At 44.9% G+C, this 563,690-nt stretch overlaps 2 protein-coding genes across 3 annotated transcripts; both read left to right on the top strand.

Moving 5' to 3' along the window:
- The first annotated feature begins 34,828 nt into the window (after window positions 1-34,828).
- Window positions 34,829-102,658, top strand: LOC149865102 (sodium channel protein type 5 subunit alpha-like). 2 transcript variants are annotated; one of them, XM_090049945.1, is made up of 27 exons: window positions 34,829-35,080; window positions 36,685-36,803; window positions 38,921-39,037; window positions 40,747-40,875; window positions 44,272-44,363; window positions 44,938-45,159; window positions 52,158-52,221; window positions 58,304-58,445; window positions 58,989-59,186; window positions 60,433-60,615; window positions 61,200-61,601; window positions 66,640-66,766; window positions 70,350-70,588; window positions 70,900-71,091; window positions 74,633-74,986; window positions 78,019-78,465; window positions 79,183-79,326; window positions 79,591-79,711; window positions 86,875-87,029; window positions 88,830-89,003; window positions 89,532-89,654; window positions 91,667-91,945; window positions 92,975-93,028; window positions 96,572-96,713; window positions 99,295-99,395; window positions 99,867-100,137; window positions 101,351-102,658. In XM_090049945.1, the coding sequence occupies exons 1-27, from the start codon at window positions 34,841-34,843 to the stop codon at window positions 102,580-102,582; spliced, it is 6,063 nt and encodes a 2,020-aa protein (XP_089906071.1). In that variant the 5' UTR covers window positions 34,829-34,840; the 3' UTR covers window positions 102,583-102,658. The 2 variants fall into 2 exon arrangements, with proteins under 2 accessions (XP_089906071.1, XP_089906070.1); XM_090049944.1 differs by lacking the exon at window positions 61,200-61,601 and having other exon boundaries at window positions 34,841-35,080; window positions 36,685-36,799; window positions 38,917-39,037.
- A 52,109-nt stretch (window positions 102,659-154,767) lies between these two features.
- On the top strand, window positions 154,768-472,146 carry SCN5A (sodium voltage-gated channel alpha subunit 5). The gene is made up of 28 exons (XM_090047773.1): window positions 154,768-155,019; window positions 210,015-210,333; window positions 212,677-212,795; window positions 231,701-231,790; window positions 235,260-235,388; window positions 243,489-243,580; window positions 253,106-253,336; window positions 277,169-277,232; window positions 292,675-292,816; window positions 294,425-294,622; window positions 302,033-302,215; window positions 305,312-305,713; window positions 318,547-318,679; window positions 330,068-330,306; window positions 336,134-336,307; window positions 337,675-338,031; window positions 374,775-375,248; window positions 398,422-398,565; window positions 406,033-406,153; window positions 417,512-417,666; window positions 420,976-421,149; window positions 445,687-445,809; window positions 454,395-454,676; window positions 461,359-461,412; window positions 463,322-463,459; window positions 465,436-465,540; window positions 466,011-466,281; window positions 467,361-472,146. Exons 2-28 carry the CDS (start codon window positions 210,067-210,069, stop codon window positions 468,593-468,595), a joined length of 6,096 nt encoding a protein of 2,031 aa, XP_089903899.1. The 5' UTR covers window positions 154,768-155,019; window positions 210,015-210,066; the 3' UTR covers window positions 468,596-472,146.
- The last annotated feature ends 91,544 nt before the right edge of the window (window positions 472,147-563,690 follow it).

Below are 563,690 nucleotides of genomic sequence, written 5' to 3'. Positions count from 1 at the left end.
AAATGCTTATGCAAGATATTGTATATATATTAGGGCTGTGCAAAACAGCAGTGTTCTGCTTCAACATCCATTTGGCTAAAACAGTGTTTCATTTTGAGTTTTGTCTCATTTAAAAAACCTGTTCTGTTCCATTTTGTCAAAATAGTTTCATTGTTTCAATGCTGTTTCAATATTTTGATCAGGCTATGGAAGGGAATTCAGCCTGGCTGAGTTCCCCTCCCCAGCACTATGATCAGGCTTCAAGCAGCTAGGAACTTGAAGCAATCGGGCTTCAAGCAGCTGCACTGGGCTTCAAGTGGCTGGGAATCCAGCCCAGTGCAGGCAGGCGCAGCTCCATCCACCCACATCAGGCTTCAAGCAGCTGTGAACCCAGCCTGGTGCAGGCAGGCATGGCACAGCCCCTGGCCTGCACCCTGCCTGCCTCCACTGGGCTTCGAGCGGCGAGGAACCCCAAGTAGCTTGAAGCCTGGTGAGCACAGGTGGGGCGCCCGCCTCCACCGGGCTAGGTTCCCAGTGGCTTGCAGCCCCATGGAAATCAGTCCGGTGGCAGGAGGCACAGTGCAGCCCCGGCTCTGCTTGCCTCCCGCCACCGGGTTGAGCTCCATAGGGCTGGTGGAGCCAACCTGAGCACAGCCTGACATCAGGAGGCAGGCAGAGCCAGCACTGCACTCCAATTGGCTTTGCCAGCCCCAGGGAGCACAGCCTGGTGGCGGGAGGCAGGGAGAGCCACAGCTGCTCTCCCCACCAGGCTGAGCCACATGGGGCTGCGCAGAGCCACTGGGACTGCAGCCCTGGCTCTCCCCTGCCTCCCACAACCTGGCTGGGCTGCTGCTTGGAAACTTGAAACATTTCGGAACTTTCAAAACATTTTGACTGTCCTTGTTTCATTTTGAGGCTGTTTCAAAGCCCTCTGTTTCATTTTGGTTTCACTGTTTCAAGCTCAAAACAAGTCAAAACAGAGTCAAAATGAAACAGCCAGTGAAATTTCGCACAGCCCTAATATATAACTGTAACTGTAACTATATTTATCTATTAAAAAAATGCTTAACCATGCCATATCAGCCAAACAAGGCCAAATTGTCTGATCAGACTATGGACCAGTACAGTTATTAATTAGAGATTAGGAGAATATACCCAAAAGGAAAACTTGGTGACTGAATATCCCATTTTTATGTGACCTGGCAAGAGTCCAAACTATTAGAGAAAAAAATCAAGCTGTTTCACTACGAAAAATACTAATCAAATTCAAAAGCATTTTATGGGTTGCTTTCAAGGCAGTCATCAGAGGCAGCCTAATAAGTAAAGAGCCTCACCTTAAAAAGACTAGAAGAGAGGAAATGCAAAATCTGACTAGTGAGGTAAAAAGACTTGAAAACTTACACCAGATTATTAAATCACAGAAAGTACATAAAAATTAATGAAAAAAAATATTGTTACTGAAAAAAGCAGAGCCCCTTCTCCCCCCCTCCCCCATCCCCCAAATACACAAAACGGGAATATTATGAAAAGAGAAACAAAAGTAACAAGCTATTAGCAAATAAATAAAACAAAATGACAAAATTATGCCATCTGTATGGTAAGCTCAATATGACCTAGCAATTGGCTCAAAAACTGTATGTTAAACATTTACACTTTATTATAAGAATATTTATTCTTTAGATCCAGCAAATATTAAACAAATTAAAGGAACGAAAACAAACACTCAAGTAATCCAATTAAAGCAAATTTACCTACATCAGAACCTGAAGATCAAAGGGTTTTAGAAGAGGACATTAAGATACTCTTAATTGAGCCGGTAAGGAGCCGCGCTCCTGAGCCGAACAAACGAATGCGCAAACAGGTGCTCTGTAAGAGTGTGCTGGCATTTGCGTCCGTGTTCGCGCCGGCAGGCTAGCAGGAAGGGCCAGGAGGGAGACTCCTGCTAGGGAAGGTCAAAGGCATTGCACTAAGCCAGAAACAAGCAGCAACTCCTACGATGGTGTCGACACGGGGTGCTGCCAGGGCCCCTGCCTAGGGGGCACAGCCTTCCCGGGGCTTGTCTGAGGCCTCCACCCAGACAGAGCCCATGGGGGGGCTGGCGTCCCTCCACCCCCTGTCCTGAGGGAGTTGCCCAGAAAGGCCTGGGGGGGCAGGGATTGGGGACCCCCACACCTGTCCTGCAGGCACCCCCCCTTAGGGCTCTGGAGGTGCAGGGGAGGGAGCTCCAAGAGGAGGTTAGCAGGCTAAGGGGAATCAGGGAGGCAGAGGAAGAAATTGACAGCTATTTCCTTTCTCTGCAGGGTCACGCACCCAAGGAAGAAGCACCCCGGGAGGTGCCCTCCATTGCAGAGTGGCAGACGATCACCTCCAGAACCAGGGCTGCTCATAACACAGCAGCACCAGCTCCTCCAGCCCGGCTGGAGAACAGGTATGAGGCCCTGGCAACTCTGGAGGAGAAGGAAGGAGAGGAGGCAAGCGGAGAGGAGGCAACTCCACACTCTCCACATTCCAAGCAGGCTGAAGGAGCTAAGCAGGCCAGGAGGAAAAAGCGTCAAGTGATTGTCATAGTGACTCCATCCTGAGAGGTACAGAGGGCCCCATCTGTCGCCAGGACCGCCCCCCCCCCGATACGTGAGGTCTACTGCCTACCTGGAGCAAAGATTCAGGACATGAAGGGGATGATCCAAGCCGTGATCCAGCCCACCGATTATTACCCCATGGTCCTAATCCATGTGGGTACTAATGATGCGGCCAGGAGAAGCCCTGATAGCCTGATGGCAGACTACTACGCTCTGGGGTGCGTGCTAAAGGAGATAGGCGCACAGGTGGTTTTCTCTTCTATCCTACCAGTGAGCAGACGTGGAAGACGGCATGCAACGTGCATCGCGGAGACACAACTGGAGGCTTCTGAATGGTGTCTCGAGGAGGGCTTTGGCTTCCTCGACAAAGACTGGCACATCACAATGAGACATGCTCGGATGGGATGGGCTCCACCTTTCTCCTAAAGGTAAGCTTGTGTTTTCTTCTAGGTTGGCGGATCTCCTCCAGTGGGCTTTAAACTAGGCTCGTTGGGAGAAGGGGAAGACGAGGGCAGAGGAAACATCAGACTGCCAGACCAAGCAACACCCACAAATACAGCCCAGCCTAGGCCGACGAGCGGAACATATACACAGGTAAGCAACAGGGGCCAGGGTAATGCTGAAAGTAGGGGGCCAGTGCACACATCCACAGGAGGCCTCAATTGCCTCTACACAAATGCTCGTAGTATGGGAAACAAGCAGGAAGTGCTTACCCTCCTGCTAGCTGACACCAACCCGGACATAGTGGGGATCACTGAAACATGGTGGGACCCAATGCATGACTGGACAGTGAATGTCAAGGGCTACAGGCTGTACAGGAGGGACAGGATAGGAAGGAAAGGTGGGAGCGTGGCACTCTACATTAAGGAGGAATACACATCCTCGTCAATTAGCAAAGAATCAGAGGAGGGGCACTCTGAAGTGCTTTGCGTTAGAATACAAGGCAGTCATGGGGAAAGAGACTTAACAGTGGGGTTCTACTACAGACTTCCCAACCAAGGGGAAGAGCTAGACCAGGAATTCTTAAGTCAGCTCATGGAAGTAGTTAGGTCAAAGGATGTGGTCATCATGGGGGACCTGAACTTTCCAGACATCTGCTGGGAAGAGCAGTCAGCCAGGTCTGACCGCTCACATAGGTTCCTAGCCCAAATGCAGGACCTCCATCTAACCCAGGAGGTGCATAGCCCCACCAGGGGAGACACCTTGTTGGACCTGGTGCTGGCCATGGGTGACGACCTGGTGAGGGGGCTGAAGGTGCTCGACCACCTGGGTGACAGTGATCATCACCTGCTGGAATTCACCATCCAGCGCAAGGTGGCAAAGGCCTACAGCAAGGCAGCAGCCCTAGATTTCAGGAGGGAAGACTTCAATGAGCTAAAGAGAATAGTCGGGGAAGCACTGAGGTCCCAGAGGGGAGGGGAGCCAGGTGTCCAAGAAGAGTGGTTGCTCCTTAAGGAGATGATCCTCCAAACCCAAAGGGAGGTAATCCCAACACGGATCAAAGGGAGCAGGAGTGCACACAAGCCCCCATGGCTCACCAAATGCATCTGGGAATGTTTCCTAGCTAAAAGGGAGGTGTACACCCAATGGAAAGGAGGGGACATCACCAGGGATGACTATACTGCAGTTGCTCGGGGATGTAGGAGGGGCAGTAAGGAAGGCCAAGGCAGAGATGGAACTGGGACTAGCTTTCCGGATCAAGGACAACAAGAAGTCCTTTTTTAAATACATAGGGAGAAAAAAGAAGGTTCCAGGTAATGTGGGGCTCCTGCAGGACACACTAGGCCAAACATATTTAAAGATTTCTTTGCCTCCATTTTTCTGAGCAGGGGCCAGAACAGTCACCCTCCCTCTGGGCCCCCCTTAGATCCCAGTGGAGGCGCACCTGGGCCAAGGGTTAGTGACAAAATAGTTAGGGAACTTCTGGAGGGACTGGATGTATTCAAATCAGCTGGTTCGGATGATCTCCACCCTAGAGTACTGAGGGAATTGGCTGAGATCATTGCGGGACCCCTGGCATGGCTTTACGAGCACTCATGGTGCTCTGGTGTGGTGCCAGAGGACTGGAAGAGGGCCAATGTGGTTCCCATTTTCAAAAAGGGGAGGAAGGAGGACCTGGGAAACTATAGGCCAGTTAGTCTTACCTCGATCCTGGGCAAGCTTTTTGAGAAAATTATTCTGGCACATATCCACGAGGGGCCAGCAGGGGAGGTTATGCTTAGGGGCAATCAACATGGGTTCATTAGCGGCACATCCTGTCAGACCAACCTGGTGGCCTTCTATGACCAGATCACCAAATCCTTAGATGCAGGGGTAGCAGTGGACATAGTCTTCCTGGACTTTCGGAAGGCCTTCGACACTGTCACCATTCTCATTAAGAAACTAGAGGACTGTGTTGTTGACACCCACACAGTCAAATGGGTTGCCAACTGGCTGGAGGGCGCACCCAGAGAGTGGTGGTGGATGGGTCATTTTCGACCTGGAGGGATATGTGCAGTGGGGTCCCCCAGGGCTCAGTCCTCGGGTCCGCACTGTTGAACATCTTCATCAGTGACTTGGATGAGGGGGTAAGTAGCACCCTGTTCAAATTTGCTGATGACACTAAGATGTGGAGGGATGTGGGTACGCTAGAAGGGAGGACTAGGCTGCAATTGGACCTAGACAGGTTACGGGGGTGGGCGGATGAGAATAGGATGGGATTCAACACCGTCAAGTGCAAAATGATACACCTGGGGAGGAAGAACCGGCACCATACCTACAGACTGGGGAACTCCCTTCTCGTCAGTGCAGAGGCATAAAAAGATCTTGGAGTCATCATTGATTCCAAGATGAACACGGGCCGGCAGTGTGGACATGCAGTCAGGAAGGCGAACCATACCTTGTCACACATCCACAGATGCATCTCGAGCAGGTCCAAGGAGATGATTCTCCCCCTCTATGCGGTACTGGTCCGACTGCATTTGGAGTACTGCGTCCAGTTCTGGGCGCCGCACTTCAGGAGGGATGTGGCCAACATGGAGAGGGTCCAGAGGAGGCCACTCGCATGATCAGGGGCAGCAGGGCAGACCCTATGAGGAGAGACGATGGGACCTGAACCTGTTCAGCCTTCAGAAGAGAAGGCTGAGGGGGGATCTAGTTGCCTGTTACAAACCAGTCAGAGGGGACCAGCAGGCACTGGGGAAGTCCCTGTTCTCCTGTGCACTACCAGGAGTGACCAAGAATAATGGTCACAAGCTGGCAGAGGATAGATTCAGGCTAGATATCAGGAGGTGCTACTTCACGGTCAGGGCGGCTAGGATCTGGAACCAACTTCCAAGAGAATTGGTGCAGGCTCCTACCCTGGGGGTCTTTAAGAAGAGGCTAGATGTACACCTTGCTGGGGTTGTTTGACCCCAGTACTCTTTCCTGTCATGGCAGGGGGTCGGACTTGATGATCTGCTCAGGTCCCTTCCGACCCTAGAAACTATGAAACTATTAAACTAGAAGGGATACTAGACATAATTAAAATCTCTTCAAAATGGTAAATCTCTGATGGGTTCCCACTTCTTAATATTTTTCTGTAAACGTTTACAATTTTTTTAGAGCAGAGTTAGTGTACCCATTATCAGAAGCTTTTAATAAGATACTCAAAAGAGAAAAAGACCTCTGATACCTAGTGAGGCACATATTGTAGTAATACAAATACCAAACAATGATCTTGCTACTTGTTTCTCATACAGACCTATAACTTTATTAAATCAGGATCTAAATGTTTTCATCAGTTTTAACAAATAGATTAAAAATATTCTTTAAGTATGTTAGTGTAGATCAGTGGTGGTCAATCTTTTGGCATTATAGACCAAATAAGTGGCACAGGGCCAGTCTGCAGGCTGGATCAGGCCCTGTCTCTCAGGATCAGGCCATGTGCCACCTCTGTCTGGCCTCATTTGGCCCCATGTTGCACTGTACCACCCTGTGCCTGGCTTAGCCCTGCCCTGATTGACCCTGATCAGCCCTGTGTACCCCCCCTGATTGCCCCCCGCCCCACTTCATGTTTAATCTGTCATTCAGGGCCATGTTGTCTGACCTGCAGGGTGCCCCCAAGTTTGTTAGTTTAACAGCAGTACAGTGGCAATTAGCTGCTACTACTTTCCTGCCACCAAGTTTTTGGATGTGTGGGAAGCCCTCTGGGCCCAATAATATGGCTCCACAGATTAGAACTAGCCCACAGGTCAGAGGTTGAGCACCCCAATACAGAGAAAACAAGATTAATAATGAATCGGTAGTTGACTGACAATATCCACAGAATATTAAATCTGATTTTTCATGCAGGATAAACTAATGAACCGCACCTATTTCTATCATTGGATGCTGAAAAACTTTTTGATCAAGTCAGTCCACAGGCAACTGGTAGGGGAGACACAGGGGGACATGTGCCCCCCCTGAGATTGGCCCCCAACTGAGCACCGTTCAGGACAGTGCAGTATTTTGCTGCATGGGCCAGCAGCGTGTTGGGGGCAGGGCACTAAGTCACAGCACAGAGGTATAGGAGAGGTATGTGGCTTTTGGCCCACTCCCAGGCCCACCAACAAATTAGGCCCCCCCAGACTCAGTAGGTACCAGTCACCCCTGAGTCAGTCAGTTTAAGAAAAAAACTTAGATGCTTTTGGACTAAGACCAAAATATCAAAGATGGATATTAGTTTTATCATCCATAAGCAGCTGTAAGTGTAAATGGATGCTTGTCAGGAAAAAAAAAAAACTTTTAAGAGGTACATATCAAGGATGCCCATTAGCACCCCTCCTTTTAGCTATGGTAATGGAACTATTTGCCCAATCAGTCAGAAATAATCCAAATACACAGGGAATAAACATAGGATAAGGGGAATTTAAATATTACGTGCAATATTCTGTTGTTCATTATAAAATAAAAATCCTGTCTGAACTACAAAAGGAAATACAATATGGCAAAGTTTCAGAATTTAAAATTAACTACAAAAAGTCAGACCTCCTAGATATCAGCGTAGGACCAGATACGCAAAAAAAAATATAACAAATAGCTGTAAATATAAATGGATAATTTCTTCATTAAAATGCTTATGGATATATATTACTAAAATTTAGGCCTGTGTGAAGCAGCTTTTCAATTCAGATTTGGATTTGGCCGATTTGGGGGACAGTGATTCGATTTGGTGATTCAAATCACTGTCCTGAATCGATTCGGCCAAATCTGATTTAAAGATTCATCTGGAGCCGAATCTTCGACTCACATAGGCCCTATCCCCTGCCCACTGTCAATGGCTGTCCTGCCCGGCCCAGCTCCTGGCTCTCTGGAAAAAAAAGACCTGCACTCATGGCTCCTGCCTGGTGGGGGCCAATCTCCGTTGTCCTCCACTACGCCATGACACATGGGGGGCTCTGCCACAAGCCCCTCAAGCCCACGTCACCCATGGCTGCCCTGCCTACCCCAGCTCCTGGCCTTTTAAAAAAACAAAACAAAAAGCCCCCTGGACTCACCAGATGTTGCCCAGTATGGGGAGAGAGTGTGTTTCTGCACTTCCCCCCACTGCCATGTGCTGTGTGGCAGGACTCTTCCACAAGTCCCTGAAGCCCCGAGACCACTGCAGCAGTGGGTGAGCCTGGGGTTTTGTGGGGTTTTTTTTTAAAGGGCCGGGAGCTGGGGTGGTGAGGCAGCCATGGGGGGGAGGGGGCTCATGGGAGAGCTCCCTATACAGCATGGGGCAGTGTGGGGGCAGTGGGGATTGCCTCTCCTGCCTGGCAGCACCCAGTGAATAGGGGCTTTTTTTAAACAACTGGGAGCTGGGGCTGGGTGGGGCAGCCATTGCGGGGCTGGGAGAGCAGGCGGGGCTTGGGGGCACTTGGGGGAGGATGGGGTCTGGCAGGGGTCCCCCTACGGTCCCCTTCCCCTTTCTACAGCCCCCACTCCCCTGCCCCCTACTTACCAGCATGGAGTCTAGGTCCAGCTCCCTGCTGTGGCCAGTGGGGACTGCTCAAATTGCTGAAGCTCTCCTAATGTTTTCCAGATTGATTCAGAGAGCTTTGAATTGATTTGGACCTCTTAACTGCTCCCCTGATTTGATTTGGATTTGGAGGTTCAGCCACTGAATCGGGCCAAATCTCCTCCGAATCAAATCAGCACCTGAAGCTTTGTACAGCCCTACTAAAAATGGCAGGACATGTACAGTTCTATTTACATCCTTTGATTAAAAGTTTCAAAATAGACTTAGGAAATTGGCCAAATCTTAAATTTCATGGTTGGGTGGAATTGCAGCAGTTCCACACCCTACTATAGTGCCAATAAATCTGTAAGATGAGTGGCAGAATCTGATAAATATTTTTATTTTGAGAAATAAGAAACCTAGTTTAAAAAATTCTATCCTGCAAAGGCCTCAGAAAAAGGGGGACCAGTGCTTCCAAACATTAAATATTACTACCAAGCTAGGAAAATTAGAAATTTGGTGGATTGGATATGTAGTGGATATGTCTCAGACCTAAACTGTTTTGGAAGAAGGTTGGAGACATGGTGAGAACATAATAGAATAGCAACTATCAAATAACCACTTAGTGTCTCTACGGAACCTTTCTAGGAACTCTGCAACATACAAGTGATCAGGATTGATCGCTTATCTTCTAGTAGCTGAAAGAATTACAGTTGCACACCTAAAATCACCAACTGGTTTTAAAAAGTATAGAAAGTTTTAGTAATGGAAAAGTTGTCTTATTAAGTCAGTGTTCTACCAGGGAGAAGGCAAAAAGATGCTTACTTGGAAATCTGGTGGAAATTTTTGGAATTTGCCAGGCATGCAGGGATGAAATCAGGAAGGCCAAAGCACAATAGGAGTTGCAGCTAGCAAGAGATGTGAAGGGTAACAATAATGGTTTCTATGTGTGTGTCAATAGCAAGAGGAGGATCAGGAAATATGTGGGTCCCTTACTGAATGAGGTAGGCAACCTAGTGATAGAGGATGCACAAAAGGCTGAATTTCTCAGTGCCTTTTTCACTTCAGTCTTCACAGTCAAGGTCAGCTCCCATATTACTGCACCTGGCAGCACAGTCTGGGGGAAAGTAAAGCAGCCCACAGTGGTGAAACTACAGGTTAGAAAATATTTAGAAAAGCTGGATATGTACAAGTCCATGGGGCCAGATGGGAGGAACATGAGCATGCTGAGGACTTGGCCAATGTGATTGCGAGCAGCTGGCCATCATCTTTGAAAACTCATGGCAATCAGAATGCCCCACCCCCCTTCCAACTCCCTTGTAGAGTTTGCTCCAGGTGCCAGCTCTGCTTGTTATGCCACTGAGATCAGCTTCTATGACCTTAAAGAAGATACCTGGAGAGAGGACCAGACATCCAGTCATGCGGGATTATCATCCTATGTAAGAGGATGGCTACGTACAGCAAAGGTAGCATCCATGTGGAAGGGAGGGGAGAGGGCAGACATTAGATGTAATATTTTAAGTGTACTAAACTGGAAAAATTAATCTCCAGAAAGGCATCAGAACTTATATAATGGACTTACAGATATGGCTGTGAAGGAGAGGAACACACCTTACAGACAGTAAATTCCAGAATAAAAAAGGAGTTCATCAAGGACAGTTTCCTACAACTTGCCAACAAAAAATTCTGCAGTAGACCTAGATGAAAGACAGAAGGTAAAGTCAAACTCTCTATTTTTGTCTCTTCCCATTCTTTTGCTCTTTTCCTTTTTAACTGTTTTCTTTAATATTTTATATGTGTTACAAAAATCTGTTTATTAGGAATACTGTGCTTTAAGTACAGGAATCTACTAACTGTGTGGATAGGTTGGTGTTTTGTATTTGTTTCATGTGTTGACACCTATAATTTATTTAGTTTGTTTGGGAAAAAATATTCATGAAGGCATAAATAAAAACATATAGTCCGGTTACTAAACTCTTTAACTATATAATAAAGCAAAGGGGTGCATGTGTGTGTGTACATTGAATAGCTATGAACACATGCATTATTTTTCTGACTATTTCAGTTAGTCTAATAAAAGATACTGGATTTACCCAAAGAACCCTGTCTACCTATGTCCTTAGACCAGCACGACTACAACAAATACCCTTAAGTATACCCATCTGCACATAAATATATATAGAAATATGTTATGTGGACATAAATAATAGGGCTGTGCAAAGCTTCGGTCACCGATTCAATTTGGCTGAGATTTGGCCTGATTTGGTGGCTAAATCTCCACATCTGAATCAAATCAGAGAACCCTTTAATCTCTCTGAATTAAATCAGCACCCTCTGAATCATTTCAGAGAGATTCAGAAAGATTCGATGATTCAGACATAAATACAGCTTTAAATGTTTTTTCTACATACCTCAAGGAACCAGATGGCTCATCAATACTGCAGTGCTGGGGTGGATGGAGTGTCCCATAGGTGTGCAGGAAGCTCCTCAGCGTGCTTGGCAGCAGGCCTGGAAGTGGACCAGAAGCACTTCCAATCCACTTCCAGGTCTGCTGGGGAGCACATGGGGGGTCACCCCCATCTCCCCCCAGCTTGGCAACTGGTGCCTCCTGGGCCTGGGCTGGGGGCACCTGAGGTCCCCCCATGGCCGATCACTGAGCCGGGGGAGGAGGAGGCACTGAAGGGCCCACAGCACACTCCCCGGTGAACTCAGAAGTGGGACTAGAAGTACTTTGAATCCACTTCAGGGTTTGTCACTGAGCACATGGTGGGCCTCCCCCCACACTCCTGTGGGACGCTCTATCCACCCCAGCATTGCAGTGTTCACAAGCCATGCCTGGTACCTCGAGGCATGTAGAAAAAACATTTAAAGCTGTGTCTATGGCTGAATTGCTGATTCTCCGAATCAGCATTGAATCTTCAGATTTAGTTTTGACCTAATCGAATTGGGGACAGTGATCTGACTCAACTAATTGAATCACTGTCCCCAGTTCGGGCCTAATCCGAATTGAATAGGGCCCGTTTCACACACCCTTAATACATATATGTGCGTGTGTGTGTGTATATATGTGTTTGTGTGTATGTGTGCATAGATGGGCATAATTTGTGTTAACAATGTGTGTGTGCACAGTTATTTACTATACTGCAGATTCAAACTTTAGCAGACAGATTCCTTAAGAGATCTCTGAAATGAAGAAGCAGTAGAACTATCACGTCACCAACAATTCAAATTGACTCGAGATTCAATGTAATTAAGGAAATGTTAGTGTAAAATACTACTAGCTTAGGATTTCACAAACTTTATTTAAAAAATATGGCTGATTAAGAAACAGATGTTTGTATGGTTAAGTACATAACAAATTTCACAAGCAATAAATGACCTTTTTACCCATCTTCTGTTTCCACAGGGTAAAGTTCCTGGATATCATCAAAGAAGAGAGTAAGGGGAATGATAAGAGAATCCTAGATATTTTATATTTTGTTTCTTGTCTTTGATAGAATTTTAGGAATGTATTCCAAGAGGCAATTTGAGGCATTTCTTTTAGCAGAGTCCAATTATGCATTGGCTTCAGCCTAACCATATCTATCAAAGTGTCACAGATGCTTTCATGTATGCAATATATTGCTTTGTCAGACCCCAGAGAGGGGAAGGCTCAGGCACCCTAGAGTCTTCTGCTTAAGTAGGTGTTGAGCAAATTGCCCCATTACAGTTCAGTATGCATTAGTCCATTAAAGAGATGAAGATTCCTTTGTGTAAATGTGCAAATGGCTTCAGTGTGTACTCATACTAGTCATTTCCTGTTATTCCATACAGAGAATTCCTGTTACCCCTTATTCAAAAGGCCTGAATTTTTACAGGAGTGTAACTTCAAAAAAAATCATTTGATAAAAGGAAACATTCTCTTGTATTTGGCACAATAATCAAATGATTCTTCAATTAAAACAGTAAGTCCAGGTACTTAGGGCCTTGAAGGACACATCTTTTCTCTTAATGTATTCAATTTTTGTATAGCTTTTTTACAATGTTCTTGTGACCAAAAATAGTAATTAATAACTACTTTCTGCTACCAAACATTTCTTGATTTCAGTGTTAGAATAATCCCATACTAAGAATGCAAAGGATAGGAAGACTAAGTGTAACCTACCAGGTCTTTGCTACCTCTTTCATCTCTGATTTTATCCTTTAGTAGAAAATTCTTTTCTTTTTAATTATCATTTGTGCCTAGTGCATTTCATTCCGGGAGTTTAAATAGGACTGTCTACATCTAATCAATCAGTCATCCTTACAGACTCGGTTGAAACTTGCTGTCATTCTCTAACTACATTTAACAAATTGAATGGGTGTGGCCGTAATGTCATTATTTTAATTGGTTATATATTTAGCTTTAACATTGCTTAAGTGGTGCAAAGGTGATTTGTTGAAAGGAAAGATTTTGCTACCAGTAAAATGTCTGTGACATGATCAGAGCTCATTCTGAGTAAAATAGAAAACAAAGGATATGTAGAGGCATTACATTTACCTGTACAGATATGCAGGGGACTTAAATTGTCCAAACAAATGGTGTGCCCTATCTAAGTCAGTAGGTGCACTAACTTGGATCAAGATTGGGTAAACCTAATCTCTGGAATGCCTCTGTGTGTTCACAGTGTTATCCTGGGGCTGGTAAAGCCTAGCCACTCACCCTAGCCCTGGAACTGTACTATTCTACCACCCACCTCCCCAAGCCTCAATTGGCTTTTTTAGCCCCCTCAACCTCCTGCATCTGAGCAGTCCCACCCTGCAGACTCCTCGCCCTGCTGGCATCCCCAACCCCCTAAGTTATTTACATGGGTTCCTTGTGCAGCTCCCAGGAGCAGAGAATGGCTACTAGGGCTGTGCGAAACAACACCATTCCGTTTTGCCTTGGGTTTCAACAGTTTGAGGCAACAGTGTTCCATTTCCAATTTCATTTCAAGTTGAAATAATTGTTTTTTTCCATTCCGTTGAAACAGAAAGGCTATTTTGACACTGTTTCAACATTTTGTGGAGGTTGGGAAGTCAGCCCAGCTGGGCTGCTTTTCCATTTCCCCCATGCTAGATTGCACCAGGGGATGGGAAAGCAGCCTAGCTGGGCTGCCTTGCTTCCCCCCGGCGCAATCTAGCACCTGGGATGGGAAAGCACCCCCGCTGGGCTGCCACCACCCCGGCACAATCTAGCACCAAGTATGAGAAAGCAGCCTAGCTGGGCTGCCTCACTGCCCCCAGTGGGATCTAGCGTGGGGGGGGATGGGAAATCAACCCAGCTGGGATGACTTCCCATCCCCAGCCTATGGTTGAAATGTTTTGACTTTCAAAACGTTTCAGTTAGCCTTGTTTTGTTTTGAGGCTATTTTGACAGGCTTAGTTTTGTTCCAGTTTTGCTGTTTCTACCTCGAAATTGGTTGAAACAATGTCAAAACAAAATGTCCAGCAAAATTTCACACAGCCCTAATGGCTACATATGTTGCTCCCAGCAGTGGTGAATTCCTGCACATGCCCACTCCTAGTGTAGATGTTGGCAGCTACACCTTGACTGGGTGTGCAAACACTTGTTCACACCCAAAATGCTTACAGTTATGACTTGAGGCCCAGAAACACAAGAGGATGTAGGCATCTAAAATGGACCTACAGTTTTACCTTAAAATTCCTCAGGAGTCCAGTATTACCAAAAACTGCTGCAGTCATGGCACAGTTGAGTAACTCAGTCCTTATAGCAAAGCCCAGTCAAGATCCTCAAACTAAGCATTCCTTTTCCAACTCATTCCTGTAAGGGGCTGAGTCTGGTAGACTGAATTCTTCAGAACACAGAAGCCATGGCCATCTTCACTCAAAATTAAAAGCAGTAGCAATAGCATGCACAGTGTGTTGTCTGTGGATTCAGCCGGGCAACCATAGTCAACTTCCAGGAACAGACTAGACTTTATTATAGGAGAGGTCTATAATTGATAGACAACTCTATGGTACAACTGCTTTGGAGCCCTGGCTTCTAATCAACTGTTCACAGCCAGTTCTGTACACCCAACATTAGTACAAGCCTCTGAAAGGACTATCATCCTTGCACATGGCTTTAATCCTGCCTCACCTTAATTACAACAGCTCAGTAGTTAAGAGCACTTGCCAAGTTTGCAGGAGACCTGTATTATAAACCTACCTAAATGGGAGAGGATTCAATCCCACATTTCCCAAACCTGCATCTCTGCTAACCACCTGCCTATAGGTTTGCCTGGGGAAAAGCACTTACCACCCTTCCTCTTGAAGATATCATACTTTGCAAGAAAGGATTATAGACGTATTGGACCAGAAAAAAAGGAGGTATCACTCTGTTCTTAAGCAGTTATTCCTATTTCTGTTAAGAAATATTATGGAGGCATTGATTTCCTAGTCTTAAGTCTTCTTTCATTTCCCGAAATTCCCTCCTATTTCTTCTCACCTGAGTATAAAGAATTTAAAAGAAATGTTAAATTAGTAATTGGCCTTTATTCATCTTTCACTTATACCAGTGTGAATCAAGATAATAACTCTATTTAAATGAATAGAGTTCAACAGTGGAACTGAGTTGTTATTCAGTAAATTTCAGTAAATGAAGCACCTTTATCCTCACAAATGTAGTACTGACGAAATTAATAATATGTCAAATATATAGAGCTTGAGTCATCACTCAGGTTTATGCTGATTTGAATTAAAGTCTGTTGATGGAAACTGTAGTAACACAGCAGCAAATCAGTTTCACTGGCTGCAAAGTTCAAATAGTGTTTCTTTTTGCCACCCTCTCCTGTCCCACAGCCTACAGAGATATAGAATAGCTTGACTTAATTAAGCTCCATCTGAGCTTCTACAGTCATGTGAGAGAGGAATCAGGTTTACTGTCTTGCTTTTTCATAAGTACAGTAGCCTTTGCAGTTATACCATTTTCCTGAGGATGCTATTAAATGACTTCTTGGTATATTCAGTGATCTTGAATGATAAGGTCAGCCAAAAATATCTCCAAGACTAAATATCCAGGAGTTGGTATTGTCAGGGCAACCCCCTAGATTCACTATTTCCCCTGGTTGATATAAATAGCATTAATAATGTTCACTTTTTCTAATTATTTTAATAAAGCAAAATAAAGCAATGCAGGGTCCTCTGCTTAAGTAGGTGATAAGCAAATTTTCCCTGTATTGGAACTGTGCATTAGACCATTTAGAAAGCTGAAGATTACTGTATGTAACAAAATGATTTCAGTATGTACTTACAATGGAAGTCATTTCCTGTCATTCTGTAATACCAATTATCCATTTAAGAGTTTGGATTTTACATCAGCGTGATTCATTCTCTGATAAAAGGAAATGGGAATCCTTTATGCTGGGTCTTTATTTTGACAAAGATGCCAATTAACTACTTCATACAATTAGACTCCACTATTCTGTGGACTAGAAAATGGCTTTTGTTTTCCTTTTAAAAAAACCAACAGCATAAATTATTATAAAAGCTATTCAAATCTCCATGCAATTACAAAGCTCCATAAATCACTAACTGCTCTCTGCAGCATCATTTTTTAGCTGTCAAAATGGGTCAGGAATCCTATGTTAAACTAATGCTCACCCCAGCATCAGCAATTCATGAAGGTTTCCCTACTGTACAGCAGTCTCCTGTCCTCATGGGCTGAGATCATCAGCAAAGGCCACTGTGGAGTCTGGACGAGTCTTTGTGTAGATGTACCTGCTTTCTGCCGTCTCAGAAAATTATGTATTTTGGAGCCAGTTCTCTTGCCAGTACTATGGAGGAAGGGGCAAAACTATAACCACATTCAACAGAACACTCAGGTGGAAATTAAGTCATACCAAACTTTTGTTTTTCCTGCAAACAAATAACTTACATGGAAAGAGTTTAATGATTCTTCTGATTAAGGATTATACACTCTTACACTGAAAAATTGAAATCTGTTGGATTATTGTAAATAGAAATGTTGCTATCAGCAATGGAAGGGAAAGAACATATATTTGAAAATATTCCCTTCCCATATGAGAAATTCAGCCCTGGTTCACATTTTAGTTGCTTAAACTTTCCATATATATCTTTTCTGTCAAAATCTACAACCTTTCCTCCCAAGCAGTTTTAAGTTGCAATAGTTATGACTGTTGTACCTTTGTAAGACAAAAAGCCATGACAAAATAAAAGGTGGTCATTTTTGCATGTTCACATCTTTATACATATGGCTCATGTTAGAAACTACACCCAGTATCCTTAAAAGGAGATTATCTTGACAAAAAAACAAAATTTACTATGACATTTCTAGCTAACCTCTAGTCATTGGGAAGGACTAGAAACTTATCTTGATAATACCAGAGATTCAGAACCATAGGCAAAAATTTTCAGCTATGTGCATGTCTAATATGCTCTCACAGGCTAAGTACAGATAGTCAAAAAGCCTAAAGCTGAATTGCAGGTTAGTCTAAACTGGAGAAATTAAACTGAAAAGCAAGTGAACAGACATTCACTTTTAATTCAAGAAATACAGCCATATGCCTGCAGTGGCTCAGACCAGAAGCTGGGGGGTGCTAGAGCATGCCTTCCAGCCTGCCAGCCACTGTCAAAGGGAAGGGACTGAAGCTCTAAGGCTCCCACCTCCCTCCCCCACTCATCTGGAGCAGAGGGAGCATGGCCAAGGGGAGGGTGGCCTCAAACCCTCCACCATGGCCCACATGAGACCCCAGCCTGGGTCTACCGGGGGGGGAACTAGTAGGCTTCTGTCCCCCAACCCCTGCTCAAGTGGGAGAGGAGGGCAGCCCCTGCCAGGCTATTCCCCATTCACTGCTTGGGCAGAAGGAGCAGAGGAATGGGGCAGGGCACGGAGAGGGGGGAAGCCTGGGAGAGACTTCCCTCCACCCCAGGCAAACCCTGGCTGAGGTCTGGTCCTAGGGATGGGGTTTTAAACCTCCTTCCCCAGCTCAGTGTGCTGGCCCCAGGCTGGAGTGTGGCCACATCCCCTGCTCTCCATTCTAGCAGGAAGCGGGGCCCAGGGAGGACAACAGCCTGAGAAGAACTGCCTCCCTCCCCCACCCAGGCAAACCTTGGCTAGAGTCTTGGTCCAGGGAGTGGGGTTTAAATCCCCTTCCCCAGCTCTGTGCTGGCCACAGGCTGGAGTGTGGCCATATCCCCTGTTTTCTGCTCAAGTGGGGAGAGCGGTGCAGAGCAGGCAACAGCTTGAAAGGGACTGAAACCCCAGGCAAACCCTGACTGCGGTCTGCAGCAAGGGACAGCCTGGCCCCATATCTCATCTGGGGTTTGCCTGGGGGAACAGTCTCTCCCAGGCTTTCCCCCCCCCACACTCTATGCTCTAACCTATGCCCCTGCCCCCTCTGCTTCAGTTATGAGTGGGGAATAGCCTGGCAGGGGCTGTTGCATTCTTGTCAAACAGACCCTGGTGGGGATCTCATGCTGCTGGAACAGGAGGTTTAAAACCCCTTCCCTTCCCTCTGCCAGAGCCTGCCAGTCAATGCCCCTACCCCCACCCTTTTCACTCCAGCGCAGAAAAGTCTAGTAGGGGCTGCCCCCCACCCCCTCTTGTCAGCCAGCCCTCTCTGCTCTGGCTAGGGAGTAGAGGGATGGGGCCAACCCTGCTCTCTGGAGCAGACAGTGAAGCCCAGCTCAGGGCTGCAAAGCATCCTGGGATGCTGGGGGACTGTGATTTAACTTGATCCTGGAAGGAATCTGGGACAGAAGTTTTATAAACTGGTTTGACCTAAATTAGTTAAATGTGATAGTACGTTCAACCAGGTTTATCTTAAACCAGCTTCAGCCATTTTCGTTTGGTTTATGCACACTGAACTTCTGTTCTGTTACAAGCTGAAGCCAGTCTGTGATCACCTAAATGCATTTATGTGTAACTTCTGTCCCGAGCCCACTGTTGTATTTGTAACTGTGCCATGGCTACTATACCAATGTTGTGTGCTGTTGATGCAAATGTGTATATATATATAACTCAATCTTATCTTAATTCTACCCTTTATTATTCTAAAAGTTAGATTATTAATTCTGCATAGCAGTGATCGTGGCTTTCTGTCTGTACCATAGTACTGTAAATTAATACATATGTTAACTTCAGCCCCACTTCCCCTGTACCTCCTGCCACTCCAGTTCCAGGCCTACTTCCCCTGCCACTCCAGATCCAGCCCAGCTCCCCCTACTGCTCTGGGTCCATCCCCGATCCCCGCACCATGCCAGGCCTGGGCCTGCTGCCCCCACTATGCCAGGCCCACTGCTCCCGCCATGCCAGGTCTACACCTGCTGCCCCCACTGTGCCAAGTCTGCTCCCCCACCACACTAGACCTGGGCCCACTGCCACAGTGCCAGACCCACGCCCACTGCCCCCACCGCTCTGGGCCTTGGCCTGGGCCTACTGTATCTGCCATGCTGGGCCCGGGCCTACTCGCCCCTGCTTCCTCCACTCCCCCCGCCTCTGCTGCTCCAGGCTCATCCCCACTCCCCCCGGCCCCCCTTCTGCTCTGGGTCCACTCCACCCCCCTCTAACTGCCTGGGTTTGGGGGGGCAGATTGATACCCCCACAGTGCAGGAGGAAGTAGGACAGGGGCAAATTATTCACTCCTGCCCCACTCCCTCCTGTGCTATGGGGATTGCCACGTTACCTGGCTGGGCTGGGGCCCCATTCATGGTGACTGGGGCCCATCCAGGCCTGGTCATGGGGCAATCAGAGCCTGGCGGCTCCTCCAGGGGCATGGACATCTGGCTCCCACCACTGCACACAATGTGGGGGAGGAGGGGCACATTTGCCCCCCTTTTGGTTCCCTAGTGCCATGCCCCTGGATGACCCACTGGGTTCTGATTGCCTCATGACCTGGACCAGCCCAGCTAGGGCCCCATTCATGGTGAATGAGGCCTCAGCTGGGCTGGGCCAGGTCCTGGGACAATCAGAGTCCGGTGGCTCTTCCAGAGGTGCAGTATTGGGAAGCAAAGAGAGGGGGAAGGTGGCCTCCTGGTCTGTGCATGGGGCAAGAGCAGTTGTGGCATGGCGCCATGTGCCTCACCTCCTACCAGCAGGACTCACATGGTGCCACACCGCACTGCTGTCAAAGCAATGGCAGCGAGACAGGGACCAGAGGCTGTAGCCCACCCTTGCCCCATGCACAGACTGGGAGCCACATGGCCCTGCCTTGGCTCCTTGGCACTGCACCTCTAGAGGAGCCACTGGGCTCTGATTGTCCCATGACCCAGCCTGGCTGGGTTCCCATTCATGGTGTATGGGACCCCAGCTGGCCCAGGCCAGGGTGTGGGGAAATCACAGCTCAGCTGGTCATCCAGGGGCGTGACACAGGGGAGACAAGCAGAGCGAACATGCCTCCTTCCCCCAGCTCCTTCATGGTGCATGCAGCGGGGGGAGCCACCTGCCCTCACCCCTGGAGGAGCCACCAGGCTCCAATTGCCCCACTACCCCCCCATCCACAACCCTTCCCCCGGCAGCAGAGGTGGCAGGGCAGTGGGTCTCTGTGATCCCCACTCCCCTCCCCTCCCCACTCCCCTTCCTGCTGACTGTTGTCATAGTGGGGCACAGCATGATGGGTCCCTCATCCCCAGCTGCCTCCGTTTCCTCCCCTGAGCCCTGGCACAAAGTTGTGCCCACTGCCACTCAAGCCAGCCAATCTTTGCCTCTTGACAGCGCATGCGCAGTTGGCCCAGACAGACAGGCAGAGAGACAGACTAAGGCTTTTATCATATTAGAATAATTATGCTACTTTACATTTAATGAGTGCTGTTATTTTCAGATATCCAACATGTATAACACTGAAATGTTTCTCCCATCTTCAAGTATTAAAGATCTTAGGGTCAAATATCCATTAACATTCATCAGGTATTTGTCCACTTTGATTAAGTAATTTTTAATGTTATAGCCATTCTCAAGTGTACAACTTAGCCCTTTGTCATCTCTGTGCTTTGACTTTCTGTATATTCCTTGGTTTTGCATCCTTCTTTTTGGCTCCTTTGATTCAACAGCACTGAAACTTCCTTGTTGTCCAGTTTCTTTTGACTCCAACATACATGGCATGTGATTTTTCTGAAGGCTGGAACAGCAGTTAGCTCAGCTGTCTATAGGGGGGGTGCTCAACCTCCAACCTATGGGCCAGAATCTGGCCTCTGGGGCTTCCCATAAGTTGGGAAATTTGGCTGCCAGTTCCATCAGCCAGATCCATTCTGTTCTGGCCTGCCGGACAAAAAGGTTGAACACCACTGGTCTATAGCATCCATAAATTACAGCACCCCATACAGTAGCTTAAAACATTGACTTGTGAGCAAGGTGTATGGAGACAAAGCCACAATTCTTCCATCAGTCCTCACCCATCGTCTTGGGTGAGGAGTAACTGGGCAGTCAGGGTTCATTTTTTTTAAAGCATTTAGGTGTCCAAAGATGTAGGTAGTGCCTCATGGAATTTTTAGATATATTTTATCCCCCAAGTTTCACTGATGTCTATGAGCAGTAGTTCCTTTTGAAAATCCCATGGGAAGATTACTTGTATCTTTAGGGGCCTAAACAATTAAATACCCAGCCAGTGGTATCTGTCTATTCCTGTGTGCTGAAGGTCCAGGTAGGTAGTGTAGATTCCCTGCAGGGGAATCAGGTCCAAGTTCCAAACTAATCCTACAAGATCACAAGTCAGCAAATGAATATGATGATGGTAAGAGTTATATAAGTACCAAGGTAAATAGATAGCATAAGACATTGATAAAGAAGAAAAGATAATGCACATTGAGTTTATGTCATGAAGTCTGAGATTTGTTTGATTCATCTGTGCCTACCGCTCTTTCTGTCTGCTGTTAATTTAAACTATTATAATACTGAAGTACATGAAGCCTGATGAATTAAATCTTGCCTGTTTCAGTATGCATGCAGCTGTTTGTGTGGGTACTTCAGTCACATCTTGAAACATAGACACTTGGCAGATGTTCAGTTGAAGGTGTGATGGGATCTAATCCATGATCCCAATAATCTTGCCCCCTGCCAGTCCACACATGCATTGCAGGATGTGCGATTTTGGGATGAGGGATTAAATTCCCAACTGTGCCTAATTTCCCAGTATAGGGGCAGTCCCAGATCATGATCTTTGGCTTCCCCTGAAGCAGCAAGTTGAAGCACTGGTACCCACAATCAGCTGATAGTCATTTTGGGCTGGGGATCAAAGTGGGATTTGGAACCAGCCCCATTTCCATCCATGGCCCAGCTGGTTGTCAAAACTCCAGCTGTGGGGCACACAGGGTTTTTACAGGTCCCACTGCATGGAGATCCAAGGATTGGGCTACCACAGCCTGATCCCAGGGTCCCCTTGCCCTGGGACCTGTAAAAGTGCCTTGCAGCTGGACAGCACACTGGGTTTTTACTCATTCCCCAGGCATGAGCAGCTCAATCCTGGGGTCCCTGTGTGCTGGGACCTGTAAAAAGCCCATGTGTTGCCCAGCTGGGCAGCGCGTGGGGTTTGAACAGTTCCTGGGTTCTAGGAACTGATTCTGCCCCAAGCCGACTGGGGAGAGGACGACTGTCCCTCAGACCCTGATCCACGCTGGATCCTGTCATTCAGCTGAGTGTCAGGATCTGTCATGGGTCAGTCCCAGCTGGCCTCAGATTCAATTTAAGGTGTGATACAAAGTAGTAGTAAGTAGCTAACTCCCTTACTAAAGAGTGAGGTCATCCACAGGAAGTGGTCGGTTGATTATTTTTGGGTCAGAGGTTAGCTGTTAGAATAAAGACTGAATGAGAACAAGGAGTCTTCCTGCTTCTTTCTAAGATCGAGAATAACACCTGGTGTTAGAAATGGCGAATCCTGCCACCAAAAGGAAATCGAACAGGTAATTCCCAACTGATGGATCCAACTCTAGCAGCAGCTGAATCCAGAGCAGAGCAGTCGGGTGCCTCTACCTGCAGCAGAGTCCAGTATAGTGCTGAGGCTGGCTACAGAGACCATGCAGGCACTCAGAGTTGCACCACCAGAACAGTTTGATTTCCAGTCCCCTGGAATGTGGCCTCAACGGATCAGGCATTTTAATCACTTCAGGGAAGAGTCAGGCCTGGACAAACAGTCAGAAGCTTACCAAGTGAGGACTCTTATCTACTGTATGGGAGGTCAGATGGATGAAATTCTGCAGTCACTTGCCTCTCACAGATGCAGAGAAAAAGTATTTTCCTGCAGTGATAAAAGCATTAACTGATCATTTTCTGGGCAAAAGAAATGTGATTTATGAACAAGCTAGATTAATTCTCCATAAACAGGAGCCTTTAGAACCTGTGGACAGGTTCATCACATCTTTGCATACAATGGCCAAATCCTGCCAATATGGGGAGCTTAAGGAGGAGCTAATTAGGGACCACATAGTTGTGGGGCTTCGTGATACAGATGCATAAAGATTACAGTTGGACCCAGATTTAACACTCCAGAAGTCTATCACACAGGCTCGCCAACAGATTTAGTTAAACAGCTACAAAGAGAAATCAAGAGTGATTCTCAGTCCTGTCAGGCATTAGTTAATATGGATGCAATGCACACTGTAAAGAAACTACAGACACATACAAATAGAATGGACGGGCACAATGAATACAGGGAGTGATCTCACGAATGCCCACAGCAGCAGACAAATGGGAAAGGAAGCCAGTGCCACAGGTGTGGATAAACTCCAAGACATAGTTGTGCTCAGTGTCCTGCTATGGAAGAGATATGTCATGATGTAAAAAGAAAGGTCACTATGCTTCAGTTTGTCACTCCACCACTGGAGTCTGTGAAGTCACAGAACAGGATGCAGAGGATACTTTTAGATGAAGTTACAGAGTCTTCATCAGATCCAGGAGTCTAGATAACAGAAATTAAGCTGAATGGACAGCCAATGTCATTTAAAATGGATACAAGAACATCAGTCTCTGCTATTCCTGATTCTTACTACAGCTCACATAGAGATGGGATTCTCCTTACCCCTACTAAACAACTGGGAGGACCAGCTCAGAGTACGGGAATTTTTTAATGCAAAGATGACACTGAAGGAGAGCTGTGTAGACTAAGAAGTCTATGCAATTGGTAATCTTGCTGTGTCTTTACTTGGCTTACTGCCTGTGCACTGCAGCTTGTGCATTGACTAGATGAAACAGTGGACCAGAAATCCTTGGAGCAGTATGACAGAACCAAATACCCATTGGCCTTTTCTGGTCTAGGAAAAATGTCATCTGAATATTAGATATGCCTAAAAACTGATGCCATTCCATGTGCATTCACTACTCCAAGTTGGGTACCGTCACTAACACGCGAGGAGGAAATGGGAGTAATGACAAAGACTGAAGAACCTACTCCTTGGTGTTCTGGGATGGTGGTTGTGCCAACACCCTATGGTAAGGTTAGGATATGTGTTGGCCTAGCACAGCTGAAAAAGTGCATGTGTAGAGAAGGACACATTCTTCCTTCCATTAAACACACCTCAGCTCAACTTACAGGAACCAAAGTTTTCACAAAATTGGATGTATGGCAGTGCACCTTTGGTGTTTGCCGCTTTAAGGACTGAAGCAGGCAGCCGACAGGTGCCTGATGAGGGCGGCCATTTTCAAACACCGGGCAGTTAGGCAGAGACAGCAGTTAGCTGCTTCCAGCCAAGGGAGCAGCACCATCCAGCTCTCTTGTGGCGTGGAACGTCCTGGAGGTAAAGGCAGAAGCTAGGGGGATGGCTTGGAGGCTCCTGATCCTGGGCATGACCAAAAACTGCACCCTACAGGGGAAGGAAGGCCTAGTGGGACTGCCGGTGGCATGGCAGCTCCACTCAAATAGCAGGGCTGCTCACCTCCCTGCTGAAAGGTGGGTCAGGGATCCTTAATATCCCCAGCCCCCACAGCACTGTGGTTAAGGGGGCCAGGCACAGCTATGGCCACCTGAGTCCAGTGTTACCTGTCAGCTCCATGTTTTTGGGGAACCCTGACACAGGACACAGACTGTCTGACTCACAAAGAATCGCCCCCCCGCAACCAGAAGCTGATTAAGATGCAGTGCGAGACACACCTAAAACCCTCCAGGTAAGGGTGACAAAAGTGGAACAACAGCCCTAAGTCGCAGTTGCATCCGAGATGGGAACAGATGACCGTTCATTTACATGAGAGATGGAGAACAGAAAACCTGAAGCAGAGACTGCAGTGAATTCTGGGATCAGCAAAGCAGGGGAGCAGTGCATGATGGGGAAGCTGTGCTCCAAATGCTAATCAGCCCCCACACCCAGCTCAGCATTTATCAGACCAGTTCTAATCTGGATTTACAAAGGACTTTTCCTTCCTCCCCCCCCCACACACACACCTCTACGCAAAAGTAAGCTTATTGGGCATCTCGGGCCGTGCATTCCCCGGTCCCACTATGGGAGGCCTATGTAAACTTAATTGGCTACAACTCGGTTGCCGGGTTAGGGAATGCTGAGGCAGTAGACCGAGTCAGAGGGGGTATGGGCAACATTTGAACAATGGTACAGGGTTCATCACAGCGTCCAGCCCGTTGGAGCCCTGTCCACAAGTGTTGTCATGCTTTTCCTGAGACGACTGGTGGAAGTCCTCTCCACAACAGGTTATGAACACTCCAATAATTGCCTTAAGTCTGTTAAAAGACTATAGTAAGATCTGGAAAAGTCATGCTAAACTGAGGCTTGTTCACAGCAAGTAAAAATCCAAAAACCCTGATGCTGCAATCTATTGTTTCTGAAGACACCAGGAGATATCCCATCAAGTATATCTGCTATCCATAGGAATGTCAAGCTGGCTCCAAGTAGGTGTTTCCTGAGTATCAGTCAAGTTCCTGAGATGTTCCACCCAGATAACCCCTTGTCAATAGAAAAGACAATTTGATTTACACTATTGAGAATGCTTGAAAGAAGCTGAACTGGGGGTATAAAAATCTGTAAAAGAAGCAGCAGTGTGTGTGCTGACACCACTCGCTTTCTTCTGGAGAGGCTGCAGGAGGAAGATCATCTCCCTTCAAGGATCGTGCTGAGAACTTTGACCTGTTAGCTTTGCAACCCGAGTGCCTTGGACTGGTGAGATCCCAGGTCTCTCTCTCTTTTCTCTTCTCTCTGTCTAAGCATAGATTTCTGAACTTGAACTGTATTAGTTAAGCTTGAGCTAAGTTTCCCCAAATACTTAGTGAAACCAGGGTATACTGTGACTGTTTGTGTGTTTTTCCTTTGCATGTCTATCACTGGGAGCATAGTGACATACTGGATGCTATCTGTGAGGCATGGGCCATGGTGTAAGGATGGTACGGATCTGTGGACAGCACCCCTGGCATTGGGGCATGTGATGGGCTGCCTTCCGCATTTACCACCAGTTCATTTTTACAGCAACGTTGTGGCAGGCAAGACTGGGCGGACTGTCCCATAGATAGGCAGGTAGTACTTCTGGTGCACTTCTGGGTTTGCCACCAAGCACATGGAGGGCCCCCCCGCACTCTTGTGTGACACTCCATGCACCCCAGCATCGCAGCGTTCATAAGCCATGCTGGTACCTTAACATATGTAGAAAAAACTTTTAAAGCTGTGTCTATGTCCAAATTGCTGATTCTTTGAATCGGCATCAAATCTTCAGATTCAGATTCAGCCAAATCAAATCACGGACAGTGATCCGAATCAGCTAATCAAATCGCTGTTCCTGATTTGGGCCGAATCTGAATTGAATAGGGCCTGCTTTGCACACCCCTAATAAAGAACCATCAGAGATGGAACTATGACACCAGGCATACTTCAAAACATGTACCTGCTCTTTCCCCCCAGCAGGAAGTTTGGATTCCAGATCCAGGGGTCCAAGCCACCATCTAGGCTAAGGCATCTAGATATCCCTTGCCTATAGTGGGCGGAGACAACTAGCGGGCTTTTCCTTAGGAATCAAGAACATCTCCACCAAATTCCACCGGTTTACCACACTACGTCTGCATGTGCCTCAGTTCCACTGAAGAGATTAGACCTGTGAATTAGTCTGGTCTAAATGGATAGGCTTGCCAATGTTTCTGTTTCGTTTAGGTTCCTTTTGTAATTAAGTGTGTATCAGGTTTTCCCTTGAGAAAGGGGGATGTAGTAGTAAAGGTTAACTCCCTTACTAAAGAGTGGTGTCATCCACAAGAAGTGGTCGGTCAACCGTTTTCGGGTCAGGGGTTAGTTGTTAGAATAAAGGCTTAATGAGAGCAAGGAGTCTTCCTGCTTCTTTCAGGATAGCACACAAAGGAACCACAAAGTTGTTACACGTTACATGTGGAATAACGTTGCTACTAGTTTACTGTATTATCATGCCTTAAGTTGACTTGAACAAGTGGCCAGGCTACCATTTAAAGCGTGATTATATTGTTAATCGCATCTTAAATGTAATGTGTCAGGGGCCTTACTTAAAGTATTTCTGAATATTGACATTGACCTATTATGGCAGTATGTCTTGCCCATGAAATTAAATGGTTACTATAGTGAATGTTATTTGACTTCTCACTGACTCAAATCAGCTTGAATCATTTTTGTAAAACTACTATGCTCAAATTTTTTAAAAAGATTTAAAAAAAACCCCCTTACTAGTGGGCAGGAGGATATCACCATTATTTTAGCATCCTGGATCTGATGGGAATTAGGATTCATTTGGCTTAGCTGGGCCCCACATGGGCTATTTATTCTCACTTCCCACAGAGATCTCAGTGGTATTCTGACAGAATAGACCAGATTAAGACTGAAAACTAGAACATTAATGGCAGAAAAAATAAGTTTTAAATAGAAAATAAAAACTGATTTCTTAAGTTCTTTTGCAAAACTATTATGGAAGGCCCTGAGAGCTCTCTTCTCCACCTCCACACAAGCTGCCAAAATACACCCTTAAGAACGATTAAAGGTAGCAAATTGTCATTACCTTGGCTGCATATAGTCCAGAACAGAATCTACCACCAAGCCTTTTAAAAAGCTATCATCTCCCTTGTTAATAATATTGCTTGTACTCAAAAAGGCCTCTTGAGACATACAGATACGATTCCTTATATCATCCAGTGGCCAGTTGCTTTTATTCCTGGTGTTCAGTCCATTCTAACTAGAGCAAATACTAGATGTGCTAAAGAGGAACCATCCCAAGCTGTGGATCGACCTTTGGCCTATTTATTTTGGAATGAGATAGTCATGAGCAATGGTATCTTCTGACACAGCCATTGCTTCATTTGAAAAAGGCATCTCCTTTCTCTCCTAAAACATGCAGTAATCAGACCAAAGCTGACATTGAACCTTCCATTCCTGAGCAAACACCAAAAGGAACTAACCAACAATGGCTGCAAATATATGTAGGTAAAGCCTTGATCCTGCAAAACGCTGGTTCAGGTTAGTACCCCTACAGCAGAATCGACAGCAGCCGTGCTTATGGATGGTCTCTTGCTGATAACAGGAGAACAGTGTCCCACCAGACAGACAAGGTCAGGCTCAAGGGAATGTGCATTTGCTTGAATTGTTCTGGGAATGATTTTTCAAAGGATGGTAATTGGAAATTATGCCGCCCCGTAAGGACTTTCACTTTTAGATCTCTGCAAGGAACATCTCCATCTCCATCTCCAACTCCATCTCCAACTCCAGTTTCATGCAATATGCATCTACCTTCATCCACTGGAAAACTGATAAAACTTCAGGAGCAACAGAAATCCCCAGCCACTGCCATACCACTCTTGTGTAATTCCCCAAGCTTGCCGTATCTGATTTAATATGACCTTTTTAAACATTTAGTCTGAATTCACCACACTGCTTCTTCCTTAAAATAAGACTTTTTTTCTGTGATTTTTGGAACAGTAATTAAGCATGTAAAGTTTATAAATTGGCTGCAGTCCTTCAGTACTAGAAAAGCTCTGTGTGTGTGTGTAAAATTAACATTTGATCTTTTTCCTATCTTGTCTTATTTTCTCAGTCAAGTTTTCTGACTCAGTGCTGTAAATGGTTCAAAAGTAGGAGTATATACTATCAAATATTTAAATAATATGGTTATATTTATGACAATATTCTATACCAAACAGATGGAGAGGGCCCACCACATATGAGAAAGAGGTTATATGGCAATTTTGCCTTTCTATTTCCTATTCACTTTGTTCATATCCAGTGCAATCAATCTGGTCTCCTATCAAAAACATTCTTTCAGTCTTCAAGGATAGAATAATATTTTAAAGGAATACATAGCTAAGAGCTTCCCTAACTGTTACTCAGATTACAGCTTTTCCCAAGGGATCTTATAAAATCACATTAGTTTCTTTCACATCTAAACAAACACACCCTCATCCTTCACTCCATCCTCTCCTCCTATAAACACACCCCACATACAAATAACGCCCTTTCTGGAGTAAGAACCTAGCCGGAATGGAGAGGAATTGCTTCCAGGGGTAGCCGGGATCCATTATGATAAGGAGCTATTGCTAACCCTTGGAAAATAACTGGATTGAGACTTGTTTCTCTGAACATAATGAAATGAATCCTGGAACCTTCATTTGGAAAGGGTTGAGAAGCATGTAAGTCTGATACGGTTAATCCACTGGGTTTCTTCTTGAGAATGGGCAGATTCAAGTTGGGTACTTTTATCCGTGTTGGGGTCCTACATCTACTTAAGAAGCACTCAGGGAGCTAAGGAAATGCATGGTTAGTTCAGGCAATGAAAAGGGGGCAAGAGCTAAATAAATGTGACTATTTATTTCTCCCCCAAAAAGTGATATGAAGTATCTGCCACTCCTACTTGGAAGTAGGCTATTCCCACATTTTTAGAGAGTAGGGGTAAATAAGGGGCAAGAATAACATGTACAAGAAAGAGTTGATGAGTCAACAATTCCTTTTCTGTGCTTTTCTGTTGAAGTGTAAATATCTGCATGTGTTACAAAATAGTCATTCTTTATTTTTTACATCAGTGTTAATGTGTGCCCTATAGAAGCATTTCAGTTGATTAAAATTTGTTGCTTCATTATCTTAAAATGGATAGGTTAATTTTATTTGAGAACCTCAGGTGCTGACTGTGACTAGCATTATATGTTATGAGTGGGGGAACAGAAGAGATCTTGTTTTAAAATGAGCACTATTTAAAAAGTAAAAACACTGGCAGTAATGTTTCTTGTTTCGTTTGTGAAAAGTAACCAGTTCATTAGGAGACTTGGTGCCTGAGGTTTGGTTGTGATGGGTAGATCACTGGGGGCAGTGACTCCCAGGTGAGAACTTCGAAGGGGAAGTAAGTTAAAGAAGGATGAAACTAAGAGAACAGTGTCTGGAAATGAATGGGATGTTTGATAGGGATTTGACTGAGTGATACTAAATTCAGATGCTAAAGATATAGGACTTTTTTTTTGTTTTTGCTTTGAACCATGGGAGGATCTCAGAGTTTGAATTCTGGTTGCCCAAAGAGCAGTTATCCATCTAGAAGAGGCTTATATAGGCATTCAGCTCAACTCAAGGCTATCAGTGGGTTAATTTCAGGGAGAAAGGTATGAAGTGGATAAAACCTGAATCTGGCATGAGATTTTGTCCATCCTAAAGAAGTATGCCTGTAGGTGTACTGAACTTAAAAGCTGCTTATTTTGGGAGCTCCCTTCTCACCATTTATACTCATTTCAGATGCATGTTTTATAAGCTAAAGATTTTTGCACTGCAGAATCTTGGATGGTTTTTTAAAGTATGTAATTTGATCTAAGACTTGCTGAAGTGAGGAAGATAAATTACTTATTTTTAACATTGTTTCTTTGCTCAGCATTAGCAGGACAGGTGAATATGCAAATCCTGAGAAGCTATGAATTTTCATTGTCTGAATAGTCCTATTAGCTGACAACTTTAATGTAAAATGGGACTTCCAGAGCTGAGTTCTGTGTGTCTGTACATTTCAGCTTCTTTAGAAAAAGGAAGAAGTGGGATAGCCACAGAACCAAATAATTTGAAAACCAAATTTGATATAGTTTTTGATCTTTTTTAGATATTTAGTTAAAACTTTTCAGCTTTTAGGTGATTTTCTGTAATCCTTGTATTAGTCATTGATAACACTTAATGTGGAAATATATTTAAGTTAATCAAACCCTTATTTTCTTAAAGTTTCTTCATTGTGTTTTACTGACAGATTTATTTTCCAGGCCTATTTATAAAAACATATGGAACAGTTTTAGAACTTATTACCATATTTTGTGAATCCTCCAAAACCTTGTACCTTGTATTCTGGAGGTTAAAATACTTTTCACGTGGGAAAGTAACTTCTGAAAGCAATTTTCAGAACTGCAAAAGCAAGTGATTCATGATATTTAAAACTCCAGTCTCAAATTTTTTTTTTTCCATGTTTTCTTAGGTTTCAGCAGTTTTAACCAAAACTCCTAAATATAAGCTGAAAATGGTAGGAATATAGCAAGCTTCTAATTAAAGGGGCTCATTTTAGACCAGCCCAAATCTTTGCTTATTCTAATATTATAAAAGCCTAAGTCTGTCTGTCTGTAATGTTTTATTCACACTCTGATTGGCTGATGGAAACAGCCAATCAGAGTGCTCCAAGCGTGGGGGGAGCACCACCGCTATTCTGAAGCCGCGCCAAGGACCGGACGGAGGGTGGGGGAGCCGAAGCCAGTGCCGCCGGCCTTGGCTCCCCCCAACCCCGCTCCCTGCAAGAGGAAGAACAGCAGCAGCATGGGGCGTTAGGTGGCAGTACTCCATTCCGGCCCCCTCTCCCCCCATCATTTTGTGCTAGCTCTTAAATGCATAACTTTTTGAATGAGAAGTCTGCTACGTTCCTCTCTCTTTTAAACTTATGTTCAGGAGTTTGGGTTGAAGCTGATGAAACCAAATGGTAGTTGAATTTTCAAAAAACCTTGAAGGGTGTATTATTGACCTGATGCAGGATCAAATTGCTGCTGGGCAATGGTGTGAAGATGAAGTTGTTGCCAGATAACCAGCTGTTGTCGCCTTCTCCTGTGCTGTGCAGCGTGCCTCAGAAACCGCAGCTTCTAAACTGCATACTTGGGTTTCATTTATACTAAATCACTCCGTAAATTGTCACTTTTTCTTTCTTCTTTTCTTTCTTTCTTTTGAAACGAAAGTGTTTTCTTTTGCCTTCTTCATATCCATGTTTGTCTCAGATTACAATACCAATAAGTCCAATTCTACATGTCTTTTTATTTTTAATTGGTATAATCCTGAGGTAAGAAGGCACAGCTCCTGTGGAGGTCAATAGAAACTAGGCTCACTTATGTCAGGCTTGAATTTAGCTCCTAATCCAAGCCTGGATATTTCAGTTCCTGTGTAATCCTTTGGTTTCCTAGTTTTTGCTCTTCACTGATTTCACCAGGGACTAGCAACTCTGCTTGCTTAAAATCCCATTTCCCATCTCTCTAATAAATAATATTCCACTTGCCCCCAAAAAGCTGACCATCATTTTGAGATACAACATTCAGAGTCTAATTCTCAACCTCTGACTTCCATATCAGATGATCCTAACATTACTTTTAAAAGGGCACATCAAGTAAAATAAAACAATATAAAACAAAAACAACCTAGGTGCCTTAGCAGCATTTCTGGAAGGAAAATGGGATAGGCAAGGGGTGAAGGGGATGGGTATTTTAAACTTTGGTGACTTTGGAAACTGTACAGCTTCTCATAGGAGAGGGGGGTGAAACTTCTACCCGTTCTGATGTATTTGAGTCCAAAATCACCCAAAGTAACAGTTGCTTTGTTGTTCAAGGCAATTCAGATGTTGTGGTATCAATTATGAGAGTTGTGAATGATGCATGAAATGACACCATTTCTGTGCAGGGCCCAGAGGGAATACAATAATTGTTCTTTTGTGATACTTGCCAAATTGTTACACAGGCAATCATCAGCATAAATGCTTCCATAAGAGTCTATCAGCCTCAAAGACTCAGGATGAAAGAAAGAAACAAAGACTTTCCATCCACCTCACAGCTCAAGTCGTTGCTTTTTTAAAGACTTTGTTACAGCTTTTTCTCCACGCCTCTATCAAAATGCAAAAATTATTTCATTAAGTCTATTATGTTGCTCTCCCCTGAAGACTGGTAGCAGTCAGTGAAACAACAACTTTAATATAAGGTAGAAGCTGGAGCCTGGATACGCCGCAGTTGTGGGAGGTGGAGGTCCAAAAGGCGTCCATCTTCCTGAGTTGCCACAAAGTGTTCCTTGACCACAACTGGGAATTGAGACCAGAGAACACTTTCTGGTGCAGATGTCTGTGCCAACTCCTCAGCTTGGGACCAATGGTCTCATTAAGGAAATAAAGGCTTCCTGCTGTCAGCACGAGTATCAGGATCAAAATTACCACTGACTTCAGTGGGAGCCAGGGATTGGAAGAAAATCTAAAAGATGTATTTAATTCCTGGAGTGGGTTGAGGCACCTAATGTTTTGCTAAGTAAAAGCCAGTAAACATTTAACATATAGTATGCAAGGTCTTTAAAAAAAAATCCCTGAAATGATTTGTGTTGCACAAAGACACATTCCTGCGTTTGTATGTGATTGAGGCTAGATCCAGCAACAATTCAGCGACTTCACTGTCAGTGAAATAAGATGTTGGTCCAAAGCCATGGAGTGCTTTTCTTCTTGTTGTTATAGAAACAACAACAGCACAAAAGAAAATATTGTTGGTCTTTAAACAAGATGTGAAATATATTCAGTGTTTTTTAAACTTTTATACCACATTAAAGTGAAGTATTTTCTTGAGTTAAGACCGTTTAAAATTCTGAACTTACAAGCAGAGACCAGACTGGATTCAAAATATAGCTGAAGACAGGAGTGATAACATGAGGTTTTAGCTTTTTAATATATATTTCTGTAAATTACTTATCAGAGAAATACCCATATGTGCCTTTGAACTTTTAAAGTAACAGTATTTTCCTCCAACTTTATATTCTTTTATTTATTTTTAAGAATTATTACTTCTCAAGGAATAAGAAAGGAAGTTATTGTAGAAAAGGGTTTCTTTTCTTTTTCCCCCCCCTGCAGTGACTGACAGTGGGCTGAATTCTGTCCTCAGTTAATCACTGGAAATTACATCCAATTAACAGAGGCCTAAACTGTGATTCATGAGCTATCTTGGACTGATTAGGATGGATGACAGAGTGGATAAGTAGTGTTAATAATCAACAAGAATAGTTTTGTCCTTTGTAAATTATGTTTCTTAATTTAAGGGTAATTTTATCCAGTCTCTTTTAAACTTTTCCTTCATTAAGGTTTGAGTGCATGAGTTACAATGAAAGTAACTAGAATATAATAGCTTTATAATAGTCAATTAGAGTTTTGTCATTGACTTCAAAGGGGTTGGGACTTCACCCCTGTTTCTTATGCAAATGGATCTTAGCGTATGAAATATCTCTCCTATGTGGAGTTGCTCTTAGTTCTGCCAGTTGCTTTTAGGCCTAAAAGGATCTTTCTAGCAACCAGGACTAACAGAAATATAAGACTACTGTAGCCATGTCCTCTGTATTGCCATAGTAATGCACATGGTAACTATAGGGGATCTTTTAGGACCTCTGTAAAGAAGGATTATGACTGACTGAGCAGTTCAAAGCTACTGCATTGAATATTTCTTGGCCATGTAGTGTTCAGCAGGGAAGAGGAGGGGTGCTCACAGCCCTGTGTACCCCATTGCCTGACGGTTAGGATAGGTACTGGAAAAGCAGGAGATGTACGTACAGACCCCCTTTGGCTAAATGGGGCTAGAACCTGAATAGATTGTCTTCCTTGGATTGAGCTGGATCCTGATATGAAGTAGGTAGACACGAGTTTACCACTGAAGGTATAAGAGAGAGCCCAGGTACTTTAGGATTGGTGAAGGCTACTCGTCCTAAGAATAGGAAAGTTACATGTCTTCACAAGGTGGTTTAGTATTGGCCCCTGAAAGTGCAGTAGGCTGCTCTGGGAGAGAGAGAACTAACATTTTTGAGGCAAGATACTTACTTTTGGGGCTGATTGGAGGAAAGACTTAGAGGCTGTTTAGGATCTGGCTCTAAAGCTATAGAATCTGCCTATCAGTTACATATAATCTAAAATTAATACCTTCCAGATCCTCATTTACAACAACATAGTGCAAGTTGTTTTTAATATTTCCCTAAGAGGTTGGCAGTTACAAAATCAGAAGTAATTATTAGAAATGGCAAATCCATGGGGGTCCATTCATAGCATCTGAGATAGTAGGCCGTTGCCTCTTAGCCCATGCTTCTGAACCAGGTAGTCACCAAGGTGCCGCCTTGCCTTGCCTTCTTCCTGCATAGTCAAATGCAACTGTTTGTCTTTTGTGTAGCCACTTCTTACTTCTTTTTCGACAGTTTCCACAACTTGGGATAAAATCTACTACAGGAGGAAAAGGATGAAAAGATGGCCAATTTGCTACCAAGTTCTGGCACTTTCCGGAAATTCACTTGTGAATCCTTGGCTGCTATTGAGAAGCGAATCACTGCCCAGAAGGCATGCCATGACCAGCAACCAGAAGAGAAACCTCGGCCCCAGCTTGATCTGCAGGCTTTTCAAACACTGCCTGCTCTTTATGGGAATCCTCCTCCAGAGCTCATTGGGGAACCACTGGAGGATCTTGATCCTTACTACAGTGATCACAAGGTCAGAGCTACCCAAAATGCCTGTTGTTATTTTTCTTTGCTTTATAAGTTGTTTATGCTGAAGACTTTGATTTTCATTCCTCTTAAACCATGTACCCATCTTTTTATTTGCTTGAAGGTTTGCAGAATTAAAATGAAGAGTGCTCCCTTTGAAGGATTGTATTAGGACAGTAGGCAGAGAAGATTGTATGTGATACCTTTTATTAGACTAACTAAATACTGTAGTTGGAAACATTGTTCTTTACAAGCTTTTGGTCATGAACACCCTTCTTCAGGCATAGGGAGAGTCTGCTGGTGTTTGTATACTCTTCTGGGTGGAAAAGGAGCTTAAGCCAGCGTGCAAAATGCAGGTCTGTGAAAATGCAAATGTGTGGAGGGAAGATCGGGGGGATGTGAGTTAACTATATTAGGACAATTGTATTTAAGTAAATTATAATAAAAAAGCACATAGCACAATAAGTGATATCATAATGAAAAGATTAACTTTCACCACCAGTAATTAAACAGAAGGAAATTCATCAGTATGAAACACTTGGATTCTGCTTTAGTTCTCTCAAGTGAGGCCAAAGGGGAACTTGACGATTTATGTTAATCTTCTAGACCAGTGAACTTCTCCCACTCTGTATATAACTTGGGAAAGGACAGAATATGAGAATATGTTACTACATGCTATTTTTTTATTGGTTTATATAAAGGGTTTTTCAGTATATTAGATCCATGTGAAGCGTACACCAAAGCCACTACATTACATGCAGCTTTTCTTTGAGGGATGCTAATAGGTGTAGCACTGTCACTTGCATTGAAAGGCCTCTGGGAATGCAAAATAATAGAATTTTAGGCCCCTAAATTGTTTTGTGAATCCCACCCTAAGGTATTAGAAGCTGTTTAAAAATATTCACAACTGGAGGATATTTGTAATTAAGGTAATTAACTTTGTAATCTTTTATAGCAGTGAGGTCCAACATTTTAGGCAGGTATGCCACAAATCGTTCTGCACCATCTTATCCCAGTTCCTGGCCTTATTGGCTGTTCTACTTTCTGCTCCCTGCCCCATCTGCCACTGTGCTGTCTGTCCCCTCCCCTGTCTGCCGCATGCCACACACAGAACCTGCTCATGCCATTTGTGGCACACATTCCACAAGTTGGCCACTGCTGCCGTATAGAGTCAATATCAGCCTTAGCGAACACTGAGAAAGGCCTTGATCTGGAACCTGTTTACACATGGAGGCAACTTTATTCACATAAGGAGTCCAATTTGTTTAATGGGAATAGGGCCATAAGTAAAATTACCCATGTGCACAACTTTTTTTAGGATGAGACTTCAAGAAAGTATAACACTTATAATTTCCAATTTCATAATGACCTTAATTTACATGGGAAAAAACAGTGGCTTTTAATGATTTTTAAAGTTATATGTAACAAAAGAAATAGCCAAAATTATAAAGAAACCTTTCAATTTGAACATACAAACAAACAAGTCAGTGATCAAACTCCTATCCATAATTATTTAAAACACTGGCCATGAATATCAATACTTCTTTTCAGTTAATAATAACTGAGAAGTTTTAGTTTTTCAGTATCAACTCTTTTTTTTTTCCTTTAAAGACATTTATGGTATTGAACAAGAAGAAAACAATCTTCCGATTTAGCGCTACACATGCCTTGTGGATTCTTAGTCCCTTCCATCCAATCCGAAGAGCAGTGATTAAAATCTTGGTACATTCATATCCTTTAAACTGGCTTTACTAACACTTTATGATAAATATGGGAGTCATGGTGTGCTCATATTTTAGAACATGAAATAGGTAGAGCCTTTTCCTGAAAGCGGGAATATAGTTGCTACAAATGACTACATAGATCATTCTGAGTCATTTTAGAAATGGTGATTATTTTGTCTCCCTTATGATGCTGACTAAAAAGACTGTCTTCAGTACATGAAGGAAGAAATGTGCATGGATAGTTCTACAAGGAGCTGGTCTTGGAAGACTGTGACAGGCTGCTTAGCATGCCAATCACTTCCAAAGGAAAGAAGCCAAGTGAGAAGCAGCCTACAGGTGTGGCAGGGGCCAGTTAGAGAGTTACCTGACAAGAAGGGGCCTGGGCCGGAAGCATATAATCCCTGAGCTGGTCAGGACTCTAACCCTGAGAGCCATGGAGAGAGGAGCTCCTGGGTAGCATGGCTGCAGCAGGAATCCTGGTTAACATCTGAGCTTGGGTAAGCCACTCTGGAGGTTTGAGGAAGGGGCTAGGGGTAGCAGTGGGTCCCAATAGGCCTGGGAGCAGGGCAAAGGAAGGACAGAGAGGCCTGAGTGATAGGATTAGAGGGTCTGTAGCCTGGAGAAGGGCAGGAGAGAGCAGAGAACTGAAGAGCTGGGAAATAAGGAGGGCCATGGTTCTCCTGGCTTCAGCTGGCCTAGAAGCAGGGCCAGGGTCTAGGGAGACTGAAGGCCAAGGGCCACTGCCAGAGGCCAAGGGAGCCAGAGGACCTGTAGCTCAAGAAAGGGTATTGACAAAGCAAGGGAGCCCAGGGATTGAGGCCAGGGCCCTGGAGCCCAGAAGGCGTAGAGGTAAGAGCTTGAAGGGGCAGGACATGGTGCTCAGAAGTGGCCCGCAAAGGCAAAGCGCAGATTGAGATGCTGCACTTGGGGGTAGCCTGCAAAGGCAAAGTGCCTGGGTGGAGAAGGAAAGCCTGGAAGCTATCCCTGGGAGTAGCTGAGCTAGATGAAGTGCCCAGGCAGAGAGACCCAGTCACAAGGACTGAGGCCATGCCCCAAGGGGGCTGGTGATAGACACTGATTTATAACATCTGTGAGTCATGGGTATGGTGTAAGGGGCAGTCGGAGCCATGTCATAAGCACCTAAGGCAAAGTAGAGACACTAGAATACCAACTAGTAACTATGAAACATGAGATCAGGGATCCCTGGGACAGCCTCCATTTCTAAAGATCTAAGAACAACAAGGCATGGCAGCCAAGGTAAAGAGGGCAAGCCTAAGCAGTGAACAGCCACCCTTGGGATGAGCACCTGTTACACAGACAAGTAATGCAAGGCCTGATACTGAACTCATTTTTACTTGTAAGAATCAAAATCAGCCCCATTAAACTCAATTCTAGGCTTAATTCACTGCTTGTTTTGCCTGGGATCACCTCAACGACCTGTGAGGTGTGGACACCATGGATTGGTTAGCCTTTAGACACTGCTTTTCTCCATCAGGGTCATTGTGCTTGTGGTCCAGCTGTTGGGTCTGTGTAAGCTCCTATTTGTTCCAGGGCATAGTAGAGCATCTGCCGCATGCAGAACTGCCTCATAAATTGGTTGTCCACAAAGGAGCATAATATATTATAAATGGGAAGATGAGGGACAGGAGAAGGCTAGTGTTGAGCATGGAACTCTTTTCCCCACATCTTTACCCCAAGTCTTGTATGAGGAAGGAACATCCTTTGGCAAAGGTACTGAACTAAGACACGTGAAATCTGGATTCAGTTCCTATTGCTGTCAAAGCTTTCCTGTGTGAGTATGTTCATGTTACTTAGACTCTGTGCATCTCTCTTCCCCATCTCTAAGTGAAGATAAAAAATTCATCCTACATCAAATACATCTTACATTTGGACTGTGAGCTCTTGGGGGTCTGATGCATCTTGATTGCATAACTGTGCCGGTAACATAAATAACATAAATAGTGCCCTATTGCATGATACAATTCAAACTTGGTAAATACCTATAAATGAAAGCATTCAGTGTGCTACAGGATTCAAAATCAAACAAATTCAGGCGGATGGAACAAATTGGTGAAGCTGCTGATTACCCTGTAGTTTTCCTTGCCTTAACTCTCGTTACTCACATTATTCACTTTGTTTATTATGTGTACTATTATAACCAATTGTGTGTTCATGGTGGTTATGCCTGATAAGACATCTTCATCTTCATCTTCATCTCCCACCTGGAACAAGTATGTTGAGTAAGTATTTTTGTGTGTGTTTGTATATACATATATATAGACATATATATATATATTAGTTCCCTTGTTAATTAGTGCATGGGCCACATTTATAGCCCTTGTGCAGCATAATCTCATATTGAATTTGGGAGGAATTTTACTTCTGTTGAAACTTAAACAATATGGGCTGGGGGTGTAGAATCATCTTCTGCTTTGTTTTGCTGCGGTTTAAATCCAAAGTAACTCACTGGAGTCCCAATGGGCATGTGCATTAATGCACTTTTCCTCATGCACATTAAATTTAGTACCTCCAGGCATTTCTAAACATGCTGTGTGTGTGGCAGGGGGGCACTTGAATTAGACTGGCTTTAGCTAAAGCACCCCCACCACCATTTTGAAGTGCTGGTACATGAGGATGCAGAGGCTGGCTGGAGCGTGGTAATTACCAGACTCCAGCAGACTCAATTAATCGAGTTTGCTCTGACGTGCTGTAATTACAGCATGCCAGAGCAGCCTCCTGGCTAATGTACAGGCTCCCTAGCACATATTAGACGGCCCTAATTCTCTGTAGTGCAAACGCATACTTTTTAGGTGACGCTCACTGCACAGCAGCCTATTTTACTCTGTGCTATAAATTTCTATGAGACTTTTAAAATAGGATACTGCACATTAAAGCACACATGTAGATGTGCCCACTGTAGATTTTCATTGGGTAAGTGAAGGTAGAATCTGGTTATCTTAACTCTACAAAAATACTAAGATATTTTGCTATTTATCTTACCTATACCTATCTTTATTCTAAGTTCTGAAGTCCTTCCACAGCTGTTACTCATTCTTACCCAGGAAAATCTATGAATCAACATTGAGCAAGGATATCAAGATCAATGTTTTATGTTCATTTGAACAATGTTGATGTGTGCATTCTTTACTCATAGAAAAAGTTCCACAGATGTTTTTTGCCTGCGTGACTCTATTAGTAAGGCTCTCATTTTCAGCATTACCAATTCTTATACTTTTATCACTAAAATTACAGTAATCGGCATTTTTCTTAAAGCCTGGCTCTTGGAATCCTGAGAGAACCTGAGAATTCAGACAATATTTTCAGAATCTGGGGGGTTTTTTCCTAAATAAAAAAGGCTACAGATTTTCTGAGTACCAAATAAATGCATTTAGAATTCTCTGAGGGGATTTCTGTCTTGCTGAAATAAGTGCACTCAGTAAAACCCACAAAGCTTTTACTGACAGTAAAAAATTACTACCTTAAAATGAAAAGCCCGTAAAGCTTTTTAAACATTCTGGACAGAAGTTGAAACCAGAGGCGCAAAGTAAACAATACTCAGTGCATTGAACGAGCATTTTGGGGTGTTGAACCAGTGGAAGATATGGAATATGGCTGAATTTATTTACAAGGAGCTATTGATAATGGATGCCTCACATTTTGGGTGTCTAACATGCAACACCTTAAGATTTTAGCCAGGAAAACTGTCAATCCAGACAAGTATGCTCCAGATTCTGATAATGATAGCCATGTCAACAAATATTTCAAATTGCCTATTAGTTAGCCAGTTCCCAATTAAATCAATCGGAGTCTTTCCATTACCTCGCTGAGGGTATTGGTTCAGGTCCTTGGAGCTGTCAGAATCCAGAGAGAGAGTAGGCTTGAGTGCAACTTATATCCTCTTCCATTAACTGTGGGTGCTCTTGCTTTTCTTGGTTGCTCTGATCCCCAGGTACACTTTCACTGGCATTTACACTTTTGAATCATTGATAAAAATATTGGCAAGAGGATTCTGTCTGAATGAATTCACTTTTCTTCGAGATCCATGGAATTGGCTGGATTTCATTGTTATTGTTCTGGCGTAAGTAAGGCTTCATGTGTGTGCATTTCTTTAAGAGAGCTAAATTGTTCTTGCCTGTATTTATTTTCTCTAGAACCTTTTACCGAAGTGTTGTATTTTGCACTCAAATACAAAAAAAATGTAAGGAGTAAGTGTTAACTGCACCTGAAAAACTACCCATATTTCCCCCTTTATTTTATGGCTTCAAGCATAGCGACAGCGTATTTGTCTCACAAAAAGAGTGGGAGGCTCTATAGAGAAAGGCAGCTTATGTGCAGTAGTCCATCGCATGGGAACCGGCAACCATTTTATATGAAACTGGGTCTGACATGACAAAGATTGATGCAATGTATCCGTTTTGTCCAAAAGAGTGAACGAATGTGTGCGTGTGAATACAGAATGGCCACAAATATATGGACACTGTGTTCGTCAGTGGATCAAGTCTGGCATCAAATACATTTGAACTTGATCTAGCTGTAATTAGAAAATGCAGTGGCTACGAAATACAATCAAATCCATTAAGCTACAGCATTAAGACATACTCCAGTTCCATAAGCCTGTCAAGACTGTCTGTGAGCCACATTGTTCAACTTGCATGTGGGATGTCTTGTTTGCTATCTCTTTCCAGTTTAAAAGCATGGAGAGGTAAAATGTTTTAGTCCAGGTTTTGCTTGATTGTTCCAAACAGTCAAAGTGCTGCGTGGGATAAGATTTTTCAGCTCAGGCTTTTATTTTGCTTAACCCAACTAGCAAACACATGCATGGATCCTCAGCACAGCTCCAGGGCTGGGAGGGCCCAGGCAAATTCCACAGCTCCAGGGCTAAGCTGTTTTTAACCCTCCCTACTCCCCGCCAATCCAGACCAGGCTATTTGAGCATCCCCTCCCCTGAACAGCAAGTCCCTGAATTGGGCACCCCCATGAACCCACCAACCCCCCAGTCCCACCAGGCCCCTTCCAAGTGACCCCCTCGCCCTCCAGGTTTACTCACCTCTGGCTGTCTGCACAAACACATGCATGAATATAACTCAGGTTTAAGGGTCTCAAAGCCATGTAACCTGAGCTAGGTCTTTCGAATGCTTGTTTGCCCTCTCAATGTATTCTCAGGGAGAGCTCACTAAGAACTCAGCTCAGTCAGCAGAGAAATGAGGATCTAGCTACCAAGCCCAAATACAGCTACAAGGCTTAACCGTTTCTTAAATCCTGGTGATCTAAGGGCACTATTCATTACCATTCTAAAGAAAGGAGTAGCAAATTATAGCACTCCAGGTGAAAAGAAACCTAGATACACCTTGTGTGGGGACCAGATATGAGCAAACTGTGCCACTGATTCAGGTCAAGATCTGACACTAAAAGGCAAGACAATGGCTTGAGCCATCTGCACGAACCAGGATTTGGAAGGTCTGAAAGCTGTAACAAAGCAGTAAGTGAAGTGGTGGTGCCAGAAAGCAAAGTAAAAGCCTAGAGCAGGAGCCAGGGGTACAGCCAAATGTTGGGAGCAATGAAAACAGAGAAACCATAAAAGTATTAGGAGAAAAGATGGATTTGTGTGGACTGGCCTGACTCCCACTGCTAAGAGCTGAGGTGCTGGTTCTCCAAGACAACTTGTCCAGGCATAATTCAGTGGAAGCTAATTCAGCTATTGCCTACCTAGCCCCAGGTGGGGTAGGTCCAGCCAGCTGTCAGCCACTTGGAGACCCTCACATGTATGTGTGTGTGTGTGTGAGTGTAGAATAAAGCTTGGTTGCTGGGGGGGGAGGGGTTCCTGTATTCATTTTAAACAGAAGTTTTTGTCTATGCAAAAAGTGGAATTCTGGTGACATCAAATTCTACTTCCTGCTGTGCATAAAACTGGTGTGAGTTTGTACACAGAGAAAGGATTGAACAGTAGTAGTATCAGCAAGAAGAGGAACAAAGACAGTATTTCAGACATACTTAGGAAGTATCGAGTTGAGTGCCCCGTCCCTTGATTGTTCCCGGTGGTAGTCCTGGGGCCAGTTTTGTTCAATATCTTCAGGTGAGATGGAGTGCATCCTCAGCAAGTCTGCAGATGACACCAAACTAGAGGGAGTAGTAGGTATGCTGGAGGGTAGGGCTAGGATTCAGAGTGACCTAGACAAATTGGAGGATTGGACCAAAAGAAATCACATGAGGTTCAGCAAGGGCAAGTGCAAAGTCCTGCACTTAGGGTAGAACAATCCCTGCACCAGTACAGTCTGGGGACCGACTGGCTCTGCAGAAAAGGATTTAGGGTTACAGTGGACAATAAGCTGAATATGAGCCAACAGTGTGCCCTTATTGCCAAAAAGGGAACAGCATACTGGGCTGCATTAGTAGAAGCATTGCCAGCAGGTTGAGGGAAGTGATTATTCTCCTATGTTTGGCACTGGTGAGGCCACATCTGCTCAGTTTTGAGCCCCCACTACAGAAGGATGTGGAGAAATTGGAGAGAGTCCAGCAGAAGGCAACAAAAATGGTGAGGGGGCTGCAGGACATGACTGATGAGGAGAGGCTGAGGGAACTGGGCTTATTTAATCTGGAGAAGAGAAGACTGAGGGGGGATTCAACAGCAGCCTTCAACTACCTGAAGCGGGATTTGAAAGAGGACGGAGCTGAACTGTGCTTAGTGGTGGCAGATGACAGAACAAGGAGCAATGGGTTCAAGTTGTAGCAACAGAAGTTTAGGTTGGATATTAGGAAAAACTTTCTCACGAGGAGGGCAGTAAAGCACTGGAACAGGCTTTCCAGAAAGGTGATGGACTCTCCATCCTTGGAGGTTTTTAAGACCTAGCTGGACAAAGCCTTGGCTGGGATAATGTAGTTGAGGCTGGTCCTGCTTTGAGCACGGGCTTGGACTAGACCTGACCTCCTGAGCTCCCTTCCAGCCCTCATTTTCTATGATTCTATCAGTAGTCAAGAAGTGCTAGATTGATTTTGGGTGTATGACAAGGAAGACCGCTTTTTGGGGGGACTAGGTTGCTTGTAGGCAATTTGATATACTTCCAGTGGGGGAACAAGAGAAACTGTTATATTGTATTGATTCATTTTAGTTTGGATTCATTTAGGAGGGGACTTGCAGTGCAGGGAGAATATGTAGTTTTATGAGGGGCCTGGGGAGAAAGTGCGCTGTGAAATTTTTACTGGGGATTCAGTCAAAAATATGTATGCTCTCCTTCTCTCAATCTAGATTGTTCTGAAAAATTTCAGTGTTATCTTTATTTGAACATATATAATGTTCAAAGATGTTGTCAGCATACATAACCAAGCACTAACCAAAAAATAAATCCCCAATTTGTCATGGCTAGGATAAGCCTTTGATGATAATTTATTAGTCCTCAAAATCATGTATGCTTCTGAACTATTGAATAGTTGAACTATTCATGTTGATAGATGGTTGTGTCACATCCTTATTTTACAGATATGCTGGAGAGTTTAAAGACTTAGGCAGTGTTTCAGTCCTTCGCACATTCAGGGTACTGAGAGCTTTAAAAACCATTTCAATAGTGCCAGGTAAGAAGCCTGATCTTGGAATACAGCTACAAGTGAGTCCATCCTCCAACCTCGTCGCTCTTTTTTCAGATCTTTTGTTTTTATCTTTCACTTGTTTATATACCGTGTATTTGTAGGCCTGGTTTAATGTCTCAGCCTTGTTGGCCTACTCAGGATAATTAAGCCAATAGAAACAATTTGCTGTCTCTCTTTGTTTATGTCTAACAATTTTAAAAAATCGTTATAGTATCTGCTATGCAGAATTCTCTTCTGTTTGCTCATATTTTTCATAATATTTTGACTGTGCAATGTCTCCAGTATCTTAACAGACTTCTGCATTATCATTAATGTTTATTGTGATAAGATCAAATCTCATTTGGTTTTTCGTTTATTCTTTAAGCAGACACTCAGTGGAAGAGTTGTCTGTTTAAGGCTATATAAAAATGAAGTACAGGCCATTGATTTGGTGCATTGTCTCTTTCTGGGCACTGTATTGATGCACTAGTTATGAAACGCTGGCCACTAGACATTGTTTAAAAAGAACGATACTTGTGTGGTTCAGCTTCTCAGTCTATATACTGTTTTATCTCCTTAGGATTGAAGGTCATCGTAGGTGCACTTATTCAGTCTGTTAAGAAACTTGCTGATGTGATGATCCTGACTGTTTTCTGCTTGAGTGTCTTTGCCCTCATAGGGCTCCAGCTCTTTAAGGGTAATTTGAGAAATAAGTGTGTCAGGAACCACACTAAAATAAATAACTCAATATATGTGGACGATAAGACATGGGACTCCTATGATGCCTTCCTTAAGGAGTCAGGTAATTTTTTTCTTATTTCCTTTATGAAAATACGGGTAAGATTAACTGTTACTACAACTTAATGTAATTCAAAATGCCAGTGTAGTTGCAAGATCCAGGGGCAAGTTCCACACCTTCCTTCCTTCCTTCCCCTCCTGCCACGTTCCTGGACACAGTGTTCTTAAAATTTCCTCTAATATCCAACAGCATTGCCCAGTATGATATGATAACAACTGAAATACATATTATTACAGTCTCTGGTGTAATTTCTAAAAGTTCTATCTTTACTGTTTGATGAATAGGTATAAGCATCTATAGTTTTACATACTGTTAAGTAGCCTTTACTGTAGCGTGTTCTCTGTCAAGGAAAGGAAGAGCTCATGCAGAAGTTATATCTCACTATACACCAGGGAATCCACACAGGAAAAACATTTTAGTTACTGTGAAATGTGGGAGAAGCTTCAACCTTTAGGGAAATCTCAACACATACAAGAGATTTCAGAAGCAGGAAAAACAATTATAAACACGGCATATGGCATAAACTGTACTACTAAAGGAGAGATTAATGTAAACTATAGATGCCATGTAGAAGTGATGCCATTTGTACGCACTGGATGTGAAGGAAGCTTTATTCAGATGTGATCTTTCAAAACTTTTCAGAAAATTCTGGGCAGCACAGCAGGTATTTATATGTACCAAAATGTTGGAAAACCATTAGTGCTAAGAAAATTCTCAAAATGAACCAGAAAATCCCACACAGGATCCGAACAATTTCCATGTGCAGAATGGAAACAAAGCCATATTTGATTCTTTCTTATTTGGAAGGAAAATTTGAAAAATACCAGAGATTTTCTATGCAATAGTAAAAATTGGTGGAAATAAGAACCTCAAATGAGTCCAGAGAAATAAGTTGAAACAGAAACACTCTCCGTAGGGCTCATTTTCTCCTATCAGTTGTTGAATGCAAAACTGACCTGGGTCCAATATTAAGATGGATAAATGAAGGGTTCACAGGTCAGAAAATTCAAATGTTAAGATTCTTACATAAAGAGTAACTTGTCCATGCAGGTCATGTATATTTTTGGCAGGATATGCATTATGCCTCCTAGAGAAATATTGTTTTTGCCACCATGGGTACTGGTCTTTGGTACTGTTGTTTGCTTACCATATTTACTTGAATCCAAGGTAAGCTCCCCCTCCCCCCTAATATGGGGGATGAAAGCCCCATCTTGGATTTCAGTACTAGCCCATGGCAGCCAGGCAGCAGTTCAGTTAGAGCTGAGCCATTTCTTTTCCCAGGCCAGGAAGACTCATTTGGCAGGGGAGGGGGCTCACATCCAGGAGAGTTTGAGGGAGACCATGGGGTGGGGGGCATGTTGGAATAGGGGAGACCCACATATGTGGCTTGGGAAAGATGCAAAAAAGACTGCACAGCCTACTCCCCCACCACCACCCAGCTGCCCCTTGACCCCCCTTATTCTCTGTCTTGGCTCTGGTCCCTCCAGCCCTGACCCAGCCATTTCTCCCCAGCTGGGCTGGGCTGCGGCTGGGCTGGGTCCACTGTTGCTGCTGAACAGAACCACAGTAGGAAGTAAGCAATGAGCGTGGGAGGGAGGGAAGAGGGCAGGCACAGGGTGGCAGGCAGACTGAAGGAGGGAGCAGAGGGTGGGGGCAGGCAGGCAGGCAAAGGAGGGCCCTTGATCCTGCTGCTGCTTTCCGCACTGAAGCAATGGAGCGGATGAATTTAAAATGACCCCTCACTAGTTAGAACAATTATGACACATTTATAAGCATCCATGTATAGAATCTAATAATTGGGGGGGTTATCTTAAATTTGAAGCCATCTTGGATTCAGGTAAATGTGGTAATTTCTTAGTCTTAAAACTGTGTTAAGATCATATGGCTAAATGTTGGAATCAGGAATTCTTATCACTGTTACCTTTTTTCCCTTTCTTGCTGCTCTCTGAAAATCATTGTATCTTACCTTAAAAAAAAATTATATGCTTTGGGGGCAAGAGTACAAAAGTCTATTAGCGAATCTATCCCTAAGTGTACAATTGTCACGATGGTTTGGAAGGGCTTGAGAGAGGTGTGATTCGAAGGAAGGCCAGAGAAAGCACAGTTCTTGAGTCTTAAGGCATTTTACGTAAGGGTTTCCTCTACCCTTTTGCCTCATTTTTTAGGCGGTGCTATCTTGTTGTGCAATTAAGCTGAAGCAGCGCAGTGTCTTTCAATCACCATGCCCATGGTAGAAGCTAGAGATTGAATCTTTCAAGGCCAGGTGATGCATAGGATCATAGGACTGTAGGGCTGAAAGGGACCTCATGAGGTCATCTAGTCCAGTCCCTTCTTCAGGGAAGGATCATCTGAAGCCAGACCATCCTGACTAACGTCTGTATAACCTGCTCTGGTTATACAGGAATGGAAACTTCACAGCTTCTCTAGGTAGCCTATCCAACATTGAACCACTCTCATAGTCAGAAAGTTCTACTTAATCTCCAATCTAATTTTCTTCTGCTGCAATTTGTGGCCATTGCTTCTAGTCCTATCTCTTACAGCCATAGAGAAAATGTGTATCTCTGTCCTCTTTATAATTGCCCTTCAGGTATTTGAAGACTGTTTAGTCTCCTTGCATTGTAGTCATGTTTACAATGCAGATTACAGGGCATGTCTACATGAGATGCTTTACTCAAGATTAGAGCTAATGATTGCACAGTAGTCACATCTACATGAGACCCCCCACAGCATAGTTGTCCATTGCATAACCAAGTACTAAATAGCTGCACAGTAACCAGTGTTACTGTGCAGTAGCATCCCAGCATGGTTGCTTAGTGACACTTACTGTGCACAAGCTCATTACTATTGCACAGTAATAATGAGGTACTGCGCAGTAAGCATCTTGTGTAGACACAGCCAGTAAGCATCACCGTCTATACAGGCAAACGCTTACTGTGCAGTAGTTAGCTCTAACCCTATAAATACAAGTAACAAATTTATGCTCGATTACTTACTGCACAGTATGGCACAAGAAGATGGCTGACTGGGAGCTCCCATCCCTGGCCCCATGATTGCGGAGTGGGGCCGTTTGGAGCTCCTTGCTGCCAGTGCAGGGGAACATTGTCCCCACCTAGGCTCTGGTGACAGAGCCTGCCCCAGCAGCAGGCAGCTCCTGGAGGTAGGGACAAATGTCCTGGACCCTGCCAGGAGATAGCTGTCACTTGGTTCCATGCTCCCTACCAGCCCCTGGGCTAGCACCCAGTGGGAGACTAGAGCTCCTATAGCTGCTGCAAGGGCCTGGTGCAGGGCCTCAGGGAAAGGGAGCAGTCTGCTGCTAGGAGCAGCAAATCTGCTTCTGCACCCCTGCATGTGTAGAAGCATGCCCAGGACAGTTTACTCTAGAATAGTGTACTCTAGAGTAAACTGTTCCAGCATTATTTGCATGTATAGATGCACCCACAGGGTGTGTCTACACATCATTGTATGGCAACATTATTATGTTGCATGCTTTAGTACTTCCTTTTGGAAGTACTAAAACACGGTGCAGTAACCACCCATACTGCATAGTACAGGCGGTGTACACTTAAACTTCTCCATTAAGTCACCATAGTGGTGTACTATAAGCAGGGAGTGTGCTGCTATGGCGATGTAGCTAGTGATCACGTGTAGACCCGTGTGATAGCTATAGCGTTATAGTGCTTCATACAGCAATGTGTAGACATGCCCACAGAGTAGCATGGAAAGACTCAATCTAGCTTTAAATGACATAGCTCAGGAGTCAGAAGTTCTCTACCCATAGCAGCACAGAGCTTTGTGCAGGCTAATTTATCCTGCTTTAACGGTAATCACCCTGAGTCATTGCAATCAATAGAATCATTGCACATAAATTAACTGAAGAGAAATGGTGGTGTTTGGACTTGCTTCTGTTGTTATAGTGGGTCTGTTTAAGACCTACCAAGCATACGCTTGTGTGTAGTCTGCGTAATGATGACTGAGATTAATACAGTAACTGTTACGATGCAAGTATAACCCAGTTCTTTCAAATATAATCTTTTCACAAGATTTTATTTGGCTTTAACTATCTGTTGACCTTGCATATTTAAGTTTTCTTCAGGAAAAGGAAATACAATACAAATGCTAAATTTCTTAAACAACCAAAATTTTAAGTAATTTAACTTGTAAACGAATTATCAAATTTCCATGTACATTCTCAGACACAACATAAATGTTGTAAGTTTGGAGAAAACCTTTTATATTTTTTCATGCAAAAGTAAGAGGTTGAGTTCTTAGTTTTGGTGTTCAATGGCTTCACCCTGAAGTAAAGGATTATGACTGACATTTTCATAACCAGAGTAGTATCACACTATTAGTGTTCTGCAGTGCAAACCAAAGAGGATGGTGATGCCAATTCTGTGCTTATCTTCATGCAAACTGGGGGGGTACTTTGCCAAAAGTAAGTAACTGTAGATTACATCAGATCCAGTTGCCGTTAACCAGATAGGGTCAAATCCTCTTTCACATTTGTGCACCAAAGTGGTGGTTAAGTAGTTGCATAACTGCAAGTTTTGGCAGCTTTGCACAGTTTGGAGTCCATTTCCATCTATGGTAGAACAGAATCTTTCTCTGGGCATATCTACTGGATGAGAGAATGAAGCATAGAAGGATCCTCCAAACATTTAACTCAAGCTGTGTTGTAATGGCACTTGCCAAGGGAGCGGGAAATTCAGACTCTAGCCTGGGCTCCATCACCTCATCATCAGAGGGGCTCTGAGACAGCATCTTCTATTTCCCAGCACCATTCTCTAGGCACTAGATGGTGCGGTAGGTATTTTCCAGAGCGCTCTCTTGAAACTGGTTCATACGCCTAATAAATGTTCTGTTTGTGGATCCTTTTAGAAAATCATAGAATCGTAGAAATCATAGAAATGAAGGGCTGGAAGGGACCTCAAAAGATCATCAAGTCCAACCCCCTTGCTCTGGGCACGAATACTGCTGAGATTAAATGATCCTGGCAAGGTGTCTGTCCAGTCTCCACTTGACACAGCCCCTTGTTATGAATTTTACAGAAATCAAGGATCTCTTAAAGACCTGAACACAACAGGTTTTGAGGATAGTCATACACTCTTGTACCCTCATCTGTGTCCCCCGGTGTCCTTCTCCTGTAATGTACCAACATGGACATACTGGAACTCCCAAGATCCTTTTACTGCAAAGACCATAATTACCATGCAAATAACGCCAGATGATATTAAGCCAACAGAAGAGATTTCTGAGGAGCAGGAACATCCTCGGACTGAATATTTACAAATACATGTGGTTATTGCACCCTTATCTCCAAATGAGGTGTTGATCCCCTCTATACTATCTTGTCTGGATGGCTTCAATAGTTTCCAGTATCTGCTAGCCTGGAAAGCTACCTCACACCACACTGCATAGAGAAGATACAGAAGACTCCATATATGTGACTTGCTCCATGGCAGGATGGCAGGGTATGCACCACTCTCCATTAATGGGACTTTACTGAATCCTGCCAAAATATTTGGTAAATGCCTGTGATTGGCACCCCTACCTCAGGAAAGCTGACAAAAGATTTGAACTGTGGTCTGTTGAGTGCAGTATCTTCATACATGGCCAGTATTTAGTTCTTTAGTGTGTGTGGCAGCTAATATGAAAAACACAAGCCTCTAAGCAAAATGAAACCAAAATGGTTTGATTTGCTTAACTGTAAAATGTTACTATGCTGCAAGTTTGCCATTCAGATTTTCAAACTGTTAGGCTCTAGCATGTTTCCATTGATGTTGTTTATAAGCCATCATAAGACAATAAGGAGGATCTTATACCCTTAGTTTTGGAAAGACAGTGCATTGCTAAATCACCCTTATAGGGAGCTCAGGATGTTGCCAGCACCACTTCATGAGCTATGGCAGGATCGTCAGACTCACCTAGTACCCTGGGCCATATTTGGACCATGGGGTTCTTGCAGGCTGGATCTGGATGTGGCAGCAGCAACGGTTAATGCAACCATTGTGCTCTGTATGCCACTGACACATTTCTCAGCATGCCTCTGTACCCCAGATCTTGGCAGTGGGATCACTCTGTGTTACCCACCCTTAAATTCCCAGCCTCTAGGAAAACCATGGGCCAGACAACATGCACTTTTACACATGCTCCAACATGTCTGATTAGAACACATTAGAGCAGACTCTATTAATCAATCTCCAGTGTGCTGCAGCACCTCATGCATCCAGTGTCCTGCATTTCAAAACAACAGGGGGTACTTTAACTAAAGCTCATCTAATACCATGAGACACTGAGGGTCTCGTAAGTAGAGCAGCTCCCAAAAGCCATTCTAATTAAAATGGACTGCCCTCCCCCGAACACATGTATAGGCATCCCAGAGCTCTGCAAGGCTAGATCTAGCTCAAGGGCCGTACATTTGACACCCCTGATCTACAGCATCAGTAGTTATGAAGCAGGTGTCTTGGCTCCAGTATTATGGTGTTCCAAAGGAGGTTCAGTGAACTGTAGGTGGTCTATCCTGTGAGAGTTTAGACCTTTATAGTAATTGGAGTTTTTCAAGTTGCGTTGTCTTCATATATGTTCATTTACCTCCTTCCTGTTGCTATGAATATCTATCGATTCTGTGGCAACATAGGAACAGATTTGCTGTTGGGCCAGCACTGCCCTTTATGCCTTTGTTTTGGGACAGCCAGGGGTGAATGTGTGAACTCTAAAAATACTGCTGGGCAAAAGACTCCAGTTGTGAGTACCCAGGGCAGAGGGCTGTCTGGTGTCCCAAACTGGAATAACAGAAAGAGAGAGAGCGAGCATATCCAAATCATTTTGATTACTATATTGGTAGGCAACATTTCTTTCTTCTTATAGTGCCATTTTTATCTTTGGACATGCACACGCGCACACACATACACACACATCACTGCATTTTTACTACAATTTGTATTAATCTAGAAGATTAGATTAGAAAGCATTTTAAATGTACTGTGCTTTAATTTCTGTTACAGCTAATGTTGCCAAAAAGAATGGCACCTCAGATAACTTACTGTGTGGCAATGGCTCAGAAGCTGGGTAAGTTTTGGTTTTGAATTTTTCTTTCATTGCTTCTATATTTTTGGGCTTAGCTCGAGGCATGGGAACAGAAACAAGTTGACCATGGCATAAATTAGGATGTGAAATTACAGCATGTTAGCTAATCCGTAGTAATTGGCCATGAGCATACTCTTACCCTGGGGTCAATGAAAGCTGCTTCATGGCAGCTTACCCCTCAGGGGTACAGCCTCAGAATTTAAACTTCCTAGACCTTAAATGCTGGAGGCTGGAAGTGAGAGAGGGGCAGTGGGTAAAAAACCCTGGTCAGACCCAGTTCACTTTCCCTTTTAGCATCTGCTCTCTGCCACTGTCAGACGCAGGCCTATTTGATGTGCTGTAGGGTCATGGGCTCATCATGAAAAACTATACACCTCCCTTAATAAGGGAGGCCACTGAGGACACACCAAATGATTACTTGGGACAACAAAAAAGAAAACAGGAAGAGGAATGAGGTCTTAGGTTAATTACAAGGGATCTGGAAGAGGACACTAAGCAGAGCATACTGGCCAGTACTCACTGCCCCCTGAATGAGTTGAGGGAGCCTATGGACACTGACCAGTGAAACTCATCTCAGAGACATGGACAGTGGAGTGACAGGAAGACAGCCCCACAATCACCCAGGTTATCCCCAGCCAGAGCCTCCGTCCTGGTCTTATAGATGGCCAGCTTGGCCAGACCCAGTAGAAGGTCCTGAGGCTTGGTGGGCCCATGGATGGAGAGTGCATAACAAAAAAGATACAGGGAGAATTGCAGCTGGAACCTCATCAGGACGTTCTGGAGGAGGTGAAAGAAGGGTTGCAACCTGGTGTACTTGATGTAGGCCTGTATCTGTTGGCAACAGGGGCAGGTCTGTGGTGTCCATAAAGTGCACCAGATACATGCCTGTGGTTACAGGTCCATGGAGATGCCACCAGCTGAGGTCTCCAGTGGATACATGCCCATGGTGATGGCACCATGGAGATGCTACCAGCTGAAGTCCCCAGTGGCTTGTGGGATGAGGATTAAATACAGAGTTGTCCACTGGGGACTCTCACTCTGCTCTCATCTAAACTGTTCTGCCACTTGTTGTCAGGGTGGGATGAGGATGGAATAATGGGCTGTGCAGAGCATGAGCACGTAGAGCTAATGCAGATGGGCTGTTCAGATTTGTTCCAGCTTGATATCCCCCAGCCTGCTGAGATAGTGGTGTGGGAAGCACAGTGGAACCTGCTGAAGCAGTGGCCCCATAGCTCGCTTCAGAGGGCTGGGGGATACCAGGGTGCAGGGGCTGCCCTTGTGCAGGACCTTGTTGATATAGCCAAGGGCAGTGTGTGGTAAGATAGCCTTTACCTCCTGGAGTAAGCAGCAGGGAACATGCAGTGTGAGTAGCTCCATGTGCTGGGCCAGCACAGAAGGCTCTGCCCACCCCTGCCCAGCATAGTTCAGGAGGCCTCCGATATGAGTGATGTTGTCCAGAACCATCCTCCAGCACATCTGGGGACCTCTGTGACTAGCACCACCAGCTGGAAGTTTTTCAGGAGGGTCTTGGTGAGGAGGAACCCGGAGGTGGAGACCAGCCTCCAGGCCCTGAAGAGGTCCTGGTAGAAGTCTGGCAGCTCCTCCAGGTCCTGCTTGGAGATATCTCACAGGTAGAAGAGCTGGTGGTCATATCAGAAACCTCAGAAGCAGTAGAGGAAGGTGTGGCTAATCCAGTGACATACCAATGAGGGTGGGTGGAGGGGGCCATGGCCCCCGGGTGCTTGCCTGGGGGGGGTGCTGGCCAGAGAGGCCGGGGCACCTCCCACATTTTGTGTATGGCCCACCCACCCTCCCATCGGGTTCTGGTGTTCTTTGGCCATTCCAGCCAGAAATTCCAGCTAGCACCCCTCCCCTGTGGCCAGTGTGCTGTGATGCACTGGTAATTTGCCTGCAGATGTGCCACGGGGTGAGAGGTGGGGCCCCACACAAGCTGATTTGCCTTGCGCCCCGCACCATGCTCAGATTGTCCCGGGGAGAGGGGGGAGGTGCAAATGCAGGTGTTGGCCCCCCAGGCACCAGGGACCCTCAGTACACCACTGGGCTGATCAGGCACCATGTTGCCTGGCTACCAGCACTGTACAAAAGCCTCTATAGAGCATGAAGGAAGAAAGTATAAACCTGGCTGTGGAGGCAAACCAGGCTTTGCCCAATCTCCCACAAGAGGATGCTCAGGACATCTGGGGAGACCCAGTGCCATTCTAACCAGAAGAGCCCCAGCACCCATCCGTTGAGATTGGTCAGGCACTCCAGGGGCACCATCTGGGTGTTGAGAAAGTACCATAGCATGGACAGGACCAGCTGGTTGACAACCAGTGCTCTTACATGAAGGGAGAGACATTGCAGCAGGCCCACCCGTGCCTGCAACTTCTCAGACATCTTGATCTCTTGTGGGTGTCAGTTCTCCAGTGGGGAAAGGTGACTAGCGGACAAGTAGAGCCCCAGATAGAGCAGTGAGCCTGAAGTCCATTGGATGTTTTGGAGTGCAGGTGGGAGTGAATCCACCTGCCATCCATCACCCACTTTCAAGCCAGACTTCTTGACCCAGTTGACCCAGGCAGAGGAGGCCATTGGGTTAGATGGACTGGCAGACTTCCACCTCCACCAGGTTGCCTGGGTCCTGGATGGTGAGGAGCATGTCATTGGCATACACTGACAGAACCACTCACAGGGCTGGCTCCTCAAGCACCAACTCCACCACCCACTTGTGCAGGAGGCAGAGGAATGGCTCGAGAGCACTGGCATAGAGGGGTTGAACTCCAGGTGAGTATCCTCTGGACTCTCACAGGGCACTACAGGCCCCTGCTGAGGAGAAGGGTGCCACCATCACCAGCGGCCCAGCCCCCCCTGCACCGCAGTCACTGAAGTAGCCAGCAGAAAGTGGTGGCACCCCATGGTGGTCACAGGAGACTGGGCAAGATGGACTTGTGATCTGACCCAGTAAATGGTAACATTATGTACTTATGTTCTTGGAATGAGTTCAAAACAATCTGTGGGGCTGTGAAATAGGTGCTTCATTACCAGGAGCAGCTGATGGACCAGAATAAAGGGTAGCTTAACTGGTGAGAAATTAGGAATTTAGAAGGGATCAGGTAGATTATAATGAGACATTAAGTTAATTGACTCCCTCAGCTCTGCCTGACTAGAAATGCAGGCAGTTGGTTTTAAACTTCGGGTGGTCCAGAAATCAAAGCGCAGTAGGGGAAGTGGAGTGTAAGTGACCCCCCAGATCTCCCCTTCTAGATACTGCTACAAAAAACTCTGGATTGGTCAGCCTTTAGAGACAAGACTACCTCCTATCTACGATTATCACCTCTACTGCAACCTGAGACACAGAATTAAGTTATAGCTACACAATTCTCTTAATGATTACCTAATAAATGCAAAATTATGTCCAATTAATATTCCCTTACGTATCACCACCCAGTCAGAAAAGAGGCAAGAAGCAAATCTATAGTCTGGACTTTTACTGTCACACCACAAAAGCACAAGACCAAACACTTATTTTAATGTTTAACTAGTGACCCCCTTAACATAATACAGCATAATTCAGATTCTCACCAGCTGAGGAGACTCAGGAAATGGCACTAAAACTGGCAGCAGGGCTTCTTGAATTTGTGAAAGTCTCCTCTTTTCCCTGTAGCTTTTACCCTATATTCATAGAGGACTTGTTCTAATATTCTAACAAATTTTTCTGTGATTAGTTTTATTTAAATTTGTTTCAGTGAAACTTTTGAACTGGATTGAAGTAGTTCTCATATGGACTTGGAAGGTGTCAATTAGTCTGAGTTGATGTTCTTGTGAAGGTTACTTGTAGAAGGAAGAACTTCTTTTCTCCTTCCCTTCACTGTCATTGAATGTTATATGCCAGCACTCTGATTTCTTTCTGACCTTGGTTTATGAACTTCACTGAAAAGGTTGCTTTGTTTTTACAACTTACCCAAGAATCATAATTCAGATATCTATTATAAAACTGCATTCAATACTTCTGTTACATCAGTCACTACTGCTAACATGCTTATGTGAAAGCCATGATACAGTACGTTTGGATTATCTAATTTAAGGCTTCCTTTTATAATGTTTGATTTCAGGCCTTGTGCTGTTTCATCTGATGGTTCAGCTGGACACGTTAATTGCTTTCTTTGCTTTGCTGACAAGGCTAGGTATCATTTCCATAAAGTTCAATTCTGAGTTCATTCAAAGAAAAGCTTTTGTGGTCTCTTGTTTTAGGGCATGTCTACACACACACAGTTACTATACAGTAACCTAAAAATTACTGTGTGGTATGGGCAACATCTACATGTGTATGCCCATACTGCACAGTAACTATGGCCACGTATGCCAACTTGGGCGTAAATTTGATCTGCGTCAAGCTTGATGCAGGTATCAAATTTACATCCAGTTAGTTACTATGCAGTAACACTGGGCGTGTAGGGTGACATAATGTTGTATTAGTTGCCTTAACACTATGTGGGCTGAGCCGAGCCTGCGGGGTGGTGCATTGTCTCCAGGTGTCACAGCATATGCTGCTGCAAACTCTGGAGCCACAGTTCCAGAAACAGGGAAAGGCCCCCCTGTGACCCCCTACAGGGAAAGCGGGCAGCACAGAGTGGGTAGGGCTGGGGCTGTGTTGTCTGTCTGCAGCACCCGGTGCTGCTTTCCCTGCCCCATTGAGTGAGCCACCATGCTTGGCTTAGCCCAGGCAGGGTTGGGGCTGTGTCTGCTCCACCTCCCTTTGTCACAGGAATGTGCCAGGCTTCCCTGCCACCAGGACACTGCCAGTGAGAGAAGCTGGGAGCAGCATGAGCAGGGGCTGAACCACGTAGAGCCCCCAGCAGTGCATGCTGCTTCTCTCACAGGCAGTGTCCTGGCGGCAGGGAAGCCTGGCGTGTGCCTGGGGCAGAGGTAGGTGTTGCAGGGAACCTGGCACTGGGAACTGAGAACAGATGCAGCCCCAACCCTGCTGGGGTCACTCTGTGGGGCAGGGAAAGCAGTGCTGGGCTCTGCAGACAGACAATGCAGCCCCAGCCCTGCCTGTGCTGTGCTGCTCCGTTCCCCTACAGGGAGTTGCGGATGGGTTTTTTCCTGCTGCCAGACCTGTGTCTCCAGCATCTGCAGTAGCATGCACCACGGCACCCAGCAACAGCATGCTGCCCTGCGTGCTGGGCTCTGGCCTGCTTTCCTTGGACAGGAGGCAGGAACATGGAAAGGTGGTTACAGCAGGGGCTGGAACTGTCTAGGGTGCTGAGCAGGGCTGGCTGATGTAGTCATCCAGTGAACCACATTACAATGCCTTAAGACATTAATGACTTCACATGTAGACACCAGCCTAAAAACCTCTTACTATGTAGTAACTTACTGCACAGTAAGTTACTGTGCAGTCAATGCATGTGTAGACATGCCTTTTGTAGTTTAACATAAGCCACTTGGGAATGATCTGTTCTGGCAGCAAGTGATTATACATTTCCACCTTACCTTATCTAGTCAAGAGAAACACACTATCATTTAACAGAAATCTATCTGGCTGCACATAATCCAGTTTTTCTCATCAAAAGATAAAACATCAAGTTATTACAGTTGTTACATGTAACTACTATTAGAGTTTTCCAAAAAAGCAATTATTTGCACTTGGCCTAAGGTCAGTACTGATAACCTTGACCAACAAACTTTATTTTGCTTTCCCATGCTACTGCTTCTGGCTAAAATGCAAGTTTAAGAGCATCCTGTCATATTTTAGGCTTATGCTAGGTTCAGAGTCTGGTGTTACAGTCACTGAACACATCTAAGGCCTACAACACATAAAATGACAACTGTGTGTGTATACTTATACATGTGTGTGTGCATTTTACTATTCTATCTGGCCTTCTACTCTTTGTTGTTCCCCCCCCACTGCATGTCTCATGAAAGAATTGGGTCCCCATAGTCAGTCACCTGTAATATAGCTGGATATATAGTTGAGTGTAATATGAACTTTCACTGATCTGAAGCTATTTGACCTGAAATTCGCACACTTGAAGTTTTCAGCCCTTTTTATCATTCTCTGTAGTACCTGCCCAGAGATGTTCGTATGTCTGAAAGTTGGGAGAAACCCTGATTATGACTATACAAGCTTTGATACATTTGGCTGGGCCTTTCTTTCATTATTCCGCCTGATGACACAGGATTACTGGGAGCGTCTCTATCAGCAGGTATCAAATGTACTTATTTACCAGTAAGAAAAGAAACCAGTCAACCAGGTATATAAATGCCTGAAGTACTTAAAGAGCAGAAAAGTTTAAAAGGAAATGATGGTTGGATGTTATCTAAGTAACATACATCTGAAGGGTTACACAGCTACATGATTATAATGAGCTTCTACTTAATTCCCCACCCAAGGGAATGTGTGAGAAGGACTGAAATGGCACCATGCTCTGCTCTAGCAGCACAGCAGAGCCTTCTCCTTCAGCTATGTGGCTCCTTTTTACCTCAACTGAGCAATTCTGGTTATCACAAAACAAAGTTATTAGATTTTGGGAGAAAGTGGGAAAAGCAGCCCATGTAGGGCACCATTCTCATTAAGTTGCTTTAAAACATTTCACTCCGTAGTGTGGAAAAGTGACCAAGGTTTTTTAAAAACATACTCAAATAATGTTTTCTTATTTTTATATTCTGTCTTACATCCATTAAATGATCTCATTAAATTTGTATTGTCTCTCAGATTCCTTACTTCAGCATGTATTTTGTGCTTACAGACTCTCAGAGCTTCTGGGAGGATCTACATGCTCTTTTTTATGCTGGTCATCTTTCTGGGCTCATTTTATCTGGTCAACTTGATCCTGGCTGTAGTAACTATGGCATATGAAGATCAGAACAAAGCTACTATTGCTGAAACAGAGGCAAAGGAAAGGCAGTTTCGGGAAGCCATGGAACTATTAAAGAAAGAACAGGAGGTGAATATGTTATTGCCTTGCTAGTGTTGGACAGTCTCTATATACATCATATACAAGTGGAATTCATCAGTCTCATCTTTTGAGCATACATAAACAATGGCATGAATGACTGGTGCCTCCTGAGACTGGGGGACAGGCTGCAGTAACCTGCGGCAGTGTTGGTGGGGGTGGGTGGCAGGTGGCGAGTAGGGACTGGCCGCAGTTGCCAGCAGTGGTGTTGGCAGTGGGAGAGGAGGAGAGTAAGGAAAGGGGTGGTGAGCAGGGACTGATCACAGATGCCGGTGCCGGCAGCAAGGGGCAGGGGTGCCAAGTGGCGACCACCTGCAGGAGCCTCTGGCAGCTTCCGTGGTGGCCAATCTCAGGGGGGGCACATGCCCCCCCCATGCCCTCCCTATGCATCACCTATGAGTAATGACATGATGGTCACTGGGGAGGACAAGCTCTAGCTATTACCTTATTCAAAGTTATCATTGTTTCCTAAACCAAAAGAATAATTACTTGATCACCAATAAATGATAACTGTGAGTACTGAACTGCAGCTATGGGAGTTTCCTGCAGTTTATTAATAAATCCAGGGCACTGTAAACAAAGTGAGACTGGACAGGCCAGATAGTCTAAAATTCCATCAACTGTGAGTGCCCAAAAGGATACAAGAATCTGCACTTTTTGTTTGCTCCACTGTTGTGTTACACGGATGTAGAAATTTACAATAATTCTCTTCTTTGACAGCTGAGAGTTTGACATACAGCTCATTGAATGATTTACAAGACTCCTGTTAACTTCCATTTATCAACACATAAAAAGGACAGCTGATCGCTGAGTTGTTGCAGTCCTGAAGATACCCAAGCAGTTGCGATTTTAATGTCTTTAAGATGTTTTGGGAAATGGATAGCTCTGCGAACTCAATTAAAAATTGCGTATTTTAACTGGAAACAAATCAGTAATATAAATATAGGAAGATAGGAGATGAAGAATGAATATTTTGCTTCCAAGCAGGAACAGTATCTATAAGTACACAACCCTGCTGTAACTAATTGTTTAATGCTCTATATAAAGGGGGAAATCATTCCTAATCCTGCAATGACCAGCTTGGACCAGAAGCATGGAGTATTGGTATTTTAACCAAGTCTTTCCAACAATAATTTAAAACAAGAAATAATAATAGAGCACAGAAATCCCTTACTCTGACTGACATCTTAATTGTACAAGTACAATATCAGGTCTGTTTGTGTTTCTTTAATTTTAGGTATTAGCTGCTAGAGAAAATGATACTGCATCATTTAACTCCTTTGAAATGACCCCTTTGCCCTCCAAAGAAAGCAAAGACAGAAGGAATATGAGAAGGAAAAATAGGTCTCTTGGAATAGAAGATCATGAGGAAGATCAACATTTTCCCAAATCACAGTTCATTGACAATCGCCGAAAGTTGGTAATTCATTATCTAAATAGGAAATCCCTATGGATTTGTCAGTTTTAGTACTAAAACAAAATTGCTCAAAAGCAAACAAAATCCCTTTAAAGTTATATACTGTCTTCATCCCTTAAAGCTACCCCCTTTGGGCTAACAAAGAATGATAAAGTTTCAACTAAAATAGAAAACTTTCTCTTAAATCGTGTGTGAAGATACAAGGGTATAATAAAAGTGAGATTCAATCTTCACTGCAGAATTTATTATAAAAGAAACAATTTTACAAAAAAAAATATAAACGAAAATGCATATATTATTATACACAACATTGGTAAATGAAGGTGGACTAGAACCTAAATTTAAACAACAATCTATAAAGCCCTTTGCAAAAGGGGAAAATATTTTTTTTCTGAAATGTGGCTAGCAGGATTTTAATAACTGTCTTTTGAAATATAAATTAAGTCCTTTCTAAGTAACTTATATCAAGTGAGGCTTATGGACTTCCTGTGTTTGAAGGAGCAACTCAACATTTTTATTGCTCCCAAGAAATGTATTGTATGACATTATTCTCTTGTCCCCCTTTATTCTTTTTCTTGGACTTTTAGACTCTCCTTGGTGTTAATTATGACTCCAGTGTAAGCCAAATGAAGCGCAGGCCCAGCTATGGGAGTGTATTTAATTTCCAGATACCTGGAATAGATGTGGGCTCCAAAACTGATTTTGGTGAGGATGAGATCAGCAATGCTGGGGAAAATGAAATTCAGCGTGGGTCATTGCTGGTTGCACGGATGGGAAGACACCCAAGTGTGCAAAGTCAAGCGAGCCATTGTTCTCATCCCGCTACTCCAAACTACATACAGAATGACAAATGGAACAGCACAGACGATTGCAATGGTATGCCTTCACTGATGCGAGGAGGAAATGCCAGAGCTTACCATCTAGAACCGACTTCCCCTGAAGGGTCACTGCTCCCTCCTGTTATGGAAAACCCAAGAAAAGGTGATTTGGTAAGGAAACTGCTGTCTTTTAGAAACACATTTCATATTAAGTTTTCTTCCAGAAACTTAGGGTTTACTGGGTACATTTACATGCTCATTAATGTGCAGAAGTCAGTGTGCATTTACTTTAGTACTTGCTTAATGAAGTACTAAGTAAATGTACAGTAACTAATTCCATCTTTTTTATGCTACCATGCAGTAGCTGAATAAGCAAGGAAGTTCTGTTGTTGTGGGTGCATCTACATGAGCTGTTTACTGCAGAATTGACTAATTAGCTCTATGGTAAAACATTGCTCTCTACACATGTGGTGCTATTAGGACAGAGTAAACTAATTAACTTTTCAGTAAATAGTACTGCCAGACATAAGCACTATCTTAAGGTAGAGTTTATTTACTCTGCCACAGTGCATGTGTAGATGCTGATAGGGCTGGCTGGAGCAAAAGGGTGCTTCAGTGCAGGAGCTGCCTGCTGGCTAGCCCGTCCCTGAATCATCTTCATGCCCTAGCCAGCCCTTCCGCAGCACACTGAGCCAGGTTGGATCAGCACTGGGCTGGCAAGCTGACCTCTGGGGCCCCCTGCCAGCTAAGGCTGCTCTGACCCAGCTCAGCGTGCTGGAGTCCTGGGCATATGTGCAAATAAGGTGCCTGGGAGCAATAAACTCTGGTGCACACTGTGCCGAGTTTATTCAGTCACATTAATAGCCTATGTAGACACACCCCCTGAATTCAATTTAAATCTACTGGGTGCATCTACATGAGAAGTTTACTGCAGAACTGACTAATTAGTTCCACAGTAAATGTCTCTGCATCTACACATATGGCCCTATTAGGCTGCAGAAAATGAATAAGCTCTGCCATAGGATATAATAACTATTTCAGAGTTTTTTAGCATGTAGCAGTGCACATGTAGACATTGACCTAGCTGGTTTGGGCATGAGGGTACTTCAGTTTGGGGGCTGGCTTCTGGTTAGCCTCACCCTGCAGCACCCTTGTGCCCCAGCCAGCTCCTCCGCAGCATGTTGAGCCAGCGCGGAGCGGCCCTGGACTGGCAGGCTGCCCCCCTGGGTAACTTGGCAGCCTTGGCTCCTCTGACCTAGCTCAACGTGCTGCATTCCTGCATGCATATTCAAATGTGGCACCCGGGAGCAATAAACTCTGGTGTGATATGTGCCAGCATATATTACTGTGCATTAATTATATGTGTAAATGCTCCCACTTTGCTGCAATTTAAAGTCATTGCTTCACACCTTGCTTCTGCAGTAAGGAAGAACACTTGTTTTCTCTCTTCCTCTTCTGTTACCATCTCCCATTTTACTGGCTTTTCTGGAAGCTAAACATACCTAGTTCCTTCAACTTTCCCTCAGCTTGCCTTCCAGCACCTCTATCTTTTTTTTTTTTTGTCATTTATATGTGGACCCTTTCTAACTTCTCCACATCCTTCTTAAAAGGTAGAGGCCAGAACGGCGTGCAATACTCTAGCTAAGGCCTAACCAGCACTGATAAGATTGGCTTAACCCCTCCCATGCCTTGCAGCTAATGCTTCTGTTGATGTAGCCCAAGACTACATTTGCCTTCCTGGGTTTGCAGTCAGGCTCACTGGTGTATAATTCCCCAGATCATCATTTATGAGTTTTTTGAGGAAAGGCAAGATGTTTGCCCTTTTCTAGTCCTCTGGAAACTCACCGCTCTCCCACAACTTTGTAAGTATTACTGCCAAGGGCTCTCAGATCCCTTCTGCCAGTTCCTTTGGTACATTTCTTTTGTTATCAGGACCCTCATCTTTTCCTCTCTGTAATTTGGGGGCGTATTATTTTTTGTGAAGACTGAGACAAAGTAGCTCATCAGTTGCACTTTCTTTGTGTTACCTTCTAATAGCTCACACTGGCTACTTATTATACAAAAGAATTTCATGGATTTTTTGAGTCTTGTGACAGACAGACTGGGACTCTCTGCTACTTCAAAGGAGAAAGAGCTCAAGGAAGCAGGGACAATGAGTGCTTGCTGCAAAGCTGGTTGCTCTGCAGTAGCCCAATAGGATGATGCCTAGAAAGGCTATTGCAGTGCTAGTTGCTCCACAGCAGGACTTCAGGCTGGAGCCTTGCAGGGAAGACAAAGCACTGCTACAGGTAGGCTACCATGGAGACCAGGTAGTGAGCCAAAATAGAGGGCACCTGCAGCCAACCTTGCAGAGTCACCTGACCAGAAAGGGTCAGGGCCTGGGAGAAATATAAGCCAGGGCAGGCAGGCTGGCTCTGGAAGCTGCGGAGGAGATCCTTGCTGACAGCAGAGCTGCCTGGGGAACAGCTAGCAAGGTGCTGATGGTGTATAGGGGAATACAACCCAAAGTAGGAGGAAGTCTGGTTGTATAGCCTATGGGCTAGGGCTTAGTTTTGGACCCAGTTTGAAGTGAGTTTTTGCTAAAGCCAGGGGGGCTTGTTATTTGATTAGAGTTTATACTGGTGGTTTGTGGAAGGGACTGTAAGAGGAGGTTTAGAGGTCCCATTAATACCCTAGGGGCATGTGATCACCTTGAACCCTGCTGGGGGTGGGCTCAAGGCAAAGCAAGTGAATAGCAAGCACAGAGCCTGGCTGAGTATAGGACTGCAGAGCCCCTGAGCTAAGCTGACTGGCTAGGACATATGATGGATGTGCATTATGTAAGGATTTGTGGTTTCATTTATCCACCCCAGTTGAAACTGTTTGATATATAGGTGCACAATTTCTAAGTATGAGGGCTGGAGTGAAGAGAAGATAAGATTAATAGGATATTTTAGTAGAGACTACCTGTATGCACAGTTTATGGCCAACTAGTAATAATACCTGTGCAGGATCTGAGTGAGCGCCGAAGTCCAGACGGCCATGCTTTGCGACTTCCTCTTCACTTTCGACTGTGCGTTATGCGCAGGTTCACAGGCTGGCATGGACCTATTCTCATCAGCCTGCAACAACTTGGGACTCACTATCAGCACAAAGAAGACTGAAGTGATGTTTCAACCTGCGCCTGGCACTACAGCCCAGGAACCACACTTCTCAGTCAAAGGCTAACAACTGTCTACGCTCAACAAGTTTGCCTATCTAGGCAGCACACTCTCCAGTGCTGTCCATGTCGATGATGAAATCAATGCGAGGCTAGCAAAAGCTAGTGTGGCCTTTGACAGACTCTGTAAGTCAGTCTGGGACCACAGAGGTATTGGAATGACGACGAAACTGAAGGTTTACAAAGCCATCGCTCTCCCGACCCTCCTTCATGCCTGTGAAACCAGCTACCAGCGTCATGCCAAGAAACTAAACCACTTCCACCTGTGCTGCCTGCAAAAGACACTAAAGATCAGGTGGCAGGACAATATTCTGGACACTGAGGTGCTCAGCAGATCAGCTCTCCTCAGCATCCACACTTTACTGAAACTGGTGCAGCTAAGATGGGCCAGTCACCTCACGAATGCTTGACACTCACTTGCCGAAGAAAATCTTCTACGGAGAACTGTGTTTTGTGGCGCACCAAAGAAGCGGTACAAGGACACCCTACAGGTGTCCCTAAAGAGTTTCGGCATTGATCCGGAGTCCTGGGAGCAGATTGCTCGTGACCATCCATCCTGGAGGTCATCGGTCCACAGTGGAGCGCTGGTCTTCGAGCAGCGGGGCACGGCAGAGGCAGTGAGGAAGCGCGTGGCCAGAAAACAAGCACCTTTCGTGTCCAGTCCCCATTGCTGCAGCAGATTGTTCAGGGGTCAGAACAGGGTTACAAGTCTCCATGAGACTAGTCTCCACCCCCCTCCTCTCTCTTTCCTCTCTCTTCTTTCTCCTTTTTCCTTTCTGTCTCCCTCCCTTTTTCATTCCTGCTTCCTTTCTGTCCTCTTTCCGCCCCATGCTGGATGTGGTCATCTTTGCTTGCAAAGGATGAACTCAGTAATAATAATTGCAATTAATCAGTTTGCCATTAGAGTCTGTAAAAGCTGAATATTACAAGCTGACCCCTGTTGCCCCACTCCCTGTGGGTGGGATCAAGTTTTCTATATTATAGCACAATTTGCTCTAAAACTTGCAGTGACTGAGCGACTGTAAGGAGGAAGGATGCTTCTGTCTGTATGGCCTGCCTGCTCCAATAACAGGTTTACACCCCAGCTATCTCTTTGCCCTTTCGCACACTTTCCTTCCTAAGCACAGTTTGCAGACACTACAGTGCACAACAGATGTGGAAATGCAGAATACCTCAATCAAAAGAAGTTTAAATAAGCAGGACGCCACTGTGTCACCTTAGCCCCCTGACCCCTTGTCTGTGCCCCCCTGTTGCATCACCTGTACTCCCCTGCCCCACTGATGTGTTGTCTGTGCCGCCCCCCAACCTCCAACAGGTCACCTGTGCCCCTCCTCCCTGCCCCCATAAACTTACCTGGAGGGAGCTGTGGGAGCCGTTCTCCACTGCTGCCTGGCTTCCACATGTATGTGCATGCACACACGTGTGTGGCACCTCCTTCCCCCTGTGCCCTGCTCCTCCCACCCCCAAGCAGCCCTTTGCAGGCTGGAATTCTGCCAGCACAAGGGGAAACCCACCATTTCCTGTGTTTTTGTCTGTTAAAGGAGAACATATGCATTTTTCCACATTTTTCTACAGCAAATGGAAAACCCAGATCCCAGCTCATTAGATTTAATTTGGTCCAATCCTCCAATTTGTTGAAGTGTCTCTGAATCCTAACCCTACCCTCCAGCATATCTACTACTCCACCCAGTTTGGTGTCATCTGCAAACTTGCTAAGGGTGCAATCCATCTCATCTTCCAGGACGTTGATGAAAATATTAAACAAAACCGGTCCCAGAATCAACCCCTGGGGCACTCCACTTGATTCTGGCTGCCAGCTAGACATCGAGCCATCGATTGCTACCCTCTGAGCTGGACGATCCTGCCAGTTTTCTATCTACCTTACAGACTATTCAACCAATCCGGACTTCCTTAGCTTGCTTTGTGAGAATTTTGTGGGAGACCGTATCAAAAGCCTCTTACTTCTTTACTTCTGTAGTATGGTACTAACATGCTTACTTATTTAAGCAGACCCCTTTATATGATGAGACCAGCAAGATGCATTTACCCCGTCATTTATCAGTGGAGTACTTCAATGAGTCACTCCAGCGAGAAAGGGCAGCAAGTGCAGTCAGCATCATTACCAGTGCTCTGGAAGGTAAGTAATTTCTCATTATTTTTTAATTCAAACCTAAGCTGATGTTGGTGTGAAACAGGGGTGCCATAAATCTGACCCGCAGAGCCGTCTTATCCTGCCACAGTGCTGCTGGTGGTCATTGGACTGATGCTGCAGCTCCATGTGGTGTTTGCAGCCTGTCTGATTTGTGCTGCATGTGATGTGTGGGACTGGACACATACAGCATGCAGCACATAGGGCCAGTCTGGAGCACCTTCTGCACACAGGATGAGTCCAGGGCACATGCTGCAGATAGCATCTGCATTGGAGCAGCCCCGCATGGTGGATCTAGGGCTAGTCAAGTATGGGTGCCACATGCAGCATGTGTCCTAGACCCGCCCCATGCATCTCAGGTAGTACTCGCCCAGGACTGGCCCCACATGTCACATGCAGTGTGCCCCCCAAATCAGTGCTGCCAGATTGGCTCTGTGAGTTGGTCCCAGCATGCGGGGCAAGTCTGTGGGCATAATCTGGCCTGCAAACAGCCCCATGCCTCTCAATCAGAATGGAAGATTTTGATCACCCTTGTGTAGAAGATCACTCTTTTTATTTAAATGTTGTTAGAGCCACTGGAGGTGTTCTAGTTAGGAAACTGCACAATTAATATGCTTATACATCCTTAATTTGCCCCCTTATGAATATGCATTATAAAATGTTCTTTAGATGACCACATCCTTTCCTTTCTACAGGCCTCTTGCTTCCTACCGTGCAGAGAGGATGGGTGGTAAATGAAGTAGGGGTTCTAGAAAGAGAAAGCATGGTTCATTGTGTTTAGCTGTACACAACTGGGTCTTGGAAGAGCTGGGTTTTAATTCTGGCTCTTCTGTTGACTGGCACATATTTTATTGAGATTGTAGTGAGCATTACCAAAAGATAGAACGTGTCTGCCTGAGCAGTCACCTGATTATTCTTTATTACAGCCTCCCAAGTGGATCTCTGCCTCTGGCAGCAGGCAGGAGGTGGCACAGGGAGCCAAGTCCAGGAAAAGGTGCTGCTCCTGCTACTGGATCCTGCCAGTGCCCCAGGATTGGAGCCAGTTGGAGACTCTGGCGCAGTCCTGGCGCTGAGACCAAAAATCAGCTGATCATCAATCCCATTCCATACACCACGCTCTAGTCCCGAATGGGCACCAGTGCAGGGGCTGGGACCGACAGTCATCTGATTGTGGGTCCCAGCTCTGCATCGCCTGGAGTCTTGAACTGTCCAATCAGCTAATTTTCATTCTCAGCCCCAGGACCTACCTGAGCCAGTTGCATATTCCCATGCAGTCCTGGGACTGGGAGCCACAGTCCCAATTCTGTGACTGCAATTGATTGTATCATCTGCATGGAGCGGTAAGACGGTAGCTCAACATGTGTTACTGGATAGTATCTGGAGATGCTCCTTGCTGGAAGAGGCATAGCCTTGCTACAATGCAATACCATAAGAGCTCGCTTAGCATGTACTATCCTACTTGAACACTCAAATGATCGAATTTTAATTGAATTTAACAGATGCTAAAGATTTTGTGTGACCTGGTCCTCTGACTGTGTTTATTATGTATCTATATGGTGTCAGGAGATGCAAAATCAGAGCAAGTTTGGTCACATCACCTGCACACGTGGTAATGTCTCCTGCCCAGGATGAAGTTGATCACACCTTGTTCCCTTTTGCCTACAGGAATGTTCCAACCCTGGAAATACTCTGGTGAAGACATTTGAGTCCTTCAAAGGCTGCTCTTGAGCATGCTTGAGAGTTGCTGCTAGAGCTAGGGTGTGCAGGGCAGTGGGACATCTCAGTGCAGCACTACCTTGCTCTGTGTCCTAATTGTTTGTAGTGCCTTTTCTGGGATCCTGACTTGAAACTGTGAAGTCCAAGATCAAAATTCTGAGCACTCGCATTGGAAACTGAAGTCAAAGAGAGCGGTGGCAACAAGTCTGATGTTTTCCGCGTCAAATGTTTTTGACATATTTCCGTATAATAGCGCATCACATTATTGTGGTGATTAGATGTTCCTTTGTTACCTTTCATCCCGCCGATTTTTTGTCCAGCAAGTTAGTAGTATGGCTGGAAATCCCTTCTGTCTTTCTTCCCTTTTATATCCAACAACAGTTCATAGGAGTTGTCTTTACAAGTGCTCCGGGGTGGGTGGGTGGGGGGGGTTATTTTAATTAGAGGTGCTCCCAAGAGCCACCCTAATTAAAATGCCTGTAGTGTCTCATGTATTTAGCATCCTGCACGTCAAAATGGTGGCGGGGTGCTTTAACTAAAGCTCATTCAATGATCTTTAATAGAAGTGCCCCCACTGCCACTTTGAATTGCAGGGACGCTGATACACGTGACACCAAGGCTGCTAGAGCAGTCTCATTAGAACGGTGCAGTGGATTCAATGAAACAAGTCTGCTTGGTCTGCTCAATTGAGCAAACTCAATTAATCGAACCGGCCTGGCATGTTCCAGTTAGAACGCGTCAGAGCAGGTGTCGGGCACATGTATAGGTGCCCAAGCACACTTTTGTGCACCATATTTTACTTGTATATTTTTCTTCTCATTGTGTCCTGTCTTCAACTGTTTTTAAAAGCTGGTTTTCCTCTTATAATAGGGAAAATCTTTTAGATCTATATTTATTCATTTATTTTTTATGTTTCCAGCAAGGAGAAACACAGTAGAATACTTTAAAAAGCTGTTGTCTTCTCTGAATGTCTGATGCTGCCAAAAATGTTCATGCATTCCAAAATAAAGTGGCCCGGAGAGGGAGGAAAATGAAGGGAGCGAGAGGGCAGGCAGGACTCCAAAAGTGTATGACCAACTTATTGTATGACATATAGTCATAGCTCAAGGGAAATGCAGCCTTACACGGCAGAGGTCAATAACCCACAGCCTCTGGGCCAGATTCAGCCCACCAGGTGAATGGATACAGCCTCAGATTTGGCAGCAAATCAGCAGTGCAAGGTTGGGGAGCAGCCAGGTCAGAAGCGGCTGCCTATCTTCCGACCTAGCTCCATTACAGCTTTCTTGCTCCACCAAAAGGGGACCTGTGCAGTGCTGTGTTAGGGCCAGCTATAAAATCCTGTGGAAAAAAATATAGGATGAGGAGAAATACAGAGCTATTGCTACTCTTACAGGATTATGGTCAAAATAAATGTGTATAGCATTAAGATACCACAGTGAAGAAAAGTCCAAGAAGAATTGAATAATTCTGTCTTCACAGCAGGATTTGAACACTATTGAGTTAATGTGGATGTTGAACAGGTGTGTGTGTCTCAGGTAAGTAAGGGCCTGAACTCGAGCTCATTGAATTTAACTCATTTCAGTGGGTTCAAAGCAGGCCTCATCTAAGGAAAAGTTACTGATCCTGCGAACATGTTTAAAATGAGCAGCAGGCTGAGGGACTGCTTTCTGTAGAAATTGTGTGGTGAGGCTGAAAAAGGATCAAGAAGACTTCCTACTTGCTTTGGAAGTGATAGAATTGTGTTTTGGTTTGGGGTTTTTCCTCTGTATGCGTTAATGAGTCAAGATGTGGTTTTTTTGCCAAATAAGTCAGTAATAGTTATTTGGTTATTGCTTTCTTTTCTTTGTTCTTTTAGAACTTGAAGAATCACAACGGAAATGTCCTCCCTGCTTGAGCAAGTTTGCTTTAAAGTATCTTATTTGGGACTGTTGCCCACTGTGGTTGCAAATCAAAAAAAGAGTGTCTTTTTTTATAATGGATCCATTTATTGACCTCTCTATCACTCTCTGTATTGTGCTGAATACTATCTTCATGGCACTGGAGCATCATAACATGTCAAAAGACTTTAACCACATGCTAAAAATAGGCAATCAGGTAAATGAATTCTGCTATTCATGATATTCTGTATCAAGGATTAATTTATGGATGTTTCTACCCAGGATACAAACAATGATTGGTCATAACCATTTTAACTATTCATTTCTAGGTTATAAGATTTCCAAAAACTTTTGGTTTATAGTTATACCGTTTAGATTGCAAAAGAAACAATGAATTATGTAAAGTTGTGTTTCAAGTAGGGTATGCTGTAAGACTTCATTGATTACTCTGACTACATTACTATATTTATGGGAAGGGAGCTGAAAAAGAAGAGATACTGAGATTACCTTACTATTTCTTTGTCACAGATCTTTACTGGAATTTTTACTGCAGAAATGATCTTGAAAATCATTTCTCTAGATCCCTACTATTATTTTCAACAGCGCTGGAATATTTTTGATAGTTTAATTGTAACCCTCAGCTTAATTGAACTGGCTTTACCAAGAGGCAAAGACAAAAAGAAAGGAGGAACTTTTTCTGTTTTACGCTCCTTCAGACTGGTAATGTTTCATTCTTATTTAATTGCATAAAATGTAATGTCATAAATATATTTGAAAGGATTTATGTGACCACATTCAGTGCAAGGAAAATTGATTTCTACCCTCTCAGTTCTAGGAATGGGAAATATATTTTTTCCAATATCAACTTTTAGATATGAAAGTTTTACTCAAACTTGTGTAGCAGTTGTATTTTACTTGCAAATGATTAAAAGTCTATAGGGAAAAAGAGGTAAAGGAAACAGGCAATGTAAAACTGTAGTGAAAACTAAAGTTTAAAATAAAAGCACGAGAATAAAGACAGAAAATCTGTGAAAGAAAAAGCAAAGCAAGAGAAGGAGAAAGCTCTTAAAAATAAATGTTATGCATACATGAAGATGTGTATATTTATATATTTGTGCTACTCTGGATTTTAGGAAGGAGTTAGGCTTATCTGTTTGCACACTATTTCATACTTTAACTAGAAACTCATCTCTCAAAAGTGAACAACCTTGGGGGGAAAGCATGCTTTAATTTAAAGGGAGAAAAAAGGTTTGAACACCTTTATATTTGTTTCTTCCTTTGTACTGCAAGTGCTGTTGCAGCTTTGTCACTTACACCTCCTCTTTGTAGAAATGCTTTTGATCAATTAGGTTTTCCCCAAGCCTTCCCCAAATTCTAAGCTCTAGTCTCCAAGAGAGAGAAAAATCAAAGGTCCCCACAAGCTTGGACAGCTCATTAGATTAGTATGGCCAAGGCCTTCCACTTCCAGAGCAAAGGGCACACAAGAGAGTTATGTGGCTACTATCATGTCTAGCTCCCCTCGTCTCCCCAGCCCAAATATCAACCACCTGTTTTCAGTTGGGTTAACTTAGGAAAGCCTTCATTTGTGAGTCTGGAGCAAGGATCACTCCCCAATTCTCAATCCAGAGGGAGAAACTTTAACTACTTTGAGTCCATGCCTTTCAAACTCTAAGAGTGAGGAGCTATTCTAGCACTTGTTTTCGAAGACTTGTACTCACCTGTTCCCGATTTCTAAACGCATTGTACTCTGGTTATAGTAGATTCTTCACAGAATGAGAGGGTTTTGTTCCTTTCCAACACAGCAAAAAGAGCTAGTCATTTAGGTAGTTATAGGCTTTAGAGCAGGGGTGGGCAAAATGCAGCCCATGGGCCAGATCCAGCCCTTCAACTGACTGGATCTGGACCACAGCTGCCCCTGTGGTGCTCAGAGACAGCCTGCACCATGCCCCTGCCTGCGCCTGCAGGCCCAGGTCCTGGCTAGAGGGGCAGGTAGGTGGGGGTGGGCGGAGCTTCAGTTGAGCGGCTCCTTCCCCAGCACGTGGGGTTCCCACTCCAGCCTGGGCTGCTCGTCGTGCCAGGCAGGTGGAGTGGTTGGGAGGCAGCAAGGAGCTGGAGCCTCTTGCACAGGAGCTGCCTGGTTTGAAGCTTCCTCCCCCCCATTCAAGCAGTCCAGCATGAGCATGAGCAAGAGCAAGAGGAGGAACTGCTGCTGGGGAGGGAAAGGGAGGGGAGCAGAGCAGCACCTGGCCAGCTGCAGCCACACCAGGAGCAGCCCTGCTAGAAGCTGCGCAATGGCCGAGGCTAGGGCTAGGCTGATGGGCAGGAGCACAATGCAGGTTGCCCCAGATGGGAGTGGATGTGGCTTGGCCCCCTGCAAAATGCCGTAGGGGCAGCTGCAGACCACACTGCCTAAGCGAGCCCTGCTGCACCCGCACCTGTCCCTCCCTGCACCTTCCCCTCCCTCCACCTTCTCCTTCCTCCTTCTACCCCAGCTGGCTCCCAAAACCTAGCACCCAGGCAGCTCCCCCACCTCCCCCCCATACACACCTACCCCATCACCTCCAGAGGGCAGGGGCATGGCTTGGCTCAACCCAGGCCCTGGCCCTGAACCGTCACTGCCCCCTTGCTCCAAAAACTGCTCTCTGCCTGCCCAAAACCCCACATGGGGTATTGTGAGTTGTTGTTTGGTGGGGGGGCACTGACCCAGCCTGCTACAGCTCATCAAAATGCGTTATGTGGCCCACCAGCCTGAATAATCCCTCACCTGTGCTTTAGACCTTTAGTTATTCCAAACTGAAAGTTGCCAGAAGTACAAATTTCAAATATGGTGAACTGGTATAACAACTACAAATAGGAGAACAAGATTTATGGGGCCGGTGGGGGGGGGAAGGGAAGGGGGTACAGACTTTCAGGGAGTTAGTGGGGGGTTAGATTGAATTAAAAATGGCCACCCAATCTAACGTAGTTCATGCTGGTTAGGTGGATCTAAGTGAAAACTGTACAGAAGTTCTAGGAGGGATTGATTGTTCTAAAAATGACCGACCCAATCTATGTTAACCCTACCTCTTAGATCAGGTTGGCCATTTTTAGACTGATATAACTTTCCTAAATTTCTGTATGGTTTCCAGCACAGCTCCAGGGTTGGGTAAACCCAGCTGCCAGCCCCAGTCACAGGGCTGTGCTTTTCCTACCCACCGCACTGACACTGAGTTATTTTCAGTCCTTTAATCCCCTCCCCAATCCCTTCCCCAAAATCTCATCCGACAAGCCACTCCTAGTGCCATTTTATCAGTGTTCATGGATGGCAGAAACTAAGGAAGTAAGTCCCAGTGGGGGAGGGGCTTGAGGGATGGGGGTGTAGGTTTTCTGGGGATGGGGTCAAGTAGCTAAAAGTAGCCCCTGGCCCCCCCGTAAGTCCCCGTGAGGACCCCATGGTCCCCCACTAAACTCTTCTGGACCCCACCAACTCCCTGCATCTACTCCCCTGATCCCCCTGCAGATCCCCACTACCCCCAGAGCCCCCTGCAGATGCCATCTGCACCCCTGATTCCCCCCCAGTTGCTCTTGCAAATCCTGCCTAGCACTTCAATCCCCTCTGCAGACTCCACAACCCTCTGAATCCCCCTGCTCCCCCATGTGGATGCTGCTTTCCCCCTCATCCCTCCCATGGATCCTGTTTGTCCCCTCTTCCCCCCCTTTCCCCCTGAGGACTCTGCCTGCTCCCCCAATCCCCCCACAGACTCCCCAATTTCCCTGAGCCTGCTAGCCCACCTGAAACAAAAAGTTTCACAGCAACTCAGGAAAAATGTAAGCTGCTAGTATGCTGTTCTCCAAGATTATTTCCTGAGAAATCCAAAATCCATGTTGGTAATAAATTATTTCTAGTGCAGTTGCATCCATTTTACTTGGTAATAAAAAATTACTAGTGAAGTAGTCTAGATTTTATGATGGCAGTGCTCAGAGACACCAATCAGGACAGGGGCCTCAATGAACTAAAATTTTTATTAATATAGATAAATGATAGTCACTGACAGAGAGGGCAAAAGACACAAACAGGCAGTGAATGTGGTGTATAAGAGGGGTTTAACATATATGCATATAGGTATGGCTTTATTGTGTTGATAGACTTTGACTTCAAATTGTTATACCTTTTACAATGTTTCAATAGTATAAACATCTGTACCACATTTCCAGTTATTTTTAAACAGCGGGAATATCTTATCTTCCTTTATCTAATATTATGTTTTGTGTTGTTATACAGCTGAGGGTCTTCAAACTGGCAAAGTCCTGGCCAACTTTAAATACTCTCATTAAAATCATTGGCAACTCCGTTGGTGCCCTGGGGAACCTCACCTTGGTTCTGGCAATCATAGTCTTTATTTTTGCTGTAGTAGGAATGCAACTTTTTGGGAAAAACTACAAGGAGTACTGCTCGCTAATAAGTAAGGACTGCCAACCACGTTGGCATATGTGTGATTTTTTCCACTCATTTCTTATTGTATTCCGGATTCTGTGTGGAGAATGGATTGAAACCATGTGGGACTGCATGGTGGTGGCTGGAGAACCAATGTGCCTTTGTGTCTTCTTGTTGGTCATGGTGATAGGAAACCTAGTGGTAAGATTCCCATATTTTTCTCTTTCTATTGCATGAACAGTATTTCAAATATTCACTTGTCTTTCTAGCAGTGATGATAAATCTCCCACAAGCAGAAGTATCTAGATATACTCTAGAAAACCCGTTTGTGTTTATGCATTTAGAACTGATATTCAGATTTTAAAGTAAAACTCTTTCAATAGCGTGTCACTTAAATTTGTAAGCCTCTGTCTCCTCTCCATCCTTCCATCCTGTTACTATTTAGGCATAATTTTAAACTTATTTGTATAACTGTGGGGCTACTTTTCTAGGCAGTGGACAAAGCTGAGATGTTTCACATCCACTGCTCACCCTGCAAAGGCCATCAGCTAATCATAAAAGAAAGGTTGCACAAGGACTTGCTTCTGGAGAATCCATGTTGGGTGTCCCTGGTCAGCTTGTCATCCTGTTTAGTGACAGACACTGCACAAATGCTGGCTAGAAAAAAGTAGTGCCAGCCTCCAAAGACTTTACCACCTATTGTAGGTATAAGGCCAGGGCCAAAAGATGGAGAGAACACAAGGAGACAGTCAGCATGACAGGTCTCAACACACCAGCTACTGTCTGTTAGGTATATTCTAAGTGTATGTACCTTAATGTTTGCTCAAGCCCCTGTTGGCCTGTGACCCTATCGCTCCAGAGTCCCATTAAATTTGAGAATCCTCCTTCTGGCTCCTGTACATTTTCCAGGATTTGTTACACCACTTTTGGAGACAGGATATTGTGCTAGATGGACCATTGTTCTGACCCAGTATGTCTGATGGTTGGGGTGGTGTTGTAACCGTATTGGTCCAGGAAATCTGCTAGAAGCAAGGTGGTGATATTTTTTTATTGAGCCACCTGTATAGCTGGGAGAGATGTTAGACAAGCTTTCAGACTCAGAGTGCCCTTCTTTAGGCCACCCAGGATGGCCCTTCTTACCTGCTAATAGTATAGTCGGGACTTATCTAATTCACAGTGGCTGCTTCCAGATTTTGCAGTCCCAGAGCACCATCATACTTCTGATTGGCTGAGGGGCTCTGGAAGTCCTGCCCCTCCCCAAAGATTGACATGTGGCCATCTGCCAATCTCTGGGGAGGGGAGGGGCGGGACTTCCAGGATCAAATGGCCATCTCTCAGTCTCTAAGGAGGGGCAGGATTTCTGAGGCCCCTTGACCAATCAGAGGTCTGCTGTGTCCTGCCATGAACACCCCCCCCCCCCCAGTGCTTCCATTTTTGCAATGTTCTTCCCTCCCCTCCCTCCACTTGCTGGCTGTCTTTGTGCTTTTTCGTGGTCCCAGCACTTTTTCATAGAAGTGAAACTGGGATTTTTCATGGGGGGGGTCCTACTAATTTCATGATTTTCACAGAAATCAAGAAATCACAAATTTGGTAAGTCCCTAAGTATACAAGGTTTGCAGATATTTACAGGAAGGAAAGCACCAAGTGTCCATTGAAAATTTAACAAAATACCAAAGAAGGCTGGCATCAGGGAGCAATCATGGGCAGCAAGATGGGGATTGACTAAGCAGGGTGGGAATTGACTATAAAGGGTCTTGAAAATGAAGAAAGTAACTTTTGCTTGATGCAAGAGAGAGTGTCTCCACAAAGCAAATGAGGGATAATTGCAGCATGTGTCAGAGTATCCAAACTAGGTCCAGTCTACAAGCTCGGGTACTGTGTGTGGTTACGTTGCTGCAGCACTGAGGTCAGCTTCTAAGTAAATATGTAGTGTCCTTTGTGGGTTGGTATGGTCAGCCCTGAAGCCCATGCTGCTAGTTTCACTGCTGCTGGTATCTTAGTTTCAGAGATTATAGCTTTCTTGGCCTGTCTACCCATGTTGCAATGCTATCACCCAGTTGTAGCGTCAGTATAACTAGGGAAGGAGAAGCTTGTGGGAAGCCAAAAGGATTCCAAGAGAGAGGTGACAAGATCAAAGAAAATGATTATTGCAGCAGCCTTCTGGATACCTACAGGCATAGAGCCTAGAACTGCTGGGGCCTTAGGGACTGACTGTATGGTAGTATCAGCGTGCCCCCGCAAAGATGTACCTAAGCTTGCCTGACTCACCCAGTCCTGCTTGCACACTCTAAACCCAGCAATACACCAGTGAAGCATAAGACCTAATTTGCAGCATGCTTGAAAGCAGCCACTGGGGATGGCCCTGGAGGGGTCTTGTGAGTATAATTTCAAGCATGTGAGCAGGAACTGTTAGGGTGAGGCATGCCAAATGGTATCCTGTGTGGAGCACACTGATGCCACAGGGTAGACATTGCTCTGCGTAGGAAGTCCACTTGGGAGCAGACTGAAGGCAGCACCATGCAGAGATATTCTGGTTCTGCACATCCTAACTCCAGAACTAGGGGCAGAACGGTGCTAATGCTGCTATAGTGCTTCCATTTCCAAGTTAGCTCAGGTATCTCATCATGATGCTATCTCACTCTGTTTAGACTCCTGTGCATGAGCTGTCATGCTGGTAACTAGCTTTGGGTATCTGCATGGCACTGGAGGCCTGATATGATGTGCTAAATTTCTTGAAAGATCAAATGTTATGATATAATTTTAACACACAAACTCAAAAGATATATATTTTTTTGTAAATTATGAGACTATTGGGCTTGCAGAGAGTAAATGCTGGAAGTTTGGGGAAGATGCAGTATGACCCTCTTACCTAAGAGAGAGGCTGAATTCATGCTTGATGAGCAATATTCAGTTTAACCTCAGCTATATAGAAATGACCACAAAATTCTCAATATATATATATAATCTTTTGTTATAAAAGGCATTTGGGTTAAATTTTGAGATGTTCATTTGCTTTGAAGAAAAGGTCACTGCTTTTGTTTAGGATCATGGAAACATATTTTTATTGGTGTCAGGCTGCATCAAAAATAACTTGCTAAAAAAAATGATCATTTCCTGTTGTCTTGTTAGCACCTTACAAACAAATTGTTTAGAAAGTAATTTTAATCCTCAGGCCTCGTGTTTACATCTCCAGTCGATCACCACAGCTTTCTTTTCACTTCAATTATTTTCAGGTTCTCAACCTGTTCATTGCATTGCTGCTGAACTCCTTCAGTGCCACCAACCTGCAGATGACAGAAGATGACAGAGAGACCAATAACCTCCGGATTGCGGTGGCTCGGATCCACCGGGCAGTTTATTTGGTAAAATTTGCAATGTGGAATTGTTGCTGTGGAAAACTCTGGCATGCAAAAAAAACACTCAAAAAGAAAATGGAATTGACTTCCCAGAACATGTGTGTGGTGACTGTGGATGAAAGGAAAAATTGTGTGGAAAATAACAGAAATCATGGGACTGAGAGAAATGAGGACCAGTGCTCGCTTAGCATGTTCGAAGACTTTATCACTAACCCTAATGTATTTATCTGTGTCCCTATGGCGGAGGCAGAGAAGATTAGCGAGGATTATGAAGAACACGATGATAAATACAGTATATGCACAGAAACAGAATACAATAAACAGGTAAGAAGCCTAGTCAGGGATACTATGTTTGATATGAGAGAGCTCTTAGGAATCAAACATAACATGATCCATCTGAAGGAAGACAGAAAAGTCCATCCAGGAAAAAGAGTGGAAATCTTTAAAGTGCCAGATTCTTATCACTTGGAAAATATATATCGAGTTCGGTTGTCTAAGTGAGAGACTATATATTGCTGGGCTTGAGACAAGAATTCATGAGTGAAATTAGGTGATTTATATTATGCAAGCTTTTTTCCTAGATGATCATGGTGGTCCCTTCTGACCTTGAAATCTCTGTTTAGTCTTAGCTACCTGGCAGAGGAAGATACTTAGTTCCCAAATAAAGTATATTGCTTCAGGGGCTCAAAGTATGAAATTTTAACAAGGACTCCCTCTTTCTCAGACAAGATAGAAGGGTTAAAATTAAACCTCTCTTTCACACTTACACTATTACATATAAAATCCATTTCCTTTAGGTTTCTCTGAATTGTTGCAATTCACTTCTGACTATGGAGTCTTGACTGGCTTTCACTCTAAAATCTCCCCTTCCAGTTCTGAATCCTGTTACATAGCTGTACTTAATTCCTCACTTCGACCTGATGTTGAACTGCAAGTTCCTTAATTTATTTTACAGTTACCGAGGAGAATTTTCCCCAACTTCTCTCTATAAAAATAGAGTGACTGTCAATTAGAAAATCTATTTCAGATTATCTCCAACAGGAAAACCACCTGAGACAGAGGGGAGAGCACTATAAAAGCCCAGCAGGTTGGAGTAAAGGATCTGAGGGTTCCTGTGACGACTTAAGTGAGTTTTCCATAGGTAGACAATGGAAAGCTGAATCACCATCACTAGAACAAAAAGAGGTAATACACTTAATTATCTAACATGAAGCTTTCAACTGTGGTCAGTCTCTGTTGTATATTTGTTACAGGGTTTTTTTTAATTTAACAAAGACCACAAATCAAGAAATAATGTATTTTAATTTTGTATTTAATGCACACACATTTTCTATGTATTTTGTGTTAATAGCTCTCTCACTGTATAACTAGTCACCAAGGTACTTATTCAGTTTATTTTAAAGGACAATGGCTGCATAAGAACAAATTAATATATCCTTTCTGTTGCAGTCTGATGTTTTCAGCTCCTCTGAAGCCAGCACAGTAGATCTGACTGATCCAGATGAGATTCTGAAACAGATCCCTGAATTGTGTGAAAACTTAAAGGAACCAAGTAATTGTTTTCCAGATGGTAAGGATCTGCTCATTGCACTACAAAGACTATGGGAGAACAAGTCCAGAATCACCTGTTTTCTTAGTTAATGCACAGACACAGGTCAATGAACACCTCTCTACTTTCAGAATAGTTATTAAATGAATGCTTAACTAGGTGTTGGCTTTGACCTGTGAGTCCCTAAATGGCCAGAGCTCTACATGGCAATGGGACTGACTTTTTCCTTATGTTCCATTATGATCCCTAAGAGCAGCAAAGAACAACCTCCTGCAAATGCCACCTGTGCCCCAAGGTCATTTGGTGAGAACACTTGGGAGGCCATTCTCAGCACTACCTCCTCAGCTCTGAAATCCCTTCCCCTGATGGTCCCTCAGAGCCCAAGCCCAGTTATGTTTCAGAAGCCTTGTCAAACCTTTGTACTTGGGCCGGCCTTCAGCAATTAAGTTATAGGGCATTGCCTAGTGAGTTTGCTGTAGTGGAGGGGTTCTCAAACTGTGGTACACATACCCTTGGGGGTGCACAAGAGAAATTGTGTAATGGTAGATTTAATTTTCATTATAATAATAATTGGAATTTAAGGGTTTAAGTATAAAATGTATGCTGGTAAGGGTACATTGGTATTCTGGCACATCTGGAAGGGGGTACACAATAAGAAAAAGTTTGGGAACCTCTGCTCTAATTCATATTATATTTTAATATTTTTATCCTTCTTTATAATCTATCTGGTTTTATTGTAAGCCACCCTGAAACTCTTTTTGGGAGGGAGGCATGTAAGGCTAATAAAATAAATAAGGATAAAAACCCTTACGTTTTTCATACGCATCTGTGTAATTGGCAAAATAAATGCAAAATACATACAGAAATTAGTCACCATTGGTTGAGTTTTTCTAGGACAATAAACCTGGAAACCCACTCTTAGCTTCACACATTTTTCTTTTGTATTTGTTCTTGATACATGTTAAAATTTCCACAGCTTGCTCCTAACCAAAGCTAACATTAACAAAAATGTTGTCATTTTCATTAGAAGAAAATATACATTTTTAATGTTACTTGCAGGACTTTATTCATAGATTGTTAGGGGCTGGAAGGGACTTTGCAGATCATTGGGTCCAGCCCCCACCCCCCGCTTTAGGCAGGAAGACAACTGACGTCAAGTTGTCTTCCTGCCTTTCCTAAACATTTGACCATTGTTGCTGAGACAAAAAGGTAGCCTCCCTGAACTCAGTCTGATTTGGGTTTTTCCCCCCTGGCTTCTTTTCAATACCTACTTTCTGCCTTGTGATCCCCTAAGGACCTCATTTTTCCACAGCACCCTTAAAGCTACCAGGATTTCTTTGCACCTTATTAACTGTGCCTGACTGCTTCTTACTCCCTGGGCTCATCTACATGTGCAAATGCTGCTGGATGGATTTACACCTGAGTAATTTACTTCAGAGTAATTTACCAGCAGATTCCCTACCCAGCAGTTTCTAGCTGGTGGGACCTGCCCCTCCCACACACCTCTTTCCAAGCCCTGTGTCTCATTCACACAATTGTGGTATTGGGCTGGGAAAAAGCTGTGGGGTTGGGATCTGCCCCTGACCAGGAGAGTTCCTGGACAGCCCCAGGCTTTGCAGGGAAGTCTGCATGTGCAGCCTGGAGCTGGCTGGGGACTGCCCAAAACAGGACAGCTCCAGGCCTAGCCAGGTACTATCCCGGTCTCTGGCAGGCCCCAGCCAGCTGCAGACTGGGCAAGAGACTCTCCCCATGCAGGGAGCTCCCTGCTTCCACTCTGTGATCACGGAGCGGGGCTGGGAGATTGCTCCCTGCCCCAGCTTTGCAATCACAGTCATGGAGTGGGGGCAGGGAGCAGTCTCCCAGCCCCCCACTCTGCCAGTGCAATCTCAGAGTGGGGGCAAGGAGTCATTGTCCCCACCCAGACTCCAGCGGTGAAGCCTGGCCCAGCAACAGGCTTCTCCTGGGGGCAGGAAGCAATCTCCTCCCCCTTGCTGCCCAGCTGACCAGGAGCAAATTTGCTCTTGGTCAGCCATCTATGTATGCCTTACTATACAGTAATTACTTGACAGTTAATTTTCTACTTGCATTTGCAGATAGCAAATTAACTGTGAGTAGAGCAATATACTGCAATAAGGGTTTGCATGTTACACTTACTATGCAGTAATTTGCTCTACTGTGTAGTAAAGCATCTTGTGTAGCTGTTACTTCTCACTCCTGCTTGACACCTGCCTGCTAGGATTTAAACAGCTTCTCCTTACTAGACTCTTTACTGTTTTCTCTTTCATAGTTTTCCTTAGTCTTGTCAGTCAGGACCCCTTTCATCACCACCACTTTCTACTGACTCATGTAGCCCTTCTAACTATGATTCCCCTACTTTTCCATATTTGAATTTTTGACAGAAATTCAAACCAAGGCAAGATAAGGGTCTCTCCTAGTGCTTAATGTCTGGTTTGTAAAAAAAAATAGAGATTCTAATCTAACCTCAGGGTGGATACAAACCAAGCTAATAGCTTTGTGGTGCCATGCTTGTGTTTAAAGCTCTGAATTTATATGTTAATTGACTCTAATATAGTTGAAATGCCCATAATGGTGATGCTTGCAGAAGACTGTACACAGATAATGAGATTGTATTAGAAAGTGATGTAAGATGTGAGGCAGGAGCTGCTTAAAGGGATTTTACACTTGCAAAATTGAAAATAAAAAAGGTAATACAATATTTATGCTAACTGAATAGTTTGATGTGCTAGGCTGATACATTTGGACATGTGCCTACTTCCAAATGCCTAAGTGGGAATGACACACCCTGTTTGCCTATGACTTGACAACACAAAGCCAGATCCTGGGCCTGGTAAGGGTCTTTGTGTCACTCTCTTACAGGGAAAACTGAGATTTCCCCAGATTAGGAAGTCTCAGTCTGTTTCAGAAATGACATGTCATCAATGTCGAAAGAAAGCCTTTGTACCTCAGTAATCTCCAGACAGTAGAAATTGTAAGTCACTGTAAACCATTGCTTAAGGTATATATTAGAGCAGTCTTAGGCTTGAACAAGTAACAAATTACTGTATTGAAGCAGAAACAGACCCATATAACCTAAGAACTTCACCCCATTTGGGGATGTTGGCCAAGAGTAACATGGCCAGATCTGAGAATCAGGCTTTTGAAAACTTTCCCTATTTTTTCAGCCGGAAATTCTCTAGATACAAGGATTGTATTGGTTTAAAACAATAGCAGACAGATGACAGACCACAAAACTAAACTAACTTTGTCTAATCTTGGTGGAGAATTACTCCTGGTGTAATTTAGTGTCATTGGTATTTGGCACCTTTGCTAATGATTTAGAAATGAAGGTAATCAAGTTAATCAAATTTGCAGTGGGAATAGCAACTTGATAGTGTTGTAAATACTGAAGCCAACAACAAAATAAGAGGGAGATAAAAACGATGAAATAAAGAAAACAGCTTGGAAAACAGAACTCGAATGAATGAAAATGTTTTAATTGTGAGCTAAAAATAATACAAAACACAGAGGAGAAGTAATTGTGAAAGAAAATGAGGTGGGCATTGGACAAAATATATATATAACTTGTAAAGGCATATAAGCCTGATCCGGAGCCTAGTGAAGTCAATGGAAAGACTCAAACCATTCTCCATTGGCTTTTTGTCAGATGTTGTACCAAGCATAATATCTAATACGAACTTGAATTATATGTATAGAAGCAAATTACTATAAAATAAGTGCTAAGTAATAGCCCTTTACTTTATGGTGAAACTCTTAGAAAAGTGTATTCATTTCTAATGGACAGCTTGACAGATTTTAGGAGGAACAAAAATGGTTAATGATATGTTCAGATGATGTCATGAAACCATATTTTAAAGAATAAAATATTTATGTAGTTTATATAAACAATGACTAATTTAACACTGTTTTTTGCTATTTATGTGACAAAAATAAAGTGAAGAAACTATGTGGTCAAAGTTAGGGTACCTATATATGTGCTCAGGGGTGGGAGTGGGGATGGGGACGTTTTAATTAGAGTGACTTCCAAGAGCCACTCTAATTAAAATGCTGCGGCATGTCATGTATTCAGTATTCTTCATTTCAAAATGGAGGCAGGGGTGCTTTAACTAAAGCTCATTGAACGAGCTTTAGGTGAAGTGCTCACCCAGCCATTTGGAGATGTGGGATGCTGAACCCATGAGGTGCTGCAGCATGCTGGAGCATTTTAGTAGGAGCACTCCAGCAGACTTGAGTCGAGTCTGCTCCAACATGTTCTAATCAAAATGCATCAGAGCACGTGTATAGGCACCCTCGGAGTCTAAATACATGTGGGCCTACATACTCCTGCTCTGTTCGGTTTCAAGTGATTTCCCAAAGCATAAAGCACAAGGAATATTGCAGGCAGTTAATATTTACTTTACACCATGGTGTGGTATATCGTAATCATCTAAAACATTCAAATTTAGTACATAAAAACAAAGCATAGGAATTACTCAGGGCTATAGATTCCCTTACGTCCCTTGAGTATACTTCCTTCTCCACAATATATCATCTACAGTGTTAAAACACCTTTATTAAGGTTGTACCCAAAAGTTAGAAAATGTCACAATTAAACTTGTCCTTGCAACCTTAATTTGGCTCACTTACTAGTACGCGTAATGAGACAGTCTTTGAGTATAAAAAGACCTCATCTCTGGAGCAGAATAAGCCGTGCCCAGATGTGTCCTAATACATCTGATCCGCTTCACTGGCATTTACAGATGTTATGTGGGGTCACTGTCCTGCAGGGGCTGGTTCCTGCCCATTTCCAAGGCTTCTGGGTCCTGATCCCATGCTACAATGGCCTTTGGTGTTACACCCCAACCCAGGGAATTCCCCAGCCCATAGGGGTTCCCATGCTTGCAAACACATGCCCTAAATTGGGGCATGGCAGCTGGATATGTTAGCCATTGGAGCTCCCTGTAAGGGAATTATTGGGGCACACAATTATCAAACAGACATCTGCCCCTATAAATCATTACAAAATGTGACTACCTTTGATCATGGCGACACTTTTGAGCACTTGGTATATGACAAGGGACTAGGATATCTGTTTGCTCACAACTTGAGTAACAGATTTTTATGGCAGCATAAGGGTAGCATCGGTTTGCACCTATTGCATAGTCTTAGTATTTTTTCCAAAGCATCCCCACCTCATTCACTGTACAGAATGGACGTTGTTCACTTAATTAGCTGCTATGTAATGTTTGTTTTCTTTCCTCACTGCACAATGAGGAATGCATCCAAAGCCTTTTTTACTGTATTGGCAGCATCGGCAGCAGCCAGTGGCAATAGGTGACCAGTGGTATCGGCAGCAAGGGAGGGGCAGGGTGCCAAGTGGTGCCCACCCACAGGCACCTCTGACAGCATCAGTGGCACTTTTCGCAGGGGGTGTACTGTCAATCTCAGGGGTTGCACATGCATCCCCATGCACCTCCTATGCGTCGCCAATGCATATCCCCATGAAGACAGAATTATTAAATTCCTCCTGGGCTTTTCTATGATGTTCATCCTTGTACTATACAAATGCTTCAGACATTAATTCAGTCTGTTTCACGCTAACCTAAAGTAAGGAAGTACTATTACCCTCAATCTGTAGGCATGAGACGGAGGCACAGAGAGTTTTAGTTAAAATATATCCTAATTTTTTATACCTGATTCAAGACACTTAGGATCTGTTCTTCAGGTCCAGCTCATGTCTCCCCTGTTTTTAAATCAAATGCCTTTCTCCTTTACATTGCCTGGGCCCAGCATGGCAGTCATTTAGAGCACAAGAAAGAGAGACTCCTTATTCTCGGTTCTCATTCCTGTACCTGGCTTCAGTATGGTCTAGAAAAGCGATAGCAGGGATATTCTACTCAGGGGCTGCATCTACACGAGATCCTGACTGCGTAGTCATCACTGCACAGTCATTTAGTGCTTGCGTATACTGCGGCTTTTAAGCGATGGTGACTACACAGTAGCCTGTTACTGTTGCACAGTAGCGTCATGTCACACTTCATGCCATGCAATGCTACTGTACAGTAGTAGTGAGCTACTGCGCTGTCAGTGCCTTGTGTAGATGCTGCCAATATCCTGCAGCTTCCTGCCTAGTATGGGTGGAGCCTTTAGGAATATCAGATGCATTGCTTTAGCAAGTCTCTCTGGAGCACAAACAAAGGGCAATTTGCCAAAAAATTATTATTTAGTTAAACTGAAGCAGACTTTTAAGGAAAACAAAAACACTTAAAATATGTGACACAAAGACCACCCTCCTAATTTCATTTCCCTGATTCAGACCATGACAACACTAAAAGTGCTCAAAATTATGGCCACAGAACTTTTAGTATGGACAAAACAATGTATTCTCATTCTCAATAGAAGAAAAACCCACAAGGAAGTCAGCATGGAGCAGATGCACAACATAGAAAATTTCAGCCCAATTTCTTACATTTTGGTAACATGAATAAGCAGTTGGAAACAGGGTTTAGATTAAAAGCCTTGGGCAGCCTTCATAACTAGCAGTGCAACTAACCCCACTTATAAAAGGTACTAATAATATGGTGAGATTGAAAAGAAATTGTCATGATATTCAGCCTATTTTTTTTTAAAATACCAGTATCAAATGAATTGTTGAATATTCTTTCAAGGCATGTGATGGAAACCAGGTCACTTTGTATGTTTAAAACTAGAAGGGTTAAAGGTCTAGAAATTAGAATGGAAAGATCAGCCCAGCAGTATCAAGGGGATGGAGTTGAAACCTACAGATTTTTCTTTATATGTAATTTCTGAGATGGACTGATTCCTCGTCTCAGCTATGTTACCTTTCCACCTCTCAGCAGTGGTTATTTTGTTGAGAGAGCTGGCAAAAGGCTTTCAAAGCCCGGAGATTCATAAAGAATTTCTGAGGTTCTGTAAACCCAATGCAATAAATGAATATTGCTGGAATTCTCAATGCCATATAGAAGTGAAGAAAGATTGTTCGTTAACAGGTGCAATATATTCATAATTGCTTAAAATATTTATGTAGACTGTTTTCAGAGAAGGACCGAAACCCCCCCCCAATGAACAGACTTTAAGTAGTTGTGGATTTTCCCAACAGCATCTAGAAATATTTATGCAACCCTTGGTATTCAGATACAATCCATTATCTTGTCTCCTTCTTTTAGGTGTCATTCAATATTTCCCTTGCTGTATGGTGGACACCACACATTTTCCAGGCCGACAGTGGTGGAATCTGAGGAAAACCTGCTATAGGATTATTGAACATCCTTGGTTTGAATCCTTTATCATCTTCATGATTCTGCTGAGCAGTGGAGCCCTGGTAAATTCAACTTGATCTCATGTCAGATTGAATTATAATATTAGCTTTTTAATACCAAAGCCAGGCATTTTCAGGAAGGCATGTCAAGGGAAGATGAGGACCAATGGACATGAGCTTATAGAGGGTAAATTCAGGCTAGATATAAGGAAGAACTTCTTCTCTGTAAGGGTCACCAGAATCTGGAACACACTCCTGGCAGAGGCGGTGCAGTCACCATCCTCAGAGGGGCTCAAGAGCAGGCTGGACAGGCACTTTGTTGAGTTTGTCTGAGCCCAATAACTTCCTGCCTATCATACGGGACCGGACTCGATGACCTTACAGGTCCCTTCTGGTTCTACGATTCTTTGATTTCTAGCTCAAAGGAAGGAAAGTATTCTCAAATTTGTTGAGAGCAGAGGGGAAAAAATGACTTAGTAAAGGCCTAACTGATCATCATAATTGGAATTACTATCAATTACATGACAGAATATGCAACTCTAACAAACTGTCACACCCTCCCTTCAGGTTTTAGATTTTTTTTTTTGAGCTTTCTGTCAGATTATTTCACGTGTATAGTATCTTTATGTGTATCATTAAACTTCCCTCTCGATATATTTCAGGGATATGTGTTGTAGGCACGTTGGTCTGCAAATTATAGACAAGCAAAACCCATGGATTAGAGGCAATATCTTTTACTAGACCAACTAAATAGTAGCAAAAACTATTTCTTTGCATGTTTTTGGGTCCAAACACCCTCTCCGGGCTGAGGAGAATTCAAAGATTGTAAAAAGTCTCCCAGGTAGAAAACAAACTTTGTTTTGCACAGGGGATGGAGAGGTTGGAAGTTTTTTTCCCCCTGGGGTTTTTTGCTACTATTTAGTTGGTCTAATAAAAGAGATCACCTATAACCTAAGAGTTTTGTTTGTCTATAATTCTTTGACCAACATGGCTACAACATATATCCCGGAAATATGGAAGATACTGTATTTAAGCCATTTGGAAATGTAAACTTCATTTCTAGCCAAGAAAGATGTTTTTTACCTTGCTGACTGACACTGGACACCTCCAGGGTCCCTTCAGGCCAGGGTGGGGGTTTAAGCCCCTCCCCAGTCATACTTAGCAGCCTGTCCCTAGCCCAGATGTATTGCTTCTCCCACTCAGAAATCTGCTTCTAAATATCCTCATTGCTCTGCAGTTTTTTTTCTCCTTGGAAGAAATTTGTCACCATGCTCAGGCTTGGGGCTACAACTTCAATGCCACATGGTTTTGAGAACCTGTATTTGCCCACTACAAACTACAGTGCTGAGACTATGTCTTCATCTATGAAATGGCCATACCTGATATCCTTGCAGCTGTGATAACTGTAGGATTAACTGCTGCAGATATAGGACTTGAGAAGACATAGCGGTACCAAGGCTGGCATTTCCACTACCCGTCTTTACTATCTTTGCATCTTCTGTTCTCTTATCAATCTTATTTCTCTTTGCATCTTCTCTTCTCTTGAATCAATCTGATTTTCTGGGGCAAATAGATTCTAGGCCACGAAATAAAGTTTTAATGAAGAAAGATGGCTGTACCTATGGAGCAAGGAATAGTTAGCTTCGTGTGTAATCATATTTTTTGATCCTTCCACAATGTCTAATGTATCATTTTCATTATTATCACCTTCACTGCTCACAGATGTAAAGCTATATTCATGCATAACTATTTGCAGAATCTCATCCCTAATACAAAGATGCATATGTCTTTGATCCCAACATAACATTAAATATTTCAGTGAAATTTGCTCGAGTGGTTTTGTATCTAAACTTCGTATTCCAGGTTTTTGAAGATGTTCATCTTTCAGAGCGACCACGTATTAAAATAATGTTGGAATTTCTTGACAAAATGTTCACCTTCATCTTTGTCCTGGAGATGCTTCTGAAATGGGTGGCTTATGGCTTCAAGCAGTACTTCACCAATGCCTGGTGTTGGCTTGATTTTCTCATTGTAGATGTAAGTTTTGCTTTTGAACACAAACAAAATGTTCTCTGTTTTTTAAATGCCAAATCTGAGACATCCTGAAGGGGGATTCATTTTTTTATCCAAAAGCAGAAAAATCAAGGCCCCTCTGTGAATCAAGTCCTTTTACAGTGTCATAATTTGGGTACTGTAGGTTATTATTCAGTTTGGTCAAATGTTCATCACAGCATTTCTTTAGCTTTATTAATCAAGGGTAAGGGTAGTAATGGAGGTAATTAAATTTGCTTTGTTAAATAAATGGATGAAGTTATGACATGAATAGCATCACTGGGTATTTTACTATTAATTTTGGGCGGGCCCAGAATTTACCTGTTATTTTCTACATATAAAATGTATTTCTGCTTTTGACCTACAGACCTCCTGTTGGTTCACACTTTCACTGGCAGGATTTTTTAACCAAAAAAAAAAAAAAAGAAGAGTGAAAAAGTAAGAGAGAGAGAGAGAGAGGAAGATGACTGGCTTGTACTAATATTTTGTCTTTTGCTTTGCATCCCTGTTTAGGTGTCTTTAGCAAGCCTTATAGCAAATTTACTCGGCTACTCTGAAGTTGGTCCTATGAAATCTCTTAGGACTCTCCGAGCTTTGAGACCATTGCGAGCACTGTCAAGATTTGAAGGGATGAGGGTAAGAGTAAACGCAATCATCAAAGCCTCCTATGTGATCGTGTAAAAGGGCAAGGACTCAGACAGAATGGTCAGAGGTTAAGAATCCCCCCTTGAAACAACCCATCTTTGCCCATATTTTTGCTCCTTATCTTAGAATATTAGTTATACATCAGGGGTGTTTGTTTGTTGAGCATTGGCTGCCTGGAACAGTGACAGCAAATTTCTGTGCCAATGTGAACATGTTATACAGCAGCTCCATGGCATGCTCTCCGTGGTGCAAATCAGGGGTAAGGGGGGCTGAGAGACTCCCACAGATACACCAGAAGGAAAGCATGTCCCATCTGCCTCACATTATCATCACATTACTCATTATCAGTAAACTCCACTACGTCCAGCACAAAACAAACAGTCCAAACCCCTCGGTATTCTCAAGTGTGTGAAATGGGTGACAGTCAGATAGTTTAATTAACCGATAAAAGGTGCCCAAAGGCTCTTGATCTCTCTGCTGGATGTAACTTCAGTGGCTCTTGTTGAAGTGGAGCTGTTTGGGACATCAGAACTGACCCCTGCTTTGAGGAAGCTCTCTGAAACGAGTGCCGCAGATAGGGAGAACGGGAGCCAGGGCAAGGAAGAGCTAGGGTCTTGAAGCCAGATGCTTGCCACTCTTGCTGTGCCGGGATGGCTTCAGGGGGGTCCTTCTACAGGGATACCAGACAGAGGGGTCCTGCAGATGAGCTTTCTTTGAAATGAAAGGGGCTGATCACTGACAATGCACCAAAACCAATGCTTATCATGTTGACAAATATTATCTGGGTTTTTTGTACTGGCCCATTTCCTGTATCTTTCGGTGGTTTCTTGTTGCATGCTTACATTGTAAGTTCTCTGGGGAAGGAACAGTCATCCACTTCCATGCTGGTATCATACCCAGCACTATGGAGTCCTCATCCGTGACCATAACTCCTTGTCATTACGTAAATGCAATAAATAATAATAATGATATTAATCTACCAACCAGGGAGTCATGGGTCCTCTAATAACAAAATTTCCATGCTACTTTTACAAAAATGATACTCTGAATTAGTTCTCATGGAGAAAGGTAGTAATGGCAAACAAAGAACAAAACTAGAAATATCATCTTCCAATTATAATTACTTTGTTGATGCTTAATGGTGTCACAAAACATTTGAGGTATTTCACAGGGTAAAGAGATTTATTGTTCCAAAGAGGTTACAGTCTAAGGGCATGTGTAGACTAAGTGGGGCGTTATTTCACCTTAAATTGAAGTGACGAGCTGCGAGCTGGTGCTTCCCTCCATGGAAGTGCCAGTCTCCCCTCCCCAGCCAGTACCCATCTGCAGGCACCTGACTCGGGCAGTCCTGGGGGCACCGCAGCTGCAAAGGGAAGGACCGGGTCCCCTCACAGCTCATGCAGGCAGGCAGGCTCCAAGGGGAAAAAACAAATCAGGCTTGTTTCTTTTTTTTTTTCTTCGGTGGAGCCTACCTTTCGGGGCTGCTGCCAGGCTGCCTGCGTGGGCTGCATGCGCAGCCCCTGAGTTGCACGGAGCCCAGTGTTTTGCTTCACAGCTGTGGGGCAGCCTACTAAAACTCCTCAGAGGTGTTTTATTATCCTGCACCCCAGAGTCATTTAAGGCGCATTATGCCACCAAAAGTGCTACAGCGGCTGGTATTAATGTGCAATACACCGCTGACACGTGCAAACACCAGTGCCATTAAAGCGGTGCAAAAGCATTTAACCCATTTTAAAGTGTTGTGCACACATGCCCCTTGTTTCATCTACACACAGCCTAAGAGAAAACACTGCATGTGGAAAAGTTTACTCAGGCCAGCAGTGACTATTGACTTTGGCAGAGTATTCACAGGAATCAAATTACTTGCATGTGTAACTGCTTGCAGAAATGACAAGCAATTGCTCAGTTCCACAAAACAGTAAACTGTCGCAAAGTGCTATTCGTTGTGTGTGGCCATGTCCTGCAATAAGTACCCATATTTGTTTTCTTTAATGTCTCTTAAGGTGGTTGTGAATGCTCTGGTGGGTGCCATCCCGTCCATCATGAACGTTCTGCTCGTCTGCCTCATTTTCTGGCTTATTTTCAGTATCATGGGTGTGAACCTGTTTGCAGGAAAGTTTCAAAAATGTGTTAACTTGACGGAAGAAGATTCAGAATTAAGTCATCTTATTGAGAATAAAAACCACTGTCAAAGCCTAAATGACACAAAAAAGATATACTGGGTCAATGCTAAGGTCAACTTTGATAATGTTGGTTCTGGTTACCTAGCACTTCTTCAGGTGGTAAGTTCGATTTTCTTTTGCTTGCTGGCATGCTGCAGGGTGTCGTAAATGTTCTGCCTGCTTCTCACTCACCTCTGTTGGTGGCAGGAAATCATGGCTTTACAGATTAGCTTTCTTTCCTCTCCCCATCTCATGCTTACACTCACAATGTGCCAAGTTCCTGCAGAAAAAAAGTAATAGGTGTCCTCTTACCGCCTCTCTCCCCATCTGCAGCATGAGCACCATGTCGATCCTAATGGGTAGCTGCAAATTAGGGCGGTAACCATTTAATCGTGGGCTATTTTGACCTTCAGTTATATGCTGGGAAAGTGAAATTTTAATTTCATGAGACTGGAAGCAGAATTCTCTCCCCTGAATAAATCTCAGTGCAGAGATTTTTGTTCCAACTCTGATTCTGGGCTCAGTCCTTGCCCCACCACCTTTTAAAGCTAATTGTTGAGAACATTTGTTCTGCCACTGAATTGAGGGTCTTTCCTGGACCACAGACACATGAACAAAATCTGTAGCATAACATCACTGAAAGATGACTCCACAATGCCCCAGCCTCCCTACTGCACTGAAATGAGGTGTGGGGGTTGAGGCATAGATAGATGTGGCCCCAATGCATCAGCTGGGAGTTCCCCTACCAAAGAGAAATGTGGGTAGATAACATTACGAAGGAAACAGAAGACCAGAACACAACTTTCTAACGTGGACAAAGAATGTCAGCAATGGAGAAGCGTCGTAAGTGTGCCATTTTGATGCTGCTCTGCAACCTTGGGGGTTATGGGAAACTGACTGATTGGTCTCTGTGGCAGACCTATAGTTCCTTCATACTCATAAAAACTTAAAGCAGTACTGCATGTTCTCTTGTATCACATAACCCCAAATAAGATAGGCATCTTGTTTTGGAAAGACAGACTGAGAGCCTACCCTCCATGTCGTACACACTTCAAAGGGAAAAATGTGAGCCTTCTGCAAATAAATACAGTTGATGGGATGGAGAATCTTATGCTAAATGTTAAATATGGTTTCTTTAATTTATTTTAGGCAACATTTAAGGGCTGGACGGACATTATGTATGCAGCAGTTGATTCACGAGAGGTAGGGCTCTACATTGCCAGTGTGCTTTCTTGGCTCTGCCTCTCCAGTTTTTCGTTGTGTTTTGTAATCTTCATACTAACTGTTTGAAATACCGGGTAGTGCGCTCTATACATTGCTTGCCGGTACTGTCTGCTCAAGATCAAAGTCTCCAATTTCAGGATATAAGAGAATATAAGAAATACACGTGGCTAAATGAACCTATGGCCTCACTCACAGTAACAGAGAGTGGATGCTAAGGGAAAAAGTATTCATGCAGGGCCTGTCTGGACTGATTTGTCCCCTGCCCATCTTCCCACATTGCTTCCAGGTTTCAGAGGCCTTGAAGTCCTGATTTGGAAGTTGCACCCTACTGTCATGTTTAATACCCGCTGGTGGACTTATCCTGCCTAAATTTGTCCTTTGCTCTTTTGATCCTCATTAAATTGTTAGTCTGTACAACCTCATAATGCAGGGATCAGCAGCATACAACCCAAGGGCCAGATCCAACCTGCAGAGCCACTAGATCCAGCCTGGGGAGCTGGAAGGCTTTGCCTGTGCCTGGTCCTGTGACACAGCTCCCCACTCTTACCCCTCCTCCCAACTCCCCCTCCCCGCTCACTGCTTCAGCTTCCTACTATGCCCAGGCTGCAGGTGTGGGTGGGGGAGGAAGCGGAGAGAAAGAGCCACAGCATGGACGCAGCTTCCACCTTCTGATGCAAACAATTCACTCATGAATGATATGCAGTATAATGCATATCAGTTGCAACAGTAAATGCTTTACAGGGAAATAACTTTATGTCCAGCTAAAAGCTTCAATGTTTAAAACTGGGGATGATCAATGATTGAACTAAACAACCCTTTACAATAAATTGCCAGACCTGTTTACTCTTTATGTTACTATAGCGCCCAGAGTTCCCAATCCAGATCGGGTCCCCATTGTGTTAGGTACTGTACAAAAGGAACACACACAGTCCTGGGTCCCAAAAACTTAAAGTCAAAAGGATTACTAATAAGAAAGTAAATAAACTCAGAAATGACATAGAAGAATATACTCACGCTGTTTAAAGCTTTCTATTTCCTACCACCAACAGTAATATACAGTAATATATGGCAGAGCTATGTGAAGCTTCAGTTACTGATTCGATTTGGCCCGATTCAGTGGCTGAATCTCCGAATCCTTTCGGTGACTGATTCGGTGGTCAAATCTCTGAATCAGGAGACCCTTTAATTTCTCTGAATTGAATCAGAAACCCCCCTGACACAGAAATTTTTTTTTACATACCTCGAGGTACCAGGTGGCTCGTGAAAGCTGAGATGGTGGGGCGGATGGAGCATCCCACAGGAGCGCGGGGGTGTCCACAGTGTGCTCAGCAGCAGACCCAGAAGCAGACCAGAACTACATCTGGTCCACTTCCAGGTCTGCCGCTGAGCACATGGGGGCCCCCTGCATGCCTGTGGGATATTCCATCTGCCCCACCATAGCGGTGATCATGAGTTGCACTTGGTTTCTCGAGGTATGTAGAAAAAACATTTAAAGCTGCATCTATGGCCGAATCTCTGATTCTTCAAATCAGCATCGTATCTTCAGATTCTGATTTGGCTGAATTAAATCAAGACAGTGATCCGAATCAACTAATCGAATCATTGTCCCCAATCCGGGCTGAATTGGAATCAAATACGGCCCATTTTGCACACCTCTAACATACAGTATATCCCATACCTTTCATTCAGGTGCTGTGCAACCCTTAGTTCTTGGTGGGTTGCCAAATTTAGGATTACCACATGTATTACCCGCTCAGATGCTTGCTGTGACTTTTACTTCAAAGGATTCTGCTTCTCATATGAGCTGGAGCTCATACCAATGTATCTTGAGCAAGACTAAGGATGTCATCCTCCTGCTCTACTCAGCCTTGGTGAGACCACAGCTGGAGTACTGTATCCAGTTCTGGGTGCTGCACTTCAGGAAGGATGTGGAGCAGCTTGAGAGAGTCCAAAGGAGAGCCACATGCATGATTAGAGGTCTGGAGAGCAGGTCAGGAGAGGCTGAAAGACTTGGGACTGTTCAGCCTGGAGAAGAGAAGACTCGGAGGGGACTTGGTGGCAGCCTATAAGTATATCGGGGCATACATCAGGGCCTGGGAAAGCATCTGTTCACCAAGGCCCCTCAGGGAAAGACAAGAAACAATGGGCACAAACTGATTGAAGATCACTTCAGATTGGACATAAGGAAAAACTTCTTTACAGGTCGAGTGCTAAGGGTCTGGAACAGACACCCCCCCCCCCCCACCAGAGGTGGTACAGTCACACACCATGGTGATCTTCAAAAAGCATCTTGATGCCCACTTTGCTGGGGTCAGGTGACCCCAGTGGTCTTTCCTGCCCAAGTGCAGGGAGGCTGGACCTGATGATCTTGTAAGGTCCCTTCCAGCCCCTACCAACTATGAATCTATGAATCAATAGTCCTGCCAAGGTGATTCAAGACCTGATGTATTGAAATAAAAGCCTCAGCAAACAGTCAGAGCAGCTCAGCAGTCCAGTGCATCTGTTTGCTGCAGACCTGTATACCTCTGGATTTTTCACAAGCCTTCATCTTCATGGACAGGTACAGAATCTAATTTTAGGAAGAATTTGGATTCTGTTATAATAGCATTTTCCCCAGTGCCATTGATTAAAAGAAAATATCTAGGCTGAGATTCTTAAAAGCAGTGGCTGGATTTTATGTTCCAAAAGAAATTGTCTGATTTGCTAATGCTGAGCACTGTAACTCCCATTGATCTTAGTGGAAGCTGCTAATTGTTCAACACTTCTGAAAACTGTGCCAGTGAGATGACTTCATTGAGACCTGAATCAATAAAAATTCCTATTGACCTGAGTGGGAATTGGATCAGCCACAGAGCCACAATGGATGTTATTTTTTAAACAGCTGCTTAAAAGAGAAAAGCTTGAGTGCTTTTTAAAAAAAGAAATACATATGCAAAATTAAAGTAAACTAATAACTCATCTTTCTATCGTCTTATTTCTTTGTGTACAGTTAGTGGATTGGGAAACTTTGCCCTTCATTTTTTTTCATACAAATAACGATAATGCCAAATTATTATAACTTGTTCTGCCCAATGACCAGACTGTACCATAGCATATATGGTAAAGAAAATCAAAATAACAAACAAGAGCAGCAATACTGCTCTCAGACATTGGGCTAATACTCTGGGCAATTACTTCTGCAACAGAATATTTAGAGTATTATTTGCAGAACATATTTTCAGTTTCAGGAAAGATAATTGTGGTCTGCCAAAAACATTGTCTCCAGTTACATTATCATCTGCAGTGCCATTGAACTTCCAAGTAGTCATGCTACAAAGTTTGTTCCCTCCTCTTTCTTACTGCCTAAAATGTAGGACTTCTTGTATCCTACAGACAGATTTCAGCTAGAGAGATTTTTCAGCATTTGCAATGACTTAACAAATTTCTGATCCTTCAAGGAGTTCTGTGTGGGAGGACCCTGCTTCCATACAGAACTCAGGTCAGGATTGGCACCATATTCTTTTCATTTTCCTTTTGTTTTAGGAATCAGAACAGCCAAAAATGGAATCCAATCGCTATATGTACCTCTATTTTGTGATTTTCATCATCTTCGGGTCTTTCTTCACGCTGAATCTCTTTGTTGGGGTTATTATTGACAACTTTAATGAACAAAAGAAAAAGATAAGTATCTTGGATATTTCCAGGTCCTTAATGTCTTGTTTTTATTCATACTTACAGACAGTGGCAACGTGGAGGGGGTGTATGGGGGTGCACGTGCACCCCCTGAGAGCATTGGTGCACCCCCTGACAGGCTGTTCTCCCTGCTTAGATGACAGGAAGGGGGGGCAGGTGGGAGCACTGGTACCCACCCCCCGATGAGCGCTGGCCAGGGAGTGAGAAGCACCGCGACCACTTCCAGGAGCACCGTGGCCGTTTCCTGGTTGGTGTGATCTGCTGTGGGGGACCTCCACCCCTGTTGGCAAGATTAGCTGTAGAGTACCTCCCTCCCAGTTGCTGACTGGTTGCTGGGGGGGCATGTGCCCCCCCAAATAAGGTGGCACCAGCTGCACCCATGCTTACAGAATACATAATGCCAGCTCTACACTGAAGCCCCTAAGATCTATTTGTATTTACTATTATGGCAAAAACAAACCTACCAGAAGCAAAATAAGTATAAATATGACAGGGTGTCCGAGTGGGCAAAAGAACTCTGTTGGGGTGTAGCATATTTTAGGGAACTATGGCACAAGGCTAAGATGTAGGAGACTTGTCTTCTGTCACTGTGGAATCTGTCAGTGGAAGTGCTCCAGTGGTGGTTTGGTGAATGTTTATTTGGGATAGTTTAGATAGAATTGATCCTCTCTTGAGCAGCCATTGGGTTAGATGAGATATCAAGGACCCTTTGTAACAGAGAACAGGGTGCTCTTTTACTCTCAGGGGCTTGAGCAGCAGCAGCAAGGCAGTCCCCAGCTGCTTGCAGTGCCAATAAGGCAGGGCTGCCTGATTAGGAGCAGGGTCCATCTGTCTTCTATAAGACCTGGGCTCTGAACTGCAGAGGGAGGAGCAGTATGCTGCTAGCCAGTTAGAGAGCACCAGCTGGCTGGAGCTGCTGCTGACAACATCTTGGAGGTAAGGGCTGGGGCTATGGGGAAGGAGGAGGCCCCATGGTCCTGGGTTTGACTGAAAACTGCACCCTGCTGGGGAAGGATGGCCTGGTCAAGCAGGGTAGCTCCCCAGAAATGCCAGGCCAGTTGCCTCCCCAGTGAAAGGTGAGTATGGGGCACCTTCTAATCCCAGCCCCACATCCCTGGTTGGTGAGATCAAGCAGGGGGAGCCCAGGCTCAGTGTGAGCCCTGAGGCAGGGCCCAGGTCAGTGGAGGGACTTGTGGTAGTGCGCAGTCTCACAGTGGAGCCTGAGGCCACATGAGGGAGCTGAGCGTTAGGCTCCAGAGTGGGGGATGGGGCTAGGAGACCCAGTTGCTGAGCGAGGGGCTTGGAGTCTGGTGTGAGGGGTTTGTAGGCCCAGAGTTGGAGCCCAAGGATGGGGATAGCTTCGAGCCTGAGGATTCAGCCAGGTTGGAGCCCTAGGATAGGGCTGGCTTGGATACTGGGGATGGGACTTGGAGCCTGAGGACAGGACTTAGAACCTGGAGATGGGGCTTGTAGGACTAGAGATGGGGCTGGGAGCCCAGTGTGTGCTAAGGATAGGATAGGGGCAAGTGAGGCTATGGGAATATGATGAGGCTTGGTGTTAAGCCAAGAAACATCTGCAAGGCATGAGACATGATAAGGGATGGTCAGAGTCATGTACAGAGACCCTTGTCAGCCTCCTGCCTAATTAACATCAAGTAATCAGAACATCAAGGTGTGGCAGGTGAGACAGGTGAGTGGTTTGCCCAGAATCAAGTGGGCAGGCCTATATGGAAATCAGCCCCAGGATGCCCACTCGTTACACCCTTCCAGCTGTGTCTTTTTCACAATTCTAAATTAGGTGCTTCCCTATCTCTTTCCTTGAACCCCAACCATATTGTTCTTGACTCTAGGGTACTGTAAAATAGGTATATAACTCAGTGGTTCATTGTGCCCAAAAAATAGTTATCAGTGGCTCGATATTTAGCTAGGAGGAGATATAAAGTGGGGTTCCCCAGCAGTCTGTCCTTAGTCCAGTATTGTTTAACATCTTCATTAATGATTGGACGATGAGATGGAGATGGGCTTTCTCTGTAGCTATAGGAGACAGGACTAGGAACACGTAACTCAAGTTTCAGTAGTGGAAATTTAGGTTGGAGGTTAGGAAGAACTTTCTGACTATGACAATGGCCAGGTACTGGAACAGGGTACCTGCAGAGGTTGTGTGGAATCTCCATCCCTGGAAATGTTCAAGATCAGGATGGACAAATATTTGGCTGGGGAGTTTTAGTTAGGGATGATCCAGAGTGTTAAACAAGGGCTGCACAAGATGGAGTCTCTTCCAGCCTTCCAGCTGAGGTCCAAGGGGAGCACTGTGGGAAGCAGTTTGGAGACTTACTCTGAGCGAGGTACTGCTTTTTCTGTCTGAGCTCTTGGCAACCTACTACTCTGAACCAGTGAAGTGCTGCTAAGCAGCTGCACAGAAAGCTCTCTGCTTTTTGTTTAATTGGGTGAAAAGTGTCTTAGGAAGAAGTGCAAATACAGAATAATGTTGTTTCCTAGTATTTTAGACTTTTGCACTACAATGACACTGTTTTAGCATCACCAGTAATGGTAGCATTTCTCCATATACTTAGGTGGGGAGGACATTTTTATGACAGAAGAACAGAAAAAATATTATAATGCCATGAAAAAATTGGGATCCAAGAAACCCCAAAAACCCATCCCAAGGCCACTGGTAAGACCATCTGAGTTCCTCCCAATGAAAGATTTCTAATCAGTCTATATCTGTAATAAAAACTTAACTTGAATTAAAATTAAGGTCGGACAATGCTTATCTAGCATGATTTAGACCTGGGTGACCTTCTCTTGAATTGGATGAGCTCTCACGGTCACTTACATCTCTGTAAGTTAAATTAAAAGTAAATGTAATTTTTGTTTGCTACTTGAAAAATTGCAGAATTAAATATTTATGGAGTTTTCTGGGAAAACATTATTGGCTTATATGTTTACCTCAGAATCGATTGTCTTTCTGAATGGGAAATGAATGATTTTTTTTTTTACATTCAGACTGTCCATTATATATCTGTCTATAATGGAATTAAATGTTGCAGTATCAAGATTAAACCTTTCTTCTAGTAAATATGAACAAACATATTCACATCTACTTTTTCTAATTAATTCCTAATATTTTTCTTTCTTTTCTCAGAATAAATATCAAGGGTTCCTCTTCGATATTGTAACAAGTCAACCCTTTGATATTGCCATCATAACTCTTATCTGTCTTAACATGGTCACCATGATGGTGGAAACTGATGATCAAAGTACAACCAAGACGGCCGTTCTTAACAAAATCAATATACTCTTTGTTGCCATCTTTACTGGAGAATGCGTTGTGAAATTGTTGGCTCTGAGACAATACTATTTCATCAATGCCTGGAACATATTTGATTTAATTGTTGTGGTCATATCAATTGTAGGTAGGTAAAAATATACTGACACTCTCTTCACCATGCATCAGATTAAAAAGTTAGGTTGACCACAAACTGATGCCAAAAGAGAACTAGGATTCTAGGAATAAAATGTTTGAAAAACTGGTCAAAATTGTCCAAGACATACAGTGTCTGAGGGGAAAAAATAACCATGAATATATTCAAATAATATGGAACAAGGATTTATATTTTTCCTAACTGTTTTCACTTACCCTGTACTTCCCCATAGTCGTACTTATCTTTTTATGGTTTAAAAAGTTGTAAAAATAATTCGATAATAGTAATATTTATATCTAAAGACTCAGATAAGATCTTCTGAGGAAGAAATATACTGATTTTATCATTAATCAGGAGATAATTAAGTATTTTAGGGAAGATATAAAACATTTTAAATTTATTAACCTCTAGCTCTTTTTTTACAGACATCAAGGATTACCTGATATTTGTTATTTAATCTAATCACTCTAATAGTTTTGACCGATATAGAAAAAAATTGCACAGATTTTAGGGGTTTTTTTAAGTGTGTGCCCTATACTTTGACTGTTAAAATTGAGTTGCTTAAAAGAGTCTAACTTAAAATAGAAAATGTAACTATGTCCTATGAGACTACTTGGCATTTTATTTTAGAAGGCCTTAAATAAAAATAGCGTTTTCTTGTGTAACAAAACCCCTGGCTTCATCACGTACAGGATATTGAATTTTGCATCTCTGGATCCAAGTTAGTAAGTCTGTCTTGTTAGAGCTATTTTGCCTTGTCTATAAGTTTGAACCCAATATCAGAATAATACACCCCTATTTGTGGTTTCAGGCCTTTAGAGTTGGGACTAAAAGCAGTGCTAATTAGCATGAATTATGCCTGCATCTGCTATGTTGGCATGTCTTGCTCATATGGTCTTTATACGGTTAGTGTCTAATCATTAGAGTGCCTGTAACTGGCATTACCATTTATTTCAGGTATCCTTGGTTTCTCCTTTCTTTCTGCACACCTAGAGCCAAATAAGATGCATGCAGTCCATGTTTTCTGAATATTTACTGATAAGCCATTTAACTTTTTAAAGACGCCTATTTTATTCCATCACTGCTAAGTCACGGGCCTCTTCAGTTCAGAGGTGTATCCATTTTGCTGGTATTATTATTTGTTTCCATTGCTAAGTGAGAAAACTTGAGACTTTCTAATTGGTTACTCATTTCTCTTTTTTAGCCACTCTGCTTTCTGACCTTGCTAAACAATTCGAAAGTTACTTGTCACCTACACTCTTCAGAGTCATTCGCTTGGCTCGGATTGGACGAATACTAAGACTCATCCGAGCTGCCAAAGGAATTAGAACTCTCCTTTTTGCCTTAATGATGTCACTTCCTGCTCTGTTCAACATTGGTCTCTTACTTTTTTTGGTCATGTTCATTTATGCGATTTTTGGCATGACTAACTTTGCCTATGTTAAGAGGGAGGCTGGAATCGATGATATGTTCAACTTCCAAACCTTTGCTAACAGCATGCTTTGTCTCTTCCAAATCACAACATCAGCTGGCTGGGATGGACTTCTCAGTCCTATTTTAAATACCGGGCCACCAAATTGTAACCCAAAAATACAAGGCAAACTGGGCGAATGTGGGAAACCTGCTATAGGTATAATATATTTTGTAAGTTATCTCATTATATCATTTCTCATTGTGGTAAACATGTATATAGCTGTTATTTTAGAGAACTTCAATGCTGCCACTGAGGAAAGTACAAATCCTTTAGGTGAAGATGACTTTGATATGTTTTATGAAATTTGGGAGAAGTTTGATCCTGGAGCAACACAGTTTATTCCTTATGCCTCACTTTCAGACTTTGCAAATATTTTGGCAGAACCTTTACGCATACCAAAACCAAATCATCTTGAGCTCATAGCAATGGACCTTCCCATGGTCAGTGGAGATAGGATCCACTGCTTGGATATCTTGTTTGCTTTTACCAAACGAGTGTTAGGAGACTCTGGGGAGATGGATACCCTTAAAGTACAGATGGAGGAAAAGTTTATGGCTGCCAACCCATCCAAGCTCTCATATGAACCAATTACAAGTACGCTCAGACGCAAACAGGAGGAGATATCTGCTATTATTATCCAGAGGGCTTACAGGAGTCATTTGCTTCAACGTTCCTTGAAGCAGGCCTCTTTTTTATATCGTCGTAGAACCAGTGATGGTGACATTCTTGAAGAAGATGCTCCAGAGAAGGAAGGTCTTATTGCACTTATGATGAATGAAAATTATGACAGGATTGTAGACAAGTCTGCAAGCGTGTCCACAACCTCTTTCCCTCCATCCTATGACAGTGTTACTGGAGCCAATAATGACAATCTCAAGGTACAGATGACAGATTCTTTCACAAGTGATGACCCTATAGATTGTGAACTGTCTGTGGACAGAGAAAAGGGATCCATTGTTTAATTTTTGTTAAGAATGCTTTAAAATATTGCGTACAGAATGTAATGCTGTAAATATACAGCAATTTAAGCAGCTTCCTATTAAACATCAGTTGCAAATGAAATAATGGTGGTTTGCCATTAACTATAACCTTTGACCCTGATATTCATCTTTGCTCAGTGTTTGCACGTGTGCAGAATAAATCTGCTCAGGGTCACAGCAGTTATATCCTTGTGGGGCCCAGACTATGGCAGAATCCTTGGTTTCTGGCTACCGTGCTCCAGAAAGAACAATGATGAGTCAGTACTCGACTTCATGTCTGGTGACAGGACATCCTCTTAATTAGGCTGATTTGCTTTATTCAGGAGCCAGTTTGAGGAGTAGAAGATAATCTCAGACTGTCTGGAACAAAGTATCTGTGTGGGGATGGGAATGGGCTGGCTGGGAAAAGGGTATAAGGTTTGGGGACTTTTTGAAGGAAGGAAGGGGCTAATATGAATTGACATTTTGGTTATTAACCTGCTATATTAATGTTTCCCAGTATTTTAAGTCCTGTGACTCAAATATCGCAAGCATAGCCATTGCATGACCTGCTGATATGATAATCTGTACTGGAACTCCTCCAATAGAAAGCAGTTGCATAGGATAGTCATGGTGTGTATACTATTGTGGTCGTGTTACTGCGGTATAATGAAATAATAAATGCAACACTTAACACTCCAGCAACGGTCATGAATCGAGTAACATTTTTCATAACTGTGACCTGGTTTCTCTTGATCTTCACCCTGTTTTCCTTCTAAAGGCCTTTGCCCTTCTCAAGGCAGCATGTGTTCATTAGCCAGGATTTCTCCACACAAATAGAGTCCCGGGCCTAGGTTCATTCTCTTCCTGCATACATGTAAATGCTTCTTTGAGATGCACAGGCTCACATGTTCAGTATGCAGTATCTTGCTTTTCAGTGACTGATTCGTTTTCCTTTGTTTCCCATTTTTAGGTAGTCATAGCCACAAGAGTGCTGCAGAAGCCCTCTTAATACTTCCATGCTATTTGTTTCTGTATAGGTTGATTTTATATGCAAGTCAGCTTTCAAGATAAGGTTAAAAATTTGCTAGATTTCCAGTTTCAAACTCTTCCACGTATGTCCCAGCTGACCTTGGGCAAGTAACATATTACTCCCTTGTTCCGCTGCCCCACTTTTGCCTGTCATATCTATTTAGATTGTGAATACTGGGGGGCAAGAATTTTCTCTTACTAGAAACATGTACAGTGCTTTGCACAATTTGACCTTTATTGCAATTTGAGGCACTATTTTAAAACAAATCATTGTATTATAATGTTATTTAATCTTATTTCTTTTTGCTCTATTTCCCCATGGTTCTCCTGGTCAATGTGGTGTCTCATGGTCAATTTTTTTCATTGAAACTTGTTTTCTCTCTCTTATTTGAAGCTAGATGCAGGGGGGAGGGCATGTTTTGCATCGATGAGAATCACCATAGCTTCACTGAAGCTGGTGACGCTGAAGAAAAGATACCATATTTACTTGAATTTGGTATGACCCCTGCCCTCAATAATTAGATTCTATATATGGGAAAATGTATCAATTTGTTATAATTTTCCAGGTATAGATTCTAATTATTGGAGGTTTGCCTTGAATTTGTCCCCTTCCCACTGCTAGAGAAGGAAAAGTAAATCTGAGGGATCTGATAGCTCTTTGCTGTTTGCCTTCCGCCAACTTTTTTCCCTGGCAATCCCTTCCTCCTCTCCCTTCTGTCAGACTCTGGCTGTAGCAATTTGCATACAGGACCCATAGACCTTGCTCATCCAGAATTGATGCACATTATCTTTTTTTGAAATGGTTGCCAGTTTTAGCATAGGTGTTTCATAAACACACTTTTGAGCAGCACTTTGACACCTACTTATATCTAGTATAAATGAGGGCCAAGTCAGTTCCAAAAGTCAAATTCACTTGGGTAAAGCCCAAGGACAAGTTCCAAAATTTGACTGAACAGAGCTCAGTCCTCAAGTCTGTGAAGCTCTACCACCAGACAAGTATCCTCTCCCCCAGACCTATCAGTCTCGTGCTTTACATACTCTTAGGAGGGTAAAATTCAATGCCAAAGCAAGGCAAGAGAGGCATTCAAACCTAAGATTTCTGGGCCTGGAGCTTGCATATAGGATGCATAGGATGCCTGCCAAAAAAAAACAATTAAAGGTTCCTGTCAGCATATTTGCCCAATGTGGGTCATGTGTTTTATAGTCATGCTCAGTGTTGGCTGCATTTAATCAACTTCATAGCTGGTTTCCATTGCTAAGTACATGCTGCTTTTGGTAGCAGTTTAATGATAGACAGGGCACATCTACATGCGCTATTAATGTGCTTTAGGGTTTCTGCGCAAATAAGGTGCAGTAAGCTTTCCCCAGGCACACATCTACATGTGCGCCTCTTAGAAGCAAATTTACTCCTGATGGGAGAAGTTCAGTGCAGGGCTGTTCCTGACTTGGTCTGCCCCCTGACAGTAGGGTCCCAAGCAGGGAGAGCTGTCCTGCCTCCAGGTCAGCTGCCTGCCAGCTCTGTGCCCTGATCTGTGTGAGGTGAGGGATGGGGAGCTGTAGACTCTCCTGGACAGCTGTCTGCCAGCCCCACGTCCTGGTCTGCTTCCCACCCCCCAACCCGGTGCAGATCAGGGTGCAAAGCTGGGAAGCAGCTGCCCGGGAGGTGGGACAGTTCCACCACCCCCTGCTGCCCGGGCTAACCAGGAGCAATTTGCTCCCAGTCAGCTGTCTACATGTGTGCTACTGTGAAGTCCCTAATGTGGTTAATCTACAGGTACTAGCAAACCACATATTAGGCTAATTTACTGCACAGTGATTGGTGTGCACATGTAGATGGTGGTGCCTTACTGCACATTAGATTAGTGTAATGTGCAGTAAATCATCTCATGTAGACACACCCATAAGATGCACCTGCATGAGTGGCTGACTGCCCAGTTGTTACTGCATAGTCATTTAGTACTTACTTAACCAAGTACTAAATGACTGCGCAGTCCCATTGCCACATGGGATTTTTTCAGATGTTACTGCAGAATCAAGGAAATACGATATGCTGATTTATGCAAGTGGAGAATCTGACAAAATGACTTAATTAAGCATTTCCTTCTTATATACTATTATTGAGATGAATTAAAACAAAAACCTGCCTGGGACACAGGGGTGGCCCACATAAATTGAACCTGCAACCCTCGTTTTTAGGAATTACCCATTACTGTCCACCCATACAGATGATACATCCCCACCTACAGATCAATCCTTATTCTGTAGATTTAAAACAGTGATTCTTAATCAAGAGACTATGGCTGTTGCAAGTTCCTGTTAAATGTCACAGGGTACTGTGGAATATTAGCACGGTAAGGTCTGCAAACACTTACATGATTTACACGATAAACCCAGAGATTTCAAATATGAATCCACAAAGTCACAAACAGTCTGTTGTGCTCTTTCTGAGTACTTTACAGCAAAAGAATTGCTGTATTATTTTTCCATAGGCAAAAAATGAGGGCTGGCATTGTTTGAGGGGCGCTTTGAGTCTAACAAGGGGTGCCCTGAGTCGAAAAAGGTTGAGAATCACTGCTTTAAAATATTACTCATATTGGGGTGAAACTCATTAATACCTGCAAAGAATCCAAACAACAGGTTTTAATGTGAAGGACTAAATCAAGTATGAGAAAAGGAGTCATTCTTCAGCTACAGGCAGGCCATGGAATTGCAGCGCAGTCCCTTCATGGACACAATGCCAGTATAAGGGCAGGAAAATTCACCACTAACCCTTGTCCAGGTATCTAGGGCTTGATCCAACTAACAGATTGGTTTGTATGGGTCTTCCATGCTCCTGTATCTTGAAGAGACTATTAAAAGCATGTATTATGTGGGAAAGAAGCAATGCTATCACCACTACATTTAATAGTATGTGGCAGTGGATGGAAGGTTTAGTTTGGGTTTTCAGTGGTTTAAAAAGCCATACGGTTGTGTTGATGAGATTGTGTTTTGTGGGAAATATATTCAGCAACATGAGAATTTAACAAGGAAATTAGCATGTGCTTACCTATTCTCTACACAAATTACGTAGGTAAAAATATAATCAAAACCTGTCTATTTAATGGATACTCCTTTTGCAGTGAGAGCAATTCAGGCATCACACTGTAAGTTTTATGTCTCCTGCTCAATGGCACTGCCAGTAAGGCATCAGGTGTGAGTCTTTTCTTTCCAAAATTTTTCCATTCATGATCAGGTATCTAAGCCCTCGAAAAGTTAAGATACAACAAAATCTAGTATTCTTCTGGCCTTCAATACCCTGTATTGTTCATTTAGTAGTATTGTTCATTTTCATTTTTGCAGTGGCTTGCTACGTATTAGGTAATTTAGGTAACTCAGTGCTGGATTCAGTGAGGGTATGACAAGTTGTAGTATCTGAGAAAGGAGAAACGTCTTTTTGCAGACTCTAATGTCTCAAAAAGTCTTGTCCAACTGACCTCAAACTTACTTGAAAATATATAAAAATAGAAACAGACCCATTGAAACATAAATCTACGTTCCCTGACATTCAACCTGAAAAATATCAAAGCAAAGAGATTTTATCTGAAAACATAGGAATTTTTGTACAGAAATGGAGGGGTGGCGTATACATAATAGAAAGCTAGTCACTCATTAATTAAGCAACCAGGGTGATGTCATGGGGAAATTAATGGACTGCTGATTAGCTCTTATACCAATCACTTCACTAATGAATATTTTATTTTTCAAGATGCTGCAATACCAATGCAATTACAAACTGTACCTTATTCTTTCTCAAAGCTCAGAGTGAGTTGACAATTGATCTCAATGTATAGGTGTTTATGGTCTGACTTTTAGAAATGATCAGCTAACCTTAAAGGTTTGTAAATTGAAAGTATGTTTTATATTGTATTAACTGCAAATCTGTACTGCGCAAACAATGATGGCAATAGTAAATGATAATATCATTAGAGAAATTGAGATGGTAAAGCCCTTTTACTGACTAAAAAGCCTGATAAGTACTAAATGCCATTTGTTCAGTAGCCATCAGCAGTTATTGCCAGAAAATATTTGTATCAGACAAAAAAACCCAATCCATTATGTTTATTAAATAAAGATCAAGAATATTCTATGTTCAAATATATCTTTTGTTCTGTCAGTGGTTAGACAATTTCTCTGTACTCTTCAACATCTAAATCCTGGGGAGACATGAATTGCAAAGTTTCTTTCAAATGTCTCATATAATTAAGAACTAGTAAATTCTACCTAGAATGAGCTCTGATAATCTGATATAAATTGGTGCAGAGCTGGTGTATGTTGATGTCATAGGCACCGACTTTAGTTTTTGCCAGTGGGTGCGTTTTTGTTTGGGGTTTGTTTCATTTTTATTGCATTCCTGTGCCCACTCCTCTGCATGCCCAGAAAAGGCAGCGCGTTACTTCAATCTGGCTCACTGGATGTGGCTCCTGGGTACTGAGCATCCGCTAATTTTTTGACGTGGGTGCTTGAGCAGTGTTTGGTGTATACAAGGTACTGCATTTGGTATTTTGCACGATTAAAAACTTGGTTTGAGTAAGTGCAGACTCATCTTTATATGCTACTTGGACCCCAAATACATGTGATTGCTTTTCAGTTTATCTCAGGCTTGGAGAGGAGCCAAACTTCAGCTTCAGTTGTTTGTTAATTAAGCAAGTGTTTGTGAACCCCAAAAGGGACAAAGATTCATGGATTTTAAAGGCCAGAAAAGACCAGTGTGATATTTCACTCTCATGTCCTCCAAACACAGGCTACAGTGCATTCCCTGAATTTCGGACTTAAGTTCAATTACTGTGATTGAATTTCAACATATATTTTAGACGAATACCCAATCTTATTTACAGATATCCAGTGATGAAGAATCTACTGCAACCATTCGGTAAGTTTTTCTAATAATTAATTCTTCACTTAATAAAATGTTCCTTGCTTATAGTATGTATTGTGTAGCTTCAGTATCTACCCATTGGATTTTGTTATACATTTGTCAGCTAGCCTGAAGAGTCCACCGTCATCAAATTTTTGTTCCGCATTACTTGTAGTAATCCACCCTAAGCCTTCTCTCTGATAAATTGAGGTCATGTCTATATCACAAATTTACCATGCCCAGGAGTGGTGTCCACAAACACATCCACTGTTCCAAGCACAGTAACTCCCTGCCCGGGCAATGTAGGTACAGCTGTACTGTGCCAGAGATGGGCTCATCAAACGAGCCTTAGATAAAGTTCCCCGCTGCCACTTTGAAGCGCAGGGATGCTGATACATGAGACACATGAAGCTGCTGGAACATGGTAAGTGCTGCACCCCGGCAGACTTGATTAATCTCATCTGCTCTGAAGCACTGGAATTACAACCCATTGGAGCAGCCTCCCTGCTTGTGTTTACTCATAGGGATTTTTCTCTAAGATTATAGCAAAAGCCGGTCTGCGTGTTCTCTTGTATGTCCTGGCCTGCATGGCAAGCAAAGACAACATTTCTCCATTTTTCTTTACATCGTTAAAAACTTCTGCCATGTCTTCCCTTGATCTCCTCCTTCCATTGGCCTTTCCTTGGTTTGCTTTTCAACCCCTTTATCATCTTTTTCACTTGCCTCAGGGCCCTCTCCACTTTCATCCTTAAAATATGGTGCCTAAAATTGGATTCAGTCCTCCAACTGATACCAACCCAGTGCAGAGTATAGTGGTACCATCACTTCTCACGTCTTGCATGCAGTGCTTCTATTAATGCAACCCAAGTTCACATTTATTTGTCCCTGCATCCCATTGCTGACTCATGTTTCTTTTGTGATCAGCTATAACTTCCCAATTCTTCTTAGCAGTGCTGACACGCCCTTTATACATTGTGGTCTGCATCTCTTCCTCCTTTCTCTAGTAATTTTGCTATGTGCTTGGTGACTGGTTTTTTTTGGTTTTGTTTTTGTGAGAACTGGAAGCAAAGTAGGCATTTATGAAGACACCTTCTTGGTGTCTTCATAAATATCTCACGTCTCTAATGAGCAGAAAACTTGCTCTGAACAAGTCAGACATGACCTGATATGGCCTGAACATACATGTCTTTCAATTTACAGATAGCTAACAAGATTTTTGTGTAGCCACATTGATCTCTTTTGAGTTTCTTATGTTCTTTCTTCTTGATATTGACCTTCCAATATTAAGTCAGGTGAACTACCAGCCCCTTGGGGTCTCTTACTACTTTTTTATCCAAGTCACTTGAAATTTGCCCTTCTGAAGTCCAGTCTGTTTGTTCTGTTTGTTCTGCTCTTCTTGTACTTTCCTTTTCTTAAATCTGTGCATGTTGCCATATGATTTCTTCCTCCCAAGATTTCAGCCAGTCATTTTTGCAATAAGTTTATTCCTATGGACCAGAAACAGATCCAAAATAGGTAATACCTTGTTTATTTCCTCAACTTTCTGAAACAAAAAGCTGTCCTCTGCACATGTTAATAATTTCCTGGATATTTTATGGTTTGCTGAAATTTTGTTTTAATGGATACTAGGGAAATTAAAATCCCCCATTGTTACTAGCTCATACATTTTACATAATATTGTTACCTACTGCTCTCCTGCCCTCTCCCAACGCCCAAGAAATTGCTAATATCTTCCTCTTGGACCTTGGAGCATGTATACACTAGAGCTGTGCGAAATAGCACCTTTGCTTTTGACTTCTGTTTCACCATTTTGAAGGGACAGTGTTTCATTTCATCATTTTGTTTCATTTTTAAGCACTGTTCTGTTTTGTTTCTTCAAAACTGTTTTGCTGTTTCGACGCATTTCTACATTTTACCCATAGGCTATAATGGGGAATCATGAAAATGCCTAAAACTTTGTCATTTGTTGCCTGATATGGATGAAAATGGCAGGGATGGTAGCCCCTCCTGACGGCATGAAGCCTGCCATGTTTCAAGGATATAGGTGCAGAGGTTTCTGGGACACTGCAACTCAAACAGTTGAAAGGAAAGCTCATCTCACTTGCTGGCAGCGGCAGCCTCCTGTCATCCTGTGCACAGATCTAGGGACCCACACCCCCGGGAGGGCTGCGGGGCTGTGCCAGACTCTGCCAGGGAGCATGGGACCCCAGATCAGCAAGTGGGATAACAGCAGGCTGTCACTGCCGGCTGGGACTGGCACTTAAGCCAAGCAAGCCTGGCTTCGAAATTCAAAATATTTAAAAACTTTCAAAATGTTTGGAGTGCTCTTGTTTCTTTTCAAAGCTCCTTTTGTTTCGAAGCCTTTTGTTTCATTTCAATTTTGCTGTTTTGAGCTCAAAACGCATCAAAACAGCTTCAAAATGAAACACTTGGTGAAATTCTGCACAGCCCTAGTATATACGTTCTTGATCAATTGATTTATCTATTGATATATCTGTCTATCAATTGATCGATCTCCCACTCCAGAAAGACGGACCAAAGAAAAAAGGAGACATAGATAGATATAGAATAGTATATTTGTAGAATATCCATTCTAGATAGGATGGGATAGGATAGATAGATAGATAGATTGATAGATAGATAGATCAATCTTTCTTTTTTTTTTCTTGAGCCTCTCCTTCCAGAGCAAGCTGTAACCTTATGTTGAAACGCCAATCATAGGCATGTTATCACCATGTATTCTCTAATGCCATATGTTTCTTTAAAGACAGTGACATCCAGTTCTTCCTGCTGGTTTTCCATTCTCCTTGCAATTGTACATAGGCATTAAAGATAATGTGAAGACTGTCCTAAAGTTTTAACTCTTACAGACTTTTATCCCTATTATAGCTTCTGTCCCTTTTCCAAAATTAGTCTCACCTCCTGGTTCTTATTCCTTGATCTTTATTGTGCATTAACAGTTAGTTTTGTGTCCCCACCCCCTACAGGACCTAATATTAAGCCCTTATCAGCAGGCTAGCTAGGCAATATCCAAAGATGCTCTTCCCATTCTTCATCAGATGGGTCCCATCCCTACACAGCAGTTTTCTTTTAGGAAATCATCCTATTGGAAAACACAAGAAGCTCTGGCTGACAGCTTTGTAGGGGCTCAGTGTTATAGGCCTATTTTCAACAATGGGATAAAAAATACCTGTTTTTAAGATAAACTTGGACTTGAAATTTTATAACACGGCTGCTTGCAATTGCAGGGAACTGGATTTGATAACCCAGACGTCTTCTAGACCTGAACCTGGTAACAGTGCCTATTAGAAGAAGTTAAACTTGTTGAATGCTTCCATCTAGTGGTTTTGGATTAAAATGATATTTTGTAAAGTAAGACTTCTTGGTGAAAGCTTATCAGGAACATGGAGTCTGCCTTTTACGGTGTATGCTTGAAGTTCTTTATAATTAGCTAATATAATGAATTAAGTATTAAACTGGGGTGGGACTAACTGTTGTGGTTATCTAGTGTACTTTTTATTTCTCCAGGTTTAGAGCCTTATGAAGAATAAGCACATCAATGGTCTGCAAGCTTATACATTCCCTGATTTCTTTTTAACATTTGTATCCAATATTTGAAAGGCCACAAGTACCAAATAATCATTTTTAACACAGCCAAAGTCTACAATCAAGGTTACTGATGACCTGAGAAGTGTGGGCCACCAGGAACATATAACTGTAGTTCTCCAGGATCTGCACTGACTCCCTGTAGATTCCTGGCAGGGGCAGATCTGAGGAGCGGGGTGATTTCTGCCTCACCCCAAATTTAAAACTAACTATCTGGAAGCTACCGTGGTATTTCAGTTCAGGCCATGCTGAGGGAATTAACCGAATTCCTGGCTTATTATAATCTACTTGATTCCTGCTAATATCTCTTCATTCCATAGGTGTTAACACCCTTTCTCTATGTTAATGCTCGTCGTGTTCCACTATACTAACTATCTTTTCTTCTGCAATTGTGCTGTCTCTTAGCCATTCCTGGTAATGCCTCTCTTCCACTTCCCAGCCCTGCAGATTGTGTTAGCTCTAGCTAAAAGCTTTAACTCAGGTGTAGTAATATTAACTCAGGTGTAGGAAAGACTTCTAGTTTATCGTTAACTGCAGAAAAAAAATGTCGTATTGTATGTGATGATGCCCTACATCTTCTGCCCCTTTTCAAAATCCTGAATCTACCCATGCTTGCTGGGCACGAGTCCAGTTGATGTATTTGACCTATAAGACTGGGCCTTAAATACCTAAGAGCATTTTTACATGTACTCCAAGGGTGCAGGAGGGGGAGGGGGTGCTTTAATTAGAGTGTTTCTGAGTGCTGCTCTAATTAAAGTGCCCACAGTGTCTTTGAAGCATTCCCATGCCCGAGCACCACTAGGAGTGACTAGAAATAATGGTCACAAGCTGGCAGAGGGTAGATTCAGATTAGATATTGTTGTATATGAATCTTGAAGGGCTAAAAGCAAGGCTTTGTAATTCTAAAAGTGAGGCCATTTCTTTGTCCTTTCGCCTCTATTTCATAAAAGCGGACACAGCACTTACGAGACGGCTGGGAGGGAAGAGGAGTACTGGTACTGTGTGAGAGTTACTGATAAGATATGAAGTCAGCTGAAGCCAGTCAACCAGGGAGTCTCATCAACAGGGAAACCTTGGAAGTCAGGCATAGATTGTGTTTGTAAGATCAAGAAACATCTTGAGACAAAATATATGAGGCATATAATTCACAAGAGTTAAACGTCGGTGTTCACGCCCACAGTGCCGCTTGATTGGATAGAATAGTGATTTAGTTAATAGATGATTGGGTATTTTTATGAGCACGAGCTAATCATGAATTAACGCTGTCGCCTTGCTAAGTATAAAAAAGCATGATAACTAGTAAGCAAGGTCCCTCTCAAAGAGGCACCTCACTCAAGTGAATAAAGATTCTGTATTTGATTTTGGATACTTGCTCTGCGTGATTATTGCCCCAGCCTAGAGTGAACGGCACGTGGCTTTGAGAGCGTAATTTGTAACAATAACAGGAGGCGCGACTTCACGGTCAGGGCGGCTAGGATCTGGAACCAGCTTCCAAGAGAAGTGGTGCTGGCTTCTACCCTGGGGGTCTGTAAGAGGAGGCTGGATGTACACCTTGCTGGGGTTGTTTGATCCCAGTACTCGTTCCTGCCATGGCAGGGGGTCGGACTGGATGCTCTGCTCAGGTCCCTTCCGACCCAGCCAACTATGAAACTATGAAAATGGCTGTGGGGGCACTTTAACTAAAGCTTGCTGAAGCCACTTCCCCACACGTGTACAGGCACCCTAAGGGTCTGCCTTCTTCCTTATGCCCCATTGCAATACCTAAGGTCAGCAGAGAGCAACCTCCCTGAGGTACCACCCGTATGTCAAGTCTGTTTGGCCAAAATGCAGGGAGGTCATTGTTGGCTCCACAACCCCAGAAATCCCTCCCTCTAGAGGCTCATCACAGCCTGAGCCTGGACATCTTTTGGAAGCACTACAAGTCTTTGGATTTGGGCAGGTGTTTAGCAAAAATAAATAAAATTAAAAAAAATAAAAATGGGACTATGTTGGTTAGTGGATCCCTGTTTTATTTTCTTTTTTCTAGTTGCCATTCAAAGTTGTTCTGTTCTCTCAGTGTAAGCCTTTCTTCGAAGGGCAGGATATAAATTGCATAAATAAACAAAAGCCCTTGTACCAGCTTGGATTTAGTTTAGCCAGGGAGTCACCAGAAAATTGTAATTAAGGTAAGGCCTTTTTTCAGGAATAGGACAGTGTGTCAGGAGAGCTAGGTTCTTTTCTAAGTCTTCTTATGCAACCCTGAACAAGTCACTTCATCTCTCTTGCTCAGTTTTTCCATCCTTGAAATAGTTTTGATTAAGAAAGCAAAACTCAAAAAGTTTTCTGTGTGCCATCTTGGGGGTCCTGCTACGCTCTGTCTCAGGGTCCTGAAAGAATGGACATTTGTCAAGTTGCTGTTTTCTCTAATCACAAATCTTGGCACAAAGGTTGGAGTCATATGTGAGGATGAAACAAGAGGCATGGCACCTATATTCAAGAAAGGTGGGGAAATAATCCAAGCCTATGTGGGCCTGCAGGTTTGGCCTCAATAGTATTTGCAGAACTTCAGAACAAACTTTGAAGGAAAGAATGACTGAAGACATGGAGATAAATGGAAAACAGGATAAAATGGAATGTGGAAAGGTAGATTGTGTTATTTTAGTTTGTGATGAACAACATACAGTCCATGGATCAGGGTTAGCCCATGGAACGAATGGATCCAGCCCAAAGAGCCCAAGGGCTTTGCCTGTGCCCATGCTTGCATTGATGCCAGCTGCCTGGTCTCAACACAGGTGCAGGGAAAGCCCTTTGCCACTGATACACCTCTACCCAGCCTGCACCGGACTGGAGCTGGGTTGTTCCTGTTTCAGCCTCAACAGTTGCCAACCACTGGCTTAGCCTAATCTCTTTATTTTTTGGTAAGATTTTTGATTCTCTAAGCAAAGAAAATGTGGTAGATCTAATCTATCTGGATTGCAGTAAAAGAGTAGATATACTGCCAGGTGGGTTATTCTTAGTTAAACTGGAGAACGTAAGAAATGATATAAGACTGTTAAGATAGGTAAGGGAAGAGACTGCATTAGGTTGTGCAAAAGGAAAATACAGTGATAGACAGAGCTCTTGGGACCTATCCTATGTAATGTGTCCAGATACAAATAACTGAATTTACAAATGAAATCAAGTTGAGACGCATTGTCAACAGAGGAAGATCAGAAGAACAATGTTCATGACGGCTGGAATAATGAAAATGGGATAAAATGTAATAGTACAGAGTGGAGTTAGGGAAAGTAATCAGAATTTCTGCTGTAATCTAGGGGCCTACTCTTTGAAAGTTAGAAACGGAGAGAGAAAAATCTAGGTGTATAAATTGGTCATAGGGTGATTGTGAATTGTTTATGTAATACTGCCAACAAAAGGCAAACATGAATCATCATTCAAAGTATTTCCAGTTGAGATAGTGAAGCATTAAGTCATTGTACACAAGCTGGTCTGACTTCTTACTAGAATACCATACATAATTCTGGTGACCGATGTTCAAGAATAATGAGTTTGAGTTCATACCAAGTGCAATGAATTTCCCATAGGATGAGTAGACAATCATGAGAGAAAACGAAAACCTTAGCTTGTTGAGCCTAGAAAACAAGAGGCTGGAAGGAGACATGACTAGTCTCTAAATACTTCAAGAAGTAAACAGCAGGGAGGGAGAAGAGGTCTGCATTCAACGGGAGCTTCCCCATGAGTAGCAACGTGTGTTTCCCTGGGGACACACAGCAGTCGCACAGGGTATGCCGCTACTGCTAGTCCCCAGGGGAATGCCCATGCCACATGTGCTCTGCTGCATGGCACGTTACCCCGGGTGGGGTAGGAGAGGCTGAGCCCAGCAACTGTGGCTGGCCCCAGCAGCCTTACCTGCGGGCCTCGGGGACTCTGGGAGCTGCAGTCGCACTTCTGCAGCAGGGAGCCTGCGTGGCAGCCGGGGTATGGCTCCGGCCAGCCAGGCTCTGGTTTTGGGTGGCACACACTGTGCACTACCCTGCTTTTTTTAGGCATGGGGTTTTTTTACCCCAGGATCTCCCAGGGTCAAGCCCACTTCCCTCCCCTCTCTCCAGCCTCCCCACCCATGCTGCCAAGTAGCAGTGCAGGGCACACCTGCATGTGTGGTGTGGGGCACCACCACATATCCGTGCTCATCTGGACACAATCAAAGGGTACGAGGAAGTCCCTTCCAGCCCCATTGCCTGTATTCCTGTGTCTGTTCCTGTATAATCCTTTCATGTCAGACAAGCTTCCCAGTGGAGCATACCCCCTCTCTATGGTAACTGGCAGCAGATCGGGTGCTTGTTCTGGACGTGTCCTTAGCCCCATCCCTCTGGAAGAGCCTCCAAGACTCTGCAGGCTCTGGATCTCCCTTGCTGTGCAGCTTCACTGAATTTTAGAAAGGTTTTTGTGGTTTTTTTACACTAAATCCTTTGCAGTTCCATTACTTACTTCAGGGGCTTTTTTCCCCCAAAGCTGCTTGAATAATAAAAGATCCTTTTGCCTTTCTAATCACAGAATCATAGAAAATAGGGTTAGAAGTGACCTCAGGAGGTCACATCTAGTCCAACCTCCTGCTCAACACAGGACCGTCCCCAACTACATCCTCCCAGCCAAGGCTTTGTCTAGATGGGTCTTAAAAACCTCCAAGGATGGAGATTGCACCACCTCTCTGGGTAACCTGTTCCAGTGTTTTATTGCCCTCCCAGTAAGAAAATTCTTCCTAATACCTACGTTAAACTTCCCTTGCTGCAACTTGAGCCCATTGCTCCTTGTTCTGTCATCTGTCACTAGAGAACAGTCCAGCTCCAGCCTCTTTTGAATGCCCCTTCAGAGAGTTGAAGGCCACTATTAAATCCTCTCTCAGTCTTCTCTTCTCCAGACTAAATAAGCCCAGTTCCCTCAGCCTGTCCTCAGAAGTCATGTCCCCCAACTGCCTCACCATTTTTGTTGCCCTCTGCTGGACTCTTTCCCATTTGTCCACATCCTTTCTGTAGTGGGGGGCCCAAACCTGAACACAGTACTTCAGATGTGGCCTCACCAGTGCTGAGCTTGAAGGACAGTGCTACTACCTTTACCTATTTTCAGGAGGCCTAAGGCACACTGGAGAGACATGGCTAAAGCAGAACTCCCCTGTCTATTTAAATGACTGCAAAGTGAACTTTGCTGACATGACAACTAGCATGATCAGCATAGTGAAGAAAGCAATAGAAATCATCAGGCACCTATAGATGTGTAGCGAGGCTGCTCTGACACACTGTAATTACATGTCAGAACAGACTCGATAAATGCTTAACAGCTCAAACGAGCTTTAGTTAAAGCACCCTTGCCACCATTCTTCATTGCAGGGACACTGATACACGTGGCAGTCTGGGTGCTTTAATTAAGCACCCCCCCCCCAAACACACGCACAATCCTGGAGCACATGTATAAATATCTATTATGCCCAGCTAAACTAGGGGGGAGATCAAATTAAACAAGGCAAAAAGCCCAGCAGGATACATCCTAAAAACAGGCCTGGAGATAAATACCCCAAACAGTATATTTCAGTGGTATCTTAAGCATGATAGTATAAGTGATTGGTACAACCAGCTGTTTCAGATGCAGTTATTCATCTTAAATGCTAATCAAAGCCGTCTCCTCCCTAGGCTGAGATACCCACAGCTTTCCAAACCAATAGAGAAGTTTCACTGGAGCTCCCAAGTCTTGGAAGAAGGTACGGTTCCCCTAAAGCAAGCCAGTCTGCTCTCAACCAGCAAATAGACAAGGTTCATGCTGAAGCTGCTGAGAAGGCTGTGAAGTAAGCTGCATTCTGCAAGCTCTTTCACCTTCAAACTCTCATCAGCATCAGCTCTTGTGGCCTTCCTGATGCCAATGAGTCACTTGTTTCCAGTGGCTCTTGCTCACACTTATTCTGTGCAACTGGTCTCCACTCAGATGGGTTCCAGGAGCAGGAAGCCTGATGTAATGATATGGATCTCTCTCCTCCTCTTTCAGCCTCAAAAAATACTATAGGAGGTCATAAAAAGCTACTCTTTTCCAGAGGGAGACATGCAGGATGCAAGCTTGGATGGTACTCTTTCAAACTCCCTGCTGATGTGTAATAGGGGTAAACTAGGCAATTAACACATTGAGGGACGTAGGAATAAGCAGTTGGAATTAAAAGCTAGCCAAAGGAATGAGATAAGACCTTTGGGTGCGTAATACATGAGCACAGAGGCAGCTTCAACACACTGAAACTCCAGTGCGTCAGAGCAGACTTGATTCATTGAGTCTGCTGGAGTATGGCAATTACCACGCTCCAGCAGCCTCCTGCTTCTCCAGTATCAGCGTCCCTGCACTTAAAAAATGGCAGTGGGGGCACTTGAACTAAAGCTCATCAAACAAGCAAGGGGAATGTTGGACCCCTGCTAAACCAGATGGGGCAACTGACAACTGACGCCCAGGAAAAAGCCAACCTATTAAATAGGTACTTTGCGTCAGTCTTTCATCAGTCACACGGGATGCCCATGCCTGCTATGGGACAGGGAGATCCGGGTGATGGGGATCCCCTACCCTCCATCAATGCTGACCTCGTGAAGGAACACCTTGAGAAGCTGGATACCTTCAAGTCAGCTGGCCCTGACAATCTGCACCCCAGGGTCCTCAAGGAGCTGGCGAGCGTCATAGCCCAGCCCCTGGCACGGATCTTTGAAAACTCCTGGCGCTCTGGTGTAGTGCCCGAAGATTGGAAGAAGGCCAATGTGGTGCCGATCTTCAAGAAAGGGAGGAGAATGGATCCGGCTAACTACAGGCCCATTAGCCTGACTTCTATCCTGGGGAAGATCTTAGAAAAGTTTATTAAGGAGGCCATCCTTGAGGGACTGGCCCAGGCTAACATCCTAAGGGACAGCCAGCACGGGTTTGTTGCGGGTAGGTCTTGTTTGACCAATCTCATTTCCTTCTATGACCAGGTTACCTCTCTCCTGGACAAGGGAGAAGAGATTGATGTCATATATCTTGACTTCAGAAAAGCTTTTGATCTGGTATCCCACGATCACCTCTTGGCCAAACTGGCCAGTTGTGGCCTTGGCTCCACCAGGATCCGGTGGCTGGGAAATTGGCTCCGTGGTCGGACCCAGAGGGTTGTGATTGATGGCAGTCACTCATCATGGTGCCCTGTGACCAGTGGGGTCCCTCAAGGCTCTGTCCTTGGACCCATCCTGTTCAACATCTTCATTAACGATGTGGACATTGGAGTCAGGAGTGGACTGGCCAAGTTCGCCGATGACACCAAACTTTGGGGCAAAGCATCCACGCCAGAAGATAGGCGGGTGATCCAGGCTGACCTGGACAAGCTCAGCAAATGGGCAGACGAGAACCTCATGGTGTTTAACACCGAAAAATGCAAGGTTCTCCACTTTGGGAGGAAAAACCTGCAGCACCCTTATAGGCTCGGCAGTGCTACGTTGGTTAGCACTACAGAAGAAAAAGACTTGGGGGTCATCATTGACCACAAGCTGAACATGAGCCTGCAATGCAATGCTGCGGCTAGTAAAGCGACCAAAATGCTGGCGTGCATCCATAGATGCTTCTCGAGCAAATCCCGGGACGTCATTCTCCCCTTGTACTCGGCCTCGGTGAGGCCGCAGCTGGAGTACTGCGTCCAGTTTTGGGCTCCACAATTCAAAAAGGTTGTGGAGAAGCTTGAGAGAGTCCAGAGGAGAGCCACGTGCATGATCAGAGGTCAGGAAAACAGATCTTACGATGACAGGCTGAGAGCCATGGGACTCTTTAGCCTGGAAAAGCACAGGCTCAGGGGTGATCTGATGGCCACCTATAAGTTTATCAGGGGTGACCACCAGGATCTGGGGGAACGTCTGGGGAATGACCCCAGAGAGCGCCCCAAGGGATGACGAGGTCGAACGGTCACAAACTCCTGCAAGACCGTTTCAGGCTGGACATAAGGAAGAATTTCTTTACTGTCCGAGCCCCCAAGGTCTGGAACAGTCTGCCGGCGGAGGTGGTTCAAGCACCTACATTGAACACCTTCAAGAGTAAATTGGATGCTTCTCTTGCTGGGATCCTATGACCCCAGCTGACTTCCTGCCCTTTGGGCAGGGGGCTGGACTCGATGATCTCCCGAGGTCCCTTCCAGCCCTAATGTCTATGAAACTGATACACGAGACAGAGTAGCACTTTAATTAGCGTGGCTCTTGAAGCCACGCTAATTAAAGTGCTGCCCTCCCTCCCTCCCATCTCTGGAGCACATGTAACAGTGTCCCCATAGTCTCTAGACCACATCGGCACTGGACCAAACCACATGAAATATAACATCCAGGGTTTATTCACCTGCTTCTCTACCAGTGTCATCTTTGCCATCACCTGCTTACTGTGCCCATGGTCCATCCACATTGGATGGACCCTATGTGAAAGCAAGAATGGATGCCAATCTGGCATCAGTTCCAGAAAGATACTCAAACCTGTGGCAAAACACTTTAATCTCCCTGGACTTTGCATAACTGGTCTCAGAGCAGCTGTTCTTAAACAACAAAACATTAAAAACCCACTTGAATGTGAAATTGCAGACCAAGAAACTAGCCTTACACTGGCTTGTGTTTAAAACAGCCTCAACAAAGGATGGGCTCTTACTCTATTACCTGAACTAGCTTTTAACTGCAGCTGTTTATTTCTATATACAGGCAGTCCTCAACTTACAATGTTTCGCACTTGCATTTATAAATTGACGCAGCTTCAACTTTCTGACATTTTGATTTTACAACGCTTGATCTGATGCGACGCCATGCCAGGGAATAAGTTTGCTGCAACGCCCATCTCCCTGGAGAACATCTGTCCAAACTTCCTTGGACACTTTCTATAAGAAAGCAGACAATACTCCAGAAAAACTTGCAGCCAGGACTCCTGAGAAGACTCCAGCCAAGAACCCTTCAAGAAGTCCAGCAAAGTCACCTCAAAGAAATATTTCCAAATCGATATTGTAGCAGAGCACTAGGGTGCTCGCTACCAGCAACAGTAATAAGGACAGCTGCCAATTAATAGGGCAGCACAGGTGAGGGTTGCCAGGGCAACTAATGTTGGTCAGCTGGCCAGGAGGGGGGCAGGGCCGGGCCTTTATAAGCAGCCCAGGCCAGGGCCTAGAGAAGCAGTTCCCTTCTGGCAGGAGCAGGAGCAGGAGCAGGAGCAGGAGCAGGAGCAGGAGCAGGAGCAGGAGCAGGAGCAGGAGCAGGAGCAGGAGCAGGAGCAGGAGCAGGAGCTCTGCGGGCGAGCTGAGCAGCCCGGGTCGAGGGTTGCAGCCTGACCACTCTGACTGGCTGCAATGATGCAGGGGTAAAGGGATCTCTGACGGGGGTGAGACAGAGCCAGCATAGAGCGGAGCTGGGTTTATGAGCTCGGGGGCTTATGATTGCGTTATGAGCCAGTAGGCTTCTTGGTTATGTTGCAGCCGCTTGGCTCATGGTTTCATTATCGTTACACCGGAGGACCGGGTGAGGCTGTAGGGGTGTGAGGAGGCCTCACGGGAGCTCCCCAATAATCTAGGGGTCCCGGGTGCCCAGTGGTGGCACAGCGAGCGGTGCCAGTGGGGCACAGCTGTTTGCGCCGGAGAGGCGCGGTGTGCGGGGTTTCGGACCCCAGCCCAGGAGGGTGATATTTTGCCCAGTGGGGCAAGCGACCCAGGAAAGGGTCAAGGGGCCAGGCATGGCTGCGGCCACCTGAGCCCCAAGCGCGGGAAATGCGTGAGCGAGACCCCAGAGGGGGGCAACGAGCGCGAGAGGCGCGGCACAGGCCCCAGAAAGGGCAAGGGTGAGGGCTCAGCTTTGTTTGGGGGCGTGTTGGCCCAGGCCCAGAGCAAAAAAGGGGGCAGCGAAGAGCCCCGGAGCCAAAGGGGGCAGCGAAGAGCCCCGGAGCTAGTGGGGGATCCCGACCCAGCCCAGCAGGGCAGTATTGGGAGTAAAGCCCGAGTAGGGCGTGAGACCCCAAAGGAGGGTCAGGGGGCCAGGCACGGCTACGGCCACCTTCGCCCTGATCGCGGGAAGCGCGGCACAGGCCCCAGAGAGGGCGAGGGTAGCGCGAGTAGGCCCGGGAGAGGGCGAGAGGGGAATAGAAGCCCAGGAGGGGCGAATATATGACAGGAGAATGTCCGGTACAGCTGCGAGGCTTGGGGCGTGCTAAAGGGGCGATTTGGAGGCACGCATTAGCCCTTAAGGCGGGGGGTGCACTGAGGCACCCCATACAGAGCAGGGGCAGTTCAACTTACGCTATGTATTAGGAGATAAAGGCAGCCTCCCTAATTGAACCAATTACCATCAAAGACATGGCGGGCGGGGATATGAGGGTGCTGGATCACCTAAGTTGACACGGCAGGGGGTGCTAGCGGGATCACGGCCACCCCTGCACCAACTCCGTGACAGGTATAATTACTATTTACAATATAAACACATTAAGGTAGCTATAGTACTCATCTATAATTGATCGAGTACAAAATTCTGGGTTATTTTGGGGGAAAATAGGGTATTGGGCCTTGGTTCAGGAACTAATCCCCCATTTATAACATTGTTTGCTATGGGAAAATTGGTTCCAAGTTACAAAGTTTCAACTTAAGACACTGTTTTCAGAAACCAGCTCTGTCAGAAATCCAAGGACTGCCTGTACCAAAATGTGTTACTTACCTTGCTTAGCCCTCTTGACCTTCTGTCAGCCCACCTTTTGTCCTTTTCAGCAGTTTCCCATCCTCCTGTTGTTTTCCTCTGTATTTAAGTTCCTCTATATTTTTGTAAGTCCATTCATAGCATCTGACACAATAGGCTATCACCACAGCTCATGCCTCTCTGGACCAGCTCTGAGGCAGTAGCCGGCAAGGATTTCTGAAGGAGGTCTGGAAGAGCCCAGCTCGGGTCCAGGTGGGCCAGTAGTAGGGCCTGATTGTTGCCATTGCTGCTGCCACTTCTCCTTACCACCTGGCTGTAGCACAAGGGAAGCCACGGCTGCTGAAGCCCCCTGCCACCGGATGCTGATGAAGCCCCCTGCTGTGTCCCCACTGCCAAATGCTGATGAAGCCTCCCAGCTCTGCAGACTGGATCCCATTGCTCCATGGGCTGGATCTGGCCTCTAGGCCATAGATCGTGGACCTCTGTCTAAGGTGCTACCCCACCTACTTTACCAGATAGAAGAATAAGGTATTCATTTAAGCTAAAGTTGTATATAGCAGCTGAAACTGTTGGCTGTGATCTCTAACAGTGCTTGGTCAGGTGTTGTGAATGCGACACACAGACATGCATGTATAAATCATGACATTTATTTTGAGGTAGACTTCCCTTGCAGATCTTTTATTTCAGGACTGGTGCTTTACCACACTGATTTGCTGTACATTCACATTTCCAAGACATTTCCTGGAGACAACCGGAGCTCAATTTGAAGAAATTGGAGTTGTGGGTTTTAGTGCTGATATCCTTCCAAATATTTGCTTGTGCAATTTTTGCAGAGACTTTCGGTAAGAGAATAAATCACTTCCAGTGACAGAATCTTTAAACCTCCTGATTGCAGGCAATGTTCCTTTTGAAGCTGCCCTGTCTCCACATTTTAAGTTACACTTTACATTGTAGTCATAAAGCATAAATTCTTAAGGAAGTGGAACTTTCATAGATTTTATAGACATTAGGACTGGAAGGGACCTCGGAACATCATCGAGTCCAGCCCCCTGCCCAAAGGACAGGAAGTCAGCTGGGGTCATAGGATCTTAGCAAGATAAGCATCCAATTTGCTCTTGAAGGTGTTCAATGTAGGTGCTTGAACCACCTCCAATGGCAGGCTGTTCCAGACCTTGGGGGTGTGGACAGTAAAGAAATTCTTCCTTATGTCCAGCCTGAAATGGTCTTGTAGTAGTTTATGACCTCATCATCCCTTGGGGCACTCTTGTGAACAAATGTTCCCCCAGATCCTGGTGGTCACCCCTGATAAACTTATAGGTGGTCATCAGATCACCCCTGAGCCTGTGCTTTTCCAGGCTAAAGAGCCCCATGGCTCTCAGCCTTTCATCGTAAGGTCTGTTTTCCTGACCTCTGATCATGCCCATGGCTCTTCTCTGGACTCTCTCAAGCTTCTCCACATCCTTTTTGAATTGTGGAGCCCAAAACTGGATGCAGTACTCCAGCTGTGGCCTCACCAAGGCCGAGTACAAGGGGAGAATGACATCCTGGGATTTGCTTGAGAAGCATCTATGGATGCAAGCCAGCGTTTTGGTCACTTTACTAGCCACAGCATTGCATTGCAGGCTCATGTTCATCTTGTGGTCAATAATGACCCCCAAGTCTCTTTCTTCCACAGTGCTAGCCAGCATAGCACTGCCGAGCCTATAAGGATGCTGCAGGTTTTTCTTCCCAAGGTGGAGTACCTTGCATTTTTCAGTGTTAAACACCATCAGGTTCTCATCCACCCATTTGCTGAGCCTGTCCAGGTCAGCCTGGATCGCCCACCTGTCTTCTGGTGTGGATGCTTTGCCCCAAAGTTTGGTGTCATCAGTGAACTTGGCCAGTCCACTCCTGACTCCAATGTCCACATCATTAATGAAGATGTTGAACAATATGGGTCCAAGGACAGAGCCTTGGGGAACCCCACTGGTCACAGGGCACCACGATGATTGACTTCCATCAATTACTACCCTCTGGGTCCGACCACGGAGCCAGTTTTTCCAGCCAGTGGATCATGGTGGACCCAAGGCCAATTGGCCAGTTTTGCCAAGAGGTGATCATGGGATACCAGATCAAAGGCTTTTTTGAAGTCAAGATATATGACATCAATCTCTTCTCCCTTGTCCAGGTGATAGGTCACCTGGTCATAGAAGGAAATGAGATTGGTCAAGCAAGACCTACCCACAACAAACCCATGCTGGCTATCCCTCAGGATGTTGGCATCAGCTAGTCCATTAAGGATGGCCTCTTTAATAAACGTTTATAAGATCTTCCCTGGGATAGAAGTCAGGCTGATAGGCCTATAGTTAGCCGGATCCACTTTCCTCCCTTTCTTGAAGACTAGGCACCACATTGGCCTTCTTCCAGTCTTTGGGCACTACACCAGAGCACCAGGAGTTTTCAAAGATCTGTGCCAGAGGCTGGGTTATGATGCTTGCCAGCTCCTTGAGTACCCTGGGGTGTAGATTGTCAGGGCCGGCTGACTTGAAGGTATCCAGCCTCTCAAGGTGTTCCTTCACGAGGTCAGCATTGATGGAGGGCAGGGGATCTCCCTCACCTGGACCTCCCTGTCCTATAGCAGGCATGGGCATCCCATGGGACTGATGAAAGACCGATGCAAAGTACCCATTTAATAGGTTGGCTTTTTCCTGGGCATCAGTTGTCAGTTGCCACATCTGGTTCAGCAGGGGTCTAATGTTGCCCTTGCTTTTCCTCTGGCTCCCCACATATCTGAAAAAGGACTTTTTATTGTCCTTGATGCTCAAAGCTAGTTGGAGTTCAGTTGCAGCCTTGGCTTTCCTGGTTTGCTCCCTGCAGGACCCTACCAGTGCAGAATAATCCTCCTTGGAGGTGAATCCCATCCTCCGTCCTTTGTAGGCCTTTCTTTTTAGCCTCAGGAGGTCTGCTAGATGCCCTGGAGAGCCAGGGGGGCTGCTGTGCCCTTTTGCTGCCTTTCCTCCGAGATGGAATAGAATTAGCTTGTGCATTGAGGATCGCTTCCTTGAGGAGCAACCATCTTCTTGAACTCCCCTCTCCCTGGGGTTGTGGTCCCTTAGGGCCTCACTGACAAGCCTCCTGAGCTTGTCAAAGTTGGCTTTCCTGAAGTCAAGGACTTCCGTGTTGCTGACTGACTTGCCAGTTTTACGGCAGGTGGAGAAGGTGATCAGCTCGTGGTCGCTGTCACCCAGCTTCCCATCGATCACTAGGTCGCCGATTAGGCCATCCCCAGTAGCCAGTACCAGGTCGAGCAGTGCTTTACCTCTTGTTGGCCTGTAGACTTCTTGAGTCAGGTAGAGGTCATCCACACATGAGAGGAAGCTTTGTGACCACTTGGATTTTGCTGAGTGATCCTCCCACGAGATGTCCGGGTAAATGAAGTCACCCATGACAACCAAGGTCCTGGAGCATGCAGCCTCAGCCAGTTCCCGGGTGAACTCCTGGTCAAGCTCTTGACTTTGGATGGGAGGTCTGTAGTAGACTCCCACCGTTGTGTCCCCTGTGCCGTGTTCCCCACGGATTTTAACCCAGAGGGTCTCCAGTCATCCACCCTGGTCGCCAATGTCAGCTTGCAGGGATGCGTAGCTTTCCTTAACATAGAGAGCTACACCCCCGCCATCCCTTTTATCTACATGATCCCTCCTGTACAGGGTATAGCCATCTATACCCGTGGTCCAGTCATGAGTGGAGTCCCACCAGGTCTCCGTTATCCCTATGACGTCATAATTATTTGCATTAAGTAGGAGGATGAGCTCGTCCTGCTTGTTCCCCAAGCTCCTGGCATTTGTGTATAGGCAGTGGCGGTAGTCCCCCTGTCCCCCAACGGGCTTATTTTAAAGCCCGGTGGAGCAGGTCAGCCAGTCTGGCTGAGAAGAGCCTCCTCCCGAGGGGATGGAGGTGGAGGCCATCTCTCCCCAGCAGCTCGCTGCCTCTCTTGTTGTTGTTAACAACACAGACAAGGGGGGTCCAATTGATGGAGTTTCAAAAAGCTTTTGACAATGTCCTTCACCAAAGGCTTTTAAAAATCTGAGTTGCCACAGGATTGGAGGGAAGGGTCATTCAGGGGTTGAGAGTTGGTTAAAGATAGGAAGCACAAGGTTGTAGGGAGGTCAAAAGCGGGATCCCAAAGGGACCTATGCTAGGCCCAATGGTCTGGAAATGGGGGTGCACAGTGACACCTCCAAGTTTGTAGATGATGCTAAATTTTTCTGGGTAGTCAAAGTCGATGGAGAAGCAAGACAGAAAGATGTCACTAAGTTAAGTGAATAAGCAAAAAAAATAACAAATGAATTATGGACGTTCAAGGTAGTGTGCATGGGGAAAAATAACCTCAACTCTATGTATACATGCAGGTTCTGAACTAGTTGTTCCAACTGATAAAAGAGACCTTGGAGTCATTAAGCTGATTCTTTTTCTAGGGAATTATCTACAATGTGCAGTGGCAACCAAAAAACACCCCAAATATGCTGGGCATCATTAAGAAGGAAGAAGAAAATGAAACAGAGATCATGTGTTTATACAAACCCATGGCGCATCCACATCTTGCATACTGGGTACAGTTCTGGTCTCCTCATCTCAAAAAGGAAGTAGTAGAATTAGAAAAAGTACAGAGAAGGGCAACCAAAATGATAAGTGGTATGGAGTAGCTGCCACACTACAGAAACTAAAAAGGCTAGAGATATATACTCTCCTCTAAATGATTTTCTTATCATGTTACTTTTCAAGCTGGGGGAGAACAGCACACATCACAGCTCTCTGCCCTCATCTTAAGGGTTTATAATGATGAGGAAATCCCAGATGACCTCAGGGACACCATGCTTGTGACAATCTTCAAGAAAAGAGACAAGTCCAACTGTGGAAATTACAGCGGGATCACTTCAGGAAAAATCATTGTGAGACCCCTCCTGAACCGTCTCCTTCCACTTGCTGAAGAGGTCCTGGAATCTCAATGTGGATTTAGGGCATCAAGAGATACAACTGACATGATCGTCACAGCTTGCTAGCTGTGGGAAAAATGTCAGAAACAACATACCACTCTGTCGGGGTAAACCAAACAGAATGAATCGGGCCCCAAGGTCACGGTGGGCCGGGGTGGCAGTCAGATATGGACCGGTGGGATTATTGGCGTGGAGTTCAGAGGAGGAGACTCGCAGCGGGTATAAACAAGGGGAGTTTTTATTGAACTTACGTTTAGTAGAGCGCAGGTGAGATATTCTCCGGTTACAGTGATGATTACAACAATAAACAACAAAGGGGTCTGTTGGCCCACTAGGTTCACCGACAGGGCAAGCCTGTCAGATAAGTCCCAGGGCTGGTCAACAGCTCATAAACGGGGGTAAACAGACAAACAAAACTGTAACACGTAGGTCAATAACCGGGGTCGTGACACCAGTCCAATGGACAAACGGATGGTCGATGACGAAAGCTGAGGTCAAAAGCCAGGTAAGTAGAGTCACGTCGAGGTACCGAGGGTGATCCGGAGGCGAAGTCAAGGCCAAAGTGAAAACAGTCCAGTAACCGGAGAATCGTCAGTATAAGGAGAATCCAAACCGTAGTCAAGGATGGCGAGAAGTCAATCGAAAGCCGAATAATCAAAGCCGCGATCACTTATCAGTTAAGGACACAGAGTGCCAAATCGAGGGAGGAGATCAATAGGGCTAGGGTCCTGAATGAGAGACGGTCCCTGGAGCACCAGCCTCTGTCTCCAGCTAACGCGATCTCCCCCCGAGGGAGGGGCTCACTGAACTTTTCTCTGCGGAGAGCGTTCTGATTGGCCACTAAATTCAGATAAATTTCTAGTCAGATTACCTCATGTCAGGTTCTGACTGAGCATGCTCTCAGACAGAAGCTGACACAATGTGAGCATGCGTCTGTGGGGAAAGTAGGCCAACAATGGTTGACAGGTCCGCAGGTCACCCAGGGGGCAAGGGCTGGGTGAGCCCTGGGACTTTCCTCTCACAGAGTCCAGTATGCATGTCAGTCTCAATCTTCTGTGTTGGCAGCATCTAATCAAAATATTGCTCTGACACACTCTACATGGCCTTCTTTGACCTCATAAAAGCCTTCAACTCTATCAACTGAGAAGTGCTGTGGAGCATCCTTCTGAATTATGGATCCCCACTGAAATTTGTCACCATTCTTTGCCTGCTCCATGATTCGCAGTAACAGATCTATCACAGATCCCTTTGAGGTTAAAATGGGAGTTAAGAAAGGCTGTCTCATGGCTCCAATACTCTTCTCAATATTCCTTACTGAGATGCTACATCTGACCACCAACAAGCTTCCAGAGTGGAGCTAAACTACCGAATAGGTCGTAAACTGATTCATCTTGGCCAACTCCGAGCCAAAACCAAGATCACCCCAACCTCAATCATTGAGCTTCAGTATGCTGATGATGCCGTAATGTGTACTCATGCAGAAGCAAACCTTCAGGCAATCATTGACATAGTTGCCAAGGCATACAAGAAAATAGGACTGACATTTAACATTCAGAACCCTAAGATCCTCTCTCAACCGACTTCTAATGAGCAGTCCCTGGATCCAGTAATTTAGATTCACGGTGAGACTCTGGAGAACGTTGAGTATTTCTCAGACCTCAGAAGCCATTTCTTGCAGAAGGCTGACATCAGCGAAGAAATCCAACGTCATCACAGATATGCAAGTGCAGCCTTTGAACAACTGAGGAAATGGGTATTTGAAGACTGGAACATCAGACCTGAAACCAAGGTCATGGTTTATCAAGGAGTTGTGATCCCCACTTTACTTTATAGAGCTGAGATGTGGACAATGTACAGGAGGCACCTCAAGTTTCTGAAGTACCATCAATGCTGCCTTTAAAGGAAAAAAGATCCTTTGAATCCAGTGGGAAGAGAGATGCACCAACATTAGTGTCCTCTCATAGGCAAACCCCATGAGCATCTAGATGATAACCACCTGACATCAACTTCATTGGGTTGGCCACATCGTCTGGATGTCTGACTCCAGACTCCCAAAGCAAGTTTTATTCTCCCAGCAAGTCAAGGTGTACACTCAAGAGGAGGGCAGACGAAGCGTTTCAAGGACATTCTCAAGGCAACCTTGAGAAAATGCAACATCAACATCAACTCATGTAAGACTTTCACCCAGGACTCCCCCAAATGGAGGAAGAGTCTGCTGCAAGGATCTCCGTACTTTGAAACCTCATGATAACAACAGGAGACAAAAGCGGGAGCAGCAAAACAGTGTGTCATGGACCGATCCAACAATCCTGAGCCACCCACCCCGCCCAGAAACATGTGCCTCAATTGCAACAGAACCTGTCAGTCTCAGATCAGCCTCATCAGCCATCTTTGGTCCCACAGGTAAAACAGTCATGGAAGGCAATCATTTTTGACTGCAAGGGATTGCCTAAGAAGAATACATACCTGCCTTTCTCCAGATGACTTTCTCATCATGTTGCAGAGTAGTCATTGCTGAAAGGCTTCAGAGACATGAGCTTAGGCAACCAAGTGGAAAACAAAAATTATAGCCCTTCCAAAACTCTGTCTTCTAAGTTATTGTCTAAAGCAATCTTTATTTCAGAAATGAGTAAAAAATAACAGATCATTTGATTTGCCAAATACTAGCACAATTCTCCTAAGATTTCACCTTAGAAGACCTGTTTTAGCTCTTAGGGTAGTTGGTCTTATGTATAGACACTTAGAACAATTCTTGCTTTGTTTTCAGCCAGAAATTGCAGCAATTTTGTACAAAAAAATCTTGGCTCATCCACTTCTATCATCTCCTAATTAATTCTTAATGTTTATTTAACAGCTAACTGATCAGAAGCTGATCGTCAGGATGGACATCTCAACACATCTGAATTCTTACACAATTCTGAGGACAATATTGTTTGAAAAGGATGCAAGGAATGTAACTGGTCTTGTGCTACAGATCATCAAGCTCATTTCTCCATTTCAAGCAGATGATTCTTCAGCAACATGGTATGTAAGTACCTGCTGGAAAGGCACAAAGTCTTTGGCACTGCTAAAAAAAAAAAAAGGTAGCCTTGTTCATGTTTTCAGTAAAAGCCTCATGTCTATGCCTCAGGACTCTGTGCCAGGAAAACAGTCCGGGTTGGCTAACTCAGTAAGGCTCAGTTAAAGCCAAGAACATGCAGTCTAAGGGTGGTGTTAAAACCTTCTAGAGGCACTTAAAACAGGAGTGTCCCCACACTAAAGGTGTTAAATTGCTAAATACCTTCTAAGTGTCTTAAAATTGTGCCATTTCAGGCAAGTTACCTCTGAGTCATTCTACCTAGCTCAAGCTAGGGTATTGTTAGTTTGCTCCACAAAAATAAAACAACCAATTTGCAGGCATCCAGCAGCCCAGGATGCCTGGTTTCCAGCTGCTCTACCCTTGACAAACTTTCCAACCTCCCAGGCTCTGCTGACAAGGGGGTAGTATTGGTTCCAACCCAGCACCCCTACCTGCATCCAGTAGGTAGGACCCTCCCCCACATAGGACCTTGCTGCCAGCTCCAAGGACCCCAAGTGACTGTGGGGCAGGGTATGCCACCCTCCCCTCAAAGGAGTAATCCTTTGCCTCACGTGTAGGCATTTCTCCCCTAGCCAGGAGAATTAGGGTGAGGGTTGCATGGCTTCCCTCCTAACCTCCCACGTTTCCAGGGGAGAGGAAGGGAAGGGCTGCCTAGTGCTGAGTGTAATGAAAATGAAGAGCCTGGGGAGGATGCTTCTTTGGGCTCTGTGTTGTTGCTGTACTTAGTCCCTGGGGACTCTGCCTCCAGAAGTGGGATTGAATCCTGGCTCCTGGCTATGCCTCTGCTTACCAGGCCCCCTAGTAGCAAGTCACAGTTGTGCAGGTCAGAGACGACATTAAGCCTTGTTTTGTGACTTCTCTGAAACTGCTCTAACTTTAACACTGCCTAACATGCCACAAATTTAGAACAACTTGTAACAGCACCCCAAATTAGCTAGCTTCTCAGTATGTTACCAGTCATGTTGGAATCATAGAAGTGAAGGACTGGAAGGGACCTCGAAAGATCATCGAGTCCAACCTCCCTGCTTTGGGCAGAAATACTGCTGAGATCAAATGATCCCAGCAAGGTGTCTGTCCAGTCTTCTCTTGAAGATTTCCGCGGTTGGCGACGGCACCACCTCCTTGGGACGTCTATTCCAGATTCTGGTGACTTTTGTCATAAAGACGTCCTTCCTTAAATCCAACCTGAAACCATCTTCTAACAGTTTCTGGCCATCACTCCTTGTTCTCTCCTGTGGTGCCCTAGTGAACATTTTTTTCACCCAGCTCCTGATAGTCACCCCTTACATACTTATAGACAGCCACCAAGTCCCCCCTCAGTCTTCTCTTCCCCAAGCTGAGCAGTCCCAGATCCCTTAGTTTTTCCTCATAAGGTTTGTCCTCCAGGCCCTTACCCATTCTTGTGGCCCTTCTCTGGACTCTTCCAAGATTCTCCATGGGTTTTATTGAAGTGCGGGGCCCAGAACTGGACACAGTACTTCTTCTGGGGTCCACTAATGCCAAGTAGAGAAGAAGTATCACTTCCTCAGCCCTGCTTGCATCTATGGAAGTCTATGGATAAATCTCATCCATTCAAATCTAGCTGGAAAATCGAGAGGTATTATTTGAGGCGGGCACACTGACAGAGCAACCTAAAGCAAAGGGCTGCAAGTGAAAGGGCTGGTTCTTTTCCTCCAGGGATCAGTAGCCTACTAGTAGCTTTTAGTGTTTATTGACTTACCGAGGTAAGGACCTCTTGACCTAAGGGGTCCAACTTTTCCTCTAAAGCACAGATGAATACTGAACTGGTTTTTACCTTAGCTAGTTGTCATGATTAGTTAGGTTATTTCAATGCAACAAAGGAACTGTGAGCACTAGAGTGACATTTTATACTTCACAAAACATTTAAAGTATTAATTATAAAAAACACTGGCAAATAGTCACTTAGAAGCAGAAATAAACACAGGCCAACACAGTAGATATGGTATTGTACTGGAACATGGGATACCGGCTGGAGTTCCTGGTCGTGTTGCTAGCCATCTGGGTGACGTCTGGCAAGGGGCTTCCTTCTCTGCTCGACCTCCTTTATAAAGCACTTGGAAATATAGAGATGAAAAGCACTGTATAAGAACTTGGTATTATGGTAATATTAGGGTATTACCTAAAGGTCTGAACTAAGATCAGGACTTGTTCTGTAAGGTCCTATGCAAACACACAGCCATCCCTGACAGGAAGAGCTTAGTCTCACAGTGTCATTAGCAAAATGTAAAATAAAAACAGCCATGGCTTCCTTTATAGCTAAGGAAAACTATTCCACCAAGCGTTTGCTGGATGGTCTATATTCAGGGGAGATACAGAAGAGTGTCTAGTTTCTGGAAGCAGACTGATTCTCTCCCTGCCATAGAGAAGGGCACTTTGTGCCTGAAAACTTGCCTAACATCTCTTCCAACTATATAGTTGGTCCAATAAAAGATATCACAAAAAATCCCTTGCCTCCTGACCATTTCCTCCCTATTATTCTATTTAGACCCTTGAGGAACCCTTAAAGTCAAAATAATTGCACTAATTTTAAATCCATAAAATGGTCATAAAGTAAAGACCATTATACTTAATGAGGGTGAAGGGACTACGTGTAAAGATCTGTGCTCTAACCTCCTTGGATAAATGGTTGCCAAGGATATAGTTATAGCCAGGCTGTCAAGACGTGCTGCTTTTTTATGATGACCTATTGTATTTGATAGCTTGTAAAACTGGGGTGTTATTCTGTCAGTGCTCTGCTTCTGACTTTCCTGTTTGTTCTCCTCCTTGAGTTGTTAACTTTCAAATGTGAGGAGTTTGCATTTACTTAAAGTCATGGTGCTTACAAAGATGCATTGACGTGAAGTGCATTAAAAGGCCGGGTCCTAATAACTGAACTGGACCTAATAGTGTAAATGGACTTCAGTGCTTCCATTTTACCAGCTGAGGATCTTTCACTCAAAGTCGTCCTTGACTTCAATATTAAAATGAACACCACCGTGAAACAAAATTAGAGAATTTTAAAGAGTTGAACTAAAAGGGAATGCCTGGCGCCAGACGGTAGGAGGCTCCTTTCCCGGTCTCTATTCTTTCTGTTCGGGGCCCAAAATGCTTTCAAAGAGGCATTTGAGAAGCATAGCTCTCCTGCAGTGCAAAGGGAGTGGTCAAAGTCCTGCATCATGTCTCTGGTGGTTGATTTGTTTATGGGAAAGCTAGTGATTCCCTTCAAGGTAGCCGGCAGAAGCACTAGTCCTGTCATATTCAACATCATCCCCAAAATCAATGGCTTCAAAGGGAGAAAAGAATGAAAAAGTGCTACCCTGTTAGAAAATTGGCCTTTCCTTGATGCACTCAATATCCAGAGAGGCTCCGACAGAGTGAAGGTCAGCTTGGAAAGTAAACCTGACTGGAGAGCTTTTTTTTCTTGTACATGGAGCTACAATTCCATTAAAGAGCAATACATTTCTTAAAGGGCCTATCTACTAGAGAACTAATAGAGTTATGAAATTGCTGAGTGCCTCTAGAGCAATTAAAGTTTTGCTTAAAATCTTCTTCAAAGACAGCACCCAGCAAGAATCAAAGGATTTCTATATTCCAAATTCTCTCCTGGCAGAAGGCCCATGACTTCAGTGGAGTTATTCTCCTCCCCCCTCCACAGTCCTGTTGTATTAGCTGCTAATTTCCTAATGGGATGCTCTTCCCTTTCTTTTCCCTAAACTTACCTTCATATTGGAGTTGTAGTCTAGCAGCCCCACTCTAGTTAAGTTTGCACATGCAGCTTTTGCTATAAAAAATGGTGTAAGATTCACTGTAACTTTCCCCTGAAAAAACAAATAATGTTACGCTAAAACAAGCAATGGGTCACGCTAAAAAAATGTTCATTCAGTCAGCTGTTGGATTCCTGATAGTTGTGGTCACCCGTGTCAGACCCCGTCATGTCTGGTGAGGTCAGGGGTAGATAGTAGTTGGTCACGTTAGGCTCCTTCTGTTTGGATGGTCTGTGCATATGTTGTCAGGATAAGTAGACCATACAGAAATGCTGATGTACCTACAATGAATCTTATATTACTTCTACTGACCTCATCAGTTGTAATAAAGAGGCCACCAGGTGTGGTTCTTCATAACAAAGAGTCATTGGGGTTTAATGGTCACAAACAACCAAATACTAACATCATATGTCAGGCACGGTGCCAACAAGGTTTATTTGAGACATGGCACCACATAAAATATGGCCACTATCACAGTGCAAAGTATTCAGTGTTCTCAGCCCCCTTTTTGTACAGTGATCAAAACAACTGTTTACAAAATGTACTTCCTTGCTCCACCAGTCAGTAAACATCTATAGGTGATATCATTCTCGTCCAGTTTTTACCAGACATTGTGACCTGCCCACTAGACTGGGAGACCTGTTTATTAGGAAATGCTGAGCTCTGTTTTGGCATCTTGTAATGATCTTATCCCTTGTTTTCCACCGGTTGGCCTTCTGATGTACCTAGAAGCTAATACTCCTAACTTTCCCAGCATTTCTGTATGGTCTAGTTTGTGGCCAGCACAGTCTATGGCTCAAGCTGGGACTGAGGGATACTTTGTTTTTTGCTGCTAATGGGCCTTTGTACATCTTCTATATGCCCTGACCAATGGCTGTATCGATCCATGCTCCAAAAAGCCCTATATCAGTAATGCTGCTTGTTTGGCCAAACCACCAAACTGCGCCCAGACATCACTGGATTTATTGATCTATTTTATAGTTCTATCCTCTTGCCCATCATCACCCCATCCCCACCAGACAGTTTGCCTTCTGCTTTTATTTTGGGACCCAGATCTCATGTGAACCCCCACTTAAGTCAATGGGGCTCTGCCTGGGTTCTTCAACCATGTGGTTGCAATTTTGGGATAAGAACTGTTGGCTGTAAACACTCCAGGTAGGGGTTGTGCCTGGTCCTTTGATATGTTCAGTCCATTGCTGAGTGCTCTTCAAATATACACAATAGACCTGTGTGAATTCACGTGTTATTGAATGGGACCCAAGTTGCTCTTGAAGATTGGGAGTGTATTGGCAGCTAGGGAAACAACACCTGGGAAAAGGGGGAAGCAGTCAAGGGGACCATAGGAGAGAGAAGGTCTGATGGAGATGATTAGAGGGATGAAGGAAAACTAAAATAAACACGGTCCTGACTATGCAAAGTCTAGTTTGGTACCATATCCTGTACCCATAAGAAAATTAATAATTATTAATAAAAATACCAAGTAGATAGACTACAGAATACAGAATGTAGAGTGAAATGCCAAGAAGAGTTAAAATGCCATTTAAGAGTAATTGCATAATAAAAGTCATACAGGACCAGGACCAGGACCAGGAGGTGAGTTCCATTTATCTTAGAAGTTTAAAGCAACAGTCTTAAGCTCCAAGCCTTAATCTTATTTGGCTTGATCCTACTCCCATGAAAGTCAATGGGAATAGGCCCAAAGGTAGTCTGAAGGAACTGTGGGCATGTCTACATGAGATGCTTTACAGAGTAGTTGACTAATCTCCTGTGCAGTAAAGCGTCACTACCTACACATGTGCAGCATTTACTGTACAGTAAATTAGTCTACTGCACAGTTGGCTACTACCTACTCTGCAGTAGTGCACACGCAGACAGCTGACTGGAAGCAAAATTGCTTCTGGTCACCCCAGGCAGCAGGGGCAGGGGAACTGTCCCCTCCTCTGGGCAGCTGTTTCCCAGCCCCAGCCCCTGATCAGTAGATAGAGGTGCAGGGCTAAGAGGCAGCTGCCCCAGAAGCAAGACAACTTCCCCCATCCTCCCAAAGCCCGGGCCTGACCCTGGTGCCCGCTGCCAGCCCAGGGCTGGCACCTGGGGTTTGTCCTGGCTGCTGTAGGGGGCTCTGCACTGAACTGCTCCCATCAGGAGAAAATTTGCTCTCCATGGATGCACATGTAGACATGCTTCTAGGAAAAGCTTACTGCACGCTATTTTACTATGGAGAAATCTTACAGCACATTAATAGCGCATGTAGATGTGCCCTGTGTCGAATTGCCAAAGTGCTTTAAGTTTTGCGCATATTTTCTTGCTTTGCTGCATAGGGTCCTTGCTCCCCTCATTCCTGGCTTCTGGCACTTCACACAAATTGAAATAACAGTGTATGAACACAAAATAATAATAATTACAATTAACTAGACTGAAAGCCAAGTAGGAAAAAGAATAAGTTCACATTAAATGTAAAGTCAATGTACTGGAAGAAAGTTATACTCTCCAGTGGGCATTATGATCTAGTAGGGATTATGGAGACCTGGTGGGACTCCTCACATGATTGGAATGTAGCCATAGAGGGCTACACCCTGCACAGAAGGGACTGAGTAGAGAAGAAAGGGGGAGGTGTAGCTCTCTTTATAAGGGAGCAGTACACTGGGAGGCCAGTACTCCTTGGAGGCCAGTATCAACTCCAAAGATGAGCAGCTTGAAACCCTCTGGGTTAAACTATAGTGGAGGGGTGGGGAGAGGGAGGCAGTGCAGCGAGAGAGACCTAACTGTAGGTGTATAATATAGACCACCAAACACAGGGGAGGAGCTTGATCTAGAGTCTTCTTGAGAACTGGCAGAAGCTGTGCATGCACAGTATATGATCGGCATGGGCAACTTCACTTATCCAGACATCTCCTGGGAGAAACACTTGGCAAAGTCGGATAGGTCGTGTTGCTTCCTGACCCATATCAGACAGCTCTACCTGACTCAGGAGGTGCCAACCAGAAGTAACGCTGTCCTAGACTTTGTCTTGGCCAAGGGAGAAGATCTGGTAAGCAACCTGAATATAGAGGGTAACCTGGGCAACAGCGACCATGAAACCATCACTGAACATCACAAAGCAGGCAAATCAGCTAGCAGGGTTGAAGTTTTGGACTTCAGAAAAGTGAATTTCAACAAGCTCAGGGCAATAGTAGGGGAAGTGCTGCGGGACCAGGGACCAAAGGTGAAAGGAGTGCATGAAGAGTGGTCGTTCCTCAAGGACACGATCCTTGAAGCACAAAAGAAGTCCATTCCCATGAGGAGGAAAGGTGTCGGAAGGGCTGGAAAACCCTGTTGGCTTAATAGGGAAATCATGGTCCTCTTGATCAAGAAAGAGGCGTACAAACAATGGAAGCTTGGGACAGTCCCTAAGAAAGACTATACAACAATGGCAATGGCTCCCTGCACTTGTAGGGAGCAGATTAGAAAGGCTAAGGCAGTGACTGAATTTAAACTAGCAACAGAAATAAAGGACAAAAAGAAGTCTGGTGGGTTGCAAATTGGCTAGAGGGTTATACCCAGAGAGTGGTAGTGGATGGGTTGGTATCGACCTGGAAGGGAGTGGGTAGTGGAGTCCCGCAGGGCTCGGTCCTTGGACTGATACTCTTCAATGTCTTCATGAGTGACTTGGACCAGGGAGTCATCAGTGTGACAAAGTCATCAGAAAAGCTAACAGCACTTTATCATGCATCAGCAGATGCATGACAAACAGAACCAAGGAGGTGATGCTTCCCCTCTATGCGGCACTGGTCAGACCGCACTTGGAGTACTGAGTGCAGTTTTGGGCACCACATTTCAAGAGGGATGTAGATAACCTGGAGAGGGTCCAGAGAAGGGCCACTTGTATGGTGAAGGGCTTGCAGGCCAAGCCCTACAAGGAGAGACTGGGGCACCTGGACCTCTTCAGCCTCCGCAAGAGAAGGGTGAGAGGTGACCTTGTGGCTGCCTATGAATTCATCATGGGGGCGCAGAAGGGAATTGGTGAGGCTTTACTCACCGAGGTGCCCCTGGGGGTCACAAGAAATAATGGCCATAAGCTAGCAGAGAGCAGATTTCGACTGGACATTGTGACGAACTTCTTCACAGTTAGAGTGGCCAAGGTCTGGACTGGGCTCCCAAGGGAGGTGGTGCTCTCCCCTACCCTGGGGGTCTTCAAGAGGAGATTGGATGGGCATCTGGCTGGGGTCATCTGAACCCAGCACTTTCCTGTCTAAGCAGGGGGTCGGACTCGATGATTTATTGAGGTCCTTCCGACCCTAACATCTATGAATCTATATGTCCTTCTTTGGGTATGTAGGGAACAGGAGGAAAACAAACAGAAGAGTGGGGCCATGGTTTAACAACTCAGGACAGCTGGTTACCAACACTGAGGAGAAAACTGCTCTCCTGAATGTCTAATTTGCTTTAGTATTTCACCGGACTAAGGGGAAAAGCATGCTAGACAGTCGGGGTGTGTGAAGCAGGCCCTATTTGATTTGAATTTGGATTTGGCCCGGATAAGGGACAGTGATTCAATTTGCTGATTCGGATCACTGTCTCTGATTTGAGTTGGCTAAATCCAAATCTGAAGATTCGATGCTGATTTGGACACAGACACAGCTTTAAATGTTTTTTCTACATAACTCAAGGTACCAGTGTGGCTTGTGAATGCTGCGATGCTGGGGCAGATGGAGCATCCCACAGGAGTGCGGGTAAGCGCCTCCAAGTGCTTGGAAGTAAACCTGGAAGTGAACCGGAAGTACTTCCTGTCCACTTCAGGGTCCACTGGGAAGCTCACAGGCCCTCCTCCCCTATCCCTGTACCCCTTGGCTCAGTGATTAGCTGCAGGGGGACCCTGGGTGCCCTCCCAGACCCAGGAGGCACCAGTTGCTGAGCGCACCCCTCTGTGCACTCCCCAGTGGACCCAGAAGTGGATCAGAAGTGCTTCTGGTCCACTTCCAGGTGTACTGCTGAGCATGCTGGGGAGCCCCCTACACTTCTGTGGGACACTCCATGCGCCCCAGCATCACAGTGTTCACAAGCCACCTGGTACCTAGAGGTATGTAGAAAAAATATTTAAAGCTGTGTCTATGTCTGTATCATCAAATCTTTCCAAATCTGTCTGATTTGATTCAGAGAGATTAAAGGGTCCTCTGATTCAATTTGGATTTGGAGATTCTGACCCACTGAATCGGGCTAAATCTCCACCAGATTGAATCAGGGACCGAAGCTTTGCACAGCCCTGCTAGACAGGGCACAGAATGGACATGGTAGGAATGACCATCTTCCTACTGTTGACGATGAGCTGGTGCACAATCAGTTAGAAATGTTAGACATTTATAAGTCAGCAGGACCAGATGAATTTCATCTGAGAATGCTGAAGGAGCGGATGAAGTCATTGCGGGACCTCTGGCAAAACTCTTCCAAAACTCATGGCATTTGGGGGAGGTCCCAGAAGACTGGAAGAGGGCCAATGTTGTGCCCATCTTCAAGAAGGGGAGGAGAGAGGACCCAGGCAACTATAGGCCAATTAGCCTAAATTCTATCCCAGGGAAAATCCTGGAAAAATTAATCAAGGAGTCTATGTGCAGAAGGTAGGATTCTGAATGACAGCCAGCATGGCTTCATTGTGGGCAGGTCTTGTCTTACCAATCTTATCTCCTTCTACAACCAGGTAACTTGTCACCTGGATAAGAGGGATAAGGCCGACATAGACTAGACTTCCAAAAGGCCTTTGATCTGGTATCCCATGATGTTCTCATGGAAAATCTGAAGGACTGAGGACTTAACTGCTTGACATTTAGGTGGGTAGGAAGCTGTCTGCAGGGTAGGACCCAGAGAGCTCTAATGAAGGGATCTGTGTTGTCCTGGTGAGAAGTGGCCAGTGGTGTCTCTCAGGGGTCAGTGCTTGCTTGGTCCAGTGCTTTTCAACATCTTTATCAATGGTTTGGATGTGGGGGTGAAGAGCTCACTGGCTAAGTTCACAGATGACACCAAGTTATCTGGGAGTGTGGTCATGCTTGAAGACAGGCTGCATGTACAGGCGGATCTAGACAGGTTGGCAAGTTGGGTGGATCGGAACCAGATGAATTTAAAATTTGAGAAGTGTAAAGTGCTTCATCTGGGGACAAACAATCCCCAATATACTTACAGGCTTGGTGGCGCCAAACTGACTAGCACCACGACTGAAAGGGACATAGGGGGGAATAATAGACCATAGTATGATCATAAGCCGTCACTGTGATGCTGTAGCCAGCAGGGCAAACAGTGCTCTGACATGCATCAGTTGATGCATCTCACACAAAACCAAGGAAGGGATTCTTCCAATTTACTAAGCATTGGTCAGGCTGCAGCTGGAGTACGGTGTCCAGTTCTGGGCACCACACTTCAACAAAGATGTAGAAAAGCTTGACAGAGTCCAGAGAAGAGCCATCCACATGATCAGAGACTTGCATGGCAAGCTATATGAGGAAAGGCTGAGGGACTTGGGTCTCTTCAGTGTCAAAAAGGAAGGCTGAGAGGGGACTTGGTAGCAGCTTACCACTACATCAGGGAAATACGTCAAGGGCTCAGCGAACAGCTGTTCACCAAGGCACCCTTAGGAAAAAAACAGGAGTAATGGCTACAAACTCCTGGAAGATAGTTTCAGGCATAACAGTAGGAAAAGCTTCTTCACAATCAAAGTGTCCAGACCGTGGCATAAGCTCCCTCCAGAGGTGGTGCAATCGTGTACCGTGGAAATCTTCAAGAGGAGATGGGATGGTCACCTTGCTGGGGTCACTTGACCCCAGTTGTCTTTCCTGCCTAGTGCGGGGGGATGGACCCGATGATCCTGTGAGGTCCCTTCCAGTCCCTTACAATCTATGAAATTTATGAAAGAAGAGCATGTTGGATTGAAATGAAAATTGTAGGAAGCAGAGTGCCAAATATATGGAAGTGAACACCCTTGTGGCATTCTTTTTGCTAGCTGCATCTCAAAGCGGTATCTAAATACAGGATTGAATGTGTTGGACATTACATTTGGCTAGTTTCATAAACAGCAAACTGCCCATTGTGTTAGTGAATCTGTTGATTGTTTATGATGAAAAAGCAAAGGACTAGCCTGTTCGTCCTAGTCTGTTTCATAAGAAGTGACCTCAGGACTCTCAGGATGAGAGCACAGAACCCATTCTCTTATAAAATGCCACAGGGGCCATTCAACATCTGCACAGACCCACCAGCTTCAGGTGTTTAGTCTTGTTTGAAAAATGGAGCCAGTGCCTGTACTGAGCTGCCTTGAAAACAGAGGACTGTGCCAATCCTGTAAATCTGTAGCTGGTGCTAGAGTTTTTTTCAGACCAATAGTGAAGTCCTGGCCTCATGGAAGTCAACACAAAACTCTCACTGACTTCAGTGGGGCCAAGACTTCTCCCCTGACGTTTATTCCATTAGACTGCATTCACAAGGTTTTGTGTGCTACAAGATCTGAATTCAGGATCTGCGACTAGGACACGCTTTCTAGTGGAGACTAAAAATACTGATGCTATGTTATTTCTATTTCAAGACCTTCTCTTGCTGCCATGTAGAGTCAGTGAAAGATTTACCCTTCTCATCAACTGGAGGAGGAGCCAAGACTTAAATTAGCATCTATCCCTTTCATTATTCATAGCATCTATCCCTACTTTCATTATCCAAATCCCAAGAAGAATCATCCTGTATCTCAAGTACTTTAATAGTTAAAGAAAACACTTGCAACATATGTTAAATGCAAAAGCTTTCAAAGTTCCCAAGCTTATTTATGCCAGATACTTAAAATTGCTTAGGTCTCAATACCCAATGGATAGGTATCTAGCAAATGGCTTGAAATAAGCTATAAACAGAAGGCATTAATAATTCTATTTATAGAGACTGATATGCAAATGCGAACAAAACCAAGTGTGATGGGCTAACTGACTTAGCCCGGGGGGTTTGAAAGGGTAAAAGATGATTGAAGGGCTTGGGATTCCCTTTCCTCACCAATCAGGCCCCAGAGACTCACCCTCCATGTCCCCTGATTGGCCCCGTGGATCACCTAGAGGGGGATAAAAGGGGCAGCGCAGCTGACTCAAGGGAGACCAGTGAGGGGCCACAAGGAAGGAGTTTCAAAGAGCTGGGCCAGCGGGGCAGGAGCAGTTGCCCCAGAAGAGCCTGAAGGAGTGGGACCTGCAGGCAGCAGTGGGGCCCTCAGCAGCGCGGCATGTGGCTGACAGGAGAGGCTCCAGGATCCCCTACGAGAGGCTGTGGCCAGCAGGACAGGATCCAGCAAGGATCTGAGCAGCGACCTGAGAGGTTCCCAGCTCTGCTTCCAGCTCCTCCAGTAAGAGGCCAGGAAGCTTGACGTGAGGCTGGGGCTCCTGGAAGGTCAAGGCCCCTAGCAGTTTGGTGCAGTACTGGCACTGGTGGCTGTTTGGTAGAGTTCCTGCCTACCATGCGGGAGATCTGCATTCAAGTCCCAGTCTGGGTGACTTGGGGTGAGTGAAGCAACAGGGAGAAGTTCTTGTTGCAGTGGAAAGGGGTCATTGTGCTTTCTCCCCCTCCATGTACCTAGGCCCTATAGTCCTTGTTATTTGACATTTTGTGCCATTTATATTTCTCCAACCAGTTTTGTTTGTTCTGCTGTTTGTGTTTTATATTTTGTTAACCCTGTCTTCTGTCAACTGGATGAATATGTCTAAGATTGTAGGTGTCTAACCTTTGTCGAATCCTGCTCCCTCAGGGCACTGTAGTGTCCCCTAAACCCCCTGGCTTATACTGGTGATGTTCCCAGTACTGTTCTTTCATTAAAAGGTATATGGTTAAGTCCCCATCGGTGGTCTAGCTCTGCTCTGTAGGGGGAGGAGCGTCCCTACACCTCCCACAGCGCTTGTGCACCTGCTTTGATCCCTTCAACTGGAGAGGGGGTACCTCTTGGAGTACCGCCTGGGTTACACAAGCCACTGTGTTTACTTCCATTTCATGCATATCTTTTCCCAAAAAATTAGTGTTCCAAAATTGGGGTGTGTGTCTTAGTGAGAGGGAGGTTATTTATTTATTTATTGCTCAGAAGCAGCAGTGGCATTTCTAATCAGGCAGCCCTGAGGGAGTCAATTTACTTCATGTCTTATCATCATCTACTTGATTCCTGCTAATTGCTCATCACTCAACAGATGTTAAGAACCCACTTTTCTTTTTAGCGGGCTCAAAGTTCTACTAATTAAGCTAGCATTCCTATAGCAGTTTTGCTAAAAAATTACAATTTAGCTCTTTCTTGTCCCCCTTCCCCTATTTCACCGTCCTGAAGACTAGTTTAAACTGTTTTGAACTTCCTGGATCTACCTATGGAGTCCGGTCTTCATCAGCAGCAGCTATAGTTTCAGCTTTTGGCTGAGCAGCCAAGAGCTACTGACACTTCTGCTATGAGAGAGTTAAAACTGTAGTTTTTGCCTAAGCAGGAAAGGGAGGGTGAGCAAGCTGAAGATGTGGTTCAGTTCTGCTGTGTGCAGCCATAACTCTGGGTGGGGGGGAAGGGGGAATTCTTCATTCTGCCTCCCCAAAAACAAGGTGTGGGCCTTACTTGGGGCATGTGGTAGGTAAGAAACTGTGCTGACTTTGGTTCCACAGCATGAGAAGTGGTGACTAACAAACATCCTAATGCACGAGCCCCCATTTTGTCTCCTCTCCCAATTGGCAGTCCTGAAGTGGAAAACATTGTTATATTTTAAACTACTCTATTTATGACACAGTTTCCACTAGCCATAGCAGTTATAGCATTCATATCAAGCCAGTAGTATTTGCCAAGGAATGAGTAAAACATGCCGTGTGTTTTGAGAACTAGGTACCCCCGTTATCAGTAGGTAAGAAGATAGTCTTTGTAGCAGTGGGATGTCATTCCAAAAGCACAACATGATGCACTAACTTGACCCTTTTCAAATGCAGCCATATTCTGGCACTCCACAAGTAGACTAGCTCAACTGATTGTCACTTTTTGATTCCCTCCCGGCATAGGGTGAGAGGCTGATAATCACCTCTGCCTCCAGCTAATCGAATGTCATTGCAGGCGAGTTATTTTGTGGCAGCTTTGGAGACAGAGCTGAAATAAATCCTGCTTTAATGATGTGATCCCTGATTTACATACTGGACACTGAACATATTCTTCACACGAGGACATATTTCTTGACTTAGGCACTGCCTGCCCACAAAATTCTTGCCTTGTATTAGATGAAATCATTTTAACATAATATATATATATTTGGGTTTGATCGAACAAATAAATGTAGCAGTTTACCCAGGTATTATTGTATTTCCCCACAAGTCATTGATGGGAGATTCTGCATCACTGTAGCACATTTAATTAAAAGAGAGAAATTGAAAATGGATGCACATGGTAGGGTTGTGCAAAGCTTCAGTCCCTGATTCAATTTGGCAGAGATTCATCCTGATTTGGTGGCCTAATCTCCACATCAGAAGCACTTCTGGGTCTGCCAGGAGTGCACGGGGGGGCTCCCCCATGCCTCCCCATGTTGGCAACTGGTGCCTCCTGGGTCTGGGGGGACACTCAGGGTCTCCCCACGGCTGATTGTCAAGCTGGGGTGGGGGGCAGCACACTTGGAGGCAGACCTGGAAGTGAACCAGAAGTACTTCTGGTCCACTTCCCAGTTTGCCATTGAGCATGCGCCCCCCCCCCCCGCTGCTCCTGTGGGACGCTCCATCTGCCCCAGCATTGCAGCGTTCATGAGCCGCACTTGGTACCTTGAGGTATGCAGAAAAAACATTTCAAGCTGTGTTTATGGCTGAATAACTGATTCTCCGAATCATCATCAAATCTCTAGATTTGGATTTGGCCAAATTGAATCGGGAACAGTGATCTGAATCAATTAATCAAATCACTGTCCCTGATTCAAATCCAAATCAAATATGGCCCATTTCGCACACCCCTAGAACACACATCCTGACATCTAGGTTTATGTCAAGGTGCCATTATACCTCGAAGTCAAAGAGGTGAATAAATTGAATTCCCAGAAGAACTTATGCAGCTTTTTAAGCAATGAAGTCCATTGGAAGACAATCTAATGAAGACAATCTACACCCAAGGGTACTCAAGGAGCCGGCAAGCATCATAGCTCAGCCCTTGGCATGGATCTTCGAGAACTCCTGGTGCTCTGGTGAAGTTCCTGACCAATGTGATCCTATCTTCAAGAAAGGGAGGAAAGTGGATCTGGCAAACTACAGCCCATCAGCCTGACCTCTATCCTGGGGAAGGTCTTGGAAAAGATTATTCAAGAGGCCATTCTCAACAGACTGGCTGACGGCAACATCCTGAGGGATAGCCAGCACAGGTTTGTTGTGGGTAGGTCTTGCTTGGCCAATCTTATCTCCTTTTACGACCAGGTGACCTATCACCTGGACAAGGGAGAGGAGATTGACATCATATATCCTGACTTCAAAAAAAGCCTTTGATCTGGTATCCCATGATCATCTCTTGGCAAAACTGGCCAACTGTGGCCTCAGGTCCACCTCAATCCTCTGACTGGGGAATTGGCTCCGTGGCTGGACCCAGAGGGTGGTGGTTGACAGAAGTCAATCGTCGTGGTGTCCTGTGACCAGTGGAGTCCCCCAAGGCTCTGTCCTTGCACCCATTTTGTTCAACATCTTCATTAATGATGTGGACATTGGAGTCAGGAGTGGACTGGTCAAGTTTGCCAATGATACTAAACTCTGGGGTAAAGCATCCACACCTGAGCACAGGAGGGTGATCCAGACTGACCTTGACAGGCTCAAGAAACAAGAACCTGATGATGTTTAACACCAAAAAATGCAAGGTTCTCCACCTTGGGAGGAAAAACCTGCAGCATCCTTATGGGTTCAGCAGTGCTATGCTGGTTAGCACTATGGATGAAAGGGACTTGGGGGTCATGATTGACCACAAGATGAACATGAGCCTTCAATATGATGCTGCAGCCAGTAAAACAAGCAAAATGCTGGCTTGCATCCATAGATGCTTCTCAAGCAAATCCCGGGACGTCATTCTCCCCTTGTACTCAGCCTTGGTAAGGCTGCAGCTGGAGTACTGCGTCCAATTTTGGGCTCCTCAATTCAAAAAGGATGTGAAGAAGCTTGAGAGAGTCCAGAGAAGAGCCATACACATGACCAGAGGTCAGGAAACCAGACCTTACGACAACAGGCTGAGAGCCATGGGGCTCTTTAGCCTGGAAACGAACACATCTATCCCAATGGAAGTAGTAACCGCTTCTGGATTGCATTCTGCTGATTCAGCAAATGTAAAGAATCGAGTGATTTCCTAGGGCCAAGATGACTGCCAACTTTTCTGGGCCCGTGACTCCAAGAAGGGCTTCAACATGTCTTGTGAACCCCACTGTTCTGTGTGATGGGGTTACAGGAAGACACAACAGGAAGGTTTTGGTTGGCACTGCTTTGAAGTTGGGAGGTTTTTAGGAGTGGGTTGCTACTGCTGTGTGATGTGGACTGTTATATTCGCCTGTAATTTCTTTGGGAAAGGGACTGTCCATCTGTACAGTGCCTTGCCCAGTGAGGCCTAATATCGGTTGGTCTCTTGGAGCTATCTTACTAAACATGTTTAATAAGAAGAAATTCTTTTCTTTCCCTCGTTCCCCCTCCCAACCTTCTTCACAGCTTTCTGTGCTGCTTCAAAGGGCTGTGAAGCCAACTCCACAGCACACCATGTGCTGCTTTCTCCTACTCTGAAAATGAACACTGTGCCCTTAAGGAGCCCTTTCTGAGACTGAGTAAGTTTTACAAGAGGGCCAGGGATCCAGCCACTCCTTTCTTTCCAAGAATTGATTCTCTTTGAGTCCTGGCGAGCGGAGTATTTCATTGGATGTGACAGAGTCCAGCTGAAAGATAGATGAACCAGGGCTCATTTTCCTTAAGGAACAGTGGGATTAAGGGATTAAGTACAGTCCCTGTACTACGCGTCCTCTTTAAGAAAACAGGTGTTCAAAAATAAAACAAGCAAGCTGTGAAGTAGGGAGCAGGTGTTAACCAAGTGACTCTACCTGAACCTGTAAAATTAGCTTTTAGGTAACTCTCAGAGGGGAGAGAAAGGATAAACAGCCCAGACAGAAGAACGGCAGAGGGAAGCTGCAGGAGTCAGAGCACAGCCCCAAGAAGGACCTACCAACGGGTAGGTAGGTTTTGTGGAGGGGGACTAGACTCTGACTGCTGGTGGCTATGGGACTCCTTAACTGCAGGGGAAAGAGTTGTGAGTCCAGGAGCCAGAAAAGGAGGACTGTTCAGAGAGACCTACCAGAACTTCCTGGTTCAGAGGAAGCTGAATAGGAGCACGGGGTGGGAAACCCTCCAACAAGTGTTGTATTGAGAGGTAGGTAGCTGTGTTAGGGCAGGGTATAAAGGTTAGGTCAATCTACATGACCAGTCATGCAGGGATTTTCAGGGCTTAAATTGCCCAGAAAATGGTCTGCCTGATCAAAGCTAGTTGACCCTAGGTGAATTAACTTTAGATGGATAAGAGGTTAACCCAATCTAGGGAATACCTGCGTGCATTCACAGCACAGCCCTGTGGTTGGGAAAGCCCAGCCCCAGCCCCAGCCCCAGAGCTGTGCTGTTCCCAATCCCCAGCCCTGAAAGGGCTACTTTTAGTCCCCCCCCGACTGGTCAACCACCACTAGCAAACCTCCCAGCCCCCTCTGCAGACCTGCCAACCCCTCCTGGAAGCACCAACACCCCTCGCGTTCCCACCAGCTCCCCTTGCAGACGTCCCCTTCCCTCCCTCCCCGCCCCTCTGAGTTACTTACCTTAGGCTGCCCACATCATTGGCAGCAGCAGCAAATGCCTGCATGCGCCTCTCCCAGTTTCAGTCGGTCCCAAACACTTTTTCACAGCCTTAGAGAATAACTGCTTGAGAGACACATAAGCTGATGAAAGCATCTGATGAAACAGGCTGTCACCTATGCAAGCTCGTGCCTCTCTGAACCAGTTCGTCTTTAAAGAGTTATACTGGAAACTCCAAGAAGAAAGAATTGAGCCTGAAGGACCAAAAGACAGTACTTGTCAAGGCTGAATGTGTCAGACTCTGATGAGGTGCATAATACTTCAAGTAGTCTGAGCTCTGAAGCAGCTATTGCAAGAACTAAGGAAGAGCTGAAGGTGGCATGTCTCCATGGCTGTGCCTGGAAAGGGCAGGCTCTGGTTGGTCCCTGGGCATTTATACATGTACTTTGGGAGTGGTCAGGAGGGGTGGGGGGCTTTAATTAGAGTGGCTCCAAAAGCTGCTCTAATTAAAGCACCCAGAGCATCTCATATATCAGCATCTCCATGCTTCGAAATGGTGGCAGGGGCGCTTTATCTAAAGCTTATTGAATGAGCTTTAGATAAAGCATCCCTGCCACCATTTTGAAATGCGGGGAGGCTGATACACAAGATGCTGGAGGCTGCATGGTACACAGTAATTGCTGGTGCACGGTAATTGCCACTCTCCACCAGACTTGATTAATTGAGTCTGCTTGAATGCGCTGCAATTCCAGTGCATTGGGGCTGCCTCCCTGCTCCTGTATAGGCACCCTAGTGATTGGGTCATAAGTCACTTTTCTTAAACCCTTGGGTCTGGGAATTACCTTAGATCTCATTTGGAAAAATCCTTTAATATTCTGTGATTCTTTTTAAAACCATTCTCATGGTTTCTTGGCACCCAGGGCTAGCTACAGCACTAGGTGATTGCCAGGTGAGCAATCCTGACTTAGGGTAACAAATCTAACAAATCAAGCCTGTGTCCTTGTGTCCATCAGTCAGAATGGCATCAAATGACACTAGTAGCTTGTTTAGGATCCCAAGGAATGTCATGTCAAAAAATTCCTTTTTTCATGGTATTTTAAAAATAAAATCAATTTTACTATTTAATTTTTAACTCTGTATGTGCCCTGCAAACCGGGTTCTCTGGATTAGCTTGAGAGCCAGACAGTGATACAGTGATACCTGATAATATATTTCCAGTGTCCGAGCAAAGCAAAATGAAAAAAAAGCCTCTCCCCCAAAACCAACACTGAATTGGAAGGTAAATCAGATCCTAAAAAAATATGGTGCTCTTACTAGTGTAGAGAAACTTTTTATTTTGCTTTGGTTTTTCAACTGCTTTCTGTAACCCAGCAATGCCCTTTCCTATGTGAACTGGAGGGTTATTTTTTCTCTGGTGCCCTTCACTTCTACTATGTTTGTTTGGCTGGTCCCATACCATGCATGATCAAGGATTGCAAACTGTTTGATCTCCTCATTTTACTCTTGGACCCTATAAACAGGCAGCCATCCATCCTCATCCTCAGCAGAGCAGGCAGACCTGCCTGGAGTTAGGTTCTAATTTTGCAAAGGCTTACTTGCAGAGTCATAGTTGTTCTCTGAGATGTCCCACTGCATTGTGAGACTCTGCAGGATTAGTGAAGTGCTAAAATTAAGCACATGTATAAAGTTGTGCAGAACTGGGGCATCACTGCTTAATTTGCCCTTTCCCAGTGTCTGGTTTTCACTAAAAAGCAATACTGCAATTTATACTTCTGCATAACTCTACCCTGGCTGTTTTGATTGCTTATTTCTAGAACTGTCTCTGGCTTTTATAGTCACGGCTACTCTTTCACATCCTGATCAGATTCGAGTGCTACCACTTGTTCCTATAATGCAGCACCAATCATCCGGATCTGTGTTGCCGTGCTCTAGCACGTAACCCATGGGTGACCTGACGGATGGGTCCTGCGTTCCTGCACAGTGTTACAGACTCTCCCCATCCCATCCCAATGCCTCTGGAAGTACGCCTTCCCCTCCTTTCAGAAGTACTAATGCATGGTGCAGTTTGGGTGGTTACCGCGCTGTGTGCGTGGTGCAGTTAGATTTCACCACTATGCTGCCATAGTGGCACCCAACACCAGGGGAGCATGCCACTATGGCGATGTACCTGACAATCACGTGTGGACCCATGTGATCATTACGTTGCCACAGCACACCATATAGCGATGTAGCTCATCGCTGTGTTGCTGTAGGACGACATGTAGACACAGCCATAGATTAAGCATCCGAGTCAATAAGCACAATTCTACTTCACCCTCCACGAGAGCTCTGGGTCAGATCCTAGTCCGCATATTAAACACCTAGGTGGACTTTGACCGCTAGATGCAGTCCTCCTATTCCACAGTGCTCTAGCCCCTGAAGCGTGATGAGCGCATCTTCTGTACCGTGCTGTTGTCCGAGCCTTAAGACCAAGTCACAAAAAGCAGTGAGAAGGTGGAAGATGCACCACCTATTGCATTCATGGTTGTCTAGGCATAGGCATGGTGGAATGGCATCCCATTTAAAAATCTTATCTCTTTTATTAGACCAACGTAAATAGTTGGAAAACAATCTTTAAGCAAGCTTTTGGGTTCGAAAACCCTTTGTCGGGCGGAGGAAGTTTCAGCAGTTGGTGCGTGCTCTTCCTGGATGGAATGAAAAGTAAAGAAGCCAGAGGCTGGGCTGGGCTGCCTACAAGATCGGCAGTCAGTGACTTGCTTACAAATTGTTTTCCAACTATTTAGGTTGGTCTAATAAAAGATATCAGATTCATCCAAAGAACCTTGTCTGCCCATGTCCTTAGACCAACATGGCTACAACCTACACCGCTAAATCCAGTTAGGCATCTAATAGGTGGAATAGGAACCTGGCCTCATGCATCTCCGCAGGCAACGCAGGATGGGCCTAGTGCCTTGTCATGACAGCTTGGAATAAGCAGAAGCTAACCTAGAGACATCTTTGCACCAAAATAGGATCTAGGCTTAAGTGTTTGTCAGAAGTTAAACATACGCAGTTTTCAAGAGCCTGTCTAAAAACACTCTTCTATCTCCGCTGCTCAGATTTCTTTAAGTAAATCCTGGTTGCAATCAAGTCAGTGGCAAAGTGCCATTGCCTCCAGTGGGGCTAGGATTTCACCACTTGTCTGTTATAATATCTGTCTCATTAGTTTCCATTCCTTTAGGAAAAGCAAAAAGTCAAAACTTGTTGTTTTTCATATTAAAAAAGCAGGTGCTACTTGTCATCGCAAAAAAGCAGCAAGAAGCAAAAGCATTTTTCTCCGTGAGGTTCATTTTTATTTTGGAAGTGATTGCTGTCCCCAGAAACAATATTCTGTTTTCCCAGTAGAGGGAGATATTGGCTTAACTGAACGTTATATATAACTATAATATCAAACCTAGAGGTTTCTTACTCAATAAAAACAATGTGTTATAGTTCACCAGAGAGTTTATGTTTCATAATCTCAGTGAATTATCTGCATATGTGAGAGCCGGCTGATCTTTGTTTTAATCAAACTTTGAAGAACATGCTTTTTGCCAGAAACATATGTTTCTGCAAGAAAGAAAAAACATTGCTGAAGACATTAACTATTCAGGTTTTTTATGGCCTTTTTATTAAGGAAAAGAAACCAAAGACTATCTTTCCACAAAAATAAATAAATAAATTCTGACACCCTCCCATTTTCCAAAAATGTTTTTCAGGGTTTGTTTGGGTCTTTTTTTTTACATTTCCCCCCTGAAATTAAGCACAAAAAGTGGGAACATTTAGACAAAGCAAAATCTTTAATAAATTCCCCATGAAAAATAATTGGCATATTGCAACAGCACTGTTTTTCTGGTAATCCTTCTGAAACAGCTTTGGAGGAAAGGCATGCTTTGGGAGAAGAGATTGTGAGAGGGAGGGAAGACAGTAGCTGATATTATAGTTCGAACTCACGTCTACTTCCCAGTCAGCACATGTTTTGCTGGCTTCTGCTGATCACTCTGAACTTTTACTAAGCATGTTTTCAGTACTCAGCACCTTGTGCTGCCTTTAAAAACAGAGGTGTTAGCATGGCAGAAAATATCTAATCTGCTTTTTTGCTCTAATCTGTCCATCTGAATAGTTTCAGTTACTTTTGTGGTGTTTTGCTATTAATTAGTTGTATTACTGTACCCCCTGCCATAAACCAGGACCCCATTTTCCTGCAAGTTGTATAAATACAGAGAAAAAAGCCCAACGAGCACCTTACCCTCAGAGCTTACAAGTAACTACTGCCAGTTTTACCATTAAGCTAACATTGCATGACTGGGCATTTCGTATCTTCTGATGTTACAAAGGAGAAAGAAATGTAAACACAGGGACCAACATGACATTTATAGATTTGCTGCAAAATGGTAAGAAACACGAAGGGATCGTGGCTTCCTGGCTAGGGCACCGGCCTAGGTGTCAGGGGACCTGGTTCTGTGCTGAGCTCCATCACGGACCAGCGCGTAACCTCAGGTGAGCTGCTCTCAGCTCCCTCCCTGCCTTTCATTTGTCCTGTTGGTTTACGTTGTAAATACGACTTCTGTGCTTTCTATCAACTTGAAGTACACTGCACTCATTTCACTATCAATGAAGCTATCACTTTAGCAGGCTAGGAATACTTCTCCATCTTTAAAGAAAAATGAATCTAAAAGAGGATCTCTTCTCTTTCCCAGGACTTCACCTGCGATGGTGTTGTGCGGCATTTTTACTTGTAGAGAATGTAGCATTTACAGCAAGCTACCAACTATTGACTGCCCAGAGGAGATGACTGGCTGAGAGGGTGACAGTAGGTGTAATAAATGAGTCACTGAACCCCATTGTCCATACTCATAATCCCATATTTCCCATTAGTTGGTCCAGCCAGCTCCCTCTGTATTTTCTGTAGCATGTTACAAGATCCACGTAAAACTGCAAGAGTACAGCACTAGCAGACATCTGATTGACAACAATTTTTAGAAGTGACTTTGTCGTGTAAGATCTTGAATTGAATGTCTGTCCTGAGACTGAATCTTGCCTGAGATCCCACCAGACTTCTCCTGGGAAGGAGGGAGGTAGCAGTGGCTACAGGTGGAGCGGGACATGGGGGTTTAAGGGCAGAGCAGGGAGGGAGTTCATGGGTAAAGGAGGGTTGGAGGGATGGGAGATGGTGGCATGAGAAGCCTTGGGTTGCATTGGATGGACTTGAAAGAGCAGGAGGCTAAATGGGAGGGAAGGGATAAGCTACCTGGGACAGATGAGGGGCTGAGCTTGGCTGGGTACAGGTCTGGTAAGATTATAAAGAAAGGAGGGGGACTCTGGGGACCTGTAACTAGACCTGGTCGGCTGGAAGGCACAGTGACGACCGGATGGATGACTGGAGCTGGCAAGCAGCAGCCTCTGGAGGGCTGGGACAAGATGAGCTGGGGTACATAGGTGTGGGGGGCAGCTAAACGAAAGTAGGGCTGGTCCGCAGCCCGCACCTGGGAAATGCCTGAAATATGAGCGGCCATCTCCTGACCGGTCAGCCCCACGCATTTAAGCAAACATCCTGCGGGGTACGAGGCAGCCCAGCTGGGCTCCCAGAGGCAAAATCAGTTCTGTTAAAGCACCAGCAAATATCCACCAAAGCGCCAGAGCCCGCAAGCGCGGATATGCGAGCTCCTCAGCACAACGCCATCAATATTCAAAAAGCCAGCGCCAGCACCAGCACAGCGACGTTAAGGTTAGGCTGCAAAGGGTGTCTTCCCTTCCTCCGCGGGGCGCAGCGGAGCCCGCGCTTGCTCTCCTGCTGCGCGCTTCTGCCTCCGCATGAAAAGAAGGGTCATTTTTTTTCAATTGCCCAAGGGCCCAAGCGCCTAAGTCCCACTTTCAGAAGTGACTTCAGTGCTCAGGAGCCAAGTGCCACCGGCTCTGCCAGGGCCGGTCCCCACTGCGCCCTTTCGACAGCCCGAGCCCGAACGGCTCCGCTGGGCCCGGCGCAGCTTCCAGCGCGGGCCGCGGCCTGGCCTGGGGGCGAGCGCGGGGCTGCGCGGGGGGCGCCGGGACCCGCGGGCGAGCAGCAAGCCCCCGGGCGCCCACCCGCCACGGCCCGCTCTCCTCCCCGCGCAGCAACGCGCGCCCGCTCGGCAGCTTGCGCCCAGGGGGCCCGGCGCCTCCCGCAGCGCAGCCCCGCTCTCGCCCCCAGCCCGGGGGGGTTTCCGCGCTCGCCCTCCGCCGCTTCACCCATCTCCCCCGCACCCCGGGCGCGGGGCGGGGCGGCGGAGTCGCGCGCAGCCCCTCCCCGCGCGGCTGCCCCGCTGCCCCGGGCCGCCCCGCGCGCTGCGGGCGGGCGGCGGCAGGGGGCGCTGCGCGGCTGCCGGGCGCGGGGCGGCGCGGGGCACCTCCCGCGCGGGCGGGCGGGCCGCGCCGTGCCACGCGCGCACGCGGGCAGCGGCACAAGTAAGCCATGCGCCCGCCGGAGCCGCAGCCGCAGCCGCAGCCGCAGCCGCAGCCGCAGCCGCAGCCGCGCGGGATGGGGAGAGCGGCCGCGCCGTGAGCGGGCCGGCCGGCCCTGGGGAGTTACTGGCTGGGACGCAAAACTCTTTGGATACAATGAAGTGACTCTGGGACTCTTGGTTTAGCAGGAAAAATTAAATAAAGCAATGTAAGTTTCTCTTTTTCGTTTGTTTGCTGGTAATCCAAGGGAGGAAGATATAGAGGATAAAAAAAATCCAAGCACGCCGGCTGGGGCTGTGCTGGAGGCGGCTGGGCTTGAGCCCTTCCCTGCCTGGGAAGCCAGACTTGGCCCCGGCGGCGTCTGGCGTGGGGCAGGAGAGTTAGGAGCGATGAAACCGCCTGTAGCCCTGTCCCCTCTGCTCTTCCTCCGGGCTGTTTTGTGCCGCGCCGTTTGTGCGGGGTTGAGCTGGGCTGCTGAATCTCATGTAACGTGGAAGAGAGGGAAGTTGGAGCCGCACGGCTTATGCTGGGATAGGAAAGCTGTGGCTTTGCTAGCGAAGGGCGACTTTTTTGCCCCCTTCACTGAGCTACCCTCAGACTTACCTCCAGGTCCGAAACCCACCCCCCGTAACAAATCAGAAAAATCTGAAAATATTTCTGTCCGTGGCACGGCTGCCGCGTTCGGCCAGACATTAGGGAGCCCAGCAGTGAATCAGAAATTAAAAAATGAAACAAAAAGGATATTTGTTAGACAGTGGGGAGAATGTACCATATTGATTTGTCATAAGAATAAGCCTAGTATTGATCTGATTTGTCATAGCAATTAACAGGCAAGATGTATATATTAGTAATGCCATTAACCCCCCCCAAACCAGGCTGCAAAATACCCATCCTTAAAATGTCTGGAACACAGACGTTCAAATTAAGGTCTGTGTTATAATATATGGTATGATAATAATATTATACAGGCTTATTATAATAATGCAGGCTTATAATGTTATAAGCTCACAAAATTAAATAAAGACACAGAAGGACCTGGGGAATTGTGCCTGCAATGATCTTGATTTTATCAAGACAGCCCAGAGGGTCAATTTGTCGTACAAGGAGCAGTGTTACAGGGAATGAAAGACAAATTAAAGCAAAACTTATGCAGCCAAACTGTGACTGCAAAGGGAATAAATCCGATTTTTTCTTTGGGATTTGGGTGGGAAGTGGGATTGTGTTTCTGAAAACGAATGGGTATACACATGCCCATGCACACAGACACATACATCAACAGGTCTTCATTTGCCCAGAAGGGAAAAATGAAGTTGCTATTTGGGGCTCGAGGCAAACCTTTCCTGGGGTCAGTGAGGGAAGTGTTTGAATCCCATGGAGGGGAGGTATGTTCAGGACTAGAGGTGCCTATTTGCCTTTCCACATGGGGCAATGAGTAACTCTTCCAAAAGACAGAGCATCTAGTGGAATAAATGCTGTGTGCAATCCAAAGAGGATTTGTCAATACTAAAAATAAACAGGCCCTTAGATGTGTCCAAAAGGCTCGTGTCCAGTTTCAACATTTTCAGGCCTGATTTACAGATCATCTTATTTTCCCCCTCCCTGTCTCTGTCTTGTCCAAGGTGCTGAAGTTCATTTTGCTGACATTTAACCAGATTTAAGTGATTTTGTTAAAACAGAATGATTTGGGGTGAAGGGTTACTTCTGGAGTAGCCGGGAGAAGAAACAGGGATGTGTTTTCAGACGTGTATATTTGATCCTTAATTTTGGCCTGGGAAAGCAGGGCAGGTGGAGACACAGATGGAAGTGGCAGATCCTATAAGCTTTTGGTGGCAGAGAGTCTGAAAGGTCAGAGCAGCTAGGAAGTGTGTGTGTGTGTGTGTGTGTGTGTGTATATATGTTTGCGCGCGCGTGCGTACAGGGGTGTCCACTTAGTTTAATGGGCCAAGAGGATAGTGCATATGAAGATGGTGCGTTGAGGATGATTTCAGGTATGCTGTGCCAAAAAATATAAGGTGATTCCAGGAAAGTTGGGAGAAAACTGTCAGTATGAGATGGGAGAGATGACTGCGGATTTGGGAAGAATCTCTTTTTATCTAGCTTTTATAAATAGCAAGCTTTAGAAATATGGGGGGGGAAATACCCCGTTTCTTTAGGGAAGTGGCTCAGTAAGGAAGTAATTTTTATGTTGGCCTGTGGTACAAGTTTTGTTATTTTTATATTAACACATCAAAAGGTTTCAGCCTTACGTAGTAAAGTTTATGTAATTCTTTGTGTGCGACTGATCAAAGTTAATGCAGAGAATATTCCTACATGAATGTGACACTGAACTTACACATCACTGGGGAGCCCGTCTGCGGTGTGTGTTTCTCTTTGGTTCTTGATGTCTATCCTCCGGCAGATCATTATCCAACCTCGCACTTCTATAGCACCTACCATTTAAGGATTTCAAAGCACGTAAGAATCAGATCGTACCACCCTTTTTTAGCATGGAAAAGTATTTCTTTTTCTCTGAGGGTCCCACTGATTTAAGGCACACAACAACTCTGCAGGAGAAAGAGCTGTTGACATCCTCTATTTTGGACAAAGAAAAACCGAGGCACGAAGAAGTTAAGTAATTTGCCGAGATCACAAAGGAAATCACCCAGGGCATCACCAGGGGATGACTTCACTCTCAGCACTGTGCTTTAACATTAGAGCTTCCTCATACCAAACTATGGCTTTTCATTTAGGAGAAAAAAATCCCTTGCGGATGTTAAAAACATTGTATTTCTAACTTATAACAAGCTGGCCCCTGTATCTGCTGGGTGAGAGAACTGCAGAGCCTGCTAGACACCTTTGCAAATAACTGAGTGCTGCAGGAATTGTACATTTGCAGTATTGTAGTGCATATTTTATAAAGACTTAGTTTCAAAATTTTGCCTAAGAATTTTTTTTTGTTTTAACCCATAGGAGAGAAAAGATTTAAAAAATGTAGCTAGCTTCTATTTTTAAAAAAATCCCCCAAAACAGCTTATTTATTGTGTCAAAAGTGGATCAATACCTCCTCATTTCTTAGCATGTTCCATTCAGTTTCCTGAATAAAAGATCAACATACGTGTAAGAAGAGAGAGCATTTCAGGCACAACCTTAAAGGGACATCGCTAAGTTTTATAATTCTGGGTATGTTGCATGCCTTCATGTTTTCAAATACCTATAAAGTGGCCTTTTGTCAGGGGTGGGGTTCCCTGTATTTCCTGTACTCAAAAAAAAATTCATCATATTTAAAAATCATGGCTCCAATAACAAAAAAGAAAGAAATAGAAAACATCCCACTTATTTTACACAGGACTCATTGAGGTCCAGATTTAACAGAGCATTTCAGTATATGTGCGCTTGGAGTAAGAGCTTATGTACTCTGCTGAATCAGCCCCTTAGCTGTTAAATTGATAATGTGAACAGATTTATATTTTAAAAGTTTCTACTGTCCTATTTGTTTTCACATTGAAACCTAAAGAAAATACAGAAGGTAATATAGTTTTGTTCATATTAACTTCTAGTTGCTTTCACTTTCGTGTTCTCGTACCCTAGCATAAGAATGCAAACTTTGGTGGCAAACAGTGTAAAAAAACCCGTATTTTTGGTTTTGTTTGTTTAAATAGCTCTGCTTCTTTCACAGAAAAATGGAGGCACTTCTATTGATTTTGGTTTATGTTTTCTATTTTCAAGACCCAAACTGTAGACCCACTTTGACCTGACAGCGTCTCTTTAGGTTTTATCTTGCAAAGTTATCGTTTCTAAATCAGGTTGAAAACCAGGTCACATTTCTGGCTCTATAAGTTTTTTCTCCTTTCTGTTCTTTCCAACTAATTAGAGTCAGTAATAAGGAGGGATAGAAAATTCTTCCATAACTGGGATGTCCCTAACCTCTCTTGCCTTTGTGTTGTATTTGTGTCACAGAATTGACACAGGCCACATATTAGTGGGCCAGGTGGAGCCCATTTGTGCTGTCTTGTAGGAAGTGGTTACCATTAAGTTTCGGTGCAGCTGCCATAGACACCTTTGCAAATATGCCTATTTTTATATTGTGTTAGCTCAGTATTTCCTAATCCTTCTCCAGTGAACAGGTTTCCAACTGCACCTATAACGGTGAAATTATTTAAGGCCAGCTTTATGCCTTGCTCAGAGGCAGCCATGCAGTGGTTTAAGATCTCACCATACACAGGCTTCTCAGCTCAGATCCCCGAGGGAGGAACAGGGACTATGCACCTCATCGTTACAATCTCTCTCCTCCAAAGAAATTAGCCAAAGGAGGGCAGAGTGGAGCAAGACAGCCAGGGCCTGGGTGACAGTTTGGGAACCGGGAAGAATTTTGACTCGTACTTGACTTCTTAGGGGAAGGGAAAAGCTGAGGACTGGCTGGTGCCTATCTAAGAGCTTTGTTCTGCTATTCTCCTTCGCCTTAGGTCTCTAGTCCCTGTGCATTGTGTGCACAATGCTTTTTAAACAGGATTCAAAACATAGTGGTTTTGTTAGACAAATTATGCGCACCATGTATTAAGATCACTATTTATTTGCACCTCCTCTTGATGATCTTCATTGCTTACAGCCATGTCATGGTTGATCTCCAATGACTGAATTAGGGGGCAATGAAAGAACCACGCAACGTTTCCTCTTGCCAATGTATCCACTTTGAATACACCTTAACTTAGCTCTATATTTAGATATCCTTACCTCATAAACCCTTTGTGCACAAAGCTCCCACTGATGTTACAGGTTTCCTCAACTTTAATGGTAGAAACATACCATTGCGATGGTCAAATGCGGATTATAGTCTTTTATGTCTCAAATATTCTTAACAAAACACAGTTTTTCACTTTTACCATTATACTACACAAGCCTTTTTAATCTAGAAATGTCACACAGCAAATAATTAAAGAGCCCCCAGGTGCTTGTTTAAATTGACATACGTTCTTTGTTAAGATTGAAGTGACTCCTTTAACCCGACCCTTTAAAAATTATTAAAATCATTATTTGTGAAAGCAGTAATAACAATTACTACCCTGCTGAAGTATTTATCTCAGTTTCCGGTCGCACTGAACTTTTGTTGTTTCACTAATAAACTCCTCCGTTGTAAATGCTGATGTGACCCGAGCTATAACTGGGCTAGACAGCATTGCCAGCGTGTTCCTGAATTTTTCTGAAGAGCGCTCGAATGATTCTGCTCGAAACACTCTCTAAATCCAGGTTGTTGCATAAAATGATCCTCAAGACATACCCAAAGTAACTTTGGCTCTACTTTTTCCCGGTACATTTTGAAAATATGAATTCATGTTCAAATGTGAGTGCTTCAAGTGAATGAATCTTTGGCACCAGCAGAGTGTGTGATCCCCAGAAGTGCTGGAGGGTCAGGAAGCTCTTTCAATTTGCCAGCCCAGATCAGAACAACGATCCCTCTGGTTCAGAAGCTGCCTCTACCCCCTCCCGAATCTGCAGAGGAATATTTGAAAACCTTTGCTGGAGATGGTTAAGGAATGGCTTCCCCAGAGGAAGTTCCTTTCAAAACCCATTAGTTAGAGATTGGCCCCTGCCCTGAAGAGAGAATTTATAACTCCCCAGATCTTTTTTTAATCCCTCATTATTATAACAGAATATACTTGTTATCCAGGTAAGAGTCCTTCCCACACCCCTTCCCTTTTTTAAAAATTCCCGGTGCCTAAATGTGCCGACAGTCTTTATGATCTGTTTGTAACACACAGCCCGGGTAACCGGTCTGACAAACTTTCATGTGCTACAGCGTTGTGGGAATCAAAGCTTGCAGGATCTTATTCTAAATCAGTTCTGGGTGCCCCCCTCCCAAATAAATTAAAAAAGGATAATTTCTAGCTCCTTTCATTGGATGACGGTCACCCCAATGCAGAAGGTCTGTGTCAGACCCATGCGTATCCTCCAAACAGTCCCTGTGCTAGCCCTCTGTGAGCACAAATATCTCTGATCAGGAGGAAACTGTCATCTAGGAGCTGATCTAAAGCAACCCTGTTGAGTTTCGCATATAAAACAATGCCATTCCCTGCCACCACCACCCTCCTCCATGTAAGTGGAGGGGGGCAAACACATATGGAGTAAGGCTTTACTTTTTAGCCAGATGCTATAAATGCTAAAGATGCTAAGATCAGAAGGGTTAGGAGGAATAACAGTGGAAGTGAGCCTTGCAAACCTCTTTCACTTGGTGGAGTTGTGGTAACAGTTATTAAGGGGACAAAAAGAAAAAAAAAAGAATTTATATCATTTTCATTGGAAATCAGCCTGGAGTGTGTAGCTTTGAGATGCATCATTAAAGTATCACAGTATGACCTGTAGTCAGGGACTAGGGCATTTATAGTAGTCTGAGGTCTGACACTTTAGAGGTTGTTATATAATGCACAATTATAAAATCACACTACAGCCTCTTTAAAATACCTACCTTATTATAACAGGATAATTATGCTCACTTTAATGGAGCTGGGTGCTCGGGGTAAGGCAGCTTTATGTACTGATGAATATTACTTTCACTGACATTGGCAGCCTAAAATACTTGAAAGGTTTTTTCAGATAAAGTTGTTCCCCCACCCCTGTCAAATGGGGAGTCCTGCTTGTCCCTTTTGGAGTCCCAGAGCTCCTCACATTTAACCTTCACTCCAGTTCCCATCCCCGTTATGGCTCTGGTGTCACAGGGGTTGTCTTGTTGTTCTGGCAGAGGAGTGCTGGATACCGCTGCTCCCTGTATTAGTACAGAGGCTTCTGCAGAAGGACACAGATGCTCTCCCTTCCCCCCAGTAGACAAGCATGTTGCCTCTGCTGCATTCCCATCCCTGGCTGATTTTGCATGTCAAGCATGGTCAAGCGATGCAAGTTCTGAGATCGTTGCACTGCCTAGTAGGGTAGCCGGTGTTATCTACAATACAAGGGTACGGAAAGGGCTGCAAGTATCTTAAATATTTGTCTTTAACACTTCTCAACAGTATTTCACTTTGAAAGGTCTAATTGCCCTTGATGCAGGCGTGTAAGTCCCATTCATATGAAGATGGGAGTTACTGTAGGTATGAATGTTGCTGGGGAAATAAACCTCTTAAATGTTGTAATATACCATAAAGTTAACCTGTGATGAAGACTGTTCTCCAGGGAAAAAATCCTTAAATCCTTATGCATTTTTTCCTGAAATTTCTAACATTTATGGTCAAATTCTGCTCTCATTTTCCCCAGATGTAAACCCAGATCGATTCTTTTAGCCTCAGTGGAGTTCATGCAGATTTTGACTACTTTCTTAAGAACTGGAATATACGCCAGGGGCTCTCAATTTTTTGCTCTGGGTGACAGTTTGTGTTGTAGTGTCAACATCTATCTTATCCAATCAGTTTCCCTGTCTGGAATAATTAATTATTCTACTGCAAATTTTTCTGAGAAAGAGCTATTTATTCCACAGGCTCATATAAAAACAAGCCTCAAAGTCTCTTACTAAGCAAATAATGCTTTTTACTTCCGTTGAAGCCAAATGCAATGTGAAAGATAAAGTATTAAGATATAAAAATAACACCTAATTCTATACTGTACAGGAACGGCTGTCCTTATGTCTAATGGAGTTAGGTTTTTTTCAGACTTTTTCAGAGAGAAAGGAAGAAAGAGAGAAGAATCTGCTTATCCATGTAATTTTCCCCACACATCCTTTTTTAAGCATTGTGGTAATAACAATTAGTAATGTGTTACATTTTTCTACTATGATTTCAGTATTTAAGTTCCTAAGCCAATGCTCATTATAGCTTATGGAAAGACTCCTATTGACTTCAAAGGGATCAGGCCTTAAGGCTGAAGGGAGAAGTCAGAACATCATTGTGAGATTCATGGTGGACTTTCAGGATGTGTGTCTTCTTTTCCCTTGTTTAGATGAAGAAAGTTTTGCTTGGGGCATGTAATTTATTTTTATATGTAGTATGTATAGACTTTATAGCACAAAAGCTCTTTTAAAACACCCAAATGGTCTCCCGATAAGCCATAAGGAATGCATAATACTAACTGTCATCACATTGTAGTATACAAAAGGTGTCTCCGACTGTTCTACATAGGCTTCCCTGGTAGCTGTAAGAGGAACAACGCGCTGTCAGTGCGCTGTTTAACTCTTCTTTGCTGCTCCTGTGGTGCACTGTAAATACCCTCATCTGTACAGAAGGGTTGTCTTCTTTACTAAAAGAATCGTTTATTGGCTTTTAACAGTACCTCTTTCTGCTAATCCCGGTGGATACCAGGTTAGCAGGTCTTGACTTAGGCAGTGTGAGCTGAATGGAGCCAGGATCATGCTTATTCTTTTTACTGTGTTACTTATAACCTTTCCTCCTTGTACTCCAGAATAACCCCAGAAATATTGCATCTGTTTCTGTGCTGTTTTCTTTTGGAGAGATGTGGGGAGCTTGGGACTTTGGGATCTGTGGACTAAGTGGCTGAATATGAGATGCTGGTACAAAAAGGCTGAAAGTTCCACGGTTGTGTTTTTATTTTATGAATGAGCTGAAGTGATCTTGAAAAACTGAAACTAAGGATTTTTAGACACATCCCTGGTGCCTGATTCTGCTCACCCTTATCCCAGGACAAATCGGGAGCACTTTCATTGCTGTCAGTGGGCACATCTATGCAAGACATTTACAGCACAGTTAACTAATTAACTGCACAGTAAACGTCTCGGCATTTACATGTGCACCCCTATTAGAGTGCACAAACCTAATAAACTCCACAGCAGGGTAGGACTGGTAAATACAGGTATTACCTTGCTGCAGAGTTTTCTTTGTGTTCAGCAATGCATGTGTAGATGCTGGCCAGCTGGTTGGGGCAGTGCAGGGGCTGTCCGCCAACTAGCCCCACACTGAAGCACCTTGTGCCCCAGCCAGCCCCTCTGCAGCACAGTGAGCCTGGTCAGAGCAGCCCCGGGTTGGTAGGCTGATCCCCCAGGTCCCCTGCCAGCTGGGGCTGCTCTGACCCAGCTCAGTGCACTGCTGTCTGGGCGCACATGCAGACACGTGCTCTGGAGCTGTCCGGGAGCAATAAGCTCTGCAATTTATTGCTGCCCCCTGATGGCACATGTAGACGTGCCGAGTGAGACTATACCAGCATGAAAGGAGGATTAGTGAGATCAGAGTTAGACCTCGGAGAAGAACAAGACGTTTCCCCAAACAGCTAGCAGTAGCAAATCACCTGTTTAAAATGCATTAAGTGAGTTCACAAGAAAGGGCTGAGTGTACCTGAAGTAAGTTTTCTGGAATGCTGTCAGAAATATTGCAAAGGCTTGATCCAGAGATAAGCAAAACCAAAGGGAAAGGATCTACTTGACTTCAGCATATAAGGCTCCGGGTTTTGGAAATGTTCCTCCCCCTTTTGAAATTGTCAGAGGCATTTGTCCCGGTATTTTTAGGTAAATGATTATGGTCATTTATTGCTGTGATTGGTTAGTTAAATAAGGAAATAAATTGGGAATGTTGTAGCCTTGTCGTTATAATTTGCTCAGTGCTTAATCGCTCATCGGACAAGCACTGCGAAGTAGTTTTTTGAAGTTTTGTCACCTAGTCAATGAATGCTTACCTTGCGAACTGAGTGATTATCATCAAGCAATGACAGATCTAGATGACATGAAGCTAATCTTATTGTTTAAAGTGTTTAAGTGTCATAGGTTAACTGCATTGTAAACTACTTTCTAAAGAGCTAAATCAGGAAGACTTAGAGCCTGATCCAAAGGGCAGTGAAGTAAAAAGAAAGGTCTTCATTGATTTCTATGAGCTTTGGATGAAGTTTTATCTGTTATTTGCAATATTTTTTAAATTGTGGTGGTCTCTGTTATGGGCCAGACCACACTGTAGATCTGTTCAGACATAGATTAAAAGCACTGTCCCTACCCCAGAAGTTTTATAATCCAGTAGCAGTGGGATTAATCTTCACTCAGTTTTTACTCAGATAAAGCTTCTGACTTCAGGCTGCATTTTGGTTTTCAAAGATGCCCATGGCTGATGATAGCAGTGTATGGATCATGAAACTCAGGTGCTTTTGCCCTTGTTTGGTGGAAGAGGAGGATGAAGATTAGCTTCCTGACAAAGTAAGTGGGAATCTTTCCTGTGACCCTCACAGGGAAATCTTGGAGGGCGTGTATGGAGATGAGGGTACTAGGTCCACCCTGTCTGTGACTCTGCCTCAGCTCACTGATGTAGCTGGCAAGGGTCAATAACTGTTCTCTCTCCATCCTACCCCCAATACAGATTATTTACTGCACATCCCAGATGTACAGGTTCTCCCTCTGCACCTGTCCACAGTTGCATGCCAATCTCCATATCAAGGAGGGGGCTGCAAAAGTGCCCCAAAACACCCTTGCTCCCTCTCTACTCTGTGCTCTGAGTCCACTGGTGCCTTTACTGGTCATAACCCTATTGGACTCTATGTGCACCATTATGGGCACCTCAAAATAATTAAAAATCTTGCATAAGAAAGAACAGGTACAAGGCACTTCATCAATAATCCAGGGCAACAGGTACAAGGCACTTCATCAATAATCCAGATTTAAGCCACGATTGGCACAGTTGCATGTCCCTCACCTTGCTGGATCTGCTGCATAAGACTCCAGTGTTAGGCAGAGCAAATGCAGGACATCGTATAAGCTTTGCTCCCTGGACACAAAGTGCTTTCAGCCTGGAGAATTCAGGCCCCGTATGATAGCCCCCTGTGGAGGAGCACCCTTGGGAGAGGTAGGGGTTAGAGCCACCATAGCTCCTTCTATGCCTGCCTTTTTTTACCACTAATATGAATGTCATGCTTAACAACGTCGGAGGGGTTTTGGGGGTATACCTGCATGCTAGCGCGCCTGAGCCCCAAGGGCTTCCAGAGCTGTTGGCAGGCAGCATAGATTAGCACAACCTACCTGGGAGACTGGCCTGGTGCCAGGATGTCCCAGGATCAAAAGAATATGGAAGTGGCTTAAAAGCATCTTTGGGCCTGTTCTTTTCTTCAGCTCTGGGTCTAGGCCTGGGTTTCCCTCACGTCCACTCCTTGCCGTGCGGTTTGATCAGAGCTTAATTTAAAACCTTGTTTTCATATGTATCTCGCAGTGTCTTTGCCGTGAAAAAGTAATTCTAACCTAGGAGCTCTCAGGCTGTCAGGCTGCATAAAATGGATGCGATGATCTTTATTAAGTGAGGAGCATGTTGTCGGGGGAGAGCAGTGCGTGTGTGATGGCTGCACCTTTCTTGACACTCCAGGGATTGAATCAGAGCCGTCAGAACGAGAAGTGTAAATCATTACAGCTTGTGCTAGAAAACCAAGGCTGTGTGAGACCAGACTGGGGGCTGTAAGAGACACGGGGGCTGTAGATCAGCCCTGTAACAGGCAGTGACCGATGGGCAGCACACACCTGCCGTTAATGCACTGACCTGTAGAGCAGCCAGCTCTATGCAGTCTCCCTCCGTGGCCTCTCCAAAGCAGTGCCATCACGTTTGCCCTCCCTTAGGTCCAAGGGCATGGGAGGAGCAAAGGAAGGCACACTTTACCCCTTAGTGCTTGTTGCTATTCAGAGTGTACCAAGCTCTGTATCCCCTTGCTGTTCAGTGCTCAGTCGTGACATTCATAAGCCTCCTTGTCTGTTGGCTTCTGAAATCTCTCTCTCTCCTGTTCTCTCTGCAGTTCTTCCCCTGTCTCCTCCTCACGTGATGCTCAAAGCTGAAAGCGCGCGTCGTTCATCTTCAGCTCCGTTCCAGACCGGCTGTGTGATACGGGCTAGAGGGAAGTGTGCTGCTTTGGGAGCACTGGGCAGTAGGGCTGTTGATGTTGGACAGGCTGTGTGGGCTACATGGCAGATGGCCTTGTTTGCTAAATTAAGACTGGTGTCAATGATGCTGCTTTTCCAGCCAGGTATCCCTTGTGGAATGGTCCGGAGCAACATCGACTTCACTTTCAGGGGCTCAGCAATGTTTTATACTCAATTCCTGCACAATTGATGCTAAAGTGCGGCACCGTTGATTTGGATGGGGAACACAATGTTCAGGAACGTCCGGAACAAATCTCCAAAGTTTGGTGGTTCAAGCTGATTGAGCAGCAGCCGTTTAGATGCCTCTTTGGCCTGTGAGTCATACTAGAATTTGCCTGAGACCTGGCATTTCTCCAATAGACTCGGTGCTCCCTGACTGGGGCCACGGCAGAGCCTGTCGTCCCAGTATGTGTTGATACTTCTGATCCTGACTGAAACCAGGCAGGACCTTTTTATGGAAAAATACAAAATGAATGAACAGAAATGGCCGAGTTGTTCTCTCCTACCAGGTGCATGCAGTCTGATTCTGATCGCATTTTCAGTATTGCAAATCAGGAGTAACTTCACTCAAGTCCCAGCGCGCAGACACCATTGTCCTGATCAGTTGTGTACAATGGATAAGCTAGGCTGGGATAATGGAGATCATCTTCAGTCCCAAAGACCACATGATGAGTTAACCACATATAAAAAAAAAATATTACCGGGCCTTGGAAGTCCAGACCAGATTAGTTTGAATTTTCAGAGGAGAGTCAGAACTTGGGTCTTTGGGCCCATTGCTTTTGTTTCTAAGGAGAGGCAAATTGATGTCACCCAGCTATGAAAGGGGAACTGAGAGTCAGAAACACTAGGAGATATTCTGGCGGTTTGTTGTATGGAATTGGTGGCAGCCAGGCTTTGTGAAGTAAATTGCCAGGAGGGTTGTTCACGTAAGGCAGTGGTTCTCAACCTTTTCAGACTCAAGGAACCTCTTGGAAAATGCTATCTCTGAGTTGTCTCTAGTCTCTTAACTATGCAAAAATAATAGAGCAATTCGTCTCTGCAAAGACCTCTGAAAGAGCACACAGCGCCAGAATGGTTTGGACACTGTGGATCCCTATCTGCAATCTCGGGGTCTATCTTGTGAATCACATATAGGCGTTTGCTCACCCAACAGTACTAACATTGCATAATGCTGTGTAGTACCCTTAAAAGGATCTCATGACACCCCAGGGTGCTGTAGTACCCTGGCTGAGAATCACTGCCTTAACACATACTCTTCCATGGAGATCAATGGCTCAAATCCTCCACTGGTGTAAATCTGGATAGCACATTCTCACAATTTACACCCACTGATGTGCGGTGAAGATCTCGGCCTCTGAGTCTGCAGGAAAAGGAAAACCTGCTCTGAACAGAGATGTGCCTAGGATTGATGCCGTCGTACTACTGCAGTTTAAGATGCTGCCCTGTGAGGAGCAGTGTGCTTTCTCTTGCTGTGTACTTCCATGGGAACTCAAGGGATATAGGATCCAAGCTTGCAGGGTGTGGAGGGTGCAGTCCTGCCCCAAAGGAGTTTTGCCTTTGGCTTTGAGGAGGTCAGGGTTTGATTATGAGTGTCCTGTGAAGTGCTGAGCACCGAGCTTCTGATGGTTCAAATAGTGGAGTGCAGAATCGCTCAGCATTTGCATGAGCACAGGACAGGACTGGATCCTCTTCACCTTTGCATGCAGGGCCAGAGCAGGTATCCTGTGCTACAAACTGCTGCAGCTTCGCCTTTCAAAAGGCAACACCTGTGAAAGCTGGTTTGAATTTCGTATTCATCCCTTTACATTTTTTTCCCAGCGTACTACTTCTTTTAGGGGTTGTCCATAGTGATAACTAATATGAAAGTCATTGCGACTAGCAAGGAAGCTTATTGTTTATAGCAACTGCATGATTTATTATGTTGTCTTTTGCTCTGAGTGTTTCCTATCACACTGATAGTAAGCCACTTTATATAGGTCGATAAGTGACATTATTTACACAATTGTCTGCAGTGGCCAGGGAACCGTTACAAAATGTATTATAATATAGCAGTTGTTTTTCTAAAATCAAGCCAGCTGTATTGAGTGCTTTTTGCTTTGGTCACTAAACAGCATGATAAAAGTAAAAAAAAAACCCAGCTATAATTGAAATCAATGTCTAATTGATTTTTAGTTGTCATGTCCAGTTAAAAAAGCAGAACCTGTGATTTCTGGAATGTTACCAGTGTTCGGGAGCTTTGCAAGGCAAAGAGCATCAATAGCAAAACAAAACCAGTTAATTTAAGCTTCATACAAAGTCTCGGTGCTTTGATGTCAGACCAGAATTCAAGTGTTCAGCAAAGTCCTACGAGAATACACCATGTCTTTTCTGTAAAAAAACCCAAAAACCTCCTCTCTTATAGGTTGTGGCTGCTTGGGGGCAGTGGTTCCCTGAATCTGAAACAGTCGGTGTTCCCCTCAATGTGGAGCAAAAGGCCTCTTCATAATTTTCAGATCAGCTTTAAAATGATGATAGCTTCAGAGATGTTCACAATGGAGGAAGTGGCACAAACTCTGTGTTTGCAGACTAAGCTGTGGGGCAATTCAGCTGCTGCACCCACACTGCTTTCCGGTTTTGAATCTGATCTGACACTGGGATATATGGAGGAATTGGAGGTGGGGAGAGCTGGGGAGCTGACCCTCTCCGGTTCTGCTCAGAGGCACTTTTTATAACTGCAGCACTTCAGAAACAGGAGTCAGGACTCCCAATTCCCCCAAAGCCTGAGGTGGGCACGTTTCTGTATGTCGCATGTCCTCTCCCAGCACTGGCCACCTCTTTCCTCCTCCGTGCTCCTCTCCCAAATCCCCTTTTCCTTCCTCTGTTGAAGCATTGACATTTCTGGAGTTTTTACCAGTGCATGAGCTGCGTGTGTGCGCTTGGCCAAAGGAAAAATCCAAAATGGAGAGCAGGTTATTTATAGAATAAATATCTCCCACTCCCTGGGAGGCTGCGTGCCAATTCGATGGCATTGCTGGCCACGCACAATGTCGTCCAAGGGCTGCTGGCAGTCAGCCCCCAGGTTAGCTCTGGAACAGAGAGAGAGCAGGATGAGTTGGGCTGCTTTCCCATGCAGCTGGTTAAAGCCTCTTGCCCCTCTTGGTTTTCAGTATTTATTTCTCTGTCACATTCACTTGTTTTTGTTTTGGTGACTTGTTCTTGTAACCCAGCCACATTAAACTCATAGCTGTGATCCGCATGCATTGAAGCCAATGGAAAGAGATCTGCTGATGCACCTGGCCCCATACCTACAGGCTGGGGAACTCCCTTCTCGTCAGGGCAGAGGCAGAAAAGGATCTTGGAGTCGCTATTGATGCCAAGATGAACATTGGCCGGCAGTGTGGGGACGCAGTCAGGAAGGCCAACCGCACCTTGTCATGCATCCACAGATGCATCTCGAGCAGGTCCAAGGAGGTGATCCTCCCCCTCGATGCGGCACTGGTCAGGCCGCAGCTGGAGTGCTGCATCCAGTTCTGGGCGCCGCACTTCAGGAGGGATGTCGACAGTGTGGAGAGGGTCCAGAAGAGGCCACCCACATGATCACGTGTAAAGGGGGGCAGCAGGGCAGGCCCTACGAGGAGAGGCTACGGGACCTGAACCTGTTCAGCCTCCACAAGAGAAGGCTGAGGGGGGATCTTGTGGCCTGTTATAAACTAGTCAGGGGGGACCAGCAGGCACTGGGGGAGTCCCTGTTCCCCTGAGCACCGCCAGGAGTGACTAGAAATAACAGTCACAAGCTGGCAGAGGGTAGGTTTAGGTTAGGTATCAGGAGGCGCGACTTCACTGTCAGGGCGGCTAGGATCTGGAACCAGCTTCCAAGAGAAGTGGTGCTGGCTCCTACCCTGGGGGTGTTTAAGAGGAGGCTGGATGAACACCTTGCTGGGGTCGTTTGACCCCAGTACTCTTTCCTGCCATGGCAGGGGGTCAGACTCGATGATCTGCTCAGGTCCCTTCCAACCCTACTAACTATGAAACTATGATTTCAGTGGGTTTGGGATGACATGTGTATCATGCTCCCGCAGTCCAGATAAAGGCTTTGGATTTATTGTGCCCTGAGAATTGGCAGCAAATGCACTGGCAACCCAGAGATGGAAGGAACTTTTGTGGTCAACTAATGTGACCTCCTGCATAGTCCAGGTCATGCAATACCTGCTTGAGCTACAGCATGTGTTTCAGAAATACATCACATTTTGATTTAAGGAAATTAATTATTATCCCCTTCCTTTAATTATCAAGGAAGGGGAATCAGTCATGCCTTTGCCAAGCTGTTCCAGTGGTTAAATACCATCTTCTTGTTCAACACGCTTGCTTGGTTTCTGGTTTATTTAACTCAAACCATTAGGTTTGGTTATGCTTATGTCCACTTGATTGAAGAACCCCCTATTATCATACATGTCTTCCCGAGAGGAGGTCATACCGTGATCAAGTCACCTCTCGACCTGCTCTTTCATACACTAAACTGAACAGGCTCTTTGGGTTTTTCAGTGTAAAGCATGTTTTCCAGTCTTTTAGTCAGCCTCATGACTCTTCTCTAAGCTTTAATTTGTCAACACACTTTTTCAACGGAGGGCACCAGAACTGGATGCAGTGTTTCAGTACTGTTCTGGCCAGAAGCAAATACAGAGGTAGGACAACCTAGCACTCCCACTTGAGTTATGCATCCAAGTAACAAAGTGGTTAAGGTATGTTGCTGCAGCCTAGATTCAGGCAAGAGACTGACAGCTGATGCAGATGTAAATGGGTGCCAGGCTATTTGGCTGGGGAATTGAAGGTAACTAGATATAATGTAAGTTATGTCACTTCCTCCTGCGTGTTAACCAGGCAGAGCTGAAGAGCTGCTAGACTTGCAAAGACCTTTGGCCTGTATTTCTATATATCAGAGCATCACATTAACCACTTTGGCCACAGCTTTGCTCTGGGCGTTCCTGTCTAGCTGATTATCTACCATGGTATTTTATTATTTTGTTTTATTCATTCTAGTTGCCCTTTTAAGTTCTTCTGTTTCTCTTGCTGCAAGCCACCCTGAGCCTTCATTGGAAAGGGCGGCATATACATCACATAACTAAACAAATAAATAAAATAAACTCCTTTTCAGAGTCACTGCTTTCCTCCAGCCTGGAAAAGTGGCTTATATCCTTTGATCCTATGGCTTTATATGTGCCCATATTAAAATACACACTCCTTATTTACCTCCAGCTTACCGAGTGGTCTACATTGCTCTGTAGCAGTGTCACGTTCACTTCATTATTTGCCATTGCTCCAATGCAACACGTGTAAAATATATCAGTCATGATTTTATGTTTTCACCAAGTCATTGGTAGAAATTTAGAGTATTAAGGAACAGATCCCTAAGGAACCCCGCTGAAAACACTTCTGCCTGATAATGATTCCCCATTTACAGTAATATTTTGAGACCTATCAGTTATCCTTGATTTAATCCATGTAATTTGTGTCGTGTTGATTTTGCAATTTTCCAGCTTAGTATAATGCCATGCCATACCGAGTCAAATACCTTACAGAGGTTTACATATATGTACATTATTACCTCTATCAATCAAACTTCTAATCTCATAAAAAAAGATAACAAGCTGGTTTGACAAGATCTATTTTCCATAAGCCATATTGATTAGCACTAATTATATTACCTGCTTGTAATTCTTCATTAATCAATTCTGCACGAGCCATTCCATTATTTTGCCTCGGATCAATGAAAGGCAGAAAGCCTATTATTGCTTGGCTCTTTGCCTTCATTCTCTTTAAATATTGGCCTAATACTCACTTTCTTGAAGTCCTCTCCAACTTCTCCATCGTTCCAAGGCTTACAGAAAAATAATCTTAATATTCAAACAGTTCCTCGACCAGTTCTTTTAAAACTCTTGGCTGCCAGTTCTCCTGACCTATTGATTATACAAATGGTATATCAAGCTGTTGCTTAGTATCCTTCTTATATTCACTGTTGCAATGGAAAGTATTTGATTGTTATATGATATAACTGCATTGTCCATATTTTCCCACGTATAAAACAGAAATATTTATTGAATCTTTCCATCTTTTTCCATCTAGACAGTCACCACTAACATTAGGTTTCTCTGCCCTCTTCCTCTCCACCTCCCTTGCCCTTCCCACATAGTTGGGGGGGAAGGGAGGGGAAATCCTTCTTGTTGCTCTTAAGTCTTTCGGCCATAAATTTCTCTTAGCGTCCTTTTGCTTTCCTCATCAGTTTTCTGCATCCGAACTTCTGAGTTTTATTAATTACTATCAACTTTCTGCTACTAATCTTGTCCTTTTGTTTTGGGGTTTTTCCCCCACTCTTTTTTGTGGTTAGGATGTGCAGTGCTACTTTTCTCAGTGAGAATACATTTGTTCTAGCTGGGGGCAGTAGCTGGAGGCTGCTCTGAGTTCTGTCTCCACCCTGAATAGGAGACAGGAAAGACATGGCACTGGTTGAAACACAGCACCCCTTAGCACTGCAGAGATCTGTGCCTTCTGGACTGACTCTGCTGTGTGGGAAAGCCCAAGGTGGGAGGCCAGCTTCCAGCAATGTGCTAGCCAAGTGGATAAGGCATCCTACCAAGGAGGGCGATTTGGCTGAGGCCCCCAGTTAGACAGAGAGTGCACTTAGTTCGAGCCGCGGCATCCTCCTGGGCAGAGAGGAGAAGTCTGGCTGGAGGCAAACATGCGGAGCAGGCATACAGCCATGTTCTTTTCTAGGCAGTGTGAATGAGATGAGTCTGTCTCTACGGACAGCATCTTCAGGCATAGGGAGTGGGGCTGGCTTAGACAGCTGCTGTATCCTCCACGTCTAAATCTCTGTGCTCCGCTTGCCGGACTCTGTAGGAGTCAGTAGCGGCACTGTGACCCAATGAGCACCCAAAAGGGAGTAGGGGGAAGGGAGAAAATACCCAGTTCAGCTCTTAACCTGACACTTTGCAAATCAATGGGCACCTCTTTAATTAATTCAGGGAGCAGGATCAAGCCCTTAGAGCACTCACGAGACTTTTACTGGGGACTCACTAGGGGAGCGGACCCAAAACTTCTTGGTTCTGACTAAACACGATCCCCTGGTCCCTGAATATTTATTTTGTGTTGTTTTATATTTCGTGCCATTAATAGTCTTATATCCAAGGGAAGAATGGCTTTCAAATGGCATATTTTCACAAGCTCATTACAGGGCTAAGCTCAGCTTGCAATGCATAGTTTAGTTAGTCATTGGTGGGAAGCAGTGCTGGAAGTTGGTGAAACCCCAGTTGCCACTGAGCTCTTCAGGCCCGGTCCTGATATCAGCTGCCAGGCAGGAGTCCTGGAAGAGTGACAAATACTGTATGGGAAACTTTGACTTCAAGCCAGGGACTAGCTTGCTTTATTGAGGAGTCCAAGTGCTACCACACACACAAAAAAACCTGTTAAGGATAATAATAAATGTAGGCATTTGGCTGGCTTTGGGTGTTTTTTTAACAACTTTAATGAGAGACGGTTGTTTAATTTTGGAAGTTAAAGCATGTGGATGATTTCAGTCAAATGGTACATTCAGACCCAGGCCTGTCATTCCTGTTTAGTTCAACTGCTGGAGGATTTCACAAGTCACAACTTTGTCTTTGATCCGTGGAACCAAACCCTTAGCAGGGGACACAGACACTTCTGGTGACACCCTTGGGCTTTCAGATGGGCTCACACTGAATCAGTCTGGGGAGGAAGGACCCCTGTGGTTCAGGCAGTTTCCGCTCTCCACATCGCTGTTATGGGCTCACAGCTGCAGCAAATCCTTCAGGTGTTGTGGTTGTCACACAGAGCCGAGTGGCTGATCAGTGAAATCACAGGTGCATTGAACTTGTTGCTCTCTGGTTGGTGTCACCCACCAGAAAATCTTGAACGCCACTATGGAGGGAGACCCCGTGGAGCTTCACTGGGTATAAAGAGTGGGCAGCTCTTTCACTCTTCTAGCAGTAGTAGTAGTAGTATATGCATTGTGGCATAGCACCTAGGACCTCTCTGCACTAGACTGTGCACTAACACTGAACAGAAAGAGAACTGAGGACGCTTTGAAGGCAGCCTTCTGGGTTGCATCGGCTCCCTGGAACGAACAGAAGTTCAGTGTTGGCTCCAGGGGAAGGGAATCCAGGTGCTGGCTACCAGTGTGCAGCCACTGTCCCCCAGCCATGGGCCCTGCTGCCTGCTAGGCTGCACTTTTCCGAATGGGGAGGTGGAAAGGGAGCAGAGATGTAAGGGTGCTGCAGCTAGTGTTGGAGGTGGGGTGGGTAACTTCGACCCCTTCTCACCTTGGGGGGTCAAATACACCCGTGCCACTCTGCAGTGGGGGCTGAAAACCCCCCAGACTGAACTCCCTCTGCTCCCTCCCCCCTCCCTTCTGTAAACAGCAACAGGACGGCAGGCACGAGTTACAGAACATGCTCTGTTCTGAAACATCTTTGTCCGACCCCCCATGCAATGTGGGGGGCAGATTTTCACCCGGGTAGCCATTTTTGAGGCTGTCTGTAGCTGTGCACTTGTTTGGTCATGGCATAGGCAACTGGTGCCTCTTGAGTTGGGGGGCACTACCCTCCCTCCTCCCCCCTGTGGCCAGTCAGTGACAGGGGTGGGGCCCTGCAGCCGATCCAGACTGTGGGGGGTGTTCCCCATGGCCAACCCCACCAATCTGCAAGTGGTAGCGGCATACCACTGGCACTTTGGGGTGAGCAAAATTGGGGGGCTCCAGGTGCCCGCTCTCCCTGGCCAGCGCTCTCACCTGCCCCCCGCCCAGGAATGCCGGCTATGAGGGGGTGCACCAGTGCACCCCCTACGCATCGCCACTGGGTCACGGCTATAAACTGCTTTCTGTGGCCAAATTGGGCAAACATTGTCACTTCTGTCTGCGCCCCTAGGTCTCTACTGTGTTGGCATTTGACATGGAAGCTGGGAAGGGGAGGGGGACACTGTTTGGCTTTAACGAATTAGCTGTTAGTCGCTGCAGATGCTGGGGCAGGCTTAGGGCGAAGAATCTGATCAGAGAGAAGGGGAACTGAGGCAATGACTAGCCCAAAGCTGTGCCAGGCTACATATGTATAGCAGCCTTGTGAACTTCATGTGAGCCTGTGCCAGCAACAGCATTAATAAAAGGATTTATAATTCATTACAAAGCTTAGTCTAGATCTTCAGTAGTACAGACTCACATTTATTTTACAAATCCTCAATCTAACTTAATCAATGGCTTTTTTTTTTCTAAGCCAGCAATGTCAATCACTGCTCCCCAAACCAGCCCTGTGGCATCCATGTGGTGGGCCAGCATAGTTATTCTCATCTGACAAAAGTATCGCTAAGGCACCAAGAAATTAAGTGATTTGCCCACAGTCACAAGAGACATCTGTGGCAGGGCAGTGAATTGATTCTGGGCCCCATGGTTGGATTTTAAGTACGGGGGCATCCTCCTGAAAGGACCACTGCACAGATTGCCTCTAGCTTCCTTCCCATACGGGTTGGTCCAGGCTCACCTCCGTCCCTTCCACTCTTCAGGTTCTCCCTTGCCTCACTGCAATCCCCAGTCCTTTTTTGAGACTCTCACTCTACTATCCTCACTTGCTATTAGAGCAAAACCCCTCAGCCTTGTACTCTAGCAATGCCTCCTCCTCTCATATGTGGACTGGCTCCCCTCCCCTTTCAAACCTTATACTTTAGGGTCTGGGAGGACAGTGTGGGCTTTCCCAGGCAGCCCTGGGCACGTTTGGAGCCGTCCCCTACATCAGCAGTATTCCCTATTTAAGAGAACTGCCATCAAGAAGAGAGAGTATCAGGATTGGTCCTAAAATGTTATGTTGGGGATGGACACTGGGCAGTGTTTGTGCAGATCTTCATAGCTATAATGTGCAAACACATGTGTGCAGCTATGCACAGAGTTGGAGGTGCATTGAGTCCCCCCTTAAACAGCTGCACCAATGCCAGCTCCATTCTCCAGTCATAAAATCCCATATTACTAAAGCACCAATAGTGTATGACTTTATGTTCCCTTTTGTGTGTTTGGGTTGGGGGTGAGGGGAGACGGGATTTGCTCCTATGTGAGGAACCAACACATCTCAAAATCTTGGGCTCACTGAAACCAGTGACCAAGCCCCCATTGTCTGTCTAGAATCAGGATTTCATACCAGGTCCCTGCATCACTCAAAAGTCCTCCCTTTAGGGTGTAATTGGGTGCCTCAGTCCTAGCTTTTGTTTCATACAGGGTGATCATCATGCTGAAAGAGCAGAAAAACAGCAGTGAATTTGAAATTTGTGATTTCTGGCTTCGCCTCTGTGGTTCTAGCTCTAAATTTCTTTAACATTATAATGATCCTGAAACGGAAGAGTCTGCAGAAGGAAAGTATTCTTGAGCTTACTAAAGAGAGAGAATGCTTTTAAAAATGTAAAAAAAAAAAAAAAAAAAAAATTAAAGGGAAGGTGTGCTGCTCGTTCAACCCAAAAGGCCAACTGTATCTGCTTGTATCCAGATCACTTTGTCATCTGAGTATGGAACTTTATCTGGCTTGTTACAACAGATACTGAGAGGGGATGTGATAACAGCTTTCAACTACCCGCAGGGGGTTTGAAAGAGGACAGAGCTGGACTGTTCTCAGTGGTGGCAGATGACAGAGCAAGGAGCAACGGGCTCAAGTTGCAGCGAGGGAAGTTTAAGTTAGATATTAGGAAAAACTTTCTCACAAGGAGGGTAGTAAAGAACAGGTTGCCCAGAGAGGTTGTACAATCTCCACCCTTGGAAATTTTGAAGACCTGGCTAGATGAACCGTTGGCTGGGATGATCTAGTTGGGGATGAGTAAGGGGGTTGGACTAGCTGGGGGAGAGCTTTGAGTAGGTGGTTGGACTAGCTCACCTCCTGAGGTACCTTCCAACCCTAATTTTCTCTGGTTCTGTAACTTTATACTGTATATATAAGGCTATATCTTGCTTTAGCAGGGAGAACAGTAAGCTGGATGCTCTTATTGGTACATCATTTGGGCACTCATTACAATCCCTGCCTTCATGCAAAATACTCTGTTTAGCCAGTGGAGAAAAGCAGCAATGTTGTTAAGCAACATCAAAGGCCTTTAAATAAAGTGTTGGTCAAGAACGGGCCCCAAGTAGAGCCACTAATAATATTTACTTTTTTTTTTGTTTTATTCAGTGTATTTTTATAAGGTGCTCATGAGATCATGGTTCACTTCCTAATAGTTTAAAGAGAACCACATCTGCATCATAGCGCTAAGGAGCACACAGCACAGCAGCTGGCCCCAAATAGCAGCTGGAACTGTAAATCTGAGAAGGACTTTATCCCCGGCCATTCGTGAAGGAAGAGGGGGAGGCATTGTGTGTCTCATCCTGAATATGGCCGGGGTGGAAATGAGATGTTTCTCCAGTTGAAGTGGATTCCAGAGGCTTGGTTGATCTGTGAAAACCTCTGCCTTGGAGTGTAGTTTCCAAGTGTAAATTGCTCTCTAGGCTGCTCCAGGTAGAAGGTGGGCAGTCTCACTGCAGGCTGCTGGCATCTCAGAGTGGTCTTCAAAGCGAGTCCCAGCACTATAAGTGACCACGGCATTGCACAGGATCGGTTGCAATTTTTCAGAGTGGTGGAGGTGAGAAGGCATTTGTGACTAATGGTACCATGTGAGCAGGCAGGAGTGCAACACTTAGTGCAACGCTGCTTGAAGGTGTGAGGGACAAATGCATTCAAAGTTGATGTTGAAGAATTGGCAACAATAGCAACTGGCTTTTATCTGCATCCTTTTCAGCCAGGCATTGAGGCTAAGTACAGACAGTCAAAAATCCCGACACTGAATTGATTCAGTCTTTGCAGGTGGGTCTAAGCTGCAAAGATTAAACTGAGAAACAACTAAAGGAGACAGTTCAGCTCAGGCTGGGGCTGGAAGGCATGCTGGGATGCTGGGGGACTCTGATTTAACTTGAACCAGGAACGGGTCTGGGACAGAAGTTTCATAAATCAGTTTGGCCCAAATCAGTTAAGTCTGATACTACATTCAACTGGGTTTATCTTAAAACAGCTTCAGCCATTTTGAAACTGGTTTATGTGCACTGAGCTTCTGCTGTGTTACAGGTTTAAACCAGTTTCTGATGACTTAAACCGGTTTATATGCAACTTCTGTCCCTAGCCTGAGAGATCAAAGAAGCAGTTTGCTCAAGGCCTGTTTGCAAAGAAAGACCAAATCGTGGCATCAGCACGTATGGTGAAGCCATTGTATCCTGTATCTCAACCTATGTGACTTTGGAGCTCGGATCTCTCAGTGTTTTTACATAAAAATTAAACCAGGATGATAACAGGATTGAATTCTATAGAATACACGGCCAAGAGCCTTCCATTTGGAAAACCAGCTTCCCGTACGGTTATCTCTGTAAGGAGTGAATTGAAACTCTTTAAGGCAGGGGTTTTCAATCTTTTTGGATCAGTGTACCCCCAGTGGCCGGACGTGGACTAGAGGGTGGGGGGTGGCGTGCAGCCGGATGCAGAGCGGGGATAGGGGGAGGGCGTGTGGCTGGACATGGAGCAGGGGGGTGGTGTGCCACTGGACGCAGAGCACATGCGTGCTTCCCCTACCCTGCCCAACTCCCCATCCAGCCGTGCCTGTGCAGCAGCATGGGACAGTGGGTGGCAGCGCTCTGTCCCCGCCTGCCCATGTATACCCTCTGGGGTCTTCTCAAGTACCCCCGGGGGTATGCGTACCCCCCATTGACCCCTGCATTAAGGCAATTCCATTGGCCTCTGATAGGGTTTACAGTTAACTTAATAGTGTCTTTCGTTAATGGTGCTTCTGCACAAAAAGTGAATGCAGTTTTAGGCTGCATCAAAAGAAGCATTAGGTGCTAGACATGGAGGATGATAATGCCTCTTTACTTGGCACTGGTTAGGCCTCACCTGGATACTGGGTGCAGTTCTGGACTCCGCATTTTATAAAGGACATGGAGAAGTTCAAGAGCGTCCAGAGGTGGCCAACAAAGATGATCAAGGGCTTGGAAGACAAGTCATATGAAGGGAGGCTGAAGGAACTAAGCAAATTCAGCTTGCTGAAAAGGTGCTTAAGAGGGGACATGATAGCAGCCTTCAAATTCTTGAAGGGCTGCCGTAAAGAAGAAGAAAAGCACCTTTTCTCTCTTGCTGCAGAGAGGTGGATGCAGACAGATGTCTTGAAGTTGCAGAAAAGTATATTTAGATTGGCTATCTAGAAGAACTTCTTCCCTGGGAGAACAGCGAGGCAGAGGAATAGACGGCCTAGGGAAGTTGTGGACTCTTCATCACTGGAGGTGTTCAGGAAGAGACTGGACAGCCCCTGCTTAGGTGTAACTATCCCTATTTTCTACCATAGGTATTTGCTTCTGGGCTTTGCTGGTTGCTTACCCCTACCCCCTCTCACCCCTTCCTTTTTTCTGCTGTATGTGTCAGGGTGTTTTTAAGCCTCCTTACAGGCATTAGGTGTTGGCTACAACTAAGGCTGGGGACTTCAACTGGAGTGTACCAGTGCTCCTGCTAGAAGCAAAGTCCTAGAGGGTCTTGCCCCTCTGTTCAGGGTCAGACCGATCACCAGGTTTGGAGTCAGAAGGAATTTTACCCCCTGGTCAGACTGGTATGTGCTGTGAGGAGTTTTGTCTTCTTCTGTAGCGGGGGGCACGGCCCTCTACCTGGGACCTCTTCAGCATATATTGACATTTTATAGAAGCAGGACATTGGCTGCTGTGGTTTCCCTGCTTTACCTGTGGCAGGTGTCTATATTGTGTCAGGGCTTAGGGTAGTCTGAGGTAGAGCTTAGATTATGGTTTGGCTAGGGATGATCCTGCCTCAGGCAGGAGGTTGGACTAGATGGCCTCTGGGGGTCTCTTCCAGCCCTATTTCTCTGTAGCTATGACTCTATGACTATGGCATGCTGGCTGTATCCCAGGCCTGGGGGAGGATCAGAGCAAGCCTTAGATAAGGGCTTGCATGGAAATGGCATTTCAAGCTGTCATGCTTTTATGGGAATGTCTAAAATGCCTCCTACAGGCGCTCGGCGCCAGTTCTTTGAGTAACTTGCCCTGAGTGCAGAAGCCTTGGTGGAGTCCGTCCACTGAACTCGAAGACTTCAGGTTAGTGCTGTCCGCGAGGAGTAGAAGTAGCGTCCCATTGTGTCTGGCTGTCGAAAAGCAATGCCTGCAGAGGTGTGCTCGCTGATTAACTTTGTGGGGAGTTATACATGCTCTTTCGCCCAAAGGGAGAATGCCTCTCCCGCGCTCTTCCCAGCGCTGAGTACACGGTCGCGCTCTGTATTTAGCAGGGATAGAATTCCAGCCACAGCTGGGAGTCAGGCCATCTGCCAGCGCATCCGACACATCAGCCACTTCTTATCTGAAGCCTAGCAGCTGAGCCACATTTTTGCGGGAGCTCTGGAACATGTTGAACTTGCCACGCGGGCAAATGCCCCCTTTGCTTTGCATTCACACACATCCCGTTGCTACAGAAGAAAGCATGGGAGTTTGTCCGGTTTTATTTATGCTTTTTGGCTTCGTTAGAGAGTTTCTTCTTAGAGTCACTTTCAGTGACACATTGTAGGGAAGTTTATAAAGGCTGGCATTAAATATCGCCAGATCCCAGTTCTGGACTCAGATGCACGACGCGCGACAGGTAACTGGGACCTAAAATAAAGTCAGAAGTGCGCACAGCTGCAGAAGCCTCGCTCTGAAGTTTCCCTGCACTTCAGGCTCGTGTTAGGAGACCAGAATCTGGTCCCCAGAGGCCATCTCTCCCTCTCCTTTTCTCTTAAGCTGGGAATCTAATGTTTCTCTGCAGACCTTTTTATTGCCCTGCATGAAGGTTTTGTAGAGAGCTGACCCATGCTGCCTGCCTTGGTAGGTTGAACACAGCCGAGGAGGGCCGAGTGCCCTTCGACTCTGAGGGAAATTGCTTACCAGCAGCGCAGGGCGTTTGCCTCCTCCGTCTGACGGAGTTGAGGGTTCTCCTTGCTGTGAGCTTCCTGCTCCCTACCAGTCCCGGGGGAAGGAAGGCAAGCTTGAGACCGTAGTGCTGACCCCTGCCCAGCATTGCAGATGCTTCTTTCCCAGGGGCTCGCTCTGAGCAAACCTAAAGCAAGGGCCATCCCGCTGTCCTCAGGGCTTGCTGTTGGACTTGGCTTGTCCTGTTGGGTATTTCGTAGGAGAGGTTTTTGGTGACCTGCTGCACTGGTGGGTGAGGCAGGGAGACTAGGAATGGAGCAGCCCTTCCCTCTGATCCCTTGTTGGTTTACATTAAACCTGTGATATCAGAGCAGCGCTGGGTAGCGGAGCGATGTGGTGCCTTTACGGCTCCGTTTGTCAGCAGTTGGAGTCTGTCTTGGGTTAGTAGTGACTCCAGGTTTTACCATTTGATCATCACATTGCTCTAAGCTAGAAGCAGGCACTTGCCTTTTGGACTAGGCCCTACGTAGCTGTCAGACAAGGCAGCGGGCTCGTTGTTCTGTGTCCTGGAGCAGACCCGCTCCCGAGAAGCTGAGTGATCTTAGCAGCCGGCGGGCGGTTCGCTCGCTTTGCCTGGTCCAGGAATGAAAGTGGAAATGCGGCTGTTGAACAAGATGTGCCCCGCTGATCCCAGAACGCACATGTGTTAGGCCAGCACCTTTCACACCAGACAGCATTTTTGGTGCTTTGAAGCTGTTAAGATGGTTTATAATTCGAGATCTATAAACCTAGCAGCTCAATAACTCAGTGAGGTGTTCTGCCCAATCTTTGGAAACCAGTCACAGCCACTCCATACGCCCAGCCAGGCCGATGCCACTTTGATTCCTGTCAATAACCGCACGTTTCTCAGACCAAAGACTATTAGGAACAAGCCCGCTGCTCTAAAAGCAGCATTAGAAGGGGGAGAGGGGGCATTAATGGAGACTTTCATCTGAGGAGAAGGTGCTGGGATGGGAGCCAGCCACAGTTACGAGAAAAAGAGAAGTTAAGGGCTCATAAGCATGTTAATACTTGGAATTTAACTTTGGGGGAATAGATGCAGGCTCTAGGAGGGGAGTTTATGAACTGTGAAGGGAAGGTACCTGGTTGGGCCTCTTTTGTGGTATTTTGATTTCTAAAGGAAAGCTGCTGCATATTTTTAAACTTGCACACTAATGCAGAAATAAGCCTCCCATACAAATCAGTTCAATGGGCCAGCTGGTCAGTAAACCCCTTGCCTCCCTGACATCCTAGACATCCAGCCTCCGGGACAGTTATGAGCCTTGCAGAGTGCTTCTAAGTCAATGCGTATGGATTTTCTCAGCAAGGATGGGACATTGGCTTTCAGCGTGCTACATGGTATACACCCTACTTCCAGAACCTTCCTTTTATAACAGGGGATAGATCACTTGAGCATGTCCTCAGATCACATCAGTAAGTGTCACATGGGGAGGCAGGCTGACTTTCAGAGGGACTGTTCACAAGCCAGCTCAAACTTTGTGGGCTGAACCCAGAGCTTTCATTTCCCCCTGGAAAAATTTCAGGTGACGGGGCAGATTTTGGAGCATGATGTCTTCCTGCCATGAATTAACACAGAACAAATGGGTAGTCTCGTTCTGTGCTACCTGTAAGCACTGTTAATGTGTAGTCCTAATATTGCTGTTGTCCAACCTCTCAGTGGCAAAGATGAAGAAATGTAACGAGAGGAAGTTGTGACCGTTGCATGGGGCTCCAGGAGACTTGGGGCCTGTTCCTATCTCAGTTTCTCCTCTGCTGTGCAATCTTGAGTAAGCCACATTGGGTATCTATACATGTGCTCCAATGGGTTCTAACTAGAACACGTCAGAGCAGAATCGATTAGTCGGTCTGCTCGAGTGTCCTAATTCGAATGCTCCAGCATGCTGCAGCATCAGATGCATTCAGCATCCCGCATTTCAAAATGGTGGCAGTGGCACTTGAACTAAAACTAGTCAAATGAGTTTTAGTTAAAACACCCCCACCACCATTTTCCAATGTGGGATGCTGAATACACCTGCTGCTGCACCGTTTTAATTAGAGCAGCTCTCTGGAGGCCGCTCTAAAATGGCCCCCACCCCACAGCACATATATAGACACCCTATGCTTTTCTATGCCTCTGTTTTTCCTCCTACCCTCTGTCCAACTTTGCAGCACCTTCTGCTAAGGTGTCAGTGCTGCGGTGGCACCAGTACTCTCAATGGGCCCCATAGGAGATGTCCTGCCCGAATCAGCCCATCAGCAACTGGGTCCTTGTTAGGTGCCTAGCACAACTGGGTGTGTTCTCAGCTGGGACGTCTAGCAGCTGCTATACTGCAAAAAATGTGGGTAAGAAATGATTAGAGGTTCAGGATTCAGGTTTGGGTTTGACTAGGATAGTGTTACCCAGGTAAGCACTAGAGCAAGTATCTTAGTGAAGGGCTTAGTTTGAGCTACTACTAACTAATTTACTATGCTTTTTAATACCTGTTAATCAACATCAAAAGCCTCAGCTGCAGTCTCTGCAACACAGTCTGGCCCAAATATATCCCTGGACCAGGGAGAAATCAAGGCAGGAAGCATGAGATTTAACATGATTTGGCACCAACCTTGAGCATAACCATGATCCCGGGTGTGTCACAGCATGGTTTGATTGCGATTGTATCAAAGGGACCAGAATGTGTTAATGTGGTGGGCAGGGGCAGGAAGGCATGTGCAGCTAGAGCTGCATTAGTTAAAAGCATCTTTCATTGCTTTCACTTGCTTTGGGAATTACAGTGTGTGTTTGGGTATAAATGGGTCAGTCTCCTATGGGGGTGCTCAGTGCTCCTAGGGAAAGCATTCATTAGGATGGTGCTGACTACTTCTCTGTGGGCTGGCTCTCCAAGGGGCCCTCCCTTTCAGGCAATGTATCACTGCAGGAAGAAGACCACAAATGGTCCCTGCTTGACTGCTACTATGATGGGCCCAGAGTGGTTTGCATTCCTTTCTGCACCATGTAGGAACTGATCCCAGCCTGTCCCTAGTTGGTGCCTGCCTCTAGGCTGTGCCCTCCAGGCAAGATAGTGCTGTGCTTCTCCCGGCTGGAGAATACTGACCTCTTCCCTAGGCTGGGGAGCAACATGTACATGTGCACTACTTCCATCAGTCATTGTCTGTTATTCTGTGTTGCAAGAGATGTGGTCTCATCTGGATTGGGTCTATCAGATTTATGAGTCTAGCTTCATGTCACCTGCCTAATCCCTGTTTGGCCTGTATCCTACCCCGGGCCCTCTCAAGGGAGCCACCAGGCAGTCCAGAGGTTAAATGCTATTAGACCAAATACATCAGTATTAGGAAAGGTAAGCAGAGCCATCCTGGATCTCTTTTGCATAGAGAAGTTAAAGGGGATGGCACGATGACACCTGCCATTTTGACCAAATCACTGGAGATTAAACTAGGATCTTTCAGACCTAAAAGCATTAGCTTCTGCAGCTTCAGCTAAAGCTTTAGCTGGGGCTGCAACACACTCAGGGTGGAAACAGATGTCACCTTTTGTGCCACAACAGAAGGTAGTAAATAATGTGTGTGGCTTTATTGTGGTGGATGTCTGTTTGCTTATGGTGGGAGAGTACAGGCAGCCTAGAGCTTCCCGTGCTCTCCAGCCGCCTGCTCTGGTGGCTTGAGAGCTGATCCCGAATGCCCTAGGAAGTTGCAGGCAGAATTGGGCCCCCTCAAGCCCTTGGGACGTGTGTCCAGATTTCTCTGCTTACCAAGATGTGCCCCTGGGATCTCTGAGGACGCATCTGGGAAAGTAAGGGATTCCTGCATACTCAGATGTGTCCTCAGATTGCTGATCAAACTGCTGATCCATGCTTCACGTGGAGACACGGGTCAGTGCAGGTCCTGGCGTGGAGGTGCTGAGCAGGGGGGATTGCCTGGCTCCCATGCCTCCGTGTTCCCTCATATTAGGATTTGCACTGAGCCTTGCCTCTGCATGAGGGACAATGGGCAATGTGTGCTTTTCCCAATGAAATGGATCAGCTGTGGCAATGTCTGCCTGTTTCTACCTTTGTATCTTCTGTTGGTTGGGCACAGAGCGGGGCTTGCAGGTGGGTGTTACCGTGAAGAATTGCTATACCATGGGAGGACTTGACCTAAACATATCATGGCCCTGTTGGAGTTACAGCTTTGAAATTAATGCATTCCCCCATCTTTCCTGGCCTTCTGCTGGGGGCAGCAGGGGCTAGGAGGACATGCTCACGAGCAGCTGCCAGTCTTATTTACTTGCATAACTTTCCAAACTTGACATATAAAATCCAGTGCCAATATTGGGTTTTAGACACCGCGCTAGGAATGATTATGCTCCCTGTCAATCTCGATTGCAATCCTTGAGCTCAGGATTTCTAGGCACCGGTCTATGTGACCACCTTAATAAATCATCGCAGGCCAGGCCAAAGCATGATACCCTGGAATTGCCAGAGATTTTGCATAATAAGAATACCTGCTGGCATCGTGAAAGAACAGGATTAATGCTGAGTTAGCTGTCTCCCCTCTAATGCTGTTTCCAGTCCAAAGGATGCCTTGATAATAGTGTTTGATCTGAAGGCCACAGATTTATTGACAGTCACAAATCAAAATATCATCACTTTTAATAAATTATTCCGCTGTGTTTATGTTAATGGATGCACAGATGGACAGAATCCATAAGAGTCTGAGGGAGACACTAACAGAAATCCTCCACAACAAATTACGCCAGGGCACCACAGGGGGATAGTGAATAAGTGCAGTGGCTTGAAGCTTGCAGGCAAAGTCCAGGGGACACAGATGTTAGGCTTGCTGGTGCTGCTTTGTCCACAGCACGCGTGACAAGGCTGTGTAGTGAAGCATAGGGAGCGAACACTGATTTCATGCTTCCTTTGGCCATGTCTTCCTTTGTGTTCCCCGACAGCCTCCCGGAGATGCGCCTCTCTTTGTTTGTGTCCCTCCACTGGTGATCACTATGCCACCTTTCACGGCATCCCTAGCCAGGCTATCAACCTGCTTGCTCTGTGGGATTCAGCCAAGTGTTTTCAGACCTGTCAGGTAGAGAGGCACATTCATATCTGTCTCTCCCCCCATCTCATTAATCATGACATCTTGTACCCCAACTCTTTTGTCTCTTTTTTTCTTTTTAGCTTCTCTGTTGACATCAGTCTGCATGCTCCTAAGGGCAAGGAGGGGGGTCCACCACAGCCCCTATATGTCAGCTGAGCCAATGCAAAGGGTTGTGAATCTGGTGGATCTCTCCACTTTGGCCAGTGGAATAGCTCTCAATGTGCTCGGGGGGTGGGGGAGATGCTTTAATTAGAGTGGCTCCAAGAGTTGCTCTAATGAAAGCACCCAGTGCATCTTATGTATCAGAGTCTCCGCACTTAAAAATGATGGCAAGGGGTGCTTTATCTAAAGTTTGTCAAACAAGCTTTAGATAAAGTGCCCCTGCTGCCATTTTTAAGTGAAGGGACGCTAATACATGAGATGCTGGAGGCTGCTGGAGCACAGTAATAGCCCTGCTCCAGCAGACTCAATTAAGCGAGTCTGCTCTGATGTGCTGTAATTACAGAGTACTGGAGCAGGCTCTCTGCTCATGTACTGGTGCCCAGTGCCCATGTTGAAACAAGGCTGAAGTAGCCAGGGAGTGTCTTTAGAGACTGGGAGGAGGGGGTGCGGTGTGTGAGCTCGCTCGGGACTCTGTTCGTGCCGGATGCTCCAGCAGCCCGGGGCGGCTCTAACTTGTACCTCCAGACCATGGAAGGGGAGAGAGCGCAGAGGCAGGACAGAGCCGCTTCTGCTCTCCTCTCTGAACAATGTCAAGTCCACCTGGGAGCAGCTCAGAATTGGCACCTGTGTCTGCTTTTCCAGTGAGGAGCCCCGCTCCTCTCTGGGTCCTCCGGGTGACTGTAAGACCTTTCAGACAGCTTCAGGGAATGCAGCTCCCTCTTGAGCTGTCAGATGTCACATAGGCCAGTAGACCAGCAGGACCCTATCCTAAATTAAGGTTGTTCAGATTTAGTTCATTAGTGAAAGTCTCTATGACAGTTCCCAGTCACTTGCTGTTGTTTATGGGGTTGGAGGGATTTTCAGAGAAGTTGAATACAATTAGATGCTTGCTTGCCGTTGACTTCAGGTGCCTAAATTGAAAATCCCCTTTGGAGCTCACGCTATACCAGGAGATGGGTGGGTGGTGTTTTGAGAGGAACACAGACAGCCTCCTCCATCAAGAAGGGAAATGCTAAGTGAAAGGGATGCTTTCTTTAGGCCTCTTGGTTTAATATCAATATGAATGGGAGCATGAATTTTCTCTTCCCCTAGCCATTGCGTAGAGGATTAAACCTGGGGGGTTGGAAGCCAGGATTTTCTGACTTCCATAACTGAATCTGCCACTGAGTTGGCTTCTGGCCATTGGCAAGTCATTGTAAAGCTGGACCGTGGCTCAAAGCCATCCCTTGTGCTGGAACAGCGTGAAGAGGGCTATGTTGGAGCCAGTGTCCTGGGAGGAATATTAGCTGATTCAGGCAGGACATCTCCTATGGGGCCCATTGAGAGTACTGGTGCCACCACAGCACTGACACCTTAGCAGAAGGTGCTGCAAGATCCCATCTCTGTGTCTGGCTTAGCTACGCCAGCTGGTGGCAAGGGTGTGCATCATGCCAGGGCTTTCTTATCACTTTGCACAACTCAGCTACATGACCTGTCCCCTGTGTGAGGGCACTTGCCTGAGTTGTACACCAGGGCAAGACCAGCCACAGTCCTTAACCTCTAGCACCACTTGTAAACTAAGGTGAGGCTACTCCCTACGTGGGAGGGGATTTGGGGGCCAGAAAACTCCATGAGCTTCACAGGAGCCACAGGTGTTGGAGCTGCAGAGTGGGGAAGGAGCCCAGCCCCATAACCCTACACCTTCTGGTTATCTTGAAAGACACTAACTTGGGGAAGCAGGCAGGTAACATCAACCCTGCGATGAGGCTGCTCCTTTTCCCACCGAGTCGTTGTTATTCCTTCTCCCACTTTGGATGCAGAGATTCCAGTAGCAGCGGGAGAACCCGGCAGCACTCCCATACTGGGCGTGCCATGGCTGAATTTGGCCTAGAAGGTGATTTTTGGTTTACATTTTTCCTTTAGGACAAGAGTCAAACTTTTTAATAAAAGCCCACTGGCCTGGTCCAGGTTCCAGCAGCAACGTGTAACTGGCCCATAGGCTGGAGAGAGCTTTTCAGAAGACTTTTACCCAACAGTTGGTCTGCGATCAAAAAGCAGTTGGCTTTCGCCGGTTTCCTGGATAACAGACCATCATTATTCATTAATCAGACTCCAAGTGCTTTATGTTTTCATGTGACTGGTTAGGCAGAGCCTCAGTGTCTGCCTCTTTTGTTTTTTATTTGTCAGGCTCTGAGAAGGTTTGGAAGCTGCTGTGCTAACAAAATCTATAGCTAAGGATGCAGATCCCTATTTTGTGTGTGAGAGAGACTTCATTTCACTCGTGCCAAGTTCAGAATGATTTTTTTTTCATTCCACTTAAAAGTGTCTAGTTTGGGGTCTCCATCCAAAGGTAAATCCTCAGAAAAGCGTGGTCTGTTGCTCTAGAATGAGACAAGTGGGGAAAACAATATTTTATCCATATAAAGGGATCCAGCTCACCAACTTGAACATTAGCCTGTTTGAAAAGAATAAGTTAAATTCTTTTTTAGTTTATATTGTATTAACAATGCAAGGGCTCCAGCCAGGGATCTGGCTCCAGTAGTATTTTTCTAGGTGCTGAATAATCACAGAGTACGAGGCGGTCTTTTTTCCCCAAGATGAAGTAACTTGCTGAAGGTCACAGAGTAGGATCATGGCTGAAAAGGATTTGTGTCTCCTGACTCCTAGCCAGGTGCCCCCATACACAGATTTGGTAGAGTATTTTCTACAGGTTCTAATATACAGTGGGCTACTCTGTTCCCTTGAACAATAATTTTAAATAGCATCTCCATTTCTGAGTCCTCATAGCAATTTTGTGGTTTTACAAGCACATTTTCTTATCTCTTAAAAGTTCCCAAGTCTCTTATTTCTGTGTGGAACACCCACACACACAAAGGAAAATGGTCAAACTGACTATACAGAGAAAACTGTGAAACCAATTACATGCAAAGTGCTGTCTAAAGCATGAAACAAACTGAAAACATGAAGAAAAACGTGTTTTTCCTCTTGGGCAGGGGTGGCACCAGCCTCTTCCTGGCAGGGGGGTTGAGGTGAGCTAGACAGAAAATAGGGGGTGCTGTGCAGACAAAGGTGGACACGGGGCCTGCAGGCTGGGAGCGCCGCACCACTGCGTGCAGAAGCAGGGTGGGCAATGGTGGCCTAGGAGGGCGGGGGGATGTTGGGCTTGGACGGGGCAGCACTGGAAGGGGTGGCTATGGGGGAGCTAAGGCAAATTTTGGGGTGGCTATAGTCCCTCCAAGACCCACCCTCCCCCCAGTGCTGCCCCTACTCTCAGGTGTTACTTGTAAGAAGGATAGGTAACATTTATATGGTATCCCCTTTTTTCCTTTTTTTTGGGATGCTTATCACCCTCCTCTTCGACTGCCTTCTGACCACTTGGTGGGGGGAAGCAAAATGAAGAGCCAAATTCTTGGCTGATATAAAGGGATTTAAAGATGTTTGTCCTGTTTGCACCAGAAGAAAATTTCACCATGAAGGCTAATGGTGCCTTTGTAAAAAAAAAAAAAAAAAAAAATAGTAATTCATAAGATTCATTTTTTGTGCATAAATAACTGGAAAACTCCTGATTTTTTTAACATCAGAGCTTTCACACTGTGGTTAAACCTCACAGAGGAATAATCTCTTAGTTGAGTTTATTTTCAACATCAAAAAGGAATACATTCTTATGATTCTGCATATCTATATGTTCAGTGAAGCATTTTTCTTTGTTTATCAGGGTATGATCTAATTCAAGAAACAAAAAAATGGATAGCGAGAGAAGGGGGAGGAAAAGGAAAGAGCATAGTAAGCAGCCATTTGAGCACACTGGTGGATGAACTGTTGGCAAATTATTTTTAAAAATCTCCTTTCCTGTGATGCCTTCCAAAAAAGAAAGATGGGTGTTTACAGGGAGCTCCTCCCAAGGGCGAGGGGAATCGGGAGAAGAAAGCAGGGGGGTGCTGGCATCCCAGACCAGGTGAAGAAGGAGTTAGACAGACCATAAGAACATTTTTTGGGTCAGACCATAGGTCCATCTTAACCCGTATCCTGAGAGGTGAAGGCAAGTAATTTATACTGAACACTACAGAAAAGTGGGAGTCACTTGAGAGATGCAAAGAGGAATGTCTAGATGGGCTAGAAAAATGATTTTGACACCAGCATTCCTGGACTCGGGTTAATCGAAGCGGATGGAGAAGTACATTTCAGTAGCTGGTGTCAGGCACTCCGCAGCCTGTAGGTATGGGGCTGGGTCTTCCTCCCCGGTACCTGACCCTGGGGAGGAAGAGCCAGCACCAGACCTACAGGTTGGGGAACTCTCTTCTCGTCAGCGCAGAGGCAGAAAAGGATCTTGGAGACACTATTGATGCCAAGATGAACATGGGCCGGCAGCGTGGGGAGTCAGTCAGGAAGGCCAACCGCACCTTGTCATGCATCCACAGATGCATCTCGAGCAGGTCCAGGGAGGTGATCCTCCCCCTCTATGCGGCACTGGTCAGGCCGCAGCTGGAGGACTGTGTCCAGTTCTGGGTGCCGCACTTCAAGAGGGATGTGGACAGCATGGAGAGGGTCCAGAGGAGGCCACTCGTATGATCAGGGGGCAGCAGGGCAGGCCCTACGAGGAGAGGCTCCGGGACCTGAACCTGTTCAGCCGCCACAAGAGGAGGCTGAGGGGAGATCTACTGGCCTGTTACAAACTAGTCAGAGGGAACCAGCAGGCATTGGGAGAGTCCCTGTTCCCCCGAGCACCGCCAGGAGTGACCAGGAATAACGGTCACACGCTGGCAGAGGGTAGATTCAGGCTAGACATCAGGAGGCGCGACTTCTCTGTCAGGGCGGCTCGGGTCTGGAACCAACTACCAAGAGAAGTGGTGCAGGCTCCTACCCTGGGGGTCGTTAAGAGGAGGCTGGATGAGCACCTTGCCAGGGTCATTTGACCCCGGTACTCTTTCCTGCCATGGCAGGGGGTCGGACTTGATGATCTGCTCAGGTCCCTTCCGACCCGACCAACTATGAAACATCGGAGATGCTGTGCTGCAATACTGGACACGTTGTGAGGTCGGACCAAATAGTCTTCTGCTGTGGAAGAAGAGGCAGCTCAGAATTAAAACAGGGTGTTTTTATCAAACAGGCAGTGAGTAAGAGGTATACCTCTTAAGCATATTTCCTTATTAAAACTTTAATTAATTTGAATGTTTGTATTCAGTTTAGATCCATGTAGAAAAATAAGTTGTAGAAATGAGAGGGTCAGTAGTAATTTTCAGTGTCCCGGTCTTTCGGGATCGACACCCTCCCTGCCTGGATGACTGATGCAGGATTGTCTTATTAGCAGGGGGGTTGTTGTATGAATGCTCTTCCCAATCTGTACAACTGTCTCTGCCAGTACGTTTTTTTGAGAGTGGAGGAAGGAGGAAGGAAGGAAGGAATTGAAATCATATTATTGCTATTCCAACATCCTGGCACGTGGTGTTGCCAAGCCCTGGGCTGTCATCAGTGACTATTTCTTTCAGGATGCCAAAATAAAGGACTCCTGTTCAACCTACTGGTGACCCATTGACTTGATGTAGTAAGAAGCAAAATGCCTACAGATAGTAGCTACAGTGAATTGCATCCTTTACTTTTGCATAAGTTTAAGGTAAAGCTGGTCATAAAAAGCGTTCTTCGTGCAAGATCTTACTTTTCAGGGAAATAGTGAAAAACCAACTATTTCAGCTGAAACCGAAAGTATTGAAATATGGGAGCCACCGCAGCCATTTTGAGAGTTTGTTGTTCAAGTACCTTGCTTTTCCGTTCACCTCCGCATGTCAAGGTGTGGGCTAAACTACATTTCTGAGGATGTCTTGCAGTCAGGCACCTTCTCTGCTGCACCTTGTCTGACCCCCTTTCTCCTCACCCCGAGTGGAGCAAGTGGTTGATCCTGGGAGATGCAATCAGGCCAAGCTCCTGACCTGCAGAGGAAGGGGAAGCATAAAGCATGTAACCTGTCATTCCTGTTCAACACTGAAGTGCCACTAGAGTCCAGCTGTATCAGCTTCTTTGAGGGCATGCGAGTTAGAGTAGAAACAGCAACTTTTCGTTGAAAAGACATTTCAGCAGAGAATTTTCCATCAATCCTAACCCAGAGTAATTGTATGATCACGAGATCTTGCTGGACGTGTCCTTTAAGGGGATTCCACTTGCAGGTTTGGTCCTGCTCTACGCCAGGTCACTGCACAAATATTCAGGCTAGACTCTGGGGTCAGCCAAGTGTCCTTCCCGCCTCCTTCCTCCAGTGCTGTCCTGCAAGAGCAGCAGAACCGGACTATCTTGCTGTTCATTTGGTGTGTAAGCTCTTTGGGGCAGGAACCCTCTTCGTGTTATGTGTGTGATACACGTGGGTCTATAGATATTGGTATATTAATACAAGCAGTAACCTAAAGGAATTAAGCCTTTGATTTTAAATGTCAGACTGATAGGTAACCAGGCAAGGTTTCCTATCTCAGGATCCACTTGGCAGCTATGCATCAGCACTGCTGCTTGCAGTTGTTTCTGATGCCTGTAGTGAAGCTGGCCAGCCCTGTCTAATGGCACCTATGTCCCTTCTTGCTTTCATCCTGAGAGTGAGGGATTGAAGGAACCCCTCAGGAAGCAGCCAGCCAACACCAGGCTGCAAAGCAGAGATGCTGATTGAAATCCTGGTCCTGCTGAAGTCAGTAGATTATCCCTCATCTCTCTCTGGTAGGCTCTTCACAATTCTCCTCAACTCCTCTTCCCATCCGGCATGGACTTTGTTCCTTTATTCCTTCCTCCCTCCCCCATCTTCAATCTGGACTATGTAGCTTTCTTGTTAGCCTCATTGCATCCTCTTCCCTGTCCCTATTCCCTGCGAGCGAGGTGGCACAGAGGACTCAAGCATGTTAAGATGAGGATCTTTCCAGCATGACTCTCCCCGCCATCTGCTCGATGGGGCATGTGCAAATATAAAGGAGTTTCTTTATGGTTGCTCCCCACTGTCACTTTGGTGACCGCTTGGCTCCCGCTCCGCCAAGTCCTGTTCTCCCCCTTTCCTTGGGATGCTGCGGATGTCTAGTTGACACCAGTGGGAACCCTCCCATTTAGTTTGTAGGTGCTTTGTTCACTAGCTGCAAACCAAAGACCCTGAGGGGGATGTACACAAGGAGCTCCTGCCTAAAATCAGAAAGCTCCCAGCCATGTCTGTAGGACTTGTTGCAGTTCTGTGGGACTGTTTGTCCTGGCTCTAAGAACCACGATGTACTGTCAGAACTACTCGCAGGAGGGCGAGTCCCAGGTTGAGGAAGGAGGATGGCTGTGAATCAGGACGACGTCTTCACAGAGTGTTTGGAAAGTTCCTGTAAGCTCTGGCTGGCTCGTGGACACCCCTAAGCAATATTTCACCCCTCCCTCGAGGGCTGTTACCTGCCCCAGGTGAATCCCAGTGACCTCCTAAGTTCTGTCCGTTTCAGGCTTGGGATGGTGCAGCGGAGGCACAAAAGCTGCTGCACTGCATCACGTGGTGCTCCTGACCACGTGATAATAACCTCAGGCATTAAATTCACTGTCCAAAATTATAATTGAAAGGAAAATTAATTCAGGCAGCAGAATAATAAAGTTCTTGATTGCTTCTATCACCTACTGCGTGAAAGACTTTATAGGATTTCTTTCTTAAAATGCCTGCCTGTTGTGGTGTTGAAACTGTCAGACTCGTAGCAGTCATATTTCTAGGAACAATAAGTCCCTTACCGGCTTATTTAGATCTAGGCAATACATTGAAACTGAAGATACATAATTAATGTTTTAAAATAGTTTTATCCATTGGTTGGCTCTTGCAGAAGTCAGTCGTGCATTAGACTTTCCCATTTCCCTTCTACTGGCACGTGGCTGATGGCTGCTATGAAGACAGGCCATTGCTGAACGTCAGAAGAAGAAAAACTTGGTTGTTGTCCACTGCATAAGCCATAACACAGCCACGTAGCCCACAGGACATGCCAGTCTTCTTTATGTGTCCCTCTTGGCAGGGCAAAGGGGCTTTAAAACAGGTATCATTGTCCTGCACAATAGGATTGAGCTGAAATGTCAGATTGAACTGGTTTCTTATAGAAAATTGGGTTTCTAACTGATGGTTTTTCACAGAAAACAGCTGCTTTCCCAGAACAATTGCGTACACAGATGTATAGATATGTTAGCTATATATAAATCTATAGATATATCCAAAAATGTTTCTGGGAAAGCAGTTGCTTTCTGTGAAAAACCATCATATAGATATATAAATCTATATCTACGATTTATGAGGGAACCTCATGAGTATAAAATTATATATATATATATAATTCAAAACCTATTTTTCATTATTTGGCTGTTGCCCTGGAACACATAAGAGTTATACTGCAGTTGGCTCCTTTCCCTCTTCTCTTCTGGGAGTCAGGTTGCTTATGTGGCCTACGTCTCTTCGGATGCCTTAGAGTTAGGAACTCCAATGATGCACTTCCTGCCCTTTCCAAATGAGACCATGGCGCATCCTGGGATGCATCCTACTTGCCTACAGAGCAGCATGACTTACCAAAACTACTGTTCGCTTGACTTTGCACAGCAGCACTTCCAAATTGAAATTTGGGTGTGGTTGGCCATTATTTTATATTAATTTTCAGCTATAATTTTTTGGTTTTTCAAACTTTTGCCAAAAACCTACATACGTTGTAGTCATTTCTATACCATCTAGTCCCCCAGCCATAGGAGTCAATGTTTTGCTTTACCAGATGTTAGTTGGTATAATGGCTTCTTGGGGGCTATTCCTTGGTGTGGCAGTGCACGTTTGGTGCCTGCCACTTTAAGGGCTGGGAGCAGGCAGCTGGCAGGTGCAGTCCAGCCTTGATGAGCGGCCATTTTAGGTTCAAGCCCATAGGGCTGGCACAGCAGTTTTGCTGCCAGCAGCGGTGGAGTCATCATCTGGCTGAGCTCCTGCTCAGAACACCTCAGAGGTAAGGGAGGAGCTATGGGAGGCAGAAGGCTCCTGGTCCTGGGTATGACTTAAAATTGCACCCTGCCAGAGAAGGGTGGCCTGTTGGGGCTGTTCACGACAGGACAGTCCCCTAGAAGTGCCAGGCCAGTTACCTCCGTGGTGAAAGGCGTGTAGGGGTACCTCATAACCCTAGCTCCCACTCTTCAGTGGGTAATTATGAGTGTCAGGAGCCAGGCATGCCTTTGGGTACCTGAGCCCCACAGGGGTGTAAGACCCTGGAGGCCCCAGAGTAGGGGGCAGCAGAAGTGTGGCCCTAGAGAGTGGGCAGTAGAGCAGGTGTGACCCACACAGAGTAGGGTGCCCAGTAGCAGCCTGAAGGCCTGTGTATTAAGGGTAGGGCTGAAGAGATGGCCTGAAGAGCAGCACACAGGCCAACCCCTTTGAAATGTATAGGTGTGTAAAGTTGCCTGGTATGGGGTAGGGGCAGAGTCAGCTCAGCGTTTGGTGAATTGGCTGGTCGTCGTCCAGATGAGGATCATGGAGGACCCAAGAGGCAGTGCAGGGCCAGTCAAGGAATGAGAGTAGTTAAGCCTGATGACCTACGTGGTTTCTCAAGGGAGCAGGGCAAGCTGGGTGTGGCCCAGTGAGGGGCAGCATGCAAGAGGCCCAGTGAGAGAGTGCAGAGTGGAAGAGGCCCCAGCGAGAGGCGGGTGATATGAGTGTGACTCTGAATGGGGTAGCGTGTGAGAGGCCCAGCAGCGGACCGAGTTTGGCCTGGCCTCAAGCCGGAGCTCTATGATAAACTGGATGCTATCTGTGAGGCATGGGCCATGATGTAGGGAAGGTAAGGAGCCGTGGATAGTGCCCTCTGGCATCGGAGCAGTGAATGGGCAGCCCCCTGCTTCTTGTATCAGCTTCCATCAAGTTGTGGCAGGCAAGTCAGAGCAGACTGCCTTAGGTGGGCAGGCTGATGTGAGACCCGGCCCCAGGGTGGTCCCCTGCCACACTTAGGCAGTGTGAATTAAAGCGGCCCAATGGATCCTCTTAAGTCAGGGCTGCCCAAAGTCTAAGCCCCCAGAGGGGACACCAGCAGGGGCCACACACCATGCAGGGAGCACTAGGCAAGTCAGGGGCTGCTAGGCTACACACCATACAGATTTTCTCTCCACACTGCTCCTCACAGGCACCTCCCCCCCTGCCCACCGCTTCATGGGACACTGCCCACCGCTTCACCCTCCACCACTGTATTGTGCACCCCCTGACAGTGCCATACCTGTGGGCATGCAGGTGCAATTCCCTCCCCCACCACTGCAGTGCATGCCTTTGCAGGAACTCCCTCCCACTGCTGCATCTGGTGCGATTCCCCTCACCCCCTCTATCTTCCTCCCACCCCCCAGGCCTGGCCAGGCCCTCCACCCTTACACAGCATTCAATCACCTCAGGGAGCTGAAGTTGTGACTTAGACAATCTGTCAGTGTATTTTTTAAGAGTTTTGAACTGTTCTGAAACCACTGCTATACATCATGCAGTGGGATCATCATCAAACGTTTCTCCTTGGCAGCCTGTGTGATACATTACTTGCTCTTGCTCTCTTACTTATTGACCATTAGTCCCATAAGCACAATTAAGCAATGCTCTGCAATAGGGTTTGCACTCTTGGGATCCTAAATCCCAAAGTTACTTTTGAAAATGGAAATGTTTCCAATGCTCCCTGTGCCTTTCCTTCACTCCTTTGAATACTGCTGCTCCCCGTGAGCTCAGGTGCCCTTTCAGCATTGATTCAATTTAAATAGAAGTAAAGCTTTAAATCAACCAGGCTATCCACAGAGCACAGCATTGGGGCTGGAAGAAGGGGAGGTTGCTGCAGGGGGCTGGGAGCTGGCTGGTATTTATTGAAAAATAATTGAAAATAAGGGATATAAAACTATTTATTATCCTCCCTATCCCACCTCCTTATCTTCAGCTACCTCATTTGCATAATAGGTTACGGTGTTATGTAATTCAGATTCAATAGCTTGTCATTCAGCACCAGGTTCCATCACAGCTTTTGCATGCAGATGCAATGAACTTGTGAAATAAAGTATATATACATAAATCCCAAGGGAATGACAGAAATAAAATGATTCCATCTTTTATACTTTGGCCCAAAGCTCATGCAAATTCAAGGAAAGATTTCCGTGAACTCAAGCAAGCTGGAGATTGGTAGTCCAGAGTAAAGCTGGACACAAAGACACAGGTGCAGGGGGAGACAAGAGAAGTAGTTAGTCATCATCATTAAGCCAACTACCTTCTGTAGTTTCAGGTGGTCTGGTAGGTATCTGGTAGGGCCCGGCAGTCCTGGTGGCCTGTTGGAGCTGGAGAGGAGACATCCAGGGCTTCTCTGCTTTCTCTGTGGAAGTTAGAGGCCTGCCTCTCTGTGCTCTCCCCTTCTCTTAAGTCTTGTGTCCTCCTCGACTCTTCCAATTCAGTTCAGTCTCTGCAGGTCTTAAGTGAAATGGGGTTTATTTTATTTTGCCAAGTTTCAACCGAACATGGGTTTGGAATTCAGTCCTTTGCTTTATTTGTCCTCATTGATGGCAGCCCTCATCCTGCGCCCCGATTTCCAGACAACCCAGGATGTCACTATTAGCCTCTGATGGTTGTTTCTGTAAGTCAATCATTTCTTCCGATGTGTGAAACATCTAATCTGCAATGAAGCAGATGAGTTTCTACCTGTAAGCTGTGCTGGATGTAGCAGGTAGCATAGTTCCCTACCCCAGCTTACCTCCACAAAATAAAGACCCAACTAGGGCTACACAGAATAAGGCTCTGAGCTGTTGGCAGATACATCTATGATTAAGTTATCAGCAGTAACCTTCACTCAGGAGTTACGAGGCATGTTTCATCGTTGTTTCAAAACTCCCTGAATTTGTTCAAATATTTCTTTGAAAGAACATATGCATATGTTGGGCCAAATCTGGCATATTTAATTATGTGGGTGTTCACTCCCTTGTGTGTGTCATATGTAGAATTTGGCACAAAATGGTGCTATTATGATATCTTGGGGATAAATCCTGTTTGGAAGATGTCACCCGTCTTCTGGGCTGAATAACTTTTGAGTGTCCCACGATCCATTCTTTTACAAAAGTTTGCATGCTGGTGTAGCTCTACTGGTTTTTACATAGGGAAAGACGAATCTTAGCCCTGAATCAAAAGGCTGAATAGTTTATAGCAAGTACACTCTGAAGCCTTTCCCTGATTAATCAAAGGAGACACAAAAATCTGTTGGGCTGCAGGGAATCTTATTATTTGGAAAAACTATACAGATGTATATCAGAAACTGTGCAGCGGTGTTCCCCTCTGGCTTATTTGTATAATTCCTTTTCAGCATAATTGGAAATAACAGCACCTGCAAAGAAAGCAGCATATTTTTAGCCTGCTAGAATATATGAAGCATTTTATCATATGAGAAGAGTTACTCAGTGCCAGCATTTAATTCTAGGCATAACATTTATCATCTGCAAATACTACTTCAGTATTGGGATGAAATCCTCTGAATTCATTTCCTTTTAGCTCATGTTAGTTTTCAGAAGACTTTATCTTATCGATAAGTCAATGGTAATGTCAGAATGCAATGATGCTAGTACAGTAGATGCCAGCAAAATTTATTAAACTGGATTTACAAGCAGATACAGTGGAGGCAGTGGAAGCTGACAAAGGGTGTGTGGGTCAGTAATTCAGAGGTTTCATTTTGCTACTGCTTTTCCTTGATGCGGATATAACTAGTTTTTCTTTTCTGTACTACACATTGAAAACAAACACATTCGCTTTGAGGACAGGAGTCTCACATTACTGCATTATGTGAAGTTTTACAATAAGTTGGATTGCCTACTGAGGCATGCGATGAAAGGAACCATGTCTCAGCATTGTTTCCATGACAGTGTTATTGTGGCCAATTGCTTTGATAAGGCCTGTTGTCTAAATGATCTTAGAATCACAAAATTGCAATCGTTTCAATAAGATTTTATTGGAGAGTGTCAGCGACCCCAGAGTTTGCTGAGTTTGTTTCCTCTGCGCACAAGGATTGATATGTAGGGCTATACGGCTCCAGAGGTTGGTAACAGGATACAAAACCTTTCATGTGTAGGTCATTGGTTTGATATGACATGGGACAGTAGTGACAACATGTCCTTACCATCTGTTGGCTGTTCCATGGGCTATGAGAAATGAATTGGTGATAGTAATTCCATTACTAGAAGGTGTTGCCCCCCAGCCCCCAAATACTACTACCAAAATTGGTAGTATCCTTGTTTTCTTTGGACAGTTGTGCAGAAAGTGCAGTGTTGACAGCTTCCAGCTGCTGTTAGTGCTGCACTTGTAAAATAGGTACAGCTTACCATGAACTGGGGAACTTTTATCCAGAGTAAATTAAAATGAAGTCACTGATGGCATGCTTTCTGATAGCTTTAATCCATCTAAAAAGCGTGTGTGTGTGCGTGCGTGCAATTTAAAGCATTCTCTCTTGTACGTCCTCAGTTACAATAGACCACGTCCTCTTCTGTTATAAAATGATGTGGCTTCATTGAAATCAGTAGAATTAGACTGATTTACCTCAGCTGGAGACCTGGCTGATAATGTGTGCTAGGAGTATGCATGAAGTTAAATCATCTTTGGTGATCCTGACTAAATTACCAACTTATGCAGAAGTAATGGCTTCATTCTGTGAAATTTCAAGGCCTGTTTCACTCTTCCCTGCTCTTATTCTGATGTAATTTACCTTCTAAGCATACATGCCAGCACCAACAGAAATTATTCAGTCTATACAAAATGTCACAAGGCACCTCCATCCTAGCAATTCACAGCACTGAACAAATATGAAGATTTAAGCTTCACTGTGACTCTTGTGGATTCTATGACCTGTCGATAATGATGCTATCGATTATTATCCTTAATTGTTCTTTCTGGACATTTATACACATACATTTATCTGCTCCAATGCACAGGAAATCCAGCTCACTGGAGCAGACTCGATTAATTGAGTCGGTGGAGCATGTGAGCTGACACGTTCAGAGCTGCATTGCATGCATTTGTATACACGACGAAATGCGCATCAGCGCTAAAAACAATGGCGGCAGTGCACTTTGAAACTAAAACACTTTTTATGTGATTTGATTTGAACGCACACCACTGCCATATTCTCAGTGCTGACCTGCATTTCCCCATTTATACAAATACATGCAATGCAGCGCTGGGTGCTTTTAAAAGGATGCAACACTGCATTGCATGCATGTATGCATACACCATATCCCAAATTCCTGGGAGTAAAAACTTTATGTTACTCCACACCATCTTTCTTTTTAGTTACTAGGTGCATGTGTATATTGGTAACTTTATGCTGATGGGTTTGCAAATCAATACCAGTGCCATCCAAGCAAATATGTCCATCAGATTCTGCATTTCCCTTTCCCATTATTCCTAGGTTGGAGAGCAGTATTCTGTGGGCCAAAAGAAAATGGCAAAGAGACTGCATCAAGGAGAAAAAGCAAAACAAATGTGCTGTGCAGTATCAAATTATTCTATCTTCACTGATTATTTTTGTCATCAGGGTAGTTTGAAATGCAAGGCCTATATTTAGAGCTAAACATCCATTGCCTCCACACAACCATAGGCAGTCCTGTAATATTGTGTGCTCAGTTCTTTGTAAGTTTGATCTAATAGAATTCCAGTGGAAATGCATCGGCCTGGTGAGGGCCAGAGACTTGTACATCCTTAGTAGTGTCTTATGGTGTGAGTGGCCCATTAAATTTCATGGGGCTAAACACCATGAGTTAGTGGCCTCTCCCCCAGCCCAACAGACGTTCTCCCATTGGGTTGAGGGGGGTCCAGCCTGCCTGCACCGGCTCTGGCCAGCAGGCAGGGGCGTTCCAGCAGTTTCCGAGGAGGCTGCCAAACCCCCGCTTCCCCCCAGCTACACCTGTCAGGATACGGGGGGAGGGGCCTGCAAGGTGAGGGGGCTCTGTTCCCGCCACCCCCCCAGCTCCGGCCATAGCAAAGCCAAGCCAGCTGCTGCCACTATCAAGACGCCTGGGTGGGAGAAGAGAGCCCCCTCACCTTGCAGGCCCAGCCTGGCTCCCCGCCCTCAGTACCGCAGCTGGAGTAGCTGCAAGGTGAGGGGGCCCCATTCCACCCTGCTCCCTCCCAGCGCCAGCCAGGCACAGCCCAGCCTGCAGCTCCATGATGCTCCCTCCCTCCCCGACTGACATGTCATGACTGTAGAGTGCTTTCAGGGGTCCAATCATGCAAAATATGCAAATTGTGTAAGCACCCTAAGTAGTCATTGTAGCATGGCTCAGTATGAGCAAGGCCCCTTGCCCCTGCCCCTTCACCTGTGGGCCTTTCTGCTCTCATTTGATTGAACTTAGCTACTCTCATGGCCCCCACAAGTGTGATCAAGTGTGGAGTGTCTAAAAGTCTTTGACATACTTACCTTCCCAATACCCCTGTGAAGAGAGGGAAATACATTTGCCTTTGTTTGACAGATGGCGAATGCAGATACAGAGAGGCTAAATGACTTCTCCAACATCCCAGAGGGAAACTATGGCAGGACATGAGCCCTGGTTTCCTGATCAGCTAATGCCTTCTAGAGATCACCTTGGGTGTCATTTACGGCTCCAGATCAGAGCTGAGGGTAGCAGCACACTGCTGTGCTGTGCTGTGCTGTGCTGCGCTGTGCTACCCAAGGAGCAACTTATGGGAAGGTATTACAATTGTTTGTTCCCTCTTCACTCCAAGGCCAAGTCATTTGCTTCTCTCCTTCAGCAGGTGCTCACTCCTTGGCATCCAACTTGAGTTAGGGGAGCTCATATAGGGCTGTAAGATGAAGGGTCTGAGTGTCCCTAATTATACCCCTGCTCAGGTGGGCCTTTAGGGTGAAAGTAACCCCTCAGTATGCAGCCAGTGAAAGGTTCAGCACAGTGTTTTCAGGATACATGCAGGGTTTAAGTGACTCATGGGCTTTGTGCTGGTTCTCGACTTGGGGTGGCCATAACTTTGTTGAGAAGAAAACCTTAAGCGTCTTCAGGAGGGAGAAAAGATGAACGAACAAGATTCCCAGGGAGTACTGACCTGGCTCAGTGGCACCAAACCTTTTGGCCCTGCAGACCAGAAGAGTGGTGTAGGGCCAGTCTGTGGGGGGTCAGCATGTGGAATCAGGCCCCCTGCGCAGGATGCAAGTAATCCCTGGCCCAGCTCAGTCCAGCCTGGCCCCATGTGGTGCCGTGCTGGTATGGCCCTACTTGCTGGCATAATCTAGCACACGGAGCCATGTTTAATATGATAAATGCTCTGAAAAATTCTGCTCTTCCACGTATCTGTAGGGTTCCCCATGCATCTAGAAATTTGGCAGCAGGGGAGCAGCAATTAATGTTGTCATGCTCCCCTGCTGCCAAATTTTCAGGCCTATGGGGAGCCCCACTGGCTGGATGACATGGCCTTGAGGGCCAGATCTGCTCCATAGGCCAGGAGTAGATCGCTGCTGATCTATCTGAATAAGATTGTCATTAATGTTGGCAGTATTTTCTTAGCTGTCTCCTGTCGCTACTATCCCGTAGGAAATAGTTGTCACAGGACTGTGACTTTGTTTATATGATCAAACCATTCTTATCAGAACAAGCTGACGTGGCCTGTATTTAAGGAGGAGCGAAGAGTGACATCTTCCCCGCAATACCACTGCAACAGCGTGTTGGCACGTTCTTTGAAGCATCGCCCTTCAAAAATGTGCCTGACAGTAGAAGAAATATCTGGAGTATTATAGCGAAAGTGTGAAGCAGAAGAGCTATAGTACTATTTCATTACCGCCCCCCCCCCAACAGAAGACCAAAATTATTTTTCCTCTGTGATTCAGACATTGAAGATTTCCCTTTTTAAGTCGCATGCTTTCTAAAAACAAACAGATTTATCCAGTCTGTTTGTAGAAGTGTGCTTCATTCATAGATTAAAAGAATTTAGGCATGGAAGAAGCCTGTTAAATCATATTCTCCATTTCCCTGATACTTAAGATTGAAGAATATTTATATAAAATGTAGCATAGTTGAGATACAATAGGTTCAACTAACACTATGAAAGCAATGACAAATATAAATCTTGATAAGGGATTATTAAAGAAACAGCAACAGTTGCTTTAACTGATTGCATAGCAATGCCCATCCTAACCACTATATTTGTTAGTTGCTTCTAACTTCCTTTAAACGTCTGTCTTCACTGAAATGTTAGTCCTGATCTCCATTTAAAACTGAACTTTTTTTTTCAAAAGAGGTTCGCACAAAAATGGTTCAGCCATTTTTTTTGTAGTCTTAGGAGACTGAGTGTAAAAAATCCCCGCAAAAACAAAACTACTTTCCCTTTTATACCTTTATAATATCATCATTGTAACTTTATTTTTTTGAACCCTTATGCTGACAGAATGGCTCGGAGTTGAACGCTTCAGTAAGACCTGGCAATAGCCCTCACTGCAGCGAAGGCCTTTGAGTGTCCTGGTGAAAACTGATTTTGATGTGACCAAGTAATGACCCATTAAAACCTGAATGATGCATGTTGGCAGCAGACTTCCCATAGATTCCCTCATTACATCTGTAAAGTACACAGCTAAAGAAGGAGTCACTGCATATCTATGTGCAGCTAACTGAGCAGTATGGAAGGCACAGTGAAAGGGTGGAAGGGTTTGATGCAAGGGAACTCTTGCCTCAACCCTGAATTTCTTGCAAGGCATCAGTGTGCCTTGCAAGAAGTTCTTCTATGCAGATGGCCTTCAGTCTTCTTCTACACAGATGGCCTACATAGAGTTCTTCTACATAGATGGCCTACAGTTACTTCCCCCCACCACCTCTGAGCTTGGACCCACAGCAGACTTGGGCTGTTGGGCCTGATTCTCCACTTTCTTCAGTCCCATAATGATGTTGCTTCAACAGAGAAACTCCTGATATTCACCAGAGGAGGATTAAGCTCCTTATGTAGTCATTGCTACTTGTGTTATGTGAGTGCCAGTGGCACCATAACACACATGAGTGGGTAATCCTGAGCTCGTAGCATTCAGCATCCATTTCACCCATGGTAAAGGAAATAAAAGTCTGTAGAGAATCCAGCCCACTTGAACATCACTCTGAATGTATTCCTCTCTTCTGACTTCTCCAAACCTAAGCATAAATGAAAATAGGTGCAGGAAAAAAGATGGGTAGAATTTGCTGTCTGAAATCTGTGCCACTTTCTACCCATCATCATGGTCCTCTACACTGATTCTTAAAGATCTCTTCAACTACCCAGAGCCAAGTCAAAAGAAAGAACCGTTTCTCTTGCATATGGTAATTTTTTTTCCAGGTTTGGGCAACAGCCCGGCAGATCCTTCACTTTGTGGGTTTGAGGATGCCCTACCTTCCCTAAGCTATTCTGGCTTAGTTATTTCAGGGTAGAACTACTTTTCTCTATGTTCTGCACAGGCTTTTGAGGGGGATAATGGTTGTAGCCATGTCAGTCTAAAAAGCCAAAGCAGTCACTGTGGTAGAGTCGATATTGTCAAGTGGCCAGCTGGGTAGCTCGCCCTCCCAAGAGTCTTTGTGACCTCCTCTTTTATCTTCTTCTTCTCCAGATAACTATACACATGTACAGATAGATGATCTAGATGTGTATTGCCATAGGCCCTTAGCCCACTGGCTGAAGTGAGGGCTGAGTCTTAGACAGAGATCCACACACCCACGTTCTCTCCTGCCACGTCTTTGGTGTTTATAGGAGTATGTTCAGTACCTGGATGTGCAGTTCTGCCTGTTCACCATCTGCTGCCCTATGACGCTGAGGGCTCCACCACCCTACACCTTCGCCCGGTCCACCGGTTGTCCAAGTGTCCTCGGGTTTGTATTTAGCCACCGGGTTCCTCCCCGGAGCCTTTACCTCGACAAAAAAAAATGAAAGGAATCCACGTCTCCTGTCCTGGAGGATTGTTGCCCAACTTTTGGCAATAAACAAAAAAACCCCACAAAACATCAGTGCGATTACTCTCTCCTTCCCCTGTTCATGTCCTTATGATCGTGCTTCTTGCATCTCCTATTGGGGTCATCACAATACCCTCATCTCATTGAGGTCATCATTTATAGTTTTTCTTGTACCCATTTTAGGGTCATTACGGTACCAGGCTTCAATAGTACCTCTCTATTAGAGTCTTTACCTTTTCTCTGTGGGGCTCTGCTGGCTGCTGAGGAAATTGCAGGCAGTTTCTGACCCTGCCACTCCACCATACCTTCCTCTAGAGCTCCTCCAGTGAGTTCCCTCTCTGCAGGAACCTCCTGCCAGCCCTCCACGTGGCTCTCACAGATTCCTCCAGCGTTGTTCGGCCCAACTTCTTTGCTTCCGGTCCTGCGCTCTTCCCTCCTGCCTGCTCCGGGCTCCTCTTTATACTGTGGTTCGAGTTCCCAGCTCCTCCCCTCCAGAAACACCTGGGTAAGAAGGGTTTCAGCCGGGTCCTTTGGGGCTGTGGGTCTAGGGTAGCTGCCTCTGGTTTTAGCATGGGCTCTCTCACTGTCTCACAGATATCTTTTACTAAAACAACTAAATAGTTGCAAAAAAAAAATCTTTATTTGCAAGCTTTGAGGCTCACACACCCTTCCTTGGGCAAAGGAGAATGCAAAGATTGTAAAACTGAGATGGATTGAGACCCTGCTCACAGGATCATGAGGCTCAGGATGACTTCTGTTTTAGAAGACTGATTAAGTATCCCCCCAAGATGTCCTTTTGGGGTTCCCATCACCTAACTTCATAAGGATAGAAGCTAGAGCCCTGCAAACAATCCCATGGTGGGTGCCCCTCGAAGGAAGAAGGCTTACAGGAAGGTGTTCTGAAATTGTGTGACCTGTTTCTAGTCTCTCCTTTCTTCTCAGCTCTGGGCGCAGTTCCTTTGCATGGTGTCCACCAACTCCTTCAACACTGAGAAGGGCTGGTGGGAGCTATCAGGTGCTCCATTTACCTGTTTTTGAACCTTTTAGCCATGTTCCCTTTGTTGTTTTGTCATTTGTTGTCTTCCATAATCATTTGCAGCCCTGGCCCTGTGACCTTCTTCCCCTAGCGATAGTGGGGAAGGCCTTTAGCCTTGGGTAGGCCTTGACCTGCCCATGTCTACCCAGGACCTACAAGTAGGAATCCCCTGATTGGCAAATCTTCCCAAATGGGTGTTTGCACCCATGGGTATTGCCAGCCCAAGTGCTTTATTGAGGGAACAATAGTCCCCAGATTTAATTCAGTTTCTTTAGTAACTCAGCACATGTCTGTAGCCTCTTGGCAGCTTACCTCAATCAGGATCTTCTTAAGGGCATGCCTCTATCCCGCCAGCTCCCGCTGACATGTCCAAACCTGGAAATATTCTGGCAAGGCTTCTTCCTTTGTGGATGGCCTTAAGACCTAAGTTTCCAGTGTGTTTTCCAATAACTTTATATCCAGAGGTGACCTCAGAGCAGCCTCACTGGCATCTTTTGGGGGCATGTAGGTAGGAGCAGCTGGGCAGAGTGTGGACTTGCCCCCAGGCTGATCAACAGAGAAATCTCAGGCTGTCATCCTAAGCCCACTCCAGATCTAGTTAGCTCCTGGACTCCAGCTCCTGACTCTGCCTGATCTTTGGAGTCATACTACCTAGCTTTAGTCCTAACCTCTGAACTCGACCGCCCACGCACCAGTCATTATAGCAGTGCTCCATCTGTACTAGGCGATCTGTACTTAGTCACTGATTTATGTTGTTTCCTTTGCTGATCGCTTAAGATAGGTTTCACTATATGCAGAAAAGAAGATTTGCCTGGCCCCCGCTTCGTGATGATGGCAAGTTTAGGAAATAACATGGCATTTGTGTGCGGCTGTGGTGCTGAGTCACCGAACGATGAAAGTGCAAGAAAATGCATTTCTCTTCTGAAAGGCTTGTAATTTCCTGTTGTTCATGAGGAAGGTGCTATAAAGAGGGAAAGAAGTTGGGAGAACAAAAGCAAGGTATAAAGAAGTGCACAGAGTATAAGGCATTTGGCCTAATTTGTTCTACCTCCACTTGTTCAGAGGCTGAAATGGGAAGCTGTGGTACATGCTGGGCAGACTAGAGGCCCTCTGCCTCTGCCTGTCTTTCGGAGGCTCCAGCAAAGCTTTGTCTCAACATGGTCTCCGCTCCTAACAGGCCGCCCTCTCCCTTAAGCCCCCATTCTCCTTAGTTTAATGAGGTCTCAGTGTCCATGTTTTTCCCCTTCCCTCTCTCTTCCTGGAAGATAGTGCCAGGCTCAGTGGAACTGCCAGAAATATAACGAGCAAGGAGTTTCAAAGCCCTTGCAGGCTCTACCTGGACGATGGTAATTCAAGTAATACATCCTCCAGGGAGCAGTAAGGGGTCAAGTAACTGGTACACATACCAAAGCAGTGAAATAGGGTACACGTGCATGGGCATCTGGGTGGTAACTAGTGATTTGGTTTTTTATGCAGTCGTAATCTGATTGATTTCTATAGTTATTCAATGGGTAACAAAGATATGAAAGATATGATTGTTCTATCACACTTCAGATGTGTAGCCCTGTGCACTGCACTTGCCAGCCAGCTTAATCAGCTGGCTAGCAGTGATTAAAGGCTCTCTGGTTATACTCGCTGTGTCATTTCTTTAAGCTTAATATGTACTACATGCAGCAAGCCAGGGTTGAACCATGTGGGGCCAAGGGCTGGCCAGTCCAGCCACCCATAACAACATACAGGACCGTGCAAGCTATTGCCATGTGATATGCTGTGCTTGATGACAATCTAATACTTCATCTTTGAGCAAGCTCAAAACAGGAAAAACAACCGCTGTTTGAAAGAGTACTTCACTTGGATAAATTGAGTCATTAAATACACTGGTTGTCAGACAGGGGCCAGTTAAAGCTTCGCTTCCTAATAAAAATGCTGTCATCACAGAGCTTAATAGAAGCAAACTATGTGGACATGTCCACTAGAAGTAGACAAATGCTATTTGAAAGCACAGAAAAATTCTTCTGCCTGAACAAAGAAACGTAACCAATGCAATGGTACTGCTCACCTCAAAACCTGTGTCGGGTTTGTCCATCACTAGATTGGATTTTAATTTGCTGAGAATGATTTTAACACTGCAGAGGCAAAAAACATATTTGTCTTCTGCATAGTACGTACTTAATTGATGTACCTTGGAAGTGATGATTATCCTTGCTGGCAAAAACTCTTGTGCAAAGGGCCGAGTCACAGGCTATGATCCCTTATGTCCCCCATAAGCCTTCAAAACAGGACTTCAGTGAGACTTAAAAGGAGGATAGGCCTTCTGCAGCCTGCTGGCACAGGGATGATTGTCACCCCAGTTTTCTAAAGGTAAATGTAGTTTTTCATTCCTTTTAACAGCTCATTGTGCATTATTATGGGCAGATTAATGAGGTCATTGCTCTTTGGTTGTGGGTTTTGCCTTTACAATTCATTTCTAGATGTTAAAATAAATACAAGAACTCCCCACACCACTTGCTCTCCATTATGGCCAGACTTGGGAGCATTGACAGGGAAGCATGCTCATGCCAAGATGTTTGGTGCTGGGTCCTGAAAGTTCAATAGAATAAACAGAAATTGCCTGATTTTTCAGAAGAGCTGAATTTGAACTTTTTGTTGCTCAGCACCTTGGAAAATTGCTCCTTTTTTATTAAGGAGTCCAAATACAGACTGAGGTGCCAGAGCTAAGGAGGAGCATGATGGTATTCAGGAGGAAATATGCAGCTGCTTCCAACACTGACATAAATGTAAAAGGTGGCCCCCTCCCCTCCCTATGAAAAAACTGACTTATTAAACGGATGCTATAAAGGCTTAGGGCAGAGATGTTTAAGAGCATTTAAAGTGATTTTGGACTCTAACCTGACATTTCAAAGGTGACTTTCAATACTGGGGTCCTAGGTGCCTAAGTCACTTTTTGGAAGTGTTTCTTATGGAAGTTAAAAGAAGTTAAAAGGTAACAGGGGCTTTTCCTGCAGAACAGCTAATGTTGGCAACTGTATCTGCTGCCACCCTTCAGTAAGTAAAAGCAAATCTGGGATGTGCCTGGTTGAAATGGATCTAAGTTGTCCCAGTTTTTAGCTTTCTTTTCCTGCAAGGCAGCTGTGGACACAAACATGAATGGTTACAGTGAAGCAGCTCTTCTCTCGTAGATGCTTGCCTCCTGTTAACTCACTTGAATTTGTCTGCGTCCATGGGTTTCTAACAAAGGAAGACATATGAAGTGTTTGTATGCTGGTTTATCAGTTTGACAGTCACTTATTGCGATACCTTTTGTTTCAGCTGTTTCCACTACTTGGAATAAAGACCAGTACAGGAGAAGCAGGATGAAAATATGGCCGACTTCTTGTTACCACCGGGTACTAACAGCTTCCACCGGTTCACGCCTGAATCCTTGGCTGCTATTGAGAAGCGCATTGAGGAGAAGCACACAAGGACCCCCAAGCAGGAGAACAAGGAACAGGTGGGAGAGGAAGAAAAGCCTCGACCTCAAATTGACTTACAGGCTTGCAAAAAGCTGCCTGAACTCTATGGGAATCCTCCCCCAGAGCTCATTGGGGAACCACTGGAGGATCTCGACTCTTACTACAGCGATCACAAGGTGGGGAGTGTTCTGCCTCTTTGCCTTTGTTTAAGATGAGAAATGGTTGCTGGTGAGAACGCTGACTTTCATCCTTCCTTGCACAGTGGTCGGTAAAAATGATTTCTTCTGGTTTAAAGATCGGAGAGCTAATATGGACAGAATTTCCAATGAATAAGCAGCAGGGTATAGCAGGCTAAAAGCTTGATTATGAGTTGCAGAGGTCAACTAACAGTGAATACAGCTCTATATTGGTGCACAGGAGCAGAATATGAGTTGAGCTGAATGGACTGGTAGGTTTTATCTCTTGTTTGATACTCACTGCAGCACCTAGATTCTTGGAAAGGTCCTGTGCATCGCTTAAGCAATATTTATACACCCTTGTTTTAAGGGTATATATGGAGCACTGAGCTGGACCTCTGCACAGGAATGAATACCATCTTCCTAGCCTAAGATGGACCCATGCAAGCCTTTCCTGAAGAGGGAAATTCAGCTCTGCTGAGAGCCACAACAAGCCCAGATGCCTCTTAGTCTCACATAAGTTGTCGAAACAGGTCTCATACGTGATGTAAGTGGTGCACTGTGCCAGCTCCCTGCACAAGGGTGAACTTCATCCTAGAGCAAGTGTCACCTCATGAGAATCATGTGTGGGTTGGACCAATGCCATCGTGCTACAAACAGTTTCTCTCCAAAGACTGTTGACAGCCCGGTGGCATTGCTCGCTTACTACACTTTGTTTTCCTGTGTGCCAAGCATTTGGCAATGTGGTGAGAAAAGAACTGGATGCAAGCACTTCTTCTCAGACAAACCCCAATCCTTTTGGGTGCAAGGGGGTGGTCTGCTCTTGTCTCTGTTTCCACTGTAATCCCATAGATAAAGTTCTTGCATCTTTCCCTGACGGTGTTTTCATGAACATGTTTTGAAATGTGAACAGCAAAAGTAACCCAAGGTCAATGGACTTGAAGAAGTAGGTGCTTTATTTGGGGGCACGGACCCATGAACTAGTTACCACCAGGTAACGATGGTGAAAATTTATCGTGCATCGGCTGCTCTTCAGAAGCTGCCTGTGTGCCTGCTTTTACCCTGCAGAAAATAAAGGCTAAGACATAGGAGCTTAGCTGTCAGTGCAAGAAGGGTAAGCTTTTATTCACTGCAGAGTAAGCCTGCATGCACATAGGCTGCTGTCACAGGGCAGCTGTGATGTAGTCAGTCCATGGCCCTTTTACTTTGTGGTAACCAAGTTGTGCCCTTATATTAGCAGGGCCTGGACACATGTTAGCACTAATGTATGTTGGTTTTGTACGTTGGCATAATGAGGTCAAGAATGGGTACATGACCATTGTCTCAAGGTGACTGCCACAGTAGCTGCTAATAGAGCATCATGTTAATTAAGTGGTAGGGGGATTAGGTAATAGCCTGTTTGCAAATGGCTAAGTGGAGGGGTGGGGATTACTGCAGACATATGCTGTTTACATGATTGGTGTAAGTTATACTGGTGTATCTTTACTGTGCTTATTCCACTGGAAGCCCTACACCAGAATCTACCAGTATAGGCCTATACATCACGTGTTTGCTTCTCAGGTGTAAAAGCAGGTTACGCCAATGTAAACATGTTGCATGTCACAAAAATCAAACCATGAATACCTATAGCTATGTTGCTTTTGCCTGGAGATGCTGGATTTTAGTTTGGAAAATCAGAGGGTCAGATTGTTAACGGGTGAATCGCAAAGTTACCTGTAGTTCACTTTTGAAAAGCCTGATCCTGCTGCTGCGGCGTGTGGGTTGGCCCCTTTAGGCAGAAGTAAGATATTGTAGGGCCTGCTCTAAATGCAGTTGGGCAAATTGTCAGTGTCCCAGTATTGCCCAAAGCTACAATCCCCTGACTGGTTTGGCTTAGGGTCACCCCATCCATATGGCTTGCCTCCAAACCATTTACATTGTGGAAGCACCTGAGGGACTCAACCTATATATAAACGGCAATCCCTGCCCTGAACAATGTGCAAACTAAAGCCAGGGCAAAATGTGTAGATGAGACAAATGTGGGAAATTGGTGTGAAGGAGATCCAGTAAGAAAGCCAAAAGATGGAGGGAGAGGAATCTGCCTTGAGCAGTGGGGAGTCAGCAGCTCAAAGATCTGTGACAAAGGATATTTGAAGCATTGCTTATGGGGGTGAGGAGTGCTCTACCGCTGGGAATGATTTGGGAGGAAAACTGGTCTTAGGGTGAAAAGGGACCTTTTGCAGCTGGGCAGGTGTTGAGAAGGATGTTTGGGGCGTACAAACGGAGGGAATTTGCATGTGGGAGGTGGCCTGGGGCACAAGTGCAATCACTAAATGTTCTCCTATTTCCTATTTTGTTTTCCAGACATTTATAGTACTGAACAAAGGGAAGACAATCTTTCGATTTAGTGCCACTCCTGCCATGTATATACTTAGCCCTTTCCATCCCATCAGAAGAGCAGCAATTAAAATTTTGGTACATTCATATCCTTTCAGTTGATTTCTGTCCTTCTGTGCCTTTAATAAAGCTGATATGAGTAGGAAATTAATTGTTTTTCTCCAGCTCTTCTAACACTTCAGTGCTTGCTTGCATTTACCACCAACATAACCAGAAAGGTATGTTCCTTTTTTTTTTTCCCCTGTAGTGAGGATGTAATTGAATGTTTTATGAGAACTATATTGCTCAACATTAATTGCCACGGTCATCTGAGTAGTCTTATTGATTTTGGAGAGACTGCTACCAACTGGAGTCCACAGTTGGTAAAAGAGGGCACCTTTAAGAGATATGTGAATGCAAAGACTGTGTGGGACTGGCACTGGTAGTATCACTAAGACTGGCTGTATTGGGCAAGGATGTGGCAAGGTCATGGCCTCATCCCTGGCCCTAGACTGGTCAGCAAGAGAGGAATGCACTTTCTGTATGGGAGGGAACAGCAGCTTTGCTACTTCTGCAAAATTTCTGGGGCAACATAGCTTTGCCTCCCTCCATTCCCAATATAGAGCTGTATTTGAAAGGCACAATCCTGCATTCAGTGGTTAGTGGTCCTGCAGATCCTTCCTCACCATCTCCTAGTCGCTTCAGTGATGATTGCATGCAGACATTGGATCCTGAGCAACCCGGCTCTTCAGAGCCAGAACGCAGAAAACAGCACCGCTTCAGGGAGGAGAACTGTTCCCTTCTGCTGCAGGAGACCTTGGCTGGTCTTTATGGTAAGATATCAAAATAACTATATACCTACGTGGGGGGGGGTTAAATCTAAAGAGAGAAAATTGCTCTGTAGGGTTAAAATGAGTTTAAAAATAAATACATGTACTAAACAATTGCCTCAAGATGGTTTTCCAGGTTTTTTCTTTTTCATTCAAACCATTTCTGAAACTTTTTCTTTGGTCAGGAAAAAAAAGTTACATTCAGATGTCCTTTTTGATTTGGGATGAAAGCAGATATTGAACTAACAGAATTTGTCATGAGAAAGACATTCTTATTTTAGCTTGGCTCTAGTCCTGAAGAAATTGAACCACTTCAGAGCCTTTACAAATAATTTTATGGAAACATTGCATTCTGTTTTAGCCACTATCTCTCTGGCATACTGAAGCCTATTTATTACCATCCATTCACTTCTTAAATAAGTGATTCCTTCACTTGTTTACAAGAACATCCATTCCTAATATCACACCTTTCCTTTTACATTACCAGCCTTTCCCAAGGTCTACGCAAAGGGTCTGCTATTGACAGTAAAACTGCGAGTTTAGAGAATCCACAGGTAGCTATAATGACTGTGTAACATCTTAGTAACAGTACCATAATAGCAATGCCCATGGCAACAAAAGACCTTTAGCACGTATTAAGCAGATAACATCGCAGTTTTGTTGATTTATCATCAAACTCAACAAACACTGACTGTCTTTTCCCATGGCTCACCAAAAGCATCCGGGAATGTCTCCTAACTAAAAGGGAGGCATGCACCCAATGGCAGGGAGGGGCCATCACCAGGGAGGACTGTACTGCGGTTGCTCAGGGCTCCCGGGGGGCAGTCAGGGAGGCCAAGGCGGAGATGGGACTGGGACTAGCTTCCCGGATCAAAGACAACCAGAAGTCCTTTTTTAAATACATAGGGGGCAAAAAGAAGGTACCGGGTAATGTTGGGCCCCTGCAGGACATGCTAGGAAATTTGGTCGTCACACCAGACAACAAAGCTAACATATTTAACATTTTCTTTGCCTCCATTTTCCTGAGCAGGGACCAGAACAGCAACCCCCTCTCTGGGCCCCCCTTAAGCCCCAGGAGAGGCACACCTAGGCCAAAGATCAGGGAGGATCTAGTCAGGGAACTTTTGGAGGGACTGGATGTATTCAAATCAGCTGGTCTGGACGATCTCCACCCTAGAGTACTAAGGGAATTAGCAGAGGTCATTGCGGGACCCCTAGCACGGCTGTACGAGCACTCGTGGTGCTCTGGTGTGGTGCCAGAGGACTGGAAGAGGGCCAATGTGGTTCCCATCTTCAAAAAGGGGAGGAAGGAGGACCCGGGAAACTATAGGCCAATTAGTTTTACCTTGATCCTGGGCAAGCTTTTTGAGAGAATTATTCTGGCACATGTCCACGAGGGGCCAACGGGGGAGATCATGCTTGGGGCAACCAACACGGGTTCATTAGAGGCAGATCCTGTCAGACCAACCTGGTGGCCTTCTACAACCAGGTCACCAAATCCTTAGATGCAGGGGCAGCAGTGGACATAGTCTTCCTGGACTTTCGGAAGGCCTTCGACACTGTCTCTCACCCCCTTCTCATTAAGAAACTGGGGGACTGCGGGGTTGACACCCACACAGTCAGATGGGTCACCAACTGGCTGGAGGGCCGCACCCAGAGAGTGGTGGTGGATGGGTCATTCTCGACCTGGAGGGATGTGGGCAGTGGGGTGCCCCAGGGCTCCGTCCTCGGGCCCGCACTGTTCAACATATTCATCAGTGACTTGGACGAGGGGGTGAAAAGCACCCTGTTGCTGATGACACTAAGTTGTGGGGGGATGTGAACACATTAGAAGGAAGGAATAGGCTGCAATCAGACCTAGACAGGTTACAGGGGTGGGCGGATGAGAACAGGATGGGATTCAACACAGACAAGTGCAATGTACGGCGCCTGGGGAGGAAGAACCAGCAGCATACCTACAGGCTGGGGAACTCCCTTCTCATCAGCACAGAGGCAGAGAAGGATCTTGGAGTCACTATTGATGCCAAGATGAACATGGGCCGGCGGTGTGGGGATGCAGTCAGGAAGACCAACCGCACCATGCATCCACAGATGCATCTTGAGCAGGTCCAAGGAGGTGATCCTCCCCCTCCTATGCGGCACTGGTCAGGCCGCAGCTGGAGTACTGCATCCAGTTCTGGGCGTCGCACTTCAGGAGGGATGTGGACAACATGGAGAGGGTCCAGAGGCGGGCCACTCGCATGATCAGGGGGCAGCAAGGCAGGCCCTGTGGGGAGAGGCTACGGGACCTGAACCTGTTCAGCCTCCACAAGAGAAGGCTGAGGGGGGACCTAGTGGCCTGTTACTAGTCAGAGGGGACCAGCAGGCACTGGGGAAGTCCCTGTTCCCCTGAGCACCGCCAGGAGTGACCAGGAATAACGGTCACAAGCTGGCAGAGGGTAGATTCAGGCTAGATATCAGGAGGCGCCACTTTACTGTCAGGGCGGCTAGGATCTGGAACCAGCTTCCAAGAGAAGTGGTGCAGGCTCCTACCCTGGGGGTCTTTAAGAGGAAGTTAGATGAACACCTTGCTAGGGTTGTTTGACCTCAGTACTCTTTCTTGCCATGGCAGGGGGTTGGACTCAGTGATCTGCTCAGGTCCCTTCCGACCCTACAAACTCTCTCTTTCACAGTGTATTCTCCATCCAGAAGAAGACATAGGCTTGGAAATGTGAAATATGTTTGTATTGGAGGATATACGCGCAAAGCTTAAAATAAGGGGAATTCTAATAAAAGAAAGTCAACGTAAGTTGCCAGCCAAGAGACTCCTAAGGATCAAGAGGCTGTGTAGAGACACTTCATCATGGATCAGACTTCATGAGAGAATAGTTTGCTGCTGGACATGGAGGGGAAGGAGAAGGGAAAGAGGATGTATGGATACCTTTAAGAAAGTTATGTATAAGTTGTTATATTTGCCAGGGAAGGGGAGTAGGGAACAGCAGATAAGCAGGCTAAAAAGGATCTCTGAATAAACAAGCTTTCTTGTTCTATAAGTTTAACTCCTTGATCTTTTGAGAACAACACATGGTACAAGGAGTGCGGTACGAGAGAGAGAAAAATGGAGCATCTGAGAATTCCAGAGGAAAAATTTCTCTAGCAATGCATTAGGAAACTGGAAGAAATTTAATCAGCGCTTCACCTTATATCTGATGGTCAGTGGAGCTGTCGAGAAGAAAGATCCACTCGAGGTAGCTAGTTTTTATAGATATAGCAGGCCTAGAAGCTCTTTTTCTTTATACTAGCCTACAACTGTCAGAAACAGAATAGAAAAGCTATGGTACAGTCATAAAAAAGTTTGAGGAATATTTGCATACCTAAACAAAATGAAACCTTTGAACAGTACAATTTCCATATGAGACGGCAGAAAGATTGTGAGACAATAAAGGAATTTGTCAAAGACCTCAGACTGCTGAGCCAGGCATGCAGTTTTGGAGAGCTAAAAGAGTCCATAGTCAGAGATCAAATAGTATTAAATATAAGGGATACAAACCTCAGGAAAAGACTGCTAGAGGATTCTGACCTTAATTTGGAAAAGGCAGTTAGACTGTGCCAAGTGGCTGAGATAACTAACACCAGGCAGAAGCTGGAGGAAAAAACAGAATAAGCTGAACTAGACAGGATTACAAGACTGCAAAAACCTAAGGCAACACACAAATAAAATAGAAAAGAGGACCTCACTATGAAGCAGGCAAGTGGAGGCCAAAGAGAATTGAAGAAACAACGGACAGCTTAAGATGCTGTGAGGGTTACCAGAAATCCATTCAGTGCCCTGCAACTGGTAAGTGCTGCATCAGTGCAAAAGATTCAATCACTTTTCATGAGTTTGCAGAAAGGAACAGGATGCACCTCACAAGAAACGGCAGGCCCATCCTCTGTGCAATGAGGAAAAGGAAGAATTCCTCATTGGCACAATGCAAGAAGAAATTCATTCTTCCAAGGATTGGACAATTGCCCTAGACACCAATAGACTAATGGTCACTTTTAAATTGGATACAGGGGCGCAGATCAATGTAATTCCAGAATTCATAGTTTTCATTTTTGGAATAATGTGAGTAAGCACGTGAAACTTAGAGCATATAATGTGAACATGATTGCAATCAAGGGTGTTTGTATACTGCATGTTAGACACAAGGGTAATATAGTAAAAGTTCAGTTTGTAACAGTCCCAGGAAAGCTAGTGCCAGCTATTGGGTTGTGAACGTATAAAACTCTAAGTTTTGATTAAGAGAATGGATGCCACCAAGGGACTAGAAAGCAAGAACATTAGAGTTTTATGATGTGTTTCAAGATATAGGGAAACTGCCAACTGAGTACAAGACAGAATTAAGAAAATCAAATACTCCCACCATACATGCTCTGAGAAATGTTTCCCTTGTGGTAAGGGAGAAATTGAAAAAGGAATTAGATAGATTAGTTAACATGGACATAATAGAAAAAGTAGAGCAGCCAACTGCTTGGGTTCATTCACTGGTTATAATAGAAAAAAAGATGGATCCTTGAGATTGCATCTGGATCCTAACCAAATGAACAGGTACATCAAAAGGGAGGATTTTCCCATTCCCGCCAGGGCAGAGATTTTTGGCAACATGACAGAAACATCGCTGGTAGAAGGACAGGGCTAATGGGGCTTAGCCCCCCCACAAAACTGGGCTGCCACAGCAGCTTCAGTGCCACCGCTGCCATGCGCTCCTCCACTGCCACGTGCACAGCACCAGTGCGCGGTGGCCTCAGAGCAGCCCTGCGGGAGGGAGAGGTGGGGTCAGGCAGGCATGCTTCGCACCGCCCAGTCCCCTTCCCCACCCCCAATAATATTTTCTAGTGCCGCTTATGGCAGAGGCTAAATATTTCTCCACTTTGGATGCCTCTTCTGGGTTTTGGTAAATTCCCCTAGAAAAGAATAGATTATATACCTTCAATATACTCTTCAGAAGATACTGCTTTTGTAAACTTCCTTTTGGACTGTGTTCTGCATTTGAAATATTTCACAGAAAGGTGCAACAATTTTTTGAAGGTCTTGATGGAACTATGGTTTATATTGATGATGCATTAATTCAGGGCAATACTGTAGAAGAACATGGCTTGAGGCTAAGAAAGGCACTGGAAAGAGCCTGCAGAGCAGGTTGAAACAGAACAAATGAAAATGCAAATTCAGTGTCAAAGAAATAAGATATCTGGGTGAAAAGCTCTCTGAGAAAGGGGTGCAAATCGATCCTGCAAGGGTTAAAACCACTAAAAACATGCCACCCAACACAGATAAGGAAGGTATGCAAAGGTTACTGGGAATGATCAGTTTTTCAGGGAAATATCTACTTAATTTAGCAGAGCAGACCAAATACCTTAGATCATTCCTACCAATGGATGCTCAGTGGATATGGGAACATGAACATGCAGCTGAATTAAAAAACTAAAAGGAAAAAATAATGAAAGCTCCAGTACTAAAATACTATGACCCTAAAAGATCCATTAAATTGTCAACAGATGGTTCTGAGGAAGGCATTGGAGCCGCTTTGCTTTAAAAACTTGAGTGTAGCTGAAGACCAGTAGCATATGCATATAGGGTACTCTCTAAGTCAGTGTGTCTATGTGCACAAATTGGAAAAGTTTGGCTCTGGTATATGGCTGTAAGAAATGTCATATATTCATCTATGGGAAGCTGTGATAGCTGAAACTGTTCATAAACCTTTGGTAACCCTTTCTACAGCAAAGAAAGGGTTATCAGACATGCCACCAGATTACGGAGACTTTTCTTTCAACTGCAAATGTATGATCTAGACATACAGTACACACCAGTACACACATGGCATCCAGAGCATATGACACAATGGAAAATGACAGAATTCCAGACTTAGACATAGTACATGTTAATCTAATTAAAAGAATGATCCCTGTCATAAATAAAATGTGGGCAGAAGGTACTGCTCAGGACACCACATTGCAAAAAGTATGATAACTGCTATTTATTCTGGTTGGCCAGGAAAACATATATCTAGCCCCTATTCCCAATTCAAAGAAGAGCTGCCAGTACTGGATGGCATTGTGTTCAAAGGCTCAAGACTTGTTGTTCCAGCAGTGCTAAAGAAAGACATGTAAGACTACATGAGGGGCATCTAGGCATTGAAAAATGCAAAAGGAGAGCAAAGGGTTCTCTATATTGGCCCAACATAAATAATGACTTAGAAGATGCTATATAGGCTTGTACAACATGCCAAAAGTACAGATTAGTGCAAAGAAAAGAGCCCATGATAGTCCATTGGTCTGGTGGGAAATGGGGTACAAATAACAAAGAAATTCTTGCAAAACTACAGATTCGCACACTGATGGTTGCCTGTCACTCTTAAATTACAGGGCAACAACCATGAAACATGGGTTGTCCCCAGCAGAAATGCTGTTTAACAGAAAACTCAAAACTAGGCTGCCAAATCTTGTGGCTGATGCTCATCAGAACGAAAAGCAAAATGTGAAAACATTTTAAAAATTCAACAAACTCCAACAAAAATGGTATTATGACAGGGATTCCAGGGAGTTACCACAACTGCACAACAAGGGTATGGCACTTATTTCAGGTCGACAGAAGTGGAAGCAAAAAGCACTAGTCTCCCATCAAGAAGCTCCCGGATCCTATAGTCACACTGGAAGGACATATGTTAAGAAGGAAAAGATGACACTCGCAGCTTGTAAAGGGGAGAAAAGAAGCAGCATCAAAGGAAACAAAGCTAACAACAAAGCGACAAGAAACAACAGAGGAGATTGAACATGACACAGAAGTAGAGACATCTGAACAAGGAAACCAAAGGAGAACTGAACCCATAAGGATTGAGAATGCAGAGAATCTGAGAAGATCACTTGGAGCTAAAAAGTCAACACAAAGACTTACAGATACCTGTTAATGTGCTTTATCAATGGGTTGAACTAAACTTCCAATGTTAGTATTACATGAGGATATGTTAGGTGTAAAAGGGGAAGATGTGTGGATACCTTTAAGGAAGTTCTGGATAAGTTGTTACGTTTCCCCGTGAACCGCAGGGAACGGCAGATAAACAGGCCAAGAAGGCTCTCTGAATAAACTTCATTGCTTTATTGGTCTATAAGTTTAATGCCATGGTCTTTGAGAACAACACAGAGGGCAGTCGCATCGCTCAGTTCACAGTTGCGTCACTACAGCCTTGCTGAAGTCCGTCACAGGCACTGGAGAGCTCCTCGTGTGACTCCGAGAGCTGGAGACTACTATAGGAAAGCAAGAATATCCAATGATGTTGCAGGTTTGGATCCCTGTGTTGTCACCATTCCTGTGTCCATGCAAGTTCAAGGGCAGCCAACAGTGCTTGCTAATGCACAGGGCAAGGTAGAAATATTCCCTTCTAGACCTAATATGAAGGTCACTCAAATGACCACAAGGAGATATCTTAATACCCTCCAGGATTCAAAGTATGAGTGCTAGGGAGCGTGTTTCAGGAACATGCCCAAGCAAGGGATACCATGAGAGAAACTTTCAAGGGTTTAGGCTAGCAGCATTCCAGTTCGAGAAACTGTACTGGCAGACAATCTAAGAGCCGTCCCGTACATCAGGAAGCAGATGGAAGGAAAAAACCTCCAGTCACAAAAGGATAGGAGGAGAGTTCCCGCATTAGGCAGTACATCGTTTTCTGTCGATAAAGGCCATTCACATCAAGGGAACTCTAAACACAGAGGCCAAGTGGCAGAGCAGGAAGTCAATATTTCAGGCAGAATGGAGTCTGAATCAGCAAATACTCAAGCAGATAATATCACAGGCATGAATTCAGAAGCTGGATCTATTGTCTCGCATGAGAGTAGCAAGCTATCTTTATTTTCCCCCAGAGGGAAAACAAAAGAAGCAGAAGCAAATGGTGCCCTGTCACGGAAGTGTCTGAAGCAACTTGTTTAGTAGATACCTTATCTCCCTTTCCGATCGCTGAGTGTACTGTACAGACAACAGAAGAGAACAGAAAGGACAGAGCAAGCATCATGCTCCAAACAGTCTTTGGAGACCCGAGCTCTTAACTGAAACAGCATTTCTGCAGTGCTGCCTCCTGAGATTTCCACAAAGGAAAGGTTTGCTTTTTCAGCGCTCTCTCTCCTGCATGACAGTTCATTCTGCTGTGCTTGGATGGTCTGGCCATTAAGCAAGAGAAATAATGTCCAGAGGATTTGTAGGTAACCTTGCAGTAGTTCAAATCACTTCTCTTACAGGTGTCTGTAATACCCTTTAGGCTTTCCCAATTCCTTGAGCTCTAGTCTGAGACTCTAAGACAGGAGTAGACAACACCTGGCATGGGTGCCAGAGTGTGGCATGCAAGGGCATTTTGCTTGGCCTGCAAGCCTTGGGACAGACAGCGGGGAAAGGGCCAGGGCTGCGCCGCAGCAACAAAGATTGGGTCCCTCACAGCTCCGCTGCAATCCGGCCATGGCACGCCAACACCTCACAAGTTGAGGTTGCGGGTGTTTTCAGCACTCTGTCCCAAAACGTTGCCAGCCCCTGCTCTTGGAGGTCCTATATACAAATAAAGTGGCCCCTGAGTGAGTCAATGGCATATCAGAAATTGAGGGTAGGGGCTGAAGTAACTAGAAATCTTGCGGAGGCTAATAAGGGAGGTTTCTGCATGGGGTAGCTAGATGAGCAGCCTGCCAGACCAGTAGCAAGGCCTAGTCATCCAGTTCCCAAGCCAATTAACTGCGGAAAGTGGCACCTGATTAGGATAAAAGACAGAAAGGTTATTTTGGAAGCTGCTCAGGTAGCTTATGTTCAATTCCTCTCGTGAAGGCATGTTGCTCTCAGATTCTGGTGTAGGCATCCAGCAGCTCCATGGCATCCTTTAAAGCAGGTGGGGGCAAAATGGTAAATCTGGCCAGCAGCTCTGCCCACATCACCCCAGCCAGTCTCCATGGAGGTGTGGGGCCATGACAGCGTGGGGCCAGGCTCTCCATGGAGTGCAGCTGGGTGGGGAGCAGCTCCAGGGCTGGCACTGGGTTTTTGCAGTGGTGATGGCCTGGGCAGAGCTGCAATCCTGGCTCTACCCTGGCTGTGGCTCACACTGTCACTGCCACATAGGGACCCTGGAGACGTTCATGGAGACCCTGACCCCACACTGTCACAGCCCCACCGCTCCTGGGGGTCTCCGTGGAAAGTGGTTGGAGCAATGCAGGAAGGGGCTGCGGGGAAATGGAATCCGTGACAGGTCCCATCCAGCCCATGGGCTTGACTTTGCCAGCCTCTGCTCTATAGCAACCAGCATCCCAAGGAAGAGAGCCTAGCGTCCAAGGGGACATCCAGACATGCATGAATGTTTGGTTCCCTGGGGACAACTAGGTGCGCAGCCACTCCTTGTCCCTGGGGAACGCCCGTGCCATGCACACTTTGGAGCAGGGCAGGTTGCCTCGGGTGGCATGGGGGGGCTGGGGCCAGTATTGTGCTGGCCCAAGCAGCCTTACCTGAGGTCCTCCCAGAGTTGCAGCCTGCCTCTGCTTTTTAGCTATGCATACTGCTCGAGTGTCCGCTGCTTTGGGGTTTTTTCCCAGGTTTTTTTTTTTTTTTTTACCCCTGGGTCTAGTTTCTTGACATGAGCTGATCATTCCCATGCTGGACATGCATACTCTGCAGTTGAGTAATACAAGGCAATTGCAGTGGTTCATAATGTAACTGGGTTCACTCCCCACTCTGAGATGACCTACTTTTGAAGTATGTTGTTGCAGGCGCTGACTTCCCCTTTCATTTTGTTTACCTGTGTTTTGAAGGTAAATGTTTGACCCAATGTAACTGCCTAGTACACAAAGTTTGGGTGATTATTTAGTGGTATTCCATCCTAAATGATGTTTAATTTCCACTTGGTTTTTCTATGGTGTAGGTGAAAGTCCGCAACCTGCATCTGGCAGGCAAGTTTTAGTGGCTGACTGTGTCATATGCTGCTGATAGATCTGCAAATACAGCACCTGTTGTCATCTTTCTCGAATCTGTCTTCTATATGCTCGGTGACATTTAGTATTTGGCCAGTGCAGGACTTCTCTGGTATGAATCTGGCTTGTTCTGGTATTTTAGATGTTGTTCAATATAAGGTGAAAAGTGATTGAAAATAAGACATTTGTAAAGCTTATAAAGATGGCAAAAGAGTCGCTCTGGCCTGAAGTTCTCTGGCCAGAGGCATCCATCCATGGCTTTAATAGAGCTATTACACGGGTTTCTCGCTATAGCCTAGGTATGATGAGCAATTGTTAAAAAGGCATAATATCTATAACTTGGTTGTGGGACCAAAGTGCTTGATCTGCTCCATACATATGTCATTGAGTCCAGTTGCTTTGTCATTCTTCAAGTTACTTATTCTGGCACTGAGTTCATCCATTGTGTATTATGTGCTAAAATGATGGTCCTCCATATTTTAGGCTGTCTATTCAGAACTTGACTGGTGAGCAGAAGCTGTGAGCCATCTTGTTGGCTGTGGTGTTGTGGTTTTGCTGTACTTTCTTTGGGTCATTACTCAATTTGCTAATGGTAACTATACTTTCCTACTAGCGTGGGTCAGATCTATTTCTTCGATCTATTCTTTCCATTTCCATTGCCTTCCTTGGTGCTTGTTAGTTAGGGCTGTCCCTGCTGAGATAGTATCTTCTGAGAAAGGATCTCTTTGAAATACTTGCTGGTATTTTTTGTATTTAGCTGCTAGCATGGGAGTACACCCTGGTGTATACTCAGTTCTGTATCCTCAAGGTATATATGTATTGGAGGCTTTGGACACTGCATTCATGAAGACGACGTAATTATCCAAGAGAAGTTTGATGCATGTCACTTCTTTGTGAAGGTCTTAGGCAAAGACCCTCCGATCTGCTTTCTTAAAATTGAAATGTCTATGCACTGGTACCATATTTGGAGTTATGCCTGCTGTGACATTGATAGTGACTGGTCTGTGCTGTGTGAGGGGTGGGTTACAACAGTCTTTTTTCCCATAACTTCTATGTTGTTGTTTAAAAATAGGCAAGATCTGGATTACAACTTCATCTCTGTTGGAAACTAGTCAAAGACCTAGGTAGCTTTGAGTCATGGATCAAGCTTGGTGGTATGTCTCGGCCCACATTTTGACCAAGTTGCCATTCTCGTTGTTTTTGCTGTAACCCCTTGTGACGCTGTGGCTAGTAAAGTCACCAATGATCATGTGTGCTGTTTTGAGGTCTGGGCTCACAAAACACTTCCCTGGAGGCTTGAGACATCGTCCATATCGATGGTCAAGATTTCAATGTCATTTTGTTCTGTCATCAATGCTATGTTGATGGCAAGCTTTGGTTTTATGAAGACAGTGCTGCCATATATCTCGTGCTGCCTTTCGATGGCCAGTCTCATCCCAGGGATCAATGGCCTATTGCTGTTTGACCATCTCTGTGTCTCCTGGCGACAGAGCATACGACAGTTGTAATTGGTGCACATCCTGAAAAGAACATCCTGTTTGACTCCTGTGAGTCCCTCAGTGTTTGCAGAGTTGACTGTCAGGGCCAGCCCTGAAAAAGGGCCATGGGTGTGATGCAGCACTTCAACCTGTTGCAAGTTAGAGATTTGCACTGTATATGTCTGAGATTGCTAGTGACAAGGTAGTTAGCAGAATTTGTAGGTTCACTGGAATTGGACAAGAGCCACAACGTGAACTCTTCTATTGTGGTCCCCTTTTTTTTCTGTTGAAATAGAAGGAGAAACTTCATCAGAACTAAGCTTGGAGCTGGAATCTTGACTGAAAACGCCTTGACCCTTCAACACCAAAATAGTCAACTTGAGTTTTAAAATAATTCAGAGAAAAACTGTTGTCTTCTCTTGCTCGTTCTTTGCTTGCACTAGCAGCCAGCCTGCCCCAGTTCTGTACAACTGTTTACTTGACCTCTGTTTCATGCCGTTTCAAACAACCTGATTTTTAAGGGGTTTGAGCAGAAGTCAGCAAATTTGGATTGAATCTGGGTTTCTGCTCTGTTACTAAATGAAAAGCTGCCTTCTGTTGTCCCTTTTGGTGACACTTTGACACATCGGTAATATGTCTTTGGCTGCAGTGGGAGCACCATTGGCCCTGACACCCAGATTTGCAGTACCCCTCACTTCTCTTTTAGCACTTGCAGGAAACACTCAGTTTTCCAACACCGGCTCAGTGGAAGTTGGTGAGAGTCCAGCCTTTTGGATAGTCTGGCTACTTCATTCAGGTGCCTAACAACGTGCTAAATTCTTCTGAAAATCTGATGCCACTTTTGGTGCTGAATACTTTTGAAAATCCAGCCCATGATACTCTACTAATCGTTGACATACTGCCGACATCAAATGCTAAAGCTATGCTCAGCCTGTTCCTCAGGCAACTCCAGACATTTCTATCCTGGATTAAGTCGCTGTTTGGCAGATGATATTTTTAATCTCTAATTAAAATGATTATATTCTTGTTTCAACACTTCCCAGACAGCTGTAACACACAGTAAAAGAGAGATAATGGAATAGGAGCCCAAATCTCTGAAAGCCCATATTTCCTGGAGCTGATTGATGGGGATTCCTCAAGCTTTACAATTCTGTCTCTGAAGCTACGTTGCCATTAGGTGGGATATATCCAACTCTCTGCACCCCCCTAATGCCCCTACTGGCAGTTCCTATCTCACTGTTGAATGTTAGAAACCAATTCAAACTGTGGCAGCTTTTGCCATTACAAACAGGCCTATCTCTTGTCATAGGGTTTTCTAAAGGGCCTGGAACAGTGGTACTCAAGGTCTGGCCCATGGCGGTGGGAGAGCAGCTGCAGCAGTAATTGCTGCTTCTCTCTGCAAAAATTTCTAGACCTGGGGGGAGCCCCACATGCTGGTTGATGTGGCCTTGCCTACTAGATCATGCTGGTATTCAGCCAGGTCCAGCATGCAGGGCTGGGCCAGCGCATGGCCAGATCAGGCCCATAGACTGACCCTGCATATCCAACCCACATGGGATCCAGCCCCACGCCACTCGTTCAGCCTGTGGGGCTGGAAGTTTGAACACTGCTGAGCAGACTGCTGCACCTTCTATGCCTGGGGATCTGCAGCAGACTTCAATGTGCTGAAGACTGCAGAAACACAGCCCACAGGTACAGGTCGTGCCCCAGCCACCTTACAAACTAATACCAGACAGGACAGGAGAACTGTCCCTTGTTTTTTCAGCCTCCTGGCTAGTCCCCCTCTTGACTTCTGTGCCAATGGCCCAGGTCCGAGTTCAACCACAGATTGATTTCCTTTCACTTCATTTGCACAAAGACACAAAATAAATCTTGAAACAGTATATAATCACTTTGTTATGAACTGCTTTTCTCCCACGGCTCCTATGCTTCTTCCTCAGTTTTCAGTCATGATTGGAGGTCCTTATTTCTGCATGCGTCTCAGGGTCTGTAGTACACTGGCTGTGATTTCATGGTTCTCTTGGATTTGTCTGTTTTTAACTCGGCCTTTCTTGAATGGGTGCATCACTCCCATCCCGTGACTTATCCTGCTCCTTAAGTTCTCCTCTTCTAATTGTGATTTATGATTTGCATTGTTGTAGCTCAGTCGCAGATGACGATTCCTTTGTGCCAGCTGCTGTACAAAGTCAGAACAAAAAGAGAGTCCTTACCCCAAATTGGTTATGAGCTAAGTAAGTGGTCCCCTTCTTGAGCAATACATCCATTTCCTGGCATCTCTCCGTTTTATTTTAATACTCTCTTCTCATTCCTTGATTTCTCTTTGGTCTTCTCCCTCTGCTTCTTCATGATCCCCTGCAATGCTCATTTAGAAAAAGAAAGATATGTTTTGGCATGTTGGCACAACATTAATGGTCTTCTAGTCTTCTGGAATTTGTCTGGTGTTCCAAGATTTATCAAAAATGAACATCAAAAGGTCAGAGATTGCCTCAACCAACTCTTTTAGGACTATTAAATGCAAGTTACCTGGGTCTGCTGATCTATAAATGTTTATCCCTAGATGTTCCCTAACATTACCCTTTAGTTACTAATGGAACGGAAAGTACATTTGCATCCTTATCTGATACAAGTGAATCATCTTGCTTTGTTCCAAATATGGCACAAGAATATTTAATGAATGCTCCTATTTTTTCTACATCATTAACTATTTACCACCTCTATTGGCTATTGATTAATGGGCATTTAGCATTGATTGGATGCCTCAGTTTTTATATACCTTATACTTAATCCTGCCAGCCACATGTTGTTCAGTTGCGTCTTTAGCTTCCCTTATCAATTTTCTAACCTTCATAACTTTTGATATACATCTGCTGTTATATACACCCTCCTTGTTCCATTTCATTCATATTGCTGTTTTATTTCTGTTTCCTGCCTGCGCTCCAGTGTATAAATGGGTTGGACTTCTTGCCAAAGTAGCCTTCTGTCTTGATAATTGAATCATGGCTTTTTGGCCATATAATATGTGATTCTTAGAGAAACCCTTATTTTCCTTTTTTTTTTTTGTCTATTTTTTTTCTTCCAATCAATTTTGTTCATTGTTTCCTTCAGCTTTAGAAAGTAAGTCCTTCTGCAACGTCAAGCATATGTGTAATTACTGATTGTGACTGATCTTTCTTGGCCTGTATTGAATGTAATCGGGCCATGATCACTGGTTCTGAAGCAACCATCAGTTTTCAGTCTGTTCATTAACTCATCACTGTCTGTCACCCTGAGGGCTAGAACAGCTTTATCTTAAGTTGGGTGCCACAGTTCTTGTGGTGGAGGTTTGTTATCCGTAATTCTTAGAGGCTGCGAGAGATGTCCGGCATGTGGCTTCCAAAATAAGGTGGTTTTCCTTTCCATGCATGCAGCCTGCAGAGCAATTCATTCTTTCTGGCTTGATTCAGTGTTAACCTTATTGAACCACATGTATCCAAGATCCTGCACTTTTAAAGTCCCAATAACGCTGAAGTTAGGTAATGGATAATATTTTTATGAGCAGACACTTTTAACATTGTGGCCATGTAAATCACTGTGTTTCAGTGCATCTTGTTTTAATTTCTATGCTTATTACATCGATTAATATCTAAACAATTGAAAAGATTCTTCTGTTCCTAGCCTTCTTGAACCTGAGAGCAGACGCATGACACATTTACTCTAGAGTATTCTTGAAGTGGACACACGATATACAGCAATTACCTTGGAAAAAATGCTGTTCTACAGCATAAAGTCACTTTTGAGAAAGCGAGAAGTAAATTTACACCAGAGTGTGTTTCTTGTGTCTGGTACAATTGTCAATTTTGTTTTGGGCATCTCTCCCATTGAGTGGTCAGATACTTCATAAGGCTTCATTTGTGTGGAGAGCTGGTCATGTGTCCACTCACTACAGAACTGATTCACTGTGGAGTCAAATCTGGAGTAAGTCACTTCTTAGTAATTGAATTGCTGGTCCACACCAAATGGTTTTGTTTATTTGCAAACAAACTGAATTTGAGTTTGTTCTGCATTTTTCTTGTGGTGCCCTTCTTTTGCACTGTTAATTTAATGTCTTCTTGGATGCCCCAGTTAGTTCCCAGGTAAAAATATGAGGCCTCCTGCCTATATTTAAAGCCTTTGGGGAATCCTTCTAGGTTCAGTCACTTACTTCTTTATAAATATACAAGGATTTCAGGAGGGAGGTTGTCTGTAAAGGGAAATTGCAAACATTTACCCTGGGAGATTTCCCTTGGTTAGAATTAAACAGAAGGGTATTGCTTGTTTGGAATAGCCTAAAATAGCTGAATTTGGGGGTTAGGGGAGAGGGGAGTCACAGAATTATCATGATACCTGAAAAATAATTCATTATCTTCTACATGAAGCTTAGTGCATTTTTTTAGCATGAAAATAGTTTGCAGCCTAATCAAGTTCTTGATAAATGGACTTGACTTGTATACACCCATCTAAATCTGCATTAAGAAATGAGGCTGGTTATCAGCTCCCCTTCACAGCCATCCATTAGGAGGTATAGGCCCCAGAACTGGAAAATGTTTTTGGCTGAGTAGTCCCTGTGAGTTCAATTACTGGTTTCTAAGTTCGCATGTGGGAATACGTGGGTTAGTTACTACCAATTTAATCTTGCACTTGCGTATGCCGTACATCAGAAAACATTCCGCTCTGTATTCAGCAGAGATCATGGCCCCATGAAAGGGTGATTTTCATGCAGTTCAGATGCAAACGTTGCAGGACATACCCTTGAACCAAAAGTAGGATTGCTATTCTCTAACATAAAATTATCAGAGGGATACAATAAATGCCGGCGTGAAAATGTATGTACTTTTTTCTGCACTAACAAAGGAAGTTCCTTTTTGTATTCTGTTATCTCACCTTGCATGTATGCCAGCCTATTAGCTGGATGCTAGGTCATTTTCCTTATCCGTCTCTCCATTTACCATTTCAATAACAGTGAACCTTTATTTGCAAGGGAGGATCTCATTGCATTTGTTAATTTTGCAGTATGCCTCTTGTGATTTTACAGAACCAATTCAAGAAACTCAGTTTTCAAACACAGGAACTCCATTTATGGTGCTCATTTCTTTATCTGGATCAAGGCTGCCCAACTTTGTGTGTCCGTAGGCTGCACGCTGCACATTTAGGCACACAGTCCACTGCAGCCCTCCCTTGGATCCCCCCCACTTTGTAGTCTGTACTGGACTCCCCCATCTCCACCACATGCGCTGTGCTGGTGACATGCACCCCACCCCACCTTCCAGCCTGTAGCACATGACCCCCTGTTGAATAGGCTGCATGGAGGCGGAGGGGGGGCATAGACCCTCCCTGCCTGCCCCCCCAGGACCTTTTCCACTGAATGGCAGCAGCAAAGGAGGTGCTGAGGTCTGTGGGGCAATGTTAACCACTCCCAGGGTTTCTGCAGCCCACAGGCTACCAGCTGGACAGCCCTGATTTGGATGATCAAATTGTCATTGACATATCTGCACTACTTATCTGAGAGGCTGAGTGATGGGATTGACATCTAAATAGGGTATTTGGTGGCTTAACAGATCCATCCAAGTTTCCAGCTGGGTGTGTATATATTCAATGTTAAAATTACCCTCCTGTAAAACAGCTTCTATGCCTGAGTACCCTTCCACACCAAAGGCATGGACATTCAGCCCATTACAGACAAAGGAAGGAGTGGCTAGAGCTTCATAGATTTCATAGAGATTAGGGCTGGAAGGGACCTCGCAGATCATCAGGTCCAGCCCCCCGCCCCAGGGGCAGGAAGTCAGCAGGGGTCAAATGATCCCGGTAAGATGAGCATCCAAGTGCTTCTTGAAAGTGTCCGGAGTAGGTGCCTGTACCGCCTCTGGGGGAGCCTATTCTAGGCCGTGGGGACTCAGACGGTAAAAAAGTTTTTCCTTATGTCGAGCCCAAAATGGTCTTGCAGGAGTTGGTGACTGTTGGACCTAGTCTTCCCATGGGGTGCCCTGGTGAACAGGCATTCCCCCAGATCCTGATGCACACCCCGATGCACTCACAGGCTGCCACCAGGTCCCCCTGAGCCTGCGCTTTTCCAGGCTGAAGAGTCTCATAGCTCTCAGCCTGTCCTCATAAGGCCTGTTCTCCTGTCCTGATCATGCGCGTGGCTCTCCTCTGCACTCTCTCGAGCTTCTCCACATCGTTTCTGAGTTGCTTAGCCCAGAATTGGGCACAGTCCTCCAGCGGTGGTCTTACCAAGCTTGTTCTATTACTCAAGAATGTGTGAATTGAATCAGCACTAAAAGAGTAGGAAGGAAGCAATTTTGAAGCAGGTTTCGTAGAAGATCTCTTCTTTTGTAATAACCTACTGACAGCTTGCTCTTTTTTTCAGGAAACAGCAAGAAGTGCTGAGATGAAAGTAGCAGATGTGGTTAAAAATGCATAGTCCCTCCGCTCATTCTGAGGTTGCCTACATATTATGCTCTATGTCACCAAATCCAGGTCTTAGCATGGCTGTATATTTTGGGTGTTGTGTTTTATAAATGTTGCAGAATTCTTGCGTGTACTTTACTGCGTGAATAAAAGACGCAAGAAGCAAAAAAAGCAGAGGAGAACTCCTAGCAGTTCCTGCCTTCAGGCATAGAGGTATTCCCTTCATCTACACTCTCAAACGAGTTCTGCATGGTGCTTAGTGATGACAATTCAAGGAAAATGTTATGAGGTCTTTGTTTACTATCATTATATTTCCTTAATTCAGATCTTTACATTGTTCAGTATGTTTATTATGTGCACTATTTTAACCAATTGTGTGTTCATGGCACAATCAGAGACTCCGTCTTGGAATAAATATGTTGAGTAAGTATTTCTACTGCTTTATATACACCTTCTCTGTGTATCTCCACTGTGCCATCTATGCCATTTCCATAGCTGTTCTCTTCTTTGTCTTCTGTTGTACTCTTCTCTTCCTGTTTTATGTTTCTTAATTTTTTGCATGAAAATGACTTCTGTGTGCTCTCTGTCCTGACTAACTGTTTTTGCCAGATGTTTCTCCCCTATGAAAACTCCCTTGGAAATTAAGTTAAATGGTTTTTGCTACATGCCCCCGCTTATGCTACATTGGAATGAAACCCTATGTATCATTAGACCACCATTTAAAATTGACCTGCCACCCCTCAGGTTTTCAGATAAGGGGTTCAGTAGCTGGATATATGCTGAAAATATGCTAGTGCAATTCAAGTTGAATGATGTCAGAAAATAGCTGTAGGGTACGTTGGGTTTTAAGCATAAGAAGCCCAATCCCAAGCCCATCAACACTAGAGAGAAGCTGTCTGTCACTGTCCGTGGGATTCAATTAGTTCTACAATGCAGCGGTGGCAACCTTTAGCAAGCCATGGGCCAGGACAACTTGACTCCGGTTTGATGTGGGCCAGGTGGCTTCGGTGACATCCACACTGGAGCCAGGCAGCTGGGTGCTGTGCCCACTCCGCTGCCGCTTCCCCATGTCCCCTGCTCCCTGGCTGCCGCAGCAGTACAGCTTCTAGCTGCTCAGCGGCTGCATTGGGATTGGGCAGCTGGAAGCTGTGTTATTGCTTGTCTCCGTTTACACCCCATTACCTCCCATATGTGGCACAGCTCTGTATTGGCTAGAAGCTGGCCCATGCCACAGCCAGGGAGTGGGAACTGCAGGAGGTGGTGGCCATGTGGATGCAGCTTCCAGCTGCCCAGCTCTAGCATGGACACAGGCAGAAGACTCCAACTTTGCAGCCTAGCTCTAAAAGCTCCATAGGCTTTATGTTGCTGACCCCTTCTGTAATGCGAGAGCATAAAGGAGAGTCCAATAATTTCTAGGCCAGTTTTATAAATGGGTACCAAAGGCCGTCAGAATTATTTATGGGGTTCCCATCTTTTTGGATAATTGGAGGCTTCAGGAAACTGGCTGAGCTTGAACTAACAGTTTTCTTTTGGGGGGGAAAGGAAGACTGGCTTTAAAAGAAAAGTCCGGTCAGTTTGTAGTTCTGTAAGCAATCAGGGCTCGTGGACAGAGGTGATCTCTTTATTAGACCAACAAGATTTTTGCAAAAAGATTTCTTCAATTGCAAGCTTCCAGGCGCAAAAACCCTTCATCAGGCATCAGAGAAAAGATCGTAAAAGTTCCCCTGGGTAGAAATGAAAGTTCATATTTCATAGGATTTCGCAGAGGAGTCAATAGATGGGAAAACCTAGTTCTGTAAGTTGTTTTCAAGATGTTCCATTTGGAGATGGAAACCAGATGTGCAAGCTAATCAACATACAGCTCATTAAGCAATTATTTTGGCTCATTGAGCCAATTGGAATCCACTTTTTCATTTTTGACTGACATATAATAAACACAGCCATCTGCTGCTTTGTGGTCCAGTGGCTGGGCTAGTCAAGGCTTGAAGGAAAGGGAGCAAAGTCCCTTCTTCGGTAAGGTTCCCAGAATGGTGCAGGGCTTACCTTTTTGGTCATCAATTACTAACTTTTAGCGAACACTGAACAAACAGCTCAATTGGCCAAAAGAAGAGGTAATTTTATCAGGACAACATGAACATTCCTAATATGAGGAAACATCATAGATTTCAGTATTATATTACTTCCCTACAACTATGTCTGTGCCCCCTGCCGCTCCCCTCCCCACACACACGTGCACACGCACTCACGTCTTTTCTTATTGGAAATTAGTTCAAGGGAAAGAACCATCCTGTGTACAGCTAAAGCCTTATCGGTACATGCCAGGAGTTGGGCTGTGGGGCTGTACTTTGGATGTTGAACAATCGAGGGAGATACCGATGTGCTAGTCATTTCTTTCTTTAAAGAAGAAAATGAAAATGATGTTATCGGTACCTCAAAAAGGCCACACAAGAACCTGTATTCTCAAAGAGAGTATTTAATTGATGGAATGACTCTTTCCCTTTTCTTTTCAAAGAAAGAAAGAAAATAAAAACCATCTGTCTTAATCTTTGCCCCTCAAACTTAAAGTGCAAAATCAGAAATCATTCATTTTAAAGAGCAAAATAGTTTGATGAAATCTTCAATAATTGTGAGTGAAAACGGCTACTAGATTTTGAGAAGATAAAATAACTCCATTTTGTCCTTGCAGTCCTGAATATACTCTGTATATACCATATTTTCTCACATACCACGTATCTCCAAATAAACCCTGTGCCTTGTTCTTGGAAAGGCAGAATGAAAAAAGAAAAGTTATGGCCACGTAGAGCAGACATGGAGCCTGATCTCCACAACTGCACTGTCAGCAGTTCTTGGTCGCTCAGCCAAAAGGTAGAACCGAAGCTGCTGAGAACTGGACTCCACGGGCAGATCTAGGATTGTAAAAAGAGCTAAAAAGAGTCTTCAAAGTTGTGAAATAGGGAAGAGGGACAAGGAGTAGCTAAACTGCAGTTTTGTCAGTGAGATTTCCAGTGACAAGATAGCTGGATTGGAGGAACATCAAGATGATTAAAAAGGAGAGAGGATCATTAACACCTGTTCAGCAATTAGCAGAAAATCAAATAGATTTTAATGAGCCCTCAGTGCTGCCTGAATAGAAATATCACTGCTATTTTGGGCAGAAAATCAACTTCTCAACTTCAGCCATTCACCCCAATATCGGAAGACTCATTTTTGGGGAAAGGTGTGTGCGGTATGCAAGTAAATACGGTATTTATCATGATGCATCCTTAAAAAAAAAAAAGAATAAATTCATTTTAAAAATAATAAAAGCATTTAACTTGGTCCCAGTTGATTAATCTGCTGAATCACTTCAATTGTATTACGAACCATTGAGTTGCCAGAGAACTTCCTCCTTGCCCATTCTCAGTTGGGTGATTTGTGATCAGTAAATTTCTGCTTAATGCACAAGGTTGGACTGAAACATAATTTAACAGGATGATTATTGAAATGGTCTAGGTAGAGAGAGATGAGAGGTGTGGATAAGCCAGCCATCCTTCACTAAAGTAAGGGGGGAAAAACAAAGAATGCTACACAGATCATCTCTCCTCTATTGACTCTTGCAGGCAGTACAGTTTTCACGCTCAACTCAGTGACGGCAGAAACATTAGGATACACTACAACAGAATTTGCATTCATTATAATGCTGTCAAGAACGCTTATCAATTCCTCGTATGTTCTGGGTCTGCTCGACTCATGAAAGCCCAGATGCTGCAACCGGTAGTCACATGAGCAATCCCACTGAAATGACTAGCAGTGTTTCTTGTGAGTGGACCCAGAAAGAATGAGCTGCACATGCATAAAACCTTTCCCCTGCACCTCTAATGCTCCTGCTTTTTCTGGATGCTTTATTCCCCAGGTATACTTTCACTGGCATTTACACTTTTGAATCACTGATAAAAATATTGGCGAGAGGATTTTGTATGACAGAATTCACCTTCCTTAGAGATCCATGGAACTGGCTGGATTTCAGTGTTATTGTTATGGCGTAAGTAGCACTCCTTTTATTTCCTTCCTAAAAAACAGTGACATAAAGCAAAACTATTTCAGTTGTTTTCCTGTTCTCATCAGGAATTGTTGTGCCCAGGTTTATGAGAAACTATGGAAGAGTATGGCATATGAGAAGTAGTATGGCAGACTTATTACTGAGCCTGTGGACAGGTGTAACTTGAAAATAGTTTAAAGGCAGGAGAGGAACTTGCTTCTTAGGAGTGCACATCCCCTCGTCTATTTTAATTGCTATGCCTGCCTACTCCTATACTGGCTTAAGTGAGCTAAACCACTGTAACTCTAACCGTGAATGAAACAGGTCACTCTGCTTATATTGCTATTGGTGTGGGTGTTGGAACATTTTATAATTTAGTAAAAGTTAGCTATTATCTCTCTACATCCTGAATGATGTTAAGACAGGGCACATCTCAGCTTTTGTCAGCTTGCTAAGCAATCTTGAACAAGCTATTTAACCTCTCTTGTGCCTTGGTTGGCCTTTCTGTAAAAAGGTTTTAGAATACATGCCTACCACTGGTTCTGTGACGTTTAATAAATTAATACTTGCAGAGTGATATGAGGTCTTTGGAGGCATTTACTCAAATATAAGATGACCCTGAATATAAGATGACCCCCCAACAATTAGATTCTATATATGGAAAATTCATAAATTTGTTACAATTTTCCAGGTGAAGAATCTAATTTTTGGAGGGTTGTCTTGAATTTGTGCCCCTCCCACTGGTACAGCAGGGAAAATAAGATCGGGGAGTCAGGTAGCCCCCTTGCCCTCTGTCCTGCCCCCACAACTTGTTCCCTCTGCAGCCCCTTCCCCTCCTTCCTTACCGTCAGACCCTGCTGTCCCTTAGCTGCTAAAGCTTAGCACCTGAGTGAAGGGCAAACTTGAAAACACTGACCTTCAACAAACACCTGTACTACAGGTACCCATATACTTAGTTCATGCAGAATGGATGCATTTTACCTTTTATTAAAACCGCTGCAAGTTTTAGCACAGGTACTCCATAAACACACTTTTAAGCGGCACGTTTGTACCTCCTTACATATCATACAAATGATGCAGGGTATTAGTCCAAATCCAAAAGGCTCATCATTGATCATATTATTCATTGGGCTGAGCCACATCAGAGTCAGCACTGCTTAGTATGTGCATGTACTAGGCTACAAGCTGACCTTGACAGGTTGCAACGGTGGGCGGATGAGAATAGGATGGGGTTTAACACTGATAAGTGCAAGGTGTTGCACATGGGGAGGAAGAACCGGCACCACACTTACAGGTTGGGGAACTCCCCTCTTGCCAGCACGGAGACGGAAAAGGATCTTGGAGTCGTCATTGACTCCACGATGAACATGGGCCGGCAGTGTGGGGAGGCAGCCAAGAAGGCCAATCGTACCCTGTCATGCATCCACAGATGCATCTCGAGCAGGTCCAGGGAGGTGATCCTCCCCCTCTATGCGGCACTGGTCAGGCCGCAGCTGGAGTACTGCGTCCAGTTCTGGGCGCCACACTTCAAGAGGGACGTGGACAATATGGAAAGAGTTCAGAGGAGGGCCACTCGTATGATCAGGGGTCAGCAGGGCAGGCCTTATGAGGATAGGCTACGGGACCTGAACCTGTTTAGCCTCCACAAGAGAAGGCTAAGGGGGGACCTTGTGGCCTGCTACAAACTGGTCAGGGGGGATCAGCAGGTATTGGGGGAGTCCCTGTTCCCCCGTGCGCTGCCAGGAGTGACCAGGAATAACGGTCACAAACTGGCGGAGGGTAAGTTTAGATTAGATATTAGGAGGCGCTACTTCACAGTCAGGGCGGCTAGGGCCTGGAACCAGCTTCCAGGGGAAGTGGTGCAGGCTCCTAGCCTGGGGATTTTTAAAAGGAAGTTAGATGAGCACCTTGCCGGGGTCATCTGACCCCGGTGCTCTTTCCTGCTAAGGCAGGGGGTCGGACTAGATGATCTACCTAGGTCCCTTCCGACTCTAGCTACTATGAAACTATGAAACTACTCCAGATGCCCGCCACAAAGGAGCCATATGCTAATTAGCCCACCACTCATAACTGGAACCAGATGTTCTTTTCATGAGTCTTGGGGTCCTCCAAAAATGTATAAGCAAATGAAGCACAGGGCAGCCTGGTCCAGCAACACCTCATGGGGGGTGGAGGCTATACTAAACATATGTGACAGGCTAAGGAGGTGGGGTGATAGAGGGTTTCTGGGTGAATTGTTTGGGGCCCTTTTTGGTGATGTTTGCCAGACATTTAAGGGCGATGAAGAAACAAGAATCATCAGAAAAGGGAAAGAAAGGCACAGCTCAGCTATGGGAGTGAAGAGCGAGTCGAAATGTATTCAGTGTAGTGGCTCACTATAACCTTGAAAAACTCAATGCTGAGATAGGCCGCATGTAACGTGCTCTACCACACATCTTATTCAAGTGGGTGGCACTAACTTATCCTTGTGGTAGGATCTCAGCCTTTTTGCTAAGATCAAGCATTTTAGGCATCAAAGGGAGGGTGTCAAGGCTGCCTCTGGCTTTCCCAGTGCCAGGCCCAGTGCCAGGCCTGTGGAGGGAACACCCACCCATTTTTCTAAGGGTCACGTGTACACGCACACGCACACGCACACACGTTTCCCATCAGTATGTTTACCCAATATGGGCTACATGTTTTATAGCTGTGCTCAGTGTTGGCAGCATTTAATCAACTTCATAGCTGGTTTCCATTACTGAGCACATGCTGCTTTTGGCAGCAGTTGAATGATAGTGTATTTCCTCATTTGCAAATATAAGACAAGGGCCTTTTTTCCCCAGGGTGATTGGTGGAAACTCCCCCTCTTGTATTTGACCAAATCCAGTACATAATTAAATATATAATTATATTTGTTAAATGGTAACAGCATTGTAGGAAAATATTAAAATGTCTGCTGCTTATAACACATCTTTCCATAACACTGACCACAGGGGCATCTCTGAGGTTTCTGTTTTGAGTGTATCTTCCTTCCACACGCAGAAAAATTGCAATTAGTTCAGTTTAGTGGGGATTAATAATATATTAATACATTTTAATTAGTAGTTACTTAAAATTAACAATAACAAAAAATCCCTGTACAAACTGCAAGCACCAGAACAGCTCTCATTTCCACTTCAGAAAACACACCAGAAGACAGAAGCATAGCAACACAATTAGTAAAGGGAACAAACTTTTCCTGTAAGAGTGCCCAGGAATCTTAAATAGCTGAAGGTAGAATATAGCCAAGCGTCAAGTTTATAACCTCCTCAGGGCTAATCTTCAGTTTATCAAACTAGTTTTAACTTCACAAACCCTTCTTATCCTGAAACTTGGCCAAGTTTTATTCAGTGGGGAGTTCAATATTTTTAGATGCTTTTTGCACGTTAGAATAACTATGGCGTACTCCCCCATCGTCCCCATGCTAGATGATCAGAGTGCCCTTATACAGGGTAAATCAGTCCCTGCTGGGGCTCTGTGCTCCAGCATAGGCAGTCTGTGGCTGTTTGGGTCTGGATCCTTCAGCGGGGTCCAGTGAAGATGATTTATAGAGCCAGGGCTCTGTAACCAGCTGTTTGATAGCTTCATGTTCAGAGTAGATCTCTGCACGTGGGAGAACCCAGGCCATTAATTTCAATGGAATTAGCCAGTGCAAACCCTTGGGGAATTGGGCCCACACTATTTTGTAGTATGGAATTCATGATATTTATTTTTTCAAAAGTTTTTTTTCTCTTCCTCTCTGCTTCCTGCCCCTGCCCTCACCCTATTGCTCTCCCTGTTCTTTCGTTTTTCTAGACCTGTTTTCCATTTCATATTTAGTCTATTTTTTCCTCGTTTGACATTCTGTTCTCGCTGCTCCTTTATCCTCCATTTTTGAAGCCTCCCTTAAGCAGAATGCAACTCTGGTAACACTGACATTCTAGCTGAACTCCTGAACTCCTGGTATTTGAGTGGATCTCAAATCAGGTAAATCAACTCCATCCAACCCTAGCTAAAGCATGTATAAGGACTGTTGGAGTCCACTGCAAAATTTTTACAGTATGTAGGACTGGGACCACAAATTCTATCAGTATTGCCCAACAGCACAACACTTCCCTATAGAAGGACTTCCTTTGATTCCAGTAGACTTTGGATCAGGCACTGTATCCTAGTGACAAGCAGCAGGGATGGTCTTTGGCCCAGATTTTGATACCTGGCATACCAAATTACTATGGTTTTAGCCAAAATTGGTATCTGGCCACTCTGAGCACATAAAAGCAGAGCAAAGAAGAAACCCTTTTGAGGGCCAGCTGCATCTCAGTCATCTTTTTCTCATTGCTGGATGGTATTTTTCTTTGTTGCATTTAACAGTGAAGTAGAACAAAGGAAGATGTGGGGGGTCAGGCCTGGGCTCTGGGGGACAGGTGAGGAGGGATCAGGGGACAGCTCTCTGTGCATCCCCTGGAGCTCCAAGATCCCATTCAGTTCAGCGCTGCTCCAGAGGGGTGAGCTGAGAGATGTCTCTAGCTTTCTCCCTGTCCCCCAGAACTCAGGGCTAACCTGTATCCTCCTGGTGCCTGGGTCGACCAGGAGCAATTTGCTCCCGGTTAGCATCCACATGTGCACTTTGGTTAATGCACCATTTTCTAGTACCTGCATCTACTGGTACTAGAAAATGGCACATTAGGCTAATCTACTGTGCAGTAATTGCCATGCATGTATAGATGGTGATGCTTTACTGCACATTAGATTAGTCTGATGTGCAGTAAAGCATTTCATGTAGATCCGGCCAGAGAGCTTTGACAGTGAGGCAGGAGTAACTAGAGCTACAGGTATGACTACTAGGGCTGCCATTGTGCATAAACTACCCAGTCTTGAGTATGTAAAGGGAGCCGTGGATCTGGTATAGAGATGCTTCTCAGCTTATGTGCTTATCGCACTGGAGTTTATTGCTCTGGGCGTGTACCATTTGCATGTGCTCCCAAGACCACAGTAAGTTGAGCCACGTAAGAGCAGCCCCAGCTGGCAGGAGGGCCAGGGGGCCAGCATGCCAGCCCAGAGCTGCTCTGACCTGGCTGTGGAGGAGCTGGCTGGGGTGCATGGGTGCTTCAGTGCAGGACTAGCTGACAGGCAGTCCCTGCACTGAAGCACCCTCGTGCCCCAGCCAGCCAGGGCAGTATCTACACAGGTACTGCTGAGGAATAAAAAAACCCCAACTCCTCAAGTACTATTACAAATACTGTTCTACTGTGGAGTAAATTAATTTGCTCCAGCCTAATAAGGGCTCACATGTAGACACATGACCTTTACGGTGCAAGTAATTGGTTTCCTGCAGAGTAAATGTCTTGTACAGATATGCCCAAGAAGTCCATAGGCCTGATGTTGACTCTCTGAACAAGTGCTGAGTACAGGAACAAGGTTGTGGCCATCAAAACTGATAGGATTTCCCTCTTTGTGGTACTCTGTATAAGTGTTAGTTCTCACAGTGGTGTAAAATAAAATGAATCTCAGTCCAGCTCTCCCTCCAAAATCATAGAAGCTGCATAAAAGCCCTGTCTGCTTCCCCACATTGGTGGAAAAAGGCCCCAAAATTCTGATGTTCCACGTTTATGCCAAATTTATTATCAAATAATGCATATTGCTTGTTTAGAAGGCCTCTAAAATAGTGGGTCTCATGGAAGACTCCCTCTGCCAAAAAGCTACATTCTGCAATAACTAGGTGCTTTGGAATTGGGTTATATTGCATTTTTTTTTCTTCTCCTGATTTGTTCTGTACAAACATATTTGTGATCAAATGCATTTTTGACAGAGATGAAGAGTCCAGTTATAGGCTAGGGCTGGAAGAGAACAGCAGCAACCTTTATTCTCATGCAGTAGCCAACAATTCTTCAAGTACCAAATTAGCAGGGAGAAAGTTAAGATTAATTGCAATACAATCAGAATAGCAGGAATTCTGCTTTCCAGGTCTGTAGCCATCAGACAGTATGAGGCGCTGGATAATTCTCAGTTCTGATACAAGCTGAATTTGTATACACAAAAATCCTTTAAACCAGAATGTATTGAATCTACAAACAGCTTTACAACCTTGTTTGCACATATGTTTATATGATAGTACTAGTAGTTCTGTTTATGCTTCTGAAAGCCCGAGTAGAGGAAAGTGTATAAGAATTCACGATGGGATGGAGAGGTCTGAAATACATGAGTTTCGAGTGCAAACAAATTTAGGTACAAAATATCGATGCACCCAGCTAGCATATACAATGGTGGCTAGAATTAAATGAACAGGCAGCACAGCTGTTTTGTTAACAGGTGTTATTGGGCAATTAGTATCACTTCCTGTAGAGGAATTATGTCATCGTGGTGAAATAGACTCTTATCTCCCTTCTGAGTAGATAATGTCACCAATTAAATAGGCCATTGATGCAGACAGCATTTACTAGTGCAATAAACTCATGCAGCACTAAACCCATAAAGTTGTACACAAGACTATTCTACCCATTGTACTAAGGAACACATTACAGTATATGGTGTAGTTGATCCTAAGCACTCCTATGCACTCTGTAGTTAGTAAAGGTCTCATTAAAAAGAAAAGTCAAGCGCACATTCTGCAGTGGTCATCCAGCTAGTTATAATGCTCCAACAAATCGGTGGTCAACTAAAATGCATCCATATGCCATTACTCAACCATACATTCTTGGCAACCTCTGCAAGTTATGGAGGAGGTGGTTGGCATTAGCCCTCATTTGATTAGACTGGAGATCTGTTAGATTCACGAGTTTGAGGAAAGCTTTTGTTTGGCAAATGCTTACCAAATTTTCCAATGAGATTCACTCTGAAGAAGAGAAGCAGTGTTGCCATCTCAGATGATAATCTGGAATAGCAGATCTGGGGAGACTGTGTTATCACCCCACTAGAGGTCTCTGCACAAAACCCAGTTTGCCAGCTTCTGTAAATCAGCGGGTGAACTTCATACCAAAAACAGGAGTTTGACTGCCCCGGGAAATTAAAATATGCAAATCTAATGTCACAGGGTTGTGATTGTGCCCAAGGGCTGAACTGTGCAGAAGACAAGATTGTGAATGTGCTGTATGGCTTTTGCCAGGTTGAAGAAATGACCTGTGTGAAACAATACCACGTCAGAATTGTCTAATTACTTACCCTCGTGGTAGCACTGTACACTCACTTTGCACAGGTTTTTGTGACAACGTAACAGGCAAAACAGGAGAGAATCAGGATCAGTATTTTTAATCAGAAATGCATTACAGTAGAACTGAAATTATAGTCATTTAAAATCCATCTGCTGGCAACCACAGACAAAGATTATGTGCACAAAAACCAAATCAATTTGTTATCATCTCTTGGAATCCGCATCAGCTGTGCCACATACCAAAGCAACATTGAGAAATAATCCCATGGAATTATGTGCATTGATATTTCCCCTGATTGTCCTAAATATGCTTGATTTCAGTTACTGGGTCACCATTACTAGGAATATTTTGGACTTAAATTTTCTCATGTCTTTACATTTACGTTGCTGTTCTTCTTTTAAATACGTCTTTAATAATTGCTGGGAAGATGAAAATGTTTTTAAAGGATGACAGAATGCTCACAGCATGCCTTGTTGAGCATGGTTATAACAAAGTCCTTCTCGTAGTTTTAAAGGAACTGATGCCAAATACATAAGATTTATGATAGAGGTAACACTTAAAATGTTTTATAGTATGACATACTCAGAAAGAATGGCATCTGAGAACAGCCTCATCATGGGGACGCCCCATTCAATTTGGATGCATTCGTTCATATATCATAAGTGAATGCACTGTTCATTCAGTCCAGTAGCACACTCTGTTGTATAATTCCAAATAACTGTGGCTTAATTCTACAGGTATGTAGGAGAATTTGTGAATGTAGGCAGTGTTGCACCTCTTCGGACTTTCAGGGTATTGAGAGCTTTAAAAACTATTTCAGTAATTCCAGGTAAGAAGCCCTGATCCTTGCATATTAGCTCTCAGCTACAAGTGATTCTCTCTCTGTCTCTCTTTGTCCCCTTGACTGTTGTTTTTTGCTGGTGTTTTGTCATTGTCTGTGTGTGACTTTCCCTTGTTACAGATACATAACTGAATTTGTGGACCTGGGCAATGTCTCAGCCTTACGAACGTTCAGAGTACTTCGGGCGCTGAAAACAATCTCAGTCATTTCAGGTGAAAATCAGGTTAAACACTCAGGCTGCAGTTAAAGCCTACATGCCATTTCCAGTAGAAACAACAGTAAACATCAAGGACCTCACAGTAGATACTGATCGGGAATGGATGAATGTAGGGAATGTGACCTGTCAATAGAATACATTTTTCATGTGATTTTCGATACCACTTTGTGGGCAAAAGGAACTGGCATGTTTTCAAACTGGCAAGAGCTCACCAACATGAGTACTGCTATATATATTTTTGGTGCATCCTGAATTAGATCCGTAAAGTACTCATTTCTGAACCATATGAAAACGGCAATGAAATTCTCTTATGATCTTCAGAGATTGACCTTACCAATGATATGACACATGGTGACCTGAGAGCATGTGTTAGAGCTCACGAGTACATCCTCAGAAGAGTCACAGCGCGTGCTCAGCTTCTGGCTGAAAACATAGGTAGCCTGGGGTTTTTCCGTTTTTTTTTTTCCTGGTGCTCTCCCAGTTGCAATGGCAACAAGTGAAATTCTGGCTCTATTGAAGTCAGTAAGGGTTTTGCCATTGACTTCAATGGGGCCACGGTTTCACCAACAAATATTAAATGCGGCTGTCCCCAAGACAATCAGTCATTAATGAATTAGCTCCTATTCCCATAGTTTTTTTTTATTTTAAATCAAATGACTATTGGCTCTCCTTTGGCAAAGGTTTGTTTCTTAGAATAAATTTTTAAAAAATACTTCCAATGAGTGATTTATTCAGAGGCAGACTAATTTCAGAACTTAGCCCCCCGGCAAGATATATTCTTGCCACATGTTATCTATGGACAGGTCTCATTCAGCCTCAGTGTTTAACATATCCAACCTGCATGGCAAGGTAGAGAAGATAGCAAAAACCGTGCATGGTAGATCCTGTCAGTGATTATCCTGAACAGATGTTGGCAATTACATATCAAAAATACTTTAAACTTTGAGTAGGCTGCTCAAAATCTCCAGTGCAGCCATTTCAGACTAACAAGATCTTTTTTTAAATTCCACGAGACGCTAGACACTTGCATTGCAACACAGAAATATAAACGAATGCCCCAGTGTAAGTGTTTATAGATATTTATGCTCTCAGAGCTGATATTTTAACAGCCACACATAGCTTAAAATGTTGGCATGAATTTTGTGATTAGGATAAGACAACATCTTCTACAGCATGGGCCAGATTCTTCACTCTGAGCCCCTCCAGCCATGCGTGATTCAATTGAGACCAATGTACAGAAAGATGCTGCTCACTGGGTACATCTACATGAGATGCTTTACTGCACGCTTGCCTAATTAGCTCCTTAGTAAAGTCTCAGCATCTACGCGTTGAGCCCTATTAACCCACAGGAAACTAATAAATGCTGTGGTAGGTTAGTACTTGTAACCACAAGTACTGTCCTACAGTGGTGTTACTTAGTGCACTGCAATGCACATATAGATGCTGAAAGGGCTGGCTGGGGCATGAGAGTGCTTCAGTGCAGGGGCTTCCTGCCAGCTAGCCCTGCACTGGAGCACCCTCAGGGCCCAGCCACTCTCTCTGCAGCATGTTGAGCCAGGTTGGAGCAGCCCCAGGCTGACTGCCTGGGCCCCCCACCAGCCGGGGCTGCTCTGACCCAGCTCAATGTGCTGTGGTCCCAGGCACATGTGCAGATGTGGCACTTGGGAGCAATAAACTCAGGCATGCACTGTGCCAGCATTTATTCAATCATATTAATAGCACATGTAGATGAGCCCAGTGTGTATCAGGGGGTATGTCTACACGTGTATTTACGCACCCCTGAACTTAAGGCTCTTTTACTTAAGGTGCATTAAGGTGATTTAGGCATGTATGTATAGAAGGATGCACCAATGTGCATTAAGGCTCATTACATTTAGGTGCAAATAGCTAAGTCGCATCAGCACACGTGCAGATGTGCTAATGTGCATTAACATGGTGTGTATCCATTGATGCACACCACGTTAATATGCATTAGTACCTGTATATGTGCGCTAATGCAGCTGAGCTATTCATGCCTAAATTTGATATCTGCTTTATGCATTAGGTATGCGCCTTAAAAATGGCAATTTTGGGCTAAGCTCGCTTAAAAGAGTGACACGCACACATGCCCAGGGTGGCCAAAAACCATCCTTAATGAGTAGTTTCAAATGATCAGTACATAACTGTCATGATCCCAGAAAAACCTTCAGCATTCTTGTTTTACATTTGACTCGTTGGGCTTGAAGGTAACCCCCCATGTAGCGGAAAGGTTTGGTTAAGATTTTTACAATTGCATTGTTCACTCTGAACGTGCTTTTGCTTGGGAAAGCCATGGTTTAACTGCAAGCTGAGCATCATGATGTATAGATCGCATAAGGCAGTAATGGCTAAACAAAAAAGAGCTTTCAAGCTCTCCTCCGCCACTGATTTGAAGGCTAACCTGGAGAGACAGCCCTCTCCAGGGGACGCCTTTCACTTTCCATCTTGTCTCAATCATGAACCTCTTCAGAGCAGAGCCTGCCAATTTTGCTGAGTTATGTGCTGTAATTTTGTCATGTTCTCTGTCACAAACCAAGTGAAAGCCTGTTATACTTCAGACAATAAATTGTACCTAGTTTGTAATGAAAAGAGGTAAATTAGAGAGAAAGGAGGATTTTATTTAAAATACATGTAAACACTGCAGTAGTCATAGATACCTAAGTGAGCTATTTGTTGGTGAAAGAAAGCATAGATAGAAATGTAGCAGTGCAGTACTCAGTAACACAAGTTCTCTCATTTCCCCCTGCGTAGAGACTGAGATAACCTTCTCACAAGCAATATCTTCATGCTAGGGGCCAGGGGCCCGATCAAACAATTTACATAGGTGTCTCCGCTTTGTTTTAGGTGCCTCCACTTAGGCATTGCAGTGCCTGAAAATTAGGAAGCTGGACCTAGGAAAGTGATTCAAATCAGCAAGGATAGGCAGCTGGGATCCCCATGCAATTGGTGGAGAGTTAGCCAGCACCAAAGGGCAATCTGGAGCACCTTGGTATTCAGCAGAGAAGCACTTAAACAAATAGTAAATGTTAGCTGTGAGAGGGTCTTAAACCCAGCCTCTCCTCGGAGATGAGATGCTCCCGCACAGGGATTTCTGACTCATGCACTGTTCAGTTCAGAGCAGCATCCATGGGCAGTCTCCAAACACAGCCAGTGTGCTGCAGTCCGCCCATTACTCAGTAGTCTGTTGGTTATAGCACTGACCTAGAAAGTAGGAGACCTGTTTTCTAGGCCTCCCTCAGCTTTGGGGAACCCAGATGGACATCTCCAGCCTTCCAGGGGAGTGGTCTACCCATCCAGCTATTGAATATCCTGCATGACCAAGAAGACCTGTCATGGGGGTATAAGGAAAGCAGTCCTGAACAAGCCTGCTTCTCTGCCCCAGTGAGAAGAGCACTCTTTTCAGAGGGAGAAAAACCCGGGTTTCAGTCCCTCCTCTTAGATCAGTGTCTACTTTGTGCATTAGGCAGTCGCTGAAATAAAACTGGCAGCAGGAAGCATAACCTAAGGATCCTCCCCCATCCAGGTCCTGGCCCCCATCACTGGGTTATGGTCACACTCCCACATGCTTGTTTCCTTCTGATCCAGTGAATCTTGTGTGTTGGGCTGCCCAGTGACCCAGATTCAACAGGAAGCATCAAAGGGAAGGGTTCCTCTGCCCAGACTACTGTATAGCCTGGTGGTTAGGCCACCCTCCCAAGAAGGGGAATGATGGTTTGAATCTTCTTGGGTGGAGGTGGGCCCAGAAAACAGGTTCCCCACTTCCCAGGGGAGGGCTCTAACCCCTGGGCCACTCTGCCAAAGGTGGATAACAGCAGCAGCACCCACCGATGCTGTATTTGTACAGTACTCGGTGCTCTGTGAAAGCCTAATCGGGGACTTAGGCAGGTGCTAAGTGCTTCCCAGTTCTGATCTGGATTGCAATGGAGCTTAGGCAGAAGTTGTAAGCTTAGCACGTGAGCTGAATGGTGCATATACAGGAGCCTAAGCCAGGGCACCTAACAACCTTTACAGGCGAAAATGAAGGTGCCTAAGGACTCTAGAGCAGAGGCTGCAGTCAGGACTTGACTGAGTTCGAGTGAGGGGCAAGAAGGTGGGCGTCAGGACCCAGCCACCGCTTTTCCCTATGGCAGCATGGGAAACCAAGTGCTGCCAAATTCTGCTACCTCTGAATGCTGCCAAAGCCCCACGTTTGTGGGCCAGTTCAAAGGGCTCATGGCTCAGATCCTGCCCACAGGCCCTGGGTTGCTGACTTCTGCTCTAGATGCCTCAGAGGTTTTGTGGCCTCTGGGGTGGTGGCAGTTTGGGATATTTCTTGTGACCTGGGCACCTGCGCTCTTTCCATCAGAACAATTTGGATGAGACCCCCAAATCCACAGCTCTTCCCATAAGAATCAATGACACTCTTGCATTGTTTGGTTATATTTCCACAGAAGGGGGCAGATCCTTTGCTAGTGGAAGGCTTCCCTCCAGCAAAGCACTTAGTGCGTAACTTTAAAAGTGCTCTGTTTAAGTGGAAATCGATGGACATTTTACCACTGACTTCAGTAGGAGCAGGAATAAACCAGTGCTTAGTGGTTTTAAAAATCTCACCCTTAGAGCACATGCCCAAATTTAAGTACCTGAGCAAGACCATTGAAGGTGAAGAGTTTGCTAAATTCACTACTCGTCTTTTGGGTAGATCCTGGTGATGTGCTGTCATGTGCGGGAGCTGGAGACCTGGCCTGCTAGGTTTCCAGTAAGTATATTCAAAGGCATTTTTGTAAAAACTAGCTTCCTGGTCTCTGGTTTTCTCATGTAACCATATACTTTAGAAGAATAACCAAGGCTTTTGTTTGTGACTTTAAACTTCCTTTATTGTATGAAATTTAATTTATTAATTAGCGCTTCACACTTTGTATATCACTATGGCAACTGGGCTCTACCCACTTAATTTTAAAAGACCCACAGCATTCTTGATTGAATGGTTCCATTTAATTAATCAGTGCCCCATTATGGGATTGATCCAAATCCCATTGAATTGGATAGGAGCCTTTCCTTCGATTGCAATGTACTTTGGATCATGTATATTGAGAACTGGTCTCAGAAACAAGTAAATCTAAGGCCTCTGAAACCTTCTCCAGCTCCCATTGAATTTAACACGAGCTTTTCCATCCACTTTGATGAGGTCTGGAGATGGTCCCTAGATATCATGCAGTCCCGAAAGATAGTTGTGGAGCAAAACATGAAAATCTCAAGGCCTTATAGGTGAAGTCAGTATTTTTGCAGGGGGGTCTGGAAGCTGCCCCCTTCAGCACAACTTAAATCTCACTTCAGTCCCTCTGCCCAAGAGGTAATTATCATCCTCAAGAAGCAGGCAGTCAGCTGGAAGCCTGTGAAGGGCAACACGTTCACCTGGAGGTGGCACACCTGGCATCTCATATGAAGACATTGTATGCATGTCATAGCAACTCGTAGTCTTCTTATAGAAAGATGATCTGCAGTAATGTTGACAGTCTTATGAATTTGCCAGGGTAATATAAAACTGCTAGCTGCAGCATGCATCTCTGGCTAACGACATAACACGCTTGTCAGAGTGTGTTCTCGGTACCTTATACATATAACTCAAGCATTAATGAGACCTGTGCATCTCTTGGGAGAAGCATACACAAGCAAAGTGACAGCGATGGCAGCACAAGTCTGTTCCTGGTTTTGCTTTGGTTTTTGTTTTTTGTTTTCTCCTCCCCCAGAATGTGCATGAAAGTGCCTGAAGTACAGTAGGTGATTGCCAACATCTGGTAAGGATGACATACTGAACATTGCTAATAATCAATTCAATTTTAGAGGAGGAATGGATGCTGTTGGGGGATATTGCCATTTTTCACTGTTTGGTGTTGCTTGCTTTCTTATGGTTTCTGATTTGCACTCAAATACTTATTATTTGATTCACTTCTGGTAGTGTTCTAATGTATTGACTTTTGTTAGCATTAACAGTAATATTTTGGACCAAATCCCTCTTGCTGTCTGCGGCTGCCAATTTAGCTACCTTTGTGACCCTCAACACCAGAGCATCTGAAATCAGTGATCTTACTTCTGAAAAGCAAGCAGGATTTGGCCCTAATAATGCAGAAAGAACTTAGACCTTCAGATTAGCATTGCCTTCATTGCTTTACAAGGACCTAGGCCGGGGTCCATTGATATTAATGGCTTATTGACTTTCAGTGGGCTTTGGATTAGGCTCTGAGTTTTGGCTGCATGCTGCCCAGTTTGGTGCCTGACCTGCAAGAGTTAAATAAATGCCTTTAATACTCCATAAATAGTACATTCTATTAAGCTGTCTTGCAGTGCTCTCATTGGCATGATTTCAATGGAGGATTATTTATCTAAAAGATTTAATAGTGCTCAAAATTGCAATACATCTAGCAATTACCTTTGCAAAAAATAAAACCAGGAAGAGGTAAACTCTGGAAAATGCAGAGCACCTGCAGCAGGGCTCCCCCAATTCCTAGTGACCTGGGTTTCTAGTGTTCAGATTAGCAGGAATCTGACTATATTATTACTCCAGGAGCCAAATGACTATAAGAAAAACGATTACTTTTTAGGCTATATTTTGATTTTGTAGGATGAGACCAAAATACAATGATCCTGCAAAAGATATTCCAAATCCGCATGTTGTTTTCCCCAGCAAAACCCACCTAACCATAACCTAAATAATTTTTTTTAAACGAATAATTGTTGTAAATTCGCTCCTAAAGTGCTTTCCCACTAAAGTGTACGGCCAGGGCCTGGAGGCTTTAAGAAAAGTGAAATAATAAATGGCAAACCTGCTCAAAATGAAATACTCTGATCTCTGCAAAGATTAAACATATAAAACAAACAGTGGGGGATTATCATTCTGTTCCACACTTGAGTGCCTAAACTGATCAGACGCGTTTCATGAGTTGGCCTTAATAGTAACAGTTTTGGGGACCTGATCTTGCAAACCTTTTTCTTCCAATCTCCACCTGTGCAGCTAAGAAGTCGCATCAGGGTCCTAAGACAAGGAGTCCTTCATTCATCACTCATGCAAGCAAGTGTTTGCAGGCTCAAGTCTGTAATTGTTACTTAAGGAAGGAGAAGCAGCACAGATTTTTACTTGCAGTATACCGTGCTGTCTTTTGCTATACCAGAAGGTATTTGGCAAAGCAACTCCTTTTACCATTGCACTAAAATCATACAGATGCAAGGTCTGAGCATGGATTCATGTTAACAGAGTGACTGTCGTGCTGGAATTTCTGATGAGTTCTTGAGGAAAAAGCATAAAAGAGGTTTTTTCCCCTAAAAGGCCCAATGTCCCATCAGATGATCCCAAATTTGAGCAACTGCAAGAGGGCAAGCAGCGATAATCTTTAAGAAGGAACAAGAAAGGAAATTCAAGCAAAACAAATCGTTTTATTAGGTAGAAAACAATTAGGAAAAAAAAGCCCTAATGCATTTATAATTGTGGTTCTCCCCAGCTTATTTGTTACTGTTTAATTTTAAACCATTAATGCCCCGCTCCTGTATTTTTCACACAAGCTCTGTTCCAGTGGGCTTCTGTGGGAGTGTGGCCAAGGAAAACCTACAGAATAGGGCTATAACCAAACCTTTTGTAACTGCACAGCAAGGCTGAATATATTCTACCATTGGGAGGCCCATTTCCCTTTGAGTTCTTAATGTTCATTTAAAGCTAGTTTAGCAGACGAGTTCTGCTGCCATTTAGGCACTGAAATACGTGGCCAGATTTTCAGTATTGTCCACTTAAAAATCTGGCCTCTACGTAGGCACTTAGCTGGGAATGCTTTTGAATGTCCGGCCTGAGCCATTTTGAAAATGTGTCCTTTGCTGGCTTTGCAGGGGGATCCAAGAGAGATTGATGGGGAAAGATGGCTTCCCCATAGCCTGGGAGTTCAGTATGGCATGGCTTCAGGACCATGCCATTGCCACTAATCCAGTTCCTGGCTTATGGTAGTAGCTGCACCCCACCCCAAACTGGAATTGTTTAAGGTCCTGGATCTAGAGGTGGTGGCAGACTCATATGCCAGAAGCTCACCCTGCTTTAAATGTAGCAGCTGCCTTTTTGGCAAAAAATTGGGATGAGAACAAAAACAAAACAAAGCCAAATGACTTGGGGTTTGGGGGCTTTTTTGGCTTTTTGGTCACTTAGCCTAATTGAACATTCATGGGTAAGACTCATGGGAATTAGACATGGCAGTGTTCAGTAGGCATATCAACACAGGTGGGAAGTGTTACCATGAGAACATCATCTGTTTTCAGCTGTGGTTTTTCTTTAAACACATCTCCCTTTTATGCTGCCATACTGGTGTCAAGGATCAGGAGCACCAGTTGCTATTTCATGAATATCAATGATTAACCAAGCAACAGAGCTTCTATCAACATGCACTTTATCTGGAATTTCTGCTGCATCTTTAATGAGGCAAAAGAAGGCTTCTTTTTTTTTTTTAAGGAAGGCATCTTCCATTGTGTTTTTTACATAATACGCCATCAATTGCCATTGCTGTTCTCAGGGAACATTTTCCAAGCAAGCCTTTATTTTTTTTTTGACAACGGCATAATTATTTAAACACATTTGGAAAAGCAAGCTTCATTTGCATGCATGTTGTACATACTGTAAGTAAAACAGGCTGTATTGGATTGGTCCAACCCTTCAATTTTCTCTTAGTGCTGGCAGCATATTTAAAAATAATTACCCCACCAAGGTGTTTTATTTTCACTTGACTATCTCAGTTTTACATTACTTAACTTGCTACTAGTTTCTCCTGCCTTTTTTCTGCTTTTTCATATATTTGATCCCACTTCAAATACACATTTTGACATGCAGTTGGGTCAGTCAGTAGGACTGTTCATGGAAAGCAAGCAGGATTTGGCCAGATGATATGTAATGTGATCTGACATGAAGTAATATCCACATATCTCTTGATTGCTCGCACAGGGCTTAACATTTATCGACTCATCCTGCTGATTTAGAATTAATCTGCATTTTCAAAAGTCAGTAGGTCTTAGGCTCCTAGGCTCTCTCTTGAAAATTTTACCTAAGGACTTTTTAGTAAGCAACTTAGCATATTCTTGGCGAGTCAGTGATGAAAATCTTCCATATGTTTAGGTCACGTCTACATGTAGCCTGAATCCCTTGAAATCTAATCGTCTGCCCAAACAATTTTATTTAGCTCTGATCAGTTTTGTGTCTCATGACTTGCTATCTATTTCATTCAGTTATTTTCCCCTTTTCGATGGTTTTTCATTTAAGAAAAAATAGGAAGAACAGACCTAAATAGGCAGAGATTTACCCCCCAAAATAGGTCAAAAAAACATTTTCACATGAATTGCTTCTGCCTTGACTGTGCCATCTTATTACAAACATATAGTAAGGACCCTTTTACTTATAAATGGTAGGGTAGGGCTGAGCAGACTTTCAGCATCAAAAAGACCTAACTATACCATTGTTTCAGCTTCTAAGTCTATAAACTCTTGGCTTTTATCTCCCTAGGATTGAAGACCATTGTAGGTGCACTTATCCAGTCTGTTAAGAAACTTGCCGATGTGATGATCCTGACCGTTTTCTGCTTGAGTGTCTTTGCCCTCATAGGCTTGCAGCTCTTTATGGGCAATTTAAGACATAAGTGTATCAGGAACTACACTGAGCTGAACTCTACCAACGGTACATTTTATTTGGATGGCAAGACATGGTACTCCGTGGATGAGTTTCTAAATGATCAAGGTAATGCATTGTCTTTACCCTTTTCAGTTAGTTATATGTTTCCTTTCTGTTATATTGTCCAAAACTATGTTCAAAACGGTGGGTACTAAACCTAAGTTTGGATTAAGCTGCCCCCTGCAATCACAGTGCTCTACACTGGCATTTCCTAGACTGATAATGATAGTGACTGAAACACCTTGCAAGGTCACCAACCCTTGCAATCTTTTTTCAGTTGGTTTCATGACATTTTCCTGTTAGCCTCCGTTCTTGGAGTCAGATGACCTAAAACTCTCCCCTGCCTTTTTTTATTAAAGTTTTCTAAGTGTGTATGAGGAAAAAGAAAGCTTGAAACATCATTTTAAGCCCAGAGGATTAAAAACCAAAGGCAAATGAATCCAACATTGATTAATTTAAAAAAATCTCATAGTTTTACAGCAGCATGCGTGATGTTGAGGGGCTGAACTCCTCATTTGGGGCTGGCAATACTGCATTGTCTGCTGCTGTGATGTTATTACCAGAATACTTGTTTGTTAGGTCAGAGTACTTTTTTATTGCTCTATGGGTTGCTGTTCTTTGAATTTCAATTACAATATGGTCATTAAATCCATGTATAAACTTCACTTAAAGAGAAAAGAAAGTTTAAATGAGAGTGGAAGCCTCAGTTATCAACAGGGGGCTACTCCAGAACCCACTGAGGTCATCAAAAGACCCCAGTTGATTGCAATGGGTGTTAGATCAAGCCTTAAAAATGTAAATGTATAGATGCTTCTGAAAAAAAGAAGCAGCAAGACAAGTGTATTGTTAATTTATGAACGGGTATATTTGTGGGTAATCTGTTATTTTATGTATTTTGAGAGGGAGGATGGCTTGGGGGTTAATTCATGTGTGATGTGGGAACTTTAAGTTCCTTGCCCTACCACAGACCTCTTCTGAGGACTTGGACAAGTCACTCAGGGCTTTTTCTGTTTTGGTGTCACAGTTCCCCATCTGTAAACAGGAGATAATTACTGTTCTACTTTGCATGGATAGCACAAAGAAAAATATCAAATACTGCAATTTGTTCAGATACTACAGTAGTGGGTAGAAATATGAAACAGAGATAAAAAGATACAACTGAAATAAATAGCTTGAATGGAGTGGTAAAAAGAATCTGGCTCTGGTTCAGGGGTTTAAAAGTAGGGGAGAGTATAAGCTGGAATTGTTTCTACTTTATTGTCACATGAGAATATATTGCTGTTATACAGGTAGCCAACTTAGAATGATGGATGCAACTGGGTTAATGCTTAGCCTTTAGTAATGTAAATTAATAATTTAACAAGTACTGTGATGATGATTGTACCCGCTTAAGCCAGTAGGTGGCGTGTGGCTCAGGACCACACTGCCCAGGCTCAAACCAGTGTCTATACTGACACACTGGTACATCAAGCCTTCTCCCTTTTGGGAGGTCTTCCTCTGCTTTCGTGCCATGTCTTGATCTTAATGAAAGAGAAAGGGAAGTTCCAAGTATGTTGCCGACCAACCTTGGGTATGCGATATTGGTAGGTGTTCCCTGGGGCTCCTCTTCCCCTACACCCCATCCACTCACCATATGAGACTCATCAGCCTTATGGTGCTTGGTACTCTGAGTGGATACAACCAGCCCTGGTTGGTGTTTTTCTTTCTTAAAATATCCAGACCACAGGAATGCCCCCATATATGGTTGACTTGGCAGCACTTAAGAATTAATTATGGAAGATATTGATTTGTAACATCTTGAGTAAAAAAGGATCCCAAAATCAATCCATAAATCACCATGGTCCATGAGCACATTCATTAATTAAGAATATCCAAAATTAATGCATTAGTCACAATGGTCCAGACTGAAGTCCAAAATCAAGTAGGTCTATAATTAATTATCAGACCAAATAAGTCCCCAATAAGTTACCGGGCTCTCTTAATTCAACATAGCCCCATATCACATAAGCTATTCTCTTAACCCACTCGCCCTTAATTAATTCTGGTCTCAGGGATGTTGGCTGGGTCCAGGGCCTGGCAGGGTTATAGCTCAAACCAAGGGCTCCATCAGGATATGGCACAACAACAATGAAAACAACACCACACAACAACAAAAAAGAAGCGGCAATGTCCCTACCACACTCACACATCCTTCTTCCTGCATCAGAGTACTGGGGTCCAGGACAGGTCCTCTTCGGGGCAGCTCTGGTTCACAAGAGAGGAGGATACCCCTCTGGGTATCCTGGCTATGGAACTAGCTCAGTGCCTTACCAGCCTCAGCATCTCAGAGCTTGGGGCAAGCAGGGTTTACGCTATCCTGCTGCTTTCCACTATCCCATTGCATGGCTCTGTTCGGCCTCTTGTAGCTGGGTCCTGGTGCAGGCATCTGACATCTTGCCCCATGTACCTCTCAAGCCTCAGGGAGCATGAATTTATAAATCAGAAGCAATGCCGTTCACCACTTCATGACCTCTGTTTCTGCACCTGCATCAGGTAAGTGATTGATGGTTCTAGCCCTTACCAGGCATTTTGCCAGAGTGGTTTGAGGTTCTCCTGTGCTGCTAACACCCCTCCCATGGGATGTCTGGCCACCTGGACCAGTGCTGTAACAAGGATAGAGAATAAAGACACAGTGTGCAAATTAAAGATACTGACGTGTAAGTGGTAGACAGGTATGATATTAAGTAAAAAATAAGTGGAAGTATGGAGTCAATGTGGAAGGAGCATTGCATAGTCAGGAGCTATATGGCTTTATATGAAATGTTTACTGGCCTCTGGATGAGAATAATAAAGTGTACTCTGGGATCCTGGAGGGGACAGTTACAGCTATTAGAACAGGAACTAAAGCAAATAACTAATGACCTTAGCACTGAACTACTCAAGCAAAAAGGAAGAAAAGGATGAGGATGAGTTTTCAGCTATGTTGGGTAGCATTCTAGATTTCATGTTTTCATATGAGTTATGGTGAAATGAAGTGACTGTTATCAAAGACATACTGATCACAGTTTAATCAAGATTCCAATTTTCAAACTCTGGAATGATTAAAGCAAACATATCTGTAAATTAAAATTTAGATGGATCAAATTAGATAAAAACAGGGTTACATTAATTAAAACAGACTGTCAGCATTTATTATGAAAATTGGCTAATGTAAAGAAATGGTAGAGTTCACTCAGAGGGAGTGTTAATCATTATGAAAACTCAATGTAGACTTCAAAATTAATGTAGATGAGTGACAAATCTCTTAAACTAGCTGTGCGCAAGAACATTGATCTGAAAAAGAGAGAGAAGTCTGAAATCTTGTTAGAATTTTTATAGTCTCTATTATTAAGATGCTCAAAAAGCAAAGCAGGCCAAGTGCAACATAAATGTTTCAAGAAAGAGTAGCACGTGTGTTGTATTTGGGTAAGACCAAAGGGTTCTGATCCAGATTCTATGAGAGATGCTTAAAGACACAAAGGCAAGTTAGGAACTTGTGGGTAGGGCATCTTTTGTGGCTTTGCAAATCTCTTTTTGCATTTGTTGCATAAATAGCAATCTTGTACCAGCAGAGCCCATTAATAGGGTAGAAAGGTTAGTTTGGCTTTTATCCTGGGTAGAGCTTGGAGACTGAGTTTATGGACTTCCTCAATGATCTTCACCTGAAGATTGATGAGAAACTGAATTCTATTCATCCTGTTATATCTTGCAGTGATGTTTTATACAGTCAACCATGAGGTGTTGATAGCATGTTTATGTGACAGGAAGGCAGGGTATTTGTGGTACAGCTCTACATTGGTTCTCCTCTGTCCTGGTAGTGAGGTCCCTGATGGGGGTGAGAGTCAAGGGTTCTACAGCCAATCCCTAAGGTCAGTGGAGAACAACGCCTTACAGTTTCCATCTGCGTGCCAGGTTTGATGAAAATGCCTGGGAGGTAATTCTCAGTAGTCTCCCCTCAGCTTTGGTTCTCCGTCCCCATTGAAGCCTATCAGAGCCGAAGCTTAGACATCTCTCAGAAGAGCTGTAGGATCTTATGAGGGTAGGCCTTTATCAGGAAGGGTTACGTTGTGAGGCATTGCTTGGGGAAATGTTTTATTATTTAATATTTTATTTTCATATTTTATCTACTTTTATAGTCTACCTTGTTTTTATTGTAAGCTGCCCTGAGACTTTTTTTGGAGAGGACATAATATAAATCAAATAAAGGTACACAAAGTATGCCGAATAGCAATGGACTCTATATCCTATGAGATATGGGATCAATTTTTTGATCTGTCAATTATTTTAGGAAAACGTTTGATACCTTAGAAATACCAAGTGGAAAACCACAAATAAAGTTCCAGCTTTTAAAGCAGTGTCTAGGAAAGCAGCTAGTAACTAATTACAGATCTGTAAGAATGGCAAAGGCAAAGGCTATGATGGATGCATGAAAGACATGTTTGGTAAAGTGCAGTTTAATAGGTGTGTGAGTCAGCATGGATTTCTAAACGGTAAATGCCAGACAAGTATGTTACTTGTGTAAAGGGCGAAAGAGGTGACCAAGAGAATGAATGTGTTTGGATGTGCTGGTTCACATGCGTGATGATTATATAAGCTCCCGTGTAATTTATGTAATGCGTTATCGAGATGAGTAATTGACTGGTCAGGAAGCAGAAAGCAGGGATCTGAAGTGAAAGGACTATTTTCAAGAAGTGATCCCAGTTGTGAGGGCTGAGCATGTGAAAATCTGTCCCTTTATGACCATGATTTTCAAGTAACCACTGATTTCTTTTTCTTTTCTTTTATGTCTCCCATTTTAGGTATCCCATTTTAAGCTTAAAGGAACCCATTTTCACAAAGTGCTGAGCTCATATTCTTTGAAAATCATGTTCAGAGAGGTCGGGCTCCTGGAGGGCGCAAAGCATTAAACCTAAAGTTACTTTTGAAAATCACAGCCAGAGTGAACTATGTGACCTTTGATATGCTAAACAGGTGTTAGCTCTGCTTAGGAATTGCTGAATACCTTTTTGTGAGTGGGGAGAAATTTCCAAAGAGCTTAAAGACTACCTGCTGGACCTTTTCTGTGTGGTGGCTTTTTTCCCTTTCCTCCTGTATGAAGCTGTATACAAACAAAAAGCCTGAAACGAGTCTTGGGTTTGCTTGCTTCCTTGCTTGCTTTTACTTAAGCAAACAAGCACCCACCTCCCCGCAAATATATGCTGTTGGCTGTATCTAGAACCGTGGCCCTATAGCTCCAGATGCAGAGACCCTGTGGTGTGCTTCAGGTTTTATGCCTAGATGATGCATACTTCCATCACACCTGCTGGTGCAGCATAGTTGTCACTGTGGGTATTGATAGCGGATGATGCGCAGCATTTTATGATTCGTTGGAAGCAATTAGCATAGTGCATAATCATAGTGGGGTCACTGAGAAAAACACCTCTTAGATAGCCTGACTACACCAAGCAGGAGTTTCAGGGTGTAGGGTTGTTATAGGGACATTTCATATCCTCCTCCTTGACATACAAGCCATAACCCGCTGCTGGACTCCGTGAGTGTGCATGCTGTTGTACACGTGTATAACCTGAGGTTGTACTCCAGAGAGCTGCCACTTCTGGTCTTTCTACTGTGAACATGGGGTTGTATGAACAGATTGGGTGAGACGCTGTGGCCACATGGCTGCTTGTCAGTGAATTATATGAACCTCCGGGGATAAGTGTATCAACTCTAGCAAGATCTCAAGGTCATTACCAACTCTTTTGAGGCAGTAATGAGAACAGGATGAAGTGGTGGAAGGTGAGCTATGGAGCTGTGAGGAACAGAATAAATTAAACTACTAGACTGCAAATAGACTAAGGTTTGGTTTGGTTTTAATGATTAAGGTTCAGCTGAGGATTAGAATAATGTGTGCGTTATTCAGTCTATGAAGGCATTTATATCACTTTTATCATCCTGATGTTTGCATCGTTTATTCCATAGTTACATGCATATAGTATGACTTTGTTATATTCCTGCCATTTTGGTAAATGTAAATATACAGATGTAAATGCTATAATGTGTGATCAACATGAGGATCATCTTCTGTGGATAATATTTAAAATACAGTAACTTATGACAAGGATAAGCCCCATGTTAGAGACGTAAGGTGTCTGTACACATGCTCCATGGGTGGGGGCGGGGTGCTTTAATTAGAGTGGCTCCAGGAGCTGCTCTAATTAACGTGTCCCCAGCATCTTATGTATTCAGCGTCCCATGCTTCAAAATGGCGGAGAGGGTGATTTAACTAAACCTTATTCAAAAAGCTTTACTTAAAGTGCCCCCGCTGCCATTTTGAAGCTCTGGGATGCTGAATACACAAGACATAGAGGCTGCTGGAGTAGGCTAATTAGCACGCTCCAGCAGATTCAATTTATTGAGTCTGCTCCAACGTATTGCATTTCATGTCATTTCGTTGAACACCTTCTTGTTCTTATTCATGAGGCATGGAGAACATGTTCCCTATCTCACTTCTCTAAGCAGTGAACTATTTTTGAATACTTTCATCATATCCCTCTTCATTTGTTTCCTTCCTAAGCTAACCAAACCTCATCTTTCCAAGTTCTGTTTGGAGGAGACCTTTCTCCATGCCCCAGTCATTCCTGTTACCCTTCTCTTAACGCCGTGCAGTTTTTCAATATGTTTTTGAAGTAGTGCTGCACACAGCGCTTCAAGTGAGGGAAAACTATTGATTTATGTAATAGCAACATTTGCCCTTTATTGGACTCCATCCCAGGCTTCTGTTTGCTTCTGTGACCGCAGCTTCACGTTGTGGAAATGTCCCCATGCAGCCTTCCACAGCGATGCCCTTGTCCCTCCTGAGCTGATACAGACATTTAAAACCCTATCCATTGTAGGAATTATTTCAGTTTTCTCTTTCAGTATGAATCTCCATTCATTTATCTTTCACCTTTCTTCCTGCAATTAATTCACGCAGTATGGGCAGAGCCCTCTGATGTTCCTCACAGCTTCCTCCGGACTTGACTTGTTAAATAGTTTTGTGCTTTCTCCAGAGTCTTCCACTTCTTTGATCACTGGCTTGCACCTGTCATTAATAAAGATCTTAAGCACCACTTGTACTAGGGCACCCTGATGTTGACCTTTTGCTAGGATGAAAATTGCCCTTTAATCTTCACTTTCTGTTTCCCCCCACCCTTAGCTTGTTGTTTAGTATCGACTTGGGTGGGTTTTCCAAGTTCAGGCAGCTCTCTGGATTCACAAAGGCACGAGGTCCTTGTAACAGCATTTGATTTGAGTTAATTAAGTTAAATATGTCAGAAAACCTGCTACAACATTTTTAGGCAGCATGCTTAAGCATTTTGCTGTCTATTGATGTAAAGCATTCATCTAAACAAGTGGTACTCAGTATGCCTCCAGTTGTGTTCCCATACAGCCTACAGTTGTAATGGCTCTGCCTGCTGTGACTAGAGATCCTGGGATATATATGGCATGAGAATTTTAAAAAATCCTTAAAATCCAAGCAGGCTAGATATCTCTGGTCATTTCCGGTCTTATCAGCCTTGTCCAGTCTCATCAGAGTCATTTCATAATGCGATATAGAGGGAATGGTGGCAACGTATTTGGGGAAACGCTGGAAGAGCTAGGTTAGGTTTTTTAGTCTAGAGAAAGGAAGACTGAGGGGAGATATGATAACAGTCTTCAAATACCTCAAGGGTGATTACAGAGGGATATGGGCTTTTTCTGGGACCATCGAGACAGGACCAGGAGAGAGAGCGTCAAGCATCATCAGGGAAGATTTAGGTTGGAGATCAGGAAGAACTTTCTGACTATGATGGTGATCAAGCACTGGGACAGGATATCTAGAGAAATTAAGGAATCTCCATCCCTGGACATTTTCAGGAGTGTATTAGACAGACACTTGACTGGGATGGTTTAGTCAGGGATGCTTCTGTCTTCAGCAGGGAGCTGAACTAGATGACCCCATGAGATCCCTTCCAGCTCTACTTCCTAAACTCCTGTGACCCTCCTCCAAAACTTTGCTTGCAGTCATTGATACTCTTTGGAAACATCCATCCTGTGACTCAATGATGACAAAATGAGGGCAAAAATTAATGTAGTTTTAAACCTGATTTTAATTTCATCCAGAACTGCAAATAATTTTATGCATGTAGGATAAAGGTGCCCAGGAGGGCTGGAAGCTTCTAAAGGACACAGTATTGGAAGCCCAACAAAAAACGGTTCCAACACAATGGAAGCACAGGAAGAACAATAAGAGACCAACATGGTTGCCAAGGAGCTTCCAGGATGGCTCAAATGCAAAAGAAAAGCATACAGGCAATGGAAAGATGGGCAGGTCACCAAGGGAGAAAGAAAACCAGGAAGTTGCAAAAAATAGCTAGATCAACTACAAAATCAGGAAGGCAACAATAAAGAATGAGCTGCATCTGGCAAGGGAGGTTAAGACAACAAGAAGAGGCTCTATAAATATTTTGGCCTCAATAAAAGACCAAGGAAGCTGTGGGTCCACTCTTAAATAGCCAGGGAGAGCTCTTAACAGAAGATGCAAAGAAAGCAGAGCTTTTCAACAGCTAATTTTCCTCAGTCTTCACAAAAAACAAAAAATTAAGCTGCAATCTACCTAATAGAGATTATATGGGTAAGGAAGAGGACAAGCTGAGGGATGAGGCAACAAAGACTATTGCCGTACAGCTTTTAATGGGTCTGAATGAATTAAAGTCATCAGGGCCTGGTAAACTTCATCCCAGAGTACTGAAGAAACTAGCAGAGGGGATCCCAGAGCTCTTGACAATTATATTCATGAAGTCATGGCAAGGTACAAAGGACAGGAAAGGGGCCAACATACTGCCCCTCTTTTAAAGAAAGGCAATAAAGAGGACGGGGGGAACTACAGACTGATTAACCTCACCTCAATACCCAGGAAGTTACTGGAGCATATCCTAAGAAAGTCCATTTGCAAGTGTCTGGAAGAGGAAAGCTGATTACAAGCAGCCATCATGGATTTAGTAAGCAGAAATCATGTCAAAAAACCTCTATCTCCTCTTTCAACAAAATAATGACTTGGGTGGATGAAGGGAATGCAGTGGATATAGTGTATCTGGACCTCAGCAAGGCTTTTTGACAAGGTCCCACATGACCTTCCTATGAACAAATTGGAGAAATATGGGTTAGACAAAGCTACTATAAGGTGGATAGACAACTGGGTCAATAGCTGCAAACAAAGGTTAATCATAAATAGATCCATGTCACAATGGCAGGAGGTTTCAAACAGTCCCACGGGGCTCTGCTGGGGGCCCAGCACTGTTCAATTTGTTTATTGATGATTCGGATGCTGGCAAAGAAAATTTTTCTTGAGTGAGTTTGCCGATGACACAAAACTGGGAAGGATTGCAAACATAGAGGAGGGGAGCACAGTTCAGGAGGGATTTGGGAGTCTTGGTAGATCGCATGAGTCTGCAGCGTGATGCAGCCAATGACCATCATTTTGGGTAGCATCAGTAGAAGCAAGACACAGGAGGTGACAGTGGTTAGGCCCCCATCTAGAATATTGTGTGTAGTTCTGGGCTCCACATTTTAAAGAGGACATGGAAAAATTGTAGAGGACATGTAATATGGGTATTTCCTATGCTTCTGGTCCATCCTTGTTGCCACATGGGGCCAGGAAGGAATTTTTCCCTTTCCTGCTGCTACTTTTCCCTCAGAAGCACTGGGTAGTGGCTGCAGCCAAAGCAGAGGATTTTGCTGGGGTGTGCCAGTGCTCCTACTGGGAATTAAAACCAGAGTTTCCTGGCTTGAGGGTCTTGCCCTCCCCCTTGCCCCAACTCAGGATCAGACCAATCACCATCTTTGGGCTCAGGAGGGAATTTACCCCATGGTCAGACTGATGTGCACCGCTGGGGCACGTTCCTCTCCTGGGATCTCTTGAGCATATGTGAACAACCTGTACAGCAGTAGGATGTTGGCTGCTGTGGTCCCCTTGCTTTACTCATGGCAGGTTAGTGTGTTCTGTCTTGTGTTGTGTTGGGGTTGACTGTAGTTTTGCTTAGAGGTTATACAATGGATTTGGATAGGATGGCTAGGGATGATAGGATAGGGATGATCCTGCCTCAGCAGGGAGGTAGACTGGATGATCTTCCAGCCCTACTTCTCTATGATGCTATCACACAAGTCCAGGACAGAGGTAAGGTTATTTAGATACCCTCCGTGTTGCATTTCTGCCTCTTCAAGAAATACAAACATTTTGTATTTCTTGAAGTCTAACTAATGATAAAATCCCCTGGATTGAGTAGCACTTGGTGTGGGAACTAGGACAACACCTTTTTCACCCTTACAATCCTGACATGTTTTTCAGCCTTGCAAGCAAGTCTAATTTAGCATGGTATTTTGTCTGGAAATACAAACAATGGCCTTCTGCTACTGCGCAGCTGTCAGACACCAAGGGTGAGATTTCTTGCGAGGCAGGGCAAAGTACAGTGATAATATGGCTTTAAGCTACCTTGGCACCTTCCAACCCTGGTTTGCTCCAGGGGACGTGAAGGCTCCCAACTTCATGTAAACAGTGGTAGGACCTGTCTAAATAGCAGCAGCTTCCCTGAGTGGCTCTCTGGGCTGTGGGTCTAACATGCTCCTTCTGCCTCAGCCACATGTTCAGCTTCCCCCATGGGACAGGCCTCCTCTGAAGGCAGATGTGCACCTGGTCTTCACAGTGCGTGCGTCACTGGTATCTGCTCTATCTGGATGTGGACTATGTCCTACCCCAGACTGTCCTGGCGAGCACACTGTGCCCACCTGCTCCTGCTCACACACCAGGACCAGAAAGGAGCCAGTGAAGCTGCCCTAGGGGCTCCTCTCATCTCTGCTTATAGAAGTAGGGTCCAGCAGATCATCTAGTCCGACCCCCTGCCCTGGGCAGGAATGAATACAGGGCTGCTAAGACTCCTACTAAGTTTAACCTCAAATGACCCCAGCTAGGTAGTTTTCAAGCCTTCTTTTAAAGACCCCAAAGCAGTGGGAAGGGCAGAGGACGGGGATGCTAGAGATCAGAAGAATGGGGGGGAGGGGGGGAGGAAACAAGTCAAAAGAAAGCAGTCCTAGGGAAAAGCAGAGCATCCATTAGAAATGCTGTGCAGAGGAGCCAGTGGTACCAAAGTGGAGGAGAGAGCAGCAGCAAATGTCAGGGTAGAGGTGCAGGGAGTCAGAGCCCCAGCAGTCGGGTGAGCCACAGGAGAGCAGCTGAATATAATAATTATCCGCAAACCCTGATAGCAGGAAAGAACTAAATGGCAGCGGCACTTATTTCAGAGCATTGTTTCCTAATAATACCTTTAACACACGGTGTTCTGTTGCTTTTGCACGCAGCTTGTTTTTCATCTCCTAACTGTTTCATTTTTTCGAGAATTCACGGTGCATGACCTTGCTGAATGCAATATGAATGTGGTTTTAATTGTTCCATTTTGCCAGTAGGTGCAGTGTGTTTGCGGGAGGGGGTGGAGGACTTGGGAGGGAGGTGTCCTTGTCGGTTGTGTTGCTCTATCACAAACTGGAGCTACAAGGTTATGGGGCTTTCAGAACCATGTTTTCAATTTGGGAGCTGGACATTTGGTGGCTGCCGGTTGTCAGGGCAAGCAGTTATACCTGAGACAAACCTGCAGACAACAAGACCCCCGTGACTTAAACAGAAATAAACAGTCCCAAATAGTAGGCAGCTCTCCAAGGCATTTGCTAGAAAACCAGCCAGAGGACTTCACTCTGAGCAGGGAATTACTCTACTTGAACACTACTCTGATCTAGCAAATACAATTTATTTTTCAAATCAGAGTGAATTTATTGCACATCAGATACACTGGGTGTGGGAAAATGAATCACTCTGGCTGGGTCTTTTAAGAAATAGGAATGGCCCTCTAGAATCCTGGTTAGTAATGTGACACTCACGCTTTTGCTGGACCAGAAACCATTTACGTGCTTGCTGGCTTCCCATCTTTCTTGCTTTCTAGTGTTGGCTTCGTAGAAGCGATCGTGGCTTTTTGCCCTGAAGCCATATGTAAGTGTTGGCTCTATGAAGTTTATACATGGCATGTGGGTGTTGAGACTGTGAGCTGCTGAGTATTTTAATTTGAAATAAATGGTGTTTTTCCAGTAAATTTTCCTTTTATTTACTTTGTAGGGTACACTTTGAATGTTTGCTCAGATCCATTCTGTTCAAGGAACGGTTTGCACTTCGGTGTTTAATTATTTTGCCCTGTGCTTTGCGTGCTGTGAAGGGTGGATAGTAGCAAATCTATTACAAAAAAAAAAGCACCCTGAAATCAGAAAGTTGTTGGTAAATTGGAGGGAATAGAAAGGAAAGCAACAAATGTTACTGAAAACCCAAGAAAGAAGCTAGATTGTCTATGCCAGGCCTCTGCTCCTGGGTGTTGGTGGTGTTGTTTTTGTTGTTAATATTATTTATAACATTTCAGCAGAAATGGCTCAATCGTTTTGAATAATTAGATTAAGAGAAATTGAGAAAATCTAGTACTTGTGCATTTTGTAGCAGGTATCTGGGATCTGGCAGGAGATGAGCGAGCCCTAGAGTCAGGGAAATGCCTTTTGTTGTCCCTGTTAATAGATAATCCAAATTTGGCTGACTTACAAACTATGAAAATCACAAGCTAATTAGGGGCTTTTCAGGATAAGCAGCCAAAATCTTTACATGTTGTATCTGATATAAGTTTGTTCCAGCATCTCAGAGATACAAGGCAACCTCGCTGCACATTCCAGTGCCATCTCTATTATCATAGTGTATCTTCTCCACAGACATCACAGCGCGGTTCTTGGGAGGGGAACATAGGTGGAGCCAGTGTCTGTTCAGAAGGTATCTCAGTGGCTTCAGATGCCTGCTTTATTTCCTCAGGTTAATTGGAAGTCTGATAGTGAAGCTGAGCTGTAGAGAGAGTGACAGGGCTGTCAGATATATGTGTATTGCACTACGTATCTTTTATTAGACCAACTCAAATAATTGGAAAAAATCTTCTTTGCAAACTTTTGTGTACAAATATCCTTCATCAGGCTGAGGAAGCATCTTGTGTGTGCTCTTCCTGGATGGAACAAAGAGTAAACAAGCCAGAGGCTGGTATGCATGCAAGAAAGGCAGTCAGTGAAAATGTAAATTGAGGAGTCAGCAGGTGAGAGACAGGTTGGCGGGGTGGGGGGGAATGAATGTAGCTGGTAAATAGTGGAGAGGTACCTGGGGAGCCTGATATTAGGCAGGTAATGTGTCATAAATCCAATGTTTAAATTTAGTCCATGGTTTTTTGTATCTAGTAGGTCAATGAAGTGAAGTTCGTAGGCTTGTCTGTGAAAGGTGTTTTGTAAATTCCCTTTGCGGATTAGAACTGAGAGACTGGAGAGAGAGTTTTTTTGTGAGAAATGTGTCCCCATAGGTAAGTGGGTACTTTTGTCTTTGATAGATTTCTGCTGTGCGTTCATTCTGGTATAGCTTGTTTGGTTTCTCCTACATATTTTCCATCAGGATGTTGGGTGCACTGGATAAGATGTATTACATTTCTGGAGGCGCAGGTGTAGGATCCAGGAATGCTGATGGCTCTTTTGTGGGGTGTAGTAATTGTGGGGGTGGTGGAGATGTGTTGGTTGGTTTTACAGTTCTTGTCATAGCATGGTCTGGATCTATTCGGTGCATTTTGGGCTGTACCCCGTTGCACTATGTGTGATTCTTGGCAGTTCTGAAGGAGGGAGGCCTGCATTGGAGTCTCTGTTCTTTTATTAAATGGTATTATTAAAGCTGTGCTCTTCCTGGTACTCCATACCCAGCCATGCCTTGCTGCTCTGTCAGAGGGAACAGGCAAGTATCATTCTTCCAGTTGTGCCACTGAGAAGTTACACAAAGTCACTTCTGGCAGAGTTGGGAAAATGCCTGTCACTAATATAACAGATCCAAATCTCACAGACACGTAGCCCATCAGAATGAACATGCCAAATCTCTGTGCTGTATGTAACAATGAGACCGTTTCCCCTCCAGGCCCAGGAGTAGGACCTAGGAATCCTAAATCCTGACATTGCACTGCTATCAAGCAAATAATTATGCAAGATGTGGAACAAGAGTTGCAATGCCTCAGCCTCCTTCTGCAGCTCCCTTCTGTTGGCAGTTCCACAGAGGACAGCTTGTTACTGCTAACAATTACTCCTTCAGCTCAAGTGGCATAGCTCTGCCTTTATTAATTATAAAGGTCCTGAGTTCAGGCTGTGCTGCTGGCTGGGGGCAGGCAGCCAATACATTCTGCTCAGTTGTGTTGCTCATGATGAAATTTCTGTTTTGTTTCTCCTCCTCCTCCAGCTATGTTAACTATTAGGGTGACAAGTTTGAACACTTCCAAAGTAGGAAATACTAGAACGGGGTTGGCAACCCCCAGCACACATGCCAGAGCATGGCACGCAAGGCCATTTTGCTCGGCATGCCACAGGCAGCCAGGAGGCTGCAAACAGCTGCACCAGGGTCTGGAGTCCTGGCCAGGCTCTGTGGCGGCTGCATGTATGCCTTGGGGCGCACAGGGGGCAAGGGACAGCATTGCACTACCCTGGCCCCTGCCCTGCTGTCAGTCCAGGGATGCATGTGCAGCTGCCAATGCCATGGAGCCAATGCTGGGGCTCCAGAGCCTGGTGCAGCTGTTTGCAGCCTGCCCGCCACCTGCTGCAGCTGCCCAGAGCCCGGGCCAACTGTGGCAGCCAGCTGGGAGGATGCAAACAGCTGCGCTGAGCTCCGGAGCCCTGGCCTGGCTCCACGGTGGCAGCAGCTGCCCACGTGCCTTTGGGTAGATGGTGAGGGTGGGGCTGCGCTGCCCATCCCCTACCATATATCCCAAGGCATGCATGTAGCCACCACCATCACTGAGCCAGTGCTGGGGCTCTGAACCCCAGTGCAGCTGTTTGTGGCCTGCCCACTGCAAGCAACCTGGGCTCCACGGCTGGCAGCAACTGCATGCCTGCTTCAGGGCCCCCGGAAGGGAAGGGGCTGAGGCAGCGCAACTCTGGCCTCTTCCCTGCTGGCCACCTGGAGGAGCACGTGCACCCACTGCCAGCAACAGGGATCAGGCCTCTCGTGGCTCCCCTGCTGTCTGCCCCTGGCGTGTCTATCCCAATTCCTCGTCGAGGCATGGGTTTTGGCACTCTGGCCAAAAATGTTGCCAACTGCTGTACTAGAATTAAGATTGCCTGTGAAAGTGAATATATCCCCTTCTTATGAATACACATTGAAATACGGCCTTTAAGGACATGATACCATACAGTCTGTCTACTGGTCCCTGCCTCATTCTGTGCAGAACAATGGATAGTAAATGAAGCAAACAGTTGCAAGTATAAAAGATTGTTCTCTCGTGCTTAAGACATGGGATGAGAGCCCTGAAAGGACAGGTCTTCTTCTTCAGTCTGGAACAGGTTTCCTGTGTGATGTCAGATAAAGCGAGCTTGTATTTCAGTGTGGTCAAAATGAAATAGCCAGTTTGGAGGAAATTTCAATAATTTGAAATGGTTTTCAACCCAATCCAGAATGAAAACCAGGATTTTTAAAAGGTTCTGTGAAACAAAGTTTTAAAAAGTGTTTTCAGAAAATTCTGCATTGAAATTCAGAAATGTTTCCAATCAGCTGTCAAAAATATTCTGAAAGTAAAGCCAAAAGAAAATTTGAAAAAAAAACCTAAGAAAACAAAACAAAACAAAATCCTTAATGAAATTTAATTTTTACATTTTGAAACTTTTTCTGCGGGAACATTTCCTGAAATTGATACAATTTTAAAAGCAGTTTTAAAAAAATCAGGACTTTTGTCCAAAAAACCCCAAAAAGGTGTTTCTGATGAGACGCTTCTGACAGGGTCTAATTATGATGCATGTGTGTGAAGGTGCCAGAATAAAGCTTTCTTCAATATGGGCAACAATTTGTCTGATAGGTCCTGATTTTTGAGCACTTTATTCCCCCACCTTTGCCCTTCCCTTTTCATCTCTCTCTGCATCCCATCCATGTCCCCATTTCCTATGTCCCTGGCACCTCTCCTGACCTGAATCCCTCAATTCCTCTCTCTCCATTTCTCTCCCTATAAATTCCCTCCCTGTACCACATCCCCATGATTCCCTAGTCTTGTTTCCCCCCCACTTTTCCATCCCTTAATTCTCCCTCCCATCTGTCTCAGCCTTTGTGTATATAATGCATTTATTTTAATACTTTGAGCACATACTGTGTTTTCTCTTGTGCTCAGAGTACAATTTCTCAAAATAAAAATTCTCTTTGGCAGAAGCAAGTTGTATCCAGGTGCCATCCTCCTCTTCAGTTTTTTCTTGGCTACAGCTGGGTTCACACCAACACTTACCAGGTGTAAATCAGGCTTAATCACGATGAAGTGTCCTCTTGAGCCACCAAGCTCATGTGATAATTAGCAGGCTAGAAAGTCTCTCAGCTACTCTCTCCACATGTACAATAGGTGCCTATCCATTGAGACAGCTCACCTCTTTTTTTTTTAATGCCATTTTAATCTTGCTAAGGGGGTAGTTGCTACCACACACTAGCTGGGCTTAATATAAAATGTGAGTTTCTGAGGCCATTCTGGGCATACTCACAGCATAGTTTGATCCCCAGGTCTACAATAAATAAATGCATCTTGGAGTGGATGGGGATGCTGTATTTTAGGAAGCCCATGTTCAAATGGCCCCAGTTTGGGAACACTAACCCTGCTTGCTCTCCCAGAAGACAGACCAGATTTCAGAACAGTCCAAATAAGCATGCTGATTTTTAAGGCTCTTGGAAGAAGTCAGTCTTTAAGCAGAAAGGAGTTCTTCACCTTTGCTATAGCAAGTTCCATTGTAATACACATGGGAGTGGTGGTTGGATACTGCTCTGCAATAAGGAGTCCTGCAGACGAATTATTGCAGTTAAAAAAATTGCAAGATACAAACGATTCTTGCTCTATTTGCACTAGCATGCTATTTGATGAATGCTACCAACTTAAAATCTAAGCCAATGATTCTCAAGCAGGGTGTTATGCGATTCTTGGTCAGGGTGTTTAGCAGGGCTGTGCGAAATGGGCCCTATTCGATTCAGATTTGGATTTGGCCTGAATCAGGGACAGTGATTTGATTCTTGATTCAGGTCACTGTCCCTGATTCAATCTGGCCAAATCCGAATCTCACGAGTCAATGCTGATTTGATGAATCAGCAATTTGGGCACAGCCACAGCTTTAAAAGTTTTTTCTGCATACCTTGAGGTATCAGCGCGGCTCATGATCGCTGCAGTGCTGGGGCAGATGCAGCGTCCCACAGCAGTGTGGGGGGCTCTCCAGCGGGCTCAGCAGTGAACCCAGAAGTGGACTGGAAGTACTTCTGGTCCACTTCTGGGTCTGCTAGGAAGAATGCTGGGGGCCCCCCATCGCCCCCCCAGCCTGGCAATTGGCCGCAAGGGGACCGCAGGTGCCCCCCCAGACCCAGGAGGCACCAGTCACTGAGCCGGGAGGGCATGGAGGGGGGCCCCACCATGCTCCCCAGTGGACAAGGAAGTGACTGGAAGTGCTTCTGGTCCACTTCCAGGTCTGCTGCCGAGCACGCTGGCATTTTCAGAGGGGCGCCTTGAGCCTATTCCTGGGTCCCTTGAACCTAAAGAGGTTGAAAAGCAATCATGAGTAACTGGTGCCTCGTGAATCTGGGGTGGCACCCGCACAAGCCGCCAATGGCACCAGCCCTGCCATCAGCATCAGTGTCGGTCGTCGGAGGGACACCAGCCCCATGCACCCCCTACCAGTCACCTATGGAAACAATGATCCAAACATTGGACAACCTATTTTTCCCTAGCCTGACTTTTAGGAATGGCTGCACTGCTTTTGCTGGCTTTTTCCAAAGCATTGAGGCTGAAAGAGTACCCCAGCATGAGAAATTTAGACTGCAAACAATTAAAGCCTGGCAAAATAATAAGCAATTGAAAACAGGAACTTGTAATGGAGAGTGTTAGGCTGCCTCAGCAATCAGCATTGCTGCCAGTTCCACCTGTAATAAGCCAATAAATAAAAAGATGAAAAGAAAGAAATGGGTGGATGGCTAAGCAACAACTAAAGGGACAGTGGGGAATTATAGCTATCTCAAAAGTAAATGAAGAATACGACTCAGAAGGAGAGAAGAGAGAGAGTTAGATTGATACATCAGTAGTTTCAACTAAAATGAATAGAATGGTGTTTTAAGGTGAATATCAGGAAACATTTTCTGGCAATGAGATCAAAGGGACTGAAGAATATAGACTCTCCCAAGGGGAATAGTGACATTCCTGTTACTTCAGGCACTTAAAAACTATACCCCTGAGAATAGTCCTTTTTCATCAGGTGATGGTCTCCCTGCCTGAATAGCCTTTTTTCATCTCTAATGCCTATAGATCCCTAACTTTGAGAAGCAAGTGCCTCTCGATATCCGAGGTTGCAGCATGACAGCTTCTTAGGTTGTGTTGCTGAGTTAATAAAGGACAAATCCCGCTTTGAAATCCGTGGGAGTTCTGACAAGAAGTGTGGTACAGTCAAGCCAGTTCCTCATTCCCTTGTGTTTTACCGGAAGTAGTTTGGGTCAGCTGCTGAAAAGTCCCATAACCTAAAGGAATGTACCTTTCCATGAGCTGGTTGTAACAATCTTTTTTTTTTGGAATTTATTCCATCTTATCACATCTCTTTCTGAGTGCAGATATACCTAGCAGTTGCCCACAGCATGGAAAAGGAAGGAGGACTCCTATTAAAGATATGGAAACAAAACAGATTGAGGGTTCTTGATGGTTTGTGGCTACAATCAAAAAATACTACCCTGGACTCTCATCTGTAAAAGCAGAGGGAGAAAGACCTCTAGTACGTGCATCCTCCTCCTCTTATCTGCTCTTAGTTGTATCTGTTGTATGCCAGAGCCACTCCCCTCAATTGATTTACTCCAGAGAATTATAGGTGTCACTGGGTGTGTCTACACATGCAGTTAATGTGACTGAATAAACTCCGGTGCAGTTCACACCTGAGTTTATTGCTCCTGGGCACCACATTTACGCATGCGCCGCAGCGTGTTGAGCTGGGTCAGAGCAGCTGTGGTTGACAGGACCTGGGGCTGCCAGCCCTGGGCTGTTCCAACCTGGCTCAACATGCTGCAGAGGAGCTGGCTGGGACATGAGGGTGCTTCAGTGCAGGGCTAGCCTGCAGGCAGCTCCTACCCTGAAGCACCCTTATGCCCCAGCCAGCCCCATCAGCATCTACACATGCACTGCGGCACACTAAATAATGCCGCGCTGGATAATACTTGTGCATACAAGTACTACCCTATACCAGTGCTTATTAGTTTACTGTGGCCTAGTAGGGCCACATGTATAGATGCTGAGACTTTACTGAGGAGCTTATTAGGCAGCTCCGTAGTAAACGTCTCATGGAGATGCACCCACTGAGAGCTGGGGTTGGCCTTTTTCTTGTGGTCCATGGTTAGTATGAGATTGCTCACTTTTTTTCCTTCCGCAGTCTGGTTCCTCTGCTTTCTGGAAGAGTTGTGGACGCTCTTTCACTAGAGGTTTTCAAGAAGATGCTGGACAGGGATCTGACCGGCAAGGTTTTTGATCAGTTCATCCTGCCTCTGTGCAGTGGGTTGGACTAGAATGACTCAAGAGGTCCCTTCCAACTCGGTGATTCTAAAGGTTTCCTGTCGTATCTACAAACAGATGCGTTCCAGTCAGCACCATTATACCCAATCTAGCAAATACGGGCAACAGTAGCAGTGATGGCACAGCAATACGGTCTTCAGAAAACCAATTATAAACCTACAGTCACTGCTGGACATACAAAGCCCTTGACTAGAGCCTTCATCATGTCTTTCTCTCTTGTTAACCGTGCAAGCCAAATTAAAGCCAGATTTAAGCGTGCCTAGTTGGCTGTTGCCACACTGTTAATGTACTCTATAACAAATGTGCTGAACACTTGCTTTACAAAAGTGTTTTACACAGCTCCTCCTGTGTCAACAACTCTGAGATTCGAGCCTGAAGAAACTTGATTTCTGAGCTGTTGGTAGGGTCACAAACTTAATAAGAATTGCAAAGAAAGACTAGAAGTGTTCGTATAGTGTGTGTTAGTGCAGGTTAATGCATCTGGGCACTGGTTCACACAAGCAGATGCATTTATGAATTATGAGCCTGGATGTTGGAAATTGGTGTTCATGCTGTATACTAGGTAATAACTGGAGCTGTTGTTTGACATTACTGAAATAGAGAAAGATGAAACTACCAGTGACTCATGGCCAACCATCCTTCGATATGGGCCACTGTTGCTAAACCTTTTCTTTTATACTTGATCTTTTACACTTCTTCCAGGAAATTCCTAAAAGTGAAAAGTTAAAATGTATTGAAAGAAAATGGGTACTTACACAGAGCAGCTGACTTGTGCTAGCTGGCCATGTGCCCACTCTAAAGCTAAACCACAGTAACTTAGGCCTGTTTTACTGAGGGCTAAGTTGCCCTGGTTTTGTTTTCCCTTAGGTCAGGTATGGTGGACATTACACCTCTACTGGTATAAGTGATCGGAAACCAGTATATACCTGCAACAGAACAAAAGTTTGGCACACAAAACCAGTCTATACCCAGAACAGAACAGAAATTCAGCACACATAGACTGGCTTAAACATGGCAGAACCTGGTCTAAGATTGCCCCTCTCCCCTACTATTCTGTTTGCTACTGATCTAGATTATGCCACTTACAGAAAACCACATCACTTAGATTAGTTCGTCCTTGGGCTTTTTGAATGTCTGTACTTGGCCTTAATGTGCAATAAGACCAGGTATGCTGACAGTTACTGTGATTCAACTACTCCATGGGCAGCCGTTCAATTAATTACTATATTTTGTCTGGAACCTACGTGTGGAGATCTACCACAGGCTTTCTTTTCTATGACACACTACGTATTTTAGGAAAGGTGGTAACATCTTTTTATTAAAAAACTTTTCTCTAACAACAATAAAAAAAAGCTCTTTTCTTGTGAACAAAAAATGTTGTAACAAACATATTTATTTCTGTATTCGATGAAGGACTAACCTAGCTTTTTTGGATTGATAAATTGACCGGTGGTTGTGTTTTTGCTAATACAGCAGTTGGGCTCTTGAAGCATAATGCTCTAACCCTCCCCCCCACCTTCAGTTATTGCTAGGGAATCGGCTATCAGTCTCTCTTCAGACTCAAACCTTGCAAAAGAACTGTAACAACGATGGTGCAGAATGGCCTCCACTGCTTGGATGCACCCCGTCAGCAGTACCCAAGTACTGACCCTCCACCATGCATTTCATTAAGCCTTTTGGTACTTAGCATGCCGTTTGCTTTAGAAATGTAAATGTTTTAAGTCAACAACAGATGATGGAGTCTTGTGTACTCTTGGGTTTTTAAAACTCATCCAGAGCACTGTGACCTGTTTATCTATGTTCTCCTTCTCTTTTATGTTGTTACTCTTTCTGCAACACCCTTTGACCAAATTGACCATGACTCCTTGCCTCAGGGACAATAGGACTGCAGTTCCAATCCTATCTGGGAAATGGGAGTTAAATAGGGATGAGTAATTGTACATCACAGCAACGCGGTGGTCTTAAAGCTGGAACAAGGCAACCTTAGACTAGAAATAAGGCACAGATTTTTATCTGGGAGGGTAATTAAATATCAAGTGATGCTCTCTCTATCCCTTGCTGTCCTTAAGGCAAATCTGGATGCCTATAGAGAAAGACATGCTGTACTGGGGGAATTTCTACAATGGGTGTTTTGCAGGGGGTGATGTTCTAATAGTCCCTCTTATAGACTTAAAAGTCTCAAGATCTCTGAAAAGGGACAGTTGACAAGAATCGATTCTCTTTCTTATATCGTTCAACGTATATGGTGATATAGTTTGTCAACAGGCTGCAGAACACCAGCAAGTTGCTGCAATATCTCTTACCCTTTCATCGGTCCATATTCACTCCCTGTTCTGGAGGTGCGCTGGGATTATGTTGCCAGCTGAATACGTCATTACTGCCTCACTTTGAGTAAAGCAGATTTGTCAATGAACAGAGGATATGGAGGACACAACTCTTCTTTGCTTCCCTTTTGTCAAGGAGATTGTTCAGAGGTGTTAAACCAGGTTAAAAACCACAGAGTTGTTTCTAATTCCAAGAGCTTTCCTTGGAAAGCCCTTTTTATGAGCGCAAAAAAGCCACAGTCTGAGCAGGATGTATTGTTTTCCTGTGACAGCCTATGTCCACACTAGCACATGGCCCAAGGACCACACAGCAAATGGGCAATTGGTATGTTGCTCTTAACAGGCGTCAGAACAGGGAGTGCCCATTGCTTGCAGCTTACTCCAAAAGCGGCACCACCTCCGTTCAGTCAGTTGCACCATTGCATATCAGCGTATATAAATGCCTATCAGCTTGTGTTCTTGGTGTTTAAAACATTCACTGATGTGGGCTTAGTCTGTAATGGAGACACAGGTACACAGCACCTGCTAGTTAGGTTTCTAGCCATCAAGTCTTAAGTCAGCAGGAAATCACTGGCTGTCTCTCGTCTCTGTAGCATTGAACACATCTATTTTTATCCCACTTCTCTTCTTTTGTTTAATGTTTTAAGGCCACCTCCAGTCTTCCAGCAGGCAGCCACCATCAACCACTTGTTACTTGTTCAGCTAAGCACGTTTGGTTCTTTCTCCCATGCAGCTTTTCTAAATGTCCACAAAGTTACCCTGTTTTCTCCTCAAAGCTCTCCTTGTCATGCTGTATGGAAATACTCCTGACAGATGCTAGGCTGGTTCTGAGGTCATTGCCTTTCATGTTGACCAGTGTTGTTTAATTGTTCCCTTGTATTTGCCCATTTCTCTGTAACATTGCCTGCTGTTGTCCTGCTGCTTTACCTGTGGCAGGTTAGGGTGCTGTGCCTTGTGGTTGTGTGATGGGGTTGACTGTAGATTTAGTAATAGGTTAGACATGGATTCATGTGGGATGGTTTGGATAGGAGTGGTCCTGCATCAGGCAGGGGGCTGAACTAGAAGATCTCCAGAGGTCCCTTCCAGCCCGACTTTTCTATGAAGCTATGATCTTTTTTCTTATAATTAGAATGAAAGTTTCTTGGCACTTGAACCTGTGTTATTTGGTGTTTATACAGCAAAGTGGGGTCAAAGTCCATGACCAATAATCCTAACTACTCTGATTTACTATAATAATACACTTAATAAATTATAATGAATAAACTTTGAGCTATGAAATGCAGGGTATATTAGGTACATTTGAGGACTAGGTTAGGATGTGGCATTTGTACCCATCTGAAATCCATCCGAGTCCACATTCATCTGCTCATAGAAGGCATCTATTATTAAGTCCTGATTAAAGATAATGGCCTCATTGTGCTAACACTTTCCTGGAAAGTCTATTGTTGGGCCCTTATTTCTAAACCTCCCCTCCTACTTCTGTTTCTTTGAATTTGGGTTTCTTGATGTCTGTTTGGACAGATACATTTTAATAATGAAGTCATTGCCTTTTTATTTGTCTTCATAATATTAAGCAGAGTCCCAAGCACCTTACTGCGGGAAAGGGATGCTTTATGAACACATTTTTTATACTTTCTTATAGCCGGTTAAGTTTTTAACCCATGGGAGACAGGTTTCCTGCCACAGACCCCAACTCTAGTCGATATATATTTTATTTATGTATAATATAATGTTAATGGGCAAAATTCTCTGTTGGTTAAAGTGGGCACAGCTCCAATAAGTTCCTGAATGACTATTGCTACTATTGCTATTATATATGTAGTTGGCTGGATAATTCCCACCAGTCATATTAATTTGAGGTGCACCTATTAGAAAGTATGTTTTTGATGAATGATTTCTTTCTTCTTTTTTTGTTGCAGAAAACTACTTCATAAAGAACGGCACTACAGACGTATTACTGTGTGGCAAAAGCTCAGATGCTGGGTAAGTTGCTTTTGCTTCTGTTGTCTCTCTATGCCATGCTTTGGCTCAGCTTTGTCCACTTCTAACTAGCATGAAGTAGGGATTTTGACTTCCTGGTGTCAGTAATAATAGAAGCAGAGATAATGACAATATTGCGCATAATAATACAATTTTCCAAACAGCAGGAGAGAGAGGTTGGAGTGTCTCACTTATTCATGTCTAAATTCTTTAGAGGCCTTCTTACAAGGTCTTTTTCAATCAATTTAATTTTCTCCTCAAAAAAGTGGCTGAAACTCAATAATGTTTTGGCTGAGTGGAGAGTGGTTTAAAGGAAATGAGAGATGCAGAAAAGCAACAGGGAACTAGACTGATGCTGACCTCAAGGCTTTCTAGCAGGGGAGGATGGAGTGAACAATAAATTCAAACCCTTGGCTGGTATTGAAATCAAAATGCTTTGGAGCTGCATGGGCACGTAAAATGTGTCAAATGCATGCATGCTATTTTCTCACACTTCTGCTCATAAGCAGAGGAAGCTAATGCAGATTAACTGCACAGACGTAGGGCAGGAGCTCTCATACACTGACTCCACAAATACAGGCCTTCCCTGCTGCCTGTCCATGTGGTCCCCCAGGCTCACTGCTATGCAGTATTGCAGCACTGGCATTTTACCCCAAAAGGTGATTCTTCTGGGCCTGAAGGGATTGGAGGGGCTTGAGCTAAGAGGGAAGGAGGAGTCAGAGAGGGCTTGTAAATCACTGGGGACTTTCTGAGCTGCTACATGTTGGGTAGGAAGGAAGAAAAGTAATTCAGACAGAGAATGAGTATGGAAGTGGGAGGAAAGTATTCTGATCCAGGTAGGTAGGAGGAGGTTGTTTGTGCTTGGTCAAGATGGGCTGGGAAGAGGAAGCTGAGGGCTTTGAGATGGTCTCAGATGGGCTGATTGAACAGAGTTGAGCGTGGATAAATGGAAAGAATGGGGAGGTCACTGCAGGGGACTTGCAGTGGGAGTGTGTAGGTAAGGGAAGGCTGTAGGAGGGTAAGAGCTAGGCTGGTGCGGATGGACAGGCAGAAAGTGGAGAGAAAACAGTTAAAGGGTCCAAGAGAAGTAAGAACTATTTTCTGCTGCCACTGTCTATAGCAATATTTACATTCAAAGAGAGGATAACTGGAAGTGTCAACCTTCCCTGGCATGTCTTGTACATCTGATCTGTATTGCCAGTCTGAGTTAGACTGCAGGCTCTGTGGGCAGTGGGCCATGCTTTCCTCTGTGTCTGTTCTGAGAAAGGTACAATGTCAGCATTTATTAAACAGATGTGTTGATGACTGCAAATCATTGCTCTATTCCAGGTTTAGACCAGACTCCATAGTTGTAGGGGTATTTTCTGTGAGGCTCCAGGACTTTGCAGACCCTCTAGATCCCTTCAAGTAGAGATAAGTTAAACATGGGTCGCACTGAGGTGTGGATTCGAGTCCCAGTGGTGCTTAGATATTTGTGGCCTGAAAGGAGTTAGTTATATGGTATCATTGGAGACGAGGGGACGCTGGATAAAACTGGAATCAGGAGGCAGAGACTTTGACAGGGATGGATAATGGACCTGGCTTCCTCCATTGCCTCTTCTATTGGAAGATAATACTCAGACAGATGCATCAGAGCTGCTGTGCTTGTACAGGGCTGCCTTTTTCCCTCTACCACCAGATCCTTCTTTTTTCACCCTTTGCTGCCTTGGGATACTTTTTTTTTTTTTTTGTATTTAATGGCTTAGTATGTGTCCAAAGCTCATGGCTCATGCTAACCTATTAGCTCTGGATGAAATTATTGCTATGTCTTATACATTCTGTATTTGAGATCATGCTTGCTTTCTAATCCTGTCGTCAATTTAAGAGGTGTAGATAATTTGGAAGAAGATAGTAGGACCCAAGGGAGTTACAGAGACATGTAAGGGGAGCTGAGGGTCTGCCAGAATGTCATATCAGCCTATTTTATAGAGGTGATTTAGGGATCTGCAAGTTCACGATGGATAAAAAGGAACTGCGTTCAGTATCTAGGGATCAAGGCACAGCATGGCCAAAATCTTCTAGGAGAAACCTGATCAGGACATGCATATAGGATGGGTTGGCAACTGGCAGCTGTCTGTTTGATCTGGCCCACAAACATGGGGCTTTGGTGGCCTTGGGTGGCAGAGGATTTCAGCAGCAGTTGCTTTGCCCATGCCAGTAACCGGTTCCTTCCCCACGCTGGCACAGGGAAAAATGCCAGTGGCAGGTGCTTTTCCCATGCAAGAACAGAGAAAAGCATCAGCGGTGGGTGTTTTCCACTGCTACCAGTGGAGAAAAGCAGCAGTGGCACCTGGGTCCTACCACCCTCCTACCCACCCACCAGCCTACCTCTGACCAAAACTGGGTCAATCTGTCCCACAGCCTTAAAACATCGCTGACCACTAGTGTAGCATATAAAATATATTTCATGGCAAGGGAAAGTAGGTTAAAAGAAGGTATATCACTTTATGCATAAGACAGCAGTATCTCATCTATTAGCGATGCGCTGCAGCTGGTATCAGTAGAAATGCCTGACCTGGGGTCTCACTGGTTTAGAGAGTGGGAAGGTGGTAGGGCATTATCTTCTAGGTCCAAGCATTTTTGGACTTACTTGTGCCCATGGCCCATAACAGTTCAAATTTCTTCGCCTTCAGGGTGTTCTGGGGGCCCATAAGGAGATGTCTATGTTGCTGGTAGTAGGTAGGGAAGGAAATGGTGTGTGCAGTACTATGGTGGAGATCCTTTGGTGGGTGTTGGGATGTTCAGTTGTATCATATTGTATTTACCTTCTGGTCAGGTTTTTAGATTTGAGGTAACTAGCAAGTCTGTTTTAGCACACTTTTAAAGGAATGGAATAGGCGCCCTGAGGTTTCCCTGCTCCTCTGCCATTGCAGAGGGATACGAATCCAAACTCAGCTATTCTGGTGATTATTAGATGAGGAGACTGAAATTTCTGCTTTTAAGTGTTTTAACAAATATTTTTGATAGAGACTACATCCTGCGTCAGGGGAGCAGCCTTACATTAGAAGGGGCTCTGAGATAGAATAAGTAATTGTTGCTAGATACTTTATCATGGGCAACCCAATCATCTCAAAGGCAAGAGTTTAATTGAATTATTAGTGGGGTTTGGGATATATATATATATATTTACCTAACAAGCAGTCAAGATACCAGAAAACCAGGAGCTAATGGACCTAGCATTGATTCTGATCGAGAAGGGATTTTGAGTGATGCCTGCCACTTGGCAGTAGTAACCGTAACTCTGTGCTGTGATATTTTACCCAGAGGGCAGAAAGAAAAAATAACCCTGAAGACTTAGAAGGTCATGAAAATGTGTTGTAAAGCATATCTGGCTGTGATCTAGCTATATGAAAGGCTGCTTTAGAATTCATGGTACAGAGGGTTGCTTGCGGGGGGCGTTAAAAACTCTGTATGTCTCGGCTTCCCCAGGACTGAGCTGTTTGTTGTTTTGATTTGTCATCTGGTGTCCCAGGAACTTCCTTCAGGATCTCTGAAATAACACATTTACTTTCGTTTAATTTAGTTTTTTTCCTTCAATAAAATAGTTTGCTTTTTTCTACCTAACTCCAAACATAACGTTCTAGGTGTGTTGCTGGAGCAGCAGAATTTTCTTTGCATTTACTAGAAGTTAAGCGTCCAGCAGAAACAAGGTTTAGTGTTTGTAGTGAAGGGAAAAATCAAATGAGAGTGGAGGCAGACAAAGCTGCTGTTTTGTTCCAAGTGCATTTCAGTGTGTCACAACAAATACTTTAAGAGACTTGAGCTCCTAGAAAAAAATTCTTCCTCTCTGAGAAATGTAGACAAGACATCGCTGTCCAGCCAGGAACTGGAAATAGCGACAGCAGCATACACTATTAAAAAAGACTTGTCTTTTTTGCATAAGTATTTCCTAATACTAAAAATACCATTGCAAAAACTCTCATTTTCATCCAGGCAGTTTTGTTTTGCCCGTGCGGATATCTTGTTCCATTTCTGATTAAGATAATAGGGGCGAAGCTATCTAGCCTGATTTCTAAAGGGACTAAAGCAGCCTGATTTAAGCCTGATTTTAAGGGTTCCCTTTTTTTTTAGTTCCCCGCCAGCATAGCACTGCATCTTTTTTTTTAGTTACCTTTAGTACCTTCTGGTGAAGGGCCAGAAAAGATTAATTATATTGATCAAAAGTATGGAAAGGCTACAGCAAAATGATGGGCTGAAACATACTCTGGCTTTACTAGAATCCTGCGCTGGCATCAGGTACATTGGAGCTTCAAAGCGTAGGCAGACATGCAGCCCCCTTCATGGGAGCAGGTGGGCCTGCACACTGCTGATATCAGTGGTCTGACTGTAGACGGGAACACAGCCTGCAACACGGCAGGCAGCCGATCATTAATCACCACTTCCTTATAAAGTCATAGGATCATAGAAACTTAGGACGGGAAGGGACCGCAGGAGGTCTCATCTAGCCCAACCCTTGGCTCAGAACAAGACCATCCCCAACTAGATCATCCCAGCCAAGGCTTTGTCTAGTCAGGTCTTAAAAGCCTCTGCCATCTCCCTAGGTTGTCTGTTCCAATGCTTTGCTACCGTCTTAGTGAGAAATTTCAACCTAATATCTAAACTTCCCCTGCTGCAACTTGAGCCCATTGCTTTGATCTGTCATCTGTCACCACTGAAAACAGTCCAGCTCCAGCCTCTTTGAAACCCCCCTTCAAGTAATTAAAGGCTGCTATTAAATCCCCTCTCAGTCTTCTCCTCCCCAGGCTAAATTGACCAGTGCATTTTCTTTAAATAGAGATGGCTTAAAACATAAACCAGGGCTGTCAAACTGGGTTGGCTTCCTGAGCTACATCCACACTGCAGGGCTCTTCTACGGGAGCTAGTGTCCACATTGACAGGCCTATGGTTCAGCCCCCTTTAATGGTGAGCCCACCTGCAGCCCCAGAGCAGGACACGCAGCCAAGACAGCATAAGTGACTGAATGGCAGCTTTAAAATTAACCACCACCCCCACCCGCCCCACCACCCACAGACATTCACATTTATGAACTGAACAACTGAGCGGAAATTGGTCTTTTCTTTTCGTTCAATCAACTGGCTGCTATTGAGGATCCCTCCCAGAGTACACCTGCTACACTGCGAATGTCCCAGGTACATGCCCATCCTACTCACTGGACCAAAACAGGATGGCAGGTGTAGTGGGGGGGTACTCGCAAAGAAAGGATGCTATATCAGGTTACGCCAACCCCCACTGTATTATTAATGCAATCACATTACGGGAACGAGCTGCATTACTGAAAACTTAACTCGTTAATTTTGTAAACCTGGAGCCTGGCCTTCCTTTGTGAAAACAGGATACAAAGCTGAAGGAATCAACCGCAGCGTGGGATTCAGCTGAAAAGCTTCTCCCTCCTCCCCCAAAAATATGGAAAAGGGGAAAAGTGATTTTTGGTTTTGCAGTTTCCTTTGAATTGCATTCCTATTTTTCAAGTTTTTTCAATTACCCTTTCCTCCCATTTTGGGGATTATGTCTCACCCTTCCTTTGTGACTTGGATCCACACAGGCAACAAGAAACTGTGGGACAGCTGGGAAGCCAACACAGGCCCGTCCGTAGCTCAAACTAAACACATTTAGGAGAAAAAGGGAAAAGGGCCTTTTTGTCCCTTTAGCTTTTCCATTCATAGTAATCTCAGTTCCGTGGTTGAAATGACGATAGGAAAACATGTTTTCAGAGAAGTGTGCTTTTTTCAAGTCAACTGTATCCTCCTTGTGTCTCAAGCTCAGACTGCTTAACTTGTTTTTATTTCATTTTGCACAACACATCCTGTATGTCCAGCTCTTGGGCAGGAATAGTCTGCAAAATTATACCAGCAATGCAAGTACATTTGCATCATGTCAGTCCTGATATTGCCAAAAAGACTAGTGAACAGGAAGAAAAAGCAGCCAGTAAAGCTACTCAGGATGTAGCAAGAAGGCACCTTTGGCAACTGCATCCTAGTAACTGTTGCTATAGAAACTTTAGCTACCTTTATCCTCACTATAACCTTGATTTTTCTTGGCAGGATACATTAAGCAACTGATGTAGTGTCAGTCTAGAACAAAGTGAGTTTCTACATAATTTTGGAAACTCTTTTGCTCTCACCTTAGTCAATGAAGAATTTAAATGGGGAATTTACATAAAACCTTTGAAAGTTTAGAAATGAATCCTAGTCCTGTTTACAGTCCTCTGACACGAGTATGTGCATCCTTCTGTGTTGCCGTATTTCACCAAGGAAATATAGCCCAACACATTCAACTGCATGAGATTATTCATTTTCAGTTCTATATATTGAAGCCGAGTTTTAACGGTGAGTTTTCCATGCCTACATGCTATCACTGGCACTTGTCATGGACGTGTAGTGATGCTCCCTCAGTTGTAACAATAATGCTTTGCACTTATGCATCCTCCAACCAATGGCTTTGCAGTGCTTTACAATCATTAGCTCAGATTCATGATGCCCTTGTGAAGTACGTAAGCCATGTCTCCTCTCTGGTAAAATTGTTAATTGTCTCGGACAAGCACTTCCTATCTTTTCACATACAACAGCCGCCGATGTTGCATTGCTTCGTGTTGCTTTCTCACCTGGGGCCCGTGGCTGGTTGAGAGAAGTGACCAACTGGCATCAGAATAGCAGCTGCACTGCATGGTGTCCCCAACTACTACTCCATTAACAAAAAAGAAAAACTTGCCTTGTTACTCAACCCCAGCTGTGTAGGGAAAGGTGGAACTGAATCAGAGACAAGTACACAAAGCCACACAGTGATTTCTTTTATTCCATTGCTGACAGTTAAAATACAGCCCTGGCATGCCTGATCTTCACCAGGCTTCTGTTTTCACTATGTATTATTTCAGTCTCCAAAGGCCCCAGTTAGGATTGAGACCCCATTGTGCTGGGTGCTATCCAGAGGAAAAAAAAGTCTCCTAGCTCTCCAGGGCTAGCAATCTAGAGACACAAGAGGGATGGCACACAAGCAAATGAGTCCAGTAAGGAACTGATCCAGCTTTGTTAGCTGCATGCCCTGTCTTGCAGAGGGTAGAGGTAGGAAGAGGAAGGAAAGAAAAAAGAACTAACTTGTCACCTGCCTAGCCATGATCATCAAGTTGGCTTTTGTAGGCATTGCAGCAAAGGTGGGCTGTAAAGAATGCTTTTAAGGACTATAAAGCAGTAGCCATTCTGTGTCCTCATCTCGAGTGTTTTAAGGTCTCCTCCCATGCAAAGTGTGGAGAGCTAAAGTCACAGTCTAGCAACAGGCACATTTAGCTTTTAAGCACGTAGTTTCATCCAAGTCAACAGATGACGCAGAGGCTTCAGTACAAGTAAAATAGTTTGTGGGGTTGGGGTGAGTGTGTTCAAGCATCTTATAGAATCGAGCCCGCCAGGATGGGCAGCAAAGACGGGGAATGCCAGCCATGCAAAAGCAGGGCCATGACGTCCAGTTTCTCCAGACCAAAATGCGGCTTCTTAAAATATCACTGGGCCGATGCAATCTTGTAAAGAACAAAATGCATTCTTAAGATTGTCAGAGCTCATGACCCAATTACACCCCAATTTAATAAGCAACACTAATGAACTCATTGCAATCCTTCGTACTTTACAGCATCTTTTAAATTAATATAACTAGATTCTGACGTAAGTAGCATCAGCTTTTCCATCTGCTTTGTACTGGCTAAAATCATATTGGCACGTCAGTGGTTTCTTTGTAGCAGGAGAGCCCCTTCCAGGAATGTAAAAGCCACAAGGCAGCAGGCCTAGCATCTGGCAAAAAATGTTCCTCTAATGCTGTAGGTCACAAGGTACAAACGTTAGCATCCCCACTCTTAGAGCATACATGTATAACACCCTGCTTCTGGGCAGGCCACTGGCAGAAGGAATTAAATCCAGGTCCACTGGATGTTAACAAATAAGTTATTGCTACTTGAGTGAAAGGACCTACTTCAGTTAGCCACAGATATAGCGAGCTCATCAACCACGGTGGGTGACATAGCCACTGCTAACAGGGGAGAGAGGCCACAGTAAGGGTGCACAATACATTTATGGCCAGTGTACTCTGCCTTCACATAGAAAATGTGGAACAGATACCCAAACTACAGCCTAAAGCTTACTAAATCACTTTACTCTGGGGTAAAATTACTGCATGAAAAACAGGAGTAAGTAACACCAGTATACCTGTCATGTGTCCACTTCTTCCCTGGGGTAACTGTTTGCTCAATGCAAGCAGGTTATTTTTGGCTCCCTTGCCAGCTAATGACAAGATGCTGTAAGAGTGCCAACTGTGACACCTGCCAAGGGCTGAACTGATCATCTGTCTGATCTGGATGCTAATTTATGTTACACTGGCATGAATGTGTCATATGAACTAAACCAGACTCCTGTGGTTTACACATTTACAATCTGACTTCATTAAGGATCATCTATTGCTATGCCATCCAAGAAACAGCACAGGGACATCCCTTTTGCTCCACAGAGGCAACCATCTGCTACTTATCTATATCCAAAGCAGCTGACAACCCCTCTTCGCTAGCTGGTGCATTGAAAGGTGGAGTCAAAGCAGCCCAATTTCCATCCACCTGGTTGGGTGGGAAGCAGCAGGCATGCAACGTTTCCTTGCCTCTTTGTGCCTGAACATAAGGTCAGGGGTGGCTGTGCAGGGGTATCGGAGATTCTGGCTCCATTTGTACACATGTGACGTGGTCTGCAATCTGGCTTTCCTGGGCCTGAACTGGAAGCCAGCGTGATTTCTCCATTTTAGGTTGCAGACTTGTGAACATGGTCACATCAATAGATACCCTGAGTCTGTCCTTGCGATTCTTCTATAGTTAGGTTAGGTTTGTTCCCCCTTGTTCTGTTAGACTTGCTTATGCGCCGCTGTTCCTTTAGCCGCATTGCCATGATATGTTCAGATTTTCCTTTTTTATAAAAATGACCCATTGAAATATTTCTGTTCCCACTGAGCACCTGCCAATGGGACATAGGGGCCAGATTTTACATAGCCGCTCTTGAAAACCTCAGAACGAGTAGTTTCATCTTATCAGGCAGCAGCCACAACATATCACCAGCAGCGAAGTTTTATGACATCTCTGGTTGCACCACAACACAAATGGACTACCTATGTGCTTCTCCCTCAGAGAAAGGAAGGGTCCTCATTTAGTTGTTTTGCTGGGGGGGGGTTTAAGGATGTCTGAAGTTCATAAACAAAGGGAAATAATGATGCATAGTGATTGCAGACAAGAAGCATGGCTACCTATTTGGCTTCCAAGTCTAAGGGAGAGAGAGCATCTCTTTTGGGGGACTAGTGAGATGCTTACGTGAAAGAGGTCTTCCAGGGGAAATGAACAGAGCTCTCCAATTAGAGATTTTGGCAGCAGCTAGACTTAAGAGCTCAACTCCTACCTGGTCCTACCTGGTAACCAACATGCTATTGCTCTGTCCCCTTTATAAATCCTTCTTTCTCTGAAGAACCATGAAGATCTAAAAAGTTAATAATATTCTGGCATTAGCTGCTTGCCTAAAGCTGTATCTACACGGTGAACTCCAGTGTCATCAAAAAGCACATTGAGCTACTGCGTAGTCACATCTGTACAGGCTTTGGACAGCCTAATTAGTACTGAAGGATGACTGTGGCAGTTAGACTGCCTCCATCCTAATTTGCCCACCCAGCATACTTGACAGCATCACTCTGGAGCATAGTAGCTAAAGGTATTTTCTGTATAGACATAGCCTTTTGACAAGCATGCTCTTCTATTCTGTGTTGAGTATTATAGTTGGGGTCAATTGAGTGTGTTCAGCTATTCCTCTTCCATTCTGCAACCACATCCAAACCCAATGCCTAATCAAAGCAAAAGGGTCCTCTCCCACTTGCTAGTTAACGCTTTTAAACCCTATGGGGTTCATGAGAGACCCCACTAAAATGAACCAGTTCAAATATATATTTCAACTGCTTTGGAAACTTCCAGCTCATAGTTATGCCTTTAAAGACCTATGGTAACAGTTGTTTTAACTTCCACAATCCCGTTAGTAATGCTGTTTGTCTCCTCCTTTTATTCCTTTCTGAAACAGGTCTGTGCAACCGACTGAGTGGGACGTCTGTTGCTCAGAGCAGCTGAAAGTACAGATTTTTGTGCAGCCCCCACCTCCCGATGTTTAATGACTTCAGGGATGACAGCCTCAGCTGCTGGGAATTCCTGACTCCAAGTGATACAGGGGCATCACCCAGACACTTTTAGGCACTAAAAAGCTGCAGTCCAGTACACAGTCATTTATAAATCTTCTTCCGTTGAACAGCTCCAGTGGTTCACTATTGTCTGGATCAGCAGGTTACTTGGTTTGCACAGATTAAACTTTTTAGCCAGAGTATTTTGTAATTGTGCCCCTCGGTGATTAGTGTCCAAAATGCCCAATTGGTGTTGTTGCTTCGGATGAGGCATTTTCTTATGTTCTTGCATTTCCTGCACCGATGCCAACTTACTCTGGTGATTATAGACTGATGGATGGAGGGATATATTGAGCTTTTAACTGTTCTGAATCAATGATACTGTAATTTCATTGTGATTAATTGGACAGCATCCTGCTACACTGCTGTGAAGGATGTTATTTTAACGTAGTTTGTTTTTGTTGCCAGTCCCTGTGAATCAGAAAAGAGTGCAGTCCCGTCAGACCCTTTCCCCTGAGGCTGCAGAGTCGAGAGGCTGCTAGAAAGTCCAAAGGGGAAGAGTTAACATATCTATCTCAGACTCTTCAGCAAACGCCCATGCTCCCTGAAAAAAAACTCCTTGGAGGGAATAGAGATAGTTCCAGAAGAATATCCTCAAATGGGAAGCTTTTAAGTCGATCATTTCCTTTGGCCTCCTCATGGGAAGCAGCTACTTCTTCATTTTCTTCTCCTCGTGAGGTTTCTAAATCATATGCATGGCTTATGGATTATCCCCCTCTATCAATTGCTCCTGCTTTCCAGTAGGCTCATTGGGAGTGAGCCTTGACTAAGAAAATATGAGCTGGACACAAAGACCCGTATTGGAGGATACAAGTCTGGTACAGCTAACAGTTAATGTTAATGGTACAGCTAACCTCTTGAACAGTTCTTCAGTTCAAGAGGTTAGAGGCTTATGATATTAATACTATAGACTCCTAGTTTGACCCCTGCTAATGGCTTAGATACAGTATTGAGCATTGTATACTATCATTCCATAATCAAGCAAGGTCCTTTTTCACTAGCGAGCTGGGATACACCTGTTAAATCATCTTATGCTAGTGGAAAGACGGGCCTATTGCAGGGAGATACAGATATAAGTTGGACAACTGTGTGCTATAAATAGAACGATGTTATTCAGAGGTTTTATCCCGTCTAATACTGGAAAGGGTTACATCTCCATTTTCGTTTTCCAAAAGTAAAAAATTGCTACTAATTTTACTGAGTAAATATCTCATTTATGTATGTTTCTCTGCCTTCTGTTCCTTCAAAATAGAGTCACTTTAGTCAGTGATACAGGCTGTGTATCTAAAAGGGATTTTGTAGTATCAGTGGAGATACCCAATCCTATGGTGCCATGAGGTTTACTGGAGATTTGCCAGGTGTGGCCAACATAGAATCACAGAATCATAGAAAATGAGGGTGGGAAGGGACCTTGGGAGGTCACATCTAGTCCAACCCTGTGCTTAAAGCAGGACCAGCCCCAGCTAGATCATCCCAGCCAAAGCTTTGTCTTAAAAACCTCCAAGGATGGAGAGTCCAGCACCTCTCTCAGAAGCCTGTTCCAGTGTTTCACCACCCTCTAGTGAGAAAATTCCTCCTAATATCTAATGCAAACTTCCCTTGCTGCAACTTGAGCCCATTGCTCCTTGTTCTGTCATCTGCCATCACTGAGAACAGTTGAAGGCTGCTATTAAATCCCCTCTCAGTCTCCTCGTCTCTAGAATAAATACGCCCAGTTCCCTCAGACTTTCCTCATAGTCCCCCAGCCCCTGAAACATTTTTGTCACCCCCCTCTGGACTCTCTCCAATTTGTCCACATCCTTTCTGTAGTGCAGGGCCCAAAACTGGACACGGGACTCCAGATGTGGCCTCCCCAGTGCTGAATAGAGGGGAAAAATCACTTCCCTCAACATACTGGCAACACACCTACCACGCAGCCCAGTACGCCGTTAGCCTTCTTGGCAACAAGGGCACACTGCTGGTTCACATTCAACTTATTGTCCACTGTAACTCCCAGGTCCTTGGCTGGCTGGGCAGCAGCTCTGCAGAAGGCCCCCAGCCTGTACTGTATACAGGTGCAGTACTGCTCAGAAAGTAATCTCAAGTAAATTTGCTACTTGTATTTGCAGGTAGCAAATTTACTCTTGATTAGAACCAATTACTGTGCAGTAATTGGCACAACAGCTCCAGTATTTCCCTTTCTTTTGGCCATTGCTTTGCACTTATTCAACACGGTGCCTGTAGCAGCTCTACTACCTAAAGGTGTTCTAGAAATCCTTTATCTGTGGTGAATTCAGAGAAAAATGTCCTGCTCCCATGGAAGTCAACAGTACAACTTCCAGTGACTTCACCTAGGGTAAGGCTGGGTCCAAAGTTAATGTAAATGGTCTTCAAACTTCATGCAGCTCGTCCCAGGTACTTCAGCCAAAAGTGCTAGTTTCAGAAAAAGGAATATAGTCGGTCATGTGGCCCAGTGAGGTGACTTGGGATTGGTCTTCCGTGCAGAACTTCCCTGGACAGAACGGCAAACTGAATCCCAAGCAAAGTGCCTTGTATCAAAACCATTGCTTTTTTTCAGACAAGAAGACCTTCTTGTGTCCTGTTTGGACACGCTTTTCCAGGTAAAGAAAAATGAATGTTTTTCTCAGGGTCAGGAGGGATCAGTTCATCAAAACACGGGAAAAATACCCCAGGCATGCTGCTGACCATATTAGGTTGTCTCCAGTAATAGATCAAAGAAGGAAACTTAATGAGTGTGTGGCTGCTTGGGATGCTACCCCGTTGGGACAGGGACCTATCTTGAAAGCTCAACTTACACAGGGGAAATGGACAAACCAAAGTATTCAGAGCACACGTGTATGTTGTAGAAAAGAGACCAGGTGGATTTTATGCTGCTTTCCTCTTCCGGGAGCCGGGAATGACCAAATCAAAGTAACGGAGGCCCTGTGGTTCTAATGACAAATGATGGGGAATGAAAGGCAGAAAGCTCAGGAAGGACTTTTTTTTTTTTTTTTTTTAAGATTGGAAGCAAAAGAATTGAAAATGTTTCTTCATTTTTTTCCCTTGAAGTGTATTCATTTGGCCACATATCCATCTGATGGAAATTTGCATGGCTGCACTGAGGCTGACAGAGTCTCAAATTATATGCTTGTTTAGTTTACTTTTGATTAAATATGGAAGTTTCTCTTTTTATCCTTCATGTAAAGCCCAGCTGAAATATAGATATTCACCCATCCTGTGACACTTCACCATTACTTTTTTCAGCATTTCAGAACAGGTTTATTAAAAAAAATTCTGCTTGATTAAAGAAACTGAACTAAAGTCCTTAAAGGGTTGTTCAATGCATAACATCAGTGTTTTACATGCGTGAAAATTTGAGTAACTTCAAAACTCCTGACAGTGTCCTGATGAACTATCTTTTCAACCCTAGCTGAGTACCATTCAGTAAGGGAATTTCTAAGATGCATTGGAGAAGAACAGAAGTCATCACAAAAGTCTAGCTAAGAGTTTTACCTGGAGTGGATGTGAAATCCCAGATCAGGTTACAACAGGTTATTGGGCCAGATCCTCATATGGCATAAATTGGTGTGGATCCAGTAGCTTCAGTAGAGCTATGCACATTGATATCAGCTGATGATCTTGCCCCAGTGTCATTATAGTGCTCAAGACAGTGATAAAGTGACAGGCTCTGTGGATGGGGGAGAGCACTGGATTGTGGTATATCTTGACTTCAGCACAGCTCTTGACACTGTTTCCCATAACGTTCTCACTAACAAGCTAAGGATATACGGTCTAGATGGAACTACTGTAAGGTGGATATATATCTGGTTGGATCATCATACTCAACGAGTGGTCCTCAATGACTCAATATCTAGTTGGGAGGAGCTGTCAAGTGGGGTTCCCCGGAGGTCTGTCCTGGGTCCAGTATTGTTTAACATCTTCATTCGTTATTTGGATGATGGGACTGAGTGCCCACGTAGCAAATTTGTAAACTGCACCAAGCTGGATGTAGTTCCAGGTACTCTGGAAGACAGGGCTAGGACCCAGGTGATGTGGATAGACTGTAAAAATTATCTATAATCAATCAGATGAGATTCAGCAAGGACAAATGCAAAATCCTGCACTTGGGACAGAATAACTGCATGTACAAATAGAGACTGGGGAATGACTGGCTGGGCTGCAGGACTGCAGAGAAGAACTTGGAGGTTATGGTAGCCCGTAAGCCGAATATGAGCCAAGAATGTACTCTGGATGCAGAAAAAGCCAACAGCATACACTAGGTTGCATTAACAGAAGTGTCACATGCAAATCAAGGGAAGTGCCTCTTCCACTCAATTCAGCACTGGTGAGGCTTCACCTTGCCCAGTGTGTCCAGTTTTGGGCTCCATGCCTCAAGAAGGATGTGGACAGTTTGGAAAGAGCCCAGCTCAGAGCAACAAAAATGCTCAGGGACCTCAGGGGCAATGTTTATGAAGAAAGGCTGAAATAACTAAGGTTATTTAGTCTGGAGAGAGAAGACTGCAGGGGGAATTTGAAAGCAGTCTTCAAATACCTGAAGGGCGATTACAGAGTGGAAATGGGCTTGTTTCTGGCACCATAGGGACAGGAATGGCAGTAATGGCTTCTAGCTTCATCAGGGGAAATTTAGGTTGGCGATTAGGAAGAACTTTCTGACTATGAAGGCGATCACACGCTGGAACAGACTACCTGGAGAAACTGCGCAATCTTTATCCTAAGAATGGGTTAGCCAGGGATGCTCCTGCCTCGAGCAGGAGGCTGGACTACATTACATTACCAGCCGCATTTTCCTGTGATCCTATAAGATCACTTGGTGTGATTTCAGATATGAACATGATCCCAGATCCACCCAGGTCTTTAGCCTTTTGACTCAAAGCCTATTGAAATTAATGGGAGTTAGAGGCCTAAATACCTGGCCCAGTGTTATCATGTAAAGGAAGATAATATTGTAAGGAAGTTTGGCATTAAGGAAGAAGTAGATAGGGTGGATTTTCTTAGTGTGATGTAGATGTTCACCCTTAAGTGTATCTGTAACCATTCTGTGCTTTCACACAACCGGACCAATTTCCCTTTGGGCTTTGGCACTTCCAATCCAAAAGGCGACGATACGTGGATTTCCAGGGAAAGCAGTTTTCTCCAACTCCTCTAATGTACAATTATTTTCTATTGTTATTTGCAGCACGTGTCCACAGGGCTATGGTTGCTACAAGGCTGGTGAAAATCCTGATCATGGCTACACAAGCTTTGATACTTTTGGCTGGGCATTTCTCTCTCTCTTCCGCCTGATGACACAGGATTACTGGGAGCGTCTCTATCAACAGGTATCCGATTTGCTTGTTAAAATGTGAAATAAACCAGTCATCCAGCTCGATGGTCAGAGTTAAAGAAATACAAGTTGTTGGTCTTCAGATAGAGAATGAATGACTCCCTTCTGTGCATTCTGGTCAGGAGCCATCAATTGCTTCAATGAAATTCCTTCTAAATAGTGGATTATGCCCATTCTCCTACTGAATGTCTCAGGAGGAGATTGATGGTGGGCAAAAAAGTCTTTCACTAATTGACATGCTTGAATCTGAATAAGGTCAGTTATTTCTGAAAAATGTCACCCTCTCTGGTTGTTCACCGGCCAGTGTAAACTGAAGCAGTGTTTCCAGTCTATCTCAAAGTGAAATGATTTCCATATTATTACAAAAGTCATTGCTGCACTTTGCATATTTCTTGCCAGTCATAGCAATGAACGAGCTGTAAATGGATGTGGGGACTGGTTGCATCCATGTAGTGAGAAGCATTCTGCCCAAATCAGATGTTTCATTCCAGAAGCCTGGTCTCTATGGGCATAGTGCTGACAAATTTGTTTGCAGTTTTCATGCATAGCAATAGTGGGTGCATCCAGATAAGTGCAGACCATGAAATCACACCTTGTGCCACTGCTAGTTGTCTCCAGGGAACACCCGTGCCACACGTCCTCTGGCACATGGCAGGTTACCTTGTGTGGGGTAGGGGAGGCTGGGACCAGCACGGTTGCTGGCCCCAACAGCCTTACCTGGAGTCCTGGGGGCCTCCCTGGGTTGCAGCCATGGCAGAAAGCCTGGCCAGCAGCCTGAGTGTGATTTCCAGCCAGCTAGGCTCTGCTTTTGGGTGGCGCATGCTGCTGCCACATGCACTGCCTGCTTTTTTTTGGCATTGCATGCAAAAAATAAGCACTGAATAGGCACTGAGTTGCATGCTTATGTTTGGATGTCCACACGGGTTTGCCTCCCACTGAAGATTTCTTTCTTCAGGTCAGGACCGAAGTAGGTCGGCAAGGACATAAGGAAAGGTGTACCCCCTGAGACCAGCCTGTACAGGCTTTCTGAATATATCCAGTACTTAAATTCCTTGTACTGCCATGTACCCAATTTATTTTTCTTTCAGAAAAAATGAACACTGTTTTGGAATTAAATAGCATGTCATTCACTTCATGGGTGCAGGGCTGCACATACAAATTGAGAAGGCTGAATTTAGACAGCCAATAGAGAGTTTGGGCAATCATCTCTTTTACCAGCTCCCCCCCAGAACTTGATATTATTTATAGCGAGGTGGCGGGACCACAGTATGTTGACACGAGTAAAGGAAGCTTGCACTGCAATCAATTACAAGTTTATCTGATACCAGGCAAACTTGGATATAATATTTATGAAGATAAGGGTGGATTTTCATTTTAAAAATGCATCTTGCTACGTGACATAAAGCTGGTTTGATTAAATGTTACCTGTTTCTTGGTGAAAGTCTGACTTCTTTTAATGGGCTTGTTTTTATAGCAAGCTGGATCCTAGTCAAGCTGTCAACAAATATCTAATTCAATAGCATTTTTATGTAAATCTTTCAAAGCATTTTATAGACTTACAGTTCTTCAGTATGTGTCAGACTGTTTACTTTTGTGCTTACAGACCCTGAGATCTGCTGGGAAGATCTACATGCTCTTTTTTATGCTGGTCATCTTCCTGGGCTCATTTTATCTGGTCAACTTGATCCTGGCTGTAGTAGCCATGGCTTATGAAGAGCAGAACCAAGCTACTATTGCTGAAACAGAGGAAAAGGAAAGGAAGTTTCGGGAAGCCATGGAAATGCTAAAGAAAGAGCAAGAGGTCTGTGAACCATTATGTGCTTGGTCTGAGAGAACTTGATCATGTAGCGCACCAGGAGTGCCATTTTCTTTATTCTAAACATGCCTGGCCGGTGAAATAAGGCCTCTGTTAGAAGCAGAAGCTCTCTGTAGTCTGCTTTAGAGTTGATCTTGGAAAAAAGGAATGGCTTTGCCAACAAGGGTCTTGCTAACGCAATAATGTTATACTGCTTTGGCTATGTCACTGTTGTTAAAGCAGAACATGTGGGCATAATTAGATGGGTATACTACATACTGTATAAACTTTTATACTGGTATAATTGTATCCGTATTGAGGTGTGTACTGATACAAGTGTTACGGTAAAAAAATGCATGCCTCCCCCCCAACTAAAGAAATTACCCAAGTACCAAAACTGTGTGAAGACCTGGCTTGAAGTAGCAGCCCTTTTCTTTGACCGTGTGAATTAACACTCTTTTCTTCTTTGCTTTATTAATCTTACAGCTTCAAACTAGCATTAACTGCCTGTTGTTTGACAAATGAGACAATATGTAAACTTTGCAATTTTGCACCCCTCCAGGTAAAATCCCATAGTATAGACAGTTAAACGGGCACAATTTGAGGTGAAGCCCTGCATAAAACAGAACCAGGTTTAACATATCGCTATAAGATGGAGTTGTGCAGAGAAACCAAACCATGGTTATGACACTAGAGCTCTAACAGCGCTGATTTAATTTGCCTTTGGCTTCGGTGGGGTAGAATACAACATGCCAGAGTCAGGGGGAACGTTTTAGTTCCTGTGAATAAAAAGGACTATAAGAATATTAAGCAGAAGTAATGTAGATCTGCATTCCTAGCACAGCAATTCAGAGAAAACAAACTTCTGCCAGAAACCTTATATGCAATTTGATCTCACATACTTAATGGTTGTTTTTTGTGGGAGTGTTTCTTTTTTGGTACAAAGGTTTTAGAGGCCTAGTTCAAAACCCACTGATATTATTGGAAATAAATATAATTTTTTTTTATTTGCACACTAAAGCTTTTCATCCCTGTGCAGTGAATTAGCAAAGGCCTGGGCACATGTAAGTCCTTCTTAACCTTCATCTTAAGGACTTATATAAAAGATAGGTGGCACTTAGTTCTCATTCAGGTGCCCTGAACGATGTGAATTATCCCCATAGGAATATGGACCAGGTTCTGTCTTACACCCATCTTAGCACAACTGACTTGAATAGAGTTTTCCCTGATAAGATGTAGGGCTGGTAGCACTGTCTTTTATTATGTTTACTCAACACTTCACATTTTAATACTCTATTTTTAATACCTCATAACTTTGACAAACCAAACAGGCCTGGATATATATGCAAGCATGCATATGTGTGTGTAGTGCAGACACAAATATATTAAAGAAACATTATTAAGGTTGAAAAACAAATATTTAATGTCAGGAGATGCCAAAGGTGAGGCTGCAATCCAATTCAGCCTCCTTATTAGTCTGCATTATGGTACAGACTGATCTCCTCCTATTTTCAGTCCTGCCTCATTCAGTGCACAGTTAAAGATCAGCTCTTTGGCTTCTTGTTGCTTATTGTGTGGTCCCAGAAGATATTTTGTCACAAACTTTTCAATAGAGTTCATTGCTACCAACTCCGAGGGCTTCACAAGTAGTATTAATTTCTTCTCTAATATCTGCTGTGAGATGAGCAGGTGTTATTACTGCCATTTTACAGAAAGAAAAGAGAGGCACAGAAATATAATGGGCAACCGTATGTGTTCATTTTGGATACTCAGCTTGGAGATACTTAGGACCTGGCTTTTCAGAGTACTTACCATTGTAACACTTCATACATTCAAAGCCCAGCTTTCCCTGCCTTCGTTTGCAGCTGAAAGTACTCAGCAAATTGGATGCTCGACAGAGTAAATGAGGAGCACCCAGTTGGTCACTGGCGCTGAGCAGTTCAGCTGCAGTGGTTTGTGTGTCATTACCTAGAACCGTGGTGCTCAACCTCTCCAGCCCCACTGGCCTGATGAGTGGCACAAGGCCAGTCTCTGGTCCAAATCCTGCAAGGGGTCGGCTCACAGGGTCAGTCCGTAGGTGCTCCGGTATGATGCTGCATACCAGCCCAACCCCAAATGACAGATCTGGCCACAGAGCAACAGCAAACTGGCATGATCTGGTGCACTGGACCCATGTCATCCAGACCATAGCACTCCCCACAAGGACCAGACATTTGGCAGTGGTGGGAACATTAGTTGCTGTGGCTCTGGGACCGCTTCCCTGCCACCAAATTTCTGAACCCATGAGGAGCTTCCTGGCCTGGCCAACATAGCTCTTTGGGACAGATCCAGCAAGGGGGCTGGCAGTAAAGTAACACTGACTTAGGACTTTGTGGGAGGTCTGGGGTTGAACAGGCCACTGTTCCCCTGACATCACACTTTACACAGCTCTCACCTTTGCAATCCATGAGACCTATAGGTTTCCTACAGGCAACACTCTCATCATACAAACCTGCTGTATCCACAGGCTGGTCCCCCTTGTGCAGTGAAAGAGGCAGTGCTCAAGTGGGAAAATAACACATCCTTGTGCAAAAATGCACAGGGGCAGTAAATTACAGTTGCCCAAGTAACCTTGCTGCTGCCCTTACCTGACTTTTTGAAGCTTTAATCATGGTCTATTAAAACAGTTGTTGTCCGTGTATAATTTCCCAGGTTTGCAAAAAAGAGCACACCAGAAAAACACCTGTTTCCCGCTGGTGTCCCACCAGTGTTACTAGGATTTGTCATCTGGGTGGGAGGCTGTAGATCCATTGCACTGGTCTCTGTGACATGGGAAAATGGAATCACTGACAGCAGCAGACACTTGCATCCTCTGCATGGATCAGCTTTAGGGGGGAATGAGACAATTCGCCCATAAGGATTTACAGATTTCATAGACATAGACATAGACTTTTCATAGACATCAGGGCTGGAAGGGACCTCGGGAGATCATTGAGTCCAGCCCGATCGAGTCCACAACGATCATCAAGATCGTTGTGAATGGCGGAAGCTGAGTGCAGCTCGGGGATCTTTGGTTCCCTTCCAGACTCTCTAGAGAGGTGTACAGTAGTTGGCAAGGACTTTTCAGCCCATTCCCCCTAATCTCCTCTGTCCATCCCTTCTGTAGCAGGTTTGGTGTTACACCCCAGAGTTTGATACCCTTCAACGGTCAGTCTCAGCCTGCTTTCCCACTTTGTGTCCTCCCTGGACTCGTGTGTCGCTCTTGTTCTTATAGCCTTACAATTTAGGATTCAGCCCTTAGTTATGCCAGGTTGACACTCAGGTGCCTCTCCCCACCATGCTCATCACTAGGCTATCTTGCATCTAGTCCAGCCACGAGATAAACCAGTCCAGGCAGCTACTGGTTGGTTTCTCAAATCTATTAATTAAGCCAGACACTCAGGCTTATCTGCTTACCCAGCTCGCTCCAAGATCTGTACAATTCAGTCCATCAAGGTCTTAAGAAGCTTTGTGCGAGTCCAGCAGGGCCTCAAGGGGCTCCTCTACACTGGTAGCCTTCAACCAGTCCAGGGAGTATAGGTTGATGTAGCATACAGAGGTTTTGGCACCTGCCTGGCTAGTATCATTTTTTTAGCCTCCCCTCTAAGTTTATCCAGAATGATCCCACTTCCTCCCTATCCACTAATTACTTTTAATGGGGCTTGCAGCCCTTGGTGGGTCTTCAGCAGCCCACAAACAGGATCAGGGATTGCACTCCTTCCCTGAGCCTTCAGCAGCCTCACTACTCCCCCAACAAGCTGTCCCAAGCCTTGCAGCCAGGCTTCGAAGTCCGGGACCATGCCTTGCCCAAAAGGAAGAAACAAAAAGGTGAACAAACCTCACATGAAAACACTCTGGTTCACAGAGGTGCCATCCCCTCACTTGCTGGTAACAGCCAAGTCTAGCCCTTCAGGCTGTCTGTAAATTTATAGACAGTCCGTAAAAAAGCAAGGCTAAAAATGCCCTTCCGTAAAGTCTGCTAAAATCAATCAATCAAAATTGAGCTGTCTGTAAAAACAAAGCAAAAACCTAAGAAGCCAAGAGTTTGATTGAGCCTGGATGCAAGTGTTGATAAAGACAGTGGCGCAGCACCGCCTTGTTTCTGAGTGGGAGCATAGCTCAGAGAGCTCTGTCAGGGCTTTGTGACCCTTGGGAGTCTCCACAGTCCCCTCCGTTTCCCCTGCCACTGTGTGCGAGCTATCCACTTCCTGTAGTGGCTGCTCACCTGGACACTGAGCATGGCACTGAGCCACCAGTTGAGACAGGGAGAGGGGTAGTGGAGCCTGGGGGGAGCTGCAGAGCTGGAAGGGGTAGAGGCAGAAGATGGGGGTCCATTCAGGGATGGGGTGAGTGAGGCCAGCAGGCGTTTGGTTGTGGGGGCGGGGCTGGGGAAGGGGTGGACAACACAGTGCAGGGCATAATCATGGGTAGCAAGGTATGGGGTGAGTGGGGAACCCCTGGGGTTGGGGCAGCCTGGTGTAGAGTGATTGCTCCAGTCAAGTAAAACGTTATTCTGGGCAGGGGCTTAGACAGTTGGTGCTAAACCCCTACATTTGAATCCAGCCCTTGTTACTGCCTTCTAAGGGTGAGGCAGAAGGGCTGCATTTGCATATGTCAGTAAAAACCTACAAATTTGTTTGTCAGGAAAAAATAGATTGTTGGTAAAGAAAAAATATCTTGGGTTGGCAACCCTGTCTTTAGGGCGTATTCATTGTCTCTGTGTAGCAGGATCTGTCCAGAGAGAGCAACCTTTCCCTTCCTGGTCTGGGCAGCTCTGCCCCGCTCTGCTCACGAGCACACTTTATGCAACCAAGTGCTCTGCCCTTCTGGGCAGCAAAAGTCTAGCTACCAAGTCTAGCCTCTCCCTTTTCCTTGATCTTTCTTTCCTTCATTAGTAACAGGGCTCGGGTTCCCTGTTGCACCCTTCATTCACCCCTAAGTCCTACTCTTCCCCATCCCAGGTTCTTTATTGTACTGCACGCTTTCCAATCCCTGTCTTTTTTTAATCCCTTTCAAATCTGGCTATTTCCTCTTCCATATTTTTAAGCCTGGCAAGGAAGTCATTGAAGGCGCAGGAGAGACAGGTTCCCTGATCCTGGCTCTAGCGCACACCAACTCAGAGCTACACTTGCAGGGAAAGGCCTGCTCTGCTTTGGCTGTGAGCAGGTGTAGTATGGATGTCATCCATGAGGATTTAAACTGCCAAGCTCTCGGAAGTCTCTAAAGAGCATGTGCAAGCTGTGATGTTTTCAAAGGCTTGTGGCTTGACCAAAGTTTGGTTGATTTTAATGGAAATAGCAAAAAAAATAAATGAATAACCAAACAAAAAAAAAACCCCTAAAACAAAAAAAACCCCTCAGACCATTCTCCCTGGGCAGATTTCAGTCCCTGCTCCAAAGAATGGGAGTGCCAGAGCTTTATAAAGAAAAAGTTGCCAACTTTTTTAACATGAGCAAAACAATGTAATGTTTCCCCAGCCTCATTCTCAAATGATTTCAGATGAAATTTTCTAATACTTCAGCTTGAAAAAGATACCCAGGATGGAAAGTTTCAGCCCAAATAGTTAACAGTTAGGCAAAGCTATAGGGGAATGAAAATAGCATTGTATAATAGGAAGTGTCAGATAACCTTTATAGTACTGTCTATACTCTTTTCTAGATAACGAAAATACGATGGCAAGCACAAAGGAAAACTGAAACACTTCAAACCCATGACTATGCTAGATAATAAAAAGAGAACACAGTTAGAATTGATAGGCCTGCTTGGAGTCTTTCTGTCAGCTTGTATAATTGGTTTAACACAGTCCTAAGCCCAAACTGAACACCAGCAGACTTTGAAAAGTACCTCAGCATAGCAATAAAATCAACTGATGCAAAAACCCAATGGTCTATTAGAATAATGGCCCAGACCAGAGTATGAAATCTGCTTCTCCTCTGTAAGCAGTTTGTTCATGGCAGATATATCTCAGGGGAATTAAGTTTTGCTGCTGTGCTGAACTCTCCATTTGATGGAGGATAAAGGGAGCTGCCCGCACTCTTTGAAATACATGATTGATTCCTTTTATGACTCTTAAGTAGCTGCACTTTCCCTGCATTACTTGAACTGATGCCTGTGGGAGGAGGGAATATTCAGTTTCTCAGAGCTGGCTGTTTGTTAGATGCTGGTGTCTTGCAGACAATAATGAGGAGGATTCGTGCGTTTGTTCTGTGCTTGAGAACCTGTAGGATTTTGTCATTTGTTATATTAGCCCCTTCTCTGCTCTGGCTGAGAAAAGAGTCAAAGGCAGACATTAAATGGAAGTAGCCCCTTCTAATAGACTGGCATCCTGAAGATGGACTGTTTCTTTTCAAATCTCTATCCACCTTTATGGAGTGGCACATCTCCCAGTTTTACACTGCTGCAAATGCTTGGCTGTTTTCACCCATGTTAACATTGGGTGGCAGAATCTTTTCCAAGGTGTTGATTTCTTCTTTCCTGGCTAGCCCCTTGCTTTTCAAGACCATCGCGTAATGTTGCCAGACTTGCAGATTTGGCTTCTGCTGGGGCTTCCAGCAGCTCTTTTGTTGCCATACTTTTGCACAGTGGTTCTGTGAAGTAGCTGGTGTAGAGCACATGGTGCTGAGGCACATGGCATGGTACAGTTCATCTTATCTCCTTTCATGCCCAGGGTATGTATTCATCGCCTCTGATCCCTAATCAGAGTTAGCTCTACCACTGCTGGGGATAAGATTGTGCTTCTAAAATGTGCCAGCTGAATTACTGGGTGTTGCGAGTATATGCCTGCAAAGGCTAAAGAGGTCCCTCTATGGTAGGCACTTCCCCCCATTCAGCCTTGATTGCGGGAGTATGGCTAAGGGCTTGATAGGCTTAAAATGCTACTACCTTGGCTGATTTTGGTTGGCAGGTATACAGGTGACATGGTGTATGTGTGTATGCACCTCCAGGTGTGTACATCATATTGTCCATTCATTCAACTGCACTAACTGTTGAATGCTAATAGATCTAGATCTTGAGTAAACACTGTTCTTCTGTATTGCCTCTGCCAAAGCCTAAGTAAGGAGTAGACTGCCTGGATGAAGACATGGCTTACACATGAGCACTCCCACACTTAGACCTAGCAGCTCATTATCCTGAATTACCTGCTGGTGAGCCTGTTACTGGGCAAGGAAAACAGAAAATTTCCAGCACTGAAATAGGGAAGCTAATAGTTTTTTATTAAACAAGTTCCAACCAAGTAGAGTGGTTTTAAAGTTAAATATTGTGACCCAGTGCCACCTTAAATATTTTAACTGCCATATAAAATGAAACGTATCAATAAGGAACAATTCTGGAACAGATCATTACAGCTTGCTTGATTTCTGTCCTCACAAATGGTCTCTGCTCTCTCCATTATTGCAGGCGCTGGCTGCTAAGGGAATCGACTCCTTGTCACTTAGCTCATTGGAAATGTCACCTTTAGCATCTAAAAATGCCAAAGAAAGAAGAAATAGGAGAAAGAAAAAGAAGTCAACGGGGGCAGAAGATTGTGGAGAAGACCAAAAGGTTCCCAAACCTGAGTACGATGGCAATCAGAGAAGAATGGTAAGCCATGATCGGAAATGTCAGTGGTGATTTATTTCATTTTGTGCTTTGATGGACAATCTGGGTTCTGAATGGGAGTACTGTAATTAAACTTTACAGCAAAAACCAAGGATTAAACACTGGCCATCATTCCTGGATCATGCAAGTTCTATGTTAAACTGGTACGGAGAAACTTATCAACTCTTTAATTTGAGAATCTATAAAAAATCTCCTCCAAAGTATTTTGCCAACTGTTTTTAAGGGATTTTTTAAAAAAAAATACAGAATTTCCCTTTCCAGTGGAAAAAAAACCAGTCAAAAAATATGAATTCACCTCTATTATTCATGCCTTTAGCAGAGCTAGTAATATTCTTATAAGTAACCTGCAAAGCTAATAAAAGAAGTTGCATTTGTTTTATTTTTTTTTTCTGACATACAAAGAAAAACCTTAAAGATTGCCCTTTTCTATTCTTTCATTAGTCACCTAATAAAAACTTTCTGGCACTGTTTTCACTTTGTCTTGTAGGGAAAGAAAAAAAAACAGAACTGGGGTAAGAGTATTGTTCCAAAAAATATAAATGTTACTGAGAGATGTGAATATCAATCTGCAACTAATGCAACATCAACTGATGATAAGCAGCTTCATATATTAGCACTGTCTATGCTTTACAGGGGCAGAGTTTAAAGTACTAATTTGTTAGTGGTGAAAGGCCATATAATGATGTCAGTCTTTTAATGCTTTATTGTCAGTAAATTTAGGAACATTTGGCAACCATAAAAAGTGCAGAGAAGACATGTAAGTGATGTAAGTAGATGTGACAAATTAATGGCTTCCTAGATTTCAAAATTTACATAAAGCCAGTCTTCTAAAAATGCCACCCAGTTTTCATTATCCCAAAGGTTTTGTCGTTGTTTAATTAAGTGAGTGGGTTTCTTTTCTAAGTGTGCCATTGTTCATGATAGAAGAATTGCTCTTTTATTTTATTTTGAATGAGTTTCAAGATTCCAGGTTCCAGAATGAACTTGAATCAGAGCTGCATATTTATCAGTGTATTTCTTAGATTAATAGTTCTTGATTTCTTTTCTTGCCCCTGGATGTTATATGCATGAGAAACATAGAAGAAACATTTCAAGGCTTATAGTAAATCTTCTTTGTAAGGCTATGCCTAGCATGGTTGGAGGGATCAAGGCTGAGTCATCACCATACAGATGATATCTGAGCTGCTGTAAGCACATTGCCATAAGGAATCAGATTCAGTGACTGTATTATGGAAACCCAGAAATGGAATTTTGACCAGTTAGCAATCGGTAGCAGTCAAAATGAGGTGTCACCCTATGTAATGCACTTATTAGTACTACAGCATCTTAATTGCACTGGCATAAATCAGGTAGCACTCAATTTAACGCTGTGTTTAGGGGAAGTGAAATCATAGTCTGACTGGGGAGTGATCCAGAAAAGTTTTGATCCCTATCAGTGAGCATTTGGATCATAAAATGCTCTGCTAAAGCTGACAAATGGAGAAAAAGAAATCCTAATGTCCACTCAAATACCCTTCCTCCATTTAATCTCCTTTTACTGACAGCAGAGAAGGGAAAGACTTTAAATCTTTACATATTTTACTAAATTTATTTCAGGTTTGGGGGGGGAGGCAGGTTCTTTTTTTTTTAACATTTAAGATTGGGCTTCACCACAGCTGATGCTCTCTCATCTTTCTATTCTTGGTAGCTAATGTTATGGTATCATCTTCACCAATCCTATGTCGCTGTTAATAGGAGTGAATCCAGGGGGGATCAAACCCCACTTCTGCTGCCAGTGCTGCTGCCCCCCGACCCAGGTGTATGGGGATCCCCAGAGCCACTCCTGCCCCACTCCAGATGTGGGATGTGGTGACACAAGGTTCTTCACCCTGCGTCTGCTCCCTGCCACCACTGCCATGTCACTTGCTGGCCAGAAGCTGGCACTGGGAGGAGGAACACCCCCCATCACTGCTGCCATTGTCCCTTGCTGACAGACACAGGGAGCGCTCCAGAGCTGCTCCTGCTCTGTGCCAGCCAGGGTCTGTGGGGACTGGCTGTGTGGGGTGCTGGGCTTGGCTGGGGACAGTAGCAGTGGCATGCATGTTCCTTTCCCCAGCACCTACTCTCAGGCAGCGGGGGACATAAGGGAGGGGGCTGGGGATGGGGGGTGTTGGGCTGGGTGCAGGCACTGGAAGGAGGAATCTGTGTGCTGTTACCCTGTTTGAACTCAGCTCCCCAGCTGAAGTAGGGAAGGACCAGATCTGGGGCTCCCCCTGCTCCCAGGTAAGCCGTGGACAGCAACTGTGGCAAGTGGGTCCCTCTCCTTTCTGTTCCCTGTTCAGCTACTTGGTGTCCCCCACTGGCCCAGGTGCTCCAGCTGCACCTTGTCACCATGGCCCCCTTTAGTAAATCCTGGATCCACCCATGGCTGTCAAGGATACCATCATGTATTTGGTGATGAGCCCATTGCAAATGCCAACAATACACTTACATCAGGGTATTTAATCCACAAGGTATCAAGTCATTTTTCTTTATTCTGCTTTTTTTTTAAGTCCGCCTCTTCTTCTTCTTCTTCTTTTCCTTCTTCTTCTTCCCTTTTCTTCTCTACATTTGCCCTGTAATTTCTTCTCCCACCTTTCTCCTTTATCTCTTGACATCCCACTCCAGAGTTCATTCCCTAGCCCTCTGTGAAGATGTTTGATTGCACTATAAACTGGGGTTGGCCTCCCCAAACTGCCCCAGTCTTCTGCTTCTCATACTACTTTCCCACATCTTGTCATGCTTATCAGATGAGGAAGGAGTGGGAGCAAAGGAAGTATCCTTCTGCTAGGTGTACACAGCCTTCACCCTTTGTGTTGCAGTATGTCTTTAACTGCGATGTATTAAAAAAATACCCCATGGGTAGGAACAATTATTCAAATTCTAAATGCTGCTCAGGTTAACAGATCTAAATCAAATCTTTCTGTGAGCCACTTGGTTTAAAACAGCACTTGCTAGTCTCCCAGTATAGCTGAAGAAACACAAAACCTTCCTCACTCCCAAAAATGTGTTGCAAAATATTACTTCTCTTTCCCCTTTTTCCCTTCTGGGGGTTTCCAGACTCTTCTTGGCATTAGTTATGGTCCCAGTACAAATTTGCTGAAGCGCAAAGCCAGCCATGGAAGCGTATTCAGTTTCCGACTCCGAGGCAGAGACACCGGCTCTGAAACAGATTTTGCCGACGACGAGATCAGTACTGCTGGGGAAACCGAAAGCCACCGTGGCTCATTCTTAGTTCCTAGGCTGGGGAGATGCCCAAGCATGCAGAGTCAAGCAAGCCACATGTCTTACCCGGCTACACCCAGCTACACACACACTGGCAAGAGAAACAGCTCGGTGGACTGCAACGGCGTGGTTTCCTTGGTGGAAGGAGGCACCGGGGCACATAACCCAGACCCAGCCTCTCCAACGGGGTTACTGCTGCCTTCAGTTGTTATGGAAAAACCTGGGACGGGTGACACGGTGAGTACGGTCCGATTTTTCACATATGGTTCACGTGCCTGGTTCTTTCCTCAGTGTTACTGTAGCATCTTTAAACAAGGTGCAGCCTCCAATCAGTTGCCAAAACCTACCAGGCAGAGACAGCATGAAGACCAAAGGCCAAATTCGGTGCTGTCTGTACCCCATGTGCAGACTCTGGGGCAACCCATAAGTCCCTTATGGGGATTTATTCTTGGCATGCTGCATGGAGGCTAATTCTTGTGTTTGGATTTTCCTTGTGTGACTCTAAATATGACTGTAAATGAAACAAAAATTCCCCGCTGCTCCATTTGTCAGGTGCGACTTTCTCTCTGGTGAGTACCTTCTGCCTTGTGAAACTCTGATGTTGCCCAGCCTCCAAAACCAGTACTTTTAAATATCTTGTATGGGTATGTCATGCCAGCCTAGGCCCTCCAACTTGAATGGGTTCTGGCCTTTTTTGTATCCAAACATTCAGTCAAGTGCACAGCTGCCTGGGGAGGGCATGAGTGAAAGGTCCCAGGTAGCTACCAGAGGGCCTTTCACATCCAGTTTAAATAAATGTCAATTGAGAACAGTGGATGGCTAGCTGGGATTTGGCTTCTCACAGGCATAGCCTTTGCACTGTAGGTGCACTGTTGGTGTAGCAGTGTAGTTAAAACGATCTGCTTTCCTCTAAGGAAGGAATACATTAGTTAAATAAATGCAATAAAAATAGCAAGGGTGGTGTTTTTATGAATGTGAATCCATTGGGAGACATCTCAGCTGACATTGGAAATGCCAGGTAGAAGGGGCTGGTGGAGTAATACCACATCAGTAACCAGGTCCACTCCAGGCAGACCATGTCAGATTATTAGAACTGGGCAATAACATGTGACAGGTCTTCACACAAGTCTTCAGAGGGTGCATCTACATGCACATATTAATGCGCAGCAATAAACTCCAGCACATATTGCACTGGAGTTTATTGCTTCCCCGTGCCACGTTTAGACATGCCTGCCAGCCTAGAGCTGCTCCAACCAAGTTCAACATGCTGCAGAGGGGCTGACCAGGGCATAAGGCTGCTTCAGTGTGGAGCTAACTAGTAGGCAACCCCACACTGAAGCATCCTTGTGCCCCAGCCAGCCCCGTTAGTGTCTACACATGCATTGCCGCACACCAAAAGTGCTAACCTGCTGCAGGGTTTATTAGTTTCCTGCAGCCTAATAGGAAAGATGTTTACTGCAGAACTAATTAGGCAACTTCACAGTAAATGTCTTGTGTAGATGCGCCCAGGGTGAAACCTCTCATACATGGCTAATGTAGCGGGCTGGCACAGTCACAGACCCTTCAGTTGGGGACTGCTCCATAAGCACCTTCCTGTGAGCTTTGGAAGGGGCTTGACTCCACTTCTCTAGATGAGGCCGAGGAGCAAGTTCATTGCACCAGGGTGGGTGGGAGTGCAGCCTTGTAGTCACGTTCTGCTTTCTCTTCCCCACATTAAAGGCATGCTAGTTGTTGTAGGTACTTGCACCTCTACTGTATTTCACATTTTGTTATGTCAAGTTTTACTTTTATGTAAATGCGGTAGAAAGCTGGCTCTGACAGCCAGCAGCGGGTAGGTCACAATGCTTTATGCACCCCAGTGAGAGCCTGATAGAAGTACAGGCATTTAACAGTGAATGCAGGCACGGCACAGTGAATGTCCCACAAAATCCAGATATGAGTTCTGAACTCTTTGCAGAGATTTTTGGTTTGCCTCTCTAAGAGGTAGACCCCATAACACACAGTGAGATCCATTGGTTCAGGATTGAAGGGCAACATTTGGTTACACTGCACTGCATCAAGACATTTATTTCATTAATTACAATGCACCATCTGGAGGAAAGGGGGAAAAGTATTATGCTTCCCAATGATAAAAATGAAAGACAAAAATAAACCATTAAGATCAATGACATAATTAATCATACAAATAATGGGGATTCTGAGATAATGCAGTGTAGAAATTATATATTTTTTAATTAATTGTGTTTATCTATCATTAAGGTTGATCCAGGACAGCAACCTAGAACCTTTTAAAATGTACTTTACTTGATTTAATTTTGTATGACACATGTTGAAGGCAGAATAGCCACAGAGTATGGTGCCTGTGAAGGGTCATTTATCTGTATATTTGTGAAAATGATCTGAACCAAATTAGAAAAATGTTCATACTTCAGTGATTGCTGCTGGTTCGTTTCTTTTTAATCTGTTGGTATCATCCCTGTGGTGTGCATCTCCTCCCCGAACTGCTGGTGGGAAAAGCAGCTAGTGAGAGCTCTTGCGTCTTCACAGCAAGTCTTTGGGCTTTACAGAATTGAGCCCTGAGGTGTCTGGAAAACTTTGAGCTCTGCCAGCATTTCTTCTCATTCACCAGCCTCTGCCCTTTTAAAAATATATATATTAAAAATGACCTGGACTGGGTCGTGAGTGAGAGCCCTGTTGGCACATTTGTGGTTGTCTAGGAAATAACAGCAAGGTGCTATAGCAACAGATGTTGATTTGATGATGCAATGGGAAGGATGTTGTGTCTTCTGTGAAATAGGTTTGGTATCTAATCTATCCAGAAAATGTGAGCTGGAGATAAAAGCTAATTGGCAGGGAGCCTGTTCTCCTTACAGTTTCATTCTTTAAAGGAGCCATAAGGACTATGAGTGAACTGGGGAGCAAATGCCAAACAGCTCATAAGCCAACCAGTGCTGGGTGCTTGGAGATGAAATGGTTCTTCCCTTGGTTTGTTGTCTGCAAATTATTTTCATCGTTGTCAGTCCTTTGGAAATGAATCTGGTGGTTCGTGCTAGGTTCTAGTTTGACAGCTCTGGAAAAACAATAAGAAGTTGCAAGCCTCCTTCTGGTACTGTTTGTGTTGGTCTTATTTGTTGGCATGATTTGAAGCGTTGTGCTAGGGGACACATTAGAACAGAAGAAAAATAGGCTCCCTACCCTAACGAGCTTATGGTCTAGCTAATTTGTAACTCCTGACTTGAAAGGATCCCTGCTTGAAGTACGAGGGTAGTTAACTGATCGTAGGAAAGTAAGGGTGGAAGGGATCTCACAAGGTTATCTTTCCTGACTAGACCATCCCAGTCAAGTATCTGGCCAACCCACTCTTGAAAATCTCCAGGGATGGAGATTTCACTTCTCTCGGTAGCCTGTTCCAATCCTTGACCTCCCTCACAGCCAGAAGGTTCTTCCTAATCTGGCTGTAAGCAGCAAGTTGAAACGAGCTCACCCCCCTCCCCACCCCAGCCTAGTTGTTGTGTTCTCCTATATCAAAAATGTATCCCAAGCACACCCTGGGAATCTGCCAGATTGCTTGTGCACTGTTGTGTTTCCCTCCCAGCAGATGTCCCAATAATTAAAGTCTCCCATGAGAACCAAGTCCTGCAGTTTGGAAGCTCCCATCAGTTGTTTAAAGAGGGCCTCATTCACCTCCTCCTCTTGGTTTGGTGGCCTGTAGCAGACACCTACCATGACATCCTCCCTGCTGCTCTCGCCTCTGCCCAGAGGCTTTCAACAAGCCTCCTTCCACTTCCTACTGCCCCTTTGCACACATGTGCGTTGCTTTTAAATACAAGGCAACACCTCCTCCATTTTTCCCATCTATCGTTCATGAGCAAGCTGTACCCTTCTGTGACCATTCCCCAGTCAGTGAATTATCCCACCATGTCACTGAGATCATTATGCTGTGCTTGTACTAGGTCCTCCAGTTCTTCCTGGTTGTTCCCTGTGCATCTCACAGTGGTATATAAGCGCTCATCGTCCTCTGCTTCTCCCAAGAACATTACTTTAGGTTTCTGCTGTTGCTTCCCCTTACTACATTTTTATCCAGGTCCCCTGGCTCTTTACTTACCCTGGGCTTTTTTCTTCTCTCACTGGTGAATGTAGTTTAATGCCCTCCTCACTACGTTAGCAAGCCTATATGTGAAGACCCTCTTCCCTACGTCAACATAGTTTCTGGGATGGTGGGTTCACAGCAGCACTAGGTTTCAGCAAATTCATATCTTGCAACTACCGTCTGCATAGGACTCTGCATAGGAATGTGTCTGGGTCCTCCTGCTGTGTTCATTGTTGTGGAATAGATTTGATGCTAAGACATCTAACTTGGGTTTTGGCACTGAGACAGGAGGTCTATGGCTTGTTTTAGGAAACTTTGAGAGGCTATTATGAATATATTCAAAGCCAAGATTTCCAAAATAACAAGACTGAGATACCTCAAGTTTTGAGTGTACCATCTAAGGCATTTTAACGGACCTTAATTCCAGAAATTGGGTACTCAGAACTCATTAAAGGTTTCTCAAGCTGGGCACCCAAATATTAAAAAACCTCAAATCGCTTGTCAGATTTTGAACATCTGCCCTCCTCGGTCAGCAGTTGCAGTTTTCCTTCCTTAGCACTTAGGTCAGATCCGGTAACTGAGGCCCTGAGGAACAATTTGGCAGCTCTGTGACTTGGGCTAATTTCAGCTCTCAGACTTGGGCTAAGTTAAGAACCGGTCTGTGTTTAGGACACCGTATGCCCTTCTGTTTCTCATCTGCTGCAGTAGTGAATTCTGTATCAGATCACCTGGGTGTCCAGGCTTGTGAGCTTCATCCACAGCCTCCGAACTCTGGGCTTGTAGACACGCTGCTGCCACGGTGGGATATTGCTTCGAGGAGTGTATAAGCTACAAAGGCCATTTCCAAAGCAGGTTTTCTGTGCCAGGCTCCACTAGCCACTTGGCACTGAGAGTTGTGAAGCCGTTTCACTGGAAAACTAAGTTTTCTTTCCCTTTTCCTTCCTCCATTTAACGTCCCAAATGCAATGAGCAAAATAGTGCAGAGCTCACACAATCCGAGTGGTCCACGTGTAGGCCCATTAGTCCTGCCTATCATGATGGTCTTCTCAGTCAGTGAGCCTGATGTTCAGCGACAGCGTGCTGGCTGCCTGTGCATTTCTACATCTGTTCTAACAGCATTGTGCCTTCACGCAAGCTGTTCTGCCTGTTTGACAAAGGATTAGGTGCTAAGTCACCATGGAGTTAAATGTGCAGCATAATTAATGCTAAGAGTGCCCTCTCCTCTGTAGGAAACCCCATATCTCTGAAAGCAATTGCTTTTGTGTGCCACAAGGCTCTTCACGCTTCACCACACCTGTTCATATTTCCGTGCCACATAAAAACACCTGAAAAGCAAAAGCAAGGGAAACAAAGTTCTCGGGCACCCATGCATGCCATTCTCATGGTTTATATTTCAGCATGTAGTCGGGATGCCTATTAAAACCACATAGGGAGCAACGTAAAGTAATATAAGAATATGATCTGCAGGCATCCTCGGCAAAGATAGCCCTGTGTCAAACAATGGTAGCTCAGGTACAAATGAAGAACAGATATAGAATTCCAGGCATTGCTTGCAAGCTTGATGCAAGAAGTCCAAGCCAACCCTCTTGTGAGCTCTCATGGAAATTTCTAGTCTATAGCGTGGTACATAGGATAGTGCATTAAAAGGGGCTTGGTCCTGTTATCATGCCAGTTTTATTTACATGGTGTAATTCTCTTGACTTCATTAGAGACACCCTTGATTTACATCAGATGTTGAATGAAGCTTTCTGCCCAGATCCTCAGCTCCACTCCGGTTCTGGCTACTCTTGATAGTGTAAGATGGTTAAAGTTACGCTTTTCCCCCACTTCTCAAGTTTTCTGAGTGCTGGTCTAGGGCGCCTGAAGGTCCGGTTCTTAGTCTGTAATAGAAACGGATAGTAAATTAAATAAACAACTTAAGTCAGACTGCAAACTTAAGTTTCAGTTCATCTGCCTTAAAATCAGTTGTACTTAAGTGTCCAATTGCTTTGTTGTGTCTTGGTGTTTGATAGTTATTTAAAAGGTTAGAAGAACATCTCATATGCCAGATAGTAATTAGTAATAAACTGAATTAACTTAATGAACTGTAACAGTGCTATTTTTGATAGCTTGATATATCAGATGCAATAAGCATCCTTTAGCAATAGCAAGGTGCTACCATTCACCAGCTAGAGGAACGACAGAAGTTAAGTTCTCTACACAGTTGCACCCTCTTCTCTTCTGCAGCCAGCTGGCGATAATCCTTCACAGTGCCTCTTCTTGTCCAGTCAAACCATTAATTTTGGCAGGTGGAATTGGTACAGGGCTGGAGCTAGGCACAAGCATGTGGGAGCATTGATATTTATATTGTGTAGCTGATGCGCTGAGGGTCAGCTTCAGTGGCATTAGGAAGTCAGCCTCTCCGTCAGATCCACACTGGGCTCATGAGAACAGCAGAGTCGCTGCTTAATTGGATTTTGAACAGAGGGAGAGAGATGAAACCAGACCGGCTTTCAAGTGGAGGTCCCTGTTTCCAGATAGGACTTTCGGAGTGGCACTTCCCCAAAGGGAATAAACACTCTGTTAGTGCTTGATCCAAACCCCATTGTAACCCCCAGGAGTTTTCTTCTGATATCAGTGAGCTGTGGATCCAGCCCTCGGTGTGCCATATTGCCAATTTGAGCATCTGAAGAAAGGATGGGAGCATCCAAAGAAAGGGTTTTAGAGGTCCTGTCAAGGTGCCTATGTGCACACATGCTAATTCCTGAGCCTCCTACTGGTCAGATCTTTTCCTGTACAACAGTGATATTCAAACCGAGGTAGGCATATCCCTGGGGGCACGCGGCACGTTGCCAAGGGGTCTGTGCCCAGCTATTAATAATGGCAGTGGAGCTTCTGACTGATCCAGATGTGTTGAGTAACGGTGTTGTTAAGCGCTGATATTTTTCCCAAGGAATGAACGTTGCAGAGTTGTGTTGGGTGTGGGGGGTACAAGCAGCAATATTTCGCAGGTAACGGGGTATGTGGACAAACAAATTTAATCCATTTCCCTAAAATAACAGAAATGGCAAAATCTGTTCAATTGCTTTCCCTGAGAACTGTAGGTGCTGGGCACTTCTGAAAATAAGGTCACTTATTTACCTTCCTAAACAGAATTTAAAAGCTTCATTTTCATTAACTTTTTTTTTTTTTCAGTCTTGGCCTTGGTTCTCACTCATCAAAAACCTGTTTTGTTGATGAATTTGGGTTTTTTGGGAGCCAGAGACTGCAGCAAGGAGATTCCCCCCGCTCTCCCTTCACCTTATTCCAAGACTGGTGAAAAGGCAAAATGCCAGCCCTTTCTCTTTTCAGAGAAAAAGTGCTTGTTAACAAAAGAAGCGATTCCAAAATCACCCCTCATAAGTTACACAGCCAAGACCTAGCTCAGAAACTAAAATAATGGCCTCCTAGTCCTTCAAATGCTGCCTCTGCACATGTACAACTTTCACATTGTAGCCAGTTTCAGTTCATTTGCAAACTTTGCTTAGGCAACTCCTGAGGGAAGATATACCTGCAATTAATAATTCAAATTTGACACCACTATTGCAAGCTGCTTTAGCTTACAGTGCATCTATCCGAACAATAGGGTTTCCACAAAATTAACACTCTTTATTGCAAGGTTGCGTGCTATTCTAGTCACCTCCAATCTTGTTCAATATTTGTGCTGGCACTTTATTAGGTCCATTGTTTGCGTGGTGGCCTGTCCACCCCTTTTTATGCTTGAAAAGATTTTTATGGGACTTGGAAAATTAAAGCTGTAGCAGTTCCAAGTGTGGCCTTTAAAATATTGCCATATACAAACCTATCTTCACACAGCAGCCCTGGCACACTTCAGAATTGTGGGCACTCCAAACAAAATGATTTTTCAGTGTTACATATCCTCATTTATATGTAAATTACCAAACGGTATATTTGTCCCTATAGAATTAAGCTGATGCAAGTGAAAAACATTTCCAGTGAACCAGCTAACAAAATAGAAATAGCCTTGTCCTGTTGGAGGTATCTTTATTTAATTCCACTGTGGTTTCATATCCGGATTTTAAAATGATCTCCTGCATTACTGTAAGAAGGGTTGTTGTTTTTGTTTAATTTCTCCTGAAACATAAGTACCAAGAGCCATTATGCCTGTGTGAGGATAATGCAATGTATACTGCCCTAGTTGCCTGGTTCTTGGAACCGTTCCGTCTCTGAATGCCTGAGCTGCCAGTTCCTCATACCTCCATTAGTTATCTCTGTCCTAAAATAAACAGACATATATGTTCCCTCCAAAGAACATCCCAGAATAACTTAAATATCCCTAAATAACTTCATTATGCTTCAGGGCTTGCACTGATGAGAACTTTTCTTCTTTCTTGTTTTCTGTAGAGCTATTCAGAGCAAAGTACAAGCATCCTTCAGACCCTGACACAGCCTGTCTGGGCAGTGCAGGAACGGGGTCCCCACTCACCTCCCATTTGCAACAGGTTGGCAGGGAATAGAGACCCGCCAATGAAGTACTGCCTAGTTCAATAAAAAGTCATGCCCAGCTTCAGGACTGGAGCAACTGTGAGGGGAACCTGACCATCCATTTGGTTTAGAAATGATGTGTTACCGTAAATAAGTGAGAAGTCAGTTCCAGAGTTAATGTACCCTATGTGGACATGTTGCTCATCCTTTTCAACCTAAAATGTCATCACAATCCTATGGCATGTTGTATTTTATACACTGCTTATAAACCTGGCTCATAAGCAGTTGGGTTAGGAAAGTAGTGTGGTCTGTACCTTGAGCTTTCTTGGTGCACATTTTGGACCATAAGAAGTATATTTTCCTTGCTCCTTGAGATCAATAATACTTTTCAAATAAGGGCAAGCAAGGTTTGCTTCTTGATTATAAGCCCTTCTGCACAAGCAAGCAGGGATGCAGCACCCTTCTTCATAATCCTGACCCCAGCTGACTTCCTGCCCCTGGGGCAGGGGGCTGGACTCGATGATCTTCCCGGGTCCCTTCCAGCCCTAATGTCTATGAAAGTCTATGAAATATATGAAATAATGAGTCAAGCCGCTTTTAGATGGGGTTGTACAAGATTCCCATGGGATGGATACTGTCCCATGCTAAACTGGGGGAGTTAGAAAGGTAGAAAGATTATATGATTTGAAATGGGAGATTTCCTTATGCCTCACACTGCATGGAAGAGATTAGAAGAGTAGTTACTTCTGATTTGTTCATTTGTGTTGAACTCTTTTTTTTTACCATTTCTTTTCACTTTGGAATTTGTTTCCTTGGTCTCTTTTTCTTTTGTAATATTTTATTTCACTTGTATGTATTTTATTGTGTACTCCGAACTGGTGTAAATGAATTACTGTAATTTTGTCAATTTTTTTTCGTGAATAAAACGTTTTGGTTTCTTTGTTTCTTGAGGTTATTTATTTTTGGAGGGTAGAATTAATGCCAGATGATTTATCTAAAACACCTCTTCTGACTCCATTACTCCATAAATCAGGGACAGATTGACTGCTAATTGCTCAGTGCATATGTACGTGATTATATTTTGATGGGTTCTAATTACAATATTTTTCCTTTTGCTGCTGTAGCTGTACTTATGATTTTGCCAGTTGTCTGTTTTGCACCGATCTAACTTCTCTGGTACAAGAGACTCCACACACATTCTCTTGTCTTAATGTTTGTTTGTGTGTGTGCGCGCGTGCATGCTTATATACATTTACATTTAGGAAAAGCATGACTGGTGGTCAGCTTTAGCCAATGTCTGAAGTGTTATTTTAAAATACCTTGCTCTTCCCAAGTCTTTCGGTAGCTGAGATTTTTATCTCTGAAGTTGCAGAACACCATTATTCATAGTGTCATCTAACGGTTCCCACACTGGCCTCATTCTCTCAGGTGCTGTGCAAACAGATAATAAAAGGGTTAGGAACTCCTAATACAGACAAGAAAAGCAACTTGTAGAAGCTAAAGAAAGTATCTTTCTTCCAGAGCCCTTCTATTGATAGAGAAAGTGCCCTTTAAGAGGGGCTCTGGGGCATAGGAGGCTAATGGGGAAACCCCTGGCAGTGCATAGTCTCAGTGGGTGCATCTACACAAGAGATTTACTCCGCAGTTCATAGAATCAATGAGTGGGAAGGGACCTAGCCAGATCACCTAGTCCGACCCCCCGCCATGGGGAGAAAGGAGCACTGGGGGGTGGCGGGGATCATAAGACCCCAGCCAAGTGCCTGTCCAGTTTCCTCTTGAAGATCTCCAGGGAAGTGAGAGCACCACCGCTCTGGGAAGCCTATTCCAGGCTCTGGCCACCCTTACAGTAAAGTAATATCTAACCTAAACCTCTCCTCCCTCAGCTTGTGGCCATTGTTCCTGCTGACCCCAAGGGGGGCCCTGGTGAACAGACTTTCCCTGAGTCCCTGCTGCTGGCCCCTGATAAGGTTGTAGGCAGCCACAAGATCCCCCCTCAGTCTCCTCTTGCGGAGACTGGAGAGATTCAGGTCCCTCAGCCTCTCCTCACAGGGCTGCCACAGAGGCCCCCAACCATACGAGTGGCCTCCTCTGGACCCTCTCCAGCTCCTCCACATCCCTCCTGAAGTGGCGCCCAGAACTGGACACAAGACTCCAGCTGCGGCCTGACCAGCGCCACATAGAGGGGCAGCAAGACCTCTCTGGACCTGTTAGTGATGCCCCTGTTGACGCAGGACAGGGTGCGGTTGGCTCTGCCTATTGCTTCGTTGCATTGGCGACTCATATTCATCCTGGAGTTAATCCCGACTCCAAGATCCCTCTCTGCTGCTGAGAGGGTCAGCCCCTAACCTATAACCGTAACGCTGGTTCCCTCTCCCCAGGTGCAGCACCCTGCACTTGTCCTTGTTGAACTGCATCCTGTTCAGATCTGCCCACTTCTCCAACCTATCCAGGTCTGCCTGGATGCGGTTCCTGCCTGCCGGTGTATTCCCTTTACCCCACAGCTTGGTGTCACCAGCGAACTTGAACAGGGTGCTCTCCACACCCTCGTCCAGGTCGCTAATGAAGATGTTGAACAGCACCGGCCCCAGGACCGAGCCCTGGGGGACTCCGCTGCCCACACCCTCCCAGGTCGACATCGACCCGTCCAAATTAGTTAACTAATGAGCTGTGCAGTAAACGTCTTAGCACCATGTGCACCTCCATTAGGCTGGAGTAAACTGATTTACTCTGCAGCAGGATAGTACTTGAATATAAGTACTATCGTGCTGCGGAGTAAAAAGCTCCACAGCACCGCATGTGTAGATATTGGGGGGCTGGCTGTGGCATGAGGGTGCTTCAGTGTGGGGGAACCCTGCTGGCTAGCCCTGCATTGAAGCTGCCTTGTGCCCCAGCCAGCTCCTCCACAGCACACTGAGCTGGGGGAATAGCTCCAGGCTGGCATGCTGACCCCCAGCACCTCTTGCCAGGCTGCTCTGCCCTGGCTCCACGTGCTGTGCTCCTGGGTTTACGTTCAAACGACACACCCAGGAGCAAGAAACTATGAAGCAATAAGCTCTTCAGTTTACACATACACTGTAATAGCATGTGTAGAGGCGCCCAGTGAGGTTTTGTGAACTGGAGCTGGGAAAGGGAACACCTGGGACACAAAGCTTGTGCAGAACCACAAGGCCTGTAGGTTGGTCTCCCCACACACAGGCCTTGCACTGGTTCCTTGGGATCATTTCAGACCTAAGGAGCTCTGGGCAGGTCAGGGGAGTTTTCACAAGCACCTCACTTGACTGCAGACAAGGGCAAAAGCAGCCATTCTTACCCCTATATACAGCATTAGGAAGGGAAGCCTCTCCTCCCTTCATCTGTCCATAAGTCTCACTATAAAAGGGCGGCCCAGCCCCATCCCTCTACATTAGGTGTTTGTATAGCTCCATTATCATAGTATCTGACTCAGATTTTGATATGAATGCTGACCACGCAGTTGCTATCCCTACTTTACTGATGAAAAACTGAGATACAAAGAGGCTAAGAGAGTTGCCCTAGGTCAGACACGTCATCTGTGGTAGAGTTTTCTCCACACCTAGCATCCTCAGCACTTGTCCCTGCCTTTCTTCTGTGTCAGTATTGGCAGGAGCAGAGGACTCAAAATTTGGCTCTAGAAGTAGCAGCTTGCACTACGGTAATTTCCACTGCTTCTGTTCCTGTGAGCATGACATCCAAGGCTTGCTCCATGCATGCAACTGTCCTGGGTTCTTGGCTGGTTCAGAAAGGCCCACGCCAAGCTTTCGACCAATCATGAAATTGACTTAAAAATAATATTAAATAAAATGATAATAATAATCCATGTAGGGATCTGTTGATTCGCCTTCTGGTTTCTGTCCTTGGGGTTTATATTTTTCAGGGTTTTCTCTGCAGCCACAAGGCTTTGAAAGCTACATGTTTTCTTTAAATAACACCTTACGTGACTGAGGGGTACGTGCCTGAGAGCTGGCAACACTGCAGACCAAGAAAAGCCTTGTGATGAGGAGTCATTCCTCACCTGTAGCATTTGCTTTACTTGATATCAGAGGCCAGTAAGTGGAGCTATTGTTCACCAAGAGCTAGTCACACCCCTTTTCCCCCGCTGCTACCCATATAATTAAACAGTTAACACATTTCAGAAATAATGGTATAATTATTGTAATTAAGCAGGGCTTCTTTCACAAGCAAAGAGCTTGCTGAAGCACAATTGCTATTTCTCTGATGTCAGAAATGCCCTTCGTCCTCACTTGCATCCTATACGCATTTAGTCTGGATCTGTGCAAGCAAGATTAAGGGGTAAAATTTTCAAAAGCATGAAAGTGCCATTTTCAAAAGTGACATGGCCTGAAACCTGTTAACTTAGGGAGGAACCCACGTTTCTAAGTGCCCTTGATTGCTTTGAAAATGGCACGTAGGCAATTTTGAAAATGTTGCCCCATGGCTGGCTCTGGCCTCCAGCTTCATCCTGATTTGTATGTAACTTTACCTATTGTCATTCAAACAGACTTCTCCCTCAGAGGAAGCGAGCAGGAAGCAACTCTTAGTGCCGCATCACCTTGCAGTGGACCATTCCGATATACCATTTCAAAGACAAAGAGCAGTGAGCGCCGTCAGCATCATTACCAGTGCCCTAGAAGGTAAGACGCTGCTTTTTGGCTTGCTAATGCCCACCCAAGTACACAGTATGAATGATCAAAATGTTACAAATAAGGCAGAACTTGATGCCTTACAAAGACTTCAAAACAGAGACTTCCAAAGATTTCTGATGAAGACGTGTTCATGTGCAGTGCTGCACAGAGCAATACATGCAGCCTGTAATGAGTGGATCCAATTGCTGAGTACTGTGTGCTTCAAGTAACTGTGTGCTTCTGCTATCTCTGCTATCTCTGGGACTAACTGTGTGCTTCTGCTATCTCTGGGACTATAGGACCTATTGCCAGACTCTGACCTCTGCCTGATAGTCTTCCTTGAGATGTGGGATGCTGCACCATGGCCACTAAGGCGGTTTTCCTAGCTGCAGGGGAAAACCATATTTCTCGCAGGGGGTAGTACCCTGGCCGAGACAATGTTTCCCAGTTTTACTTCCAGTGGGAAGATCTTGGCTTTACACTGACCTTATGGAAATGGGAGATTCCTCCCCAGCTTACTCCTTTAGCCACGTGGCTGAGGGTAAGCAATACTCGGGGGCATCCGAGCCCCAAGTCTCCGGTTTTGGGCCTGCATGTAGGATGCCCGCGAAAAGATTGGGAAGCATCTGAAGCCCCAGGCAGGGGTGGAGGATGCTTGCCGGTAGCAGGGCCACACATGGTTTCATAGATTTCGTAGATTTCATAGACATTAGGGCTGGAAGGGACCTCGGGAGATCATCGAGTCCAGCCCCCCGCCCAAAGGGCAGGAAGTCAACTGGGGTCATAGGATCCCAGCAAGATAAGCATCCAATTTACTCTTGAAGGTGTTCAATGTAGGTGCTTGAACCACCTCCGCCGGCAGACTGTTCCAGACCTTGGGGGCTCGGACAGGAAAGAAATTCTTCCTTATGTCCAGCCTGAAACGGTCTTGCAGGAGTTCGTGACCATTCAACCTCGTCATCCCTTGGGGCGCTCTGGTGAACAGACGTTCCCCCAGATCCTGGTGGTCACTGCTGATAAACTTATAGGTGGCCATCAGATCACCCCTGAGCCTGCGCTTTTCCAGGCTAAAGAGTCCCATGGCTGTCAGCCTGTCATCGTAAGATCTGTTTTCCTGACCTCTGATCATGCGCGCGGCTCTCCTCTGGACTCTCTCAAGCTTCTCCACATCCTTTTTGAATTGTGGAGCCCAAAACTGGACGCAGTACTCCAGCTGCGGCCTCACCAAGGCCGAGTACAAGGGGAGAATGACGGCCCGGGATTTGCTCGAGAAGCATCTATGGATGCACGCCAGCATTTTGGTCGCTTTACTAGCCGCAGCATCGCATTGCAGGCTCATGTTCACCTTGTGGTCAATGATGACCCCCAAGTCTCTTTCTTCTGTAGTGCTAACCAACGTAGCGCTGCCGAGCCTATAAGGGTGCTGCAGGTTTTTCCTCCCAAGGTGGAGAACCTTGCGTTTATCGGTGTTAAACACCATGAGGTTCTCGTCTGCCCATTTGCTGAGCTTGTCCAGGTCAGCCTGGATCACCCGCCTATCTTCTGGTGTGGATGCTTTGCCCCAAAGTTTGGTGTCATCGGCGAACTTGGCCAGTCCACTCCTGACTCCAATGTCCGCATCGTTAATGAAGATGTTGAACAGTATGGGTCCCAGGACAGAGCCTTGAGGGACCCCACTGGTTACAGGGCACCAGGGTTCTTGAATGACTCAGGGATTTGGAATTGATTTGGCTTGGAACACCAGAAACATTTCTTTAAAACAAAATAAAAAATGAAAGAAGGGCTGCTGTCCGGCCCCACTACCTCCCAGGGTCTCCAGTGCTTAGATCTTCTTCCTCAGAGTTCCACGTAGGCCAGGGCCAGGCATTATTTTGGGCGGAGGGCTGCTTATTGAGTTGTGGCAAGCTATAAAGGGCCTCATGACAGGAAGTCAGGTGCAGATAAATATTAATTTTCAAAATTTGGGGGGGGGGCCCTGCAGGCTGGACAGAATGGCCTGGCAGGCCACATCTGGCCCATGGGCCGCATTTTGCCCACCCCGACATAGACTCTGCACATTCCAGGTTTCATTGTTTAACTCCTTTGGAGGCAACATTGCAGGAAAGCAAGGAACATGGGATGAGCAATAGAATTTCTTAACCACAGGGACTTCACTCTTAAAGCAGTCCAGAGTTACAGCCTTTTGAAAACACCTAACATCCTGTGATATACTCCCGCCCCTGCTGTGAGCTTGCCCCGCTGCAACTGTGGTTCAGCAGCATTTCTAGCTGGATAGGCCTTTTAATGGGTGGCAGTAGTCACCATCCTTTGCAAAGAACAGGACACTGGATTTAAATAGGGCCTCAGACCTGTGTGCTCAACCCCCAGTTCAACCAATCAATGCTTTTCCCCGGAGAGTGAAGCTGTCCCGAACATAGTGTTAAAGTCCATGTCTACTCAATCTACAAAGTCAAATGGCCTCAATGGCAAGGCTTCAACACAGGTAAAAAAAAAAAATCTTCACAATCTGATGCAGTTATATTCCAGTCTGTCAAACACATCAGAGCTTTATTTTTATGGCTTATTTATTTTCTGCTGGGGAGTTTAGCTGGCTTAGTAGATCTGGGATCATGTGTTTTAATTAATAAATTAACACTGTATTTCTACATTTGTACGTAGATCCAGAGCATGAGATGAACAGATATATACATATATTTCATAGATTTCATAGAAATACACACACACACACACACACACACACACACACACATAAAATTTAAAAATTGCACTTGACCTTTGAACCTAAGCATACTTCAGTTGGCGCACACAACAAGAATTTGTGTAGAAAACCCCCCTAGCACTAGTGTGTACAAGACAAGTAGTTAGATGCTGGATTACCTAATGCCTAAGTATAAACACTTATTTGCACTTGCAGATTTGGACTTTTGCTCACATATTTGCACACAGGCTGTTTTTTAAGAGGTGTCACTTTTGAACATATTGCGAAATAACTACTGAACCTTAGTATTTCTCCCCTCGATAGAAATCAATTCTTTGCTTAATTCTCCCTTCCCTCTCCTCTTCTTCCACATTACAAATGAGATCCATCTGTTTTGAGACTGTTCTCCTTAAGCAATGTTTTAAATGCCAGTTTTAGCCCTTCTTCTGCAACACCCCTCCAAGGATCCCCTTTGAAGTCACTTGAGGGTAACCCCCTACTGTCCTAGCTTCAGGATTTCAGTCTAGTCACTATTTAGATTACCATCTACATTGCAGACTTCCCAAATACTGGGATCTAATAGCATAGTTTTTTCTCCACTGCCTCTGTCCAACACCAAAGACCACTTCAGTGAAGCATACCCCACCCATTCACTTCCATTCTGCATGCACTACATCCTGGCAGTCAGGCCATTTAGCTATCTTAAGCAGCCCTGAGCACACACAGATAGATAGGCCACACAAATAGACAGGCCGGAGGCAGAGAGTCTGAGAGCCGTTCTCAGCGCACAGTCTCAGGGCTACTCTAAGATAGCTATGTTACCTTATTTTCAAGAGCTGGTCCACTGGGGTGGGAATGAGTGAGCAAAGTCTGCTGCACAGAAAAAACACAGATGTGCTCTAGACAGGCTTGTGATCACAAATACACACACACACACTTTTTTTTTTTTAAATATATCCAATTCTGAATTTGGTCTTCAGAGTGCTTATATCAAGGTTTTGGCCTGGCACACTACCTGTTGCCAACCCAAGAATACTATTTTTACTGACAAGCTGAATGTTTTTTACTGACAGGAACATTTTTACTGATGTGTTTTTACTGTGATACTCCTGACTGTACCCTGCATCCTGCTGCCCTCCCCAGCCCACCTTCCCACTGGTCCCACTCCCCAATCTTGGCACAGACCCCTCCTACTCCGGGCCCACAGCTCCATCCAAGCAGCGCTGCCCCCCTTTTCTGTACCTTCACTGGGAGTGGCTGTTTGAGGCAGAGGACAGGCACAGTGGCCTGGTGACAGAACATTTCTAGAGAGAGCGGAGGGGTCTTGCATGCTGGAGTAGCACTGAAAAGACAAAGGAACATCATTTTTTCTTGCTATGGAACTTAAAACTGTGGTAGCTCTGTGTTTTTTACAGACAGGCATTTTTAGGGTGTTCTTTAGGGAGTCCGTAAATTTATGAGCAGTTGGCAACTCTGCCGGTGAGAGCTCTAAATAAAGCCACATCCTTGTCAAATGAGGAAAGGACCTGATCTTATTTCACTTGTTAAGTGTTGAAGTAGACTTAGATGCTTGAATGTAATCCTGTTCTACCCTGCTTGAGTCCCTGAAAAAGAGGACAAAAGGTGGATGCGTTCCCTTCCTACTCACTGCTTTTTGTGGCTCAGTCCTTGGCTCAGGTGATGGCAGGTTGCCAAAGTTGACATGTTAACATTTGTTTCAGACACTGAAGTAGGGTGGAATAAGACGCCACTTAGGTGTCTAAGTCCATTTGGATGCCTAATAAATGGAATAGGATCTGGCCCAAAGTGTCTACAACAGCTCTTCTGTAATTTTTTTTATGGACAAGCTTTTCCTGGACTTCAGATTTGTGCTTTATTTTCATATTTTTCTATGAACAGAATCGTATCAGTTGTGAATGTTTCACAGTTCATCTCCATAATGCAGAAATGAGCACTCTTCCCTCGAAACAAAGAAAGACAAATTTCTAATTTGCCAATAATAAGCAACGACAGTTGGCAGCTCCCCCTCCTACTATCCTTTCTTGAAGTCAGCAACTTTTCAGTGTTTCTTGCCTGAGAAGTCATAAGAGCTAATACATTGTTATTAACAGAAATTATTTTCAAACAAATCTCACAAAATGATGCATTGAGAAACCTTGTAATAGGCTTCTAGGTGGGCTGTCTTCAGAATAAAACAGCCTTTCTTACACAGCTGCGTTAGAAATTCGACCGGCAATCAGATTCTGTGGATAAAACAAGGAGGTCTAGCAGATATAGTGATGATGGATGCACCAAGTGTGAACCATTAGATGCATGGATCTCCACGAGTCTTATTGCAAAATACAATCCAAACATGCAGAATGAACTGCCATGACTGAACAGGGAAGAAGACTAGTAATTCAGTAGATGCATGAGCACCGACAGGGTGGGGAATGGGCTTGTCCACCCTTGCTCCTCTGTCCATGACAACCTCTCTTCACTGCCATGATATGTCTGGCCACCTCAATGCCAACAGGTATCTTGGAGGTGGCCTTTTCAAAGTCACCAAAGTCCATTCATAGAAGCGACTAAAAACCACTACCTGTGGGTGATGGCACTTTGCAGGGGAAAGGTACAAGGCAGAGGCAGGGGAGCAGCACACATTGAGCGCAGTTGACTCAGATTATAACTTGAGATATAATTTGAGCATTGCCCCTAAATCAAGGACCAACCACGCACCAAATCCTTCACCACGAGAGTAATGAGCTTTAAACTTAAGTTAGCTGGAGTAAGCACAGCTCAGCCGTTGCTATCGTGAGTGCTCTTTTGTTAGCACAGTTGCTTTGTGCAGCTCAGTGCTATTCTGTAGCATGCCCACCCTCACTCCCACTATGCTGATCCAAGAGGAATTAACTCAAATTCACTCAGCAGTGAAGATTTAGCTCAGGTTGATCTGCAAACAGGTAGGCATTGACAGGTAAAAATAAGATGAAAGATACCACTCCATCACTAATATCACTGCAGCTGGGCTTTCTAAAGGTGCCATTGCATGCGTGTAGTTATGGACCCCTTGATGTAGAGTGGGTAGGCGTGGAGAGGAGGAGGAGGAGGAGGGGGCATATGATACAGAGATAGGAAGTGCCCTGAGTCCATATCTCCTAATCCTCTTCCAACAGAAAAACTACCCCCCCTCAGCCTTCCCAAATATGCCACTGTCCTGCAAAGTGACAGCCTAAAGTCAGTGACTGTGTCTGGTGAGTGGGAATCCTTCCCTTTTAAAATGTTACCTATTGTAGAGCATCTCCAGATGCTAACGGCTCCATCACAAAGTATGCCTCTCTGCTAACTCCCTTGCTAGCTGCTTTTTACAGTAGCTTCTGCGTTGCAGAGCTTCCCGGAGAAATGTCAGTATTCGAGAATGGGAGACTTGATTCTGCAACTGGTTACTTGTGAGTTTAGGTGTTTGTGAGCGGAGTCTGTTTGGGCTAGAGTCACTACAGAGGAGTAGGAGTAGTGCTGCAGCTCTTAGGGGCCCAGTGGTGTGGCATCTTCCAGCCCTGCCCTCCCATGGGGACTCAGGGCCCAATTGCTCAGCCAGAGCTGCTTTAGGGATACCTAACTAGTATTGCCACCGCCTTCACCTAGTGTCCAAACCACAGCCCCTCTCAGCCCTGCCAGTGCCCCCCACTCCTCACCCACAGCCCCCTGCTCCCCCCAGCCCTGCAACGTCTTCTGGCTGTCCCACACCTGTGGGCAAAGGCACTGGCCCCAGTGACTCCAACCTGGCCTCACAGCTCCCTGCTGCCCTTGAAGGGCACCCCCACACCCTTCCCCAGCTGGAGGGGCAGGTGCCTCCCCCACCGTGCTGCAGCCCCAGCTGCCAGACAACTTCCCCTAGCAGCAGGAAGCACCTGTCCCCCTTCACACACCCATCCCATCCACACACCCCTGCCATACACACAGCCTCCCTGGATAGTCCCGAAACCCTTATCCTCCAACCCCTGCCCCCCTTAGGCTTACCTGCATCCAGCTGCCAGGCTGCTCCTACCACCCTGCCTGGCTGCATGCCAACCACATGCGTGTACACATGGAGGCACACATGATGCCCCCTGCCTCCAGTCACCCCTCCCCCCCCCACAACCTCAAGCAGATTCTTGCTAGGGCAAGCCAGGAAGTGCCAGGAAAAACTTCAGTGCTGAGCAGAGCAAAATCCTGGACATCTGTTGGGATTTTAAAAACTGCCCAGATAGAAATGGGAGGATCCACAAAGAAGACATGCCTGGGAAAACCTGACCGTATGGTAACCCTAGTTCTTCCCGCTGCCACTGCAGCCCACCAGAGGCAAACCACCCACACCAGCTCCTGCTCAGGGGTGATCCGTGCTGGGGTCCAAGTGGCAGGGTGCCTGTCTCTCGCCTCTGAGACATGCTGTGTGGGAGCCAGGATTAGGCTCCACGGGGCTGTGCCCAAGCACAGGGGCATGGGGGTCCCTGGTTGGGTGTGCTGAAGCCAGAGTCAGGCTCCATGGGGCTGTGCCTAAGCACAGGGGCTCTCCTGGGCTCAGTGTCAGGGGTGTGTGTACATTGGAGGGCCATGGGGGTACAGCCCAGTGAACAGGTGCCCACATCCCAGGGCTCATGCAGGGGACACAGACATCTCACTTCTCCCCTGCTGCCCGCCTATGTCTGACAGATGGGCAGAGGCAGGAGGCAGGGCTGGGGAGAGGGTCTGTGCTGGCTCGGCTCTGGGACAGCTCAGAGGTGGGACCCACTGGGCGCTTGGCTGGATCAGCCAAATGCAGGCTGAGTGCTAGCACAATTCCCTGTGAAGGTAGGATATCGGGGGCCGCAAAGGAGGCTGGGATGCTGAGGACAGCAATCTAACTTTAATTGATTGGGGATCTGGTGCAGAAGTTTGATTCACCAGTCTAAACTAAATCAGTTAGATCTGAGTCTACGTCGACCCAGGTCCATCTCAATTTGGGTTCTGCCATTGTTAGACTGGTCTAGGTGTGCCGATTTTCTGTACGGTTACGGGTTTAGATGAATTTCCAATCACTTAGGTTTATGTGCAATATCTGTACCTGTCCTCTTATGTATGTAGATCAGCTTTTCTTTGCATGATACAAACCTGGTTTCCTTGCAAAGCTTCATTTAAAAGCGCAACATGCAGGAGAGCACCCCAGCCACTAAGGGCAAAAGACTGTCTTCTGATGCCAGTAGTTGGACATAGCACCTGAGGTGCCTGCCTTACACTATCTTGCAGTGCTCCCAGGGAAAGATTAAAGGACTCCAGTGGTCTGCCCATGACACCCAACCACTGCTGACTCTCTCCAGTGTACAAGCTATCCATTTCCCAACCTACTTTCTGTGCAGCAGAAATGCTGCCTTTCCACTTCACTATTTCTGTTGTGTAAATGCCAAAACATCACAGGCTTGTGATCACAGATACATATATATATACATATCAGGGTGGCATTCTTCTGGGTCCCGTATGTGTGACTGGAGGCAGTCCCTTTGCCACAGAGCAGACAAGGTCAACAGACAAAAGTGACAGTAGAAAAAAAACTATTCTTTCCATGGGGCCATTCTTCCTTTGCCTTTATTACAGACTTTCTGCAGCTGCACAGAGTCTGCAAGATCAGTTCTCATATGGTCATGTGGAGTTTTGACATTTGACTAAACCTTTTTAACAAGTAAAATTCACTTCAGCCTGGTCCAGCCTTAAAGGACCTCAATTTCTTATTTAAAAAAGAAGGGCCAAAATCACAACTTCCCTCCTCCAAATCTTTCATGTCTTTCTTTTATTGAACCAGCTGTATGGCATGTATGGTATGACATAATGGTAGGTTATGGTATGACATAGTGTTTTATGCATAACTGTATTGAATTATTTTAGTAAGTAATGTTTATTCCTACTTGAGTTATTATGGATCAGAAATACTATCTCCATTTTAGTTTTATTAGAGACGGGAGCACTAGCAACACTGATAATTAAGGTTTTCCCAGAGTTTCCATTCCTCTCTGGTTTTAGTTGCTTGAACCTGTCTGCAATTATCACCTGCTGGGTTTGGAAAATTTTCCCTGTCTGATCTTTTCAACAAAACTGATTGATCTGTTTGAACACAAAGAAAATGAAAAAAAAATTTTTTTTCCCTGTTGTCTTTATAATAGTGTTCCAGGGGGAACTGGTTGGGTGTGCTTGAGTCCTGAATCTAGTGGCAGCAGTAATGAAAACAGAAGCGACCAAGGTTACAGAGGAAGATTGGCTGCACTGGAAGTGCACGCATTCAGCTGGTGTACTAATGGCTTGATACAATTCCTAGTACAGTCAATGGGAGAGCTATTTTTTCCCCTTTGCCTTTAAAAGAAGCCACAATTGAGCTGTAAATGTTAATCCACATAGTTAGGTTTTGCATGCTGTGGCCCTAATATGACAAAGTACTTAAACCTTTGCCTATCTTTAGCACATAAGCAGCTCCAAAACCTGAACTTTAAGTGTGCTATTTTTACTGTGTAAAAGAGGAGGTGGGACTTGAATGAACACTGTTTCATTCAGACCTGATTCAGCACGAGTCTTAAGAGCATGCTTAACTTGCAAGTTCTTGAGCTGTAGGACTCCTTCGCAGGATTTAAGCACATGTCTGACATTAAGCATGTGAGGAGGAGTCCTAGGGGCCACATCACACATGGTGCTTATGATGTGTTAACTGCACCTAAACCACAAGCACCCACATGTCCACACAGTCAAACGTGTGGTACAGTGCAGTGGTCAGTGCCTGGGAAGTGAGAGGGGGTGGCACAGCTGGCTCCAGCTGCCCAGAGTGGGCTTAGGTCATAGCAAGCATCACTGTGCAACTGCTCCAAACATGCTAACTTTTAATGTGGCACAGTAATGCTTAATATAATCTAAATAAAACACGTGTTAAGTGTCTCTTGTGACAAGGCCTCTACTTGCATGCTTAAAGCTACGGATATATTTAAGATCCTTGCTGAATCAAGACCTGAACATGGAGGGGCCTCATTCAAGCTCTGCTTCCTTCGTTGTATGGTAAACATGTGCATTGACTGAGCACTGTATAGGACCCTGTGTAGCTGAAACCTTCAGACACCCCGTGGGCACAGTGCTTACATACCTGTAGGAGCTATGTGGCAGGAAAAGAGTGTACTGTGCCATCCTTCCACCCCTTGCCCTTGGAACAGAGACCTTCTTTCATGGCAACAATAACCTATATATAAAGTATGGCAGAAGGTGGACACTGGCCATATCTACACAAGATGCTGACTGGCCATATCTACACAAGATGCTGCGCAGTCACTTAGCACTTGCATGATGGTTCATGACCCATGACACTACCATGCAGTACTAATGAGCTACTATGCAGTAGTACCAAGCGACTGCACAGTCAGCATCTCATGTTGGTGCGGGCAGTGATACTCAAACTCGTGGGTGAAATCCCAATCCCTTTGAAGCCCCATTATCTTGGGTAGGGCCAAGATTTCACCTCCCGGACAAGTTTGCCAGTAGACTCCTAAGGCACAATAACCATAGTTCTGTCCCCCGATGAAGGAAAAAGCACTCAGGATTCACCCTGGCTTAAGAGAAGAGGCTCTTTAGAAACTCGATGCAATGAGTTTGGCTGAAGTTCTGTTTTTATTAGTCTCAAGATCTGATTATATAAGCCAAAACCTTTCAACTGCATTCCGTGCCCATAAAGGAAACCCAGAAAGAAAAGCATTACATATTTCAATTAATAAGAATAATAAATGTGCAGAACATAACTGATTCATTTGCTTTTGTTGTTATCCTATGCAAATTGTTTGAGAGGCTATTTAAATGTTCTGCCATTGAAATAACATGGGGAAAATATGAACAAAACAAAAAGAAAATAGTGATTTTGTGTAATGTTTCAGAAGTGTCTAAGTGACACAAGAGCTAAAGTACCATTTTCACAAATGACTCGGGTACTTATGATGCTTGGAAGATTTAGGCATTTTTACACCTTTGTGAATCCAGGCCTTAAGAATAGAAGTCTTGTTGACTTTTGATGAGACTTGGGCTCCTAATTGTCCACGATAGATCTAAAAAAATAAGAATTTGGCTCCTAAACCCTTAGGATACTTTAGAAAATGTTACCTTTAGGGTCCTGACACCTGAGGTTACTACTGAAAATGGGACTTAGGCAGTTTTTAAAATGCTACTGTGTATCTCAGTCCCGTACTATAGATTTAAATGAGATGCAGGGTTTTTTTCTTTTCCTTGCTATCTAGACTATCTTGCCAAGACTGAAGAGTCAGAATTTAGTCAGGGATGACCCTGCTTTGAGCAAGGGGCTGAACTAGATGACCCGATGAGGTCTCTTCCAGTCCTAGTTTCCTATGATCCTATGAAGAGGGAAAGAAATCTGAAGTAAATTAGACCTGTACCATAGCTCTTTTTTCAGTTTATGCTGCTGAAACTCTGGAGGAGTTGCAGGCTTTGAGGATCAAGCCGGCAAAGTGGTGGGTTCTGGGCAATATGCAAAAAAAAAGTCAATCTCTGCCGAGAGCATTTATAGTCCAGCAGGGTTTTGAAATAGAAGTATTTCCATCTTAAAAAGACAATTTTTGTTGCATTAAGTGAATGCTCTTGGGCTTTCTCTGTGCTGTGATTGTTGTAAAGTATTTTCTAGTCACATCATTCAGTGTAAGTTGACCCTTCTTTTCATGCTTCTCACTTAGAGCTTGAGGAATCACAACAGAAATGTCCTCCATGCTGGAATCATTTTGCCCTTAAATTTCTCATTTGGGATTGCTGTCCTGTGTGGCTGCTAATCAAGAAATACGTAAAGTTTGTTGTAATGGACCCATTTACAGACCTGACTATCACCCTTTGCATTGTGTTGAATACTCTCTTCATGGCTCTGGAGCATCATAAGATGACAAAAGAATTTGAAAACATGCTCAACATAGGCAATCAGGTAAGTGAATTCAAACCCAAACTTACATCTGGAGTTTATTTGCTGCTCTTTCATGTTCTGAAGGCCTCAAAGTATTAGAGCCAAAGGGTCTAAGAACACCCCATTCTGGTGTGTTGTAACCACCAATTTGAACAACTTTTGTTAAGGGAGGGTCGCACTCTTTAAGTGGTTGCCATCCTAGGCTTTGAAAGAAAATGAAGGGAGAACATGTAGCATTAAGGTAGCACATGCTGTTGCTCATTTAGAGTCAGTGGGAGCATCTACGTGAGATGTTTGCAGAGAAATTGCCTTCGTTCTGCAGTAAATGTCTCAGTGGGTACACCTGTGGCCCTGTTAGGCCACAGGAAACTAATAAACTCTGCAGTAAGGTAGTACTTGTAAATACAAGTGCCGTCCCAGCTGGTTGGGGCATGAGGGTGCCTCAGTGCAAGGGCTGCCTGCTGGCTTGCCCCATGCTGAAGCACCCTCATGCCCCAGCCTGTCCCTCTGCAGCACATGGAGCCGGGTCAGGGCAGCCTGAGGCTGGCAGGCTGAACCCCTGGGCCCTCTGCCAGCCGAGGCTGCTCTGGCCCTGCTCAACATGCTGCGGTCCTGGTGCACTTCAAATGGCACACCTGGGAGCAATAAACTCCGCTCTAATATATGCTGGAGTTTATTGCTGTGAATTAATTGCACGTGTACATGTGCCCCATTAAGCCTAATTTTACTGCTGTTACTAACAGTTTTGCAGGGGTATCAATTAAAGGAAATAATGAAAGAAGGGGTTTTAAGGGTTTTTTGGGGGGGGGTTAAGATAATTAAGAAGCAGTGATCAACAAGCATGAGTGATTCATAAGTTAAAGACGGTGAACAAGAAAAATATGACACTACCTTGTACAGAACTAAACTGGAGTTAGATATTTTTTGTAGGGATGTGATTACCAGGATTTTCAACAATATCTAATGATGTAAGTTTCCCTAATTTTCTGGCTCTCAGCTAGAGGTGGTTTGCAGAAACATGATTTTCAAGAAGTGCTCAATATACCCTGGTTACAAGTGAGGACTAGCTAGATTACCTCAGATTCAGAACTCACAAAACTGAGGTACCCAAACTCCCCAATCTTTTCGAAAACATTGGTTGTATTCGGTAGAGTAGGCAGACAGTCCTTGTGGACTGCTGTCTGGGAGGAACTTCCTGGATTTAAAGCATCTAAAAAGGGGTTGCAAACAGTTATTTAAAATAAGAAAGCCTGTGTGTGTCTGTTCATGTAGATCCAGCAATGCGGACTTGTGGGGCTGGTCCACGGAGGCAAACGTAGGTAGAAGCCAGAGACGCACGTCCCACAGTTGTCCTGTCTCGTAGAAGCCGTATAGAAGATAGATAGGTCTAGGATTTTCACATGCTGTTCCTTTTACTTATCAAATCTGCATGTGCGATCTCCCTCCAGCCAGCACTGATTTCTCTGCAAGTGTGATGGGCTTTTTGTTTTGAGGGGTCGCCCTTTGCAGCTGTGATCAGAAAGGATCTTCAGGCTACCTGCTGCCTTGCTCCAAGATGTATGTACTTGCTCGTTATGGGAAACACCAGATACAGCAAAGGCTAAAAAATTCTCCCCGTGGAGCTATGTGCAGGTCCCCTCAATACACTATTGTGAAAGTGCCTCCTCTCACCACACGGCCTCGGAGAACCTGCTGCCTCCCGCTCCTCGTATTCTGGATAGATGATATTTCTGCTCCTTGCTGGACATTTGCTAATCAACTTCTCCCCTTGCCAAGTCACAGACAGTGAAATTTTAGACTCTCTCAGTCCTTTGATCAACATGACTCCCACCGTTCTGCGTGGGCTGAGCTTGGCCGACCTGTGTGCAGCCAGTCTGAGGAGCAAAGAAAATAGAGAGAGAAAAAAGAGAAGCTGAGAAGCAGTGTCACGTATCTGCTGTGAGTCACCCTGCTCTCCAGTGTCGGGAGATACTGCTCTTGTCGGTGCCGAGGTGAAAAATGAACTGGGCAATGAGGCTGCCCTCCTTGTTAGGCGAAGGACAGTTTCTTCAACCATCCTGACCCTTTTTTCTCAGTTCTACTCAACCCAATCCCAGCTGGTTTGTTAGTGCGGATGGGCACATGACTTCTGAGGACAGGTTGAGGGAACTGGGCTTGTGTAGCCTGGAGAAGAAAAGACTGAGCGGGGATAAATAACATCCTTCAACTAAATGAAGGGTAGTTTTGCAGAGGCTGGAGCTGGGCTGTTCTCAGTGGAGGTAGATGACAGAACAAGGAGCAATGGTCTCAAGTTGCAGCAGGAGAAGTTTAGGTTAGATATTAGGAAGACCTTTCTCACTAGGCGGATAGTAAGGCACTGGAACAGGTTACCCAGGGAGGTTTGAACTCCACCCTTGGAGATTTTTAAGACCTGGCTAAATAAAGCCTTGGCTGGGATCATCTAGTTGGGGCTGGTCCTGCTTTGAGCAGCAGGTTGGACTGAGGTCCCTTCCAGCCCTCATTTTCTATCATTCGAAGATGGGCAAGAAAAGCTAATTCCATTCTGGAGAGGATTTCAGTGTACTGAAATCTGGATTCCTTCCAATTTATTTTAAAAGCCTAAAACTTCACTATCCTCTACGAAAGGCAGTGGAGTCACAACACCCAGGGCAGTCTGCCAGCCTGGGTGCCCCTGAGCCATGGACCATGAAAGTCCTGGGGTCCCTGGCTCTGAGACCACGTGCCAGCGAGGCTGCCAAGAAGCACGCAGGTGGACTGGCAGGAAGCCTGGCTGGCTGGCAGACAGGACTCCAAAAGCAGCCAGGGTCCCAGTGGAGCTGGGCTGAAATTGAATTATCCCCGTGAAGTCTTTCGACTTCTACAAATTAGCATGTTCAACCAAGATACGTTTTATCAGATTTTTCCAACCTATTGCAGTGATTAGCATGAATTAGTAAAAACTCAGTCTGCCTCTCATACCCTTTCCCTTGCAAGTTCTTAAAAACAGACAACTTCTACTCCTCCTTCCTCCCCACAAAATCCAGAAATGCTAGCAGCTCACTACTGGTTTCCCTACGAGTATCCCTCTTGAAATAATTATAGCAGTATTAAAAGGGAGGAAATAAAAGGGAAGAAAAGACCGGTGTTCCTTTCCTCTAGAGAAATCTCCTTAGGAGAAACAAAGACAAAGAAATAGGTGCCCTTTCCCTCTCATTTATAATGAGGGAGATTGTGACTTCTCATCTAACACTTCTGAGAGTCAGGCATTGAGGATCTTCAATGCTGTGAAATGATTTGCATTACTGAGTTATGCAGCATTTTGGTATTCTTGTGCCTCTCACACTTCTATATGACGCCAGGAAAAATATTTGAATCGCATTACATCCCTGCAGACTTCACTTGCGTCAGACTACGTGTACTGAGCCTCTTCTCCAACACCAGCCAGCAGGTTTTCCCTATGTCTCATCCTTCCAAGAAAGTTTATTTGATATTAATCAATAGTAAAGCTGAAATGTTAGAAACCTTTTGCTAAAAGGAAAGATTTGAGGTGAAATCCTTGCTATCACTTCTAGTATTACATTCAGCCAGAAGAAGTCCCAGTATCAGTGGACTTCCAGGATACTGGTTCACTTCCCCCGGGAAGTAATGTTGCCAGTCATTGCCATAGTCCACATCCTACGGAGACTACAGGTACTCTTCTCTTAACGTCATCGTTACGTTCTTGAAAAATGCGACTTTAAGCGAAACAATGTTAAGCGACTCCAATTATGTCACAGTAATTACCTACTAGCAGGCAGCGGCCAAACAACGTTATAACCGAACATTGCACGGCTTTAAATGAGCACGTTCCCCAATAGATCAGCAACATAATAACACAGCATTAACCGGGACGACATTAAGTGAGGAGTACCTGTACCAATTTACAACCTGAAAGGCAAAAGTTAAGTAATAACCCTGCTGAATGGTTAGCGAAGGCAAAATCTCTTGTACAGCGACAGCTAGTCATGTTCAAAACTTGCCATTAATATACAGACAAATTCCTTGTTGTCTCTAGAAGCTTTGATATCTTACTAGCCTAGGTGTCTCCCCTTGAAAAAGGTATTGATTAGCATGATTTAGACAAAGAAACAGTTCCTCCTGAGTCAGCTCTCAGCACGGCAATTGCATCTGGTGCTCTCCACGATATCATCAGTTATTGAGTTAGTAACCTGGGTACAGTTTCCCAGACATCCACTATTGCCTTGTTTACTGCCCTAATGGAACGAGGAGCTTCGTGTACTGGACTCCGAGGTGTCTCTAACAATCGTGACTCAGAAACTGTTGATTTGTTAGTAATCGGAAACTAGGCTGCCTGGTACAGTATCACTGCTGGAGACCATCAGGGCTGAAATACCCCAGGATGGCAGCCCAAACAGCGATGAACAGAGACAATTTATCTTTGCGATCAGAGAGAGAGAGGAGGCAGCTGAGTTATGAAACTTTTTTAAATGATTGCTTGGAAGTCTCTCCACCTCTATTCGCTCTTGATTAAAAAGTAAATATTCCATCTTCCTCAAATGCAGGCCTCGGCCACTTGCTGCTTAGTATTTTCCTTTTATACTCTTATGTCAACCTCCCTTGTCCTAGTTTTCCTAGTCACTGGTACTTGGATCCTGTGAATCCGTCTCGCGGGGGAACTATGGTAGAGACTCAGGACACTGTTTCTTCTTGTGCATACATTGCTGTCTAGATTTGAGCCTCTCTTTTGATCTGGAGCATGCATTAACATGAAAACAGAACAGATGCCATCCCAGCTCACAGCACAGGCCCATCTAGCCCAGCACACTGTCCCTCCCAGGGGCAGAGTGTCAATGCACAGAGTATGCAACCAGGTCAGACCCAGACTGATCAGTCCCTGCCCCTCTCCCACATAGACTTTATCATAAAAGACCCACTGCTGCAGTACATATGTGCAACACATGACACGTTTTTAAGACCCAGAGCTGTATAAACCAGAGGGCAGAAATAAAATTAGTACGTGGATAACTGCACAGCAACATACCACCTCCTCTTCTGAAGTGTATTTTTGCCCAGGTACTGTGTGCTTAAAGCAGTTATTTGGAGAAGATTTTAACCAGACTAGACCTAGCTCTCCCACACTCTTTGTGAATATGGGTTAAAAGCAGCCGCATCCCTTAAAAGCAGTTTCCTATCCACAAACAGCCTTGCCCCCACATTTCCCCACTGTAAGTAGTGGTTGCATATTATTTTTCAAAAAAAAAAAAAAAAAAATGCTCCAGTTAAAAGAGTCTTGCCGTGTAACATTTGAACTGGGTTATACATAAGCCGTGCGTTCTCAAGGCACTGTGAAGAGAAAATTGCTGTGTCTATTCTTGAAAGAACAGTAAGACTCAAATTAGAGTCCCCGATTGCCAGCGCTGCCAGCAATCACCTGAAAGCGCATTGCCTGGGAGTGCAGCAGCTGCAGAATCAAAGCGATGCCACGACAGGTAGACCGCAACCCCGGCACACCTCCCCTCGGAAATGGACACACGTAGCCTTTTGAAAAGGTACCTCTTGAAAAGGCATCTTCTTTCACTTCATTATTCATACTTGTTTGTATGATAGGTGATGAAAAGGAGTGCTTCAATTCCCCAGGTACAGCTTGTTCCCAGATGTTATTGCATGTTTACAACAATACCAAATATCACTGTAAAAAGAGCAGACAAACCCAGCCTTGTAATGCTGGCAATACATTAGACAGGAGGGAAGAACTTGGCGGTAAAGTGGTGTTGTCTCTGTATTAAGTTCACAGCGTCTGTTAAAAGAAAAAAGAAAGCCAGGAGATAATGTTTATAGGCTGACCTTGCTTCCTGTTTCCTTTCCCCAGGTCTTCACTGGGATTTTTACAGCAGAAATGATCTTCAAAATCATCGCCCTAGACCCGTACTACTATTTTCAGCAGGGCTGGAATATTTTTGACAGTATCATTGTTTCCTTAAGCCTGATGGAACTGGGTTTATCCAGCATGGGAAATCTGTCCGTTTTACGTTCTTTCCGACTGGTAATATGTCCTCTTATTCCCTTTCACAAAATAGCAACCTTTCTATGAATATAATATCTCGTCTTCAAATCACATTCACTGCAAAAGAAATGAGTTGTTACCGGCACTAATTATAGACCATAAGCCACATGGAATTGCTCCAGATTTACATCAGAGTAAAAGAGAGCAGAATGTGTAGCAGTCACTTGTGGCACATTTTAAATGTCTGTGATCCCAGTTGCAATGAAAAGCCCGCACTTTTATAAAGGCCTGCATGGTAACATGAAAGTCGATGGCTGATCAATAAACCGAGATGCTCCAGAACTAACGACGCGTCACTGAAAAGGTTGTTATGCCTTAAGCATATTACAAACATGCCACTCCATTTTTAAATGTTGTCAAAAGTAGATGTCTGCATTATTCACAAACTAATTCTTTTTTTAGAAAGTAACATAACATAGCATCTGCCTTTCAGGGAAAATCTTTCACTGCCGGCTCCTTTGTTTTGTGCGGGCGAGGGCGTTCCATGAATGGGAGAATCTGTTGACATGCTGGAACAGAAAAGTAGTTTTCTTGCCAGCCTGCCAACTGTGTCGCACTTCGTGTCCCAAGGTATCCATGCTCATCATTCCACCCAGGATATTACTTAAAAAAAAAAAAAAAAATTGAAAGACCATGACAGCCAATGCTATGTTTACATTTTTTAGAAAGACTTTTAATTTCCTAAATTTACTATTTGTAAATATTTAATGTATGAAAATGCCAGTGTATGGCCTGCTGCTGCCGGGGCCTGAGTGCTCCCTGCAAATTTCTCAGCAACCCCTTTTCGGCTGGAATGAAATTACAACCTGTATAGGTTAGCATGAGGGCTAATCACCACTTAAAACCATAACATAGATTTTAAGTGGGACTTAGGCTGTGCAAAGGAAAACAAATCTAGCAGCATCTTGCCATGGATTGCTAAGAAACAGAAAGGATATGCTCCCAGCCATCGGAGGGGTGAGCTCTGAAAGGTCCAGAGAGCTTGTTTCCCTCAGAAGCCGCAGTACAAAAATCAGTGTTAAGAACTGGGTTGTCTTTCCATACCCTTCCTCCCCCAGCGAATACAATGGTAATAAATGATCAACTAAGTCACAGCTACCTGGTCCCTATGTTGAATGTGTATTCTCCAAAAATCCTTCTGACTATCCTGCAAGAGGCACAATTTTTCTTTTAATAATAACCATAGAGCAAGTCTAACGTCGACTGCTGCTTCAATAACCCACACCGCATGTTGTTTCAGAGTCCTTCAAATGTTTTGTAATTTTTTAACCCATTTTAACAGCTCCTTGCCAGAAATGCTTGTTGGTTCTCTAAACTGACATGAAGTTTTTATGTTCTGTTCACAGCTGAGGGTCTTCAAATTGGCAAAGTCCTGGCCAACCTTAAATACGCTCATTAAAATCATTGGTAACTCAGTGGGTGCCCTGGGGAACCTGACCCTGGTTCTGGCCATCATAGTCTTTATTTTTGCGGTGGTAGGAATGCAACTTTTTGGGAAAAACTACTTGGATCACGTCAGCAAGATAAGCTCCACTGGTCGTTTGCCACGTTGGCACATGAACGATTTCTTTCATTCTTTCCTCATTATATTCCGAATTCTCTGTGGAGAATGGATTGAGACCATGTGGGACTGTATGGAAGTAGCTGGACAACCATTGTGCCTTCTTGTCTTCTTGCTGGTCATGGTGATAGGAAACCTAGTGGTAAGTCTTAAAGATCTTCTTTTGCCCTTTTTCTGTTGTGCGTGTGCAAATGTTCTCCTTCTCCTGCCTAATAGGAAACTGCTGTCCCCTATAGTCCAAAGTGTAATCCCAAATATATATGTATTTCCTGGAAAATCCCCTTTGGCTTTACACCCCCACCATTCTTCTTTATATCCCAAATACAAAGCTGTACACGTAACTGGTTTTATAAATATTAAACAGTCATTCCTAGAGGAGCATCAGCTTTTACAGTAGAGAAAACGGAATTGATAATAATGATTTATTGTTCTGAAGTCCCACAAAAGCCATTTAAGTGGAACTTAAGTGATTCGTGGGTCTTACTCGATGCAGGAGTGATTTTCACCTTATCTGTCTCTGTCTCAAAAGCAGAACATAGGAACCTGACAGCCAACACCATCTTTGCATGGGATGCTGAACGTGTGCAGCCTGCTTGCTTGAGGAAGCCATGGGTTATGTTAACAGTGAAGCTACTTGTTCACTTGGTTTTTGGGTTTTTTTCTACTAGGCTATCCCAAAAGCATGGGTTACATTAAGCTCTGAACTTATTACAGTTGCCTCTTATTTCCCTGTTGATATCTTATGGAGCACTGTGCTAGCTTGCAGTCATGGTGGAAATGTTTTGCGTGTTTAGCTTACGGAGCCTCTGACATTGTGCCTCCGATGTGTTGATTATCTATATCAGTGGTTTTCACCATTTCTAGTCTCAAGGCACCCCTCATTAGACTCAAAGCACCCCTCAGGAAATGTTACTTTCATGTATAGTTTGACTTCAGAGAAATAACTTTCACTGCTTGTTTGACTGTGGAGAAATCACGGAGCAATTCTTCTGTTGCAAAGAACATAGAAAGCCCACCGCGGGTCTGAATGTTTTTGATGCTCTGGGTTCCTGTTGGAGATCTCCGGTTTGATCCTGTGAATCATGTTTGCACATCTAACAGTGCCAGTATTGTGCAGCAACTTTAAAAGGATCTCGTAGCACCCCTGGCACCCTGGGTGAAAATCCCTGGTTTATACGGTGAGCGGTTGAGCACTGCTGTAAAAATAGTGGATTTTGCTCCTGTTTGCTTTAAATTAATAATTTCCAGAACTCAGTGTTTTGGTTTTAAAGCTCCTAGTACAAGATACCTTGAACATGGGGAATGGATTTGATATAAATGCTTTCTTCTGCTTCTGTCTGGAAGCTGAATTAAAATACAGAAATCAGATTTATATTGGGGGAAAAAACCTGACAGGAAATACAGGTGTTGTTTTATGATTGTAGACTGCAAAGCGATGTCAAGATTAAAAACAGGGTTTGTAAAAGTAACAGAATAGTTAAAAACCTCCCATTTTTACTGGTTTTCCTTTGGAATTATCTATGGCCAGAATTGGGGCACAATTCTTTTTTTTTTTTTTTTCCCTGCAAATCAAATATACTTCTCTCTTACATTTTTCCAGCAGCAGCTGGAAAATTATTCTCTCCCTCCAGCTCCCCATCTCTTTCACCCAAACAATTGTTTTGTTTAAACAATGAGCTCAACTGAAAATCATACCCAGGAAATACTGGGGAGAACATTAACCTTTAATGCATTAACGGTTTCAATATCCATGCAGTTTGTTTAGGAGGGGAGTTACCATTTTCTGTTGATATTACCACGCGTTGTGCATCCACCAACAGTGCGCGTGAGGATCAGAAAACAGAAATCTGATCCAGACGAGATTACACTAACACTATATTTAAGGCTGGAGTGATTAACAATAACCCTTTCAAACATAAAATCAAATGCTGAAAAACTCTGTCAGAGTGAATAAGCCCAAGGTCCCCAGCCTACAGAAGGGAGAAATATGAACTTTCTCATTTTCATTTAACAATTTAGTAGGCATGTGGTAGCTGCTAAATAAATTGGAAGCAATTATTGTAGGTTAATTAGTTCAGAAGAGACAGAAAGTGTTTTGTCAACATAACAGGACAAGGCAAAATTAAATAGACCGTCAGATTCTGAATCATGACATTCATCAAAGTTAACTGCATTATACACAGATCTCGCCATTCGGGGCTTAGCTGCCAAGTGAATGGAGGATTATGGGTCCTATTCTTCCGCTGAAATAAATAGCAAAATTCTGGCTGACTGAAGTGAGAGCTGGATAGGACCCTATCGGTTTTTATTCTCCTGCTAAATAGGATCAAAGTTGTAAAGAGTGTTTGTAATGTGGTTAGCTTAAATGAATGATTTATCCTTCGGTGAGAGAGGGCTTAGGTTGGGTTTGGATCCTAATATGTGAGATCTGTTTTATAAGGGATGCTAAAACACTGCTTCTCAACAGTTTCTCCTTACCTCATTGAGATGTATGTTTTTTATCTGGGTTTCAGGACTCTGTTCTGGAAAAAATATGTTTATTCAATTATATCTAGATTGGCCTTGAAATTCTTCCTTAGTCTGCGAGGGCAGGGAGAGGATCCTACAGCATTTCTCCCTACTTAGTGGATTTGCATGTGCTTGAAGATTAATATATTTGAATAAATTGGTGCCTCAACTAAAGATCAGAGCCTCCTTCCCTGTTGCAGTGTTCACAGATTTCCTTTATTATTGATTCTGATATTTCCAACTCAAATCAGAGGTGTATGAAAAACTGTAGGTAAGGTGATTCCAGTATAATTACACAATGTGTTAATCACCCTGAATCTGGTATATTGTAGAGCCTCATATCTGTAAGCCAAGTACACCTTAAAGGCAAGTGAAACCTAGTCCTATTCAAGTTTATTTGGGCAATGTCCTGTGTAGCTTCATGCTGCGGTTTAGCTATTTTTGGAAGGAACTCTGAACTGTGCAATTTGTTAGGAATTCCTGACAAATAAAAGTAAAATGAGTAACTCCTAATTCTTCATGGTACGGGGTACAGTTGTGCTTCCTGAAAGGTGTATTGGCACATTAGACTAAAGACAGCAGTGTGTAAAAACTGCATTAACCCATTGTGTCTTTTGATACATGTGTGTAAAAACTGTGAGTACATTAGAACTACAGACCAGTCAGCCTCACCTCAGTCCACAGAAAACTCATGGGGCAGGTCCTCAAAGAATCCATTTCTAAGCACTCGGAGAAGAAAAAAGTGATCAGGAACAGTCAGTATGGATTCACCAAGGGCAAGTCATGCCTGATCAACCCGATTGCCTTCTATGGTGAAATGACTGGCTCTGTGGATGTGGGGAAAGCAGTAGATGTGATATACCTTGATATACCTTGACTTTAGCAAGTCTTTTGATACGGCCTCTCACAGTATTCTTACAAGCAAGCCGAGGAAGTATGGGTTGCATGAACAGACTATATGGTTGATAGAAAGATGGCTGGATCATTGTGGTCAGTGGGTAGTGATCAATGGCTCGAGGCCTAGTTGGCAGCTGGTATCAAGTGGAGTGCCCCAGGGGTTGGTCCTGGGACTGGTTTTGTTCAATATCATCATCAAAAACTTGCAAGATGGCGTTGAGTGCACCTTCAGCAAGTTTGCAGATGACACTAAGCTGGGGGAGAGTGTTAATAGATACACTAGAGGGTAGAGCTAGGATTCAGAGTGACCTAGACGAAGTGGAGGATTGGGCCAAAAGAAATCTCATGAGGTTCAACAAGAACAAGTGCAAAGTCCTGCACTTAGGACAGAACAATCCCATGCACCAGTACAGGCTGGGGGCTGACTGGCTGGACCTGGGGGTGACAGTGGACAATAAGTTGAATATGAGCCAACAGGGTGCCCTTGTTGCTGAGAAGGATAACAGGATACTGGGCTACCTTAGCAGAAGCATTACCAGCAGATCCAGGGAAGTAATTATTCCCCTCTACTCTGCACTGGTGAGGCCACATCTGTAGTTCTGTGACCTGTTGTGGGCCTCCCACCATAGGAAGGATGTGAGCAAGTTGGAGAGAGTCCAGCAGAGGCCAACAAAAATGGTTATGTGGCTAGGACACATGACTTCTGAGGAGAGGTTGAGGGAGCTGGGTTTATTTAATCTGCAGAAGGGAAGACTTCAGGAGTATTTGAAAGCAGCCTTTAACCTGAGCTAGACTGTTCTCAGTGGTGACAGATAACAGAACAAGGAGTAATGGGCTCAAATTGCAGCAAGGGAGGTTTAGGTTGGATATTAGGAAAATCCTTCTCACTAAGAGGGTGGTGAAGCACTGGGACAGTTACCCAGAGAGGTGGTGGGATCTCCATCCTTGGAGGTTTTTAAGACCCAGCTAGACCAAGCCTTGGCTAGGATGATATAGTTGGGCATGGTTTTACTTTGAGCAGGGGGTTGGACTAGATGACTTCCTGAGGTCCCTCCTAACCCTAATTTTTCTATGATTCTATACCTAGAGTGGGGTTAGCAGGGTACCAGCCCTGGGTGCCAACTAGAAAGGGGCATGTGAATTATGTCCCAGGTGTCTTTGTCCAGCCATAGGAGCCAGCCAACACAGCCTGCACTAAGCAATGTATCTGGAAGGCAGGGGGCAAGTGAAGCAGATAAGGGTGCTCCCCACCTCCCCATCCTGGGAGTTGGCACAGCCCTACACCCAATGGGTGCATCCACATGTGCACTTTACTGTCTACACATACACCACTTTTAGGACACAATAAATTAATTAACTCTGCCGTAAGATAGTGTAGCTGGGGACAGTAATATCCACTGTGCTGCAACGCATGTGTAAACAGTGATGAGGAGGGGGCCAGACTCCTGCCAGCTGACTAGCCACACGACTCCTTAGGGTCAGCAGCCTCATACTCCCACTGGGCCTCATACTTCAGCCAGCCCCTCTGCCACCCTATGCCATCACCTGAGTTGGCCCCCTGCAAGCCAGGCCTGCTCCACCCAGCTCAAATCACTGCTGTCCCAGGCACACATGTAGACACTGTGGGTGGGAGCAGTTTACTCTGGTGCAAACTGCACTGGAGTTTGTTGCAACACATTAATTGTGCATCTAGACGCACCCAGTATGTATGAATGGAGGGGGAGTGGAGGAAAGGAGCTAATATGTGGTATCAGGGTCAGTTTCCAAGGACCCAGGCCACAAGGAGTGCAGCTGACACTGCTACAGCAATGCTTTCCTCCCTCAGTCTACAGTGGTTGAAATACCCCCTCCTCCCTCCCTGGTCCTGGGTGCACAGTGAGCTCAATGCCTCTAAAATTGAGTTTTGCTTATTGCTAATCAGCTGGTGTTAGTCATCTGGGAAGCCCTGAACCCTAGTACGTGGCCCCAAAATGATGTACTGTCTAACTGTCTTTAGTGCCATTATACCGTGGGGCTGTCATCACATTGCCTATCAAGTGTCACTGAATGCTACTCTGGAGGGTAAAACTAAAGCAGAGCTACCATGTAACAGATTCTCGCACATTTACCAGAAATAGCTTCTGAGGCCTCTAACTGTATAATTATGTTTACTGTAAAAGTTTGCAAACGAGTTGGCATATTTCAGAGAGAAAGGTAGGGCGCTGAGGTTAATAATGCAACCTATAGACAAATGAGTTATCCAAAAGAGATATAGTAAGGTCTGTAATGAGGAATTGTCTCAGCCTAGCTGCCATTATTAAAAATGTACTTGTGTCTTATGTCATGTTATGTGGTCAGACACTAAGGCCCTGAGCCCGATCCCACCTCCCTCTCAGAGAATGTCGTAGGATGGATTTGGAAAGGCTGGAATAAATGCGTTACACATTGGTATAAGTGACACACAGCAGGCAGAAACAACCGCCTCCCAACCCCCTTGTGTGGAAAAACACTTGCATATCCTTCCAAAATATTCAGTTCAAGAAATGGCAGGCTTTTGGTAGGTAATTCCCCTTCGCTTGGAAGCTGCGCATCCTGCCATTAACAGGAGGCCATCAAGTGACGCCGGCTTCCCCCAAGTCCCAAAAGGACATTGCCCCTTTCTGTACCAGCAAGACCTGGTTTCACTGCTGTCTTTCCTCAGCCTCTTCCCACAATCCGGGGATCAAAACCATCCCAGGGTAGTTAGTGCTTAATTAGGGAAACCTGTCAATTTGCCAGCAAAATAAGCCTAGGGAAAAAGGCTCATCTAACCAGATGTTTAGGGATTTCCTAGTTACACTGTGGCCCTTTTTGCAACATCTTAGGCCCCAGCATGTGGTAAATAGCAGAGGACCCTCGTAAAGCCTTGTCTATTCCCTTCCTGCAGAAAGAAGGAAAGAGAGTTAGCCAGTCCCAGAATAGGTATATCCTTGTATCCCTGGAGCAGCAGATACGCCCCCAAAGATCCATGATGGCTGGAATCCAGGGCTAGGTACAGACATTACACTTTTACTGGTGTAAGTGGTCTGAAACTGGTGTATACCCGTAACAGAACAGACGTTCAGCACACGTAGGCTGGTTTGAAAATGGCAGAACCTGGTCTAAGGTTTGCCCCCCTTCCACCAAAGGGCAAATGTGTGTTTTGTTCGCTATGGACCTAAACTAGGCCACTTTCAGAAAACCGCATAACTTAGATCAATTCCCTCCTGGCCTTTTTGAAAGTCTGTACCTAGCCCAGGAGATTATGCACAGTTCCAGACACTTTGGGAAGTTAAGTGATCTGCCTTCCACGCTAGGAATAGTGGGTGCCAAAACCCTAATGACATTAAAAAGGAATTTGATCTGTTTATGAAAGGGATTATCTGACATGGAGGCCTGTAATAGCAGGGGCCTGGACTCACTGCCCCTCAGGACCCCTTCCAGTCCTATATCCCTATGATAATTGGAGTGCCTGGCAGCACAGCTGCCCAGGATGGTTTTAGATGAGATTGAACTAGCCTGCTTTAGATAAGCCTAATGGAAAGTTTTCTGTTAGAAAAGCCAGATGTGTCTGCAGCCTGTTGTTTCCTCTGCTTCCATTTCTCAGCCTTGAATGCATGTTCGTCCCATTTCAACATAATATGATGCACAGCTATGACATGCTTGGGAATCTGGAAATGTCAGTGATCTCGAAACAGAAAGCCCAGCCTTCTTCGCATGCAAGTTAGAACACCTTGCAGATAAAGTACCCGCTTAGACGGTTCCTTGAAGTTATTATTTGGAGAGGACAGTGGTAAATTAAGGTTAAATTAAAATGCTACAGGCTCTTAAACTGGTTTGATGCAATAGTAAGCTCAGTGGGCCTGATTCCTTCCAGAATTACTCCACTTCTATTTCTTTGTAGGATAACACCACTGATAGAGTGGCAAGAAACTGGAGCGACGTCATTTGTCAGGCCTCACTTGCAGCAATGTCAGGAAAACCAGGCTCAAGTATAGGGCATCCGATCCAAGCATCGCTTTTCAGCTCCTGTCCCCAGCACAAATGAGAGATCTGTGAGGCAGCTTTTGCTGGCTGTCCTGGGATTCGTACAGTCAGGGCAGGATGTTGTCGGCAGAGGAAAGCCTGTGAATCTAGAAGTCGCTCGTCAACGGGTGTGACAGAGTCTGGCTTCCCTGGACCTCAGTGCATGTTGTGACAGGCTGATTTTATAATCTGGGCCAACTATGTAACTGCTGAAATCAGATAAGCAAATCCTCTCCTTGCCATAGCTGTTTCTATATGGGTCTTAGCAGCCTCCCTCTGCCGTCTCCTTTCCATTTCTAAGGGGTCTGTCTCCGTCCACAGCCGTTTTCACCCATGGTCCAAACCCATCTTTGCCTTTGTTTCCAAAAGGGATTCCAGAAGCAAAATCTCTGCCTGAAGCACACAGGCCAAGCCTGGGCTGTTGCTGAGCCTGGATCCGCTCCTTCTTTCTGAAGCTGAAGCCTTTTTCCAAGGGGAAGTAGTCTAGAAAGTATCCCCATCTCCTGCAGACAAGAGTGGGGGAGAGCTGAGAGAAAAACCCTCTTCCCACTGCTTGTGTGTCTGCAAAGATGGCCAGTGAGTGGGGATTTCTGTGCAGAGAGTGAATGTGTGTATAATGCAGACACTTGTGTATCCAAGAAGCAGAGGGAGGACCAAGCCAGAGTGGTGGCTAACGCAGATGCGTGTGCACTTCAGACTCCGAGTGTAAGTGATGGGCCTGTCTGCGGAGGTGAGGAAAGAAAAGAAGGTGGGATTGATGGGGTAGGGGAGCAAGCACAGAAGAGGAAGCCCTAACATTTGCACCATATAAAAATAAATTAGATAGAGAGGAGAAGAAAGGTGTGTGGGGCAAACAAGGAGAATAGATACAGCAAGGTGCAGATGTTGGAAAGAGGGCCAGGGAGATAGGCGCGAGAGAAAAGGTGCAAACATAGAAGAGAGGGTGAGTTTGAGGGGTGAGTGTTACACAGACTTCCCAGTGCCAGAGAGATTATTGAAATATCCATGGGCTGGACAGAGAGAGATGGACCAGATGAGCTGACGGTGGCAATGACTGGGGAGGTCACTGCCACCAGCTTGTACCCAGCCCATCATTGTGAGGCCTTTATGTAGTCTCAGGCTTTTCTCTGCCAGGGCTCAGAAAAGGAGATTGAAAGAAGCTCTCTCTGTTTTTTCCTGGACTTGTTTGCTCTACCTGTTGCTCTTATAAACTAAGTGGTTAAAGAAAAATAAAGGTGACTGCGCTAGTGACGAGAGACCTGCTTTTTTACACCACCCCTTTACGCAAAAGCTTATATCTTCAAAGTGAAATCTAGTTTTACCATCTCCTCCAGACCTGACACCATTTCCCTCAGAGTCAATGAGAGAACAGAGCTGCCCAACCGGAGGCACATGAGGGGTTAACTTGCAACCCTCCTCGTCCCTGTCTTCCCACCTACCTGCTGCTCCCCCATCACTCCAGTTACAGAAGCAGCCGGAGGCTCTGGGCTCCATCTCCATCCAGCGTCCCCTTCCTGCCCCAGGGGGTGGGAGGGTAAAGCTTAGCACAGCCTGCAGTGCCAGGAGAGCCCATGGCCCAGGGCACCTGAGCAGAGTGGTGCAGCGGTGGAGGTTTGTGGCTAGGGAGCTTAGGGTAAGACAGGGCACCCAGTCCAGCACAGGAGGGTGCCAAAGCAAACGGTGCAGCAGAGGAGCATGAGGTGTGCAGGGCCAGCTAGTGCAGCTAAGAGGGGAAGTTAGGGGCCCTCTGCTCATGGCTCTGCCTCTCAGCTCCCAGAGACCCTCACATTATCCTTCAGACCTCTTTGCTCCATTTGTCTCCTCTGCTCACTTCCTTCTTCATGACTGCTTCCCCGCCGAGCCACGTGCCTGGCATGACGTTCCCCTTCCAGCCTACCTTGCTTCATCACTCCCCGGCATCCAACCCTGTTGCCTTCCCCTTGCCTTTCAGTGCTGATCCCCCATCCCCATCTCCTCCTCTCCGCTGTTTCATCCCTAACTTAAAATAGATCAAAGCTTATTCAGTAAGGTGCAATGACAATGCATAACCCCATTCCCCGTCTCTTATCTCCACTCTCAGTATTTGCCTGGTCTAAATAGTGAGCACTACCAGGCGGGAAGCTGATTTCTTTTCAAACCACTTGCAGAGTTGTTCTGCTCCAGAAATATTTGTGATGAATAGCTAAGCCAGGAGGCAAACAGGCTTCCGGGGTGTTCTCAGTTCAGTCATAAACCTGAACTATGTCCCAGGCGTCCACTTTTGCTGGAAAGACAGTGGACACTGCACTCTGTCCCAGGCCTGCTTTGCCTTTATAAACTTCTGGCTATCTGGACAGGGCATAAAATATCCATCGGTGTTAGACCAGCCAAAACACAGGCCTCTGAAACTCATGCACGGATCTCCACGCCCAGACTTCCCATAAGGAACTAGAGCACAGCCATTGCTGGAACAGCTTCACCCTTTCTTGGGACATCGCAGGCATGGAGTGAACAGGACAGAAAGAAGTGCATCATTCCCCTCCCCTCCACCCAACAGTTCTGCACACTTGTCCTTTCACGGCACCCTCCCAAAGACAGCCACAAGCACTGCCCTTGCAGGTCCAGCGGAGATAATGCTCCCTAGGAGCCAGACCCTAGGGTGCTGCAAGTAGAGGGCCCATGCTATCCAGTTACCTGGTGGAGTTGGGAGGCATTTTACAGTGGGTGCAGAACTTCATTCCCCGTAGGAGAAATAGGAAAAAAAAGTCTGAGGAGAAGCTCATGGTAAGTTTTCTGCCCTGAATCCCCTCCCTCTGCATAGGAAGGGGATATTAGGCCCCATGCAATTATCTAGTATATACTTAATCAAGTGTATTGTGTGTGCATGCATGCAGGGGCATATGTAATATAAATAAAATAACCGGTTTGTTTAATTATCTAGTCACATCAGTTGAGGGGGTTTTTTTCCCCCTCTTGTTTTGTGAGAGGGGGATGTGTAAAGCATTGGGGATGTGATGAATGTTTGATTCTGATTAGATTGGCACATTAACTTTGCCTTTTGTTCTGTGTTTGCAGTCAAATAAAACAAACATCAGGGAGAGGTACAAATAATGAGCAGTGATGCATTTATAATCCGATTTGTCCATGGCTCCCATGAATATTGTTTTAGATTATACACTCTCTGAGGCAGGGCCTTTGCCTCTATCTGGGAAACAGAGTTTGGGGTAACGTGCAATGGGGCCACTGGGGAAAGACAAGACCATTTTTTATACTCAGCTTGCAAATATGACTATTCCACTGCCCTTGACCTCTCATCAGGACAGTGTCGGGTCATTGGCTCAGAACAGTGGTGGCCCGCGCTGTAGCTAAGTGGGTTGATAGATGAAGTTGTGACTTAGACCCAGTTCCAAAGCCTGCTGACATCCCTGAAAAGACTCCAGTTGACATGGATAAGCTGTGGATCAGGTCCTAGTGTCTGGTCCTGGGACCCCAGAAGCAACTGGCTCAGTCAGCGTTCATTGCAGCTTGTGCACTCAGCTCTTGTGTGCTTTGGAGGAAGAGCAAGGAACAAAAAGGCACATAGTGCCATGTTTCCTCCAGCTTGTACATTCCTGCCATAGCTGAGTCTGCTGCAAGTCAGCACCTGCCCTAAAAATGGCTTTTGTGCAACTTTTCCTTTTTACTTATCTAAAATAGACATGGGTGCCATCACCAGTCCTCACTCTAAGATCAGTGGTGGAGTGCAGTAACATCAGCATTTATCAGCATCCATTTCTGGATAGGAGATAGATGTGGTTTCTGATAGGATCAGCAGGTCAAAGTTTAGTCCACAAGCTACATTTTGTGAATTTAAATGATAAAAGCCTGTTGCAGTACATGGTTCATGCTGAAGACCAAGCATAGGGTTAATATCTGTGTTTGAAATAAGGCTTGGATTATCAGGTGAGGCTATGTCAAGATTTCAATATTTTTAGATCATAAAAAATAATATGCTATGAGCTTTCTTTATTATAAAATAAGCAAAGGATGTTCTATCCAAAAAAATGCAGCCTTCTCATTCATTAATGTTTTTAGTTCCAAAAATGTGTGAAAATGGAATACTGACTACAGTTTATAACACATTTCCGACTATCTTCTTATTTATTTTTCAGCTTCACAATAGGCAGAACTAGAATTGCCCTGCCCAACTTTCTTTATTTTTTTAAATTCCCTGTCCCCAAGGAAATGTACTTAAAAATTGCAGTTAGATTTGATCTAAAAATTGCATTCCTATATAAAGTAATTATTTTATACCTAGTGGCAAACATTTTCTCATTTAAATGTGCATGAAACAGTTTTGTAAAGAAAGAAATGATTAAGGGAAGAGAGGTCACTAATCAGTGCTACTCTGTAAATACAACTTAATCTCTTTGGAAGGAAATACAATATTTATAATCACATTCTTCCCTGGATCTGATAATTAACTTAAATAAAAGACCAAAAACAAAACAGAAGAAAAGTAACCTTTCTAAAAACCACATAAAATATTAGCGTCAAATGCTGGAAATAGTTGTTTGTTTTCATAAGAAAAGCATAAATGGTGCATAATAATCTTTTGTTATTTTTATAATCAACGCCCTGATTTCTCAACTGATGTAAATGAGTGTCATTCTTTTAGAGATCAATACAAATATAACCATTTATACCAGCTGCAACATTTGGCCCATTATTTCCACTGTTTTAAAAAATGAAAGGAAAGAAGGAGTTTCTTATTTTGAAGGTAAATCCAAATCTCAAAGGAGAAGCTAGAAAGAAAATTAGTCTTCAGGGACATTTGGATTCACAATAAGCACATCTACATGTACAAGTAATGCAAAGCAATAAACTCCAGAACAGTTGGAGCCAGAGTAAACTACTCCTGAGTACAACATCTACACATGGGCCAGGGACTACAGCAATTTGAGGGCAGAGCAGGCCCAAGCTAGTCGGGGCATGGGAGGTCAGCCCCAGGCTCTGGGTGGCAGCGTCAGGTGACAGAGGGGCTGGCTGGGACACGAGGGTGCTGAAAATGCAGAGCCATGTGACTAGGTGGCAGGCAGGAGTCTGGCCCCCAGGTGGCTGGGCTGACTGGTGCAATTTACACCCATGGTCTGTGTCTATGTGTGCATTTAATCACAGTAAATTACCCTGGCATAAGACAGTACTGTCCGCAACAGTACTATCTTACTGCGGTGTTAATTAGTTTACCGAGGCCTCATGTGTAAACACTTTATTCCATGGCTAATTAGTCTACTCTGCAGTTAAGTGCATGAGTAGGTGTGACCATTAAATACAAAGGCCATTTGTATAGCTATTAACCTCCATTTTGCCCTGTAGCACCCTCTGTCTCCATGTTAGTATACCCATATTTTAGATTTAGCTGGTCAACTTCTCTTCTCTTTTAGCTAGTTTGCAATCCCCTGAGATGCGTGCATTTGTAGTTTGGTTATAGCAAATGAAATTATTGGACAAACAAGGGCAAGTAGGCACATCACTAATGGTCATTGTCAGGGACACTTGAAATCTAAAAGCACCTGGCAAAAAGACAGTGTGGATTAGCTGGAAAGACTCAGATGCCCAGAAGGAGCTGCGGGAACACTATTGAGGGGATTGGAGTATTAGAGTGGATTGAGAAGTAGACAGAAAGCCCACGGGGAACATTAAAGAGTAGTGGAAATGTTGCATGAGTCTGTTTCATCATCTTGGACACCTCATTAAGCAAAGTAAATTGTCTTTCTCTGGACACATCAAGCTTTGCAGAGGAGTACCCTGTAACAGATGAATAAGCATATTCTGGGATACAAGCATAATGGACTCAGAACAACTGTCATCACCATCACCATCACAGTCCCACTTCCACAATTTTTCTGATGGGTGCTTATGGCTTGCCGCCAGGGCATTTGACTATGATATTAGAAACAGTTCCAAAAGAGTGTCTCAACCTTAGTGTCTTTCTTTGAGGGTCTTTCCACGTGGATATTCCACCATGAGTGGGTGTGATCCCCTCCAGCCCAAGACCAGAGACTTATTGGTCAATCTGTGACCTTGTGGCCTTGCCATCCTCACTGCCTCCCCATCTCGCTACTCCTGGTCAGAGACATGGTGCCAGTGTTCCCAGTCAGTTTAGCTATACTGTATTTTTTTTCTCTAGTTGTGCCCAGTTCATTTTTTTTTAGAGTTTTTAGTTAGTCTAAGTCTAAGGAAGTTTGAGGGAAAATAAAAGATTTATCCTCTCTCCTCTTATTTGTATTATTGCCCCACTTTGTTCTTCCTCTATTTAGGGAGAATGCCTGAATCACCAGGCTTTTAGGAATTACTTGGTCTGTTGGTGTCCTTTACCCTTAAATAAGACTTTCCTCTATTGTTTAGGAAAGATTCACATATCTCTGAAGTGCAACAATGGTGGGCCATATTCCCAGGCAGTTACAACATCTTAGGGAAATTCAGTTTAGGATGCGTTTGATGGACCAGTCAATAAAGGCCAGGTCAGAACCTAAATACACAGACTGTCCTGTATGTGAAAGAAATGTCTTCATCTCTTCCACATTCTTGGGCTCAGGCTACACCAAGAATCCCTGCCTGGAATTTAAAGCTGGAGGTTCCTGGCTAGAGGCCCTTGTCCCTCTGCTCAGGGTCAGACTGATCACCATATATGGGGTCAGGAAGGAATTTTACCCTATGGTCAGATTGCTATGGACTGTGAGGGGCATGTCTCTCTTCCTTGGATCTCTTGAATGCATATTAACCTTTTACAGAAGTGGGACTTTAGCTGTTGTGGTCCCTCTGCTTTCTCTGTGTCAAGTTAGGGTGTTATGTCTTGTGTTGTACCAGGGTTGAAGGTAGTTTTACTAAGAGATTAAAATTATGGATTTGCATGGGATGGTTTGGATAGGGATATATGAGAAAGAGATTGAGGTTGGGAAGAAGTCCTAAGGGAGTTGTGAGGGGAATACTCCCTGCAGGTATGGAGGAGAGTCCAGCCGGCACCAGAAGTAGGCTGACACACTTCTGCAACACATACTCCAGATTGGCAGACGGAGCACAGAAGAAAGCATTTCCAGCCCTGGAGAGAAGCAGCCAGAGGTGGACTGTGGCAGACTAGGAGAGGGTGTGCTAGAGATCTTCTCAATTGGCAGTGCCTTACAGCCATCCACAGGTGAAAAGGATGAGCGTGCTAGCCAAGGGTGGTCAAAGGACCACTGCCAAAGTCCTGGACATGTAATTCCAGGGAGCCACTTAGCTCCAGTGAATGGACGACTGTAGTGGTGAAGACATTGGCAAGAAACCAGCAGAGAGAGCAAAAGAGAGAGAGATCCATCACCGTGAGTGAATCTGAGGGTTGTTAAAGGCACAGCCCCCTTTTTATTGGTGGGGGGGGGTTTCTTCCTTTTCTTTTGTTCTTCTTTTGCTGGATCAGAGAAGGAGGAGGCAATACAGGATGTTCCCCCCCTTGCAGGAGCCTGGTTTGTCCAGGTCCTGAGAAGCCAAGCTGTCATGAAGTGGAGGGTGAGGAAGGGTCATTATCCCTGAGGAAAAGCAATATGATGTGGCCCAGGTACCCATAAATGGGACTGAATTGATTTAAGTTGACCGTTCTATGGACTTTTGGTTGAATTGATCTAAATTGAGTGATTTATGAACCTGGGAGAGATTTAATTAAGTTGATTGTCTTATTGGACCTTAAATGAATTGGTCTAAATTGATTGGCCCTTGAATTGGAAGTAAATTGATTTAAGTTGATTACTTTATGGATCCTTCAATGAACTGATATGGTCAGTTGATCCATGGGCCTATAGTGAACTGATTCAAGTGGAAGGCCTTATGAATTCTGGACAAATTGATTTGAGCATATGAACACCTTCATTTAATAAAATAGTGAATTAACTGTCAACAGTCCAGTTGGTAGATGCAAGATCAAGACCCCAAAGTGTACCATCTTTCTGGATTTGATAAGGGTGGAGTGTAAGGAAAGGAGATGCATGAAGGAAACCCCCAGGGAAGGACTCAGTGGAATCATCTTTCATCCTTCATCCAACTCCCAGTAATAAAAGAAGGACCAACAAGATGTGTAGGGTGAGAGTAAACTACCTGAGGTAGGCAACAGTGATAGTCCATGGGTTTTCCAAATGGTGCATGCAATCAGAGCTCCAGGCAGGCGGGGACCTCGGGCTTATAATGTCACTCCCCAACAGGATGATTCTGCCTCAGGCACAGTGTTGAAATAGATCACCTATGGAGGTCCTATAGAATCATAGAAAATTTGAGTTGGAAGATTATCAAGGAGTCCATTTGTGAGAGGCTGGCGGAAGGCATGATGCTGAAGGATAGCCAACATGGTTTTGTTGTGGGAAGATCAAGTCTGACCAACCTCGTCTCCTTCTATGATCAAGTAATGAATTGCTTAGATGTGGGAGACAAGATTAATGTCATATACTTGGATTTGAAAAAGGCCTTCAGTATGGTCTCCCATGATGCTCTTATAAAGAAAAACAGGGATCGTGGGCTGGCAGAGTCCACTGTCAGGAGTTGTTGGGAACTGTGGCTGAACCCAGAGACTGTTAATGTCTATATTGTCTAGGCAGGAGGTAGCCAGTGGTGTCCTGCAGGGTTTGGTCCTTGGCCCCATGCTATTCAACATCTTTATCTATGATTTAAATGAGGATGTGGAAAGCACACTGATCAAGTTTGCAGATGATACTAAGTGATGGGGAAAAGTGGTCGTGCTAGAGGATAGGATGCGGATCCAAGCGGACCTGGACAAGCTGGAAAGGTGGACGGAGTGGAACCAGATGCAGTTCAATAAGGATAGATGCAGAGTGCTTCATTTAGGGAGAAGTAACCAGCAACATGAATATAGGTTAGGAGGAGATGTCCTGGCCAGCACAATGGCTGAAAGGGACCTCAGGGTTATGGTTGATCACAGGATAAGCCACCAGTGCAACACTGTAGTCAACAAAGCTAATAGCATACTGGGATGCATTAGCCAATGCATCGCGAGCAGGGCTAAAGAAGTGATATTTCTCTCTACTCAGTGCCGGTGCCTTTCTGGGCACCTCACTTCAAAAAAGACATGGAGAATATTGAGAATCCAGAGAAAGGCCACAAGAATGGCTAAGGGCCTGGAGAACAAACCTTATGAAGAAAGACTAAGGGATCTGGATGGCTTAGCCTGAGGAAGAGAAAACTGAGTGTGGACTTGGTGGCTGTGTATAAATATGTAAGGCATGAATATCAGGAGCTGGGCAAAAGAAATATTCACTAGGGTGCCCCAGGGGAGGACAAGGAGCAATGGCCATAAACTGTTAGAGGATGGTTTCAGGTTGGATGTAAGGAAGAACGTCTTTACGATAAGGGTGACCAGAATCCGGGATAGACTTCCCAAGGAGGTGGTGAGTCCCCAACCTTGGAAGTGTTCAAGAGGGGACTGGAAAGACACCTTTCTGGGATCATTTGACCTCAGCAGTATTCCTGCCCAGAGCAGGGGGGTTAGACTATGATCTTTAGAGGTCCTTCCAGCCCTTCATTTCTATGATTCTTCCTGCACATCAAGACGGTTTGTTCCTGCACTCTCAGTAAGGCTTCTTTAAAGGACAGCCAGCTGTCCTGGCTTCCTGTCCTCCGCAGTCTGGCTTCCCAGGAGGTCCTGCCATGAGTTCTATGATCAAGTCAAAGTCTGCTTTTCTGAAGTCCAGGGTCCTTACCTGGCTGCTCTCCATCTTTCCTTTCCTCAGGATCCTGAACTCAATCATCTTGTGGTTTTGCTGCCCAAGTTGCCATCCACTACTACACTCCCCACCAATTCACCCATGTTTGTGAGCAGCAGGTCAAGAAGAGCATGGCCCCTAGTTGTCTGGTCCAGCATTTGCACCAGGAAGTTGTCCCCACACTTGCCAAATCTTCCTAGATTGCCTGCACACTGCTGTATTGCCATCCCAGCAGATGTTGGGATGATTGAAGTCCCTCATCAGACGAAGAAGAAAGCCTCATCCACCACTTTCTCCTGGTCTGGCGGTCTAGAGCAGATCCCCACCATGGCATCCTTATTGCTCTCCCCTCTGACTGTAACCCAGAGACTCTCAACAGGCCTATCTCCAGTTTCATACTGGAGCTCTGAGCAGTCATATGGCTCTTCTACCTAAAGTGCAACTCTTCCTCTTCTCCCCTGCCTGTCCTTCCTGAACAGTTTGTACCCAACCATGACAGTGATCCAGTCCTGCGAGCTATCCGAGCCATCCCAGCCCTATTCCAGCCCTATTCTCTGGGACTCTCTAATTCTGAACGATGGTCACAGAGGCATGGCTTCTGCTTTCAGCAGCCCATGTGAACAAATGTGATTCCTTGACTCCACAGGACTCTGTGCTTCCCATCTACGTTCTGGAGCTCAAACCAGCGCACAGGGTGTCCCTGCACTGCTCATCCAGAACCAGCCCACAAGCATAATATCAGGCATCTCAAGGACAGGGCACTACATAACCTCACAGGGAAGATAGAGTTCTCCCAATTATGCATGAATCAAGAAGGCTCTGGGTCTGGTGTATACTGTGTCGGCCATATCAATATAAAGACTGCTATCAGGCATACCAAATACACTTGCTAACAGTCAAATATTTGCATTCATGACTCATGCCAGTCATGAAGAGGCTCACTGTAAAGAAAAAAAGACAAATAAATCTTGCCCTTATTGAGATTATAAATGGCTCATGCCCAGGCTTCCTAATATTTACAAAGTGCTTCCAACAGCAGAAAGACAAAGATGCAATGGTAGGTATGAATAGTGCATAACATAGTCAAGCCTTTTTATGTTTAGTTCCTTACTGCGCCAAAGTTATAGCCCAGGCATGTCAGATGAATCCTTTTTTTATTTCAGGCAGGGACTGTGGGTTTAATCCAACAGGGCAACTTCTAGCCAGAACAACCTTCAGAACAAAGCAATTACAGCATCATTTGAAGTGATCCTATTTAAATAATTAATTGGCTCCTGCATTCACAAGCATTTAATGTTCACCATTAGCTATGGAGTTTCTTAAAAGCTCACTAATAGAGGTGGACTGGGTGGTGATCTGTAACAGAGATTGTTGTTGCACTGTTAAAACTGAGCAAGGGTCAATATGGAACATAAGGGGGGTTATGGTGATGGCATGGAGAAGGAGATGATTAGCTTTGTGTTTCCCATTACCCCTTTTCCCCCCCAGTAATTTAGCTTCTTGTCTGGGAGGTGTGAGCCACTTTCTCCCTGGGGATATACCCATTTTTCACTCCTTGTAATTCTAATGCAAGAGTTTTTTAGGCTGTTTTAAGTCTGATTTATTTGGGAATCAAAAAGAAAATTTTCCTACTGGGGCCAAAATTGGCTGAGGTCTTGGTGTTTTTTCACCTTTGCAGCACCAGATGAGCACAGTTAAGTTAATAAAAGTAGATCTTGGGAATTTACTGCTCACTGGTTCAAAGGAATGCTGTTTCATTACAACTTGCAGCCAGTATTCAGGATGGATGAAAGGCCAAAGGACCTGGACTTGGGATTTTGCTGATAGACCATTCACCAGTGGAAGACTGAGCTCTCGTCTTTGGTGTACCGTGTACATGTTCAGCAGTGGAGGGATTTGAAAACTGAACCTGTCTTTAGGTTAGGCTGACACAGAAAGTCTGCTCAGAACTTTTCTGACATTTGGAATAGTGCTTTTTGTGTGCTTTTCTGCATGCAGGAGAGTGAAAAGTTCCCAATTACTGATGCACATTTGGTACCCAAAGTTCTGAGTTATATTGTCAGACCTCTGTAACCCTTGCAATGAACCCATCTGAAAAAATACCTAATGTATTAACTTAATAAAATGGCCCCCTGCCACGTAACACCCATCCCTGTACCTGACTGCGATCACGTGCAGGTCCAATTCAAACACTTTTCTTTGAAAAAAAGAGGCCACCTCTATCCAAATACTTTAGCATCACCATGGAATCATAGAAAAGTATGGCGGGGAGTATTTAGTCCAGTTCCCCGCTCAAGGCAGGGTTATCTTTGAATAAATTATCCCAGCCAAGTGTGCATCTAAACTGTTTTTACACATTTCCAAGGATGGAGATTCTACAACTTCTATAGGTAGCCTGTTCTGATGCTTGACCACCCTCACAGTGAGAAAGTTCGTCCTAATATGCAACCAAAATATGCCTTGCTGCAATTTAAGACCATACTTTACTTAGGAACTTTACATACTGAAGAAGCTTAAGTGCTTTTATAACCTTTTATACAGATGGCATTAATGAGTGTTCTCTTATTAGGGTTCTTTTCAATAGGTTAGTGGGGCTGAATTTCCATGACCTATTCTATTAATAGGGTGGGCACAGAAACAAATCCTGCTCCACCGGTTAGATATCTAAGTGGACTTAGACATCTAAGTATAATTCTGTCCCACCTAGGTCCAGTCCTTGAAAAAACTTTCATGTGTCATCTTTGGTAATGAGTCATCATCTTAGCTTTAAGGCTAAGTCACAAAAAGCAATGAAGAAAAGGAGGACCTGTCCACTTCTTCCATCCCTGATTATTCAGGTCCTTGGGCAGAAGGGAAAAGGATCACACAAAACTATCTAAATCCACTTAGATATCTAATGGAGGGGAGAGGGAAATAGGATGCAGTCCTCCTAAAACAAGATGTTAGCAAGAACTGTGGAAGTATATAGAATTCCTCTTGCCCATTTTTTCCACCATAATTTATTGATGTGAGAGAGAAAGCAATGAGAAAATGTAGCAGAGTAAGATAGGCACATCTCAATATGTGTCTCTCTTCATTAGTGCTGTTGACATGTTTAGTTGTCATTTAAAGGGTAATGACAAGTTCTGTCTTGCATGAGTTGTGAAAAGAAGAGCACTTTCATATTAAAATATATCATGTAGTACATATGGTTAATGCATTATTGATTACTTCTGGATGGGTTACATTTTTTCTTTTAAAAAATAAAAAAATAAAGATTAGTTCCATCTCTAATACTGGCTAATGAACAATCAATTTCTAACTGTTGCTTATGGCAGTACCTTGTTGAAAAAGACACGTGAAATAGCTTATCAAGCTATCTGATGGGCTTAACTTTTCTTGGTGGTATATAGCATGTCATAAGAAGCCAAACGGTATCTTTCCCAAGTAGAGTGCAAGCTGCTGAGAGTATTTGTATTTCCCCCACTCGCGAAAATGGTCTGTTGCTTGCCAGGGAACTATACAGCAGCGCTGGGTTGGGATTGAAATACCTAAGGGAATGGGTCTGAATATTGCTTCTGTAGCTCCACGTGACATCTGCCAATAAGCCGAAATTCTGCCTCTCGACCACTGACCTCCTCTCCTCTTCCTGCCCAGGTCTGGATCTCACCTTTATCATCATGCTGCTATCTCAAACTTCAGATTCTCTCTGGAAGTAAACTTCCCTGGGCTCAGTTCTCTTCAGTGACATCTATTAAAACCAGACCTATCTTTAGGGAAGGCAGTGAACCAGTTGTCCACTATTGTTGGCTTGCATTGCTTCACTAGTCTCCACCAGAGGTTGATCTGTCCTGCAGGATTTACCCCAAGAAGCAGGCCCAGCGTTGTTTTTAATTTTTATCCCTCTGCACAGATCTGGTTCTTTATCACCACCGAGGACTCGTTGTTTCTCAGCCTTGGGACTTCAGTATAATTTTTTACTCTTCTTTCATTTTTGCCATCCCCAACCAGAGCCTTGTGGTGATTTCTTTTCCTTTTATATCCCCAAAAGCCACCTTTTCATTGCTATCTTTATAGCCTTACTATCTGTCTGCTTTTTGGCCAGGTTTCTCCTTGTTGCTGTAATCTCCTTTCCTGAGTCTTAGCTTTCCCTCACTCAGTCTGCCTCAGCGTCTCAACTATAGTTCCCTTTATCCTTAGCTCTGACGACATCTTCGCTTCTGAACCTTGGCTTTGGCTTCTGGCCTTGTACCATGTCGTCTGCAAGCTCCCTAGCCTCCAGTCCCTGGCCTATCTTTGTTCTCAGTTTTAGTTGAAAGATTTCCACCCAGTCTGTATTCTAATGACAAATGAAGTTTTCAATTCAATTATTTTTTTTCTACAGAAGGTGTCAGCTGCTTGCAGAACATTTTGATATTTAAATGCCCAAAGACTAAGAGTCACGGGTTTTTGACTGAAATATTTCCTTAAAAAGTTGCAAAGTCCCAGTGTAAATGACTGTTTTGGTCAACATTTTCTGGTGGGGAGGACTTGATTTTCCAAGGAACTTACCTCTGTTCCTCCTGCTCCCCAGCTGGTTCATTGTCCTCACAAGAGAAGAGATCTCTCTTTTCTCTCCCACTTCCTTCCTCACATCTTGCCTCATGCCTTCCTTTGCCTACTCTGGCTGAAGCTTCCTCCTCCACACTTCCGTCTTTCTCCTCCAAAATACTCTTCTATATCTGATTCTTCCAAGAAGATTGGTAGGTCTTCCTGGAAGAATGTAGAGGCAGTCCTCAACTTAAAACGTTTTGAGTTACAACGTTTCACACTTACAACATTTATAAATTGATACCCTGTTTCAACTTTATGACATCAGTTTCGACTTTACAACACTTGATCCAATGCGATTCCATGCCAGCAAACAAGTTTGCTGCGTCGCTCATCTCTCTGGAGAACATCTGTCCAAACTTGCTTGGACACTTTCTTTAAGAAAGCAGGCAAGACTCCAGAAAAACTTGCAGCCAAGACTCCTGAGAAGACTCCAGCCAAGAACCCTTCAAAAAGTGCAACCAAGAGCCCTTCAAAAAGTCCGGCAAAGTCACCTCAAAGAAGTCCTTCCAAATCAATACGATTGCTATTTATGATATAAATACATTAATGTAGCTGTATTACTCATCTATAATTGATCAAGTACTAAATTCTCAGGTATTTTTGGTGACAATAGGGTATCAGGCCTTGGTTCAGGAACCAATCCCCCATTTATAAGATTGTTTCTTATGAGAAAATTGGTTCTGAGTTGCAACGTTTCAACTTAAGATGCAGTTTTCAGGAACTAACTGTGTCAGTAGTCCGAGGACTGACTGTACTAAAGAATGCTCCTCACCAGACATCTCCCCTTTCTCCACCCCCAGCCCCATGTCTTGACATGTTATCCCATGTCTTGTCTTGTTTGGGTTAGGGTTTGTCTTGGGTCTTGAGGTGACGTAAAAGGTAGCTGCATCACCTCAGGGACAACCACTCTGTTTTCACCTAGTTCCTTGAAGTAGTAGTTTACAACAGCAGCCAATAACTATGCCCGCTCCCTCCTATTCTAGCTCAGCTTTGATGGTTGGTATGTCGTGGGACAGGGCATGAGTCTGTCCATTGCCTACCAGGCCCTGGGCATGTGTTAAGAGACGGAGCGGTGCACAGTATGTGCTCACCTCCATGCATCCAAAATCAGGATTCAGGTAGCCTGAATGGTGCCTAAGGAGTTAGATTTATAGCCCCTCATGCCACAAGGTGGGCAGGAATTACAGGGCAGAGTCACTTCTGTCTCTCACTTCTGTATAGCTAGTCTTCTTCAGTAGGGCAGCAACAAACAGGAACACAGGGCTTCCCTTCTTACCTGATGGCTCTTCCCACCATCTTCCTTCTTCATTTCTCCATTCTGTTTCCTGCCTTGCACAGAGAAAGACCTGTTTCATGATTTCTGCCCCAAAGAACCTCACCTAGATATCAAGGATAAAAGTCAGTGAATATACGAGTCCCTTTCAGTTGCCTTCATTGCCGTAATGTCTTTCTCAGTCTAAAAGTCCAAGAACAGCGCATTATGGGCATCCTGGAAAAATCCTCAGTTCTCTTAAGTCACCACCAGTAGATGAATATGTGGATTGACCTTGGCTTCCCATGGGATAGAGGAGGAAAACATCATTTTTGGAAAGTCTTTGCCTTACTGTTGCCAAACATGTGGACTGGGACATCCTGACTCCCTCCTCATGAGGTAGGCACAGAGGGGAAGTCCCCTGGACTACCTGTGCTAACACCCAGTGCATATGGAGCTGAGGCCTTCGTGGGGTAGGTAGGTGCCTGTAAGGGGAATGGGGTGGTGTGGGAAGGTGCTTGCGGTCTCTTGCCAGGAGTCACAAGTTTGAGACCAAAGCAGAAGTGCTCGCAACGGGGCCCTGTCAGATGCCAATAAATCTGTGAACTCTGCTAAATACCTTATCTCAAAAGGACCAGAAAAGGAAATGTGCTTGTGAACACGGCAAAGGCCCTTGACTCCTGCCCAAATGCTTGCCCTCTCTTGGTAAGGGCAGCAGGGGGAAGGGGAACGCTGGCAGAAAGCGCTTCAGAGCACAGCTGAGGCCTCAAGCCTCTGGTGCAAATTTTCCACCGTGACACATTCTCTTGAGTGCCATTATTTGTATGCGCCCAGCTTGAGACACTTGCTCAGCACTCTGTGAAGGTCAGGCCTCTTGATGTTATTTAAGGAATGGTGCTACCACGTGCTGGTCGGAGCCTGCTTTTATCCTGGCTGGTGCAGTGGAACTGGAAGGGCGATGCAGAGCCTCTTCCCTTCACATGAGCAGCAGGGAAGGATGTCTCCCTGGGGCTCTGCAGAGTGGCAGGGAGGAGGGGGTTGGAAATAGCCAATGCAGCTGCTAGAAAACCAAATCCCAAAAGGGACATGGGCTGCTGACTAAGGGGTATTACTAACAGCCGAGCACGTGACAGCAGAGGAAAAGTGTTTTGTTAGAGAAGCAGCAAGACAATCTCTGTCAATGCTCAGCTTTTGTTTCTTCCTCCCTCACCAATAGAGGATGCTTCTCATTTTCCATTTGTGCCTGGCACTGCTAATACATCACCTGTGCCCTTCCTCTAGATGAAGGCAGGGGTTTGCCCTCAATTGGAGCAGCTGTCTTCTTCAGGGTGTTTGGTTTAAAGCTCTGAGCCTGTTTGCAGTTTGAAAGCAGTGGGTTTCCTCTGTGCACAATTACAGAGGAAATGTATTTTATAACATCCCAGGCTGGGAGAGTCCTGTCACGCAGTTCACAGTAAATTGTCCTTCCAGCAAGGCCAAGGTGAAAACTGAACCCAGGAGGTGAGGGTTGAGTCAGGGATTTTGAAGGTAGACAGAGCCACCCATAACCCTAAGTGGAACTGCTTCAGCGCCCTTTTCATTCTGCTAACTTGTCAGGAAAAAAAAGACTAATTACAGGACATGCACCAAACTATAACAATGTCACTGTCTGAGAAGGTAACATTTTAAAAGAAATTGCATTTCTCCTACTGATAAAAAAGACATTCCTAGTAATTATGTCTGGCTCTTTTGATTTATTTTTTCCAGGTGAGATGCCTGATTTTCCTCTTACTCACACTGGCTTTGCTCTGGTGTAGCTCCTTTGGCTGCAACAGAATTACTTCATTATTATTATTATTGCAGTATAATGCTATAGTTTTTCCCCAGCTTCTTGGCCTTATTAATGTAGGGAGCTGTATTTGTACCAGTCCAGAGCGGTCCTCCTGTGCTGATTCTCTCTGTCTTGCAGAGATGAATAAATTTATTCCCTGCAGCCTTTCCCTTTGTGCCCCAAGCCCTGATCTCACAACAGATCAGGGATTTATGGCTGGACCCAAGGATGAAGGAGAGGAAAGGAGTGTTTAGGAGCTGAGCTACAGTGGGCATGCTGCCCTGCAGGATTCAGTGAGAAAGCTAGTGACATCCTCAGATAGACCATGACCTTGCCATTCGGTAATAGGCAAACGTATTGGTACACAGTGATAACAGAAAAGTAGCAATACAAACAATCAAGCAATTCTATGTATCTACCAGATCCTAGGGCTGTCGCCAAAGTCAGAATACATCTGGCCAGGATGCAGTCTTCACTGATGTCAGCAGTTTGGAGGCGGGATGCCAAGGCCCACACCCTGCCACCAGTGGGGTGGATGAGACAGGCTGGTGGTGCGCCCTCTGTCCATGGTGGCCTTGGGGACCCGGGTGGGACCCTTTCTTACTCTCAAGTCTCTGCTTTTGTATTCTCCTTGTCTCCTGATGACTCCTGCGGCTGTCCCTGGTTGCTCTCTCTGTGTTCATCATACTGGCCATGTAGCTCATCACATGCACGCATACTAATTTGGTCTTTCTGGGCCGCCTTCTAATTTGGTCTGTTCCCCGAAAACCGGGACTCAGGCCCCCCTGCTCTGGGGCCTTATTAGCTGGTGCCACCCTTATCTCATGTTATGAAACAGTGTGATACATGCCCCCTTGCTCTCAGGCTGTGCGTATCCATTGGCCTTGTTGTGTTAGACAGCCTGTCTGCTTTGAAGGCTGTGTGAAACTCTGTATGTGAGACCCAGGCTTTTTAGAAATCAGTTGAACCCTGCTGTCCATCCTGAACCACTCTAATGCATGTACATATACCTGTAAGCCAATTCCCAAAAAGCAAACCTTTAAATACCATTTTAAAGCCAACACTGTGAGGTCCTCGCTTGCACTACATCTGAAAAAGAGGCAATGGTGTGAGCAGGCCAGTAGCGTCCTGGAGTATGTCTCTACTGGCGATCAGGAAGGGCAGGCAGGTGAATCCAGGGGGAGAGCCTCGAATCTGCATATAGACGGCTCTGGCCTCCTGCAGTCCTTGTCCTGCAGGGTTTAAATGGCATTCAAGAGGTGCACATGGAGTTGGCTCTGCACTCTCATGTCATCCCATGGCCCAGATCCTGAAGGATTGGGGCCTGCATAATAACTTGGTAAGAACCTCAGTCTTTTCCCCTTTAATAACCTTTTTTCTACTCAGGACAGTGGGGTGACTTGGCTGGTCAACAGCTATGGGCACTGGGGGAAAGGGGGACAGGGGATACACATGACACTCCTGTTTATTTCTCCAGGCTGATTCCTTTTTTCATAGCAGTATGATACTGTCTCATCAGCAATCTGGGATCCTCTCTGTATCCTCCCAGATACTGGTCTACAGAATTACTAACTTAGCCAGATATACCCCATCTTGATTGTCTGACCTGTTTTTCCAGAACCTCTAGTGAGAGATCCCACAGCCTCCCCATGTTTGAGTGCATTTGGATTTTGTGGGCTCCTCGGTTTATAGATGCCCATTTTGAGACAGTTTTAAAGGGACTTATTTTCAAAAAATGCTAAGCTGATCATCCACTTTCTCATAATGCATCCAAGTCTGATGCTCACATAATGAGGCTCCCCAGATTGCTGGTCACTTTGGAAACTCTTGATCCACGTCTCCGGTGGCGAATGGCACACAGTGTACCACAGTGTTCATATAAAATGCTTGAGACCTCACAGCATGGAAAGTCCAGCAGAGCATGGTCATGAACCACTTTGAATCTGCATGAACGTGCTACCCTTGCCCAGCCTTGTTTTCAAAAATGCTGCGGAGCGATGAAGGTGAGAAATCTGCATTCCCAAGGATTGGGACCTCTTCCTTGTTTAAATGGGAGGCAGGGTGATTATGAATCCCATTCTACATGGTGCAGAGGTGGTTTTATCCAAGGCAGTAAAGGATAGAGACTTCTTCTGGGTTGCCAGCACCACCAGAGGCTAGTCTGTACCTCCTCTATGTTGGGTCATCAAGGTTGCCCAGAAGCACACCTTGCCCCTTTGCTCTGTGTCCTACATCTCAGCCACATTAGAGTGGTCCTGAGTATACGTCCAGAACGGCTCTCTGTCTCAGTTGTACTTACTAGCACATGCTCAGAGCCACTTGGAAGTGGTTACATTGCCCAGTTTCTGGGATTCAGCACACACTGGGTAAGATGACTGGGTAGGGCACATTACTTTGCAGAGCTCCTAGGCTTGGTATGGAGGCAGCGCAGACAAGCCTTGTGACTTGCTGCAACCAGCACCCCATCTGTCAGGAAAGTCTCCCACCTGTCCTAACCCATCCTCTCAAACTCATCTGGAGGGGTGGTGGGGCTGCTGACTAGGACATTCACAGCTGTCTTTGCACTTGTTTCCTTGCTCGATTTTGCACCTTTTGGTGAGACATTTAAATGAGGGCTTTCCCCTTTCCACCCTGCATTCTCTTTCTGCTTGCTTGTGCCGTAGGCAGTTGTGATATCACGATTATTTCAACAGCAAGAGACTAAAAATGTCACAAGCCTGGGATTATGGCTTCACTACAGGATAAAGGAGAACTGGGCTGAGAAGGAATAAGCCTCTTATCCGAGCACAAACAGCTGAAATAATAGAAACGAATATAGAAAATAACTGTTCATGTAAATTGCTTTTTGCAGAAGTGATCTCTCTTTGTAAACTTTGCCCCTGGATGAAAATGTACAAAAGACTAAAGAGCCTGCTTCCAGGAGAAGCAATAATCCTGCCTGGGCAGAGAGATGGGCTCCATGACTTAGTACTGCAGGGCTCTGTCTGTAACGTAGGTCTCACACTTCTGCAGTTCACTGACAGCTTCTCTCTGCTCAGCTTCTGCTTGTAGCTTCTTAGATGTCATTACTGTAAATAATAAGAACAACAATGGATATTAAATTATTATTATTGATGATGATGAATCATACATTCTTAATTTGCTAGATGTGCAGATCTTTAACGGTGAGTGATAGTTTTTCTTTCTGACCTGAGTAAGGAGCCCATGTAGCTGCACCGTACAGGAACCAGGGAACCAATCCTTCCCCTGTGCTCTCAGTGATCAGATGTCTTGTTGCACTTAGGGAGCATTTTGCTCCTGAATAGCTCTTCTGGCTGTTTGGCAAGTAGAACCAGAATAGTGCTGGGCCTTCTCCTTATGTGCCCTTTCCCATGTACTCGTTCACAGGTGAATCATCCCAGTCTCCTAAAAAGAGCCAGTCTGAGTAAGGTCAACCATGCAGCCTTACTTCCTCCTGCTTCTTCAGGCAGTTGAGTAAAGGTTGTGACATCTGTCCCCATATTTTTTCTGCTTACGAATAAAATTAAAATGAAATGTCATGCCATACCTTATACCATGCTGGGCATAGTGGCAGAACAGCAAAGGTACCCGACTGTGATATGAGCGTGAGCCACACTCTGGACTTGTGCTAAAGGCTGCTGCCTGCTGATCTGGCTTGGTATCAGTTGTTCACATTGGGGAGTAAAAGGCAGCTGGACATGATATCAGCCACATCACTGGTGTTCCTCAGCCATGCTAGCCCTGAGGTCCATTAGGTTCAGGCAGACCTCTAACCGTGATCTTATACTACGCTATACATCCTGGATCCTAGGACTAGTTAACAGGCTATCTTGGAGAATCCACCTGTCCGTGGATGAGGTCTCACACAGCAGCTCTTCCCCAACTCCCCACCCTTGTCTTGCAGGAGTTGTGACTAGGGCACATCTGCAGTTTGACCATCTTCCAGCTCCTAGATTGCTTCCATGGGGCAGCAAAGCTGAGTGTAAATTAGAGCACTTTTAGGCTGCTTTAACTTACTCTGTCCCAAGATATAGAGACGTTAAAGGAAGCATGAACATTGGCCTCGACATCCAAATCCTGGGCAGTGTGTGGCTAAGTCAGGCAAGAGAGTCTAGCCTGATGTTTTGGGGTTTTGTGTCGGTCCCCCCTAATGCTAGTTCTTTCAGCCTTTCCTCATACGTTTTGTTTCTCAGGAGGCCTCTAAATCATTTTTGTTGAACTGTGCTGGAGTCTTCCCAACTTATTTCTTGAACTGTAGAGCTTTGTTTAAACATCTTGCCTAGAAGTGGAGCAGGATGGAAACATTAGTTCTCTCATGTTAGGGGGAAGGCTACACTGCCAAAGCATACTGGGTTCCCGAGAGACTGGAAATTGTATAGGTGGGATCAGACTTCCTAAAACAACACAGCTCCCTAATTAACCAAACCCTAATTTTCATGAGCTCAGGACCCTGGTTTTGGAGTACAGAGAGGATCAATCCTCTCCGTGTATTTGCTTAAGTTCAGTATTTATCTTACTCTTGGACAGATATACAATCATTTTGCAGCTGCTGCTTCACTACATCAGTAAAAGGTAGCATTGACCATGGACTTCATAGTGGTTTCAGTCTGCATTTGATGAGATGCTGTGTGCTTTCTTAACAAGGCAGTGAGTGCCCACTGATACTGGTGACAGTCAAGGGCACTGAACCCCCAGCTCAAACCCCAGGAGCACAAGAAGATCACAGACATTATGGGTTATTGATTTAAATGGAAGTGGAGTGTAAATGAAGCTTCGATTTCTATCCCTCTCTTTTTGCCCGGTCACAGTAAATACAATACTGCAATGAGTATAAGAGGAAGAGGATTTAGATGTGCTCAGGCCAAGACCAGCAGTCACTACAGCAGCAGAGAGGTTACCGTCGAGTATTTTAGAATGTGCTTCATGACAGATATTAAGTGGAATTAACTTGCACTGTCATTTCCTGTGTTCACAAATGCAGAACTAATTTATTTCAGCATGGCATAGAGGATGAAGCACTGGATTGGCACTTGAGAGACCTGGTCTCCATTTCCAGGCTGCAGCTTGCCAGCTAGGTGACCTTGGATCCAGTACTTCAGCTCTTTGTGCTTGCTAGAGACTGGGGTGTGCACATTCTGGCTTAGTAATTAGTCACCTGAAGCATAGGTGAAGTCCAGGCCAAGGGCCCAAGAAGCAGGGAGATGGGTGGCCTGCTGCAGGGGTCTAATGTCAGGACTGACAGGAGTGTTAGCTGGAGTCCAGATATGCCAGGAGTCAAGCCAGGATCCAGAGCCAAAGCCAGAACCAGGAATCAGGCCAGCATCAGGATAAGCCAAGAGTCAAACCAGGACCAGGAATTGAAGCCAGAGTTAGGACAAGCCAAGAGTCAGGACTGAAATAAGTAGCCAAGGATTAAAGCCAGGGGTTGACTGCCTCCTTATCTACTGAATGGGGCCAGGGTTCTGCTCAGGGCCTCACTTCCACCGTATATGAAATAGATAATGATGTTTGCCACCCGTGCAAAGGGCTTTAAGAGCTACTGCTGAAAGGTCTTGTATCAGAGCAAGGTATTGTTGCATGGGTATAGGATCATAGGAAAGTAGGGTTGGAAGGAACCACAGGCCACATGTGGTCATCTAGCCCAGCCCCCTGCTTAAGGCAGGGTTGTCCCTGACTACACCAGCCCAGACAAGTGTGCGTCCAGCCTGCTCTCGAAATTCAAGGGACAGAGATTCTGTTCCCGTTCCTGATCACCCTCACAGTCAGAAAGTTCTTCCTAATCTCCAACCCAAATTTCCTCTGCTGCAATCTGAAGTCTTTGCTTCTAGCCCTATCCCCTGTGGCCACAGAGAAAAGCCCATCTCCATCCTCTCAGTAATTGCCCTTCAGGTAGCTGAATCCTTTATCAAATCTCCTATCAGTCTTCTCTTCTTCAGACTAAATAATGCTAGTTCTTTCAGCCTTTCTTCATACATTTTGTTTCCCAGGAGGCCTCTAAATCATTTTTGTTGCATTGTGCTGGAGTCTTCCCAACATATTTCTTGAAATGTGGCCCAAATCTGGACAGAGTACTCGAGCTGAGGCCTCACCACTGCTGAGTAAGAGTGGAAGAAACACTTCCATTGATTTGCAAGCGACTCCCCTGTTATTACAACCCAAAAAGCTGTTGGGTTCTTCTGTAGCAATAACACAGTGCTAGTTCATATTCAGCTTATGGTGGACTGTAACTCCCCAGTCCTTGCCTGCAGGCCTGCAGCCTAGCCAGTCATCCCCTATTCTATGTTACTGCATGCCGTTACTCTGCCCCACATGCAGGACTTTGCACTTGTCCTTGTGGGATTGTATCTGATTGATTTTTGATCATTTCTCCAGTTCATTCAGGATTCTTGCCCTACCCTCCAAAACGTCTGCAACTCCACCCAACTAGGTATCACCCACAAACTTGCCAAATGTGCACGCAATCTCATTGCTCGGATTTTTAATATAGACATTAAAGAAAGCCAGACCCAGGATAGACACCTGGGGAATATCACCTGGTATCCCTTCCCACCTAGGCATTGAGCCATTAATGATTTCTAGTTGAGCGTGATGTGGCAACAAGTTTTGCATATACAATACTTTCATTTAGGTTATCTTTCCTTAGCTTATTAATGAGTGTATCTTGTTAATGAGCACACTGAGAGACAGTGTTAAAATCCTTGCTGAAGTCAAAGTTTGTTTCGTATACTGCTCTTCCCCATCTACAAAGCCTAAGAACAAGTTAAATTGGCTAGGCAGGATTCGCTCTTGGTAGATCCATGTTGACTGTTCCTGATCACCTTGTTCTCCTATGTGCAGCAAAATAGGTTCCTTCAGGACCTGCTGCATCGTCTTTCCAGGTATCAAGGTAAGGCTGACTGGTCTGTAATTCCTCAGATTCTCTTTTTTTCCCCTTACTTGAAGATGGGCACTATATTTGCATTTGTCCAGTCATCCAGGACCTCACCTGACCTCCATAAGTTCTCAAACAGGATAACTAATGGCTTTGGAATTACACCAGCCACGTCTTGCAGTACCCCAGGATGTATCCTTCAGTGCCCTAGGGTGCATCACAACCAGCCCTTCCAAACTGAAAACATCTCACTTTGTTAATTCATCCCTTACCTGTTCTTCCACTACTCTAAGCTGTTTGCCTCTTTCCCCATCTTTGCTGCCAACTGTGCTTGTCATCTGTAGCTGACCTTCTTCATGAAGACTGAAGTAAAAAAGGCATTACATTATTTAAAATGTGAAGTCATCACATATATGTGTTTAAGGCCACTATTCTGAATTTTCCAAAAGAACTTGGGGGACTATATCAATTTTGGAGTTTTCAATCTGAGGCACCTCAAAATGGGCTCATTGTCAGGGGATGATTGCTCAGTATTTTTTTGGAATCAGACTTCTTTATTTAAGGTTTGTTAGGTTGTGCACGCCAAATCAGGAGTTGTTTTTGAAAACTGAGATCAGTAGACCCAGGCTCGCTGCTTCTTAGACTGAAAGTCTTGTTTTAAGCCACAAGGAGAACAATATTATGGAAAAGTAGATAATATTAGTAATCATTTGCAATACAGTAATGCTTTCCAATACATGTTATGGTTCATGATTTTGAGTGTGTATATTTGTGGAGAACACAGTGTGAGGGGAAGTGATAGAAGTAAACACAAAGTGGTAATATTGCAGTTTGCTCTATTTAAACACCAAACAATAAACTTGTGATGCAGTCTGTTCATAAGGACAGTGGGAATGATGTTTGAGAGAGTTTTTGTTAAAATCCTGAACCGTAAATAGCTCTTTGTGCAAAATGTCAGCTGTATTCTAGAAAGGAAAATGATGTTGACTTGATAGTCAGCGATAAATGATCATGTTAAGAATGAGGCCAACGGCAGGTGTGTGTTTAAAGCTATGCAGCTATGGAGAAGACCCTGAAAAGCGATAACAAGGAGGATAGCAGGCAACTGAATGTATTTCAGATGAGAGCAAAAGTCCTGGGTCAGTGATAAAGCATGATCGTCTGCAAAATTATCCCATCTACTGTGGGCCTGCTTCTGCAGTCTTTGCCTTGTTTCACCATTTATAAGCATGCAGAGCTACAGTATAAAAGGATACTTCATCAGAATGGCTGATTTACGCACAGGATGAACACGTGGAAGTGACCGCACAGGGGTATAAGCAGTCGGGAGCCAGACCTCCTAAATTTAATTTGAGGAGAATTGATATGGATTCCAGTTCATCCTGAGAATGCACCCAGCAGACCTTTGAGATGTATGTTATGGGAATCCTCTCACCATGGTGATAAATAGCTTGGCTTGTCTTAATGACTCTGCTGGTAGCCAGCCCATCGTTATATCTGTTGGTTCTGTGTGTAAGTGTCCACATTAGTGGACAGCCGATAGACAGCATACCCCATGGCCTGGTTTTTAATTTTCTAGTGAACTGCTTCCTTTTGAATATCTCCAAATGAGGAAAAAAGACAGAAGACACTTTCCTATCAGGAGATTACAAGGGCAAAAATGGGAAGCACACAAGCTGCCTGTTTCACAGTCTGAAGTGAACATGAGTTTACATAATCAAACGCCTGACCAGCTACTGACAATTAGCTTTAATTTCACTTTAATGTGTAGCATGGGTACCGTCAGCTAGTTCAAACATGTTTATGCAGGTTCAGGGAAGATTAATGTGATTCTTAATGGATGTGGGGCATCTGCGTTAATGCCAAATGCATTTATTCTAATCATTGTGATTACAATCATTACTTTATCAATTAATAATGACAGGGCACTTCAAATAAAGTGTTACCAGTGGGATTAAGGCCGCACTAGTTTGCAGAATTTCCAGTGCGTACATATTGAATAATCAAAAAAAAAAAAAAGAGAGCAAGAGAGAGAGTCCTATAGTTGTTCAATAAGGTCCATGCCAGGATGAACACACGCCCATATTCATTTAACGTAGGCTAATAAAATGATTAATAAATTGTAGGTTAATACAAAAATGAATTTAATTAAAATCTGGAACTCAGGAGGTCTGGACGTGCTTCTGTGTGACCTGAGATGTGGTTGTGAACAAGAACAAGCTTTCTCCACATGGAGCTAATGCATTGCAGTGGCCATTGAAAACCAGCTGTACCAGAGAAAATCCTTGAGAACTTCAGAGGCTCGCCACACATCTCATTCAGCGGTTGTGCAGACAGTGCGTTTGGAATAAATGCATTTCAGCTTTAAAGTCACAGTAACTTCTGGTTGTAAAGAGGTGGTCAGCCTTGTTCGTTTGAAGTCGGGCAGAAGGCAGGACACGGTGGAACTTAGTAGGCCTGTGTGAAGCGGCAAGTATTTGCTTCGGGTTCACATTCGGCTGATTCAGGGGACAGTGATTCGATGCGGTGATCTAAAGGGCCGGGAGCTGGGGCAGGCAGGGCAGCCATGGCAAGGGCCGGGAGAGCGGTCGGGGGACTTGTGGCAGAGCCCCCCCATGCAGCGTGGAGCAGTGGGCAGCAGCGGGGATTGCCCTCATCCCTCCTCGCCCCCCCCGGCAGTGTGGGGGGGCTTTTTTTTTTTAAACAACCAGGAGCTGGGGCCAGACGAGGCAGCCATGGGAGGTGGCTGGGAGAGTGGATGGGGGTCTGGAGCACGGGGTGGCTGGGGGAGCAGGCAGCCTCCCCTCCCCCACCCTCTACTTACCAGCATGGAGTCCAGGTCCAGCTGCCTGTAGCGGTGAGCAGGGGCTACCCAAATCGCTGAAGCTCTCTGAGTCTTTTTCGAATTGATTCAGAGAGCTTCAAATCAATTTGGACTTTCTAATTGGTCCCCTGATTCGATTCGGATTTGGAGATTTGGCCACCAAATCAAGCCGAATCTCCTCCGAAGCAAATCAGCACCTGAAGCTTCATGCAGCCCTACAACTTAGAGAGTACTTTGTCAGATGCTATGAAAGGACTGTGTTGTGATGACTGTAGGCTAGCTCCACCTGATCCCATGTTCTGCTCTTTCTGAGGTCATGGACTCAGGCTGTCTTGGCTGAAATCCCATGTCTTTTCATTCTTAGGGGTCAGGTACCTGAGGCTACTGAATTCACCCTGCCAACAGGATTCTCTGTAGAGGCTACAATGCCCCGTGGATACCAAGCACTTAAGTGGCCTGCAGGTCTGAATGAGGCTGAGACCTCTGCTCTCGTTCCCTTTGGGAACCTGCAAGTAGTGATGAGTGACCAACCGCCTCCGTAAAACAAAGTATTTTTATTTATCAGGTGAAACAAAGCATTAGAGGGAAAAATAAAAGAGCTGAGAGCAGCAAATAGCCACATGCCTATTTAGTCTCATTTGGCTTCTCCGTAAGCCAAATTAGAGAGATCTTAAATTACAGGAATGGAGCCTACAGTCTCCTACCCAGCCTGGATCTTCGCATGTGTCTTTGGGTCCCTCAGTCTGGTTCTTTCCTATTCAAACTGGGGATGGGGGTTTTCCTGGTTCTTTCCTATTCAAACTTGGGTATGGGTTTTTTTTTTCCAGTCAGTAAAAGCAATTAGATCCATTCAGATTCAGTGGTTCCAAATCATGGACTGTATGTGTTCTGTCCATGGGTGAGGGGGTTGAATCTGTCTCACCTTCTGTGTTGGCCAAATGCACCATCACCGAAATGATACTTTGCCGACAGATTGAAATACGCAGATAACACAGGCGCTCAATGGCCCTGTTATCAGTTCCAGACTTAGCATCAGAAAAAGGGAGCAGAAATTCAGGTTCTGTGCCTCGCCATCTTGAAGGTGGCTCCGAATTTTCCAACGTGGCCTAAACTTGAGGTGGTCGGGGTCTGTTTCTGAGAGGTGGTAACTACAACCGCTCCCATTGACTTCAGCGGTAGGTGTGACTACACTGCACATCGGAGGATCTGATCCACCACGTTTCAGTCAGATATGCAAAGTCAGGAACACCCAGACTCAGAGGCCGCTTCTGAAACCGGTTACATTGGTGTCTCGTGAACTTGGACCTCTGTGGGTTTTTGATGGCTAATCTGTCAGGGCCAACTCCTGATGCCCTTTCACACCTGTTACACAGGAAAAGCTCTCAATGAATCCAGTGAGATGTTGATAACTAAGAAGAGGCCAGGTTTGACTGAAGATGCTACTGGATTTTTTCTTCTCTCTGTGTGTCTTCTATTATTTTACTAGGAACCAGGGGAAGATGTCATATATGATACCACTGTCTAATTTGCACTATCATCTACACCTTTGGAATAAAGATTTCTAGCATGTGTGGGCAGCAAACTGAGAAATTCATATTTCCAAAAATCCCAAACAGTCCTCAGAACTCCAGTCCTTCTCTAAGCTATTCACAATGGCCATCTCGGGGTGCTATAAGCACTTACTTGTATTCACAAGGGACCTATTTCAAAGCCCATGACTTCCGTGAGGTTTAGATCAGGTCCAAGCTTCTCAGCCCTGGCTGTCCTAAGTGGACGAAAGGAGGGAATCCTGAATTCAATCCTAGTGCATATTTGCTTTTCCTACTTGACATCCAAAATCCTTAAAACTTGAGAAAGAGTCAATTTATTTCAGTCTAGACCTTTAAAACTAATGCAGATAGATGGAAGTGTTTTCAAATTTACTATGCACCTTATGCACTGTGCACAGTGATGTCGACATATGCTGTGGAATATAAATAATACTTGGTTTCCATAGAAGTCAAGAGAGTCGAGCCAGCTTTTCTTTCTATATTCCTTTATTACAGATAAGCAACATGCGACTGGAATTGTAAGGCATGTTTAGCCTTAGAATTTATCTGCTTCAAACTAGGCTTCTAGTAATATTGTGGAGTAGACGCTACAGTTATATATAAGAACATTTACACTCAGCAGCTCCAAATAAATATCGTCCTTTTATTCCACGTCTGAGTTTTGTTTTTTTTCAAGTTAGTGTGGATAAAGATAAGCTGTAGAACAGGCACCTGAAAATGATTTGTTTGGGGAAGAAAAAATCTGGTTCTCTTCTTCCTTACCCCTTGTGTAACGGAGAAGTAATCTGCTGGATATCAGTGGAGCGGCATAGGTTTTAAATGTTAACTTTCAGTTTGGTGGTGCCATTAATTTTCCTTTGACTTCTGTTCATTTCAGGTGCTCAATCTGTTCCTTGCGTTGCTGCTGAGCTCTTTCAGCGCTGACAACCTTTCAGCACCAGATGAAGATGGAGAGCTGAACAATCTGCAAATTGCTTTTGCTCGGATCAACAGGGGACTCCAGTACATGAAACGCACAATCTGGAATTTCTGCTGTAATGTACTCAGGCATCCTAAGACAACAGCAGAAAAGAAAGCCATGATGAAACTTGCTGCCCAGAATACAGGTGCCCACAACAACTGTATGAATAGCCATACTGCAGCAGAGCCTGGTAAAGACGTGGAAAATCACAGAGAGAACCACACTGATGATGTGACTAACAGAAATGGGCAGCGCCCCGTGACAAGTGACAACGATGATTTTATGACCAACCCTGATCTTTCCATCTGTGTCCCTATTGCTGTCGGGGAGTCGGATATCGAAGATCAAGATGAAGACGAGGAGCAGAGCACATTCACAGAAATGGAACAGGTAGGAAGACAACACATTTGAAAGCAGAACTTATTAGGGGGGTATCCATTCCCATGGCCAATTTTTGACCTACGTTTCATAAGGCAAACATTTTAAGGCCAGATCCTGCCTTGGAGAGACACTTTCAGTTAACTTCAGCAGAAGTTGTTGTGCTTATTCAAGAGCAGAATGCACCCCAAAACAACAGGGTATGTCCTCTCTGTGTATCCTCTGTCTATGTCTATATACATTATTTTAACAAGAATAACTGAATTCAACCCCACCCCTCTATCCAATCCCATGCTTTCCCCCAGTGTGTGTCATACAGAGTAAATCTTACATCCTTTGATCAGTTTAAAATGGAAACAAATATTGATGTATGTGGACCCTCCATAGAAGACCCTCTTCACCATGATGTTCTCTTTAAAGGACCAGAATCATGCAGGTGTTGGTGTGGCAATGTTCAGGGTGAGTTAGGAAGAGCAGCAACTAGGAAGTCATGAAATGAGATAGCAGCATGTGCCTTAGCATCAAGTTCTAGACAGATGTACTCTACTGAGCACCGGAGGCACAACTAGTGATGGGGGAGTGGTTGGAAATGGGGGTGTTGTGCTAAGCACCTGAGAGAGGGGATAGAGGAGGGGAGGAGTAGGGGTAAGTGAGGAGTGGGGGCCAGCATGGGAGGGTCTTACCTGAGAGCAGGTACTGCTCCTGACATACTACCTTGCTGGGGACAGGAATGGGGAGAGGGAGGGCTACCTACATGCTGCCTCGCTGGGGCTGGGGCTGGGCCCCTGCCTGGCTGCAGCACCTGTGTTGTCGGCTCTCCAGGAGCCACCGTTCTGGTTCCCCTCCAGATTGGCACCCAGGGCTTGTGCCCCCCCTCACCCACCCTGCCCTAGTTATACTGCTGCCAAACACTGTGGAAATAGTTGACTAGTTTGAAATTACGATGAAAGGCAGACATTTTTAGATGGGGATGAAATATGGAGGAGGGAAAACATCTACTCATGTTTCCTTTCCCCCCCTTTTTTGACCAGCACTGTCTCTCAGTTTTATGGATCATGGCAATGTATCTTGTTTCTAGAATCCTTAGCCTTGATCCAATATCCCTTGATCCCAAGGAAACCCATGGATTTTAGTGGGTATTGGATCAAGCTCGTGGTTTATGATCAAATCAGGTTGTAAGGAGTGTGGCCAGATCTCAAAAAATACAAAGGAAAATGTTCCAACAGCAAAACCACCCTTAGGTAAGAGTTATCATAGAAAAGTATAGTCAAATATATGGTATATTTTGACACGCTGTGTAAGTAGTCACAGATTGACTGAAAAGTGTTAATCACTGATGAGTCAGTGTGGAAACCTTCTCAGTGGTGTTGTGTTCTGTCACAAGTAAATGTTTCTGTATTGAATAACACCTTGGAGATTAAAACAGAGGGGATGGGATGGGTATATCTATATGGCACAAGGCAGTGCCATGCCAATGCATTAGTTGCCAAAGCAGAAGTAGCAAAGCCACATTACTGAAGCACCATGCCAATAAACTGTGGGAGAAGCATCCAACCACGCCATCTAAATGGGCATCAGGATAATGAAATGTACAGTGCCACATTATTTGAAAATGGTTTAAAGGGCTATCTATGGGGTTTTTTAACTTTGGTTCAGAGGTATTTACATCAAAACCATCGATTTGTGGCTTAATGTATGTGACTTGGAAGGTAAACCCAAGGCTGACTGTAACTATTTGCTGTTCCTGTATTGTCCATGTCAGGTGTGTTCTTAGCAGCAGGTGTGTCATTTAATCTTGGATAGATCCTGTCAGTCAGTCGCTGCCTTATTATATCTAAATGGAGATCAAGAATGCATGAAACAACTTTCTGGCAGTCATTAACTAGGATGATTTCTCTGGATAATGTTTGAGTTCTCTTTCAAATCTTTTCTTTATCCTCATAGTAGCTGAATCCATGAGTAGATTGCTGGTGAAAGGTAAAATCTGAATGCAGCAATTTGGAATGAGATGACATTGTTGCTATTGTTTAATCTTATGTTATAGATTGTCAGCAATTTATTTGCTTGTTCTGGTGACTGAATTGGTTTCTTTGGGAATTTTAAAGAGATTTTCATGCCACTTCCTAGCAGGGTCATGGTGGTGAAGTGCTAAAATCTCTAGTTTGCTTATCAAGCCCACAAAAGCCCCAAGCTCATTTATTTTTTAGACGTACATATGTTCACTTTCTGCACATACAAACATGCATATGTTGACAGTGTTGAATGTGTGTGGGTGAATGTGTATGGGACCATGGGTAGATGCAGGGATGTATGTGGATGCACCTCTAGCCACATCCCTGCCCTTCTAGGCATCTCAGCAGCGTGACACATATGCAGTGAAGAGAGCTCATTACCCATGCACCACACTGCCAAAGTGGGTGTGGACGCATTAGCATGTGTGCAAGGCTCTGCATGTGCAGGAAGTTCAGGGAGCTCACTGTCTGGTGAGTGTGGGGTCTTCTCAGAAACCCTGCTTTCAAGCAGCTCTGGAGCCATCTGCTGTATGATCTTCCCCCCCACCACCACTTCTGTCCCTCCCTTCCCTCCCTCCCCGCTAAGAATTCAGCACCAGAGAGAAGGAGGAGAGGGGACGAACAATGAATGATGGCAATGCACACAGTCCCCCAGCTCCAGGGGCTGAGCATCACTGGTGCTGCTGCTCGTCCCCTCCTTTCCCTTGCTGCTAAATTCACGGGTGGGAGAGGCGGGTAGGGATAAAGCAAGCAGCAGCAGATGCTGGAGTGGAAAGCAGGGGATCCAGGCAAACCGGCTGGTAAGCTCATAGAGCTCCCAGCACATGCAAAGCTCCCAGCAGGAGCTCCACTGTCATGCTGGTGATCTCTGAGGCCTGTTTCATGCTATAATAAGGCAGGTGCAACTCTGCTCCTACCACCTGCCTCCTCCAGATCCACTCCTTCCTCCTGGATCCACTCCTGGATCAACCCTTTCACCCCCCCTCCCCCCCGATCCACTCTTGGGTGGGACTAGAGGTTTTCACTCTAGTGCCACAAACCAAAATGTAATCACTTCTCATTGAAACTGGCTGGTATTTCAGAAACTACCAGATCGAGAAAAGTAAAAAAAAAGACATGGCATTCAATCCAGTAGGAGTGTTACATTTTTACACGTTTGGATAGTTATTGACATCTCGCAGGAATGGCCGGGTACTAGACCATTTCACATTACTGTTGCAAGAAAGTGTGCGATCAGGATCCTAGTGACACCTGCTAGAGCTTGTGAAAAAATGGAATCGCTAGTCTGCGGGAAACACACGCATTGGGGTCTTGTCTTGAATCAGGTCAAAACCAGACATGCTGAAATGTGTATGGATTGGAAATTGCGAGAAAAAAGCATGTTGAGAAACATCAAACTGACCTTCCTTGAACCCATCAAAAATGTTGAAGCATTGTAATGCACAGTATAAGTAAACCAAGAAAGCAATGAAATTGGGAACTAAATGGGAAAGTTTACATGAAACATGGTATTTTTTTATTTTGAATCATTCACTGTGGAGGGGAGGGTGGTTAGGTTTTGGTTTGGGGTTTGGAGTTTTTATTCCATCTCCATTTGCTGTTATGTAAACAGTGAACAATTGGGCACAAAACCATTTTATTTTACAAGGAGCCAGGTAATTACGTATTACTCAGCTGTACCAGCTAGCTTAACTCAGGGGTGCTCAATCCCTAGCCCGCAGGCTAAACCTGGGCTCTGGAGGCAGGCCATCTAGCCTGCTGGGCTCCCCACAGTCAGAAAATTTAGCTGCAGGGGAGTGAAGACAACATTAATTGCTGCTCCCCTGCTGCCAAATTTCCAGACCCATGGGGAGCCTGGTGGGCTGGATAATGTGGCCCTGCACAAGAGAGTGGGCGTGCAGGGCTGGGCTGAGGCTGCACAGGGTTTGGCCAGCATGGTGCAGGGCCTAACCTCGTGCTGATCCCTCCTGCAGACTGGCCCCATGCTATTCATCTGGCCCATGAGGCCTACAGGTTGAGCAGCAACTCTCTCTTAGCTAGATCTCTGTGGGCCAGATTCACAGCTGGTGCAAGTCACAGTATCTCTACTGGAGTCAGTGAGCCTTTACCAATATACGGCAAAGCTGCAGCTCTAGCCCTGTGTCTGGAGAAGAGACTCACTCCCAAGTTAGAGGTGTTCTACAAGTGTTCCTGCAAGACACCATCCGATCACCTTTGCACAGGTGTAAACAATTACCGACAGTGCAAAGCACTGGGGCAAAGGTCCAGTATGCTTTCTGATTAAAAGTGTTGTTAGTTTTGGCAGATCCTAGTCCAATAGCAGATGTTGTGTTAACCCCTAAAAGACACTTTAGATCAACCACTAGATATCAAAGGGGAAATGATCTGACTCATAATTCAGTCTTATACCCCAATTCCCTGGATGGATGGTACTTAGACACTACAACTGTTAGTTGTCCAATCTGGGGGAAAACTTTGTAAGAAGCTATGAAGTTTGTTTCCTCACTCTAGTGGCACTTTTATAGCATTAATCCTGTGGAGCTCTCACATTCTGGACTAGCCTGTATCTTGACAAATCCATGTTATGATGATAAGCCACTGTAAATCCTGCAAAGGAAAACCAAGGGAAATGTGAATGGCATTTGCCTGAGCTCAGAGAAAGGCCCACATTTAATATGGTTCAATAGCATTCTGTGTTCAGAGCATGCTACATAAATGAAACAAGACCTACTGGGGGTTTCATTAAACATTCAAATCTATTCTAACTTTTCCCTAATTGTAACCCATATTTTTACATATCTAAATATTTTAGAACAAGGGAGGCGAATGTTGTGGGCATGTGTGCCTGAAGAAGGATGCTTAGGGGAAAAGATGTATCCTGCGTCTTTTTAGAAACATGGTTCAAATGGGATTCAGCGGTTACAGTTGGCAGCAGTGCCAGAACCCTGCATCACTTCTGCACAGGATTCATTGTTGTTGCCTGGTAAAGGAGATGTATAAATCAGCATTTATTAATGAATATTCCTGTCTGATGCCCTGGACAGGGAAACCCACAATTGTGCCCACTCCGGCCTCCCATAGGGCCTCTGTTGATTGCCTGCAGTAGTCACTGGAGATAACCCTCAGAGAGCAACCAACCCTCCTCCCTCCCTCCCAGTTTTGATAAGAGAATATTCAGTACAAAAAGAAATGTATTTTTCTCTGTACAGGAGATATTTAGAACATCCTCCCTGCAAAACCGGCTACCGCTGCGATTAATTCATGGCACCTCGCAGCAGTCGGACCTGTGATGTACTTGTCTTAGAAGCAAACTTCTGTGTTTCTCAAGCGCGCTGCTAGAAATATTAGCACTATGAGCTGAATCTTGAAGTTCGTTCCCAGACAAAGACCCACTGTAGCCATTTTATATTCATGTCAATCCAGACTCAGCTGGAATAACTGGGAAGCTAGTGGGGGGGGGGGGTTGTCTAAATCAGGACTGCAAACTGGGATGCAGGATTGGCTCAGAGGGGGTATTTTCAAGGGCTGACCATTCCCACGGAGCACCAGGTCTCCCCTGCTAAGAATGACCATCAGAGAGCTATGCTGGGAAGGTCACAAAGCCCCTTTTAAAGCAAGCCATACAGCAAGCGGCTCCCATGTTACTAAGAGGTGAGAAACCCTCCTACAACCGCAGGTTCTGTGCAATGGAATAGGGACGTTTTGGCGGGGGGGATTTAATTTCAACTGACACTTCTATTATTTAAGATGATGCTGGCAGCAACCATCTTGCTGAAAGGTACCAATTTGTGACACTGTCAGTGTTAGGGCCTGTAATAAGCTAGTATACCTGAAAGCACCTTCATCTCCTCTCTGCAACCGAGATGCTCTGACAGTACAGAGAGCCGGGAGAGACGGGCGTGCAGCCTGCACACATGGTGGAAAGATCAGTTCGAATAAAAAGCCATCCAGATGCTAGACTGGAACAGCAAAGGACAAGCAGGACCGAGGTCCAGAAAACATGCCTGTGTAAGAAATGCCCGATCTAAATGCAGCCAGCCGTTCTCTTTTACGTAGCTGTGGGTGCCAGTCATTGCAACGTTTCCACTCAGGGCTGGAACAGATGGGCTGGCATCCCTCGCCACAGGGGCAGTCTGTCCCTGTCAGTATTCCTGAGTGGGAAATTCCCTCGCACTCTAAATTTGGAGACTCATTTAATTCTGGTGGGGGGCGGGGAGGAAGAATAAACCATCTGTTGTGTTGGTAAATCATTCGATGATACTCTCAGATGCATTTGAGCTCCAAAGAATTGTCTATTATATGATAATGAAGATCCTTGCAATGCTCCCAAGACGAAGAAATTCCAAATATGAATTGTCTTCTGAAGGGGAAAAAAGGCTCTTCATGTACATGGCGTGTATTTAGTGGAGGCAGAGCCAGCCGAAAGGAAAATGGCACACTGGGTGAACTTGTATTTTGGTGTTCTCCTCCCCCCGCCCCAGCCTGTGTGTCCCCCTCCCCAAGCCGGTGGCCCTGCTGCAGGCAGGCAGGCAGGGGTGGAGTGGCAGGGTGCTGCCGCCTGCGCCGCCCAGCCCAGCCCCTCCTGAGCAGTGGATGGAGGCAAGGGGTGGGCTAGGCTGGGCACTGCTCCTCCTGCCTGGCGCAGGGGGAGAGCACTGCTCCTGTGAGCACGTGCTGCTCACGTGTGTGTGTGTGTGGTGCCCTCCTGACCACAGTGCCCTGGGCACTCGCCCCCATCGCCCACTCAGAGTGGCAGTCAGATGATGAAGTGCAGCAGTATTGGAGCAAGCAGCTGGTTGCCCTCTTTTGAAAGCTGGTGACTCACCTGCTCATTTTGGCTCCCCCAAGAATAAACCTTGGAAATCATTTTCTGAATGCCGTGGAGAAGTTTCTGGCCCCAAAGTGAGAGCACCCGGATGTGACAGCAGAATTCACGGCTCTGAAAGAACTGGGAATAGACTGGGACATTAAAATGGTGGAAACCGAGTTCAAAATGCTGCCAACTGACCAGCAGAATCATTTGTAAGGACTTCATTTAGTAGCAAAAGTTTTCAGAAATCAAAACAGACCACATCCAGAGGGCTATCTGCACAAAAGGGTGGAAGTGCCTCCCTGCCACATCAGACACCTTAATCAAATATTTGGATCTGCGGCACCCTTGCTTAGGTTCCACATAGTCCTTTACGTGCCTTTAGTCATGATCCTGACACCTCCCAGGATTGCCCTTTGGCCCTTCATAGCGTCATCACACTGGTGACTCACAGACCACCTGTGACTGGCAAAGATACCCTCCTCTGTCATCGTCAGCAGTTGGACGTCAGCTAATACCACAAATTCTTGTGCAGTCCCGACTGCATGACCTTGCATATTGTTCTATTAAATCTCCCAGTTCTTTCTATATGCTAGTCTCACATTTCCCCATATTGCCAGTGCCTCCCAACTGCCATAAGTGCTGTTACATTTAATGCCCGGGCAATTAATACAAATTTAATACAAGTGGTCCTGAGACTGACCATGAAAAAGTTCACTGATCAATTGAAACCCTCCCCTTTTTAATCTTCCCTTTAGCCAGGTCCTTGTCCAGCTCATGATTCTTGCGTTCATCCTCAGCTTGTCCTGTTAAACTAATAATTTTCCATCTGGTACAGTATCAAGTGACGTACTGGAGTGCAGACACATTAGATCTACCTCATTTCCTTTGTTCCCTCGTCAAAGAAAGGTATCATGTTCGTCTGGTGCCATCTACCATTGGTAAACACAGGGTGTTTATCTCCATATCTTAATGATTCTCTCCTTGAAAATATGTTCCAAAGCTTGGTCAAATAAAGAGATGCCTTCTTACATTTGCATTTCCGCAGTCAAACACCGCGTTCCCTGATAGATTTAGCAAGCATAATGAGATCAAAATCTGCACGGCAGGGGCTGGTGTCTCCATATGGCAAAGTGCTCTTCTGCAAATGCATTCTGCACACCTCCGATGCGGTAACAAAGATATGCTTTGGCCGCTCTGTTCTGCAGGGATAACACCTTTTATCGTTTCAAACACAGTGGAACACCAAGCCAGCAGCACTTGTTCATTTGTCTTCAGAAAGTGCCATTATTGATTTGTTACGATGGAGTGGCTAATTGGGTCATATGGAACAGGCTCGCTTCCTGCTGCCACGGAGGAGGCAAGCTTTACAGCTCCTTTGCTCCCTTACTAAAGACCGGATGCAGCTCTGCGGCACGCTCCCTCCCTGCATGTCATAATGGGCCAGATCCCAGACCCCACTGCAGCTCCTTTTCAACACAGCGATTTTGCAAAGCAGCTGGAAAGTCAGCATATCTGCCTGCCTGAGGATTCCCCTGCATGGGGAAATGCTCAGATGGCACAGAGCCGCTGTAGCAGCTGCTAGGCTATCCCTTACTACAATGTGGTGTCTGGTGCAGGAAACGTTGCCTAAGGAAAGGGGAGCGCACAGCCACTTTTGTTCCAGCCCCCCTTGGGAATTGGCAGAGACACAGGAGGGTCTGATTCTGGCCTCCTCATTTTTCACCTCTGCAACTGCTGTCGAGTTACTCCTAATCTGCCACAGACATGGGACGTTACCTGGGATGTGGGATTGGATGCGAGTCCCTGAGTGCCTTGCTTGAGCCAAGCTGAGCTGCCTACTGCTTTTCAGCACACCCCTTTGGTGCCATAAGCATATTCAAGGGGTCAACCCAGGTGTGCCACTGATCCGGATTTACCCTGCCATCAGAGCAGAATTAGTCCCATGGGGTTTTGTGGGAGCTGAGCCTGACAAACGCCAGAACTGAACTGCACCCATCCAGAACACCTAATTGGTATCGCTCGTTCACACCCGCTGCGTGCTAAACTGGTCCGAGAGATACCACTTTGACACTTACCTCCATCTTCTGATCTGTAATTCTCCACTCACTTGCAGCCGGAGCTAACACTTGTGATGACAGGTGCATGGGAACGCATTAGAAGATTCCCCGACCCCTGGGGTGTAGATTCTAATTTAATCAGTGGAGCAAGGCAAAAACCAGGATTTCCATTGCATAGGCAAGTCGGTTTTGTTCAAAACCAAACAAAGAACAAAACAGCCCGAAAGAACAAGCTAACAAAATGTCAAAACTTCCTGCAAAAGTCCCGTAAAATTGTGTCAAGAATTACTGAAACATTTTGCGTCCAAAAAACTCAAGCTTTTTTGAATGTGTAATTGTTATAAGGTAAAAAGCATTTTTGAGCATAGGCAATTTCGATGGATAACGTTGAAATATGTGACATTAAAAAATCAATATAAAATATATATCAAGTATGATATACTTTTAAAAATGGAAACAGTGGATCAAAATGATAAAATCATTTGATTATTAATTACCCGACCAAAATGAAATCTTTGCTATTACCAAAATAAAATGGGAAGGTCAAAACTGTTATTGGATTAGACGTTTTTCCCATCACTTTTTTTTTTCCCCCAAAATTGACATGTTGGCAAGAAACATTTTGCATTTGATGAAGCTGGGTTTTTTTATTCATCTCAGATTTTAGAGGGGAAACCATTTAATCTAAACTGATTTAGCTCAATTAGTCATCAACTTGGAATCATGCTGTGCAAAAGCACAGGTCAATGCAACATTAGAGGCTACAAAGGAATTATGTATTAATGCAAGAAGTGACCACAAGAACTGCAAAAGAAGGATGTTCACCCATGCACTTTCTGGCATGCTCTGGGCTGTTTTTCTGCCTTTCTGCCCCTCAGCATGTATGTTCAAGGGCTTTCCCTGTCGTTCCTTCAAGTTTAATAGTTACTTGTATCATCTCTGCATATGTCCACTTCATATGCAGGAGACAGTCTCATCTCAGTAATGGATTAATAGATTTTAGGATCAGGAAGGACTGTTATGATCATCTAGTTTAACTCCTAAACATGATTAGGGGCTTGAGAGGCATGCCTTCTGAGGAAAGAACTAAGGTTATTTAGTTTGGAGAAGAAAAGGGGCATGGGAGGCAGGATTTGAAAACAGCCTTCAACTACCTGAAGGGAAATTACAGAGAGGATGGGGAGGGGCTTTTCTCTATGGCCATACAGGACTGGACTAGGAGCAATGGCATGTAGCTTCAGCAAAGGAAATATAGGTTGGAGATCAGGAGAAACTTTTTGACTATGAGGGTGTTCAAGTGTTGGAACAGGCTGCCTAGAGAAGGTGGGGATTCTCCATCCCTGAAAATTTCAAGAGAAGATTGGACAGATACTTGGCTGGCATTGCTTAGTCAGGGAAGGTCCTGCTGTGAGCAGGGAGCTGAACTACGTGACCTTGTGTGGTCCCTTCCAGCCCTACTTTCTAGGGCTGTGCAAAGCTTCTGAATCCGAATCAAATCAGGAGACCCATTAAACGGTCTGAATCGAATCAGAAGCCTTCGAATCAATTCAGAGATTCAGGTGTTCCCCGCTCACTGCCGCAGGGAGCTGGACCCAGGCTCCGTGCCAGTAAGCAGGGGGCGGGGGGCTGGAGGAGGGAGGAGGGGACCATGGGGGGACCCCCGCCCAGCCCCATCTCCTGCCGGCTCCCCCAGTCCCCCCAAGTGCCCTTCCCCTCTGGCCCTACCCCCACCCACTCCCCCAGCCCCACCCCCCATGGCTGCCCCACCCAGCCCCAGCGTCCCAGCACTTGTTTTGTTTTGTTTTTTAAGCCCCACACTCCCCAGCTGCAGCAGCAGCGATCTGGGGGCTTCTAGCAGAGCTCCTCCACACACCATGGGGCAGTGGGTTCGCCCCTCCCGCCTGGCACCCACAAGGCAGCTGTCGCATCGCGAGGGCACAGCGCCGCGCGGCTCGGCAGGGTGCTGCGGGGCTCTGGGCACTGTCCAGGGGTTGGGGCTAGGCGGTGCCAGGCTCCGGGTGACTGCTGGAGCTGCCCCAGCTCCAGGACAGCGCCTTGCCGAGCCACGCTGCACCCGTGCGATGTGACAGATACCACGCAGGTGCCAGGCTGCCCCTGCGCACACGGGGGGCACTCTGTCACAAGCCCCCAGAGGCCCTGATTGCTGCTGCTGCAGCCGGTGAGCGTGGGACTTCAAAAAAAAAAAAGGGTCCAGGATGCTGGGGCCAGGCAGGGCAGACATGGGCAGGGCTGGGGGAGCGGGCGGGGGGAGGTCCCACCTGCTGCCACCATACCCCCACCACTGTCCCTGCCGCCACCGCCTGTTCAATTCAGAGGGGACTCAGCTGCAGATTCAGCCGGATTCAGCAGCCAAATCTGCAAATCCAAATCGGCCACATTGAATTGGGACAGTGATTCAAATCACTCTCCCTCCGAATGGGCTGAATCCAAAGCCAAATCAAATACTTGCTGCTTCGCACAGGCCTACTACTTTCCAGTGACCCTATGAACCCTCTATATGACAGGCCAAAGAACCTCGTCTATTGATTTCTTCATCAAGCCCATAACTTTTGTCTGTGTTAGAGTATATCTTTTAGAAATGTATCTAGTGTTGACTTAAAGATTGTAAGATGCTGAAAATCCACAACATCCCCAAGTCATACTAGTGTGAAGACTACTGAAGTAATGGAAATATTGCTATCAACATTTATAGATATACGAGTTTGGAGTTTCTCCCTTGAAGTCAGTGGAATTATGCCAAACTGACTCCTGCCTGCTTGAGATTAGAATGGGTCTCAGATAATTCACCGCATAAAGTTGTTGATACAAAATTATTTGTGCTGAGCTTTGACGCTCCTATGGATTTCACTGCAGATAAATCCAAAGGGATAATCCACCACATTGTGAATGTCCAGAAGACGCGGACAGAAAATAAAAAACACGCACAGATAGTTGTGGATGTTATTCTTGGTCTTTACTGCAGGGAGCATACAGCATTCTCGGGGACTGTGCATTCCCCTCAAATAACATTACATTTCTATTCTTGTCAGAACCAGTCCCTAGGCCAGGCCACATTCTCTCTTAGTGTAAAAAGGCAAAACTCCATTGAAATCAGTGAAATCTGCACCCATTTGTATCAGGCAAATATTTGGTATTTTGTGTACTCATATATGCACTCTATCTTATAAAATTCTACCCTTTTGCTCATGCTGGGCCATTAGTTTTCTGTTTGGGAACTAAATTGTATTAGTTTATTTTTTTCATTATCAGTGGCACATCAACACACACGCATTTACTGCGCAGTACCCAAAATTACTGCGCAGTATGGGTGCATGTCTACACAGTAAATATGGTGACTTATGCCAACTTGAGTGTAAATTTAAGCCAGCGTAAATAAATGCACGTGTAGATGACACACCCACTGGCTAAGAAATTAGAAAGCAGGGTAATACATTTTGTGCCTAAATAAGATTTTTTTTTCAAGAAGATGCCAACAATTTTCATTGCATATTTTAAAAAAATGTGTAGATCCCTATTTTAGAGAGCCATAAATATTTTTAACACAAGAGAAAAAATAAAAAGTCTTTGTTTGTCATGCCACGAAAAAGAGCAGCAAGAAAATGAGCATGGCCCATAGAAATAATATGCATCTCAATGACAGATATTAACCCATCTCTGTAGTGGGTTTTGAGGTGTGGAGAGTTGTATTTCCCATGTCCGGTTCATCAAGACATGGTGAGCAGGACTAGAAGAAGACTGTCTGGCAGTATCTTTGCTGATGCGATAAGAGCAGTCATGCTCTAGGTTTTAGGGTGTTTGTTCAGTATGAGATGCCAAGGAAACGTATTCCTCCATAGCATGATGCCTCAGGTCCATGAAACCCTGGGAGTCAATAAAAGGCCCTGGCATTGAAAGAACTGATATCAGGCATTGCCAACTTGACAACATGCATTCAGACAAATGCCCAGCCCCATGGACTACATGTCAGTCATGGTCTCCTGGGTGTCACTTTCTAGTATCCATGACTCTCCCCCTAGCAGAATACTGCCAAAACTGAGCATTTCTCACAGTTCTTCCCTTTGGTTAAAAAGAAACAAGCAAACTGAAATGCCGCCACTCAGCATTTTAGAAGAAGTGAACAAGTTGATTACTAGATGTCTTGCTTTGCAGACACAGGGAAAAAGAGCATCTAAATGCATAAGGGGTGTGTGAAGCGGGCCCTATTCAATTCAGATTTGGATTTGGATTCAGCCTGGATCAGGGACAGTGATTCGATTCGGCCAAATCATATCTGAAGATTCAACACTGATTTGGAGAATCAGGTATTCGACCATATACGCAGCTTTAAATGTTTTTTCTACATACCTCGAGGTACCAGGCCTGGCTTGTGAGTGCTGCGATGCTGGGGCGGATGGAGCATCCCACAAAAGCACCGGGGGGGGGGGGGGGGGTCGCCTGCGTACTCAGTGGTAATCCCAGATGTCAACCAGAAGTACTTCCGGTCCACTTCTGGGTCTGCCAGGGAGCATGCTGGGCCCCCCCCCCAGCACAATCCCCGGCTCGGCCATTGGCCACAGAGGGACCCCAGGTGCTCCCCCCACCCAGACCCAGGAGGCACCAGTCATTGAGCCAGGGAGTGCAGTGGGAGCCCCCCTGCGCGCTCCCCAGTGGACCCGGAAGTGGACCAGAAGTGCTTCTGATCCACTCCCAGGTCTGCTGCCGAGTGCGCTGGGGACCCCCTCCGCGCTCCTGTGGGACACTCCATCTGCCCCACCGTCACAGCATTCATGAGCCGCCTGGTACCGAGAGGTACGTAGAAAAAACTTTTACAGCTGTGTCTGTGTGTGAATCACCGAATCTTTCCAAATCTCTCCAAATCGATTTAGAGCATTCTGAGTCAATTCAGAGAGATTAAAATGTCCTTTGATTCAATTTGGATTCGAAGATTCGGCCACCGAATCAGGCCAAATCTTCACCAAATCAAATCAGGGACCAAAGCTTTGCACAGCCCTAGTGTGTGTGTGTGTGTGTGTGTGTGTGTGTGTGTGTGTGTGTGTGTGGCAGCGGTGGCGTGGGAATTTGAAACTGTCATATCTGCTAATGAATCTAAAATAGTGAAATAGAAAGTAATGGCAGCTAAAAGCCTGTCACCTGTTTTGTTTTTATTAGGTATAATAATACGCGGCTTTCTTAATAATGATAGAAATAGCAAAGCCTTAATTGGCTGAATAGGTCTGTGGTTGCTACAGTCGCTCTCTCAAAGCACATCACACTTTTAGGCAAAGCTTAGACGCGCCACAGCCTCGCAGAGCTGAAACGTACAGCAGAGGAGCCCATTTGTTTGAATTCTTCACATTACATAGTGGAGAGATCCCAATTACCAAAAGAAATGTAAAGTAGATAGTGATTAAACATCAAAATGCAATTTAGCAAAAGGTATTAGCTTGAACTCTGAACAATGAACACTTATGAAACACTTTTGCTGCCTATTTAAGCCTTTTTGAATTGATAACAGGAGAAATTAACTTTGGCAGTACATCTCCCTGCCAAGTTCTCCCACTTAGACTAATTTTAAAACTGAACCCTCGGAAGAATGAATCCATATTTTATTATGGACAATGTGCTGCATGGTGAGGAAAATGATCTTGGACCAGCAAAGACTGAGCAATTAGAATTCATTCTCTACTTTTCCAGGGCCAAGGTTCAAGCACTTGAAATGTTCTGGGTGAATGTGAAATGGAGCACAGCAAAAGTGTTCTGTTTACTTTCTTGAAGGAAGAGATTTGGCAAAGCATCCGGACCTCGTACAGAGACGAGGCAGTTAGCTCAGCTGTGACTCGGATAACAGACATCCTTGGACATCTTAAAATTAATCTTCTCCAGCACCCAAAGCTGAAAACTACTTAGGCAGGTCCTCAGCTGGTCTGCCTTCGGCAGAGTTGCAGCAGTTGACATCTGCTGAGGATCTGTCACAGTGTCTTGGAGCTTTGCTGTATAAAGACCCAATTTGTCTAACCTGACTTGTGCTGAACAGTCCCAGTGTACAGGATGACTGAGGACAGGCATCAACATTTGGCTCTAGATTCCTCCAGTGCCTCATGATGTTTAGGAAGAATTGTTTAGCAATGATTCGGTGACTAATTTCATTCCTCAGATCCCATGCCCAGGTAATTAATGGACCAAATTCTGTGCTGAGATATGCCGGTGTAATAACTCAATTGACTTCCGTAGAGTTACTGCAGGCATACTCTAGTACAACAGACGGCACACTTCACATACTATCCCTGGGAAGGAGTTAGCAAGGAGGGGCTGAGGCTACCTCTACAGCAAATGTACTATTGTGTGCTGTGTGACAAGCCTGCGCTAATTGTAGACTCAGACCTGGCATCATCACTCAGTTGCATGCTTATCTGCCTCCTGTAGTAAATTAAGTACTAGCTAAAATTATTTTGCTGCCATTTTGAAAACCAGATCACAGGACATATGTTCAAGAGCTTTCTAACTATGAGCAAACTGTTACAACTTCCTTTGGGTCAGATGTTATCTGGCCTTTGACCAGCAGGTAGAGATTTGTCTAAGAATTGTTGAACTGGATCCCAAAAGTCAGCCGTCTGTGCTGTCCTGTCACCAAAAGTCACCAGTACCCGGTGTTTAATAGGAAGGTGCAAGGAAGCCTGCAGTGATGGGACAGTGTGTCCCCAAGGGAAATTTCTTCCTGGCCTCTAATGTCTCAAGGCAAGCCCTGAAGCATGAGGGTTTACAACTTTTCAAAGATCTTTCCTGTTTTAAATCTTTCATTTATGACTCAGGATACTCCTGTTCTTCATGTAGCTTTCTAATCTGCTTTAAAACTCCTACTGAAAACTTGGTGCTACGATAGCTCTTGGGCAGAGATCCATAAAATAACTGTGTTGTATGTGGAAAAGCATTTCCTTTTCTCCCTTTTGAGTGAACTGTCTCATCTCTGTTGAGGGCAGGACTATCCAGCTGGCTATATGCAGCCCCTGAGGAATTAACTTGAAGGCCCTGGGCTCCAACCAGTGACCACCCTCCCTCCACCCCCATTCCTCTGACCCAGGGACCCTAGGATCCCCCTCCCTAGTCATCCTCTGGCTTCTGCTTCCTTCCCCGGCAGGGCACAGCCCACAGCACCAGGGAGCTCGCAACCCAGGGTGCCTTTGTGACATGGTTACAGCCGGGGAGCCCATGGCTGGGAAGCTGAAAATGGGGCCAGGGCACCCACATAGCACAATGGAGTGGGGCAGGTAGGCAGTGTCCACGTGATGTGTGGTCAAGGGACTGTGGCTCACATGGGTGAAGCCTGCATCCGTGCAGTTCCCATCACCGGTTTCAGGGCTCACTGCCGAGGCAATCCGTCCTTCCTGCCTATGCCTAATCTGCGAGCATCAGCCCTGGAAATGAGCTAGCAGAGGTGACCCAAGCCAATGCTTTTGACTACACCCTGCCCCAAATCCTCACTTCAGCTGTGTTTCCAGGGCTGACTGGCGAGGAGTGGGAGCAGGCGGGCAGGGCTCGCCACGAGAGAGTTCTCTGCTGCCACAGTGTAGACATATCCTTAATGTCCCCATCAGAGGCACAGCAGGGCAGATCTGTGCCTGGGGCAGCTGAGACACATGGGGGGAGTACCAGCTGCTGCCATGCCTATTGCAACAGTGCAGTCAGGCAGCAATCGCCTTTGTCTTGTCCCTCACCCCTACCAACAAAGGCAGCACTGCAGGCTGCTGTCCCAGTCACCCCCCTCAGTTCTCCTACTGGTCCCCATGTTTCTGAATGGACTCAGGGAGAGCAGGAATTGCCAGGCTGCCTGATACAGAAGCTTTCTATCTGCTCCTCGTCGGCCGCTTCCCCAAAGCACAGAACCCCTCCAGTCGGCGTAGAGCCAAGGGATCCAAGTGAATATGTAGCAGCAATTACGCTTCCTCCGTGCACTAACAGCTCAAAGAGGTGCCTGTGCCCCGCTGAGGCAGAATTTTGCCTTGTAGCAGAATGGCACGCCTAGGTTTTAATTTGAAAACCCTTGTCTGTCTGCAGTTTGTGAGTGAAAGTGATGCTTGTGACCATAAGGGGTGATTAGCACTGTCTAGAGCTAGGCCTGTCTGTGCAGATGCACTATTAGAGCAGACTGATGGATTGGGTGGTCTGCGATGGAGAAAAAGGAGGCACTTCAGGAACGAGCAGACAACGCCACTTCCAGCCCTGCTTTCTCTCACTGTAGTTTCCTTGTGCTCACTGAACGGCTGAATCAAGCCAGTCTGTGCTCTGTTGCTTCGCACAGCTCTGCACTGCTCATTGACTGAGTAGTTCTTCCCTTCGCACCGGCCGTGCTCCCCATCCCCCTGATTGCACTGGTGTCCTGCACTAGGTGTGTGTTTATGGCTAACCCTGCACACACCCAAACTCAAGCCGAGTCTCTCTGCACAGTCCTGTAGGTGCAGCTATCCATCTGGTTAAAAGTATGCTTGGAGGAACACCGTGTGGTGTGATAGCTCTCTCTGTCTGGGCTATGATCCCACCCTCTTGTGCAACGTCCCGAGTGGTTTCACTCTGACATTTCATGCCACTCGCTGGGAGCAGCCCTCCTCTCCTCATCGGGTCGGGGTGAGAGGATGCTGCAGGGAAAGTGTTCGATGGAACTGAGAGCTTCCTTCCAGCCCTCTTTCATTTGAGCCATGATATGTAATACAAATCCCCTTCTTTTCTTATGCAGGGAATTAGGGGATTTTCTAGGTGTACGGTGTAATTTGCCTCTCTTAGCGCTATTGCAACATCCCAGTTCCCTGATGTTCATGGAGTAACCCTGACTTACGCTTCCTGTGTGGGAGAATAAATGGTTTTCCCATTTATTATATGGGAAAATAATAAATGATGGCAGTGAGAACCCCAGGCAGTTTCTTTGGTTCATGCATATGTATTTCTCTTCTTAAAACAGTGACTTCTGCCTTAAAGATAAAGATCTCCTTATTGTGGCTACCCAACAGGTAGCGCACAGAGAACAACGTGCTCCTTGCGGCTCGGCAGCAATGCAAACTGCTTCAGTTCTGTCCAGGGATTGGATAGAGCAGAGTTCAGCTTTAACAATTATTTATGGTCTTGGCTTCTCTGCTGAGGAAGGGGACCAATCACCGGGGGCAAATTGTAGCCAAGGAAGAATGCCAATTGCTCCCATTTATGGTGGTTTTGTGGTATCCAGAGCTTTCCATTAGGAACAGGGAAAACATCGTAGCTCTTTTACAGAAGCCAGTAAACAATCATATGATAATAATACCTGTTTGCTCCTGAACCAGGCCACATCCAAGTGAAGAGCTCCAAGTGCAAGTAACAGGGTTTTTAGCCGGTCTATCTCCTTGTCTTAGATGTTTCATATTCAAATATTGGCTCTTATGGGGATTTACAGGTTAAGATGACCTGCTAGTCATTAAAGCACTAATTACTGCCATACTGAATTGTGTTCCTTTGCAAAGGCCAACTTCATCGCCATCCCAGACTGAAATCGTGAGGTCATTAAGGAGAGGGTCTTCCTCTAAGAGCAGTATTTCCTGGAATGACAGCTCCCTGCAGTCAGCATTGCCCTGTGAGAAATTCTTCTGATGCTTTTAATTCTCAGCTCTCTCAAGGGGTGAAACAGCTCCTTAAAATGCCAGCACACGGCTCATGTTCAGGGAATTCTTTTCAGTGCAATGTGATATGCAGGCCCACCGGTCGCCCTTTGCACAGGGCTGAATTGATCTACATGTGCACAAGCATTTTGCTGCGATTAAAGGGCAGTTTATAGTTGCACTCTTTCACACGAGTCACAAACCAGCCTACAACCCCCACCCCTTGCTCTATAGGGAAAACAAGCTGACCCAGCTCAGTTCCTGTCACCATTTGCATTCCCCTCCAAACTTGCTCAGAAGTTATTGCCAGCCTGCTGCGGAGGGATTGGGGTGCAGAGCCAAGCCCAAGCCCATGCCTCATCTCTGCCCACCTCTCTGCTCTATGGAGCAGCTGCCTGGCATCAAAGGCTTATTCTTCATGTTGGCTGGATGTGGGTAGCCTGGACAGGAGAGTCAGTGTGGGAGCAGAGTTAGAGTCAGGACCAGGACAGGAGTTAGCGAGCCTTTCCAAACATTCATTTTACTAGATTACTTCCGAGGACTATGGCTTGCAGTGCTTTGTCTTTCTAAATTCAGCTGTACGGGACGGAAGCGTGATAGGGAAGGAAATCCAATGAATTTCCACTGGTGGCTGGTGTTGACTTTGTTTTTGCCAAGAGCAAGTCTTTTTACAGAGGCCAGGAGTTTGCAGTAATCCCCATGTGAGCCAACCAAAGTCCATCACTTTTATTTCTAGACTTCTGCGTCACATAAGCAGGACCCACTGGTGGATCTTTTGTATGTCTTTATGCCAGCAACAAGTGTGGAGCCCATGCACAAAAGAACTGGAGATGTCACCCAGGTTAATAACTACATGTTCCTAGAAGAAACCATTGTTTTCTTCTTGTTTGTGCTGTAACCAACCACACGTGTACAGCCAAGTTGTATTCCATAAGGTTGGTTAACTATGAATACAATTTAATGTTCACTTCTTATTGGGCAGAGGCCAAAGAACCAAAAGGAGAAGATCTGCCAAAGGGTTTGAGGTGTGAATGCCCCTGGTTGTAACTTGGATATCAAGCAACAGGGGGTCCAATGTGAATCTCAGGAGGCTGTCCGCCTTCCATTTGTATGCGTGCCTTTTGTGTATCACTTTGTGTTTTCGCTTTATAAATTATGAAAACAACTGAATCAATAAATATTAACATAATGTGTATTGCCTTGGCAACTTGGCACTTGATACAAAAATTAAAAACAAATTACATAAGCCACCCACAGTGTGGAGTTTTATTGGAGATAAATCTACTGCTGCTGCAGCCAAAAGAACAAATTGGTTCAAATTAAAACAAAACCAAACAGCCCAAAGTTAAGCAGACCAAAATAAATGCACTTGGAGCAACCAACACTGCTTTGCTGTCCCCGCAATGTGTACTGGAAATGAAGGGGTTACCTGAAATCAGACTGTTTTTACCCAGGACAACATCTGATACTTGGCACCCAGTGCAGATTTACCATGTATCCCTAGATGTATGGGACAGTTTATTTTATTCCAGAAGCGGTCTTCCTTTCAAATGTAGTTGTCAGGGCAAAATAAAAAGTTCATTGTTATGATGGCCTATATCAGGGGTGTCAATACTCACCTCCTACCCCGGGCTGGATCCAGACCACAGGGCTCCTTGCAGGCCGGGTCCAGCCCAGGACATGGGGTGGCTCCAGTGGCAGCAGTTTTGGCCCCATGCGGGAGCCAGACCCGCTGCTGCTGCCACATGCCTTGTGCCTTGGTGGCAGTACACAACCTATGTGGTGGTGACAGCTCCAGCTCCAGGTGTAGCTCCAGCTCCAGCTCAGGCATGGAGCAAATGGTAGTGGCAGGGCCATTGACTGAGGAGGTAGGGCCGGTTCGATGGTGATGAGCAAAGTAGCTTTCGGGTGACTGGAGCTCTATCAGCCCTTGCACACCCTTGTGCTGCCCATCACCATGTCCACCAGTGCCTGAAGGCTCTGGATTACATGGCAAACCATCCCCCACAGCCGTAGCCCCCAACTTCTGGTGGCCCGCTGGTAGCCGAGCAGACTGGATAGAGTATCTCACAGGTCAGATCTGATTTGTGAGCCATATGTTTGGCAACCCTAGTCTGTATCAATGCATAGTGACATTTTGGCCCCATTGTGCGAGTTTAGCATGACACGATACCATTATCACTGTGTGTATAGTTGTAAGTGTCATCGAGAGGAGGGGTTTGGACATGGCGTTCCTGAAAACAAGGGTGTCTATACATGTGCTCAGGTGGAGGGGCTTAATTAAAACAGCTCTGAGAGCTACTGTAATTAAAGCACCCACAGCATCACATGTAGTCAGTGTCCCACATTTCAAAAATGGCAGCAGAGATGCTTTCACTAAAGCTCATTCAACAAGCTTTACTTAAAGCGCCCCCGCCGCCATTTGGAAACACGGGGATGCTGAATACACATGATGTGGAGGCTGCTGGAGCTAATTAGCACGCTCCAGTAGGCTCACAGAAGACTCGACTGAGTCTACTGCAACCCACGCTAATTAGCACAAATCGGAGCAGAGCTCTGTCATGTGTATAGGAGCCCCAGATGTCCAGGAAAGAGCCCCTACTGCCAGCAATGGAGATAGTAACTAATGAAACCATCGATGTGTTTTATTTTCTTTCACCCTAACTATACAACATGCTCACTGACTTGGCTCTGTTGCTCTTCAGAGGAGCCGAGTCACACAGTTTGCTCTTATACAGGCCACAGTTTCCAAGGGCTCTGGGTGTACAGGCTTTCTGCACCAATGAAGTTGCAACGTTACCCAGATTGCACTACTTGCAACACGAAACGATTGTTTCTGTTGCTTAAATGCTGTAACCAATACTCTGTCATTAACGTTACTTAGGACCAAGCTGTATGCGCGTTGCATTAAAAAATGTTTATAGCAAAGTGCCTGACTAGTATATGGTGTGCCTTTGGTATTAGCAGCTTCTCTGTATGTTATACATTTTCCAAGTTATACTTTTTAGCATATGTATAACTTCATGGTGAAATCAAACCCATAGACTAGTAATAACAGAGCGATCTTTGGCCTGTGGCTATTGGTGCTGAATTGTTCCTGTAAATTTTGTCATAATTCCTTCAGCACAGAGTATAGACTAGAGCATGCATAATTTAATTTATTAAAGTTAAAATATATGTTAGACCTTATGACCTCCGCAGCAGGAAACCGGTAATTTAATTTTAAATTAATTTGCTGGGAAAGCAGAAAGAACCGGTGCAAATTTGAAAATCTGAGCGTTTATACAAAAAGCAATTGACTTAATCAACCACTTTTTGTCTCCCACGGTATTTCAGTTGGTTACTTTTTAAATAAGATGGGGTTCTTTTTTCCTCTCCATACCTGCTTCTGCTGTTTCCTGCTGTGATGCGACTGTAAAATTAAAGCCGGTGGGCTCTGATTATGGGAGGGTAAGCTTGGTTAAAACACTGACTGTGAGAATCGCTCCCCTCCCCTCCAGAAAATGGCACACCACTGAAAGGAAAATACATTCGGATAGTTTTTGTTAAAATTCTGGTACTCTTGTAATCTGTTTTCTCAGCATGGAAAGGCTTCTTTAAGCAATTCAGCATAAGTCTTTGAAATCAGCCTGAGCTTTATTAATATTTTAGTAGCACTGTTAGTAATGACATAAAATATGGTAATACTCTGATAAGCTATGGAGTTTACAGGCTACATTCCCAGCTAGTCTGAATCAATAAAGCTCTCCTGATTTTATGCTAGTGGCTATGGGCCCAATCCTGCAAACACAACTAGGCATAACTCTCCGTAGTGTGAGTAATCTGAAGGAATTCACCATTAGTCACTGTCATGCCCGCAAATTGGTACGTGACTTTAATGGCATTGCTCATGCTACTCCGAGTACTGGGCCTCGCAGCAGCCGGTGTTTGCAGAATACACTTAAGCACACGCCTAACTGAGACTCAGATTGCAGTGCAGCTCCAAATTATTCTCAGATGTTTGCTGAACAGGAGTGGATTTAGCCTGGTGTTTCATGAATTGAGGGCCATGTCTAAAGGAGGGGATGGGAGAGCCAGCAGCAGTGGGAGACAGAGCGAGGTGTCTCCATCTTCTGTTTCTCAGGGGGGAAGGGGGCTCCATATTCAGTGCATTTCCCTCCTCTTGAATTTATATCTTTTCTTCTTTTTTGTCTGGTTTCTTTCCTGCCCTGCAGTACAGACCTGTTACTTAACATAGCACCTCCAGCGCTGAGGCTGAGGCTGAGGCTGAGGCTGAGCCTGGCTGTGTGACCGCAGAGTACATCTCTTGATTATATGGCTAAACTCGGAGCACCAGCCTGTGATATTTGGGGTCACTGGAGAAAACGACTTTCTCAGATTCAGAGACTGAAAATGGAAGAAATGGCAGGGTGATTCCTTCCCCTAGCAACAATTCCTGAACAAAAAGCTGCTCTTTTTCCCCCCTCTCTTTTACAGCCAGGCAATTTGACATATCCAAGTTGCTAAACCTCAAAAGTTGCAGCATAAGCCTATGTAATCTTGTTGCTTACCATTTTGCCTTAAGATGCCATCCCTTGACAAGTATAGTTCAGGGTATTTTCTGTGCTAGCTGGGGAGTTCTGCTTAAGAAATAAGCATGCTACCAAAGAAAAAGAAAATAAACCCATCTAGGATTATCTCCGGCAGGAAAAACAGCTGCAACCGAGGGGGCAGTGCTGCAAAAGCCCAGGAGACCAGAGTCAGACCTCTGAGATTTGTGAAGAGTTAAGTGAGTTGCAGATGGATAAACAGGTGAAAGCTGAACCATCATCACCAGTAGGGAAAACAGAGGTAACAGAAACAACCTTCCTACTTGATACTGCATGCGACCAATAGACCAAAATCAGTAGTGCATGCATGGAAATTAAGGGGGCTTTTATGGTCTGAACAAAAAACCCACAAAACCTCTCCAACGGTAAGAAAAAAACAATCAGAAGTAGCTTCTGCAGACCGGTGGGAGGAGAATAGATTCTTGTATTATTACAAAAATGGAATGCTCAGAAAATGCATTAAAAATGGACATATTTTAAATGGGTTTCCAAGAACGTGCAGCTTTCGAAGAAACTGTAATTGAGACTCTGATTCTCCTCTGATGATGGCACCTTCTTGCTCTGCAGACCTTTCTCTTGGGTACATTTTGGTTCATGTCTACTAACTTTACCAGACTGCCGTTAGGATTTTGTTCCTGTTAGCACTGCCAAGCCAAGACAGAGAGCAGAATTTAAGTAAATAACACAGCTAGTTCCCTAGCTTTACTCCTTCCCACCTCTGCCATAAAATACAGACAGAGCCCAAACCCATCAGAGAGCACATGCAAGAGTGGTATTGTGGGAAGCAGGGGTTATTCACTCCTGTTTTTTAGTCTCATTGATTAATATCTGTAACTCTTGTCACCGTACATGAGCCCTAAGAACATTTATAACAGGAATATTTCAACTGTTTAATGGAAATCATTCTTAGCTTTTTGTGTGAACCCTCTTCTCCAGAAGTTAAGGGGCTTGAATCGAAAAAAGGAGATGCAGAAGCAATTGAGATCCCAGCCTCAAAAAATATCAGATCATAGGCTAGTAGGAATACAGCTGACTGAAGATGTAAGTCCATGAGGAATTTTTGGGGTCTGAGTAGTCAGGCTTTCTACATGCCACCTAGTCCTGGGAATGCCCTAATTTCAGGCTAGTCTATAATTACTTTTGTCTCCTAGTTTTAACATCTCTACAAGAGAAAGGAGCCATCTGCCCCTAGAGCAGGAAATTAGAAAAATGACATCCTTTGTTAGGTTTGGAATGAAATTCCAGGATCCTGCCAGAACATGCTAGCTGTGATCCGTTCGGTGACAATAATCCCCGTTTCCTCCCTCACCTTTACATGAGCCCTGGAATACTAATGTCATCTTCATAAAGTAAAACCCAATTGTTTCTATTTGTGGCTGCGTAAAAGAGGCAGAGGATGCATGGCACTGATCCATGGAGCACTTGAAATCAGACAGGAGGTCACACGAGGTTATGAACTCCAGCATTAAAGAGTACAGCCCAAACAATGCTATTTTTGAAGGCCAGGCTCTGTGCAGATAGCAAAGAGACCTAGCATTTCATGAGTAATCTCTGAGAGATCTCCTGGGGCAAACAAGGACAAGGTGATCTATTTGACAAACATCCCAAGAACTTGTAAAGCCATGTAAAGTAAGCCATTTTTAGGAAGCCACTTAACAGAGTTGTTAGGCCCATGGGAGAGGATTTTGAGTGATTTACTCAATAACAGGAAGTCTTAAGAAGGAGAGAATGTGTTGGGAATAAAGCAATGTTGATGGCAGTATGAAATAAATTATGTGATTAAAAATGTATCTCATATTAACTGTTAGAGGGATTTGAACAATAGTATCATCAGCATGAGAGAGGAAAAGATCTGTAGGGTGATCTAGCTTATCTCCCTGATAAAACAGTTCCCTATTGAATGTTTCCTATGGCTTTGTCCCATGTAGATTTAAATGACTCAAGCACCTAAGATTTCACCATTTCCCAAAGAAAAATAGCCCATAGCTTTTGTATATCTCACAGTCAAGAATGTTTTCCTGGGGACCAGCCTAAATCATTTCTGGGCATCATATCACCACTCCATTTTCCAATCATGTCATTCCTCTTCTTTCCTTAATTCAAATTTAGTATAATGTTATCACCTTTTCTTCCTCCTGTAGTCTACTCTTTAATAACTATCTGTATTAATTACCTCACTTCATCATTGGTTTCTTGAAAACCGATCCTTCTGTTTCCCTATGCACTTTTATTGCTATTCCCTCAACTCCTTTTTTTGTTTGTCTCTTTTTTGGTGTTGAGATGCCCAGAGCTAAACACAGGCAGTATATTCTAGCTGTCCCAGAACTGTAGAGACTGGGAACATGACCTCCCTTGTCAAGGCATGATGCTTCTGCATTTGCAGTCCAAAACCATGTCTGTGTTCTGCAGTGTGCATATGAGAATGCCATGTTTAATTCACGTGTTGCTCAGTTGTTTCTTGGAGTTACAGCATTATAGCTGTCTCCCTTCCATTGAATATCTGTACTCCAGAGAACCTTCCCCTGGATGCAGTAGTTTGTAGTTTTCCAAAAAAAAAAAAAAAAAAGTCTCATTCTCCTATGTTTTAGCCATGTTTATTCCCTCTCTTCCTCTCTCCTTACTGGGGTTGACCACTTCTGCCACTGTAGTAGTATCTTCCAATTTTATTCTTATGTTGTTCAGTCCTATTTTTACATCATTGATGCAGATAAGCTGGTCTCAGCACTTTTACTAGCCACATCCTCTTTCCTAGATGCCATCTATCGTTACAACAGCTAAATGGACAGTTGAATCCAAGTTATTTTGAGTTCATTTTAAGAGTAGATTTTTGGGTGGTAATGAATGAGATGCTTTATTGAGGTTCAGGTATGATATCTGCCGCTTCCTGCCATTCACTGATTTTGTAAAATAAGGCCTTGGATTTTCAAAGGGACTCAGACACGGAGAAAGCTTCAACTAACAGTGAGAGTTGGGTATCTAACTCCTTTAGGCTACTTCGAAAATACCAGCTTAATAATACAAAAGACAAGTTTAGGCCCCAACTCTCACTAAGTCAGATCCCAAGTACAGGGTGGAGGGTGTAATGCAGAGCCACCTAAGCCAGAAGCATGTTATAACTTTTCCTATCCAGCACTAAATTATGTCACTGGTGAGTGGTCCCTCAGGAACCTCATACACGTAGAAAACCTGGCATAGCAGAGCTCTGCTCTGCCGAATCCCCTTTCCTTTCCTTCCCAGTCCATGTTCCTGACAAGTCCCATTCTGCCCTTCATAGCAGGGATTTTCAAGTGGGTTGAAGCAAATTCTCCACTGATCATCTTGGATCATCTCAAGGTCACTTTGCACTACTGTGGCATATAATGGCATTAAGCGGACTAGAAAGTCCATCTCTCAGTTGTTATAAATCTATCAACATTTCATAGCTCCATTATCCTCTAGTTTGGGGGGAGGGGGTCCTTCAAATATTCAATTTCATAATTTTAATAAAGATTTATAGAAGATCGATTTAATGAATTGCAATTGCCAATATCACCTCCCTTTCCTTCCCTTAACGTTCAGTGCTACATTTGCTTTCCCCTGCCCAGTTTTCCATGAATATTCAGTAAGGATGGTCTATGGGACATTAAGTTTGTTTGACGAATCTCTTTGTGCCTTTGACTGTGTACTGTCTGGCTTTGCTGAATTGTGTATGCTCACGTTTGCTCAGGTTGCCTTCACCTGAACTTTCTCAATAGCTATTTTTCCCAGATCTTCACAAGGAGATTTTTACTTGTCCCAGCTGTTATTTTTCTTGTTGAATAAAAGGAGGTTCTTAAAAGGAGTTCATTATCTCAGTCATTTAAAACATTAACACTAATTACATCTCCCTTATCAAATGTTACATTGTCTCTTTCTGTTAATGTATTTGTGAAAGCCCTTCTTCTTCCCTTAAACCCCCATGGGGAACATTAACTTTACTCTCTGTTGCCTGGTTCTGTTCCCCTTCTTCTGTTCCCCACTGCTCCTCTCTATTCTCCCCCTTTTTCCATTCCCAGTATAGATCCTCAGATGTATGTCCACTGTCTTGTCAAGCCAAAAGAAGCACTCGTCAAAAGAATTGTTGTCTCTTGGGCCTCCGCTATTCCCCAGCTGCTTTTCACACTAGTAGATTGTAATACTTTTCCTGAATTTCCTTCCTTCATACAGTATGTTCCTTTAATTTCTTGATTCTTTTGAGTGTACAGTCCTGAAGTCCAACGCAGTTATGCTGCCAAATTCTATCACTTTCCTGGTACCAAGCTGAGACTGGTCTCCTCACAATCTTGTTCACTTTCTCTTCATTGCTAAGAAATATACCCAAAATGACTTCTTTCTCTATATATTATAAAGTGGTCATCTTCTTGCGGGTACCTTTGGACTATTTTAATGATCTTGGTTTGGATATATGTATAACCTATCAGGCAAATGAGCAAATAAAGTACCTGGTGAAGAGTTATCCTATGGTTTTGACTACACTAAAAGTTGATCCAACATTTTTTTTCAATTCTTGATCTTACCAAGTCTTGCTTGTATGCAGAAAGCAGGCCATTCTTATTATATTTTCATTCTAAGAAGTGATTTTATAAGCTTTTCCCAAGCAAGTTTCTTTCTGCTTGGACGCTATTTTGCAATGATGTTTTTCCACTTTTTAATTGTTTTTAACCTCCTCTTAGCTAATTTTGAGCCCAATCCAAGATGGTGACCTGCAGGATGCTGCACTTAATTGCAGAGAATTAGGTTTCATCCCCATTTGTAAGCATTGTCAGAGCGGTCCATCTAGCCCAGTTAGTGTAGCTCCGTATCAAGTTGAACCCAGCTGTAAATTTTGCATGGACTATCTACATGAGAAAGCAAAGAGCCAACCTCCGAGTTAGTTATGCCTTTTAAAGTCATTATTTACCTTCATCACCCTCTTTAAATATAAATACTTTGTGCTTACCAGCCTGCCTTTCACCTATAGGCAAATCTTGTTTATACACATATGGCGCATCTACACGTCACCCTATGTCACTGTAGCAATGCTGTGATGGGGGGGCCCCCCAGGCACCCAAAGAGATTGATGCCCCTTCCCATGCCCCTCCTCCCCCATTTAGGGCAGTCTGCCCTGCCCTCACCTGCCACACCTTTGACATAAATTAATATATAAATGCAGGAGGCTGCCCCATTTGTGGCCCCAGTGTACTGGGCCAATCACACATCTCTGAGCCATCGCTACACCGTGTCCCATGCCTCACAGATGGCATCCAAATCCACTGCTCCCTGGCCCCTTACTGGGGCACTCTCAGCCTTTGGCCCACACAGGCCTCAGTCCCCACTTGGTGAGCCTTGACCCCTTTGGCCCCTCACTGGACCACACACACTCACTCTGACCCCTCACTGGGTCTATCATTCACTCCAACCCCTCACTGGGCCGCACTTTACTTTTCGTTGGCCCCAGGTCCCTCCCAGCAGAACTTGGCCCTTCTCTGGGCCTTACACCTCTCAGGCCTCAAGTCCCTCCCAGTGGACCTTGGCCCCAAGTCTTTCCCTTCTATGGGATGACCCACAAGGCAGTGGGGGTTAAGACTTTCCAGTGCCCCATCCTTGCCTTTCACTGGGTAGGCACAGGGGTGGCATTTCCTAGGGGCTGCCCCTTCACAGGTGGTTTCACCACACCAACCAACCCCAACAGGGTGCAGTTTTGGGTCTTACCCAGGACCACTAGGAACCTCCTCCAACCCCAGAGTTCCCACCCTAGCCTCCAAGTGGTCCAGGTGCTGCAGTCCTTAGGCCAGGAGTTGTTACTTCTTCAGCTCCTCATATGTAATTGCTGGCCCTGCTCCCAGGGTCTGGGCTTATGCTCTGGCTGCACAGCCCTCCTCCAATCAGGCAGCCCATTGCAGTGAGGTAACTACCTAATTGGTCCTGAATCCACATGCTGACTGCTCCACAGCCTGCCTGCTCTCCTTAAAGTAGCAGACACTATCAGTGCACTGCCACAGACACGCTACGTTGACGTACAACATGCTATGGTGATATAGCGATCATCGTAATGCTGTGCTCCCCCCATTTTAGCATGCCACTACAGCAAAGTAGTGGCTAAAACTAACTGTGCACCGCGCACACAGCGCAGCATGGGCAGTTACTATTACTCAAAGGAAATACTAAAGCATGGTGCGATAAGAACGTTGCCGTAGGGTGACCCATAGATAAGTAGTATTAACTTTGTGTTATAGAGATAATAGTATTAGAAATTAAGGTAGTAAAGGGTTCAGTGGTTATTCAGAGATCCCAGAATGAGTTAGTGAAAGAATAATTTCCATCTCCTGATTCCTGGTTAAAACTGCTTCACATTATGGTAGAGCCCTATAGGCTTCCAGATACAGTTAAGGTTCCTATTGTGTGAGGTACTCTTCCAACACATAGGAGGCAGGGCAAGGTGGCACCTTAGAAGCTAACAAGTCTCTACCCTGTCTTCTCCCTGACTTCAGATTAATTGCCTCTGTAGTCTCTGCTCTTACAGATTAGGCTATAGGCCTGTTAGATATTTTGGTTCACTATAAAGGCTAACTGGTTCTGAGAGATAAGAGTTTCCATAGACACCAGCTCACTTTGTCATATGCTAGGATAACAGTGTGTTGGCTATGAAGGCTTATGCTTGATCTCCAAAGTGCCACCATACTCTACCTTCTCTTGGGTCAGTAGCTAAACCAAAAAAATGGCAACCCTCCCTCCCCCCCTCCAAACTTACTTTGGATTGCCACAAGATGATAATTTCAGTTTTTCTCCAGAAAAAATCTGACATGAAATTTTCAGTTCATACTTAGGTGGGAAGTTTTTCTTTTAAGAAAACCCCCAAACTTTAAACTTTTGTAAAGTAAAATTGCCCAACTTTAATAAATTTAGCAACAGTTCACCTTCCCCACCCCCAAATAGACAGTTGGAACATTTCATTCTTAAGATGTCAAAATATAATTCTTCAACTTTTTCAAAACTTTTTTCTCATTTTGGTTGAATGTTTTTGCCACATTCATCCTGAATCTGCAAGCAGTTTTGATTGACCCCCAAAATACAATTTTTGCAAACGTATGTTCATCCAGAAACTTTGCGCTACCTTAGCTAAGAGCTTCCCATCTAAGCAAACAAGAAAGGCAAAACTTCATGAAAATGGAAGCATCCCCCATTTTACTGTGGAGGATGTGGTGGGCAGTGAGAGAGTGTGGAACGCCTCAGGCCCAGAAACTAAACTATACTTTTCTGACTCCTAGACAGTTACTTTTCCAGTTGGATCACAATGCTTTCTAATGGGTTCCTACACTGTCCCAGTACACCAGGCAAAGGGAAAGAAAATAAGCCACAATTAAAATCTTTCAGGGTTCAGCCACCATAGGTCTTCAGGCATGATAACATCACAAAAGAGAACTTTTTTCTGAATGTTCATTTGTCCTGAAACCTTAAACACTCGCTCTCAAGTTTTATGGTAGAAGTATTTTTTGAATGATATGGAGCGAGGTTGGGTAAAACCCACAGATAGAAAGGATGAAAGTATCATTGTGGGGATGGCCAATGCATGAAGTGTTTGGCATTTTTTTTCCTCTTTCATTATGATTCTTTGCTGATGTATTCTTTAGTCACATTTAAAGCAAACACATGTCCTTAAGGGAAAATTGATCCATTTGTTTTCCTCACCTTTGCTCCTGTCGCTGGCAAGCTTGATCAAATCAGTCTCTCTGAAGGCAGCACGGTGGATTTGACAAATCCTGCAGAACTGCTGGAACAGATCCCAGAGTTTGCCGAAGAGCTAATGGAACCTGAGGACTGTTTTCCAGAAGGTAAGGGCCTGTTACAGTTTCACTGTGTTTGCAAAGCGAGGAGGCTCCTGTTCTATCAAACATGTCTCCACATTAACACCAAGGCACTCCGGTGACTCGCATTAATATTTCAGCGATTCTTCTGCTCTATTCAGCACTGATGAGGCCTCACCTGGAATAGTGGGTGCCTATACACCTGCAGCGAGGCTGCTCCAATGCACTGTAATTACAGCGCATCAGAGCAGACTCAATTAATCAAGTCTGCTGAAGCGTGGTAATCACTGTGCTCCAGCACACTCCAGCGTCGTGTGTTTCAGCGTCCCCCCTCTGAAAAATGGTGGCAGGGGTGCTTTAACTAAAGCTCATTCAACGAGCTTTAGATAAAGTGCTCCTGTTGCCATTTTTCATCATGGGGACGCTGATAAGTGTGTGCTTTGGGTGCTTTAATTAGAGCCCCCGCTGCTACTCCTGGAGCATGTGTATAAATGCCCAGTGTATCCAGTTTTGGGCCCTATACTTGAAGATGGACTTGGAAAGTTTAGAAAGAGACCAGGGCAGAGCAACAAAAATGAGCAGGGGGCTGGGAGACAAGATTTAAAAAGAAAGGCTGAACGAACTAGGGTTATTTAGCCTGGAGAACAAAAGACTGGGTAGTTGTGGGGTTTGGGGGGGGAATTTGATAACAGCTTTCAGATCCCTGAAGTGTGATTATAGAGAGGATGGATAGGACTAGAAGCAACAGCCTCACACTGCAGCAGGAGAAATTTAGATTGGAGATTTGGAGGAACTTTCTGACTGTGGGTAGTAAAGCATTCGAACAGGCTACCCAGAGAAGCTGTAACATCTCCATCCTTGGCAACTTTCAAACGTAGTTTAGACAGACACTTGGCCGGTATGGTTTAATCAGGCGTGATCCCACCTTAGACTCATACAACACTAGGGTTGGAAGGGACCTCAGGAGGTTATTCAGTCCAACTCCTTGAGGGGACTGGACTAGATAACCTTGTGAGGTCCCTTTCCTATAATCCTCTCATCTTACATGTATGGTAACACTCCAAACACCTACAAATAGGCATCAGTTACTTGTTCCCGTTAGTCTGTGAGTTCTGCACTCCGGCCACATCTAGATGAGATGCTGACCGTGCAGTTGTTACTGCGCAGTCATTGAGTACTTGTGTACTGTACTTGTATACACAAGTACTAAATGACTGCACAGTAATTGGAGTTGCAGCACAATAACATCGCTGAACGGCTTTTAAGTGATGCTGACTGTGTAATAGTCATGCTTCATGCCACACGACACTACCGCGCAGTAGTAATGAGCTACTGGATAGTCAGCATCTCATCTAAACGCAGCCTGTAATAAGTCTGAAAGCACACTTTAAATTACTGCACAGCTTTTTATTGGCAGGCCTTTTGCATTGCATTTTGTGCCATGAGATTTAAGTTTTATAATTCACTGTGGATCTGGCTAATGAAGCTTTGTCTCTTCAAATGGTGGGTGTATTCATAACTGTTACAGAACAAATCTGAGTTGAAGGTGTTAGTGGAATGGATGGTGGTGGAAACTGGTTGAGAATCCCAGGACATCTGGGAATTAGCTGTATTTCTTTTCTTTGAAACATTATGCTGTTGTTTCAGAGAAACAAAAAGGTATTTACAAAGACATGAAAATGAATACCATTACTTACATTGCTCTGGCCAAGCATAATATAAATAGAGCCTTTAAGATACCAGTAATTATGTCAGAGAACACCATTCTGCTGTTACTTAATCAGCTTTAGTACACCAATATTTTACCAATTTTAATATGAGCCTTCACCAAAATGCAGGGGTAAAGCACGACAGTATCAAAAGCCCTATTGTTTAAATCCAAAAGAGACCTGTCTCCAAGGCTGTTTCTTCTCCAACAAAGTTTGATCCCCATTGAATTTTTCAATCAAATTCTTCACTTCCTTTATTGCTTGGGACAAAAGAAGAGTTAGCTGAATTTTAGTTAAACAATGATACCACCCAAAATTCAAGGATAATTATGCAGTAGCACCTCAATTGTCCAAGCTTCAACACTTTTTTTTAATTGTCACTGTTGGTGTTGTATAATGTTCTCTTTTAAGCTTCATCTACTCCAGTGTTGTATGTTTACTCTTAAATTTTGATATAGTAACTTGTAACTGGTTCACCTGTCAAAACAAGTTCGGTTCTCTGCAGAGCTTTTAAGCAGGTGCTTTACAAAGGGGGTTGGATAACGGAGGATATACTATACAGAAATAGAGCTGCTTGAAGAAGATCAGACAGGGATGGCTAATTTCCAGGATATATGGCTACCTCAAAAAACACCAAAAATGATAAGTATATCTGACTGGGCTTGTCAGTTGGGCTGAAGAGCAATAGCTAAAGATGTGAGCAGGTGATTAAAAGCATGGTGAACACTGTAACGACTCCAGTCTACATAGTACTAATACGAGAGAAGACTTGTTGATTCCTTTTTCTCCGAATATACAACCTACCGTGGGCAGTGAGCAGTGATCTCCATTTCTTCCTGCAAAATGTGAAACTAGAATAGAATCGCACTCAGAAAACTCCAAGTTAAAAGCACGTTATTAACTTTGCTGAGTCAAAAGTTAGTGAACACCAGAATTAAGATGCCCGTAAACGTAATTGGCACCCCCGGGCACATGAATTACAATTACAGTCTTTCGTTACATGATCACATACTACTTTTCACAGCGCCTCTATCTCACTCAGTGACTCAGTACTTATCTAGGGTTGCACATTCCTTTCTCCCCCTGCCTGTCCCTTGCTTTATTCACCACATACCTTTCAACTTATGCAACAAATGAAGCAGAGGTCCTGCAACCAACAGCCTCATTTATTACACAACCCCGCTTCTTCTCCAGAACCAGGTCCTTCAGTCTGACTGACCAGCTCTTCCAAACCAGTCTGGATTCCCTAATATTCTGTCATCTGGAGCTAAAGTGACCTCAGCTTGGGTCACCAGATCTCTGCTGCCTGACAGAGTAACCCGTAGTGGCTGTTATCCCTCTATGTGAGCCTGTCGTAAGAAAGGCACTTGGCCAGTTTTGACACCCATACCCAGGTGACTGCGGAGGAAAGTAGAGACTTTTCCAGGTTTGGGAGTGGACTCTGGTTATAGACAATCTGTATCTTTCTAACTCCACCTCAGGTCTTCCCTCTCCTATTCCTCTCCTCTCCACCCCCTGCAGTTCTCCATCACTCTGTATTCAAGTCAGGTGAACTGTTTCTTCTCTGAGGTGCAAACAGGTAAGAAGTTAAGGGCACAGAAGAGACATTATCTCCCTGCTCTTGGTTCCTGAGCCTAGCCCCATAACAGGTAGGCCAAGATTTTTCAGCAGCATATAAGTTAACTAACTCCGGACAAAAGTTTGCGGATATGGCAAAATGCACATCTCTGACACCAGCATTTTTTGAGTCACTTCTCTATGGCTTGGAGGCAAAAGAGATTTTCCGTGCAATGGCTATGAGAAGTTTGCTTTTTCAGGTAAAAACAATATATTTTCTCCATATTCTCCATCGGAGAAACAGCTTTTTACAGGACCTCTGTCTCATGACTAAGTACTTAGCTGGCATTTCACATTCCATTTTCCTCCTGCCAGACACAAGTTTTTCTTGAAAATTTCCAAAATAATTCACCCTGGAAAGGATACTCCACATGGAAAAGTTCAGCACAGCTGACTAAAGTTTGGCAAAGAAATAAGCCACTGAAAGCAGAGTCTTTTAATGGAAAGTGTTGGGCAGTCTTAAGGATAGGTGCTATTTCCTATCTACCTACAACGAAGGTATTTAGTGATAGCTGGTACATTAGGAAGAGTGAGTGAATCTCCTGTGCATGTGCAAAATGATGGGAAAGGAGAGAAGGAGTTAAACTCCTACCTTTCTGGCTTGCCAGCTGTCTGTATTCAAACTATGACATTTCTAAACATGTTCAGACATAAATTATGCCTTGGGCAAATGCATTCCTGATTGGTTTTGCTTCTTCAAATAACCTATCCAATGGAGATTTTTTTTTAAATCCCCAACATGGTGTTTTGCTATTAGTTCACTGAGGTCACAGTTTTTCTAGGAGTTTGGGTGGCTTTAAAGTGGCCTTTTAGCAGTGAGTAGTTTTATTTCATAGTAACTGTTAATTGGCTAACACCTCAAAATAGCTAAAAATGGTTGATCGGGAATATTCCAACAAACATGAAATCTAGGGAAGAATTACAGCTCCAGCAGCAAGGGGATACAGCTTGGGAAAATCTGGATGGGTCTAGAGAGCTAATGCAGAAGTGAAGCCAGTTAGTGCAAAAACAGCATTCAGTCAATGCTGACTATTTTTGGTATTTTTTCCTCCAGGTACTTTGCAGCATTGTAGAGTTGTTACTTCCAGTAGAATGTGTTGTTACCACACCGCTGGCTGAATTACTGTCACCACATGCACTGTCTTCTGTGTCTCAGAAAAGATCATTTGGGCTAGGCACAGAAGTTACACATAAACCAGTAAAGTGGTCAGAAACCGGTTCAAAACACAACAGGAGTTCAGTGCACATAAACCACTTTCAAAGTGGCCAAAACCAATTTAAGATAAACCTGGATGGATGTGGTATCAGACTTAACTGATTTAGGTTAAATCTGTTTATTGAACTTCTGTCTCAAATCCCCTCCAGATTCAAATTAACTTGCAATCCTCCAGCATCCCAGGATGCTTTGCACTTCTCCTAATATACCTCCCCCCTCCAAGGGTGGGCAGGGTAGCCATGGCCCAAGCTGTCTGCTCCAGCCGAGCAGGGAGGTATGCTCTAACCCCCTTGGCCTGGACCACTGCAGGCATGTGGCTGCACTTCCAGAATCGAAACTGCATGTCTGTTCACTTGCCTATCAGTTCAGTCTATGAAGCTTAGACTAACCTGAAAAGATTGAATCAATTCAGCCTCAGACTTTTTGACTGTCTGTATTTAACTCTAGGAGTGAGGAGAAAGAAAAGACCATTTTCTCTCTTCAAGGCTTTCTCACTCAGAGCCCTCCAGTGTAATTGTGCAAATGTATGTCTATGGTTATGGCCTCAAAATAATATCTTTCAGTGGGTTTTCCAGTGAAAGGGCCCTGATCCACTGGCAAGACCACCATTTCAGTGTGGTGGCTAAGACTGGCAATCCTCAATTGTAGTAAGCATTTCCATGTGACTGCTCAGAACACATTCTTACTTCTAATACTTTGAATAGCACAGTACTGTTTACTACGATCTCAGGTAAAATGTGCTAAATGTCCCTTGTGACAAGGCCCTTATGTGCAAGGGTGGGTATATGAAGGGCCTGTACAGGCTTCAGTTCCTTTCAGACTGCTACCAGTAGACTGAGTATCCAGCACAAAGGCAATGGGGGTGCTTTACCGGCCACCAGCTGTCCTGTGTGGCTGCATGGGGCTGGTCATAACAAGCCCATAGAAGCCCAGCTTAGATCACAGAGTTATAAATACTGGACTCTGTCATGTCATTGCTGATACAGCCTCATGTGTTCTATAGTTTCATCGTTTGACACCACATTCAAAGCAAAGCAAAGTAAGTACTTATTGTATTTAAAAATGGCTGCCATAACAATTAGGTTTTGAAACAAATAATACCTACAAGGTTACTTTAATCTGAATACATCAGTAACCAAACAGTGCACCAAACATTTCATAGTTTCTAGGGTCGGAAGGGAGCTGAGTAGATCATCTAGTCCGGCCCCCCTGCCATGGCAGGAAAGAGTACTGGGGTCAAACAACCACAGCAAGGTGTACATCTAGCCTCCTCTTAAAGACCCCTAGGGTAAGAGCCTGCACCACTTCTCTTGGAAGTTGGTTACTTACTCTAGCATTATTTGGTGCCATGATCTACAGGAAATGGATCTGTTTTCCTTATTTACTGTAAAGAATCAGCACCCCAGTTTAACCGATGCACTCAGGCTCATTCTGCATGTATTTAACCATCTCTCTGGGTTGTAAGTGGCTATGCATTTATAACAGAGGATGCACCAGAAATCCTCACTGTCACTACAAATCAAGTTTATAGTGGTGCAGCATCGGGCATGTATATTAGGCAGTCAGGTAATAAGTTAATGTAGTGCAGCTCGTACCTGTAATGGAGATCAGAATGCATGAGGGTAACCAAGTGGGATGTGACAGCTTTATCTTTTCCAGCGCACAAGTCTTACACAGAGATTTGCACCCTGGAAAATGTGAACCCAAAGCGAGAATATTCTCACAAACTGCATTGTAAATGTACTGTTGCTTTTCTATAATTCACTTGTCATCATTGCAGACATGTGAGTAGGAGCTTTCTCTGTCACAACCTACATTGCCTTCTACTGGCACCTGCTGCTAAGTTTGATGTTCAGGACACATCAGACTCTGTGCACAAGAAAGCGAATGTCAAGTTGCAAATGTGGCGTTATGTAATTTCTGACTTCACTACAGGAGATCACAGCTGGTGGAAGGAATAACTCAGGTTAGGAAAAACAGGCAAAACATAAGTGACATTATGCTAAACTGATACCTTTGGAAATGATTCCCAGAGAAAAAGTCCCTTTTGAAATGGGGAAAAGTATGGACTGTTTTAATATGAATTGGAAACACGGTCGTCATTCTTGGGCTAGATTTTCTTGGGCTTATAAGTGAAGCTTCACTGATTAAACTCGCAGAGCCATTAGCAGCAGTGGCTTTGTCTGTCACAGAGGGTCTGGTCCTGCCACCTCGCCCTCTTGGTTATCAATATTTTGTTGTTTAAGCAGCTGTTGAAAAACCAGAGATTTACTCAAAAGTCACATGAGTTAGGGTGGCAGGATCTAGCTCTGGCTACATTACAGAGATTTCAGTTGACCTGATTAGGAATACAGCTTGTGCTGAGCTAGTTGTATAGTACCAGTTCCTAATAAGCGAACATCAATTTTGGTGGAATAATGCAAATCTGCCTGAGAAGTCAGCATGACTAATGTTATTACAAGAAATGCCAGATGAGTTATTCAGGACTTGACTCTTGCTAGGTTAAAAGTGTTCAAAGGTGAACAGGGGCATTTTAGGGTGGGATAAGTTAACAGCTTCTAAGGCCTGTTCCTGAGATATTTGAAACATCTGCAACTGTCTTGGAAGTCATTTGGAATTATGATTCCTCAGGACCTCTCAAGATCAAGCCCAGAATAGAGAAGAATGTCTCTAACTCCAAGTAGTACAGACCAACCAGCCATTTGACCATTAGATGGAGGAATGAAGTTGTTAAAACTGTGACAAGGGGAAAAGTACAGTCATAGTCACAGAAATCATTGTATGGGTTTGGGAGGACACTCTCCGACCCTGGCATGCACTGTCTCAATGCCATGCCAGGGAACGCTTGTGTGAAATGCATCCAGATTACTCTCTCCTGCTTCAGGGCTAGGGACAGAAGTTACACATAAACCAGTTCAAGTGATCAGAAACTGGTTTAAACCTGTAACAGAATAGAAGTTCAGTACACAAAAAAAACAGTTTCAAAATGGCTGAAACTGGTTTAAGATAAACCTGGTTGAATGTAGTATCAGACTTAACTGATTTAGGTCAAATCAGTTTATGAAACTTCTGTCCCAGACCCCAAGAAGTATCAGTCTCTGGTTGAATTCTATCCTAACTTTAATCTAATCTAAATTATATCTTTATACGTGTCTTTTTAAGGGAAATAGCAGATTCTAGTTCCTTTACTTCAAGTCGTATCAAATTCCTGTTGAAATCAATGGGAGTATTCGTGAGTAACATGTTATATGACATCAGTAATTGTATCAGAATGTGGTCTCAGTGTTTTTGAGTGGAGACAAAAGAAAATGCAGTGCATAATTGCTCTGCAAGTTTGGGCTGACTCATCTGCAAATCTATTTTGGACTTTTAGAGGTATCTCTAGATGAATAGATTTTTTGGGCAGCAATTGCAGACTGAAAGCCGTCAAAGATTCTGAAAAGTAATGGTGTTCTCTGCTGGTTTGATATTTTGACAATATAGCTGTGTTCCTCTAGCGACCAGATGGTATTTGACTGCATCAGTAAAAGCTCATTATTACCATCTCATAAATATTCAGAAGCCTAGATAAAATGAGTTTTGACTTTAGGTAAAATTGTCCTAAGTGCCTGAGTGATTTAGGAGCCTGATTGCCATTTTCAAATGACTTCGAACCATAAAAGTAAACCTGGTCTAGAATGTTTTGACAAAATTATTTTAGTCAGAAAATGCTGAATTCTTATAGCTAAGCCAGGGATGTGCAACTAAGGACCACATAGGGAGTTTTGGTGAGCTGTTGCCGGCTGGGTCAACACTGACCACCCCCCCAAGCAAGAACTGAGCAAAAGTCCCCATGCAGCAATAGTCAGTGGGGCTGCGGGCAGGCCAGGAGCAGTACTTGGGACCAGGATGGGCAGGCGAAACTGGGATCATGGAGCTGGGTCATGGGGCAGTGGCAGATCAGGGATGGGGCCAGGGCCAGGGCACAGGCCTAGCCGCAGTTCACTTCCTGCATGCCCCTGCCCTGCGAGGGGTGCTGGGGGGGAACATGTGCATGTGTGTGGCGGGGGGGTGTCTGGGTGTTAGGTCCTGGGAGCCAGCTGGGAGTGAAAGGAGGATGCCTGCAGCAGAGCTCACTTGGGCGGTGAGGTCCATGGCTGCTCCCACGTTGCTCCACATGGAGCCACGTCCTGCCCGTTCCTGCCCAGGGAAGCCTGTGCTGCACTCCCCCTTGCACCTCCCAGCCCCAGCTCTGGCTCCAGCCCGTGTGCACACCTTCCAGGGGGGCTGTTCCTAGTGTGGCTGCAGCCGGCTGGGTGCTGCTCCGCTCCCCTTGCCTCCAGCTCCTCCACCTGCTCCTGCCCAGCTGCATCAGGAACAGCCCCGCTGGAAGCACAGGCAGCCCCAGCAGGAGCAGGTGGGGCTCAGCCCCATGTGGACACCCTGGGGGAGCCGCAGACTGGATCCAGTTGGTCGGCAGACCAGATGTGGCCTGCAGGTCATATTTTGCCCACCCCTGAGCTAAGCCTTTATAGGGGTTGATCCACGAGAAGGGTTTCTCTCACGCCTAATAAAATTTCTCTTCAAAATGAGTCCATATGTTGTACAAGCTTGCTGGTGAAGCGATTTGGTTTGGGTTCAAGTTTCTAGTCTTCCTGATTTTGGGCAGAGATTTGAACGTTGCTCCCAGCCCAGGAGCTTTAAAACCAGTCTCAATTAATAGTTAATTATATAACCTGGAACAGCTGTAATAGGAGAGTGACAGGAAACTCTATAGCCTGATGATCTTTCTAGCTTTCCAGAGCAGATAGCTGAATCCCTACCACCGCTCCTTGCCCTGCAAATATCAAAAGCCACCTAGGCACTTTCTGTGACTCTGGTTCCTGATTGAAAAACTTCAAAAGGTCTTGAGTTCATTTCTGTGCCAAAGGGGGCAAAATGACGGAGTCTTAAAAATATTTGCAAAATGGTAAAATTGTTTACTGCCAAGCTCTGTTTAGGAGCCAAAATCCTACTGTGCGCAGCTTTATTTATTGGAGGCATTTGAAGGTGAGATGGGCTTAAGCTGAATTTGTCCAGATGTTTCTTCAGTCACTTTACAGTTGCATGCACCACAGCAGGATTGTCTTAGTAGGATTTTTCTATTGACATACCTTGACATATGCCCTGTAAGGCTCACTACAGCCCCATCCATGAGCATCCTTCCCTTCCCACCCCACATTGCCACAGATTAATTCCAGTGGCAGTGATATGTATTACAAGATATTATAAGATACCCTGTACTGTGCTTTTGACTCATTCTCTTGTATCTCATATGGGAGTAGATTTTTAGCTAGGTAAATATTTGGCCCATGATATTTTATCCTATATGTTATCCTATCTATATTTAATGTCTATTCTTTTATTATCCCGTCCAGCCTAATAACAGAAGCCAAAGTCTTTTTGTTGTCAATATTGAAAATAATATTGTGGGCTGCATCTTACTTTTTCAGATCCACAGCTCCTCTCTGCTAGGAAATCTTGTAGTTTTAAAAACTGTTGGAAGGAGATGAGTTAGCTCATATGATCCTGACTGCCTGACCAGTAAGCATAGAGATAGATGAGTCATGGTGGGCATGGTGTCATGATTTCCTACTGAGAGCAGGCCTAAAGAGCAAGAGTATTTTGAAGTGTAGAGATGGGTTTCTCCATTCCAACTGCAACCAGTCTTCTAGGGTAGCAGGTGATTGTCAAGATTGCTAGGGCTAGCAAAAGGGGTAATTGTTCTACCTGCTTCAGTGAGGGGTACAGCCTCCCATTACTGCAGTCTCTAAGCAGCTCATACTCTTTAATTTATTTATCTTACAGCCCCCATTTGAGGCAAGGAGGTGCTGTAAATTCATTTCATGCAGTAGGTGCATCTACACATGTAGTTAATAAGCAGCAATAAACTCTGGCACATACCGTGCTGGAATTTATTGCTCCCAGGCACCACGTTTACATGGGCACCCGGGATTGCAGCCTGTTGAGCTGGATTGGAGCAGCCCCAATTGGCAAGGTGCCCTGGGGTCAACTACCAGCCTGGGGCTGCTCCAGCCTGGCCCAACATGCTGTGGAGGGGCTGGCTATGGGCAGGCAGCCCGCTCATGAAACACCCTTGTGCCTCAGCCAGCCCCATCAGTGTCTACACATGCGTTACAGCAGAGGAAACAACTCCACTGCAGGATAGTATTTGTATTTGTGATGGAGTTAATCAGTTTACTCCATCCTAATAGCATTGCATGTGTAGATGCGAAGACATTTAATACGGAGCTATTTAGGCAACTCCGCAGTAAATGTCTAGTGTAGATTCACCCAGAGGGCCAAGTGGCTTGCCTGAGGTTACCCAGTAAACTTGTGACAGAGCAGCAATATGAAGTCACGTTTCTGTCATTCCTGGCTGGCTCCCTAACCACTAGGCTGCACTCGAGAACAAATTGCCTTTGTTATACTAAGAATTCTTGCAGTACCTTCCCACCCCCACCCCCACCTCCAATGCCCAGAGTACTGGTCATGCCTCCCTGGCAGCAGTCTCATCTGCTGAGACCTGGTAAGATAGGTGTGTCATTGTTAGTGCTCTCCACACTATTAGACATCAGTGGGAGGAAGCTCTAAAGTAAGCCGTCATCTTCAGGTGTTTGGTGTTTTTTGGTACTGTGGTGGAAGCAGGGAGGACAAGAATGAAAGGGAGAAAAGGACAAAAAAGAGAAGAGGAAGGAAGAAGGGAAGAATCTATGTCAACTAACAACTTTCAAATAGTCCCATGTTTGGGAAATCCTCTCGGTGGCTCTGGCCATTAAATATTCTTGACTGACCTTTCTCCACCCCCACCCCCTTCTTTTTCAGCCTGCATCCAACTTTTCCCATGCTGTACAGCGGACGTCACAAAATTTCCAGGCAAAATTTGGTGGCGGCTGAGGAAAACCTGCTACAGGATAGTTGAGCACAGCTGGTTTGAAACATTCATCATCTTCATGATCCTGCTGAGCAGTGGAGCGCTGGTAAATTTTACATCATTTCATATTAAGGTTTGTCTAAGGGCAAATGATGTCAGGCTTGTTGCATTCCTCTTCTGGAAAAGTCTTGAAACCTCTTGCTGCTTATTTCTCTAAGGACGTTGGTTTGTCATGCCGATTTGTAACGTCACTAGCTGTTCCTTATGGAGATATTGGTAAGAAATTGAAATGACAGAATCTTTCACTCTTACTCCTATGGGAGTAGCTGGAGTGGACCAGTGGAAACCACACACTATGTGAAGAAGGGCACGGAGGGTGCTTAATATGAAACATTTGTCATTGAAGTTATCTTCCTCAAGGGTTGATTTCTTGAAGACCAGACTGAAGGAAACCTATGAAGCTGGATTTCTCTAGCTAGGGGGAACAAGAGCTGTTTCTTACATTGTCACCCAGACATCCCTTAACCATGAGGTTCATGAACAGGCATAGGGACATGTCATGGACAGGTCATAACTACCCTCTTTTTTCCCTAACAATGAAAGTGAATGTAGGGATCTCAAACTTGTGTTTTCTTATTTATAAGCTAATTATATTGCCAATCCATTATGTTACGTGTGCTTTACGCATGTTAGTTTTGTTCCAAGTATGATATATGCTTATGCATTAGTAACAACTTCCAGAGATATAGCTACATGGCTGTGATAAGTTGTAAGCCAAACTTCTAGCATACTGCTACTTACGCTAAGCTGATACCAAACTGTAATGACTGTGGGATTCAGGAGGAAAAAATACCCCAAACACAGGACCCAGTGGCTGATTCTGTTGATGTCCAGCAGCCATATCCTTCCTGTCAAGAACATCTTTGGGCTTGCTGAAGTGTTTTGTTCAAAACTAAACCATAAACTGGATCTGAAATAGTGCCTGATATGAAGGCAGGTCTTTATAACACTTTATATGCCAATACTTTGATCAACTGCTGCAAAGGAAACGTAGTACCTTGACATTGGATCTTTCCAGAAGTTTAGTTTTTCCTGTTTTTCAAATACATTTAAGCTCATTTCTGAGTGCCAGTGGGGTTTTAGTGTAGCAAATAAACAGTAACATCTAAAAAGTTGGCAGAAAAGGAGGAGGGGAAATGGCTTTAAATAGTTTGTTGTTATTTTTTGCGGTAATTGCAAAGTGCTGCAAGTCATCTGACAGAGTGAGTGACTCCCTACAGACTGTGACAAATTCCAGTCTGTCTGCATATTGGTTTTCTGTACTTTTCTCTGACAGTTATTTTACACCGTCAAAATACTGTTTTTGTATGGACAGTTATGAGACTGGATTCCAGTGAAAATGCCACCCCAAAACACAAAGGCTATACATGAGCCTGTCCATAGACTGCTAATGCTTTCTTGTTAGTTAAATTAGTATGCCCGGAAGGCAAATGTCAAGTCACGCAAGTCTTTTTTTTGTAGGTTTGGAATATTTGTTAATTTTTCAAGATACCTTAGAAAGTAACTGCCAATTTTTAAACATTTAAATGCAAATACTGAAGATAACTAGCATGGATTCTTCTAGTAACATTGCACCCTGTTGCTCCCGAGTGCTTTGTTTGACACTGGTAGGGCAAGAATAATGTAATACAATCCTGGTTTCCATCAAGATTTCACAACACCCGAGTAGTTTGGAACAGGGCAGCTTGAGTTATCGAGGGGAACTGGACAACAAGCCATTCTTTGGTTGAGCAACACCAAACCAAGTCAGATATGAGAGGCTTTCATCACTTCAGAATATCAGGGTCCTTCTGCAGAGTGTCTATTTAAAGTAAAGTTCATTTAAAAATCATTTCTCAGAAAAAGTAAAAAAAAAAACTAGGAACTCACTCCTCTTTGTTTATTTTACCTTGGCATGCATAATACCTTGTATCTTAGTTACTCTGAGAATGGGGCTATAATAGCAGTAGGTTGAACTCATTCAGTGCCACAAAGGTATAGGTTGTAGTCGTGTTGGTCTAAGGACACAGGCAGACAAGGTTCTTTGTACCCGAAAGCTTGCAAAGAAGAATTTTTCCAGCTATTTGAGTTGGTCTAATGAAAGACGTCATATTTACCCAAAGAACCTCGTCTGTTCAATGCCACAACACACTTTCCCCCAGAGACCTCAGAACATCTTGCAAATGCTAAGTGAGTCTGTTGGCTCTCCTGTGCAATTAGTTTGTTTAGTCATAATTTATAGACATGAACAAGGGAGAAATCACTTACCCAAGTTTACCCGGCAAATCAGTTCTGGAACAAAGCATGGAACTAGGAATCATAATTATCTTTTCCAAGGTCTCTTCCCAGAGTGACTGGTACATACAATGCTTTGAAAAAGACAACAGGTGTAAAAATACCTGGGAATGCAGCTAAGTTCCATTTTAGATGAGAACAAATATTAGGTTCAGAATATGTGTCCCAGATTAAACTAATAAAGCACTGTATTCACCAAAGAAGTAGTTCAGCTTCCACGGCTTTGTGCAGACTGGGTCAGGCACAAGACATAAAGAAATGAATACCCACCTCTTAAAAACCTCCTCATTCTGGTCATTGACTTAGAAGAAGAAGGAAAAATTACTTGAGCAGAATATTTGTACCTGTCTGAAATATGATTACTGAATCTGGCCTGGAAAACAAAGGTGCTTAAACGCATGCTCAGTCATCCCATTCCCACTAAATAAGTGACGTAAGTTTGTGTTCAACTTGAGATCAGTGGGAGTTTGCTATATGCCTAGAGTTAAGTGCATGCTTAAATTCCTTGCTGGATCCATGAATTGGTTGCACCTTTGCAATTCCTTTAAGGACAATGGGATGCTGTTGGGGTAGAAATGAGCCTGGACAACTGTTCTAGAAATCATGGAAAAGACACCTTTTATTAAACAGAGTGATCCAGGAGAACATTTCAGAAGAACCTGCCAGCCCCTCACTATCTAAACATTTTTCAAATGAGAGTAATTTATTTTGTGCTATGTTTGGTTGATTATTTTTAATCAAAAGGAAAAAGTGCTGATTTTCAAAAGCATGTGAAGGTATTTGGGAGCAGAACTCCCATTGGCACGAATATAACATTCATACTTCCAGTCTCCCTGTATTTATAGCCGGCTCACCCAGAAGAAATAGCCCCATTATGTAAATAATTATATCTCCACTTGCACAACTAGACACAATTTTAAATATCTTCATAATGAGCAGATGCATTAGGGGAAGCTGCCATTTAACATATACTTTAGCTGTGACTTCACATCAAACAAGGCTACACGTGCAGAACAGAGCACTACCATTTGCCACCGTAGTACTGCAGAGCTTATTGCAAATCAGTGCTTTGTACTTCCAGGCATTTGAAGATATCTACCTTGAAGAACGAAAAAACATTAAAATCATGTTGGAATATGCTGACAAAATGTTCACCTACATCTTTGTCCTGGAGATGCTTTTGAAATGGGTGGCTTATGGCTTCAAAAAGTATTTCACCAATGCCTGGTGTTGGCTTGATTTCCTCATCGTAGATGTAAGTATCACTTTGGAAATACTATGTTCCTTGTGTTGGATTATATAGCTTACAAGAGCTTTCTGTTCCCTCTGGCAGTTCTTGCACTTGCAAAGTCAGAGGCATCACTCTGAGTGTAAAGATCAACCTGACGTAAACCTAGAAGTAAATGGTAAGATTTAGCGTGTGACTGAGAAGTCTCAGGAATTAATGAGCTGAAATGGAAAACAGCTTTGTATCATTATGAGAAGGTGTTACCCTGCTAATTTAAGTCACACTCCATTTTCACCTCTCGGGGCTCACTCTTTCTCCTAGCATTTCCCATCTCATTCCACATGCCAGTTTAGCACAAGGTCTGGTTACCTCTGACTGTGCTGCACATGACCTCGGCACACAAGTCTTTCAGCAGATTAGAGAAGCTATCCTTGGCATGGCTTCCTAGGGAGGCTGCCAGAGATGTATAACGAGATGTTCGGCACCATCTCCCAAGAATTTAAAAGTGAAGGAGTCCAAGAGACGAAGATACAAAGTGTTTCCTTCTGCTGAAATGGGGTCACCATTACAGTCTTATAAAATAATCCAATTCCTTCATACCTTTGAATACTGAAAATTGCCATTCTTAGTTCCCTTGAGAGGGCAAACATTAAAAGTAAACAGAAAGGCAGAATAAGGACCAATCTCACACTACAAAAATGTTGTTGGATCCATATTTATATTAATTGTTCCTCAAAAATTCAGAGGGCTGGGAGTGCCGGTAGATGCCAGATGTGAAAACTGTAAACATCAGAGTGCTTGGATGTAGGGTTTTAGCCCTTACTTCTATTTATGAACATGACTGTTGAATTAATTAAAGGCTAGGATCACTGTGCTTGAAGTGTCTTTCTGTGAGATGGACAGGAGCAGCTTATTACATTCTAACAGTAATGGCTTAACACAGGCATTTTTCTCTTTGACACCATCTTTTATTAGCTTGATGTATTGGTGTCAAATGCTAGGGATGCTCTGCACACAAGTGTCATTAATTTAATCTCTCATAAATGATGTTTTCCTATTTTACACCTGAACCTCAAGTCTAGGGATGACATTTTCTTTGGCCTCAGTCCAGAAAAGCACTTCACTGGCACTACTCATATGGTTAAAATTATATATATATATATATATATATATGCATAAGTGCATTGCTGGATTAGAGCCTTTGGCTGCATCCAGATGTTCATTTCTACCAGAAGAAATTTCTACCAGGAGCTGGACTGTACAGAAGTTCCTCTAGCCCCATAGATGGAGAGCTTCCCAGGCTTCCCAGATCCACTGCCACCCTTAGGGGAGCCCATTAATTAACAGCCTACTCTCTCCCAGTCTGGGAAGGAGGTAGGCTGTCAAGTGCAGTTGGAAGCTGCTGAAACCCTTCCAGTTCTACCCTGCAAGAGAATAGCCCTTGATCCTTGCACTTCTCTGGGATGACCCAGAGGAGTATAGGGAGAGGTGGGGAGCACTCAGCCACTGTAGCCACACTCTCGGGGCACCTATACACAAGGAGTGAGGCTGCTCCGATGCGCTGTAATTACAGCACATCAGAGCAGGCCTGATTAATTGAGTCCGTTGGAGCGTGGTAATTACCATTCTCCAGCAGACTCCAACATCTCATGTATCAGTGTCCCTGTGCTTAAAAATGGCAGCAGGGCGCTTTAACTAAAGCTTGTCAAATGAGCTTTAGTTAAAGTGACCCAGCCACCATTTTTAAGCAGGGGGGAACACTGATACACAAGGTGCTGTTGGAGCTTCTCTAATTAAAGCACCCCCGCCTGCACACTCCCAGAGCACATGTATAAATGCCCTGGGAGCTTTGCACAGGGGCATGGCAGCCTGCCCCCACCCCCCACCGCACTGTTCTGGGTTGACTCAGGGTCATGCAGGGTGAGGTGGGGGTATTTCACCACGGTGGCAAGGCTCCCGACGCAGCAGCCTGCCTCCCCCTGCCCTGTGCTGTCACCTGGGCAGCAAGGGGAAGTCAGCAAGTTGGGAGCGGGACTTAGGGAAAACCTCCACATGCCAGGCTCCCAGCCGCACTGGCTTTTCCATTACCACCCCCACCACTCAGCTGAGCAGCAGGGAAGGAGCAAAGGGAAGCTGAAGGGGCTAGGCACCAGGCTTGAGAGGTTTCCCCCAAGCCCAGCTCCTGGCCCCTCTGGCTTTTACATCTCTGCCCCCACAGCTTAACTGAGGGGCAAGGGGAAGCTAGCATGGTGGAGAGCCAGGCCTGCAAACCTAGCTTCTAGCCACGCTGGCTTTTCAAACACCAACCCTGCCACTCTGCTGAGCAGAGCAGGGAGACTAGGGGAAGCTGGCTAGAGTTCAGGCTCTCAGTGCAGATGTTCAGTCTCCTGGGAGAAACTCTCCCTGGAGACATTTAATTCAGGTTGTTCCTGGGTTATTTTTCTAATGGAATGGCCATTTTTGCTCTGGGAGAAAAAGCCTGAATGTCTGAATGCACACTTTTGTTTTCTAGTGGAAGAACAGTGATTTTCCCAGTAAAAACTGAATATCTGTACATGGCTTTTGAGAGCAACCCAGAGCTTTAATGAATTGATTTTTTAAATCAATACATAAATCATAAATCTTAAATTATACTCCTCTCTCTTCCTCATGCTCTCAGTTAGTTAAAGTGACTTTAATGCTATTAAAGGGAAAGAATGTATTTTTCACATGATATTTTTCACATTTTTCAGCATGGTCTAGTGATCTCAGCCCATGCTTGGAGCCACTAACTTCAGAGGCATCATCTCACCTCTGACAATTACTCCCATATGTGGCTCTGGTCAAATCACATAATGTTATCCAAATGGTTTCTCCATTTGCATGAATGGAGCTAATAGGAATTACCTGCCATAGCTCCTGGGCAGTCAAGGGCCTGATGGTTATAGTGCTGATGTTTGTAATAGTCTTTTGAAGGGGAGAAGTGTCACTTGAGTGCTAAACATTCTCAGTACTATGAATAAGAGGTCTTGGTAACAAGAACAGCAAGTCAGTATGCAAAATGCATTGAAACTATTTGGCACTAATATTATACTTCATTATAAACAGCTTCAAGTGAGTCCACAAATGTTATAAATACATAGAGTGTGGCATTTAATTATTACCGAAGGGGCACAAGTTAATATACAAAACCTCCATTTACAAAATACCCTTGAATGGGCAGATGTAGAACCAGAATCTCACTTTACTCACTGAAAAACTACAAATTGTTCATGAGCATCATACTGGTATTCAAAATTCGAGCTGCAGTGGCTCACTGCACACGTGCAACCATTTATCATCTATGCTTTCCAGTTGTTTCAGTGTAACTCTTTAAATTGGGTTTCTGGTGTGTGACGAGTTCCAAATTTGCAAATATTCTCTAATGTTCACATAAAACTTAATTTTTATTAGCACTTCTGTCAATAAAGTAGCTCATGAAAACCTGGAAGGGAAGTGAACGTAAAGAAACATAAAGCAAATACATTATTAAAGCAAATTGTTGCAGAAATGTTTTGAGGTACTTATCCAAATCTGTGACAGACCTTTGACACTAATTTGTGCCTTTGGAAAAGCAAACACTATCTCATAATTGTACATTACTAAAGTAGATTCTGGATTGCAAATCCCAGACATTAAAAATACACAATAATCTACTAACAGAAAGCTATTTTCGCTAGCTATAGAATCCCTGCAGGATGATCTCTGATAATGGACCTCATTCTACCTCAGAGAAATGTGTCAATTTAGCAAAAGGATAAAACAGGGCTTTTAAGCTCATTGCAATACAATAAGATCATGTTAACAGTACCACAACAGGCTTGAGTGGGGTGGGGCAGGGGGAAGATTGTAACTAGAGAAATGTGTGCTCATTAAAACTAAGGACTGGTAGGAAAGCCCCCATTGTGAATCTGCTTGAATACCACACATGCTTACCAAAGATATACACTTATACAAGAAGTCGCCTGCCTAGCAATTTGCAAGTGTACTGCTAAGAGAAGGCCAGTCTGTTCCAATCCATATCAGCACAGTGAATAGTGATGCTTTTATGCCCAGGAAGCAGGGTGATAGATTTGTAAACCCATGGTTATGATCAAGCATGAAAATGTGAAGAGGTGGTAGCGTGTCTGAAGCTTGAATGGACCTGACTATCACTGTCATTTGCACCAGAGAGAAGAAAACAGTCATGCACAAGTACCTGAGGATATACATGCAGGCAGTTACAAAAGAAGAGCCATTTGCCAAACATACATACAAATGAAATTCTGTCTACACACACAGAGCAGCTTAAACTAGGAGCATGAACATGGCCAAAGCTAGGAGCTGTGTGGAATTCAAGCTGGCTGTTATGAGAGCTGTTTTGAGCAGATTCAACCAGCTATGTGGTCTGATATCCAGAAGGAGCTGGGATCTAATACAAACCCTAGGTTAGGTAACTCTGATCTCTTGCCCAATCTCTGTTGATACTGGTTAAGTCATTCCATTACTGGCTGGTTCAGAAAAGGTGGCAACCTAGAGCTTGATATCATACCAGCCATGGAGGTCTTCATTCAATAACTTTGGTGCTAACCACCCCCAAGGGGTCTTTATATACATCAGACAAGGGTGGAGGGGTGAGAATAGAATACTTGGGGAAGAGGAGCGATCGCTCTCATCTACTTCTAACATGCTCAGTAAGAAAAAGAAAGCAGTCACTTTTTCTGCTTGTTTGCAGTTCGTTCAGAAAAAACCTTGAGTATACCAGCCTGGCCATGCAACCTTCAGCCATCTTTAGGAGATCATTGACCAGTCAGCACCAATGCAGCTTCTGTGTTTTAGTTGTGAATTAACTGTGGTGAAAAACTACAGGCTCTGTGATAACTGAAGACATTGCCTCTGTCAAAGGTGTTTCCTTGAGCAAGGAGCTTGCAGTCTCTTGTCTGAGACTTGTTCATTTGGGTATTGACAGGCTTCTCCAACAACATTCCCAGTGCATTACATATCTACGAGGGCTGTGTGAAGCTTCAGCCCCGATTCGATTCGGCGGAGGTTCGGCCCGATTCGGTCGCCAAATCTCTGAGTCTGAATCAAATCAGGAGACCCTTTAATCTTTCTGAATTGAATCAGAACCCTCCAAATCAATTCGGAGAGATTCGGAAAGATTTGGAGATTCGGACATAGATACAGTTTTTAAATGTTTTTTCTACATACCTCTAGGTACCAGGTGGCTTGTGAACGCTGTGGTGCTGGGGCATCCCACGGGAGTGCGGGGGGCTCCCCAGTATGCTTGGCAGCAGACTTGGAAGTAGACCAGAAGCACTTCTAGTCCCATCAGGGAGTGTACTGCCCCCCCCCCCATAGACCCGTCTGGCTCAGTGGCTGGTGCCTCCTGGGTCTGCGGGAGCAGCCAGGGTCCCCCCGTGGCTGATCGCCAAGTTGGGGAGAGGTTGGGGGGGGCCCCCAGTGCACTCCCCAGCAGACCGGGAAGTGGACCAGAAGTACTTCCGGTCCATTTCTGGGTTCGCCGCCAAGCACGTGGGGGCCCCCCTGCTTCATCCACCCCAGCACTGCAGCATTCACAAGCCAGTTGGTACCTCAAGGTACGTAGAAAAAACATTTAAAACTGTGTCTATGGCCGAATCGCTGGTTCTCCAAATCAGCATCGAATCTTCAGATTCAGTTTCGGACAAATCAAATCGGGACAGTGATCCAAATCAAATAATCAAATCACTGTCCCCTATTCAGGCTGAATCCAAACTGAATATGGCCCATTTTGCACACCCCTAATATATATTGCAGTCTCGAGGGAAAGGGATCTAACACACAGCTCATAACCATCTCCCCCTCTAGATCCCCACTGAATGTTGCCTACTGAAATTCCACCCTGGAGAGCACACGAAGCAGCACCAAACTCCCCCTGTGCCTAAAGAAGGGATTTTGTACCTGAAAGCTTGCAAAAAACAATTTTTCTAACTATTTAGTCGCTCTAATAAATGATATCACATTTACCCAAAGAACCTCGTCAGCAAAGGGAATTGTAGAGCACCTGTTTGGCTAACTCAGAGGTAGATAGTCCATTCCTGTTAGGAGGGATATATCTGCAAAATAGTTTGGAAACCTGGTAGAGCAAGAAAACTTGACAGAGACAAACTCATTGGATTATTCAGGTTAGTTACTTGGACAGGTGCACTAATAGGAATTTTATGACATATAATAAATTAAATGCAATAAAATAAATATGGGAATAAAATAAAACATAGTCCATTCCCTGGCTCAAAAAAATTATATCCAAGGAATTGTATCCCTTTTTTATTGAGTGGAGACATAACAGAATGTGCTTTGGCTGTTTGCACTGATGTGAGTCACTTAGAGACTTATATTTCCTTGGGAACAACTTTCTCTAATGGCACTACCTGTGTGTTAGTCTGAAAGCTGTTGCTGGGTGGTCTCTTCTCCGTTGAAGCATTGTTTTCACTAACTGCTTAAACCATGGAACATTACCCTTTCCAAAATATGAGCAGCTTCATGGAACATGCTTCTTCTAAGATTTCGACATCGAACTTGCAATGCCTGACTGCCCTGGGAAGTAGAAAAATAACAACCCCTGTTTTGACAGTAGCAACTTAAAGCTTACTTGCCATCCCCAATTGAGAACTAAACTGAATAATGCCTTCACGTTGTGTTGTCATGTCTTTAAGTGACAATTAAAAACTGCGGTAAATATGGCTTTTGATTACTTTAATTGTTTTCTATATTTGTATTCCCTGTTGATTAGGGATGTGATTTCTGCTTGCTTTTCCAGCAATTGCATTATCTGCTGTAATCAGTTGCTCCCAAACAACAGCAAAACCCAGTTTGTATTGTTTGGAAATTATCTTCAAAACGTGTTCAATCTCACTTTTGGTATGAAAAGCATACGAGTGGCGGATATAGAGTGAGCTAAAGGAAAAGCAGTAAGAGCTTTCAAAGGGAGGAGTCTGAGTAAGCAAATCTGTGAATGCTGGCTGAAAGTTATTGAAAAGCCACAGGTTATAACGAAACATTATTTCTTCAGAGCAAAATTAGCAATCTTTTAACATTCCAGTTCTGCTGTAACTCTTCTCAGACCGCTCCAAGCTGACTAATGAAGACCTGCCCCAGAGAGCATACAGTCTGGAGCCTTGTCTTTAACAGGAGAAAAGGCATGTTCTTACCATGTGTTAGTTAACGCATTGTAATAAATAAGGTAAAAAGCTAGCAGTGACAAGACAGCCATAGTTTTAACATATGTTAGCAGGCCAAAGTAAAATGCAAGATTTGCCCTCCAATGTTTGGCTCAACCTGTTAAACTGTGAACGCTACAAACAACCTTGTCTTCTCTCGTATTAGAGGGACATTGTAGCTGTGATTGGCCCAGGAACCAGGCGAAAGGCAAGGATTTGTGTGGGTGATACCTTTTTTGGACCGACTGCACAGTTGGGATAGACTTACACAAGCTTATGAATACAATGCTTAGGTTTTCACCTCTTGTTAGATACCACATTACTACTGTGAAGTCAGAACACTGCTCTTTCCTGAAAGAGGACACAGCCTAGGAATTAGCTGAGGCTTAGCAGGTGGACTACGCAGACACATAAGTTGTGGTTGGGAAGTTGAGAGGGAGGATAAACAACGAGCTGAGACTAGGAAAGGAGAAGGCATAGCTCCCCACTTGCCGGCACAATGCCAAATAGTAGTGACTTGCAGGTCTCATACTTTCATAGTTTCTAGGTCGGAAGGGACCTGAGTAGATCATCTAGTCCAACCCCCTGCCATGGCAGGAAAGAGTACATCTAACCTCCTCTTAAACACCCCCAGGGTAGGAGCCTGCACCACTTCCCTTGGAAGTTGGTTCCAGATCCTAGCCGCCCTGACCGTGAAGTCGCGCCTCCTGATATCTAACCTAAACCTACCCTCTGCCAGCTTGTGACCCTTATTCCTGGTCACTCCTGGCGGTGCTCGGGGGAACAGTGACTCCCCCAGTGCCTGCTGGTCCCCCCTGACTAGTTTATAACAGGCCACGAGATCCCCCCTCAGCCTTCTCTTTTGGAGGCTGAGGTCCCGTAGCCTCTCCTCATAGGGCCTGCCCTGTTGTCCCCTGATCATGTGAGTGGCCTCCTCTGGACCCTCTCCATGTTGTCCACATCCCTCTTGAAGTGTGGCGCCCAGAACTGGACGCAGTACTCCAGCTACAGCCTGACCAGTGCCGCATAGAGGGGGAGGATCACCTCCTTGGACCTGCTCGAGATGCATCTGTGGATGCATGACAAGGTGGGGTTGGCCTTCCTGACTGCCTCCCCACACTGCCAGCCCATGTTCATCTTGGAGTCAATGATGACCCCCAGATCCCTTTCTGTCTCCGTGCTGACAGGAGGGGAGTTCCCCAACCTGTAGGTATGGTGCCGGTTGTTCCTCCCCAGGTGCATCACCTTGCACTTGTCTGTGTTGAAACCCATCCTATTCTCATCCGCCCACCCTTGTAACCTGTCTAGGTCTGATTGTAGCCTGTTGCATCCTTCCAGTGTGCCCACGTCCCCCCACATCTTAGTGTCATCAGCAGATTCTAACAGGGTGCTTTTTACCACCTCGTCCAAATCACTGATGAAGATGTTGAACAGTGCGGGCCCAAGGACCGAGCCCTGGGGGACCCCACTGCCCACGTCCTTCCAGGGTGAGAAGGACTCATCCACTACCACCCTCTGGTGTGGCCCTCCAGCCAGTTGGTGACCCATTTGACTGTGTGGGTGTCTACACCACAGCCCCCCAGTTTCTTAATGAGAACGGGGTGAGAGGCAGTGTCAAAAGCCTTCCGGAAGTCCAGGAAGACTACGTCCACTGCTACCCCTGTGTCTAACGATCTGGTGATCTGATCGTAAAAGGCCACCAGGTTGGTCTGACAGGACCTGCCACTGATGAACCCGTGTTGGTTGCCTCTAAGCATGCAGTCCCGTGCTGGCCCTTCCTAGATGTGTGCCAGCATAATTTTCTCGAACAGCTTGCCTAGGATCATGGTAAGACTAACCGGCCTATAGTTTCCCGGGTCTTCCCTCCTGCCTTTTTTGAAGATGGGGACCACATTGGCCCTCTTCCAGTCCTCCAGTACCTCACCAGAGCACCACGAGTGCTCGTACAGCCATGCCCAGGGACTTGCAATGACCTCGGCCAGTTCCTTTAGAACTCTAGGGTGGAGATCATCCGGACCGGCTGACTTAATATGTCCAACCCCTCCAGAAGCTCCCTAACTAAATCCTCGCTAACCCATGGCCCAGGTGTGCCTCCCCCGGGGCCCGAGCGGGGCCCAGCAGGGAGGTGGCTGTTCTGGTCCCTACTTAGGAAGACGGAGGCAAAGAAATGGTTAAACATGTTGGCCTTGCCGTCTGGTGTGACAACCAAGTTTCCCATCGCATCCTGCAAGGGCCCCACATTACCCGGGACCTTCTTTTTACCCCCATGTATTTATAAAAGGACTTCTTATTGTCCTTAATCTGGGAAGCTAGTCTCAGTTCCATCTCTGCCTTGGCCTTCCTAACCGCCCCCCTACATCCCCAAGCAACTACAGAATAGTCCTCCCTGGTGATGACCCCTTCTTTCCATTGGGTGTAAGCCTCCTTTTTAGCAAGGAGACATTCCTGGATGCTTTTGGTGAGCCACAGAGGCTTGTGTGCTCTCCTGCTCCCTTTGATCCTCATTGGGATTACCTTCCTTTGGGCTTGGAGGATCGTCTCCTTAAGGAGTGACCACTCTCCTTGGACACCTGGCTCCCCTCCCCTCCGGGACCTCAGTGCTTCTCCACCTATCCTCCTTAGCTCGTTGAAGTTTGCCCTCCTAAAATCTAGGTTCGCTGCCTTACTGCATGCCTTTGCCACCTTGCGCTGGATGGTGAATTCCAGCAGGCGTTGATCGCTGTCGCCCAGGTGGTCAAGCACCGGCAGCCCCCTCACCAGGTCATCACCCGTGGCCAGCACTAGGTCCAACAAGGCGTCCCCCCTGGTGGGGCTGTGCACCTCCTGGGTTAGATGGAGGTCCTGCACTCTGGCCAAGAATCTACGTGAGCGGTCAGACCTGGCTGACTGCTCTTCCCAGCAGATGTCCGGGAAATTCAGGTCCCCCATGACTACCACATCCTTAGCCTTCACTACCTCCGTGAGCTGACCCAAGAATTCCTGGTCAAGCTCTTCTCCCTGGTTGGGAGGTCTGTAGTAGACTCCCACCGTTAAGTCCCTTTTCCCTCGATTGCCTTGTACCCTAACCCAAAGCACTTCGGAGTGCCCCTCCTCTGACTCCTTGCTAATTGACGAGGATGTGTATTCCTCCTTAATGTAGAGTGCCATGCCCCCGCCTCTCCTTCCTATCCTGTCCCTCCTGTACAGCCTATAGCCCTTGACATTGACTGCCCAATCATGCGTTTCGTCCCACCACATTTCTGTAATCCCCACTATGTCCGGGCTGGTGCCAGCCAGCAGAAGGGTGAGTTCCTCCTGCTTGTTGCCCATACTATGAGCGTTTGTGTAGAGGCATTTGAGGCCTCCTGTGGGTGTGTGTACTGACCCCCTAGTCCCAGTGTTACCCTGGCCCCTATCTCTTACCTGTTTATTCGCTTCTCTCATTGGTCTGGGCTGGGCTGTAGTTGTTGGTGCTGTTTGGTCTGGCAGTCTGCTGTTTCCTCTGCCCTCATCTACCCCTTCCCCCAACGAGCCTAGTTTAAAGCCCGCCGGAGGAGGTCCGCCAACCTAGAAGAGAACACACGCTTACCTTTAGGGGAAACGTGGAGCCCGTCCCATCCCAGCATTTCTCTCGTCGTGGCTGAGGAAGCCAAAGCCCTTCTCGAAGCACCATTCCTGTAGCCGCCAGTTGGTCTCCATGGTGCACGTTTCATACCGACTGCCTCGTCCACTCACTGGCAGGATAGAAGAGGAGACCACCTCTGCGCCCATCTCCTTCAGCACGCACCCCAGAGCTAGTAGAAGTAGGTTTGACAAAGGATTTAATGAGGGGTCACCTTGGCAAATTATCCTGAAGTTACTCTTCCTACCTATCAAGAAGACCCTGGCTCTGAGCACAAGAATGGTTAATAGCTTGGCCAGTCAACAGAGACTCAGTCGGGTGGAGAGAGTGGGAGTGGGCGAGCAGGGTAAGCTTCAGTAGATGACATGACCTTTGAGGGTCCTTCTAGCCTTATGGTTATGTGACAAGGCTGTCACTGTGCAGAGCGTAGCTGAATACTCAACCTTATTTTAAAGTAAAGACATTCTTTTAACTTTTTATTCCAACAGAGAAACCAAAAAGGTCCAACCCCATGGTTCTGAACATTTCCAGATGCTCGCTCGTCCCCCAGCCAGAGCTGGTTTTATATAACATATAACGTGCTGTGAAAAGACATGTTTCAAAGTGAAAAGGTGACTTGGGAGGGGCTGACCTAAACTTTGAAAATTGGTTATGAGGGAGAACTGAATATCAATAAGGTGGCTGTGCCTTCCCTGCCGTGATGCTATGTGAGCTCCCAGGGAATGATCACTAGGCCTGCCCTCACAAATGAGTTGAGCTTTATTGTTTGATTCTCAAGCTGTCTGCCTTGGGAATTCGCTGTTGCTGTTAGAAAAGCCTGAGCAGGTGTAAAGGAGGTGACAAAGATTAAGAGAACAACTAGACACAGAAAGCTTCTTCTGGCAAACAGTGGGAAACAATTAGAGTGCAGAACTGATTTATTTAAAAGCACTTCATCCAACAAGAGTGGCACATGCTGTTTACAACAGGGCTGCTCTCTGATCAGGAAATGTTGCCTTGAAAGGCATGGGCATGTTAAATAATGAAGTATCTGAGAACATGGAATGATAAGAAAGTTCATGGCCTTAGCTTGAGTATTATTGAGGGGTGAAGGGAGGGGAAACCTCAGTAGATTTTAAAAAAACCCATAGGAATGCCTCATTGAATCTGTTTATTCAAAACGCTTTGGTTCCAGTTCTTGAGATGGGACTTCTGGGCGGTAGGAAAGTGAGTATTGTTGTTTCTGGTGTTGTGCATTACCTCCTCCATCATAGGAGAGGCCCTCTTGTGCTCGGTGCTGTGCAAACACAAAAGACATCATAATTGCATTAAACAGCCGGAAGTTTCTTTACTGAGACAGAAGGTGTGTCCAGATGAGAGCACGCGGACTCTCGGCACTGTCTGCAGTGCCACAAACCCATCTGCGGTGCTGCAAACCACATGCGCTGCACATGCACATGCACATGTTCACTGCATGGGGTTTTTTTACACTGGGATCACTTTTATGCCCATAATTACCTGATTAGCAGGTATAATCAAGCCATTTTACCACTTAGAAATTTAGGGCTAGATCCTATTCTACCTATTAGGTGCCTGAGCCAAATCCTATCCCACCAGTCTAAGTATGTTCCTTTTCTACCCTGCTGAACATTAGCACGTTGGCAGAATATTAACACATCTACTTTTGTAACATACCATCTTCCTAGCCTTCAAACTAACTTACAAAAATAGCAAATAGAGGGAGAATCCACCTACATTTTTCAGGGATGTGAGCATGGTGGGATAGGATTTCGCTCGGGCACCTAATAGGTAGAATAGGATCTAGCCCTAAATTTCAAAGTGGTAAGAATGGCACTGGAACAATCAAAATAGATTGATAGCTTTTCTTTAAATCTGGGATGCTGCACTGATGCTCCAGAAGGCTGGATACTGGAAGAAATACCAACTAGGCTAAAGAGCTGTACGTTTTCCACATAAGGATATTGTGAAAGTTGCAGTTAAGATTCCACAAAAATTTCCCCATTGTGCTCCCTAGTTTTGCCTCACTCATGATATTCTCAAACACTTCTTTGGGGGTATAATCTTTCTTATGTTTAAAGCAATGGGAGCAGGACCAGGACCCATAGACAAATGATGATTAGAGTACAGACATATGAACAACACACTGAGGTATAATATGTGGGGGGAGCTTTTCCACATTTCTCAAGTACTACATTTACCCTAATCCAAAACTACTCTGAATTTAAGACAATACCCCAGTGACTAGAATCTAGACTTTCCATTCTAGACATGGAAAAATGATTAATTTGTTACAATTTTCCATGTCTAGAATCTAATTCTTGGGGCATCGTAATACATTTGATCACCCCACTGGAAAGTGGGATAAGCAGTGGCGGGGCATGGGAAGGGGAGGGGGCGGCAAGTGGTGGTGGGATAGGCATCAGGAGAGTCAAGTAGCTTGACCCCTGCGCTTTGCCTCCTGTACCCACCTCTTGCCCCCCAGCTGCCTACCCCTCCCAGTGCCTGCTCCCACGGTGTTTGTATCCCCTGCTCCACCTGCCCCCTCCATGCCTGTACCCCCTGATATTTCCTGCCGCCCACAGTGCCTGCACCCCTGAGCACTTGTCCCATCCATTGCTTACCCTCCCCCACTGCCTGGCCCGCCGCCACCACCTGCCCCCTGGGTGGGTACCACTTGACACAGGGGCAAGATGCACAAAGCACATGCTGGCTCTGGCCTCAGCCAGGACGTGCAGCAGGTGTTGCAGGTTTGGCAGCTTCAGCCCTGAACCTGGACCTGGGGCCTGAGGTGCCACCATGGGTGTGAGCCCAGGCTCAGAGCTGGAGCCACAAGCACTGCCCTCCCCCAGCCCTCCCCCAACATGTACTCACAGGTCAAATTAGGGGCTCCCCCTCCCCTGAATGCTGAATGGGGAAAAAGCCTTTGCCTTGGATTCTAGTAAGTAGAGTGACTATTGGCATGAACACTCTTACCCCATGGTATGTGGAAGGTAAACCTTTGTTACTTACCCTTCTTGTACGGAAGGCTAACCTCCTGCATTTTAGCTTTCACTACCCCAAGGTAAGAGCAGACACATGGGTAGTTAGCACAGATCAGATCAAATGCAATAAAACCTTGCCCTTTCTATACCACAGTAAATTATTCATGCGGTTTTATCCTTAGCCTCCTATTTGTGCCTTTGAAAGTCTGCCCTAAAGCTTTTCTCTCCTGGGACTCAGCCTACAGGCTAAATGTATAGAGATTTTGTCAGTAAAATGCATTTAGCCATTTTTGATTTGCAACAACAAAAAAGTGCTTTTCCCACATAAACTGAAGTTTCAAGAACAACTCAGAAATGATGACTTTAGGTGCTTGAATTCAATCCAGCCATCCTTTTCTCTATGCACAATTAATACCAGGTGCACTTTTGCACCTGCAATTATTTGTGGGTACACTTTGTCATTTAGACATCTGACCGCCTGGGTAAGGTATATGAGATATACAAGTGAGACTAATTAAACTTAGGCAAACTGTGGGAACAGCATTGTGCCTGCAGTTATTTCTGGGTACAAACAGTAGTTATGTAAAGGAAGGTGGGGTTTTAAAAATTCAGCCCTTGACTTTTTTAGCCCACTCAGGGCATCTCAGTGAGAAGCAGGCTCTTTCCAAGTGTGAAAAGAATATTACGCTAGCATCTGACACTTGTACAGTCCTTGCCATTTGACAATCTGAAAGTACCTTACAATCTTTAATGAATTAAGTTGCATTATGTGCCTGTGAGATAATTAATTGTGTCAGAATCATAGCTGATAAAATTGAAGCACAGGCAGGAGCTAGGTAATTTAACTAATGTCACATAAGAAGTATCTGGACAAACCCAAGACAAAACCCAGACTTTACTGCCTCCAGTCCTGTAGAGTTTTAGGAGACTTAGGAGCACTTATGATCCCCAAATACCACAGCCTTCAGTTGGGGAACCCGCTTACCTCCCACTACTCAGATTTTATATCAAAGGAGAGTGGCATAGATGGAATATATATCCTGGTAGATCTTTTAGAAGGACATTTCCCAAAATAGGGAGACCAACCCCAAGTGAGCCCCAAGCCCTATAGAGCCCCTGTTTCCTCCAACTTTGCAATTACCCCATGTGCCCACAATTAAGAGGGCGAGGTTTTACCATGGCTCAGACTCTGCACGATAACTGTCCCCATTCCTCGAGCAAGGGAAAACTAAACTGTGGCAACTTATGCCTGTTTCATTTCAGGGTACATTGTCTTAATTTAGTTCTCACCACAGGGTAAAAGAGGCACAAAGAGAGTTATCTCAAGCATCTGAAGTTAGGCATAGCCCACGCTTGGGCCCACGCTTGGTACCAACCCATGTCTGGCCCATCAGTTGAAACTCACCTAAGCAAACAGAAAGACCTTGCTTGGGCTCTCCCTTTCAGTGCATTGGTCTGTTTTGATTTACTTGAATTTGTTGAAAGACTTGTTCTTAGACATCACATCTAATGAGCCTTCATCAATAACTATGAAGTGATACATTTTTTGATCCCTGAAAGGCAGTTCCAAACAAAAGTAAATGACCCTCCGTTCAAATCTGCCTGTAGGGGCTAGAGGTACATTTTGGGTCACTGAATCCAGCGGGTATCAGGTGCTAGAAACTCTTACATAAAGATATCAAGCTTCATCTTAAAACTAGATAGATTTTTCTGCTCCCACTACTCCTATTGGAAGCCTGTTCCAGAACGTCACTTCTCTTATGATTAGGAGCCTTTATGTAATCTCCAGTTAAAATTTGAATTTATCTCCATTTATTCTGGCACCAACCTTACCCTTTAGATTAAATCAGGGGTGTCAAACTCACATGGGGCTGCAAACTGGACCACAGGTCAGATCCAGCCTGGGACATGGGGGCAGCTGCCATGGCCACTGTGGCAACAGCAGGTCTGGAGGCAGCAAGGGATTCAGAGGGGTCCTGTGGTAGGCCCAGAGGTGGCAAGGAGTCCAAGGAAGGGGTCCAGCAATGGTGGAAGGGGTCCGGCAGCCACAGGAGTCTGGGGGCATCAGTAAGCCCAGGGATGCAACAAGGGTTTGGGAGCAGCCACAGCAGCAAACCAACTTGCCATCAATGACCATGGCCAACAGGACCAAAGTGGTGGGTCACACCCCCAACATCCAGTAGTCTGCCAGTAGCGCAGTGGGCTAGATAGAGAAGCTCTGAAGGCTGGATCCACCTGTTCATTAAACACCCTTGACTTCAGCTGATGTCAGATTAATAACTGCTTATCACTTCTGTAAAAGCTGCCCATCTGACTACTGGAGTGCAGCACGATGCCATGGCCAAGACCTATGTGTACACGTTACTGATGTGTTGTTAAAAAATCTAAAGTGTCTGTGTATGTGGCTGTGAGCACTAAGGATTAGAAGGCAATCCCTCAGCTGATATAAACTGTCACGGGTCCTTGTTTAAAATAGTATGAGATTATGTAATTGAAGACCGTATTAGCAGATATGCACAGAAAGTGGGCCCATTAAGTTGACAGAGGAAGCCTTAATTCTAGTGTTTACAAACTTGAGGGCTTCACTTTGCAACAGCCTTGACATCCCCGCTTTGCAGGGTCTTTCTTTTCCCTAAAGAATGTAATATAAACATATGCAGCATGGGTCCATGAAGTGCACTCCTTAAAATTACTGGGCAAATAATTAAGGAAATAAATTCAGCTTACCTAATGTTACTTGTGATGACGATGCAGGGTTTGTGTTGGACAAAATGCATATACAGCACCTACCACCGTGGGGACTCCGTTATTGTTCAGTGGGATGCAAATAAGAAGCTGTATTTGTCATCTAACAAACACTACAATAGCCTTTTAAATACTAAATTGGAAAGCCGTGGCAAGCAATGAAAGAAAGTTTAATTAATTGACTCCGAGGCAATAAATATTTTCCAGTCAAATATCCATTATTACTGGACTCTCACAATGATTTAATTCAGACATTTACCTCACCAGAAGCAGCTTGGTGCTAACTTTAAATATTTGTTAGTCAAGCTACTTATTTTTCAGAGCCTGGTACCAATATTCAAGCTCTGTTGAATTCATTGATCCTTCTTGCTGTTGTCCTGGAAAGATGTGCAGATATTTTACAGAGAGATGTTCTGGGTACATGCTGTTCATTCAGCAGACCCCAAGAAATGATGTATCTTTTCCTTTAAAAACCCAATACATGAGTACGATAATCACTGGGGATTTCAAGAGCTGGCACTTCAAGTGGTTAATTGAGAAACAAGATTTTGAAAGTATGGAGTATTTTGTTTGGTTTGGAAGAAAAGAAAATGAAGGTTTTGTTAAACAGCTGCTGATGGGACAGTGATGGGGTTAGAGCATCTGTGTATTTACCTGACGCGAGGGGATTTGAGCCCTGATAGGGTTGACATCTGAAACCGACTTCCTCTCACTTTGAGTTATGTCATCCTGCTCAGCGGGGGAAATCTATAGAGATAAAACTGTTCATGGTCAATGAACGCAAGAAGCAGGTGCAACAAACTTCCCTAAATGCTAGGATTAGAGGGAGCTCAACAACAACGGCCTTTCTAAACAACATGAAAGAAGCCAAGGTGGAGCAGGCGACATTGGGCATATTTTTGTCTGAAGGCCTGGAGCGTTATTGGAAAACTTACCAGTGACTTTGAGCCGGATACTTCATGCTGCCCATTTCAGGAGCAGTGTCCATGGAACAAATGTTAGGAAAACTTTAACAGTGCTTGCGCTGACCTTTGGTTTGGCTGAACTGAGATGAACTGGGGCCTGAACCAGATAAAGGAAGGAAAAGTCCTTTGCATAGAAACTCAGTCCACAGCCTTACTCATGCAGAGCAACGTACCTAGAATCTCCCTGTGTGAAGACCTGGCCCCGCCGAAGTCAATGGGAGGTCTTTTCATTGATGTCTGTAGCACCAGCATTTCATTAGCAGACATAGTTAGCCGTGTTAGTCTGAAGTTAGGCGGAAGGCAGGATAAGCATCTACTTTTAGGCTAAGTACAGACATTCAAAGAGTCTGAGGCTGAATCGATTTAATCTTTTCAGGTTTCTCTAAACTGTGTAGATTGAACAAATAAGAAAGTGAACTGATATTCACTTTTCAAACAGGAAAGGCAGCCAGGCCCCTGCAGTGGCCCATACCAGTAGCTGGGGGCCCTAGAGCACTTTTCCCAGATTGCAGGTCATTGCAGACAGCCAGGAACTGGGCAATTTTTGTTTCTCCCCCCAGCCACACCTACTCCTCAGCCTCCAGGCTGGCTAAGGAAGGGCTGGGGGAGAAAAACCCACCCCATGGTGCGGCAGCAGACCCTGAGTCGGGAGTAGCCCAGCACAGGGGTGGAAAGGGGAAGCCTGAACTGGGGGCTTTACTCTGCCCTCCCGGAGTTGGGAGCCAGGAGTGGGGCTGGACTCGCCTGTCCACACACCCTCTTCAGCCTCCAGGTTGGCTGAAACGGGGGAGCCAAGCCCTGGTGCAGGCTTCTCTCCCCTACCACCCCTCACGTGGTCCAGGAGAGGTTGTGGCAGCAGGACTCCAGTGTTGCTTCTGGTTCCTGGCTCCCAGGGGCAGAGCCAAGTCCCAGTGCAGGCTTCCCTTTCCCTCCACCCCACCAAAGCCAGGCTGGAGGCCGAGGAGGAGGTGTGGCTGGGGGACTTCACCCCCTCTTCTTGCTCCCAGCTCTGGGGGGTGGAGCCAAGCCCCAGTACAGGCTTCTCTGCCCCCCAGCTGGCCGGGAGGCTGCCCAAAGAGCATGGCTGGGGGATAGAGCCAAACCCTTCCCCTCCTTTCCCTCCCCATCCCCACACCAGGCTGCATGTGGCTAGGGGACCCGTGCCAGGTTGGAGGGATGGCATCCCCCCACCTCCCTCCTCAGCCAGCCAGAGGAGTGATAGCGCTCCAGCTAGGAAGCAGAGAGGTAGGGCAGACCCTGCTCTGCTAGAGCAGGCAGCACAGCCCAGGGCTGCAAAGCATCTTGGGATGCTGGGGGACTGTGAGCAAGCTTGAACCAGGAAGGGATCAGGGACAAAAGTTCCAGAAACTGGTTTGACTTAAATCAGTTAAGCCTGGCACTACATCCCTCCAGATTTCTCTTAAACCAGTTTCAGGCATTTTGAAAGCGGTTTAAGTGCACTGCATTTCTGTTCTGTTACGGGTTTAAACCTGTTTCTGGTCAATTAAACTGGTTTGTGTGTGACTTTTGTCTCTAGCCGTGTAGGCTAACTAAATCAGAGATGTTCTGTAAGCAGAGGGCTTACTTCATCAGATCTGCAAAGGGCCTGCAGGAAGCAGAGCTACTAAGTAGAAGGCACCGATGAGAATAGAAAGGGTAGGGAAGGGGAGAGGAAAAAAGAGGGGGCACTGGTTGCCTAAAAGGAACAGGAAATTCCAGTGAAGACAATGTGCATTTGGGGGAGCGGAAGCATTAACCTGATGCCACTTTTCTTGTTCAGCTGCTTCATAATCCCACGCATCCATTTTTATAATTCACCATTGTTTTACACCTGGAATATGCAGCATGCTTCTAGCATCAGTGTGGCAGCATCCTAAGCAGGATTTCTTCCCTTCCATGTCACTCTATCTGCCTGTATCTGTGTTAACTGACTGGGATTCAGGGAAGAGCAATGAAAATGGAGGCTAGAAAGATTAAGACATCCTGGAAAAATAACTAAACTGCCTCATAAAAAAATGCTGACATCCTTCTTCCATTTTTACATGATATCTACTTAGGGAAAGCACCTGAACAGCCTACATTAAGAGACATATGTTGCCTAAGTAAAATCTGAGTAGGAGCGGGGGTGTGGGACAAAGTTGAAGCAACTAGTAAATAGGAACGTGAAAACAGGTGATAAATTGTGTGACCACCAATGAGGGACAGGAGGGGTGTGCTGCAGGACAACATAGCAAAAAGCAACTGGATTAAATTAAGTAAAAGAAACTTTAGACTGAATATCTGGGTAAATGTCCTAAGCCCAAGATCAGTTAGGTTCTGGAAAAATACCTGTTGGAAATGCCAGAAGCAAAAATGCCTTGCAAATTAAAATAATTAAAGAAAGAAAGAAGACTAGACAAAACTCCACAGCCTACATAGCAGAAGGCAAGCCTGCATTGTCAGATGCTACAGACTAGCTACCTTGGATACCTTTAAAACCTCCTATAATAACTGAATGCCTTGACACGTGTTCTGTATGTACCCTCGCAACACTGCAGATGGGAAACTGAGGCCCTGGAAAAATAAGATCATTTTCTTTTCCAAAGAGAACTAAACACTACATTGGGACTTAGGCAGGATTCAGAAGCCTAGGTCCCAAATTATGATCCTGAAAACCCCTGCTTGGCTGTCACCCGACTATAGGTATTTATGCTCCATACGTGCCTTACTTTTGTCATTCAAAGTCCCCTGAGAGCCTACAATCCTGCCTCTTCACAGTCGCATAAGCTGTGTGGTCCTCACAGGACGGAGCACCTACCTCATGCCCAGACCCCACTGGGATCCAGTCATTTGTTCGCCTGAATCCCGTGAGCAGCTTATTCTAGTGGATATTCACTGAGAAAGCCTGATGCCTGCTGAAAGGATCAGGATGAGGATGTAATGCAGTCACAACTTTCTTCTGAAAGGTAACCAGGAGTGGTGGTTAAAGACTTACCCAGACTGTGAGAAACTCTCTGTCTTCCTTGAAGACGGTTGTAATGATCATTCATGAAGCTGTTCTGGGATGGGATACTCTCTACCCCTCCTGCGGGAAGAAAAGGTAGAATTTAGCATTCACTTCCAGAAAGAGAGTGCATGACTCTCTAGCCTAGTGGGTAAAGCACTCATCTGGGCAGAGAAGACCTGGGCAGTTTATGTATTTTATTTAAAACAGTCACAGGGCTATAATAGCTCCACAGGATTCAAGCAAGTTCCCTGTTGTCACAGCATTGTGTGGTTTCCAACTGTATTTTTCCCTAGAAAAGCATATAGAGGAAATATCACAGGACTAAGAAAGACATACAATATTGTTAAAATCGGGACTTACATTCTTTCTAAAGGAGGTTTCTGGATTCAGTCGGGATATGGCAATGAGTCCGACATAACACAGAACATAAAGCAATGTGCTATCAAGGCTTTGGACGTCACAAGCTTGAGACAAAAAACATAACATTAAGAAAATGCTGACTTGCCCTTTTGCCACAGCTATGTGGGGCAGTCAGTACTGATTTTGAAAGCTGCTTGATTTTTTTTTTTAAAATAGTTTTCCGGGTCACATTTAATCAAGTCCAAACAGCAAAGTCTCTGTTGTAGTGATTTTCCTATAAATAAAGTTTGACAGGAAGAAATCAAATACCTTTGAAATCAACAGTAGAGTATTTAGACAAGTTGTCTCGAACTAAGGACTGACTCCAGCCTTGTAAATCATTGCCAAATATCACACGGCTTCACAGCTTAATCCTCTGAATAGATATCTAATACTGTGTAAATCTGTTGTCAGGAGGACAGCAGCACCTGTGATGTATTTCAGAGTGACATTTATGGGACTCAAGAGAAAATGGTAACCCGCTCTGAATTGAAGGCCGGTCTTACAGGATTTGAACAAGGCACCTTCTACTCTGAGTGGAGGCTGAGCTGTGGCACATAAATCAGGAACTGGGGGAAGAAGTGTGTAAAGCACATGTCTGGAAAGCCGGAAGCCCTGTCAAAAGTGCTGTCTCTAAATCATGCAGGGTAAAAGATAATAGGAAGAAGGGCCTTCGTTGTATGGCATTTGAATCATTTTATTTAAAAAATGCAAAGGGCTGACCTGTGACTGTGTTTTGGTATTTTGGCACCCACCTGCAGCCACCCCTTCTTCCCAGCGGGCCTTGGTTGACAGAGAGCTCCAGGAATCTGCAGGGCGAGTGCCATTATCAGCATTAAACTCTCCATAGGTCAAAGGAATATATATCATAATGGAACCTTTTATATAAGGAATATGTCCATCATGTCATGTTACAATTCAAAGGGAGAGCAATTAAATAGCTACAGTGTATGGCTAGGTACAGACATTCAAAAAGCCCAAGGCAGAACTGATCTAAGTTACGTGGCTTTCTGTAAGTGGCATAGTTTAGATCCATAGTAAACAGGACACACTTTTTGCAGGGAGCAAATCTTAGACTGGGTTCTGCCATTTCAAAACCAGCCTATGTGTACTGAACTTCTGTTCTGTTACAGGTATAGACTGGTTTCTGATCACTCATATCCATATAAGTGCAATGTCTGTACCTGACCTATATGTACAGTGAATATACAGCCAGTGCTATGGGCCAAACCCTACAGCCTTTTCTCCTTATTTAGGTAGTTTTCTCCTTATGGTCCCTAGGAGGGACAAACAAAGATTGTGCATTTTGCTTGCACAGTAATGCAGCCTAAATACATAGATTTAATTTACAAGAATAAGAGATACTATAAAACTAGTAGTGTATACAGAAATATATATATATAATATATATATATATATGCATGTGTGTGTGCACATGTACCTGTCTGTGTGCATATATATAGGCGTAAGAAAAGAAAGAATGCTTGGTAATATGGTGTAGTCTGAGATTTTCTTGACCACAAGAGTAACAAATGGTAACAAGGCTACCAGGCTATACACAGCATTTCAAAAATGCATCAGTAGAAGCTTGGTATCAAGTTACCACTAATCCATTTCAGAAATGTTAGAGAGGTTTGAAAATGTTTTAGCAATGCCATTTTTCATTTACCTTCCACCTGTAATAGCCTGGTGGCCATATTTAATTGCAAGTAGCAGCAGAAATATATCACTGAAATATCTCTTTATGCATGTGAAACCGATAAAAATCATCTGTCATAAAATAGCTTTTCTCTGCACAACACTGTCATAGTTTAAAGTCTCAGGGATATTTCAGGGGGAAAAGAAATGGGGTGCCCCAGTGGTAAATTAGAAATCTCACTTGTCTAAAATTCCCTGGGTGTCAGACCTTAAACCCAGCTTAGCTGTCCAGGCTATAAACATGTTATAATGTACTCATCACTACCCATCAGTCCCTGGAGCTGGGGCCAGTGAGGTGAGTTAGCACGTTGCACCATGTTAAAGAGTGCATCAGTAGTCAGTGCTCCATGGTCTATTCCAGAGTTTCTTCTAAGAGAGCTACCCCAAATATACCAACTAAGGATCTGGTCTATTGTGTCTGTCCTGGGCATAGTGACTCCAGGAGCTGCTGCCATAATGCTGGTTGTCACTAAAATATCATACAAAAATGTATAAATCATTAAAAATATTGAGTGTGTTGCGCACAGATGTTTAGACATCAGTACTGCCTACTCCAGTTTGCATAGTTAAATGAATATACTTTGAGAAGAATGGACTATGCAATGATTAGGACAATAGTTTGGGGTCTGAGAGACCTGGGGTGAAATTTCTGCCCTAAGAGCCTAAATACCTTTGTGAGACTGGGCCTTAATCTCTGTGAGCCTCGATCCTCTGGACACCACTTCCCTCCATCACAGGTTTGTTGCAAAGATAGATGAATCTATTCAAAACTGGGAAGCTCTCAAATCCTATGATATTGAGGGGGAGGAGCATACAAATACCTCCAGACAGGTGGGAGCAAGGGATTTGCTGGGAGAAACAGTATGCACAGGAATGTAGCAGAGAAAAGATTATAAAAGATGGGATGGAAATGAATCCATCGAAGTCAGAGAGACGCTCACAGTGCCAGGGAACAATTTCCTTTTCACACAGTGGTCAGTAAGAATTGAAGCTGTGACTACTGACTGTGGGATGTATAACCATTTACTCCATGTATTTTTCCTCTGACCAGTAATCTCAAATTCCATTCAATCTGCACAGATTTCAGTTGTTTGCCTGATAGCATCAGTTCTTGATTATGACGAGCTGGGCGCTATGAAATCTCTCAGAACACTGAGGGCTTTGCGGCCTCTCCGAGCCTTATCCAGATTTGAAAGCATAAGGGTAAGGGTATCTTTTAGTGTCTATGAAGTGTTCAGTTTTAATGCCAAATACCTGATCACTTTTCTTTACAGGGAAATAATATTGAGTCTTCTCTTTTAGGTGCTGCCCAGAGAGCTGGACCACAGCAAAAAACAAGCAAACTGTGAATTGAAAAAATCATATACACAGTTCCTTTAAAGAGCCTAATAACCTCAGAGCCAATGGCAATTCAGAAGGAAATTTTAAATTGGCAATGGTGTTATCCAGTTAAAATGTTTATCATGGCAACATTAAGATTTTTGACCCTTTTGGTAAATGATAGGATCTTGCAGAACGATCCACCTGGAAAGCCATGAATACAGCATGTATATAACATCCTATTTTCCATCATGGGAAATGCACCCACACTTCCGTAAGTTGTAAAATAAACTAAAATGTTGATGCTATTAAGCAGCCATGCTCTTTTTTTTTTCTTTCCTGCCTGCTTAACACCCACTGCTGTTCCTAGGAGCGCTGTATTCTTGGCTGGAGGGAAAAAGATACCCTTAGAAATCATTTAGGTACCTTTTCAATGAGTTGGCATTAAGCTGGAAACAAAGGCTCTGTTCTCTGGAAAGAACTGTGGATATATGTGGATGCTAAAACACTGTTTTTTTCCTTCATTATTCTAATACTACAGGTTCTGACTACAGCTTTTCTTCGTCATTCCATTAACAGGCTTTTTCTTTGCAGGTAGGAGAGGCAGAAGAGAAGCCAAATGGCAGGAATGTGCTAATAGTTTGGACTTTTGCTTTGTGTCTCCATTCAGGTCTCTTTAATAAGCCTCATAGCTAATACACTTGGATACTCCGAAATGGGTCCCATTAAATCCCTTAGGACCCTCCGGGCTCTGAGACCATTAAGAGCATTGTCACGATTTGAAGGGATGAGGGTAAGAGGAAATAAAGCAACCGTCGAAGCCCCTTGTGTGACCATCAAGCATGTCAAAGGGCAATATTTCATTTGGTTTTGTTTTCATTGAGACTGCAAAAGGACACGAATGAAAATGCTGTGTCAAAAAAAAAATCCCTCTGTTGTCTTGACTGCAGTAGCATAGCTACAGCTTTTACTCTCTGGTGGATGTCCTGATAAGCTAATCCCGCTGCATAACTTATCCTGCTGTGTTTAAAACCCTGCTTTTTGACTGAGGGAACATCTGGCTAACAGTGACCTCTCAATTATGAAGCACATCAGGGGAAATGATTCTGCTATGGGTTTGCTCCCTGCTTTCAAATTGTATTAAAATTAGAGAGGGTGGGAAAGTTCTCAAGGACTTTTTCACTTACAATGAAAATGAACATTAAAGGCATTAGAAACATGGAAAACAAATGAGCAAATGCAACATTTTTTTTTCCTTTGATACATTTCAATCTTACCATGGAATGCCAGGATTAGCATCGTAACCAAGTGACTTAACGCTTATCGTTGTATTTTGTTTGTATGCCTGTCTTCTTCCTTTCACATTTTCTTGCATGAGCACCCGTTTGTGCATGTTTCGCATAGCAAGTATGTTTGACAATGTAGACCTGTGTTTTCTTTACTTAACTATTCTATCATGCTTGACTAGCAAATGATGTGAACTGCCTTCTGTACTAGCCAAAGTTAATACTGATTATGTAAATCCAATGGCAAGGTTAGAATTCACCTATGGTGCAAACTATAACTTCTGAGGAGAACATAGGGCATAACTTAGCACTATTTTTAAGATCTCTGGGTGTGTCTACACATGCATTTAAGTGCAACTAAATTTAATGTGTATTAAGCAATTTTTGGCATGTGTCTTCATGTGCAGACACTTGGCATTAAAGTTAGTGCCAAGTCCCTGCAGCCCTGCCATGTGCCCCTAGGGGCTGGGCAGACCTGGCACTAAAGTTAGTGCTGGGTTGTGTCTACATGTGCGTTAATATGCTTTAACTAATCACGCCTAAATTGGATACCTGCATTTGCATGAGCATGATACAATTTAGGCATGATGGCCATTTTTACATGTGCTCCCAACGTGGTACCAGGAGCTTTTAATTAGTAAGCCATGTTAATTAAAAGCTCCCATGCATGGCATGCATCGGCGGTGCAGCACATCCCCACGCTGTGAAAATGATGGCGGTGCACTTTGAACTAAAGCACATTGAACGTGTTTTAGTTCAAAGCTCAGTGCCGCCATTTTCTCAACGCGGAGGTGTGCTACGCTGCTGATACACACAATGCATGAGGCTGCCAGTGCACATCAATTTACATGTTCCAGCAGACTCGATTAATCGAGTCTGTTTTAATGTGCTGCATTTCTAGCACATTAGAGCCAGCTCCCCATAAGTGCCTGATTAGCCTCATTTTAGCATTTTTAATGCACATTGGGGGCACACATGTGTAGATGCATACCTGTAATGCATATGAAATTAGGCTAACACATCTCGTGTAGGTGCACCCTCTGGTGCAGATGTATAAATGACATGTTCTGCTTGGAGATGCAAAAATCCCTAAAATATGGCAAACAAACAGTGAAAAGATGTTAGGATACAGCTACTTTCACTCTAGGCCACAAAGTATGAAGTTCTTGTGCAATAAGTTGTTGAGCTCTTTCAAAGTTCCAGCAATCAGATGCCCACATCGCAATCCTGGTAAGACAACCCAAGAGCAGAAAGGGCCCAGAAGCTGAACTAAGACTAGAAGTAATAGAAGCATAGGGATGGAGTCGTGTGGGAGCAGCTGGCATGCTTCTCCCATGCCAGTTTTGCTCAGTGGATATATTGTTCCACAGAACTATCACTCTGGCATTTTTGAAGGCATTGATATCACTAATAAAATACAGCAAAATGTTGTCACAGTGTATTATTATCCATGTTCATGATGAGACATACAAAAGGTTCAAGGAGCTGTATTCAGATAGGTCTTCAAATCTGAACTATCCTGATTCACCTCCATTTTTTTTTCAGTGAAGCTAGATAATAAAATATTTGAAAGAGTGTTCACAAAAATGTAATAAAAGCAGCAGTGCATAGGCAAAAGCAGCCAGATCCTCAGCTGGTAGAAAGTGATGTTGCATTAGTGAAGTTAATGGAGCTCTATATATATATATATATATATATCAGCTGAGGATCTGACTCTGTGTCTCTACAAGGAAAAGATGGCGAAATACACCCAGCCCCACTGATAACTAGCCACAAAAGCTGGTGTTAACACAAAGTGGCTCCAGGAGCAAATTGTGTGAGAACTTAAATTGATTTAAACTTAACTTAATATTGGCTCATATTGGTTTTGTGCACCCAAATTAAAACAGCATATTTTAAGATGGCATGAGTGTGTACGCATGGGTTTGTATCAGCATAACTAAATTGTCTTAAAGCTTGCAACATTTTGTAGCCCAAAATATGGGGGAAATTGGGGGACTGAACTGCTGAGGAAATGGAGAAGAATTAAGGTTACTGGGCTAGTTCTGGAATAGAGTTTGGCTCGGTAGTGATGTGGCATAAAATGGGCCATTTTCTGTTACATCACTCCCAAGAGTTTGAATCCTAATGCCCCCATAATTAGAGCCACTCCATGACACAAGGGGTTTCTTTTCTGTGCACCACTGGCATAGTAGGAACATATTTAGCCCTTGTGGCTCCTCTTTTCTGAACTATTGGAGGTACTGAATGAGCTTGTAATTTATGATAAAGTGTAATTGAGAATACGTGCTACTGGAAAATCAAATCATTTTATTTTTAGTAATGTCTAACCATAATTAACATGGCTAGGGACAGTAAGACCTTTCATTATCAGGAGGTCATATGCTCCAGAACGCAAGGAAAATTACCAGCACAGAGATGGATTAAATAATGTTAATGTTGAGACAAAAGCACACAGAGGAAGAAGATGATAGGTTGAACTAGTATAATGTTTTTCATTTGATGATCTCAAAGCACTTTGCAGGACTAAGAGGGGAACAAGAAAATCGTCCTCTAGGCCTGCTAGAATATGCTTTGCTAAACTGTGCTGTGCATAGGCTTTCGAGTCCTGGCTAGACGGTGAGGTTGTGTGGGAAAGAGCAGAGGAGGTTTGAAGCCAGTGAATCAGAGAACTCAATAGATGTGTAGGGAGGGTGTCAAGCAGGTCCCACCTACACGTGAGTTTTCTGCTTGGCAGGGGACTGTCATCGCTAGACTTCAAACTTCTACCTGTTTCCAAGGCCCTTCTCTGTGACATGAAAGCCTGCTGGTACATACTCATCGGCCAAATGCCGCCTCTTCCCTCAGGATGACAACTGTAACTGTGCCCATGCATATCTTAAAAAGATCACATGTGATGACCTCTCTACCCCTGTTATAATAATAGTCCGTTTAGCCTGACTAATGATGCCAGGCAAAATTATGGTAAGGTTAATATGAGACACATCCACAAAGAATTAAAGAATGATAACAGAATTAGTCCTATTTAGAAGGATTTCAGGGAAATAAGTTTTATCAAACACATTTCATATTGTTTTATGATTGGACTTTTGACTTAGTCCCACAAGACACTCTGATTTATAAGCTAGCACTATGCAAAATCAATACAACATATCTCAAATGGATTATGAACTGGCTGATGAATCTCAAAATGTAATTGTACATGGGGGATTGCCCAGTGATAATATGTTTCTAGCAGAGTCCCTCAGCGGGGATAGCCTTGACCCAGAGCTGTTCAAAAACTTAATCAATGATCTGAAATAAATATAAAATCTTTGCTGATAAAATTTATGGATAACACAAAAATGGTGGAATAGTAAATAATAGGGATAGTTAGGGATGGTTCATTTATACAGAGTGACCTGGATCAGATAGTTATCTGGACTCAGTTGAACAAATATGCATGTTAATACATCAAGGGTGTGTCTACACAAAACTAATTTACTGTGCAGTAAAGCATCACTGTCTACACATGCATATCACTGCACAGTAAATTAGCCTACTGTGCAGTAGACTCTGTACTGTAGCGCCAGGACTTGGGGATCGCTGTATGTTTCTGGCCAGCCCCAGAGAGCTCCCCCCCAGTCCGGTCCCTGCTCAGCTCCCAGCTCCTGTGCGTGGAGCTGGTACAGGGGAAGAGAAGAAAGCTGAGCAACACCAGTGCAGGGGAGAGGCAGAAAGCTAGCCCATTCCAGCACTACTTGGCTCCCACCTCCTGGGAGGACCTGGGAAATGAGCAGTGCCAGGACTGGAGGAGTTTCCCATCCCTTCTGGCCCCCTGGTGTTGGGGCTGACTGGGAGCAAATTTGCTGTGCTGTGCTAGATGCTTATGTATAGATACCCCAGAAACAGGGCAGTTCCCTGCCAGGCCCTGACTGGGTAGGGAAACCTTGCTGGTCATGAGACTTGTCCCATGTGCACGGGGCTGAGAGAGCTTTGCAGCAGCAGCTGTCTCCAGGCCCCGTGCACATAAGGACCCTTCCCAATGTGCACGGGGCCAGGAGACAGTTGCTCCTGCAGGTGGCAGAGCTCTCCTGGCCCAGTGCTTCCTGCCAGCCCCCAGGCTACCACCCCCAGAGAGCCTGGAGCTCCCCCTGGTTGCTGCAGGGGGGTAAGCACAGGATAGGAGCAGTCCTGTATCAGATTGCTCCCTTTGGGAGCAGATTTGCTCTTAACAGGCAAGACTTACTGCACACTATTTTACTATGCATTAAGCATTTATAATATTAATAGCATATGTAGATGTACCCCAGAAGAACACAAGCTCCCAGTATGATGCAGGAGCTCAGAGGGCTAATGCAAGCCTTCAATGTATAAGCAAGGGACTTTTACTTAACAATTGAGAGGTAAGACCACCTCCTATACAACATTACTGAGGTTGGTATCGGAAGTGTAGTATTCACACTTAAAATGCGTATTGAAAACATTCAGAAAGATTGACAAAGAACTACAAGGTCCTAAAACCACCTGACAGTGAGAGATTTAAGCAGGTCCATCTATTTATGTATAATAAGTACGGATATAGGGAGACAATTTCTGATGGATACATTTTCTGAACCCAGCAGACAAAGGTATAATGTAACACAATGGCTGGAAGTTCAAACATAACAAATTAAACAGGAAATATGGCATGTGTTTCTAACAGTGAAGGTAGTTAATGGCTGGAACGACCTGCCTAACAACGTGGCAGATTCATCATCACTGGAAATTATTAAATTATATCTTTTTAAGAGATGTGCTCAAAGCTTTCCCAGAGGTTTATTGTCTGGAGAGAAAAAATACTGGGTAAAATGTTATGGCCTGTACTATACAAAAGAACAGGCTAACTAATCAGAATGCCTTTTTCTAGCCTTAAACATATGCCTGCCTAGATTTTAGCTCATGTAATAGTCCATGAAATCAGTGAAGCTATAACAGTTTACAGCAACAAAGGATCTGCTCTGCTATAAATATCAGAGGGGAAATGCTTAGGATTTAGAGCAGCTCCAGTTGGCAGCTAGCAGGATGGACAGCAAAAGTTCTGGGAAAAGAGGTCTCGGGTCTCGCCTGTAACGGAATGAACCGTTCCTTGTCATCTACCATCTCTTGTAGATGACTCTGCAATGTTACAGCTTTGAGACACAGAAGTAACGTGTTCTGCCTTTCGTGAGGTTTAAGGCTCAACTTTAACATGAATTAATGAAAAGTACTTGTCTTTACGTATTCAGCTCCTTTACCAGTTCTTCTTTGTACTGGTGTAAATCAGGAATAGCTCCATTTAAACAAATGGTACAATTACTCTGGTGTCAAATCAGTGAAAGTGGAAGGAGAATTAGACCCTTTATGAATAATTAATTCACAGAGGTGCTACATGATTTACTTTAAGTCTTGTGTCACATTTTGTTATTTACAAGCCACGGCGCATCAATCAGCAGAGGTTAAAAGGGAGCATGCATGGGTGACCATCATTTGCACCATGTTTAACTTGCATGATCGTGTCCCTGTGCACGAATGTTTGCACTGTGATTGCCCTCTCTTATAATCCTGTTTTTTTTCTCCCTCTGTCGCACTCTCTAACTGCAGTAGTTTTGGGCAGGAAGTGATGGACATTGAACAAAAGCATCAACACACGAAAAAGCCAACGAAAGCTAATATACAAGCTCTGGCAGCACTTGAGCAATCATTTGCCTCATCATTTATTTTTCATTTGGGTTTACCCAATAAATGCAAAATAAATACCTAAGCTATGCTGTAGAAGCAGCACTACATCTAAAAATGAAAACCAAGGCCCCTGGCAGTCATTAAAATGATGGTAAGATGGGATCTGATCTCCAGTCCCCAAAATCGTAGGTCCTATTGTGCCGCGTGTGTGTGGCAGGATGAGTGATTGTTGGAATCGGGGACTGATCCCAATTGCACCATTATTTTAACAGGAACCTTGCAAACCAATTGGGGTTAGTAAGGTTCCTGCCCATAAGAGCGCAGGGCTTCCCCTTGCTGGGCAGTTTAACCCTCCCCCATACCCATCAGCCCAGCCAGGCACAGACAAGCCTGACTGCTTGACTGTCTGTCATGGGAGCCACATGGCAAGGCAAACACTGTGTGAAGTTATGATGACCCTACATGGGCTCCTAGGTCAGCATCTAAAGCTGTGAGGTGCAACCCATAGCATGGCTGTCAATCAAGCCCCACCATGCAGGCTACCCTGCCACACATTCAATTTAAGGCATGATGGGAAACAGCCACAAAAATGTTCCACATATTTTGTGGGCCATTTTTGTGCCTGGTTGTTTCCTTTTTTTATGCCATGAATTCCTTGAACATGTGGTTGGCTTGCTATTTATGGTGCGATTAATAGGGGAATTGCTTCGTAAATGTAACCTCTGCCAGAGCCCTAAAAGAACAGTCATTGTAAATAGCCAATCACAAGAACAGGTGAAGCCTTTCATTGCCAAAAAAAAAAACGCCTCTTTTAGAAATGGGCAAAATGTAGTTTTGGCTTTGAAAGAGTTTCCTAATTGTGCGTTTTCTTCAATGTACCAAAATAAACTGCCACTATAAATGGGTCAGATCATTTTACTGTGCTCTTTTTTTTTCCCCATGCAGAACGACATAAATAATAATGAAGTGAATTTTATATTAGTGGCTTGTCAAAAAAATGGACACTAATATGATAGAAAACAACTCATATTTTCCATAATCGGATTTAGAACTGAATAAAATTTCATTTTTGTGGATCAATATCACTTTGTCTCATTTTCAGAAATGTAAGCAGAAAAGGGGAATGGCTTTGTGTCTGCAAAGCAGATTCTAATCTTGAAAGTATGAACAAACAAGGAGAGAAATTCCTGTTAACAGTTGGAATCTGTATAAAGGCTGTCAGGTCCTTTACATGGTTTCTGGAAAGTAGTAGCAACAGCCACAGCAGCTGTGGACATGTAAAAAGTGTACAAGCCATTAATATAGCAAGAAGAACATTACATTTTGTGGCAGGGTTTTGCTTTTATTTCTTTTTGGAAAATGTCTTTAATGGTATGCTTTGCATGCATCAAAGGCCTTCCTATTTTGTATAGTGGTGTAGAACGTTGAATAGCATGTCTATTGCTCGGTTGTCATATCAGTGTTATACCTTGATGTGCATGTTGATATTACTGAAAATGTGAGTTTGAGGTCCATATTGTGCATATTGTACATTCCCTTTGCATTGCTTGAGAACCATATTGCAAACGTTGACATTTGTTCCTATGCCAATACCGCCATGAGTATTATTTATAAGTATTTTAAATAACCAATTCCTTTCCTATGCCATGTTCTAATGCATGATTTTATACAAGTTTGCTCATCAGTCCTACCTGGAACCAATGGAAATCTTCAACAAATAAAAAGATGCAGAACTGGGTGCAGTTTATAGTGGGAGGGAAAAAGCTAGTTACATGTTAAATCTATGTTTGTTTGGGTTGTGGTATTATTTCTAGATAACATGCAGACAGGAATATTATTTTCAAGTGAAACAGCTTTGGATCAATTCTTACTTAGTTAATCAAAATGCTTCATAAAACTCCAGAAACTTCATAGAAGACCTGAGTTCAGAAGGAGATTTAAATGCTCTACTGCTTAGAAGAAAGCTTCTCTCCTTTCTTCCTGATCCATTAAACACATTGAGAATACTTGCTATAACTCAATGATTTTTGATTACCACCTAAATGCACTAGTAAGCAGGGGTGAGTTGATTAAGATACATTATCCAGTATGAAGTTGGAGGTGTCATAGTAACAGTCTATAATGGTCAGGGGTAGATTTGTTCCCTGGACTTAAGAGATCCCACCTGGCAAATCCTCTTTGCATGAGTGAAATGCTGATAGATGGTTCCTTAAAGCTACAATGGAAAAGAAGTTTAATATGTGTTACTAAATCTTTCAAAGCAGCAAAACAGATCCTCAGATCATGTTAATCTAGTTTTTGCCAGTTGAGATCTTGGCCCCATTACTTCAGTGTCCAAAACAACTCTTCAGGGATGAGTTCATGTGAGTGCCCACAATAATTGTATGTTTTTCTTTCATTTCACTTCTTTAAGGTGGTTGTGAATGCCCTGGTGGGTGCCATCCCTTCCATCATGAATGTGCTGCTCGTCTGCCTTATATTTTGGCTCATTTTTAGCATCATGGGAGTGAACCTATTTGCAGGGAAGTTTGGAAAATGCATTAACAAGACTGCGGGGGATATGCCGTTAGATTACAGAATTATTAACAACATGACCGACTGCGCAGAGTCTAATACGACTGGCACTTACTTTTGGACAAAAGTAAAAGTCAACTTTGACAATGTTGGTGCTGGTTACCTGGCTCTTCTACAGGTGGTAAGTTCTAGTTCTACGTACAACATTTTTTCTTGCTAGGTAGAAGTCCAGCAGTCAAAACCTTAATGGTATGGCCAACTCCCATTGAAATCAGCATACTGCAGGATTAAATACCAAGTTAACAGCTATGCTTTCCTTTATCTTGGCAGCAAAGCATACATTTTAGCTGATGTCAGTTATTTATATTTGAGCTGATGAAACTATCATATAGGTATTCAGAGTAGCTTTTGGTTTTATGCTGAGATCAGGAGTTTCCCAAGACAAATTTTATGCACCGCTAAAATATTGTCTCCTAGGAGGCACTCAAAACCCTAGGAAACAGGATTGCAGGGGGCTTCCAAGCTCACCAGGATCCTCTATTTGAAGTCACCTTTGTTGTTGGTTTTTGTGCTTGTAACTCAATGCAAAATTGAATCAGAGATTCCAAAAGAGAAAGTAGCTCTTTAAGAAGGAATTTGTGTCAAGATATGGTGTCTGGACTGTACCAAACCCATTTTAACTCACCAGTATTCCAGTTAGGTCCGATATGGAATATGAAAATATGACTCTCCTTTCTTTCATACCAGTGTCATCCTGGCTCCTCCTACTCCCCATTTCCAGCTGCTGAATTTCATTAATAGGCAGCATCACGGCCTCTGGGTCCAGATTCTCAACCACTGTCAATCTATGTTGCTTCACTGAAATAGAGAGCTTTGGCAACTTGTAGAAACTGAGGATGGCACCCTTTATGTCCTCTGCAAAATGCTTTATCGGTTTACTTGATGTAATTGTATGATAACAAATGGGATGGAAAGCAATCCATACGATGCAGGAGATGAAGGTGTAATTAGACGACCTCTCTATTAAAGGATGGTGCACAGTGGTGTATCTACACATGCTATTAGTGCAATGAAATAAACTTCTGCACAGTTTGCACTGGAGTCAGCTGCTCCCGGGTGCAACGTTTACTTGTGCACCCAGGCCCACAGCACTCTGAGCCAGGGCAGAGCAGCCCTGTGCTGGCAGGGGGCCTGAGGGGTCAGCCCCGGGTGGCAGTGGGGCTGGCTGGGGCCCCCTGCACTTTAGGACCCTTGTGCTCCAGCCAGTCCTATCATCGTCTACAGGTGTGTTTTAGCAGAGTAAATTACTCTGGCACAGGATAGTACTGTTCCTGACTATCCTATGGCAGAGTTAATTAATGTATTATGCCCTAATACTAGTGCACATGTAGAATGCAATGCTTTACTGCAGAGCTAATTAGTCAACTCCACAGTAAAGCGCATGTGTAAATGCCCCCAGTGTGAAGAAGCTTGACATCCCCTTAATGTCCTAACAATCCAATATATTCTGGAGTGATCATGTACAAGTTTTGCCTACAAAGCTGACAGTTTCTTGCGTGATAAACTCAATGAGTAATGTCCCAATAATTGCAGAGGCTACTGTACATTAACTGGTAGAGACCTCTGGTAGTTATTAGTAAAACAGCTATTCAGACATGAGAGCCCACACATTTTCTATTCATAATAGATTTATCTCTCTTCAAAATGAGTTAATCTAAATGAAATGTAGAGAACATATTCTGTACCATGTTAACGCTGGCATTAGAATTGATTTTGAAAAATGAAACACTTTGGGTCTCTGATTAAGGTCTGTTTTAAGGCTCTGACAATCAATGCATATTCTACGTTCAGTCTAAAATTAGTTAAAATGACACATACATTTGGAAAATTCGACCAGAAGCAAAGGGAGACATCCATTTTTCTCTATCAGACAATCAGTCATATTCACCTTTATGCTTAAGCCCCATTCATGGTGCAGCCATGGCCAGCTTACCCATAAAGGTGAAGTGTGGCAGTGTTCATGCCCTGTTATTATTCTTGTCTGGGTAGATAGGAAAAAGACTTGTTAGAGAAGCTTCTGTAAGGTTAAAACATGCCTTGTCTCCCCTTTCTATCAGTGCTGACAATACTCCTCACCTTCTTAGGCTGGTAACCTGAGCCTCATCCCTCTCAACACACTGCACATCCAGACTAAGTGTAGCTTCTTCTCAGGTAGAAGATGGCTCTAAAATAGGGAGTATCATTTACAAGGCTTCCTCCGCCTTTTTTTTTTTTTACTGTTGATAAGTGACTGAGCCCACTAGGTTGCTTCTAGCACTTTCTATCATTTGAATTTCTTATTTTTTTGAAGACTGTGCATTTTGTACCCCAGCTGACTGAAGGTTTAGTTCTCTCCATTACGCTGGCTCACCTTTCTTCTTCGAGTGCTTGTCCACATGTCCTCTGCTTCTGGGATGCCAGCAGTGTCTATTGGAGCCACACCTGTACAACAAGTTCCCTCCACCCCATTACTAGACAGTACATCGTGCCCATATGAGCAAGGCCACCTGAGCCCCAGTTCCTTCTTACTGCCTGTTGCTTCAAGACAGAACGGCAAGCAGCATCCCCACCTCTTGCCCATTTAAGACTATAAAAATGATATTTTTATGCAAAGTGATATAGCATAGATCAGTAGTTAAGGAGCTTAAGATGGACTACCTAACTAGTATGGGCACCTTGCTGGGGTCACCTGACCCCAGTTCTCTTTCCTGCTTGGTGCAGGGGGCTGGACCCAATGATCTTCCAAGGTCCCTTCCAACGTCACAATCTATTAATCTATTTCTGATCCAGAAATCTGTGGTTACAAATAGGGGATACTCTTATCTTGGCTCTTGCACTGACCAGTAGGAAAGAACTGGTGGAAAATGTGAAAAGGATGGGACACCTGGGAGAAAGTGATCGCAATGTGATCGAATTTATGAACCTGTTAGATAGAAGCAGCATAGGTGGCATCAGCTTTTCTCTCACAAAGGGCTCACAAGCCCTGAATTGGGTCTTTCTGGGAACAAAAATCATGCTAATCAGCACAGCGGTGTACATTAAATTAGTATTAGCTATAGAATAAAATGGATTGGAGACAAGCAGTAGTGAAACTGGAAGATAACAGAGTTAACACAGAAGAGGAAGAAACTCGTTGCTGCTTGTGGATGGTATCTTGCCTTTGTTCCTTAAGTCTTGTGGTGCACAGTTTTATTTTAGTTTTAAAACGCTTCTCTAAGGAGGCGTTCCAGTCAAAGTATTTTTGAAGATACAAAAATGAATCATTTCTGCCTTTAAAAAGCAGCCACTGAAAATTAATTGTGATATTCATATTGTGATGTCTATATTCTCATTTGAAAAGAAAACCTCGGAATGTAAAAATGAAATGTTTGTTTTATTTCAAGGTGCCTTTTGGTCATGCAAAGGTGAGGGGCAGTTTGCCATGGTCCACCTATCCACACCTGCCCTAATTTACCCACAGTCAAATCATGAAATACAATCGTGCTCCAAAATGTGTTTATCAGCAGATAATCTCATCGTGTGACAATTTCTGCTGAATATGGTGTTCCTCTGGATAGCTTCCAGGAAGGATAATATCACAAACACCCCCATGAAGATTTTGTCACTTCTAGATCCAGGGTATAAGTGGCTACTAATTCCAGATACGTCATGTCTTGTCCCAATGTTATGTTTCTCTCATTCCTGATATCTGCTCCTCTCTGCGGAAGTGTCTAGGGAAGCCTTCCAGAAGCCAGATGGGATTTTTAATGCTCTTATTTCTGGACATCTTGGGAAAATACAAAATCAAAGCTCTGCATTCCTGTGATATTTTTCTCAGAACAGTTCACCAATCACTGTCACCAAGTACTGCCCTGTATTTTGCTAAATGCCTTTTTATGACATGCGCTGGAATATCCAGAGATATAATGTCTAGTGAAAAGACTTCTCTTAAAAAAGGAGGAAAGTACAAGTTGAGAGCATATCAATTTCTGCTGGCACAGATGATGCAACCTCTTATTTCCTCCATCCAGCCTTTCTAAACAGAAGACTGAACTGTAAGCGTCTATAATAAAATGGGAGAGCCTTTTACAGGATTAGAAATAAAGCAGCAAAAAGGAAACTATCAGAGTAGCTGAGAGGGTTCAGCATGGCAGGGTTGAGAGCGATCAGCATGGTAGGGTTAAATATTCATTTGTTTCAATAAAATGTCACCTGACCTCTAAACTCTTTTCTGACACTCTGAACAGTCATGTATGGATAGATTTTTTTTCCCCAAGTACTGATTTTCAGGGACTGCCTATTTTAGCCTGTAGTGGAAACGTGTATGGCATTTTGAATAGTTTTATGTGAATTCATGAAAAATAAATAGGGCTGACCTCTTGAATAAAATTTGTATTGGTTAAGTAGTATTTAAAAGAGAGAATAGACTGCAAGCACTACCCAAAGGACTTAATTGAATAGCAGAGGGTATATAATGGAACTTTTCACAAAGTATTTTAGGCATACCTAGCTACACACGAAGGGCTGAATTCCCTCTGGGAGTCACGCACAAAATTCCAGTTAGCATTATCTGGAATTAGGTGCAATGAAAACTCAACCCCAAGTGTCAGCAGGAGTATTGGACATGATTCTGCCTCCTAGCATACTAGTATAAATCAGGGTAGCTCAGTGAAAGAAAACGTAGCTGATTCTTTTCTCATAACAATTATAAAATCAAAATACAGCCATTGATTTACTCCTTATTTGTATCCTTGCAACTTGAATGAGAATCTGATAAAGTGAGGGTGATTTAGAGCAGAGGCAGGTTTAAGGCTGTGTAATTTATTATCAGTCTTGGAACTGTGGAAAGCATATATTGGAAACAGAGGGCAATATTCTTGATGCAGAATACTAAAAACCACTTCTTAGCATCTTAGTAGTTGATGCTGCCACCCTTTCACACCTGAGAAATCTTTAAAAATAAAAGACTTGAACCCTGATAGAGTCTTTGGTTTAAACAGAAATGTCTTTCATATTTAAGAAACTTGGTAAGGAGCAGCAGAGGTGTCATGAAGCCCCCTTTTCCTTTTCCTTCCTCCAAGTCCTGCACCAAACTTAGCACAGAGAGATGCAGACAGTTGGGCACATTGGTATTTCTTGTGCACTTGAATTGTATGTGTGCAGAAAGGAAGAATTTCAAATTCTGGAGACTGAATTGATTTCACAGACATTAGGGCTGGAAGGAACCTCGGGAGATCATCGAGTCCAGCCCCCCGCCCCAGGCGCAGGAAGTCAGCTGGGGTCATAGGATCCCAGCAAGATAAGCATCCAAATGCTTCTTAAAAGTGTCCAGAGTAGGAGCTTGCACCACCTCTTGGGGCAGTCTTTTCCAGGCCTTGGAGGCTCAGACAGTAAAGATGTTTTTCTTTCCAGCCTAAAACGGTCCTGCAGGAGTTTGTGTCCATTGGACCTTGTCATCCCTTGGGGTGCTCTGGTGAGCAGGTGTTCCCCCAGATCCTGATGCACACCCCTTATGCACTCATAGGCTGCCACCAAGTCACCCCTGAGCCTGCGCTTCTCCAGGCTGAAGAGTCCCCTGGCTCGCAGCCTCTCTTGATAAGGCCTGTTCTCCTGCCCTCTGATCATGAGTGTGGTTCTCCAATGCACTCTTTCAAGCTTGTCCACATTCTTCCTGAATTGTGGAGCCCAGAATTGGATGCAGTACTCCAGCTGCATCCTCACCAAGGCTGAGTACACCAGGAGGATGACATCCTGGGTCTTGCTTGAGATGCATCAGTAAATGCAAGCCAGAGTTTTGTTCACTTTGCCAGCGGCAGTATCGCATTGATGGCTCATGTTCATGTTGTGGTCAGTCATAACCCCCAAGTCTCTTTCGGTCACGGTGCTAGCGAGTGTATCATTGCCGAGCCTATAAGTGTGATGCGGGGTTTTTTTCCCTGAGGTGGAGCACCTTGCATTTCTCTGTATTGAATGCCATCAGCTTTTCATCTGCCCACCTTGTAAGCCTATTGAGGTCAGGCTGGGTCACCAGCCTATCCTCAAGTGTGGACACTCTTCCCCAAAGTTTGGTGTTCTCAGCGAACTTAGCCAGTCTGCTTCTGACACCAGTCTCCAGATCGTTTATGGGGACATTAAAGAGTACAGGTCCAGGAACAAAGTCTTGGGGGGTACCACTAGTCACCAAGTGCCACGTTGATTCAGTTCTGTCAACTACCACCCTGTGGGTCCTGCCGCAGAGCCAGTTCCCCAGCCATTCGACTATGGAGTAGTCAAGGCCGCAGTTGCCCAATTTTTCCATGAGGACATCATGGAATACCAGGTAAAAGGCTTTTTTAAAGTCCAAATATATGATATCAACTTCTTCCCTTTTGTCCAGATGATATGCCACCTGGTCATAGAAGGAAATGAGATTGGTCAGGCAAGATCTACCCACAAATTTAGGCATGAATAGCTAAAGCACATTAATGCATGTGTAGATGTGTTAAGATGCATTAATGCTGCATATGGATGGACTTAGAACTAACTTTAGTCCCATGTCAGCCCATGCACTCAGCATTAATGTGCTTTATTGCATGCATGTGTAGATGAGAGCCTAAATCACCTTAATGAGCATTAAGTTAGTGTACATTAAATTTAGGCATGCCTAAATGCACATGTAGACACACCTGATGTGAACAAATACCCGTGCATACCTATGGTTTGAAAGGAAAAAGCAATTTATTAACAGTGAAGAGCCTACTTTGCATAATATTTTTCAGAAGGACACTAGAAAGTGATGATGTAACCAATTGAAATGTGCTTATATTTTTCAGAATGATGTATTCTGGGTTTTTTTTCTTTCTCAGGCAACATTTAAAGGTTGGATGGAAATTATGTATGCAGCAGTTGATTCACGAGGGGTAAGTTAATGAAACTAAATGCTTTCCTTTTGCTTCCTCCTTTCCTGTCTTAGTTGAGTTTTGCTCCAGTCAGGATGATTAGCAGCCCAAAATATTGCCACCCCCTTATTTCTTCTCTCTTCACAATGTTCCTTAACTACTCTTGCTTCTGATATAGCTTACAGGCTTTGATTTCCAGTGCTTGGTAACTTGGAGTCATCTGTGTCACCAGTCAGTCATTAGAATGAAAGACCATAATGGTGGCCCTAGTTGTGCCTGTGCAACTTGTCTTCCTTGGCAATGCACTAGGTCTAACGTAAAGAATTTTGTCCCCGTGTGTTAGTGAATGTTATCACTCAATAGAATAGTGATTCTCAACCAGGGTGGTGCAGCACCTTGGGGTGCCATGAGATCCTTCCAGGGGGGCTGCAGCCCTCAGCCCCTGTGCCAGGAGATAAGTAATTGATCCTCTTCCCACTGGGTGCCCCAGCATCCTGCAGACAAGTGGCACCCATGAGAGCAGTTGAGTGAATGTGGGGCCACAAAGCTGCACTTTTCAGCCCAGCTCATCCTTCCCACTCCTCCTATGCTCCTGGGGCAGGTAGGACAGGATGTGGGAGCATGTGTCGCTGGTCACTACTGTGAGGGTCGCTGGAAGTCAGCTATGGCAGTGGGACCCTTCAGGCCCAGAGCAGAGGCAGGGAGGGGGCAGATGGTGAAAAAGCAGGACATGGTAGGGTGACATCCTACCCCCACTACCCTGACCTGGCACTAACTAGATTCTAGTTCAGTGGCTGTCAACTGGAGTATCTCTAAAGTCCAAAAAGCTATGGTGGTTTCCTTGAGGGTAAAAACAGTCAGAACCACTGCAATAGAAGTTCAGCACTAAATGTAGTCAGTGGTAGACAAGTGAATAAGATATACAGCACCTCATCATATATCCATTGATAACTATGGTAGTTTTGCCATTGTTCTGAATAGATGTAGGTGCTGGCATATCATTTGTGTAGTGGGGGTCATACTGTTTTCAAAGTTACCTTGGAAATGTAACTAAAAGGGTATAATCATATTAAAGTATTGAAACATGGGATCGACACCCTCATCTGAAGGTGCAACACACTCGCACTGATGCCTGTCACACAAACAGGAGAGTAGGATTTGAAAGACCAGATGCAGACCTGGTATAAATAGGCTGAATGGAGCTACAGCACTTTACATTACATGTTAAAATAACTTTTGGAAATACCACATTGGTTTCTGTTCCCCACAGTGCCTGAGCCAGACAGAAAACTTAAAACCCTGGAACTGCTGGCATCAAACTTGAGACTGACTAGATCTTTCGATTTTCCATTTTTTTTTTCATTACAGGATATCAAAAGGCAGTTGCAATTAGTTCTGAGTGGTCACCATTAAGAAATTAACATTTGCCAATAGACTTCAAACAGGGATCACATTAGTTCATATTCTTAATGTAAGAAAGAAAACTTATAATTAACAATCGGTGGTTTCTAACTATCATATAGCTTTTAATACAGTGACATCTATTAGCATATAATTACACTGTGGCTCTGCCATTGATATCCAAGAGTACTTCTAGTTCGTGTAAGAAGGCGGCTAATCAGGACTTTAATTTGCTACCCTTTTGGGCTCCTACTTAATACAGTACAGTGGATGCATTCAAAAGGTGTACGTTTTGATAAGCTGCCATTAGTGTGTAATGATGGTGTTATCATAGTGACAGCACTGTAAAATGTAACAGAAATCATTGTGGCATTTTGGACACCAGAAGTGAACCTTTAATGGGGACCTAACTTTTCTATTATTTGCAACTGAATGACAGATTATTTTAACAGCAAAAATATTTTGATACATGTGATGATGGCACAATTTTTCTCCCTCTTCTTTTTATGTTTGCCTTTTGTCTGTGCAGAGTGAGGAGCAGCCCGAATGGGAAAGTAGTTTATACATGTACCTCTACTTTGTGATTTTCATCATCTTTGGGTCTTTCTTCACACTGAACCTCTTCATAGGTGTCATTATTGACAATTTCAACCAACAAAAGAAAAAGATAAGTACTATATATGCTGCACAGCCCCTTGTGATTGCTACGTCGAGTGGCACTAGGGATGGACTTATCAGCAACGGCGTAACCACTCTAGCATCTTGATTAACAGCATATCCTTAGAAACCATCTTGTATTACTTCTACAAAAACACAATTGCAGCTGCCCCTTATCTCTTCAGGATGAGAGCTCTGCAGACATGGACAGAAAGATTGTGCTCACATAAAGGAGGACTCATGTGACACAATAGTGTAACCGAGGGGGCTACCTTTGGGGGGAGGCGTGCAAAAATAGGTGCCATCACAGCCATGGGTTGATCTAGGATTTTGAAATGGTGGGGTGCTGAAGATGTAGCACATCATTATTTATAGCACAACACACATTTTTTTCCAGTTAAAGAGAAACTAGAAGCTTTACCAATGTGCTAGGGAACTCGCACTACATTTTTTAGCTTAAGATCAAAGCAAAAACAAATACAGCAACTGGACTGTGCACTAATTTGCTAAATAACATATTAAGTTTTAAAAAGCACAACAAACTAAGCCAAAAATAGTCGAGATAATCAAAAGATATTTTGTCATTAGTTCTACAGCCATTATAGTTAAATGTGCATCTCTTATTCAGATTCATAAAACAAAATCGAGTTTTCTTAATTGTCACGACAGTGCCTCCAGTACATCACTTTGGTAATTTTTACATCTGAGTTAATGTTACCACACCAGAGTTAAGGTATTTAGCTACATCTGAAAATGGTTTGCAGGCCTATCATTACAAGGAATGGCTAACAGCCAGTAAATTTGCAGAAAAAAGATTAATTTGAATAGTGGAACATCAAGCCAGTTAAAGAAGATAGAGAGCCATTAACACCTGTGGGGGTAGAAAGGAATTAGCAGATTTGGGGGAGATGATGTTAAACTATTAAAATCAGTTGACTCCCTCAGCACTGCCTGACTAAAAATGGTGCTGCCCCATCCAGGCAGCTGGTTTTAAAGTTTTGGTGGAGCAGGAATCGAAAGTGCATCCCCCTGCATCCGCCCCGGTCACAGCTGTCCTGCTACACCTCTGGTGTGAAGCAACACCTGGCCAGTAGAGCCTCAGGGAGGAATTGTGCCATAGACACATCCCTTCCTCCAGTCCTTGGTGTGCAAACGTCACCATCTTTTAGAATGACACCACCTCTTTGTCCCAACACAGCCTCCCACTCCCATTTAAATGCGCTCATGAACTCCAGGAGGGAACAGTCATTGCACTCTGCTGAGAACTGTGCTTCTGAGTAGCCTGCACGTGTAAAGCACAGGAGTGAAGTTTCCAGTAGTCTCCCTCACCCTGTTCATTCATATTGAGTCCTGTCATAAGTTGGCACTGACACAAGATGTTTACTGTGTACTAGACTAATTAGCTGTGCAGTAAACGTGTCTACACATGCACCCCTATAATGTTGGAGTAAACTAACTTACTCTGCAGCAGCACACACGTATATGTTGCCCCGGCTGGCTGGGGCATGAGGGTGCAGGGAAGCCTTCCAGCTCATCCCTTGCTAAAGCACCCACGTGCCCCAGCCAGCCCCTTCACAGCACATTGAGCTGGGGGAGCAGCCCCAGGCTGACAGGCTGACCTCCTGAGCTCCCTGCCAGCCAGGGCTGCTCTGCCCTGGATCACAGTGCTGTGGTCCTGGATCCACATAAAAATGTGTGCCTGGGAGCAATAAACAAAGCAATAAGCTCCAAAGTTTATTCAAGCACATTAATAAGCACATGTAGACATGCCCACTCATTACTCCCCACTAGCTCCCACCTTCTTCCAGATAGCTGCCTACCATACCACTCTTGTTTAGGTCCTTATTAGGCATCTGGATAAAAGCTACCAAAAAGACAGAAAAAATAAGAAATAAGGGAAGGATGAAGATTCCCAAAACTTTAGACTTGTTTCATTTTGCTGTATTTTTTTGATCAAAAAATAATAGCAATACTATCTTCCTGTACTTAGGTGGGCAAGACATCTTTATGACAGAAGAACAGAAAAAGTATTACAATGCAATGAAAAAATTGGGATCCAAAAAACCACAAAAACCCATCCCCAGGCCAGTGGTAAGACTATCTAAGGGTTTCCCTTTGAAACATATTGTCAGCGAATATTTTTTCAACACAGAATTCAATAGCCTGTCCCACATTTGTAATTATACATTGGATTTAGCCAGTGTTTCAACCAGTAAATTGTGTGTCTTGTAACTGTCACTGCATTACAGTGATGATTTGCAGCTAACATTTTTTTTGGAGTTGCCTATTGTGGCCACTATTAAATGAATTTAAGACCTCAAATCCCAATCCATAATACACAATTCTTCATAATGTGTAGACTGTCTCTATGATTGTTACCTTTCTTGTTAGACCAAAAAAAGCTTTAGCATTACATGAAAATTTAGCCAGTCTGACACCTCCTTTGCATTGATGTGAGTCTATATAAACACATTATCCTCTAGAGTCCTTTTGTGAGAGGAGTGGAATTAATTGTCATTAAGTGTTGAGTGCAATAATAATGATCTTTTACTTTATTTCAGAACAAATACCAAGGTTTTATTTTTGACATAGTCACAAAGCAAGCCTTTGATGTCACCATCATGATTCTCATCTGCCTTAACATGATCACCATGATGGTAGAAACAGATGACCAAAGTCATGAAAAAGTCCACATCCTTCATATAATCAACATGCTCTTTGTTGCTATCTTCACTGGAGAGTGCATAATTAAAATGGTGGCTTTAAGACACTATTACTTCACCAACGGCTGGAATATCTTTGACTTTGTTGTTGTGATTCTATCCATTGTGGGTAGGTAAATCTGAAAAGCAGAAAATTTGGACCAAAGCCAAACAAATAAAAGGGAGGAAATAGAGAATTGTTTGGCCAGAAGAAAATTCTTCATACGACATAGGGTGGAGGACTTCCCGTTAAGTGATGGTCATCCTCAGCTCCATAGTGGGAAACCAAATTGTAGGGTTGGGTCTTAAATAGTGACATATACATCATATAAATCATCATAATTTAGATCAGGCTGGGGGTTTTGACTTGGATGTGCCAATGCTCCTGCTGGAACCAAAGCCCGGTTCCTGACAGGAGGGTCTTGCCCCTCCACTCGAGGGCAGACTGATTGCTGTATTTGGGGGTCAGGAAGGAATTTTACCCCATGCTTAAATTAGTACCAACTCTGGGGGGGTTTTGCCTTCCTCTAGTGGGGGCCATGGCCCTCTTCTCAGGCTGTCCTGAGTGTATCTTGACAGTATTTTATGGAAGCAGGACATGAGCTGCCATGGCCTGTTTAACCTGTGACAGGTGTTAGGATGTTATATCTGTCTTGTGTCAGGGTTGATGGTAGTCTTACACAGAGTTCAGATTATGGATTGGATAGGGATGATCCAAAGGTAGGGGGGTTGGACTAGATGACCTGTGGCGGTCCCTTCCAGCCCTACTTCTCCATGATGCTCTGTGATTCTATATAGAAGTATCATTGCATAACATGAAAATAGTACGAATATCTGTGTACCTTTAGCAGCTCAGGGGAACCCATAGAGTACAGTGGAGAAGTGGCAGTTTGTCATTTGCATTAATTAATCCCAGTTCCAAACTCATAATAGCCAGCTTCCTCTTTTCCAACAAAATGTCAGTGGACATTTTATAGAACCTTTTTATAGATTCAGCGAAGAGCCTGAGAATTGAATGGGCATGTCTATCCAACCAAGCCATCACCCCTGTAGACTGTTCCCTGCAGACGGCAGCCGAGATAGCTGTTAGGAGAACAGTGTGGAGGAGCTTCTCCTGTTCTTCTTGGTAATTTAAGATGATCACTTTAAGATACACCTGGAATCACGGCTTGGGTATTAATTGGGTTTTTTTTCTTTCTTTTCTTAAAGGCACTGTCCTTTCTGACATCATTCAAAAATATTTTTTCTCTCCTACACTCTTCAGAGTCATTCGCTTGGCTCGGATTGGCCGAGTCCTAAGACTTATACGGGGAGCCAAAGGAATTAGAACTCTCCTTTTTGCCTTAATGATGTCACTTCCTGCTCTATTCAACATTGGTCTCCTGCTTTTTCTAGTCATGTTTATTTATGCCATTTTTGGCATGGCTAACTTTGCCTACGTTAAGATGGAGCATGGGATTGATGACATGTTCAACTTCCAAACCTTTGGTAACAGCATGCTCTGTCTCTTCCAAATCACAACGTCAGCTGGCTGGGATGGGCTTCTCAATCCTATTTTAAACACTGGACCACCATATTGTGATCCAAACATCTTAAATGCAAATGGTTCAAAAGGAGATTGTGGAACCCCTGCTATAGGGATTTTATTCTTTGTTACGTATATCATTATATCATTTCTCATTGTTGTAAACATGTATATAGCCATTATTTTAGAGAACTTCAGTGTGGCCACTGAGGAAAGCACAGAGCCTCTAAGCGAGGATGACTTTGATATGTTTTATGAAATCTGGGAGAAGTTTGATCCTGAAGCAACTCAGTTTATTGAGTATTCTGCACTTTCAGACTTTGCAGATGCACTGTCAGAACCTTTACGCATACCAAAACCAAACAAAATTAAGCTCATAGCAATGGACCTTCCCATGGTCAGTGGAGACAGGATCCACTGCTTGGATATTTTGTTTGCTTTTACCAAAAAGGTGCTAGGAGAATCTGGAGAGATGGATGCCCTTAAAATACAGATGGAGGAAAAGTTTATGGCTGCCAACCCTTCTAAGATTTCCTATGAACCAATCACAACCACGCTCAGGCGGAAACAAGAGGAGGTTTCTGCCATTGTGATCCAGCGGGCATATCGAAGGCATTTGTTTCTACGTTCTCTGAAACAGGCTTCATACTTATACCGTCACAGAACTTGTGATGGCAACATCATTGAAGAAGGTGCCCCCGAGAAGGAAGGTCTTATTGCCTTTATGATGAATGAAAATTATGGTAGGCCCATAGACAAATCAAACTCTGTTTCCTCAACATCTTTCCCGCCATCCTATGACAGTGTCACAAGAGCCACCAGTGACAACCTCCAGCTAAAAATGACAGACTCTAGCAAGAGTGAGGAAGCTATAGATTGTCTGTTATCTCCGGACAGAGATAAAGAATCCATTGTTTAAATATTTGTTTAGACCGCTTTAAAATACCGTTTACAGAATGTAACGCTGTAACTACACAACAATGGAAGCAGCCTTCTTATTAAACATTAGTTGCAAAAGAAACAATAGAGTTTTTACCCTTAACGATGGGAGTCAGTACATTATATAACCATTGGCCCTGCTCTTTTCAACTTTGCTCAATGTTTATATATGCACAGGAAGAGTCTGTGCAGGGTCACAGCTGTTATATCAGTGGTGTGATCATGAACATGCTAGACTGTAAAACAGTAAACACTGTGTATATCTATCCACAGATAAAGCCTGGCTGTATACATTCATTTAAGGTCTTACTTATATTAGTGTGTTTACTTATGCCAATGTATGACCTTGCATTCTAAAAAGATATATGTATATCTAAAAAGATATATATCTAAAAAGATATATCACAGCTGCTGTAGCAAACTGTAACACTTATTGTATATGTTGTGAATGGTCTTTCATAAATTTATTATATTTGATATTTTTTTACTTAAATCAAATAATCGTCTCTTTTTCCATGGAGATAGATCATCCTTACATTCTACATCATAAACTCAGAATCAAGGTAACAGGAATTGGTGAGACTCCCATCAGACATTGAGGAAAGTTGTTGCAAAGTAAAATATTGAATCAACAACATTTCAAGTGTTTATTAAAATATCACCTCCCATTTGGGACATGTAACTGCTGGTCAGCAGTAATTAAAACACTGGAGGAAGAAAGTAATGTTAAATAAAAAAAAAAAAAAGAAATGGCTTGTTCTATCTTACAGGAAATTAGACAGTAATGGATTCTGCTTGTCAAATTATTAATAAAAGCACTAATTTTTTAGTACGTTTCAAGAATTTGCTTTGCACACTGCAATCAAAGTCTCATAGTAATGGTGTATCATGTGGTAATTGGGTGGACAGGGTGCCAAAGCCCCGTCTATGCCGATAGAGTTTTGTTGAGCGAGTGGGACATTTTCCTCAGTGACACTGAGCCAAGCATGCTTGCTTGCAAGCCGTATGCATCAATATTACTCCAAAATGCTTCGACGCGGGTTGTTCAATGCAGAAAGCTTCTTGCCATGCTATCGGTGCGGTGGGAGGGGAATTGCCTAAGGGTCTGCACAAATGTTCTGAGATTTAGAATTCTTTCTATTGCTTTCTATCCTTCATTTGATTTAGAGAGTGCGCTTAGATTACTGGAGGAGGGCTAACAGTATAAAAATTAGCAATAGAAATCTCATGGATCAAGAAAGCAAGAAGATCTTTGCCGGGGAAGACAAGCAAAGAAATATTTGTAGCTGACATGTCAGTTGGCTCCAGGTCAAAGAAGGAACAGCACCAGGGTCCCATTATAAGTGCTTCAGGACATTTTTAATGGTTTGTGCTCTAAAAAAAATGATCAGCCTTTCAGTCTTGGTAGAATATGTGGAAGTGTCTGTGGAATATAAAGAGACAAGTTCGTGGTTACGGGCTTGTCCTCTATTTGAGATCTTTAAGTTCATGGTACTGGGGTTTGGTTGGCCTTTATGGAAAATCTTGGCTGAAGAGTCAGTAATAAGTCATTGCACTAAAAGGGAGAGCAGCCATGTTTTTCACCTTGGAGAAACAAATTATGAAGAATGTATTTAATGTATACCAGAGCTAACATTTAGTTACTTCCCAGCTTACAAAGGAGTCAAAATGCACATGGAGTTGTACACAAGAATTCAAGATATCCAAAAACAAGACAATGTTGCAATGAAATGTTCTTGTCACCATATGATCTATTGACAAAGTGAATCAGAATATGTTAAAAAAAATTCTGTGTATGTGTGTGAGTGTGTGTGTGTATATATGTATATATATACACATAGATATAATATAAAATAATATATAAGTCCATTATCTTCATCCAGTGAGAGGAGCATTCAATTGTGAGACTAGTCTATCGGTTAGTCCAGGTGACTTGCTGTCAGGATTCCTGGAGTCTATTCGTGGTTCTTGCTATGTGAGTTTTAGGCAAATAATTTAACCTCTCTGTGCCTCAGTTTACCCATCTATGAAATGGGGATAATAATACTTACCTACCTCACAAAGGTGTTGTAAGACTGAATGATTACAAAGTGCTATGAGGGCATGGAAGGCACTCTAATAAGTATTATTATAAATATCCTCTCTTGTCCTCTTAACCTGGTATTTACTGCATATTCCATAGGGCTTTTCCTTTGAGGATTTTGTTGCCTTTGAATTTTGTATGTAATCAGATTCTAAGTTAAGGGAACTACTCCAGATGTGTTTTTTGGAGTGAAAATGTTCTTTTTCTCCTATCCCTTACTAAATTTTGCTCAAGCCATCTCAAATTAGAGGAGCAGAGTCTATGTGTATTTATGTTGTAATTTTATTCTGATTGTACATAACGCCCATAAAGAGTATGCAAGTTTTATATTTATATGTATGTATCATATGAATTTTTTAAGAGTGGCTGGCACTCAAATGACATGATTTACTGGTAAAGATGTTTTCTTCTCTGAGAGAAATTTGGTCATTAGAAATGAGCTGCTGCCTCTAACTGCAGAAAGTTTAATCGGAAACTAGTACATGCTGAACAAAGCAACACTTACTGGCTGACAACTAGTAGGAGGATTATTTGCTTTTCAAGGTTTCAGAATAAAATGAAGAAGGAAAAATGCTAAGTGAATGGGTATTTCTCATCTTATTTTTCCATACACCAAAACCGTATCATGGAACAAAAAAATTGCTAGCTTACATGTTGCTGTGATAAGTTGATCACATTCTTTTACTGCTACTTTAATTATTTGTTACTTTACTTAGCAGATAGTATATTAAATTGTAACTTCCTAATATAATAAAAAATCACTGAAACCAAATAACGAGAGGGATGTAATAGGAAAATTAGCTGGCCATTGATAACATTACTAGTGGAGAGCTCTTCCACCAGACATATCATCCCCGAGCTAAATATCTATTTTCATTGTTGTGAGACCCTATAGTATCAATGTAATTACAAACTCTACTGTGTCCTACCCCAAAGCTGTAAAGTGAATCTGAAAGAGGGTCTTAACTGTAGCTGTTTACAGTACAACTTTCTAAAAAATAAATTGTAAATTAGTTTCCAAAGCTTTGTAAATGGAATGTTGGTTTTTCTATTGGATTTTCTATTGTTTTCTGGAACATTTCTTTAGCACTGAAGCATAATTGCTATATTTGTATTATATGCAGATCTCCCTTCAAAACTTCAGGTAACCTTATCGGCAAGTCTTTGCTAACAGAGATATCGATTGCAATATAGCAATGGTACAACCTCCCAATGTAGTGATATTGTTTAAAGCTATTGACTGGATAGATGGCGCGTACTGACTATAAGCATGATGGGCGCTGTCATTTTCTGTTGATCTGTTCAATAAAGAGTACAGCATGAATCATTCAAACTATAAAAAGAGCAAGGGAAAGATAGCCAATATCACAGGACATATGAAGCTCTTTGTACCTGGAAAAAGTCAAGTTTATTATGTTTCTTTATTAAATAAATAAGGATAACAAATATTTTCTGTGGCACATTATCTTTTTTGTTCCTGTACCAACATTGATGTGACTCCTCCAGCTCTTGTACAGCAGGCAAATTAGGCTTTGGAAGTAGAGGGCATCTAACTTCACATATATTAGGAGGTGAAGAATCAATGAAATCCACTCAAGTGGTTCTTTTATTGTAAGGCTAACTGCTACAGATTAAAGCCTTGATCCAAAGCTGGTTGTGATCAATTGAAAGAGTCCAATTAACTTAAGGAGGATTTGGATCAGACCTAAAAGCTTCTCTCTGAAATGAGTAATGTACAGGACCAATTTGGCATGACTAGTTCTGCCTTTCCCTCCCAGTAGACTTGGGGGGGAATGGGAGCTGCTGTTAACCAGGCATCAAGCCTAAGTGATCAAAAATATTTTTTCCAAGCAAGAGATAGTAAGACCTCACTAATACTAATGCAGGTTTCTTTCCTATTTCATCAGATTGCTAAGTCATGTTGGTGTTGTTATTCAGTCATATATTAAAATTGGTGCAAAAAGAAAGCAAGACATTTCGCACTGAGCATGGTGCTGGAGATCCTGCCCAAGGGATAAGCTCCACTTCAACAGTCCAGAGCACTATAAAGAGTCCCACTGGCCTCAGTAAGGCTCTGCATGGACTCGGGGTCTGCATACATAGAGTTAAGTCCAGGATCAGGGCCTTAGCTTCTATCTGGTTTGTCTGAATCAATTCTTATCTATCAATAGATTTTCACCAGTTTATTTAAACTAATGCAATCCCTGTCTGGGACGCTTATTTCTACATAAGATTATCTTGCTTCTAAGCAACTTCAAGTAGATAAAAATAAGGTTGGTTTAAAGGGTACAGGCAGTATTTTGTGTTAAAGAACATTAGTTTAACTTCCCCCTTTACCTTAAACTGGTGCAGTTTGACATGTAAACAGGGCCTATTTCACCTTTAATGAGAAGTTTACCTACACATAACCAGTTACTCTAAAAAGTACCATCTTGCCTTGCCTTCTGTAAGATCCTAACTTACCCTAGTTCAGATGACTAAAATAGGTAACATCCAAGCAGCCAGGTTTAGAGAGGAGAGTGAGTGGAGTGTTTTTTTGACAGACTGTTTTTCATTATACCAATACCCATTCATTGAAACGGAAACACTTGGGGAAACAGTATCAATTCCAGGGAAAACGTCTTAGTTCCAGGAAGGAACAGCCAAGACCAAGCTCCTTCACTGGTGAGCAACCCATGCACGCCGTCTTCCTTGCAGGGCTCAGAGCATGGGCTCCGGCCTGGGTCTTCCCTGTCCCATTCACCTGACTAAATGCTGCGGTATTGACTATTGAGTGTGAGTCTCTTGGTGGAAATGTTGAAAAGCTCTCATTTTTGTTCTGGTGCTGAATGAACATTTTGAAACAACTTCTTTGCCTCCATTTTCTTGAGCAGGGACCAAATCAGGCCCCCCACCAAACCCCCTCAGGCCCCAGGGGAGGCGCACCTAGGCCAAGGGTCAGGGAGGATCTAGTCAGGGAACTTCTGGAGGGACTGGACGTACTTAAATCAGCGGGTCCGGACGATCTCCACCCCCGAGTGCTGTGGGAATTAGCTGTGGTCATTGCGGGCCCCCTGGCATGGCTGTACGAGCACTCGTGCTCTGGTGTGGTGCCAGAGGACTGGAAGAGGGCCAACATGGTTCCCATCTTCAAAAAAGGGAGGAAGGAGGACCTGGGAAACTATAGGCCAGTTAGTCTTACCTTGATCCTGGGCAAGCTTTTTGAGAGAATTATCCTGGCACATGTCCATGAGGGGTCAGCGGGGGAGATCATGCTTAGAGGCAACCAACACGGGATCATTAGTGGCAGGTCCCGTCAGACCAACCTGGTGGCCTCTGCGACCAGGTCACCAAATCCTTAGATGCAGGGGTAGCAGTGGACGTAGTCTTTCTGGACTGTTGGAAGGCCTTCGACACTGTCTCTCACCCCGTTCTCATTAAGAAACTGGGGGGCTCTGGTGTCGACACCCACACAGTCAATTGGATCACCAACTGGCTGGAGGGCCGCACCCAGAGAGCGGTGGTGGAAGGGTCATTTTCACCCTGGAGGGACGTGGGCAGTGGGGTCCCCCAGGGCTCCGTCCTCGGGCCCGCACTGTTCAACATCTTCATCAGTGACTTGGACAAGGGGGTAAATAGCACCCTGTTCAAATTTGCTGATGACACTAAAGTGTGGGAGGACGTGGGCACACTAGAAGGAGGAATAGGCTGCAATCTGACCTAAACAGGTTACGGGGGGACAGATGAGAACAGGATGGGTTTCAACACTGACAAGTGCAAGGTGCTGCACCTGGGGAGGAAGAACCAGCACCAGACCTACAGGCTGGGGAACTCCCTTCTCGTCAGGGCAGAGGAAGAAAAGGATCTTGGAGTCATCATTGATGCCAAGATGAACATGGGCCAACAGTGTGGGGATGCAGTCAGGAAGGCCAACCGCACCTTGTCACGCATCCACAGATGCATCTCGAGCAGGTCCAAGGAGGTGATCCTCCCCCTCGATGCGGCACTGGTCAGGCCGCAGCTGGAGGACTGCGTCCAGTTCTGGGCACCGCACTGCAGGAGGGATGTGGCCAGCATGGAGAGGGTCCAGAGGAGGCCACTCGCATGATCAAGGGGCAGCAGGGCAGGCCCTATGAGGAGAGGCTACAGGACCTGAACCTGTTCAGCCTCCACAAGAGAAGGCTGAGGGGGGATCTTGTGGCCTGTTATAAACTAGTCAGGGGGGACCTGCAGGCACTGGGGGAGTCCCTGTTCCCCCGAGCACCGCCAGGAGTGACCAGGAATAACAGTCACAAGCTGGCAGAGGGTAGGTTTAGGTTAGACATCAGGAGGCACGACTTCATGGTCAGGGCGGCTAGGGTCTGGAACCAACTTCCAAGAGAAGTGGTGCTGGCTCCTACCCTGGGGGGTTTTAAGAAGAGGCTGGATGAACACCTTGCCAGGGTTGTTTGACCCCAGTACTCTTTCTTGCCATGGCAGGGGGTCGGACTTGATGATCTGCTCAGGCCCCTTCTGACCCAACTAACTATGAAACTATGAAACCTTGGCATTTTTGGTAAAACAAAGTTCATGTTTTCTGGCTAGTTCCAGAAAAGAAGCTGGTGAGGCAAATCCTCCTTGTAAGGAGCTGGCACTTAATTGAAGTTAATGAAGCTGTGTTAATTTCCACAACCTGAGGACCTGGCCTCTTCTGATCATGCAGAACTGATTAGCCATGGCACGAAGCACTGGAGAATCTGACGGGATTGTCACACTGGAGTAAATCAGCGCGAGACCAGACCAGCGCTCAGAATGATATCAGGGTTTTGATCGGGAACTTTCCATTGTTTTGCTCCTCCGTGGTAGTTGCGTGATCAAATCTCTGAGCAGCTTTGAAAATCCAAGAGTTGGGTTCAATTCTTAATGTTACATGAGTGTAGGTCAGCCCAAGGAGATCTATTACAGGATGCTATGGCCATTTGCTTTGCTCTTAGGGAGAGTTTTCATAATCATCAACAGCTGCAGGCATAGGAGCACACAAAGAAAGAAAAGAAATGCCCGTGTCTTTGTAATCAGAAGCAGGCGGCCACCAACCTCTGGTATCGTACGACTCCATGCGCAGTGACAGTAAGACTGTTGTATTCCTGAGAAGAGCAATGGCAATGAATTTTCTGGCTATAACCAGCATGCTGGGAGAAGGGGGATAAAAAGGAGAGAAACCTGGCAGGAAAACATCACCCACAAATAACACTGAAACTGGAAGTGGAAGAGGCAGTTTCTTCATGTCATTTTCTATGTATCGTTGGAAAATAAGGGCCTCCCCCCCTATCTCCCCAACGAACAAACATGGAAATCCTCCTGAGTGTTTACATATTACAAAGAAATAGCACCCGTGTCAAAGGGAAAGCATGTGAAAGCAAATAGTTCAAGTGGCATGGCTGTTGGCAGCAAGAGAAAAATGCTTCAGAGTCAAACGTCACTGATAACCCTGTGAGGACTGGAGGTGTTGGACTGCAATGCCAGGATGTTTTTGTCAGCACCTCCGTACGAGCTATTTTAGCAAGCTGACAACCCAGCCGTTTCAGTCAATTTACATGCCATGGACTCCTACCGCAGCGGAGCTCTTGAAACCACTTTCATGGTTAGTGGGATTCTCGCCGTCATGGTAGACATTGTTATGGTGTCCACATTATATTGCCTTTTAGTAGGAACCTGGGATTTCATTAGTGTGTCATTTTCTTCTGAAAAATAACCGCACAGGAGCTCATCATCCTGGGCCTTTAAAAAAAAATTATGAGTCTGAATTCAGATATCACGGGATTAGCCCAAAAACCCAGTTTCCTTTTTTTTTAAGCAATCGCTTTTTGTTGTACATTTTATTTGTTGACTGTTTTCAAAACCTTTAGGACATCCTTGGGTCATGTTTTTTTCCAGTCTCCCTTTGCAGCCATGGGGGGTAGATTTTTTCCACCCCGCAAATGAAAATTGAGATACAAAGACAGACACTGATTTCAGGAGCTGGGGCTTTAAGCAAAAGACTGAGTATTTCAATGCCTACAGTAAATTCAGAGCTGGAAAAAAGGAGAATGACAGTGCGAGGTTCTCACTGTGTGGCCTAAAGAAGTGCATTTTGTGCCTGAAAGCATGTCTAACTCTTAGTTTGATAAAAGATATTACTAAACAGATCTTGCTTCTCGCTGTTTCCCTGGATCATCGTGGATACAACACTACAGTGCTATTGCACAGACACCGTCACATACTTATTCAGATCTTCTGCAGTGAAATCCTGGCCCCACAGGTATCAATGAAAGTTGGCCATGTCAAAGCATGATCCCTTGTGTCTGTATGCACAGGTCTAGCTGCTTACCTTAATGACAAAAATATATTGTACTTGCCTTTATTTCCCTAACTTTGCAGAATGCATTCAGTTTAAGAAAGAGTGATGGTATTTTAATTTAACACAATGAGGGTTATTTTCACTGGTATGAGTATGGTAGCAAGGGGGGGTGGTTTGGAAGAGTTCAAGAAATAGCTCCATTGGTCTGGGATGAGGTATGTATTAGTCAAAGTTAATGGTCAAAGTTAAGGCGTTACGAAGCCCTGAGATGTCTGTCAAAATTTAGTCCAGCCTACTCAGGAGAGAGGTTACAGCTATGTTGAGGTGTCAGCCCATCTGTCAACAGTGCCCAGAGCCAACAGGAGGTAGCACAATGCTTGCTCTCCTTTCCCTGTGTCTGGGACTTTTGATCACCGTTGCTGCCCTTATGAGAATTCAAAGTCTGTGCACCATCAGCCACTTTGGTTATAAAGCTCTATTCACACCCTCAGTGTGCAATCCCATTCACAGCAACACATTTTGAAGGCAACTGGGTCATAACAGAAGTAAATAAAGGGCATCATTTGGCCTGCAAAACCCTTATGATTGACGATGTTTGGTGCCAGGTATGCTGCATGGGGCCAGTTTCCTTTGTCACCTGGAATCAACAGACGAGCATCCGGACCCCTGCTGTCCCATGTGTACAGTCACTTTGCAGAACAAAGCCCTATTTTAACTGCAAATCCATTTCAGTGCCAACTCCGAAGTGAACATGAACTACAGGCCATCTTCTGTTCCTGATCCCTAGTACACGTGAATCCGCCGAGGGCCCAGCTGAAGACCTGGAGTAGCTGTCATCCATGTGGAGGTTCCTCATTCAGTAGAGGTGAGCCAGCCAGAACGGTGGCATTCACTCCTAAGTCACTCCCACAAGTACTCCTGTCGGTGAATTAGATGCTGAAGTTGTTCTGGTTGTGCAGGAAGGACAGAAACTAAAACAGGTCCTTCTCATGTTCTCTCCTTTAGATTTGAAAGTGAGATAAAAAAGGGCTGATAGGTAACCTCGGAGGGAAATCCTGCCCTCTCGATGGCTGCTTTGTGCGGTTTCCGGCAATCCCTAATGGGGATTCGCTGTGGCCGGTATCACTGTATCTGGGGACAGCTGTCATAATGCAGAGAAACACTAAGGCTGCTCTAAGTTATGCTTGGGATTGCAAAGGCCCCAACCTCAAAAAGTTACAATGATGGTGTAACAGAGCAATCTGGCCCTTCAGGGAGGCAGGTAACCCTGGGGTAGGAACCCAGCTGTGGGTGATTAGCAGGCAGTTACAAGACCAAGGGGGAGAAAAAACAAGCAGCTTGCATCGGGGTGAAAGCAGACTGATATCCTGAGCTGGAATTAAATGGCATTTTCCTTTTGCTTGGAGAAAGCCTGAAGGTTTCCTTTGCTTCTTTGTTTGAAGCAAGGGTTATTGTTGGAGCTACGAGGGGCTCAAAAGGGAGATGGAAGCTGCAGGCACCCAGGGGTGCTCACAGACTGGTATTTGGTTTTGGGAAGGACTCTTGAGCAGGCAGAGCCTGCCTGTGCAGCACCAGGTGCACCGACCTGCTTCTGCCCTCTTCTCCTTCCCATTCCCCAAGCTGTCCTGAACACATGCGCGAAGACCTGCCTTATCAGCTTGCTGTCCACTAAAGAGACCTGCCAGAAATGTCTCTTTTTTTCAGCTAGAGGGAACTGCAGTTGGAGGAAGGGCCTTCCTTTGAAAGAGGCCAAGAGGGTCAGTGCCAGCTGGCTGTTCTGATGCTTTTACCTGGGCCAATGCCAGGGTCAGGGCAAAACACAGGCAGGTGTTGAAAAGGGGTTTGTTTTTTTTGCACTGCTATGATCTACCTCCTTCCCCGAGCAGACGTCAGTTGAGACCCCTTGAGCCAGGCATCTCGCTGTATGTGGGAGAGGTGGGAAGGCTATCTCCTTCCTTTGAGGATGGGGTGGCTAGTATTTCCACACAACCTAAGGGCTAGGGCAGCGGAAGTGCTTTGCTCGAGAGTCTTACCCTGGAGCCTGTTCCCATAGGCTGCACCTTCCCCAAGTGCATTGTTGCTTTCCCACTAACAACCATCAGACCGCATTTCCCACACCAACTCCTGAAAGGGTTTGGAAACCCACAGATCTTTTCCAGCTGTGGCAAATTGGAAGGGCTGATAGGTAGTGTCCTTTGGGAACTCGCGGGATGTCCCTGGGCAGGCGGCAACAGGCACTAATGCTCAAGGATGCACATACCACGTTTAGGGTCATGCTGCTGAGCCTCTGTTTGCTGGAAATTATAACTTAGTTACTTGCACAGAGGCCATGGCACAACTACCGGGATATGATCCCGCTATCAGAGTGAGCTAGGCCTTTAATTGAACCGCAAGCCCTGCTCTCACCTGTGCTTGGCTTTCCTCTCATCTCAAGTAACTCTGTTCAGCTGAAGTGAGAAAGGGACAAACCAGTTTCCTGTGCTCATTAGGAGATCTAGAGAGCACGGTGGCTTGGCGTGCTGTGATGTAGTGGCCAAGGACAGGCTGAGGCTCTAAAGCCATGAGGTGCTATTTGCAGTGACCCTGGCAAAAAAGCAACTTTATGCTTTTGTGGCTGATGCTTGTATTTGAGAAGCAGGCTGGAGGCCTCTTTCTGTGCTGTGCAAACCTTGGGAAGGATAGGAAAGAGTTAGGACCTCAAGGCTTCTCTTCTGATACAAAGGGAGAAGCAGGGAAGAATCCAATCGTCCCTAGGAAGGGGCCCCAAGAGGGCTCATGGACTCCTGCAAGAGACGGACTTTTAATTTAGCTGGAGAGCCCAATGATGTTATCAGCCTGGATGTGACCCTCAGCAGAAAACCTGGGACAGCTGCATGCTTTAAAAGCAAGCTACTTCCCACCCACTGTGCCAAAAGGCTACTATTTGAATCCCTAAAGCGGGGGAAGTTGAGTTAAAGCCAAGGTTACAGAGGTATTTCTGTGTTGTAAGGCTAAATCTCGAAGGCTGTATTGGCTGAGTGCAAGGATAAGTAAGTGCACTCCCAAACCAGGAGCTGGAGTACCTCTGCTATGCCATAACTGTGTAAATGGGGAAAGAAGAGGACCCTTAATAGTCCCATGCCCCTGGAAATAAGCAGTTTAAAATAATGGCATCGATGTGCTCTGGAGCTCCCCGACTCTTGTCTGCTATGCTGCAGCACCTGTCTCCGTGGGCACTCAACAGTGTATAGTGCTGCGTGGCAATACAGCTGTTGCTGTGATACAGAGCTAAAATACAGACGTGACTTACTGTTCAGCTGGGCAAGCCAGCCACTGCAGGCTTGATTGTGTAAGGCTGCACCCACTCCTGCCATGAGACTCGGCTCCTGGCATGTATCTGGGAGAAGCAAACATCTGCCTATGCCCTGCCCTCTAGACTTCAGCTGGCAACGGGGATACCCTCCCCAGAGATCTGCATGAGTTAACAGTGGGAATAAGTTAGGACTACAGGGGGAGCTGAGTTTGACAAGTCCAGATAGTCAGTCACATCCTGTTTGGGGGGGCGCATTTATTTTTTGTTTGTTTTTTAACTCCAGATACAGCCAAAGGGCTTGGTTTCAAGTCAATCCTCATGCATTTACCTTTCATCCTTAAGGGAAAGGGGAGATGGAATAATGTTATTCAATTCCTGCAGCATTTTGTGCTCGGCCACCAAAACAAGCTAGTAATGGTCAATGGTAGTGTTGGACCACGATTTAGATAAGGTTGTATAACAGGGAGCTTCCCACAGCTAACCAGATAAATTTAAATGTCACCAGAAAGGCCAGCTGTCATATACTCCAAGACCCAGTGCTGTTGCCATTAAACTCCAGACAACAAGAGTTTGCCCCTGGAGTAGGAGCAGGGCTACAGTTTGTGCCCACGTTCCTCACCATGAACTCTCAGACTGTCATGCAGAGCAAAACATGTGCCAGTCTGTCCAACTCTGAGCTGGTACTGCGGGTTCACAGTAAAATCAAGTAGCTTCTCGCACCCTACAGCCTGTTTGACAAGAGGCTTTCTGTGCTTTGTTGCAAGCCCTTAATGGAGGTTTGAACAAATGGGCTATGGATCAGGCTTGGGGGAAAATTGGGATCACCTGATCCTATTTCACAACTGATTATCAAATCCGCTTGGCTCAGCTGAAGTAGAGCTCTTATCCTTTAAAGCAGAGACAGAAGAAGGAATTGGGTTTTCAGAGTGAAACCAGCAGTCAGCTTTATGACAGCATGACTTGAATATTAAGGGCTAATGTGTCAGTTATTAAAGTGCATCCACATTCCCCTCCTCTTCTCCACCCTTAGCCCCCATAAGAAGTGCCATTAACTTGAGATGCCATAGGCATCCATCGAGTCTTCTGAGCTGCTAGAGCAGTGAAATGCTCTTTAGCAGTTCCTTCTTGGTGTTTTGGGGCCAAACTGTGAACTCATTACTCAGATAGTTCAATAATTATGAACTTCTTCCTACTATACACAACTGGTTTGACCCAAAGTAGCTAAGTCTGATACTAAATTCAACCAGGTTTATCTTAAACCAGTTTCAGCCATTTTGAAATGGGTTTATACGCACTGACCTTCTGTTCTGTTACAGGTTTTAAGCCAGTTTTAGATCATTTAAGCTGGTTTACATGTAACTTTTTGTCCCTGGCCCAAGACTGTGGGATCAACTTGATGCGCAGAACCACTCTTTGGACAAGGGAGTCTGTGTAGGGGGTATAACGGGGGATCTTGAGATCTAACCTGTCGGACTGGAGCTCAGTCAGCACTAAACCCTCAAGTTGCCTGAATCCAATTCTTCTTGATATCTATTCAGGCAACCTCCAAACAAAGTCAAAGGAAGCTTCTTGGAGGAAGCACCGCCTGACTGCATTCAGCAGGAGACTGGAATGACATCAAGATGGCTGGCTGTCTTTTAGCTGTCTCCTCATTTCCAGCCCCTGTTCATTCTTGATGCAGGTGCCATTCACACGCAAACAGCAGACTTTTAGGTATCAGCCTTGTGTCCAAACCCCTCAAGCTTCAAGGCTAGCCCATGGCCTGACCCAGCACTAAGGAGCTTTGCCTGTTGCACCTACGGAGATGTAAATGCTTTGGTTGCTGGTGTCCAAAACATGCTAATGCAACTAGCATCCTAATTCAGGATTTTCTCTTGTGTCTCCAGGGGTGTTGAGTTACTGTTCTAACCTACTTGGCAGATGAACACCAAGGTCTTGGAGGCTGCCCATTTTCCAAGGAGGCCCAGTCTTTCTCCATCTAATGAGCTTTCAGATCCATCCTGACATTTTAAATACCATGGGACAGACTGTCTCACACATGCCTTGATTCTATCAAGGCATGTGTGAGAGAGTCTATGTCCCATAGTATTTAAAATGGGACAGAGATTCTCCTTTGCTCACTCTCTGGTCTTGCCACCTGGGTTGCTTCCTTTATGATACCATTTTCTTGGCCTGCACAGAGAAAAGTGAGCACTTGCATTCAAAACACTCATCTGTCTGAAGCTAACGGGATCAAACAGTCTGCCAGCAAGGTGCAGATTTTCATGTCATTCATGTCGCTGAGAGGGGCTCTGAAAAGATGGCCCCTTAAATACAAGTCAAAGAATTCATAAGTCATATCACTTGTAGTTATACTGCCATGTACAAAGCCACACCATAGCACAGCAGGCATTAAATGGAGTCCTACAGAAAGGCTCGCATAGTATTTCCCCCCCGACTTGCGTGCTTATCCAAGTGTGACTCTGGCAGTGACCTGGCCCAGGGGTTTTGAAAGGGCAAAAGATGATTGGGGGACTTGGGATTCCCTTTCTGCACCAATCAGCCCCAGAGACTCACTCCCCCACCCCCGTATCCCAATTGGCCCCTTAGGGAGGGGGATAAAAGGGGCAGCATGGGCTGCTGCAGGAGAGACCAGTGAGAGACAACAAGGAAGGAGCTTCACAGAGCTGAGCCAGTGGCGCAGGAGCAGTGCTGCAGAAGAGCCTGAAAGAGCAGGACCTGCAGGCAGCAGTGGGACCCTCAGCAGTGCGGCATGTGGCTGGCAGGAGAGGCCCCCACTGGGCTCCAGGATCCCCAGGGAGAGGCTGCAGCCAGCAGGAGAGGCTCCCCCGCTCCGGGAAGGATCTGAGCAGCGACTTGAGAGATTCCCAGCTCTGCTTCCAGCTCCTCTGATCAGAGGCCAGGCAGCTTGATGTGAGGCCGGGGCTCCTGGAAGGTCAAGACCCCTAGCAGGTGGGAGCAGTGCCACCAGTGGTGTCTGCGTGGCAGCGTTCCTGCCTGCCACATACGAGATCTGGGTTGAAGTCCCAGCTGAGGTGACTTGGGGTGAGTGAGATAACAAGAAATAAAGCTTCTTGCAGTGAAAAGGGGTCATTGTGTTTTCTCCTCCTCCAGGTACCAAGGCCCAATATTTCCTTATCATTTCATAGTTTCATACCTTCTAGGGTCGGAAGGGACCTGAGCAGATCATCGAGTCCGACCCCCTGCCATGGCAGGAAAGAGTACTGGGGTCAAACGACCCAGCAAGGTGTTTGTCTAGCCTTGTCTTAAAGACCCCCAAGGTAGGAGCCAGCACCACTTCTCCTGGAAGTTGGTTCCAGATCCTAGCCGCCCTGACCGTGAAGTCGCGCCTGCTGATATCTAACCTAAACCTACCCTCTGCCAGCTTGTGACCGTTATTCCTGGTCACTCCTGGCGGTGCTCGGGGGAACAGGGACTCCCCAATGCCTGCTGATCCCCCCTGACTAGTTTGTAACAGGCCACAAGATCCCCCCTCAGCCTTGTCTTGTGGAGGCTGAACAGGTTCAGGTCCCGCAGCCTCTCCTCATAGGGCCTGCCCTGCTGCCCCCTGACCATGCGAGTGGCCTCCTCTGGACCCTCTCCATGCTGTCCGCATCCCTCCTGAAGTGCGGTGCCCAGAACTGGACGCAGTACTCCAGCTGCGGCCTGACCAGTGCCGCATCGAGGGGGAGGATCACCTCCTTGGACCTGCTCGAGATGCATCTGTGGATGCATGACAAGGTGGGGTTGGCCTTCCTGACTGCCTCCCCACACTGCCGGCCCATGTTCATCTTGGAGTCAATGATGACCGCCAGATCCCTTTCCACCTCTGTGCTGATGAGAAGGGAGTTCCCCAGCCTGTAGGTATGGTGCCGGTTGTTCCTCCCCAGGTGCATCACCTTGCACTTGTCTGTGTTGAAACCCATCCTGTTCTCATCCGCCCACCCCCGTAACCTGTCTAGGTCTGATTGTAGCCTGTTGCATCCTTCCAGTGTGCCCACATCCCCCCACATCTTAGTGCCATCAGCAAATTTGAACAGGGTGCTTTTCACCCCCTCATCCAAGTCGCTGATGAAGATGTTGAACAGTGCGGGCCTTTTTATATTTCACCAACCCATATTGTTTGTTCTGCTGTTCGTGTTTTATATCCTGTTAACCCTGTCTTTTTTCAGATTATAAGCGTCTAATCTTTGTTGAATCCTGCCCCCTTGGGGCATTGTAGTGTCCACTATACCCTCTGATTTAAGCCTGTTATGTTCCCAATATTAAAAGGTATATGGTTAAGTCCCCATTGGTGGTCTGGCTCTGCTCTATAGGGGGAGGAGAGTCCCTACACCTCCCACAGCGCTTGTGCACCTGCTTTGATCCCTTCAACTGGAGAGGGAGTACCTCTTGGAGTACCACCCGGGTTACACAAGCAAAGCTCGAGAATCCCACTTGTCTCCTTCCATGTAAGCACAGCAGAAATATGGGGGTTTCTTGCATTTCCTTCTAAACCCTAAACACAGTTGTCCTGACATCCTGGACTGATTCTCCTGAGAGGAAAAAGAAACAGTGGGAGAGGTACCTCACGGGCTCACATTCACATAGTAGCTAAGGTAAAAGGAGTAAGCGAGCATATATGTACTGGCTGTGGGGAAGATGCCTTAACATCACCATGTGGATCGTTTTGCTGTTTCAGTTGGCCTGGCAAGAGACTTGACCACATATGAAGCCTATCTTTTTATAGTTAGCCATTTCTGCTTAAGTTTTGCTGAATGGTGTTGAAAGAATTTGAGATCTGAGCAACTGTAGCGTGGACAGAATCACTGGTCAATGAGTTTCCCCAGTACCCATGGAAAACCTAATCCATCTCGAGTCAATGAAGCACAGGAGGGTCTTATGGGGATAATAAAGACTCTTGATATATAAGTAGTTTGTCTGGCCTCCATGTAGAGCCCAGCAGGCTTTCATGGAGGCAGTGGGGAGGCTGCACTACTCACTTTCTGGCTGCATGGAAGAGGGTTGGTATCTGCTTGTGGAAGCATCTAGAAAACTAGATAAACTTGTATGACTTGACACAAACTGAAATAAGGGGAGAGCATGGAGTGTGTAAGTCAAATGGAGTGAGGCTCCCAGTAACTCCTAGATGGGTATTATTAGGTACAGACAGGTAGGATACCCTTCAGGGAATTTGCACACTCGCTGCTCTGACTCGGTCTGCATTTGACTTGTGCAAGGCCTGATCCTTCAGGGTTTGGTTCTCTCCCCCCTAATATCTTTGCCCTTTAGGGATGGGACACAGTTGCTCAAATAAAAAATATAGCTAATAAGCTTTCCAAGCTTTTTGGTAACTGCTTGCTTCCAGCTGATATTTGTCTTCTCAGACAGAGCTGGTATCTAGATGTGTGTAATAAGGTGTTTTTTTGGGGGGGGGGTTGTGGTTTGTTTCCCTGTGGGGTGTCTTTTGTGGGTTTAAAGCCAGTGATGTCCAGTGTGAATTCACAGAGCCTTGTTGGATGTAGACACAGGACCTCAGCAATCTTCTTGGGCTCATCTTTATAGTGATATAAAATCAGATGTTGGAACAGGTATATTCTCAACGTGCTGCAGGGACGACAGCAATTCTGGCAGATCCTGTCCTTCCTCCCTTCAGTAAGCAAGGGCTTTGGCCATTTATCACTGACTTATTATGCTCGTATAGAGGCGTAGCCCTGTGGACAGGATGTTGGACTGGGACCCAAGTCCTGTGCTTTAGTCCTGACTTTCACAGCAACCCGTTGTGTGATGTAAGTGATAGTTCCCTCGCCTTGCTGTACTTCTGCCGTCCTGCCCCGTACCCATTGTGTCGACGTGGTTTAACTTTTTTAGGTTGAGTAGGTCTCTTAATGCATGCACGTCTACCACACTGAGTCTCTGAGCTTGGTTGGCATCTAACAGCTACATAATACAAATAAGTGCAAGTGGAAAACCTAATACCTATGCGGAGCATTCCAAAGTGTGGTATTTTCTGAGGCATAGTTGGAGTAGATTAAGCCCTATTAAGATAACATTTCAATATCTAAGTGTTTTGAGAAGCATCTCTTAGCTGTCCTCGGTGGTGAAGGCCCATTCCATTTTTATGATGGCATTATGCTGTACATGCCACACAGCAAACTCATGAACCTGAAAAACCTAACGGGACACTTGATACACCAAACATGTGGTGAAACACAAAGCAACACGAGCGAATTTTCAGTCGGATACTTGACCACGTGAACGCACATGAACAATCTTCCTCTGAGTGATATGCCCATGCCTGACAACTGTTACAGTCCATTACTTGCCAAACACAACTTGTATGCCTCTGTCTGTCACTGAATACGCTCATTTGCATTCACGATGTAGATTTTTGTGATGAGAATAATGCCTGACTTTTTTTTTCCCAGCCACACGCAATGTTTTCTACAGGATTGTTTTCTGCGGAAAAATCCCATCGTTGATCCATGTGAGTTTAAAAATTGTTCAGTTAACATAGGTGCCGAGAGGTGGGTGGAGGGGAGGGGGCCGTAAAGTCTATGCTGAGAAGAGGTGAACAAGTCATCTTGCAGCTTCTGGAAAGGCACACTGAGTGAGGCACTTCAGGACTGACCCTGCTTTCTTCTGGCTGGCAGGGAAGATTGCATTTGTCGGAGAGCTTCCATTAGTTGTGCATTCCAGTTATAATCTCCCAGCCCTAACATGGTAGCATTTACTTCAGAGCCAATATTATATAAGCACAATTGGCTTGCATGGAGCACGTTAAAAACAACAAAAAAAAACCATTGATGCCACAGCAGGAGAGGGAGAATTTTTTTGCCCCTATCTCTTCCCACTGATACTAAGCATATCACCATGAATGCTGATATTCTCCAGGAATACCTCTGCTATAGTTCTGCTCTGTGTTTAACTATTAACTTGATAGTGCAACTCATGAGTCAGTATTTTTTTTTTAATTATTTGAGAGACCTGACTTAGGAATTTGCTAAATTAAAAGTGGGGGAGAGAGGAGACAGTGGGATGAAATGCAAGAAACCCCTATGTGCCAGATTTGTTGTGAGGTTAAAATAGCTCTTATTTTTAAAAAAAAATTTTTTTTAAATGGTGAACAATATTACACTGAGACTGTCTGTCTGAAGAGCGTTTATAAAGCCACTCACTTCAAACTGTGGAATTTGTTTTATTGCTGCCTTTTAAAAACAGTGAGCAGCTCCTACGCATCTGATTCAAGTCGCTGGGAAGCAGCATGCTGAACCGTGGGTGAGACTTTGATCTGCAACTGTGCATAATTCAGCTATTCTGGTAGAACTCCATTAACAATGCTAGAATGACATCCAGGATTCATTTGACCTGTAAAGAAATGCATAACTCCAAACCCCAGAGGAGTGTCTGGGAAATATGGTGGTGCAACAGTTCCAGGCAAGGGGTGCCAAAATCTCCTGTTATGCATCACATTAGTATGGGTTGGTTTCAAGAGCATCTTATTCTCCTCCTGCAACACACACACCTCTGTCCCAATGTCTTCTGCAATTTAGAGATCTTTATGTGCAGTTCTGGGGATTTGGGTCTAGATAGAGAAACTACCAAGCCTTAAAACCCCTGCAAGGAGAATGGTGCTGTTATGCCTCCTTGGTAGGAAATACCTACAACTTGCAGTGTAAATGACTCTTAAATTGGCATTAAGAAGTGGCAGAAGCAAAGTCTCCAGGTGACTACAATGCGCCTTTTCTCTGGTGGGCTTCAACATTCCTGGAAATAAAATGGCTGTTTTCATCAAACAGGCGGAGTCTTTAGAAACTTGAAGCATAGGAAAGAAGAGTGCCAAGTGCAAAGGTCACTGCAGAGAACTGGGGATTAGGAAGACCCAGGGGACTGAAGGAGAAGAAAGGGGATGGGAGAGGGGGATGGAAGGGAAACCTCTCAGTTGGCATAAATTGGTGCTGTTCAGTTATGCCGGTGTAGCCAGAGGGTCTGCCCCAGAATGATCTCGGTAGGTCTGAATGAGGTACGGGGTGAATTAGGGTGTTAAAACTGAGGATGACTGAACAGAGGTTTTAAGGGGGCAGGTTGGGGGGTGGGACAAGGGAAGAGAAGAATGAGAAAAGGGTTACACAAATTGGAGTGGGGAGTAGAGAAGAGAAGAGAAGAGGGGAGAAACTAGGCAATCCCATTAAAGAAAACCCTGGCCAGGAGGCAGTCTTACCGTCCGGCAGAAGCTCGTACAAAGCCCAGGTGCCCTTGCTATGTGAATACAGGCCTGTTTTCTTGGAGAATTTCTTCTGCTGCAAATTTTTTTTTCTTTGTTTTTCTTTCTTCCCTAGGTGTAGAAAAACTACATGAGCAGCTTTCTCGCTTGCTGGGAGAAATGCCAATTGGACTGTTAAGACTGGCCAGGATCAGAGACCTACACTTCTGCAGTGGAATATTCCTCATTAGCCTTCTGCCCCGCAGTCTGAACCCTGATACAGTTCCTGCCAGGGAGCATTGCCCTCGGGCCAGCGCTGTGGAGGACAGCTGGCCACGTTCCTCGCTCAAGGGTATGCCTGCAACAGGACTCGTGGGAGGGGAGGAAGGAAGGAGGAGAGTCCCTATAGCATATGCTACCATGGGGTTTCCCAGTCACCAAAGACTCCAGAGCAGAAGGTATGGCATCGAGAAGAGATGCCATAACTTTGGTCATGCTTACATGGGGAACTTACCATGATGGCATGTGCTCCATTAGTCCATGCAGGCCACCTCCTAAAGCAGGGTAGCCTGCATGAAGTACGCTATGGATGCAGTTAATTAGCACTCTGCGCTACTGACAACTCGCTCACCTGCAGCACTGCAACATCATGGCTATGCTGCTTCTGGGGTAGGAGACAACCTGTATGGAGCAGTGCAGCATGTTTGAGGATGTTGTTGCCTGGCATAAGTATGCTGTAGTGCTCAAACTGTAGGGTAAGTCATGGTTGCTCTATATTTAAATGGATTGGGGGGCTGGAGAGCAGAAGGATAGAGAAACCCAGAGAAAGGGAAGGTGCAAACATGACTTGGTTGTGGCTTGGATCCACCTAGGTGCCACACTTCCATTGTGCTACCACTTCACAGAAGAGACCATGTTGGTCGGCATGATAGGTAGGAGTCAATACTTTGTTCAGGAGTTTGGGGGTTTTTTTTGTTTTTTAATATCCTGGCAAGGTAGGAATTTGGAGAAGAAGAGGTGAGTTAGCTTTGCAGATGTTCATGGGGACCTCCTCAAAAGATCTCTACATCTAACCTTCACCAGGATTAGCAGCTTCCTTGGGGTTAATATTTAAGCTACAGTTCTGTATCCTGAACAAATTTTGTATGGACTGTAAAGCAACCGAATTTCCTAGATGTGATGCACTGTTCCACCTTCTTCACCAGCGTGTATCTGATGGAGTCGTGGTGCCTCGGTGAAGAAACAGGTTGAATTCTGGGATCGAATGGATTCCTGGGTTGTTTATCAAGGTTCATTTCCATTCTCAATGTGAGAAGCAAGAAGCTTCGCTTGTGAATATTTTGTCTTCTCTTTTCTCAATAGTTTTTATTATTTTTACTTTCAATGTTAAGAACAAAATACACATTTCTTTACTTGGAACAAAATCAGACCTTAACAGTTGATCATTTCCTTTATGAAGGGGTTAGGGAACCCTAACTATATGGAAATTTAGTTTTGATGGGTGCTGTACATGGGAGATGTGGTTTTGAGCCCCCCTCAGCCCTAAGAAAGTCTCCCTCTCCCTCTCCCTGGGCCAGTGCTCTGATATCAAGGCTATAATGCTCCCACCGCCACCTTTCAAGGAACATGGCCTCCAATCTCAGTGCTGGCAGTTGATGTTAGATCCACTCTGAGCACATCTTCCTGATGGGGCCCTTCCAGGGAGGGCCACCTGCTGCACTGTGCAGTCTGTACAATGTGTAGCCCAGAAGCCAGCTGCAGGCACCATGTGGTCTCTGCCACACCAAAGCTGGCAGCGCTAGCCTAGGACAAACGTACCTATCCAAAATAACATGTGCCATAGTCAGATGAAGACCACAGTCCACATTTACTCCTTTGCTACCCTATGAAAAGGGTAAAATAGTCCCAGGGGTAATAGATTTCTTTGGATCCAGGCCACAGCTATGGAATAAGCTTCTCCAAGAACTAAGGCCCATTGCAAACCTCACCATTGCCTGCTCTAGGTGCAAGGTACGTGTCTTTGACCCTGGTTCCCTGAACAAAGAGAAAACAGTGTGTGTGTTTATAATAAAAATAATAATTAAAATGCTCCACTGAACACTTTTCTCCTGCAGACAGGATGAGGGAACAAGCACGTGATCACTGTTAACTACACTACATAACCTATATGTAGAAGGCACTCATTTAGTACAGCAACGGTTATCATCTGAGAATTTCCACCAAACAGAATGGGACATCCTACTTGGGGGGGGGTTGGTTTTGTTTCTTCCTTGGCTCTGTCCTGGTCTTCTAGGTTTCAGTTCCACGCTGCAGATGTCTTACAAGTTCTTAAACTTTTGGACTCCTAGAAAAGCACGTATTACTTCTTCCACTGGGTCTAGTGCAACAGCCTTCATTCAACCCTCTTAGCCTTCCTAAGGGGTCTGCAATAGCATCAGTTAGAGTCCTGTCTGGATAAAGACAAGCATTTTAGTTGTTCCATTGACTTCACTAGGACTCCTAACACTGAATTCTTGGTTGTACAGGTGAGTTAAGGAAGCTTACAGAAATATTTAGCTTTTGCAGATGAGGCGCCAAAAGCCAAGACAGAAGTGACAGTTGTTGACTTGATACCTGGCCAGCTATCCACTCCACTTCTCTGACAAACTACAGAAACTGAGTGTTTTCCACTTGATCTCATAATTTTTATTCAAGGTTCCTGCCTTTAAGAAGGAGCCAGGAGACAGCTGGAGCAGGAACGTTGTGCCCATGTTCGTATGAGTGGCTCTAGTCTGCTATGCCAATGATCCTCTTACTCTGGCATCCCTGACTTGTATTCCTAAATGACTTGCAGGGTGAGGTTTCAACAGCAGCAGGTTCCTCAGAAGGTGAAAAATTGCTCCAACAGATAAGTGTGAGAGAGCCTCTGTCTAGAACCAGACAGTGAGCAGTTGGTGCATGCCTTGCAATATGCCTTAGAAAAATATTTATCCTAGCTAACATAACTCTGGATGTTATCTTGAGCTATGTACACTTCAGTCCTATCAGTAATTTCTGCAGCAGTTCTTTTATAGCAGTGAGTTCTGCAATAAGTATAAGCACTATGAGGGGGGAGCGTTATGTTTTAATAAGTTGCTTATTTAGAATTTTCTAATTCAAGACCCAGAGCTGTGCCCTTAGTTTTTTACAGGAAATTTTTATAATAAGAGTTTCCAATTTATCTTCTGTAAACCATTCACTTTCTTAAACCCCTGCCATGTTACATACTAGTCTCTTCACTAATATATATAAAATGATTCGGGATTATTTTTATGGGTGGTCTCTAGAAGGTACCTTGGAAGGGCCTAACGTTCAGAAGGCTTATGCTCAGCACTCACACTTTTAAGATGGGGATCCAAAAATCACTAGCCTTTAACTGACTACAGCTGAGAAGGGACAAATAATGATTGCTCGAATATATAACCACATCTGAAATCTCATCACTCCAACCTCTTCTTGAACACTCATTTGAACAGGGGCTGGTTGGGGATGAGACAGGCATAGCAATGCCTGTGATCTACTATGGGTGATTCCCATGCTGCTTGGCTTTTCTGGTTATGCCTTCCCCACCTTATTACCACACATGCCAGGGTGCTTTTAATGTTTGTTAGTTGTAGCCAACTTGGTCTAAGGACATAGTCAGGCAAGGTTCGTTGGGTAGATGTGATGTCTTTTATTAGACCAACTAAATAAGTAGAAAGTTCTTTACAAGCACAAACACCCTTGATTTTGGGCACAAATACCCTTGATTTTAAGCTTTCCTTAAAAGCACTGGATGTTGGCTCAAGCCAAGGCTGGGGATTTTGACTGGGTTGTGTCTATGGTCCTCCTGCTTTACCTGTGGCAGGTTAGGGTGTTATGTCTTGTGGCAGGGTTCATGATGGTAGTCCTATTCAGATTATGGTACAGTTGGATAGCACAGTTTGGGTAGGGATGATCTGCCTCAAGGGGCTGGACTAGATGACCAATGGAGGTCCCTTCCAGCCCTACTTCTCTAGGATTTCTATTAAAAGAAATTGCTTTGCATCTGTAAAGGAATTTCATCCGTCATTGTGCTGCCCATTCGCCACTTCATTCTGCGATTTACAGATCTCCATTCTCTAGCTCCAGACTGACTGAATGTGTACAGTGTTGTCTTGCTGCCTGGGAACTATGTTTTTTTTCCCCTTTTGAAATCTGCAACAAGGGATGATTTCAATGGGGAATATTTGGGGTTCCTGTCAGTTTTAGCCAATGTTTCTCTTCCACGAGAATTTAAAAGTCAGAATTGTCATTCTAGCCCACTACTTCCCCTTCGACACTGTCGCTGAGCTCTGAACCAGCAGCTCACTTCTTCTTTTGCATCTTCATCTAGCAGAGGGGAATATCTGGCCTTCCTACTGCTTGGAACTAGAGCAGGGTTTTACACCTGATGCTCAAAGTCCTGGGGATCCCTAAAAAGCACAAGTAGCCAGGTCATCTGCTCTATCTTGTCCAAACCTGTCCCTACTGTTGCCACACTGGATATTTCAGCCCTGCCTCGACTGGCAGAGATCCCCCTGCAGCATCCTCAAGGAGATCCGCAGAGCCTCCGATCTTTCTGGGAGAGCAGTGCAAGCCAGTCTGGCTCCAGGCAGTGTCCAAATTGCACAATGTGGGCCTGGTACTTGTGAAGTAGAGCCTATTTTCACAATAGGTCGTGTGTGGATGATTAAATAGCCAGGGGGAAAAAAAGCAGAAACAAAAATTTTCTTTTCAGTGGGCGAAGAAAGCATAACAAATAACGACTGGAGGCAAAGTGGAGGACCTAAACCTAGTTTCCTGTCCAGAGCAAAGAGTGATTTCCTACTTAAAAGCTGATTAATCCAAATGCTTTTCAATTTACAAGGCAGAGATCAATCAAAAATTATCCCATTTAATCCCAACATAAATCCTTTTATTTTTTCTTTTTAATTAAAAGCAGCCAAGCACTACGGGCTGGAATACACTAACCTACATTAACCCCTGCAGCCCTGTGGGTAGACGTGGGCTGTAAATGGTGACGTATGTTATTACTGTCCTTTCGTTGCTGGCTTTATTGGCCACTGTGTTTGTAACAAATTGAATTTGTGGATATCTGGCGAATATCAGGTAGACTTGATCTGTCCTTCCAAGGGAGAGGTGACTCTCAGACCAGATTCAACACTTCATTTGGCAGGAGAATCGGAGAAAGGGAACTCCACCAACCTCCTCCAGGCAGGCACCGGGTCTAGGAGAGAAATGCACCCCCCTTGCAATGCAGTTTCCCTTCCCTGTGGACGCTTTTTGACCTGGCTCTCATTTGTCTGGCACACCGTGAATCATGAATCCAATCCTGGTTTGAGAATTACAGGGAGATGTACCTGATATCTGCATCTTGGGTTAAAGTCTTTTTAGTGTCTTAACTAGAAATTAATCATCTTACATTATTTAATTAATTAGATACATAATTATAAATCTAATGGACTATCCCTTATTCGTTCTCAGGTATCATAACCTGGCACAGCCAATCCTAAAAGACAACCAGTGGGATTGTATAGTGGCTGTCTTGCCCTTGGTTCGAATCTGGTGGTTGCATCAGAAGACGAGTTTGCAGAAAATTCTTCGCCAGCTTGGTTACGCCCCTCTTCTAGTAATTAAGTGAAGATGCACACTTCTTCTCAGTCTCCATTAAGTACTCTGTGAATCGCTACCACTTGATGCGGGTCAGTTAAGGGGCGACAAAATGTGAACAGAGCCAGGTCCTGTTCACCACTGGGAGGTTCATTTCTATAAAAAAAAAGCTATGGTGCAGTAGAGCAGTGCAAAGCTTTGGGTGGTCATTAGATTTGGAAGAGATATAGCCCAATTTGGTGGCCAAATTTCTTAACCGAAATCGAATCGGGGGACCAATTAAAAGTTCCAGATTGATTCAAGGCTCTTAAAATCTTCAGAAAAGATTCGGAGGGCTTTCATTCAGGCAGTCCCCAGTGACTCGGAGCTGGTAAGGGGGGGCGCTGTGGGAGGGGACCATGGGAGGACCCCTGCCAGCCCCCCCCGACGGCTGCCCTGCCCACCCCATCTCCCAGCCCTTTAAAGAAAAGCCTTGGTGCTCACCGGGTGCTGCCGGGTGGGGGGGTGATCCCTGCTGCTCCCCCCGATGCCCCTCCTCCACGGCTGCCCTGCCCGCCACAGCTCCAGCCCTTTTAAGGCGGGGGGCGGGGAACCAGAGAAAAACCCTGGGACTTGCCAGCTCCTGCAGCAACCTCGGGGCTTAGTGGGGCTCTTGCAGAGCCCCCAACATGGCACAGGGCAGTGGGGATCACCCCCTGCCGGGCAGGAATGGTGAGTGTGGGGTTTTTGTCATTTTTGTTTTTTGGGGGTTTTTTGGTTTTTTTTCTTAAAGGGCCAAAGCCGTGGTGGGTGGGGCACCAAGGTGGGGCTGGGGGCGCAGGGAGGGTCGGGGACTCATGCAGAGCCCCCTATGCAGTGGGGGGCAGTGGGGATTGCTCCCTGCACAGCAGCACCCACTGAGTTGGGGCTTTTTTCTTTTCCAAGTGCCGGGAGCTGGGGCGGGCAGGGCAACCATTGCCAGGATGGGGGGGGATGGGCCTGGCTGATTTGAAGATTTGACAGCAGCTGAATTTCGGACTCAGATTTGGCCGAATGGATTCTGGACAGTGATTCGACTCACTGTGCCCTGAATCGGCCGAGTCCAAATCCGAAGCAAATACTAAGCGCTTCACACAGGCCTAGGGTGCAGTGGGCATCTGAACCCTCTTTCTGGAGATGAACGTACAGACTTCAACACATAGCTAAACCTCATCTCCTACAAGCCTCTCTATGGACTTTATGTGAAGGTTGATGGGGAAAACAATGGTGGTTTAAACAGTGCTGGCAGGGTTTGCCCCAAAGCCCAATGGGTTAAGAGAGATGTGTTTTCTCCTTTCCTTGTATCTGCAAAAGGAAGGATGTTGTAAACTGTGACCAGATGTCAACTGATGCAAGTATGACCAAAACATAAGACACTTCCCATCATTTTCCAGAAGGCTCTAAATGATGTAGTTGCAATTTGTTTTACCCTAATTTGACCACCCTTTTAAGTGCTGCTAAGTCTTAAAGAGGTTGTTTTGTTAGGCTAAGAAAAGCCTGTGCAACGTTGTCCTACCGCAGTAATGTCTTTGCTGGCAACCATGGAAGAGGGAGTTTCCATTTCAATGGCTTATTCCTTTCGGGCCTGCTGCTCTGCGCTGTGGTGATATAATTTAGATGCCTCTTAAAATGGGGCTGCTTTTAAAAGATTAGTCTTTTCTGGCAACTGCTCTTTAAGAGGCATTTGAGTAAGGTAGAGATGGCACGTATTAAATATTACTACAGATTTGTATTACCACTGTGCCTAAGAGCCCCACTAACTTAAAATTCCTTAGAAAGTCAGCAACTTAATATCTGTTGACCTTGATGAAAGTGAAATTTCTATTAATGTTTGTTTCCACCATAGTAAATAGAGCTGTGATCTCCATTAAAATAAAAGCTTTGAGATTCACCCAGGAAAAGATGTCCTGGAAGTACATGTGGGGAGGACAATATCATTCTTGAAGCAAGGTCATTTTATATAGAAACGTCTTAGCAACCTCCTGTGTGATGTGTATAATTCTCAAGCCAGGACTGGATTCCTGATTTGCACGTATGCCAGCCAAGTCAAAAAAGCTTGCACAGAAACCAGGCTGTGAGGGGGTGCATTTCTCTAGTCCCCAGGGAAAGGGAAATTGTCTGTCTGCCTCCAGGCTTCTGCTGCTGGAAGGAGGAGTTGGAGGAGTTGTGTACAACCATAGGGTTTGGACATGGGTGCTGTTGGCTCTTGATTTTGGACTCGGATGCCTTGTTCTGGGGTGAACCCAACCCTCAGATGGACCACGACCTTTCTATTCAATAATGGGCAAATTTAGGTCTGAGCATTGAGTCCACCCCTCCACCCCAAAACAAGGCATCTGGGTCCTATATCCAGAGCCAACATGTGCAAAAACCTTTAAAGTGAAAGAGGGTGATTTTTTATTTTACTTTATTTCTTTTTTTTTTTCCCAAAGTGCCAGTCCGGCACTCTCTGGAAATGGGCTTCTGAAAAACATCAAGTTTGGCACCTAAAATTTAAAGTCAGTTGTGGAAGATTTTAGGCCGAGGTATCATATGGTCCCTCGTGTTTTGGCTGTTCACCAGCCTATCGACGTAGCTGCTGTTGCCTTCTGGCAATCCTGCGAGCTGACAATGTAATAAACCCATCCCCGTTACACACTGCAACATCTGGAATTGATGTTGTTTATTAAGAGTCTCTTTACAAGCGAAAATTACTTCCATAACCTTAATCTATTGTGTTGCACACAGGCTCTGAGCTGCCTCTCGTGTAAGGGTACGCATTTGCTGCTCAGCTCGGCAAACTGCGTACTGCGCTGGCTTCCACGCTGCTCTATGTGATACTTGTTAGCATGCGCTCTGATGAAAGAGACTTTGGTATTTGACTTTTTAATAAGTATCATCTTCCTGAGGGGCATTTAAATATGCAAAACTTAGCATACATTTCTTGGGAAATGGTGGGGAACATCAGTATTTTGCACAATTGAGATTTGGTCGATGATGGAAGTGGCGGGGGTGGGACAAGGCTACAGCAGAGCAGGATTTGGCTCCACTCACCATAAAATGTGACTGACTTCATGCCAGGTCTTCCCCAGGGTTAAGATTTGTTAAGCAGAGCTGAGACGTATTCTGTCTAGCCTCCCACCATGGGATGCAGAGGGTTAAATGAAATGCTGGATGAGGCTACTGCAGCTCCTCTGGACTTCAAGGTGAGCTGAGCTGGTTTGTGGCATGCCTGAACTGGAGTGAACAATGAAGCAACCCTGCCGTCCTTCCACATCTGACTTAATTTTGAGGGCAAACTTCCTGCGCTGTGGTCACGTTGGAGGCACGCTGGACAAGAAGGCCAGGGCAGAGAAGCAAACTGTCCCCCAGAAACGTTCCAACTGTGACAGTACATAAATAAGGAGCAGCTACATGCATCAGATGTACTTCCTTTGGGATATATCTTCTTTACACTGGAAACAATTTGGAGCAAAGCTTGTGTCTTGCAAGACTGGGACTCCATATGTTAATTAAAGCCAGCCAGTCTTTTGGGAAGAATCACTTGCTATGGGAAAAGACTCTCCTAAATCCTTTATAGAAGCTGTCTTGTAAAAATCAAAATGTAAGAGTTAGCACACTGCTGCTTGGTATCCCTGTTGACTTCCTATGCATGCACCAGAAAGCGGCTTTCATGGCTCTTTTATCTCAGGCATATTTTGTGGGAAGGGGAAGAGAGTGGTTCATAGTGAGGTGGTTATGAGAGACTCCCCTGTCACTTCAATCATGCAGCGGCCTGTTTCTCTTCCATCGTTTCCTCCTCAGATCACTAATGCTCTGGGATTAGCGTTTCTGCCGACTCACCGCCTGGCTCAGGAATGTCCCCACACTCGGCTGCAGCTGCTCCCGTCACACACGACACGCCGTGAACTCATTAGCTGCTATCGCCACTGCGGCTCTTAGCACGCAAGCAAAGGAGACCGACCTCGGCAATAGGGGCATTTGCATTTCTCCCAAGTCTTCTGGGTCTCTGTCGCATAGGACTTGAGTTAAAGGAACCTGGGGCAAGGAGGAGCTGGCAGCATCCCACGATTTGAACTGAAGGTCTTTTATTAAGGAAGGAAAAAATAGGTTTCCAGTGCATATTCTACACTCCATCAAGGTAATACTAAACCGATCCACATACAATAGGAGCCCCTCCTACTAGTCCATTCATCACTGTGACTAACAGCTGGCACGTGTTTGCTCACTTATCCTGTTACTAAGAGAGAAGTGGGCGCAGTAGGGTGTTTTGTTCTGAATTATTCTTTTCTCCACATCCTGTGTAAACACGCTCCTGTTGCTGTGTGCGCAGCCGGCTCAAAGGAATGTGCCTTACGCTTGAAGCAGATGGGTGATGAGATCTGCAGCAACCTTGTAGTTCATGAGTAGGGACCTACCGAAATTGCAGCAGCAGCTCCTTTAATCTTGCTTATTTCACTGTTCACCCCCCCGCCACCGCCGCCTTCCAGCCCTGATTGGCAAAGGTGCCCCGGTGGCCCTGCTCCTTGGTGCTGATTTGCCTGGGAGGCAAAAACCATGGTGTTAAATATGCTGTGGTTTTTGCCTTCCAACAGTGATTGGCCGGGCATATTTTAAAATGCTTTTTTTTTTTCCCCAGATGCTCAGCAGCAAGTGGCAGGACTGCTGGGGCCCCTCCACCAGCCAGTGGGTGGGGGACAGGGGCAGAGTGACACATCTGGTGAAATAAGTAAAATTAAAAGGAGCTGCTATGTAGGTCCCTATTCATGGCTTGTTAGTTTGGCAATCTTGAGCTGGCTGCTGAGAAAGCAGTCCCTTGCTCCAAACTTTTTCCTTACTGTGCTGGCTGACCACGTGGAAATCCAGGACATCTGGGGCTGTGCCCTCTGCTCCTCCACCTACCTTATCACAATCAGCAGGGGTTGGGCTACATGCCAGGCAGGTAGCGATGCCAGCTGCCTGCACACCTGCAAGGTGCTCCATGCCCATGCATTTCCAGGACACGCATTATAATTCTCAACACCCAGCCAGGACCAGCCTCTGAAAATCCAGGATTGCCCCAGCTTAAATAGGACATATGGTCACCCTATTACTGTGGGAAAATTCTGTTTTTCTAGAAGAGTGGCGCTATAGAGCAGGCTCCAATCCAGGAGCTTTAGGCAACGTGTGCACAGCAGCCAGTGTTGCAAGGACACTCGACAGCAAGCTGTATCAGCTGGTTTCCTAAGTGCTGAAAGCTTCATGCCTGGGTGTGTTGTATTTCTGTAGGCCAGCTGAGAGATCAGGTCAGGATTGAGAACCTGCTACCACTATGACCATAAGCAGTGCATCCTGGACTGGTCAATGCTCAGTGCCAGGTGGTGGTTAATTAACCTGGCAACCTCAGGATGTGCCAATGGCTTTGGGTGGAAGAGTGCTTGAGGAGGGTGGTGGAACCCTTGATGGAGGACATGCCATCAAAAGGAGGACAAGCATAATCACTCAGTGATTTTTGCCAATAGTGTCCACACAGGGCAGACTGGGCTCTTTGGACATGACTGACAGCCAATCTAGGAGTGGAGCCCCAAAAGGCAGGCAGATGGAAGACCGCCTCTGCACTGGCAACTCCTGCAGCATAGCCGGTTCCAAATATATCGACTTCAGCCCTTCCTTTGGACCAAACCAGTGAGGCCAAGAAGGGGACTCTGATACAGGGGCAAAGCAGCATCTCCGTATCAACTGTCCAGGCTATTGCAGCCACACCACGTGGAGAGGATACTCCATCCTTCCTGGCAGCATGGACACAACACAGAAGGTGGCAGTTACAGATCATAAGCTGTCACTTGATTGGCGTAGAGCTGTGGTTCCCAACCTTTTTTTTTTTTACTGTGGCCTGGCGGGAACGTGATGAGGCACACGGAGCCAGCTACCTCCCTCCTGGGGCTCCCTGGCCAACTGGCTTTAACTCCAGAAGCTCAGCTGGAAGCTGCTCAGCTGGACAGATGGACAGGGGTCCGAGCAGTGGGCCTGTGCCACAACCCTGCAGCCAACCCGCTGCAACCTGGTACCAGGCTGCAGCCTGTTAGTTGGGAACCTCTGGCATAGAGGAGGGAGCCATGGGTTACTTTTGATGGTGGGAGGAATCATTGCATCCCACTGGTCAGCTACTGCCCACCATAATGCTAGGAAGCCCCCAGTCAGTTAGATGTTGACCCACCATAGTCGTCTGCCTCACTGGGTGCATGGGGTGAGTCCAAAAGCTGAAAAGCAGATGGAAACCTCACACCTAGGGGGGAAAAAAAAAAGAAAGCAAGAACTTTCCAGCTTGGAAGCTGAAACATCAGGAGCATATGTCCTGGCTTGCCAGATGATGACCTATAGTGTTCAAGCAGCATATGGAAGTCAGTTTTGATGGACTGTGAGCTGTACATACTCAACGCTGATATGGCAGCGCTCCAGGAAATGAGACGCGCAGATGCTGGTTCTATCCAAGAGGCCAATTGTACCTTCTTTTGGCAAGGTAAAAGTGATTGAAAAAAAAAATCTGCACAGCATCAGTTTGCCGAGTAACAAGTTGGTAAAGCCTATAGAAACACTCACTGGGAAGTCAGAGTACATCATCTCACTTAGACTTCAGACTACCATCGGTTCTGTGAACATCATCAGTGTTTATGCACCACCACTCAACTCCAGCCCTGAGGAGAAGGATAAATGTTACAATGCTCTGCACCAAGTCGTCAAAGAATACTATCAGCCAAGTGACTACTCCTCCTTGGAGACTTCAGTGCGAGGGTCGGTGTAAACAACTTATGGCCAGATTGCTTAGGACACCTTGGCATCAGCAAGATGAATGAAAATGGCCAACAACGTACTGAATTCTGCACCCAAACCAACTCTGCGTTACCAATTCATATTTTCCAGGAAAAGATCACCACAAAGTGTCAAGGTGACATCCATGATTAGGCCACTGGCACCAACTAGATCTTATTGTTAGGAGGAAAGACCTACCTTCAGTGCAAAAGACCAGCATGTTCCACAATGCTGATTTGTGACACCAACCACTCCCTGATCATTAGCGAAGTCAAGATTACAGCCAAGCAACTACATAGAGGAAAACCTAGGAACAAGCCCAAAATCAGTACTGCTAGCACCAAGAACCAGAGGAAGTGTCAAGAGTTTGTGAAGGTTTTCAAAACCTGCATGTTTGGGAAGTCAGTACCAGAAAAGGCAGAGGAAATTTGGGAAGGCTTAAGAACTGCAATCTATGAACTGGCTAAAGCAACATTTGTTAAGTCTTGTCAATTCCTTGCATGACTACATGAAAGCAGCTGTTCAGCTTGATGGGTCCACTTTGGACAGCTTTGAGATAAAAAAAGCAGAGTTAAGCAAGGATGTATTCTTACCCCAACACGCTTTGGCATCTTCTTCTCGGTACTCCCGAGCGGTGCATTTAAAGACATGGGAGGTGGCGTGTGCCTTCACAAGATTGGATGGGAAACTCTTCAACCTGTCACAACTCAAGGCAAAGGCTCAAGTTAGAAAGATGCTTATTGGGAAGTTTCTATTAGCTGATGATGCTACCCTTACAGCACATGATGAAGACCTACTACAGGAACTCATGGATCGCCTTTCAAGAGCTTGCTGTCTCTATCATAATAAAGGAAACGGTCATAGTAGGACAGGGAGCTCCACGAGATCCATCAATCACCCTTGATGAGAACAAGCTAGCAGTAGTCCAAAAGCTCAGCTGCCTAGGTTCTCCAGTGACCCCAACCTCTCACCGGATGAAGAACTTAATGTTCGCATCAGGCTGCCACCACCTTCAGCAGACTAACCAAATGCTAATATACAAAGCTTTTATACTCAGCACTCTCATGCATGTGAGGAAAAATGGACAACTTATATACATCAAGAGAAAAGATTAAACAGCTTCCACCTTGACACTGCATACTCAACATCAAATGGCAAGATAAAGTTACCAATTCAGAGGTTCCTCAAAGGACAAATTTACCAAGCATGACCGCCCTACTCAGGCAGAGATGACTGAGCTGGCTAGGCCATCTGAGTAGACTGGAAGACATATACCCAAGGATATGCTATACGGGGAATGATCAGAGGGAACAAAAGCAACAAGACACCCCAAGCTTTGCTATAAAGACACATGCAAGCGAGATATGAAGGCATTTAGAATTGATCCTGGCCAACGGGAAACCTTGGCAAGCAATTGGAACAAGTGGTCTGCACCACAGCATTGGAGTCCATGATGGGAATTGACTCTAACAGCTTGAAAAGAGAAGAGTCTGTAGGAAGCATGCAGCTCTCAAGCCACGCAACTGTGACGCATCCACTTGCAACCACTGCCACAGATCATGCAAATTTTGGATTGGACTATCCAGTCACGTAGGACACTGCAAACCATCTGCACCATAGGCTATGATACATAGTCTCTCCCAGACAAAAGGATGCCAATAATAATTGGCTGACAGATGATGAAGTTCAAACCCTGCCTCTTCAAAACTCCCATTGGTTTTCCTTCCTCCCCCTCCCCCCAGGACCTGGCCCTAAATATTTGCAGTTTGAGTTTGCATTACGGTTTGTAGAAAATCTTAAATCCCCCCCAATCACCCTTGACAGAAAAAAAAGTGGAACAAATATTAGCCTGTCTTCTGGGCAATATCTTCAGCTGATGTAAATTGGTATGGCTCTGAAAACAAAGCTGTGCCAGTTTATACCAAGTGATGATCTGATCTGTGAAGGGAAGCACAGAAGTAAATGGGCAGTAAGTACTAACAGACCCACTTTTCCAGGAGCCTTTGATTTCAACTCTGTTAGGCCTGAGTGAGGCGCTTACTAAATGTACCTCCAGTTGCCAGTATTACGTTTGCAGGGGCTGGTCTGTAACAGCTTCTGACTAGAGAGGGCCCTGCCCGTGCTCGTTGACAGACAGCCTCGTTATCCTACTGAAAACAGTCAGTGACTGCTTCACCCTCTTTCCCAACAAGCGGGTAATTGAAAAACTGGGAAAGACTACTGGGAAAGCCAGAGTCTCCTAAATGAGAAGTTCCCAAATTTAGTATTAAAATTTGGTGTCATATTGTGCCTTTTCCCTCTCTTCAAAGAACATGATCGTGGGACTTCCTTGCAGCAACTCTTTCCCACACATTAAAGCCTTACAGTATGCAGCCTCACTGAGGCTAGGTACAGACATTCAAAAAGCCTGAGGCTGAATCCATACCACTTGCATGGTTTTCTGCAAGCGGCATAGTTTAGATCCATAGTGAACTGAACGCGCATCTACCCTTTGGGGGCGGAGGGTGTAAATCTCAGACTGGTTTAAAAATGGCAGAACCTGGTCTATGTGTACTGAACTTCTGTTCTGTTACTGGTATAGGTGGGTTTCTGATCACTTATACCAGTAACATGTAATGTCTGTACTTGGCCTGAATAATAAATCACTAAAACTAGTATTTTGAAGATTGCATTAGGAGAGGCATCAAGGTCTCCTGTGCCAACGATCAGCCAACATAACTTTTTTTTTTTTCCTTTTTGACACACTGTGGTTAGGACTTCCATGAGAGCTCTTATCCTTTTCTCTGTGGACTTTTGCACATCAACAACTTTATTAGCAGCTTCTACTTCCCTGGTAGTACACAGCAGCCTGCTGCCAGTGGACATAGCTGGAGGAAAATATTTTTTTAAAATATTATGGCAGTGTCGGTAGAGTGCCTATTAATGCAGGCACTACCTACATTAATATTGTTCTACCTCAGTTTTCCCATTTCCTCAATTTTGAGCATGTTAATTTCTTTAATGTTTTCACTTAAGGAAAAAATAATCATTCTTAATATGTGCACCAACTGCCTAGCAAAGACTTCAGCATCATAAGCTGGTTGGTGTATAGTGGTCTAAACTACTAATAGTTTCACTGCATATAATTTTGCCACACTATCTTCTCTCTCCTCCACACGTTGCCAGTTGTAAGTAAAGGTTCATTTGGAAACGCTTGCAAAGCAGAGTGTTATCTTATTTTGTTTTTGCCTCTTACCCCGAGAGTGATTTATGGTTTTTTGGAATTTACTTTCTTTTCCTGTGGACGTGCAGCCACGTCTGCGGTGGAGCTTGGTGACTAGCAGACCTAGCTGAAGATAGGAAAGATAAGCATATTAATTCAGGCAATAATTCAGGAACAAAGTGTAATGCTAGATGTGTGGGGAAAAGATGTGTGATGCCCAGTCCTAAGAGTGATTTGAGCCTTCTCTCACCCCTCTCAAATAATTTTCAACACTCATTCCCCATTATATCCAAGACATAGCCTTTTTGTTCCCTTGAAAAGGGACAGGTTTGATTGTCCATTTACATCAGTGTAAATCTAGAGCAGGGGTCAGCATCTCTGCCTGCTCTCTCACACCTTCCCCTTCGTTCTCCTTACTGTCACCACTAAATTAGCCTCTCCCAGGTATCGCTCACCGTGTCTTCTTGGTCACGCACTGTTTCAGTGGAGGCTGCACTGGGGGCACAAGGAAGCAGCCCTCTGAATACAGCAGGGATGTCTGGGACAGAAGCAGGGGATCAGTGAATAAGCTGGGAGCTGCAGCTTGCCATTAGTAAAAGATTGCTGGCCCCTGATCTAGAGAAACAGGACTGCATCTGGATGTATGCCTGCATGGCTGAGAGCAGAATCTCTCCTTGTCTCTTGCTCCAAGGGGCCATCTCTATTTCAGGCAAAGGTATGCTGTAAAAATGCTTCAGGATGCATACTTGACCTGACACACTGCAACGGCCCTACTGAAGCAACTCGGATGTCAAATGCCTGTCTGTAGGATGCGGACGTCAAGTTGTTCCTTGATATAATATACTGCCAGGCTTCCTAAGCATCACATCAATCCAAAGAGGCGCGTCGGGATGATAAAGCTGCGCACGTGTCATTCAAGATTCATTAATGAGAAAGTTATGAAAATGTTCTGATTATGATCGGTGGCTAAGCCTGCATGACAGGAGGTGCTTGGCTGCCCTGACCTTTCGTTAGGGGCTGGCCCTGCTGCGATAGTAGGATATTCTTTCTACAGCAGGTTTTTGGGAAGTGAAGTCTTACCTGTTCCATGTCAATCGGAAATAATTTACTGCCCCCTCATAGCGAGAACCTATTGTATGAAAGGGTAATTCCTCTTGTCTGCACTTAAAACTGCTGTGCTGCTTGTTTTACCGGATGCAAATAAAGCATAAGGTGGCAGCCCTTCAGAAATGGGCCTCGAGCAGAGGCTGGCTCCGATGCCACTGGGGCAGGGCAAGAAGGCACCTGGGACTGGTTCCCAGGCAAGGACCATAAACACCATGATGCTCATGGGAGCACAGGGATGTTTCCTACATAGCCTCTGGAGAACACTAAGCAACCTAAAGGAAGTGAGGAGGTAGGAGCCAGAGGACGAGGGTGAGGTTTTGGCTCTTATGTAGTAGGCCAGATGCAACTGGAGGGTAAACTCTGCATCATCCTAAAGGACCACATCTCTAAAGCATAATCTAATCCTCCTCCCCTCCCGAGGAGCTCTCAATGCTACCTTCTAGTTAGAACAGTGCCCAGCTGGCATAGATAGGGCACTCTTTATCTGAAACACTTGGCATCACGAATATACAGCTAATTACAGCTGGTCAATGCAACATGCTTGCACTGATTTAAATAAGTCTTCATAAAAAGTTAAATCGGTGCAGCCCCCGAGTGTGGATGACGTTCTGTAGCTATACTGATAGATGCCTTCGTGCTGAAGTGAGTACACGGGTCTGATCCAGTGTGGCAGGTCCTGGGGTCTGTCTTTGACAGTGGACAATACCAGATGCTTCAGAGGAAGATACGAGAACCGTGTGATGGGCCGGCATAGCTGGGCAGTTTGGGATGTTGCTCAGTATTGCTCTAAAATCTTTTCCCTAAGGCGTGTGTGGGGTTGGTTGGTTGGTTGGTTGTTTTTTGGTTTTTTTGAGAAAATATTTCAGCTATCAAATATAGGTGCTTTCCCAGGAAAACTGCTTGCTGGAGACTGCTTTGGTTTGGTAAGGAAGTCAGGCCCCTGCCTCTAAAGCTGCTGCTTCAACAAAATAAAAATAAAAAAACTTTAAGAAAATATACAAACGTAACTTTTTTTCAATTTTTCATGCCTAGAAAAAAACCAATTTCTGACTGGTTCTAGTGCCACTCCTTCTGTAAAATTATGGGTGTTTTGGAAGCAAAACAGGGCCCCTAAGGCTCCTATACATGTGCAGGGAGCTGCCTCCGACGTGCTGAAAATCCAGCAAGCTGAAGCAGGCTCAATCAATCTCACACCAACAGACTCTAGCATTACATGTATCAGCGTCCCCCGCACTGAAAAATGGCAGCAGGGGTGCTTTGAACTAAAGCTTGTTCAATGAGCTTTAGTTGAAAGCACTCCACCACCATTTTTCAGGGTGTGGGACCCCAATACACATGATGCTTAGGCGCTTTTAATTAGCACAGCTCGCTAATTAAAGTGCCACCCCCCCCCAAGCCTCCTGGAGCGCGTGTAAAAAGCCCCTACTGAGCAAAATTACTCACAAGGCTCCAGACTTGGAGTCAGGCTCTTCCTGTCCACCTTTCTGTCCTCCTCAAAAGAGTGTTTTGTTAAGGGAGAGTTAAAAAAATCCCACTTGCATTTTTAATTTTTTTCTCCTGGTTTTTCCAGGCATTAGGCTTTGCTCAAGTGTTAGAAATGTTGGCCGTTTTTTTAATCATATTTGAAGCAGAGCTTCATGTAGTCACAGAGTTCCACATTTAAAGCAAACACCAGGTATTGCAAGATTTGTGATTTCTAACTTGCAAAAGCCAGTGACCCTGAATAGTTTGCATGTAACAGGCAGACCTAGGAGCCTACTTCTATTGCTGCTCCTCAAATTAATTGCCAGCCTCTGTTTCATCTGGAAGAATTGCCCTGTCCCTTTATTTGGTGCTTGAAACCACTACTTTGTTTAGCAAGCAACCAGCATATACTGTATTACCACACTCGCAAGCATGCTCTACGCTCCAGCTGCCAACATTTTCACAGGATGCAGGGGGAATTTTTCCCATTTTAACACTTGATACCCTGCTCATAGTTCTGTTGCAAACATCTTAGATGCTAGGGCCAACGCAAATACCCGATTTGTGTTCAGTAACCTCTGTGACTCCTTTGTGGCTCCTGACAATGCACTTCCTGACTTTGTATCACCTTGTAAAATGCTTACAGTGAAGGGACCATGATACACAGTTATTACTCCATAGAGCAACAATCTGCTATTTAGAGTCAGGAGTTCAAAGAGGATTAAGAATCATTGGCAATGAGCAACACACATTGCTTGGGGATGTAGAAGCAACAGCAGCTGCTCTGACTTCTCATGCGCTGAAATTATTTAAGAGCCAGGATGGGATTGCTCTCGAGTTTTACCTCGACAAAAGTAGTTGACCCATATTTCTAGTACCAGAAGCAAAGGTCACAGGCTTGGGAGAACGTATCCTAAAGTAGCAGATACAAGTGGGTCTTAGGCTTTCTGGATGCAGGATTGGGCAACGTCTTACCATGCCGACAAGAGGCACTGCCATCCTGTCTTGCTGCTCTAAAGACTTACTGTTCTTAATGTACACGTTTTAATGCATTTACCTCGCCGTTCTTGTGGCCGGTGGATGCACTACTTGCAAATACTGCTTCAGAGTGGAGATGTCAATATGGTATAATCACTAGCAATGATCTCTGTAATAGCTTGGATATTGGTGGTTCGATTTAATGGCAGTTGAGCTGCTAAAAATAAAGCAACTCAATGGGATCAGGGATAATGTCAAGACGCAAGATTTGCCTTCTGTGGCAATGGGATGATAGCACAGGAAAAGAGGTAGTGTAAAATACAGGTATGACACTTGGGGCACATGTGAGGGGTAACAGTACTTCTACAGCAACTTTTCTTATCTCACTGCTGGAAGAATTGATTCAGGAAATAATTTCCAGAAATAAATTATTTCCCTCTCTTTGAGAGACTTTCTGGCATCTGTCTTTCCTAACACCTCTTAAATGGCCTCTGCCCTGGCTGTTTCTAAATCTGGGGCAAGGAGATAAAGGGGTAGCACTGCCTCCTGCAGAATCCATCATTAGTTTGTACCAAGACAGCCACACAGATAATGCGACTTAGCATCATCGTCTCATGTTAGTCCTCCCTGCTAATATCAGAATTTGACTGGGGACCAAAACATCTGCTGAAGTATTTTTGCCAAGGGCAGCCACACAAGGGACTGGTTGTTTAGGTGAGGATCTTCAGTCACTGCAGAGATGGTTCTCCAGGATCCACCAGGGCAGGACCAAACCCATCCTTCAGACTTAAGGGAAGTGGTATGATCTGGGGCATAAGGTGCTAGCGTGGAAGCCAGGAGACATGGCTTCTGTCCTGGTTGTGCTGCTGGCTTGCTATATAAAGGTCGGACTAGATTACAGTGGTCACTTCTGGCCTTAAACATATCTGTGAAATGCTGGCTTTCCCAGTACCTCTGTTTTTGGAACAGCTTGATGAGCACTCCAGAGGCAGATCTTGCAGCAGTTTTTCCCCTCTTGACTCTGCAGGTTTGTGGTCCAGCTGGGAGTTCATCACCCTCTTAAAAGAAACTGGATTTCAACTTCCTTTCTGAAAACAGTGCTTCTTGGAGCACTTGCAGAGGGAAGACGCAGTTATGCCAAAAGGCTACCAGTCCTCATGGAGGGCCTTGTTCAAAGTGCTGCACATCGTTTTGTAAGCTATTTTCTCCATCCTAGAACTTGCAGTCAGGATGACTAACAAAAGATGTACTGTCCCCTCAGATCTGAGAGATGGGAAGGTCAGGTAACTTGCCAAAGTCAGAGGTCTCTCTGATGGAGCTGAGAACTGAACAAGAGGTCTTGGATCTCAAGGACTGCCCGCTGTCTCAAGACACCAGTATGTTTCTAATAAAAACCATCTCCACCATCTGCAGGCTCTAAATAAGATGTAGTGAGTGGGGAGGCACATTCCTAACTAGTGGCAGCTATGCAGGAAGGAAGAGGCTAAAAAGCGTAAATGATGCGTCACAACATCCCACGTACAATTATGAAGACAGAAAGTTATTGGTATATAATGTCCTAGAAAAAACACTCAGAAGTAGTGGGAAAAAAATCAATCCAATGAAGATCCTGTAGTCAGTAATCCAACAAGTGTTACAGAGCCAGATATTCTTGTGAGCTTTTAATTTTACTTGGGAATAAGAATGTGCTACTTCAGAGCTGAGGATAATTCTTCAAGGTTAAAAGAAAACTTTTCTTCCCATGGGGTGCACTGGAATAACTGCCTGCTGCTGGGTTACTTGCACTTGGTGCTCCGAGTCAAGTTAGTGGCCTTAATGGACTACAAGACTTGTTCAGTATTCCCGTGCTCACCATCGTTCTTTCTACAAATGTTCAGTTTGTTTGCTATCTATCTCAAATCTTTGTTAATGTGTTTTTGAAAAGATATTTCTCCATAGAGCAACAAGCAGGAGATGATGGGGAAAATGAACCAATCCGGAGTGGCTTGTGCTAAAGGATGTTAAAAGCAAGTGATGTGGCCAGGTTTAGAGGATGGAAAATACACAGTTAACCTTATTCTAGCTCTTGGTTGTACCAATCCCAACTCTTCCTGCCAACATGAGCATATATTTCATGGCAAACTTGCCTTGACCAAACATGTGGCTTCAACTATAAGAAACTACATCCTTAAGCCCCGTTTATACTACCAGGACTTGCACCAAGAAGCAAGCCCTGACCATTCGCTCTCACTGACCTTGGGACCCAAATCCCAGAAATGAGGCAGAAGTGAATCATGCAGCCAAGGAACATGGCTGAGGCAAAGGCTAAAGGCGGTTCTGGGTGTGTACCCTGTAGGCGTTTTATACTGGTTCACTTCCAGGATCTGGTGCGCATTGTGACAGGGAGGGTGATCAGGGGGCCTGTCACCGTGCCAGGTCACCCCCCTATCTAGGGCAGTCCACCCAGTCTCTCCCGCCATAACTTGTTGGGATGAACCTGATGCAATATGCAGGAAGCTGCCCATTTTTAATACCCCAATGCCAAGGGGTTTACACATAACTCCAACCTCCCCTTACCATGATCCATGCCTCGCAGATGGCATCCAAAATTGTAATAGGTTCGACCAGAAGCTGGGCCTCTCTCAGCTTACACATATACTCCACTCCCTCTCACAGGGCCTCTTTCACACTGCCACTCTCCATCCACCCTGCTCCTTTGAGTAGCCTTTGGAAACACCTGCAAAGCACAGTGTTATCTTATTTTGATTTTTGTCTTTTACCCTGAGAGTGATTTATGGTTTTGTAATTTCCTTTCTTCTCCTGTGCACGTGCAGCCATGTCTGCGGTGGAGCTTGGTGACTAGCAGAACTCCCACAACAGCTGAGGATAGGAAGGATAAGCATATTAGTCCAAGCAATAATTCAAGAACAAAGTGTAATGCTATATGTGTGGGGAGAAGATGTGTGATACTCAATGCTTGGGCCATCAGGCTTGCTTACTTACACTCCAGGTGATGCCCCCGCAGCCCTTCGGGCGCCCCATGCACCCTACTCTATGGGTGGCAGTCCTTATGCCTAACACTAGGCTTACTTTAGCCACTAGCTCCTCTCCAGGCAATTGGCTCTTCCTGCCCACCCCCCTTCCTGGGGCCACTCTCCACCCCCACACTGGGGCTGACTCTATGCCCCCTTCCTGGGGCTTGGGGTCTTATTTTGCCAGGGGCTCAAGTACCTCTCCTTAGGCATGCCTGGCCCCATTGTCTGTTCTATAACCACTAGGTTGTGAGGCTGGGGTTATAAGGCACCCCCTACCCACCTTTTCACTAAGGAGATAACTGGCCTGGCTTTTCTGAGGAGCTGCTCTGTCACAGCAGCACCACCAAGCCACCTTTCACCAGCAGGGTCCAGTTTCAAGTCATGCCCAGGACTAGGAGCCTCCTGCCATCCCTAAAGCGGCTGCCCTTACCTCCAAGGTGTCCCTGACCAGCTGCTCAGCCTGCCTACCAATTAAGATGGAATCTGCTCAGCCCTTTCCTCCAATCATGTGACTCTCCTATGGTCATGTGACACCCCCCCCCATCAGGGCTGGCCTGCACCTGCCAGATGTCTCTGCATGGACTGGCCCTTAAAGTGACAGACACCAAGGGTGCTCTGTCACGCGTGCCAAGTGGGAACAGGTAGGTAGAGCACACTTTTCGGCAGCAGTGCCTTGCATGCAGGGGTAGGTTTGACCTCCCCGTAATTGTCTTTTATCTGGAATGTTTCATGATTGTGGGCCTGCTCAAAACAGCCCGGCGTTTTTGAAAAGGTGGAAAACTTGGAGGAAACAAAAAAACCCAGCAACAACTGTGAAGCATGGTTTCAGCCCTCATTTTGGTTTAACTGAACAAGGGAAGTATTTGGTTTGGCAATTCAGTCTCTTTTTTGCAAACTCCTGACAAGATGTGTTTTATCTCTCCCTGCAGTAAGGGTACATGAGAGGCTGTAAATATAAAGTCTAAGGGAATTAAAAGTCTTAGAATCTGCTGTTCTAGTCCTATTGTCAGACTGACTATCTTAGTGGTTCCCCTTGTGGTACTCCTGATAGCACAGCCCGTGGGATTGTGTGACTAATATATTCTGTTCTTTGCGCTGCTTCAGAAGTGTTTATGCACTTTATTTATGACTGAGCTGTTTACAGAGATGGAGGGGGAATTTTCAATATTTGCCAGATTTGCCTATTTCTTTGCTTATTAGCAATGTCAGACTAGGCCTTTGGACCGAGCAGCCTGGGTTGCATTCCTGGTTTGGTCAGTTACCATAGAGTTGATCTCCTTTTACTTACATGACAGGCTTAAATTGTTTTGAGATTTTTTGGGATGTAGTGTCCTATAGAAATGCAAAGGAGCAAGGAAGTATGTTCAGTAGTTAGGGCAGTAGGGAGACCTTCAGTTCCCTGCTCTGTTTGACTTCCTCCGTGACTTTGGGCCAGTTGCTCTGTCTCCCGGCACCTCAATTCCACACCTGTTTTAAAAAAAAAAATCTCCCTCACATTCATCTTGTGAGGATGAACAGAAATTGAGGCAGCAACCACTCTTATAGGCCTATAAATACTTCATTAGTTCTGAGGGACAGCAGGTCACTGACGCCTCTGTTTTGGGGAGAAAAGATCTGATACTTTAAGGAGGAAGCCTTTTAAAGAACTGTGTTGGAGATTATGCCCTGTTTCTCTGTCTGCTTTTAGAATCATTGAAATGGTCCTGCTTTGAGCTGTGAGTTGGACTAAATGACCTCCTAAGACCCTTTCCAGACCTATTTTTCTGTCTAAACCATCCCAGATAAATGCTTGTCTAACTTGTACTTCAGAAGTGCCAACGACAGATTTCATAACCTCTCTAAGTTATCTGTTCCAGTACTTAACCACCCTCATCGCTAGAAAAATCTTCTTAATATCCTATTTAGATCTCCCTTGTTGCAAATTAAGCTTGTCCTATTTTGTTTGCCCCCCACCCACCCATGGACAGAAAGGACAATTGGTCACCTTCCTTACAATAACAGTCATCTAATAAAAAAAGAGTCATCACTTCCCCCCCCACCCTTTTTCTCATCTATGAACTAAATAATCTCAGTTCTTCCAACTTTCTCTTGTATGTAATGCTTTCCAGACCTTTGAAGTGTTTTACTCAATGTGCCTTTGGGGACACTCCTCCTGTATGTCCATATATTTTTTTTATAGAAATACCCCAAATGGCATTTTTCTAATGTGTTATTCAAGGTAGTTTTGAATCCTAATCCAGTCCTCCAAAGTGTCTGCTGTTCCACTGAAAACAGTATGGTGTCTTCACCAAATATCCTGAGTCTATGCTCAATTCCACCTTCCAAGTCATTAATGAAGATCTTTAACAGCATTGAACTCAGGACAGGCCCCTAAGAAACTGCCATTTGCTAGTGCCATCATTGACTACTCTTTGAGCACGTTTATCCAACCAGTTAGGCAGCCACTTAATAGTTGTTTCATCTAGACCATATTTCCTTAGCTTGCTTATGAGAGAGTGAGGGACAGCATTGAAAGCCTTGCTAAATTTGAGGTACGTTACATCAGCTTCTCTCCCTGCATCTACAAAGCCCATCCCTTTTTCATAGAAGAAAATCAGGTTGGTTAAGCATGACTAGGTCTTGACAAATCCATTTTGGTTGTTCCTTATCACCTTGTTGTCAGGCTAGAAATAGATTCTTTCATTATATGCTCTGATATCTTTCTGAGTATCTAAATTAGACCAACTCATGTGTAACTTCCAGTGTTGTCTTCAGGGTGCAAATTATGGGGGAGCTCAAGGGGTCTCAGCCCCTCCATAAGACACAAGAGCCCCCATGTAAGGTTTGAAAATCATAACATGGGGGGGTGTCTCTGATTGGATTGCTGCTTCCAATGAACCATTTTATTTTTTTTTTTTGCAGACCCCCCCCCTCCCTTCCCCCAAGAGTCAAAGTGTAATTTGAACCCTGGTCTTCATTCCCCACCCCCATTTTTTATAAAGATGGACACCATCATTGCACTTTTTTCCATTTTTTTTGGATCTCCCTTGACTTCCATGAGTTCCCAAAGTTAATAGCCAATGGCTCTACATTTACCTCAGCCAATTCCCTTAGTATTCTAAGATGAATCTCATCAAGAGATTTCATCTGATGATTTGAATGCATCCAGGTTGCCTAAACCACTAACCTATTTTTCCCTGCTGTGGGCTGATATGCTCACATCCTTACTGCCAGCTGTGCGTGTCCTATGATAGTTGACCTTTTTGTGAAAACTGAAGTAAAAAGGCATTAAATACTGAAGCCTTTACCACATCATCCATTATTAGCTTCCTGCCCCCATTCAGTAAAGGACTTATACTTTCTTTTCATCTTTCTCCTATAAAAGTCTAGGTTAAACGGTACATATGGTTTTAACGCACAGTATTCTTCATATGCAACGTTATTTATGAATTTAATCTTGCCTCAGCTTAGATTTTAAATATTTCAGGAATATGGTGATAGAATAACCATGTGTCAGGTGTTAGGAATACGAGGGTTTACTTTCAGGATTGTTCATCTCCTTCCTAGTGTTCCAGAGTTAGGCTCTTGTCTCCCTGCTGTTCAGATAATGCAGACCAACATGTCAACTGCATTGGTAAATGTGCCTGTAGAGGAAATGACAAAGTTTGATAAAAGGAAAGTTTGAAATCAGAAGAGAATGGTTGAATAGGCCTCAGGAAAGGGAAACATCAAGAAGCAGGACGAATCTGGTTGCTACTGGACACAGTTGTGGAGAGAATAGGGAAGAAAATGGTGCGCCATTTTCTTCCCTATTTCTCTCCACAACTGTGTCCATTAGCAACCACAGGGGGCTGGTAGGGGTGCATGGGAGGCTACGTACCCCCCTCGATATTGGCCCCCAACTTGGCATAGCTTGGGACAGGGCAGTTTTTTTGCCACGCCGGCCAGCAGCATGTTTGGGGTAGGGGGAAGGTGGGAGGGAGGAGGGGGTACTAAGCCACGGCACAGAAGTATAGGAGTGGACATGGGGCTTTTGGCCCACCCACAAATTGTGTTCCCCAAACTCAGGAGGCACCAGTCACCCCTGATAGCAATCTCCATCACCTTTCAAATCATAGGGTACCAGGTGCCCATCCACCAAATCTAGGCAGTGGGCGTGTGAACCAGCCTAGTCCCAGAACCTGCATTTAGTTTACTGCCACTGGTGAACTGTTCATGGGAAGTGAAGAAAATAAGGCTGAGGAGAGCAAGGTTAACATGCATCAGAATTAAGACTGATTGATTTATATAAGATGACAACGCAGGCTTAGGGCTAAGACTAATATAAGTACCTCGCTAACAGAATAGGAAAGAAAAGGAGGAAAGAGCCATGTCACAGTCTGTTCTTCCCTTATTGTTTCCTTGTGTTGTCTAGTGAGTCAGATCTTGGCAGACTCTTGTTTACATTATAAATTCAAGGCAGGGGATCGTTTAATGATGACTAAATAGCCTGGAGTGCCATAATGTAAATTATAAAGCAAACCATTCAAGAAAATACCTAAATCAAGAACTGGCTACAGAAGCCTGTGGTGTTTTGGGCTCTGTGTTTTCTGCTTATTCAAATGGCAGCATCTCGGCAGCAGGCACTGAGGCCGGACTGCACCAGTTCCCACCATGCTGAGGGGCCCCATTGTGGAAACGCACCCTTTGTCCCCATGTAACAAAAAAGCATGGAGTCTTCAGCTCGGGGCAGGAAGAAGTAAGTAAGCTGTGGTTTTGCTGTGTTGCTTTCTCCCTTTCTCGCAGGCAACGTAGGCATCCCCTTCATCTTCAGAAGATGCAAACGCTTACCCATTTAACACTAAACATTTGTTGAACAGTGCCTAGAGGTCCCAACCAGGAGCAAGGGCCGTCTGTATTAGGCATTATATGGATGTATGGGAAGAGGGTCTCTGTGCCTTGAAGCATACCATGCTGGGAACTAAGGGAGGAATGTGATTATCTGTATCATAGTCCACATGCTTGCATTTGTTTGCGGTCTGCTTCTGATACAAATTCACATGACCAGACTCGTGCTCCACTGCCTTCACCTTCTGTAAATACAGGCAGCCTTGGACTTACAACATAATTGGTTCTGAAAACCACGTCTTAAGTCGAAATGTTGTAACCCTGAGCCAATTTTCTCATAAGAAACAATATTATACATGGGGGATTGGTTCCTGAACCGAGGCCCCAATACCCTATTTTCACCAAAAATACCCCAAAATTTTGGTCTCAGTCAATTATAGATGAGTAATACAGCTACATTAATGTATTTATATTGTGAATAGCAATCATATTGATTTGGAAGGACTTCTTTGAGGTGACTTGGCTGGACTTTTTGAAGGGGCTCTTAGCTGGAGTCTTCTCAGGAGTCTCAGCTGTAGGTTTTTCTGGAGTCTTGCCTGCTTTCTTAAAGAAAGTGTCCAAGGAAGTTTGGACAGATGCTCTCCAGGGAGATGGGCGATGCAGCAAACTCGCTCGCTGGCATGGCGTGGCATTGGATCAAGCGCTGTAGAGTCAAAACTGATGTCAGAAAGTTGAAACAGGGTGTCATTTATAAACGTTGTAAGTGCAAAACGTTGTAACTTGAAACATTGTAAGTCAAGGATTGCCTGTATTCAAAATGGGAAAGCTGGGTTTGAGTCTGGGTATTGACAAAGGCAGCTGGTGAGGAGCCGAGCACTAATGTTGTCCCTGGACTAGGTCAGGCCAGGAGAAGGGTTTCGGGGAGCTTCCCCTTCCCTTCTAAAGTTTAGGCAGCTGAAGAGAAAAGAGGATGTTCAAAAGAGTGGGCAAGCTTAAAAATTTATGGACAACACAATTATGCCAATCTGCAGAGTACAGTAAGTAATGGGAGCTATCTTACCACCTGCTGGGAGGCCCAGAAATGTTACTGCTCAGTTGTCTGTAGGTCCTTCCATCCACTGGTTCCAACACCTCCCAGAACCACTTTAAACTTCACTTTTTAAAAAATCTTTTCTCTTGCACATTTATCGCTATTGAATGTAATATGTTTCCACTTTTACCATATACACTTAACAAAAACCAGACCTCTTCCCTCCCCAGTGCCCCCAATGGGATCCTAACTGTGCACAATTCAGGGAGTTGTTTTTCTTATCAAAAAGCAAAACACTGAGTCCCTACAGCTGTTACTTGTAACTGTTATTTGTGTTTTCCAAAAATCAGTTTGGCCCAGCTTCTAGGAGCCCTGATTAACAATGCAGGTGTTTATTCTGAACTTGCAGAAATGTTCTGTAAAAGCAAACCTTTCCTGTGTGACCTGAATGGGGCTTCAGATTGCCCAAATTGCACTTGCCTGTGGTTGAACTTTAACGCACGCCCATTGTTGTGCACATGGGTGTAGGCAGGGGAGTTCAAAAGCCAGAAGGCAGACAAAAAGATTTACTGTTTCTTAATTAAGCAAAAATTAGGCTCACTTCATGTGGTGTGTTTGGTGGGGAGGTGTGGGTTCTGCCTCAGGAGTTTTGCACTCCAAGGGCTGACAGCACTCGGATTAAACATTTTTTTTAAGGGCTACATGCATGGGGAGCGGGGGGGGGACTATGAATTCCCTACATCCTACTGCACCAGGCTATATTGATGTAGGTGCAATAGCTCCGATTATCTCTGTCTCCACTCCAAATCCCAGTTCCAACTACAGGCTGGGAATGCAAACTCAGACTGCCTAATGATTTTTATATAGGCAGGTTTTCTGACACTAATAGGCCTGAGCTGTGTGTGGGTGTACAGGTGAGCACAAACCCCCAAACCATCTCCAGTTCCTCCTCTTGCTCCGTGAGCATATCTGAAAGGGCAGCCTCAGGAGTTCAACCTCCAACCTTGCAGTGACAAATTGCTGGTAAGTCTCACGTCTGTCTGTGCAAAGAAGGCCCGAATTGGCACTGTGCCAGTCTTGGGGATGGCCCCCTGGTTTTGCTTTTTTTGGCTCCCACTATCCAAATAAAAAAAGAAAGCTATAAAACCCCTCGCCATCATCGGCAGCATGATCCACATAGTTCGACGCGGTGCTCTAGCTGTCTGGCCTGAAGTGTGTATACAGAATGCATCCCAAGTGCTGCTGATAAGATTGGGGCTCCAGAATGTGTAATACTGAGAATGCTTGCTGCTCTTTATCAGTGAGCTGAAAAACTTTCCAAAGTTTCCAGGCCATCAGCTCTGACACCTTGATTCAGACCAGATGACAGGCAGACGTGATACCGAACAGCTTTTGTGCCTCCGGGCGATACCAAAGTGACAGAGAAACCAAAAGCTTAAAGGGAGCTGTTGAGTTGGGCTTGCTGACATCATGGTGGCTGTTGAAATTCTCCACTGATGGGGGCGGCTGCCATCCTTGGCCTGACTTGTTGCAGCTCATAAAACATTGTGGGCTGGGCTTGGCCTCCAGGGAGCTGGTGGGAAGGGAATCAAAAGTGGCTGTAAGACACCCTTATCCTGGCCTTAAACTAGAGAGACCAAGCCACCCCAGCCCCCCTGCCTGAATTACAGCAATCTCAGAGATGTTCTTAGCTTGGCTAGAGCTGTCCCCTAGTGCTCATTCTGCTGAGCGATCCCACTCCACTTCCTCCCTATCCCGTGAAGAGAAAGGGCAGGGTGCTGGGAGATCCTTTGAAGGGTGCATAGGTTTCCATGCAATATTGGCTCTGTTAAGTGTGCAATTGCCTACACAGGATTCACAAGATACACCCAGAGATTTCAAAGAGGAATTCATACTGTCAAAGGTATTGTCCTGTTGTGGGCTTTCTGAGCGCTTTGCAGCAGAAGAATTGCACTATTATTTTTCCATAATCAATCAATGAGTGAAAGCCAAGAGCTGGCACTTTCCAAGCCGGGGGCCAGATGAGGTGGGGTAAGGGCTTAAATCTATAAGGGATGAAAAAAGCTGGTGTATCACATGCTGGTTATGATGAGTGACTTGCCAGGCTGGGTCCAAGTGTGACTAAGAGCAGCACCCAGTGCCTGTCTACTGCTATTATTCTGGTGCATTAGATGCCTTAGTCATTATGAGAGGGGAATAATTTATGAATTTGTAATTCGTTTTCAGCAAAATATCTGCCAAGACTAGAAGTTAATCTTGGTATTTAGATCCTTCCCTACCTCTAAGGGGGTATTGCAAGTTCTCATGATATAATTACTTAATGTTTATAAAGCACTTGGAGCTTCTCACCTGAAAGATGCTGCAGCCAATTGTGATCAAGCCAAGGAAAGGGTTTGTTTGCATAACTCTATGGCTATATAACACTTGCAGGAAATGAAACCAGGTATGTGATCGGCTATTCTACCAATTGTCTTCAGTCCTACAGCTCTATTACAATCCGTGTTTCCCCACAAGAAGGGGGAGAGTCTTCGCTGCAGGAACCTAATGTCTTTCAATGGAATACGCCCTTTGGAGTAATGAAAGGTTCACCTGCGGGCAGCACTGGACAAAGCCCACATGTTTGTATGGAGTATTCAGAGTTATTCAGTGCCTTCTGTTTCCCCCACGAAATGGATTTAAAAAGCAACCAATGGCCCAGGTCATCTTCTAGAGGAGTAATGATCAGGCTTGCAATCCAGTGATAGGTTCTGCAGGGGCCTAAAGATTTGCTCAGCTGAGACAGAATGAAGTCTTGAGTTGATATTTTGCTTTCATTTTGTTCAGTTCATCCATCAATTTGTGCAAAATCTTGATTTTTTTTTAAACCCACAATGGACGAACATGGGCACTGCTGAGTCGGAACTTAATACAAATGCATTAAATTTCCTTCTTTTTTTATGCATGCCACTGAAGCTAACGGCTGTTAAACTATTTCAGACATGATACAAATAACTAATTAGCACTGTGGTCTTTTTTTTTTCCTTCCAATTAGTGTTAGATGATGCCTTTCTTTTACTTTTAAGCAAATCAATTACTCATTGAAAAGTGTGGTTTGAGGGTAGCCAACACCTTTTGTGAGTTCTCCTGATAGCTTTGCCTGAAGATAACACTGAACTGTATTGATGTTTTGATCTCTTCCCCTCACCCCCCAGGTTGGATTCAAAAGGCATCATTTGCAAAACTGCCAATGGGGCTTCCCAGCCTTATACCCTGTAACCAGTGGTTAGGGCACTCCCAAGGTGGGGGAAACCTTGGGATCTCCTTTCTGTGTGACCTGCAGCAGGAAGCTCGGGCTTGCCCAATGACTGATGCACTCCTCGGCTGATTGCTGGATTCACTTTCTTGTTTCTTACCTGTAATAGTACTGCTGGGCCACAAACCAGTACTATAGAAAGAAGGAAATGCGAGGAATAATGCTGCCTGGAGCTGAGGCTGAGAAGAGGCCTCCCCTACACAGGCTGTGATATAAGCACAGTCTTTCCCCAGCTCTGTTTAGGGATTTCTATGCCCCACTCCTCTCAGATTATCCAGTGGCTCAACTTTGTAAGAAACAAGAAATTAATCCCTATGTTTTACAGATAGGGAAACTGAGGTACAGAGAATAAGGGTATCTCTACACAGCACAACGCAGTGACAGGCAGGCATAATCAAGTTAGCGCTAAAAGGTAGGGATTTAAATCACTATTATGAAAAGGGAAATGAATTTTTAATAAATCTGCAGTTTTGAATACAAGTGGAAAAATGACCGATCCTGTTGTTGACCACAACCATGTCAATCTGAAGCAGAGTCATTGGCTTCATTTCAGATTTTTGCTTCGTAACAGTTCACAGTCCAGACCCACAGCTACAGTGGGGGTCTAATCAAGAAATTCAGGCCACCTTCTGATCCTACTCTAAATTTCTCTACAAACCATGTTATTTTGCATGTGCTGTCCAAGGCTCATCTACTAGACAGGCCTAAGCTGTAATGTTCAGATCTAAAGATCTTCTAAGTTCATAGGAGCATGGCTTTGGTTTGGTTTGGTGTGGGTCCACCACTAATAAAGGTCTTGAGTCAAGCATACAAGCAGTTTGGCAGAGGCACACACAACCCATCTGACTAGTCTTTATAAAACTGCTATATGATTCAGCAAAAACTCCCTAACATCTGTAAGGGCACATGGGTCATCTACATATTCATGTAGGATATGATTCAACAGACAGATCTTAATTCCAGGATCTCATATCCATAGTTACATTTCCACCTACAGCATTATCTTTCTATTTTTTTCTATGTATTTTTCACTTTTTCATCACATAGGCTTTTCTGCCATTTAAAGTACTAATGTTACTTCTAATTATTGTGAAATACCATATTTAAATTTGTAAAGAGCCTCTCAAGCCTAAATCATACACATTTATGTTTCTGGCATAGTATGTTGATAAAAAGGCATTGCTGGCTTCTGTGTGTGTTGTTGCTAAAATTTACTAGCATTATATTCATTCAGATTGAAATCAGAAAATGCCACTTCTAGCATTATCGTTTTGGGGCTGTATACAGTTTGGGAAACATTTTGAAAGGCTGAGAGAGGCTGATTGTGGAATTACGGTCTGTATATTTATGACTATTTTGTGCTTCAAAACACCTTGTCACTGAATTATTCCATCCAGGAACTTTCTCATAACTTATCTCCTCCTCTGACTTGTTCACACTTAGAGGTCACGATCTTCTCTCTCTGATATCTCAAGCTCTCGCTGTGAAAAGGGTCAAAGTCCTGAACTGCAAGCCACAGCAGGAGTGCCAGAAGGAAGAGAGGAGAGACTCAGAGGGATCTTCTTACAAAAGCACCTTTTTCAAAAGAACATTTGATTAAGCAGTGGCTTCTGGACCCAGTACAAGAGCAAGGGGAGGGGAGCAATGTAGATGGGAAAGGCAAGTGGTTGGTAGTCTTCTCCAGCACCGTATAGCTAGTAGCAATCCCTCCATAGGGTTATGAGGTTAGCTCATTGCCAACAGGAAAGCCCGTGGGGTCACGGGAGACTGGGGAACCGACCCGTGCTGGGTGCATGACTCTAAATGGCTAACTGAGGCAGCGCTGACTCTTGCCATATTCTGTAAGCTTGCTTACCAAGTGCAGCTGCAAGACTTGTCATGGTGCCAGGAAGCGGTGCATAGGGAAAACAGAGGTGCTTCGTGTGGATGACCTGAAATACTGCTGTTTGTTCCCCCAGAGGTGCCATGTAGGTGCCACATCACTATTGCTGCGGCACCCATTCTGTCCATTGTGATTTGCAAGAGCAGTTGGACGCACATTTCTAACAGATCCCTATACTAGACCTAGGAAACTTTGTATGCAAAACTCCCTGTAGAAATCCACGCACTGATTCGTAAGCCGCTACTGTGCACATCGCTCCACGTGGCACTCTGTGGGCCTAATGTCCCAAATGCAGAACGTCTCTGTAAATGTCATAATTGATTGATCTTGATGCCGTCGTTCACTCTCGGGGTGTAAATTCTCCAGCTGAAGGTTGTTCTGCAAATGCAGAAGTTCACACAAGCTGACCCGTGGCATCTTTCCTAGTTGCTTTAGCTATAGGCCTGTTTCTGGACACAGCCCCACAAAGCAAACCCCTGCCCCCTCTGAGGCTCCTCATGACTGGATCTAGATCCAGGACACTTGAGGTTTAGGTTCCAGCTGGATTCTGCTAAAACCGGAGTTCTGGCCTGCTGGCTGGCTTGTTCCTTGTTGCCCATGTCCTAAATCTTCCAGGAGGGGAAGGCCTGCTTTCTGGCTACACGTTACACAGTCTGGGCTTCCATTTGTTTGGAAATATGTTTTAGCTAACAGTGTTTCCCTTGTAAAAACAGAAGCTCAAGTGAAAAGGATGAAGTGTTTTGCAACAGTTGGAAGCAATAAAAATATTGTAGAGGCTTTGCCAAAACCCAAACCGCCAGCAGGTTCTCCAAAGCCTAATTGTATTCCAGTGTGACACATTATGTATGGAGGCAGACAAGTAGGAGATGATCGAGAGACTGAAAAAGAGATGGAAGGGCATTTAGAGATAAATAGGAATTTGTAAATATTAAATGTGAGTCTTAATGGATTTGTATTCTCTGCCAATACATTTATAAGAGAGGAGGGCTAGCTTGCAGTTGCAAGTAAACAAAGGCCTCCCCTGAAAGAGCAGATGTTCTGCAATTACAGGACCTTTTCATAGAGGGAAAATATGTATTTAGCTAATCTGAAAATCATTGTTTAAAAACCACTTCACACACACGTGTTGACTTGCAAAATATTGACTTTGCTTCTTTCCTTGATGAGCAGATACAGAACTTTTCCGTGTTGTTCAGGAACACATTCTGCTACTATGAAACCCGCGCTCTAGCATTATTGCTGCAAAATATTGTTGCAGTGCTCCGTTTCTCAAATGGGTGTCAAAAAAGCTGCGTGAGGGGCGGTTTTTATAGGGAGTCGGGGGCTGGGCGAAGGGGTTAGCAGCCAAACAAATTTGCAAGAAAAAAATGTGGTTTAGCTACAGCTAATTTCTTCTTTTTTTTCCCTGCCCTAAACAGAGAACCAAAATGACATTTTCTTTACCAACGTAGGTTCTGTTTGACCCCAAATAAAATCTTCTGCTTAAGATGCTTGCAAGAAAAGGACAATCTGCATTCATAAATGTGCTAATGCTGCTCACCCTGTATCAAGGAGCTCAGCAGATAGAGCGCCTCCCAAGAATATAGATTGGATTTCCTCCCCTTTCTGCTGAGAGAAGAGCCCACATCACCAGTCAGTCCCCCAGTCACTACAGTCCGGGGGTGATTCTCAAACTCTTCTGTTTGATGTTATCCCACATTATATCCCACCTCCCAGGCAAGTTCCCTGAAGTGCCAAGGTAGAGCCTCAACTGCACTTTCTCACTAATAAAGAAAGGTGTTAACATGAAGTGGAGCAGTCAGAAGAGACCCACCTCAGAGCATCCTACCTGGCTGTGCCTCAACTGGTAGGACATGAGTGACCTTGCTTCAAATGCCTAACCGGGCAAATATAAATAAAAATAATAAAAAAGCCCAGCTTTAATGGTGAAAAGTTATATATTTTCTTTATTTTAAAGCCAAATTCTGTTGTGTATGCCAGTGCAAATCCCCAGGAACTCCATGACAGCACCACACGTCCATTTTCATAATGGATGGAATTCAACTCACTTTGGACCACATGGGTCCCATTTATGCTGGGTCATTTGGCCAATTCTAAATATTCCTGGCACATGGCACACGGCATTCAGTACAGTCAGCACGGCTGCATACACATAGGTTCCCAACAATAGTCACATCAGGTTGCTGTAGCAACATCATTAGGTTCTGGCTGAATTGCACTGATTAGGTCCCAAGATGGCAACCACCTAGGCCTGCACTCCCCAAGGCAACGGCATAACGATGACCTCCTATCAAAGGATTATGCTTCAGAATGAGCACAGGTAGAGGCTACCTACCATGAAACCCTGAAGGTTTAAATGCACCATGTTCCAAGGGCTGACGAGGTGGAACGGTCATAAACTACTGCGAGACCTTTTCAGGCTGGACATAAGGAAGAATTTCTTTACTGTCCAAGCCCCCAAGGTCTGGAACAGCCTGCCAGCGGAGGTCATTCAAGCACCTACACTGAACACCTTCAGGAGCAAATTGGATGTTTATCTTGCTGGGATCCTATGACCCCAGCTGACTTCCTGCCATTTGGGCAGGGGGCTGGACTCGATGATCTCCCGAGGTCCCTTCCAGCCCTAATGGCTATGAAATCTATGAAATTTATTGTTACCCAAGAGCAAATATTTTGCCTTCTGAATTATACTCTTTCCTCTTTACATCTGCTTTCTTAACCCATATTATAAGATGAAGCATTTCAGATTTCCTTACTCTGATTAAATAGCAATGGGTAAGATTTGCCATTTTGATCACTAACAGCTGAGATCTGCTAAGGTTTAGCTTTGACACTTGTGGACAATTTGGCAGATGAAGATAAGTGGCCCTTGAGCTATCTGGAATACATTCAGTGAATTGAAGGTAGCATTATCTTACAAACTTTTGTCTAGGGAAATTCTATAGAAGAGACCACCCGTTATGAGACACCTGATTGAAAAGATCACTTCACACTATCTGTTCAATGTATCGAATATAAATTTGATCCTCCTTTTTAAAAGGCTGTCCCTGTTAAGCCATTCTTTGTGGCTTCTCTCTTGAATGGATACCTAAAAGCAGCTTCACATTATTTTGCTTTATATAACATGTAGGGATGTAGGGGTGTAGGGGGGTAGTTAAGAAGGCCAAGGCAGAGATGGAACTGGGACTAGCTTCCCAGATTAAGGACAATAAGTCCTTTTTTAAATACACGGGGTAAAAAGAAGGTCCCGGGTAATGTGGGGCCCTTGCAGGACGCATTGGGAAATTTGGTCATCACACCAGATGGCAAGGCCAACATGTTTAACGATTTCTTTGCCTCCGTCTTTCTAAGTAGGGACCAGAACAGCCACCTCCCTGCTGGGCCCCCCTTGGGCCCCGGGGGAGGCACACCTGGGCCACGGGTTAGCGAGGATTTAGTTAGGGAGCTTCTGGAGGGGTTGGACGTATTCAAGTCAGCCGGTCTGGACGATCTCCACCCTAGAGTACTAAAGGAACTGGCCGAGGTCATTGCAAGTCCCCTGGCAAGGCTTTACGAGCATTCGTGGTGCTCTGGTGAGGTACCAGAGGACTGGAAGAGGGCCAACGTGGTTTCCATCTTCAAAAAAGGCAGGAAGGAGGACCCGGGGAACTATAGGCCGGTTAATCTTACCTCAATCCTAGGCAAGCTGTTTGAGAAAATTATGCTGGCACACATCCAGGAGGGGCCAGCACGGGACTGCATGCTTAGGGGCAACCAACATGGGTTCATCAGTGGCAGGTCCTGTCAGACCAACCTGGTGGCCTTTTATGATCAGATCACCAGATCATTAGATGCAGGGGTAGCAGTGGACATAATCTTCCTGGACTTCCGGAAGGCTTTTGACTCTGTCTCTCACCCCGTTCTCATTAAGAAATTGTGGGGCTGTGGTGTAGACACCCACACAGTCAAATGGGTCACCAACTGGCTGGAGGGCCGCACCCAGAGGGTGGTAGTGGATGGGTCATTTTCGCCCTGGAGGGACGTGGGCAGTGGGTTCCCCCAGGGCTCAGTCCTTGGGCCCGCACTGTTCAACATCTTTATCAGTGACTTGGACAAGGGAGTAAATAGCACCCTGTTCAAATTTGCTGATGACACTAAAGTGTGGGGGGACGTGGGCACACTAGAAGGGAGGAATAGGCTGCAATCAGACCTAAACAGGTTACGGGGGGGCAGATGAGAATAGGATGGGATTCAACACTGACAAATGCAAGATGATGCACCTGGGGAGGAAGAACCGGCACCATACCTACAGGCTGGGGAACTCCCTTCCCATCAGTGCAGAGGAAGAAAAGGATCTTGGAGTCATCATTGACTCCAAGATGAACATGGGCCGGCAGTGTGGGGACGCAGTCAGGAAGGCCAACCGCACCTTGGCATGCATCCACAGATGCATCTTGAGCAGGTCCAAAGAGGTGACCCTCCCCCTCTATGCAGCACTGGTCAGGCCGCAGCTGGAGTACTGCATCCAGTTCTGGGCGCCGCACTTCAGGAGGGATGTGGACAGCATGGAGAGGGTCCAGAGGAGGCCACTCGTATGATCAGGGGGCAGCAGGGCAGGCCCTATGAGGAGAGGCTACGGGACCTGAACCTGTTCAGCCTCCACAAGAGACAGCTGAGGGGGGATCTAGTGGCCTGTTACAAACTAGTCAGGGGGGACCAGCAGGCATTGGGGGAGTCACTGTTCCCCCAAGCACCGCCAGGAGTGACCAGGAATAACGGTCACAAGCTGGCAGAGGGTAGGTTTAGGTTAGATATCAGGAGGCGCTACTTCACGGTCAGGGCGGCTACGGTCTGGAACCAGCTTCCAAGAGAAGTGGTGCTGGCTCCTACCCTGGGGGTTTTTAAGAGGAGGTTAGATGAACACCTTGCTGGGGTCATTTGACCCCAGTACTCTTTCCTGCCATGGCAGGGGGGTCGGACTAGATGATCTGCTCAGGTCCCTTCTGACCCTAGAAACTATGAAACTATGAAACTCCGTGTATCAGCATCCCTGCACTTAAAAGTGATAGTGGGGGTGCTTGAACTAAAGCTTGTTCATGGGGACACTTATACATGAGACACAGGAGGCTTTTGGAGGATGGTAATCATCAAAACAACCTCCACGCTCATGTACAGGTACCCTTTATTGTAGAGAAGTTGAGTCCCAGGACATGTTCAAGGAGCGTGATGGGCTGTTAGAAGGAGCTGGTGTTTAGCAAACACCATGCTGAAATTAGTCCCTCTGCCCTTTTTGCAAAACATGTTGCTCACCATGCAGAAAGCATCCACACTGGTAAGTCTCCCTCTCTCAAAAACCAGCTATGAAAACAGTTCCTGTCCCCCATCCTGCTCTGGGCACCCTGTGCTTTAAATTAAATTTATTCTTGGGGGTGAGAGAATGGGGGATTCTGAGGAGGAGGAAGGTAGGAAAAAGGATCCCGAAGATAGGGAAATGTATTTCCTTGGAAGCTGGAATTTGTTGAACCCTAATCTAAGCAAACCCGTGACTTGTTCCTGGGCCCCTGGAACCGCACTGCAGGGTTCAACTTGCGAACGCCCTGTCCGTTGCTGCACCGCGGGGTTTGCAAAGCTCTATTTATTCTTAGCGGCTTTCAGATGCGCAGGAATTATAATAAAGGCAAAGTGTATGTAGGTCAGAAATATAGCAGCTAGCAACTTTCATAGTCTTATCCTGAAATTTAAAACAACTATGATAAGTTGAGTCTCCTAGGCCTGAAACTTAGCTTGACCTTATAATTGTGCCTTTTGAAGGCAAATGATGGTATTTATCTCACAATTAGCTTTTAAAATAATCCTCCCCGAGAACATAACATAAAGCAAGAGGCCAGATTCTGCTCTTCCTAGTAGACACCAAAATGGACTTAAGCATCTAAGTGCGATCTTATTCCACACTGTTTGAGTCCCCAAAGAAATGCTAATAGGGAAGGTGGGTGGATCCTCCTCCTGGCTGCTTTTTGTGATTTAGGTTCAGATGAAAGCACATTACAAAAATAGTTGCATTAATGGATGATCAGGGACTTGAACAGGGTGGAATAGGATTGCATTTAGGTGCCTAATAGGTGGAATTGAATCTGGCCCCTCATGCTTACTCTATTTCATACACAGAATCAAAGCCCTAACAATATGCTGCAGCAGCGTGATACTGCCTTTCTCTGCCTGCACAAAGTGGCATGTTTGCATTTCTTTCTTTCGCTTTTGTGAAGTGATTGTTTTGTGAAGGGAGCTCTCTTCTCTGTCATGAACTAATATGGGGGATTCAGCTGAGTAAGCCTCCATCACCTAAGTTGGGAATGACCTGTTTAATAAGGCTGTGCAAAGCTTCGGTAGCCAATTTGATTTGGAGGAGATTTGGCCCAATTCAGGGACCGAAACTCCAAATCCAAATCGAATCATGAGACCAAGTAAAAGCTCCAAATAAATTCAAAGCATCCGAATCTATTCAGAAAAGCTTCAAAAAAGATTCAGCCGCTTCAGAGATTCGGCCATAGACTGAACTGGCAGCTGACACTGCTGTCTCCAGCTGGTAAGTCTATTGGCATTGGGGGAGGGGAGAGCGAACAGACATGGAGTGGGAGGGATTGGGTCTGGGACAAGCTGCCCAGCTGGGGGGGGCACATTACTCATGGAGGGGGGCATGGGATGCGGGTGCAGCAGTGCTAGGAGTGGGGGCTCTGCCCTGCTGCCGCTTGCCTAGTTGTGGGGAGGGAAGCAGGATGCGGGCATGGCTTACTCCAGGAAGCAGGCAAGTGGTGCCAGGGCAGAGGCTCCACTCCCAACACTGATGCAGGCATGGTAGTGCTGGGAGTGGGGACTATGCTCTGCTGCCATCCAGAGCGAGCCGTGCCAGCATCGCACCCCACTTCCCCTCCTTCTCCCCCCCGCCAGCTGACCAAGCAGCAGCAGGGCAGAAGAGTCCCCATCCCCAGTGCTGATACGGGAGTGAGCCACACCTGCATCACACCCCCCACCCCCTTATGCTGGCTGGGCCAGGCAGGGGAAGGGGCCAGGCAGGGCAGCCATGGGGGCTTCCCTCACAGCTCCCCCCACCTGGGCTGAGGCAGGCACAGCCAGAGGAGCTGCAGGAGAAGCCCCTATGCCTGCCCTGCCCTGCCCAGACCAGCTTCCCAGCACCTTTAAAAAAAAAAAAAAGCCCCACACTCACCAGCAGCAGCAATCAGAGTGCCCCCCCCATGTAGCGCAGGGCAGTGGGGGGCAACGGGGATTGCCTCCCCTGCCTGGCAACCACACATTAGCTGCCCCATGGCGTGGATGCAGCACAACTCAGCAGGGCACCGCGTGCTGTCTGGGTGCTGGGGGAACTCCATGTGTCAGCTACAGCCCGGCATCACTCAGCCCCAGTGGCCCCAGCTCCCAGGCAGTATGTGACACCCTGCAAAGCCTCACTACACCCACAACATGGGATAGCTGCCGAACGGGTGCCAGGTGGGGGGGCACAATCCCCACTGCCCCACGCTATGCAAGGGAGCTCTGCCACGAGCCCCTAGAGGTCCTGATCACCGCTGCAAGAGCCGGTCAGTATGAAGCTTTTTCCTTTTCCTTCTTTTAAGTACCAGGAGGCCGGGGCCGGGGCCGGGGCCGGGGCCGGGGCTGGGCAGGCATGGGGGTAGCTATGAGGGCTTCTCCCACAGCTCCCCCTGCCTGGGGGGGAGGCAGGCACAGTCAGAGGAGCTACAGGAGAACCTGCAGCCACCTGCCTGTGTCTGCCTCTCCCCAGCTGATCCGAATCAGCACTGAATTCAGCCAAATCGAATGGAGACAGTGATTCGAATCAACAAATCAAATCATTGTCCTCCGAACTGGCTGAATCTCAATCAAATACATCCCTATTCTCATGGGCCTATTGTTTAACATCTAGGAACATTTCCCTGATGTTCTTTTTAACAGCTGGCTATGATGCTCAAAGCAGCATAAGCTGACTATGAATTGGCCTATCCCTCTGTGGATATGCCCCTACACCTAAATGGCTGCAGCAGTTGGCATTAGGGGCTCGCTCTGCCACCTTTGTGCTACCTGACTGCCCTTTCTCACTCGACCTCTAAAGGGAATTCTCATCTATGCAGATGTCGCCAGGCAATGGCCCCTTTGTGCCCCTTAGGCAGTGGCAGAAGGCTGGCAATAGGACAGGAATTTAGCAATAAATATGTAATATCAATGGGAGAAGACTGCTGTTTAATCTGAGCCCTAATGGAGCTGACTCTGTCCTTTTATAAGATTTCAGCATTATCATGTAAAAGCTATGACTGAATTCCCTAGATGAAAAATGTATTGAAACTAGTGCTGTAAAATCTGTTTTGCAGCTATTATAGCTCCAAAATGGGGCATAACTATAAGCAAGAAAGTCTCAGCCTTTGTAAGGGGGAGAGTTCATGGAGAGAGAAGGATTTTGAGTAATTTCTGAGATGCTTAATAATGAGTTAATGATTAAAAAAAACAAAAACAAAAACCAATCCATGGACAAAGCAACTTTCTAATCCCCCATTAGTAGAGCGATCTGTTTTTTTATATAAGTGATTCATTATAGAATTTCACTCCCATAAAAGCTCTTGCATCCTCCTTTTGTACATTTGCCAAATGGCATGGAAAGCCAGAAGGCAATTAAAACAAATATGGGTTGAAATTACAGGCCTGTTCCCACAAGGCCTTGTGCTAAGAAAATGGATTAAGATGCGCAATAATGTGGAGAACATACAGTATAGGGGCCAAATTCTCAACTGATGTAAACTGGCATGGCTCCTGACATCAGTGAAGCTATGCTTGAGCTATAACAGGTCAGAGCCTCCATCTCTCTGCTAATTCTAAACCAAAGTGGGGAAAAGGGAAGCACTCCCTGGACAGTGGGTATGAGGCTATGCTCTTTACACTCTGTGCAGGCCTCTCTCTTAATTCAAGGTGCGTGCAAACACAAGCATATTGGCAAGTCTGAATGAAGACTACTGGTTTGGTTGCATACATATTGGCAGGCCCAAGATCACCATCACCCTGTACCATGAAATCACACCCAGGCAAAGGGAGCAGGAAAAGGCTCCCATCCCAGAGTTTCACACTTTCTCATAAATAGCTTCATAAGAAGTTGGGCAGTAGATTTCAAACTGTGTTCTCTAGAACCCTGGGGTAGTGGAGTTCCAGAAAGAGATTGGGGTTAATGGCAGAACAGACCAGGAGGTGGTGCAACATCATTGCTGGACTGGGTTGCCTGGCCCCGTGTCAGCTGACAGTCTAGTCTGAGGAACCACAACTCGAGTTTCCATGGCAAAAGAAGTGATATGAAAGAGTTCTGTAACTTTTGGAAGTTTGAAAATCACTGGTGTAGGGCAGTGGTGAATTGGGCTTGCACATTTGGTGCTCTGGGATGGCTAGAGGCTTTCTCCACTGTTGCCTCAGTGCATCTTCTCTGCGATCTGCAACTGTGTTGTGGTGGGTCAAACTATCCTGAGCAGTTCCCGTACTAACAACTAAACCAAAAGTGCCTTTTGTGTGGGTGCAGGGGGGGCAGTAGACAAAGGGGTATACATGAAGAAACTTTCCACTCAGAAAAGGGGGTGAAGGGAGAATTGTAACAGAGTTATAACAGCCCATCATCCTTAACAGAAGACTACCAAAGAACGGAAAAGGCTACCTTTGATCTTTGCTATAACAGCAAGGTCATAGGATGGGAAAAAATTACTTATTTCAAAGGTATTGTTCCTTTAAAAGGATGTTCAGTAGAGTCAATGTCTTCTTTCCACTTAGAGATACTGATTAGGAGTCTGCTGAACATCAATTTTGAGATATAGAAAAGGATTGTTAAAACTGGGTTCCTTCCTGCTTGAAGGATTGAGCATATATTGAACCTTACAATTTTATTTGGGACTAGAAGCACAAAAACCAGTAACTTTGGAACACACCTTTTAGTATTTAATGATAAAAGATGAATAGTGATGTGCACTCTGGAGGCATATCTACACAAGATGTTTGCTACGGAGTTGTCTAATTAACTCCACAGTAAAGTCTCTGTTGTCTACACATGCAGCCCTATTCGGCTGCAGTAAACTAATAAATGCTGCTGTAGGTTAGTACTTGTGTTTACTAATTGCAATAATCCTGTGGTGGCATTATTTAATGTATTGCAATGCATGTGTAGATGCTGACAGGGCTGGCTAGGTCACACAGGTGCTCTAGTGCAGGGGCTGCCTGCCAGCTGGCCCTACACTGAAATACCCTCATGCTACAGCCAGCCCTTCCACAGCAAGTTTAGCCAGATTAGAGCAGTCCCGGACCCCCTTCCAGCCGGGGCTGCTTCAGCCCAGCTCAACATGCTGCAGTCCTGGGCACACATGTAAAAGTAGCACCCAAGAGCAATACACTCCAGAACAACAGCAACAGTGTTTATTCAGTTGAATTCATTGCAAGTGTAGATTTTCATAGATTTCATAGACATTAGGGCTGGAAGGGACCTCAGAAGGTCTTTGAGTCCAGCCCCCTGCCCCAGGGGCAGGTAGTCAGCAGGGGTCATAAGATCCCAGCAAGATAAACATCCAAATTTCTCTTGAAGGTGTTCAAAGTGGGTGCTTGAGCCACCTCCGGCAGCAGTCTATTCCAGATCTTGGGGGCTTGGACAGTAAAGAAGTTCTTCCTTATGTCCAGTCTGAAATGGTCATGGAGGAGTTTGTGACCGTTTGACCTTGTCAACCCTTGGGGTGCTCTGGTGAACAGATGTTCCCCCAAATCTTAGTGAGCACCCCTTATAAACTTATAGGCAGTCACCAGATCACCCCTGAGCCTGCACTTTTCCAGGCTGACAAGTCCCAGAGCTCTCAGCCTCTCATCATAAGGTCTGTTTTCCTGACCTCTGATCATGTACGTGGCTCTCCCCTGCACTCTCTCAAGCTTCTCCACATCCTTTTTGAATTGTGGAGCCCAAAACTGGACACAGTACTCCAGCTGTGGCCTCACCAAGGCCGAGTACAAGGGGAGAATGATGTCCCAGGACTTGCTCGAAAAGCATCTATGAATGCAAGCCAGCATTTTGCTCACTTTACTAGCCACAGCATCACACTGATGGCTCACGTTCATTTTGTGGTCAATCCTGACCCCCAAGTCCCTTTTGTAGCACTGCCAAGCCTAGAAGCATGCTGTGGGTTTTTTTTCCCAAGATGGAGAACCTTGCATTTTCAGTGTTAAACACTATCAGGTTCTTGTCCGCCCATTTCCTGAGCCTGTCAAGGTCAGCTTGGATCACCCTCCTGTCCTCAGGTGTGGAAGCTTTACCCCAAAGTTTGGTGTCATCGGCAAACTTGGCCAGTCCGCTTCTGACTCTAATGTCCACATCATTAATGAAGATGTTGAATAGTATAGGCCCAAGGACAGAGCCTTGAGGGGACCCCACTGGTCACAGCACACCACGACGATTGACTTCTGTGTGTGCAATGACAAATGATGTTCTAAGACAGTCACATAACAGAAAATAATTCAGGTATTATTTATGTCCTTTATATCATTACATACCACTGTAGAAATCTTTGTACTGTATTGTACTCTACCGTATTACATTCCCTATGTCTGTAGGGCCAGAGATTATTCCACCTATTAGCTGCACAAGTAGACTGGGATGCCTAAGTGTGATCCTATTCCATCCTGCTTGGCTAGGGACAGACATTCAAAAAGCCTGAGCCTGAATTGATTCAATCTTTGCAGGTTAGTCTAACCTGCAAAGCTTGAAGTGATTTGGAGGTGGATAGACATTCCCTTGTCATTCCAGAAATGAAAGTATATGCCTGAAGTGGCTCAGGCTAGAAGCCAGCGGGTACTAGAGCAGCCCTCCCTTCCCCAGGGCTGAGCTGAGGGGGGTGTGGCCAGGCCCTAGTAGGACACTGTGATTAGGGAGCCCCCCATACACATATGCACAATTGATAACAAAGCATTTGTCAGCTCTGTTATCAGCATCTAACACAGAAAACAAAGCCACACTCATTATGAGCTCTTCTTAAACAGGTTTTTCCAAAGCAAAGTGTGCAGCAACATTGCCATCTGAGCTGTTGATTATCTCCAAAAAGCCCTACGTGGACACTGTCCTATTTGCCTTACACAGCATTAGCTAGCATCTCACATGCTGGCTACAGTCTGTGCTGTGGGAGAGAGGAGAAAGAGATCTCTGCTCAAGCAGTGAGTGACGTGAGGTGGAGAGCGGGACATGGGGAAGCCAGCAGATCCTGTTGTGCCTGCAAGTCTCTGCCAGACCTCCAGCTAGGGGATGGAGGGGAGCAGAGAGCCCCGCCCAGCCCAGCCCTGAGAGTAAGGGGTGTGGGACAGACATTGCATACACCGGTCTGAGCCAAATCACTTAAGTCTGATACTACATTCAACCAGGTTTATCTCAAACTGGCTTCAGCCATTTTGAAAGTGGTTTATACGCACTGAACATGTGTTCTGTTACAGGTTTAAACCAGTTTCTGATCACTTAAACCAGTTTAAGCATAATGTCTGTCCCTAGCCCTTAAGTCAGTGAACCTCCTGATTGCTGCTTTTTTCAATTCAGCCTTAAGACTAAGATGACGGCATGTTACAACAGTAAGTGCCTTAACAATAATATATAAGTAGGCACTCCATAGATGGAATAGGCTCTAGTGCTTAGTGTTTGGGTAAGAAAGGGAGCTGTTATTGAGGAAATAAGTACTTGGGATGTAATACCCCACCCTAAGATGACCAAGGAAGGGCCTTGCTAAGGTTTCACTGGAGATCAAGAACTCAAAGGAAACATTTTCAAGTAGCCTCTTGGGTGTGGCACAAGAAGCAAAGAAGTCCTGAAAGACTGATAGACTTGGCTGAAATTATTTTCTCAGAGTACTTCCACAAGAATTGTTCCTCACCCACAGTTTCATGAGTTTGCAGTAAAGTTTCTTTTGGCTGAAATGGCTTTTTTTGTGGCGAGAATGTTAAAAAAAATTCCATTCTTGACAATTGGAAAAAAAATGGTATTTGGGTTTACTTCCCTGTTTTCCACCAATGGAAAGAGGTGGCAAGAGAGGGAACAAAACAAAACAGAAAACATAAACACAAATTTGAAGTAAAACGATTCATTGTTTCATTGCAAAAGTCAAACAACAAAGAGAGAGTAAAATTTTCATATTGACATGCTTTGTGGAAAATAAATTTTAGACCAGTTCTTGGAAGTCTCTCTGTCTTGCTAACAGAAGGCTGCACTCCTTGTAAGAATGAAGCTTTCTAAGTGAAGGATATTTCAGCAAAGTGTGGCTATAGTGGTGGGACATAAGACATCTTTTCTTTACTAATTTAGTAGTTTTGCTCTATCTGTTTTTCCTGATGAAGAAAACCCAGGTCTTGACTTTGTGCAATGGTAGAGAAATGTTCTGTGGAAAGGTATACATGGAGGACACCATTTCTCCCTTCTGCATTGCCTTCTGCTATGGCTTTGTTTCATATTCATATAGAACTGTTTTCAGATAAGCTGGGTGCTGTTGGCACTGGATTTATGACCCAGATACCTTGTTCCAGACAGGCCAAAGCCCTCAGACCAATCACAGCCACTCCATTTGATAATAGGTAAATCTATTGATACACAGTAATAGCAGATAAGAATAATGCAAGCAATTCTATATCTACCAGTCCTAGAGCTGTCACAGGGTCAACATACATCTGACCAGTACACGTGCTTCACCCTGAGATTCTTTCTTGAATGCCAGATCTCAGTCTGGAGGTAGAGGGCCAAGGCCCACCCCCAAAGTGAGGTAGGTGAGACAGGCTGGCAGTGTTCCCTCTGTCCATAGTGGCCTCAGGTTCCCATCTCAGTGATCCTTTTCTACTTAGAAATCCCTCCTTTTGTATTCTTTCTCCCCCTCTGATGACTCTTCATCTCTTGGCATTGTTGATTGGTCTCTCTGTGAGCATCATACTGTCCCCATTCTGTTCTGTCAGCATATTCCTTTGTTTCACAAACCTATCACATGCATACATCTTAATTAGGTTCTTTCCAGTGTACTCTTAATTTGGTCTGTTTCCCAAAACTGGAATTCCCAAGGGCTCTGCATTGGGCACAGTGAACTGGTGCCAGTTCTGCAAAGTTGCTTATCTCTGCTTGGGTACACTGGTCATGTCTTCAGTATCCCAGCCTGTGTGTCTGCTGGTTTCAGACTCAGTGGGCCTTGAGGGAAGCAGTCACAAAAAGGCTTTTAGAAATCAATTAACCCTTGCCATTCCCCCTGGACCATTGTTCTAATTCAATATCGACTTTACCTACAAGCCAATTCCCAAAAGCAAATCTCTAAATACCATTTTCTAGCCATCAGGTGCCACTCATCTGGTGCTGTTTTACCTGTGTATTACTGAGCAATGTATACACTCCGTGAGCCAGAAGCATGGGCCACTGATGGAAACATAGAGAAACAAAACTCAGAGTGATGGAAGGAGTGAAGCAGCAGGAAGCAAGAAAAATGGAAACAGGGCAGAGAATGAGGGAGTGACATGGTCCTTGATCTCTTAATATCAGGTCTCTGAAAGTAAGATAGAGACTAGGCAAGAAACTGGTTGGACATGGAAAGACAATGGAGATGGTCTGCAGTAAATAGGACGGCAACTTAGAAACAGAATGACATGAGCTTGAGGGGAGGAAATGTCCAGCATGGTTAACATACTAGTTTAGGTCTTGAAACCTGGATTTGGTTCCCTGCTGTGCTGCAGACTTCCTGTGTGCTCCTGAGCTAGTCAGTCCACTTCAGTGTCTTACTTCCACGACTGCCAGGGGGTGGCAGCAGCATTTCCCTACCTCACAGGTCCTGTGAGGATAAATAGACTGAAGGCTGTGAAATGCTTACAGATAGCCAAGTGTCCAGCAGGCTGACAAGTGCACAAGTAGAGGAAGGAAGGGAGAGCTGAGACGATGAGTCTGGTCAGGAGAACGGAGATAGAAGTTTAAGAAAGATATATATTACGTTTGAAAAAGCTCTGGTGGCAAACCAGAGCTCTTGCCATATCTTGCTACTTTCTCACTGAAAATAGCTAGTAACACTGTGCATGTACTATGTGTAAATCAATTATTTACAAGCATTTCTCCACCAGTCCCCTCCACAGCAGCCCTTTCTTAAAGGAGATTTAAATATACTGTCAAATCCAAATTAATCTTGCAGGGCAGACTTATTTGTGAGTTGCTCTTAATTCCCTAATAAATGCTTGGATATTTTCACTTACTGTGGTGTTTGCCCTCTTAATATGGCAGGATCACACTAGCGTGACCTCCCCACTTCGGTACTGGTACAAGAGCAGACTGGGGAACAAACTGTTAAGTGGTCGCAGTCCGGCTGCTTGCTCCGCAGTCGTGGGACTGTAATCTGTGTCATTCCTTTTCCGGGTGCAGATACTTTGCCTCTCCAGGAAAGAGCAGAATTGAGGCTTCAGCCATGCCCTGTCTCTGCCCAGCCGTGCCCACACCCTGCCTGAGTAGGGAGGAGAGCAGCAACCCCACAGGATCAAAGGTGTGTCTTGCACTTTCCCAACGCCTACATGTGGGTGCATAAGCCATCCTGTCCCCATGGGCCACTGTCAATATTGAGGTAAAGCTATTACCTGAAGCAACTGGAAAGCCACAACACATACAATAGTACTGGTTCTTGTGTTACAGGAGTTGTGGGGCACAATTTTCTCCATATTTAAATGAAGATTCTCTGTTGGGACCCCATTGCACTGCTGTATCCCTCCTCCAGTTCAGTCTTGGGTCATCTAATTGGCACAAGATGTTCCCAACCTCTGGATCTCATCCTGCTAGTGGCAGATAATATCATACCCACATGAATGAGTGGCAGATGGGAGCGCAGTGATCAACTGTGGTGCTTACCTGAAGAGGCTGGAAAATGCTGCTTTTTACCACTAAGGTCCTGATCTTTAGTTATAGATTTATAGAAAATGAGGGTTGGCAGGGACCTCAGGAGGTCACATCTAGTCCAACCCCATGCTCGAAGCAGGACCATCCCCAGCTAGATCATCCCAGCCAAGATTTTGTTTAGCCGAGTCTTAAAAACCTCCAAGGATGGAGATTGCACCACCTCTCTGGGTAACCTGTTCCAGTGCTTTACTACCCTCCTGGAAAGTTTTTCCTAATATCTAAACTTCTCCACCTGAGTCAAAGTGTAATTTGAACCCTGGTCCCTAACCTGTTCTTTTGCTACTGTTGGCTGCTTACCTCCTCCCCAAACTATGCTGCCTGGTGCGCTAGTTTGGGAGCTGTCCTTGCCTGTGAAGACTAAGGCAAAAAAGGCATTGAGCACTTCAGCCTTTTTTGCATCCTCTGTCACTAGATTGCCTCCCCCATTCAGTAAGGGCTCCTGCACTTCCTGATCTTTCTCGTGTTGCAGACATGCTTGTAGAAACCCTTCTTGTTACCTCAACATCCCTTGGTAGCTGCAACTCCAATTGTACTTTGGCCGTCCTGATTTCATCCCTACATTCCCAAGCAATACACCTATTTATGCACATGCCTTAACTTTTTCACGGAAATAGCTCCATTGGCTTTAACTGAGCTACTTGTGTGAACAAAGTTAAGTATGCAAGTGTTTGCATGGCTGTGCTAAATCTCTAAGAGCAACTGTATGCTAAATCTTTAAGAGCAAGGCATCTTGCCACTTTCTATTTATTTATCTAGACCAGGAGCTCTTATTTCAGGCATGATGCTTCCCAGACCCTTTGTCTACACACTAGTAGGTGGACAGCCTTAAACCTGCATTATCTCCCAAAATGTGATTTAAAGCATTGTTAGCAAAGAACCAATATTTAAAAATAAAAATGCAATGTGCAAGCATAAGCTGCTGCCCTCCTCCAGCTCTTGGTGTTTTCTAGTAAATGTATTCTTCAGGCTGACAAGTAAGATTCAATGGAGTCTGATGCATAGCAGTTCGTGCATCCTAGACTACCTTCCAGATTTGCAAAATAGACTGTGTGTTGTACATGGAAGAGCCATGTTAAAAAAAAATTTGCTCCGATATGCAAAAATAAGAAAATAAATATGCACAAGGGTGTTATTACCTAAGACTAGATCATATTTATCTCTGGAATTAAAGCTCAGCAGAATGCTAACCTCTGCTTTCATTATTCTCAAGCCATCATGTGTAAAGTTGGGTTGAGCCTTCTTAAGGACATGTCTGTACTCCTCAGTTGCATATATCCTTTTCACCCAGTACCACAGCAAGGGGGGGGTGAGCAGGTGCCGAAGTGAAGGAGCACCAACAGGGGCTGCCCAGCCGGGGCAGGGTGTGGGACGGAGCTGCGATCAGCTCATCTGGCGGGGCACAGGGACGGGGGAAGGGTGGCTTCCACCACTGTATGCACTCCTGGGCAAGCATGGGGGATGTGTGCCCTCCGGATCTGTGCATGGGGCGAGGGTGGGCTGCCCCTGTGGGCTTTGCCCTGGGCACCAAACTTCATTGCTACGGTAGTGTTTGCACCCATTTTAAATGGTTTCTGGCCCAGTTTAGGTCTTTCTTCCAAATGGGTTTGGGATTTACCCTAAGATTTCTCCATCTCTTGAACTTGTTAGTGGTGGCAGCATAGGAATTCTACAGATATTTTGCGCCTCAATTTCTTGACAGGTCCCTTTCGAATTTTCTAAAGCTGCCAGCTTCCTTTTGGAGGATGATTTACTTTGGTAGAAGAAAGCCCAATATCTTTGTTGTTTTTGTAGAAGAAACAAGTAGTGTGCTATACCAACCTTATGTCCCATGCCATAGTGTGTCGGTGTTAATGAAAGACGACCTGCCACTCTTCTGCACACTTGGGTTTATCCTGTTCCATCAGAGCCGTAACTGTCCAGGAGGGCAGTAGTGGTGCCTCCTACGGCTGTTGGATGAAGGGGACTGCCACCTCCTATTTTTGCTGCTGACATATGTTGACCTGGTATTTAAATATTGATTTTTGGCAGCAAAAAAAGGGTGATAACATCTTTCCCTGCAGCAGCAAACCTCAGCCTTCTGCTCCTACGCATTGCACTGCTGCTGCTGGTGTTCCCCTCTCTGCTACTGTGGGAGTTGGGGGAATGGGATAGGAGAGTAAGGCATCCCTAGCTCCATTCTGCCTAAAAGGCAACACCCAGCGCTTGTGGCCTGCTCCCCCACCCATCATCACACTACTGTATTTCACAAATACTCCCACTAATTTCAGTAGGCTAGATTTGTCTTTCAGAATCCACAGGTGCTAGTAGTGAGCTTTTCCCTACACCTTCTCCATCTCTTGAGTTTATCAGTGATGCAGTACAGTATAGCAAATCTATAGGTCCTGAACCTGTACGATGACTGAGTCTGCTCTGATGAGTAGTTCCTTACATGAAAAGATTATTACAATTATTGGGATACTTTCAGAGTAAGGTACCTCCAATTATGGATTTATCCACATATTTGTGACTGTTATTAGTCCAGGTTTCACAACATGGCTCCAAAGGAATGCATTGATTTGCAAGTGATTGCAGTCTGGCTTGTACCTGCATTTGACTATGGTACAGCCTTAAAACACTGCCTTTTTTGCTATGCCTACAATACACACACTCACCAAGTGAGTGCCTAGAAGGACCTTAAATTGCTGTGTTGTGGTTTTTACAAAAAAACCTTTCTGAATTATTAATTGTATCAAGGAGATGTAATTAAATTTGAAAGGTTAAGGCTGCCAGTGCTATGGATTATGATAAATACACAGTTAAAAAAAAAATCTTCCTCAGGGGAGATCCTGCTTATCAGTATAGATAAACTACCCATCTGCCTCTGTATCAATCTGAGGCAAGTCCATCTTGGTGAAATGCAGGTTGTGGTTTAGGGGGTGCTAGTTAAAACCAGCATGGTAAGAATTACGGGCAGGTGGGAATGTCTCTGGACACCAGGGGAAGGATTAAAAATGTGTACATCACATTGGTTTCCCGCTTGCACGTTCCAGCTTTTTGGTTTAAAGAGACTTCTAAGAAATTGCCTATCAGAGTTATGATGGCTCAAAGAAATCTGTCCTCTGTATGTGTGTGATTTTGCCAGCAATCATCATGCCTGTACGTTTGTTCCCTCACATTCATTCTGGTATCACCCAAACTAAAATAATAATAATAATAGCACGTGTGTGTGTGCACACCTCAGCACAAAGGTAGTGGGCTGTGGCCAAATATCCAGACAGATGCAATGGGTAATGATCAAACTTAGGATCTTCAGTAGTGGAAACTCAGATGCAGGTAGCAGGCATGGAGGCTGGGCCTGCCATAGAGTCTGTGCCTATCGTATAGTGGCGAAATGCTCTCAGCACCTTGAGATCATGGAAACTATTGCACTCTTCGGAGAAGGCTCTTCCTATTGCATTTCTGCTTTGATTGGCATTAAGAATTACTGACTTCTATAGATCACTTACGCAGGATATCAGATGAGATCGGGGTGTCGCATGTCAGGCCCAGGGAACATATCCGTAGTCCATGCAACATTCAGATTCTCCAGGATCAAAATGTTTATTAAATACAAATTTCTATCCCATAGGGCTGCCAGGCACCCTCATATTGTGAACTGCTGCAACAGTGCCTGCCTGAGTCTATCGCTAGCCCACAGCAGTGAATCGATGAACCCCACTGTGTCTTCTACTAATCTGCTTGGAGCATTGGCTTTAAAACTCAGTGATGACACTGCAGTGTCAATATTAACCTTGTAATCGCTGATTGTTTCGCTGGGTGGAATGATGAAAAGGATGGGGACCCGAAGCAACTTGAGTTCAACATTAGGAATTGCTGCAAAGGAGAAAACAGAGAAAAAAAGAACAGACTCTCAAAGAAGGCTTTAAACTAGGCTCGTCGGGGGAAGGGGAAGATGAGGGCGGAGGAAACATCAGACTGCCAGACCAAACAGCACCCACAACTACAGCCCAGCCCAGTCCAGCCCAACAAGCAAAGCGAATAAACAGGTAAGAGAGAGGGGCCAGGGTAACGCTGGGACTAGGGGGTCAGTACACACATCCACAGCAGGCCTCAAATGCCTCTACACAAACGTTCGTAGTATGGGTAACAAGCAGGAGGAACTCACCCTCCTGCTGGCTGGCACCAGCCCGGACATAGTGGGGATTACGGAAATGTGGTGGGATGAAACGCATGATTGGGCGGTGAATGTTCAGGGCTATAGGCTGTACAGGAGGGACAGGATAGGAAGGAGAGGCGGGGGCATGGCACTCTACGTTGAGGAGGAATACACATCCTCGTCAATTAGCAAGGAGTCAGGGGAGGGGCACTCTGAAGTGCTTTGGGTTAGAGTACAAGGCAGTCGAGGGAAAAGGGACTTAACGGTGGGAGTCTACTACAGACCTCCCAACCAGGGAGAAGAGCTTGACCAGGAATTCTTGGGTCAGCTCACGGAGGTAGTGAAGGCTAAGGATGTGGTAGTCATGGGGGACCTGAACTTCCCGGACATCTGCTGGGAGGAGCAGTCAGCCAGGTCTGACCGCTCACGTCGGTTCTTGGCCAGAGTGCAGGACCTCCATCTAACCCAGGAGGTGCACAGCCCCACCAGGGGGGACGCCTTGTTGGACCTAGTGCTGGCCACGGGTGATGACCTGGTGAGGGGGCTGCGGGTGCTCGACCACCTGGGCGACAGCGATCATCGCCTGCTGGAATTCACCATCCAGCGCAAGGTGGCAAAGGCATGCAGTAAGGCAGCGAACCTAGATTTTAGGAGGGCAAACTTCAACGAGCTAAGGAGGATAGTTCGAGAAGCGCTGAGGTCCCGGAGGGGAGGGGAGCCAGGTGTACAAGGAGAGTGGTTGCTCCTTAAGGAGACGATCCTCTAAGCCCAAAGGAAGGTAATCCCAATGAGGATCAAAGGGAGCAGGAGAGCACACAAGCCTCTGTGGCTCACCAAAAGCATCCAGGAATGTCTCCTTGCTAAAAAGGAGGCTTACACCCAATGGAAAGAAGGGGTCATCACCAGGGAGGGCTATTCTGCAGTTGCTCGGGGATGTAAGGGGTGGTTAGGAAGGCCAAGGCGGAGATGTAACTGGGACTAGCTTCCCAGATTAAGGACAATAAGAAGTCCTATTTTAAATACATAGCGGGTAAAAAGAAGGTCCCGGGTAATGTGGGGCCCTTGCAGGACACGTTGGGAAATTTGGTCATCACACCAGATGGCAAAGCTAACATGTTTAACGATTTCTTTGCCTCCGTCTTCCTAAGTAGGGACCAGAACAGCCAGCTCCCTGCTGGGCCCCCCTCGGGCCCCGGGGGAGGCACACCTGGGCCATGGGTTAGCGAGGATTTAGTTAGGGAGCTTCTGGAGGGGTTGGACGTATTCAAGTCAGCTGGCCCGGCTGATCTCCACCCTAGAGTTCTAAAGGAACTGGCCGAGGTCATTGCAAGTCCCCTGGCACGGCTTTACGAGCACTTGTGGTGCTCTGGTGAGGTGCCGGAGGACTGGAAGAGGGCCAACGTGGTCCCCATCTTCAAAAAAGGCAGGAAGAAGGACCCGGGAAACTATAGGCCAGTTAGTCTTACCTCGATCCTAGGCAAGCTGTTTGAAAAAATTATGCTGGCACGCATCCAGGAGGGGCCAGCAGGGGACTGCATGCTTAGGGGCAACCAACACGGGTTCATCAGTGGCAGGTCCTGTCAGACCAACCTGGTGGCCTTTTTACGATCAGATCACCAGATCATTAGATGCAGGGGTAGCGGTGGACGTAGTCTTCCTGGACTTCCGGAAGGCTTTTGACACTGTCTCTCACCCTGTTCTCATTAAGAAACTGGGGGGCTGTGGTGTAGACACCCGCACAGTCAAATGGGTCGCCAACTGGCTGGAGGGCCGCACCCAGAGGGTGGTAGTGGATGGGTCATTTTTGACCTGGAGGGATGTGGGCAGTGGGGTCCCCCAGGGCTCGGTCCTCGGGCCCGCACTGTTCAACATCTTCATCAGTGACTTGGACAAGGGGGTAAAAAGCACCCTGTTCAAATTTGCTGATGACACTAAGATGTGGGGGGACGTGGGCACACTGGAAGGATGCAACAGGCTACAATCAGACCTAGACAGGTTACAAGGGTGGATGGACGAGAATAATATGGGTTTCAACACAGACAAGTGCAAGGTGATGCACCTGGGGAGGAACAACCGGCACCATACCTACAGGTTGGGGAACTCCCCTCTTGTCAGCACGGAGGCGGAAAAGGATCTTGGAGTCATCATTGACCCCAAGATGAACATGGGCCGGCAGTGTGGGGAGGCAGTCAGGAAGGCCAACCGCACTGCGTCCAGTTTTGGGCGCCGCACTTCAGGAGGGATGTGGACAACGTGGAGAGGGTCCAGAGGAGCCCACTCGCATGATCAGGGGACAGCAGGGCAGGCCCTACAAGGAGAGGCTGCGGGACCTGAACCTGTTCAGCCTCCACAAGAGAAGGCTGAGGGGGGATCTAGTGGCCTGTTATAAACCAGTCAGGGGGGACCAGCAGGCATTGGGGGAGTCACTGTTCCCCCGAGCACCACCAGGAGTGACCAGGAATAATGGTCACAAGCTGGCAGAGGGTAGGTTTAGGTTAGATATTAGGAGGTGCGACTTCACGGTCAGGGCGGCTAGCGTCTGGAACCAACTTCCAAGGGAAGTGGTGCAGGCTCCTACCCTGGGGCTGTTTAAGAGGAGGTTAGATGAACACCTTGCTGGGGTCGTTTGACCCCAGTACTCTTTCCTGCCATGGCAGGGGGTCGGACTAGGTGATCTGCTCAGGTCCCTTCCGACTCTAGAAACTATGAAACTATGAAGGAGTGGAAAAGGAAACAAAATCATGACTGCCTTATGAGGAGCACGGAAGGGCTTTGAAGAACTACATAAAGGTGCTATTCTCCACCCAATCTCTGTGCAAACCACATACTGTTTTCACTGGCTATCTTCTTCTGCATTGCAAGAAGACTTGTGAATTCGTAAACTTGACCCACAGACCATCGTTAAACATAACATTTGATGCTTTCCCACAGACGCTTCCAGGCCACGTGGTGGTTCTGATCCTAAAAAATGATGATAATCTGTCTGCATTAAAAGCCCAGCTCTGTTTCAGAAGACTACAGATATTTTGGATCCTTCTGCCAGCCCAAACCTTGCCCCCCTTTCTGATTTGCCTCAGTGCTTGCTACCAGCTACCACCACAGCACAAACTGGAGCTTTTTCTCCCCTGGTTGTGTGCCTGTCGCTCCTAGATGAGTTCTGCGGGCATGCTGATGGGAGAGCAGACCTCTATTAGGAAAGGTGGCAGCACAGAACAACACAGTGATTAAATGCAAAATTGAAATCATAATGAAAATTGTGGCGCTGAAAAGAAATTTTAATTAAGTAAGCAACTGCAAATCAAACAAATGTATTCATTATTTAATCAAATAGGGAGTACAAAAATCTCTACTAATCAGAAAAGTCTCAGGGAGCAGATAAAGAAACAAATCAAGGAACCAATTTAAAAGCCATAAGAAACTAGTGTGTATCTCCGCTCTAAAAGAGCATTTGTCTAGGAAGCAGAGTGTAAGGATTTTTCTGACAAACAGGCTATCTCTTATTGTTGTTGGTCTGTATTGTATCCAAAAAATCCTGTGCTCAACTTGTGTGATCCTGTGCCTGGCATTTGCACTGAAGGAATCTGCTGAAAGTGTTTGTTGTTTTTCCCCCCTATGTCTCTGCTTTCTTTCCCACCATACACCCCCTTTGGGGGTACTCCAAGAATCCAGATCCTGGGAAAGAAATCTGCACAAAGCAAAGACATTTTAGCAGCAGGCAGACTTGTACATTGAGGGGTTTCTGCAAATTATGTGACAAAAGAGGGTTTGTGTACATAGTCAGCTGCATGCCCTCCAGACTGCCCTGCCATGGTACTGTCATCTTCTGCCACATGGGACTCATGATGAGGTTCACCCTGACCTTGTGGGTTTTATATCCCCTTTCCAGGGATTGGACTACCTGAAAGGAATTTGAATCTGTACCTTCCTGGTGACCAATGCAAACAGAAGTAAGGTTACCGAGAGGGAGTGCATCATCTATCCCTCGTGTAACAGGCCGCAGGAGTTCTGGGAGCAACGTGGCTGCAAAACCCCTCATGGATTGAAATGGGACTATTTGCAGCATGGAGCACCTCTCACTATGAGTGTGGCTGGTAGATCCAGCTGCACCTTTGCAGACTTGATCTTGTATGATGCATATCTGTGTTGTCATGTGCAGAAGGTACAAAATAACAGGTGAGCAGGCACAGCAAAAGACATGGCTCCATTATTAATGAGCTCACCACTGTGAAGCGGCCAAGGTACCATTGCGTAAGGCCTAGGAAGGGATGGGGGACTAAGTACCTTGTGCATGATGAGGCTCTCCCTGAAGCTTGCTCTCTTAAGGTGTGTTTCCCACCAACAAGCTATCTCTTCTGCCTGATGCATTTGTGCACGAGGGAACTCATGTGTAAGTAACTCCAGTGACGTTCTGGAGCTGCTTGCAAGGTAAAGTCACAACTCAATACGGGCAAAGGTCATGGAGTCTAGCTCTCAGTGTTTCCTTTTAAAACTCTAAGGTATTGCAGCGTAAGAAAATGAATCGCAAGCGGCAAACAAATTACTTTTCTAGCCTTTCTTAGATATGAATTTGTATCTACTTACAAAACCACAAACTCCGAAGAGAATTCTACATCATATTTTGCAAGTGTAGGCTTGTTTTCAGTTCAGTCGGCCGGGTATGGGCAGAAGAAAAAAGTTAAGGAATATTACAAGCAAGTAATTTACTGTACAGAATAAGTACAGCGTGTCTAGAGCCTAATAAAAATCACATATTTAATTAGTAGCTTAATTTAGCATTGTGTGAATAGTGAGTCATTGTATTGAGCAAAAGGGGATGGCTAGCCAAATAAGCCTCGCACAAGCTGTGCGTGGAAGAGGGAAATGTTTTAGGCAAATAGAAAGGATCACCAGCGCAAAACTGCAAAATGGAGATGTGCTGGGTGGCGGCGTATGTTTTAAAATGGATGTCTAAGAAACTCTTCTAAAGAATAGATAATAATTAATTGTATCTTTACGTGGTAGAGGAAGGACTCTGATTTAGCGCCTTTGGGTTGGGAAACTAGGAATCAGGATTCTTGGATTCTGCTGTATTATCTCACATACGTCATGAGCCCTTGCCCAAAAAATCAGCCCCCCAAAATTGAAGTCAATCTTTTAAGGAGAAGCTGCTTTCTTTGCTGGGAAGTCAACCCTCCTGGAGACGCTGGGCATGCCTTGCCGCTGCCAAGAGTGCTGCCACTTATGTCTGCTCAGCAGACTGAAGCTTTAGAGTTGTGTGTTAACCCTCTCACAGCCACAGCTCTTGGCTGAGCACTGCAGCTTGCATCCAAAGCAACATGTGAGCTGCTGGTAGTATCTTGATGAGGCTTTTCATGTGGAAAGAATACTTTGCTTACAGAAACTTATACAAAAAACTACTTACAGTAAGCAAGTACCAGTCTTGCTGGTGCCTGTTGTAGGAGTTTGTGGCATGGATTAAGCCCTCCTGGGAATGTAAGGTGTCCAGGAAGTATGGCGTTGCAGAATATAGTTGCCCACACTGGAAGTTCCTGGTGCCACGCTTCATAGACACTGTTTCTATGAGGATTTCCTGTGTCACAGTTGTCTATGACTCTAGAAAAACCTTGTTTTCTACAATCTACCTTCCCAAAACAAGGTGTGTGTTTATTTGAGGGTGCAGTGTATGCAAGAAATATTGTATTTCCTGTTCTACAATTGGTCTGCTGTGGGACATTCAGCAAGTCACTTCTGTGCCAACCTGTACTTCGGGATACTTAAAATACTTATCCATACATACAGCACTACCCCTCAGACAGCAGCAATGCACAGATCCTTCATTTTAAGTCTTCCAACAGATGTCTTATACCGTGACACTTCCTGCTCACCGACAAGGTAGGTCTGAGTGACACCTCCGAGACGAACTGTTTTAGACGCGTTGGCTTTCATAGGCAGCAACCTACTTTGTCCAGTTCATTCATAGCATCGAACAAAATAGGTTATTGCCTACAAAAGCTCATGCCTCTCTAAACCAATTTGTTTCCAAGGTGCCACTCTGCCCTACCTTTTGCCTGGCACCTCCCTGCTGTCTATGATCAACCCTATACTGAAGGATCATAGGGTCAGGGCTGGATGGGAGCTCAGGAGATCATCTAGTCCCAGCCCCCTGCTCAGGGCAGGATCCTCCCTGTCTAAATTATTCCAGGCAAAGTTTTGTCTAAGCTGCACTTAAAAACTTTCCATGATGGAGATCATAAAATGTCTCTAGGTAATATATTTCAGTAGTTCAGCACCTTATATTTGGGCTGTCCTTCCTAACATCTGACTTAAGTCTGCCTTGTTGCAATGTAAGACAGTAGTACTTGTCCTGTCCCCTGTAGACACAGAGAACAATTGAATTGCCATCCTTTTTATAGCAACCTTTCTGTGGTCAAAGGCTGACGGGGATTTGGCAACTGTCTTCTCTTTTCTAAATGAAATAATCTTGAATCTTCCAGCCTTTACTCATGTATCGTGGTTTCTTGTCATTTTTGTTGCTCTTCTCTGAACAGTTTCCAATCTCTCCGTGTCTTTCCTGAAATGTGGTATCCAAAAGTACCACTACCCCGAGTGAGGTCTCACAGTCCTGAATACAGTGGAAGAATCAATACATCCTAGCCTGCTAATTAGCTTATTTTGCAACAGTATTCAATTGTAGACTTATATTCAGCTTGTGATCAACAATATCTTGTAGGTCCTTTTGTGCCATACTGGAGAACCATAGGCTTCCTTGCTCTAACACCAGCGTTGTTGTGAATTCACTATATTGATATTATTGCTCTAACCCAATGATTCTCAAGCAGGGTGCCATGGCACTTGGGGTACATTGACATCCTTTCAAGGGTGCTGTGGGGTGCTGCACAGTGTTAGCACTGTTAAGTGTGCAAACATGATTCACAAGACAAACTCAGAGCTTTCGCATAGGAAACCATAATGTTAAAAACAGTCTGACCTGTTATGGTCTTTCTGAGTTTTGCAAGAAAAGACTTGCTGTCTGGTTTTTCTGTAGTCAAAATACAAGTTAAGACAGAGTTGGCATTTTCCAAGGCATTTTCTTTGGCAGTCCCTTGCTGTCAAGGATGATTATGTTCCATGTTTGTCTTACCTGTGGGTCTGAAAATGGCTGGTGAGGCCAATCTGGGATTGATAGAAGCTGCTGAAATTCAGGCATATGTTTCTGCGCAGGATGGGTGGCTCCAGATTCTTGATTTGGTCCAGGATATCCTGCTCCTTCTGTTCCTACTTTTCCATCTCCTGTTGTCGTCGTGAGGTTTCAAAGTCCTGAGATCCTTGCAGCAGACCCTTCCTCCATTTGGAGTGATCCTGGGTCCCACGAGTTGGGTCAATATTGCATTTTTTCAAGTAGGCCTTGAGGGTGTCCTTGAGGTGCCTTCTCTGCCCTCCTTGTGAGACTGTATCTTGACTGAGCTGAGAGAATAAGATTGCTTTGGGAGCCTGGAGTTGGACATCCAGGTGACGTGGCTTGCCCAGCAAAGTAGATCTCAGCTGATCATCACCTCGATGTTCATGGTGTTTGGTTGCAAGAGGATGCTAACGTTTTCCCACTGGATTCAAAGGATCTTCCACAGACAGCATCAATGGTACTTTCTCAGAGACTCGGTGTCTCCTGTACATTGTCCATGTCTCATACAGAAAGGTGCGGATCACAGCTCCTTGAAAAACCAGGATCTCGGTTTCGGATCTGATGTCACAATCTTCGGACATCCATTTCCTCAAGCATCCAAAAGCTGCACTTGGACATTTGAGACGATGTTGGATTCCTTCTCTGATGTCAGCCTTCTGCGAAAGAAGGTACAGGAAATACTCAGCGTTCTCCAGAGTCGCATCATGGATCCGAATCTGAGGGGGGCTCAAGTTGAAAAAGCGTTGAGAACCACTGCTCTGAACAATACAAGGGTTTCTCTCGGGAAGAACTCAGGGTTTCTTGTGTGCTCTGGTGATAGCATTCAATATGTCATCTCTGAACGCCCCTCTGTCTCCTCTCTCATTCTAATAACATTAGCAGGAGGTAATGAGGATGATGTGACAGAAAGGAAATGGTAAATTTGATTGTCCTTTGCTAGCAGCCCTAGCATACTCTCAGCAGGTGCGTGCGCACACATCCACAAACTGGCCTGCCCTCAAATGAACTTCAGGAATCCCATTCTTTATTAACTGGCTTGGTTTTCATCCCTGCTGCTTAAGACAGCTATAGGAGCTATACGTAAACAGCATATCAGCTGGAAACAAGCTGAGTTGAGTTAAACTAATTTTAAGGAAGGTAAGGTCAGTGTGATGGGTGCCTAGCAATACTAACTTGGCTATCAGAGCAAATTTTAGGTAAGCAATTCGATGACGGAGCCTAGAAATCCCTTTTAACAATATTGTTTTCTGAACCATTTTGGCTTATAAGGAAAACATTATCATCTTCAGCAAAATCCTCTTCAAAGCCCACGGTTATATTTGGAAGTGAAAATCAGAACTGTGCTTTTTAAGGGGAAATCCTGCTCAATACTCATTTCATTATGTTGCTGTCTTCCAGATCCCACATGTCACAGCTGCAAACAAAGGGATAAGGCTGGGTAGAGGGATCGATTTGTGCTCTGTAATTGTGCAAAGTCATAAATCAGTCTGAGCTTTTAATGAACTGAACTTTCTAAGACCTGTTAAGTGTTCAGGAGGTATTACGCAAGCTCAGAGCACAGGAGAATGACAGGGCTTTGCCAGGGTGTTAATTTTGTGCGGTAGAAGAAAGGAAGAGAGCAGGACAGGACAAAAAGGTAGAACAGGAAAGAAAACCGGGAGACTTCCAAACAGCACTTTATTCAAGTGTTGTGGTTTTCCTCATATTACTTTCTTAAAGGTGAGCCTTTGTTCCTTGCTGCACTGGTGTAAATTCAGGGTTAACTGTTGACCTCAGTAGAATTGCTCTGGATTTACTGTATAGTGAAACCTATATAGAACTGGCTCAGTAATATGCCTGCTTAATAGCCATTTAAGTTATAACAAGAGTTATAGATGTCTCATTCTGTGTAGTTGCTGCATAACTTGTGGGTCATCTTGATTTCAAAAGGAGCACTGACAAGACGCATAATAATAAATGAATTGCAAGTCTCTTCTGGGAGCCATGTTATTGTACTGCTTGTAAAGCACCATTGCACGTTCAGAAGCCAAAGCCTAGCGATGAGTGGTGGTCGGCAGGCAGGATGGGAGTTTGAATGGGAGTTTGAAGGGGAGTTTGTGTATGTGGAGGGGGTTGAGGGAAGAAAGGAAAGGGGAGTTAAAGCAAAGATGAGGAAGAAAAGAAGATGGCAACACCAAAGCTGTTGTGAATGCACATATTGATAGACTTTGGCAAAGATATTAAAACAAACAGAAAAAATGTTTTTCATATACAGAAAGAGAACAGAGAAAACAGAGGCGGGAATGATATCCAGTGAGGGCTGCAGACCTTAAAGATAATCTAGGCGTTGCCAAACAAGTAAATTAATGCTTTGCCTTGATTTTCTATAAGGAAGACGATGGTAGATATGGCCACAGGCAAGCTGATAATGAAAATGAGGACATGGAAATAAACATAACTGCAGTGCAAGCAACTCAAAGAGCTTAAGGCATTTAAATTGGGAGGACTAAATAATCCCCAATCCAGAATTCTAAGATATCTGGCACATGCAATCACAGGCCTGGCAGCAAGTACGCTTTTAAGAAATTCAGGCAATTTGACTGATCCAGAGGAGGAGCTGAAGTATCCTAAAGAAACACCCTGAGTGAAGTAATAGAAATTGGATGAAATTCAACAGTAGAAAATGTGAAGTCAAGCACTTGGGGACTAATAACTAGGGTCCTGGGTTTCTCTGTTTTAAAATCCCAACTTCTCTGATTTTCAAAATCCCAAATCCACCCTTTTTTGCAATTAAAATGGAACTCCACTATATATATATATGTGTGTGTGTGTATATGTATATGTGTGTGTGTGTGTGTGTATATGTATGTGTATATATGTGCATCAATTGAACACAAAGGGTTTTTTTTATATATTTGCAATTTTTAAGCAATTTGGAAACCTATCAGTGCCTCAATTGCTATAAAAAAATAATTCTAAATACCCATATATTTTGGTGTTTGATTTTGGGTTTTTTATCATGGAAAATCAAAGTTCCTTCTGCCCCCTTTGCTCACCAGGATGTCTCTCACTGTGGCTGCCCCTCTCCCCCCCTGCCCCTGCTTCATGGTGCTAAGCAGCCCTGATGTGCTGGTGCCCTATCTTTGCCATTACCCCCAACCCATAGCCCCCCGTTCTTCCACAACCACAAGCCCCTGGGACCTGCCACTGCCTCTCACTCCCAACCCACAGCCCCCACCTCTGGCCCTGCCAGTGCCCCTCAATCAGACCCCTCCCTGACCTTTGCTGCTGCCCCTCATTCCCCACCCAAAGCCCTCTGGACCCTGCTGGTGCCCCTTACTTCTGCCCCACAGCCCTCTGGGTCCTGCTGGTGTCTGTCATTCCTGACCCACAGCCACCCAGCCCTGCTGGTGCCCCTCACTACCCACCCACAGCCCCCGACTACCTCCAGGGTACGGATGATCCAGATAGGGATGATCCTGCTTCAGTCCGAGGATTGGATTAGGTGATCTCTGGAGATCTCTTCCAGCCCTCCTCCTCCATGATTTTTTTGAAGAGCATATAGGTATAAATTGGCCATGAATAATTTGAGACTGGAAAGTAGAAGGCCTCTACTCACCAAAGCAGTGAGGTTCTGAAGCAACCACCCCACCACCATGAGGAGCCAAAGAAAATGAAATGCCAAAAAGCATCTTGATAAGTTTATGAAGGGGACAAAATGTATTGGCATGAGCCAGGACTCTAGCCCAGGAGGTCTCTTCCCATCCCATGTGCCTAATCCTGCTAGTTTCCACCACTGCGAATAAGGAACTAGCTTCATTGAGCAGCTCTATAGGTACACTATTTGCATATTGGCATGTACTGTTTTTCATCTGTGTTTATGCCGTCCTGTGTCACATAATGTCGTTTATGGACAAAAGCTGGCACTTGGGTGGGGCTTAGTGCAAGGAGCATTTGACCACTAGACCTGAAGACACGAGCTTGTGTAAAATGCTGTGAAAATAGCTGAGTCACAATAGCCTCTCCAGAAGAATGCTTCCAAGCAGTTGTCCTTCTCCTGAGTAGTTATATACCTCTTCAATCAAGTAGTCTCAGCAACAACAAAAGCTGGGTTCATTTAGCAAGGGATCTCTCTTTAAGGAAAAAGCAGCAGCTCAAGCCTTTACCCAAAATTTAGAGTCATTAAATATCACCCCTGCTGAGCACCCTTAGCAGTCTATGCACCTCTGCCTGAAAGCACTGTCTGTAGGCAACAAGAGAGATTTCACTATGGGGAAAGGGAATATAGCATCGACCCGAGAAAGTACAGCAATAGCCAAGCTGTCAGAATGAGCAGACAGATGCTTCCCATGATAACTTTGGCTGGAGTTTGTGGGTAGGTAAATGTGCCTTCACCATGTCACTTGTCCCTCCTACATCATGAAACTTGACTCACCGCTTGGTGCCAACAGGCAGTGTACTTCCAAATCTCAGGCTGCACTCAGGCAAGACAGTGTCCTGGGGAAGTGCTATCTGGTCCTATCCGGAGGCTGTACCACAAAGCCCAGATGTAGCAATTTCAGCTGTATTTAATGGTTGGTTAGGACGGGCCTCGCTGGAGTTGATTGAATTCTCTGTAACTGGACTTCCTCCTATTAAACCATAGATAAGGGCAGAGCCCTCTGTCCACTTTGGAGCATTTCTCCAGCTGGGATTCTGGATAAATAGTTTAAGCAAATGAAATGAAGCAACTTACCTGTGCCCTTTCTCCCCTGTTCACCAGCAAATGGGAGCAGGGAGCTTTAGAACATGAAGCTGTAACAGCTACATCATAACAGCTCATACCTCAATACCAGTGTAATTATTATGTTGGTCCATCCCTGGAGAGAGCTTTTGGAGTTGAGCACTGTCTGGAAAAGGGCATGGTACCACATGCTCCTGAAAGTACCACATCACTTCTTGACAGGGATCAGGAGCACTCAGCATGGATTCACCAAGGGCAAGTCGTACTTGACCAACCTGATTGCCTTCTATGATAAGATAATGGGCTCTGTGGATGTGGGGAAAGCAGTAGATGCGATACATCTTGACTTTAGCAAGGCTTTTGATACGGTCTCCCACAGTATTCTTGCAAGCAAGCTGAGGAAGTCTGGGTTGGATGAATGGACTGTAATGTGGCTAGAAAGCTGGCTGCATTGTCAGGGTCCATGGGTAGTGATCAAGGGCTCAGGGTCTAGTTGGCAGCCGGTATCAAGTGAAGTGCCCCAGGGGTTGGTCCTGAGGCCAGTTTTATTCAATATCTTCATTAACTATCTGGAATATGGGATGGAGTGCACCCTCAGCGAGTTTGCAGATGACACCAAGCTGGGGGGAGTAGTAGATATGCTGGACGGTAGGGCTAGGATTCAGAGTGACCTGGACAAATTGGCTCGTGGTGCTCGGGCCAGATGCCAGATGACTGGAATATAGCTAACATGGTCCCCATCTTCAAAAACGGGAAGATAGAGGACCTGGGCAACTATAGGCCCATCAGTCTTACCTCTATCCTTGGGAAACTCTTTGAGAACATCCTCAAGGAGCACATCTGTGATGGGCCAGCTTCAGGGATGATGCTCAAGGGCAACCAGCACGGTTTCATTAGGGGCAGGTCATGTCAGACCAACCTGATTGCCTTTTATGATCAGGTCACAAACGCAATGGATGCAGGTGTCGCCATGGACATAGTCTTTCTAGACTTCAGCAAGGCCTTTGACACTGTCTCCCACCCCATCCTCATTAAAAAACTAGGCGACTGTGGCATTGATGTCTACACCATCAGATGGATTGCAGATTGGTTCAAGGGTCGTACTCAGAGGGTGGTGGTGGACGGGTCATATTCAACCTGGGGGGAAGTGGGCAGCGGAGTCCCCCAGGGCTCGGTCCTGGGGCCTGCGCTGTTCAATTTCTTCATCAGCGATTTGGACAACGGGGTGAAAAGCAACCTGTTTAAATTCACTGATGATACCAAAATTTGGGGTGAGGTGAGCACGCTAGTAGGGAGGGAAAGATCGCAGCAAGATCTGGATAGGTTACAGGAGTGGGCTAACATAAACAGGATGCGTTTCAATACTGACAAGTGCAGGGTGCTGCACTTAGGCAGTAGAGACCAGTAGCACACTTACAGAATGGGAAATGCCTTTCTTGAGAGCACAGAGGCAGAAAGGGATCTTGGAGTCATTACTGACTCCAAGATGAACATGGGCCGACAATGCGAGGTCTCGGTTAGCAGGGCTAACTGCACCTTGTCGTGCATCCACAGGTGCATCTGAAGTAGAGACAAGGAGGTGATCCTCCCCCTCTATGCGACGCTGGTCAGGCCGCAGCTGGAGTACTGCATCCAGTTCTGTGCGCTCCAAAATCAGGAGGGATGTGGACAACATTGAAAGGGTCCAGAGGAGGCCACACGCATGATCCGGGGACTACAGGGCAGACCCTACACTGAAAGACTGCGGGACCTCAACCTGTTCAGCCTTCACAAGAGAAGGCTGAGGGGGGACCTGGTGACTGTCTATAAACTCACTGGGGGGACCAGAAGGGTTTGGGGGAGACACTGTTTCCCCTAGCGTCCCCTGGCATGACAAGGAACAATGGACACAAGTTATTGGAGAGTAGGTTTAGATTAGACATCCGCAAGAACTACGTCACAGCTAGGGCAGCTAGGAGCTGGAACCAACTTCCAAGGGAAGTGGTGCTGGCTCCTACCCTGGGGATCTTTAAGAGGAGGCTTGATGCCTACCTGGCTGGACTCATATGAGTCCAGTTTTTTCTCCCGCCCAGGCGGAGGGTCGGACTTGAAGATCTACAACTTCTATGATTCTCTGATCTTGTGGTCCTCTTGCCAGACATGCTGCAGACATATCCAACCTAGTTCTGCACACCCTGGTGTAGGACAGAAACAGTGTAGCCACAAAAACACAATGCTGCTCATGTGCGCTCCTGTTTATGCATGTTCAGAGCAGCCCAATGCCATAAGTGTTGCACACAGTTTTGGCTTCCACATTTTAAAAAGAATGTGGAAAAGTTAGAGAGGGTCTGGAGGCAGGCAACAAAAATGAAAAAGGGCTTGGAAAGCAAGTCATATGAGGGACAGACTAAAGGAGCTAGGCATGTTCAGCTTAGAAAAAGGATGCTAAGAAGGGACATGAGAGCAGCCTTCAATATTTGAAGGTAGGGTGGCCGTCATAGAGGACAGTCCAGTTGTCTTCTGTCCTCTATTGATACAAAACCGGATGCCTTTAAAGCACTGGGTTTTGTATCAATAGAGGACAGAGTAGCAGAAAACTGGAACATCCTCTGTGATGGCCATCCTACTTGAAGGGCTCCTGTAAAGAGGGAAAACACCTTTTCTCTGTTGCTACAGGACACGGAAGTTGCTGCGAAGTAGGTTTAAATTGGATAGCAGGAAAAACTTCTTCTCTGTTAAAAGCGTGAGGCAGTGGAATAGATTGCCTAGGGAAGTTGTGGACTCTTCATCACTGGAGGTGTTTAAGAGGCTGGATAAGCATTGGTCAAGGATAATTTACGTGTAGCTATGTTCCACTATGGGTATTTTCAATGTTTCTGGGCTTTGCTGGTTGACACATAGGGTTGGGAGGGAATTTCTCCTCTCCACCAGTCTCCTTGCTGCAACATGTATTACGGGGATTTTTAAGTCTTTCTCAGGCATTGAGTGTTGGCTACAGCAAGGCTGGGGATTTTGACTGTGGTGTGCCAGTGCTCTTGCTGGGGACCTAAAGCCAGAGGTTCCTCACTAGAGGGTCTTGTCCCTCTACTCAGGGTTAGACCAATTGCCTTATATGGGGTCAGGAAGGAATTCTACCCCATGGTCAGATTGGCATGGGCTGTGAAGATTTTTGTCTTCCTCTGTAGCAGGGGCATGACCCTCTTCCTGGGAATTCTTGAGTGTATATTAACTTCCTTTACAGAAGGAGGACATTAACCACGGTGGTCCCCCTACTTTACCTGTGGCAGGTTAGGGTGTTATGTCTGGGTTGTGTTGTATCAGGGCTGATGGTAGTTTTATGAAGAGTTTAGATTATGGATTTGTATAGGATGGTTTGGATAGGGAAGGTCCTGCCTCAGGACATGTAGATCTTACTTCTTATGGTCATATGTTGCAGTCAATCTGCCAGGACCTGATGGTCCCCCTTTCTGGAACCCTCATGCCAAGCCCTATTGTTAAAAGAAACTAAAACAGAAGTTGTAAAACTAGGGAGGTAGATCAGCTAGACCTTACTGCAACTTAGCCAGCCCTTTGGCCTCTTCACAGGGCTCCTCCATCCCCATCCCCTGCCCTTTACTGCTCCAGATGTTCCAGGTGCAATCCTCATCAAGGACTTTCATAGTTCATAGTAGCTAGAGTCAGGAGGGACCTGAACAGATCATCTAGCCTGGCCCCCTGCCACAGGCAGGAATGAATGCTGGGTTCACAAGACCCCAGATAGGTGATCATCCAATCTCCTCTTGAATTTGCACAAGGTAGGGGTGAGAACCACTTCCCTAGGAAGCTGGTTCCAGATTTTGGCTACCCTAACTAAAAAATTGCCTTCTGATCTCTAACCTAAACCTATTCTCCATCAGCTTATTACCATTGCTCCTCATCACCCCAGGTGGTGCTGGGGAGAAAAGGGCTCTACCCATTTGCTGTTGATCTCCCCTGATGAGCTTGTAGGCAGCCACCAGGTCCCCCCTCAGCCGCCTCTTGCTGAAGCTGAACAGGTTCAGGTCCCTCAGTCTATCCTCATCGGGCCTGTCATGCTGCCCTCTCACCAAGTGGGTGGCCCTCTGAACCCTCTCCAGGCTGGCCACATCCCTCTTGAAGTGCGGCGCCCAGAACTGGACACAGTACTCCAACTGTGGCCTGACCAAAGTCGCATAGAGGGGGAGTAACACCTCTCTGGACTGGCTTGAGATGCATCTATGGATGCATGACAAGGTATGGCTGGTGTTGCTGGCTGCGGTCTGGCATTGGCGGCTCATGTTCATCTTGGAGTCAATAATGACTCCAAGATCCTGTTCCACCTCTGTGCTTTCAAGAGGGGAACTCCCCAGCCTGCATGTATGCTGTGGATTCCTCCTCCCAAGGTGCATCACCCTGCATTTGTCTACATTGAACCCCATCCTATTCTCATCTGCCCACTTTTGTAGTCTGTCTAAATCTGTTTGCAGCCTCTCTCTCCCTTCAAATGTGTCCACCTCGCCCCACATCTTAGCGTCATCAGCAAACTTGGACAGCGTGCTTTCCACCCCCTCGTCCAAGTCACTGATGAAGATGCTAAACAGTGCGGGTCTGAGGACAGAGCCCTGGGGGACCCCACTGCCCACATCCCTCCAGGCTGAGTACAATCCATCCACCACCAGTCTCTGGGTGCACCCCATCAGCCATTTTTTTTTACCCATCCAACTGTGTAGGCATCAATGCCACAGTCGCTTAATTTATTGATGAGGATGGGACGAGAGACAGTGTCAAAGGCCTTCTTAAAGTCTAGAAAGACTACGTCCACAGCGACACCATCATCCAAGGATTCAGTCACCTGGTCATAACAGGCAACCAGGTTGGTCAGGCAGGACCTGCCTCTGATGAACCCATGCTGATTGCCCCTGAGCATGATCTCCCCTGCAGGCCCCCCCACAGATGTGCTCCTTGATGAGTCTCTCCAAGATCTTCCTGAGCCTCGAGGTGAGGCTTACAGGTCTATAGTTACCTGGGTCCTCCCTCCTCCCTTTCTTGAAAATTGGGACCACATTAGCCACTTTCCAATCCTCCAGCACCTGGCCAGATGACCACGAATGCTCATAGAGCTGGGCTAAGGGCTCCGCGATGACCCCTGCCAGCTCCCTCAACACCCTTGGGTGGAGGGCATCTGGACCTGCAGATCTAAAAATGTCTAGCCCTTCCAGAAGATCCCTAACTACATCTGCACTGACTGAAGGCCTGACAGAGCTATCCCCAAGATTGTCCCTACCTCTAGCAGGTGGGATGTCCCGGTCCCTGTTCAAGAAAACAGAGGCAAAGAAACTGTTAAAAAATATCAGCTTTCTTGTCTGGCGTAGCCACAAGATTACCGTTTGCATCTTGCAGGGGTCCTACGTTGCCTGGTGCCCTCTTCTTGCTCCCAATGTACTTGAAAAAGGACTTTTTGTTGTCCTTAATCCTGGACACTAGCCTGAGCTCCATCTCTGCCTTGGCCTTCCTAATAGCCCTCCTATACTCACGGGCTGAGGAGGAGTACTCCTCCTTGGTGATAGCTCCTCCCTTCCACTGGTTGTACACCCCGCTTTTAGTCCTCAGGCATTGCTGAATGCCCTTACTGAGCAAAGGGGGTTTCTGAGTACTCTTACCCCCCTTGCTTCTCTCAGGGACTTATCCTTTGGGCCTGGAGGATCACCCCCTTACGGTACAACCATCCCTCATGGACTCCCATCTCCTCTGCCTTCTGGGCCCTCAGTGCCTCCCCCACTAGTCTCCTAAGCTCATTGAAGTTGGCCCTTCTGAAGTCAAGGGCATTAGCCTTGGTGTGAGCCCTTGATGCCCTGCATTGGATAGTGAAATCCAGCAGGTGATGATCGCTATTGCCCAGGTGGTCAAAGACCTGCAGTCCCCTTACCATGTCATCCCCCGTGGCCAGCACCAGGTCCAGCAAGGCATTACCCCTAGTGGGGCTGTGCACTTCCTGGGTAAGTTGAAGGTCCTGTAATACAGCCAGGAACCTACGTGAGTGGTCAGACCTGGCTTGTCTGCTCCTCCCAGCAAATGTCTGGGTAGTTTAGGTCACCCATGACAATAACATCCCTTGACCTAACTGCCTCCATAAGCTGACTGGAGAAGTCCTGGTCCAACTCATCCCCCTGGTTGGGTGGTCTGTAGTAGACACCCATCGTAAGGTCCCTTTCGCCACACACCCCTTATAGTTTGACCCATAGTGTCTCTGCCCAACCCTCCTCTACCCCAAAGCTAATCCTTGATGATGTGAGGTGCTCTTTGACATAGAGCACAACAGCCCCCTCACCTTTCCTCTCTGTCCTGTCTCTTCTATATAGGGTGACTTTATTTATGCACTTTATTTATGCACTTTATGTATGCACTTGATCTAAGGACCAGGAATAATGGTCACAAGCTGGCAGAGGGTAGGTTTAGGTTAGATATCAGGAGGCGCTACTTCACAGTCAGGGCGGCTAGGGTCTGGAACCAGCTTCCAAGAGAAGTGGTGCAGGCTCCTACCCTGGGGATATTTAAGAGGAGGCTGGATGAACATCTTGCTGGGGTCGTTTGACCCCAGTACTCTTTCCTGCCATGGCAGGGGGTTGGACTAGATGATCTGCTCAGGTCCCTTCCGACCCTAGAAACTATGAAACTCTCTAGTACAGTGTCTTTTGCCTGAAGTGTCAAGCTTGCCCAATGAAAGGGCATACTCTCTCAAGGCTTCCACAGTCTGGTTAGCCACAAAATTACTTAGTCCCCAGTTTCCCATAGTACCCCAAGTTCATCATAGACAGATAGTTCATGAACAAACTCGGGGGCAGTTAGTCTCTCAGGGTATCAGCCAGCACCATCAGTCATTTATCATAATCCATGGGTGCCTCTTGGCTCATCAGCTCCTTCCTCGTAGAGAATTCCCTCATTGCAGGGTTGACCCTTATCCATTCCCCTCTGCTTTCTTCCCCCCGTCAGGTAATCCTCCAAGAGTGCCCTCACTCACGGCTAAGATCCTTGTTGGACTTCAAGGGACACTCCTGCATCAAGTCTCACATCAGGTAAGTCTGTTCCCTGTACTCTCCCTTGTCACCAGCTCGGGCAGGTTGGGTAAATGCTACACCTCCGTGCGGTTGCAGGAGACTTCCCTTCTCTGGGGGCAGCCCAAGCCTGTCTGAGCCAAGCTGCCGCTTCTCCCCTCTGCAGCTGGTGCTGATAATTAGAGTTCTGGGCCCCCAGTCCCACCCTGGGAATTATCTTATCACACGGAGACTTCCCGCTCCGTGGCAGCTGCTTGCCTTTTTGTTGTTCATGGCAGGGCCTAGCTGCTGCCCTATCACAGACGAGATGGCCTCTGGAGGCCCCTTCCAGCCCTACTTCTCTTCGACGCTGACTCAGCGCAGAGCACGGCACCACAGAGGCACTAACTGCTTCCCATGACCTCCCCATATCTACCTTTGCAGCCCACCCAGGGCTGCCCATGTCAGCTGCCCACTGGCTGAGACCCGCTACTTGAAGCACGTGTAAATAAAGACTGCATTTCTGAAAAGCTGCTCAGAAACTAGCATTAGGTTTCTAATGTGTTCATCCAAGGGCCCGCTTCTCTGATTCAGGCATTGAGAGAGGCAGAGACTTTTCCAGCTTAGCAATTGCGCCTCTCATCACAGAAGAGGAGGCTCTTTATTGCTTTGGCAATACATATTCAGACGAGCTAGCCAACAGCTCACCAGGGAACAGCAGAGAGCCAGAGAGTCACAGGAAGCAGTGTTGCTGATAAACTGGTGGGGGTCAATGAGCATATCGATTTCAGACATACAGATTACTGGAGAAGAAATGACTCAAAGGCTGTAAGTGCACTGTTACATGCTATTAGCTGGTGTCATTTCCCAGAACTCAGACTCACTTGTATGCAGTAGTTTCCTCTTACTAATCCTCAAGGAGTATTACAACAGTCTGGGCTTGTTTGTGGGGGGAAGGGTGGAGGAGAGAAAAGAAAATCTATTATCTAGAGAAAAGGCAAGACGGTGCCTTATATGCATGCCTGCCAGGGATTTTACATATGCTGATTTTTTTTTCCTCCTCTCTCCAGGGCAGAAGGGAACTGGAGCAGTGGGCTGCTTGTACAGCACAAGTAAAGGGATCTGTACTGGACAGGGAAGTGAGAGCACACATTGTTCCCCAACAGCCCCGTGGAGATTGCCTGGGGACATAGGTATCTCTCCTCATTGGGGTCTCCGTTTTAAGGGATGCCTGGAGGGTACCCACAATGCCCACAGTGCAGGAATGCCCAGTAAAGCCACGCTGCCAGCGGATGCTCCAGATATGGCGAGAAGGGACAGAACCCTCTAAATCCCTGATGAGCTCTGGGGCTAATGAACTGGGCCTGCGCTCATTGCAGTGGGCAGTGCTCCCGTACGGATGTCAGGGAATCGCTCTGGAGGGGATGCTTTCCAAGGGATCCAGCCCAGACTTTGCTGTTTGGAAATGTACCTGGTGCTCACACAGGAGACAGTTTTTGTGCTGCCACTATAGTGGTATCCAAAACCACAGGTGATGATAGCCAATAGGGCACAGGCCAGGTGTGCTCCGGGAGTTTCATGTCTCCTGCTGAAAAGCATTGATGGTTTTGTGGATCCGTCAGTATCTGGCCCCAAAACCATCTTTGCCTCCATTCACTTGCCAGGTCCTTTCTGCCTCAGTCGCGGTACTGAAACACACTGGCCTGAATTCTTCGCTGGCGTATCTGCAAAGAGGTCAGGGGAGAAACATCAGGGCTGAACTTGACTCTCTGTTTTGTAAGACCATTGTGTGTGTAAACAGTGCCCTCTGCCTTCTAGAGACGGAAACTTTTTGGTTTTGGACTCTTTCCTCTAAAGCAAGATGATTGATTCTGCTTTGCAGCTCAGGGGTTATATTACAGGACCACCTGAGGGTCCTAGCTGCAGCAGGAGCCCCATGGCGTCAGGTTCTCTTGGTGCCATTGCCAACCCTCATTTTGTGTTGCTTCCTCAAGGTCATGAATTTGGCTTAAAAATGAGCTTGTAAAGGAAGAATGTTAATTTTTGACTCTTGGCTTCTAAGGTTATTGAGTCTTTTGGGTTTCACCTTTTCATGCTTTTCCCCACAACCATGAACGCTAGAAACGTCTATCATCATCATTGCTGATGGAGTTGTTTTAAAGGAAAGCTGACCCTCTTGCGTGTGTCACCGGGCTGTAGAAGTGAGGACCTTAAGCTAAACATTATTTACCATGAGAACTGATAAAAAACTGTGCCTTGTGAAATCTACCAATTCTGCTTTCCAAAATCCTAGTGAGCAATAGTCCCAGTCCAGAGATCTTACGCTCTGAACAGGCCGGATGAAACAATGGGGGAGCAGAGAAGTAAGAGCAAAGAGATGCGGAATTTGCCTTGCAAGCAGCAGTGACAGGACCAGTGCAAGTCGGTGATGTTGCATCCTATTATTGTTAGGGCGGTCCCATCCCAAGCATCTGTCTCAGGCATCATGCTGTGTCGGTCAAATGAATGCTTTTGTCCTGTTTTCAGAAACTTTCATTCAGAAGCCTCCAGCCAAGGAGTATGATAGGGGATTGTCAATCCTCAGGTGTCCTGAAGTATGCTCCCACTCCATCTTCCACCTCTTGCTCCGTCATGCTTAGGAAATATTGGAAATATTGAAATTTGTGAGAAGTACGAACACCTTAAGTATTGGGGCCTGCTCACTCAACCAGGAGGGGTTGCTCTTCCTCAGGCAGAGCTGGGTCATCCTTACCATATGGGAAGAGCCCTGCTGACCTCAGTAGGGCAGTACCTGGGCCAGCCGAGCAGTATGAAGTCCAGTCTATGGACTGAAGTGCTCCTATCACTGAAGTGATTTTCTAAAGGACGTCAGTCATCTAAGAGATGGAGTAATTTTTGGTGATCCTAAAGCAGAAGATTTTTAAAGGTACAGAGTGCAGGTATTGACTTTTAACAGCATCATTTATGCCTTAGAAATCACCTTTGCCTTTATCTGGGGAGGTCCATGCATGGTTGCCACATTGCAATATATGGCTCAAAAAGAGTAAGTGAAGAGGGGGGCAGTGATACAAATAATAGAAAAAGAGAAAAATGTGTGAGT

The sequence above is a fragment of the Crocodylus siamensis genome, chromosome 5 (genome assembly GCF_052110815.1).
Source record: "Crocodylus siamensis isolate JL-2025a chromosome 5, ASM5211081v1, whole genome shotgun sequence".
In the NCBI taxonomy this organism is placed as follows: domain Eukaryota; kingdom Metazoa; phylum Chordata; order Crocodylia; family Crocodylidae; genus Crocodylus; species Crocodylus siamensis.
Note: the sequence above shows the minus strand (reverse complement) of the source record. Positions and strands in the feature narration are given on the sequence as shown.

What these genes read in the sequence shown, in the direction of transcription:
- LOC149865102 (XM_090049945.1), top strand. Translation starts at nt 34,841, where the DNA reads ATGGCCAATTTGCTACCAAGTTCTGGCACTTTCCGGAAATTCACTTGT. An exon ending in TGCTAAAAATAGGCAATCAG is followed by an intron (nt 70,589 to 70,899) that starts GTAAATGAATTC and finishes TCTTTGTCACAG; the next exon opens with ATCTTTACTGGAATTTTTAC. An exon ending in ACCTAGCACTTCTTCAGGTG is followed by an intron (nt 91,946 to 92,974) that starts GTAAGTTCGATT and finishes AATTTATTTTAG; the next exon opens with GCAACATTTAAGGGCTGGAC.
- SCN5A (XM_090047773.1), top strand. Translation starts at nt 210,067, where the DNA reads ATGGCCGACTTCTTGTTACCACCGGGTACTAACAGCTTCCACCGGTTC. An exon ending in TCTTGGAATAAATATGTTGA is followed by an intron (nt 231,791 to 235,259) that starts GTAAGTATTTCT and finishes TTTATTCCCCAG; the next exon opens with GTATACTTTCACTGGCATTT. An exon ending in AACAATCTCAGTCATTTCAG is followed by an intron (nt 243,581 to 253,105) that starts GTGAAAATCAGG and finishes TTATCTCCCTAG; the next exon opens with GATTGAAGACCATTGTAGGT.